The sequence below is a fragment of the Zalophus californianus genome, chromosome 3 (assembly GCF_009762305.2).
Source record: "Zalophus californianus isolate mZalCal1 chromosome 3, mZalCal1.pri.v2, whole genome shotgun sequence".
NCBI classification, from domain to species: Eukaryota; Metazoa; Chordata; class Mammalia; order Carnivora; family Otariidae; genus Zalophus; species Zalophus californianus.
In genome coordinates this window covers 149,475,157-150,051,872 of record NC_045597.1, presented here as the reverse complement: position 1 = coordinate 150,051,872, position 576,716 = coordinate 149,475,157, and the positions used below count along the sequence as shown (strand labels likewise).

Genomic DNA, 576,716 nt, shown 5'->3' with positions numbered 1-576,716 from the left:
CTAAATGAGATACAAAGCCGTGGATCTCTCTTCCTTTAATGGACTTATATGATAGAAATAATTGGAATATGGCATGGTTGATTTTTTTAAACTATATTTTGGACTTGACTACTGAATTTGCAGAGACAATTGAAAATACTGAATCAACTTTGTCAGATCTAATTATCATAATAATGATCTCTGCAAAACATTTTAAATACTCAGAGTATTACTTCTTTGATTACTTCATCGGTTTTGGAAACCTGAACTTGGAAGGAAGCCTGACCCAGAATGCTAGTTTTTTATAAACAAAGCTGTATGGAAAACAAAACAAACACTTCATGTTTGAATGCATTACCCCTTTATATAAGAAGAATTAGATGGTTATGCCTGTGATCTAAGTTTTCAATTCATTTCACTCTTCTGACTTTCACTTACTGACCCTCTTAACAGCTAAAGGATTTAATAATTATATAAAACTCATAACTTATTTCATACAAAGTCATGTTGTTTCAAGCTTTTTATCTCATTCACAAAACATATTTTTCCTGATAAGTACATGTTCATAAGTAAACTTTCCTACTTCATTACATCCTTAGTAAGTAATTCTCTTAGACTACAGAGACAACAAATCATCATGATTTACATTAGGTTTTCTTTGGGAGAAAGGTGTCTGGGATTTACCATCAAAGCACTTTTACTTTCAACTTTTATCAGTATCACTGCCTCTGTGTGACTTCTTTGATGTGGTCTCTGTTTCAACCTGCAACTCAGCAAAGTGGGTAAGGCTGACTATTTTAAAGATAGTATCCTTGTGGTGCCTGGGTGGCTCAGTCGTTAAGCATCTGCCTTCAGCTCAGGGCATGATCCTGGGGTCCTGGGATCGAGGCCCGCGTCTGGCTCCCTGTTCTGCTGGAAGCCTGCCTCTCCCTCTCCCACTCCCCCTGCTTGTGTTCCCTCTCTTGCTGTGTCTCTCTGTGTCAAATAAATAAATACTTAAAAAAAAAAAATAGTATCCTTGATGGTAAATGGATTGTTTAAAATAAGTATTACTTAAAGCAAACTACATTTCTCTAAACTTAATATTTACTTACATTTTTCTTTAAATATATATGCTAAGTACTAACTTGCAAAAAAGCATAATAATATGGCAATTATGTTGTTTATATATCTATTACATATGAGTATGTTGTATAGATGTATCTATTTCCCTTATATATAACACATCATACATATGTACATAATTCAATTTAAAATAGCTCAGTTGAAATATTTTCAAGTCTGAAAGTGTACTAGTTAGTTTTTTTTTTCTTTCAACATTTTCCCCTCACCATTTCAATTTTAGTCTGGATTTTATTATAGAAAAAATCTCTTTTCCTGACTTTTCTAGCCTGCCCCATGTGATTAATGGTGCTCCCTTTACTTATGATATCATTGCAGTCTGAAATTCAGAGACATGGCACACATTGTAGACTTCTGCTTTTCTAATTACCAAAAGCCAAAATACACTAGGTAGTATTTAAACACAACCAAGGAGAGAATTCCTATTAGGTCAGAGAGCAGGAAAGAGAAGCTTAATGCTGAATTTACCAGTTGGAGCTATAAAGCCTCAAGTACGTTTGTGATTTCTGCACGTCTTAGGCCCAACTAGGTCTGACAAAGCGCCATCGGAGCACACATTTCCTGTCTTAAGTCAGTGTTGGATCTAGCCCCAGAAGCTCAGAGTGTTGCACTGACTCTTTCCAGACTCTGGTCAGAACTAAGCCTCGTCTCACCGATGCATTCCTAGCCTGACTCCTTGACTTAGAAAAGCTGAAGGTGTCTGGTTTGTTCAAACCATCTGAAATTTACTACCAAGAGTGAGAACTAAGTTATCTGTCACCTTGGCCTGAATCACACATAGACATATGGTCTAAATGTTGGGAGCATTCGGTTTCAGGCAAACTTTGTTTTACGTAGTTCTGCAGAAACATTGGTTAAATATGAAATGTTTCTCTGGGAAAAATGGTTTTTCAAAATCTTGCTATAAACATTCAAGCCAAATTGGAACTTAGTCATTGGGAACCAGGGAAGGCATTTCAACATTTAGGAAAATCCTCCACAGAAAATTACAACTCCCCACAGAGTTTTGGAAAAACACATGTTAGCCCCTTACTTGCCATGGTAAGAAGATCTCAAAGTTAATTTAATATCTTTAAAGAAACTAGTTAGAAAGTGAATAAAGAGATGCTTAGTCAAGACAACCACAGTTAGTCATCAAAATATTTTCCTGCCTAAGACAGATCAATGTGGTTTAAAACTGTCCACTAACAGTTAGACTTCTGTATCCATATGGTTTTCATGAAACCCAACATGAGAAGATTTTTATAACTTACTTCATTCATAAAGATATATAATCTAGTATTAGAGATAGCCAACATAGCAATAGTGAGAATTCAGTACTCTCCTAGGAAGAATGCCTCAAAAAAAAAAAAAAAAAAAAGATACACACCCACTCGTTTCTTTGTTATAACAGCAACTTAAAGGCTTATCAATATAGTTTTCTACTGCAGAGCAAAAGGAGGCAAATAGTATTGTACTTCACCTCCATTTGCTCCCTGTGATCTCCTTCTGTGCTCAGTGAGGAGGAAGACTTTCGGAAAATTGCTTTTGATTTATAAGAAAGGAAAGAGAGGCCCCCTTTTTCCATAGTCAAAGACCCTCAACAGGAAAGCTATCGATCACTAAATAGCCTCTAATTCAGTAGGTCTTCACTGCAGCTTGTTAGGAAATGATGAAACAAAATTTCACCTTTATTTTGGGTTAGCACTGCTTTTCTCTTGTGGCAAATTCTCTACAAGCTCATGGTAAGGTCTGCAAAGGGATCCCTTAAGTATCTGTGGCAGAAACCCTGCCCATGACAAAAGGACTCCATTACCATCCCATTTAGCATATGTGTATTTCAGTAATTTGGAACGCAAAGAATAAGGGTATTGTTTCAATTAAAGTGGGTGGAGGCAAAGCTTTTGCTTACTTGTTTTTGTTTTGCTGTGTGTCATTTAATGAAATCACCAGTTTATAAAACAATAATAAATTTGAGCTGCTTTGCCCAGCTCAACAACACTCTGCTAACCCGCCAAAGTACAAGGCCACAGGATGGTCTTGATGTGCGCCCTTTTTCTGTAACCAGGTAAAGGTAAATAGCACAGGAGATGGGTAGTTAGAAAGGTGGTCTTCAGTGTCAATACTCTGTCACTTGTCTTTTCTTATACTATTTTCATTCTCAGTAATAGTCTCTTTTTCCACCCAAGTGCTGGTTCTTTCTTAGATTGGTCTGCAACCTCAATCTAATAGCAATGGATCTAAGACCAGTTATTTAGAATAATTACAGATTGGCTCATTGATTATATTTCAATATGAATGGGAAAACTAGAAAGAAGAAGAAAGAAAAGGTGCATTATGTTTGATTAAAATCACATTAATCATTGGTTTAACTGGTATTTTGTTTTCTTTTAATATACCATAAAAAAATTTGCCTTTGGATATTCTAGAATTTATCTTTGTCCTCTGTTATAGTTTTCTTCTTTGGTAGCAAAATTTATAACTCTTTCCATAAAGTAGAACATATCTTTTAAATTATTGAAGTTGAACTAAGAACAGATAGAAAACTGTCTGAACCAAACTTTAATGTCTTTGAGAGTTTTAAATACCTGGAAGAGATGATGTAAATACACGAAAATTAAGATGGAGAAAAATACATCTACCAGATTCTTTTGATAGCACTTTGCTTTCATTGCTAGATTCCCTTTTATAGATAATTGGAACCCAAAATTTTATCTGTGCTGGATTAATATATTTTGAGAACAGCTAAAGAAAAGGATCAAGAAATAGACTCCCTCAGATGATGAAAAATGGAACTAAAGGTGATTCAAGGGCAAGACCTAGTCTAGACATTCTTCCAGGCAGATCACCAATCAGAAAAAGGCAGAACCAAAGAAATCAAGTATGAGGCAATAAGAGAAAATGGAGAGATACAGAACAGGATTTGAGTGGCCTAAAAATTAACCACAAGTATTATTATTAATACAGTATCAATATCTCAGTAGCACAAATGAGTTGTTAGGATCACAATGTCAGGACATTAGTGAAACACAAATCATACATAAAAGTTCATTTAATTTGCACACAAACCCATTCTGAATATATTGGACTTTGGGTTCGAACCATCAGACCCTCTACCATTGCTGATCAAAGGACTAAATCTTGCGTGTTATCCATGGCCTCCTGGTGATATGTTCCAGTCTTTGCATCACCTATCTCTTAATTCAAACTCTGAGGGGTGAGCATATCTTATTAGCGGACCTAGGTCTTGTGTTGGCACCTTACCTCCGAAGGGGACTTGTAAAGCAAGCAGCATTCTCTGGTTTTTACAATAGAAGAACACTCTACTTGCCAACAAGACTTGTAAGATGGGGGAATACCCACATAAAGGGGGTTAGAAATATTAAGAATTTTTTAAAAAGAATAAAGAACGGCAAATGTCTAGTTAAGCTCACATAGTTAAAACAACCATCCTTGCCACCATGAGCCCATGGGTCTAGGGCTGAAGTGAGGGGAAAAGTGGATTACATCCACATAGCAAGTCTTCATTTCCATTGGTTATTAAAAACCTCATCCACAAATGAAATGTTTTCAAATTCTAAGCCTATTTTGAAAGATCCATACATTTTCATAAATTTCTTCTTATTCATTCTTTAATTTTGTTCCTGACCATTCACACATATCATTAACAATTGTCAAGGAATTAAGCAAATCTTACTTCAGCTCATCTCAGGCAAAATATAAAAGATACGACACTCAAAATTTTGCCACAGGGCATATTTTCTGATTCCATTATCCTTTACATCCTACCTCGGTAGAGTGTTCTACCATAAAATTGCACTTCCAACTGCTAAACACTTGTGGCATGGAACCCTAAAGTGGACTAAAGTATTTTCTCTTTAGGTCAGTTGGTTGTAAGAATTCTCTGGGAGGCCATTTGTGACATTGATTTAAATGGAGGGAGTGATGGAATCAAAATAAGAATAGGCCCACTAGGAATTGAGTCACCAGCTCATGCAAATTATGTGTGCTTCCAGAACTTTCTTGGACTAAGTTCCAATCTGTTAGGCTTCCATTAATAGGCATACCAGACGTTATGGGTAGATGACTCAGATAACACATACTTCATGAGCTCAAGGAGTTTGATCACCTAATAGCCTCATAGTAAGGCATTCAGGTTTTTTGTTTCTAACGTTTAGTTTTGGAAACTTTAAATACACATAAAAGTAAAAGACTTGTATAACAAATCCCCAAATACCTCCTATCTCAAGCTATTCAATAATTATCAACATGCAGGCATTCTTATTTATCTATGCCTACCATTTTCAACCCTTGCCTAGAATTCTTTTAAAAACAAATACCAGACATGTTATCATTTTAACCATAAGTAATATCTCTAAGAGATAAGAACTAACATTTAAAAAAATATAACGATGCCATTAGCACACCTAAAAATTACCATTAATTCTTTATATCATTTAAATATTGTTTCAGATTTCTCCCTCTGCTATATACATGTATTTTAAAAGTTAGTTTGTTGAAATAGAATCCCAATCAATTATACGTATTGCAATAGGATATATTTTTCTGATTTTTTTTCCCTTAATCTATAATAACCACTCCTTCTGTTCTGTTGTCACGTATTGTGGAAGAAAACGGATCTTTTGTCTTGTGGAATTTCTCATATTCTGAATTGCCCCCCTGCAGTGTTTTAAAACATGTTTTTCCATCCCCTGTATTTCCCATATAATGGAAGGTACCCAAATTCAGAGATAGTCTACAAAAACAATATACATCTCAACACGCTTTTCAAAATGCTAATATCACAAAAAACTGAGGAACTGTTACAGGTTGAAGAATGCTAAAGAACATGAAAACCAGAAGCTATGCATACTGAGAGATTTTATTGTGCTGTAAATGAAAATATTTGGGACAATTGACAAAATTTGATAAGGTCTATAAATAGTTCATACCATTATGTTATCATTATCTCCTGATTTTGATCATTATAAGTAAGAGAATGTCCTTGTTTTTAGAGAAAAACTGAAGTATTTAGGTGTAAAGTGTCATATGTGTAACTTATTTCTCAAATTGTTCAGAAAAACACATATATGTGTGAATACATCTGCATATATATTATACATATACTCACCCACATACAGAGAGAAACAAGGAAGAGGAGAAGGAGGAAAAGAAAGAGGAAGATGAAACAAATGTGGCAAAATGTTCGTATTTGTGGAAACTGGATGAAAAGTTTATGGAAATTCTTTGTACTGTTCTTGCACCTTTTCTGAAAGTCTTCTGCTATAACAAAATAAAAGTGAAAAAACATGACAGATTTGGGGACTTGATCAAATTCATGTTCAACAGTTGGGCAAGAGCATCTCATAGGTAATGCTTTGAGTTTCCTACCGCATCATGTCAGCAAGGACATTGCGTCCAGCTGGCTGTCTATTAAAGTGATGTTAGGACTGGTAAGTGGGTTTAGATGGTCAGCCTTATCCTGTTGTTCAAAAGATGCCATCAGCTTTTCACCTGTTTTTTTAGCAGCTGTTGATGATGATGGCCTAGATTCATTATTTCATTAAGGATTATAAAATATTTATATTCTAATTTCATCATTCCTTTGCATTACTAAGCTAGAATGCTCCTGCAAAGAGTTTTCACTTATCCACTATTTGGCTAGCTCACAATACATTTGGTAAAGAGAACATAAATGCTTTCTTTCTCTCTCTTTATAGTTTTCGGGAAAATGAGATGTTTGCCACAATAACTTGCAAAGGCCAAGAAGGCCTTTTTAGGTTATCATGTTAAACTCCTAGAATATAATATATTTAATGTATTATTTTAATGTATTATATTGCATTGCTACCATTATTTTCTTATATAAAATTTTTCATATCTAGCCAGTGGGAGCTCCTTCAAATTGATTCTTATGTACTTTATTATTATTATTATTATTGTCTGTGTGGTTTCTTATAATGGAAGGCCCCTTACTGGTCCTACTACCATAAGTGGCCACGACCAGAGAAAAGGGGAGGGGAACCAGATGATGAAAGGTGGGGTCATCTCTGCAACATTCTACTTATACACAGAACTAAGACAAGCACAGTGTCACTATTGTGGTTAGAAGCTGGTAGCATGGGAAAAGTGAGGAACAGGTGGGGAATTGGGGACTAGTGACTAAAAACACACAAACACACACATGCATATATATATATTACACCTTATATATATTATATCTATATACAAGCTGTTTGTATATACACAAATAATATATCAAAATATATAATATATAAAATTATAAATTGTATTTTATTATATATATATTAAAATGCACATATACAAAATCCTATAGTAGGTCAGAAATTTGGGTATGACTTACTTGACTCTTCCGTTCGGGGTATCACAGGGATGAACTCAAGGCCTTAGCAAAGCTGCGTTCTTATCTGGAGGCTTAAGGAGGGAAGAATCTGCTTTCAAACTCATTTAGGTTGCTGGCAGAATCCATTTTCTCATGACTGTGTAACTAAGGGCCCAGCTTCTTATTCCAGGCCTAGATGCCACCTGCATTCTCTGACACATGGCCCTCTCCATAGGTAGTTCACATCACAACAACTTGCTTCTTCAAGGCACAGGAGAATCTCTATCACTAATGTCTCCAGATAGGAGTTTTATAAATGCAGGGTAATCATGAGAGTGAGATCCTGTCATCATTGTCTGTTCTGTTGGCTAGAAGCAAGTTACGGGTTCTGAATGCACTCAAGGTGGGGTTATACATGGGCATGATTCACTGAGGGTTCTTTTAGGATTTTGCCCACAACCTGGGTATTTGTGGTATCACTGCTTCTGAGTTGATCATTCTTTTAGGCCTTTTTAGTGGACTGCATTAGGAAATACATTTCTTTGAAAAGGAAAAATATATTTTATTAATGGTGGGTCACTGTTTTAGTCTGTTAGGAATGCTATAACAAAATGACAACAAAATGGGTGGCCTATAAACAACAGAAATTTATTTCTCACAGTTTTGGAAACTGGAAGTCCAAGAATCAGGGTGCCAGCATGGTTGGATTCTGGTGAAAATCCTCTTCTGGTTACAAACTGCCAACTTCTCACAATGTCTTCATGCAGTAGAAGGGACAGAGGAACTCTCTCGAATCTCTTTAATAAGGACATTAACCCTCTTCTTTACTCACTCTGCCCTCATAACCTAATCACCTCCCAAATGCTTCACCTACTAATACCATCACATTGAGCATTAAGACTTCAACATATGAATTGGGGGGGCCGGTGGGGAGGAAACATTCAGACTGTAATAGTACTTAATTATTTTGATTTTGTATTACCATTTCTTCATTCTTACTATGAAAAATCTTTATTCCTAAAGACTTTATCGTAATCTACTTACTTGCTTTGTTATGAACATATATGTAGGTATGTATATACATACCTACATATGTACATATGTAGTTTAAAATAATAGTTGTATTGCAAACATATTTGCCAGATATAGTTCAGGTTTTCCCATCCTTAGAATAGACACATTTGCTTTGATTGATTTGTATCTTAGGTGTTTTTAATTTTATAACAGCCCTCTCTTAAATTTTTGTGCCCTCCTATGTGTCAAAAGTGGGATATCGATTTCTAAAAATGCCTCTGATTCCTAAATTGGATGATTGTATCCTTATGCAGTCATTTAATATGATCCTCTCTCCCCTGAAGTTCTTATAAACTGCTATCAGAGGCCTGATTATATTCAAGTACAAATTTTTAACAAGAATACTTCACATGGAATGCTGTTTATTTCATGTTGTTTTACATTGGGAAGCACTAACGATCTAGATATTCACTTTTAGTGATGCTAGGATTTATCAGTGGTTTCAAGTGTAGTCAGCCTAACTCTTTATAAAGTTTTCCATCAACTTGTCCCCTGATGGTTTTAGCAGCCACTGATTATTGGCGTATAGATCCCTTTCCTTTGGTGTTTTAAATTGATAACTTTTTAATTCTATAATTTTTTTCTGCTTTCATTAATTATGACTCTACTAGAATACTTTCCCCCATTAACTATTTGGTTCACCTAAAAAAACAGCCAAAAAAAGAAAGAATAGATATTTGAGTCTTTTCTTTTATAGATCATTATTCAAAACAATGAATTGGGGCCATAGTTGTAAGCAAACTCTAGAAATGTCCAAAATTTTAAACATTAATAGATTTTTATGTATTTGATATGCCTCAATTATTTCAATCACTATCCTTTCTAATACTAAATTGTTCCATATTTGGACAGTAAGGGTCCCTTCAAGTTGGCACCCATTTAATTCAGACATGACTCCACTAATATTTGACAGTTTTCTTGTATTCAATAAAGAGATATTCCAGGCTCAAATTGGCCTGACACTTTAGTCAATGGTTTCTGTCCCAGGTTTGTAGTCAACATTTTCCTCAAAGAATCCTGGTTTGTTTTAGTAGAAAATAGTATTTTTATTATTATTATTATTATGTTATGTTATTCACCATACATTACATCATTAGTTTTTGATGTAGTGTTCCATGATTCATTGTTTGAACACCCAGTGCTCCATGCGGAACGTGCCCTCTTTAATACCCATCACCAGGCTAACCCATCCCCCCAACCCCCTCCCCTCTAGAACCCTCAGTTTGTTTCTCAGAGTCCATAGTCCTCTCATGGTTCATCTCCCCCTCCGATTTCCCCCCCCTTCATTCTTCCCCTCCCACTATCTTCTTCTTCTTTTTTTTTAACATGTAATGTATTATTTGTTTCAGAGGTACAGATCTGTGATTCAAGTCTTAGACAATTCACAGCGCTCACCATAGCATAATTCCTGAGATTAAGAATTCTTCATATCAGTGAGGTCATATGATACATATCTTTCTCTGATTGACTTATTTCGCTCAGCATAACACCCTCCAATTCCATCCATGTCCGTTGCAAATGGCAAGATTTCATTCCTTTTGATGGCTGCATAATATTTCCATTGTGTGTGTGTGTGTGTGTGTGTGTGTGGTGTGTGTGTGTGTGTGTGTGTACCACATCTTCTTTATCCATTCATCTGTCGATGGACATCTTGGTTCTTTCCACAGTTTGGCTATTGTGGACATTGCTGCTATAAACATCAGGGGGCACGTACCCCTTCGGATCCCTACATTTGTATCTTTGGGGTAAATACCCAGTAGTGCAATTGCTGGATCGTATGGTAGCTCTATTGTTTTAGTAGAAAATAGTATTTAGGAGAGCACAATCTGGAAGTATCCCTTTGCATTTTTTAACATTAGCTTTTAGTATATATTTTAGCATTAAGTAGGTTGGGTATGGAAAAATAATATAAATAAGTAGAAATATATATTGTGTGTATGTCAACTGTACTATGAAATTTACTCCAAATCTTATGGAAATATAATTTAAATATACAATTTGGGAAAGGGCATTGTATTTATTTTAGCTGGTTGATAACACAGATCCCAAGGCTCCCATTTTTTCCAGGACATAGTTTGCTCCAGCTGTTGTTTATATTACACAGCTGTCCTCAGGATTTTCCATTTTCTATAGTACAACACAAAGCCAGATATTTCCAACAGTTCCAGCACTCATGGCTCCCCAATGAATATACAAATATCCTGCAAATGATGTGACCTAGCACACTGCAAACACATGGATGAAACAACTAACCAAGGAGCTGTTTATATCCTGACTCACTGTGTATTAATAATTCATTGTCAGTGCAAGATATGGATCAGCACATGCATAAAGAGATATTATAATTACAGAGAGATATATCACTTAAATAAAATGTGTGGGAGAAGAGCAAATATTTCTAAATATAACTAAAAGTGGTATGTGCTTCCAGATTGAAATAGTTGAAGAAAATTAGCAATGTTTTGGAAATTACATACCAATATCTTCTTTATTTATTCTTCATTATGAGTGAACATGGAGGTACTAGAGGATTACATCTTTAGGTGTTAACTTTTAAATTGAAAATACCCTAAGACCAATCACGGATTAAATTATTATTAGGTAATATGTTTGTTTTCATCAACAGCTTTTAGGAGTTAAGTGTACAGGTGTCTGTAGTGAGAAGCTGATGTGGAAGAGATATCTAGGAAGATTTCCTGGTTGGCAAGAAATGGGGAAATGGCATCAGGAGCAAAGGTAGATGTGTTGTTAGGAAAGATAACAGTTATATCTCATATTTATTGATTACTTACTATGTGTTATGCTTAGTGCTAAGTAATTCTTGTGTATAAACTCATTTATCACGTAAAATCCCCTGGCATAGGTGTGACTTTATTCCAGTTTTATAGATAAGAGAACTGAGTTGCAAAGACTTGAGCATTTTGCCCAGTTACCAAAGGATAGAGCCAGGATTCAAATCAGAGAAAGTGATTCCACAACCAGTATCATTAGTCACTTGCTACAACTATCTTCAAGGGCACGTTTGAAAGATTATTGAAATTGGACAGTGGTATTTCTTAGATGTACAAGGGACATAACCTGTTTTTATCAGTTTGTTGGATAAACTCTCCAAGGAAGGAATAGGATATTAACTGAAATAGTGTATGTCTTTTTAGTCAAGGAACTGAGGCAATGTATAGGAATCTCCTAGAGAAGCCCAGGAATGATTTAAAGAGTTTAAAAATAATCTTTCTCAGGATTCGATCTGGGTAGGGAATGTCTTAACTCATTTATTCAACATACTTTTATTTAGCATCGCTATGTGCTGGGCATGGGGCCTGGGGTGGTCTCATGATGTTAGGCGTGTCCTCTTAGACTCATAATCTGGTATAGTTTTCCAAAAAAAGAAAATCAACTGGAGAGATATATATTGGGTCTTTTGTTTATTCAAAAAATATTAATTGAGCACGCTACTTATATGCCCTGACATCCTTATAAATTTGCATAGATCAGGCTTGAGACCATTCTAGTCTCAATAAACACATGTTTAGCTATAGTGAAAGTAGTATTTTATTCTTATTTTTGACAACCTGTAGTTTTATTCCAATTTGTGATGAGTAGCCATTTTTTCACTTATCTAGGAGCAGATCATACAAAGTTTCCCACTAATTTTTCCCTCTTTTGATATAAATCTCTTTCAAAAGTCCTTATTTTTTTTCATGTTATTTCATGGGAATAGTGTTTTATCCAGAGTTGTACAGCGATCCAAACAGACGATATAACTGGCTAATGTTTCTGCCATTACTGACATCCAAAAATTCTAGAAATTTTTATATTTTATTTAATAACGGCTTTTTACAATATTATACAGCAGAGATATTTCAGATCTAACACAGTATATGCAATTTCTGAAAAATCTTGCATTGCACAATATTAAACATTTATATAAGTGGGTTTATGAGAAAAATAGAGTTGTGCGAAACACTTAAAACATATTGAAATTTGTATCCATATCATTAACAACATTAATTTGAGCTTTTCTATTTAAAATACTAACACAGTTTTAAAAAGATTTTAAATTACTAATAAGGAGAGAAAAATTACTGTAAATATAAAGTTCTACCTTTTTAAAAAGATGATGGTGGATGGATAAAAGATGTATAAGAAGGGCTTAGCCTGCTGAGGTGTGAAAAGAAGTGTAAAATACAGGGCGCCTGGGTGGCTCAGTTGGTTAAGCGACTGCCTTCGGCTCAGGTCATGATCCCGGAGTCCCAGATCGAGTTCCGCATCGGGCTCCCCGCTCAGCAGGAAGTCTGCTTCTCCCTCTGACCCTACCCCCTCTTGTGCTCTCTCTCTCTCTCAAATAAATAAAATTTTTTAAAAAGTGTAAATACAAATAATCAGAAAGAGCTGCACAAAAAGCAGTTCTCAACCTGATCACACAATGAAACTGAGCCAAGAGGAACACTGAAGAATGAATGGGCTTCCTGTACAGCACCGTATGCTCTGTGGTCTCGTGCATTTAATTATTCTAGTGCCCTTTGCATTCAGCTGTGATTCAGTGATGGCATATAAATTAATGTGGTAGGAAAAATTTCATAGGACCTACATGAACTTGTGTTATACTGACATCACCCTCCACTTACCGACAGCACATGTTCTCATTCATCTACCGAAGCACATGTTTTTTTAAAAAAGCACACACACCGGGTTTAATTGTCCATATGTATTAACCATATGGACAGATTAATGCTTAAGCTCACCCTTTCCTTTGGTAGAAATGCTGCAGATATTATATTCATTGTGTTGAAAATAAACATACATATAAGTTTTCCTCTATGAGGAAATTAATTCCCAATCAAGTATGTTCTTATAACGAGGTGTGAGCATGATGTTGTCCTTTGGGTAGTAGATTGTGGGACGATATTTTATGTGAAAGAGAGCTAGAATGTCTCTCTAGCCAGCCTAGTCATGAAAATCCTCCAGCATTCCCCTGCCATATAATGAATTGCCTACTTTGTACTGAATAAACGAATTAAAGAAGAGAACTCATTAATTAAAAACTCTGTTATTATCAGCTTCCCAGTTCATTATTCTGGTTAGTGTCTTTTTAAAATATCATGTTTAAGTGACATTTCAAGATTGTTTCTTATAAAACTGAGGGAATGAGATTCTTGGTGATTTTTAATCAACAAATAAAAATCTTATATAAATTTTTATTAAAACACCAATATAATTATGTGAATTTCTTAGTGGGAGAGTAATAAACTGCTATTATTAATTTGGTGAATTTAAAACCACAATAACTAAAAAGAAAAAAAGAAAAATAAAAAAATAAACCCACAATAACTACCTAGTGAAAAACACTTCTTCGAATGTTCAGGAACACGTGTACAGTAGTAAACAATGTGAATGGGCCAGACGAGAATTACATAGACGGCAGGAGAGAGATTAGAATGCCAAAATGTAATAACATTTCCTCCTAAATTGTGAGTGATATAGAGGAAATTGAAACAAGATGTAGGCTAGTGATGACTTTCTAAGATCCTGTTAACACTAAATTTCTGCCTATCTTTTGAAAGAAATTAACTGGGAATACCAGTGAACTCTCACCTAGCACAGAGTGTTAAAGCTAAAGAGAACATGGTAAGGAAGTGCAAAATTTTGTCTTAAAATATGGCAGGTAGATTTAAATAATGTGCTAGATTATTTGTTTTATGTTTTTTGTCATCTTATACAATTAAAACCTAAGAATTAGTAACACCCCAAAAATGAAGATGCATGACTATTAGCATTTATCAAATGGCATATTCAAGATAATTACCATTAAACATGTGTATGATAACTTTACTTCCCCACAGACACTAAAAAATTATTACATTAATGTAGAGGAACTCTGGGGAAGATGAAGCAAATGAACTTTCTCATCTCCATTTTTAGATATCCCCCTTTATTTATTAGATCCCCTCGTCACTTCTCCTTAATGTGGGCTAGAATGGAAGATTATGCAAAGTATAATATTCTTGAATTATATTAAATCATAAGTAATAAGTAAAGAAGGTGGAACACATTAGTTAGGTTCTTAGTCTTTTTATAAAGCCAAGATAATTATTCTTGTGGTCATTGAACTAGGCCCATCTCTCTATCATCTAGGTATCTATGCATGTATGTATCTATCTATTGCTATCCACGGGGCTTTAGTCATTATCTAAGAGCAAATAGAAATATAGGGGGGTACCTGGGTGGCTAGGTCGGTTAAGTGTCTACCTTTGGCTCCGATCATGATCTCAGGGTCCCTGGGATCAAGCCCTGTGTCAGGCTCGCTGCTCTGGGGGAGCCTGCTTCTTCTCCTCTGCCACTGCCCCTGCTTGTGCTCTCTCACTTGCTCTCTCCTTCTCTCTCTCAAATCAATAAATAAAATCTTTAAAAAATATAGAAAATATAGGGGCGCCAGGGTGGCTGAGTTGATTGAGCATCCAACTCTTGATTTGTCTCGGTCATGATCTCAGGGTTGTGAGATCTAGCCCATATCAGGCTCCACACTCAGCTAGATTCTCTCTTTCCTCTCCCTCCGCTCTTCTCCCTGCTCTCTCTTTCAAATAAATAAGTAAATAAAATCTTTTTAAAATAGTAATATATAACATGTATAAAATTAGTGATACATAAAATTTTACATATATTCTCATAACTACTCTGATAAAGTTCCAATCTAACTATCCTTTCAATGAAATACGTTTCAGGACAATTAAGTTGTGCCAAGCCCTGAATGAATGTAGGATACGTGTCCAAGGTGGCCCAAAACCTTCTGCTAGGATACAGAAAGAATATCAGTGTTGAGGCTGTCCACTTGCCAGAAGATAGGGATAGAACTTAAGCTTCCAAAATAGTGTGATAATCTATGAACAAATGTAGCAACCTTACCAGAGGTCCAGTGTACAGGCAATACACTGGTAACTTGTCTTCTTTTTACTCTCAAAAGCATTATTCCACTTGCTGCAAAAGAAAAGAAGAATTGCAGACTGACTCTTTGAACTCATTTGAACTCACTGGTCCAATGATGTAGTCAGAGAGACAGAAAGGACCATTTTATGCTTTTATCTCTGATCATGGCAGACTTTCTCTTGCCCTCAACTTGTTCTCACTTTCCACTTCTAAATACCTTCCAAGATATTTCTTCCAACAGTATTTCTAGCTAATAGAAATTCTGCAGTAATTGTTAAGATAATATATCTTACCCCTCATTCCACATGCATCACTATTTACTGAATTTCTGAACAGAAAGTAAATATGGCTGGACTGGGCACTCTAGCATGGTTTCTCATTGTCAGAATGAGAAGCTCACCCAAGATCTTCATGATGGTGGGTTTGCCAAGGCACCTATTTCTTAATCATAAATTAACCCAGAGAAACATTTTCTGTTAGCACAGTCTGAAGAAGTGCTATTTCCTCTTACAATTATGAGACCTTCTATTACTAGTGATAATAGACCTGTTGTAAGCTTGCTTGACAACTTTACTTTTCACCTAACTATCCAGCCAACAATTTATTTTATTTTATTTATTTATTTTTAACTTTTTTTTATATCCAGCCAACAATTTAATTCACATTCTACACAGCGTAGACAGAAGACACAATGAGTGACAGTATCATTTATATTTACTTGCACAGGGAGGGAAATGTTACCCATGGACAATTCTGTGAAAATATGCCATCTTTGACATTGTTCTGTACCAACCACCTCAGCCCTTTCAAAGCTAGAGTGCAGATATTTCTGAGTTCATTTATCAAATCTCTGAAGAGTTTATGCAATACAATTCTTTCTTTGCCTGCATAGAAACCTATCCCTACACTATTTTTCTCTCAAAAGAATTCCAAGATTATCACAGAGTACTTTTCTTTTATTGTTCATCCCTCTAAACTGTCACCAGAGCTTCACTCCTGATATTCATAAATTGTTGCTTCTCCTCAGTGAGAGTGAGGTTTCCAGAGTGAATAGCTACCTTGAAGGAATTTATTACATATTAAAAATTATTCAAGTAATTTTTAATTAGCACAAAGCAATTTGCTTTTCCTTTAACTGGTTTTCTTGAAAAGTTTGCATCTTGCTTTTGCAGCATAAGCTATATAGATTTTTTAAATGAACAAACTTTTCTCCCTTCTTTCTTTGTCCTTGTTGTGAAAAGCATTCTGTGCCTATCCAGCTGTGCTGGAGACGTGTCAGTATGTGAGTCTCAGACTGATGTTCTCTGTACACGGACAGGAACTAACGCAAAGAAAAAAAGAGATACTGTTCTTGGATTTGTTTATAGACAATCATTAGGGAAGGAAGGCAATGGTGTGATTTTCAATGAGGTGTGATTAACTATATAACTATTTTTTTTCTATTTGTCAATGTCATTGATATTTTTGGTTACTTGTAGAAGATCAAAGAGATGGAACTAGGACAAGAAAAGAAATAGTCTTCAGAGAGTATCTCTTGATTATATCTTAGCTAGGAAATCCCTTGACAATGTTAGCAAACATTTTGTTAAAATGTCATGAAAGCAAAACATTACTGATAAAGTGTTAAGTAAATAAGGGTTTTTCAAAACCATAAAATCTTGCAATAACCAACCTATTGGTACATAAGTGTGTATCTCTTCTATGTGTTGATTAGAATTGTAGTATTTGAGACTTAGGGAGAATCTTAGAAGTTACTCAGCAAAGTATTTGAGAAATAGTACTCCTAATTTTTACAGATAACACAATCGAATTCCTGTAATCTTAAAGGATATATTCAGATGCATACAGATAAATTTTGTCAGGATCAAGGTTAACCATTCAATTTCATGACCAAGTCTGCTGTGATTTCCAGTATACCCCCTCCATTACTTCCCCATCCTCTGCCCTAATATCAACAAAGAAAATAACTCTGTGGTGTAAATCCTGCATTGTCTGATAATTTAAAAAATTTGTCAGTTGACCCATGTCCTCAACTGGCACTTGACTTGAGATGGGTTAAACACCTGGGTTAAACCATACGATGGGACTCAGAAGGTTCTAATTAAAGAGCAATTGTACTTTTCACTGCCAATCAGAAAAGAAGCAGATTTGCAAACATATTCTCATGCTCATAGATGAGAAAGCTTTAATAAAGCCAGTTGGCTAAAACAGTACTTTTTTTTCTCTCTCTTCTCTCCCTAAGGAAGGAAAGGGTGAGAAAGAGTCCAAGGGCAAAAGTGAATCTGCGGATGAAGATACGCCACGTAGCTCCCTGGGGGGGACAAATCAGTTAATAAATTTCAGAAAGTAAAAAGGCATAAATCCTACATTCTAAAAGTTCAAAAAAATTGAGTTATCTTTGGCAATGATCTCCAAACTATAAGTCAGGCTTCTTCAGTTTCACTTTTATTACTTTGTTAACATCTTTCTTAAAAAAAAAAAAAAGAGAGAGAGCTTGTAATTCTGACTTTTTTAATGTGGCCTTGTGAAGAATGGGGACCAGGGTTCACTATGAGGACTATGTAGTTAGGAAATTAAATATTTACATGATGCATACTTCATGTGTCAATAAGTTTAAATTCAATACAGAGTTCTCCTTTGAGAACTGTGTGTTCCTGCAAGTGCAAGGACCAAAACCTGTTACAAGCCTAGTTTTCCTGACCCTATTATGAACAGTTTAAATGTCTGTCCTTTATCTTGTGGACCCAGACGGTTAAGTATTGTATAAATATTGTTGACCAAACCAAGTAAGTACTGCTATTTTTGTCTCTGACTCTTTGTAGGGCCCAAATGCTAACTCCATTTACTGAAGTCTCCTTGGTTAAGAGTTCTGGAAAGTTTCAAGAACATAAAATAAAAAACAGTGATAAACTGCCTTAGAAATGCAATTTTACAAAGTTGTCATGAAAATAATAAACCTACGAGTGCCAGGAAAATGTTGTAAAGTACAGTAAAAATCTCCATCTTAGGAAGAAAAGGACAATGAGCATTGCAGCCTTCCCTCTTACCCTCCTTTAGCCACGTGCTCCCTCCGCCAACGTAAGAGTATGCATTAGGAAACAGAGGAGGCATGGTTTTCATGGGAGAAAATGGAAAGAGACAAGAAGGAGTGTCCCACATACTGGGAGAATGTGTAGATACATGGGGATAGAAGAGAGGATTCTGGAGCCTAGAGCAGCTTCTAGTGATTCTATTCTTTGACCTGGATAGGAGGTATTGCCTTCAGTCTGGTGATAATCTTGGCTTGGAAATGCTGGGAGGTGAAGTTGGCTCAGAGACTGAAGCAGATAGATCATTGCCAAGGACTTATTTTCAACAGTTGGCTCAAAGACAAAAGATTAATAAGCCTGTAGATATATTCATATATTTGTTAGCTTAGTTTAAAAAAATACAGAACTCAAAGCTCTCGATCCAGTATGAAGCTTGAGCTTCCCTTGCATCATGTTTAGTACTTTCTCCAGCCAGGCCAGCCTGCCTCTTCCAAATGACATCACTTTTATTTCAGATGGTTTGCTTGCTACGTTCCCTTCCCAGAGAACACAGGATTATTATTTCTTAGAAATATTATTTGGAGGTATATCTCTCCTGGGTAGAAAGTGAGACAGAGGTTTTGCGAATAGAGAAATGCAACGTCAGGTGAAAGGATGAGGGAAAAAAAAATGTTGTTTAATAAATCTCTGTGCACCACCTGTATAATTCCTTACACCTTATGTAGTGACAAAATTCACTTCTGGAAAGCTCTTAAGTAGGCTTCTCAGTTATAGGAAGTGAAGAATCTATAGGGAGAGGTTAAGAAAATACACACATTCCCTATGTAGTGAAGTAACTGGTGTTAATCTTAGAGAGAAAATGGTTTGTTTTTGTTTGATTTGTTGCATGGGGATTTATCTTATAAGTTGTTGGTTAATGGGATGGGAAGGAGAGATGGTAAGCAGTGAGCCTCTTTCAAATTCTGCGGCCCTGGAGACAGATGTCTTTGCCTAAGGAGAGGGGAAATCACCAAAGAGAGTTTCTTTTATGAGAATGGCTGGAAAAATGTAAGAAATATGACATCTCTATTGTTTTAAATTATTTTATGTCCTGTGTTGTGATTCTCCTCCATCATCTCCAAAGTCTAACACACACACTGGCCGTGTGTTCATGGGGCCTTACACAGTGACTGACGTCCACACTTGGGACCAACAGGGCAAGGAAGCAGCCATCACGAGCAGGGCAAGGACAGTAGCCATCATGAGCAGGGCAAGAAAGTAGCCATCATGAGCAGGGCAAGAAAGTAGCCAGCATGAGCAGGGCAAGGACAACAGCCAGCATGAGCAGGGCAAGGACAGCAGCCACCATGAGCAGGGCAAGGACAGCAGCCATCATGAGCAGAGCAAGGACAGGCAGCCAGCATGAGCAGGGCAAGGACAGCAGCCAGCATGAGCAGGGCAAGGACAGCAGCCAGCATGAGCAGGGCAAGGAAGCGGCCAGCATGAGCAGGGCAAGGACAGCAGCCAGCCTGAGCAGGGCAAGGACAGCAGCCAGTATGAGCAGGGCAAAGATAGCAGCCAGCATGAGCAGGGCAAGGAAGCAGCCATCATAAGCAGGACAAGGACAGCAGCCAGCCTGAGCAGGGTAAGGACAGCAGCCAGCCTGAGCAGGGCAAGGACAGCAGCCAGCCTGAGCAGGGCAAGGACAGCAGCCATCATGAGCAGGGCAAGGAAGCAGCCATCATGAGCAGGGCAAGGACAGCAGCCAGCATGAGAGGGCAAGGACAGCAGCCAGCATGAGCAGGGCAAGGACAGCAGCCATCATGAGCAGGGCAAGGAAGCAGCCATCATGAGCAGGGCAAGGACAGCAGCCAGCATGAGCAGGGCAAGGACAGCAGCCAGCATGAGCAGGGCAAGGACGGCAGCCAGCATGAGCAGGGCAAGGACAGTAGCCAGCATGAGCAGGGCAAGGAAGCAGCCATTGTGAACAGTGAGCAATGAGGCAGTGGTGATTCAAGGAAGCTAGGAATTCAGAACAGGAGACAAGAGTGACCAAGCAAAAGATCTGTGTTCTGGTCATCTTCCGAATTATGGCAGAGGGTTCTGCACTTCATACAGTTACATTAGATGAAAGACAGAGGGATTTGGGAGATGTTTGGATTACCTAAGAAAAACAAACAAACAAACAAACAAAAAACAGGTTATCAAATTATTTCAGGATGGTGAGAAAATAAATTAAAATATCTAAGTATCTATGAAGTATGTCTATAAATAACATCCTTCCAGTGGTTTAAAAAGCAAATCATTGTAATCAGAGAGGATCTGGAGGATGGAAGAAAGAGGGTGACCAAAAAGAGAAGATGGGCTGTTGCCCATTTGAGGTAGACTTGGTACAGATGATGCTGCTGCTGAAGAGAAAATTGAGGGCTGGTTTATGTCAGCCTCTATTCCAGGCATGTGTTTAGTCATCTAAGGGTGAACAGTCTGGACTGTCTTCAAGGGTATAATAAAGGATTCAACATTTTTGAAATTCATTTCCATATCTTTTAACTGTCGTGGATAAACATACTTGGAGATGGGGAAGATTAGAAACATGAATCTTTGGCCTTTAAGAAAGAGCTACAATCAGCCACTAAACTCTATGAAGATTTATCCATTAAGAACAAAGGATGAAATACTATGCTATCTCTCTAGATCTAGTTTAAATGAGTAATTATTTGAAGACAATTTCATATAACTGATTTGAGTAGGCTATCCATTCATTGAGGGTGATCATATATCTATTTTCCTGGCAGCCTAGAATGCCTTATGTCTAATGGATACTTACATAAGTTTATTAAGTGAAATAATTCAAGGAAAAATCTTAATATTTGAGTTACGCAGAACTTTAAAGTATTATAAAATATTCAAAAAGATCTTTGGATTAGTATAATTTGATAATTAATGCAAATAATATAAATTCTTAGGTATATATTTACATTTAATATATTGAATAATCACAGGTTTCAATAACATACCCTTTTAAGAACTATCTTTAAAAGGATTAGAAAAGAGAATTTTTTGCTTCTATTATTCTGCACTAAAAACCGCCATATAAAAAAAAAGTTCCAAATTCTTTGGGGGGCAGAATTATGGGTCTTCTGGAGCATATACATTTCTATGTTTAGTAATCCCTAGTGTTAGTCTAAGGTGTCAAAGAATATTTTTACATCTGACTTTTATTCTCTGATGATTTTAATCCCAACAAAAGTGAAGCTCCCCAGAATTGGCCCTATTTTCATGTCTGCTTTTTTGGTCAGAACCTAAAGGAGAGCACATCACATTTCTAATCCAGAAATATGCATTTTGTTTTCCATAACAGTGACACCTGAAGGCTACACCAAGATATTTCGTGGTAAAATGAGGCTCTCTGTCCTCCTTTATTGTAGGTTAATTGATCAGATTGCAGGTTTGACTGAGACAGATATTACATTGTTAGGAAAAAGAATACTTTTTGCTTTCAGGTAGAGATTCTCCTAAAAAACCAGAGTTTCCCTATTTAGCTCCATTTGCATCTATAGATGATCTTGAAGGTTCTTAGGTAGAACTGTGGCCCATGAAAACAAAAACAATCATGTGAGATGTTGACTTTTGGACTGAGTTCAGAACATTATTATATGACACAAAGATCACAGTATCAGTAAGATCAAATTGAAATCCTTTATATCAGTTGTTGCATTTCATCCATAGCTGCTAAAGCATGATCATAATTCTTATATGTTTTTTAAATTTTTCTCTCTATAATATCATATATGTTATATAAGTATATTAAAATATATTTTTCCAAACATTATGTCAATGAATAAGAAAGATGATGCTTATCAGATTGATCTGTGGATGTGAAGTATCATTTTGAGAAGTATGAGATATAATGGATATGTCTGTATTGTAGTATTATATATTTATATAACTATAATTTGGTTGTATATTATGTGATTATATATTTATATAATATACACATCTATAAACACACACACCACCAAAAGAATTATTTTTTTGAGAGAGAGAGAGGGAGTGGCCCTTGCAAGTACAGAGATAGGGGGGCAGAGGGAGAGAGAGAATCTTGAGCAGGCTCTATGCCCAGCATGGAGCCCAACATGGGGCTCTATCTCATGACCCTGAGATCATGACTTGAGCAGAAATCAAGAGTTGGGCACTTAACCAACTGAGCCACCCAGGCACCCCACCACTAAATACTTAAATAACATTTCTGACACCAGTTTCTCATAATGAGAAAACGTTAAACAGAATTTTGGTAAGTAATCTGTTATAAATGCTTTAAGAAAATCATTTTGAGATTTGGTGAGTCACACTTTGTTAATGAAAACGTTCTTTGACAGAAAATGAAATATTATCCATGATAAGATTTTATAAAGTATTGAGAAGTAGAAGACACATTTTCCTTTTCTCATTCACCTCAGGATGGGGCAGAATTTAGTTTGAACTGAAGTCAATATAACTTGGAGTATAAAAAATGAAGAAGGTTTTTAAACACTGAGGAGTATACTAAGAACAAATTTATATTATAACCTTGTTCTGGTAGGGGTGTGCCTGACTGGCTCAGTCAGTAGGGCATGCAACTCTTGATCTTAATGTTGTGAGTTTGAGCCCCATACTGGGAATGGAGATTACTTAAAAATAAAATCTTAAGGAAAAAAAAAGAAACAGCCCTGCTCTGGTAAAATTTATTATGCAAATTTTATTATGAAGGTAAGCATTGGTGTAATTTAAAGGAGAGATGGAATGGCAAAGAGTGTCCAATGGGGAAGGGAAGAACAGAACTCCTAGAGGATGATTGTGTAATCAGATCTAGGACTGAGTGTGTATTGCTGAATTATATAGGCTTTCTCTGCAATTTGCAAGGTATATTATTCCTTGCCACTCTCGGAGTGGCAATGATGACACCTGGAATATTCATTTTCATTAAGTCTAATGGTCTAAGAATGAGGATTTTAATGGACTTTCCTTACAATTTCCAAAGTTTGACCCATTTTATGCTCCAGACTAAAACTAGAGGTAGGGAAGCAAATATATTATATACATATCCAGGAAATGATGAGGTGTAGTCTAACAATCGTCTTACTTTCCACAAAAAAGCATTTTGGATATTAACAATGCAATACATTTGGGGGTCACTCTGGACCAAGGCATAACTCTCCAACTTTTATATGTTATCTAAACTGAAAAGCTTTATTGCTAGTCAAAAATTTTTAGACAAGAGAGTATATGTAAAATGAGTGGAGTTGGGTATGGTACCAAAGGGATGAAAGAATCAAGGAAAAGCTCTTTGTTGCTGAATCTGTAAGTAAAATAACTTAAGGTTTTGCTGTTATTATTATTGTTGTTGTTTTTAAAGAGAGTGAAAAGAGATGAACCTCGACTCCTGTCCGCCTTCCCCACGATCTTTGGTTCTAGGAATCTATCTTACTTTCATGGTGCCCTTTTGATTTTCCTGTTCCCTTGATACTGGCCTAGGCCTTGGCCCTCATGTTTCTTGTATCACAAAGTCATTGGGCAACGTACCGAGGTCTCAGGGTCCTGCCTCTCAGCTGCCCTGGGAATGCAGGAAGCAGAGAAGAAGATGGAGTAAAGTAAGTAGGAAAGCAAAAGCTTAGAACTCCAATAAACTAAGTTTGAATTTCTTTTTCATTCATTTAATCATGTTACAACAAGGGCAAATCAATTCATATATCTGAACTCACTTTTATATTTTGGCTGGTAAATAAGAAAAGCTATGTAAAACACTTAGCAGGGTCTGGCACATAACAAGCACTCATCATTTGTTGTGGGAGGCAATATATGAATAAAGTCATTACCGCATTTTTGTCATTATTATTTAGATATTATTCTTTCCAATCCTTCATCCAATAAAGCAATCTCTTCTACAATTTAACTTCTAGATGATTATCCAATCTTTTTAACTTTTTATTTTTGAAAATTTACAGCACAGTTTACTCTGTCCAACTTATACTCTTTGTTCTGCCCATTCTTGCTCAATAGGAGATACACACACACACACACATTCACATATATACATATATATCCATATCCGTATATATTCATATGTATATATATTCATCATTTATCGTAAAACACATACACATAAACACATTATTTAGCACCATGAGTGTGCTTGGGAATGAGCTGGGTTCTAGGGTTATGAGATACAAGACAGACATGACATCTACAACAGCTTGCAAACAGTAGCCAGAAAAAGATCTGTAAGTATTATAAACACTAGGACAGAGTATAACAGAAGGCCAAATGCGGTATGATCCACATATATGAGGTATCTAAAATAGTCAAACTCACAGAAGCAGAAATACAATAGTGGTTGCCAGGGATTTGAGGAGTGTGGGAAGTGAGGAGTTGCTGTTCAGTGGGTATAAACTTTCAGTCATTCTAGATGAACAAATTCTAGAGATCTACTGTACAAGAGAGTGCTTATACTTCGCAATGTGGTATTGTGCACTTCAAAATTTGTTAAGAGGATAAATCTCATGTTAAGTGTTCTTACCACAGAAAATAAATATAAATAAAATCTCATCTTAAAAAAAAAGATAGGCGTGATCACTTAACCCAGAGTAGTTCTTAAAGTACATGATGATTAAATTGCATCTTAAAAAATAATAAGGATTACTCCAAGGATACTGAATCAAGAGTAAGGATTGGAACAGGATAAGGAGAAATCCTGGCAGAAGCTGCACTACGGGTAAAGATGTGAAGAACTGAGACAACCTGGTGTGACAGGACGGGTTTGTCATGACTGGTGTCCAGCATGAGGGGGGAGAGGGCATGGGTAGGGGATGGGTACAGATGAGGCCAGGAGATTAACAGGAGTCAGCCCTGGTAATGGGTATGTCATGCTGATGAATTTGAACACTTTTGCCTAAAGTGATAGAGAGCCACGGACTGATTTTAAGCTAGAAAGTTTCATGTTAAAATCTCAACATATCCTTTTGTGCTTGTGTCAATAAATTGGAAGGCAGGCACTAATAAAGGCAGGGAAACATTTAACCACTTAGAGGCTTGCTGCAGTGATTCTGGCAACATCCCAGTTCTTGAGATAATGGCCTCTGTTGTTTTCAATATGGCCACCAATACAACAGGAACTTCCATGATTTTTTAAGCAATTAAATCACACTGTTCACTTATAGGCAAGCAGTGGTTAACTAAAACCTTAGGTATTTTTCATATAATCAGGTAATTTGAAGACACTATTCTGTTCTAAAGCGGAGTCCAACATACAGCAATATTTTCTCTTAATTTTAGCCCATTATTCCCACCGTCAAAATCTATTTTTTCCTTAACCCCGCCCCCCAGACTTTAGGACGCTCAAATTTTTCAGAGTGAATTGTACTATGCCCTTTTAAATCATTATCATGCTACTGTTACTTTAGCACTTACTAATCTTTTAACCGAGAAGGAAATTGAGTGAAGTGGCTGTTACCATGCAAATAAATACAGCTGAACATGCCAGAAAAAGACAGGAATTCAGATCTTCTGACCCAGGCCCCGGATGCCATCGACTACATAACAGCTATCACTCAGTGCGCATTCCTGCCCAGGCAAATTATGTAACAAAAATAGCTAATTTTCACATTGTAAGCCAAAAGGAATTGGTTTTGAAAGTACATGAATATATACTATGCAGGTTTAAAATCTCATACATTTTCCCATGGAAAATTATTTTCATTTAAAATACAATGAACTAATCTGTCCAACTCAATGGGAAAATATTAGGTTCATTAGTAAGATCTGAATAGTGTCTCATTTGTCAGAAAAGAGAAATTTAACACCAAAAACTCATAAGAAAAGAGGCATGTTCTAGACCTGATATATGTAGAGAACAAACCAATTTGGATTTTAAAATCCGATTGCCATATGTTTTTAAATTATATACCCATGCTCATAAACATGTTTGAAAAAACATTTTGAAAACAGAAAATTGACATCTTTACAGATTTCTAGCATTTTACATTGTAGAGAGCTGTAAAACGAGGTGTGTCAACTTAATGTGTGACTAAACTGCTGCATGGCTCGTTTTCATCTGGACTGGTAAGGGCTAGTGGTTCTCATTAGAAGTATAATAGCAGCCGCAAAGGGAAGGTTAGAAAGTTGTTATTTTTCTCTTCGCTGCCCCATTCATACTACTCTCATAACCACATGTGCCCTCCTCCCAACAAAATGAACAGTATGATGTTGGGACTTTAAAGATCATCAGACCCGGTTGGCAGAACATCTCCTGGCACGGCCATTTGTCTTACCCACAGGGAGACCAATGGCATGCAGCAAGGTGGGGCATCGCCAATGTTTTTTGAAATAACTTGATTTTTGATATTTCAAAAATTGTGAAGTAGCTTTCATGGTGAAAATCAGAACATTTTGCAATTTCTTACGATTACTTTATAATTTAGGTTTGTTTTCTTTTTGATTTTAAACCGAAGCAGGAAACCATAATCTTTTCAGTGCTTAGGGCTGCAAAAAATCTTTTTAGCTCTGTTTCTTTTCCCTGTGATGCTATTTAAGTTATAAAAAGTGCCTACATTTGATTGCCATTTAAAATCACAAAGGGGCGTATCAATTCCAATCACCAAGGGGCGTATCAGTTCCAGAATCTGAAAATTCTGGTAAGAATGCTGCCCATAATCTGCACTGAACATTCTTTCTATTTGTGATTTTATGACCACCTAGGAGGAGAAATGTGTTTTATACTTACCACTACTTTTTCTTTTATCTAATCCCGATTGACCTAATTATGACTTAACAGAGGTGTCTTTTTTCTTTGACTTAACCCTCTATTTACCTTTGTAGGTGGATCGATTATAATGGGCAGATTAACTTCTCTTGGAAACAGTAGCATTTACTCTCTACAGACCTCTGTAAAGCCAAATTCTCCAGATGCATACTGCTGATTCCATGGAGGGTGCACACCATATAAATCTCCATTTCTTGCAATTGGTTTGTGTTCTGGTAGTGTTGATTATAGGACTAAAATCAGAATGTGGGATAAAAATATATTTTACTTGCAAATAGCGGCATCATATGGGCACAGCTGTCATCAGCCTAGAAAATTCATAAATAGATGTCAAAATGATGGTTATTATGTAAACATATTCCTATATCAATGTGATTTCTTAAAGGTTCAGAGAGATAACAAGAACAGAACTCAAGTCATAACAGCATTTAACGACAGGGCTGCAAAGCTGTTCCACAGAATTTAGTTCATCGGTATTCAGATGCAATTGTAGTGGAACAGCAATGTGCCTGTTGTTATTGTAATAACTCAATCCTCAACTTCCACCTAATGAGTTTTAATGCCCAAGAAATAACATCAGAAATTGTATTTCAACTTTAAAACATCATTAAATAGATCTTCTAAATCTGAAATGAATCCAATGAGATTTTTTAATGCATCTTTAAAATATCCTTCCATGTTGATGCTTCTGGTTTAAAAAAAAATGTCATAGTGTACTAGAAAATTTATTTGGAAATGATAACATATGGAGAAAGCATATAAATAAAGATTCTTGTGAAGATTAACTTTTTGGAACACCAATATTATCTCAGAACTTAGCTGTAAAACTATACTTTCAGTTTATAGAAGAAATATAAAACTATTCAATATTAAAGATTAGTAACAAAAACGTAAACTTCACAATCTCTAGCAGCTTAACTTCTGCTACTACTTATAACTTATATATATCAAACTAAATTCTCCATATTTCCATGCAACCAAACTGATTTCTAGGAGGCTGGGTTAAAGAAATCAGATGTATTCTGTGAGATGTAGTCTCTCACGGAATGAGTTGCCAATGGGTAGGAGCCAGAGATGGAAACCAGCAGTGGACATTTTTCCAACACTGATGAATTGAATTTAATTTTAAAGCCCATATATTAGGGATATGTTTTCTTTTAGGAACACTTAATTGTGAATCTCCCTACCATAGTTTGGAATTAAGTTTTTCCACTTTAGTGTCAAGTGTTTTCTATCCAGAAATAAGGGAATGAACATTTGTTCTCCGGTTTAAAAATCACCCACTATTTTTTTTAAAAGATTGTATTTATTTATTTGAGAGAGAGAGCACAAGCTGGGGGTGGAGGTCGGGGTTAGAGGGAGAAGGAGAAGCAGACTCCCCACTGAGCAGGGAGCCCAACAACATGGGGTTCATCCCAGGACCCCGGGATCATGACCCGAGTGGAAGGCAGATGCTTAACTCAGGTGCCCCCACCCACTACTTTTTTAAAACTTAGAAAAAATATTTCCATATTCTGTACCCTGTTAAAGATTTCCCCATGGTCTATCTACAACTTACGTTCACAGTCACGCTGACCCTAAAAAGTAGAGTCAAACGTAAATAGTCTCGGATATTTATGTACACCTCAAACTTTTCATTTCTTTGCCTAATGATGTTCACTCTGATTTTCCCCTCTATTTAAAGAGCGTTATATCCACCCAACAACAGCAGATACACTCTTTTCAAGTGTACTTAGGGCATTTTCCATGACATGCCATAGGATAGGCCAAAAACAGCCTCAATAAATACATTCAAAAGGATTGAAATCATACAAAGTATGTTCTCTAATCACATTGAAATAAAACTAGAAAGAAATAATAGAAATAAATTTTGGAAATTCACAAATATGTGAAAATTAAAAAAACACAATCCTAAAAAACAATAGAGCAAAGGAGAAATCAGAGAGGAAATTAGAAAATACTTTGAGATGAATGAAAATGAAGAGAAAACATACTAAATCTACAGAATGGAGCTACACATTACTTAGGGGGAATTCTATAACAGTAAGGCCTTATATTAAAAATATATTTAGTTTTCTATTGCTACTGTTAACAACTTAATGCAAATTGAGTGAATTAAATCAACACAAATACAGTTCTGTAGGTTGGAAGTCTCACCTAGCTGAAATCAAGGTGTCAGTGGACACCTTGACTTCTCTGTAGGAGAGAATTTCTTTCCTTTTTCAGCCACTGAAGGAACCACATTCCATGGCTCATGACCCTGTTTCTTCATCTTTCAAACCAGCAGCGGTGGATCTAGTCCTTTTCACATCCCATCACTCTGACCTCTTCTTCTGCCTCCATCTTCCATTTTTAAGGACTTTTGTGGTTATATTAGGCTCACTCCACAATCCAGGATAATTTCTCTACTTTAAGGTAGCTCATTAGCAACCTTAATTCCATCTGCAACTTTAATCCCCTTTGCTGTGTAACCTGACATATTTACAGTTTCAGGGTTTGCTGTGAACATCTTTGGGGGCAGAATAATGGCCTCCCAGGGGATGTGCTTTGAAAACATCATGATGATTGAAAGAAGCCAGTGACAAAGAACCACATATTGTATGTTTCCATTTCTATGAAATATCCAGAATAGGCAATTCTTTAGAAAGGGAAAGTATATTAGTAGTTGCTTACACTGGGGTCAAGGGTAGAGGCATGAGGCTAGGGGAGTGACTGCTAATGGGCAAGAAGTTTCTTTTTAGAGTGATGAAAATACTCTAAAATTGATTGTGATGATAGTTATACAACTCTGAATATATTAAAAACAACTGATGTGTATACTTTAAATAGATGAATTTTATAGTATTTATATATAATAATAAATTATATTCCAATAAAATTGTATTTCTATATCAATAACATAATAAAATCATATCTAAAAGTATATATATACATATCTTATCTTCTTTAGTTTAAGAAGGGATGATGAACAATTACAGTCCCAGCGTCACTTGATAACCCATAGATATAAAGTTTCCATGAGGGTGCAGTAGCAGGTCAGCACCTGCTTGTTTTTATTTTTTATATTTTTTTAAATTTTGTGATAAATATTTTTAATATTAGATCCTCACAAATTTAATTTTCTTAAAATTATTAAAGGCATTGCAGATACCTGCCTGTTTTTTTAAAAATAGAATACTTATATTGAGATAATTTTGGATACATATATGCTGTTGTAGGAAATAATACAGAGTGATCTGTGTATACAGTTTGCCTCAATAGTAACATAACACAAAACTGTAGCACAAATCATTATCAGGACATTGACATTAATAGAGTCAAGATATAATCAAGATTTGTTCATAGGATGCCCTTATTATCCTATTGGGTCTGAGTGATACCTCCTGTTTCATTCCTGATATGGTTAATTTGTGTGTTTTCTCATTTCTCAGTCTTGCTGAGAATTTACCAATTTTATTAATGTTTTGGAAGAATTTGTTTCACTGATTTTTCTCTATCATTTTGTTTTTAATTTCATTGATGTACACTCTTACTTTTTTTAAGTAATCTCTATGCCCAACATGGGGCTTGAACTCATGACCCTAGAGATCAAGAGTCATGTGCTCTACGAAGAGAGCCAGTCAGGTGTCCCAGTGTCTACTCTTATTTTTATTAATTTTTTCTTTCTATTTTCTTTGAGTTTATTTTGCTCTTCTTTTTCTAGGTTCTTGAGCATGGATGATTTTGACTTTACCTCTTTTCTACTATCTTTGTAGTGTTACAATTTTTTCTCTCAGCACTGCTTTAACTATGTCCCTAAATTTTTGATGTATCATAGTTTTTTATTTTCATTCAATTTGATGTATTTCCTGATATCCCTTGAGACTTCCTCTTTGAGCTATGAATTATTCAGTGGTGTATTTATTAGTTTCCAAGTGTTAGAAGATTTTCCTATTATCTTTTCATTAATGAATTCTAGCTTGATTAATTGTGGTTGAAGATACTCTACATAACTTCATTTTTAGAAAACTTGTTGAGGTTATTTTTATGGCCCATGATCCATCTTGGTATATGTTCCATGAGTACCTGAAAAGAATGAGTATTCTGCCATTGTTGAATGAAGTGTTCCATAAATCTTTATTAGATCCTGTTTGTTAATGGTGTCACTTTAAACTATATCCTTGCTGGTTTTCTGTCTAATTGCTCTATCAGCTGTTGTGAGAGGGATGTTGAAGTCTCCAACTATGATAGTTATGGATTTATCTATTTCTCCTTTTCTTCTTTCAGTATTTGCTTTACATATTTTTCTGTTCTATTTATGGTATGTAAACATTTAGGATCATTACATCTTTTTGGTGCATTGACCCTTTTATCATTAAGTAATGTCCTCCTATCTCTGATAATTTTCTTTGCTCTAAATTCTACTTTATGTAATATTAGGATAGTTACTCCTACTATCTTTTGATTAATGTTTGCCTGATAAACCCTTTTCCAGAGTTTTTCTTCAACCTGATTTTACTGTTTTATTTGAAATTAGTTTCTTGTAGGAAGCATATATTTGGATCATATTTTCTTTTCATCTTCCTTGCTAATCTTTTACTTTTTAAATTTTTTTTAATCTTCCCTTCCAATCTCTGTCTTTCATTTTTAAAATTTTTTTTGGTTTTTTTTGAGAGAGACGGGGGGGAGGGGCAGAGGAAGAGGGAGAGAGATAATCTCAAGCAGGCTTCATGCCCAGAGTGGAGCCCAACACAGAGCTTGATCTCATGACCCTGAGATCATAACCTGAGCTGAAATCAAGAGCCAGTCACTTAACTGCCTGAGCCACCGAGGCGCCCCAATCTCTGTCTTTTAGTTGGTTCGTTAAGACACTTTATATTTAATGTAACAATTAATATTTAAGAGTTTAAGTCTGCCATATTATTTTTAAAGATTTTATTTATTTATTTATTTATTTATTTATTTGAGAGAGAGAGAGTGGTGGCTGGGAGAGGCAGAAAGAGAGGGAGAGAGAGAATCTCAAGCATACTCCACTCTGAGCACAGAGTCTCACATGGAGCTCAATCCCACAACCCTGAGGTCATGACCTGAGGTGAAATCAAGAGTCAAATGCTTAACTAATTGAGTCACCCCCAGACACCCTGCCATATTATTTTTTGTTTTCTGCTTATTCTGATATTATTTCTTTTTTTTTTCCTGCCTTCCTATGTTCTACTGAAAATTTTTAGAAATCTATCTTGATTCATATATTTTTTGAGTATGTCTTTTGTATAGCTTTTTAGTGGTTACTTTGGGTATTACATTATGTATACATAAAATCAGTTATGTTATGACATTTTAGCAGTTAGACTACAGTGTAGCAGCCTTATGTCCCTTTACTCATCCCTATTTATATATCTTAAATATTTCTTCTACATACAGTTAGACCTACATTAGGTAGAGTTATAATTTTGGCTTCTGTTGTCAAATATAATTTAGAAAACTCAAGAGAAGCAGGAAAGTTTATTGTATTTAACCATATTTTACTTTTTAAAAAATCAAGTAGTTCTTTGCTAGAGAAAGCATTGTTTTGCTCCAGAATCCTAGGGGATTGTGCTGTAACACATCTTCTTCTGTCTTCTTTTATAAGTTTTTAATTTTGATTCCAGAATACTTAACATACAGTGTTATATTAGTTTCAGGTGAACAATATAGTGATTCAACAATTCCATATGTTACTCAGTGCTCACCACGAAAAGTGTACACTTAATCCCCTTCACCTATTTCATCCATCCCGTTACCCCATCCACCTCTCCTCTGGTAACCATTTGTTTGTTCTCTATGGTTAAGAGTCTGGATTTTGGTTTGTCTCTTTTTTTCCCTTTGTTTGCTTATTTTGTCTTAAATTCCACATATGAGTGAAATCATATGATATTTATCTTTCTCTGACTGACTTATTTCACTTAGCATTATACTCTAGATTCATCCATGTTGTTGCAAATGGAAGATTCATTCTTTTTTATGGCGGAATAATATTCTATTGTGTGTATACATACACCACATCTTCTTTAGCCATTCATTTATTGATGGACACTTGGGATGCTTCCATAATTTGACTATTGTAAATAATGCTGCAATAAACATAAGGGTGCATATATACTTCCAAATTAGCATTCTCATATTCTTTCGGGAAATACCTGGTAGTATGATTACTGGATCATGTGATAGTTTTTTTTTTTTATGTGACAGTTTTATTTTTTAATTCTTTGAACAACCTCTACGTAGGTCAATGGAACAGAACAGAAAGCCCAGAAGTGAACCCACGATTATATGGTCAATTAATCTTTGACAAAGGAGGCAAGAATATGCAATGGGAAAAAGACCAGTCTCTTCAACAAATGGTGCTGGGAAAACAGCACAGGTACATGCAAAACAGTGAAACTAGACCACTTTCTTACACCACACACAAAAATAAACTCAAAATGTATTGAGGACCTAAATGTGAGACTTGAAACCATAAAAATCCTAGAAGAGAGCACAGGCAGTAATTTCTCTGACACCAGCCGTAACAACATCTTTCTCGATATGTCTCCTGAGGCAAGGGAAACAAAAGCAAAAATAAACTATTGACACTACATCAAAATAAAAACTTCTGCACAGCAAAGGAAACAATTAACAAAACTGACAGACAACCTACAGAACGGGAGAAGTTATTTGCAAATGACATATCTGATAATGTGTTAGTTTCCAGAATATCTAAGGATTGTCAGGTTTTTTTTTAAGTTATATTGGATGCATTTGTATTTACGTATGGTTAGACTAAAGCCAATGTTTTTCTTTCTCCAAACAGCTTCCTCCTCTCTGGCCTTCACTTTCTGTTCTTCATTCCTGTAGAAAGGACAAAATATCTAAATGCATATTCAGGGATTGACAGAGACATGGGATTGCCCCAGCCAAGTTTGTCATTTGGTGCAACAGGCAAGCTAATAATATTTTGTCCCAGCAAACTGCTATTGTTTAAAGGTATAATTAACATTATGTATTAAGGGCAGGATTGGTGAACGTAAAGAGGGTTTTATTTAGTTCATTTTAATTTCTTGTCAAAATGCTGCCTTCTTTGGGAGAAAATAATTTCAATTTATATTTTAACAGTTACAAGGAAACACCTTAGCTAACCAGCAGCCACCATAATTTTGCCCCGTTCATGTTGTTAGCAATCCCTAATAGAGGGATTGTTTTAGCAATTCCTAATAGAGAGTTGCCCGGGTGCCCTGCTCACTGTCCCCTTAATCTGGCCGTGGACACATGGACAACAGCAAGAACATGATGCCCATCTCTTCCTCCTCCCCCATTACCTGATACTTCTTTCCTGTGCTCTCTCTTATGCCATCCTGCCACCTTACTTTCCACACCTAAAGCTCTCCTTGCTGCTTTATCCCTTTTTCTTTCCTTTTTCTCTCCTAGGATAAAGGCTAAAGAGAGCAATAAAGACAGTAAGATTAAAGTAATACCTCTTCTTTCTCCTGCTCCAGTGCGTCCTCCTTAGGGCTACAAAGCTATCTTCCCCACTTTTAATATAATCACTTAACTCCCCAACTTAAAATCATTCTGTAACTCTGCATTTCTTTAAAATACTGTCCAAAAATCTTTAGTGTGTGTACAAGGCTCTGCCTGTATTAGAATAATATGTTTTTACATCTATATTCCTGACTAAACTGAGTCTCACAGGACAGAAACTGAGTGGGGAGTGTGTGTGTATGGGTGTGTGTGTGTGTGTGTGTGTGTGCACATATTTATGTTTTTATTTTCTCCTGTATTCTAAGCATTTAATTTAGTGCCAAGTACAAAGAAAATTTGTAATAAATGATTGTTGAATAAAGCAACTTATGGAAGTTGTGTCTCAGTTTTTAGTAGTATGTTCTCTGGGCTGTAAAGATGGAAAGCTCTTAGTTCACAGGCATGAGGGTGAAGTTTAACAAAGATTAAGACAGGCTTCTCTTTGACCTCTGTCCCAAAGTAATAATTACAAAATTTAACAGGGATATTCCAAATAAAAAGATCTGTCTTTGTTGCATAATTATGAGAACTGATTCTGATGGCAAAATATTCTTAAAAACAGGAGACAAAGCCAGCAGTATTGCAGTCATGAAGACATAGATGCTCAAGTGGGTGGATTTTGATTCATTTTAAATTGACCAGTTACTGATTTGTGTCTAATTATGTCTTTTCACCTAGAAAAGGATTTATAAATAATAAAATCTATATTTTGTTGTTTTAAATAATTTTTTGTTAAATAACACCTAACATGATTTATGTTGAGGATATTTTTCACATAATATTGGTGAATATTTCCTAAGATTCTCCTATATGTTAAGCTTCATAAATTTTACACTAGCGAGCTTCCACAACCTTGGCATACAGTGTTTTTTTTTTGCGAACATGTAGAACTTATTTGGGAGGGAAAGTGAGAGGCAGCCACCACATCAAGTCTGAGTCTTCAATAATGCATAGGTTATACAGGCTGCCATGAAAATTTGTGTTCCCAGTGCTTACTCTCAATTGTTTAAAAAGATGTTAGATAGTCAAAGATAAATATTTTTTTAATATTTTATTTATTTGAGAGAGAGAATGAGATAGAGAGAGTACATGAGAGGGGGGAGGGTCAGAGGGAGAAGCAGACTCCCTGCTCAGCAGGGAGCCCGATGCGGGACTCGATCCCGGGACTCCAAGATCATGACCTGAGCCGAAGACAGTTGCTTAACCAACTGAGCCACCCAGGCACCCCAAAGATAAATATTGATCAGTATGTGTGGTTGTTCCATTCACAAGCAAGAATGGGAAAGTGGGATTTAATGTTAAATTAATTATGTCAATGGAAACATTTGCATGCTGACATAAAGCAACGCGTGAAATTCAAAGAACAATTATAAGTTATTTTCTTCAGACTTCAGCGCACACTAGCAAAAACCTAGTGAACACATCTGTAAACTATCTGCTCATGGTTCTTTCCTCTCTCTTCTTCAGTTCACAGTTCAAAGTCTTCCTCTGCCAAATCCTATGAAGTAATAGAGAACAGGTTTGTCTTAATTATGTAGTTTGATAATGGAACACTTGTTAGAATATTTAATTTTGTGATAATTATTGTTTCTATATTTCTCTTTTAAAACCACCTTGGGTATTATTCTGGGTATGTTTTATCAGTCTTCCAAAAGTTGATAGGAATACAAAGAAGAATACATGAAGAATAGAAAGGTTCTTTTAAAAATATGGTACTGATTTATTCAAATAGATGAAAAGAACTAAATCTTTTCAGCTTGGCCAATTGATGAGTAAGAGGGCTAAAAGAATTTGAAGGGTGTGAACAAAAAACATGGACAACAAATGTTTAGCATTATGCAAATGTTCACTGGGTAAAACAGCAACATGCAGGATAAATTCTGGTTCTAATAAAATGATATTTAGACAAAAACAATTGCCACTGATTGGAAAATTCATAGCTTTAATTATTTAAACTTAGCAAATAAGAAATGTCAAATGTTTTAGCAGCTCGTAGGATATATAAAAGGTCACATATGGAAACTTAATGAATTATGCAAATCAAACCAAAAATTTTTCAAAGATCACCTTTCACCGTATCATTAAATTCTGACTCAAAGATGCTGAAAATTTCATTATACCTGGTTTTATATTTCATTCTACTAGACTGTTCAGACTTACCTACCTGGGGACCCAGCCCCAAAGCAACAAGTTGAAAAGCACCTACACCATATGTGAAGGAATTTCACTGGCTAAACTTAAAGCCAGAGGGACAAGGGTCTGTCAGAACTCTCCCCAGGGATGGAGGCATTGGCAGGCACCATTTCAGCATTTTCCCTGTACCTTGTTAGCACTGCTAGCCCCAGCCCTGCCCTATCCTGCCACTGCGATCCCGCCCTCATGGCCAAAGACACAGGAAAAGATCATGCTCAACATCACTGATCATCAGGGAAATGCAAATTAAAACCACAATGAGATACCACCTCACCCCGGTCAGAATGGTTATCAAAAAGACAGGAAATAACAAGTGTTGTCAAGGTTGTGGAGAAAAGGGGAGTCTTGTGCACTGTTGCTGGGAATGTAGATTGGTGCTGGGAATGTAGATTGGTGCAGCCACTCTGGAAAACAGTATGGAAGTTCTTCAAAAAGCTAAAGATAGAACTGCCATATAATTCAGCAATTCCACCTTGGGCATTTGTCTGAAGAAAACAAAAACGCTAGTTTGAGAAGATGTATGGGCCCCTATGTTCCTTGCAGCATTATTCACAATAGCCAAATATAGAAACATCCAAAGTGTCCATCAATGAGTGAATGGATAAAGAAGATATATATACACACACACAATGGAATACTACTTGGACATAAAAAAGAATGAAATCTTGCTGTTTGTGACAACGTGGATTGCTGTGACAACGTGGACTGTTGTCACAACATGGATGGTATTACGCTAAGGGAAATAAGTCAGACAGAGAAAGACAAATCTTATACATTGAATCTAAAAAACAAAACAAACATACAAAAGACAAAATTCATAGATGCAGAGAATAGATTGGTAGTTGCCAGAGGGAGGGAGATTGGGAGTGGGTGAAATGGGAGAAGGAAGTCAGGAGATAACAAACTTCCATTCATAAATTAGGTAAGTCATGGGGATGTAATGTACAGTATGGTGACCATAGTCAACAATATTGCATTGCGTGTCATGTAAGTTTATATGTGATAGTGGGAAACCAGACTTACTGTGGTGATCATTTTGTAGTGTTTACAAATATCAAATCATTATGTTGTACACCTGAAAATAATATTATATGTCAATTATACCTCAGTAAAAACAATTCAAATATTTTTTAAGTCATATCAGTTTCAGAACATTTAATATTCAGTGCTGAGCATGGAAGCTTGAAAATCATGAAAGAGATAAGTAAGGCACATTGATGTTCAGTTCGATGATTTTAGTTTAATATGTAATGAGTCGGCTATGAGAAAGGCAAGATGCTGAGCAGAGAGGTGATTGCAAAGAAAACAAAATAACCCTTGTTAGACAGTAGTTTACCAAATAGAGGTAGACATAAAACATATTTGCAAAACTGTGATAGAATGATTAAAGCAAAATGTGTGATACAAATACCAGTTCTCAGTAAGAAAGGTAGTTAACTCATGGCTGAGGCTGAATATTTCAAGCACAAAAAATACAAATGGAAGGAGAGGCATTCTAGATGGAGAAAATGGAGTCAAATATTCACAGGTCACAAGTGGTTTTAGAGAAGTTCATGGTTCTGGCTGACACACAGCAGGAGCTGCAGCTAGATTGTGGCCAGATTGTGGGACACTTTAAAGGCTAGGATGAGAAGTGTGGATTTTATTCCATAGGAAAACCAACGGACTTTCTTAAAAGGAGAGTGACACATGAAATAAATGCTTTTGAACCATTAATTTTTCAGAAACACACAGGAACAGCTAAAGTGGGTAAAAATGTAGGCATGAAGGTCACTTCATCATCTTAAACCACTGCATAATCTTAAAATCATCAGAAACTGAAGTATGGGGCTGGCAGCAAGAATGGAAAAGAAGGAAGGAAAGAAGGAAGATTTGGGGGGATACTACAATACATTTCTAAAATTTCGCACTGGCAATACATTTTAATACCAGTTCACTTAAGTTGGGGATATATCAGTAAATTTCATTACTTAAATTAGTGATAATATATAGAAGTCAAATATATTCATGCATAATGTTACAAAAATGTCATAGATCTAATCATTTTCAACAGTTCAATAGATGTGAGCAATGTGTTTTATGTTTAATAATATATGTTTTAAATTGCCATTAAAATCAATATTTAATGCAATTAGAACGTGAGTGAAGGAGTTAAAGGTTTAGTATAAATAGGAGTAAATATTTTCATCATTATGAATTAATGAAGATAAAATCAACAAAGAATTATTGAGGGCTTACTTCACACTACTTTTTTCTTTTTACTTCCTACTACATTTTGAGGCTAAATAATACACCGATAAGGAAACAATCCAGCTTTTAAAAATGGTTCTAACTTTCATAAATGAGTAAAAATCGAATCATAATAATAAGTGCAACAATTTATGTTATGTCACTGAAAAAGAAGGCTAAACCCTCAGCTGTATAGAAACCCTGAAAAATAAGTGATGTTAGACAAGTTAATATTATTTTTTGTATGTAAACCTTTCTTGGTGGAGCTATTCTCTAAATAAATTTTCTTTTCTTAAGTCATTATGCCGTGGGGCGCCTGGGTGGCTCAGTCGTTAAGCATCTGCCTTCGGCTCAGGTCATGATCCCAGGGTCTTGGGATCGAGCCCCGCATCGGGCTCCCTGCTCTGCGGGAAGCCTGCTTCGCTTCTCCCTCTCCCACTCCTCCTGCTTGTGTTCCCTCTCTCACTGTGTCTCTCTCTGTCAAATAAATAAATAAAATCTTTAAAAAAAAAAAAAGTCATTATGCCGTGCTGTGTACATATAGCTTGAGATTCCATTGTATGTAGTGTGGGGCATTGGACTAAGGAACATGATTTTTGCTGTATGGTAGCACTGATGTTTTCTTTTATATTCTCTATTTTTTTCTTTCCCATTGTTTTCTCTTTCTCATTTCTGCTTGTGCTGTTCTAATTGCAACTATCATATGACATTACCAGCCAAGTAGAGATTTCTTCCCAATCCTTTGCATTATTGGGTAGAAGGGAGGCTTCTGTTGTTCTTTGTTTTGTTCATTGTTGCTGAGTACTAAGGAAATGCTTCTTTGGCCACCAGACCCATTCTTCTTGGCACGTTCCCTCCCATTACACTTGGGAGCCATATTATGCAAAATAAGTTAATCCATGATCCCACTGGGGATATTCTTGGGTCCTGGAAGATAAGATTCTTTGGAAATCCTAACAATACCACTAAACTTCCTTTTAACAAAAGTTAGACTTATATCACATGTATTCATTTATTCTTTAATAACTTCAAAGGAATACACTTTTATTTTTTCTTATTAGTAGTAGTATTACTATTCTTTTAAATTTTCACAACTAAATAGTTCTCACACATCATTCTTGGAAATTAAATAATGACAAAACTGGGCCTTAGAAGCTAGGTCACTCCACATTCAATCTAGTTCTTTTTACTTAACTGGGAGCCACTTTTCCTTTCTCTGCTTTTCGGTGAAGAAAAGAGTAGATCATCTGTAAATGCCCCTTCATTCTTTATTTCTAGGGATTATAATCAAGTTCTGGAACCCTACTGTCAAACTTTGAAAATGTGCTTAGATGAGTTAATGATGAGCATGAGACCATGAGTGTTGCTTTAAGTAAATTTGATCTTCTATGAAGATCAAAATGGTAACTTTTTTTTATGATTACTCCCTGAGAACTGGTGCATTTAGTCTGAACAACAAGTTTCAGAATGACATAACTGTTAAAAGAATATCAAGGATTAATATGATCCTTGTATAATTTTAAATGACTTTTTTTCCTCATACTAATATCGAATAAAACAAAAAGATAAACAAGTAACAGAAATAAAATCTTGGTTCTAAAGCATGAATTACTTGGAAGTTATTTGAATAATATTAAATTTTTATGAGTTCATTCAATTGAATAATTCTTCAAATATATTTTCTGAATAAAATTTATATCTCGAAAAATGAATTAGGTAATTTGTACTTTAAGTTTCTTTATAAAATATTTTTAAATTTTAATTCCTATAAGATTTTTGAGAGGATCAAAAGTTTCCCCCCTTTTTTTAAGTTTCTAATCCAAATATAAACAGACAATTATCATTGTATCCTACATGCTAAATGAATTTTAGTGCCATGTCCTCTCCTTTTCCCAGCAACCAGGGTGATCTCTTCATGGTCTCTCAGCAGTGTTAACACAGCCTAATGCACCATCTGAGTGGATATCACTCATGAGACAAGAAGAATAGACCCACTTGGCATCAGAAGTGGTCATGCCTGGGTGGCTCAGTTTGTTAAGTGTCTACCTTCCACCAGGTCATGATCCTGCTCAGCGGGGAGCCTGCTTCTCCCTCTCCCTCTGTGCCTCCCCTGCCCCCACGCATTCTCTCTCTCTCTCTCTCAAATGAATAAATAAAGTCTTTAAAAAAAATGGTCAGTATTGATGGTCAGTATAATCATAACCGAGTAAACTCTGTACAGAATTACATGGTAATAATAATCACAATCATTTGCATTAATCGACTTTAATCCTCACAGGAATTCTTCAAGGTGGGGACTCTTACCTTTTACAGATAAGGCAAGCCAGGTTAGTCACCTGTCCAAGGTCACAAAGTTCACACATGATACACCTGAGTTTTATCCCTTGTCTGCAAGATCCAGAGTATATGCTCTTACCCACCATGTCCTACACACTTCACGATCGCCTCCCATGGAAGGAATACTCACCCGAGCACAGTCAGAAAGTCTTTTTTTATACTATATATGTTATTAAAATGTATCTTTTAGAGACCATTAAATAATTCACATCAAAACTGTTTTTAGGAAATTTCACTCTACTGTAACTTTATTTCAAGTGTGAATTTTAGGAAAAAGGCAATTTTGTGCTTGTGTCTTTATCTCCAACGTGTTTTGGCACTTACAACACAGTGTGATCCTAAATTCCTTTAAGAATAAAATAGAATTGTTTTTTTCCAAACATACTCATCCATTTTCATTTTATTACTGTTCTGTACTTCAAATGCACTTCCAGTTACCATCAAATCCCATAATTTCCATCCATAACATCTGGATAAATGCATAGAGATTCTATGCCAAAGAGCTATAATGCATGAAAAAATACTCTTGGCATGCCCTAAACTTTTCCATTTCTTTAAAAATTAGGCTTTACTCCTCTTGTAAGCAAAGATGAAAGCATATAATTAGCTAATTTTTTTTCTAGTTAATGTTATATTTGCTATTTTGTTTTCTATGCCAATTTTCCCTTAACACGTCTGTTGCCTCTTTTTTGGATGAAGAAGCTTCTCATCCTAATGATATTTAAGAATTCATTATTTCCCTTTATTGTGTATAAAGAAGCATACGTCCAATTTTCCTCCCTGCTTTACTGACACTCTGTTTTTGAAGGGATCCCATAAGATCCCCTGGATAGGATTTATTTGACTTTGTTTTTGCAAAGTTATATGATTTTGTGATGTTTTATATTTTGTTTCTTAGTTGAAAACTCCCTGTCCACAATGATCAAGAAGGATATATAAATAGTCTCCCATAGATGTACTTGCCAGTATAACTTGCCTGAGAAACAAAACAACTAAATGTTTGACAAGTTAGAAATTTTTATAACTTGAGAACATTCTTTCCGAGAGTTACAATAACCTTGGGTGTCAGAATTATGCACTGACCTCCAAATGATGCAGAATTGTGGAGCTCCTTAGGAAAACTGGAAGGGACAAGATTATATTTGTCATTAAACTCCATGAACATTTTGCTGACATAGATTTTTTGGCTTTCAATCTTCTTTCCCCTAGCTCTTTATTAGCAGTATTCTGGGGAGAGTACTGAATAGAAGTTTCACCTTGCTTACCAAACTCTTTTTTAGTAAGAGACTTGTACCTGAATTTTAATGACAGATGCTGTTGGAAAGCAGTATTTATTTCTGCATTGTGAACTTTGAGGATTAAGGTTTTTAGTTGTGAAATGTTGGCTTTTGTGTCATCAAAAGGATATCTTACTTCATATTAGGCCTTTTTAGAGGGCAAGGGAATCATCCCTGTGATTTAATTTAAATAGACTTAATTAAATCTATCTGTGTTTAAAAGCAAAGTCAGACTAATAAATACAGAGAAGAACCGATGGTTGCCAGAGGTGGGGGTGGAGATGGGTAAAATGAGCGATGGAGGGGAGTGGGAAATATAGTCTTCCAGCTACAGAATCAATAAGTCACAGGTATAAAAGGCAGGGCACAGGGAAAATATTTAATAATATTGTAATAGCGTTGTACTGTGGCAGATGGCAGCTACACTTGTGAGCACAGCATAAAGTATAGAGAAGTTGAATCACTATGTTGTACACCTGAAACTAATGTAACACTGTGTCAACTCTACTCAACTAAAATGTTTTTGAGTAAATAAATAGGCAAATCTTTGTGTTTGAAGATGGGTAAATTCTATGCTTCAAGGAGACAGAGATTTTCTTATATCTCCATTCCCCACCCCAACATTTTCCTTACAATGCTTTCCATAAGCAGTACAAAGGTGATAACTTTAACAATTGTAAATAGTCTTATCCAATATTGATGATGATTGACAGGGGATGAGAATTATCATTTAATTCACTTGTTGATCGGGTTCATTCAGACATTAGTCTATGTTAAAGGATATAATAAATGTTTGATTTTCAACATTAAGCTTTGGATAACAACACACCACACAAAATATCTGGATTTCAGGTTTGAGGCAGAATTCAACCATGAGTTGATTATAATGCAATTTGCATTAGTTAGTCAATAAAGCAATTAAAAATATGAAAGAAAATTAATTTTATAGTACTTTTACTTATGCCATTTCCAGTGCTCCTCATTCCATTGTGTAGATTCGAGGTTTTATCCTCCATGTTTTGCCTGAAGGACTTCTAACATTTTTGTTTTTATAAAGGGTTGGTTCTATTTTTTAATCTGAAAAAGCCTATTTCTCCTTCATATTTGAAAGCTCTTTATGCCAGAGTATTCTAGGTTGACATTTTTTTTTCCTTTTGGCATTTTAAAGATGTCACTTGCTGATTTTCTGGTTTCAGTAATTCCTGATGTTAATTCTTGAGAAGTCTGCTGTAATTTATGAACATACACTTACATATGTGATATGTTCTTTTCCTCTGACTCCCTTTAAGATTTTCTTTTTATCTTTGGTTTTTGGCACTTTGATTATGCTTGTCCAAGTGTTTTATTTGTTTTGTTTAGTATTTATTCTGCTTGGTTTTCTATGAATTTTTTTGATCTGTGATTTCATGCCTTTTAATATTTTTGGAAAATTCTCAGTTGTTAACTTACAATAATACATGCTTTCCATGGTTTTGCTCTCTTCTTTTGTGATTTCTATTACACCAGTATTAATGGTGTAATAGAAATATCGCCCCGAGGTCTTTCAAGGTCTTTTTTTCTTTTTTAACTCATTGTAATGTATCCTGGTTAATTTCTATTGAACTACTTTCATGTTTACTCGGTCTTCTTTCTTTGACTCTTTTAAGTCTATTAATAAGCCCATCAAAGGCATTTTTTCTTACCTCAGTTACTATGTTTCTTATAGCTAGTTCCCTTTGATTCTCTTATAGAGTTCATCATTCTGACAACATTTAAAATCTGTTCTTATAATTTTTTCTCTCTGATATAATACATGTGTGTTTTCCACCTTTTTAACAAGAGTTTTTAAGTACATTAATCATAGTTAATTTAAATTTTCTGTTTGATAGTTCCAACATCTAGGTCCTATATGAACATAATTTTATTAATTGCTTTCAATGTATCTTAACGGTATACAGTTTTTCTTGCTTTATTGCTCTGTAATTTTTGTTGAATACTGTCCATTGTGTCTAAGACAGTACAAATTGAGATAAATATTGTTGATGTCTGAAAATGGACACATCTCTTTTTATGCTAGGTTCTTAGTGTAGCAGTTTGAGTTAATCTAGTGACAGGTTGATGTGATTTGGGGTTTTGTTGTCCTAATGATTCTGCCACTGTTCCACCTTTTGTTTTAGACTTGCTGTAGATTTACTCAACAGAGGTCTCTCTCCATGTTCTTGCCCCTCTCTCAACACTGATTCTGCTCAATTAACAAGGAGAAAGAGAAACAATTCTTTCATACATTATTGGTGGAAGAGTAAATTGATATAAAGTCTTTGGACATCATTTTGCTAATATCAATCAAAGAATAAAATATGTGTAACCACTTCCAACAATTTATTTTACTATTCAAGTGTCCAAAGTTGTATGAATATGAATATACACTGAAGCATGCTTACTAATAATAACCAAGATATGTGGAAATATATCAAGTATCCCTTAGGAAGAAACATTCAGTGTATTATGCATGTGCAAAATATAATAAGAATGCATTGTATAATGTACCAAATATGTCATTGTACATTCATATAGGAGAATACTATACTACCTTTAAAGCAAATATTGTTTTTATAGGAACTATCATGGAATTATCTCTAAGATATATTGTTAAGTGGAATATGTAATTGTAGAACATTGTAGAGAATATTCTGCAAGCTTTATAACAATATAAATGTGTGTCAGTGTGCTTTTACATGTTTAAGTTAATTTACGTTTGTATTTGCATGAAATATTTTTAAGGATACAGGAGAAAATTAAATGAAAATTAAATTTAATTTAATTTGAAATTTAATTTCAAAAATGAAATTTTTGTCTCCGGAAGGAAGATGGGGACTTAAGGAAATACTGAGAGAAAACTTATTTTACCTCAATTTTTCCTTATCAAATATATGTTATACATAAAATTATAACTAAAGGTATTTCAGTAACATAAGTAGAAGATAATAAACACCTTAGTTTTGGTAGTAAACTCAGGATGCAATTAAGAAGTAAAATCAATAGGTGTCATTTGAGATGAAGAGTTAGAAAAAAATATATAAGATGATACATGTTTTTGGCTTAGTATTTGCCTGGTTTAGTGATCAAATTCTATCAAATTCTCTCACATTTGCAAATATTTATTTCATTTTTATCCATTACAAATTTCTAAAGTTTCACTGACATAAATGACTTTATTTTAATTTTTTTATTTTTATTTGCACTTAGGGAAATTCATCTTATTTACAATAACCAAATGTAAATGAGAGCTATATGTGCCTACCTGACAGCGAACATCATCCATTGGTCCATAGGGAAGCAGCAGGAGCGGGAGCTCCTCTGCAGGTCCGTTAGTGGTAGACCTCAGGCACGTTAGTCAGGCTGGGCTGGGCTGTGCATGAGCGTGGTGCTCCCCAAAGCAAATTCCTGGCCATTTATCCATTTATATCTATTAGAATTTCTCTTGTTCATGAATTAATTACTTCTTAAAATATTCCTCCTTATAAAAGTATTAGAATATATTTATATTGCTAACATATTACAGTCAGCAAAATATTATTTCCTTTAAATGTAAAATTTTTGTTAAAATTAAATACATATTTTATACTTTAGCATCTGTTGTAAATTATGAGCGCTATCCATCCTGCCATATATCCTGCATGCAAAGTGACAGAATCAATGATAGATGTTTCTGTTCCTTACCACTTGGGCATGTCTGAATCCACTTCTTCCAACTTGGCAAAGATTTTTTTTTTTTTTAGTTCCAACATTAACTATTTTTAATTCATTAGTTTGGCACACCATGATAACAAGTAATATGGAACATATTCTATACCTTAAGGACTAGCCATAAAAATACAGACATAGAGTACATTTCTAAAACAGTCCCTACAATGGCTCTAAGCCAAATGTGACTCACCTGAGCAAGGATTACAGAAAGCTGGGCTTTCAACTTCTTTTCACCTTCCTTTCAGTGTCTTATTTTACCATCCAATAAGATATAAATAAAAGTGTACATATGTTTTTTTTTTATCCAGATAACATTTTCTGGAAAAAAAAGTGTTTACTAATACAATTTTTAATTTAGTTTCTAAAGTTTGAAAAAAAGTTTGTTCTTTAAGCAAATCCAGGAGTAAATCTTTCAAAGTTTTAAATTATAATGCCTGATTTTTGTTCTTTCTAAATTTTTAAGTTGTTATATAATGTATTCTTTTTGAAAGTAGTATCACAAAGTAACATGATGCAAACTTTTCATCTCATTCATGTTGACTGATGTTGCAAATCTGCAGCATTTTATTATATATTATATATTATATACTCTGGCAGTTCTTTAATAATTAAACATAGAAATACCATATGACTCAGCAATTCCACTCCTAGATATATACCCAAGAGAGATGAAAACACATATCCATACCAAAAAATCCTGTACACCAATGTTTATAGTAGCATCTTTTACAAAAGCTAAAAGGTGGAAACAACACAATCACTATCAATTGAAGAGGAAAAAAACAAAAGATAGTTTATCCACACAATGGGATATCATTTGGCCATAAAAAAGGAACAAAATACTAATGCATGATAAAACATGGAGCAACCTTGAAAACATGTTGTTAACTGACAGAAGTCAGTAACAAAAGACGAAATATCATATGATTCCATTCCTATGAAAGCCCAGAGTAGCAAAATCTATAGTGGTTCCCTAGGGCTGAGGGATGAGAGAGTAATAGGTAAGGGGGTTTCTTTTGAGTTCGTGAAAATGTTCTGAAATTGACTAATAGTGGTGGTAATGATTCTACATATCTAATATACTAAAAACCATTGACTTGTATACTTTAAATGAGTGAATTGCGTGGCATGGAAATTAGATCTCAGTAAAGCTATTTTTTAAATTAAAAAAAAAAGAAGAGAAAAAGGAATCTGACACTAGACAGGTCAAGACTGGTATAGCTATTCAAGGTTGTCATTAGGATCAGAATCTTCTGACCATCCACCCCTTACATGTAGTTTTGATCATTAAGATCTTGACATGACTCCTTCACCTCTATCTCATGACCACATTCCAGTACAAAAAAGAAGCAAATAATGTACAGCACCTATAACAGGAGAGCAAAACCCTATTAAGAAACTTTCATTGTTTTGCCTTTGGGGCAAGAAATAAGGCCATCTTTGGCAGCAAGAGAGGTGGAGAATTTAGTATCTTTAGCTGGACCCTTTCCCACATCAAATAAAATTTGCAGAAATGTATGTTAGGGAGGCAATTTGCAGACTATGTCACAAACTCATATGAATAAGAGATATTTGAATTTACAAGTCTTCCACTTTTTAGAGAGGATTTTTTTTAAAAAATCAAGATTAATAAAGATTAAGTTATCTTTTTTTTAATAAAAGAGACTCTATTTAACAATAGAATAATAAGCAATGAATACTTCCTTCTTAATCATGAATATCAGCCTACTATTATCCATTTTCACAGAGAATTTTTTTTTAATTAGCAAAACTCATATAGGAGCAAAAAGCTGACATTTGTTTCTATATAATTTTTTTTATAAATTCACAAAATTAATGGATTTATTAGCTTAGTAATCATTGACTACAGATATTCTATTGGGGGCACCTGGGTGGCTCAGTCGGCCTAACATCTCCCTTCAACTCAGGTCCTGATCTCGGGGTCCTGGGATCAAGCCCCGCATCGGGCTCCCTGCTCAGCAGGAAGACTGCTTCTCCCTCTCCCTTTGCCGCTCCCCCTGCTTGTGCTCTCTCTTTCTCTTTGTCAAATAAATAAATAAAATCTTTACTTAAGAAAAAAGATATTCTGGGCGCCTGGGTGGCTCAGTTGGTTAAGCGACTGCCTTCAGCTCAGGTCATGATCCTGGAGTCCTGGGATCGAGTCCCACATCGGGCTCCCTGCTCAGCGGGGAGTCCGCTTCTCCCTCTGACCCTCTTCCCTCTCGTGCTCTCTATCTCTCATTCTCTCTCTCTCAAATAAATAAAAAAAAATCTTAAAAAAAAAAAGATATTCTGTTGTTCCATGCCCTTTCAATCTGCTGGGCATAGACAGCTTTCTAATTCTATGATATTATACAGGAAATTTTAACTACTAAGATGGGATTTAGGGATGTTTCTCATAAAAGTTATATTTGGACTGATTCTGAAAGAAAAATTATTTCTAATCAGAGAAGTGGGGAGGGCAGTGACTACCAGAACAGTTGGTATAAACAGCCAGGGGGATTTTATAAAGTTGGTATTGCAGAGAATAGTGAAAAAAATCTATGAAGAGTGAGCAGGGTACACAGGGAGAGCATGAGATGAGATGCAGTTACTGAAGTATATCTGAGGTGCTAATTTGCATGATCTTACTCTGTAGACCATGTGAGCCATGGGGACAGTTTAAGAAGAGTTAGTAGAGGCTATGTGCATTTTATAAATTCTAAATAATTTTACAAATGCACCAATGAGTAGTGCATGGCTTGCAGTGTTATAATACTGGAAAAGTGACTCTTCCTTATAAAGTTTAAAGAAATCTAGTCTCTCTGTGGCCTAAAGATTATAATTACTTCACCTCCAAAAGATTTAATATATAATAGTGCATACCCAACATAAAGATACAGTGGTTATAAAATATGTTTTAAAATATTTTTTCAAAAAGGAGGCTTATGTAAATATTAAATTTTTCTCTGAAATGTACAAACTCTGGTGAACACAGATTCTAATAAAATGATTATTCTCTCTTAATCATGTTTGTTTTCAGTATTTACTCTTATTACTAAGATTTTATTTATTCTATTTCATAGAATATTGTAATCAATTGGCAATTTTACCTGTTATTTTTAGTCATGTTTTTATTAAGCATTGTAACTGAAATAACTCCTGTTTTACTGTAGGATACAATACATTTTTCATATATTTCAAAATATTTTGTTTTATAATTTTAATATTTTATATACCCAATAGGTTTGTTTGTCCATTGTTTTGTTTTATTTTGGAAAGTTTGAGGGAGCCCCCTTGAGATTTACTTGAGTTAGAAATTTGGAATATTTCTAGAACATTTCAGGTACAAAAGTAATATAAAAACCTTGCATAAAATATTTCTAACAGTAAAGCCTAGATTTTTTTCTGAACTCTAAGGAATTCTAGAAATGGCACAGTGTAGAATAAAACTTGACATTTATTTATTTTAAAAAGAGAAAAGAAATATCATAATTTTATATAGACTGTTATATGTTAGTGCTAGAATCAGGATTCCTGGTTTTAATCATGTATCTGCCGCCAACTTCTACTGTGGATCCTACTGTCCTAAATCCACCATTCCCTAGAGTGGGGAAGAGAAACTTTTCTCTTTTCCTGGACAGTGTATCATGTATGGGGGATACCTGGAGTTGCTGTAGCCATTTGGCCACCATGATGGAGAATATCATATGGCCGAAGTTGACAAAGGAAGACAGAGATGCGGGTGTCACTGAAAAATGGAGTTGGAACTTTGGTCAAATCATTCCTAAAGCCCTTCTACTTCTAAAACTTCAAGTTTCACATAAGCTCATACACCTTTTCATTGTTTAAAAAAGGTGTTTTTTTATTTTTTATTTAAATTCAATTTAGTTAACATATGCTGTATTATTAGTTTCAGGGGTAGAATCTAGTGATTCATCAGTTGCATATAACATCATGTGCTCATCACATCATGTGCCCTCCTTAATGCCCATCACCTAATTACCCATCCCCCCACCCACATCCCCTCCAGCAACCCTCAGTTTGTTTCCTAAAGCTAAGTATCACTTCTGGTTTGCCTCCCTCTCTGTTTTCAACTTACTTTACTTTTCCTTCCCTTCCTGTATGTTCACCTGTTCTGTTTCTTAAGTTCCACATATGAGTGAAATCATATGGCATTTGTCTTTCTCTGACTGACTCACTTCACTTAGCGTAATACCCTCCAGCTCCACCCATGTCATTGCAAATGCAATTTGCTATTTTCATTCTTTTTGATGGCTGAGTAATATTCCATGGTATATATGTATATGTGTATATATATACACATATACATATATACATATATATACATATACATATACATATACATATACACCACATCTTCTTTATCCATTCATCTGTTGATAGACATCTGGGCTCTTTCCATAGTTTGGCTGTTATGGACATTGCTGCTATAAACATTGGGGTGCAGATGCCCCTTTGGATCACTACGTTTGTATCTTTGGAATAAATCCCTAGTAGTGCAATTGCTGGGTCACAGTGTAGCTCTATTTTTAACGTTTTGAGGAACCTCCATACAGCTTTCCATAATGGCTGCACCAGTTTGCATTCCCTCCAACAGTGTAAGTGGGTTCCCCTTTCTCCACATTCTCACCAACATCTGTTGTTTCCTGAGTTGTTAATTTTAGCTATTCTGACTGGTGTGAGGTGGAAATCCAGTCAAGAAATGGGCAGAAGACATGAACAGACATTTCTCCAAAGAAGACATACAAATGGCCAACAGACACATGAAAAATTGCTCAACATCACTTGGCATCAGGGAAATTCTTAAAAGTTTTAATTGAGGTTTCTACTTATTTGCAAGTGAAAACCATATAATTGATACAGATTAGAATATTCTAAAATTAAAAATAAATTTTATTAATATATATATTTTTATTGTATCATAAGTGATAGAAGTGTAAAAGAGAGACAGGGGACTTGAGCTCTAATTAGTGCAGCATGCAGTGTCCTAAACATTGAGTAAACACTGGAGATAGAGGGTTGCATGAGAATCTGTGTCTAACTTCAAAGAATTACAGTGACTAGGGAGGAAATTGGCACAGAAATAAATGATTTTGCTAAAATATCATCTGTGTGTGTATGCACATGTGTGTGCACATGCAAAAGTATGATTAGGATATTCGTAGAAGAGAGATAATCAACACAAGCTCAGAGTGTGTCTGAAAGAACCAGTCACTACCAGAGTAGAGAAAGTGGGATGACTTAACACATGAACAAAAGCATAATGGCATGAAATAGCTCATTGTTATTGGGGAGCCATGTGGCTTAAACAAGAGAGTAAGGCAAGGATTAGAGAGAGATGGAGTTGCAGGGATAGGTCATTAATGGGAGGCGTACATTGCTCCAAACAGTTCCGTCTTTAAAACTGCAAACTGGAAAGTAACAGTGCATTAAGCAAAAATAATAAAATATTTAATTTACTGATGTCTACTGAACTCAACAGAACATATGGGATACGTTTAGAAACTGATAGCAAAAGAAAGAAGTGACATATGTATATGAAGAGAATATTATTTAAAATAAAAATTCCTCAAAGATAAAAATTGTTTATCCTGAATAATCCCTTAATGATAAACATTTAAAAGGACATAATGCCCCCAAAGTTAAGGCTAGATAGAACAAATCAGCCAAGTTTTATATATTGACACTTTGTCTAAACTTAGAGGAAAGTGTTGTTTGACAAAATAAAGAAAGATGCTATTTTATTCTGTAAAATGGCCAGCAAAATAGCAAATCATAAACAGTAAGAAAAATCTATCTTCAGAGGGTTTTGGGTTCCATGTGTAAGGAGCTTGGAAGTCACCACTCTTTCCCAGCAACAAATAGAAAGCTGAACAGACCAAAAAACCAACATCCTTCTTGGACTCATAATACAGCAGAGGACACAGGGCAAACCACTGCCCTCAACATTGGAGAGACCGGTGAAAACGGGAGACACGGCTTATCGGAGCACAGACCCATGACCACAAACTGCCCCAAGAACCAAGGGTAGGAAAACCTGAACTGGAATTGATGAATTGCTGGAGACTTAGTGTGGATGAGTCTGAGTGTTAAAAACTCCAGGGCAGCCAGTCACAGGGGACCACCACAAGTTTATGAGATTTACCTCCAGGAGCTTGACCAGGTTCTCACAATAGAATCTGAGAAAAGTCCTTCATATTCTAGAAAGAGGAGGAAAAAAAGAACAGGTTTGAAATACACCATCTTCTTAACAAGGCCCGCTATCAGCGGAAACTAATTAACCAGTCCCCTAACCTGTTGGATTACTACCAGAGCCTAACTGACCTTCAGGAAGGGATTACCCAACTCTAGCCCACTCTAACCAACCTGTCCCACCTAAGGAGGAGAAAAACAAACAAACAAACAAACAAAAACTGAGAAACTCTTGTGAAGTCCACAGGCCAGAGGCATAGGCTCACTAAAAGTCTCACGAAATGACCTAATCATAGGATTATGGAACATTTCCTCTCCCTCCACACCTCACCACCACACAATTAAGGCTGCTTCACAACAGTTCCCTTCACCCAGTACCTCATGTCCAGGTAGCAAGAAAAAAGGACAAGGCATACCAAAAGGCAAAAATAAAACAAAACACAATTTAAAGACACAGGAGAAAGCATCAGAAGCAGCCATGACAGGGATGTTGGAATTTTCAGTCCAGAAATTTAAAACAACTTTAATCTCCTAAGGGCTCTAATGGATAAAGTAGACAGCATTCAAACAGATGGGTAATGTAAGCAGAAAGACGGAAATTTAAGAACCAAAAATAAATACTGGAGATTAAAAACAAAAAAAACTCCACTGTAATAGAAACAAAAAATGCCTTGATGGGTTTATTAGCAGGTTTACATGGCTAAGAAAAGCATCTTTAAACTAGAGAAGATGAGTTTAATAGGATCAATAGAATCCCTGAAAATTAAAAAGCAAAGAGAGAAAAGACTGGGGGGGAAAAAAAGGAACAGAATATCCAAGGACTGTGGGACAATTGCAAAAGGTGTAACATATGCATATTGGGAATACCAAAGGAGAAGGAAGAGAGAAAGGGAGAGAAGAAATTTTTGAAACAATGACTGAGAATTTCCCCAAACTAGTATCAGAAACCAAACCACCGATCCAGGAAGTGCTGAGAACACCAAACAAGATAAATAACATCTCCCCCAAAAAACCCCACAACCAGGCATATCATTTTCAAATTACAGAAAATCAAAGATAAAGAAAAAATTCTGAAAGATGCCAGAGGAAAAACACCACACCTATAGAAGAGCAAAGATAACAATTATATTCAATTTCTCAGAGGTGATGCAAGCAAGAGGTGAATGAGGTCAAATAATTAAAATTTTGAGAAAAAAAACCCCACTATCTTAGAATTTTGTAGCCTAGAAAATTATCCTCTAAAGTGAAAGGGAAATAAAGAATTTCTCAGACAAACAAAAATTGGGGGAATTTACTGCCAGTAGAATGTCTTCTAGAAAATGTTAAAAGAATTATTTAGAGAGAAAGAAAATAATGTAGGTCAGAAACTTGGATCTATATAAACTAAGGAAGAGCATCCAAGAAGGAATAAGTGAAGGTAAAATAAAAAATTTTTCTTGCTTTCATCTAACAGATAACATATTGTTCAAAGTAATAATTCCAATATGTATTTGATTATTTATGGTTATGTATATATATTTATATATATGCTCATATATAAATGAAATTAATTATAGGATGAACCAACTGATGGAAGGCAGGAATTAAGACTATTTTTGTTATTATAAAGTATTCACATTATCCATGAAGTGATATAATGTCATTTGAAAGTGGACTTGGATCAGCTGTAGGTGAGTATTGCAAACCCTATGGCAACCACTGAAAAAATGTAAAAAAGGGACTAAAATCAATATACCAAGAAAGGAAAGAAAACAGAATCATATAAAATGTTCAGTTAAAACTGCAACAGGTAGAAAAAGATTGGAAGATGAAAATAAGAACAAAGAACAAGAGCAACAAATAGAAAACAGTAGCAAATACAGTAGCTATTCCTCCAAATATGTCAATAATCACTTTGAAGGTTGATAGTCTAAATGCAGCAGTCAAAAGAGATTATCAGAGTGGATCAAAAAACATGAGCCAGTTATGTATGGTCTATAAGAAATCCACTTTAAGTAAAGACACATATAGATTAAAACTAAATGGATGGAGGAAAATTTACCATGCTAACACTAATCAAAAGAGAAGTCAATCTTCATAGAAACAGAAGAGAATGGACATACACTAAGAGATGACATCAGACGCAGAAGGTGGGGTTAATGCATGGTGAAGTAAAGAGGGCAGTATAAAAAAGGGTTTAACCATAGTCTCCTAATCATTAGGTTAGGAGAATTACATGAGATATGTGCCTAGTACCTGGTAAGGTCATTAATTGTTAACTATTGCTTTTATTGTTTTGATTATTATTACATCTTGAGGCCTTTCCATGAGTCATACCACAGAGAACAAATAAGAGTTCTGCCAGGATCAAGACTGCTTTCTCTCAATAGTGTCCTGAGTCAATTTCAGTCTCCTTTACTTTGCCAGTATCTCTCTTGCTCTCCGATTCCTTAGCTTCATTCTAGAAATGTAGAGATTTCTCTGGATTAACTCTCCACACTCACGCCTGAATTCTGTTGGTATTTGTCCCCTGACTGTAGGCATACCCGATTCCACAGTCTTGACCTATAGGAACCTGTAGGCTATTACCAATTACATTCATTCTTCCTCTCAAATGTGTATTGACATTTAGGAATCACATATTCCATTTTCATTAGTTGGAAACAGCCTCTGAAATATGTCAGTGTTGAGGTCATTGACTCTCTTTCATTTTGCAGGTTAGTAACTTAACCAACTTCAATAAATTTTATATTCTTTTATAGACATGACCACATAACCACAGAGAGCTTTGTAAACACCAGCCCTATTAAAATCTAGCAGGTATATTTTAGCACACACTTAAACTTGAGTGAGGCACTGGAAATAATTAGTTTTCCTCTCCATGATGACACAATCCTCAGTTACTACATGTACTCTGACTAACACGTACCAGCTATGGGTAACAGTTCAAATTTTTGGTACACTTCTCTCAAAGGCATAATCAAAGCCAAAAATATTACTAATTCATACCACACCCTAAAACAACCAGTGGTAAATTCCTTTGGACTTTGGGGGACTAGATTTATATTTTATAATAACAATGACTGGCATCAACTAACCACATTTCATATCCATAGCATGAGGTCTGAGTAATTGATTATTTTAAAGCATGTGGCCATTATGTAAATTTCCCATTGTCCAGAAATAAATACCTAGAAGAGAAATTTGTGAGTTTATGCAGAACTGTGAAAATTAATCCCTGTTTCATCTTCTTAAAAGACTTAAATGCCTATAGTCTTATGGTCCAGTAAAGAATTCTCTGGTTTCTATTTTTATATTTTTGAAATTATATGTAAATCCTTTATCAGTTACCTGGAATAAGATTTGAGCTGAGTGATGACTCTATCAGCAAGGCAAATAAGACTCTCCAATGATCACTGTAGTTGTGCAATTAATAATGAACCCAATGAACTAAACTAAATAAATAATAAGTAAATACAATAATAAATAGTTACACATACACACAGCTATGTCAAAACAATCCTCATCAAATTGCAAATTTCTTATATAGTGCTCTAGACAAATAGCTAAGGAAAATGTTAGCTACTCATTCCTATGACACTAGATGATATATAGTTACTTATATTTGCAGAACTTGTTCTTAGCAATGGATTACAATTCCAGAGTCATTCCTTTATCTGGTAGGTCAGATCTTCTGTGATGGGGTATTTTTTTTAAATGTGCTGTAAATGGGTGAGAATTGAATTCACAAATGCTGTGTTAGAGTGCCAGTACTGTTGTATGAATTTGAGCATGTTATTTATCACCTCCTGCAACTTCAATTTTATTATTTGCTGAAGATGATATAAATAACACTGGTTCTGACTGTTGAGAATTTTAATAAAATAGCGAATGTTGAGTCACTTGTAATGTCTTAAGTGATATGATATTGTTTGTGGTTATATGGCATGTTTCTATAATACTCTTGCAGTGCAGGTTGTGGGTCATAAAGCTCTCCTCATCTTTGTATATCTGGAAATGTCTTTTAGGAATTTTTTGCTATTTTGCCATATGTTCTGATACACCCTTCAAGTTCTTGTGAAGATAAAGTGATGAAACTATGTATTTAGATACAGCTTAATATATGTTTCTGATAAATGAGGATCAATAAACTCTATAGCAATCCTTGGGGAAAAAAAGAAAATGTCTTTACCTTATCCTCCTTTTTTTTAGGTCATAGGTTAATTGAATATCAGATTCCAGGTTAATGGTTCTTGTGTTGATAACATGTTTTTTGTTGTTGATCTTTCTTCTCTCATTATCTCTGATGTTTTGCTTCATAAGGAATTTACTTATTGATATTTATTTCTTTATCATCTATACCTTGCTTTGCTCTTTTTTTTTTAAGATTTTTATTTATTTATTTGACAGAGAGATAGAGAGAGCCAGAGAGCACAGGCGGGGGGAGGGGCAGAGGGAGAGATGGGCTCCATGCGGGGCTCCATGCAGGGCTCTATCCCAGGACCCCGGGATCATGACCTGAGACAAAGGCAGATGCTTAACCGACTGAGCCACCCAGGCACCCCTTGCTTTGCTCTTTCAATGATCACTTTCAGCCTAAAGTTACTTCAGTTCTGCAAAAATATCTCAACCATTTTCTTTTCAAACATTTATTTTCTATCCTTTCCCCTACTATTTCCTTCTGGAACTCCTCTCAGATCTATGTTGATACATCTAAACTTACCCTCCATCTCTCAGTGTGTTATCATATATTTAACGTCTTTACGTCTTACCTTGCATGGTGGGGGAGTTCCGCAGGACTACTCTGCAGTTACTCATCAGTCCTTGTGGTTACTTTCAGTGGTTGTAGATTTCATTTTCAGGGCACCCAATTGCTCCTTGCATCAATTCTGCCTGCTTTTGTAATTTTCATTCTCTGTACACTGCTGTTATCCATCTTTTTTAAGAATCACAAATATATTTCTCATGAAATTGGTTTTAGATTCTTTTATTTTTACTTTAATTGGAGTGAAATTTTTAAAATGTTGATTTTATTTGTTTATTCACATATACTGGAAATTTTGATTCATATAATAATACTTAATAGGAGAGTTTATTCTACTCATTCTTTGTCATTATTTCCTTGCAGATTCTCAGGTCTCACAGATGAGAACCAGGTCTTCTATTTGTAGTTCAAATGCAACATTATGTTAAAAAGTGTCAAAATTATCATTATTATTATTACTATTATTAAAGATTTGTTTATTTATTTGAGAGAGAGAGAAGAGATAGCAAGAAGAGAGCATGAGCAGAGAGGAGAGGGAGAAGCAGGCTCCCACTGAGCAGGGAGGCCAACATGGGGCTGGATCCCAGGACCCTGGGATCACAACCTGAGCCAAAGGCAGACAGACACTTAACCACTGAGCCACCCAGGCACCCCTCAAAATTATTATTTTAATTATTGATATGAAAGAGTTGCTTTTAGGTAGCAGTCTTACTTTACTTAAGGAAAATACCTTTTGGGAGCTGGATAATATGACAGATTGGATTATTGTTCTCTGCTCATCACGGCTCCTTGTGGAATTATACAGAAGCACACTGTTGTGTGACAACAGTACCTCCCATTAGAGTAAGTGGAGAAAGTTAATAAATGTGGTGACTATCAGGTGAATGTATATTTTATTCATCATTATGTTTGACTGGGAAAAAAAAAGTATATTACAATTTACCCCACTTGCAACAGGCAAGATGTATACAAATTTTAGAAATACTACATTTTGAAATAAAAAGAGTTTTTTTTAAGATTTTATTTTTATTTATTTGGGAGAGAGAGAGTGAAAGAGAGAGCACAAGAGGGGGTAGGGTCAGAGGGAGAAGCAGACTCCCCGCTGAGCGGGGAGCCCGATGCGGGACTCAATCCCAGGACTCCGGGATCATGACCTGAGCTGAAGGCAGTCGCTTAACCAACTGAGCCACCCAGGTGCCCCAGAAGAGTTTTCTTTATTGCTACAGAGGTTAAAAAACTAAATATTTTAAATAATACAAGATAAAATTAACATACAGATTCTTGCCAGATTTGTTTCTTTCTAGAAGTTCTATGTAGAGCTACTTAGCGTTTACAGTCTCTAACACAAATTGCGAATTTGAGATATTTGAGAGAATTTTCATCCCTGCAAAGTTCCAACATTTTTAAAGTTAGAACTTTAAAAACAAAAACACTAAATCTTACATAGCATTCAATATATACAACAGATAAAGATTGCTGTAATTAAAATTCTCTTGACTATGAAGTACTGTATATTAAAAATATTTTTGATTCAATTTACTGATATTTTATTGAGGATATGTGCATCTTTGTTCATGAAAATACTACTCTCTAATTTTCCTTTATTAATGACATTTTTATCAGGTTTTTCATCAGGATTAGGCTCATAAATGAGTTGGAAGTATTCTAATTTTTCATTTTTTACATGGAATGTTTCCATTTTTTTCTTTTTTTCCTCCTTGTTCAGTCTAGGTAGGGGTTTAAAATTTTATTAAAGTTTTCAAACAATTGGACTTTCAGCTTTATTATTTCTTCCTGTTATGTGCCATACTTCTATTTCTTATCTTTATAATTTCCTTTCTTATCCTTACTTTAAATTTAATTTTCTGTTCTGTTCTAGCTTCTTAATGTGAAGAATTTGATCCTTAATATTAGACCTCTCGGGCACCTGGGTGGCTCAGTCGGTTAAGGCGACTGCTCTTCGGCTCAGGTCATAATCCTGGAGTCCCAGGATCAAGTCCCTCATCGGGCTCCCTGCTGAGCAGGGAGTCGCTTCTCCCTCTGGCCCTCTTCCCTCTCGTGCTCTTCTAGTCTCTCATTCTCTCTCTACTTCAAATAAATAAATAAAATCTTTAAAAAAATATTAGACCTCTCTTCTCTATGTATAATTTTAATACTGACCTTTTTATATTGTTGAATAAGTCCACTATTATAACAACATTTCCTAATAACCTGGAAAATATCTTTTTGAGAGAATGCCTTGTATTTTTTTAATTTAAAATTTGAAGAATTTTGCATAATACATAATCCAACTTTCCTTGATACATTGTAGAATAAACATTACTATCTCAATAAATGATAGAATTAATGTTACTTATATTTGGGTTATACTTTAAACATCAAAAACCACGTCCAAATTAATATTCATGCCTTCATTTACCATTATTCCTAAGTCTGCAGGACATATTCACAAAATCTTAACTTTTATATAAAAGGATGCTTTGGATATCCAGATATTACTGCTAAAGATTTCTTTGAATATAGTAAAAATAAACCCAGAAGTGTGATAAATAATCACAATAATTCTTAAAGGATATGTTACCTTTTTTGTTGTTCAATATGTTTCCTTTCCATCTCCTTCCTGGCCTCAATCTACTTCGCTTACTGCAGTCCTTTGTATCCATTGTTTCTGAATCAGAGAACATACTAATGAGACTAAGAAGGGAAGTATTTTCTCAGAATGTAATTTAGAAGTTTAGAAGCTTTGATATGTCCCTGAAATATTTCAAAGGACAAGAGTCAGATGAGTTTTCAGTGTTAGACAGTTCAACACATATCAAATTAACAAGTAATAAATAATTTTAAAAATAATAATTATAATTGTTTTCCTCCCAAGGCAGCAGCTTTATAGTGCTCTGCTCAATTGTAGAATAAATGATTTGGATAGAGAGAAAATTACTTGCTTCAGATGGCATGTTTTTTAGTTAATTCTTGAGCAAATTCACCATTGTCAAGCTTAGATTATACAAGTTTTAAAACCAGATTTTGAACAGTCATTATTATACAAGATGATATTTAACATTTTTCATCCATTAGGGTTTCTGATCCATTTATATTCTTCTTTGAATAATGGACTACATATTGTTAACATAATGACATTCTATTTTGTGTCACTGGCAAGAAACCTATCTGACTTCAAACTTACACAAATAGACAGAGCGCCTTTTTATTATTTACTGTAAGAGAATTTGGAAAATATTTTATAAAATTAAAAACCACATTTAAAAAAAACAATAACTGCATTGACTATATTCTTAGAAACAAAAGAATATTTTGTAATTAGGAATATTAAGAATGTAAGTTCAAAAGGTTACCATTTTTTTTATCGTGTGCTATCCAGCTGCTTATAATTTCCATAAATTTATGTCAATCATGAAAATGAAAAATGTGTCAAGAATGTATTATGTTTTCTGGAAGCCTCTTAAAAGATTTTTATTTCTATAACACTGTCTTATTTACTAGGAATTAGAGAAGTATCGAAAAGGACAAAAATTAAGATACAAAAGTAAACACTATATCTTACATTAATGATAAACATCTATGTCAACATTCCATATTCATAAAATTATAATAAATGTTTAATGAGTGCCTACCGTGAGCCAGATACTATGCTAAGGCCTTTGCAAGCCTAACCACTTTTAATGTAGGCCATATAGCAAAGCAGTGTGTACTCTTACTATGTGGGCGTTGAGTATTGAAGAAGTTAGGTAATTTGCACAGTTTACCCAAACAAATGGTGAATAAGGATTCATTGCACCCAGATAGATCTGCCTGCGGAACCAGACTATTCCTCCCAATGCTAACTACCTTGCATTTCATATGTAGAAAAATGAGAATTTGAAGTTAACTTTCCCAATTAGAAAAATTAGAATCAAAATCATTCACTTTAGTAGTTTTGATCATCTTTCCCTATGCTGTGTACTTTTAAACATTTGTCTCTAACATGATATATAATAAAATATCATATCTGTAAGCATTTTGAGAAGTTACTTTCCCCATTCTTTCATCTCCAGCGTCTACCACACACAGTACTGGCAAGAAAACCCTTTTTCTGAACCAAGCTATCAGATTATAAATTTCGGAAATATACTTAGATGTTCCCACGGTTGAAAAAGTGGCTTGACACCATAAGAGAATCACAACTCATTTAAAAACTAGGAAAATTTCAGTAAATTAAAGAAAATGTGAAATCACATATATGTTAAATCAAGGAATTCCAAACACATATAATTTATTTTACATATATACTATGTTTCAGAATCAGGGTGTAGCACACATACAGCCCATGATTTTATTTCGGGCCTAAATACATGCAAGTGATATCTTCTTTTACTGAGGGCCAAATTAATAAGTATTCACTGAATGATTAAAGTGGTTCAACGTGTCTTTCCTTAACATGAATGAAAAAACCTGTATTAAAATGTAATTTTCAGAGAGGTACCTGTACCCTTCCTGTGGACTCATGTAAAATGGAGTCATCTGAGTTGGGATAGATGCTAATTTTTGCAGTGAGTCAGAACAGAAACTGGCCAGATTTTTAGTAAGGAAACTTGACTAAAAAATATATGTTGAAAACATGAATTATCTAAAATGTAAATTGCTTGATTTGAGAGTCTAGATCTTGAATTTCTTGGCCATTATCTGCAGCTGGTATTGTTTTACACACACAGAATGGATTGAATTATTAACTCATTTATTCAATTATTTACCCTCACTTCTAGATTGAATTATTACTCAAAAAACATGTTCCCCTAGTCCATTTAGATGGCAATGAAAATGTTATTCTGGATAATATGGCGTATTGATAGTTATCCTTGTGATTTTCTTCTTACTAAAGCAAGATAAAAACATTTGAAATATATATGCTGATTGGCTTGGAAATCAACTCCAAAAACAAAGATCTAGTTTAAATCATTCCTAAAATAACTGTTGAAACAGTCACATTTATAACGTATTCTTTTTTTTCCTATCTAGACTGCTTCAATTTGTGTGTCTAAATTCCAATCTGTACCTTTATCAATCCCATGTTTGTATCAGCAAGTCTTTATTATACATTTAGGATGTGTTATATACTTTGCTATGGATTTCAGAGAAAGAAAAAATAAAACATGTTGGAGTTTATCCTCAAAAAACTGGCTGGAGAAACAGGCATATATACAACAAACAAGGATACTGGGACAAAAGTTGGAGACGCTGTAATAGGTAAAACAAAGTTCAGTGGAGGGAAGGAAGAAGAAAACGAATTCCAACTCTGGTGGGCTGAAAACATTTCATTGAGGAGTGGCCATCTTGTGTGCAATACATGAGATTGATACTTAAATATTTATTGTCTATAAAATCGTATGATTTCTTTTTGACAAATGTTTTCATTAAAATGTTTCAAGTAACTAGAAATGTTGTAAATCTCTAGAGGAACTTATGATGTAATAGAATTCTTTAGTGACTCCATGATGAGGTGAATAATTGTTCTCTGGTATTCTTTTCTAGAAATCCAGATTCCCAAATATTAGAAAATGAAGCTAAGATGGCCACATATACCTATATATTAATCAATTTGACATTGAATGGTATTACTGAAGGCTTTGATGAGAAACTTAAAGACTAACTTTTGAAATTAAAGAAAACTTGTAAAAATTATTATGACATTTAGTGTTTTGCATATTCATTATATTATCATAGTAACTATGAAAAATTAAAAGTTTACATAAAGGATGAATTACCATTATTTTTTTCTAAAGATTTATTTCTTTACTTTTTGAGAGAGAGAGAGGCGGGGAGGGGGCAGGGGGAGAGGAGAGAGCGTCCCAAACAGACTTGATTTTGAGCGTGGAGCCTGACGTGGGGCTCGATCTCAGGACCCTGAGATCATGACCTGAACTGAAATGAAGAGCCTGATGCTTAACCGACTGTGCCACCCAGGGGTCCGGAAATACTATTATTTTTATGTATCTTTTTTGTTATTTACATTTGTTGACAACTTTCCCTGTTTCGTTGCTAAATCTTCTTTACGCCTAAGTCACTGACACCTAAGAAAGACAAAAATTTCATTTAACTGTGCAAGTCCTCTGTGCCTTTGCCTCTTTCTGACCCTTCAAAATGTCCCAGGTCCCCTTACAGACCTCTATTTTGCTACTTTTCAGTTCTCTCCTGCTGCTTTTCAAAATGTACATACACCACTCCTGCCCTGCCACAGACACCTTATCACCGTGCTCACTTGAGGAAATGTTGAGTTTTGTTTCCTGTTTTCTATTTTGAGTCAAGAAAAGAAAAATCTCGGCCAGGAGGCTATAAGTTGCCTGTTTGAGAAGGGACAGCACAATCCCCTAGCTGAGGGAGGACAGGAGAAGCAGGGCAGTAGAGTGGTAGGAAGTGGCACCAAGGAAGGAACAAAGGACAGCAACAACAGCCTAGATAGTTCTCTGGCATCTATGAGAGGAAGAAAAGTGGAGGAATTGAAGATCTCTGCCTGGAGAGCCCTCCCACTGCCTTTCTGCTCTGTGAACCCGCCCCCCCCCGCCCCCATTGTGTCAGGAGTGACTAAGCACTATTTGTTCTACTTAATTTTACACAGATTTCTATAAAAGCTAATATCTTGTTATGTTACTAGCATGAAAAGCATGATTTTCTTCACAAAGAGAATTCATCCCTGTCCCTAAAAGAGAGAGCGCTTTCTTATAAATTGCTGGGATTATAGCCCAAGATGATCTGAAGTTGAAGAAATATTTCTCAAGACAGGGGCACCAGGGTGGCTCAGTCGTTAAACATCTGCCTTCGGCTCAGGTCGTGGTCCCGGGGTCTTGGGATCTAGCCCCGCGTTGGGCTCCCTGCTCTGCGGGAAGACTGCTTCTCTCTCTCCCACTCCCCCTGCTTGTGTTCCCTCTCTTGCTGTGTCTCTCTCTGTCAAATAAATAAATAAAATCATTTAAAAAAATATTTCTCAAGACAGACAGCAGCCAGGCTACTTTTTAACTTTCGTTGAACAGAGTATGCAAGGGGAGAGCCAGTGCAAAATTGCCTGAGACCATGAGAGATCTTAGGAGGAAGGGAGAGAATGGAGTGAGCAGACAAAAGTAGAGGGACAATGAGCCTAGAAAATATAACCGGGCTTTCAGATTTTAAAGAAGCAGTTCCAGATATAGAAGAAAATGCATTACATACCGAAGTACTTCCAAAGTTGCAGTTGTTCTGGTGATGATGGTGAAGGGCTGGTACATGACCCTGCGTTGGCTGCAGCCTCTAGGTAGTGGTGGGTGAAATCCCAGCCCTCCACACGGGCTCTACAACTGTACTGGTTTATTTACAAACTATCTCCCCCTGAACTTTTTTGTTAAGTACCTGTGCTTTTTCATCTTGATATCTCCAGGAACAGGGTACACATACTATTGGATAAAAAGGAATGGTCCAAATTGTGCATAGGCACAGAATGAGAGATTGAGTGAGTTGGGCTGAGCGCTGGTACTAACACAGCCATTAGACAAGCCAGTTAGGACTCTAGTGTATCTGTCCTATTGCCTCCAACCTGGTCCTGGGATAGCCTCTGGCACCTAAGTCTTCGTCTCTGTTGCTCAGGAATGAATGAAAGAGAGAGAGAGAGAAAGAAAGAAAGAAGAAAGAAAGAAAGAAAGAAAGAGAAGAAAGAAAGAAAGAAAGAAAGAGAAAGAAAGAAAGAAAGAAAGAAAGAAAGAAAGAAAGAAAGAAAGAAAGAAAGAAAGAAAGAAAGAAAGAAAGAAAGAAAGAAAGGAAGGAAGGGAAAGAAAGAAAGAAAGAAAGAAAAAGAAAGAAAGAAAGAAAGAAAGAAAGAAAGAAAGAAAGAAAGAAAGAAAGAAAGAAAGAAAGAAAGAAAGAAAAAGAAAGAAAGGAAGGAAGGAAGGAAGAAAGAAAGAAAGGAAGAAAGAAAGAAAGAGAGAGAAAAAGGAGGGAGGGAGAGAGGGAGGAAAGAAAGAAAGAAAGAAAGGAATAAAAAGAAAGAAGGAGAGTAAGAAGAGGTGGGGGAGGGAGGAAGAACAGAGCAGGTATATCTTTATTGCCTTGAGCTGTACAATAGCTCACTATTTTCTTCAGTCCTTCCACCAAATGTTTGTTCACTCAATACCAGATAGAAAACCCAGGCTTTTTCCCTCTATGATCTGTCCCCTGGCATGTACATTTAAGAAAATGAAAGGCATAAATTCCTATCATGCCTGTGCATAGGGAAAGTCCGTATTCTCTAGAAAGAAAAAAAAAAGGAAGTCTGTCCTCTGTGTGGGTGATGATTATGTTAGGACCTATGGTGTCAGTATTTCAAACTCTAGAGCTAATATGCAGAAGGCTTTTGGTGTTCTTGTCATTAAAAAGTTCAAAATAACAGTTACATATTACAGTAAGATTTTAAAAAAGTTCAGGTTCTAAATATAGTAAGCCTTGGAAATTTTTAGCCTAAAATCACACTGGCATATGAAAAAATGTACATTCCATATTTCAAAGCATCGCTGTGTTTGGATAAAACAGAGGGAAAATATTTAAATATACCAATACATAGATATTTAAAAATGAAACAATTCTAATTAATAGATAAGATTTATTATAATGTTTACTTCAGGCTCTGAGAAGCTAGGATTTCCTTTTTTTTTTTTTTTTAAGAATGGATCAACCATTATTGGCCTAAGGAAGGGAAATGGAAAGACTATAACTTAATTTTAATAGAAGAGAACAATAGTCAGTGCTCTATACATCTATACATTAGAAAATGAGAATGAATTTTAATGTGTATTGGTTCAGTCGGTTGAAATTATCTGTGATTTTTTATACTATTCAGCAGGTTATCATGCTTGCATGTTTGAAATACCAGAGGAATGCACTTAACCACAGAATGCAGATCAAAGAAAAATATTGTTTATATGGTGGGAGGTGAGATTATTATTTCTCTAAGTGGAAAGCATCAAGATATCTTTCAACTAGCCTACTGTTAGCAGATCTTTTAAATTTTAATGTTTCCGGCCAGTACATGCATGCTTTGTCTCAAATTATTCATGTTCAGCCATTGCAGTACTGATCATTACTCGAGATAACGTTTCCTTTAGACTTACTACCTACATATTCTATTAACGTTCATGTTTGGACGTTTAAGAAATTAAGATATTTATTAGGTTTTCAGTTTTTATCAAATAATTCAAGAAGGTTCTAGTAAGCAGTTAGAATATGATTTCTGCAAAAATGGAATTCTTAAATGACTGCTTTTTTATCCTAGTCTCACACCAGTCTACAATCGTCACTCTTACTTAGAGGCGAAATGATAGATTTTGTTAAAGAATATAGATTTACGTCTTCCAACAATTAAAAGATTTTATGTAACTTTCCTCCAATATGTCTGATAGCCTGCACATAGACGGAAAGTACATGAGGATGCGAAGTCGCTGAGTAAACATTATGTCTGTGTGTCTCATGAGTATCACCATGCTTTCCCCGGGAGAACAGTGGATGAGTTACTTCTCACAATATTCAGAGGGCTGCTGCAGCACCAGACTTAAGCCATCAGTTCAATCTGATTGCCACAGTTGTCCCTCGACAATGGTAAGTCTTCAGATAAGAAGAGTCTTTCTAGCTCCCATTGCCAGGAACTAACCCAGATAGATGGTGAAGAATCCATAAATCGCGGCTTTATCCCAAGTTAAACTTTGAAAAGATTAACTGCTCAAGATATGAAATCTTTAGCCTCTACTAAACCACTTTAGCTTACTCTGAAGTGCTTGAAACATTCCAGAACAAAGAACTGTTCACCTCAAAATTAGGGTATTAATTTGAGCAACATGTTTTACCTGATGAGCTATAGGCTGCTAAACATAAAGACAGGCACACTCTTGGGTATTTCTTATTTTGTTCCAGATGGAAGTTTATTTTGTATTTTGGATTCTTTATTAAAATTTTATGTTTTCCTTATCTTTTTAACCTCTGCATTAAAAACTCTGCCTGGAACATATAGTAGGAATTGAAATCATGATAAATAAATTACCTCGAACATGCTTTGCGTTGTTCTTGTTTGTGAAATCCTTGGAGAAAGATATGCTTCCTTGAAGCATTAGTGCCGGTACCTTAAAAGATTACAGTTGAAATAATATTTTGAAAGAAAACATCCAGCCATTTAGCATGGGCCAAAATACCCCTTGTCAGGTGGGACTTGCACTGAACTTCTTTGTCCACGTGACTGCACCAAACCCAGGCTCATGCGGTGGGCGACCAACAAAGATTCATTAGCCTTGCCTCAAAGGAAAAAAAAATACCTCTTACTTCTAGGACAAGTCGTAACATTTACTTCCCATGAAGAACTAATTACCTATATAAGTAAGGTAAACACTGAGGATATCATCTTGATAGAAATGTTGCAGTAAAACAGAATTTCTATCTGCTGACCACGATGTATTTTCTCAGCAGGAGTAGCTGTTCCACAAAGCGCGCCAAACAGGAGTGAGGAGTTAGGTGGTCGTGTTCCCTTAGCCTCTTGTAAGGAAACAAATCACCCAAAGAACGGCTAACCCTCCCCACCCTGTAAAGGGAGTGAAAATATAATTGTATTTAGTACCTTCACTGCAGAATTTATTGCAGATAAACTGCATATATAATGCAGAAAAAATTTTACTTATCTAGACTCCGGAGCCCAGCTTCCTTTATGATTTCATGTGAATGGAAAATACCACAGGGCAAATTGGAGATGAAGTAAGAAAATGGATTAGTCACAGCTTCTCTCTCTCTCTCCCCCCTTCCCTCCTTCTCTCTCTCTCCCCTCCCCTTCCTTGTTTTAACTGATTTTTTTTTTTGTCACAGATGTTACTAATGATGCAGAAATTGCTGGAATCAATGTGGAAAATATTTCACAAAAGAAACACTATCCTTTTAGTTTTATTGCCAGGTATAATTGATTCCATATAGTCTGGCCATCATTCTTGTTGATTCTATTTCTTCCAGCACAGAAATATATACTCTTGCATTGACATTTGATGTTTTCGTTCTTCTCATCAGTTAATATGACATCAACTCTTTGAAGGAGGGGGAGAGATAAAGAGTTGGGTTTACCTAACTCTTTGGAAACATAAAAATTAAAAAAAAGATAATTTAAATGCTTTATTTATATGCTTTATTTTTACATTTATTTATACTTTACGTCATTTTACAATGACCAAACGTGATTTGACCTTTAAACTATAGTTTAAAGTATATCTTGATAATTAACAGGCTATTAAATGTTCAGATGGTCTCTTAAAGATGTATATTTATAGGACATTTACCTCAAAGTCCCCTTAAAACTAATATTTCACCTGATAAGCTTTCCCTAAATATCTAACCTTTGGATTACAAAGTGTTTTACAACTGACTTGATACTTGAACAAATCTCTAGCAATTATGTCTACTCGCTGAATGTTCTCATGCAATAGGGTTTTTTCTTGTGAGTCATACACGTGGGAATCTAACTGAAAAGTAAATTAATCAAACTTTCTAAATGGTTAATTTTTATGGTGATGTGTGTTTTGATTAGGTTGAAACCAAGATAGAATTAGTAAAAGATAAGTTATCTGGTATACATCCCTGTTTATTTATTCACTGTGAGTAAGATGTGTAGGCCAAGGCCACTGTGCTTCCTACAGATACTTGAAGGGCCGACTTCAGTGATCAAACAGATCTTTTTCTTCTGTACAGTAATTCTATTCATAAATGTTATAGGTCACACTAGAAGAGATATTGAGAATTTGGAATGTGATGATTTTCAAAGCATGCCTCCCACTCCCAAAATTATCTTTGTTTTTCTTCACATGATTCCAAAATGTTTGTTAAAAAAAGAACTTCAAAACAATAGAAACATTTGCAAAAATGTCACATACCAACACTAATAGGATACTTCTTTTTTAGACTGGTATGTTAAGATCTGCTCATCTTTTGCTGTTCCTGAGAAATCAATGCAAAAGATAATTTAATACAAATTACATTTCTCTGGATATGAGTAGAATAATTTTATCTTATTTCATCCTAATTTCTCTCCAGCAGTGGAACACTTCAGGACTGTAGACCTGACTTTGTCTATAAGCTAAGCACAAAAAAAGTAGGTGATATAGCAAACCGATTTTAAAATAATATTGGCAATTTAGCAGAAACAAAAGATATAAAATGTATAGTTTTATGTTTTAGAAGCGCCTAGCAAATAGATGGTGTTCAGAGAAGCTCAAAGTTTCCTACTCCTGGTAATTGGAGATACATATCTAGCGTATATTGAAAGAGATTATTCTATTAACATCTTCACTTTGAATCCATTTAAATGATGACTTTAAATGCAAACTAAATAAATTCTAGTGACTAAAAGTTAGGAGAATGTGTTAGTGATCTCCTCAATGTGTTGTAATACATAATACACTTAAGTCTGATGTTCATCATAACAAAGTTCAAAGGAAAGGCAGTTAAGGTACCACATGTTCAGGTGTGATGACCATCAGCTTGTAAGACCCAAAGAAAGTTGTATAGGTACAGATAATTGTGTTTTAATTGTTTTATTTCCAAGGGGATTTACTTTCTCCCAGACAGAAGCTTGCTCTCAAAGGAGAAGAATGATACTAGTATTTTCTCATCTTGTTTTCATTGCAAAACAAAGAGGAAAGGGAAGCATCTGTCTGTCAGCACCGGTGACACAGGGACTTGCGCTTCCATTGGGTTCCAGAGTGCTTCCCCGGGAGCAAGTGTTAGTGACAAAGCTGGCGGTGTCCATGGCTCCAGTCCTGAAGACTGAAGGCCACTATCGATTAGCAGCCAGGAGTTTCCTCCAGGGCTGAGCTAGAGGCTGTCATTGCCAGAAGTTTACCTTTAAACCTTAAACTGGGGAAAATCAGATTACTTAAACTTATTTTTATATCAAAATTCATGGTGGAAAAAAACAGTGAGTTCAAGGAAATGTATTATTAAGTAAGGACCTTTCTTCCTACTCATGTAATTGAATTTTCACACTGAGTTAAATGGCAGAAATAAACTCTCAAATTAGTTTTGCTGGGTGGGAAAAAAACATGGAATTTCTTTCAATTTGGGTTACAACTACAACTAGATTTTTTCCTTAAGTCCCCTTTTATGGAGACATCCATATTCTCTGTTTATCCCCTGATTTCTCCCCCCGTGCCCCCAAGACAGATTGATAGCTCCTACGGCTTTCATTGGCTCTCGCTTCTTGTTGACTCCCACAACTTTCAGAAGCCCCAGCCTAGGCTGGTGCCCAGAAAAGCTCCGGAAAGCAGTAGAAATAAATCTCATGGCACATCTCAGAATATCTTAGGGACAACTCAGACTCCTTACATCCAGAACTGAACTCTAATCCATACTTCTTCTAAAAATGAAAGTAAAACGATTTCCTCTCTTCTGCATTTTCACAACCTACTCCCCTAAGCTAGAAATCAGAAAGACACTTCAGAATCCTTTTTTACAGCACATCCAATTAGTAACTAATACATGTCATTGCTGTCACCTACATTTATCTGTTGTGCATGGAATGATCACCACTACCAGTATTTCATTTCACACCTGAACCATTATTATAATCTGAACCTCTTTATCCTCCACTTAAACCCAGTCTATGTGCTACTGTCAGAGTAAAATTTCTTCCCTACGAAGAAAATGATGTTATCTCTTTCTTCTAAAAATATTGCTCTCTGCCTCCCACTTCACCGAAGTCAAAGCTTTTAGTGTAAACTGCAAGACCCCTCATGACCTGACTGCTTTTTCTCACTCCCGTGTCTCCCAGGTTCTCACGTCCCTCTGTCCTACACAAACACCATATATACCAACATTACAAATATAACCAATTACGTTCCTACAGGACCTTTGCTCTTTTATACCCCCAGGCCTCGCAAATGCCAGTTCTTCTACCTGGAATGTGTTTTCCAGTGTTGGTGGGCTGGTGAATGTCTATTTAGCTTTCACATTAAGTATCACTTTCATTAAATAATCACCCCTGCTCCCTGAAAGATAGTTAATTATCAACCCTTCCCTGTGCTGTCATGGTAGCTTCTATGTCCATATTTCTTACATTTTTGTTATGACTTTTTACATTGCAGATTTCTTCACTAGGCTCGGAGAAATGTGAATTCAGAAGTCCCATGTTCTTCATATATGCTTTCTCAGCACTGAGTCACTCAACATAGACATTTTTGCACAAACGATGACATGAGAATACGTCCATTATGTTTTAAAAGACTGGAGATAGAAGATAATATTCTCTGTGCAGATCAGTGAGTGTTAATGTTTTCTTTCAGACACATACTCATATAAATTTGACCATTTCTCTAGCATGTTAAGGACAGTAATATTGGTAGAGGAGGGGATGACAGTGAGATTTTAAAACACGAAGTTATAGTTTGATGATCATTTACTTAATTTAATATGCCCAAGCATTAGAGAACTTATCAAACCCCATCACACGCATGCTTTCATTTTAGCCTCAAGCTATCATCCGAGCATGGAGAGGTTGAAATGTTGTTTTATCAATGAGGACACTAATCATTAGACACATTAAATCATTTCACCAGTCAAAAACTTAGAAAACGTAGGAACTAAGACTTGCACCCTTATCCTCTGGCTCCAAGTCCAGAGTTATTTCCTCTCACACCATCAAATGCGCAAATAAGTTTCAGAAGTGCATTTGTGGGGTTGGATGTATGGAGTCTATAGTAATCTCTGATCTGATGCTGAAATGGGAAATGTAACAGATTTCTTGAGAGGTAACCCCTGAGATCAGAGGGAGAAGGATTGGGCAGGGGGGGTTTCAGACTATCCTACCTTTATGACAAATACTTAGCCAACTCAAAGGGGAGTTCTGGAGCAAAGGTGGCGAGTCAGATAAATCTCACTGCAGACATTGCCAGGCTCTTCTACCCTTACTGTGCTCAGTCATCGGCTAGGGCTGCTCTGAAAGTACTTGGCCTTGGCTCAAAGGTTGAGACAAATCCTCAAGATGCTAACAGCTGGATGGTTGTCGGCTAACTGTCCTCCTTGCAACCAGATGGAAAGGTTTTTCTTGAGAGTACTGCGACACAGAAGCGATGAAGCTATATAGGAGTTCAACAGTTCTTGGAAATGACGGAGCAACAGACCATCAGGGTTCAGATTAACACAGATTCTCTCAAGAAACATTGGCCATTTAGATCGCAGGAAAGAAGTTGATGTTGAAGCGTTTTGAAGTTTTACATGTCTTAAAGCCTTGTTTCTATGAGCGTGCTCCATCAAACTTCACATGAGTTGTATAACTTCATGACTCTGTCTTCCTTGTCTAAGAAATAGGTTGGCCCTGTTTGATGATTATGTTCGAACCATCTCCCGAATATGAAAAAACATTTCCTTATGAGTCACAGAATTCTATTTTAGTGCCTTGTAAGCAAGTCTGTACATGAAACATGACAATGGAAAACAGCTGGACTCAAAACTTTATAAATGAGAATTTTCTTTAGTAATTTAGCAGTTTATAGAATGTGCAAGATGGCTTAGAGTTATTTTTTTCAAATATGGCCAGACTCCTGAAAGGCAAATCTAATTTCCACATCAGAAGAACTTAAAACATAAAAATAATGTGTATTCCAAAGATTTCTAAATAAAAATCATTTGTAAAGTCATATAGTTAAGTATTGGATAAATCAAAGGCTTGTAATTAGAAGAAATTATGTTTAAAAATCATTGTTAAAGAATTAGACATATTTTCAGCTGTTTCTCACTTTCCAATCTAAGCATATTATAGGAATGATTATGAATATTTTGCCAAAGTGAAACAAGATCAGTAATGTTACTCCCATCTGTGGGTATGTCTGAATCCTGTACCTTATGTCAGTCTCTTTCTTGTTCTGCTTATTGATGTTTGTGTGTATATCTTCCAAAAGCTTCCTGAGAATGGTTATATAAATGTTCAGAGTACCCTTATGTCAGTAGTTATATGGACTTTACTTTCTAACATGACTGGTCATTCAGCTAATTTTAGGTTCTAGGTTGAAAAACTTTCTCTCCCCCAGGATTTAGAAGACAAAATACATTGTCTTTCAGCTTCTAATGTATTGTTGAGTATTCTGTTCTGTTATCATTCACCCCTGAGACTTTTTCTGTGAGACAAAGAGAATTTGGATGTCACCATAAAAACCTTCTGTCCTTCCAGAAGTATCTCAGTCCTTTTTGAACTTCTATAACAAAATACCACAGAATGGGTAGCTTATAAACAACAGAAATTTATTTCTTACAGTTCTGGAGGCTGAACATCTGATACTGGGGTGTCAGCATGGTCAAGTGAGGACCTTCTTCTGGGTTGCAGACTTCTCTGTTGTATCCTCATATGACAGAAGGCATGAGGGAACATTGTGGGTCCTTTTTCATAAGGCACGAATCCCAATTATGAGAGCTCCCCCCTCATGACCTAATTACTTCCCAAAGGCCCCACCTCCTAATACCGTTACTGTGGGCATTAGATTTTCAACATATGAATTTTAGTAGGACACCAACGTTCACATCATAGCAGCAAGTTTTCAGGATCTTCTCTTTTTCTCTGCTCCTCTGAAGTTGTAAAAATAATGTAGCTTACTCTGGGTCAATTTTTAATTCATTATGTATGGAATTACTCTGGCCTCCTCAAATTTATGTCTCTGTGACTGGAGATGTTGAATGTGTTAATGGTGTTCTTCCTTCTCTTTTACCTAAACTCCTGCTTTTCAGACGTTGTACCTATGGACCTGTACCAGTAAACATGTTCTTGTGTTTTTTCTCTTACATTTTATTATTTTATAATTTTCCTCTACTTTTGAGGAGGTGACCTCAATTTTATCTTCCAACTCTCTTACTGAGTTATTTTTTGTTTCTCTTAGTAACATCCAGGAACTTCTTTTTTGTTCTTCATATCACCATGTTTGAGAGCATTTTGTTCTTGCTTTGTAGATATGTCATTCTTATTTAAAAGTACAAAGATAAAATTTATATTTTTCAGACTTTTATCTAAAAGATAAAAAGATCATTTTTTAAAAAGTGATCTTCTTCCATAGACACTCAAATTCTATATATGGATTATTAAAAATAGCACCATCACTATTCTGCCTATTTACTCCTTCAGGTAAAGAGAGAGTGTGAAATGTCAGCATACATAGGAGGAATTGTCTTATGGTAGAGAAGCAACAACCAAGGTTTTTCATCATTACAAAGCCTTGTTTTGAGTCAATGAGGAGAAAATTGTACCTGCATCTTGTCTGTCCTTCTTAAGCTACCTTATTCATGTCTTTTTAAGGTTTTAATTTGTCATGAAGAAAAGCCCTGTCAGACATTAAAACCATTCCAAACAACTTCCCTTATATTTTAAATGGTATGTCCCCCATAATCTGCAATGAGCTAGTCTGTAAGCCCTTGTTTTGAAGACATAACCTCATTATGCTATTTCAGCGCAAAGTTCAAGGGAGACTTTTTCAGGGGGTGGTGGCTAGATGCCATTTGAAATAGAAGTACTGCTTTATGAATTCTGTAAAAATGTGCGAACAGATTTGTATTTGTAACAGATTATCAGAGTTATAAAACAATAAGGAAATTGTTTTTAATAAAGCTTATGGCCTAGACTGTGAGTAGAAAGAAATGTAGACTGCTTACCCTCAATCTGTTCAAAGCAAGCTGGAGTATACTTGCTAGGTTTTTATAGATATAATACAAATTATTTTCATAAAGATATGGCACTTTATGATATTGATTTAGCTATCATTCTTCTTATCTAAAAATTATATTATCATACATGAAGTAAAATATTCCCTATTTCTCTGTTTTTTTCTTTTTCCTTCTCTTAATGTTGCCTTGATATATTATATTAGATATGTTCTCAACATGAAAGTAAGTACAGTTTTCATTTCTCAATTAAAATTGATGGCCCCTGTTGTTTTGCACCTGACATAACAAACCGAGAGGAAATAGTTGAAATTTCTTCTTAACTTTTTTTGCATTCTAGCCACAGATTGCATATTGTTTCGATTCTCTCTCATGCTGATTCTTTCCTCACAGGTATAGCGTTAGAAAGTCTCTTTCAGTAGAATTTGTATTTTTTTCTTTTTATAAGTATATTCAGAGCATGTGGTAAAGAAGGTAGCAAGCCTGTAAGAAACCAGAGAGAGAATCTTGCCTGATAATCCTATCAACCTTCCACATTCATTCTGCTAATAAATTCGCTCAACACTTAAAAAGAAAAATAAATCTATTAGTCAGCCTAAATATTACAGGATGTATTTGTTACTTGATTAAATTCTAAAATTAAAGTGTAGCCAAGAATTAATTAGTCATGAAATCATTAAATTCCAGAAAAATACATTTTAGATTAGGAAGTGGCTACTGTGTATTTCATGAGTGACTTAGGTTCTTTTTAATTATTAATTTTTTATTATTAAATCCATACATGTTCAACATAAAATTTGATGCATGTATAAACTTGTAAAATACAATTACAGAGAGAACAAAGTAGGCATAATTCATTAGATTCCCATAAACATTTTGCAATAGTTACCTTAGGAATATTTACCTAATCTTAGGACTAATTGAAGCCTTGCTTTTGATAACTTTTATAATCTGCCTTAATTCCTTAGTGTTATCTATAAATGGACATTTACTCGTGTCAAGAAAAATCTTATAGTGGTTTCATAATTCTGTATGTGGATTATGATTTATTTCATCATTCCATTATTTTCAGACATTTAAGTTTGTCATAGTGTTTGTTGTTATGGACCAACCCTATTATGGGATATTTTCATAAAATAACAGTTTATAATAGCAATTCTGATCACGTTTATATGGACTCATTTAATCCTTATAACAACTCTGTGGGTATAATTATCCTCATTTTGCAAATAAGCTACTAAAGGTATAGAGAGGGTAAGGTCATACAGGTAGTAAGTGGCAGTACTGAGATTCAAACTGAGGCAAGTCTCTCTCTGGAGTCTGTCTCTTCACCACTATGTCATACTATGCCACCAACAGTTACAGTACTAGTGCCAGAATATCTTTTTCCTTAGCATAAATTCCTAGAAGTCAAATTTTTGGGACACATTGTAAGATATGTTTTAAAAGAATTGATTATACCAGAAAAATTTTTTCCTTAACATTGTTCCAACATTCAAACTTCTAAGAAAGCAGTGAAGTTTGTCTTTCTAACCTCAGTCTTAAGCCTTGCCAATTCTCACTTTAAAACAGCCCAAACTTGGGGTGCCTGGGTGGCTCAGGCAGTTAAGTGTCTGACTCTTTGTTTTTGCTCAGGTCATGATCTCAAGGGTCCTGGGATCAAGCTCTGCATTGGGCTCCCACTCAGCCTGGAGTCTGAGGATTCTCTTTCCCTCTCCTTCTGTCCCTCCCCCTACTTGTGCGCTCTTGCTTTTTTTCTCTCTCTCTCTCAAATAAAACAATAAATGTTTAAAAATAAATAGCCCAAATTTGAAAGTCAAAGGCGTTGTGTCAATATTTTTATCTTCAATTTCTTTAAGTACTATAGAGTTTATAAAATGTTTTATGATCATTCTCTTATTTACCTAAAAAGATTTATTGATTTATTTATTTAAGACAAAGAGTGTGAGCATTGGTGGGGGCAGGTGCAGAGGGAGAGAGAATCAAGCAGACTCCAGGCTGAGCACAGAGCCTGCCCCGGGGCTCAATCCCGCAGCCCTGAGATCAGGACCTGAGCAGAAACCAAGAGTCAACAGACTCCGCCACCCAGGGCGTCCCCCCCCACCCCGATATGATGAAACTTTTAAGTGTTAAGGAAACCCTTTTTTTTTGCCATATTTGTGATAATTTTTCCTAAATTTTTGTGGTGAGATTAAATCTGATGTTTATAATTTTAATTTTACTTTTTGACAAAAGATATTTTTTGCAAGTAACTTTTTAGCTAATTGAAAAGAAGGTATATACTATAGTGGTTGAATATGTAACAATAAAGCTACTTTCCAAATCACATATATGCTTTTCAAAGCCTAAAAAAATCATTTAAAAAAATGATTTCCAAGAATGCGAGAAGGGTAGGGTTTTTTTAAAATCACCTAAATTCTAATTATTAGAAATATCCATAATATTTGACCAGCATTATTTCAGATAACTCTCTAGCAAGAAAAAAAAAGAAATATAGATTTAATTTAGAGATGTGTTCTAGGTTTAGTAAAATTCAAGTGTTAATAATTTTATTATTTAGATGAATATAACCCCCAAATTGCCATAAAACTGATAGAATTGCTAAAATTCGGGCAATAGTTTCTTTACCAAAAGTGATATTATTTCTTAAAGTATCCCTCTAAAATTAAGATTTAAAAAAAAGATAATGAAAACTTGAAGTCACTGGAGTTTTACTTAACAAATGATTTTTCACATGTTTTTACAACTTGTTCTTTTGAAAATTTTGAAACTCACAGATAATATCCAAGAACAGTGAAATGAAGACTCCCATATACCCTTGATATTGATTGTTAGAGCTATTTACATTGTCTAGAGTTTTTTCAAATAATGCTTCAATTAGTGTAGTTACTATTTACTCCCTATTAGTAAAGATATAATGTGCATTAATATGTCTCTTATTTTTCTTACTTCCTTGATTTGTGTTATTAACGTAGTTATGTTCATACTTCCATGCTAAACTAATAACAGCTATAGCTGATTTCAATTGTATATTTGAAAGGATTCATTACTCCCTTCTCTTTCCACCACTTCAAGGTACTTTCTAGTCTCCTGCTCTTTATATTGGATGTCATGGAATTATTTTGTTTGTTTGTCTGGCGTTGAATATGCAGAAGTTCTTAGACACTCGTGATCATCTATCTGCTGCTGTTACACTGAATGAAAATTTACCTAAGAAAAAATCTAGCGTCATATTTCTTTTCTCTCAAAATTTTTGGACATCATTTATTGGTTAGACTGTACTGCATTCTGGTAGAAGAGGTTGCTCTTTTCTGTGTGGATGCCAATTATTAGTGACATTTGACCCTCAAGAGAATGTCTAATGTTTATAGTTCTCTGTCAGGTTTTCCTGGTAAATAGCATGCTTTACAGATTCTAGTCCCTTTGTTTCAAAGTTCTCTCCTCTCATACATTTGAATAGATTTTGTATTTGATGCATTCTTTTCTCTTGAAAATCACTAGTCATGTGTGGCCCAGATGTCCTTTGTTACCATAATCTTAATTTTTTATAATCTTTTTTAGTTAGTTGTCATTTTCTTTTGTTGTGAGTTTTGACTCAAATCTATCCACATATTTCTGACATTCTTTTCAATCATTTTGTTCTATTTTTTTCTTTCTATATTACCTTTAGTATTTTTAATTCACTTCCACTTCTTTCCCATGCTTTTTTCCCAAACTTTTCATTTGCACTGATCTATGATCTTCTGATGTCTTAAAAATTTCTATCTCTCATTCCTTTACTTCTTTAAAAAAGATAGTTACCTTTCATTATCTTGAGATTTTAAAAGAAATTTCTAATCTCTTCCTATATTTTGATGGAATGATTCTTCTTGAGGTCCATGATATTTATCTTTTTATTGTGTACTTATTCCTTTATGATGGTGGTTTTTATGTATAGGAAATGTATTGGTTTATTTCCAATTAAAACTCACCTTTGAATGGACATTGGCTGCCAGCATAATATAATGTAAGGAGATACAGTTGGATAAGGAACAGAGAGCACTTATTTTCCAGAACACACTCCCTGCTATTTTCTTTGTCTCTGACCACATTCTTTATGCTAGGGACACAACTCATCTCAAGTTTTGTCCAAGAGACTCATGGGCCTCACAGCAATTGCTATTCAGGCTCAGGTCCTGGTTCTTGTGGTCTGGCTCTTCTTCTTTTACTCTACTTCACCCTCTACAGTTTCCTGGAGCTAGGAAACCAAATCCTAAATAAAATAAATTACTTATCAGCTTGATTTTTCTTAACCTCCCTACCAAGTCATTTGAACTGGGCTTCTTTCTGGACATTCCACATAAAACCTGTGACCAACACAGAGCTGGATCTAATCCCTCTAATCAAACTCTGATTGTGTATGCCTTTCGGGAAGGTGATACTCTTGGAGAGTATGCTCTCTGCTAAAGTTTAAAGGCAACGGATGTCAACTTTCAGCATGTTCCTCGTCTCAGTCCTGGCTTTACAGTTTTGGCATGGATGCCCCATGGTTTGTGGTTTGAGGTTATGGTTGTCTTTTTATATCACTGATGAGGTGTTCCCCCACTCTTTTTCTATTATTATTGCTTTTTGTTGTTTTCAATAAGCTTAAAAGGAGGAGTGAAGCAGGTGAGGTTTTCTTTTTCCTCTCAATTTTAGTATTGTTCTCAAAATAAGCAATAATTTTTTCATCATGAACAGACCTTTAATCAGTATTCTGTTAGTGGTGTCTTATTGAATGAGGCTTGCTTTGATTTCCCTACTGACTTTTCTTTATTTCAAGTTTTTATTTAAATTCTAGTTAGTTAACAAAAAGGGTAACATTGGTTTCAGGAATAGAATTTAGTGATTCATCACTTACATATAACACCCAGTGCTCATCAGAACAAGTGCCCTTCTTAATCCCCATCACCTAGCTCAACCCCCACCCACCTCCCTCCTGCAGCCCTGTTTGTTCTTTCTAGTTGAGTCTCTCATGGTTTGCTTCCCTCTCTTTTTTTCCCCCTTCCCCTATGGTCATCTGTTTTGTTTCTTAAATTCCACATGTGAATGAGATCATATGGCATTTGTCTTTGACTGATATATCTACTGACATTTTAATGTTGAATCTCCTGTTTTTATAAGTCAGTCATCTTTTTCGTAATACTTTTCTGTTCTACTTTGTTCCTGATTTTATCAATTTCAGTTTTCCAGCATTTTGGATACCTCCTCTTTAATATGGAGAACGGAGCTGACATTGACTTTCTCTCTTCTTTCCCCTTCCATTTCTCAGTATAAATACTTGTTTAGTTAATTAAGTTATTTTAGTTAATTTAATTTGGCATTTTCGATCCAGATTATCACTGGCAATTTAAAAAATAATATAGAAGTTTTAAAGTTTTTTGAAGTGTCCATGTTTAAAATACCTGCAATTATTATTGTATTATAAATATGATATAAATATAAATTATTATAAGTGGTTATAAATAATTCTTTATCTTGCTTGACTAGATTTAGTATTATCCTTCAGTTTTTTTAATCTTATTATTTTTCCTTTCTTGTATTATTTATTAATTTTATCGTGATACTTACTTTTTGAATCATACATTCAAATGATTTTTTGTCTTTCTGTTGCTTTCACTTATGAAAGAAAATCTGTCAAGATATTCACATCTTCTGTGACAACTTTTCCTACACACTGTTAAATGGTGCTCCATTCTTTTTCTTAATTTGTGTGACATAGTCTAGGTCTAGTCTCTTTGCAAGTAACCAGTAAGTGTGTGTGTGTGTGTGTGTGTGTGTGTGTGTGTGTGTGTGTGTGTGTGTTGTTTTGTTTTGTTTTGTACTGAAAGAACATTCTCTTTGCCCTAGCATTTCAAAAATATTTATATGTGTTGTTCCTAGGCCAATTTACTTTGCCATCATATTTTTGTTGAGGTGACTTCTTTTATATTATAGTGGCATTTTCCCACTACTCTCTATTCCTCAATTTTCTGATACTTGGGGTTGAGAAAGTATGAAATATATCACTTACAATCACATTTTGCCATCAGATTTTGCCTTGATTCCATCTTGTTCATAGAGCTTTCCTCATGCAAACTATGCATTTCAAAAAGCATCATACTGTTGCCAGGTCGATCCTACTTCTTTTCAGACCATTTCAGGGCTTGGACTCTATTTCCAAAAGAATTCTCAGGGTTTATGAATTTGTAAGCAAATAAACTACATTTTTATTTTCACTAGGCTCCAACTAAAATGCAGCACTTGCTTCAATTATAAACATAGCTTTAGGCATAGCAGTAATAGAATAACTGTGACCTTGCCACCAATAGAAGTTAGACATATATCAGACATTGTACATATTTCCAAATAAAATTTATTCCGAACACTATTTAGAAATTAGAGTAGGCAATAAACTTTCTACTAATAATTTTATTTATAGCATTAATAAAAAGTACATTATTTTTGTATCACCCAATTTTTAAAATACTTTAATAAATACATTTCAATGTAATTGGTTTTCCTTGAAATCCTAGGTGTATTATATTTTATTCTATGAATTTAAAATCAATTATTCTGAGACATAGTCTATAGTTTTCCTTAGATTGCCAAAGGCATCAATAGTGGCTTTGGTGATCTCAGGTAAGTCAGGTAAAGATCTCCTGATATGGAAAAAGTGAACAAAAATAGAGATCCAAGTGATGGTTGTGAAGAGCTAGGTCTCCAGGGAGGCTGAGAATCATCTCAGCTTAGTACTTTTTATAACTTGGTATCTTTGCAAAATATAAAATTGAGTAGACTATGAATGGTTTTGTTAATTCCTATAGATTTAGTTATTCATCTTTCTGTAAGACTTCTTTGTTCTTGTGGGTTTTAGTATTTCCCATGCCTCTAATGCAATTGGGAAGAAAACGGTGGTTCTATAACTAAAGATGTTAATATGGTACTCATCACTTGAGTTAGAAATCATGTTTTCAAAGTAGAGAAATTTTTATAGCTTAATAATGGTATATTTTTGTGATGAAATCAATTATTTTCATGTTTGGAAAACACCTTTCCCACATAGAGAACAGATTCATATATGCGACTATTTTCTTCTAGCCCTTTTATATTTCAGTTTTATTTTGGGGGGTTAACTTATTGGTCAAGAAATTTATTGCTTATTTTGGAAAAAGAAGATGTGGTATACAGATATATACATATATACACATATAGATATATATATATGCATGCATACGTACATACATGGAATATTACTTAGTCATCAAAGAGAACGAAATCTTGCTATTTGCAACAACATGGATAGAGCTTGAGTGTATTATGCTAAGCAAAACAAGTCAGAGAAAGACAAATACCATATGATTTCACTCTTATGTGGAATTTAAGAAAGGAAACAGATGACCATGGGGTGGGGGTGAAGAAAAGACAAGGGAAGCAAACCACAAGAGACTTTTAACTACAGAGAACAAACTGAGGGTTGCTGGAGGGGAGGTGGATAGGGGATGGGCTAAATGGGTGATGGGCATTAAGGAGGGCACTTGTGATGAGCACTGGGTGTTATATATAAGTGATGAATCACTAAATTCTCCTTTTGAAACCAATATTATGCTATATGTTAACCAACTAGAACTTAAATTAAAATTTGAAAAAAACAGAATTTGGTACTCATTTTGGAATATAGTGTGAACTGATATCTAAAAGTACTTTTTTGTTAAATAGTCAAAATTTTGACACCTTACCTGAATATACCTTTTCTCTGTTAATTTACGATATTAGATCACTTGTGTTCACTGATATATTCCAAATGCATAGGACAGTGTAGAGCATAGTAAGCTCTCAAATATATTTGAATTCATTAATAATATCTTCTCTCAAAAAATAATTTTGTTTTGGAAGTAAAGGTACTCACTGGCAAGGATTTCCCTGGCTTTTTGTGAGAATACCTGCACAAAGAGGATAGAAAGTAAAATAAGAGGGGTGCCTGGGTGGCTCAGTCGGTTAAACGTCTGCCTTCAGCTCAGGTCATGATCTCAGGGTCCTGGGATCGAGCCCCGCATTGGGCTCACTGCTCAGTGGAAAGTCTGCTTCTTCCTCTCTCTCTGACCCTCCTCCCCACTTGTTCTCTCTCTCTCTTTCTCTCTCTGTCTCAAATAAAAATAAAAAAAAAAGAAAGAAAGAAAGATAAGAATCTCACATTTGCTGTGTGTCAGTTGGATTTTTCAAGAAGCAGATGTCAAAACAGGTTTAAAAGTGCAAGAGCTTTATTGGGGGCATTGCCTGTGAAAGGATCAGGGTAGACAGGAAGACCTTCAGGCCATGATATGGTCTGAAACCTGTGAAAGGAGAGGAGTAAGGTAGGAAGATTGGCTAGGAAGAGGCTCAGACTTCAGCGCAGCTTTGTGAAAGCACTGGCCATTCAAATGAGGAACTTTAGGGCAGAGACTATGCAGAAATGGCCAGACCCTTGTACTCCCATCATACTCTATCATTGTCTTTCTTCCATTGTCTGTGCGCTTTCTGGGAAAAGCGTGACTTCAGCTTGAAATCTCAAGATCATGAAAATATTGACTTCACAGCTGAAGACCCTCAACTAACTATACTCTTCATGACGGTTCCCATCTTGAAGGGAGATCTGAGCGGCACATCATTATGAATGTATGCCACAGCTACCATTGACAAGCCAAGAGAAAATGAAAGGCAAGGAGACGCTATGCAAGGAATCCTCCTTTCTCAGGAGGTCGATGGAACAATTATGAAACAAAGGGGCTCAATTATCATTAACACTGGAGACCATTTTGATACATACGAAATCCTATAATTACATTAAAAGATAAACTAGTGTTTATAAGTTTATATCCAGTTTACATAGCTGCAGATGTTTCGGGCCCCATTTAGTATTATGAAGAGGGATACCCTTTTTCCTAGCTAATAATAGACACAGACACACCACACCTGCAGGCACATACACAAAGTCTACAGGAAAGAGAGCACAGCTTCAGGAGTGTATTCATGGCATGTTTCTTTGTTTGGAGAAGATGAGGTTTCACACAAATTTGGTATATGGCTGGATTGCATTTTTAGTAGTCTTAGAAGTAATTTTACCTTCTAGTATTCTATTTTCTTCTCAAAATGCCTATTTTACATGTTTTCATCATTAAATAATAATTAAATATCATTTTTGATCAAACCACAGCTTTCTCATAGACGTGTTGTCAATGTCACTACATGGTTATTCTGTACTCTCATATACTATGAATATCTCTGATATTTATTTATATTTATTTTAAAAAGTACACCATCCTCTTAATACTTCATAAAAATGGAAGCAAAATTCTCGAAATGAAGACATCGCCATCAGAGAGAAGACCCAGAATATACTCTGTAGTGAATAGTTTCCCCCAGAGGCAGTAGCCAAGTCCCTAAAGCTCTGTTCTCCAAATAACAAAGAATGTATCCCCTTCTGTCTATGAATTCTTCCAGCTGTACTTGTACTATGCTACCATTTGTTGATTTCAAGCAAATAGATTTACAGTAAGTGATAAGGTCCAAGAATTAACTCTCATTCATTATGTTCTGCATCTTATCTTCCTTCTAATATGATGATTAATAGAAACAAAACATGGTAATTAGAAGCATGGTCTTTGAAGACGGATAGGAAAATGGGTATGTGTCACGACCCTTGCAAACTGTGTGACCTGGTCAAATTAAATGATATCTCTTTGTCTTGTTTTTCTCTTTTGTAAAATGGAGACATAACATCTAAATTGTAGGTTTTCTATGAGGAATAAATCACATCATAAATTTAAAATCCTTACAAGACTGTCTGAAAATACTACATACACAATAAATATTAGCTATTATTACTTTTTAAATTGAAGGTAATTAAGAAAATCCTGTGACTTTTTCAGTATTTGAGGTTTTACTTTGGTTTATAGTCTAAACCAAACATGGCTTTCCACTCTCCTTGTCAAAAACTGGTTAAAGCTTAAGTAAATTACCATCCTGCAGGAGGTGAAACTATGATCCTACTCAGACTAATAAAACATAAATGGAAATTCACTCAGTGTCGCTAAGTAAAAACGTTTTCTTTCATTTGAAAGAAAGGCATTATTCCTACCCTGTATTATCATGGTATATGAATGTAAGGTGTGGAACTCTGCCAGCCATATTACCACCAGCCTGAAGATAGGAACAACGCACACAGAAAAACAGACCCCAGAGAATCAGAGAGAAATTGAGTTGATTCCTCTGAATTAAACCAGCCCATAGCACACCATACCTCTAACTTCCAAGTATATGATCAGATTGATATTTGTTATTATTAATATTAATAAGCTTCTTTTAGCTTCAGTTCTCTGTTATTTGCCATAACATGAAAGGTACCACAGATTTTCTTCTGAAACATAAATGTACAGAATGTGTGAATGTGTGTGTACAATTCGTTATGATACTTTTAGTTGCAACAAACAGAAAATAGAAAACAGGTTTGAACAAAAAAAATTGTTATCTTACATCATATAACTGAACAAGTCTACAGCTGAGTCAGTAATCTGTTGTCACTCTATAGGGGCTCTATTCTCTTGGCTCTTTCTTCCTCCATGTGTCACCTTCATCTTCACTACAGCAGCTAGAGAGTTGTGGCAATTTCAGGCTTCTTATTCACACACAATAATGTATGAAAGAACATGAATAATCTTTCATTGATTCTGTCTTAATACCAAGCAAACATCTCTCAAAGAAGCCCATTTTAACCTCCTTTGCTGTTTTAATAGCCCAAATGGAAAATTAAGGGGAGTGCTATATGTTGATTAACCTAAACTTCAGGGGCCAAATGTTTGCACATAGCATGGAGGATGGAATCATCCTTTGTCCAAATCCAACCAACCATCATCCTTTGTCCAAATCCAACCAACCAATAAGAAGATGGGGTCACATTCCTTTCAAGCATAATGGATGCCCACCTAGTTGAGGGTTGGATACCCAAAAGGAAATAATGATTCAATTAGAAAGGGGCAAATAAATTGGTAATCAACAGTGTTGACTAGGGTGTTTGTTTATATTATTCTTTTATCTATGCTTTTCTCAAAAAATTCAAGGAATTTTGAATATATATCTAGCAGAGTCAAACCAACCAAGAGTCCTCTTGCCATGAAAAAGAGTAGATAATTCCTACTATTCAACTTCTGAGACATAAAACATAACCCTGCCTATCACTACATCTTTACAAATACCATAATACATTCCTTCAGATAGTAGTAATAAAAGTAAATTCTAATGCTGCTTCCTATGTGCTAATCATTCTTCTGAGCAACACATATTAATTCATTTAATCTTACAATCACCAATTACTTAGGTGTTATTTTTATTTCCATTAACACAGATGAGTTAACTAGGGCAAAGAGAAGTTAAGTGATTTGCCTAATCTCACACTTAGGAGTAATTAAAAGAAGATTTAGATCCAGGTGGTCTGGCTTCAGAGAGCAATGAATGATCTTTGCCATCATGTATTATGCATCTTTGTATCCCCAGGCCATAAAATTCAATCCAATCATCTTTTCCCCTTCTTTCCCTGGGCTCTTCCCATCAAAGTTTTTGACTATGATCCAATACATTCTTGAATACATGTGCTACACGTATTGGGGATTTGAACAGATGAAAGAGGTAAATAAAGGAGAGATTTAATTATATATCGAGTTATGATTTTAATAGAGTCTTGAGTTTGAATTGCAATGGATTATGATTCAGGGAAAAGCATACTTGGAGATTTCTACTGGGAAATCATGGCATATTATTAGCTACAGCAATACACTGTATTACACAATACCTGTGTCTAACAACTGGTTGAATATTTTTTCTACTCGTGGGTTAATAAAGCAAATAACAAAAAAATTGTAGATTTTTATGTTTTTTGTAACCAAGAAAGTCGTGAGTCATTTAAATAGAAAGTTAAAAGGTAAATGAAAATTAAATTATGCCTTTGTCTTAGCCGGTCTAAATTTATTATTAGTTTAGCAAATGGTATCCTCCCAAGTTAGGTAGATAGTAAGGGCTTAAGATTAATTTTAACTATCAAATGCCCTATAAATAACAATAGTCACATAAAAAATGTTAATGTAATGAACATTCAAGGCACTAACCACCTTAAAATCACAATGCTAATTAAGATTTGGTTACTTGCTAATTACAAACAATGGGGGCAAACATCTCAAATATAAAATATAACAAAATATAACAAATTCAAGGTTAAAAAAAAAAAAGCCCAGAAGGGAGAAATCCAATACCCAAGTTGTCAGCATACATGAATCTGTCAAAATCTTGGCATCAAATTTCTAAGCAGTTTGACCAGAATAATTATGATTAAAATGGCATGACAGAGTGGCTTCATCATCAAAGAGTTTGGCCACTGATCTTAAGGTGGTTTTAATTATGATTTGACTCTTCTGAACCAAGCACATTTAGAGAAATACTTACCACCAGATGTACAACTAGCTGCCTGATTTGTGCATTTTTTATTCATTCATTGAAATGCATTAAATGCCTACTATGCTCCAGGCACATGAGGATGCAGCACTGAAGAAAACAGAACACTGTCAAAACATCACAGAAGAGGAGAATGTTTTGAGGAAACATTGAAACGTAACCCGGCAGTGGAATGGAGCCAATGACTGCTGAAATACATCATTGGTAGAAAAAGTAATCTGGCATGTAACAATAAAAACTGGGATAATTTCCTTTGAAAGGGGATTTTGAGAAGCACATGAGTCTGAGTCAGGGCCACAGAAATAATCCATCTAAGGCAAAACCATAGCCACACATCAAAGATATTCTTACATGTCTGAACGTTAGTTTTTCGCTATCCCAGTTGCTATAAGAAATTGCATTCTTACTTGCCCTGTCTACCCTTTCAAACAACCCCTCGCTGAGAACTGTTTACTCACAAGGCCACTGATGTAAGTACAGGAATTTGATATTTAAATACCAAACATAAAGAGAGAGAGAGAAATACATAAATGATTCTTGGTCAACAAGAGTTAAGAAGCCATCATTTATTTACCACTATACCTCTAAATTACTGGGCTCAGTCCCTTGGTAGAATTATCTATCCCAACAATGACAGAGTGACTCAGATTTTTCATTTAGTCTCACAAATTAGCATTTTTTTTCTGGGAGAATGACTAAGTCTTTGTTTAGCCATTTAATTGTATAGTATAAGTGAAGGAGCCAGGGAGTTTTAATATTATCATCCAAATATTGGTAGGTTGAGCTTTCCAAGCTAAAACACAGAGAACTTCATTCATATCTCAGACTTATTTCTTCCTTAAAAAGTTTTAATTTTTCTATTCTTTTGTTAATTAGAGATTGGGGGAATCCACAAAATTTTAGAAAACCTTTTATCTGAAGATGCCAGGAATTTAAAAAAAATACATGAGAGTGTTCCTTCCCCTGAGTAAATTTCTCCTTATTGTAACAAGCGAGAACAAGTAGCCTGTATGCTTCTTCCTTGTACTTAAAGTGAATCTTGCCCGTCAATATGCCCCACACATTTGCACAGATTTCTCAAATTCAGGTTAGAGATCTCATCCAGAGACAGCCTGCGGAGAAAGCCTACATCATTCACCTATATGGTCAACATAGCCTTCATTAATAAATATAAGTGGATAACCCAATATCACCAAATATTTAAGATAAGAGCAAGCAAGAAAAAGAAACTGATCAAAAAATAAAGATAATTTAAGAAATTTTTAAAATTTTTAATATAAGTCTGTATCCAAAATAGAGTCAAGGGACTATAACAACCATAAAACAAGACTGGACAGCTATAAACTAGAGCAATCCAGGAAACAAAAGCAAGTACTTTGAAATTAATTACAATGCTTAAAACGAGATAAAATAATAAAATAATAGAATAAACACTATTGTAGACTAAATTAGTCATATGAAAGATAAATTCAAATAAATAATCCTAGAACATATAGCAAAAAGACTAAAGACCAATAAAAAATTCCAGAGAGAAAATAGAGTGAAAAAGCGTGAATTTTAAGGAAATTAGAGGATTGCTTTTATTATTGTCATGAGTATTTCTTCTCTCCCTGTCATGGCATTATACATTTTTGCCTTTTTAAACATAGGATCTGCAGGTGACTTGCTACAACGAATTATCAGCTTGGGGAAGTAATGAATAACACTCCTGAACAGAGCTTAAAATTCTTTTATTATTATTATTATTATTATCATTATCATTATTATTATTATGCTTCTGACACAAGACCTGCAATGATTTAGATGGAGATTGTTTCTTAGCCTAAGTCCTAGAATGAAAACCAGAGGGACCTACTACTTCACAAATATTTTGCCACTGTATAATATTCCAGAATCTAATAACAGATTTCTCATGATTCCTGCCATACGCAATGTGAGATAATGAACATTTTTGCAGCACTATGTTGTAAGGGATTTGGTGGACTTTTCTTGCTGCCGACATAACTCTGTATTTCCTGACTGATACACAGATTGGGTGTTGCCAAAACAGAAAACCTTCAATGTGTGTCACGCCTCATGAGCAGCCAATGAACAGTGAGAAAACTGTTAAGATTAGAAGAGCAGTGATGGTATGCAGTGGTAATACATTTTTAAAACTGTCATCAGCTGTCATTTTGAAAGCAGATAACGTACTGACTGAGCCCGTGCTTCTAGGCCAGAGGGAAACAGTATTGGTTGCCTGCTGTGGTACCTTTGGCTGCATTTAACAAGTTTCTACAAAACAGAGACATCTCAGAAGAGATTTGGCTTGATGGCAAGCAAAATTTAAGGGGGGGTGTACAGAAAGTCAAAAATCTTGTACCCTTGTAGGGTTGAGGTATTGAAAAGTAAATAACTCTAAAATATCAGAAGAAAATATCATATATATACACACACCTATATATTGATGTGTATGTGTGTGTCTCTCTTTATATGTATAGATACTTAACAATTCATATATATATATAAGCTCTTTCTTAGCAGAAGACATAAAATAAATGATTGTCATCTTTGACTACACGTATATTTCCTTTTGGTAATAATCTTTATAAACTAAGTTAAAAACTCTAAGACAGCCTGAGAGAAATATTTTCACCATGTAAAAGACAAAAAGTTAACATTAATTTTTGTATAAATAGCTCCTACAAATTGATACCCCAAAAAAGATAATTAAATAGAAAAATGGGCTCAGTAAAGAAGAGGAAATTCACAAATGATAATCACTTATCAATAAATGTATTAAAAGGTGCTCAATGCAAGCATTTAATAGCAAGATTAATATATTGAAATCCCCTGTAAAATAACTTTATAATGCCTGGTATTCTTGAACTGTAGGGAAAGGAATATCCTCATTCAATTTTGAGGGAAGTAAAAATTTGTGTCACCCTTTAAAAGAGTACTTTGGCAATTTCTATAATTTTAAATTGTGTATACTCTGAGGTTATTTCTAAGTATATAACCTTTAGAAATGTTTGTGAGTGTAAAGATATGACATGGAAATTAAGGACACTAATATTCATAATATGAAAAGATGGGCACAATCAATCAGGATGGAAAGGTTAAAATTAAAATACATTTGTATTGAATGGCACAATGAAGCAGTTAAAAAAATGGCATAACTCTAGTGGAGGTCACTTAAGGAAGCATACTAGTTATTTCACATAATAACAATCCTAAGGTATATCTAGACAAATAACACAAATTAAAATATAAAAAGAATAGAAAATTAGAGTGTTTAACCATAATACTTTGCAATCAATTCAAAATCTCTAGAATGAAACATCTGTGTTTTGCTTTAATGAAAATATAATTCTTCAGGATAGTTTCAGGGCTCACTTGATTCAATTTATTATGATATAATCACTCAATTTGAGAATCTTTTTCTGTGATATTTTAGAATTTATATAGCTTTTATTTAATTTTAATTTTGGTGATAATGGCAAAGTTAAATATACCACAAGAACCACAAGTGTATGGAAATGTATGATGTAAATTCCTACTACACATATCTTGTAATATTGTACCAGGACTCAAACTAGATTGCAGAAAAGAACATTTAAATTTTTCTTTTTCTGTTCATAATCAACTTCAATTGCAAAATTTTAAGTAGTTGCAGTAGTTCATTCATATGCTATCTGGAATACTGAAGTGACCATTCTATGGCATTTCTTTCAAAGATAGAAGTCATAGATGAGCTGATAGTGAGATTCATAGTAGAAATCAGTTTTCTTTTTACTTTTTCTTAATATTTTTTGTGAAAGAATTTTGGCAAAATCCAAAGACTGTACTTTTGGTTTGATGCCAGTAATATTTTTTTTTAGATTTTATTTATTTATTTGACAGAGAGAGAGCACAAGCAGGGAGAGTGGGATAAGGAGAAGCTGGCTTCCCGCTGAGCAGGGAGCCCGATGCGGGGCTCGATCCCAGGACCCTGGGATCATGACCTGAGCCGAACGCAGATGCTTAACCAACTGAGCCACCTAAGCACCCTGATACCAATAATATTCTAATAAATAATATTGTTTTTCTAGGAAATTCTATATACATTTATGCTTTCCTGAGCATTATGTACGTGGAATCTTGATTATTACATTATTTTGCTTATAAAACTATTTTTATTCAGGGACACTTGTGTGGCTCAGTTGGTTAAGCATCTGCCTCTGGCTCAGGTCATGATCCTGAGGTCCTGGGGTCCTGCGATCCAGCCCCATGTCAGGCTCCCTGTTCAATGGGGAGCCTGCTTCTCCCGCTGCCTCTGCCCCTCTCCACAACTTGTGCTCTCTCTCACTCTCTTTCAAATAAATGAATAAAATCTTTAAAAAAATATTTTTATTCAATTTACCCTAATTAGTACTCATAAAATAAACACAGATATTTAAAAATATTTTTAATATTATCAACAATTGATAACAGTGATTTTCTTTGCATTTTTCCTCCAATTAAGTTTTTAAGAGCTCAATGACATCAGTTCACATAGAGTACTCTATTACTTTGAAAATGCAGTTGTCTAAAATTATACTTATCTTTTCTATGGGGTTTACTTTTGGGCTTATATCTAAAATAACCAATTTACAGTGGGCAAATTCATCTTATTCAAAATTATTTTATTTATGGCATTGAACTAATTTTTTTATTTGGTATTATCTCCTGTTATATGTATATTATTTCCTATTGATGTTTATAATCTGCATGGGTTCTTTTGTATAACATTATTTGATTTTGCTGTGTATTCACTAATTTTCAAATGGAAACCCTTACTTACCAGATATTTATATTCTTCACAGCTAAAGAAACCTTGCTGCAGACATTCTTTCTGCTTCTCTTGAAACTAAAGTAGGAATTTTTTACGAGAGACTAAGTTAAAAAGTGACTTTAGAAGCATTCATAGCAACTCAGAGGGAAACCTTAAACTTAGCCATCTCCTTTTAATCATTTACTTATCTTTCAAATCGTGAGATCATCCTCACCATACAGGTCATGTCTGAGGATCAGTAGCAAATGCAATCAGTCATCTAGCTATTACCATCTACACAACTTAATGGTCAGCTATTTGGAAATAATATGACGACTGATGATTAATCTTTCTTCAAGGTATTCAGTAAGTGTCCTGAAACACTGGAGCCCTTTCCATTAGGAAGAAAATGGAGTGTTTCAGATGCAATTCTGCTTTCAAAATTTCTCAAGTATACTGCAGACCACCTAAAACAGCGCAAGTCCCATAAGAGCCCTTAATGTCAGATGTGTGCCTGGGGATTCTCACATTTTTTATGCTAAAACATTTGCATCTATTTTACATGTATTGTGATTGTGATTTTACCTGGGGAAGTTTTACTTTTACTATGCAGTTTTAATTCATACTCTTCAAGAATTAAGCATAAATGTGCAGGTTTAAAAAGTCACAAGTGATCAAGTTAATCCCTTGGATTTATGACATGAAAAGAATGTGAATGAATGATGTGGTACCCATTGAAACTTCTCCAAGATTTTCAGCCACTTCTTCCAAAAAGGGCATTGCTAGCACTGAGACACTAAACAAATCAAACACTTGAAATAGTCTTCAGTATTTTTTTTTCCCTAGAAATACATCTACCCACATATTTAACTTATTTCTAAACTGACCTTAGAAATTAAAAAAAAACACATAGAATAGAGCTAACTTAAGATTATCTGTCAAAACTGGGCGCCTGGGAGGCTCAGTCAGTTAAGCGTCTGCCTTCAGCTCAGGTCATGATCCCGGGGTCCTGGGATTGAGCCCCACATTGGGCTCCTTGCTCAGTGGGAAGCCTGCTTCTCCCTCTCCCACTCCCCCTACTTGTGTTCCCTCTCTCGCTGTGTCTCTCTCTGTCAAATAAATAAAATCTTTAAAAAAAAAGACATCTGTCAAATCTGTTCTGCAATAAGATGTGTAAGGATTATATAAAAAAGTCATTGTTATGCTATATTAAGGAAAATGTACCTGTTCTTAATGAATTATACATAAAACTATGTATAATTCTTAACATAGGTTTGACAGCAAATGCTGTTAATTAACAAATAATTCCCATTAGTACACCTATGGGTACAATGGACAATGTTTAAAACGGACACTTGTGATATGATATGTTAATTGCATTAATATTAATAATAAAATTATATTAATTTGATGGTGGGAATCATGCTGAGAAGTTTTATGAATGTAATGTGGTTAAAAACAAAATGCATACAGGATTTGGTGTCCGATGGAACCTGAAGTTAGGTTGAACTAAAATGAAATGCTAGTGGGACGCCTGCGTGGCTCAGTCGCTAAACATCTGCCTTTGGCTCAGGTCATGATCCCAGGGTCCTGGGATCGAGTCCCTCATTGGGCTCCCTGCTCAGCAGGGAGCCTGCTTCTCCCTCTGCCTGCCACTCCCTCCACTTGTGCTCGCTCTCTATTTCTCTCTCTCTCTGACAAATAAATAATTAAAGTCTTAAAAAAAATAAATGACATGCTAGAGATTTTAGACTTGATTTTAATTGCAGAGAAGCCATTAAAATATCCTAGCTTTTAAAATTATCAGAGATTTGGGAAATTTTCCTGTAATGGTTAGATTTCAAATTGGAAAATAGTTGGCTTGACAATTATAATAGTGAAAGGACTAATAGATGAGTTGGATGGATGAATGGATGGATGGATGCTTGATGTTGGAGAGGTAATTTTATGCTCAGAGAGAGGACTATTTAAAGAGCAGTGAAATACTATATATATAATACATATTATATACATCACATATATTATATGTTACACATACATACATACATCCTTAAAGTAGTTGTTGGTGAATGTGAGATGTCTAAAGAGTAGAAAAACCCTATAATTTTATTGATATGTAAACAATAGTTTTTGAAATCCCATCTTGCAGTTTATTTTTTCATTATTCAGTGAACATTAATTGAATACCTACTATGTACCAGGCACTTTGCTAGACATGGTGTATAAAGTAGACATGCTTTTGCCCTCAGGAGGTTATACTGAGAAAGACAAATAATAAACAGATGTACAAGCAAATAAATGGAATATTGCAAGTTTTGGTGTTATGATGAAAAATAATATGTTTATGGAGTGAATAACAAGATAGGTGAAAATTGTTTCCTTAGATGAATTGTTAAGGAAGACTACTTTGGGACACTGACATTTGAACTGTGATGTAAAAAATGATAAGCCAGATATAACAGTATGAATGTATTTAAAATACAGCTAATTCCATATGTCAAGTTCATAAAGAAGTTATGAGTGCAGCATATTTTAGGAATTCAAAAAAAGTTAGTATAGCTAAGACTGTTGAGAAAAATTATTGGCATAACATGAAGTAGGAACAATAATATGGAAGACATATTATGCTTTCTAGGCCATGGAACCTAGATTTAATTACATTCTAAATTCAGTGAGTGAATATAACTTTTCTGTACTTCAGTTTATTCATTTGTAAAGTGGTGATAATAGCTGTACATCATAAGGTTTTCGTGAAGATTAAATTAGTTGGAATAAGGAAACTTAAAATAGTACCCTGCACAAAGGAATTGCTCTAAAATTATTAGTAATTATCTCTATGGTTGCTATTATTATTTACAATAATAAAATATTGAAAGCCCTAAAAGTATGTGCCAGTATTCATCATCATTCAGGAGACAAATCAGATAGAATGGGAGCCAGATAGTAAATGTTTAGGCTTTGTAAAACATATGTTTTCCATCACAATTAGCCAACTCTACCATTATAGTATGAAAGTAATAGGAGGCAATATAGAAACAAATGAGTGTGATTATGTTTCAATAAAACTTTATTTATAAAAGCCAATGATGGGGTGCCTGGGTGGCTCAGTCATTAAGCATCTGCCTTTGGCTCAGGTCGTGATCCCAGGGTCCTGGGATCGAGCCTCACATCCGGCTCCCTGCTCCACAGGGTAGCCTGCTTCTCTCTCTCCTACTCCCCCTGCTTGTGTTCCTTCTCTCGCTATGTCTCTCTCTGTCAAATAAATAAATAAAATCTTTAAAAAAAAAAAAGCAAATGATGGGTCAGATTTGGCCTGTGTGCTGTAGATGTCACTCCCTGAATTAGAGGATTATCCAAGTTGAATATCTGTAGGCAGCACAAGTCTTCAAAAGGGCTAAAGATCTGAAAGTCAATCAACTTGATATCAGAAGGTAGGGTTGGTGAAAAAAAAAATGGAAACCAATGGTTAAATTTATGATTTTCAAAGATGTATTTTGGTTGGTAGCAAGGAAAACTGAGGAATTATTGTTCCCCAAGGCAACCTTGGTAGTATCTAAGCATTTTTGACCAGCCAGTCATTAGTTAACCTGGCAACTCACCATAGACATGAGAAATCTTAGCCAAGGTCAGCAAGGCCTGACCTAGGCCAACACAACTGGTCAGCACCACTAACACTGGTGACCTACAGAACCTGAGTTACATAACTGTGGTTTTAAGTCACATATTTTGAGATAGTTTTCTACATAGCACAAATTAACTGACAATAGATTGTGTACTAATTATCATTGCATTAAACAGATGATTTATCGTTCTTATATGATGGCAAAACTTATATAAAATAACAATATTTACTGAGTCCCCGCTATACATAGAAACCATGCTTGAGTTCTGAGATGCACCAGTAATCAAGAGAATTATGCCCCCTGCCCTCAAAGGTTTACGTTTGTCATGTTCAAATAACAGGTTGCTGGAATAGTCCAATCTATAGTCAAAGGTTAACCTTCTCCAGTGACAAAAATCAACACTCTTATATATAAACTTCAAAAAAGTTACTTACTGTGGCTCTCACCAAGATGAGCTAGAATGTTTATGATGTTTTAGATATTTTTAGGAAATAGAAATCATTGGGTTCCCCCTTTACTGCTTGCTTCCTAAATGAAGACTAATGCTGTGACCCACTCTTCTCTTCAGTTTTGCTTTTCGTGAGGCAGCTCATTTCTACATGTGGCATTCACTGAATCTCTTTTTCTTTTTTCCTGTGAGTCTGTTGCAAGTGGGAGCTGTAGGTATGTGGGACTTGAGCATTTTCAAGAGCACCTTGGCAGACCTCCAGTCCTTTGAAACTTCGTTCTGTTCACTATGCTGTAATAGTTTCCATTTTGAGTCTTAGCTTCAACATTTTGCATCTTACAACTGTTTGCTGTTGGGTTACTTAAGCCTACTTGAAATTTCATTAACTTAGAAATAATAACACAGATGTGTTCATAATAAAGGCCCAAAATGCTTCTTACTTATGTATTCTTTTAGGTTAAAAATGGAGAGAACCATATCTTTTCAGCTACCTAATAATTAATAAGTATTTTATTAAAATGTATGTGATAAAATATGTTGAAAATACTCTCTTTTTTCTCATTTCCCAATTACAGAGATTCTCCACCACATTTTTAACCAGAATTGAAATTTGCTGCATACTTCCTAAACTCCAAAGTCCCTGCTGTTTCTGAACTGAAAAAAATAAGAAAGAGAAAAACAGAGCACCTTGTCCATGATCATGAGAATGTTCAAAGTGACTTAAATTGTTTCCATGAAAATTGTTAAATTTAATATTAAACAAAAAGATACAATTATTCCTAAGTACTTTTAATGCTTACTATCTCACGGCATCTATCGTTAGCAAAATAAGAGCTTAAGAGTTTTTTTTAATTTAAGAGTAAAAATCAACATAACTTATCAACTTATAACTAGTAAGTTATAACTATGCTTCAAATGACATTAAAATGCTACGGGCAAAATTTATCTCTGTATGTAAACTACGTAAATAGTAGAAAATAAATTGTAGAACATCAATTACCACTTTTATTTGTATTCATTCAGAATACTATTAACAGAAGTCATCCAATGTACGAGATTAACTTTATTTCCTAAATTATTCCCCATATGGAGTAGTGCATGAATATAACATCTGTATAATTCTAATATTTTCTCGAATCATCCAAACCCTTTGTCAGGCAGCCAAGACTAGTGCTCAGACCATTAGCACAGGTGCATACTGGAAAGAAACAGACAGGAATCAAATCACTTTAACTGCCTTGTCTATATAGGTCAATCATCTTGAAAAAAATATTCAAGAAAATCATCTCAGCATAAGAACTGATGAAGTATTCATGAGTTCAAGCATTTCAATTTTATATATTTTCCCTCTTTTTTTGTACCTTAAAAATTTTTAATATCCACATGTTTTACTTCAGTTTATCATAGACAACATGGTCTAGGCTCATAAGAGATGAATTCAGTCTGTTAAAGTCTCTGTGATAAAACAGTCAAAATTATTAAATCTCATGCCTAAAATCTAAATGTTTATGTCATGTATATTGTTTCATATTCTCAACTTTTTGATTTAAAGTGTTTTGGTTTAGGGGAGTCTGGGTGGCTCATTGGGTTGAGATTCGACTCTTGGTTTCAGCTCAGGTCATGATCTCAGGGTCGTGAGATTGAACCCCATGCTCAGAGTTTGGCTCCACATTCAGCGGGGAGTCTGCTTGAAGTTGTCTCTCTTTCCCTCTCCCTCGGCCTCCCTCCCACACACACCCACACTCTCTCTCTCAAATAAATAAATAAATCTTTTAAAAAATAAAATGTTTTGGTTTAAAAAAAGTTTTGGTTTTACATTTACATCTTGTTTTTAAAATAGAAATTCTAAGCCAGAGGTCCAGGACTCCTGATACCATACAATATCCTTGATGTAGTTTTCCAAACCATAGGCCAGAGAGAGGGAGTCCAAGCGAAGGGGAGTCCTTTCTAGGAAGAGTACACTGAGAAAAATACTGGGATTTGGGGGTAGTATAGTAGAGAGGAAGGATGCATAGAGAAGGAGTTGCAAAATCTGCATAAAAATTCCCTTCTGGTTTTTGGCTAACTCCTGAGCTGCAAATTCATAGGGTGTGACTCTGAAAAACCAGACTGGAACAGCTCCTGGGAAGCTGAGACCTGAACAGAAATTTCAGAGGTTGCGTGATACAGGAAAGACCTTGGAAATTAGGCATGGCCAGAATGAAGAGACTTTGCTGAACACTCTAGGCATTCAATTGAGGAAACAAGGGCACATTCTTACTCTTAGAACCATGCCCTAGCAGTAAGGGTCATGCCCAACAGGACAGGTAAGGGCAAAGCTGGAACAGACCAACCCAACAAAGTCTAAAAACAAGCTTGCACAGAGTCAAGGTATTTTCCAGAAGGTCAACTAACTACTTGCTAGAAAAAAACTCAACACCTTTGCCATGTATAATTGACTAAAAATGTATGTTTCACTAGTTGTGAATAAATTGTTTCAGACTTGCAATATGGGATTGGAATTTTTTTTACTGTTTTAGTTAACAAGTTTGGGTTAAAAGCCTTTTTTTCCCTCTTTTTGAAAATAACTCTTCAGTGGTTCCAGCTAACCCTGACTTCACCCTTCCCTCTTCCCCCCATAAACTGTTGATTGTGCACAATGTTGTCTTCTTTGTTTTTATGTATTCATTTATTTTTCGTGGATTCTAGGATGCCTATGTTTACATTTTAACATTTATATAATTGGGATGTGTCTTAAAATCAATGGAGAGTCATTATTTACTTGGTAGCTTTTTCTCATTCTGACTAGTACCTAAAATGCCATCAGTGTGGTCTTAGAGTCAATGAACTGTAGTAAATATGTAGAAATGCAATTAGTTACCTGATATTAAATGTATAACACAAAGACAAAGATAAATTGTTTTAGAGGACCCTAAGATTTACCAACCAAAGAAAATATACCTGAAGAGTACTATATAAGCATCTCAAACATCTAGATTTGACTGAGCGATGGCCGTCATTTACCAGCCAGCACATTCTGAATGGTTTCTTTAACATTTCTCAGTGTTGGTCTCCTCATCAGTAAAACTGTACCGATAATAGTAGTGGACACCTCATAGAGTTGTGAGAACTAAATCAAAAAGAATATGTAAAATGCTTGCAACAGTGCCTGGAATAAACTGAGTGCTTAATAAACAGGAGCCATTTTCACCAGTATAGTGATGATGATGTCATTACCAGTTTCTCATATATGTAATCAAAAATGTACATTTTAATCTTTTGTTCCTATAAAAGCAAAAGATGAAGGAAGAAAGGAAGACAAAAAAAAAAAGTCAGGCAGGAAGAAAGGCAAGAAAGAAGAGAAAGAAAGAAGGAAGCAGAATTGGAAGAAGATAGCATAGATGCAGTTACTGGCAGATAGAAATGCATCCCCTGCTCGTTTGTGAGGCAAGCTTGACACTAATTGCTGAGATCCTAGAGTTTCTGATCTGTAAATAAGTGCAAAATCATTATCGCCTTTCTTCCTACTCGACAGTAAGCTCCATGAGGGCAGAGATGTCTTATTTATTTATTTATTTATTTTTACTCAACAACAAGCTCATGTAGAAACCAGAACTATATGATGAATAAATGTCATGCATTGCTGAACTCCAATTTACCTGAAGAAGAAAAAAACCTCCTCATAAAACCACTGTGTTACATAACTTAGAAATGAAGAAATATCTCCAATATGATAATATTCAACTTATTCAATTTTTGGTTTCTGAATAGTTTTCTGAAAAAATATTGAAAAAAGTGAATATAATATCTAATGACAAGGAAAGTTATCACAAGGACTAGCAACCTAAAGATGATGAACTAATTTCAGACTCCAGATGATATCCCTAATGACTCTTTTGGGTGCTCCTTTGTCTTCTGAGAAACACTAAAACTGAGAATAAGGGGATGACAGAACTTGCAGACACAGTAACTGAGAGAGAGAAAGAGACAATGAATAACTGCCAGGGAAATAGAGAAAGGAAAACTACACCAGAAGAAAAAAGAAACAAAAAAAACCCATCAATCTTTCGTGGTCAGCAAGGCAAGCCCGGGGGAGGCACACCCAGCTTGTCCTGGGTTCACATCTGTGTCCTCTTCTAATAATATGACCTGAGGCAGGATCTCCTCTTAGACATATCCTAAGTTTAAGAGATGTGATCCTTGTAAAGTGCTTAGCAGAACCCCTGGCATAAAGAAGGCCTCCTTCAGTGATAGCTTTAATTATTATTTACTGCATTGCTAAATAGGTTAAAAACGCAGTTTAGAAAACCATACCTCATTATCTTCTGTGTTTGCTGTTTTATAAAACAAAGCACAACGATTTTAGAAAGATTTCCAGAATCCAAGATATTTAAAAGTGATGAAAACCTTTTGTGCTTGAAGGAATACACTTTTTGGTGACTTGGAAAATCCTTTCATTTAGAATAACACTTCTTCCAAAGACACTAAAAAAACAAGGACAGACTCAATTCCAATAATGATAAGTTGCAGTGAAAGAATATCTCCAGTCTTTGTAGTTTGTGTTGTACTTGAAACTGTTTCAATTTTACCAATGTGTATCAACAATATGCAAAAATACGGGGAGTCATGCCACTTCTTCAGAGACTCAATTTTCTTTATCAGAATGCTTCATTCTGTGAAGTGGGGACCTGTGATGTGGCAAATTGGCTCAAAACAGAGTGAAACCTGACCAAGAATTTGGACATTTCTTTCTTCAGGCTTCACAAGAAAGCCTCCGTCTTTTACTTTCTCTCCCTTAAGCCACCCAGTTATTTTGCAGCCGCTGCCCTTGGCTACTAACAACAAGAATATGTCATAAGTCCCAAAGAAGTGGCTGCATTTAGTTACTGTGCTCTAGACATGCACACATCTCAAGTCAACACCTAATTAAATACTAAAATCATAAAAAGAATTGTTCAGGCTCTGTGTGTTTTGGAAAAACAAAACAAGAGTAAAATGACCACCATACATTCTATAGGTATAAAATGAAGAATTCTGAGGAAGGGTTGATTGAAAGGGAACATGTGTGAGCATACGTATAATGAGTTTCTCAGACTCCTTCAATCTGTAAGCTGCTGAAGGATAATAGCTAAACAGCAGTGCAACTTGTTAAATATTTTTCTCTAATATATTGTGAAAGCTTTAGTGTGTTTTGTTTAAGATCCTCGTGTCCCAAAGAGTTTAGATTTTGTATTATCCTTTATTTTGAAAGTGACTTAATGTAAATACTGTTACGCACTCTGGGAAAAAGAAACGAAAAAAGATACCTGACTTTTTTGCCTCAGGTTAGGTCATTGATAAGTTGTTCCATGACAAAGGGGCATATCATTTCTCAGCTATATTCTTCAAAAATAAAGTAAAACTCAGTAAGCATCAACATACATAAACATATTATATATTCAAAATATATTTTAATCTCTGTGATATAACCAGTGACCTATATTTGTATCTATTACCATTTTTACACACTCCCCATTTTAATAAAGCCTCATTTGTTGTTTGCTATTTACTCTGAATTGCTTATCTTTGTGTAATCTATTACTAATCCCTTTGTCCATTTTCATGTTCTTTTTTGAAGTATTTATTTATAAAACCGAGGACAAGTCAAAATTGTTTCTATTGGGTTTCCTACAATTCCACATGTGGTAATCGGGCAAACGAACAAAAAGTTTAGAAAGGAGTGTGATTATAACTATCTCATGTTGAGTAACTAGGTTTCAGAGCATTGTTTAATGGTATCTTTTTCCCAGGGTATAAAGGCAAAATTATCTTTATGGGCTCCAGATGTGTTGTCAAATAAAAACATCTCTAAAGGCTATTTGATGCTTGTTTCCTCATTTATTAGGCAGAGCAAAATTTGACCTCACATTATAGTAGATGTCTTCTTTCTGAAACTGTTAAAACCATCCATGCAGCTGCTCATTCTATGGATGTTGTTTACTAAAAAGATTCCATGGACTGGAAATACGCTGACAGTAAAGACCCAAAGACTCTCCATGGGCATGGATAAAGACCTTTCAAGATAAGCTCCTTAGGACCTACTAGTGTCATGGTGTGAAGTTTAAGCTATGTAGTTAAGTGGGGGGGAGGTGTACCCACTCTTTAATTGCTCTTTTTCAATGTAGACAGAACCTGAATTTGAAGCATCAATTTGCTTAACACTGTTCATAATCCAATTATATGAACTAATACTTTTGTGTTGGTCCTTTCTGATAGGTAAAAGCGTGTGTGTATACCCACTGAAGTAAGATAAATTTTAGATCTCTCAAGAAAAGACTGTAAACTATTTGCTCAGTTTTCCAAATATTAGAACTCATTACCACAATATAAAAGATAAGGGCAAGAATGCCCTTTAAAAAAATTATATCTGACCAGTTCATTATCAGGCTGAAAGGAGAAAAAAGTTACTTAGTATCAAAGTTTGGAAATTCAGATTTATCTCACACATTTTGTGGGTTTTTTGTCATGTTGAGATCATTGTGGTTTTATTTTATTTTTTTTGTCCAGTTTTACTGAGATATAATTACACACACATCCACTGTGTAAGTTTCTATATACTTAGCATAAAGATTTGGCGTACATACATTGTGAAACGATTACTATCCCTAGTACTTATTTCTCTTATAACTGAAAGTTTGTACCTTTTGGCCACCCTCCTCCAATTCCCCTTTCCCTATCCCCCATCTCTGGTAACCACAAATCTTATCTACTCTTCTGTGACTTTGGTTGTCTGGGTTTTTTGTTTGTTTGTTTGTGTTAGATTCTACATATAAGGGAGATCACACAGTATTTGTCTTTCTCTATCTGACTTATTTTACTTCACATAATGCCCTCAAGGCCCATTCATGTTGTCAGAAATGGCAGGAATTTCTCATTTTGTCTGGTTGAATAATATTCCACTGTGTATACATAACACATCTTCTTTATCTATTCATCCATCACTGGACACTTGGGTTGTTTCCATGTCTTGGCTATTGTAAATAATGCTGCTGTGGACACAGGGGTTTGGCTCTCCTTTTGAGTTTGTGTTTTCTTTTCTTTTGGATATATTCTAAGTGTTGCTTCTGAAAATTGTACAGCAAATTTTATTTATACATCCAAGGTCTTCTGTACATTAGTAAAATATTATGCTGTCACCCTGTGTCTAAGTCAGTAAACCTAGAATCTGATTTGGAAACAACAGTAAAGAACCTATGTCAACTTTAAATGAAGGTTCCTTTCCCTGAGAACATTAAAACACTTGAAACTCCAAGCAAAGGATTTTAGGAAAAGAAGCAGAGGGATTCTGGAATGTAAACAGTTTCGGTATTTCAAATATGCATGAGTTTGAATTCTTCAAAGAGCAAATCTTGTACTATCTTCCTCATGCATATACCTAGTAAATTTTAATCACATTCATAGCTCTGGATTTTTAGAGTTTATACATGGCATACTATCAGTTTTTACACTTTAAAAGATGCTAAGTTCCAGTTTTCCACCGTAGACTGGTATTTGGGTGTAGGGATGTGGTGAGATGGGGGACACAGAAAGGGAAATACTATCTTAAGAAATTTGACAGATTCAAGAAGAGTTTGCTGAAGATGCAGCCCCAGGGTGTGGTAATCTCGATATAAGAAAACGGGGGCAGAGACAGGGTTAGACTTTCATATGGATTGAAACTATTTTTTTCAAGTTTTTATTTAAATTCTAGTTAGTTAACATATATGGTAAAATTAGTGAAACTCCTTCAAACCCAATCATCTACTTCAGAAACGCTGGCTGAATCATATGGGACAATCTGACCAGTGGACAGTGTAGTAAAGTATACAAGGACCTGGGGGATACCAGCATTTCCTATTCTCTGGCATCCTACTATCACCCCCATAATCCTTTAGCTAGGAACTCATCTCAGCTTCTTAATCTTATACTTTGCACTCCATTCAGGGATTAAAACTTGTCAAGGATTTAGAACACAGGAGTTAATATTTTGGATCACAATGTCAAAACTAATGTCTTAAAATAATGTCTTCAACTTCAACTAGTTAGTCATCTATGAGTGGAAAACTCTAGTGTCATGTGGGAAAAGTGAGCAAAATGAAAAAGCAACTCCTAAAAGTTCTTTATGCTTTTGTGTTTTATATTATTAATCATTCTCTTTTGTTTAAACAAATTATCTATAAAGATATTTAAATTTAGAGGAAATATAAACATTTGGATTACAATATTTTGGCCTTACATGTTCGTTTGTTTTTTTAATTTTACTCTCATTTTGAAAAAAAACAAGAACAAAAAACAAAAACAAAAAACAAATCCTCTTAAGAAGTATTTGTCTACAGTTTTCTTTTCTGGTGATATCTTTGATTTTGAATTCAGGGTATTGCAACTTCCCTAAAATGTTTTGGGAAGAAGTCCATCCCCCTCATTTTCTGGGAAAGACTGTGTAGAACTGGGATTATTTCTCCTTCAGTCTTTGTTAGAATTAGCCTGTGAAACCATCTGGGCTTAAAGTTTTCTTTCTTCTGGAAGATTTGCTTAGTAGAAATTCCATTTATTAAAAACATGATTGTTCAGATCATCTCTTTGTTAGCTTGTGTCTTCAAAGGATTGATCTATTGCATCTAAGTTATCAAATTTATGTATATACAGTTGTTTGTTGTATAATTATCTTTTTCAATGTCTGTGGGGTCAGTAATGATATTCTCTCCTTCGTATCTTATTAGATAATTTGTGTTGTCTCTTTTATTCTTGGTCAAAAAGTTTATCGATATTAGGGATTGTGCAAATGCTTCCTGCTCTCCTTTGCTCCTCCTTATATTCTTAGCAGAAACTCACTTTTAGCTGACTACACAAAGCCCATTCCTTTTACTTAAAACTGGGAATATTCTATGTGCCCTGATTTTAAGCAATCTGTAAAATGATAAAAATCTATAAAGAACTCTGGAAAAAGACTTCTGAATGAATGAAGCAAAACAAAACTAAATAACTTGCATAAAGAAAAAGAAAATATTTTGTATCAAGTGACTCTATCTCTCCTTGTTCTCTAAGCATAAAGAAAAATTGAATTTTTCTGGAATTATTTTCTTTAATAAAATAAAGTTGACAGTTGTTTTCTCACAGAATCCTGTGATCTCCAAGTATGTACACATAAATCTTATGAAGTGGTACTTATGAAACATAATTATGTCTTCCCAGGTATTGAAAAAAATCTATAATATTCAAAAATATATATTTGCTTACTCTTATTTTCAGTAGTATCACTTGCACTTACCTACTGAACTTTTAAAAAAAATATTGATTCTGAAATCTCTTCAACTTTGATTCCTTAATTATTCAAGTTTTAAGCCCTTGCCTACATTTTTAGAAGATAATCATCTTAGAACAAAGTCAGTCTGGTTAAAACATATCATATTTATTCAAACAAATTAAATTAACCTTGTTTTGGGAATGCTAAATTTCTCTTGAAATATTTGGACAAGTTTAGCAAGTCATAAGACCAGAAGATAGAAATGCCCAATTGATAAAGAAACTATGTATCTGTAGTTCAACATAAATAATGGTCCAAGTTTGAAAAACAAACATTCAACCACTGAGTTTGGTAAACAGTTAAATTTCACATTGATAATTCATTCCCCATTCACATCAAATAACAAATGCAGTTTTTTAGAAGTCTTTCCTATATAACCTCTATGTGTTTTTGATGTCCAAAAACATTTTAATAAAGGATATATTTTTGTTCCTATGGTACTGTTCCTCCACATGAAAATATAACTTGGCATCCATAGTGCCTGCTTTTAAAACATGCCCAAATCATTACAATTTCCATAAATCAGATTAAAAAATAACCGATTCCCAAATACCTTTAGTTACAAATATATATATAAATTTTATAAAAATTATATATATATAATTTTTGATCTTTGCAGGTCAACATGCATGTGAATTTTAAGAACAACTTTAAAAATATTTAATAATCTTAAACAGGGAAAATGTAACATGAAATTACTTTTTTTTATTTAAACAAAGCAAATGCAAAGCTAGGCTACTTGTTTCATTGTCTTTGAAATACAGTGCAAATTGTTCTCCTTCACTAACATGTCAAAAAGCCAAATGGAATTATTTTCTAAAAGCAATATGTATTTAAGTCTGGCATGAAACTATTCAGCTGTTATTTGCTCCTGACAATAAAAAAAAAATTGAGTCTTATCAAAACCACAAAATGGGTCTAGTCAGGTATAAAAAAAAAAAAAGGAGGGGAGCATAATTTCTTCTATATATGGGAAAATTGATTACTTAGCTGAGGATACTGTGTAGTGTGATAGATAAGTAAACATCCAGACTGGAATCACATAGACCTAAGTTTACCTCCCAGCTTGTCACAAAGTAGCTTTGTCATTCAAACCTATTTACAACCCTGTTTTCCCTTTCTTCAAAATGGCAATTGCATATATAAAAAAGTTTAAAAGCTAAAAAAATAATAGCCGAATTTAAAGCAGCATTGAAAAACTCTCCTAACATTTGCTTTTCCTGTCTTATTTATTTACTCTTTCCCACCTTATTGAGATACACTTGACATAATGTTGTGCAAGATTAAGGTATACAATGTGTTGATTTAATACACTCACATACTGTGAAACAATCACCACGGTAGCATTAGTTAACAGCTCTATCATTTCTTAATTACCATTTCTTATTTGTGGTAAAAACATTTAAGATCTACTCTCTTAGCAACTTTCAAGTATACAACCCAATATTGTCAACTATAATCACCATGCTGCACATTAGATCCCCAGAACTTATTTTCTCATAACTGGAAGTTTGTACACTTTGACCAACATCTTCCCATTTCCTCTAGCCCCCAGTCGTTGGAAATGGTGATTTGATTACCTTTTTCGAGGAGTTCAGCTTTTTCAGACTGTACGTGTAGGTGATAAACAGCATCTGTGCTTTTCTGTCTGACTCATCTCACTTAGCATAATGCCCTCATCTGTGTGGTAGCAAATGACAGGATTTCCTTCTTTCTCATGGACAAGTAATATTCCCTTGGCTATATACAATGAAATCACTTCTTTATCCATGCATCCATAGATGGACATTTCAGTTTTTTCCATAGTTTGGTTATTGTAAATAATGCTGCAGTGAACATGAGAGTGCAGATGTCTCTTCAGGATTCTGATTCCATTTCCTGAGGAGAAGTACCCAGCATAGATTGCTAGATCGTATGGTAGCTCTACTGTTAACTTTTTTGAGGAAACCCCATACTATTTTCCACAGTACTTCTACTAATTTACATTTCTACCCAGCAGTACACAAAGGTTGCCTTTTCTCCACATCCCCACAAACACTTGTTATCTCTTAGGGTGTTTTGTTTTGTTTTGTCTTTTTGTTGTTTTGGTGAAAACCATTCTAAAAGATGTGAAGTGATATTTCATTGTAGTTTTTTTTTTTTTCATTGTAGTTTTGATTTGCATTTCTCAGATGGTTAGTGATTTTGGACACATTTTCATGCACCTGTTGGCCATTTGTATGTCTTTGGGAAAATGTCTATTCAATTCATCTGCCCATTTTAATACTGAATTGAATGAGTTCTTTATATATTTTGGATTCCACCTTTTATCAGGAATATGACTTGCAAATAATTTCTCCCATCCCATACATTGTCTTTTCATTTTGTTGACGGTTTCTTTTACTGTTCAGAAGCTTCAAGTTTGATGTAGTTTCACTTGTTTATTTTTGCTTTTGTCACTTTTGCCTTTGGTGTGAAATCCAAAAAATCATCACCGAGATGTATGTCAGGGAGATTGTTGCCTATGTCTTCTTTCAGGTCTTACATTCAAGTCTTTAATCCATTTCTGAGTTAATTTTTGTATATGGTGTACAATAGTGGTCCAGTTTCATTCTTTTACATGTGGCTTTCCAGTTTTCTTTCACAACACCATTTATTGAAGAGACTGCCCTTTCTCCATTGTATATTCTTGGCTCCTTCATCATAAATTAACTGACCATACATTCATGGGTTTATTTGGGGCTCTCTATATTGTTTTATTGATTTAGATGTTTGTTTTTATGCCAATACCATACTGTTTTAATTACTATTGCTTTGTAATATAGTTTGAAATCAGGACGCATGATGCCTCTAGCTTTGTTTTTCTTTTTCAAGATCTCTTTGACTTTCAGTGTCTCTTGTGGTTTAATACAAATTTCATGTTTGTTTTTTCTATTTGTGTGAAAAATCCCATTGGAATTTTTTTTTTAAGATTTTTTTACTTATTTATTTGACAGAGAGAGACACAGCGAGAGAAGGAACACAAGGAGGGGGAGTGAGAGAGGGAGAAGCAGGTTTCCCGCTGAGCAGTGAGCCCGATGTGGGGCTCAATCCTAGGACCCTGGGATCATGACCTGAGCCCAAGGCAGACACTTGATGACTGAGCCACCCAGGCGCCCCTCCCATTGGAATTTCGATAGAGATTCCATTTAATCTACTGATGGCTTTGGGTAGTAAGGACATTTTAACCATATTAATTCTTCCAATTCATTACCTCAGGATATCATTCCATTTATATGTGTCATCTTTAATGCCTTTCATCAAAGTCTTATAGTGTTCTATATACAGATCTTTCACCTCCTTGTTAACATTTATTCCTAAGTATTTTATTATTCCTTCTGCTATTGTGAATGGGATTATTTTATTTTCTTTTCAGATATTTTGTTGTTAGTTTGTAGAAACACAACGAATTTGTGTATGTTGATTTTATGTCCTGCAGCCTTACTGAATTTGTTTCTGAGTTCTAACAGTCTTTTGGTAGAGTCTTTAGGATTTTCTATATAGAAAATCATATTATCTGCAAACAAAGACAATTTTACTTCTTCTATTTCAATTTGGATGTCTTTTATTTCTTTTTCTTGCTCAAAGGTTCTGACTAGGACTTCCAGTACTATGTCGAATAAGAGTGGTGAGAATGGACACCCTTGTCTTATACCTAATCTTAGAGGGAAAACTAAAACTTTCCCCCATTGATTTTAATGTTAGCTGTGGGCTTGTCATATATGGCCTTTATTATGTTGAGGTATGTTCCTTCTATACCCAATTTGTTGAAATTGTTTATGATGAAATGATGTTGTGCTTCATCAAATGTATTTTTCTGCATTTCTTAGGATGATCATATGGTTTTTATTTTTATTCTACTAGTGTGGTGTATCACATTTATTGATCTGCATGTATTGAACCATACTTGCATCCCCAGAATAAATCCCCCTTGATCATGGTGTATGATCCTCCTAATGTGCTGTTGGATTCAGTTGCTAACATTTTGTTGAGAATTTTTTCATCTGTATTCATTAGGGATATTGGCCTATAGTTTTTTCTTTCCTATTAAGTCCTCTTCTTCAAATCCCTTAACTGGCTCTGGTATCGGAATAATACTGGCGTCATAAAAAGAGTTTGGGAGTGTTCTCTTCTCTTCAAAATTTTTGAAGGGTTTGAGAAGGATTGGCCTTAATTCCTAAATGTTTAATAGAATTCACCAGGGAAACCATCTGGTCCTGGGCTTTTCTTTGTTAGGAGATTTTGATGACTGATTTAAATGCCTTACTTGTTATTGGTCTGTTAAGATTTTTCTCTGTCTTTGTGAGCCAGTCTTGATAGGTTGTATGTTTCTAGGAATTTATCCATTTCTTCTAGATTATCCAGTTTGTTGGCATATTATTCGTAGTAGTCATTTATAATCCTTAGTACTTCTGTGCTAACAGTTATAATGTCTCCTCTTCCATTTTGGTTTTATTTATCTGAGTTTCCTTTTTTTTGTCTTAGTCTAACTAAAGATTTGTCAGTTTTGTTTATCTTTTCTAAAAAAAAAAACAAAAACAACTTTGACCTATTGGTCCTTTAGGAGTTAATTTCCACTTATTTGTCAATTTTCCAGCTTCCTTTCTAGTATTAATTTCTAGTTTCATGCCATAGTGGGTCATAAAAGATACCTGGTATGGTTTTAACCTTCTTAAATTTGCTAAGACTTGTTTCGTGACCTGTCATATAGTCTTTCCTGGAGAATGATCCATGTGTACTTGAGAAGGATGGGTACTCTGTTGCTGCTGAATAGAATGCTCTGTATGTGTCTGATAGGTGCATTTGGTCTAAAGTATAGTTTTGGTTCAATATTTCCCTATTGATTTTTCATCTCTTATCTAGTTCTTGTTCTCCATCTGCCCCTTGGACCTAATGCCTTGGGCTTCCTTCCCAGACTCTTGCATGGACTGAGCCTTACATGGCTCCATCTTGAAACCAGCTCTCCTCCTACAGTCTTTAGGCCAAGTTAGAACAACAAGACCTCCATATTTTTAGAGGAGAGAGAGAAGGTTAAACAATATCATTTCCAAATGTTACTAATCCAGGAAGGGAAAAAGAAAGAGAGAGTTCCAGAGGAGCCAAAGAATACTCAAATATATGGTAAAATTGCTGAATTGCATTATCCCTGAAATATCTTCACTTATCCCATCACTCTTTTCACTGTTCAGACTAGACTTGATTTTAGTCTCTCTTGTACCAGAAAAAAAGATGCAGGAACGCCTGCGTGACTCAATCAATTAAGCATCTGCCTTCAGCTCAGGTCATGATCCCAGGGTTCGGGGATCGAGTCCCACATCGGGCTCCCTGCTCTGCTGGGAGCCTGCTTCTCTCTCTGCCTGCCGCTCCCCCTGCTTGTGTGTTCACATTCTCTCTCTCTCTCTCTCTCTCCGTCAAATAAATAAATATAATCTTTAAAAAAAAAAAAGAGGCAAAGAGAAAGAAAATATGATATTTTAACTAAACTAGGGATACTGATAGCTGAGTGAAATTTTATTTTTCCTTATCTCTGATATTTTGAATTGTTAGTCTTAATTCTTCACTTCCCTGTAGTAGTATTGTACATCCATCTCCTTGCCATGGTCTCATGGTGGATAGCATGGACTTCCCAGTCTCTGGAATTTGGGCTTGGCCTGTGACTTACTTCAGCCAATGAGATATTATTGACAGATGTGTTTTCTCTCCTTCACTTCTGCTTTTTCATGCCTTGGGTAGCCACAGATCCAAGGTGGAGGAGACCTAGACCCAGTCTGCAACTTGGAGTCAAGCCCAACTGAACCCCCATTGATAAGCTAAGTCTCCACCAATCCAGAATCATTTAAACATATTGTTGTGGGGGGGCCTGGCTGGCTAGCTGGCAGAACATGTGACTCTTGATCTCAAGGTTGTAAGTTCAAGCCCCTCATTGGATACAGAGATTACTTAAAAAAATAGAATCTTAAAAATAAATATATCATTGTATGCTGCTAAGTTACAGTTGGTTTGTTACATGCATGGTTTTGTCAGTAGCTAAATGATCTATAGCCCTTGGAAAGATAAGAGGCTCCAAACTGGACAAGGGGATAGGAAAATGTTGGAGAAAACTTGTTGGGAAAAAAATAAGGGTTGGGTATAAATGGAAGTCCCTCACCATTTATTGTCCTGCCCTAGGCTGATCCCGTGAAAAAGGGTGGTAAATGAGGGAATCCTCTTTAAATTTAGAGGTTGAAGATGAAAGATGACCTGTGTAAGTCATTTTCAGACGGGGTCTAAGAAGATGTCAAGTCTCATTCAATAATCTCCTGCAACAACACTGTATGGTTGCTAGAGGGGAGATGGCAGCATTCTATTCCCAGGCATTAGAAGGACCAAGCCCACACCCTCTCCTCACAGCAGTAGTATGGAAAAGCATTTAAATGTCTCCTGTTCTCCCTTTTCCTTGCAGAAGGAAGTGGTCGTCCCTGGGAAAATGAGGTTTTAGAGTCTGGATAAGGAGATGCAGACTAGATATCTAACCAGGGAATTGACAAGTATTCCTGTGGATGCCAATAAGGAATAAAAATGTACCAGAGGAGATGCCTTATGTAGCAAAGGATGCCGAGATGAAACTCAAGCCACCATAGCATTCGCCTTTCCTTCTATAGCTTAGTATTATCCTCCGGAAAAGGATCTGAACTGGAAATGTCTTGGATCACAACACATTGAATTAATTATGGGATAGAAGATGTTACCAGGCCTTAAAAGGAATCTTAGCAAATATTCCTCACACTATAATTCCTGTCTGTTAGCCTGCTTCCAGGTCTTCAGTGATCAGGAGAGGCTTCTTCAGTCATTTCAGGGGAAAACAAAGAGTTCTTTCCCATTCTTTTTAGGCTCTATAAGAAAATGCTAGCACAGCATATTATATTTGGAAAAGAGCCAAAAATCTAATATTAACATCACAAGGAAGCCAGAAACAAGACTGTGTTATACTAAATATGATAGTTTCCCCTCCTGAAGAGGCCTTAAGAGATTCACAAACTATATTACACTTAAAAATGCCTAGGCACAGGATCACCCACGTAGCAAAGCTGGAAAAGATTAAACTATTTGAAACACACACACAGAATTCATTTTAAAACTTTTTTTTTTTTACAGATTTTATTTATTTATTTGACAGAGAGAGACACAGCGAGAGAGGGAACACAAGCAGGGGGAGAGAGAGAGGGAGAAGCAGGCTTCCCGTGGAGCAGAGAGCCCGATGTGGGGCTCGATCCCAGGACCCTGGGATCATGGCCTGAGCCGAAGGCAGACGCTTAACGACTGAGCCACCCAGGCACCCCTTAAAACTATTTTTAAATAATATACTGTGGGTAGACAGGGAAATTTTCAGATTGAGAAATATATCCAGGCTACTGATATATATTCTCCTTTACACAATGAGGAAACCAAGGTACAAATAGATCAGGAGACCTGTCAAGATGATGCAGCGAACAAGGAGAAGAGGAAAAATTCCGACTCTGAATCATTACCCTCTACTGTCTATTACAGTAGTAATAGTTTTTGTATATGTTTCACATTTTAAATAAATAGTATTTTTCAATTTAAGTCATTTACAACCATGTCATATGAGCAAGAAAACATAGCATCATTAAATAACAATGTGAGCAACATTTTAAACTACACGTGCTTTCATACTTGTAATAAATATGATCGAGTACATTATTTTTTTTTGTTAACCTACTTATTTTTTCTTTTCTGTCATACCAGAGTTATTTCAGACAATGGTTTTTTCTTCATCTAGATTAATCTTCATACTAGTCCAGTACTCCTCTGTATTATTCCCCCCATTCTATCCTTCCCTCCTTCACTCATTTTTAAACATTTTTGACTTCCTAAAATTAGGAAGGCTTAATGCCTCAGATTATCTTTCTACTGAAGTAGTTGAAATTACTGAGATGACTAAATTCATGGACCGTCCAATGAATATTTTTGAGAATTGAAGCAATCGTATTAATAATCACTACGTGACAACAGAGATAAAATACACTCTTTGGTGAAAATCTGAGTTTATGTCTACTTGAGAAATCACTGACATGTGAAATGAGCCTTGAAATGAGTACATTTGTTAGACAAAGATGGTGGAGCAGTGTTTCAAACACAGGTGGTAGGGTCATTAAAAGCAGAAAAGTCTAATGACTGTTTAGGAAAAGTACAAGAAACTTAGGATGACTAAGATAGAGGCTCTGTGGTCCACTGCAAGAAAAGATAAAGGCTGCAGAGCAGTTATTTGTAATCAAATGTAGAGGACTGTGAACGTCAGACTAAGGAATTTGACCGTAATTGAGCAGAGAGTGAGAGTCATTGAGTGTTCCAGGGAAAGATGACAAAACAAAATATGGTGAACCAAAGGTTAAATAAAATTAGTCTGGTCATGACCGTCGCTGATGGGTCATGGGATGCAATTGGAAGCTGGATGAGATGGCTCAGGTGGGAGGTGACAGGCTTGACCAAAGAGGTCTAAGACTTGACCATTACAGACTAGAATAATTTAACTTAATTATGTAGTTCAGAGCAATATTAGAAATGTCTTCAATTTGTTTTCAGATTTTTCACAATTTACCTTATTCGCTAATCCTTCATAATCAAATATATCTATTACCGCTTCTATCAAGTACCTGGACTCAATACTCTTTTATGACACCCTCACATTACCAAATATTCCCTTTGCATAATCTTTAAAATGTCACATCTTTCATAGATCAATTCCTAGTTCATAAAATTTCAGAAGGCCCCCTTTCTCTTATGTTGTTCAAACCACACTATCCCCATAATAATTATATTTATTACTGAGGCAATATCCATTGGGCTTGAGTTTTCATAATGCTAACAGAGTTATTTATTCCTTTATCATCCCTTCAGTGCACAAGTTGTCATTTTGAGAAACTCTGCCTAAGAAAGCAATATATCTGCTGGAGCACCTGACAGGAAGAGATATTGCTGAAGGAGATATACTTTTCAATTAACAAATGGGAAAATAATATGCTGAGATTTATTCAATTCATTACTCAAAACTTTTATGTCTTACTGATTATGTGCATGTGTTTAGTGCCTCTTAACACGGAATTATTTGGGTTTTATATAATTATCCTCTATGAGGTTGAGTCCATGCCTATTTTACAATAGCTACTTGCTATAGTTGATCAGAATATCCTCATAAATATGGTGTCAATGATAATTGTGATTTTCCACTGACTTGAACTTATTCTAACCTATTTACTTTAAAATTTTATTTTATAATTAATTATGCTAAATTTTGTGTAAGCATTTCTCCTTAAAATATGTTTATTTACCTATAAACCCAGATTGATTGATGCATTGACTACTCCTTTTATGTATTCCCAGAAGCCCACTTGATAATTTTCTTGGTTGTTTTGCTTTATTTTCTTGCACACTAAAAGTTTTCTCTTGCAAATGGATTTCTAATGTAACATAAATCATTTCTCTACACCACCATTTCTCCAGACTACGAGATCTTTCAAGCAAATTTATTTTTCTAATTTGTTAGTTAGGTTTACTTGCCACGTAAATTTGCTGGCAACAAATTCCTTCCATTGCTTTTCTCAAACAAGTCACATAGTGATAACATTTTTATAAATCCTAGTTTTAAAAACAATCTCATAGCATTGTAAACTCTTCAAATTTCCTATCAGTCACTCTTGCCAAAACTCAATTATAGTTAATAAATACACTCTTAGCTTCTTGACATATGTGTGGTTTTCCAAACTAATTCTCATTTGTCTCAATTTATAATAGTTTCCACAAATATTTTAACAGAACTTTATTCATATGAATAGAGCAGATGACGGCTATTACTGTAAAACTGAATTTTCCTTGATGGGATGAATAGTTAATCCCTCTACTGCATATTTTTTATTTTTATAGTAAATTATTTTAAGTATGTATGTAACATAATTTTGCATAATATACTAGTATCAAAATCTAGTGTATTTGCCTCCTGCCATAGAATATTAATTTATTTTTGATCACATTAAATCTTGGCTTATTCTTCCACTCCTTATGATGTAGAGATATCTAGTATCAGTCTATTATTTGAAAAGGATGGAAACGACTCTGATAACAAGACCCCGCATACAGGAAATTGGGTAGAAGAATGTCCTATTCCTCTGATCAAATAGATCATCACTGAGATACTGATAGTCCAAATCTAGAGGTCTTTTCAAGAACCCACAACTTCTCCCTCTCGATGCCATATGGACCTTTTGGATCCTTTTCAGAAGATTCAATTAAAGATGCGAAGTATTGATGTTCCTTTTTTTTTTGGCTAAGAAGTATTTTATTTATTTTTTTATTTAAATTCAATTAATTAACATAGATTGTATTATTGGTTTCAGAGGTAGAGGTCAGTGATTCGTTGATCTTATATAATACCCAGTGCTCATTACATCACATGCCCTCCTTAATGCTGTATTGATGTTTCTATACCAACAAACCACATAGTTATCTTTCCATGAAGATATGAAGATTATGATAGCCCTGAAAACTCCAAAATTCTCATCCCTTCTCAGTAACTGCCAACTCCTTCTCTATTACCAGTACCATGGTATCTTGATGCCAAACTCCTGTCTCCACCCTCAAAGTCTATGATCAGCACCTATACCAGCTATGTTGTCTCAGAAAGCAATCTTTTAAAGTAAATCATAGATGACTAAAGAGCAAAGAAGAAATGAATGTTGATTATCAGTTACAGTGTGCTCCAAGATAATGCTAACAATCTGCTCTGCTTCCCCTTGCTTAGCAACGTTTTTTGCTTTTTTTTTTTAAGATTTTATTTATTTTTTGACAAAGAGACAGTGAGAGAGGGAACACAAGCAGGGGAGTGGGGAGAGGGAGAGGCAGGCTTCCCGCTGAGCAGGGAGCCCGATGCGGGGTTCGATCCCAGGACCCTGGATCATGACCTGAGCTGGAAGGCAGATGCTTAACGGACTGAGCCACCCAGGTGCCCCGTTAGCAACATTTCTTAAACCTGATCTCCAAAATTCTCTTCAGCCTTTGCTGAAACTGCCCACTTTAGCCATTTGAACCAAGAGACATCCTGATGTTCAAAACTAGAACTGAACTGTTTTCACTGTAACCTTTATCAAGGTTGTCAATTATTTTTTATTTTCTAAAATTTAGTGTAATGAAAAATTTTTTGTTATTACAGTAATTGGACTATTTGAGAAGTCCAGTACTAACAACTTTATTGAAACTTAAAATCTCTAGTAATGGACTTCCTGGAAACAATATTTTTTTGCCAAGACAGTTTCAAAATTATCTCAATGAACACAGCTACAAAACTGCAAACTACAGCTTATGCTGACAATTCCCTAAGATTAAACATCAGGAAATATATATATATGTATATATATATATTAAATACATGTATTATATATTAAATATATATTGTAATATATAATATATATTTATTTGTGTGCACTATATACATTTAATATATACAGTTTTAATACATGATTTTTAAATGAAGTAGTCAATTTTTATAATCATGAATCCTTTCCATTTAACATATCATCTCACAAAAGCAAAAATATACCATAACATCTTGGATTTCTAATCAAATGAAGGCAGCACTAATATGTGCTTGGTGTATTACAATATTTATTGTTTCTATAAAATCAATTCATTAAGTTTATTCTTCAAAATTATCTCATTATTCAAATGAGGAAATAAAGGTCCAGAATCAAGGTTAAGTACCTTCTGAGACTCCCCAGCAAATAATTGTGAATAAAAGTAGGACCTTGTTTTTCTGAGTCCAGTTCTCTTTCTATTCTTTGTACCAAGAATCACATGAAAAACTGGAGAAGAGATACGGGATAAGACCATAGATTTCATAGCATTGGACCATGTTATCTTATAAGTCCCCCTTCAAGCATCACTAAACGTGTAGTTCTTGCATATACTATTCTATACTCTAAAATGATGATTAGAATGGTAAGCTAAATTTGCTCTCTGATATGGCCAAAAAAAGGCAAACGGCAAAATATTTCCACATGGTAAAGGCTAAAGGAATGGCTAATCCAGGAAAGACCTTAAAATATATGTCAGCAATAAGTGGTAGTACTAATGTTTGTGATAAAACACTCCCCTTGCCTAGAGTACAGCTGTACCAGAAAATATTTTTAAAGAGTAGTACGTGGACTTTTTAGGGTCTGTAATATCCTGGAACTCTAATTTTCACTCTAAATGCAGAAAATTGACAGGTAGATTTGTCTAATTAACTATGACAATAGATATAATTTCACATTGTCCTGTTATCTCCAAAATAACTTTAATTCATTACAAAGTTATATATAATGTTTGTACTGGAAAATTTTTTCTTTACTCTTGGATATGGGTTTACATAAAACAGTGCTTGGTTCTGTCTAAACAGTAGTCTAGGCAAGTGGAAATCTCCTAGTACCAGCCTGGTAACAAGTGGGTCCGCTCCTAATTAGGAGCCCCCACACACATGCAAAAAACTCTGATGTGCATGTGAATCAACCTGCGGATCTTGTTAAAATGTAGACTGTAAAGAAGTCAGTCTAAGGTGGGGCCCGAGACAGTATTTTTACTAAGTTTGTATGATGCTTGCTGCCAGTTTTCAGACCACCCTTGAGTAGTAACACTATAGCAAGATCCTAAAAGTAAGAATTTGAAAGGTCATTTTCAATAAGCTTCTCACAGCACTGTGAATAGAAAATACTTGGAAAGTTCATTGATACTGGGAATTGCAAAGTGTTTGCCAAGGCAGCTGCCTTGAATGTATTCTCAGTACAGTGCATTCCACACAGTTGAGGCTAAAGAAATGAATAACCTAGGGATGATCCTAAAATATGGTAGTGATAAATGTTAGAATTAATGCTAGTGATAAAGCACATCTTTGTCTAGAGGATAGCTCCATCCAAACATACTTAAAAAAAAAAAGTAGAGTCTATCTCATTGTATGTTTGTCAAACCCAAACCAATGCTAAAACGTTCTGCTAAGTTTAATTTTAGGGGAAAAGTCTTTGCACACCTAAGATATGTTTTAAATTTTTTAGATAATAAAAACTATATACTTTAATATAGCCTTTCTTCTTATAGTCACTCAGAAACTTGAGACATTTTTATTTATTTTTTAAATTCTTGTTTCAGGGGTACAGATCTGTGATTCATGTCTTACACAATTTACAGAGCTCACCATAGCACATACCCTCCCCCATGTCCATCACCCAGCCACTCCCCCACCACTCCAGCAACCCTGTTTGTTTCCTGAGATTAAGAGTCTCTTATGGTTTGTTGAAACTTGATATTTTTAAATGTTATCATAGCATTAATTCTGAAAGAAGTGACAAATATAATTTAATCTTATTTCTTCCTTTAATGTCTATTGTTTTATATCCCTATACTCCTTATTTTGCATTATATTTGTCTCCAAATAGTTCGAGGTAATCAGGAAAAGAAGAGAGGAAAGAGAAACTAACAAAACAAAGAGAGAGAGGGGTATAGGAGGAAGAAAAGAGAAAGGAGAAAGAAGGGAGGGGGAAAGGGATGGAGCAGGGAGAAGGAGGGCGAGGAGAAGGAAGCAGGGAAGGGAAGAAGGAAGAAGGAAGAGAGAGGAGGAGTGAGGAATGGAAGGAGTTAATTTTTGACCTTAGAAGATGAGGGACAGGTCTTGTCTTTTCTTTTTCTCTCTTTTCTTTTCTTTCTTCTTTTCCTTTCCTTTCTCCTCTCTTTTCTCTCTTTCCCTCTCTTTCTTTCTTTGTTTTTGTCTTGTTTTGTTTTGTTTTTGCTTATGGGTATCTAATTGCTCTAGTGCCATTTCATGAAAAGATTATCTTTTCTCCACTGAGTGCTTTTGCAATGTGTGCCCCAAATCAGTTGTGCATATTAGTGTGGGTCTCTTTCTTGGCTCTCTGTTGTGTTGCACTGATCTCTCCCTCTGCCAATACCACATGGTTTTGAACTGTAGTCAAGACCATATTCTAAGTCTTAAAAGTAGCATTCCTCCTACTTTATTCTTTCTTTTCAACGTTGTTGTAGCAATTTAAATTCCTTTGCATTTTCTAACACATTTTAGAATAATCTTGCATATAGCTATAAAATGTCTTTCTGGAATTTTGCTTCATATGCGTGAAAGTTGTATACCATTTTTGGGAGGATTGATATTTTTACTACGCTGAGTCTTCCAATCAATAAATAAAGTATGTTTCTCCATTCATTTAGATTTCTTTGTTTTCTTTCATCAGAGTCTTCTAGTTTTCAGTATATATGACATATATGTTTTGTTAGATTTGCACCTCAGTATTTCATTTTTTGGGCAATTGCAAATAGTATTGCGATTTTAATTTGGATGTCCACTTGTTAATTAAAAGAACATAGAAATACCATTGATTTTTGCAAGTTTACCTTACATCTTTATTTTTAAAGATTGTATTTATTTATTTGACAGAGAGAGACACAGTGAGAGAGGGAACACAAGCAGGGGGAGTGGGAGAGGGAGAAGCAGGCCTCCCGACGAGCAGGGAGCCCGGATGCGGGGCTCGATCCCAAGACCCTGGAATCATGACCTGAGCCGAAGGCAGATGCTTAACGACTGAGCCACCCAGGCACCCCAAGTTTACCTTATATCTTGTGACTATGCTAAACTTACACATTGTAGGTATATTTTTATTGCATTCCTTCATATTTTCTACTAAGACCACCAGGTCATATGCAAATATGGTCAGCTTTATTTATTCTTTTCTGATGTATATGGTTTTTTAATTTAATTCTCTTATCTTTATCATTTTCTTCTTTCTGCCTGCATTGGGTTCATTTTGCTATTTCTGGGTTCTTGAGGTGGGGACTGAGATTACTGATTTGAGACTTTTCTTCTTTTTTAACATATATAGTTAGTGCTCTGCTGTGTCTCACAAATTTTGATGTACGGTATTTTCAACAGATTTTATTATTTATGTTATTAGATGTTATTAGATTTTTCTCTAGCAAAAAGATTATTTAGAAATGTGGTTATTTGGTTTCCAAGTGTTTGGAATTTTTTCTCTTATCCATCTATTATTGTTTTTCTGGTTTGATTTCATTGTAGTTGGTGAACAATTTGCACAATATTAATTCTTTTAAATTGTTGAGGATGGCCATGGATATGGTGTATGTTGGAATATCTTCTGTGGCACTAGAAAAGAATGTGTTTTCTGCTTTTGCTAGAGAGAGAGTTCTATAAAAGTTATATTGCTGTGCTGAAACTTTCTAATTTTTGTTTGTTTCAAGTATGTTTGTTATAGTTCACTGAAGCATTCTTATGATAGCTTTTTTAGAATGTTTGTCAGATAATTTTACTATCTCTGTTGTCTCAGTTGTCTTTTTCTTTAGGTTAAGATCTTCCTGGTTCTTAGTATGACAAGTGATTGTTTTTGAAAGCTGGAAAGTTTGGGTATTATGTTCTGAGACTCTAGACCTTTTGTTCTAGCTAGCTTCTTCTGACATTGTTCCAGCAGGAGAAAGGATGGTGCTGTCTTGTTACTGCATGTGAGAGTAGAAGTCTAGCTTCTCCACTCTAGTTCTGTTGACACTTGATAGAGATATTCTCATTACTGTTTAGCAAGGGTGGGAACTCTGGGTTCCAATGAGGCCTCCACTGATACCGCCTAGGCTGTAAGACAGAGGGATGCATTTGGCTTTCTGTGATACCAGCCTCTTCAGCTCTGAGTCTGTGATACATTAGTCGAAAAGAAAACCAAAGGAATTCACCACTGTGTCCTTCCTTGGGTCTGGACAACCTTCTTCTTTCAACCTTTCTGAGTCATATATTTGTTTTACATATAATATCCAGGGTGTTTACTTGTATTTAGTGAGACAAATTTGGTAAAACATATGTATTCTAACTTCCTGGAAACAGAAACTTTTCTCTCAATGTCGTTTTAATTTGCCTTTCCCTTATAATATTTAAGGGCCTTTCTTATATCTTTTTTGTGAACTTTTTGCCTACTTTGATAACTAGGATTTTGTCTTGTTATCTTCTTGGTTCATGTCTCTTGCCCACTTTTATAACTGGGCTTTTGTATTTTCCTCAGCTTGAAAGGATTCATTACATATAAAGGATCTTGACCCTTTATGTCTGATATATATTAAAATATTTTCTTCCAGTTTTTTATATGTTTATTGAATTTGGTAGTTATGTGAGGCAAGCTTGTTTTTAAAAATTCTTATGTAGTCAAATGTGTTAATCTTTCATTTCATCTGGATTGTGAATTGTATATGTTTTCTATTGCTGCTGTAACAAATTACCGTAATACAGATTTACTACCTTACAGTTCTGTACGTCAGGGATCAGACATAGATACTCTTATCTATGAGTAAAATCAAGGGGTCTCTTCCTCCAACTGCAAAGCCAGAATGTCAGGTAAAATTCCTGTCACACCTTCTTCTTCCATTGTTATCTCTGTCTGATCTAATTGGGAAGGGTTCTCTCCTTTTAAGAATTTATGTGATTATATTGAGTTTACCCAGATAATCCAGGAAAATCTCTCCACCTCAAAGTCCTCTCCCTAATCACATCTGTAAATTCCCTTTTGCCATGTGAGGTAACATATTCAAAAATTTCAGGAATTAAGGGTGCACATTCTTGGAGGCCATTCTTTGCCTAACATGTGACTCATAGCTAAAAAGCCTTTTTCTACATCCAGGTTATAGAGGAATTCACCCTTTTTTCCCCTCTAATTTTTATATTAATTTCCTATTGTCACTATAAAAAATTTAGTGACTTAAAACAATACACATTTATTCTCCTACAGTTTTTGAGGTTCAACATTCAGAATGAGTGTTATTGAGTTAACCAAGATAATTATTAAGTTTATTCCTGATGATTTTACTTTTTTGCATTTGCATTTGCCACTTGCATCGTTATCTCCTGGAATGAAAAAAGCTTACATTACAGGAAATAAGTTCCAATGACTTGAATGTTTCAGAGAAGACAATAATAAACCAAGATGCTTGATTTAAAACTGAACTTTGTTTTTTTGAAAGTATTAGAAAGAATTTTTGTATCAATTTGAAAATTATCCCAAACTTGTTTTAAACAAAATTAAATTAGCAAATTTAAACAATTGTGAAATAAACACAAAAAGGTATTACATGTCTAGAAATTTCAACTTAATGTAAAACACCTTTTTGCTATGTACATATAAGATACAGATGTACATTAAATTACTTACATTAAAAATTCATTGCTACTTATTAGTTACATTGCCTATTTAATCTCTAAATAAATTATCTAAATGTGTGTAATTTCATTAAAAATAATCCTCCAAAATAATAGGCATTACATTATCCCATTTTCTAAAAGCATATTATACTTGGTTACTGAAAACCTTCTGTAAGAAATTTTGGTTAGGACTGTAATATTTATACACACTCTCAGATGTCTAAATTAAGTCAGGTATTATGAATTCAAACAACAGATATATTCAAGGGGCAAATTAGTTAATTAATTAAATTCTTCCTCTGGGCATGTATCAATCAATCAATAATGTTTCAGTGTTGTCAAGGTAGAAGTATAGAAAATAATTTACTTAAAATTTGTCAACTTGATTTATAACTTTAAATATTTAAACTTATGGTATGTGGGCCTCCATTTATACCCCTGTTCTGGCCTTGTAAATGACAAATGATAAGATATAATGAAAGCAACCTTAGACCAAATTCTTCCATACATACATTTCTTTGCAAGCAAGCAAAAACAGTCATATAATCTGCTCTATAAACTCAGTGAGTTCTGAGATTTAGACATTCCAGAAAGTGCCTTGAATGAAAAGTTCTCTGAGGAATTTTCAGCACTTTTTCAGGGACAGGATTTTGCTAATCTTCTAATCAGAGTTAGAGCAGAATCATCTGTATGTAGCTTTGCGTAAGACCAAGCAAAATTCTTAGCCTCGGGTATCACCCACCAGATTCTTCTTTTTATTCATACAAGGGCTGAGCTGCCTGTCTGTTATTTCTAGCCCAACCAAATGGATTTCTACCATCCCTTATTAAAAAAAGAATCAACTCTCGAAGGCAGATTAAAATAGAATTATTTAAAGCTCCTTTCTGTTAACTCCCGCTGGTGTGTGGATTCATAATTAGAGTTTTAAAAGTGCCACCTGTTCACCCCTGAAGTATATACTTTTTACCAAGGTATTTGCCATCATTATAAATTAAAACTTTTACCCAGCATTCTATATACTGAAACATCATAATGGAAATTAAAAATAATGGAAGACACTGTTATGAAGGACTCACGCTGGCCTCCCTCAAAGTCCTACAGCAGAACTGAGGCCTGGGAGCCTAGAGCTTCCTGCCTGTCTTCTCCTTCTGCGGTCCCTTGCCCAGTCTGCCAGGTCTAGAACAGAGCCTAGGGAGTTTGAGTCGGAATCTTGGCCAAGTGCCATCGGTGAAACTATCAGAACTGGCTGCCTTTATGTCAACATCAGACTGCTAAAGTATGAGACCGTTAAGATCCATCTGTGCTTGCTCTTAACAGAATTCTAAAGACGTTCTCAGATTCAGGAATGGAATGTCTGCTGACTTGTAACCCTTCTTCACTCTCCTCACTTCCAGGCCGAGAAAAAGTTTTCACAGTCCGAACGTCAGATTTTCTTTCTTTTCTTTTTCTTTTTCTTTTTTTTTTTCTTTTCTTCTCTCTCTTCTTCTTTTGAGTCAGATTCAGGAGAAACAGAGCTTTATGAGAACATGTCTCTTTCGGAGCCTCCAGGAGTTTGGCTGACGGCCATAATGTCCACGGAAAGTCAGAAAGAATAGCAGTGCATTTGGTTCTCTGCAAAACCCCCTTTCCTTCAGATCCCTGCCCTTCCTCCATGGGCTTTCCTGGCCAGGAGTTACACAAAGGACTGTGAAAAGAATATCAACCCACTGAGCTCAACCCTTACCCCTCTACACCACTTTTCACTTAGAGCAAATCCCTCTAATCAGAGCAAGGCCTTCTAGGCCAGAGCCTGTGCCAGATGTCAAAAGGGTTGTACCTCATGAGACACAGTGAACAAAGAAACAGTAAACTTTATCCTTCTGGCCTGGCTTGGCTTCCCCAGTGCAGCATTCTCAAGGAAAATATCTAAAACATTCAAAAGAAAAAGAGCACCCTGTATTTTCTTTAACAATTTTCATCCACACCCTGCTTTCCTATACCCAGATGTCACAAGGTGTGGAGAGCGGTGTAAACGGGCATCATTCAAGGACCCCCACCTCCCAGGCGTCCCTTCCCGATCCTGTGCCCGGTGCTTTAACCAGCAGTTGCTTCCAGAGAATGAATTCTTGGTTCCTCAGACTGGACCTCCTCAGAGGCCCTCTCTTCCATTACTCTGCCTTTGGCTGAGGGCACCTCACACTTGATGGAAACGTTGGCCAGCAATGACTTTAACCACTCACAGTGTTCTCCCTTGCAGACTTGTTCACATCCCTGAGGCCAGGGATGGAATAACTGATCTGTAAACAGAAGGGGAATGACTGCAAGATCATGGGGTCCAATTACAAGGATTCCACTGTGGAAACGGGGAATGGAAGACATTTAAATCCTGAATTTCATAAAGTCAGATGACAGGTAATGTCCCAAGTTTGGGGCTTTGGGGTGTCTTCACCATTGCCTGTGTCCTCTGTGTCTTGTTCCTATTGTTCTACGATGCCAACCACAAAAGAAACATTGCATGCCTCTGCAGTATCCATCCTCTTTTGTCATGTTTCCCCAGGCTCCTGGCTTATCCTGCGATAGTAGGTTAGAGCTGGGGGATTTCCCAGATCAAGAACATTTTCAGGCTTCCTAGCACTGGAATTTCAAGTGTCCAAAGTGGATTCCCCTAAGATAAATTACCCCACCCTCCCTTATCTTTTTTGTTATGGTCCTTAAGAGGCAATACAGATTACACAGCTTAAATGAGGCAAAACAAAAATGGTCACCCATTTTACATTTATAACATGGTAATTTATTAGATATATAGATACATGTGCACATGTATCCATGTATCAGTGTATCTATCCATCTACCTATTAAATCAGAATTTGGATTACAATTAGTTTGCATCGACTGAGAAGTTTGTATGACTAAGATTCTTTGTGTCCTCGGGGAACTGGAGGGTGTTTTTTGTAAATGACTGTCTCCGTAGCTGGAACTTTAAGTTTTATTACAAAAGAACACGACAAGATTATATATATGTCCTATTTGAAGTGGGTGTAGGCATTGGAGGGACAAAGAAGATGGGGAAAGGTATGTCAACAGGAATCTGGAAAGGAGGAGAGAGAAGCCTGTGCACTCAACACCAGTCATGGTATCTAAGAAGGTATAGGAACTGCAGCTAAAACACAATGTCAAACCTGGGACCAAGTAAAGGATTCCTTCAAGGGACATTATTGTAATATTTGGTCTTCATTGAGCTTGAGTCTCCTTTTACTGACTGTCTAGCCTCCACTCGAGCAAGGAACACACAGCTACACGACTCTGGAGGGTATCAGAGGTGATAATCTCACCTTCACTAAGGAATCCCTAACTCTCAATCAAGGGCTTAGCAGAAGTAACACCTGTCTGTGCCAAAAAACTTTGTTTAGACTCAATACAGATAATCCCACAAAGCCCTATGACATCCTTATGCATCAGCTGTATAACTAGTATGATGGTGCATTGAGGTTAGGTTTGGAGGACTGAACTAAATAAGCTGAAGACCAATCAAATGGAGGTGATTTGTGGTATTTCCGCCACACGGGTATAACTTAGAGATGTGTCTCACTCTCCATGAACCTTAGCTCCATAATCTGCCAGTGAAACCAGATCTCTGTCCTGATCACATAAATCCCAAAGGATACTCACTTTTTTTTTTTTAACCAAATCCTTAATAGGTCTTAAGAGCTATGTCACTAAGGGACTTCATGAAAATTATGGACTCAGAGTCACCTCAAAAATGAACCATTACAAATAATCCAGTTTATTCTCCTAAAGGTCCAGCCTTCTCTTGTGTAGGAGTGTAGGAGGAGACATGAGTGAGAGGTTGGCTTGGCACTATGGTCTAGAAGGCATTGGGAGCCAGACAGAGATTTCGGCTGAGGATATGGAAGGTTTGAGCAAGGGGATAAATTCTGTGAAGGAGAGGAGAGCAAAGCTTCCAGACTCAGAGACAAATTCAAATGCAGCCTCAAAGTAAAATTTAGAATATAGAAGAGTAACACTTCAAAATTATTTGTTTTATTGAGTGAAATCTGAGAGACCTTATATTTTATTTCAAAATAATAACAGTCCACAGGGAGAGTTTTGGAACAAAGAATATAATGATTAAAAAAAGAAATTAGGGTACATGACCTCTAAGTATTATTGAAATTGGGGCTATCCTGGAAAATTAATGTATGGTTATAGACAAAGTATTTCTTGTTTCTCTGAAGAAAAGGAACACCCGGATAAATACATTCATGACAATATGAATCCACTTTAATGCAAAATCCATTCTAATTTTATCTAAGAGACCATAAACCCTTGTTAACAAAAAGAAATATAATTTATAAAATTGCAAAATTTTGTGCAAAGTAGCTAACTTTCCTTCCTATAAATTCATTTACTTCCTTAAAGTTTTTAACTGTTCAGCAATTACAGGATTTTTTTTTTCTTAAGTAGGCTCCCCACCCAGCGTGGAGCCCAACACAGGGCTCAAACTCACAACCCTGAGATCCCAAGACCTGAGCTGCTATCAAGAGTCTGACACTTAACCAACTGAGCCACCCAGGTACCTGGCAGGAATTTTTTTTTTTTTAATCAAAGAGAAAAATATTTACATTTCAAATACAAAGGACCATTTTACATGATTCTTGGTCTCTAAATCTCAACCACTCAGCATTGGTTTTCCAAAAATCGTGAGACTTTTCACTGGACAAATTCAGTTAGCTTTGTTAAGAAGCTCCGTATCAAAGTAAACCCGACAGAAAATGTAAGTACGAATAACTGCTTAGTAAGCAGCTAACTTTTTTACATGGATAGTTCGATTATTCTCTACACTTATTTTATAAAAGGAATCTTAATTTATCATTTGTGCGGGGTGCCTGGGTGGCTCAGTCGTTAAGCATCTGCCTTCGGCTCAGGTCACGATCCCAGGGTCCTGGGATGAGCCCCGCATCGGGCTCCCTGCTCGGCGGGAAGCCTGCTTCTCCCTCTCCCACTCCCCCTGCTTGTGTTCCTTCTCTCACTGTGTCTCTCTCTGTCAAATAAATAAAATCTTTAAAAAAAAATTTATCATTTGTGTTCTTAAACTCACTCTGCTAACCTGAAAAAAAAAAAAGATTTATTCTTTTCCTTCCAGGGAGGAAAATTCAAATAATGATATATGAAGAGACAGAAATCCAAGTTATAGGTCTGTCACTTTAAGATCTTAAAATTTAAGTAGTTTTTTTAAATATATATTTTTGTTATTTAGAAGTATGTTTGGTTCTATGCATCAGAAAGTTGAATCTACTGCTTAATTATTTTTCCTTCTATAACAGGAAATTCAGAGGTAAATTGCTCAGGATTGGGATGAGGGGGACACCATGTACTAAAAGAGGGTCTGATATGTTTTCTCTGTTTTCCTTAGTATGTCGTTTTAATTTGTGTGGTACAAACCAGCCGTTGAACATCTAGACATCACACCTGTATCCCAAGATGGAGAAGAGGGAAAGGCAAGAAGATTCTAACTGACTCTTTCCCTTTATATCAAGGAATAATATAGATTTGACCATCAGTGTCATAGAATAGTTGCAAAGGAGTATGAGGAAATTAAAATAGTTGGCCATGTTTGAACAAAAGTCTTTTCAGTAAGGAAGAAGAGAAAATGAATAGGTCATAAGGAATATTTTCCATAACACTTCTTATTTTAATTGCTTAGAACTTTTGTTCAACTTTAGCTTTTACTGAAAGCTTAAGGGGCTGTTACCTGTACTGTTAACAAAAATCCCTTCCTGTATCTGTTTTTTCATCACTGAGATACAAGAATAAAAGATAGGGCCTGTTCCAAATAGTACATAGCCCTGTAGGTGTTTGTGTGAATATTAGGCTGGGTGAAGACAAGACAGGAAAAATGCAAACATATTTCTATATAAATGATACATGAGAACTAGTTACTAAGTATTACTAGCATCACAGAGGGAGTGACTGGGGTGGAGATAAGGAGGGAGCACACAAGGAGGGAAGACTTTCTGAAAGAGCTGAGAGGTAATATTTGTCATGTCTCTTGGGATTTGAGTTGATCTCCATAATGTCACCAAGAACTGACTAGGGATAAAAAGAAGTGGTATTTGAGTTAACTCCTTCTTAACAGAAAATCTCAGAAAATTGAATGTCCACTACACGCAGTTGATTAAATCAGCTTTTTGGAATTAGTTTCAACCTACTTAATTTTTTTTTAAGATTTATTTTATTTAATTTATTTATTTATTTATTTGGGGGGAAGGGGCAGAGGGAGAGGGAGTCAGAGAATCTCAAGCAGACTCTATGCTGAGCGAGAAGCCCAATGCGGGGCTCAACCTCACCACTCTGAGATCATGACCTGAGCCAACACCAAAAGTCAGATGCTTAACCGACTGAGCCACCCAGGCGCCCCATTAACCTATTTAACTTTAATATCAGATAAGGACAATATAAAATAAGTCATTTGATTAAATTTGAAACTGTGGGTATTTTTTTTGTTGTTGTTTAATTTTTGATCAATTAGATTTAAAAAATCAGGCTATTAAGCCATTTGAACAAGTGTTAGTGATGTTGAGATACAGGAAGAACAAACAAAAATCATAAAAACTACAGGCCCACAGGGCATTACTTCTAGGGAAAAAAAATTAAACTAGAGGTTGTAAGGGGAAAATCTATTTCTTAATGAAAGGCTTTTCCGTTTATATGTTAGGCAGCCTATATTCCTTTCATGTCAGGCATCTGGAAAAGCAGAGACTGAGGCACGAAAATCACCAGATTCACTCCAATAAAACTTAACAGTTTTATAAGAAATAGACAGTTTGCAGATATTTTACAATAGCACTTTCTGAGGCTTATAAACCATAGACAGAGGCTTAGATCAAAGCCACAAGACATTTTGAGGTTTAGCTTGTGCTTGAGTTTATCCAGAAACTACGGAAACATGATATCATTTCACATCAGGGAATAAGCCGAGGTGGAAAGAGCACAATTTCAGTGACAGGTTCAGTCTGTGGTCACGTCACGCAAGAAACGAGGAGAAAAAATAAATTGTCCTGATTAAAAAAACCAAAAAAAAAGGAAAACTGGATTTCTCCTTGTAAAAAATTACCATCAAATTGTGATCCACACATTATCATCAAATTGATCTGTGTGATCAAAGAGAAATTATCAGAATAAGAAAACCCAGCTGTTGAATATATTATATGCAACAAGTTATTTAGAGACGTGACTTTTTTTCCTCTTTCCTTCTCAAATCTCATCTTTTGATATGAGAGTGTCAAGTTTCACGTCAGGCCAGCAAGTATTGGTAATGATTAAATGTGTGAAGTTGGCTGGAAGGAAAGCAATGTACTCTCTAGTTTCTCCAGATAACCATAGAAAACCTAAAGGACTGTTTTGATAATAAGCACATTCTATCTCTCCCAACCAAAAAGGCAAAATCATTTCTCTTCTTCCAATGAATGACAATTATATTATTTTGTACACTTTTTAATTTTTCATACAGATTTTCATTTTACTCTAAGCAAAATTTAGTGTTCATAAAGATCAGGTCCATGTTTATTACTGAAACATTCTATTTAAATCTTCTTTAGGTGGCACCTGGGTGGCTCAGTCGTTAAGCATCTGCCTTTGGGTCAGGTCATGACCCCAGGGTCCTGGGATCAAGCCCCGCATCGGGCTCCCTGCTCAGAGGAGAGTCTGCTTCTCCTTCTGCCTGCTGCTCCCACTGCTTGTGTATTCTCTCTCTCTATCAGGTAAATAAATAAAATCTTTAAAAACAATCTTTTTGATTTTCTTTGTAACTAAAGCCAATTCCTTGTATTTTGTAGTTCTTTACGCTTTCAGTGCATTAGCATCCATTATTCTACTTACTACTCATCATCATCTTCTCTCTCAACTAAATAAGCAGAGATTTACCATCCTTCTTTTAGGAAAAAGAAAGGCATGAAGAGGTTAAGTAACTTCCCCAAAATGTCACATCAAATTAATATTGGAGTTAGGACCAGAAGGCTATCTCCTTAACCAGACCCAGAAAACAACTGAGGAAAATTTGTAAACTAGTCATATACATTCTTTACCAAGTAAACATAGCTGATCTGGGGTTGCCTGATCTATTAAACTACCCAGAACTTCCTGGAACATTTTTTTATTGAATTGTACAAAATGCATCAATAGCTTCTACCCAAATCAAAATTGAAAATGTTTAGAAGTTTCACTGAGAAATTCTCTGTTCCTCTATAGTTGTTGGACACAATATACAAATCAATAGTCAAGCCAAAGAATTTCTGCTCATCTTGTTCTATGTGTTTACAATAACATCAATATCTCAGTTAAATATTTTTAGATATGCTGCACTTGACTACTTTAAAACTATAAATCTTCAGTGCAGTGACTAATACTAATACAACATTTGCAAAATCATATTAGATGAGTTTGTCAACAAACTCCCTTCTCTCTTCTTCATATGTCATATCTTTTTTCCAAATCTTTTCCCCCCTCTATCTCATTTAATATTGTTTCTTTCACTGGGAGAGTGATCAAGTAAATTCACTCAAATTAGGTGCTGAGAATTGCATTTTTATTTGTAGAACAGAATTGTTTTACTTAAAAAAATGAATTCTAGAGAAAGAAATGAATTGCCAATGGTAGAAGGGTTACAGTGGGTTACAACTAAAGACTCTCAAGTTCTGTTTATTTGAAATTCACAAAAATCTGATTTAAAAAATACTCCAAGATGGAAGCCTGATTAAAAGGTAAAATCTAGAAGTAATTCTGAAGCACTATAAGGGACAATTGGGAAGTACCTGCTAAAATACTATGAATAAGAATGGAACCTTCAGCATAACTAGCACTCACTCTCTCCAGCACGTTTTAAGTTATTCTAATTTGTTCCCATTCTGTGAATGTCTGGCTGTTTTACTATTTATTCCACTTGAGGACTGAAGTTTGTCTTATGTCTCTTAGATAACAGGAGCAGATCTAAAAATGTGGCACAACACTTCCAATGTATTTTCAGGACAATTTTTAGTGCAACAATACTTATTTGGGGGGCGCCTGGGTGGCTTAGCCAGTTAAGTATCTGCCTTCGGCTTAGGTCATGATCCCAGGGTCCTGGGATCGAGCCCCCTGCTCAGCGGGGAGCCTGCTTCTCCCCCTCTCTCTGCCCCTCCCCCACACTTGTGCATGCGCTCTCTCACTCTCTCTCAAGTAAATAAAATCTTTAAAAAAAAATCTTAAAAAAAACACAATACTTATTTGTTTTTTTGAGGTAATAAAAATAAAAACAAAAGTAATTAAACCAATTTTTATCATGACGAAGACCCTAGGAGGTAATACGTTTTATTATGACTATATTACATATAAAACTGATGCTCAGAGAGTTTAAATAAATCACCTATATCCTACAATTCACCAGTGGCAAAGACAGGGTTTAAACTCAGGATTTAGATTCCTAGAGCCCACTGCTCATGATACTATCCTATTACTTATATGCTATTGTAATATAATGTTATACCATCATCCATGATAGATCAAGTTAATAATTATGAGTTAGAAAAGCACAGATCGAGGGCGCCTGGGTGGCTCAGTTGATTAAGCAACTGCCTGTGGCTCAGGTCATGATCCTGGAGTCCTGGGATCGAGTCCCACATCGGGCTCCCTGCTCAGCAAGGAGCTTGCTTCTCCCTCTGACCCTCCCCCCTCTCATGTGCTCTCTCTCTCTCTCTCATTCTCTCTCTCAAATAAATAAATAAAATCTTAAAAAAAAAGAAAAGCACAGATCGAGTATTTTTTTTTAAACTCCTAGCTTTTTTTTCTGGTGATAAATTTACTAAATTGAAAACTGGGAGATATTAGTTCTCTATTTTAATTCAGCTCTGAGACATTGTGCCCTTAAATTCCTCATGCCTCACTTTCATTGTCTGTATAATGGAGTTTTTAGGATAAATAATTTATAAAGCCCCTCCAGCCCCTCAAAGCCAATTCTTCCTTGGAACCCCATTTTAGAGAGTTTATCCATCCATTTCAGTGGTCACCTTGTCCTTAAAGTGGCCGAGTTGAACTGGGATCAACAGGGTAAGTCGGGGAAAGGAGGACACAGAATATTCCTCTCTCCAAACTTTGGTCACATTTTGAAATAGGCTTAGAAGGCAGACTGGGTTTACTTGGATACTTGAATGTATTCGCCATATAATGAATTAGAGCCTATTATGTACCTTAAAATATAAAATGCAGATTAAATGCCATATAGAAGCTGTAAATCTTGGGTCTTGATGAATGTGTAGGATTTAGATAAGCAGAGTGAATGAGGAGAGAACTCCACATAAAGGAAAACCTCACGGGAACAAATACAGATGCAGAAATGAGAACCATATGTTTACGGAAAAATGAGGGAGGCTGAAAGATACTGATACAATGTTTTCATTTTGGCTTATCTTGAGAAATACCACTGGATAGATAAGTCAAGGTTGAGTTGTAGAATTTCTTAAATGTTGGTTATTAGTTATCAGGGGTTGCATAAGAAAGTACCACAAACCTAGGGACTCAAAACCATGTACTTATTACCTCAGAGTTTCTGTAGGTCAGAAGTCCAGGCATGGCTTAGTGTCTTACAAGGCTGGAGTCAAACTGTTAGCTGAAACTCGACTTTATCTGAGACGCAGGGTCCTCTCCAATCTTATTCAGGTGGGAGAATGCATTATTTTGTGGTTGTATGATTGATGTCCCCAGTTTCTTGCTAGCTGTCAGTCAGTCGGGATTCTCTCCTACCAACTAGAAGCCTTCCCCCGAACGGCATGGGAGTTTGCTGCGTCTTAGTGGTCAGTAGCAGAGTATCTCTCCGATGCTTCGCCTTATTTTATTGGGCTCACCTGACCATGTCAGACCCACCTGAGATAATCTTTTCCTCCTGATTAACTCAAAGTCAATTGATTAGTAATGTAATCATTATATTCACTGGCCCTGCCCACATCAGTGAGAGGGGATTATACATACAGGGCATGTGCACTAGAGGATGGAAATATTGGGGCCCTCTTAAAAATCTGCCCACCAGAGCTGGAGATTGGAAACATTATATTATAATAGAATATTGTTAAAAGTTTATTGCTGTGTGAGATAATTTTGTTAGACAAATCAGGCATAGAGAGGCATATCATCATAAAGTGTTTGAGATTAATGCTGGATGGTATGCCCCTGCCTCTCAGATACCTCCATGGGGTTTGGGCATTCATTCTCACAAATGTTGGTAGTGTTGTCCCCCCCTGAGGGGTCACAGCCTAGGAATCACTTTCTGCATGAGCGCTACCTCACCTAAGATTATACTTTATCCTCAGGGAAGGCTATATCCAATGGTGAATCTAAATAGGAAGTACAGATTCTCTCAAATTCACTTGGACATTTCTGAAAAGTTATTCCAGCTACAGAGTTCCCTATGGGTTATCTGAGGTCTTTGTTGCAACTGCATTGCACTGCAATTTCTACCTCTGCCTAATCTTACTTCCCTCATCCGTTTGTAGATATTGTTATTGCAAATTTCCAACACAGAGTCTATTTCCTTGTGAAAGTGACCTATGATAGTTAATACGGAGTATGGTCCTAGAAGGCAAACTCTAATGTGATAATTTGGAGCAAGATCACTTCTGGCAAACTGACAGTCAGGACCAATAGCTGCTGATGGGTAGAATACTGACATAGCCTTGAACACAGCAGCAGTGCAATTGATGAAAATGATCAAACGGAAAGGATACTTGTAGAAAGGAATACACTGTTAGATGCAACAATGCAGATATTCAAGGGTTTAGAGAATGTAATATTCATAAGGACTATGGAATTGGATGGCTGTTGGTTGGGAATTGGATAGATTAGAAAAAACAAAACAAAACAAAACAAAAGAAAACCATGGTGGACTAAAGGTCATTAGTCAACAATTAAAGACAAACTCTGAAAGCCAGAATGTGTTGGCACAGCGTGAAGAGACTCATCTCATTCTGGAGGGAAGAAAAAAAACATTGAGCATACGATTCAGGATGCAAAGGGGAGGCTGGCTCCAGGAAAGTTTAGATTCTCAAATCTGGAAGCCCATTATCCAAAGTCAGGGTTCTGATTGGGAAGGAAGGGGAATCTGAAACATGGAATGGGACACATGGATAAATGCATTCCCCAACTTGAGTTACAGGTCACCTTGAACACTCCAAGCCTATAGAAAAGTCCCCATCTTCTCTGTTAACGGTTTGTACTCTTCACTTGCTTTTAGAAGCCACAGGAGTCTTAAACCAGCAAGACAATGTATATCCCTTCTTGGGATCTACACCCATCTATCTCCTGGGCCACCAGACCCAAAACTAGAGTAAAGTCACAACATAATTAGGCAAAAGAAATTCTGAGCCTGCTAAGGAAAGAAAGGAACTATAACCCCAAGATACTTTCAGAAACTGTATATCAGCATAAAGTAGACCATTTGGAATCAAAGGAAAGAAATTACAAATTTAGATAAATGATAATTTATTGATATGGGAGCATTCTCCTTGCTATAGACTTTATAGCCTGGAAAGACAGTGCTAACATGCTAATGAGGTGGTTTCTGAAATGAAAATGACAAAACATCTTCTGCAGAAGATGGTGAAATAAGTTTTTAAAAAAGACTCAAAGAAGTACTGTTAGAGTAAATAATCTATGTAAAGTTAGAAAACCCACCAGCTACATCCCTCCAAATCACCCAGAGTATGCTCCATTTACCAGAGTGATAGGGACTATACTTGTGACAGGAGCACCAGCACTGTTGACAAGATCAGCAGTGGCTGAACTCTTTAGGTTGATGATAGATGGTGTTCACATAGAACTCGCTTACAGAGAGCAATGGGGATGGAACGATTCCAGAGAGTTCAAGTGGAGGCATTTGACCATCAGGAGAAAAGTATTGCAATTGTTGTAATAAGCAACAAGTTTGATCTGACAAGCAGAGGCCCTTGGCCTGTAAGAAGCAATGGAGATGGTAACAGAATACGGCATCCTTATGGGCATTGTAGATGTTCAGATAAGAGTAATTCAATCTATAGTTATATAGTCTGTAGTCAGCTAAGAAAAATGTTGCTCGGCCTATATTTCTAGATATGTAATGCTGCTCAAACTATATAATGATAAAAAATCAAGAATGGATCATCAGAAGACCAAGGCCAGATTTCCCAATAAAATTCCATAATCCTTTGTCAAATATGGGAATTGAGCAAGTTTTCAGAGCCAGATTCCCACTGTGGAAGGAGAGATCAAATCTGCAGGAATAAGGATTCTCCCTGAAACAGTACATCAAATGTGTATGGTAATGATACTCCTAGACTTTCCTCTAGAGGATCTATGGACAATTATTTGAGCAATTGTACACTGAGGAAGGGAAATATTTTGAAGACAACTGGACACAAGACATCATCACAGGTCCTCCATGAGGGTAAGAGTGTTTGGAGCTTGCTGATTAATGAATTCCTGGCCAAAGTGCAACTTGCAATGGGTCTCTTGGGTTTTTGGTCAGTTCTCTGGTACATAAATTTAGGAGTCGAATGAAGTACTTATTATTAGACAAAACAGCCCAATTATTCCTTGGGCCTGTTGGGTCAGAGATATTGCAGTGGAGTAAATGAAGTGGAATCCATTTAAACTATACCCTCCTTTTCTCCAGGCAAAATAGTAAATCAAAAACAATAAATATTAAATTCCAAGAGAATGGAGGGTGGGAGTGGAAGCAATTAGTTCTATCCTTAATGACTAACCAGATGCAGGATTGATGGTCCTACAATAAACTGAATCAAAGAATAGTCTTTATCGGATCTGCCATACTAGAACAGATTAACTGAGACCCAAGTAAATGGTATATGTTTCGATCTGGAGAATAGATGCTTTTCCATTCTACTGCCCAGCAAGACAGTCATGATAGGAAAATCCTCAAAACAGGCAGATCATTGATAATGCACTTAGTCACCCACTTTATGAAGGGGAATGTCCTATGGTAATTAATATAAGCAAATTCATAGGCAGTGGTGAGTGACTTGGTTGGTTGGTCAGAGACACAGGGAAAGATCGGAAAATCAGGAACAAGGTTATCTGGGTTTATGGCATGTGCATAGAGCTATGGGCCTGAGCAAGTGCAGATTTTTGTATTGCATGTTAACAACCATCATTTGCTTCCTAAATACCAGCTGCAGTGGTGGGAACTCTAGGTTTTTGTTTTTTTCACTAATCTTTCTCCTGTACATTTTTTTTTTTTTTTAATGAAACAAAGACCAACCAAAATCATGGAGGAACTATTCCCAAATGGGATAAACTGACATACCCACATCCCTCCATTAAGATGTTCCCAAGGCACTATTGTTCCCAACTGCCAGAACAATTGCTTTCTCATGGCTCATAGCTGAGTCCTTCCCCAGGAATTCCTTCTGGCCAAAGGGAGATGCCTCACCCAAAGTAACTGCTACTCTCTGAAGTCACTGCATGTAATTACTAATCCGTGAGAGGGTACAGCACCCTTTCCTTAATTCAGAGTTTCTCTGAAGGGTCATTTAGCCCCAGAGCTCCCTGCTGGATGACTGAAGCCATGTTGCCTCACAGTTCAACATGGCCTTCTGCCCGGTCAGGCTTCTCTCACTCCTGCATAGGTGTCATTACCAAGAGCAATCCCCAGTGAGCCATCTGCCTGCAAATACCCATCTCAGAGTGTTTTTCTTAGGAAACACATCTTATGACATTATTACATCTTAATTACTTTTAGCACATACTTAAAACATGAAGCAATATTTCCCTTGTCAATCTGACTCTCACCGCCCAATGTCTTACTTTCCAAAATGTAGGTCTTTCCCTAGGTGCTGATTCTTGGAATTGACATAAGCCTTGGACCATACTTTCTTCCTAGGACTCTGGAGAAGTGGAATGTTTCCCTGGTAGTCTCAATCACATGTAAAAAAGCTACTACACTGCTTAACTTTTCTCCTGGTTTGAATGCTCATGAGATCCCTGTTAAGCTACAGCTCAAACTTCCCAAATTCAGCAGCCTCTCCTGTATTCATCCTCTTATATTTCTCTGATCTGAAGCCCCGTTCAGAATTGTTTACCCCAGATCTTTCACTCTGGGTAATCCATCCATTAGTAAGTCTCAAATTTCCTCTTTTACCCAAATTCCACATTTTTGCTAAAAGTGTCTGAACTTGGGGCGCCTGGGTGGCTCGGTCAGTTAAGCGGCTGCCTTCTGCTCGGGTCATGATCTCGGGGTCCTGGGATCGAGCTCCACATTGGGCTCCCTTGCTCAGCGAGAGCCTGCTTCTCCCTCTCCCTCTCCCTCTGCCTGCCGCTCTGCCTACTTGTGCTCTCTCTCTGTCTCTCTGTCAAATAAATAAATACAATAAAAGAAAAAATAAAAGTGTCTGAACTTTATTCTGACTTCCTGCAAGGAGAGCAATTCAGTGGTTTCAACCCTGGGAATATCTCAAACACACATTTTTAGATAATTATGCTGGACAAATAAAATTTAAATTGTGCCTTTATTAGCAAGGTCCCACATTAACTGACTTTAAAATATTTTAAAACGGTCTTATTTCCTTGATTAAAATTGATCAAATATTTCTGAGTCAACTCTCAGACCATAATATCCTTTGAGAAAAAATATAATTTTGTTAGTATGAGCAGTAAAACCAAGAAAAATGATAAGCAGGCAGATGAGAGAGTTCATAAGCAAAACAGATGTTTATTAATACATGCTATTTATAATCGAAGGTCATTAAAAAGCAAACTTTGTAGTAGCTGTTAGCAAGCACTTAAGAGCTAGATGGAAAGGCAGAAGATATCACATAAAATAATATTAAATGTAAGGATTTAACAACATCCAAGTAGAAGTGAAACTATCAAAATGTGAGATTAGTGAAAGAGCAAGAATTTGTACTTGTGAAAAAGGCTATTAGAAGAGTTAAGAATCATGGAAACCACATATTCAATTTTTCAAGAGGAAAAAAGATAAGGGCAGTGCATTTAAGCAATAGATAATTACTTTCTACTCCATGTCTACCATGTTGAATGAAGCATAGTTGGACAGACACTTTGTCAGCAGCCATTTACAGTTCAGCATATCTGAGTTGCCCAAGTACTCATATTTCCAAAGAATTTTAGCCAATTTTGGTTTTGGTTTGAATCTTTCTTTGGAATAGATTTCAAACCATAGAAAAATCACATAGTTTTTTGGCTTCCCAGTAAAGCAACCTGGATTAGACTTTGTGGGACTCTTGGTTCTGTAAGCCACACTCAGCACAAAGGCTTCTGGCAGGCACAGACCCAAAGCAGAAGCCATGCCAATGGCCACTATTACAGGGGTAAGCCCTCCCATAGACCAACATTCCTGTTTTCAATTATGCAGGTCTTGTTATGATTTATTTAGTTCTGGACATCCAATCCTGGAAAGATTGACTCTCATTTTCACTAAAGATATCATATGGAGCAAATAGGCACCTCAAAATTGCAGAACATTTTATGAGGCAGTCACAAGGAAATTATTCTGAAACAATATATCAAAACAATTTTTGTTATCAAGTCATTTGATGATATATAAAACGGTTAAAGAAATACAAGGTTAAGCCCTTTTATATTAATTTCCTTAGTGCTTTATGATTATTATTTTTTTTTAACCTAAGACTTATTGGAAGCATAAGACTCTCATTGCCCTAATAGTATTTCTACATTCATGTGGCATTTATAATAACAGCTATCATTTGTTATCTAATTTAGATGCTTCGCATATTCATTTCATTTTATTCTTAACTCTACAATTCATATTTTATAGGTAAGCAGACTGAGGTTTACAGATATTAAGTACTTGTTTTCCGAGGTCACAAAATTAATAAACATTAGAAGCATTTAATAAGTATCATGGATTATATTGATGCTTGTCAACTTTTGTTTCCCTCCTAGTCATTTCCCTTGCTCTATCCCTTTCCTGAGGAGCTCGGGAGGAGGCGTGTACTTGGTTTGGCCAGTGAAGTAATGTGTATTCACTTCTGAGCATAAGTGATGTGTGCCGCTGCCCAGCAGAAATGTTGAGTCAGCAAATGACTTGTCCTGCCTCTTTTCTCTCTACCACAAGATCAGTAATGCTGCAGTTAGGGACAGCTTCTTTAGCCTGGAAGAGATCCGCCTTGGAACAGAGCTGTCGCATTTTGTAATGACATGTAGTGTGAGTGAGAAATAAACTGTGTTCACCGCTGATACGTGGGGGTCACTTGTTGACACAGCAGATCTTGGCCTGGATTGCTTTACTCAATACCAACTACAAATAAAAGTCACTGTGACCTGACTCAACACCCTTTCTATGACTATTACATTAATTCCTTTTGAGTTGTTCAAGCATGAACATCTCTTATCTCCAACTTGATTAAAATCTTTCTAAAGGCTAATATAATGCATTATGTTTACACTCATATTTTTCTTCACCAAAAAAATTGTTCTACTCAAGATATGTACATGGTATTTGCTGTGAATGAATGAGATTATGTTCATTTATTTTCATTGTTTTGTGAGGCTTTTTTTTTTTTTTGCATTTTAATCCAAGACCATACAACGGTGTATAGGTCTTTCCTTCTGCACGAACTTAAGTATATTAAATACCTTACTATTTTTTCATCCCCTCACGGGCTCACGGGTCTTTATATACCTTCAACACACACTAGTCCTTAAAATGAAATAAACAGGGTCTTTGAAATAGCATTGGAAAATGTCATTTGTGACATTTCTACAACTTAAGAAAAATCTAGTGTTTCTGTTGAGTTCCTATTAAATTAATGCCCACTCATGCTGGTTTGACTATCATCACTTCTATATTTCTGTTGCACACTAGCCTTTTTTACACTTAACAGGCCTTTCTTCTTGTGGCTAGGTCTAGAAAAAACTGGCACTTCTACAGTTAATTTCTTCTTATATCTATATTTTGCTTTATTAACATTTTGAGTGTTATACTTAGCCAGGAAACGTATAGGTTACCACGTATCTCAAGGAGCTCTTAATATTTTTTTTAAATAAACTTTTAAATTCAGGACAGGTTTAGATTTACAGAAAAATCACAAAGAAAGAACAGGGAATCCCCATGTACTGCACACCAATGTCCCCATGATTAACATGTTTTGGATTTGTTACAATTAAGGAATTAATACTGATGAATTATTATTAACTGAAGACCACAAATTATTCAGATTTCTTTAGTTTTTACCTAGTGTCTTTTTTTTCTGTTTCAGGATCCCATTGAAGGATATTTCGGTTGCTTCTAGTTTTTAGCAACAGTGAATAAAGTTGCAATAAACATACACATGCAGGTTTTTATGTAGACATAAGTTTTCAAATAAGTTGGATAAATATCTATGGGAGTAGTTGCTGAATTCAATGGTAAGACTATATTTAGTTTTACAAGAAACTGGAAAATGTCTTCCAAAGTTGCTGCACCATTTTATATTCTCACCAGCAATGGATGAGAGTTTCTGCTGTGTTACATCCTTGCCTGTAATTGGTATTTTCAGTATTTTGGATTTTAGCCAACTGTTATTTAATAAGGAAATTTTAGTTCGGAAGAGGCAGATATCATCATGAATAGCCAAATCTCTAGCTTTTTATGCTATTTTTTGTCTGAGAATCATTAATCTAAGTAAGATGCTTCATAGTCCACTTCAGAATACTTTAACATCTGTTATTTTGGGAAACTCAACACACCATTAATGTTATCTTTATGCTTGAATGTAATTTTTTTCTATAAAAAAAGTTAGAACCCAAGTTGCAACTAGCAGCTAGAGGAATATTCTTTAAGACATGGTATCAATAAGTAAAAAAATTAAAAATACAACACTACATAATCCAAAAGTATACCATGTGATTTGATATTTGAACTGTTTATTTCAATAGAATATATACAACTTGTGGCTTTTACAGTGTTCATGTAGAAACCCACTTATTTTGTGACACTTTCACATCTATCAGAATAGAGTTATGACCAATAATAATCACAAGTTTCTATCAGATTACCCACACCATTTCATGTACACTGTGAAAACCCTAAGCAAAAACAGTTGGTAGTGACTGATCCTTTTATCGCAGAACTGGTACATGATTTCTGCTCTACGGAATTAACTCAATGGAAGATACTGGATAAAGTTTTCTCTCAATAGTACCATGTAGAGAGCAAAATTATAGAAGAACAAAGACAGCATCATTTATATGGGGAAGCTAATTTAAAAAATATTATGTAGAACAAATTGGCATTATGCAGCATTAAGAGATATACATAAAATTAAGAAATAGAAACTCATTTGTGAATTTATTTTATAAAATCTTGACATAACAACGAGGATGTTTTATGAATGTATACAGCTTCATTGTATTCTTCTGTATTTTTTTTTTTTTTTTTTGTAATTTGAAGTTCTTACAAAAGCTTAACCACAGTGGGCCCGTCTGCCTCTCATCCTGAGTCTGTCTGGAATATTGGAATATTAATGGAAATCACATTGTTTTATATTTATAATTGCCCTGGTTCTAATTCATATTAATTCACAACTAGTATGAAGTGTCAAGTTATAAAGCCAAAAAATAACTTATAAAAACATCTGAATAATTATGTACTTTAAATGAGAAAAGAATGTTAACATGGTGCCCTGTATTCGACTGGAAAAAGACGTATCTTGTGAATAAAACTCATTTAGGCAGAATAGAGCTATTTAGATGCAAACCCCAGCTTGACTGAAGGTATAACTGACAGGGTTTGCAACTGTTCTTTGTTTAAGACCCTATATCTAAGAAAAATAAAAGTCTTTATGAAATTGCTGTTCAACACTGTCTGCTTTAGAACCACATTTCTGCAGTTTGTTAATAACTTCTCCATATTATGCTGATCTGCAATTTTTGAAACCATATTTTAACCCAAGTAGTTGGCATAATTTCTAAAGCAACTGCTTTATTCTGGGAAATCTGGCTGCCATGATTAGTGGTTTGACTACAGTATTTCCATACAAGTAAGTTCCCACTGATGTACTTGTGGTTTCACATATACCAAAAAATATTCTATGATGAGCGCTGGATGGAAAAGACTGTGCATCTCACAATAATCTTTCTGGCCACATACCACAATTTGTATCAGTAATCTTGAAATTTTGGCAGTCATAAGTATACATGATTCTTGCCAATATATATTCATTATTTATACCATTTTCTTTTGATGTTTTAGCCTTTAGGAAATGAAAGAAAAAGAAATATGCCTCTAAAACATCTCCAAAATTTTCACTGAATACCCCAAACTACTTTAATAATTGCCTTAAACCAAATTCAGGATCACATTTCTAAAACTTCAGTTCTGTTTGTCTATGTGGATATATATCTCTTGCTGGAAAGGAAGCAGAGAGGGAAGATAAAACCTGGGTGCAGAAATTTCAATTGTTCCTTCAGAATATGTGCAGTTATGGGCCATGAAAGGATCAGTGAAGGACAATAACTTGTTTTTTTTTCCTTCCAATCTATATCCACCCAGGAGAATAGACTCGAGCTGGCACAAAAGGACCTCATCAGAGAGGCCTTTTAACATAAAGCATCTGTCGTAAGTATTAAAAATGTGACTTCAGTTTTCCTCTTAAATACCATCACAGCTGACCTTTGAAACAGAAGTTTCTCTCTGCTTGAAATTGCTCATTCTCCTGAAGAACAATAATCAATTAATGCATTTATCTTAATCTTGCTTGGCCTTTCTCGAAAGCAAGCACATTCCAAAATAGTTCTCTGTGTCCTTTAAATCCTAGTTACATTGTCTCATTTTACACCCGAAAAATGAACTAGCCAGAGCAAATTTCCTCATAGTTGTTGAAGAGAAAGATAAGTGGTGTTATAGGCAAGTTAATATTAAATATTATGTGAGTAAAAAACACTTGAACATGTAAAACTCACAATGTTAAAACATGGTCTTCCTTTTACTTTCCCATGTATTTCGTCTTGTCAGTTGTTAGGCAATTTTCATGCATTGCTTTTAGGGACATTTTTGTCTAATTTTGCTTTGACCTTCTAATTTTTAGTTGGGGAACAGTGAGGGAAACAATCTGGTTTTGATGGAATCCCAAAATTTTGTAAGCGTGTGTGTGTTCTAAATAAGCTCATCTAGGTCATATGACTCATGTGCTTTCCATGGTCTCATTGACTGTTTTATGTCTACAAGCTTTCTAATTAATTTTATTTGATCAGATAGACATTCTTGATTGCTTCTTTCTGAAAAAAATTGACTGTTGGCTAAGAAGGAGGTACCACTTTAGAGTTATCAGTAAAATATCTTCCAAAAGTTTGTATGGATTTCATCCATTTGCATAGCAGGAATAAATACTCAAGCCCCTTGTGGTTTTCAAGGACAGCTGTTTTCTCTAGTTTCAGCTCTATGATTAAGGCTTAAGGAAGGATACAGAGTGATGAGAAATACAATTGCTACCTTTGGAAGATTTAACAGGCATGCTGGGGATTTTTATGTTTTGCATATTCTTTTCTTTATAGGTACAGAAAAAAAATACACAAACAACTTCACCAAAAAGCTACATAAAAGAGTATAGTTCATATGTCAAAGGCAAGTTTTATTTGAATATATTTCAAGAAAGTATTCTACACTCACATTCTCACATATAAAGCTTCATTATAAAACCTAAGCACATACAAGCAGGTTCCTATAAAATCCAGAAGGATAACAAATTCTCTGTGAATTTAAACGTTTCTCTTCATGTAAACATATTTAAAAATACTTGTTTTTTTTTTTGTGGTGAGCGCTGTGAATTGTTTAAGACTGATGAATCACAGATCTGTACCTCTGAAACAAATAATATATTATATGTTTAAGAAAAAAGATAGTAGGAAGGGAAAAATGAAGGGGGGGGAAATCAGAGTGGGAGACGAATCATGACAGACTATGGACTCTGAGAAACAAACTGAGGGTTCTAGAGGGGAGCGGGGTTGGGGGATGGGTTAACCTGGTGATGGGTATTAAGGAGGGCACGTACTGCATGGAGTACTGGGTGTTATACGCAAACAATGAATCATGGAACACTACATCAAAAACTAATGATGTAATGTAGGGTGATTAACATAACAATAAAATAAAATAAAATAAAATAAAAGTAATCCTAATATATATATATATATATATATATATATATATTTCCCTACCCCCCCCCCAAAAAAACCCCTTGTGTTTTGGTATTTCAATATACTAGTAGCATATATTTTTCAACATTTCTTTGCTGGCATTTTCAAAGTTTATTGTTTACTTGGAAAGAGGAGAGTCCCTGAATTCCTTTGAGACATGCATCATTTATCTTGAAGTTATCCTGAAAATTTGGCAAGCCATTGATGCTTTTGAAGAGAACCATAGGCCCCATTTCTCCAGTGTAACTATGCGCTGAGATTTGTCTTTCAATGTGTCCCGAGGAGTAGGAAAGGTTGAGAAGGAATCTTAGAATCATGCTTGCATCCAACTTTATTAAAAGGACAGAATTCTGTATACAAATTTTAAGATTATAAACAGATACAAAGGCTGGGACAGTTTTGTGGTCTTTGCTGTCCCCTTTTATGAGACTGTTGCCAGCCAGATGCACTATTTACCTAGGAGACATTGATTCAATATTTACTTAAACTAGTATGTAAATAAAAGATGAAATATGTGGTTTCTGTGACATTTTTTGGTTAGTTTGGAGGACTTTGTTTCTTTTTTATGCCAAGAATAGCTAATGTTCATGAACTTCATGAACCCCATTACAGGACTCTCCCAAAGTCAAAGCTCAGATCAGGGCCATAACTGTAACTGTAACATCAAAGTATGTTAGTTACATACTGTATGTACATATGTTACATTAAAATCCTAGTTCAGTGATTATAGATCAGACTGAGATGTTCTAGGGCAAATAGTTTAAGTAATCTTATTAAAAACTACGTAATCGTTCAAATAAGCTATGGTTTAGAAATTTTCAAACTCAAGTCATTCTAAGTAATATTTATTTTTCTAGGGCGCCTGGGTGGCTCACTCGTTAAGCGTCTGCCTTCGGGTCAGGTCATGATCCCAGGGTCCCGGGATCGAGCCCCTCATCGGGCTTCCTGCTCAGCGGGAAGCCTGCTTCTCCCTCTCCCACTCCCCCTGCTTGTGTTCCCTCTCTCGCTCGCTCTCTCTGTTGAAAAATAAATAAAATCTTAAAAAAAAAAAAGGTTTTCTAATTGCCATAGATGGCAGGAAGTAATGAAACAATTGGCCAGCTTATTTTCAGGTATTTTCCTTTAATTCCTTTTATGTCGAAAAGATGAAAACTGCAGGCATTACCAGAGAACTAAAGGAAATTAAAGAGGAATCACTGTAGAAACAGCTTGTTGCATAATTGCATCATACTTATTACTCTCTAGCCTACAAATGGTCCAAATCGTCTGAAAAATGAACAGGTCAAATATCTGTGCACAGCCACTTGGCCAAGTGTGGGTTAGCTGATATCTCTGAATATTTATGACAGTCCCTTCATTACCTGTCTCCTCCCACTCCCTGTACTGTCTAGCATAACCTAAGCTGCTTTTTTTTTTCAATTAAAGCAGTTACCAAGAATAAAATAAATGAAGAACTGAATTGCTAAATGAAGCATGAGTGTGTGTCTTTGCATTCGTCTGTGAGAGAAATCAGTATATGCTGAATCTTTGCCAAAATTTCTCAGCACACACTTCCTAGGTATACTTAGCTACCTAATACCGATTATTTAATGATTTTGATAGTAAACTGATTTTAAGAATTATACAAAAAGGCAAAATGACACAAAGCTTTGAAAAATAATAATTTTAAATTTGCCCCAGAGTTATATTAGGTTTTTTTTCAGCTATTAGTAGACTTAGTCATAAAATTCTTTTATTTTTTCCTTTCAAAATGTAGCCAAGAAACAAACATCTTTCTTTGCTTTCTTTGCAGGAAAGAACCAGTCTCTGGATTATTTCCAGGCCATCCAGACAGCTATTTCAACTGGAACAAGTGACCTTTGGAACAGACTAGAACATAGCAGCCTGGCCAGACAGAGAGGAGGGAGTAGTCAACTGGGAAGGGCCCCAACATGTTCTTGTGAAATGTCATTTGAAGTAAGAGGACAATAAAAATTAAGGACAAATAAGTGAGCTTAAAAATATTTAAAACCAATGAAAACGGTGTGACCACAATATGGCATTCAAGGAAAGATACAGTAGGAGTTAATACACATGCTCCAAAAATACAGTTCTCCAGTCCCTTCAGTGCAAGGAATGTCTCTTAATTATAGAATATTCATCTTTATAAATCTTCACAGCCTCTTTGAAAACTCAGTAATCATTTGTTTTCCCTCCCTCAGCTGGGCCAAATTTCTTTAGTCTATGATTCTATAGTGTTTGTAGATGCTCTTAGAGAATTGTCAAGATCTTTATTTAGCAAATTATTGCTACAGTGAGATAAAAATTAAAATCATAGGAAAAGATTTCATCAGATAGAACAAAGTGATTATCTTCTAACATTCACTTGGAAGGCATATTGTTCTTTTCTCTCCCGTAGGGCATAAGACATTTTAGCTCACATCATTAGCAAGAAGCATGCTAAAGAAGCATTCAACCTTTACTGAATGCTTATGGACAAAATGTTGTGCTTGGCACCACAGGATATAAAAATGTCAAAGCAAACTTTTCTTCAAGATTTTTGGAGAATAAACAGAAAAGTTAAAAAAAAAACTTTATTAAAATATTTTTAAAAGATTTTCCAAAACAGTATTTTATATATTTTTGTAAAATATATTAATGATAATTCAAGAAAGTACAAATTATCAAGAAAATGTTATGGGATATCAGAATGTCCTCTAATAAAGAACTTGATTAGGTCCGTTATGTACTGGAGAATCCTTTTAAGAAGGTAACTCCTACAGCTTCTAGCCAGGTTTTCTTTAATGAAAACAGCAATATTTAAAAGCCTTCATGCATATTCCAAAGTGCCTATAGATTTGTATGTAAACTGGAAAAGTCTGACCCGATGAATTTTAAGTATGCATCTGAATGAATGCCAAAAATGCAGGAAAGAGAAATAAAGTAAATTTTTCCAAATTTTTAGTCACACAGCTATGGTGGTACTATTAAGTGACACAAAACTCTATGTTAATGATATAGAAATTTCACTATTTCAATTTATCATGTAATGTCAGAAAAATTTGAAATGAGACTTTAAGCTCAATTCCTTAAGTATGCCATATTTTGCGTATTATTTAAGTATGATTTAGTTAGTACTCTGTCTTAGAATCCATGAACCGAAGTGGAAGGAAATGAATCCAAAGAAATGTAATGTCTTCTGCTATTTAAATAATATCCATATTTCATAAAAATTTACTTGAAAGCAAGGACATAGAAGACCATAAATTATTTTAGGTGGTCTCCTTATAAGAGTAAGGAAATCCATTTTGGATGAATCCAGAGAAAATAAGTTTTATATGAGGAATTTCTAGAAGTGGGTTACATTTGGTCCTTAACAACATAAGATCAAGACATGGAGCAAGTATGTAAGAATTAAGGTTTTGTCCCATTTATGAGATGGACATTGAAGGAGGAAGTTCTTGAGAAATTTATCTGAGCTTATCTAGGAAGAAGAGGACACAAGTTAGGCCCTTCCTGCATGAGATAGGGGGATCTGAGGGCAATTCTAGCCACGCCCATCTCAGCAGAGGGTTAACCAGCTAGAAAGAGTGTAATTTAGGTGGAGTCCGAGATTTAGTTGTCAAAATTGAGTCCAAGATTCTCCAACTAATTTAAGAGGTTGAAATCCAAAATCATGAATAAATACTGAATTTGGAACTATATATGGAAACACTGGAACAGAAAAATATTAGCAGCTAGTTTTTTTCATGGTTATGTTAAGTAATATCAAAAAGAGTAAAAAAAACATTCAGAAATGCAACAATGTAAAATCTATCAGAAATTCTATCTGAAAAATAAATTCCCATAATGTAACCAAAATTTTTTGAAAAAAAAATTCAAATCCCAAATGAAAGAAATAAGAAGAGAAAATTATTGCCATTGGACTGTCTTGATAGTCTCACAGTGGATATCTAACACTGTAGACACTAGCCAGTGCTAGGTGCCCACATTTAAACATAGTTAAATATAAACGTCTTATGGGAAGTTTTTGGTTCACACGGTACTTTAGAACATATTGGTTTTCACCTATTAATTCATATATTGCCTTACTTTTCCTTTATGACAATAAACTAACCGAAGGCAGGAACTGGTCCCCTTCAATTTAAACAATGTTAAGTAAGCAAACTTACTAGACGTTCTCTTATCCACATACTATATATTATCACGTAAAGTGAGTAATAAATAAGCTTTATTGAATGGGTTGATGAATTGTTCACTGGTGTGCAAAGAACGTACATGTGAGTCCTGTGAATCTTTAAAATACTTAATATTCTGTTTTCAAAAAGTTCAAAATGTTAAGATATTCCAATAAGCCACAACTCAAATCTTATTATCAAGTCTACCTTTTAAAGACTATCTACCAAGAAACCCTTTATATTACTACTACACTAAAAAGGCTCTCAATTTTGAAGAGTTATTATTAATACAGTTACTGCACCAGGCGCTTCTTGAAAGGAACCAAATTATGACCTCTCTCACCAGCAGGATCGAGTCCACTGTTTTCACAACTGAATGAAATTTGCTTATAAAGCTAAAATGTGTGTGGGCTGTAAGAAATGAAGTTAAAGTTCATTAATTCTTTTCCTTTCTTTTCTCCTCCCTTCCTCCCCTCCTTTCCTTCTTTCCTTCCTTCCTTCCTTCCTTCCTTCCTTCCACTCTTAGGCCTCATTTTTTGACCTGGAAACCTTGTCATGTGATTAGCTTCAGAATGTTTCTAACTTAACCAGAGATTATTTAATGAGTAAATATACAATTATTTATTTAAAATCATTTATTCTCAGCAAAATCAAACATATCACTGAGTTTACATAGAAATACCATTTTTCAACTGGATCTTCATAAAAATGCACTGGTGAAATAAAGGTTCATAATTAATGACCAATTATGTACTATTTAGTCATGCCAGTAGCAGAACTGATTACCATTAAAAATTGGTAAAGTAACATATCTTAAGTGTGCAAATACCATCTTAGTACTCTACTGTGTTACCATTGGTAATAAATGGCCACTGAATAGATACCTATTACATAAAGCTTTTAAAGTACAATAAAAATACAAATTCTATCTGTTAAAAAAAAGCCATTCATATGGCTTCTAAACATCATTATACAAATTCCAAAATACTATATGACAAACAAAATTATAAAGATTCTTCTTTATGAAACATATACTAACCTCTAATTAAGGTACAACTTAGCAGATAACAGAAAACACCTAAGAAGGCTTATATATACCATAGAACATTATGAATATACATACAAAGATAATATTGCATAAGCATATTTGATTTCTTTTCCTAGTGAATATGTACCTTTAGCACTTGACAAAAATTCCCATGAGTAAAAGAAAAATCTATTTTGAGATCTACCCCTAATCTAAACTCACATTTTCATTAATTTAATCTATTTTTCTTATGATGCAATGAACCAAATTATAAATTTTAACCATAAATTCTCTTGCACTGAGTACAAATTAAAGTCTGTTTACATAATGGGCAAGGTAGAAAAATAAACATTTTTAAAGGTCAGAGTTCATAGCACATTATGAATTAAGTACAAGAAAATTTTATAGTTCGTGTTAGCCCAAACTGAGAAGCCACTTGATTTTTGTAAAGAATGAGATTCTGACTTCAACAAAAACAAATACAAATTAAAATTGCTAAATAATACTGATGATTCATAAAGAATAATTGTTACAGATTTTAAAGTATCAAAACTAAGGGGGCATCACAAAATAAAATTTGGTGAGAAAATATTTACCAAAGGAGAAAATATGAGAATAATATCATTCAGTGAGAAAAAATATATTTGGTAAAGTAAATGTGGGTAATAGACATTGCAACTATAGACAGCATATATTCCAAATTTTTTTTAGAAAATACTAGACCAGATGATGTTTAGATGTTTAGCAATATAACTTATCTCATTAGAAATTAAATTTTAAGTGTTTTGTAATGAGCAGATTTTTTTTTCCATTATCCTTATTTATGAAATAAAGAAAAGATTTAGAGTATAAATGATAATAATAGCTAACATTATTACTTTGCTTTTACTAATAAATACTCTAATTATTTGGTTTAATTATTATTGGAAATTATATTTTTGCTATTTTACCTGCTAAAAATGACCTAGTGGCATTATAGTCAAAGTCTACATTTTGCCAATGATATGAACAACATTTAACACATAAAATAACATATGTCTAATGGATGGTAGGTAACATGCTTATTGGTTTGAATATAGAACATATTTAGTTTGGCATTGGCATATCTCCTCAAGACTTTGAAAGGTATCATCAAGGTATGGCTTTTGGGAATCAATAATAAACTAGCAGCCTGGAAAATGAACACAAATTTCAAGATACTAATTATTCAGAACTCAGACACAAGACAGATATTTGGATAATTTGTTTTTTGATCATAAATTCATCTACAAGAGAAACAGAAAGGAACATAAAAGTATGATTTACTATACAGTGAGTTGTTTTTAAAATAAACATTATAGATCAATAGTGAAGGACATTTTACTAAAATAATTTGCAAAAAGTTAAGATCTTCAAAAATATATTGGCACACATATACTACCTGTCATAACGTAATAAGGAGTGATGTATATGCATATACAACAAATTTAACACAAATCTGGATCTCTTGTTCTTGACATCAGCACCTGCTGTCTAATGGGTCGAGACAAAATACTGTGCCTTCAAGAGTTAGTCCCATTTTGAACCCCTCCTGTAAAACAGAGTAAAATCATTAAAATAAGAAATGCTCATGGCAATAATAATAATGATAATAACGATGATAATCACAAAATAAAACGACTCTGAATGGAAGTTGAAATCTTCATGCTTCGATCAGCTAAGGAACAATATGGCAAATGCTGGTCTGTCAAATTTTTATATTGGTGTGTATCTCAGGTAATTGTTTACACCCATTAGCAGTTGAAATGTTGTAAACATATGTGACGAAAGACAAAAGAAGACAGAAATACATGGAATTAAGTGGCTTTAAGACTTAAATGTTTCTTTTTCAGTAAAGTCTATTCTGCCATTCTATGGTAGCTTCCATCTCCTCTGTTGGCTTTCAGGATCAGTATTCATTTAAATGTAAGTAAGATAGCTAGACCTCAAATTTGACGAAAAGTTTGAGATAGCCTGATAGTTCTCATCCCTGTCCAGGGCCTGGGTAAAATACTTAATAGTAAGCGCAATGCCATATCCTACGTGGAACACAGAACTGCAGACCACTTTGTCACGGAGAAGGCTTCCTCTAGTCCTGCTATTGCTTGTAGCTCTAAGTTTTGCTTTGAGTCCCACTCCCCTTAGCAGGGTTTAGATGTTTCTGGAAGTTAAGTTAAGCCGCCCCTGATTTACTGAGAGCAAGTACACAATTTTTTTTTTCCTCCTAAGATTTTTTTTTCCAAGTTTTTGTTTAATTCCAGCAAGCTAACGTACAGTGTAGTATTTGTTTCACATGGAGGATTTAGTGATTCATCACTGGCTTACAACACCCAGTGCTCATCACAAGCGCCCTAAGATTTTGAGTTAAAAGTTAGTGGCAAAAAAGTTTGTCCTCTGCTCCGAGCTCTCTTCTTTTTCGCATAAGGTAATGGGCTATCTCCAGATTTACGACCTCCCTCGCCCCCCACTCTTGCCCGTAATCTATGTACACTGGTGTGCCAAGAAGAGATCGAAAGCATGGACTCACATTAATCAGAGGAACTGGGGGCCACTGAAATTTTGTTCAAGGAGCTAAGGTGTAGTAAGGGGTGACCATGTGACACATTATTGGTGAGGGAAATGTAAACAGACTATTCCTGCAGAAAATAAAATGTCTCTCAGTGAGAAGGCTTTTGTCCTCTGTTCTCCTTTGCATTTTATTTCATTAAACTGTACCTACTGGTGTGTTAGCCAATTGTGTATTTCTTTGCCTTCCCCCAAATTGCTTTCGTTTACAACAGGTATCTAAATGTCCTTATTACAAATCCAGTGTGAACATGATCATAGAGAGGGAGAAAATCATGAAACTGCAAGCCACACCTCATTTGCTCTCAACGTTCAGAGTGCTCTTCACTGTATCTACAGCACAAAGACCACGGGGCAATGCCACCGCTGCAAAGGTTTCCCCAAACTTCTTCCCAGCACTTAGAATACAAATTATAGTCAGTTGAGTAAAAGTCAGAGTACTTACCATTATTTTTTTAAAGCCTGTTTTTATCACAAGAAGAAATACTTTGTCATATCTACGCATATTATTTTAAACAGTTGCCAAATACTTAGAGGAGTCAATACTTAAAGCTAAAGAGGGTGTAAATTAACTGTTTCGTATAAATATTTTATTTGGATATGTGAGGATCTGTGTACTATGTCATCTTCTGATACATCAGATAAATAGATGATAGATGGATAGATAGAGTATATATAATAACTGGGAAAGGTTTGATACTATACAGTATTTTAGAATTTTTCTCAGTTCATTATGAAATGAAACCACTATCATTTCAACTACCCTGAAAATACTATTTATCAGTGTGTTTGTGTTTGAATGGCAGAAGAGCAATCATAGTAAAATAGGGATCGGTCACGATTTCAACAATAAAAAAATGTATATCATTTACAAGAGTATCTCCATAGTGATTTTATAAGGATTCCTTTGTAGTCTCCTTCAATTACTTTAATCATCCCTATTAACAGACCCATAATATTCTCTCTCTCTCCTTGCTTTTCTTTACTCCTAACATAAAATTTCTCACACAGTTTCTGACCCTTCCTCCTAGGTCTCATTTAGTAAATCATGATTTAATGATCAGTGAATCTTTCTCAGATTTCCATATCCTCTTGAATTTTAAAACTTGGGATGAAAATCAGGCTTTATTAAACTTACCTAGTGATGGAAGTGATCATAAGCTAGTATCATGCAAATGATAACTTTATTATTAACATATTACTAGTAATACACTTTTCGTACAAAATATGTTGCCCCATTGCATTTTCTTATTTTGAAATAGGGAGAAAATTATGTCAAGGAAAAGCCAGTCTTCTGCAAGAATTGTCCACACACTGAGGTATGTCCTTTGAGGCTCCTTTTTTTCTATCTCTAGGTTTTTTAAAACAATTTTAATAATAACATAAAAACCATATGGCATATGTAACTTTCTTATGTATTTCATATATATAATTTTCTATATTCTTTTTAAAACTTAGTGGAACAAACATTCCCTATTGAGTCCCCATGAAACTAATTTAATGATTATATAATATCCTATTAATTTTTTTAAAAATTCAAGTATAGTTGATACACAATTATTATGTTAGTTTTGAGTATATAACATAGTGATTCAATATTTATATACATTATGAAATGTCCCCACAATACGTGTAGTTACCATCTGTCACCATAAAAAGTCATTATTAATATTATTGACTATATTCCCTATACTTTTCATCCCTGTGACTTATTTACTTTATAACTGGAAGTTTGTACCTCTTAATCCTGTCTCTTCTCTTCCTTCTGGCAACCACCAATCTATTATTTTTAATGTGATTTAACTGTTTCCAGTATTTATAATTATGAAAAAAGTTAACTAGAAGCTTTTGCCCACAGAAATTTTCCACATTTTTAGTCATTTTTTTTCCTCAGAACAGATTGCATTAAAGTTTCTGATCTCAAATGAAAATATAAGGTTTACTAACAAATTACTCTCCGAAGGGATGCTATGAACTGACCGTGGCCCAGCAATGAGTTAGAGGGCTTGTCTCATCATACTTTCACCTGTACTGATTATTAGCAAGGAAATAAAATGTTTGATTTGCTTCATTAAAACAGCATTTCTAATTCTTTATTTAATTTGTAGATTTTCTTTGGTCAGATTGCTACATGCATAAAAACCATGGTCTTTTGTGAACTGCTAGGTTTTTATTTATCTGATTAAGTTATCTAATTATTTGTCTACTTACCTTAATTATGTATATGTGATATATTTATATATTTTTAAAGAGAAAAGAAAAAATTTACAGAAAACTATAGAAACTATAAAACTACATATTTTTCTTTTCCTTATAAAAATTTCTTTCCAATTCAAAAGTCTGATAAATATTCAGTTGTATTTTCAAACATTTTTTAAACTGACTAATCTTTCTGAAATTTACTTGGATATTTGTTGTAAGTTACAGCTGTGCACTGATCTTCTACCAAATTATTAACCAGCTGACTTAACACCCCTGCATGCAAAATTCTTCCATCTTTCTTGCCAAGCTCCTTTTGAAAGGTATTAAATTATTATAACTTAGAAGGTACACTTCTAGGCTGTCGATACTATTTTACTGATTTGCCTGTCAGTGACATGTCCCAGGAAGTTCAAATTATGTCAAATTAAATAACCACGTTATTGAGTTCAAATAAATATTTAATTCTCTAACAATTTATAGTACAATACGACTTCACATTTCTGCTTACATTCTGACACGCACAAGATACTTTTGTGATTTCCTCTGTAAGCGGAAGAGAAAACCCAAATATCTCCCTAGGCTTATTAACTCAATATTATTTATACAACCCCCTGTACTGTACTGTTTTTACATTATATACAAAGATAAAAATAGTAGTCAAAAGTGTGCATTAGTTTAATTAGGCTAACAAAATTAATAACAAAAGTTGTCACAGGCTTTAAATGAAGAAAATATTATTTTACTTTAAAGTGACCTTGCAAGTAAATCTTGAACTAAAAAAACAAAACAAAACAAAACAAAACAATCAGACAAGCAATGAGGTGGATAATGCAATAGAGACTACACCATTGAAAAAAATAACTTTAAAATACAGATTATAAAACCTCTTTAAACACAACAATCAGAAACATCCATATGAAACTGCTGTTTGAATATTTATTAAGTAAAGCATGCAAATATTAAGGTTTTAGCTTTAAGAAGTTGTAAGTTGCTTAAAATTATTATGAAAATAATATACCAACCATCTCTGGCGCTACCCACCATGAAAGCAGAAAAGAATAAAAAAGACATTAAGAAAATATTAGAAATGGCAAAAACAAAAACAGAAGCAAAAATACCACAGCTTAACCTTATTTAACTAACACATCACTAAATCATTCCAATACAGTGTCTCTCAAAGTTAGTTCCTACAAAAATCTGCAAATGTAGGTTTATTTAAAAAAATAAAAAAATCTATAGAAATTTTTTCAGTCTTGTGAAAATTAAAAAAACATTAATAGAAAAGTACTCTTTGTGATTTGCATAATGCTTGAGAACAAACACCACCACATCAGCGCCCATGTTTGTGTTTGTTCTTATAAAAGCATTAATCCCAAGGAGCACAAACCTAATTGGTAAAACTAATAAAAAAGGAAGGGATTGATTTCATATGAAATAGATATTCTTGCTAAGTAATCACGCACTATTTGAGTGAAAGTATTTCATAGTATTTGAAATACAGAAAAGAGGGAGAGAAATTGTACCACCAAACAGGATACATGCTGAAGTCAATAGAAGTTTGACATCGGTGGTTTTGGTTTCAGCCAAATAACATCACCCAACGTGTTGAAGTTCTTAATTTGAATTTTATTAGGTATTGTAATTTTGCTTTCATTTAACTTATAATTTTTGAATTAACAGTTGTATAGGAGCTGTAAGGCTAAGTTATTTATAACTTTTTTGGTAAATACTTAAGAAGTGTTACAATTTAAGTCAATATAAAGGATTTAAAATATTTTTTTCACGTAAAAGAAAATTATCAATCACCCAACTTGAGAAATGCTGTTTGAACATATTCTTTGAAAATCTCAAGGCGTATGTCAAATAATCCAACTGTTAAGATGCAGGCATTATTCTATCTAGAACAATAAGGAAATTCACAGAATACCTAGAAAAGAAGACAACTGCTTCACAGCTGTAGTCCAAAAGGAGTGGAAGGATATTAATATTATCTTTCTAGGAAGGGGTGTTCCACCAGTATTAGAAGATCAGAATCCACTATTAATTGTTTTGTCCAGGAAATGAAGCACAGAGAATGAATCACATAATAAACAGGAATGACTCCTTCTCTTCGCTGCCTCTTCTCAATCAGTTTCCTATAATTGGTCTTTGCCTACATTCTACCATACAAATAGTCTTTTAGATAAAAAATAAGATATATTAACTTCACCAAAATGTAAAGGGCAAATATAAAGAGCAGATTTTTTTTTTCTGGTGCTTTTAAGACCATTTATTAATCATTGCCCACCATAAAAAGAAACCAGTATCTTCAAACTTCCAGTACAATTGAGAATTGAAAAAGGGAGAGAGAAGTGAAAACCCAACTGGACTACATTACTAAAGAAGGTGTCACTGGGTCCCTGCTTTTCCAAAGAGTCCAGAAGTTAGGAACCACAGCTACAATGCCTCTTTTAAAAGAGACTGATTTTACTCTCACAAAGATTTTCCTTCATCTACCCATTCACAATTTGAACTTCATAACTGGTAAAACTGAGACAAAATCTTGTAAACCTAGTGAAATTACCTTGTAATTTTTGGATTTCAAAGTAATGAACCACTAGAATCCATGTAATTTTGTATAAAAAAAGAAACCAACTTATTGCCATTGTAAATCACACTACTAAAAACAAAAGAGAACAAAGTAAGACCCATCCTTAGCACGCATAGGAGTATTTTTAGGACTAAATGTATATGAATATTTTAAAGCAATTGTTTCAAATAGGTTTTTATAGTGATAATAATTCAAGGAAAGGGTAGTTTTGGTGTGTCCAAATTTCTTTGTGTCCATTTTCTGTGTCCCATATTAAAAAGAAATAAACCATTTATAGGCCAATCTGTTAAAATAGTCACCTGCATTTCATCTAATTTTGATTGAATATCTGGAGGAAAATCCCCTGCGCCACAGTTAAATGGGTCAAAAGGTTCTGCTCCAAACAGGTCCCGTTCTAAAAGGAGGAAAATAATTTAGTAAATGAAATGACAAGAAGTGAGTTGGGGTGAGTTAGGTTTCCAAGGCAAGATTATATAAAGAACTACTCATATGGCCAAATGAGCTCCTATCCACACACACTTTATGCTGGGCTTTCCTGAGCTTAGACCAACAAAGAAGCAAAGATCCATTTTATGACAATATTAAAAACTCTCTGGTTTCAAGGAATTATTATCCAGAGAGATTTCTGTGTCTTTAATTAAGACTTCTCACTATCAAATTCACCAAATATTTGAAATTACCGTATTACAATACCTGCATTTTTACTGAAGCAGTTTAAATTTACCACAGTGAATGTATTACTTATTGAGACTTCTCTATTCCCTTTACTGATGCCTTTGTAACACAATAGATCATGAAGCAATATGAGGGACTGAGGTAGATTGGTAAATAGTTTTACTCATAGCTCATTATACCTTAATCTCACATTTATTTAGAGAAAACTTAAGGCACATTGTCTCATGTACTATGAAATTATACCACCTTCCTAAATAAACACAATGGGACAGGTTCTTTAAAAATGTCTCCTAACCCAGAAACAAATTTCTTTTTAAAAACAGCAATAATGGAATATCAAAAAGGTCTCTGTAACATACATTCTAAAGTACATACTTTTTTAACCACTAAATAAGTATCAAAGTTAAAATTGGTAAAACTATGGCCTGTTATTTAAAAATTTAAAAATTATGAAATTTCTTTCTTCTGAATCAATTCCAATGCAGCCTTAATGGACACAATTTTTTAAAATTATATAGGTGCATGGGAATTTATAATATATTAAGAAAAACTATATCCTCAAAATTCCATGCTATGTAAGAAGTAGTATTTATGTTCCTTGAGTTCTACCATATCATGTAAATTAATCTGTAACCCTCATTATAAAAGACTCTTGCTTTTCTAACTGTTTTTTTTTTTCAAATTCATGTATTAAATAAGTAAAAAATTTTTATAAGTTCCTGGTGCTGATAAGTATTGTATAACTAAGAGGGACATATACTTTATCATCCAAATAAAAGACACTTTTAAGAGTAAAAGGAACGCTACCAACAGTTAAAGCAGGATAAAAGTTATAAACCAGAACTGTCCTAAATAAATGGGAATTTATTGTCACCTTATATATGAATATCATATATATGATATAATGCATATAGGTATTACATATGGGTATGGGTGTTATTATTACTGTTATTATCCTCAGTCTGATGTAGCTCAGGCAATAAATCAGAACTTGGAGAACAAAGGAACTTTTCTTTGGAGGAGTGCCCTGGTTACCACCATACCACAAGCCTGTCCAACAATGCTTTACACATGATAGATGTTCGTGAAATGAAATGAATTAATGAGGGTGCCTCGGTGGCTCAGTCGTCAAGCGTCTGCCTTTTTTGGCTCAGGTCATGATCCCAGGGTCCTGGGATCGAGACCCGCACTGGGCTCCCTGCTTGGCAGGAAGCCTGCTTCTCCCTCTCCCACTCCCCCTGGTTGTGTTCCTGCTCTCGCTCTCTCTCTTTCTGTCAAATAAATAAATAAAATCTTAAAAAAAAAAAGAAATCAATTAATGAAAAGGAAGAAGAGCTGATCAAGAAGAATAGAGATTTTCATTACAAGCATATCTCATTTTATTGTGCTTTGCTTTACAGTGCTTCACAGAGACTGTGGTTTTTTACAAATTAAAAAGATTTGTGGAAATTCTGCATCAAGTAAGTCTGTCTGTACCATTCTTCCAATAGCATTTGCTATAAAGATAGACAGATATGGTATGGGGTATCTAGAATTCTATCTATCTATCTATCTATCTATCTATCTATCTATCTATCTATCTACCTACCTATCATCATCTATCTTTCATTGTATTTACTAAACTTTGGCACTCAGGATCATTAGATATTAAAAAATGTAGCAAGGTGTTACTTCAGTTTCTCATTAAAAAATTCCTTAAAACTATCTGAGCATCTTTGCCTAGATTTTCTAAAAGCACATCAAATTTATCAATGTCTACAACGGAATACATTTTTCACCTTTCTACCTCTAGTTTTCCCTGTTAACAACATTCAGTCTAAAATCCTGAGTCATAATTGATTATGAACTCTCAATCACCATCCTGATAGATTATTCCTTCTAAATATTTTCAAATCTATCCAGTCTTCTCAATTTCTATTTTGGCTTTGATTAAAATCCTCTTCGGTAGATATATCACTAATTTATATTTCAAATTCCAGCTTGTAACCCAAGTCTAGCATATATGCTATACAAATGCCCATTGGACTAAATAAATGAATGAGTAAACCAGTGGTTAAGTCCAAGGAATTAAAAAACAGTAAAGGAAGAGATGTGGGATACTCATAAAGACAAAAAAATGCCCCATTATGTATCAGGATATTGGCAACTTTGCTAAAAACACACTATGGCATATATATTATAGATTATTTCCTGAAAAAATACTTTGCATTGGTACAAAATATATTCAGAGGAATTTCAATATATATTTCAATTTATGTAAAAGTACTGATATATTTTTGTAAAGTGATTTTTGAAGTTTATAATGTTATTACTTTGCATTTACAAATTAATTCTCTAAAATTTATTGAATATCTAACATGTGTAATATATTTTGGTAAGTTCCATAGAGGGAAACAAATAAATTAAAGGCCCTGACATACTTTAAGCCCAAGCTAAAACTTAAGAGTTATATTGAAAATGTCTTAATGTGAACCAGAGAGGATGCAATAAAGCATAGTATGTAAAACTCTCTTTTCTTCAGTTTCCTCTGGACATAATGACTGAGCATGGCCATTGGGAACTACTCTTTAAGTTTCTGTGACAGGGCACAGATCAAAATACAATCACGACATTGAAAATGAGCATCGTTGAATGCTTTCTAATTCATCAGTAAGAGACTCTTATGTTCCTTCCAAATGTATAGAAGGTAAATCAGAAAAGCGATGCATGTATAGTATTTTAGATAACAAGAGAGAACACTTATACAGGATTAATAAATAAACGAATCATGGAATTCATGTATTTATGTATTTCTTTAAGAATATTCCTATACTCTATGATAACAAAAAATTTATACTGAGCTCTACTAAACATGTCAAAAATATTAAAATAATTACCACCAAGTTGTTTTTAACCATTAAAACATTAAAAGTATAACCCCCAATACAATAAAATATAATTAAATGCTTTGTATTGATATAAATAACCCTATACCAAAAATATCAGTTTTCATAAAATAGCTTCAGATGCAATAGTGATGTCTTTAGTAGTATACTCTGAATTATAAAGTTAAATATGATTAGCTGATTTGGCACAAGTAGACATAATTCTTTGGTAATTAACACTCTTAGTGAACTAAAGATATGAAATTTTCCATAAAGTGTCAATTAAACATTTCAAATCTACACAAATGTAGCAAAGAATATTGGTTTAGAAAGCTTACTAATCTCAGTAGATCTACTAGGTATTGGAGGTGGCTGTGTGCCATTGCGAGTAGGCATCGAAGCTGGGTGTGATATCGGAGAAAATGGTATCATATCAAAGATGTCAGTGGAGGGTGACTTAGGTGTCACACTGCCCGCCTGCAATGAAAATAGTGTGAATTAAGGCAGTATTTCAGGTAGACACATTATAATGCTAAATATTTTATATGCATAGAGAACATAGATAAACAACAACAAATTCAGTTGAATCATATGAACTTGCCATTTTCTAGATCAAATGTTGGCAATTCCATATGATTTAACCAGGTACCCAATATTCATTGGAAAGAAAGCAACAGAAAATTTCTGCAACAATGACCTTAAAGATGATGGCAAAAATGGTGACAATACTATTATAGATAGATATAAAAGATATTAGATATTTTTGTATATCTAGAAACAATTGCCATTTGTATCAGAGAATTGAAAATATTAGAAACTATATAAAAACATGATTTCTGTAATATATTCTCCATAAGTTGGAAACAGAAATAACTGAACATAAGTAATGCACCTTCTTAAATATGACCATTCAAATGCAATTGATAGCCACTTAAAAAAATTTCGAAGAGTATAAGTTAATCCGTATTTATAACTACAATGACAGCCAACTATTATATTCACCGCAGTGCCTTTTATTCCTGGGTAAGAGTTCATTAAGTTTTCTATGATAAGAGCTACCTTGCAAAATAATTAATAATCACTAAATATACTACCCAAATCATTAAGTTATCTGGGTCAGTCTGGGTCAAGATGTAACATAAGAATGAAACAATCGGGGGCGCCTGGGTGGCTCAGTGGTTCATTAAGCGTCTGCCTTCTGCTCAGGTCATGATCCCAGGGTCCTGGGATCGAGCCCCGCATCAGGCTCCCTGCTCGGCGGGAAACCTCTCCCACTCCCCCTGCTTGTGTTCCTGCTCTCGCTGTCTCTCTGTCAAATAAATAAATAAAAATCTTTATTAAAAAAAATGAAACAATCATCACTTTGTCATTCAGGGGGAAAAAAACACACATACATGCACATACAATCTAGAAAAGAAAGAAAATTCCCATTTTGGTGAGGAATAGTAAGAAAAAACTTGCTTTTCCTCAAAGAACATGAACAGAGGTTATTTCGTGTGTTTCACAGTAAAATTAGACTTTTCAGAATACATTTATTTTTGTGATTCACAGATAATGAAAGTAATGGAAGAAAAATAAGGTTGATTGTGTGCAAAGAGTGACAGAGTTACTATTCAGCTAATATGACTGCTGGTACATTTTTCATGCAGGAAAACTGGTGTCATCTCCTTTTCTTTAACAACATGCTCACTTTATCAGTCAAATATTGTCCAAAGACTTTGAGGCAACTTTATCCCCCAGCTATTTCCTCCAATTCAGGAATATTGTTTTCCTGATCAATCCATCCCTCTATCTGCCCTGTCTTCCCTCTCTCCCCTCTTTCTCAGGATATAAAGACACCCATATCCTGACTGTTCTTGAAAACAAAACCAACCAACCAAAAATGTCTGACTCCTCTAAACCTCTCATCTCTACTTTTTCCCTTATGGCTAACTTTCTTGGAAGAGGTACTAACTCATATCAATCGAGACTTTGCTCTTTTTGTACCAAATGTCACTAAAGCTGCTTTTACTAATATCACTGACAATCTAATTTCCCAGTTGCCATATCTGAGGGTCCTTTGAAGTCACCTGTCCTAACTCGCCTTTCTGTGGCTTGTACACCAGCACCACTCTCTACTTGAAACTCTGATATCAGGTAACCAAAGGAAGCAAAAATAGCACACAAAGTCGCCAGGTCCCATCACATTGATTCAAGACATACCTGATGTTTTTCATTATGATATAAATGGCACATTTTAGTAGAGTTTAAAAAAAAATACGTGGGATAATGAAAAAGAATTTTCTGCTTAGCAAATTACATGAGGTCTTGGGATGCTGCTCTCACTGATTGGCTTGGGAAGGCCACATTTAGAAGGTGGTGGTATTAACAGTCCCAATGACAGTCTGGAATCAGGCGAGTTGACAGGAGTGACAGTAATGGAAGAAATATTTAGACAGGAAGAGGAATCATCACTACTACGCCAGAAAGATGAGCATCTCTGAAACCCATGTTGCTCATGATCAGACATTTTGTGCAGCAGCTGTAAAGGAATGACAGAGAAATACACTGAGGAGAAGAAAGAAGACATGGAGGAAAAAGGAAAAAAGTATATATGACAATTTATCTGTAAAGTGATATTTTGTGAAAAGAATAAGTAATTTCAAAATAACTTTACTAAAAATTTAAAAAAATCATTTGAGTGTATTTTCCTATTGCAATAGTCCTTAGATTCCAGAATGTTTAATTTGATCATTTTTCACTGAAATATTACATTTTTAGATATTTAAATAAAATGTTGCATCATTAGGACTTGCGAGGAAGACAATAAAGAGTAAAGCTTAATGATTTATTTCAATGAGAGCTTCTGGGTAATGACATGGGAAAAGGAATCATAAGTAGTAAGAAAAAAAACAGTCACTGAAATAGGAGTAAAGTCTAGTAAAAAGTAATGACTTTGTAGAATTTTCAAAAAAGGTTACAACAATCATTTTAGTTTTAATCCTCAAAACATTTTTTGAGATATTTGTATTAGTAATGTTATGTCCTTATTATAATAAAGATATGGGAATCAAGGCCCAGAGATTCTTTGTGATTTATTCCTCTATGAGGTAAGAAGCAGAGCCTAATATTAAAATAATCTGACTCCAATCATCATGACCTTTCTGTAGGTTCTGAGTTCCAAATGGTAAGACTTCTCAGGGATGGGCAAAGGGGGTTGTCAAGCATCTCAAATAAATGAGATAATAAATGATTAGATAATCAGTAAACGATACACTATACTGGGTCTGCATATCAGATTTTGGATGACTTGTATAAGTTATCTACATTACAGTATGGAAAGCTACTGTCAAGAGCTGAGCTGATAGGAACTGAGCTGTCAGAGTAGTCAATTAAAACAAGCCAAAATGAAAGTAGTAATTCAGCCTTTATTCACTTACTGCTATGGTATAAGCAAGAGGCCAGAAAGAAGGTGCTGTCTTCATCAATGTCCCTTTTTTTCCCAGAAAATGGCACTGGGCTAAGGTTAGAAGTATCAGTGCAGAAGCAAGGCATTGTCTCTCTGCTGAGGGAGCCCTGAACTAAAGGTCCTGATGGGTTTTGTGTTGTGTTGTGTTTGTTTTGTTTTGAAGGGAGGGAACAAGCCAGAGAGGGGGAAAGGAGAAAGGGCTAGGAGCAGAAAAGTACTGAATAGTGAATCAGAGTGGAGAAAGGAGTCTTCAAGGCCCTCCTAAGATGGCCTTGACAGAGACATTTTAAAAAAAGGCCACGGTTAAGGGCCTCCAAAAAGAAGGTCTCTGAATACAGGCACCAGGGCTAGGAATGCAGACATGCTATGCAGAAGAGCACAGCTGGCCTAGGGGTTGAGGGGCTGAGTCCTTGACTGCAACTCCTCCATACTGTGCACTGTCCCTGGTGCGGGGAGGGCAGTTTCTCCTGGGGGGTTGCCAGGTGAAGCTTTTGTAATTGCCCATGATAGAGCCTGACAGGATTGGCCCTGGAGCAGGACTTCTCAACTACTGGTCACACTTCAGGGATTTTTTAGCACTAACAGGATTTTGAGGCAGCCAACACAAATATGGCTTTTGATAACCTCACAGTGAAAGGTTATAACCAAAATGATAGTTAGGAGAACCCACAAATTTGAAGGAAGTTTTTAAGCTGAGTCACCTCTTCGCACATTTCTCAAAGCTGAGGGGAAAATAAGGCAGGGTGAAGTGAAAGATTTAAGCTGAGGGAAGGGTTCAGTGTGGAAGCAAAATCTCTGATGGTCTGAGTTATATAATTTACCACTCTATTAATATGTATATACAGTTATATAATTACTGTTTCCCCTATTGCTCTCCATAGTGATCTGTCTGCAGATATGTATACATGTATGCCTGTATAAATATGATTTTAAATTCTATTTTATAGTCTACGCAGTTTACTGTATAATTTTGTGATTGGTGGCCACCTTTTACTTAATTTTAAGTGAGAACTGTAAGCTCCTTGTGCACAAAATTTTTCTAAACTTTAAAAGAAGTATTTTCTAAAAGCTATATAACACATCAAAATACTAGACATATAATAAAATGTCAATGTATATTTATTGCAACTTTTAAACTTAAACTATAAATTGATAAGGATGTTTATAGCGAGTGAAACATGATTTTATGTGGAAGTTGTCCTTGGTATCATCTGGTTTATAACATAAATGAAAGTACTCTATATTAGCCCAAAAATCTTAACCAGATGCCTCAAAACAAACTGAGGGCCAAAATAACCTAACTTACAAGTGCTCTAGTATTTTATGATAGTGCTAATACTATGCCTTCTACTTACTCTGAGAATGTATACTTATACAGATGAAGAATGTATGTAATATGAAAATAATCAAGTTTTTAAATACTCCATTTAAGAGGTATTTTCACTTCCAAAATGGCAAAGCTTGGATATCTATAAATAGTTGCAGTATCTAAAGTTAAAGCCTCTAACACTAACCACCACAGGTTTCCTTTGGGTCATCAGTAATGTAGATTTGGCCAACTGGCATCTGTTGCTCGGGTCACACAGATCTTTGGATATATTGAAAACAGTTGCTTGCAGGTAATGTTAAGAGACTGCACATTAAAATCTGGAGCTTTTCTTGAGAAATTACAAAATCTAGAAAGTGGGCCCACAGACTTGCATGAAAATAACTGGTAGTAACTGTTGTGCCTCTTAAGTTGGGTATATGCTCTCCAATTCATCACTGTGACATAAATATCACAGCCTGTGCTCTGTTGATGTCTGAGTTTGTGATTCCTAACTTAGAAATGATTCAAGTCAAGGAATTAATTATTACATCTGTTAAATATTTTGAGTGGTGTTTCTAAATTTAGGGGGTCAGGAGCTAGTCATTTTTTAAGCTGCCATTTTTAACTGGTTGAGGATATTTATTTTTTAAGAAATTAAATACATAGAGCTTGGTATTTTTGTGTCTTCTGTCAGTATTTTGACAGATGGCTAGAAACCAAAATTTCTGGACTCTCCTACATTCATGGCACCACGGTTTAGTCCTTTATGCTCATAATTCCAAGTGCTCTGGTCTTTATGAAGGTGTACAAGATATGATCCCATTCTAAGGGAACAAGGAGCTCTATGTTCAACCATTACATGTTAATTACGCAGACATTGTTAGGTTCTTAAGGCCTATTAATTATGAGTGCCCAGGGGCACCTGGGTGTCTTATTTGTTAAGTGTCCAACTCTTAATTTCAGCTCAGGTCATGATCTGAGGGTTGTGAGATCGAGTCCTGCGCCAGGCTCCAGCCGGGCCTGGAGCCTGCTTGGGATTCTCTCTCTCCCTCTGCCCCTCCTCTCTATCTCTCTCTTAAAAACAAATAAACAAACAAACTCCAAAAAAAAAAAAAAAAAACAAATGCCCATATTTGAGATTCATTGTTATAGTTTTGTAGCTTGCTCTTTCAGGAAGTAGTGGCTTGAGACATTCAGGCCATGGTGAATATTTCAACCTTAGTCTTTTCTAAATATGACAGCAATGATGAAGTGTTATAAAAGGGTTTGAATTCTCAGTAAATGTCCAATACACTTAAACAACAATTAAAAAAACTGCATTAAACAGTTCTTTGGTAATATCTACAGAAATATTAGAATGATACCAATTTTATTTTATGCTGTTAATTGTTTTGGTAATATAAATATCCAAATACCCTTTTAAAATGTAAAACACATAACCTTAAGATTAAAATATGATTTATCATAATTGTTAAAATTACTTAGAATTAAATTTACAAAGTAAATTACTTAAATTATTTAAATTTATATTTGAAATATGATGTCTAACTTTTTCTAGTTGAAAAACTGGTAGATTATAAATAAAACTAGATGAGGAAATACAATGGTGATGCAAAACATTCTGGCAAATCTTTCTTTGCTGCCATGCTGATTCACATTGTCAAAGTTCACAATTACGTTACATTTTCGACATCACTTTTTAAGTAAGTTTTAAAAGTAGTAACTTCCAGTTTAGAATTTATAGTATCATGAATGCATTTTTTCAGATTTCTAGATTCACAGTTTGGTTATATTGGTCTCTTACTTGTAAGACCTATTATCTTATTTGTTCTTCCAAGAATGCCATAAGTTAAATGGATAGGACTGTCTGCATATCCAAAGAGGAAAACTGCAACACTAAATTAAATGATTTGATCAGGTACTCATGGTCAGAATTGGAACAGAATATATTTTTTTCCCATTAGATAGAGTTTACTCCTTCAGGATCGTCTTTTTTGCAAGTAACAATTATGAAAATGAAGCCGTGAACCGATAATCATTTTTTGTGGGCAGCAAATGTTCTTGAATCAATGTCATGTTTAAAATTTATGCCTTTGTTTAAAGATTCACATTTGGCTTGTTGTGTAACTGAGAGTTTTCACAATCCGCTCTTGCCCATCTTGATTTCAGTAATAGTCGAGAAAACACTAGAGGAAGATAAATAGGCACTTTTGTTTACCCACAATGAAATACACATTTTAGGTTATAATTGTCCTATCAAGTCTAATCAGTGGCCACACAGTTGATTATGTAAAGGTAGAATTTTATCCAGTAACAAACACTTGGTTTAATTGAAAGGGAGACATTTATTTTACTCAGCAATAGAAAGTCCAGTACTTCTAAGGACTACAATTTTATTCATTTAACTTCCTGGCAATAGTCTGATTTGGTTAAAAGTATCTATAGCCAGAAAAGTAAAATGTAAGCATCCAGACACAAGAATCAAGAGGAACAATCTAACTTAACTTGCTATGCCCCCATCTTATAATGGAACAATCTTCTGGGGGCATTCATGAGGCTAGGAGGGCAGAATAAACCCTTTTCTTTTTCTGATATAAATACAGGCAGCATTGCCATGTGAATGTAATAAATGGAAATCAGATTGTTCCTAGATAATTAGTACCAAATGGTGGAAACCCAACCTCTAATCTATTGCCAAACCACTAGAACACAGCAAAAAGCAAACAGCACAGTCAAGTAACGGAAATTTCTCAGTGTATCTAAATGACTGTATAAAATAAGGACCCAATTTCTTTTTTTTTTTAAGATTTTATTTATTTATTTGAGAAAGAGAGAGGATGAGAGATAGAAAGCACGAGAGGGAAGAGGGTCAGAGGGAGAAGCAGACTCCCTGCTGAGCAGGGAGCCCGATGTGGGACTCGATCCCAGGACTCCAGGATCACGACCTGAGCCGAAGGCAGTTGCTTAACCAACTGAGCCACCCAGGTGCCCCAAGGACCCGATTTCTAAAACCAGTGAAAAGATTTCCACAATTTCAGTGTGATACAGAGGTATATTAATATGGGTGCTATCAAAGGCTATTTCATTTGCCTTAGAAAAGGAATCTATGATTGAACAACAGAGTGGTATTTAGGAGACATGTAAGCATTCCGTTTGTTAAGAATAAGTTAAAAAAGAGTATGTCAATTATCCATAGGAAGATTAAAAATAGGTGTGGTCCTTCACTCATCACACATATGAGGAATTGGTTTTAAGTAAAAACAGGTTTGGATATATACTGAACATATACATTGGTTTGTAGTTAGAAATGTCTTTTGATTTTAATACTGAGCAAAAAAAAGTCTCTATTTTGTTTTCCTTAGCTAGAACTAAACTACTCTAGAACCTCACAGTGGGCAAATTTATACTGGGTGTATTAACTAAAACAATAAACAACAGTCCAAATGGTGACAGAAAAAGAGCAACCTTTTTTCATTCAAGTACTATAATCATGAGCCCAGACTTCCTCCTTCAATTCCAGATTTGCATATTCAACCACCCAATAAGCATCTCTAGGTGGCTGTCCAGGAGGCAGAACTAACATGAGCAAAAGTGAAATATTAAATCTTTGTCATGCACCTTCACCAAGTCATGTCTATTTTGAAAATGGCATCACGAACCCAATGCTCAGGAAAAAACCCTAAGGGACAATTCTGACCCCTCTTTTATTCTACAGCCCCAACCAATCCATCAGTAAATCCTGCAAGCTCTACTTCCAAAATGTATCGTTAGGGACGCCTGGGCGGCTCAGTCAGTTAAGCATCTGACTTTGGCTTGGGCCATGAAATCAGTGTCTTGGGATGGAGCCCCACAACTAGATCTGTGCTCAGCTGGGAGTCTGCTTCTTCCTCTCCCTCTGCCCCTCGCCCATTTGTGCTCACTCTCTCTCTCTCCCAATGTTTAAAAAAAAAAAATGTATCAAGTTATATGTACTGTCTGAAATGACAGAACTCCAGACCAATTTACCCTTCTATCTTTCCTAAGCTACTGAAATAGTCTCCTAGACAGTTTTGGGGACCTCATTTTGGCCTCTTTATAGACCGTGGGGCATACATCAGTCAGATGATCCCCAAATCCCCTGTTTAAAACCTACGAGTAACTTCTCAGTGCAATTAAAAAAGAAAAAAAAAAAAAAAAAAAACAACCAAAGAAACCTCTACAGGGCCCTATAAAATCTAGCCCCTCTCTCTCCAGTGTCATCTCCAACTTTTTTTGGCTCTTGGTCACTATGCTCTAGGCACAAAGGTCTTGTCACTCTTTCCAGCCCTTTGCATTGACCAACTGCAGGTCTCAATTCAAATGCTACCTTCGCAGAAAGGGCTTCCCTGATCACTGTCTCTAAGAGTCCCCACCAATTCTCTCCTATTCCGCTGTATGTTATTTTGTTCATAGCATATATCAGATCTGAATTTTTAAATTTATTTATTCATTTACCTATGGGATGATTACCCATCTAGCTCTCCGTTCCCCATAACAGCTGAAATTCATAGACTGCTAAAACCCAACAGCCTAGAATATCATATGACCATATTTGATATTCAATAAATATTTCACAAGCTGCCATAACAGATCACAACTGTATCTAATGTGTGGAGTTGGAAAATGTGAGAAAATAAAAATCAAAGTGATATGCATTGTAATACATAAGACATGTCACTAAGATACTATTTCAAAAAAGGAATGATGACTTGGTAGGACTGGGAAAAATAAAAACAAAACTACAATTTACACAGTGAAACCTTGAAAGGATGTTTTAGAATTGCTGAAGAATTTCATTAAAAGTTTGAACCAAAATTACTTAGTTTGCATTCTCAAAACAAATCAGAATGACCAATTCACAATGATGTATATAACACATATGTGGATGGCCGGCCACCATCTAAGAAATAGCAATCTTTCCATAGGGTGCCTTTGGGGAGTGCAGAGAAATGTTATCTATGTTCTCACCCACATGGTGACTCCTTAAAGTATCAAAGGTTCTCAGTCTGGAATATTCTACTCAACAGGGCCTCACATTTTTCACTTATGACTTAATATAGAATAAAAGATCACCATCTCAAAAGTTGAAATTTCTTATGAGGAGATCTGATTCCTCTGAACCATTGTTCTGTGTTACAGAAATTCAACTATAACTTTGGACCTCTTGCTAGGAAAAATAGCTTGCAATCTTGTAATTATCTAATCAAAAATGTTTCTTATTTTTCTGATGCTTCCCATATTTGACTTTATTTGCTATTTCATCACACAACTGATAAGAATAGCATCCAAACCAGCAATGTGAATTATTTTCATTTTCTACATTACTTTTAATTTCACAATCCCTCCATAAATCCATTCCTACTTTTGTTCTCTTCTCTCCCTCTTTCCAAAGAGACTACTTTAAAGCTAGGATCGGAGATAAATCTTTTCTTTTACTTTGACTAACACTTGCTTGATGTGGATTATATTGTGTTCCACTGGCAAATCCTGATATTTCAGGAAACTGTTGTTTTATATGCCTATTTTTATGAACCAAATTATAGTGTTAAATCATTTATAGAGAACCATTTCTGAATTAGACTCTTTTATATGGCAGAAGAGTTACTTCTGTGTGTCTTCAGAAAATCTGGCTCCCAAAAGGATCAAGACCCATCTTGGGCTGGTCATTGGAGAAGAGTCATCTGTCTTGGGGCTTCCTCTCACCATAACACACTGAAAGCTCGGGGAGAACCTGATGCCAAATTAATTTTTCATACCAAACCCACCTATATTGCAATTCTGATGTGCATAATGGGATTCATAATTCACTTCAGCACTTCTTCAATTCATGCATTAATTGTTGCCTCTAATCCCTTAAACAAACCGCTGAGAACTTTAGCAATTTTGGAGCATTCTATCCTTCAGTCCTCTGAGAGCAAAGGAAACGAACAAAGAAAGAAAAGCTATAGAGTCTCATTTCCAGAATTACAAGCCCAACAGGCATTTACTGTGCATTAACTTTGCTATACATGATGGCACTCTGTGAGGCGCTTTGTGTTCTCGTTCTCTCCTATTAAACTGGTGGTCAAATTTCATAAGAAAGTTCTAACTTAACAGAAATTTGCTTTACTATAGACCCACTGCAAGCTATTAAACAAGTTACCTATACTTTAAATTTATATTTTAATTATTTACAATTTTCATTGTTTTCCAAATTCAATTTTAATAGTTTGAATCATTAAAAAATCTTCAACAGAGTGGATATTTATAAGCATGGCAATATTTCATACTAAAGGGCGCCTGGGTGGCTCAGTTGGTTAAGCGACTGCCTTCAGCTCAGGTCATGATCCCGGAGTCCTGGGATTGAGTCCCACATCGGGCTCCCAACTCAGCGGGGAGCCTGCTTCTCCCTCTGACCCTCTCCCCTCTCATGCTGTTTCTCTCTCTCTCTCTCTCAAATAAATAAAATCTTTAAAAAAATATTTCATACTAAATAACTGTAGATAATTTGATTCAGTTCATTTTTAATATCAGAAAATTGGGAGATAATTTTAAGAAATGTGAAATAAATATAGCACTTAGTGTTATATTAATTTATTCCACAGCTACATAACTAAAATCAAAAATGAAAGGCAAAAGTATTTGTTCATAATCTCTTCAAAAACTTTAAAACATCAGATATCTTTTAGCAACTTAAAAATGTTGAGTTTCCTTCCTTTAAAAATAAAATAATTTCTATTTTTTATCTTAAAGATGTACATCCTCCAGTATATGGGCAATTTCAAAAATCATATAAGCTTTTAGAAACTGAAAAATTATAAGACAAGTAATTTTTGAAGTTAAAATAAATAATACTAAGATATTACTATGACAAAATATAATTGCAAAGTTACAATCTGAGTTATTCACATAATGATCAATGAAGCAATAAATTTTCTACACATATGTATTAGGTTCAAAAAAGTGGTTTAAAGAAAATGATTTCTCTTTTTTTAATTAAGCCTTTAGTTATAGTCTCTGAAGCATTCTATTGAGACACATTCAGTACTGAGATGAATACAATGCTTATAATAATTATTAAATGACAACTTCTGGAGAGCTAATCCTTTTTAATAACTGCCTATTTGAATAATTTTATTGTTTTTTATATAACAGACTCTACCAGTGAGATCTGCTGAATAATGAACATACAGACTGCTTGTGCTTCATTTACATGCCAACTGTCATGCTCATGGGAACTAAGGCAAGTGTCATCTCTTCATTCCTCCTGATCCTTGCCATTTCTGAAGCTGACTTGGTGACCATTCCAGATCACCAATGCACATGCATAACTCCCAACCTGACCCACCTTCTTCTTAGTTGCCCTAGTGCCAGTCCAGGGCAATGCCCGCTTTCAGGAGATAAAAGAGGGGAGGGCTGTTTCATCATTCATCAACATGCCCCAGAACTTCTTGCTCCTCCCAAATCTACCTTGCCCCTCAAATCTTAGTTCATCTAGAGACAGAGCTTTGGGTTTACATCCAAAATGGTAATGGGTCTTTACTAAAGTAAAGCTGTTATTTACATACAAGGAATTACAGAAACAACACTTTATTAAGACTGCTTGAGGGGTGCGTGGGTGGCTCAGTTGGTTAAGTGACTGCCTTCAGCTCAGGTCATGATCCTGGAGTCCCAGGATCGAGTCCTGCTTCAGGCTCCCTGCTTAGCAGGGAGTCTGCTTCTCCCTCTGACCCTCTCCCCTCTCATGCTCTCTCTCTCTATCTCATTCTCTCTCTCAAATAAATAAATAAAATCTAAAAAAAAAAGACTGCTTGAAAATGTAACTTCCCTTCATTTATGTTTATACTCCTAGTTTGTTTCACAGGATGGCTTATAGTAAGACTTTCAAAAAGACCCAGAAGGGTGTTACTTCATTTTGGGACCAAAGTTTAAAGACAAGTTTGAGGGATGCCTGGGTGGCTCAGTTGGTTAAGGGTCTGCCTTCGGCTCAGGTCATAATCCCAGGGTCCTGGGATCGAGTCCCGCATTGGGCTCCTTGCTCGGCGGGAGCCTGCTTCTCCTTCTGCCTGTCGCTCCCCCTGCTTGTGCTCTCTCTCTCTGACAAATAAATAAATAAAACCTTAAAAAAAAAAAAAAAAGAAGGCGTTTGAGCCGATGCCTTGTTCTTTGGGACCAGGGAGGAAAGAAAATAAATACCATAATCTTGATGAGAAGCAAACAGTGATGGTAGTGAAGAGAAAATAACAAAAAACAAAACAGGAAGGATATTTTAATAAAGCCAGCATCACTATCCATAACAGAGGTACATGGGAACATACGAACCTCACTCACAACCTCTCTTATCTTGGCCATATCAGCCCCACTATCATACACTATTTGCCAAGCAATGGAAATGCCAACCTGCTTCAGTGAGAAAGATGGAAAACTGTGAGTTTAAAAGAAAGTTTTTTGACCCATTTCCAGGGCACACCAAATTTGAAACCCTAAATGCAATTTCTTATAGGAGCATTATTTATGGTTATAAGGTGCTGAAATATTCTAGAACTAGATAGCCATATATATATGTATATATATATATATATATATATATGACCTAAGCCAATCCACCCTTGGAGTACTGACCTTCATTATAGATACTGGACTGTTAACAAGACTGACTTTGGTTTCTTACATTGCATAGCCAGCAATCTATCTATCTATCTATCTATCTATCTATCTATCTATCTATCCATCTCACTCTCTCTCTCTCTCTCTCATATATATATATATATATAATTTTCATTGAGTTAGCCTAGAGATTGAACCAATATGGACTTGCAAATAAAAATTAGAAACAAAAATTCTTTTTAAAAGTTTGCAAATGCCATAATCATGTTTCAGTTTTATTAAATATTTTTAAAATGCAAAATAAAATATATACTTTACTGGAGAATATCAGTAGCACAGATGATTTAAGAAGAAAAAAAGTTTTCTAAATATATTTTGCCAGAAAAAATATTGTCTTAAATTCCATCTTCCTCCTCCAAAAGATTCCCTTAGCCAAAATCATGAAAGAATGGCATCATATATCGTATTGGGAAAAGGATTTTAAATCTATGATAAACCAAAAGTAAATAATTTAAATATAAATATCTGAGAGTTGTCTGCAGAAACTACCACTCATTTTGGTGTCTGAAATTCAATTGTGTCACTCCCAGTGGAAACCCTTGCTATGTAATGTAAGAAACCAAAGTCAGTCTTGTTAACAGTCCATTTTCTATAATGAAGGTCAGTAGTCCAGGGGTGGATTGGCTTAGGTCATTAAATCTAACCTCAGTAAATAGTAATCAATAAGAGTGAAAGAAAGAATATGTCACAAAGAGAAAAAGAACATACTGAGGGATGGTTTATTCTACAAAACACGAGGGAAAAGAGCAACATGGAAAAACAACTCGTCTATGCTACCAACATAATTTTAATTTTTTAATTAGCATCTTTCTTCTCTACCCGTGTTTTAAATCCTGATCCCAGAGTATTATAAACATCACAGAGCTGATGATCCAGAAATGCTCTATCACCAGGAAGTCTTGTTTTTAAGGAAAACATGCACATAGTCTATATACTTACTGGAGATGTTGATACTTGGGTTATTCTTAACTGGCTTTCCAAATCTTGTACTTTGTTTTTAAGTTCCATATTTTCGGTTTCTAAGTCTTGAATCTAAAAAGCAATGATTATTGAATAACCTTCAGAAATTTATTCTTGGAAAATATTGGCCATCATATTGGCTACATTAATGAATAGGATTTTATATTATTTAAAATTTTAATGTACTCTTGTGCACAGGGGAGAAAATCATTTGATAAAGGTTGGGGACTATCAGGAAATTCTAGATCATTGGAAAGACCTTTTATTGGATTTAAAATATGTTTTTACACGTGTGCAAATTCCATGTTTCTAATACCTCATCTCTGTGTTTTCTGGTTGCACTGTACAGTCTGTTACCCATAATCTTGGAGTATAACCGCAAGACAGTGAAACTTGCTTATGATGACTTTGAAGACAGTGGAGAAAGGGTGTAATTTAATTACAAAGGAATCTGATCTGCATGGGAAACCACTTACCCAGCATCTGCTGCTTCTGCTGCTCTGATCCCCATGAGAAGCATCAGGAAGTGAAGCAAAGTCACATGAGAACACTAAGTTCTTGTGGGAATTCAATATAAAATGGTTAAAAACTGTGCAGGGGATCAGGAATGAAAAATTATAGGAACACAGTGAAAGCAGTTCCAATCAGTGTGGGGGAAATTTAATGGCAGGCCTTCTAAATTTGTTTGAGGATATGCAAGTTTCCCTGTACTTACATCACATAAACATGAAACAGAAAGTTTAGTTTACTCACTCTTTTCTGTAATCCTGCAATCTGTTTCCTTGTTTCAACATCTTTTCCTCCAGATTCTAGAAATTTCCTGTATGCCAGGTCAAATGCTTGGCCAATTGTTAAAGTTATTTCTTCAGCCTTTGTAAAAACCAAAGATTTGATATGTCAGACTGTTCTTTGAATCAAGAAAAACATTCACATGAGGTACTTCAAAGGGGCGATGGCTGCAGGTAGAGATGTGGTCAATGAATCAAGTCGTCTATGCTAACATAATTCAATGCCTATCCATGCACAAAATTAAAAAAAAAAAGCTTTGGTAATTAAATGAGTAGCTGTTGAAGTTGGAAGCAGGAGTTCTATCCACCTTCTCATCTATTTCATCATAGCATTTTTTCCTAGTTTGTTTTCCTTCTTTCCTCAAATATTTGGTGCCTATTAAATGAAAGCATGTTGCCAACTGCAGTTCTCTTGTTGCTTTACTACTTATTTCCTCTTCCTAATGAGGAGGGCTGGTTAAACCTGGCAGGTAACTCGAATGAGGCTGACCGGGTGGTGTCGTGGAAAACTTGAGGTATGCCCTCTCAAAGTGTAATAATCAGTTCCAGTTAATTGTTGGCTTGTGGAAATGAACAATTCCAACCCAGAGTTGTCAGATTTTAAAAATGGGAGATGAGGTCAGAAATCTGAATTTTTATATGAAAACTCCCAATTGTAAATGATAGTAAACCATATTACTGTAAAACACAGTGCCTATTGAACAAAATATATCTGTTATCTGAATTTGGCCTCAAAAATAATTTAGAGTTTCTCGTTAGTCAACCAGAAACTGCCACAAATGTCCAAAGTCTACCAGTTCATTCCTTCCTCATTCATATCTTGACTGGGATCAGTGTCTTGCACAATGTAAACACTAAATAAAAATGTATTTATTTTATTAACATTTTATTAAAAAGATTAGTGAAGGCATTAATTGATTTAATACATCAGAAATGTCATATTTATTATAAGATTTCCAGATGACATAAAAACTGGTGGTAATATTAAATCTTGAAAATGCCATGCTTTAATTTACTGCAAATCCTAAAGCTTTGTGATATGCTATGAACAATCTAAATTGCAAATATGCTTTATTAATAACAGATTTTTTTAATGTTTCAAGCTTTTATTTAAATTCTAGTTAATTAACATAGAGTGTAATATTGGTTTCAGGAATGGAATTTAGTGATTCACCACTTACATACAACACCCAGTGCTCATCACAACAAGTGCCCTCCTTAATCCCCATCACCCATCTAGCTCAACCCCTGCCCACCTCCCCTCCAGCAACCAATCTAGTTAAGAGTCTCTTTTATGAATAACATGGATTTAATTAAGACATTGTCATTTTTGTAGTTCACTATTTGTTTAAAGAATGCCTTTAGTATAAAAAAATAGTTTAATCCAGTTAACTAAAAAATACAAAATATATTCCTAAAGTTATATATAAGTACTATCTGTCTCACAAAAAAGGGGAAAAAAGAAGCTACATTAAGGAATACTACAGAAATGAAAACGCCAGATACCAAACTATGTGTGCTCAATGATTCCAACTGATGAAAAAGTACACATATAAAAAAATTAGTTGCATTGGTTGTTGTGATCACATATAATATTAAAACATAGTAAATGTGGTTATAATAGATTGTGGGACTATCATTTTTTAAATCTCTAACTTCAAAACTTAAGGTAATGTGGTAGTATTTGTTTTACAATAATAAAGACATATTTGTAAATTCTGGTTGTTTTTTCTACCTTCTTTATTATGGGTTCAGTGTGTCCTCCTCCTAAGACAGTATGTTACCCTCAAATACTCAAGGTGTACATTACAGAGAATTGTTTCAAGGGCAGCAAGTTTGATTTATCATTAATAACATTTGACTTGATTATAATTGTTTACAGTAACTTTTAAAAATCATATTCTCTTTTTATGATAAGACATATCTTTTGTGATTAAGACATCTTTTTATTAAAACAGCATTTAACTCCCCAGAAAATATTTTGCATACATTACCTCACTTGATTCTCATAATTAATCTATGAGGTAGGGATTATTATTATCCCCACAATACAAATGCAGCTTCAACTCTGTGAGATCTCAATTTGTGAGTGGAGAAACTGGATTTAAATCCAAAATTTTGACTCTACAAGCCCTCACACATTTTTATAAACAATAAAACATACAGATTATATTTGCACAATCAGATGTGCTTTGATAAATGTATATACCTATATAAGCACCATATCATTAAAGATATAGGATATTTCTATCTTCCTAGAAAGTTCTCCCATGCCTACTTGCAGTCAAATCACTTATCTTATGGGTAACCATTGCTAGAATTCCATCATCATAAATCAGTTTTGTCTGTCCTTGTATCCATAAAAATGAACCATATAGTATATATATATTCTTTTCTGTCTGGCTTCTTTTGGAGTTTCTTAGATGTTGTATGTATCATTTGTTTTATTGCTGATTAGTGTCCCATCTAATGAATATACCAGATTGATTTATCTATTTGCCTATTAAGGAACACTTGCATTGTTTTCAATTTTTGCTTATAAATAAAACTGTTACATTCTTCTAAAATCCTTTTGTGGACATCTGTTTTCAAAAATCTGGATATCTTCAATGGAAATGCTAAATCATAGAATAGCTCTATTTTAACATTACAAGAAACTACCAAACTGATTTGCAAAGTAATTGTCCCCTTTTACATTCCCACCAGCAGTAAGAGAGTTCTCGTTGCTCCTCATTCTCACCAATATCATATATTGACAGTCTTTTTAACTGGTCACCCTAACTGAATGAGTGATGCTATCTCAATGTGTTTTTAATTTGAATTTCCCTGTTGAATAATTACATTAGCCCAGTTCCATGAATGACTAAGATGAATTCCCCCATCCAATCATTTAATGAAATATAAAGAGCAAGAATATTTGTTAAATCCAAAAAAATTTATTTCAAAAAATTATTACAAGGCAAACATGAAATACAACAAGAATATATAATAAATAGCTTACAAATAAAGCTTGTGAAAAGACTGGGTGTAATGATTCCTTCTAGTAATAATAATTTATGATTCTTTTGACACATGAACTCTTTTTTACAATTAGTTAACAAGTAAGAGAGAGGTTTTAAACTTTGCCTTATCTACATCTCACTTCACATAAATAAAGGAAAATATGCTGGTGGGGTGAAGCTTTCATCATTTATTGGGGCTACTATTTAAATTTTATCAAGTGTAGAGGCTCCTGGGTGGTGAAGTCAGTTAAGCAGCAGACCCTTGATTTTGGCTTGGGTCATGATCTCAGGATCGTGAGATCAACCCCTGCATCAGGCTCCATGCTCTGCACAGAGTCCGCTTGAGAATCTCTCTCCCTCTGCCCTTCCCCACTTGTACTCACACTCTCTCTCTCTCTCAAATAAACAAATCTTAAAAATATATATATCAAGTGTAACATCCAGTGAATAAAGTATATTATATTAACATTTGGAAAAAAAATTGAAAAAAATGATGGCTAAGGAGTTGATACTGATTGTATATTAACCTTATATTAAATAAACAAGATCAGTCACATCATAATGATTATCTATATTGTAATTTTATTTTTTAAACTTAATGAGATCACTACAGTAGTTGTATAAATATTAAATCTTAATAACACATGATACTAATAAAGTGAGTTCTAATTTTGTAGCATACTAGGGTAGGGTTTCATCTGAATTTCAACCAAGCTCTTAGAAATTCACAGAAGTACTGAATATAAAAAATACAAGGAATAAAGAGAATGAAGTAAGAGCAGAGGGACTCTGGAAAGGTCACAGTCATGGGAGTAATATAACATGGAAGATGGAAGAATGTGGAATGGGAATCTAGGGTCTCACACTGGACTTCTGATTCTATTGTTACCTAGCTTTCTGACTCTGAGAAAGGCACTAAATCTCTCTGGCCCAGATTTACTTAAAATAAGATGAAAATGAAAACAAAATATAGCCATAGGTTTTTTTCCAGGTATTTTTTAGCTGATATGCAGTTATAAGAAATAATACAGAGAGATCATGGGTACCCTTCATCCACTTTCCCCCAATGGTAATATATTACAAAAACTATTGTACAAACCCCACCAACTAATACTGATATTAATATAGTCAAGATACAGAATAATTCCATTACCACAAAACTGCCTCATCTTGCTGTTTTATAGCCACATCCTCTTTGTTTCCCCTTACCATGTCCTTAACTCCTGAAAAACACTAATCTGTTCTCCATTTCTTTAATTTTGTCATTTCAAGATTATAAAAACAGAGTCATACAGTATGTAAGCTTTTGGGATTGACTTTTTTCATTCCATAATTATCTGGAGAGTTACCAAGGTTGTTTCATGTATTAATAGCTCATTCTTTTTTCTTTCTGAGTAGTATTCCATGGTTTGGATATACCAGAATCTGTTTAACCATTCACCCATTATCTGAGATATTTGTAGTTTGGGGTTATTATGAATAAGCTGCTATAAACATTCATATGTAGGTTTTTGTATGAACACAAGTTTTTATTTCTCTGGGATAAATGCCCAAATGAGTCATATGCTAATTGCAGGTTTAGTGTTTTTATGAAACTGCCAAACTGTTTACCCCAGTGTTTGTACCGTTTTATATCCCAATAACTATGTACAAGTGAACCACTTTTCCATATCCTTGCCAGCATCTGGTATTGCCACTTTTTAAAATTTTTTATTTATTTATTTTAAAGATTTTATTTATTTAATTGGGACAGAGAGAGCACAAAGGCAGGGGAAGGGCAGAGGGAGAAGCAGACTCCCTGCTGAGCAGGGAGCCCAATGCAGGGCTTGATCTCAGGACTCTGGGATCATGACCTGAGCTGAAGGCAGACGCTTACCTGACTGAGCCACCCAGGCGCTTCTATTGCCACCTTTTTTTATTGTAGTTTTTCTGATAATTGTACAGTGATACCTCATTTTAATTTGCATTTCCCTAATGGATACCAGTGTTAAAATCTTTTCGTGTGCTATTTGCCATCTGACTATGCTCTTCCATGAAACGATCCGTCATATCTTTTGTCTACTTTCCAATTTGATATTTTATGCTGTTGAGTTTTGAAAGTTCTTTGATATGTTTACAAATATTTTCTCTCAGTTCTGGGTAGTCTTCTTATCTCCTTCATAAGGACTTTCACAGAAAAAAATGTTTATTTTTTATAAAGCTCAACTTGCCACGTTTTCCATTTATGGATCCTGTTTTGTGTGTCAAGTCTAAGAACTCTGCCTATCCCTACACCCTGAATATTCTGTCTCTTTCTCTAAATGTTTTATAGTTGTGCATTTTACATTTAAGTCCATGATGCGTTTTCAATTAATTTTTGTATAATGTGTGAGATTTAAGTCAGTGTGCATTTTATTTGTCCACAGAGATCTAATTTCACAAGCACCATTTATTGAAAAGGGCATCTTTTGCATTTTGCATGTGTTGCATTGCATTTGTACCTTTGTCAAAAATCAGTGGGGTATGTTTGTGAGTTGATTTCTGTATTCTCCATTCTGTTCCATTAATCTATTTATCCCTTCACCAAAACTATAGTCTCAATTACCATAAGTATGTAATAAGCCTTGCAATAGGGTAAACCTTTTTCTTCTACTTATTGTTTTTTTTCCCAAAATTGTTTTAACAATTCTTGTTCCTTTGTCTTTTTATATAAATTTTAGAATCCTCTTGTCCCTATCTACAAAAAAAATCTTGCTATGATTTTGACAGGAATTGTATTAAACCTGTACATTAATTTGGAGAGAATTGACATATATACTAGATTGAGTCTTCCAATCCATGAACATGGCATATCTCTCCATCTACCTGCATCTATTTTTATTTCTTTCATCAGCAATTTGTAATTTTCAGCATACAAGTCCTATACAAGTTTTACATCTTAGGTTACATTTACACCTATGTATTTTGTTTTGAGTAATTGTAAATTTTTGTATCCATGTGTTCATTGCTAGCATACAGCAATACAATTGATTTCTGTAGGTTTATCACCTATTCTGTCACCTTGCTGAACTCATTTATTAGATCCAAGTATTTTTTTGTAGAATCCTTTGAATTTTCTGCATAGACAATCATGATATCTGCAAATAAGTAATATTTCTTCCTTTACAATCTGCATGCTTTTGATTTTCTTATATTACCTTATTGCCTTTAGAACTTCCAGGACTGTGTTTAATAAGAGTGGTTAGAGTAGAAATCCTTGCCTAGTTCTCAGTCTTAGAAGGAAAGCATTCAGCTTTTTCCCCATTAAGTAAAATTTTACCTGTAGTTTAAATGTTCTTTATAAAATTGAAAAAGTTTCTTTATATTCCCATTTTTCTGAGAGTTTCTAGCCCTGAATGGGTGTTGATTTTTTTCAAATATTTTTTAAGCACTGACTGATATGATCATATGTTTTTTCTTCTGTAGCCACTTAATATGGTTGATTGCATGGTTGGATTTTTGAATGTTGAACAAGGTATGTATCCCTGGGGCAAATTCCACTTGGTCTTGGTGTATAATTCCTTTATATATTGCAGAATTGTATTTGCTAATAATTTGTTAGAAATTTTTACATCTATATTCCTGGGGGATATAGCTTGGTCTGTATTTTTGTTTGTTTTTCACTGTCTGTCTGGTTTGATATTAGGGAAACACTAGATTCATAAAATGAATTGAGGGGTGCTCTTACCTCTTCTGTTTTTTGGAATAGGTTGTGTAGAATAATGTTAATTTTTACTTAAGCATTTTATAGATTCTTCCAGTGAAACCATCTAGACATCAAGAGTACTCTTTTAATAAGTTTTAAATTATAAATTCAATTTCCTTTTTAGTTACAGGGCTATTCAAATTATATATTTAATATTGGGTGGTTCATGGTAGTATTTCTCTCTTTTAAGAAATAGATTCAATTCACCTATATTGTCAATTTTTTTTAAAGGTATACAGTTATCTATAGTAGCCTCTTATTCTTTTGCTATCTGGAGGGTCTGCAGTGAAATCTCCTGTTTCATTCCTGACATTGGCAACTAGTGTCTTTTTTTTACTTTGTCAATTTCACTAAAATTTTGATACTCTTATGATCTTTCAAAAAACCAGCTCTTTGTTTCATTAGTTTTCTCTATTGTTTTTGTTTTCAATGTTGTTAATTTCTCCTTTATCATTCTTATTTTCTTTGAGTTTATTTTGATGTTTTGTTTTCTAGGTACTTGAGGTAGGAGCTTAGATCATTGATTTGAGACTTTCCTTTTCTTTAATGTGTTAATTTACTTGTCTTAAATTTTTCTCTCACCACTGTTTTAGCTGCATCACTCAAATGTTGATAACGTTCTATTTTACTTACATACAGTTCACTATATTTTAATAGTTGTCTTTGAGAAATCCTCTGACACATGGAATACTTGTTAAGTTTCAGTTCCAATTTTTGAAGAATTTGTTATTAATTTTTAAATTGATTTTTTTCTTGTTTCAATTCTAAAAATGTTTGAGATTTATTTTATAGCCCAGGATATGGTTTATTTTGTACATGTTCCTTTGGCACTGGAAGACCATATATATGCATTCTGCTGTTGTTGAGTGGATATCCCCATAGCTATTAATCAGATCCCATTGGCTGACGATGTAATTGAGTAATAGAGTAATTCCATATTCTTGATCATTTCCTGTCTAGTTGCTCAATCAATTGTGGTAAGAGTGGTGGTGGTGAAGTGTTCAACTGTAATTGTGTATTGTCTATCTTGTGTTTCCTTTCAGTTCTATCAGTTTTTACTTCACTTACTTTATAGCTTTACTGTTTGGATATACATGTTTAGATGGCTTTCCTGGTGGTATGACTCTTTTTTTTCTTTATATAATGCCCTTCTCTGTCCCTCATAATTTTCTTTATTTTGAAGTCCACTTTATCTGATATTACTATACTTTTCCTTTATTTAAGTAATGTTTGCATGAAATATATTTTTCTATTCTTTTCTTTTCAATCTTCCTGTATCATCCATAACACTATATTTGCAGAAAGTTTCTTATAGAAAATATATGTCTGGATTAGGTTTTTTAATCCACTCTGACCACCTCTTTTATTTAGACCATTTACATTTAATGTGATTTTTGATAGTTTGCCGTTTAAATTTTTCTTTTCTGTCACCTGTTTTCTTTCTCTATTTTCTTTTCACTATTATTGATGTGAATTTTTGAAATATTTTTATAAGAAAATTTTTATTTACCTGTAGCACTTTAAATGTGTCTCACTGTATAGCTTTTTAAATGATTGCTCTAGGATGCATATTATATTTATATAACTTATCACAGTCTAATAGTGTTGTCATTTTTCTAGTTCAAGTGAGAGAAAAGTTTTACATCCCTTCAACTGTCCTTTTAATAATTGCCTCACATATTTCCTATATATACATTTAGAATCACATCAGAAACTATTCTTTGCCTTTTTTTTTTTTTTTTAACCCATAGCCCCCTGCCCTCTGGTAACTATCAATTAGTTCTCAAGTTAAGAGTCTATTTTTGGTTTGCCTCTCTCTCTCTCTTTTTCCCCTTTGTTCATTTATTTTGTTTCTTAAATTCCACATATGAGTGAATTCATATGGTATTTGTGTCTCTTTTTCTCTGACTTATTTCACTTACATAATATTCTGTAGCTCCATCCATGTCATTGCAAATGGCAAGATTTCATTCTTTTTTATGGCTGAGTAATACACACACACACACACACACACACACACACACACACACTTCTTCTTTATCCATTCATCAGTCAATGGACACTTGGGCTGTTTCCATAATTTAGCTATTGTAAATAATGCTGCTACGAACATCAGGGTGCATGTACCCCTTTGAATTAGTATTTTTGTATTCTTTGGGTAAATAATTGTGCAATTGTCAGATCATAGGATAGTTCTATTTTTAATTTTTTGAGGAACCTCCATACTGTTTTCCACAGTGGCTGCATCAGGTTGCATTCCCACCAAGTGGGAAGTGAAGGAAGGTTCCCCTTTCTCCACAACCTTGTCAACACCTGTCGTTTATTTTAGCCATTCTGACAAGTGTGAGGTGATATCTCATTATAGTTTTGATTTGTATCTCCCTCATTCATCCAGTGAAAAGATGCTGAACATTTCTTCATGTGTCTATTGGCCATCTGGATGTCTTCTTTGGAAAAATGTCTATTCATGTTTTCTGCCCATTTTAATTGGATTATTCATTTTTTGGATGTTGAGTTTTATAAGTTCTTTATATATTTTGGATCAGATATGTCATTTGCAAACATCTTCTCCCCTTCCGTAGGTTGCCTTTTAGTTTTGTTGTTTCCTTTGCTGTGAAGAGCTTTTTTTGTTTTGATGAAGTTCCAATAGTTTATTTTTGCTTTTGTTTCCCTTGTCTCAGGAGACATATCTAGAAAGAAGTTGGTATAGCTAAAGTCAAAGAGGTTACCACCTGTGTTCTCTAGAATTTTGATGGTTTCCTGTCTCACATTTAGGTCTTTCATCCGTTTTGAATTTATACTGTGGTGTAAGAAAATGATTCAATTTCATTCTTTTGCATGCTGCTGTCCAGTTCTCCTATTCCATTTGAAGAGTTTGTCTTTTTCCCATTGGATATTCTTTCCTGCTTTGTCAAAGATTAATTGACCATATAATTGTCAGTTTGTTTCTAGGTTTTCTATTCTGTTCCACTAACCTATGTGTCTATTTTTGTGCCAGTTCCATACTGTTATGATCACTACAGCTTTGTAATATAACTTGAAGTCCAGAATTGTGATGCCTCCAGTTTTGCTATTCTTTTTCAAGGTTGCTTTGGCTATTCGGGGTCTTTTGTGGTTCTATACACATTTTAAGACTGTTGGAAAATTCTAGTTCTGTGAAAAACGCTGTTGGTATTTTCTATTTTAAATAATAATTTAGAAAAGTAAAGATTTACCCATATGTTTGCTTATCCTGTTCTTTTTTCCTTCCTCATGTTCCAAGGTTCCTTCTTTTATTGTTTCTTTTCTGTTTAGAGAACTTCCTTTAGCCATTCGTTTAGGGTAGGTCTGGTAGAATCAATTATCTCAGTTTTCCCACATCTGATAATTTTTCAATTTCTCCTTAATTACTGAAGCATATGTTTTTTTCTGGGTATAGGATTCTGGACAGTTCTCCCCCCTCCCGGCGACAAACACTCAAAATATATTGTGCTACTTGCTCTCGCCTTCATGGTTTCTAATGAGAAATACACTGTCTTTCAAATTGATTTTCTGCTCTAGAACTTGTTTATGTCCTGTGTCTTCAAGATTTTTCTCTGTCTTTCGTTTTCAGAACTTTAACTATGATGTATCTTGGTGTGGAACTGTTTGGGTTTATCCTGTTTGGAGTTCACTCGATTTCTTGAATCTATAGGTTTATGCCTTTTGTCAAAATTGGGCAACTATTATTTCTTCAAGTGTTTCTTCAAGGCTGTCTTCTTTTTCTTCTTTTTTCTATCTTTCTAGGACTCTGATGATACATAAATGTTACCTATTTTGTTACAGACTCAGAGACCCCTGAAGTCGTGTTCTCTTTTTATATTATTGTGTGTGTGTGTCTGCAGTGTGTGTGTGTTGTGTGTGTATACATGTGTGTGCATGCATATGCCTATTATCTCTGTGTTGTTTAAATTGGGAATTTTGTAATCTCTCCTATTTCCAGGTCACTAATTCTTTCCTCTGTCCCCTCCATTCTGCCACTGAGCCCAGATACTGAGTTTTCAGTTGGTAACTGTAATTTTTCAGTTCTAATATTCCTACTGGATTTTTCTTATATCTTCTATTTCTTTGTTTAGATTTTCTATTTCTTTGATAAAATTTTGTACTTTTTAATTTGTCTCAAGAGTGCTTGTAATTGTTTACCATTCTTTTTATGATGGCTGTTTAAAAATCTTTGGTAATTCTAGTATCTCTCTCATCTCAAGTGTTGGAATCTACTGGTCATCTTTTTTCTTTTAGTTTAACCTCTTCCTGTTTCTTTATATGATGAGTGATTTTCAACCAAATCTTGGATATTTTATATATTAAAGACTTTAGAAATTATTTACACTGTGTGTTTTAGTGGCTTACTATGATACCATTCCAGTAGGGGAATGGGAATGGAGAGCACTACCTCATTACTGCCTGGTGGGGTAGAGGTTCAGCTTCCACATTTGGCCTCTCTTCATTACTGCTTGGCAGGGCTGGGTACTCTAGCTCCTCACTGTCACCATGGAGGGAGGGAGACTCATTAATACAACATGAAACTGTTTATAAAGTAGTGAATTTCCAGTCTTGAGACATACTATGATTGGTTTTATCTATCTTTCAAACTCTCAACAATTTCACAGAAGCACTAAAAAAGGTACAGTGAGTAGATAAGACAAAGGCCCCCAATAAGAGTGGATGGGCTCTGGAATAGGTCACAGTTACAAAAGTAATATAGCATGATGGAACCAAGGCTCCAATGGTAATCTAAGGTCTTAAATTTTAATCCTGATTCTGTTACTACCTAGCTTTGTAAATTGGTAAACTCACTCAACTTTTCTGACCTTGGTTTTATAAAGAGGAAAGAGTTTTGCCAATTGGGCCATTATTTTCCTGTTTTAATCCTCCATGATAAGCTATTTAAAATGAGAATTAAAGATTAGGATGGCATGTCAAAAGTTCTACATACATATCAAATCAATTTTATAAATATAGTCCTTATTATAATTAGAACAAATAAAACTTTGAGGTGAAATGATATAAGGAAATTTTGAGGAAACATAGCCTCTTTGAGCTTATGAAAGTCATGCATGCTTATAGCTGAAGAAGTAACTTAGACCTCTTTTCAAAGGCCAGACTTCCATATACCTGCAGCAGAATCATTTCGGGTGAACTTGTAAGGATTTCCTGAGATCAAGCCCCAATCAGTATGAGCTTATTTTTTCAAGTAAAAACCAAAGAGCCCTCTTTATGAATATTATATACACTAATAGTTGTGAGCCACTGCTTTAGGTTTCAAGAAATTATTTTCAACACTCAAGAAAAAAAGGCTAATATGCTATATCCAAAGAGAATAATGGGTCAAGGAATTTAAATTCTTGAAATCAATTATAAACAATTATGATTAGGGTAAAATAGAGTTTATACTTTTGAAATAATATAACTATGCAGGGACTCTGACAAACTTATGTTTTAAATAATCCAATAAATTTGGATGGAGATCAAATAAAAACATGTGACACAAATCTATAACAAGGCTAATATTTATAATGAATTCTATTTATGAGTATTTCAAAGGACCCCAAGGCCATTTATTTCTATGTGTAAAGCAAGAAAGAAGGACAACTGAGTTTACTGCCTGGTATAAGTGGTAAAAGGTTATTATATCTTACACATAAAAGATATTCAACAAATATCAAATTTCATATTCTCAATCACATAGAGAAAAACATCTGCAAATGATCATGGTTAAGAAACACTTGAAATATTAAATATAATGCATTCACTAATAGGATAAATTTCAAAAACAACTAGAACTTTATATAAAATGTCTTATGGGGCACCTGGGTGGCTCAGTCAGTTAAGCATCTGCCTTCGACTCAGGTCATGATCCCAGGGTCTCAGGATTGAGCCCTGCATCCGGGCTTCCTGCTCAGTGGGGAATCTACTTCTCCCTCTCCTTCTGCCCCTCCCCTGCTCCTGCTCTCTCGCTTGCTCACTCTCTCTCAAATAAATAAAATCTTTAAAAAATAATAAATGCCTTATTGTACATACAATATTGTCATATATGTGAGCGTATTTTTCTGATGAGATGTTCCATAATGTTCATTAAATCCTCAAAAAAGTACTATGATGTCAAGAGCTTAGCACATTAGTTTGTATTTTTAGAGCATTATAGCTTAAAAGATACATATAATAACTTGTTCTTTGTAAATTTTTCTATATGGTCCCTTTTTCCATAAGGAAAAATTCATTGAGCATCTATTGTTCACCTAATGTAGGAGTTACATAGACAAATCAAAAGGTAATTTGCTTTCAAGAGCTCAAATACTGGGGCGCCTGGGTGGCTCAGTCAGTTAAGTGTCCAACTCTTGGTTTTGGCTCAGGTCATGATCTCAGGGTTGTGAGATCAACCCCATGTCAGACTTTGACTCAGTGCGGAGTCTGCTTCTCTCTCTGCCCCTCCCCCTGCTCATGCACTCTCTCTCTCAAAAATAAATAAATAAATCTTTATTTCAAAAAAAAAAAAAGAAGCTCACATACTGGAATCAGAGGAACAAATTATGTAAGAGTGATAATAATATTAATCCTTTGCTATTTTTAACAGCAGGAAAAATAAGCAAATAAATGAATTAAGTTCTTTTTCCCGCCTAAGCCAATAGTGTTGTTGAGGTTAGATGCTCTTCCTTCATTAAAGCCATTAATGGCTGCAACGTGTGCTTGGAATTCATATCTTATGTTTTATAATAGGACGTCAGACTAGGTTATGATTAACATTAGCTTATGCTTATAATCAAGATGTAGGGTTTTCTGAAGATTCCAGATGATTAAAAGAACTATTAGAGGACTTAACTTTAGAATTCCCTAACTGATCTTACTTGCTGAGAACTTTATATTTGCAAGCTAACACACATGCATGCAGGCAACACTCATGCACATACCATTCTATTACCTTTCATTATATTAAGTTTTCTGAATAATGAAAATCAAGAACCAGCTTTTCAAAGTATTGGAGATATTTTAAAGGAGCCATACAGATTTTATTTCCTGGAGTTTAAAATATTTATTTTTATCATATCCATCGCATTCTAGAAAAAAAGAAACACTCTGCTCACCATTACTCTTTGTATTATGTGATTACTAAGTCATATTTGAGATTAAAATTACAAATATATGATTATAAAAGAAAGAAATGCATAACATAAGCAGGCATGACGTTCTAAGGAAAGAAATTTGCATGCAAGTTTGTGCCCATGAACATGAGAATTCAGTTAGGAATGAAATCCTGAAGCACATTCTCATGACAGGATGAATCTATTAGTGTAGTTAAGGATTTGCAGACCTTATTCCTTTCCAAATACTTTACTAATGCCGGAAACAAGACAATTCCTGGCTTGTAAAACAGAACAAACCACCCTAAAACATCTGGCATACTTACACACTTTTCGCTGTCAAATACATAGCACAAATGTTTATTTGACTCAGAATCTTTGCATATGAAAGTGAATATCCTCTTGTCAGTTTTGTCATCTGCACAAAATGATATTCTATGAAGCTGGCAATTGTGTTGGACTTCCTGTGAACACAAATGGAAATAAACAGTTGAAGAGATTTTTGTCCATTTTCTGAAATACCAGCTTGTGTTAATAACATACAACTTATGACTTTAAAAGTGAAACAATCATCTGTCAAGCTTCGGTTTATAATTACATACACCCAAACTTAAACAAATACATAATGGAGATAGATCTCCCGACTCAGATTAAACTATGGTAGTCATCTCAATAGGACTTAGAGAAACACAAGCAAAATACGAGAGGATCAGAGGTGCGTGGACTTTCTGAGTTGCAAGGGATCTTAAGAGACAACTACTTTAAACGCTGAAACTTTACTTAGAAGAACATCGAGGCCCAGAGAATTAAGGGTTACAGAATTAGCAGAACACTTTTATTACCAGAACATTTTCATTTTATCTTACTTCTCCTCACTAGCATTACAGTTTGAAACCTAAATTCATCTGCACATGATTTCCTAGGAAACATACTACCATTTCAACCTTAGTTTTCATATTAAATTGTATTTTACATGTCTTCATGAGGAAGGTCTATATGTCAAGCATCTAAATTACTTAATCAACCCTACTAATTAGAAAGATAAATGCTGTAACTATATATATATATATATATACATACACACAGTTATAATTTTGTATTTTTCATATATGTACATATATATTGTGTATACATATGATACACACACACTCTATATATATTCTATAACTACAGCATCTGTTACTACACCTTTCTAAGTTCAGGGTTCGATGTGTCACTTTGATGAGATTTGATCTATCACTCAGATTTCACATTACTGCTCATCAGACTGAAAATTAATATATTAAGATATACAGATAAATGTTAAGAGAATTTGTTTATAGCACTGTATTCTTTCCCTGCATACAAACCAAATGTAAGTCACCAGAAGCAAACATGGAAATTAGAATGAGGAGGTATACTATATGACTGTAACATTTTTGTCATTACTAGATAGCTTGATCCATCCATTTCAACAGCAGGAAGGAACAATGCCAAAAAGAGGGGCTCAACTTACTGAGGCATCTGATGAGGACACCTTCCTTTTCTTGTGGTTAGTGCTAAGATGGACAATGGCCACATTTGTCTGAGACTATCCTTCTCCTATACTTTGATTGACCAGTCTTTTTCTTGCTGACATATTTTTTGTGTGTGTAAAAGTTAATACAGTCAATCAAACAATACCATTCAGCCACATTGTAGCTCCCAAATACTGACAGCAGGTATACACCAGTTTATTAACTGCATAATCATGTTAATTATATATAGAGGAAATGTCATTACTACATAATATAGAAAAATGATTCATTTTTTTCCATTTGTAGGAGAAACTACAAGTAACATGAAAACATACCACTTACATAGGCTGGTGGTAAAATGTACACAGGCCCTCGCTCACTCATCAACCAGTATGATTACAGAAAGTCTTTGGTAATGACAGTTGGGAATCATCTTAATTTTTGTTTAGATTAGCAGAGGCATCTTCCTACAAAAGAAGACTAGGAAGCTAAAACTAGTAACTTCATTATTTTTTGTGAATGTTTTGTTGTTGTGATAAATCTTTGTGAATTTTAAATGTAGCCCTAATTTTTGACGAGACAGGATAGACTTGGGAACACAAGCACAGTGAAAAACAATTATACTTTAACACTGGCCATATTTTATTGGAGTTGGAACAAAGAATAAGTAAATCCCCAATTCACCTATACCACCTCTTTCCACCACTGCATAATCTTCATATGAAGGACAAGTGACAAAGGAGGAAGGGGAAAAGACACAGAAAGAAAGATACTGGAGCCAATTGAGATTGCTTTTCACTTCTGTTTTCATCCAACCAAATGGCATAGAAAAACAGTCTATTTTCTATGAGTCCATGTTAGATTAATAATGCATTTTTAAATCCTGCCTCGTACACGTACATTTTACTATAAATAAATTTATTTTAGGAGCATAGTATTTTTTTTCATTACGACTAAATAAAATAAACAAACCAAAATAAAATGAATGACAGATTTTGTTCTGATTCACTTAGATCTCCCCAAATAGTGGTTCCTAAACACGTATCTGTGAACAGGCTGTATCAGAGTCACATGGGGTGGTGTTTTTGGTTTTGTTCTTTATGATACAGATGCTAAGGCTTGTTCAGCAGATTCTGAATCTGAAAGTCCTGAGGGGACTCCAGCAATCAGCATTTCCAGGAATCTCCTCGGGGTCCTGATGCTCAGCAGAGCTGGTAAAACCTTTTTTAGGTTATTTTTGTTAGTGGATCCAAAAAATGGTACATTCTATATATGCATGAAGAGTTCAGATACTCTATGTTCATATGTAATATATGGGTAAAGAGTCAGTTGCTCTCTATTCAAATGTAATATAATTGAATTAATAAGACATTTTAAAGATTTTAAAACTCCAAGACTGCTTTTCGATTTGGTAGGGATGAAAAGAATTTTTTTTTCCTATTGAAAGCTTGGAAAACTTATGTTTTTAGGGAAAAATTCAATTGGGTCTCTTGAAAATTAGCTATTAAGTCTAGGAAATTGAGATCTTCAGACAGGGAGGAAAAGCTTTTGTGTTACTGATTTGGGTAAGACAAAGATGTAATGCTCAAAACTCAACTGGTTAATCATATTGAGTTGAATCCCACCTCACTGAGGTTTTGTACATGGGATTTAGGATCGGGCAGGAAGTTACATCTGGTAGTCAAAATTTAGAGAACAGAGTGATATGGTTGACAGCTGTCAACGGGCAGCCTACGATTATGGAAGACTTATTATGGGGGACTTCAGAATCACCAACTGATAACACTGAGCTGTATTTGCATTCCCATGATGGAGCTCTCTCTTTTTTACACACACACACACACACACACACACACACATACACACCACATATTAGTGTTGGTGAATTCTAAACACTACAGAAGTTCTCTCTATATTCTGCGTTTAGTCGTATTTCAGCGTGGGTTGCCAACGGCTGCCTTCTCACTGTGTCCTCACGTGGCCTCTCCTCTGTGCTTGCACATCCCTGATGTCTGTCTGTCTTTCTTTCTTTCCTTTCTTTCTTTCTCTCTCTCTCTCTTTCTCTTTCTTTCTTCTTTCTTTCTCCTTTCCCTTCCTCCCTTCCCTCCTTCCTCCTTTCCTCCCTTCCTCCCTTCCTCCCTTCCTCCCTTCCTCCCTTTCTCCCTTTCTCCCTTTCTCTCTTTCTCTCTTTCTTTCTTTCTTTCTTTCTTTCTGGTAGAGGAAGGCCTCATTAAGATCACATGTAACCATAATTACCTCCAAGTACGGTCCCATTGGGGCTTAGGGAATTTGGGGTAAAAACAGTGAAGTCCATAACAAATCCATATTAATGAATGTGAAGCCAGAATGGGTTATATTTAAAATTTTTTCATTGGATTTGTAGGGGAAAGGGCTCTTAAATACAAGAACTTTAAGTTCACAACGCATTATGGGCTGAATTATGCTGCCCCAGAATGCATAATGCTGAAGCCTTACCACCCCTCCCATACCTCAGAATGGGACTGTATTTGAAGAGAAGGTTTGAAAGCGCTGATTACATTAAAGTGAGCCCATTAGGATGGTCCCTTATCCAATCTGACTGGTGTCCTAATAGGGAAAGGAGATTGGACACACACAGAGACACCAGGGGTGTGTGTGCACAGATGACCATGTGAAGAGGCAGCAAAAGGGCTGCCATCGGCAAGTCAAGGAGAGAGGCCTCAGAGGACACCAATACCGCTGTCAGTGTAGTCTCAGATTTCCAGCCTCCAGGACTGTGAGAAAATAAATTTCTGTTCTTTGAGCCACCATGTCTGTGGTGTTTTATCATGGCAGCCTAGGTGAACTAGTATGCACTGATTATGTCTCCAGGCAATAAGAGGCAGTCCCGAACATTTTAATAAACAACACACAGCTTTTTGTCTCCTCTCATACTTAGGGAACCACACTTCACAAATCTCTTTCACAGCACACAAAGAAAAATTCCTGAAAACGAGACCAAACACTATTAAATACACTTCTATCCCAAACACAGACCACTTTGGAAGCACTCCCAAAAGTTGTTTTTCCTCCTAAAAATTCTACAGAATTTTAAATTGTCATTAACTGAGAACTAACCAGTTCCAGTTGGTAACCAAACTTATTTATTGAAATAGGAACATAACCTCAATGAATGAAAGATTAGAGTGTTTCTGACATTCAAAAAGAAGACTTACCTTTGTTTTCGGTTCTAGAATTTTTACTCCATATATTGATATTTGCAGCTCAACTTTAGGAATTTTCTGGCCTTCAGATTTCTTGATATGTCTTGCAAACTACAAATGAAAAGTTATTCAGAAAACTATAATTCTGTTTCCATGGAAAATAAATACACACATATATATATAATTAGATGTGTGTGTGTGTATACATATGTATAATATATATTTGGAGTTTGTATTCAGTGCTGGACTTCCATTAAATAAATTATTATCCATTGCAAAGTATTTTATAAACCCTGAATAGCTTCAAAATATTTAGTAATCATAGCAATCTACCATTACTATCATTAAATTCAGATATTCAATAACCTTTTAAAAAATTTTAATACTTCTTTCATTATATTTAAACAATTATAGTCATACTAACTATTAAGAAAATGAAAACTTTGTGGGTGGATCTTTTGTTTTTAATACCTTTAGGGAACTTACAGTTCCCCAGTGCTAGATATACCATCTTTGTCATTTCTAGATACTTACCTCATTTGGTAATGCCATCCTACCCAATCAAATCAATGAATGAAAAGAGACCGATTACCGTATTTAAACGGAAGTTAAGAACTGGAGTAATTATCCCAGCTAAAAGACTAAGAACTAGACTCAGTCTAGAATTACGAGTATCTTAAAAATCTAAACATTTTTACAGTTTTCACAGTAATGTAACTTCTTATTGAATTGGTAAGTGTATGTAAATGCCTGTTAGGTTTTTTTTATACAAGAAAAAAGAAAATCCCAACATTCGTGCAGTTTGTAAATGGGAGTTTCTGTCTCTCTCCCCTCATTGCCAGATTTAGTGGTGGAAAAAATTACAGGAGCCCAGTTAAATTTGAATATTAAATGAAGACTTAAAACTTTTATTTTAGAATACACATCTACACTCTGTATATATGTGTACACACATATAATGCATACATGCTAGTTAGTGTAAGTATGTCCCATGCAATATTTGGGACACATACTTACACTAAAACAGTATTCACTGTTTATCTGAAGTTCAAAGTTGACCAAGTGTCCTGATTTGGCAATGCTACTGTCAATGTTGCTCTGTCCCTACTTTACTTCTTTCTACCATACTCCTACCTTTCTTTTTAAGAAATGGGGGGGGGGGGGGAGGGGGAAGGACAATGGAAAAAATAAGGTATTTTACTCCTCTTCTAGAGCCTCAAAATATTATTTCCCTACTATTATAACATTTTTTCAGCATATGGATCATCCTCACTTGACTCAAAATAGATTATATGTAAGGCAGGGTGGGGTTTCAGTCCTCTTTTGTATGTCATATTTATTTGCATTGTGCATTTCTAATTTAGGACAGATGTGAGTACACATGGTACAGTTCAGTCCTAAAGCACAGAGTGGTTGAAAGCCCTTTTGTCTTTTCATGGCTTTGCACTGCCCTCAGAATAATATAATTAATGCATACACAAATGCCTAAAAGTGTCTGCCTTGCTATCCTGGGGTGGGGGATACCATTTGTTTATTTCATTTTGGGAGGTATAATTTTTTAGCTTGCTATCTGTCCTGTTCTATGAATGCAGGCAGCTCTCATTTTGCATCCAGAAGTCTTATATTCTGCTCAAGAATTGGACGAATTTGTACCAGATAATTTTTTGTATGTCTTCAAGAAAAATGTTTTGTTTCAGATCTTTAAAAATTATTCCAACTCTCTCCCAAAGAAAGTAGATTCAGTTTGTTTATTTTCCCTTCAGAATCTCCTTCCTGTATTGCCATAATTAAAACAATTTGGGGATTTTCACATACGAAGGCTTATAAAATAAATCAGCGGCTTCTATCTGTCTCTGTGAATGCATCTAAGCACATCCACTCCATCACGGGCTGCAGCAGCAGGCAAGCTGGCCTCCTGGATGCTGCTCTCTTCCAGAAACAAGACACTGAGCAGTGGCTCTTGTTTTTCCACATCTGGCCACCACCATTCCTGCGACCTCTTCTAGTTTCCCAAGTCTGTCACAGAACAACCACTAATACTAAACCTCATTGAGTAACTTCTTTCCTGCCACAGAAAAGAAAAGAAGAAATCATGTAAGAAATAACAAAAAGGAAAAAGTGGGGGCTACAGATAGAGAAAAAAAAGAAAGAAAAAAAAAAAAAAACAAATAGGAGAGGAAGGAGGGAGGAAAATGAAAACAAAAGAATGAGATAAAGAAAAAGGAACAAAATATCCGAATTAGGGGCTTAAGATTTTTTTCTCTGCTTCTTATCAAGATGAAGTAATTGTGCTCAAAAAAGATTTATAGGTCATCCAATCCAATACCCTGGTCATAAAATGGGCTTGTAGCAGTCAGGCTGAGAATCTAGTTTTGCAGCTACCCACTAAATAACTCTTTTCTTTTGCACAACACAGTTTCTACATTAAAAAAATAATAATAATAAACTTCCCAGTTTTACTTTCATGTATATCAATGGCTATTGGCTTTGATTGTTGCACACTGGTTGTAAACAATGATGCTTAAGGTTATATTTGCTCAATCTGTATTTAAAACAGAATATTCTCACTCCTGTCCACTTTTTTTTCTGAAATCAAATATTGCATTATAGTTTGCATGTCCCGTCTAACTCAGTCTGTTTTGCCAACTCAAAGTCTGACAGACCTCTTAACTGTGTTCCAAAATACTTCTAATTCACATGTTGAAGACTGCTTTTCATTCTTACTTACACTATATTCTTTTGTCTCCCTATTTACTACTTGAATGTTAATGCTTGAAGAGCCTTTTTTTGCGATTTCTTTCCATTTTTGCTTCAGTGGATTCATTTCTTGGGTCATCTAGGTAGTGATCTACCATCATAATTTGTATATGATAATCCAATAAAAATTATTCAAAGGGGATAAAGCCTAAGCATCCTGGAGGATATGTGGATACAGCAAACAAACAGAAACAAGCCTTGATCACCATAAAAAGATGGGGAAAAATGAAGTATTACTAGAAATTCATAGTTAAGTATATGTCACTAGTGAGTAGAACAGCTAAAGAAAATTTCTTACAGAGAGCACTACTGGGTTTCAATAGCACAATCACACAATTTCTATTTATTTCTCAGAGGACTTTAAAAAGATGAAATCTAAGTACACTGCTGGGGGAATATACATTATTAGGAAAGAAAACCAATGAATTTATTACTATGAGTCAAATATTAGAGCTACTCTTCCTTTATGGCTCTTATAAATTGTTAACTTAAATTAAGCATATTCCTAGGAATCAGCTATGTATGTATGTATGTATGCATATAATTAAATTAAGCTCTAAACACTTTATTAATTAAATAACTGGTTATGAACACTAAAATAGTGTTATGCTACACAGAGAGAGTGAGGTCGAATGGAAAAAGACCAAGATTAACACTCAGCGGCAATTCCCAAGGCCTCCTTCGCTGAGGGAGCTTCACGCAATTTTAATTTAGCTGTATTGGGGTGAGGGATCTCTCCTCTAAAATTGGGATCCAGGAATGCTGCCCCCCTGCTTATCTCCCAGGGAAACTAAGAAGTTTTGGATCTATATATCAATATTCATCCACATGTAAACATTACAAGCAAACTATTTATAAAATAGATTGTATCCTCTGACGTTTGTACTAGTTGTATAAATAAAAATAAATAAAACACTATTAAAAATGAAATCATTACAATAACAATACCACTAAATATACAGAAGTTGAAAGGGTTTTTAAATTATCACATTTTGGAAAATCTGGTATTTTCTTAAATCTTGGGCTAAAACATGATTAAGAAATAGAAATGGTTGAACATGATTGAGAAACAGAAAATATGGTGTTATGGCAAATACGAAATCTGAAAGTAAAAATTTTAACACTTATAAAAATTATTTTAAGAAAAATTTATAAACTATAATTCTCTACAAAATGATAGAAAAGTTGTATGTAACAAAATCAAAACTTTAAAATTTTTCTCACAAAATAATCAGGCATCATTAAACACAGAGCATGAAAAAATACAAAATTGAAAATATTCTAAGTACCCATCATCTTATATTAATCCTAAATTTTAAATTGTCAGAAAACAGTACATAAAATATTGCAAAGCTTTGAAAAATGAGTAAATATAAATAAAATATTAACTTATGTGGCAAGTAAAATCAATACTGAACTATAATGGCTAAAAAGGCAGTCAGAATACATATGCTTACGAAAAATAAGCAGGAAATTAAAATGGAGGATGTGTACACAAAATAGAGTTAATGAGCTTTTTTTTTTTTTTTTTTTTTTGGTAGAACCATAGCACCACCTTCTGGCCATTTCTACATGACAACAGAATTAAAGAGGAGCCAGGGTCTACATTTCTAAAATAAATGCAAATATTTTGAAGGCTTGAATTTAGCCTCTGACCTCTGACACCAAGAAAAAAAAAAAAAATATATATATATATATAATTAGATAAAAAACACTTATTTATTTTAATTTGTTTATAAATCATTACCCTTAAAAACACTTTCCTATCTACAAATTTTTTGCCATTAGCAGCATAAAGATTGCTTATTAGATAAACATTTATTCTGGAAAACACTTGAAAAACAATTATCAAGCGAACATGCATTTGTAAACTATACTGCATACTTACTATAAATCACATTCCTTTATTAACACAGTACATTTCCAAATATAAAATGACATAGGAACTGCAAACAGAGTCTCTCCAAAATGTACGAAAACTAGCCATCATTTAAAAGCATTTCATTTCAAATACCTCTACATTTTACCTGGTCATAATGTAATTTAATCCTTTTGGTTTGGGATCTGAGTTGACCCAATAAAGAACCTCCTAGACATAAAGACACATTAAGTATAAATACCATTATTCTTCTATAAGAAATCCTGACTGTACAGAGAAAGACATGTCTCATATGACCTCACTGATATGAGGAATTCTTAATCTCAGGAAACAAACTGAGGGTTGCTGGAGTGGTTGGGGGTGGGAGGGATGGGGTGGCTGGGTGATGGACATTGGGGAGGGTATGTGCTATGGTGAGCGCTGTGAATTGCACAAGACAGTTGAATCACAGACCTGTACCTCTGAAACAAATAATGCAATATATGTCAAAAAAAGAAGAAGAAGAAGAAGATAGGAGGGGAAGAATGAAGGGGAGGATTCAGAGGGGGAGACGAACCGTGAGAGACTATGGACTCTGAGAAACAAACTGAGGGTTCTAGAGGGGAGGAGGGTGGGGGGATGGGTTAGCCTGGTGATGGGTATTAGAGAGGGCACGTTCTGCGTGGAGCACTGGGTGTTATGCACAAACAATGAATCATGGAACACTACATCAAAAACTAATGTAATGTATGGTGATTAACAGTAAAAAAAATTTAAAGGGAAAAAAATTCTGATTGTAGTGAAGCTGGACTCATGCTGAGTTTACAATATTTTGAACATTTAAAGACAATCTTAAATGTGGTTCATAAACTGTGAGGCCTTTTTAATTTTCTGCTAGTGCTTAAAAATACTGACCAAACAAGGGCAAGTGTGAATTATTACCTAATGAGCAGTGGAAAGAAATGATTGCCTACTCCACTTTTTTCCCAAATGGGAGAGATATCATCTTGAAAACTTTTAGCATATTTACTTGAAAGCATTGGTAAATTATTTACATGTAACATGGGTAGATAAACATATTATCCCTTTTACTTTCTTTCCCCAGAATACACGCCATCCCACTTCAACTGTTCTTCAATTTAAACACTCAGCAGATTCCACCTGATACGACATTCTCAAAGCAGAAAGGTATTTTTTCATGTCTAGGACTTTGCCAGGCACAATCAAAGGCCTAACCCTCTTCTAAAATAACTGGATGATCTCTAAACTAAATTTAGAGAAGGGTCGTTTCTGATAAAAACTGAGAATAACTACAGAGAATAACAATGAATTGTGTAAAAAAAAAGTAGTGGTTTGTTAGATTTTCTTAATGAGATAAAGATGAGAATTCTGTTGAAGGAATTTTTCACATCTTAGTATCTCAGTGAGAACAATGTCTTTTGGGATGGGGTGGACTTAGAAAAACATGCTAAGATATGTGGCATCTTACAGAGAATTTTCTCAGGAAATGTGATTATGAGTATGGAGTTGCTGATTTAATGTCTCTTCTGCTCTCTTGGTCTCACCAGTTCCCCATGTCTGCTCAGGGACAAAGCTGCATACTCTGGGATTGGGGCATTAGGACATCTTTAACATACGGTGTCACTGCAAAATTCTGCTTGGAATCAATTCTAATTCTACACTTTCCACCGGTGGATGTGATCTCCTATTAGAGCAGTTGGTATGCCATTACTAGTTTCTGAGTCAGGGCATGAGTTCACATTGTCCAAGCAAAGTAAAGGCAAGCTACTGAATGTCAATACATAGGGAACACTGCCATTTTTTGTTGTTTGAGCATGAGAAATCATGGACAAATAGGAAATTCAGAAAAATAATTGTGGATTCATATTTATTTTTAAATATGTTTCCCTGATCTGGTGGTATTTATTCATCTTTAACAAGACAAAGCTATTACCTGCCACAAACCTATTTATGCATTGAATATGCATCCATCTACTGATGACTTAAGACAGGATCAATACACTACTAGACATTGCTTTGGAGGGCTTTCCCTACCTTGAGTTTCCTGACAGCATCTCTCACAACTTCTGTTCCTTTAGGCTGCTCCACTTCCGTACTGCCAAGAAACTGAAAATGGCAATTTGTCAGAAATAGGCTTTACCACATGGTACATCATCAAATCATTTTGAACTGTAACATGGCATAACATATACACATGGGAGGTGCCTGGGTGGCTCAGTTGGTTAAGCATCCGCCTTCGGCTTAGGTCACGATCCCAGGGTCCTGGGATGCAGTCCTGAATCAGGCTCCCTGCTCGTGATCAGTGGGGAGCCTCTTCTCCCTCTCCCACTGCCCCTAACCCTCCCCCACCTTGTGATCACTCCCTCTCTCTCTCTCAAATAAATAAAATCTTTAAAACAACAACAACAACAGAATACACATGGTATGGTAGTAATGCAAACCCAAATCCTAATTAAGCAGAAGATTTATTAATTTATATTATTTTATATTATGTGAAAATGTAAATATATTACTTAAACACATACAATGCCTATTATTCAAAGATTTTTTTAAAAAACTTTTTTCCTAAATAGTCATTTATTTTTTTTCATTTTTAAAGATTTTATTTACTTATCTGAGAGAGAGAGAGAGAATGAGCATGTGCATGAGTGGGTGGGAGGGCAGAGGGAGAGGGAGAAGCAGGCTCTCCACTGAGCAGGGAGCCTGAAAGGGGCTCTATCCCAGGATCCCGGGATCATGACCTGAGCCAAAGGCAGACAGTTAACTGACTGAGCCACTCAGGCGCCCCCTAAATATTTTATTTGAAGATTTTTACAGGAAAGAAAACTAAAGCTACTTTCATTATGTTAGAAGGAAAGGAATAAAGTTGACTTAAAAATTTAAGATCTAAAACATATTAATAATACATAAATTATTAATTTATCTGTAAATTCAAAGCATATAAATGTTTTTTATTTGTTACTTGATTTAAATGTCATGGTATATTTTAAGATACTAATATGATTTAATACAGTTCCTAATTTCAAATAAGCATTTTCTTTGTTTTCCAATTATGACACTCTTATAGTACATAAGCTTTTAAAATATAAACTTTTAAAAAACTAATCACTCCAGCTAAGAGCTATAAGCTAAACTACATTTAAAAATAAAACATGGATCTACGATTTTACTAAATTTTAAAATATCCCTGAAGGTTTTTAGCTAATACCTGAACTATCTACCCCACCCCCAAAAGAGAAAAAGTTTCATAATAATTACCATGTTGTGACAGACCCTCTATCCTGGAGAGATGTAAGACCTCCTAAACAGAAGTCCAATCTCATGAAACATGTAAGACTAATTAGAATTGAAGTATGGATATTTTATTCTATAAGATATTTCTATATAATAGCAAATAATCATTAAATGCAGTAAGTGTATATAATTTCCCAGACTTTGTCCACATAGTACCAATTATAACACCAGTGTGAGTTAAAAACTCATCACTCCTTATGTAAATAGACGTGTGTGTGTGTGTGTGTGTGTGTGTGTATACACTTTATATGAAGTAAATAAGTAGAATTTTTTTATGTTAACTCATAGAATGGAAAGGAGCAAAACAGTAATGTCAGAGTATCTTCTTATATCACATTTTATTCCTTCCTTCATTCTTGGAAAAATAACAACAATAACGACTAAGGAAATCAGAGTTTTGTTTTTTCAGAATGCGCTCTCTGTATTACCAGCATGAGAATTACCCCAGGAACAGGTTAAAATATAAAACGCAGATGCCCTGGTCTAAAAAATCAGCACCTTTAAGGTAGGGTTAAGGGAATTATATTTCTAAAAGCATCACAGATGATTCCTTGTACGGCAGTCTAAGAAACAGAGTAAGAAAACAGTAACAAGTCAGAGGATAGCGGGGGCAGGTACAAAAAGTGACCTGAAAACACAGCTAACTGCTGGTCCGCTTTCTCGTGAGCTCCCAGAGGAGAGAGAGTGAGGCTCAGAAGCATTAGGGTAAAAAAAGTTTCAGTTCTCAGATTCTATAAGATACAACAGTTCTTTTTTCTTACGTGCTCAAACTATCCCAAACAACCCTACAACGGCCTACAGACGGTATCATCGGGCACTTTGGTTTGCCCAGGCGTGACCTCAAGTTGGTAACCAGACCTTCAAAAAAGAGCAAAATAAATGGGAAATTCTCAGCTTAAAAGGAATTGAAAACGTGCTTCTAAGATGTGGGACACAGTCAAATCTATTCTTGACACCAATGGACCTGTCACATTGCTTCTGTTTCAGATCAGTGTATTCAACCTTGGCTGCATGAAAAAAATCACATAGGGGCTTTCCACAGACCAGTGCCTACCGAGTATGATTTAATTGGTCTGGGGCAGAGCCAGGGCATCTGTACATTTTAAAGCTCCCCAGGAGATTTTAATGGGTCAGTAGGTTTGAAAAGCACTGTTTTAGATCCTCCGGAAGGGATAAAGGGTTCAAGGTGACAGGAAGAGAGTTAACACAATAGTAGCTATTTAGTTCTGAGTTAATCCACCGGGTAAACTCCTGTTCTCCTTCTCCCTGAATTTATCATATCACTGAGAGATTCTGCATTAGTGAGTGGTCTAGAGTTCGCAGAAACAGGGAAACAAAGGTAGACTCTTTATTGGTAAGTGATTCTCGAACTAGAAGGAAGTGTGTGATGTGTCAATAACAGACTATAAGAGTTACTGGAAATATTTATGGAAGAATATTCATTTTTCAGCAGAAATGCCATGAGTCATAAGTATTATATGTAAATAGGCCCACATGGGAAAATTATGGAAGAACTCCAAGTACATTCTAAATGAATTAACCTCTTGCAGTGCTCCAGGAACCTTTTAATATATTCTTTTTAAACAGTGGCTTTAATTAAATCATCTGAAGAATGAAACACAGAGAGAAGCCTTGAATGATGGTAGGAATTAAACTGTGCAGACATCTAATATGGAGCTTGCCACTTAACCCAATTATTCTATGTAGTGTTAGATAACCTAAAGGGAAGTCATTTTAAAAATGAAAAGTAATCATTTGTTATAATATTTCCTGTACTTTTTAAATTATAAAAGTCATCATGCTACTTACTCAGCTTAAAGAAAGCATATTTATATGCATTCCATATGTCTATATAAGATACTTATAAAACCCTTAAAATATGATGCAGCATGCTGGAATAAATTCTAGGCTTGGAATCTTAAGATGTTAGAAAAGTCACTTAATCTCTTATTTGACTTTTGAAAAATCAGGATAGTGATATTGCTCTTCTCTCCTTATAAAATTTTTTTTGAGGGATTCCATTTCTTTATTTAATGACTATATGGGGAAGACACCAGAATTTAGTGGATACTGTTGGTACCTGCTCAGCTGTCCTTTGATAGATCCACATTATCAGCACTAGGAACCATCCTCTGGCTTCTGCACACTTTGCTGGTAAGAGCTCACACTCCAGATCTTCAGAAGATTCCCTTTGAGCAATGAAGCCACTTGGCCAACACTGAGCTAGAAATGCCTGGGAGTTTTTTGCTCCCCCCACCCCACATTACCACATTTTTTAGTCAATGACTAGTATGAAGTACAGAGGCCCAGTTCCTCTGCTTGGACATAGGGTAAACTCTGTGATGTAACAATATCATGCTGAGCTTCCCTCAGAATCAGACTGAGGTTGGGGCTTCACTTGATGCTGTACTCATCCTTGATTTCTTCCCCTTGTCTGCCCTCCTTTTCCATACTCTTACTTTGCTCCTGGGAGCTCTCGCTTAATAAATTACTTGCACCCAAATCTTTGTCTTAGGATCTCATTCTGGGAGAAACTGACCTGTTAAGACACTATTAAACACTTAATGGCTTACATTTAGGAACATACAGTCCAGCATACAAACTCAGAAACAGGGGCGCCTGGGTGGCTCAGTTGGTTAAGCGACTGCCTTCGGCTCAGGTTATGATCCCGGGGTCCTGGAATTGAGCCCCGCATCGGGCTCCCTGCTCGGTGGGAGGCCTGCTTCTCCCCCTGCTTGTGTTCCCTCTCTCGCTGTCTCTGTCTCTCTCTGTCAATTAAATAAATAAATAAAATCTTAAACAAAAAAACCCCCAAAATCAGAAATAATAAATGCTCTTGTTATAAGTGCTATGAAAAGGCTTGTATGCAAATTAGAGGGAGGATTTCATCTTTTTCTACTCTGCCTGGTGCCTGAAGCATAAAAGAAAAAATGAAACTCAAAATCAAGCCAAGGCCAAGAGATTATTCCATCCCATACCAACTGAGTTGTTAACTAGCTGGAGGAGTTGAGTTCCAGAATCACGGGGCCCCAAGCAACTGCCATGGTTCAGAGGGAGGTGAAAGAGAATAATGCTGCCAATAGGAAGAAGTAGTTAAGTGTTCTAGGAAATGCCAAAGGGAATCAGAAAATTTTGATCATTAATATTACTAATTAGGGTTGTCAGATTAGCAAATACAACTATAGATCCTGCTGTTGGTGGGAATAATGGTACAGTAGCTCTGGATAATAGTTTGGTAGTTTCTTTTAGAATTAAATATGCACTTATCATAGGATACAACATCTGCACTTTGGGGTACTTATCCCAAAGAAATGAAAATTTATGTTCATGTAAATATTCTGTGCACTGATGTTCAAAGTAATGTTTGTAATAGCCAAACACTGGAAACAACCCAAATGTCCTTCAGTGAATTAATAGTTAAATTGTGATACATTTATACCACAGAATACTACTTAGCAATAAAAACCAGTGAATTATTGATACACACAACAACTTGCATAGATCTCAAAGGAATTATGCTGAATGAAAAAAAATCAATCTCAAAAAGTTTTTTTCTGTTAGGTATTTACCTAAGTGAAAAATACAGGATTTTTTATTTTTTAGCGTTCTCTCAAAAAAAAAAAAAAGGGACATTGGTATGTTTAACATTTTAAACTGAGTAAAAATAATTGCTTTTATGTTTTAGCAACTTTATGTTTTAGCTCCTCCATGTGGCAGGAAAAAACAATGATGAGAAGAGAGTATAATGTATCAGACTGTTTTTGCTTTATACATGTCGATTCAGAGTATCATTTTTCAGTGTGGCAAAGAGCAAGAGAAAGGTTATGTGTTCTGTTGCAAGTGGTAATGATTGGTGGCATTTTTTCTCACTTTAAGTATTTAAAATTTCATCAATTATTTTTCTTCATAGTCACAAATAGGTAACATTCAGTTTAGTACATATTTTTTTAAGAAAGATCAGGAATTAGACCTTACATAAGTACAAATACCTGTCCTTCACAATTGTGTGCCTATGCTTTGAAATGCTACAACAAAATGTTTCCATTTTATTATAAATAAACATTGATATTTTAATAGTAATGCACATTCACTTTTGGGAATTTAGGAACTACAGAAAAATGTATCAATGAAAATAAGCATCAGCTTTTATCTCATAACCAAAAGGTAGCTATTATTTGAAAATATTATCTTTTAAATTCATGTTACAATATAAAAAAATTAAAAAAAATTCATGTTACAATAATAATCAGCCAATGACAATATTGGACAAACTTGTGAAAACAAACAAAACCTCTTAAATTTCGAAAAATGACTTATCTATTTATTTACTGGGCATTATTGTGTGTGCATGTGTATTTAAATTTTTACTACCAGCCAAATTATTAAGAGTTGAGATTAAAACATTAAATATGACTCCTAAGCAATATGGGCAGGTAAGAAAGACATAAAAGACAAAAAGGGCATTTAGAATATATTAGACTGTAGGAAGTCAGATGACCTAAAAATATTTTCTGTATTCTTAGTCTATATATTGAAAGGTATGCCAACATGGCATGTATCTTCCACAAACTATAAAATATCTTTGAAAAATCTTCTATAAATACTTTGACAAATACAGAGAAAATTTTGATAGTATAAAGCTAATTATATACTCATATACTAAGCTAATATATATACATATAGCCTATGCGTCTCTCTGCTCAATGTATTTGAATACTCAGCAGATGCACTCTCAACAGGTATTTTAGAAGCTATAGTCTGTTAAAATTAAAACCAAAAATGTCATCAAATATATAGATTTCTCAAATTAAAATGCTATTAAGATATTTCACTTCCACAACCAATTTTTAATTAATTAAAATGATACAGACTTCTCTTTTAAATTAATCTCAAGTAATGCCTGTATTGTTTCTTCCAGTTCATTCATTGTATTCCATCATACCTACAATAAGCATTTTGCAAAAATGTGTGAAAGTTTGAGGATTCCATCTTCATTTTCAGAGACTGATATTTTTTCACATGAAAAGCTGCATAGTTTTATGATTTGCTTCTTTGCCAGTAGAGAGCAGTGTTGCACATCACATGGATTCATTTATACTACCAGCTTTACTTCCTCAAATGTTTTTAAGATCACTCTATGAATAAAGTAGGGTTTTTTAAAACGCCAGATAAGTAACAATTAAAATAATTAACTAAAGAGTTGTAAGTTTAATTGCTATGAAATTTGACACTATTTAACATATGAAAGAGATAGTTTATGACAGAAATATATGAAATATATGCTTTACTTATATCAAATTCAAAATATGCCGATTTTATGTAGATAAGATGTTCTTTATATAATTACTTTAAAATATTAAGGGAAAATAATTTCTACTTTTCACAACATAAAAGATTTATCTAATGTTAAGGTTAATAAATAATTGGCAGATAATGACCAATGGACATTCTAAAGGTAGAATAAAATAAATGGGCATGTCTCTATCTTTTATAACCAAGGTTGCAGAGCCTCAAAATAGGATAGGGCTAATTTTCTTGGCATTAACTTCACTGCATACGTGTCAAAAAAAAAAATGTACTTAAACCTTCTAGCTAATCAACTGCACCCAGGAGATAAGCCATATAGGAGTAAGCCAATTTAATTTTATAGTCTTTATTTGCCTGACTTGCCATGTCAGTATGCCAAGCAATGCGGGAAAAAAAACATTTTTAAAAGGCACATCATAACATTCAACTGCTAACAAAGGGTCAGAATCAATGAGATTTAAACCTATTACTTAATCACCAAAACCATAATCCTGAAAAAAAAAAAAAGATCCACCAAAAAGAAAGGTTATACTTTAAACTAAATACTCTGAAGGTTATCCTTTAAAGGAGGGCCAGGAAATTTTGATGGAGAATAAAAAAAAAATATTGAGCTCAGTATTTAAAAACTCTACATTTTATATTTGATTTGATATTGGGTTTCTCATTTTATGATGGCAACTTTCTATTAAATTATTTCTGTTCCTCTTTTACATGGATACTGAGTGTATCATTTTCATAGGCTCTTGCTTTTAAAATGAGAGTTCTGAGTTTAAGCCAAAACAAACCTACTGGCTACCACAAGAAAGTATGGTGTTCCAGGGTCTCCCAGACTGAGTTCTGCATCCCATGCGTACAATAAGCTGCATCAAGTTTTTGTCCTGTCCCAGAGGCACTTCCTCAGTCAGACTTCCTTCACATGTGAGAAGTGAGACAGGCAAAGTGAAGTCAGGGCATTCACTTGTATTGTTATAAATAGTATTACAAAAATAAACCAATCTACACAGAGAACCAAAACCATGGGCTTTGGAGCCAGATGGACTTCACAATCCACCTTCTTATTAGAGAACCACTCTAAATGAGGCTGTGGACTGTGTGGTTATGGGCTGTGGAGATACTGTCATTCAACTCCCATTATTTTAGGGATGCGAAACTGAGGACCAGGAAGTTGAAGTCTCTTCTCAAGGTTGGGAAGCTTGTTAGTAGCAGAGCTAGGGCTAGGATTCCAGCCTTCCTATTTTTCAGACACATGCTCTTTACTTACCTTAAATAAAACAGAAACACAATGAAAGATAATATGTACACTGGGCATATATACTCATTTATGCTACATCCATTTGGCTGATTAAAATTTATGTTGTATGTTCTTTCTTTCTACTGTGAAATATGCTTAAAATCTAAAGGTGTTAAAAGAATATTTAGTTGGCTTTACAGAGAGGTAACCTGAATTTCCAAATACCATTTATTTACTGAGACTCTCAGAGACTCAATTTCATCATTCATAAAATGGGGATAAATTCACAGTGTTTGTGTAAGAATTGAATGAGAAAATGCAACCAGTGACTGAAACAGAGTGAATATTCACTGAATTTAGGCTTAGAAATTAAAATAAGATAACAAAATGGCCACAACAAGCAAATAGTCAACCCACCCGGAGTGGCTGTGAAGTAAGGAAGAAAAAAACCTATTTTAAGCCACCAGTATTTGGATTTTGGCTCTTGAAGCTGCTACAATTCTTACCAGCACATGAACAGGTATATCGGTTTGTCTCTAAATTTTATTGGTTATTTTCAAACATTTATTCTTCCTAATTCTCACTGTAATTTAATTGTAATTCTCATTGCAATCTAATCAATTATATAAAACTTGAGACAAGTGAGATTTTTAGAACATCTGTACATGATATGCCTGTTTGTGGACGCTTTATCTGTTTTCAGGAAGGCTGAGTATTTTTCTTCCTATTTGCTTTATACTTTGGGGTTTAGTTTTTTAAAATTCTATTTACCACAAGTTATTGCCACTATAGGAAATACCCTGTATCCAGTCAGCTTACCAAATTATCCTCTCAAGCACAGTAGTTTTATTTTTTAAAATTTGAGTCTACTGGAATATAATTATCAATAAAGAGAAAAACATTTCCTTTTCTTTCCCGATATTGTTACCAATTATGTCTTTTTCTTTGCTTATAAAACAATAAGGAATAACAGTGGTAGTTAAGTCTTCACATTTTTTTAAGATTTTTTAATTTATTTTTTGACAGAGAGACAGCGAGAGACGGAACACAAGCAGGGGGAGTGGGAGAGGGAGAAGCAGGCCTCCCGCGGAGCAGCGAGCCCCCCAGGACCCTGGGATCATGACCTGAACTGAAGGCAGACGCTTAACAATGGAGCCACCCAAGTGCCCCTAAGTATTCACTTCTTATTCTTCATTTTCATGGAACTTACTAAAGCTTTTGGCAATATATTATACTGCCCATTATTTTACTTCAGGTTTAAACTTTGACAAAGTAATTGCCTCAAATCTGCTTGTGTTCCTGAACTCTTTCCACAAAGAATATATTTCTCTGGAGAAGCCCCTACTATGTCAAGAATCCTCACCTCTTTCCTGAGCTAAATTTATCTCTTTCTCTCCCTTTTGGAACAATCATTCTTTATTTATTTTTTTTTTGGAACAATCATTCTTTAAAACCTCTAGTACCCCTCCTACTTCAGGGAATAGTTTTCCCAGGACTTCCTCTCTGAGAAACTGTATTATTATTATTATTATTATTATTATTATTATTATTATTATTTCTATATCCTAATCCATTTCAAAAATATTTGTTGTACATCATCTAATTTCAGGTACTGTCCTAGACCAGGAGTATAGCAGCAAACAAAACAGACCAAATTCCCTGACCTACTAATGCCGCTGTAGGCTCTCCCCTTATCCGCAATGACCAGAGCGGGTGCCGGTGTTTTCCCAAAGGTTCTTTCGTTCCACTCTTCCTAGCTAGATCCTCATTATTTGAGTACAATCAAAATAGACTACCACAAGAAATCTGTAAATACGCTAACTGTCACAGTAATTCTGGGTCTAAGTGACCAGTTTGTTTTAAAGTCTTAAGCCATTTTGGAGAAGACCTCATCCCAAGCAGAGCAGAACATCTCCTTCACACTTGAGTATCACAGAAAATGACTGATCACATTAAGAGACTGTACAACTCAAACTGCTGTCCTCATTTCTTTAAAAGGGGAAGAACATCTACTTTTCAGATCTTGATAGGTTGTGCATAGCTCTTCGGCATGAAAAATGAGTGTGGGCTAACACTCCTGAAATGCAGATGTATTTATTTCTTTCAACAGACTTTCTGTCAATGATTAATATGGCCTGATTAATTTTGTGAGGCATTGCTGCATGCAGAACTTTCATTAGTGTGCTATAAGGGTGCAAGCAAAGAAGACTGGATCCTTGCTCCCCGGGGTTTTCTCTCCTAGAGTTAAAGAGTCAAACGCATGCAAGGAAAGACAAAACAAAAAAACCAAAACCAACAACAAACAGAAGTGAGAGATCTGGAACAGACTGAAACAAGCTTAATGCCAGTGACTATGAATGGACTGTTCTCATTTCCCTTGGGTCCCCCCAGAAGCACTAATTAGAGGGCACCTTCTTTTATTCAACAGCTGTTTACTGAAGACCTACTATGTGCCGGGCACTGTTCCAGGTTCTTGGATACAGTAAGAAGCAGAAAAGGCAAAGATCTCTGCGGAAGTGGCTTTGTGGAACCACACTAAAAGGGTTTGAGAGTCGGGAACACAAGGTGTGAATTCTGACTCTACCACCTGACAGGTCTATGAATTAACATCTCTGAGCAGCAGCTTCTTTTTCTAAAATGTAGACAAACATCCCCAGACTTCTAAGTGGGTTGTGAGCAAAAATTACATGGGTCAAGTGCCGGAAACACAGAGGACATTCATTTAGAAATACTTGCTTCCATTCAATAAATGCTCCTAAGTGATGCACGGGTGTTGAATTATTAGGTTCCAGACCCTAGAATAATGTGAGGAAAACAGGATTTGTGACTTGGATTCTTTTTAACGGGGTCAGGATTCTTTTTTCTAATTTTATAGATTCAACATCATTCTATTAACAGGACTTAAAGAGATCTGCTGGGAAACTGAGCACTCTGGCTAATCAAGTGAAGGATGGGGAAATGCAGAGGCATTCCAACAAGGGCAGGGTCCTGGCAAGTCCTACAGTGGAGTAGGGGAGGAAGTGCATCATTCCCGTTTGCGTGACCAGCGGAGTCCAACTACAGTAAGGAGTCTGCCTTACAATCAGATGCGGATAGGAGGACATATGCTGTTTCGTGGCATTTGTCTATAGTCTCATTCTCTCCTTACTGATTGTAAAAATAAACAGCCATTCTGCTTCCACTACCACAACTCATCCTGGCGCTCTTGTTACCATTAGGCCAATCCTGTGTACTTCTAACTTCAATATGATAATTTTGTTTATTTTTTTAAGTCCATGTTTTATTCTCTTTAAAAACAACTTTATTTAGATTTTTCTTGATATTTGAAATCAATTATCACTAATTAGCACCACTTAGTCTTTAGTGTAATGCTTAAATGGCTTTGTTTGAACTCTGCTATATGTTGATTTTATTTGATTTTCCTTGGCCTTTAAAAAAAAAAATCAATCGTATATTTCTGGGCAGCTTTTGAGAGCATTTTTCAGCTGCCCTTTGAAAGTTCTAATCCTGGTATTAACACAGACCTTTATGTCTTTATTGGACTACTTCTAAAAATTTAATAACCTGATTAGTGACTACAATTCCAAATTTTATATATATATATATATATATGTATATATATACATATATATATATATATAAAGAAACCTTCCCATTACTTACACAGAATTATACTGCAGTATTACTTTAATCAAAAAGAATTATACATTTCTATTCCCATGATATATTTGATTAATACATCAAATACTTAAATTTACTATTTTGGGACTACAGAACTGGTATTTCAGATGAACCTCTACTCCACATGCATTTAATTATTAATATGACTAAAGTTTAAAGTAACCTACTTATTTTTAACAGACTTTTAAGCATTTTGTGACATGCCACTTCAATTCCTTGCCCATCACGCTTAATATAAAATACATATACTGACTCAGTCTTATGATTGATGTGTTTCTATTTAAAAGCGATATATGCTATTAAAAGGCACAAATAAATGAAGTATGGGCAAGGACATGATATCATTAGAATCATGACACTTATTTGCCTCTCATTTCAGGGCTAATCAAGTATAAATTTCAATATTACATATGTCCAAAGAAATTATGGATGCTGCTACAAGTAGGAATTAGGACACAAAAGGCATACTCTCTTTGTTCCAAAATTTACATTCTGTTACCCAATATTCAAGTTGAAACAGCTGTACAAACCCAGGGAGCCTCACTCTATAAAGCCCCAGTAAACTCCATAATGGAATTTTACTAAAGATTCTGAGAATTACTGCCATTTTAATACGGTTAATTCTTTAGTTGAAGGTAGATAGCCTTTCATGCAGCAGAGAGCTTGGGGAAGGGCCTTTTCTCAGTCCCTGATGACATGTCAGGGAGCGAGAGGGGCTTCAGTCACTAGAATTCCATCTGTCAAGCTTTGCCTTTAGAAATCCTGCCAGGAGTCTGCAGGAAGGAATGCAAAGTGGATGGATGGTACAAACAAAGGTCAGGAGAAGGGCAAGTAACCCTTAGTCTCTCAACAGTTTTTGTTTTTTAGATTTTATTTATTTATTTGACAGAGAGAGAGAGAGACAGCGAGAGAGAGAACACAAGCAGGGGGAGTGGGAGAGGGAGAAGCAGGCTTCCCACGGAGCAGGAAGCCTTTTGGGGGGCTCGATCCCAGGACGCTGGGATCATGACCTGAGCCGAAGGCAGATGCTTAACGACTGAGCCACCCAGGCACCCCAATCTCTCAACAGTCTTATTAGCCTCTCTGCATAGGTATGTTTGGCTTGCTGCTCTAAGTACACTTCCTGGAAGAAAGAAATTCAGGTTGTGGATGGTTCTTCTCCACTTGGACTGAATGTTCAGCTTGTTACCAGGAGAGCAAACTTAGCAACTTACCACAGACATGATTTATAAAATACAGATCCTCATGTAAACACTGAAGTCAAAAGGCTTTATTTTCATTACGTCATACTGTCCTCAAAGATTGGCTATTTACTGAATGACAAAGTCAAACTTTATTCTGTATAGTGATAAAGTGCTTAAGAAGAATCTATGCACTCACGGAAACACTACATCAAAAACTAATGATGTAATGTATGGTGATGAACATAACATAATAAAAAAAAGATTGTATCTGGGCTCTACTGTTACTAAGTTGTTTTGGTCAATGTACTTTACATCCCCAAATTGGTTACTCTTTATAAAAAAAAAAGTGGCAGTGATATTTCTATATAAAGTCATTCTGAGGATTGCTTATGATAATGAGTTAATATTCAATAGATTGGTCTCAATCAACTAGAAGAACTAAAACTATTTTATAATAAAAGCCAAAGAATCTCCTTGAAATTAAATTGTTCCATATGATGCAAGCATTTTATAGAAAATAAGAATAATCAATTAGTTTCTGGCTTTTTCTTCTACTTTGAAATTAGATAAATACAAGTGAAAAGGAAGTGGTATTTGTCATGCTAGTTCCACCAATGATTTTAATGTTCCATTATAATTCTAGGAATTTAATAAGTGGGAACCTGAAATTAAAAAGGGACTATGAAATGTATATGCATATTAGCAATTATACCCATAACACTATACTTAAAATAAAGACAAAAGGAAGAGTGTGGGTAAATAGGGTACTATTTACCAAATGTTAGAGATTAAAATTTGTAAGAAACATTGCATTAAAACTTCATTAGGTGCTAAGTATATTGCATACAATCTTTTCCCAGAACCTTCTTTTCTAAATTTAATAAAGTAAAAAATTGTATAAGTTACTATAATTATATTTGCTGTTAAATTAAGTACACTATATATACTATGTAGGTGTGTGGTGATCTCATTAATGAGGCCATGCAGCTGGTCAACCATATAGTACAACAAAAGTTAGTCTGAGGTCACCTCAGAAGCATACTGGTTCAGTGACTATAAGTTGGTTAAAGTCTGAAACCTACCCTGTTAAATGATCCAATTTATGAAGGTCAAGACACAGCATTCAGGACATATTTCATGTAAATGATCTCAATGTCTATAATTTATATATTGTAAGTTCGATATATACATAGATGTATGGGGCCAAATGGCCCCCAAATATTTAACCTACTGGTTATGATTTTCTGTGTGAATAGAATTGTACGCTGCTAATTCCACTGCTGGTCTAGAATAGCACATCTGCATGCAATGGGTGAATCAGGTATAGGCCATATCCAAAGATTTGGCATGCTATGTCTATTTGAGAATATTTATTGACAGGGAGATCACTACCTCACAAGAGCATCTGCTCCTATGTGACCACTCTGTAAATTATAATATTCTTCCTCTTATGGAGTTATTTTGGGAACAATGACAATAAAGCAGGAGCTAGAATACTGAAGGAACGGAGGAGTGACCTGAGGATTGTAGATGACTTCAATTAGGAGAAGATAATTGGCACAGTTTGATAACATGAGACTCAACGTTAAGAGACTATAGGGAGAAAAAAAAGAAGGCCAATCAATTCACCTGCCAGGCCAGGTGTTCTGGGGAGAGTTGTGTAGTTGTGTGGAGAAAACATCCACCATGTGCAGAAAGTGTTCAAGGATGGGAAGGGCAACTGGATTCAGTGTCTTCAGAAGAGAGCTGGTTTTCCTTGGAGAAAGAAACAGCAAGGTTCAGAAGAGAGGTGGAAGACCAAGAGGATTTTGGTGATGATTGATCTTGGGTTCCTAGGGACCCTCGCACAGTTCCTTCTTCAAAAAAAAAAAAAAAAACCAAAAACCAAACCAAAACAAAACAAAAAAACCACACCATTTTTTAATTTCACTGATTTAAGAAATCATTCCAGTATGTCCTCAAATGTATTTAAAGTGGCTTATGAAGAGTCATAAAATAGAGGAAGATAAAATAAAATAGAAAAATGAAGCCAAAGAAAATAAAACAAGAATACGGAGTAGAAATAGGTTTTCAGTCAAAAGCCATTTAATCCTATAAATTTGCTAGAGGCAGATCATAAACTAGGCTACAAGTTCTTCAGCAGCAGCACAAAGAAACACAACTTGTTAACTATCTGATTCACAGCTGACAAGATAAAAGTGTTTCATATATACGATGGGACTTTGATATGCATCTGGATTAATATGATTTCACTGGCTGAAATGCTGGACAGTTCATTAAATTTGAAATAACCCACTAGATATTTGTTTTATGTTTACAGAAACGATAAATATGAAAACCAGCTTCACAGTTATTGACTGTATTTCAACCCACCATATACTTTGCTATTTTTAACTACTTTGGAGAAATACCTATCACTCTCAATCAAAATGGGATAAAATACTATGTTCGCCTTTACATTCTGTCTCAATAACTTTCTTCATAATTGTTATGTCAACATTTAATTTACTGAACCATGAAATAGTTCTTGGGTGTGAAATGCACTTTAAGGCACCATAGGGTATATATAACATTCAGGCAACTCAAACTCGGCTCTAAAAATGATTCTCCTTAGTATAGTTCCCACCTCCAGTAGATCCACCAAGCTTTTAAAAGTCCCAATTAGTTTCTTCAGTCAAGTTTTTCAAATTGAGAATATACGAATCATGACATCTTATCAGTTTTATTCTTCAGACAGTGCATTCCCTTGAGAGCTGTCCTTATCTCCATATTGTTAATGCTGGAAGTGAAAAGTTGTAACATTCTCTTCACTACCCCATAGTGACAGCTGAATTATTTCTGCTACTTAGTTCTCTTAAGAATCATTGTTAGCATTAGTTTTGAGATATTCCATAGTACAAAATCAAGGCTGGTAATTACCAGGACAAAAAATGTGTTGAGGAAATTATGATAAACATTTTTAAAAGACTTGTTAAGACTTTATTTTAGTAAGTATATCTTAACATAAAATTAAATCCAGAGAATTAGGAATACAGGTAAATATGGATTTCTGAGAATTAATGTAAAATGTATATATGTATTACTTAGACTTTATACAATATTGTTAAAATAAACATGATAATAGCATTACTAATTCAGGGATTCATTACTAATTCAGGGATTCATAAGGCATTAAGCTGGGTAACTGGGCTCTCAGTCGCTCGTAGAAAGGATTCAGTGAATAGTATTATATTCAAAGCCCATGGCAGTTATGTTCATGTCTAGTTATATTTACATGAAAAGGAGACTTTCTAGGAAAATTCCAATAGAGCACCCCTTAAAAGCTTCTTCAAGTTATGCCCTACTAGCATTCTGAAATACTCAGAGATTAAATGAAATTCTTGCCGATGGCTAGAAAGCACAGAGAAAGGAACAATTTCTAATATGTTTTCGCCTTCTACTACGTGTCACGCACTGTGGAAATTATTTTCAAATATATCTCATTTAAGAGTTATGGAAATATCAGGAAATGTTTTATCAGTTTGTAGATTAAAGGCAGATTATTTTTAACTTTAGTAAGATAATTAATCTCCATTTCTATATAAATTAAAATTATAGACATTACCTTACAGACATAATTAATGATTTCCTCTAGCATATTCATTTAGCACCAGTAACAAATACGCAATAGTATCTTTATGAAAACTGAGTCTACGTTCAAGAATGCATTCCGACAAATGTTCTAAAATGTACAGATAATCTTTCCTTAAGAATTGCCTTGCCAGCCATGGAGCAGTCACAACAAATCAAATATCTAATCAAACACCTCCTTTCATGGCCATCAGATGTAGCTCTCTCCTCTCTCTCTCCCTCTTTTCACTAGAACTGGCCCAGTATAGCAATCCATTCCACCCCTCTCCCCCCAGGATCCTTTCCAACCAAAGCCTCCCACAATTGTTTCTTACCACCAGGGCCTTCTTAGGTACTAGAATTCTAATAAAGCATGAGTAGGCTGTCTATGAAATCAGGGCAAATGAGTAACAAATGTACTTTCTGAACAAAGTGAAGTTTGTAAGTTGAGGGATAGAAAAGAGAAAATATGGCTCTGGGAAACCTGGTCCACAAGAGGTGGGGGATACAGAGGAGTGTTCAAGGTTGCAAATGGCAGCCAGGAGTAGAAAGAGCCTACTGGCAGATATGTTCTGGAAGAAAGCAGTGACAATGGGACACTTGTCTTTTTCTGTTCTGGCAATCCCAGAGATAAATTGCTAGAAGCTACTTAACAGAAGAGCAGGAGACTACTAAGTGAAAAGACACAGGACCATCTTTTTCTAACAGAACAAAATAAGACACAGAAAGGTCTTTAACAGGAGAAATTCTCTACTTACATAAAGACAAAGAGCTTAAAGTTCTAATACCTGGGGGCATGCTGTAGTGATTAGAAGCTCATGCTCAAAAATCCACGCTGTCTGAACTTGGGAACTCTACTGATTATTAACTGTGTAACCCTGGGCAAGGTATTAAATTTCTCTAAACCTTAATCTCCTTATTTGTAAAATGGGGGCCATCATAATAACGAAAGTAGGTAAGTATACCAAAGGTTGTTCTAACTACATTACTTAGCTCAGAGGACTACCATGAGAATAAAGGCAGAATATGTGCCCAACAAGCAGTGAACAATGCTAGTACGGTTATTATTACTGGTAGGTACGAGTTGAGCAGTCAGGATATACCAATGACCAGTCACTAACACTTACCCAATCTGATAGAAAATAGCAGTTAAAGGATGTGAATTTAAGAAAAAAACAGATTTCCCCCTTGAGGGAGGGTGGAAAAGAAAATGGACAAAAACAAGGAATTTCCAAAGCAAACTACTGTATAATTTTGACTCCATCAAATCTTGCTAATCACAGATAGACATTCAGAAAATCTTGATGCTAATAGGTTACTAGGCAAACATCTAAGAACAGTTTAAGAGAAGTACTTCCACTGCACTTGAAAAGTTACTCCTTATGGTAGCACAGTCAATTTTATTTTAAGATCTTTCTTCCCCAAAGATTTATTTATCCAGGTATCACCAGTATAATAGATTACTCAGATACTGCAGTTTTCATTTTAGTCTCCTAAATCATCAACTTTGAATGATTTTGATGCTTACTAACACTGTAACAGCTGGTGTGCAAGAGCAGAGAACTGAAACTAAAGCCACTCAATTTTGCTACTTATTATTAGCTTCCTGTAAAGAGGGGTAGGGAACATGGTGGACGCTATTAAAATAGACTTTATCTGTGTATTTCATTTGTTTTGCTCTTTGTCCCTTCCAATACAAAGAAAATACTCTTTCCCATGCTTCTCAAGTACAAATGCAGATTTCTGGACTCATTCTAGATTAACTAAAAAAAAAAAAAATTAACTTATCAGGGTAGGTGGACAGGGAATCTGCATTTTTAACAAACACAGCAGTTCAAGAAAGACTGACCCATTCTAATTAAGCCCAAATAAGATTAATCCTGCATATTCAGTGATGATGTTTCTTTGTGCCACAAAGAGTGGTAGCTCTTAATCTGACCAAGGATATGCATGCCCAACTTACTAGAATGTCTACTTGAATTAGGACAGTGCAGAAAGTAAGTGTACAGGTTAAAAAAAAAAAAAGAATGGGGCAATAAGGTACCGAGGAGCAGTATTTCCATAGATTAAGAGCCCATCACTCTCAAAAGCAGCTTTGTCTTTTTTATATACTTCTATGCAGAAGGCTGCTTTAATGTAAAGTTCAAAATAAAAGTTGTTTATGTAACAAAAAAAATACATGAGTAATTGGGCAATATATTCCCCTACTCTTACTTTTCTGAAAAGAGAGATAAGGCAGCTTAGAAAAGAAATGTAATTCAAATAGTAATTCAAATAGGTCAGAACCTAAAAGAACATTATCTGCACAGAAGCCCAGGTTTCACTTCTAATTGACATGGTGTGACCTTAAACAAGTAATTTAAGCACTCTGAGGTTGTGCTTATTCCTGTTTGTAAAATATAATATTAGCTCTGACTACCTCACTGGAATGTAAAGGCGCAAACCTAAGGTAGTAATATTTGGCAGAGCCACGGCTCTGCAAAGGCACAGAAACCACTATTCTAAATGACGTGTAACTTTGCAGCTCATGGGAAATAGCTTTTTGTTTGGGTTACTTTTAAGACATTTTATCATGAAGCAGGATGAGATACACATACAATATAATACTGATGATCTGGGGTACCTGGGTGGCACACTCAGTTAAGCCTCTGACTCCTGGTTTCAGCTCAGGTCATGACCTCGGGATCATGAGCTCGAGCCCCACGTTGGGTTCTATGCTCAGTGCGGAGTCTGCTTGAGATTCCCTCTCCCTCTGCCTCTGCCCCTCCTTCCTGCTCTCTCTCTCTCTCAGATATAAATAAATAAACCTTTAAAAAATATTAATGATCCTTGCTATTTAGTACTTGAAAGGAACTGGCTGTCACTCAAAAGAAAAATAAATGTAGTTTTATGTTTTTTTCAGGTTTCAAGAAATTGCTTATTTTAAAGGCACTATGCTAACATGAAAATAGCCAGATTGAGAAGCTGGTACCATTTGTCGTTTGATCTGTTAGATGTAATAAATTCAGAGTTCTTACATGTGCATGCATTTATGTGTGCTTTATACATGAGTATAAATTATATATATTTGTGTCCACATATGTACACATATAAACTTAACTTCAATTAATCGTTATTTTAGAAGTCAATTAAAATCCTTGGATAAAAGAGAAAATGGAAAAGAAAGAAGGGAATATCTCCTTGAACCCATATGGTAGAAAGAAGCCATAATGAAACTGGTAAGGCAAACTTCTCCACAGGAAGCCAGCTTTCACCTGGTCTTCCGCAAGTACGTACCTTTGTTAACTGAGAAACACTTCGCTTTGAAGGTGTTGTAACATGAAAACAGTAGTTGGTTCTAACATAAGTTCACAGCATGAGACAGATTTCAAAACAATTTTTGTTTGTTGTCCTATTTATAATAGGTTTCTGAGAGGAATTATTAGAACTCTTAAAATGCAAGATCACAGCCTCAGTCTTTTAGTTGTTTAGTGCTTACTGAGTGGTCTCAAAATACTGTGCTCTGTATTCTGGGCTTTTAATTATTTCTTGGATATCTCCAAATGAGGTGTTCCTAACTGGGAACCTCATTATCCCGTATCTCAAATTCAAGCCTATCACGACATGCCTGTCACTTAGGAATGCAAATGAGGGATTATCCTGCTACTGCCATGATTCTTTATCCAGTTTACTTATATACACTTTACACTCCAGCCATATTGAACCCTTAGACTTTGTAAAATGTGCCATTTTCTGGGATGTCTCTGGGACGATGTGCATGCGTGACTGTCATAGCCACCTCACCGTAATCACTAAAATCATTTCCACTGATTCTTGATCTCCATCAGGAAATCTTCCTTCACCCTTCCCATGGATGATCCTCAGTGTAATTCAAGGTGCCACAAGATGTTAAGCTAGTGAGCCAGCTCTATGCGTATCTCTGGGATATGTAGAAAAATGATATTTATTTTTGGCCAACATAAGAACAAGGTCTTTCAAAGCCAAAATTCCTTCCACCTATGTTCGTGGTTCATAATCTGGAGATGAGTCCTGTGTGGCTAACCAAGGCTCCTAGAGAGCTATGCTGGAAGCTTCTTGGGCTCCTGATGCTTTCTCCTGCTATAACATTTTCACCGCCTTTATTAAAGCCTTACATGAGTAAGGACATGCATGAGACCCAAAGGGTCCTGAGTGTCCTTCCAATCATCCAACGCTGTGTAATCCTTGGAGATTCTTCTATAAGACCTGGAGTCTGGCACCTCATACATGCTAAAAAGAAGGAGACTGAACCAGTCCCTAAAAAACTGTAAAGTAAGCATTCATTTCTTTTGTTGATCAGTTTTCTGAAATTACAAATTTGCTTCTTGGAACTAGATTAAAAGACTGTTAATTTATGCCCTAAAATCAAACTCACTATGCACAGAGTTCTACACATCATCTCACCATGAGGTGATTCATGATGAAACTAACAACAAAATCATTTAAATTTGTAATAGTCCATTAACTATTTTTTAACTATGAAGATTTCCATTTTATGCTGGTGGACACTGAATGAGCTACTATACTCACTGGTTAATTAATGCCCTGTTGTTTGGATCATTCACTATAATGTCACGTGCATTTCCATTCTTTGCAAGTTTTACTACATTGGAAAACATATAGAAGGATATTACTTATGAAATTTACTAAATAAATGTAAAAAGTAACATTAATTCATTATAAAAGTCTGAGCTAAAGTTGTGCAGGTATCATTTACACAATGCTCATAGATCTGTGCTCTGTACATCTCTACTATAAAATTTTTCTCTGTCTTATATACTTTTCCAAAAAGAATAGATAATTCATTGATTATAATACCCAATTTCCTACTTTAGCCTGCTACTGCCATGCTCACATGCAAACATAAAATCATCTGTAAAATTCTAGTTTCTTAAATTATTTAGCTGTTGTTTCCTTACTCTTTCTACACACATTTTAAAAATTAAATTTACTGACATGTTTCTCCTGACAATGCTTGAGCATATTCAATCTCACTCATTTTCCCTCAGCAGTTCCTGTAGTGTACTATTGAGTCTGAATTTTTGCAAATGAAAATAGCTCTCTGCTTACAAGACTTGCTTTGTTTTTATTCCATCACCTCGGCAAATGTTTGTGTGAGCAAGTCTGGAGCAATACCATTCTAATGAGCAATAAAAACAGACATGTAACCACGTAAGTGGTGTGGTGTGGTAATCCTCAGAAATAAATGCAAAACCTGATGGAGCTAGAGATCTACCTTTAATTATTTAGGATTATAACTGGGGATCAAGTGAAGGCAGATCAAACCCTTCAGTGCTTGCTTGCTGCCCAGGATACCATTTCTTATCTGAACCTGCACAGAGTCTGGGATAGAGTGATTTATGCTCTCTGACTCTAAATCTCCTAGGAAGTAATTAACCATTGCTGCCTTGTCTATCACCATTCCTGAGTTATTTATCACAGGTAAAATCTCCTGAGAGACGGAGTACAGGTAGAGGGGAAGATTGTGCAACTTGGTTCTACGATTTCTTAACACTGAATCTTGGAACAGTGGTGTCATCCAAATATGCAAAGAATCAGGGACTAATCTACTAATGAACGTGCTGCCTTCTAAAGACTCCAATCTGTCAGCTGATTGTTTGAAAGTGTGGAAACTCTTTCTTCCCATAATAACAAGGTTATATCAAATCTTAATAAAGTCTAGGTATAACTGAAAGAGAGACACGGGAACACTACCATTTAGGGAGCACCAACCATGTGGCAGGCAATGTACAGATGTTACCTTGTTTAACTGGCATAAAAGCTTTATAAGGAGAGTATTGTTTGCATTTTACAGATATGAAAGTAGTTAAATACCAGGCTTTCCATTTAGCTGTGGAGTCTGCTCTCCACTAAGTTCTGAGACTCCAAAGTCCAGTGCTCTTTTGATGATAGCACTCAGCCCTCCCAGATTGAAAAACTGTTGGTTCCATTGTATGAATAATAGCCCTTAGTCACCCCATATCTATTTCTTTGAGTAAGTAAGTTTGTTGTTGTATTGTGAAGAACAGAGGCCTCATTTTCTGTTCACTTCTCCTCCTAGGCGACCTTCAACAGAGCTGAGGAATTCATTTTCTGGTTGTGAGGCATTAGAGATGTTCGCTGAGACTTAAGTTCGGCCCATACACTATGTTATTAAAATGTAATGATAAAGAGTGAAGTCTTGGGCATCTATACAAAAAAAGGAAGACAACTTCAAGGGGGAAAGTGAGGTGGATTCAGATATTTACTCAACAAGAAAATGAGGGGAGACTGCACTGGGGACTAGTGTTCTGAGCGAAAGGAAGATTTAAGATGATAGGCAGACATTCTCAAATATGAAATATCTCATGAAATACTGAAGTTACTGAGTCTTTTTTGAAAAACTTTTAGAAGAGGAAAACCAGAATCACATCAAGAGCTCAGAAATAGAAAAGAAATGGTAAAAGGAGTGCTGGTGATCTGAATCCATTTCAATATATAATTAGAACTAAACTACTAGGGGAATTACAGTTTCAGAACAAAATGTAAATGTTGCAAATCCTGGCAAGTAGAATCAAAATGAGCAACAAAATCCGGGGAGTGGAGCATGCTAGGAGGAGGAATGTAAGTAGGCTATCTGCCTCATCATTCATATATACACTGTCAAAAACTGAAATGTGATGTTCAGGAAAAATATAAGGATGCCAGATATTTAATGACTTTCATAAATGTCTTCCTTTAACGTTAGAGCAATCTTTTAGTAATTAATATCCCTTGTGGCAAAGATACACATTCCTGATATTTAGTAACTCCTTTAATTCACTTCATCTCTTCGTTTGTTAAATGCAAGTAAAGTTCAATGCTTTTTACTGTAAAACAGCATGCATATTATAATTTCTTTCTTATAAAGCTGATTCACCCAAACTATCTATTCATTCCCAGCCTCATTCTCCTTAACTATTCAACTATTTGCAGTTTAATGTTACAATTTCGCTGTTTAATGGGAGATATTAATAGCCTTAATCTCATTGGGCATTTGAGAAGATTAAATGAGATGACAGATGGGAAATGCACAGAAAGTTACTGGTACAGAGTTTATATACTGTTGAATGTTATTTTCTTTAAATCTATCTATCTATTCTTGCATTTGTATTTGTTCAGAGAGAGTCCAGGTTACCTGGACTTCTGGTCCAGGTAAGTTAACACTGGGTTATTTCTGCCTGAGAAGATTTTGAGCATTGTGTTGATTTCTATAGTTCTGTTTTCTATACTTCTGTATATATTTCTGTATTTCTGTGCTTTTCTACACTGCTTAACTTTTAATAATTAGCATTTATCATGTTTACAAAATAATAAAGTTGTTATTCTTAGCAAATAATACAGTGCAGACCTAAAATGTGAATAACTGCTTCTTCCATGTTTTATTTGTGCCCTCTATACTTTGAGATACATTTTTGCTCAGACTATGGTTGCATAAATTACGTCCGATCTTGAGCTCCCCATGGCCTTTATTTTTACTGCTTTGCTATCACAACTATGCAAGTTACAGAAAAAGGAGATGCTCCAAAAGTATCTGCTACAAAGACTGAGACTGGACTCTACTTGTACTTTTTTGAACATGATTTTTAAAGGTTCAGAAAAAAGAACTGCTTATTCCAGCAGGAAGAAAAAAGAGAAGATAATAAACACTTTCTTGGAAACTGAAGAAACAGGCACACAACAGGAGACCATTCTTAAATGTAAAAATATGCATAATTGCTATGGAGATGAAGTTTCTCATAGTTCATAAGATTAGAAAAAAGACAAAAATGACTTTAGTTGATTTAAATATATGTATGTACATATTTCCTAAGTGATGAAAGATTACTTCTTCCAAACATCTCCTAAAATGTAAGAACACAGTCAGCTGGAATCTTAGTTTTGTTAGAAGAAGCTCTGTCTCTGAAGTGAGTGCACTGCTCCTCTTATTTCACAATACCCGAATCAAATCACAAAGAATTCTGGAGACAACTTTCTTCCACCTAACGTCTTTCCAATTGATATTTGAAATGCAACCATATATCCACTAATAATGCTGGTTCAATGTTTAAATCTAAATAATTTGAAAACCCTGGTATTTCCTGCTGTATTTTATCTCCCATAGTAATTCCTTCTTCATTCCCATTTCTCATTTCTCATAGGTCCTTTGTTCAAAAAGGTTCACTTCTTTCCGAATTTTCTTCTATTTAGCTCATGCTTATTTTAGTTACTCACCAAAACTGCTTATTGAAATCAATTTGATAAAAAATTTGATAATTTTATTTTTTTTTTACATTTTCAAACATTTTTCCCCCAAAACTATAATATTCCCTGGCTGTGCTTTTGGCCCAGATCTCTAAATTTCATATTCCAGGCTTCAAAATGTTACTACTTGACCCCTTTGAGACCAAATCAGACTTCTCCTTTTTCACATTCTTCGGCTAATCTTGTTATTTCACATAGCGCCAAACAAATCCATGTAGAAATATGAAATAAATGACAAATGTATCTAACATTCAGAGAATTCCCCATTTAAAACTAGGTGCTCTCCAGTTGAAGTATTTAAAGATAAATAACACCATAGGCATTTTTCATCAGGGGATTATATTAATATTAATACCATTAGGCAAAGCAGAATAAGACAAAATACTTTACAAAAGCTTAGACTTTGTGGCCTTTCTGGTAGGGAGGTAAATACATAGACTTTACTTAGTTTCCTTTAGCTCACATCTCTGCTAAACTCCTGGCTAGTTGTAAATGATATCCAAGGGATCAATTAACAGACAGAGCTACCTAGACAAACCAATTTCACAATTAACATATATAAAGGGAAGACAGGTATACATACTATATTTTGTCTTTGGATTCATTCATCTGCTTGCTAAGGAGGTTTTCTCTTTAAAACTGGGAATAGTAAATTGCAATGGAAAAAAAAGTCATGAATTTTGCTATTATCTTGTTGTGTAAGCTTGCGCCTCAATTTATTTTATCAAGAAAGAGATGGAATTGGAAGATTCTTGAAGTCCTTTTCAACACAAAGTCTATGAATCCGTAACACAGTTTAAGAAAAAAGACAATGTAGTCCATAGTGAAATGTTATAAGGAATAATTAATATGGAGTTTTTAGTTTCTATTCAATAATTTCTAACAGTTACATGATACTTTTTAAGAGAATTCTCACATGTAAAGTAAGTTTACAATGATGATCACCTTCAAAATTACGTTAATTAGACTTACTGTGGTGACCATTTTACAATATACACAAGTATCTAATCATTTTGTTGTATACCTGAAAATAATATAATGTTGCATATGTCAATATACCTTCATAAAAAAAAAGTAGTAATGAGTAAATAAAATTTTTTAAAAATAACTATTTCAGTTACCTGAGAAAACTTAGGGAAAAAAAAACACAAGCATCTTCTAAAACAACCATATGCTTTTCAGAAATTAGTTTTATAAGTTCATCTCCAGAATTGAGAAATTAGGTGATGTTAGGTGCTTACTGCCATTTCTCTTTTTCTATTTATTCTTGTATTTCATAAGCACATACCAACTATAAAGTCATAATTCAACAAATTTCCCATTATTACTATATTCTTTGTTTCCAAATTATTTAGCATGAAAGATTTATAGCTTCACATTCTAAAGAAAGCAATGGATAATTATGCTAAGCGAAGTAAGTCCATCAGAGAAAGACATGTATCATATGATCTCACTGATATGAGGAATTCTTAATCTCAGGAAACAAACTGAGGGTTGCTGGATTGGTGGGGGGTGGGAGGGATGGGGTGGCTGGGTGATAGACATTGGGGAGGGTATGTGCTATGGTGAGCGCTGTGAATTGTGTAAGACTGTTGAATCACAGACCTATACCTCTGAAACAAATAATACGTTATATGTTCCAAAAAAACAAAAAAAAGGAGATAGTAGGAAGGGAAAAATGAAGGGAAGGAAATCGGAGGGGGAGACAAACCATGAAAGACTATGGACTCAGAACCATGAGAGACTGGACTCTGAGAAACAAACTGAGGGTTCTAGAGGGGAGGGAGGTGGGGGGATGGGTTAGCCCGGTGACGGGTATTAAAGAGGGCACATTCTGCATGGAGCCCTGGGTGTTATATGCAAACAATGAATCATGGAACACTACATCATAAATAAATAAATAAATAAATAAATAAATACATACATACATACATACATAAATACATAAATACATACATACCACCCCCACCCCCCCGCCGCAAAAAGAAAGCAATGGAAAAATAACATACTATAGCTATTTTCCTCTTAAAGCATGTGTCATGTTGCGGTGGTACACAAAGGAGCATTTCCAAAGAGTACAGATGCAGAATTATTACCTATATATGATATAGCATATATCACTTTTTTAATTGGAAGAATGATAGTTAATGTTCAATTTTTATGCTTACACTACAACTTTAAAACATTTGGAATGAATATATTCTCCACATATTAGCATTATTAAAAACCAGTTCTAATGTCTAAGAAATCTTTTTTAAAAGACTCTACAAAAATTTTTTTTTTTGAAATGGTCCCTATGCTTTGAGATTAACTAAAATTCGTTTTTGAACAAATGAATCACATGGAATGCAGTTAAGCTCTACGGTTTTTGCTTTCGTTTTTGTTTTGTTTACATTCCCCTGGTATCTACAACCAGCAAAACTGGCAAATACTTATGTTTGCTGCTACTCTAAAGCTGCTCTAAAGAATCTTAGGAATTTGGAATCCTAAACCATTTTGGACGTGTCAGCAATACATCTCATCAATTATAAGGACGTATCTTTTGCCCAAGTTTCAGTGATTTCCACTGGGTTCCATTTGAATGTTTTCTTTGTTAATTTCCTTTTGTTTGGACAATGTAGTAGATATGTATTTCTGGGACCCAAATTTTCTTCTGTTAAGTCACAAACCAATATTAACATTTCACTGAAGGGTAATTTATCATATATTCACCAAAAATAATTTGAGAAATCGTTAGTAAAATGATTTAGTTACATTAAAACCTTCCTTTACCATGACTCATTACGCCACATAATGCTGCCATTTTCTCTCTTCATTAACTTTTTACTTGTAAAACTCAGTAACAGTTTTATGATGTTTTGCATGGACTTTCTCATCTTTCTATATTTGACTCTAAGACCAAGATGATCTTTGGATTAACATCCTGCTCTGGAATGCAGCTATTGAAAACTCAAGGTAACAGGAAAGTACGATTACAATGGTATTTATCTTTAACAATCAAAACCTTCTCTTGTATATAAACCTACAAAGTTGGCACTGTTGGGTCTCCTGTCATGCTTGCAGGAAAACCCATTGCTTCCCCCATTGAAATTCTCAAGCTGGTTCTCATGGTTTCTGATGTAAATGGAAAGGATACAACACCTGACATGTACTCTAAGAACTTTGTTCTGTTTTTCAGAGAATAATGCAAATGCCACATTATTCTCAAGAGATAATAATAACTAGTGAGACTCCAGAGTTGACAGAACACTGGCTATCATATTAATGATAAGCTTTTGATATACAAGACATTGAGTGAAGAGGTTTTTAATATATTAACTCATTTAAGCCTCCTAGCAGTACAATGAAGTAGGTACAATTACTAATCTCATTTTACAAATGAGAAAACTCAAGAATAGAAAAGTCACATAATTCAGGTATTAACTGAGAGAGCTGAACTTTGAACCCAGACAGTTTGACTGGGAAGGGGCTGCTCCAATCCCCGAAATAGGATGCAGCAACTATGAAGCTATTCTGATAAAATTCTGGTAACATCAGTGGAGTTGGGATACAGCCTTGTTATTGTGGGGTACACCTGGGTTCTGATTTCTCCGTATCAATGACTATTGAGCAGGTTTGCCAGAAGTTCCAAATCTAAGTGGCTAAGATGTGGATTTCAAATACATAGGGTAGAATCCTCAAGTGCGGGGCGCCTGGGTGGCTCAGTTGTTAAGCGTCTGCCTTCGGCTCAGGTCATGATCCCAGGGTCCTGGTATTGAGCCCCACATCGGGCTCCCTGCTCGGCGGGAAGCCTGCTTCTCCCTCTCCCGCTCCCCCACTGCTTGTGTTCCCTCTCTCGCTGTGTCTCTCTGTGAAATAAATAAATAAATCTTAAAAAAAAAAAAACAATCCTCAAGTGCTAACCACTTACTGTCATATTTCAGATTATATCTGTTTTTCATGGGGGTTTTGTTGTTCTTTGTTGTTTTTTGTTTTTGGAAGCCAAATAAGAGCTTATAGGCTATAAATGTTGAGGACAATTATGTTGTGAGGTTGAGAAAGCCTGGCAGGAAACCACAGGACTCACTCACTCAGGAAGATACCGAGGGTCACAACTCAGTCAAGCCTTCTCTCTCATCAAACATACCTCCTGGCAAACTGCTTGTTTCACACATGAAACTCTGGTACCTCTAGAAATCCTTGAAATATAACATCACTTGCTTTTTAAACTTCTCCTTGACATTCATATTTTATCTTTTTGCTCATAATCTATTTAATTTTCTCCCCAAATTCTTTGTTTCTGGTGCCTTTTCCTTCTCCCCAGGAGAAGTCGTAAGTTTTTAAGGTCAAGGTCCATGTTCCCATTTGTTTTCGATTCCCCCACTTTTAAAACTTGCAACATGGTAAACTGATAATCAAGGAATGCTGACTCTCTTTACTGCAGAATAGTGCAAAGTTGTACATATGGTAATCTCTTTAGAATCGCATTCTTCTTCTGTATCTTAGAAAAGCTCGGTATTTCATAAGTACACCAACCTCTTTTGGGATAATGATACATTTTAGAATAAAACATTTATCAATAAGCGCTTTTGTATGAAACATCATAATTTTTCATTTGAAAAATGACCATTAACACCAACAGAATAAGTTCATTAAAGTAAAAGTTTTCTAGTATTTCACCTTTATAGAAAAGACGGTTCAGCAGGCTCATCAAAGGTTGGAAGGAATGGAAAATTCCATGTTCCTCCTTAAGGGTGATCAAAAACAAATTTTTTAAAATTTCTGCTTAATGTTCTAATTATAGCAGAAATGGAAAGCTAATACACAATCCATCCATAGGCCCTATCAGCATTATCTTCAAAATCTGCCGAGAGGCCCGTGGCCTTTCTCCTTCGGCGCCTCCTCAGCCTCAAGCCACCATCACTTTCCCCGGGTTCCTGCACTGCACTCCTGAGGGAAGTCCTCCCTTGTCTCCTTACAGCTAATTTAACCCTGTAAGAAACGTGTCTCACATCTTGTCATTCTTTCTCTCAAAACTCTCTGAATTGAAGGGTTTGCAAATTTTATAGTGGTCTATGACGCCCTATAAGAACTACAAGACACCAGCTGTCCCATCTGCTCTACTGGACCCATGTCTCTGGAACTTCCCTGCATTCCACTGTGTTCCACAGCATTCCAGCCGCCTGGCCCTGACCACTAGTTTTTGACTAGACAAGTACATGCTTGCCACATCTGGACTACTCTCCTCTCATGTAGTCACATGTCTCCCTCCCTCATTCTCTTTAGGCTTCTGCCCTCCTCAGAGATCTTCCCTGACCACTGTGTATAACAGAGCAGCACCCTCCTTCCCATTTCTCCCAATCCCCGATATCCTGCCTTCTCTGCATTGCAATTAGTACAGCCTGGAATACTATATTAATAAATATTGTGTTAACATTATATATACTAATATACATATATACCATATAATACATAACTAATATTAATACGATATAGCGGTTAACATATAAATAATACAAATCAATATAATAACCAATGTATTCACAAGTAAAAATAAAATTTTCTTAGCAGGTGTTTCTGAAAAAGTTATATTATTGTTTATTATATGGAAAGCCCAGGAGGGCAGGATTTTATCTATTTGGTTTACTAATCAATTCCCATTTTTCTAGATCAGGACCTTGCATATATTAGGAACTCCATTCAAATGGATAAGCACATGTGTGAATGAACAAGTGCACAAGTGAACCTATATTTTTACATTATACTTTATTTCTCTATCATTCCTATCATGCTTACGTGCATATTTCAGAAATGATTTTAAGATGCTATATTCAATGAGGGCATGTGGTTAAACTTACATGTGGATCATCTCTTCTATTAAAAACTTAATGGCTCTTTTAAGCAGCTCCCCCTATTATTATTTTATGATTTAAATTGGTTAAATCTGGTGAAGTCTTTCATACACTTTAAAGGCAGGTTACCATTTAAAGGCAGTGGCTTTCATATTCAATGACTATGAACCACAATTTTATGAACAAATTGATGTTTACCATATGCATTCTAAAAATGTCGTTTCTTTTTCTTTTCTGTTCTATTTCATCTTTAAATACATGCCTCCTGTGACCCACTGCATTAATTTCATGACTCCATTTTTTTCATGGAGCATAGCCTGCAATTTGAAAACATCACTACAGAGTACACAGGATAACATGCAGAATTCCCAATGAACTGGTATTAAAGCTGTCACTGCTCATTAAACAAACAAACAAAAACCCCAAAACTAATGAACCTTATACAGAATAATACTTCTGAAAGCAACTAATATTTTATATCCACATATGGTCTGAAATAAGCATATTCTAAATATTAAATGTGAATTTCTGAAATAGAATTTTATATAAAAATGAAAGAATGTGGAACTAAAATATGTTCTTAAAAAAATTAAAGAAATTATAACATGAGGGGTGCCTGGGTGGCTCAGATGGTTAAGCGTCTGCCTTCGGCTCAGGTCATGATCCCAGGGTCCTGGGATCGAGCCCCACATCAGGCTCCTGGTTCAGCGGGGAGCCTGCTTCTCCCTTTCCCTCTGCCTCTCCCCCTCTTCATGCTCTCTCTCTCTCTCTCTCCATATCTCTGTGTCTCAAATGAATAAATAAAATCTTTTTTTAAAAAAAAAAGAAATTGTAACATGAAAGCAGATAACTATTACTTTAAAACTGAAAACATCTAGATGTAAACGTTATTACATGTTTCACCAGGAAGAATTACAGTTCTTGAACAGCTCTGGTTAATTTATCAGGTTATTTTGTAACCAGCGGATCCCAAAAGTGAATGAAGTGGTGGAAATCTTTTAATGGTATGATCATTCCCTCTTTTAGCCAGGATGAAAATAGGTATTTTTCTTTTCCCCCACATACAAATTATTCCTCTGTTGCATCAATTTTCCTTGCAATATTTAGCACATCTTTATTTTCCACTATATGTTTATCTATTACCCTGTATACACATAAGACCACACACCTGGACCATTAAAGTTAACTTCCTAAGAAGCTAAACGTCATCCTATCTCTCTTGATCCAAATCAACTTTCAGATCACTAAAGATTTATCTTCCTAAAATCCTACTTACTTAGTTCACTACTCAGACTCCTTCTCCTGCCACGCAAAGCCTTCCCAACTCAACTTTTTAGCCTTGCCCGGCATTCGTACTTGTGATGGTCAATGCTATGTGTCAACTTGGTCAGCTTATACTATCCAGTTACTCAGTCAAATAGTAATCTAAGTGTTGCCATGAAGTTATTTTATAGATATGATTAACATCTATAATCAGCTGACTTCATGTAAAGAAAGAACAAGCTGGATAACAGGAGTGGGTTTGATAGAATCAATTTAAAGGCCTTGAGAATAGAACTGCTATGTCCCTAAAGAAGAAATTTTACGTGTGGTCATCTCCTGCCCAAGAACTTTCAGCATGCCCTTCCTGATGGCCTGCCATATGCTTTTCAGACTTGCCTAGCCAGTGCCAAAATTGTGTAACCCATTCCTTGAGATAAGTGTATGTGTGTATACACATCCTAGTAGTTCTGTTTCTCAGGTGCAACCTTGACTGATAAAATACTTTACCATCGTTAAGTACTTTATGCCCCAGCCCAACTCTTGTCATATTCAGTTTGTACCTTAGACCTTAAGGACTCTACTCATCGTCCTTCAGATATCTCTGCGTGAAATGGTCACTCCTCCCTTGTTTTGATCCTTGGAAATCCTACCTCCCTCCCACTTTCATAAAACAAGAGTCACACCATTCTCTGAATCTCTATAGCTTTCTGTTAAATGACATTTGAATGACACAGAACAGGATCTAACTTTTATGTTGCTTATTTTTGTATGATGTTTCCTTATGACGATAAGATCCATGAGAATATAAGACGTGTCATATAGCTCTGAAACTTCACCAATATTCAGTGAAGTTTCAGTAACAGCACCTTATACATATCAGCAATGTAGTGGATGACTGATTAATCAAGTGTTATTATATACATAAAAACAGCAAATCTCTGAAGTCATATCGACTTCAGTTTTTTACTCTGGCTCTGTCTTACAAGCTTTGTGACAATAGGCAGGTTACTTAATCTTTCAGCCTTAGTTATCTCTTACGTAAAGTATAAAGTTTTCTCTTATGTAAAGATTAATAATCACCATACTGAGTCATGGAAAATAATAAATGAGATCATGTATCTGGCATGTATTAGGGCCTACTGAAATGTAACTATTTTGTAATTACTTTGGAAATATTATGCATTAATTCATCAAATGTACAGAGCCTGTATTTTTTAAGTACTTATTTGATTTTAAGTGGAGGATCTTTTTCATACATTTATTAACCTTTTGTATTTATTTTTCCTTCTTTTTTGTTTCTTTTTCTTTTTCTTATTGCTATTTTATTGTGGATTTTTAAAAGTAGATTTTACATCCAACATGGGGCTTGAACTCAAGACCCCGAGGATCAAGAGTCATATGCTCTATGGTCTGAGCAGGTCAGGCACCCCAAGAGTCTATATTTTTTGTTGTTGTTGTGCTAAGGTACATCCTATGGACATTGATTTGGTTTTCAAGTGGCACGTACTCTAAAGAGATATAGAAAATTTTCAAAACTAACTACTAATGATGAGTTTGAAATGTTCCACAAAAAAGGGGAATTCAGAAAAAAATAATGTTCTTCAAATAGTTGCAACACTACTTGGTACACCTGACATATATTATAGCTCAGGAGGCCATATTAGAATGGACAAAATCAACCTGCTCTTCCATAATTTACTGACCCCAGTCTGCGAAGATGTTTTTGTGCCCTCTACTTCATGTAGAATGTCTTATAGCTGTTATGCACCTGTAAAATAGCACAGGCAACTTGTCCGTGTAGACAAGCAGATCTCCATTGTTCACATCAATCCACAGAGCTTAAGTTAAGGACAGTTCTAATCAGGGGTGCCTGGGTGGCTCAGTTGTTAGGCGTCTGCCTTCGGCTCAGGTCACAATGGGATTGGGCCCTGCGTCGGGCTCCCTGCTCAGCGGGAGCACTCTCTCTCTCTCCCTCTCCCACTCCCCCTGCTTGTGTTCCCTCTCTCACTGTGTCTCTCTCTGTCAAATAAATAAAATCTTTAACAAAAAAAAAGGATACTTTAATCAGAATCTTTCAATCCTTTATAAACTAGTTTTTCAAAATGAGACATTTCAATCATATATAAAAATAAATATGTGGTGGTTTCACTTAAAAGATATGATTCTAGTATGATCGATAGTATTATCAAAAACTGAGCATGCCCTTTAAAATAATAGTGGTTTTCAAGATTAATTTTTTCTAAATCGTTTTCATATAGTTTCTCAATAGCTAATATGAAGAATATCTGTGGAAGAGATAGATAATATTAACTCAATTTTTCTCATTCAGCTAACTAACCTTTTCATGCTAAATCATGGCAATCAAACCTCATGTTAACACTAGAGGGAAAGTCCTAAGCATTGCAGTGATCTCAACCATATTAGCTTTACACTGAAAATATTTTAGAGTATTTCTTTGCTACAAAGTCAGCAAGAAAAAATGGAGTTGCCATACTCTACAAATCTCACTGCTGAGCAACAGCTCTGGACGAATCTCTAGATGGTCTTAATAAATGCTTCTTCCTACTGATTCAGACTCAGACCAGCACTTAAGACGTTCTCTATTAAACAGCATTGATTTTCTGTTCAATATGTGTTTTTTTAAATTTTTCCTGAAATCATTCCTTACAACTCATCTCATTATATCCCGGTATAGAGTTTGCTAATTCATAAATCCTTAAGTTCTCTTTATGAAAATAATTTTATCATTTTCTGTTTTCCCCATGCTGTGTCCAAAGGTCAGTTACTTAAATCTGACCCACTTGCATGTTCCCTAACACAACTTTCTCTTCTGTGTCTTCCAAGTTTAGATTCAGATTTCTCTGAAATCTATTTCAGGTTTTGTGTTCCCTAATTATACAGTAACACCTTTCTTTAAGGACCTTTGCTTTGAAGATATGGAGTACAGATTGCTTCTATTTATTAAAATGAAGAAAACTGAAGACGAAATTCAAAAATGTACTTTTTCTATGTTTTCTTAAGTTTAAGTTTTGTCTCTTTTTTTGAATGAAAATTGCATTCATTAAATTGTAGCTCATTTCTCTCATGATCAGGTTAGTTTTTACATTCGTCTATGCAATGCAACATTAAAATGCTTTTAAAGGAAGCCAATTTGTTGGTTGTTTTATTTCCTACAGGCCATGATATTGCAAATAATTTTAAAGATAGCTAAATTATTTGAAGAAAATACATGCATGACAGACAGAAATTATAAAGAATACTCTTTATAATTAGATAAAATTGGAGTGACGGGAAAAAAGAATTACTTATTTGGAGAAAAAAAATCACTTCCCATACTATATATTACAAAATTACTTACGCAAACTTTTTTTTTGGAATCATCTACTAGGAAATGCCAATGCATAAGCAGTCCTTCTTAGATCAACCATGAATTTAATAATAATACTGTAACAAAATAAATTAAATAAATATCATATAAACCACTTTACCTTTGCATTATAGGGAATGTAATGTTTTGATAAAGCTTCAGGCGTATGCATCCATGTTTTGTCTGCAATGAAGAATACACAAGGTTAAATTCAATTACACGTTCTGAGGGGGTCATTCATTCATTAGCATAAGGAGTCTGATATGGGTGGGAGCATTTCTAAATGGATTCTTTTGCTAAATTGAGAAACAATAACTAGTCACACAGGAGAACGGTGTAGCTGGAAGGTGCTTATAAGATTCTTTCTTTGATATAAAAGTCCCTAGCTTTTCCTTTAAAAAGTATTCAAATAATAAAGTGATACTAAGTTTCTAAAGAATATAAAAAAATAACTCAGTGGAAGACAATTATATCAATTATGTGATTATGTGACATCTTTCTTCTTTCCATTTATACTTTCATGATTTACAGGGTTTTTTTTTCCAATTCCCTAATCAATAAATCTTAAATCTTTAAAATATTTCTTAGATTAGTGTAAGAGAATATTAAAAATAAATGTGACTAAAAGAAGATACTGAAAATAATTTGAATTGTATATTATTGCTAGAAATAGAAAAAATATTTTTCATTCAAGTTTGAATTTTATTTATATATTCTACACATCTTCCAAAGCATTTTGTGGACTGTGTAAGTGGGGAAAAAACAAAAAACATTAAACAAATCAAATGTGACCATTTTTTGGAAACTAAAATTTTAATCTTCAAAAACTATTGTCTCCTTTAGCAGAGTTTTGTATTTTATTCCTCATGGAATTTAAAAATTTAGAATAAGTACTATGAACACAATAGAATCAAAGACATATTTTACCATGGAAAGTAGTAAATAAGTACATACTCAAAGGAAAAAGATTACTAACAAAGTGTTTTCAACATTCAATTCGGAACATTTGAAAATGGCGTTAACAGAAATTAGTTTGATAGCAATAATATGTTCTCAAACTGGGGGAATGTGAAGAAAAAGAAAAAGGCCTATATTTCTGGAATGTCAGTTATTTTATACCATTTGGAAAATAACGCACTATAGTTATATTAAACATGTTTATGGGGTACAATGCAATATTCATAAGAATTTCTAAGACAAAACATGAGGGACTGGTAAAAATCCCAACAAGCTCATGGTGAATTTTAGAGCTCTTTCTGACTACTAAAGTGGATATGTGATGGTTGTACTTGGGTGATGGATTCTGAGAAGCAATACATTCTAAGCTTCAAAAAGCAATATTGACATACTGCCAATAATATGTGAAATTTTTATTTCCTGTAAGGATTTTTATTTTAATTACAGTTTTCTCTTTGTGACTGCTACTGAATAGTGATATGATTAATTCAAGAATAATTTGTACTTAGATTTAGGATACAGTCTTGCCCTTGTATATTAAAAGAAATAAATCACAATACACCAGAACAATAAAAACATCAAAACAACAAAAACAAAGATCTACCTTTAGGAAACCTTAAAAAAAAAAAAATCCAATTTCTTTTTTTAACCCCTTAACTCAATTTTTCTCATGTCTCCTTTTCCAAGATATACAACACTGCTCAGAAGGATATAAAGTCTAACTCTGAATATAATGGTTCATTCCAACCCTGAGGAAGAGGGATAACTGCTTTCTCCTATAAGCCACTATTATGGGAAAACTGATGATACTACCTCTGTTATAGTTTTGTATTGCAGTGACCTAGAAAGAGGAGAGTTATGTCCAGCTGGTACTGAAGACAGATTAAAATAATCACAATAGTAAATGACCAGTAGATAAACTGCAATTGCTACAATGACAAAAAATCTACATTCACATTACCAAGGGATGATGGTTTAGTGGGTGTTCATTACATACCTCCAGTACAGGCAGCATACTTATAAAACCTGAAAGATCCCTAAAATGCATCCTTACCGTCAGCCTAATTTACACTCTGGCAAAAGAAAAAAACTGACCGAATAAAACTATCTATATTAACTCCTATAGATGTGCCTGCCCTTGAAGAGTGAGCATAGACAATGGTCTCTGGTCACTACCTATGCCCACAAAAGCAATCAGATATACGGAAATGGTACAGAAACAGCAGCATAGACATTCAGGAATATGTCCCCTTCCTTGAAATTACACTGTAATCACTGACTCAAGAGTAAACAGTCATGTAAAGGGAAATGCCAACATTTCAAAATATTTGGCAAGTGTCAAACCACTATGGCTGCTGGGTCAATAAATCTTAGTGTTCAAAATGCATTTAGATTAAGAGCTCATCAAGAACAATGTAGTAGGGGCGCCTGGGTGGCTCAGTTGTTAAGCATCTGCCTTCGGCTCAGGTCATGATCCCAAAGTCCTGGGATCGAGCCCCGCATCGGGCTCCCTGCCCCATGGGAAGCCTGCTTCTCCCTCTCCCACTGCCCCTGCTTGTGTTCTCTCTCTAGCTGTTTCTCTCTCTCTTTCTCTGTCAAATAAATAAATAAAATCTTAAAAAAAAAAGAACGATGCAGTAACTTCATTATTTCTGTATCACCAGAGTTTAGCATATTGAAAGCATCTTCTTTGAATATATCAAATTTAAAACTAAACGTTGCTGGGTGAACAGATGCATATGAATGGATTATAAAAAGGGAAATAATATTTAAATATTGAATTTTAAGTCCTATGCACTGCGATTATATCTACTCATCAGTATGTCAACTGGTAGGTTAAAATAAAGTGCAATTAGTTGGATTATTTAATCACATTTACTTACATTGAAAACTTTATGTTTTACTAAATTACTCAGTTTTGACATAATGAATAGAATATAGGATTTTAAAAATTCAAAGAGAAGGCTAACGTAAGAAAAGGAGCTATACAGTGGGTATTATATAAGACTGATGAATCACTGAGCTCTACCTCTGAAACTAATAATATACTATGTTAATTAATTGAATTTATATTAAAAAATTAAAATGTAAAAGTAAAAAGTAATCCAAAAAAAGAAAAGGAGCTATAGAACAAATACATTCATTAAAATTTATTTGATGATTATGAAGTCAAGACTAATTTTTACAGATCTCTTCAAAATAGTCCAAATAATGCAATTCTAATACATTCAGTCTTTTTTAGAAGCTATAGCATTAGAGCATTTGCAAAGAAAATCAGTGAAGTCAATAGCTAATTCAAGCGAAGAATACCAGACAAAATACTAACTGGAAGAGTTGATAAAAAGAAAAGTATATATATATATATATGTTTGAGTTTAAGATAACAATCTCTTTGCCTTAAGCTTCTGAGGTTCAGGACGATTTAGTAAGATTGCATGTGATAACCAAGTAAATTGGACACTTATGAAAGAAAAGCTTTTACTGATTAAAGACCATCTTGCTTTGTTTAGAGTAGAATATACAATGTATGCTGATACTAGTTATCGGAAACATGACTAAATTATATATTCTCTAGTGGTACAATTACAGCTCCCAATTGTCAAAATATATGACTTCTCGCATAAAATTCCATTTTTCTAGCTCAAATTAAAATTCAACCAAATAGTGGTATTGGTTGAACTAGCAGCAGAGGCTCTAAGTGTTCTTCCTTTAACATACTAAATGAGAGTCAGAATTAATTGGTAGGGAGAACTTCCAGTATCAAGTTCTAACTTGAAATTAGAGTAAAATATTGATCAATAATCTAATATTCTAATATTGAGGATAATTAATCATTAGACTTGAGGAAAAAAAGGAAATCACAGGAATTTTTTTTTTAAGATTTTATTTATTTATTTGACAGAGAGAGACACAGCGAGAGAGGGAACACAAGCAGGGGGAGTGGGAGAGGGAGAAGCAGGCTTTCCCGCTGAGCAGGGAGCCCGATGCGGGGCTCGATCCCAGGACCCTGGGACCATGACCTGAGCCGAAGGCAGACACTTAACCGACTGAGCCACCCAGGCGCCCCACAAGAAATTTTTTAAAGAGAATGAGGCAAAGCAGGAAAAGAACAAATGCTTCTGTTTCCTGATTCTCTAAATCACTCCAATTTTCCCCATGGCTGTATTCCCACTGTCATCAAACGAAACAAATATACAATTGCTGGTTACTTGGGATTTCTCCATGAAAAATTCCAACATCGTCTTCAGCTAAAGAGAAATTAGAAATTGGGAGTTTCAACTTTAAAACCATGGGAAAAGAGAGTTGTAAGCAAATAAAAAAAGAGTCTAGAAGTGTTTTTTAAAAATAAGATAACCGGGCACCTGGGGGGCACAGTCAGTTAAGCAACCGACTCTTGATTTCGGCTAAGGTCATGATCTCAGGGTCACCAGACTGAGCCCCCTGTTGGGCTCAGTGCTTAGCGCGGAGTCTGCTTGTCCCTCTTCCTCTGCTCCTCCACTCTCCCTCTCAAATAAATAAATACAATCTTTAAAAAAATAAAAATAAAATATGATTAAAGTGATGAGTTGTGATGAAAGATTTTTATTACTTCATTAAAATACTTCTATGTCTCATAGAATTATTTCTAGATTCTTTTTCCACTAGTAAAAGAAATTTAAAAGAAACATTATGTTACTTTCAGTATGTGTTTTAAATCAGAACCAAGCTACAGACGACAATAAATGTGATTTTTGCCTTCCCCTTATTCAGAAAAATAAGTAAGATAATAAATTCCTAGTTTCCCGGGGTTGAAAAGTGCCTGAAAGTTCACATTACCTAACTCCCTCCTGAATACATTAATCCTCTGTACCACAGCCAAACGTTTGAGGGCTTCTCACTTTCATAACAATAAACGTTTGTGCTTCCAATAATTCCATTATATGTTTGCACAACTTTGTGGGAATTTCTTCCTGCATTACATCAACGACCTTGTAATTTATACCTATTTGACCTTTATTAAACTTAGTCCCATGACCACATGACAGTCCCTCAAACACTGAAAGGCCACACCAAGGGTTCTCAAGTTCTCTGCCACCATTCCTGTTCCAGGTTGAAAGTCCTGAAGTCTCCCCAGCCTCTCTCATCTGGGCATGTTACAATGTGTCAATCAATCCTTTAAAGCGAGAACACACCATGCTGGACTTCATGGAATAGAACAGAACAATCTATTTTGTGGTTCTGGACTGTTCATTATTCATATATTAGAAAATTAACTAGAACCTTCGATAACTACACTGTTGACTTAATTCTTCAGCTATGTTTTACCCACACAGCACTTAAGGTGTACCTTCCAAATAATAACAGTATATAAATAGGAATGAAAGTGTTAGATTTTCTGGACCCATGTTCATCAATTTACAGTATCTTACTGAGTTTATAGTGTGGAATATGACCTAACTGGTCATTTCTCCCGCAAATATCTGTTAATTCTACCACATCAGTTTATCTCTTCTCATTATCAATCACTTACGAAGTTGAGTAGCATTTGTTTAATTATTCTCTCCCACTTCACTGACAGCATATTAAACAGGACAGAGCCCTGTGTCCATCACTAAACTTCTTACAGAAAGACAAGGATACATTATTTTAACTTCACTGAACTACATAAAACTATCAAAATTTTTCAATCTTTCCTATATCATGAAATATTTGTCAAATGCCATGCTTTACTGCCCCTTAAAAGAAAACATTTAACTAGCTGTTTCTTTCATTCCTATGCTGATAATTATTACATATTACATTTATATTTACTTTACCTCAAAATTAATCACAGTTATTTTGGCCTCATTGCTATGAATTTACCTATCATAAATCCTCACATATTATTCAATAAAAAGTGAAGCATGTGCACACATATACAAACATGAATTTAAATCACGGTAAACTTACATAAGCCCAGGAGTTTAGTACTATATGGCTACACAATCCAGTAGGACTAGTTTCAGACCACTTTATTTTTTGGCAGTTTCACAGCACAGAATAAAATTGCCAGGAAACATACTCTCATAAATGTATTCTGAACTAAATGTATTAAACAATTCCACTCTCATTAGGGTGATAACCAAAAAAGGTTAATTAGCAATGTGTGCATATTTGTGTTGCTCTATTCTAATTTCATTCCTGAACCATGTGGTTTGTTAACAGGAAAAACTGAGTGCTTAACATCTCTGCCTGATTTTCACAGTGACACTGAATTGACCCCCAGGTCCTATAAACTTACCTTTCTTCCTGCTAAAAGCACGGTTCATGATGATCAGCCAAACAGACGTTCAGTTCAATCACACTTTATATCCTAGAAAAATAACAAAATATTAAAGCCTAAATACATATTGACCAATCTTTTATGCAAATGCATTTTAATCACAAAGTCTTTTAAAACTGGTTTTAAATATTTATAAAGAATATTATGAAATGCCCCAAAAGACACTGGGTAAGAATAAACTGGAGTACTCAATATTACAAATGGCACAACAGGTAAGAACAGTATCTCAAATAAATTTCCTGCAAGGTTCATTAATCTTCTTGCCTTTTTCCTATTATACATCTATCATTAATTGTATTGATCTGCAAACTTAAGGAGAAAGAAGATTAATACTTTTCTCTTAGCTTATAGGTAAGAGATGTGGTACAGTTTGGGGTTATGATTAACAGTAATGAATAAACAGAAGTTTTGATTATGACAGTGGCAATCATGTCCCTCTCCAACCAGGCTCTGCCAGGCGGCCCTACGCCCCAGGATGCTCTTGGCAACTGCAGCCTGATCTCTTCAAACTGAGACGATGGCACCCTATCATATTTTGAAACCAAGAAGGCAGACCTGATGATCTCTGCATTTGCCTTTAGGATCATTTATCCTTAATCTTGAAGAATAATGCATGCTCACAGCAAAATAACTATGTTCCAGTCCTATAGGGTCTAAGAAGTCCAAAAGCCTTCCTTCATTTCATTCCATCTCTATCCCCCTCAGTTGAAACTGGCAAAGGGTTGTTTGGCCACACTCTTAGGTATTCTCTGCTGTATGAATAGGCTGAGAATTTTCCACATCTTTAAGTACGATCTCTTTTTTAGTTTTTTACGATTTTATTTATTTATTTATTTTTGTGGCGGGGGGCAGGAGAGGGAGAAGCAGGCCCTCCAGTGAGCAGGGAGCCTGATGCGGGGCTTGATCCCAGGACCCTGGGATCATGACGTGAGTCGAAGGCCCATACTTAACCAACTGAGCCACCCAGATGCTCGTATCTCTTTTTTTTTAAACAATTCCTTTTTCAATTCTTTTTTTTCTCCTCACATTTTACTATAATCAGTTAGAAGGAACCAAGACACTCTTTCAATACTTTGCTTAGAAATTTTCTCAGCTAAACATCCAATTTCATCAACTGCAATTTCTACCCTCCATAAAATACTAGAACACAAATACAATTCAGCCAAGTTCTTTGCCCACTTTCTAACGAGAACCACCTTTCCTCCAATGTTCAATAACATGTTCTATCTATGTTTCTATCTGGGAATTCATCGGAATGGTCTTCACCATCCATATGTCTACCAACATTCTGTTCATGATTATTTATATAGTATTCCCTAAGAAGATGGAGGCTTTCTAGTTCTCCTCTTTCTGAATCCTCACCAGAACTGCCTTGGGCAGGACCTTCACAGCAATCTCAGCTTCTTCTAGCATGTACCTCAAAACCCTTCAGCTTCTACCCATCACCCAGTTCCAAAGCTGCTTCCACATTTTTGGGTATTTGTTACAGCAGCACCGCACTTCTGTCTTAGTCGGCTTGGACTGCCATAACAAAATACCGTAACTGCATGACTTAAACTACAGAAATTTTTAACTTGCAATGTTGGAGGCTGCAGGCTTGAGATCAGGGTGCCAGCAAGGTGAGGTTCTAGTGAGGGCCCTCTTCGTGGTTTGTAGAACACACCTTCTGGCTGTGTCATCACATTGCAGAAAGGGACGATGCTCTTACTTTTCCTCTTTTCATAAAGACCCTAATCCCGGGCGCCTGGGTGGCTCAGTTGGTTAAGCGACTGCCTTCAGCTCAGGTCATGATCCTGGAAGTCCCAGGATCGAGTCCCGCGTTGGGCTCTCTGCTCATCAGGGAGTCGGCTTCTCCCTCAGACCCTCCCCCCTCTCATGTTCTCTCTCATTCTCTCTCTCAAATGAATTAAAGAAAAAAAATCTTAAAAAAAAAAAGACACTAATCCCATCACGGGGGCCTCCCCTGATGACCTCATCTAAACCTAATTACCTTCTAAAGACCCCCAACTCCAAATACCACTTTGGGGGTTCGGTTTCAACATGTGAATTTTGGGGGTATACCAACATTTAGTCCATAGCATTCATCATAAATCTATATAACAATAAAACACAGTAGAGAAATTAGTCTTTATAATAAGGTCATTTTTACAGTGAAATTACTGGTATTGCTGTTCTGGCATTTCTGCTCCCAATGAAGAATTAAAACAGTTAAGAATTAAAACGCATGCTCTCTGTCTCTCTCTCTCTCAAATAAATAAATAAAATCTTTTAAAAAAAAAGAATTATAAAATACTATTACTAGGTACTGTTTTATAGATTTAGATAATGACACAATAATATCATTCTTTTTATTTGATTTCATACTTTAGTCACCTTCTCATGATATACCATTAATACAAGATAGGTAGAGAATGTATTTTAAAAATTAAAACACCAAAAAGATTATGTCATTTATACTAATGATATAATATTTTTTTTCTATAATATAAAAGATATTATTATAGAAGTAATGATTGAGATTACTGTATTTACTACAAACAATGTATTCATTCATTCGGAAATCATTTTTTAATCACTCGTGCCAGCCACCCTGCAAGGAATGCAAGAGAATACATTTTGGACAAAATATATTGTCTCTTCTCAAAAGTTACTTTTCATCTAGAACCTAACAGACATGGTTATTGATTGATCATATCCTGGAGGAATAAGTGAGGATTAAAAAAAACTAGCAGAAAAGAAACATAATGTATCCAAATGTAAGGTCCAATTTCTCTGGAAAAATAAACAAAATTACCATGCAGCCTATTAATCAGCAGATGAACTTCAGTATGTCTCAGGTAGACATTTTCAACAATAGTAGATTGTGAAATATAAAGACAGAGTTTGATACCACATAATTTTAAATTTCACGAAATTGTGTGTATTTTAAGTTAAGAATATAATACAAACTCTTTGGGGGCATATAGACAGAAAAAAAAAAAAAAAAAAACACCTTAACATAATTTTATAAAGTTCAGGAGGCCAAACAGAGAGAATATGAAATGACACTACAATTCTATGACTCTAAAACACCAGGAGGATTTCACCTGCTCACAAAACATATAGATATAAATGTCAGTGGATATCGGATAAGCTGTTCTTATCATATAAATAAAAACTATAATTTCACTTTCCAAACACTAGTTTTTAGCGTGTTTATTTTATCCTATAACACTCTTCTTTGCAAAACAGATCTTAATTTCTCCTAGAAAATAAGCAGAGAGTGGCTTTGCTCACATGCCCATGTGTAGAATATAGTGTATAAAGCTAAGTTGGCATTCAATATACTGTTTACAGGTTTAATGTATTAATAACATATGTTTTAATGTACTTTATAGCTGAGGTAGTAAGATATATAGTTATCAACTTACTGTATGTTAAGTTTAAGAAATGTCAGTTCTATACAAACTTACTTTATTTCAATTTACAGTATTATATAAATGTTTCTTTTTGGATAAATGTTGGATAAACATTGTTTCAATGGCACTTATACATGGATGCATTATTTCCTTATCAGTAAAAAATTATTCCTCAATTCTAGCTAAAAATAATATATAGAGAGAATAACTGACATAAATATCTTTTACTAACTTTTCCATAAAATAGCATCCCAGACTAAAAATCATACGAGGTCTAAAGTATTACTATTTAGATTTTCTATTTTTTTAAATTAAACATAAAAGAGTTGTTCATTTAAAAAAACAAAACAAAAACAAAGGCTGGTACCAAATGGCCATCAGTTATGTGTGAGAATCCTCATTTAACTTCACTTTCTGGGACTGAATACTGAAGGGTGTGTCCCTGTGTGTGTCTGTTTGTGCTATACTTATTATAATCCTTTTTTGATATATACATAAAATTCTTTGGGATTAACAGTGCTATATGGTATGATAGGAGCACTTACACAAATTTCCTGAATGGTATATTCACTGACTAAGCGAAACCTTCCTCAGAAATGTATGCTGCCATATTAAATAAAGCTATATAGACCTATTTAGACGCCTCCACTTCTAATCAAGATGGAGTAACTGGTTATAGTTATCCTACCATCTGAAAGACCTAAAGAAATGAGACAAAATGTACGGGAGGGTGCAGGGAGGTGGAGCCAGACCCCAGCAACCTTCCGCAGTTGAGGAGATAGCCTTGAGAATGTGATGAAATGAAGGTGACTAGTGGTTACAGACCAGAGCACTGGAGAGGGGAGATCTCCACAGAAAGAACTAAAGATACCTGCAAAAAGCCTTAAAGTTAACTCAGTAATGACTACTTCCTGAGACTGAGTAAAGGGTCACCCACAAAGTTCAGAGAGGGCAGTGCCCATAGCTCACACTAGAACCAAGAGCAAGGGGAGAAAGCTCACAATTCACAGCACATCAGTTAGATTACTAAGAAGTGCCTAACCATGTAAATGGGGAAAAATTAACGCTAGAATAAATGCTGCTTTGGCCCCACTTAAGTAATTTTAAAGACAAGACCCAAAAGAATTAACCCATTTCCAAGTAACTTCACTATATCCTAAAGCTATGTTCAAAAATATTTTAAGGAATACAAAAATACTCAACATCCAACAGTGGTGAAATACAGTGTTTGGCATCCAATTAAAAAAAAAATTAGGCATGCAAAGAAGTAAAAAAATACAAACTATAATGGGGAAAAATCAATCAAAACTAATCCAGAAATGTAGATGTCATTAGATGAACTGTTTTAATCTCAAATTTTATTTCAAAATCAGTAACCACATTGATAAAACACTGTGAGGTCACTTGGTATTAATTTACTCTATATCTTTAAACTTTTGTAGGCCTATTAAAAAAAAAAGAAAGTTGGAGCCAACAATCATTTCTTTAAATAAATCCAGCATATCCAGGTTTGAAAACTGATTTACCAAAGTAAATCCACTGATATTTATAAACTAGCTCAGAAGAAGTTTAGAGTGGCTTTTTAATGAATGGTAGTTTCCTGCTTTGCAACCTGCTGCTCAAGCACTTATTTAATAAATAAATAAATAACGAAATAAATAAATAATATTCTTATGACTAAAGAAAATATATATGGTATAATATTAAAACCTATAAAACAGTTAGTTTTGAATTTCATTTTACCCTGATGAGTATATTTAAAATCAAATTTTCCTGGAATTCTTTCAAGGTTAAAATTTTAAAGAACCTGAAAACTGGTTAGAACACAGTTCACATTAACATAACTCATAAATCACTAAAATCCTGTTGTTCACCATGAGATCAGAAATGATCTAAAATAAAGAAGTCTAATCATTAGGTTTAGTTCTAGGAAGGGAACCTAGGTAAAGTTAAAAAACAAACAAAAACCCATAGTTGCCTCTCCTGTAAATGTATTTTTTACTCTCAAACATTTTGTGCACTTTTTTTGAATACGTAAATCAGGAAGGTAATCATGAGAGAATGTCAAGCAATTTTAGATCTTGCCTTAACTTCTCCATTTTGCTAAGTACTCTATTGTGGCTAACTACTGGAACTTCATTGCTTGCAAGAGCTCGTGTAGCTTGCAAAATCCTACTCAGAGAATTCAGCTCATTTTTTACTCTTCTTGATCTAATTAGTATCTATTGTAAAGGTTCTCTGCTTAAATCTCCAAATTTTAAGACATCTTACAATATTCTTTTTTATTGTATTTTATGACTGTAATTTTCAAAGTCTTTGCCTTTGTAGATCAATAAATATTACCTAAGTATAGCCAAGAAAACTAACCAATAGCCAAAAGGAGAAATTTCACATTACTAGGGAAAGAAGCCACATGATGTGTTAAAGAAGATATATGTTTATAATTTGCTAAGAAACAGCAACACTAGTGTTTTCTGAAATTCCCTGACTTGGGATATAAATACTTATCATTATTTTTTCCTTATTTTACAATATTGACCCATATCTCGTAACACTCATTAAAAATTCTTTGCTCTTTCAATAGATATATTTTGAAACCACACTTTATGTGACAAGCATTATAGAAGTGGAGAAGGGAAAATAAGTATGGCATGGTCCTTGCTTTCAAAGAACTTATCTTTGAGAGATGGGCGAGAATGGCTATGGGGCTCTGCAGATAGGAACAAGCCCTATTAAAGAGATGGATGCCACTGAGAATTAGAGGATGAAGCACAAATGACTGTCTCGACTGTCTCATTCAGGGTGAAAGTTTCAGAGTGGAGGTGAATAGTCATCTCCCAAATGAGCAAAATCAAAGGTGAGACATGGAAGAAGGTTTTGGGCAGAAGGGCACATGTGCAGTACATGTTGATTGTGGGCATAGGGCTCCTTGCCACACTGCTAATAGCCTCAGAGAGCATCCACTGGCCCTCACTGAGGCTCTCATCTAGGCTCTCCTGCAACATCCTTGATTGGGAGCAGGGGAATGCTTAAGGCACCTGGTAATGTGGCCAGCTCTTTAGAATGGCTTATATGCAAGAAAATCTTAATACACAAGATCCAGAACACAGGTCTGGGGAATAAAATAAAATTTGAATTTCCTTTAATGCCGAAAGTGAAGTCAAAATAAAGGCTACAATGAATCAAAAAGAAAAACGGACATACAAAGCCCATCCTTCCTGACAATGAAAGCTACCAAATTTTAACCACTTTATTCTGATAATAATACTTTCTGCTTTAAGAGAATCTGGATGAGGTATATTCAAAAGTCATTTCCACAGCTATAAACCCTTTAAGTATTGTGCAATAAGTATCTGGGCAATAATTATGGCAATGTTGCGATATCACAAAATTCCATACAGGGACTGGGTACTGCAGAGAAACCCTTTTGTATTTGGAGGCGACACCACCACTCAGCACCTCTGGAATTAGGGTATCCCTGGGTGCTCTTAGGACCAAAAGAACGAAAGCTCCAAGGAAGGAGATGTATTGGAATTCCCAAATTGCCTAAGCACCCTCTTTCGCATGGGCATGAAGAGTATCCCAACATAAGTGCCTGTACAATTCTGAGCTGTACTCTGGCAGGCTTCTAGCAGTCTGGTTCAATAATTAGATACTGAGAATTTTCATTAAAACTTCCTTCAATTATCAATTAACTATTTCTCTCACTGGGTTTTCTTCATTATCTTCTGTCCTTAATGGGAGCTCAGCTACCTCACTCTAAAATGAGATAATCACACAGTAAATAAATTAGACTAGGAGAAATATTTAAGACAAATAAAACTGCATATTGAAACAAACATTATTTACAATCCATATGACTCTCCTATATGTAGACAAAATGTGTCCTGGGTTTAGTTCCCCTTTGAATACTAGATTTTAAAGTAAATTGTGGAAGTCCTACTCAATTTTTTCTCCATTTTTTTTTTATCATAACAATATACTCTCTTTCCTTTTTATTTTGATTGTACACATAAGAACTCTGTCCTTTTAGACCTGCCGTTCTGGTCATTTCACCAAATACTTTGATATCCATATCCTAACTGTGAGAGGGAACTTGTGGGATCCAATTACTGAGGTAACATTATCTTTGGCAAAACTATCCAAATTCCGTTGAAAGACTAGAATAAAACAGCTTGACTGCTCAATTAATGCTATCAGAGTCTAAGATTGAAGACTTTATGGAGTTTAAGACTTGAATTTGTAAAATAAATACTGTTTTAAGATTCAGTTGATCTCTACAGAGCAACAGTTCAAAATTTTTTATTTCAGTTTCCAGATTTTCTGCCTTTTATTACAATATTTCACTTTGTTGAAAGGAAACAGGCCCCAAAAGGAGTCACTTTTGCTAAGCCCCACCAAGACTTAATACCTAAACTAATTGCAATTTCAGCCTGTCCCAGGAGTGGAATTTTAAACCAATCAGTCTGGAATTTCCTGATCAGCATTAGTGAGGTAATCTGCATGATAAGACCCCTGCCCTTCCCCCCCTCAGGGAAGGTGACTTTGCCAGAAACAATTTTTTCTTTTGCTAATAACCTCCTTGTCCTGCCCCACTGCTGTCTATAAAATCCTCCTATTCTGTACAGCTCCTCAGCGCTCCCTTCTGTTTGCTAGATGAGATGCTGCCTAATTCATGAATTGTTGAATAAAGCCAATTCGATCTTTACATTTACCCCAGTAGAATTTTTTTTTAAAAACCCGAAAGGATTTTTTTAATTTAAGTCTTTTGCTTTAATGTCAGCTGTTTTTAGATCGGTATTTTTACAGTAAGCACAATTTTTATCTTTACATTAAATTCTAACAAACAGTAATTATAAATGTGCATAGACTTAACCATTTGCATCATTTTACAGAGTTTTGTTTTAAGGGAGTTTTAGGAAGTCAGAGAGAGAATATTTCTTTTACCTGTTTTTTAAAGCAGCCCTCAAAAGAAATCTCCTATCTTTGCACTTGGTATCTAGAGCATCTCACGATGTTAGTGGTTTCACTGGGGGAGAACTGAGGGACAGGAAATCTAATCCTTGAAAACAGAGCTTCCAGATATTTACACTGGAAAATCAGCTTTCCTTACTGTTAGCGCCAGTGCTGCATAGTACCACTACCCACACACAGTACTGCTTGGCCACAGCTAAAAATAACATTCTGCCTCCGTCACTCGAATCAAACATACCCTATTTTTAACTTTAGTGGGACTACGATATTCTTAAATTCTCTGTCCTTCCTGTGGGTTTCTACCAGTCTTTTCACATATAGCTGCCAAAACACTTATCCTCAGAAGCCTCTTTATCTTTATCACCATCCTGACAATGTTGAACTTTACCCTAGCCCTGTGATCCTAGAAAATAACAAAGGTAAAGGAAATTGCCCCACCCCTCTGTGTTTTGGAAATGGCTCACTGCAAAGAACCACCCTTCCCCATATGATTTAGATAAGATTCAGGGCACTCCCCATGTTTACTCAAGAAAGGGCCAAAGACCCTCCAAATTCCCATTCTTGGCTTCATAAATGATTAGCTGAACTATTTGTGCCACTGACCAATCTGGACAAAATACCTGCTACTTGACTAGACCAGATCTTTAGCTAAACTTAGCTCTCTTTCCTCCAGGATCCTTAATTTTGACCTACCCTGAGTTTAACAGACTCAACCCTTCTTTCATAATCTTTCCTAAAAATTGGCTGACCCCAGGGAAAACCATTCTCTGGTCTTCTGCCCCTAATCACACCACTCTCACTCATCCTGCCTTCCCACAACCCATTCTCTTTAGCCTTGTTTACTCTTCCTTATAAAAGAAAAGTCCTTTTCTGCCTAGACTTTGAGATGCCTGCACATGTATGGTTGGCAAATTCTCCCTATTACAATCTCCCTCCCTCCTCTTATTACAGTAATCTTTCAAATAAGGTGTCCTTACATAAATCCAGATTTGCTTTTTATCTGATGCTCCATTTGATCAGATTAGAAAGATTTCTGGCAACTAACCCCAACCTAGTTCACTGAACTAATTGAACTAATTTGAAAATTTTTCCTTTCAATATATCTACTCAAATGGAGCTAGACCTTTCATTCTCTTGCACTAATGAATGCTTTCATTTCAGCATAAAATGAATTACAAGAATGTCCTAGAAAAGTGAATCTGGGTTTTAAAAATTGTTATCCTTGCATACCTAGCATCTAGTTCCTATCCATAGTAAATAACTGCTGAATTACAAAGCAAATTAACAAATTAAGTTTTCTAAAACAATATGCATCTTATTGTAATAGAAACATATATCTTAGCTCCCAAAATCTGTTCAATAGTATAACAATTAAGATATCTTAATTTGAAGATATCTTCAGAATTAGGAAACTTTCTAAAGTTGTTCAGTAATTAACAAAACTACTCTTGTTACACATATTGCACACAATTATGATAAAGGCCATGATCATTTTCTGACAGAAATATTTCTTTTGTTGGACAGAAAAGATCTATTGAAACAATATATGTGTTGAAACTATAAGTTAATGAACAATTTGATAAAGCCATGCATATTTTCAGACAAAAGTACCACTAAAGTCAAGTAAACACAGTAACTGTTCCAATGCCAAAAATGAAGAAAACATTTATTCCAATAAAGAATAGGCAATATTCTTTAGGTTAAGCTTTTCAAAGTAGCAAAATTTGAAGAACAGAAGGGAATGAAGATAGTATTTAGCTAAGGACAAAGGAATATATGTAAATGAGAAAAAAATAAGAAATCATTAACAGGTGAACCAAAAGGAAAATATTAGTATTGTCCTCAAGCCTTCTTACTCAACTATAGATCCCAACAGTTAAAACCAGAAATCGACAAGACCACTTAACTCATACTCTAAAACCCACTGTGCTTATTTCTGCTTGCACTTTCATGAGGCATTGACAAAGGTGTTTTACCAAGAACGGAACATTCTAACCGAGAAACCAGAAAAGGCCCCATAGCAATGGAATGCCTAGACCATGACACCCCACGCATCCCCTTACCTGCCTATGATCATGGGCGGAACACATACCAACCCCACCCATGATCACTTGCTCCTTGCATGCTCTCTTGTATGTACGCCTCTTGTATGAGCCTCTCTGTAAAACACTAGGTGTCCATCTTCCAGGCGGAGAGGTCGGTTGTTAAGTCTTGAGCCAGCCACCTCCCCTGGCTACTGCCTTCTGAAATAAATTTCTCCCTTTCTCTTTTTCAAACCCTCATTTCTTGAGTTATTGGCTTCTCTTATGATGAGTTTATCCAAGTTTGTTCAGCAACAGTGTTGGCAAACCCAGCCAGGAGCTATGTTTTTGATTTGTCCAGACCCCTTGGGATTTCCTGGGATGGAGCAGTTAGCCTCCACAGTGCGCTGGGGCTTACCCATTCATGTTTTGAAGTTAGCGGCTATGATAGATCAATAGGTAATGGCACAACAATATAATGGCTAAAACTGTAAAAAGCCACAATAAATGGGACTAAGTTACAGAATGGTGTAACTCATAGATGAATTACTGAGTTTGAAGATCAAATGGGGAGACTCTCCTAGGTGGCTATAGAAAAAAGATATATCAAAGAAATACCAAGAGGATAAAGGATAGAAATAAAAGTGCCAAAATCTATGGGAATACCATAAAGAGAGAAAAAATTAAAAGACAGAGCAGGGCAGAGTTTAAAAAAATATATGAAGAGAATTTTCACAGAATTAAAATAAATTATGAAAAATGTCAAACTGAAAGTTTCAGATCCAAGCATGTTAAAATTAAAAGCACTAAATGCAAAATGAAAATATACAACACTTCGAGGCAGAAAAAGATGGCCTAAATAGCAACAAGAACCAAAATAACAATAAAATTCACAATAGTAACACAGTATGTAAAAAAACAAGCAAGCAATATTCTCAAGATATTCTCAAAAAAAAGAACTTTGAACCATGAATGCTGTATGAAGTAACTATAGTACAATGTGAGGGAGTAATAAAGACACACAAAGCTTGGGCCACTTGGCTGGTAAAGCATGCGACTCTTTATCTTGGGTCTGTAAGTTCAAGCCTCATGTTGACATACAATGCCTCAGAATTTTTACCACTGAAAAAGTAAAGTACTTTTACTTTTTTATACTGAAAAGGAAAAAAAAAATACTGAAGATAATCTAGGTAGCATTAAAATAAGAGAAACAAATCCAGCTTCTTTTGTAAAAGATAGAAGCCACTAGAGCAGTACCATAAACTTTACTAAGGTATTTTATCATAAAAACAATAATAGCTAATACAGGATTAAAAACGGAAAAAAAAAAAAGATGCATAGAAAGATACATGGATATATCAGTATAAAGAAAGACACACACACACACACACACACACACACACACACACACACACAGCCATAACAATCCAGAACTGAAAATCTAAATAAACATTTGCCACATAATGGATCACAGAGAAAAAAAACAGAGACATGAAATGTAGTTTAGTACTGACTTATTGTGAGAAGTTACAGATGTTGAAATTTAAGAAATTAATGTGGGAACGTAAGAATGGAAATATGTCTTAAGGGCAACTACCATTAACTACAATATATACACTTTATATCAGTCAAAAAAAAACTTATCTGACAGTAGGAAATGAAAAAAATTAAAAACAAAGCACACTAGATAGAAAATATGCAGTAAGATGGAAAAATACAAATCTACCCCATTTTACATTTGGCTTTGGTATCCAAATTAATTAATCCCTTTATGAGTAAGAAACAAAGGCTATAAAATATAAGAAAATATAAGAAATAATATAAGAATATTATTTCAACTTAGACCAAAGGAAGAATTTTTTGAAAAATATACAAAAATAAAAATCAATTTTATTACATTAAAATTAACAATTTCATTTCAGAAAAGGTCACTATGGAAAAGATAATAGACAAATGACAAATCTGAGAAAAAATAGTTTCTCTCTCTGAATCTGATAAAGAAGTAGTATCCAGGGGCGCCTGGGTGGCTCAGTTGGTTAAGCGACTGCCTTCGGCTCAGGTCATGATCCTGGAGTCCCAGGATCGAGTCCGGCATCGGGCTCCCTGCTCAGCGGGGAGTCTGCTTCTCCCTCTGACCCTCTTCTCTCTCGTGCTCTCTCTCTCTCATTCTCTCTCTCAAATAAATAAATAAATAAAATCTTTAAAAAAACAAAAACAAAGTACCACAGGCTGGGTGGCTTAAACAAAAGTTTATTTAAAAAAAAAAAAAAAAGAAGTAGTATCCAAAATATACAAAGATTTTCCTAAAAAGCAGTAAGAAATGTAAGCAGTAAGAAAAGTCGGTAACCCTGAAGGAAAAGGGACAAACAATAACTGCCAATTTATAAAACAGACAGTCCAAAAGGCTAATATGGATATAAACAAATGCTCAAACTTATTAGGAATCACCAAAATACAAATTTAAACCATATTACTTTATACTAATTTGACTGAAAAAGTCAGAAAATTGTATAATGCCAAGTATTGGTGATGATGTGAGGTTATAACAATGGTTCTCACATTTACATACTCATTGGAATCACCTGGGAGAAATTAAAAACTATCAAATGTCAAAGATTCCCTCAGTCCTTTAAATCAGAATAAAGGGTCCTGGCTTTAATATTTTTTAAGAACTCTTCAGGTAATTCTAATGTGCAAACAGAGTTGAGGAAAACATGGTTACTCTTCATATACTACTGGTAACAATATATAAATAGCGTGACTCATTTGAAAAAAATGCTTATTAACAAATCGAATGTTCATATACCCCATAACTCAGAAACTCCATTCCTGAGTATTCATCCCAAAGGAATTCTCAGAGATCTACAAGGTACTTCTGGGAGAAATCCTGTTATTGTTTGTGGTGGCAAGAAGTTGCAGGTAATCTTGTCTATCACCAGCAGAAGAGATAGGCAAAATGTGGTAGATGTACATCATGGGGCACTATGAGGAATGATCAGTTGAACATGGTGATTAAATATGTACAAAACAACGTGGGTGGATCTCGGAGACCATGCTGACTGCAACAAATAAGGTGAGCCAGATAACCCCTAAATCAAACAATGCTCATATACAAAACAATACCAATTTTAAAAGAACAAATACTGGGGAGGAGAGCAGGGGGATGGGTGAAATAGGTGAAGGGGATTAAGAGTGCACTCATCATGATGAGCACTGAGTAATCCCTAGAACTGATGAATCACTAGACTGTACACCTGAAACTAATATAACACTGGAGGTTAACTCTACTGGAATTAAAATTTTAACAATACAAACAAAAAATAACTTCATTAAACAATTGACTGTGGTGAAGAGCAGCAAAGGGATAAGGAATGGCATCAGAGGGAATAAAATAGAGGAATGACAGTGGCTTTGAACAGCCCTAAAGAGTACGATGATTTCAATACTTTGTACCCACAATCAATATATAAATCTTGGTAAATCTCTTGCCATTCTTCTCTATTTAGCACATGGAATCTTGTGGTGCATTTATGGGGCGATGTCAGAGTCCTGCCCTTGAGTCCAAGAGAAAGCAGAAGCTCATTTGAGATTGGAAAAACCACACTTTCCACACAAGTGAGACATCTAGATGGGCCCTCCTGGCTACTGTGTTCCTTTTATTTCTTGTTCTTTGATACCTCACAGCAGCTGTTCAAATATTTTCTACTCTTGTCAAGTCATATCCTAAGGAGAAAATCTTGCCTCCTACGTTATTGAAATGACTGATGTCAGCTCTTTCGCATATCTTCATTTTTTTCCTATCTCCACTAGTCAGTTGGGCAAACGGTGATTGCCCACTTTTTCCACTGTGTCATGTCCTTAGACTCTTTGCAGTACTAAATTTATATTTCAAAGGGAGAGCTGTGCAGTCTAATTGATGGATGGATTTTGAGAGTAAAAATGAGAACTCAAGGACGATGGCTACTTTTTTTTTTTAACTGAGTAAATCACAGTGACATTTATTGAGAAGGGGACACTTGGGGAATGCCAAAAGACTTCTTTTTTAGTTATGCTAGTTCTGAGATACCTATTAGACAACTAAGAAGAGATATTGAGTGAATGGTTGGATATAGGAACCTGGGACTGGCAGGTAGGGTACGAACAGAGATATAATTTGTGAAGTAGCCAGTTTATAGATGATGAGGTCAGCTAGGAAGTGGGTATAAACAGAGAAATGATTACTGAGTCCAAAGGCACGTCCAATTTTATAAACTCTACAGAATAAGATCAACTATGAGATAGTTAAGGAACAGCCACTGAAGTCAAATGAAAATGAAGAAAAGTGTGCAGTTTGGGCATCCAAATGAAGAATGTTTTCATTAAGGGAAGATTAAACGATACTGAAATGGCTACAAAGGGAAAGCCCGAGAAATGCCTATTAGTTTCACAACATGGAGATTATCGGTGACTTTTGCAATGTAGTTTCAGGGATAAAGGGGCTAAGACAGCTTGACTGATGTTGGTTCATGAGAAAATAAGTAAGGTGGTAGAGACAGGAAGTAGAGATACTCAGGAATTTTTCTATAAATGGAAGCAAGCAATAGGGCAGGACTGAAAGGTGACACAGACTCAAGGAAGAGCCGTTTTGTGGGTACTATTGCGCGTGCATTTATACAAATGGGAAGATTAAAAGGAAAAAAAAACTGGTGATACAGAAAAGAGAGAGGATAAATGCAGGAACAAATTCCCTGAACAAGCATTAAGACGTATGATCAAATCCACAAGGGAAGTGATTATCCTTAGATTAAAAAGAGGCAGTTTGCTCCTTATAACAGAAGGGAAGGCTGAGTCATTGGAACACTTAAAAATACTTAGTAGTTCAGTAGACTGAGTGATGAGGGAATACGGAATTTCTCCTCCATGTATTTTATCTCTTAAATAAAAAGTAGGTCATTAGCTCTGAGTGAGGAAGATGAAGGGATGTAAAGATTAGAGAAGAGAAAAGGAGAAGAGAGGAGGAGGGAAAAGGGGAGCGGAGACAGAAAACTGAAAATAGTCATCTTGAATACAAGAGCAAATGGAAGAGGCAAGGCAGTTGATTTTCTGGATAATTTTAATGACCTGAAGAGGACTGCAATCTAAATGTAAAGTAAGGGTAGTCAACACGGTCATATGAGTTTGTGGGTATATGTGTGTGTGTTTAAACGTTTCAGCCATGTTACCTACTTAAGTGTAGAAGAATACATAGTCATCAGCAGGAGTTAGGATTTTTCCAGGCAAGCAAAACAGAAAAAAAGAGGCAACAGTGTCTTGGTAAATTACTAAAACAAGACTTGTCTTTGAAATTGGTCCGGTCTTAGAAACTACATCAAACTATTTTTTCCTCTTCTTATCATATCCCTTTCTTGTAATTAACGTGAATATTCCATTATAACTTACTATTTTAGAAATATTTTTAAATTCCCACAGTGTAAAAACTTGTCCACAATTTAGTAACCAAAGGGGAAAATATTCACATACATAAACTCTCACACCTTATGTTTGTTGTACTAACACATTCACACCCAAGAAGTCTTTCTGAGGGATTTCCTTACATGGTAGCACAGGTAAGATGCAAAAAGGAAAAATAAATTTCAGTGTCTCAGTGTTCAACGTGGATCTTGACACAATGGTAGATCAGGGACTAACATTACTGATATCTTTATCACTGGTGCCCTGACTTTTACACTTTGGACTCTCCCACCCTTTTCATAGGTATGTCCTCTTGCCCAATTTCAGTTAGACCTTTTTGACTCTGATCTTCCAGAAAGAGCAAGCAGGTCTGGGCTGGGAAGCTGGAGTCCAGTGGCATGTGCAGCTGCTGAGGGCAAGAGCACTCAGGCATTTGTACCTATAACTAGCAAACCCCGTATTTCTTTTTTTTTAATTTTATTTTATTATGTTATGTTAATCACCATACATCATTAGTTCTTGATGTAGTGTTCCATGATGCATTGTTTGCGTATAACACCCAGTGCTCCATGCTGAACGTGCCCTCTTTAATACCCATCACCAGGCTAACCCATCCTCCCACCCCCCTCCCCTCTAGAACCCTCAGTTTGTTTCTCAGAGTCCATAGTCTCTCATGGTTCGTCTCCCCCTACGTTTTCCCCCCCTTCATTCTTCCCCTCCTGCAAGACTGTTTAATCAAACCCCATATTTCTAATCTAGAAGATCCTTTCCTACTGGAAATTTTGCAACACTGACCTATCTCTTTTCACATTTCTGGCTTCCATCCCACTAATGGAATAATTTCCTTTTCCCCCTTGGATTAGACATCAAATGGAGTGAGTGGTATCAGACTAACTAAGGGTGATCTTTTCTTTTGAGCAAATTATCCAGAGAAAAAGACCACAATCCACACCACATAAAGCTCTTATTCTGTCTTCAAATATGCCAATAATTGCTATTAATTAGCCTCTGCTTGTTGTAAAGCAAAAGGGACAATAAGAGCTCCCAGTACACTCGGATTTGTGATGAACATTTGTATCTTTGCTCAGCTCTGGATTCGTTTTCAAAGTCTTAAAAGACAGGTATTTTGAGTCATATTCCACCAACCTACATAGATGTTGATTCCTCTAACAGCACAGATACATTTCCTAGAAGGTCCAAAGGTAGCAAAAAACTAGAATAACATTTTAGGGTGAAATAATTTTTAGAGCAATAATAATTTTAATATGTATAAGAATTTACAGTTGCCATATTCTTGAATTCCCCTATTTTATTAGTGTCATATATATGTATAGTCACACACAGAATTTTAAAAAGTCAATATTTTGTGAATTGTCTAATTTTAACCCACATTTATTTTGACAAATAAATGGAAGACAGAAGTAGTAATTACATCTTGAAAATAAAAGTAAGCACATCTTTGGATAAATGTGACCATTCAATTTTACTATTTTACAGGTAATCCTCCACAAAGGTATATTTGCTATTTCCATTGTGTTACTTACCTTAATTCTGTAATCTTTAATATTCTTAAAGATTTATTTACTATTTTTGAAATAAACTATACTGTTACATTAGTAAAATATTAACATTCTATCTATAGAAACAAAAGTAATAGAAAAAAATAACGATGTGAATTACTTTGAACTAGAGATTCTCAGGTGCGGAGCAACTCTTGTGTACAAAGCAGGGCACATGTCACAATGTCAGCTGTGAGGGTGGGGCAGGGAACCTAGTATTTGTTGTCTTGAAAAACATGTAAACAGTACAGAATGTTCACAACAGAAAATTCAAGAAAGAAGCTCTAGAAAATCTTGGTTGGTGAGAACTGCAGAAGAGAAAGTGAGAAAAATACTTTTAAGTAATGTGGGTTTGAAAAGTTCATAAACAGGTTTGGAGGAAAACACAGTCTCCTTATAATTTTTGGCATTTTTAATATTTAACAAGGAGACTTGCACCTTGTAATGTGTGTCCATCTCATTTTGTATTTTCATATCTTAAAACTGCCATCAGGCACAATTCTCGTAGGCTGGCTTTGCTCTCTAGTCAGTGAGTGACCTGCAGGTGAAAAAGCCTCCTTGTTCTGTAATTTCTCTGCCAAAACACACACTTGCTGTTAGATCTGTTGCTTGCTTTCCTCTCATTATTTTTAACGTATAAAAAGAGGAGTCACAAATGCATGAACCTAACAAGACTGGTTGGTCCCTCTCCTTTTATTTAGAAACTTAATTGTACATATTAGAAGATATTAAGACTGTAGGGTATACACTTACTTTTAATGACCCAAAATTATAAAAGTACTCAAATAATGACAAAACTCATCCTAATTCCACACATCTGTTTTTAAAATTTTACCTCATGTATTAGAGAAATATTGTTATTTTATTTTTTTCTAAATGAGAGAAATATTGTATTTTAAAGATAATATTTACTATCATAAATTGAGGTATATCTATCTTTGCTTTTATATTAAAACTTGATTGTATGACAAATGCATTTCTGTATGTGTAGAAACCAAGTGCTTCAATGTATTTGCATTGCATTGATGCAATTTAAAATTTATTCCTCTCTCTCCTAGCACACCCTACCAGGGATATCAAAGCCAAGACTAAACTGAGAAGAGATAAGATGGAAATTTCGCAGTGACCTTCTTTACGAAGTGCAGAGCAAAGAACACTCTATAAACATTGTTTTCAGATATGGTATTAATATTGAAAATAGTAATGACAAGAAGCCCAAGTTAAAATAAGCATTTTTTCTAAATTATGGTAATATTGGCAAAGTGTAAATACATTTTAAGTGCTGGAAGCTATCCACTTAACTTATTTAACAGAATCACAAGCAAATAATCATTATTTAGTGATAAATATGCAGCATACCCACCATTACAAAGAAATCCTGTCTTGGTAGAGGTGAAATCAAAACTTTCTTTTAAAGAGAAGCAAATTTGGAGTTTCCTCATGTTTCCCAATGCTTTCTCTCCCCCCCCCATTAACATTCTGTTCTCATAATGCAAACCTTATGTGACAATATGCAGCCTGGCTCATTCCTTTAACATTACACAAATGTGCTCGCTCAGCACTCCAAAAAAAATAACCCAATTGTTGTGCATGTCTTTGATCATTTCTATACCAGTGTTGGCCAGGTAAAGTAAAACAACACTGTGTCTTTCCTATGAAATATATCATGTTTTTTTAGATCATAAATTGTAAGAAAAATTCAATAGAGAACTAGCTCTTTAGAAAATTCAAATTGAGACCATTAATCACAATACAGTGTTAACAGTTTAGATACCAGTACTGCTTTAAGCTAAAACTAGTTACTAAAATTTTCAGTTAGATGAGTACATATACTCACTAACTGAATAATTTCCTACCAGGTAAAGGTAAAAGCTCTTACTTGCTTAGGAAGATGCGGGAACTGGGAGGGGGAAAAGCTGCTGAAGCTTAATGATTTTCAGCTGTGAGACAGATGGTGCCTCAGACTGAATTGAAAACCTTTTGAATAGTTAAAGTTAGGGCTCCTGAAACATAAAGGAACGCTACCTTTGCTTCTGCTGGGTTCCCTCCTTTGGGCTACGGAAGGGCAATTCCTTACTGAAAATTGAGTAAGTCCAAATATCCCTATTAACAGAAAACATCTCTGGCTTACAAAAGAAATTTTATGTCCTAATGTCTTCTATTTCTTCTATATTAAGTAAAACATTCTAAATTAAAGAGAATTAAAGAAAATTGCATAATTCACCTTGGTCTACAGGATGTACTAATTCTAGCACTTGAGGAAAATCTGTCATTGCATATACACACACATATAATATGGATATATTTATACAGTGATTATAAAAACACTATTGTTTAATACTAAAGCAGTCACTACTCATGCAGCCAACTAGGTTCCTCCAGCTAGTGATTCCAGGTTATTATTATTCCTCTAACTCAAACTATTGACTAGAAATGGTTCAAAAATACAACTCTGTGTGTGTGTTTATAAATATCATACACAATTTCATGTTTCAATATTATTCATCATGAACCAATAAATTATTAAATATTTTAACTCGTAAGATAAAAAATAGTAATTAGACAAGAAATAAATGTGAATCTGAGAGAAAGTAGGGACTTTTCTCTACTGAAACAATTATTTTTGTCCTACTCTATAAATTCTAAATCACCTAGTATAATATAGTGCAGAAATATAGTGCAGGATCACTAAAATGTCATTCGAAATGGTGTTGATGATTATAATGTAATACATATTTTTGGCATTTTCTTGTATCATTACATTCTTGTTTATATATTTATTTATATTTTATAATATTTTGGATGATCATCAATTTATATGTATTAATATATAAGCCATACACATTGCAACACTGGTTACATTTATAGAAATTGAATTAGCTGAAATCTAAAGGTATATTATTAGAAAATAGAAAGAAATGAAAGAATGAATAAAATCTGAATGAGTAAAAAAAAAATGGATAAATTCTATAGAGGCCATTTAAACTACTCCTATCCTCTACTTTCTTTAAAGTTCAAGCAAAACCAATTTCTCACTGAATTTGCCAATAATGTGGCAATAATTCATTTTTGGTCATAGTCTCCTACAACCCTTCCAATGCATTATTTCCAGGCATGATTCCAAGACTCTGAATCCTAGAGAAGCGATAGGAATTGCTTTGCACTATTCTGCATTAGCAGAAATGTATTCTCATTTGGAAAATCTACAGCAGAAATATCGATTTCAATTTTCCAGCTTTATCATTGTACTGCATGCCCTATGCTGCATTCATCAACCCACGGAAGCGATGCGAACTCACAAAGCTCATGCCTTCTGTATTCTGATACTATTATATGTTGAGTTCCATAATACTGTTAATTAGAAGTATATTTACCATCCAGTTAGTATTCATTTTATACAGTTCCTTCAGTAAGAAAAATGCATAGACATATTGGGGACACAAGCCAAAGCTAAGAATCATAGAGAGATACTCAATTGGGAGAGGAGAGGAATACAAAGAAGTTACGGATGAAGGAAGAAGGAAAGACAGTGAAACAAATTTCCTACCTCTGAGATTAGCTTTACTACATAACAAGACAAATAGAGCTACTGTAGGACTACATATTTTTGCCAAATACTCAGGCTCTCTGCAAGTCCAGGGAAAATGGGGTGGGAGGAGACAAACACTCAATTTAAAGATAATGTGTGATTCCACAAACATCTATTGTGTGCCCATTTTGTGTCAGGCTCTGTATATCTACCTAAGTGCTTTCACACATGTTCTCACTTAATACAGCTATTCTCTGAAGCAGGCAATATAACCTTCAATTTATAAATGAGCATACAGTGGTCGAGGTTATAGTGTAGGTTATAAGTATTCCCAAGATCACACAGAGGGTAAGAGATACAATAAATATTTATCCCTAGGTCTTCAAATGACAAGTTCAAGAGACTTTTACACTATACTACAAATATCATACAGATATATCTCATGATACGTTTCTAAAGGAAGATGAATTTGTCAAGTAAAGCATTTGGGTTTTGTGTATATGTGTTGTGATGTGGGAAATGGTTTTTTGGATAGTATAGTGGAACTAAAATTGAGGTTGCAAAAAATGAAAAGAATAAGGGTCCTGATTGATTGTAATAGTTAAAGAGTTATTTAAATATTGGGGTGCCTATAGGGCAATCTGTTGAGCCTCCAACTCTTGGTTTCAGCTCAGGTTGTGATCGTGAGATCGAGCCCTGTGTTGGGCATCGTGTTCAGCACAGTCTGCTTAAGACTCCTTCTCCCTCTCCCTCTGCCCTAACCCCCTAAAATAAATAATCAAATCTTTTTAAAAAAAAGTTATTTAAATATTTCTTAAAACTAGGTAATGCTATTTTTACCCATGCTGTACTTTATCTATATAAACTTTTTATCACAGATCTTCTGGGATACTTACAATCTTTTCTATGACCACTGTAAGAGGCCAATACCCACTATCTCAGAATCCAAAACATATCATTCTGACTTTACCTGTTATTACTGGACCTGATACAAACTACATGCTCTGATATTTCAAATTATGTGTTCAGTCTAGGTCACTTTTTGTTCTGACCAGCATGAACTCTATATTCCTATAGTGATATTGATTACTAATACTTTGTTTTACTCTGAAAAAGAATTTAAAGTTCTTTATCCCAAAAGACTTCTTATGATTAATAGTAAGAGAGCAAGAAACATTTAGAGGGTAATAGAGTCTATAGGTATGGAATAAATAAAGCGAGCAGGTTAACAGTAACTAGAATTCCTTGCCTCAATCTGATTTTCAGGGAGCTCTGAAGAGTTGATATACCATTTATGTGGCATCTAGTGTGTGCTTAGCAATAAATCAATGCTTTAAACAGAGCATCTCATTTACTTCTTCAAATAACATTCTCAGAGTGGTAGAAATTCAATATGGCCACATCTGGGCTAATGGAGCAAAATGATAGACCCAAATCTATGTATCAATCAAGTGGCAGAATCAGAATTTTACTGTGAGTTGATGTGACTCTAACGGACATTTAAACTTCCTACTATATTGGGCTGGTGCATCTTGGATTCATTATTATAGAGCAAATTCCTTCTAAAATACCACTGGGTACAGTGAAAGTTCCATAACAACTCTTACTCTCCCATCTGTTAAACATCTAGCAAGAAATAACAACACATCATTAAATAAAATCATGTTTCATGCATACAAGTTGAAAAAAAGACTTTCTTTGTATATAAATTGAAATTTAATGTGTTAAAGTCTTGTCTGGCTATCATGCAGTAGGATGAGAGGATCCTAGAGGACATAACACATACAAAACTGAAGCAATTTAGACCAGACAAGCTGATTGTGGCTGAGGACAGACAAGTAACCTACACCTGGTCAGAAGAGCAGAATCCAAACCCAAAAACCCACTAAGCAAGACTGAACTCAAAATCTAGGAAATTAGAAGTGCAATGTCCTGAGCACATGGTTGCTGCCATCTTAGGGTAGCCAAACTTGGACTCAGCTTGTCTTACTAGGATGCTTTGAGGATGCTATAGACTAAAAGTAGCTTGCCTAATAAGGACTTATCATCTCACAGTAAGAAATATGAGGGTAAGTAATTTCTAGGTTGGTGAATACAACGCATAGCTGTTATCAGGGACTGCAGTGCTTTCATTTCTTCTGCTCTCCCATCATTAGCAGCATGTTGGCTTTGTCTTTAAGATGTTCCTCAGTCACAAAATGGCTGTCCACAGTTACCTAAACACATACAGAATGTAGCTAAAAGATTATTTCATTTTGGAAAAAAACCCACAAAACTTTCAGAAGCTCTCAAGGAGAAATGGGTCTTATGGATAGACCATGAATGAAACTGAGCCTAGGGGGGCGCCTGGGTGGCTCAGCCAGTTAAGCATCTGCCTTCAGCTCAGGTCATGATCCAGGGGGTCCTGGGATTGAGCCCCAAGTCGGGCTCCCTGCTCCGCGGGAAGCCTGCTTCTCCCTCTCCCACTAACCCTGCTTGTGTTCCCTCTCTCGCTGTGTCTCTCTCTGTCAAATAAATAAATAAATAAATCTTAAAAAAAAAAAAAAGAGAAAGAAAGGAAAGAAAAGAAACTGAGCCTACGAAAGTGAGTATGAGACATTTTAGCTTCGTTAATGGGTTCATTGATAAGGAGAGGTAGGAGAATGGCTGCAGGATATGCAGATTTACTACATGAAAACTTGTCATCATAAACAAGTTTAAAGATATTAAATGACCATTCCTTGCAATAGAGGCCGAAGTTAAATCTTAAAATTACCTGACAAGTTCAGCTTTGTTTTACTGCCTTTCTCCACCCACCTATAAATTTCATCAAGAAGTTAAAAGACTCATTTCAACTTCTAGGATTAGTAATGATGTAGAATGAGAAATAAAAATAGTGAAAGAATAGAGCATAAATAAAATGAAAATATCCTTGGTAATGACAAACCATACCAACCTGTCTTAAAAACTGAGAGACTTCCATTACAAATGGTAGTGTGCTAATACAGACCTGGAAAGAAGCCTATCGTAGGAAGTTAAAAGAATTATGCAGAGGCCTAAAAGATGCCTTTTTGAATTGCTAATCCTGTCTTTCAAAAACAGAATATTATTTTTTTTTTATCAAAGTTAATGATTGCTACAGCATTTGGTACACAATCATATTTTTAGTAGCGTGGAGAAACATAGCCCTTGCTTTAGCCACTCATAAATTTAGTCTCTCGAGTCCCCTCACATTTATCATCTCTGATTCACTCTCTCAATTATTCACAATGAAACTCATGCTTTATACCTCTGTCTACCTTGTCTGCTTTTAATGTCTTTTTAAAACAATTCTGAATTCAAGGTTTTTTGTTGTTGTTGTTATTGTTGTTTTTCGTTTTTAATTTTTATCCATTGAGGGACCTGGATAGATGTCACAACAGAGAAGTCTGAGGAAGGAACAGAAAATTGAAGGTAGAATAGAATGAACTTCAAGGTTTGTGCACCAGCCGAAGCAAGAAACAAGATAGGGGCTGGGATCCACAAACCAGGAAATTAAGAGACTCAAAGTTATAACTCTGCATGGAGTGGAAAGCCTACCCTCTTTGACAATTAAAAAGTTATATTTTATTACAAATTTGACAAAACAATGAGATTGTTATCATTTGAAAAAATAGCAGGTGACAATCAGTCGGAGTCTGCTTTGAAATTCTTTTATATTCTTACAATTCTATAATTCAAAATCCACTATTCATTAGACAAGATTCTTAAAAGAAATATTTTGTAAGATAACGTCAGTTTTAGGTAAAAAGGTACAGAATATTTTTGTAAAATCTGTCTACATCCTAGCAGGCAACATGGGGAACATCTGCCAACCTTACAACTGCACAACCTTACAATTTCAATAAAAATGTATTGACTGCTTATGAGGAAACAAGCACTGAGTTTGGCATTTGCCAGCACACTAGCTCAGTTATGTACTGATTGTGCTAACAACAGAAACGAATATGGCATATACACAAATTACTGTGATGCAATGTGATTATGGATAATCGCCACATGCCTACGAGATAGGAGTGATCCAGAAGTTCAAGAAAGGCAGAAATCACTCTTGGTTAGCTTTATGGAGCAGCCAGCTCTCCCAATTAAATTTAGGGTGGAAAAAGTACTTTGGCAGATACTGGTATTGGGTATCGGTCAAGGAAAATGTGTTTTACCAATATTAATCTAGAGGCAGAGAGTAGGATCATTTGAATAAACGGAGTTTACAAGGCAGGGAGATAAACTAAGAGTGTACTGCAATAGTTAAAGGTAGTAAAGCCTAAGTAGAACTAGAAAATGGGGGAAGAGATCCGAAACTGCCTGTGGACACAAAGAGAGAAAAATGAAACACCACGGTTGATTTTTAAAAATCTTTCTATAAGTATCTTTCAGAAAAGAAGAAAACATTCAATTGACTTTTCCTTTCTGAGAAAAAGTAAATATGATTAGAATGATTACTAATATACTTTGAATTTCATTCTCAGCTACAATTAGAATTAGAAATTCTGTTGTTCTTAATTTACACTATTTTATAAAATCATTTTTTAACAAAAGAGACTTTCAAAGAACAGTATCCAGGTTAGTAATCTAAATTCTTAATAATATAACCGGATAAAATACCATTCTCAGTGAGAAATACTCCATTTTAATTCTGTATTTGCTTTACTCCTTAGGTTCTAGAGTTGTAACCACCACAAACCTTTTTTTCTTATGGTAAAATGGTAGCCATGTGTTTAACATTGATTCAAACACCACTTAACTTCCACAAGGTGGCTGACATGCGTGGTTTTAGATCAGACGTTGAGCGTTCAGAGGCCTTCAAGAACCAGGAGGGAAAATAAGCAGGTAAACCACCGTGTCAGCTACAACAGGGGGCGGTGGGGCTTGGGAGAGCCTGGGAGCACACATCCAGTGTGAAGACGTTTTGCCAACCCCTCTCCTAGCAGGGAAGTCAGACAGGATGGACTTCCTTGCTTTAACTAATTCTTTATTTCACCTCTCTAGATACTTGCTAATTTTTATCTCCCTAGTGTGTCTTCTTTCCAAGACCATTTACACAAATCCAGTATATGTCACAGCATGAATAGTTTTAACAGTTAAGGTTATGAATAGTTGATTTGTTGTTCTCTTTACAGGGCACCCAGACTTGACTGTTTACTCATCTTGTAGATTTTGTTTCCTCAATAACTCTTCCCCTGATATGAAATTGAAAACAGGCTGCTTTTCAGAGTGACATGGGGAAAAAAAAAAAATCAGAATCTAATCTTTCAAATAAAAAGAACTTAAAAATAATGAATTGTTAGTTCCATTATTTAATTAGCAAAGCACATAAAAGCTACTTTGATTTACCGCATCATATCATAAGACTAGTTACCAGCGACTAGGTTTTACTATGAGCCAACCACTGTTCCCATATACTTTATACATACTATCTTCAGTAACTCTCCGAACAATGCTGTCATGCAGGTACTATTAACCCATGAGGAAACAGTGAGAAACTTGTCCACAGTCATTCAAATAGTTAAGTGGGAAATTCAGACTCAGGCTGTCTCGTCTTATTTTCCCAAAATAAGACCACTTATGTAGATACTAAACCAAAACAAAAAGCATTTCAGATACTTTATATACTTTCACTGAAAATAAAACTTTCTTAAAAGTGTTTTATGTATTATTTTTGCAAATATAGTATCTACATATCTTTTTATTTAGAAAGAAAATTGGTCATACACCACTGCCAACTTTATTAATTCCTTCATTCTTCATTTTATAAAATGTCCAGAATGTAAATAATGTAAATAATAATTAATGTTAATGACTCTCTATATGATCTAAGGATTCAAGTGCCTTACTTCCATGTACCAAATGTGACTAAAACTTATAAGCAAAGACCAAATAACAATGAAAAGTAGCCACATTACTTTATGGACAGAAAATCTCACTTGTGTATGAAGTCTCCATATTTTATTCACAAACATCAAAGAAAATAAATTTTGACATTTACTTATAAGTTTTAAATGCTACCAAGCACTGTTTTAATTCCAAATGTGTCCATTATTTCACTTTGCACACAAAGAATTTAACCTCTGTAATTATTAAAAGAATAATTTTACTGGCATTCTAAAATTAAAAGAACATTTTTACTGGTTGACATTTGACATTTTCACCTAGTTTTCTAAAAGGCTATTTTTCATGTTTTTGGAAACCAGCGATCTTAAACTGTCTAATTCAAAATGTTTGCTTGTTCAGTAAACAGAAGCCATATTAGATCCATTGCATTATTTTAAACTCACAAAGCTCTATAGGTCAGGGTTCTTTAAAATCCAAATAAAGAAAAATCAATTCTAGCTTAAACAAGAAAGGGAGGAACTTTATTGACTTATTTAAGAAAACCACAGTAGATGGAAACACCGTGGTGGACAGCCTGGGCTGTCCATATAGGTACCATATAGTGTCATACCTCTCTCTTTTCCATCGTTTGGCTTAATTAATAGAGATAATAGGGCCTTTCAGGTTTCCCCTTTTAGATACCTTTCTAGCAGATTCACTATGGGTGGATCATTGAGGCTGAATGCAAATACCCATTGCAGAGGTTCCCAGATAATGGGGTCCACGTCTGAGAAAGAGCACAGAGGATTCTGAGCCCTATGGACTACTGGCAGGAGCACTCACTGGATTTGGAGGAAAGCAAAGCTTGGTTTCATTCCCAGCAACAAAATTTAGAGTGATTTAAGCTAAATATCAACCCTCCTCGGCCTCAGCTTCCCAAACTTTAAAGGTCATAAAAAACCCACTTACTTTACAATGAGGGTTAAATGAAAGAGCATATAAAAGGCCTGTAGAGGATATGATCCATAGCTACCATTTATTCTATGTGCTAGGAAACTTTAAGAGAAATCTTGTGGTTTCTCCTAAATACACGGATTCTGGGAAGATCAAACATCTGGGCAAGTGTTTGTAAACATTAAAGTGCTATGTAGATGTCAGTTATACTGTATTCATCTCCAAACTTTGATTTGTGGAATGCCCATACAGTGTTCCACTTGTCTCAATAGGGCTTTCAACGCTATTTGAACACATTTGCTCTCTATGTAAGCAAACTATTCTTCTTAGATCTTCTTACATCTCCTTTCCTAATCCCCTCCTCCAGTTCCTAACACCATGCGGAGCACAGAGTAAAGTCCCAACACACATCTGGAACTGATTAATAGGAATTATTCTATCACCTTGCCATTATTAGAAATGAAAATTCCCAATGATGGTATAAATGGAATCTCATCTTTTTTTGTACCAAAAATAATCCTTACAGTAAAGTATTGAGTAACAAAGTACAAGATTATTTAGGGTTCCACTTTCAAGTTGATAGCCAATAATTAAGTCTGAATGTTTTGAATACCTTCTAATTCTTGCAAAAATAATGCTAAAAGGTTTGTGAACACTACCATTAAATCAAAATTGTAGGCATAACATACAACGTAAGTAATAAATTGCAGACAAGTTATTACAAAGCAGAAATACTACATCAAAAGAAATTCTTGTTTGTGTGATTCTGCATAACATACATTAATGCCCCACTTATCCTTGAGGACTGAGGTATTGCACATCAGTAATTTTTCAGATAGCTTATGTTTATTTTTGGACAACCTAGCTTTTATCTTAATTTCAGTTTTATCATAACTTCAGTTAAGTTTGGTAACTGAGTGAGACTTAAAAGAAGCTTCAGCGGTTATCCATTCTGCCCTCAGCTCAATACAAAATGATTTCTATAGATATATTTCTATGTAACAGGCACTGTGAATTAAGTTTCTTTATCTGTTCTGGCTTTTAGGAATCATAGAACTGATGCATGTCATATACCAGTTCATCTTGTTTTTACTTATTTTTTTTAACTTGTTAACCCCTTCTATGTCATTTCTTCACTTTTGAATTGTCTTAGATGCCATGGTTGTACCCTTCATTTTTGGGAAAATAAAGGAAATGTATACATGATAGGATATAAATGATTTCCCCTTCTTATCAGCTAAAACTGCTTGATGCAATGCAGTCTTATTTCACTATGGTTTTCCTGCATCACCTTACTCATAAATATTGCTCAATATAGCCTGTTTTTAGTATTTTGTTCTACTTTTTCTTTATTGATATTTCCACAACAAAGGGCATATCTGTTGCAGAGTTTTGAAAAATACAGAGATAGGAAAGAAAAACATAAAGACCCATCTCCCCATTTACCTATTATTCCCTTTGTCTCTTCCTCCAGTTATCCCTTTCCTCCGGAACCATTCCCAAAAGATCACACTGACCACTGATAACAAATTGGTGTAGAATGTTACAGAATACACACATGCACAGAGCATCTGTGTATGCACACGTGGGTATGTGTGTATTTACTTTTTTCACTTGCCACATCTTTAAACGTCAATTATTGTCCTAACATCAATAAGGTGGCAGAATCGTCCCCCTCAGCAACAATAATTTGGCAGTCATCCACAGGCACAAGTGCTTTTGTGGGAACTTCGGGATCTAGTCGCAGGCCAGGAGCAGTCCTCTTCTCCTAGGCAACTGCTAGGATTTACACCTGTCTGAGCTCCTGGAGGTCGGCCCACCAACCTCAGTTCTACTACAGACCCTGTAAAGGCCCTGTAACTTGGGTCTTGCCCTTTTCAGCCATTGTCCAGGAATGGTCCTGCCACCCAGAAACTGGGCAGGAGACACACCCACTGTGCCCTGAGACAAGTCAGCCAACCTCAGTCTTATCGCAGAACCTGAAATGGCCCTGTAATTCAGTCCCTCTCAGTTGTGAGCCAAAGGCAGTCCTTGCCACCCAGGGACCTGCCAGACACATCCATGTATGCCCCCAGAGGTAGGCCCACTACCCTCAGTCTCTCCATGGATCTTGAAGCAGTGCTTTAACCTGGCTCTAGCTCCACTTCAGCCACCTTATTTCAGCCACCTTAATGGTTCTACCTTCTTGGGGAACTAGAGGGAGACAAGCCCAACTATGCTCCCAGGGGAAGGCCCAAGGATATTGGTCCACGTCAAATCTTGAAGCAGCCCTGTCACCTAACTCCAGCCCTGTTCTGCCCCAATCTGTGGGAACTCTTGGCTACCCAGGAACCTGACAGGAAGACCGTCCATCTGTGCTCCTAAGGCAGCCCCATGACTTGGTTCCAGCCCCTATCAACAAATCACAAAGACAGAAAGGAAAAAAAGGAACAAATGAACTATAGATGAGCCAGAAAACTATTCACAAAATGGCAATAGCAAGTTCTTACCTATAAATAATACATTAAATGTAAAGGATTAAATTCTCCAAATGTTACAGAATGACTAAATGGATTAAAAAGCAAAACCCACCAATACGCTGCCTACAAGAGAGTCTCTTAGCTTTAAGGATACATATAAGATGAAAAGTGAAAAGATAGAAAAAAAATATTCCATGGAAATGGAAACCAAAAGAGTGTTGGTGGCTATCTGTATACCAGATAAACAGACTTTCTGTCAAAATCTGTCAAAAGAGACAAAGAGGGTCACCACATAATCATAAAGACGTCACCTCATTAAGAAAACATAAGAATAGTAATATACTTATGTACCCAACATTGGAGTACTTAAATTATAAGATAAATATTAACAGCCCTAAAGGCATAAATAGACAGTAGTACAATCATGGTACGAGACTTCAATAACCCATTTTCACAATGGATAGATCATCCAGACAGAAAATCAATAAGCACCAGAGGTCTGAATAACACTGTAGACCAACTGTATCTAACAGACATATACAAAACATTTCACACAACAGCAGCAGGATACATGCTCTTCTAAAGCACATACAGAACATTCCCCAGGATAGATCATATGTTGAGCCACAAAACAAGTCTTAAGAAATTTAAGACTGAAATCATATCAAGTATCTTTTCTGACCACAATGGTATGAAACTAGAGTCAATAACAGACAAAATAAAAGGCATTAAAGAAGACACAAATAAATGAAAAGATATCCCATGTTCATGGATTGGAAGAATTAATATTGTTAAAAATGCCCATACTGCCCAAAGCAATCTACAGATTCAATACAATGTTTATGAAAATTCCAGTGGCACTTTTAACAGAAATAGAAAAAAAGATCCTAAAAGCTGTATGAAACTAAAAAAGTTCACAAATAGCCAAAGCAACCTTAAGAAAGAACAAAGAACAAAGAACAACAAAGAACAGGAGGCATCACAATTCCTGAGTTCAAACTATATTACAAGGCTATATTAATCAAAACGGTGTGGTACTGACATGAAAACAGACACATAGACAAAGGAGCAGAACAGAACACCCAGAAATAAACCCACCTATATATTATCATATACCTTTGTACAAGGGTGCCAAAAACAAAAATTTGGAAAAAATAGTTTCTTCAACAAATGATGCAGGGAAAACTGGATATCCACATGAAAAAGAATTGAAATTAGACACTTATCTTACACCACTCACAAAAATTAACTCAAAGACCTGAAACCATAAAACCCTAGGACATAGGGAAAAGGTGCTTGACATTGGGTCAAGGATATATGCATATGACAGCAAAAGCAAAGGCAACAAAAATTGAACAACTGGGACTACATCAAACTAAAAAACTTTTTTTTTTTTTAAAGATTTATTTCTTAGAGGTGGGGAGGGGCAAAGGGAGAGGCAGAGAAAATCAAGCAGACTCCACGCTGAGGGCGGAGTCCACACAGGGCTCAATCTCACAACCCTGAGCTGAAACCAAGAATCAGATGCTTAACGTACTGCACCACCTAGGCACCCCAAAAAGCTTCTTTACAGCAAGAAAATAATGAAAAAAATGTAAAGGCAACTATGGGTTGGCAGAAAATATTTGCAAACAATATATCTGATAAGAGATTAAGATCCAAAATATATAAAGAACTCACACAACTCAACAGCAATCAATCAACCAATAAAAAAAAATGGGCAAAGGACCCATATAGGCATTTTTTTTTCAAAGAAGATATACAAATGGCCAACAGGTATATGAGAAGGTGCTCAACATCACTAATCATCAAGGAAATGCGTATCAAAACCACAATGAAATATCCCTTCATGCCTGTTAGGATGGCTATTATAAAAAAGACAAGAGGTAAGTATTGAGGGAGGGTGTGAAAAAAAAAGAGAATCTAATGCATGTTGATGGGAATGTAAATTAGAACAGCCATTATGAAATAAAGTATGGAGGTTTCTCAAAAAAGTAAAAATAGAACTACCATATTATCCAGCAATCCCACTTCTGAGTTTACATCCAAAAAAAATTAAATCATGATCTTGAGGAGTTATCTGTACTCTCAAGTTCACTGTTGCATTATTCATGATGGCCAAGTTGTAGAAACCACTAAGCATCCAGATGAATGGATAACAAATGAACAGATAAAGAAAATGTGGTGTGTATATACAATGGAATATTAATCAGCCATAAAAAAGGAGGAAATCATGCCATGTGTAACATGTATGAATATGGAGGACATTATGCTAAGTAAAATAAGCCAGACACAGAAAGACAAAATACTACATGATCTCGCTTATATTTGGAATATAAAAAAGTCAAACTCATAGAAATAGAAAGTAGAATACTGGTTGCCAGGGCTGAGGGGTTAAGGGAAATGAGGAGATGCCGGTCACAGGATACCAACTTTCAGTTATAAAATGAATATGTCCTGAGAGTCTAATGCACAGTATGGTAAATAGTTAATAATATTGTATTGTAAGTTTTAAATGTGCTAAGAGAATAAATCTTAATTGCTCTTGCCACAAAAAAAAAAGGGTTACTATGTGAGGTGATGAATGTGTTAATTAATTTCACAATCATTTCAATGAATATGTGTATTAAATCATCAAGTTGTAGACACTAAATATTTGCATTTTTTATTTGTCAATAATACCTCAGTAAAGATGGTAATCAATTACCATTCCACAGTATAGATTCACTAAAATTATTTAACCAAACTCCAATTAATAGATATTTTCTGGTTTGGGTATATATAAAGAATGCTGTAAAGACATGCTCATATGTATGTCTTTGTCGGCTTAAGCATTTCTCTAGAATAAATTCTTTTTCCCCCTTCTAATTTTAATTTAATGATTCTAATTTGCTTCTAGACAGAAACTTAAGAGAATCAAGCTAACCAGAACATCATGTGAAATTATAAACGTGCTTTAAGTAAAGGGCTAAGGATTTGTCCACTAGTAAAATCCGTGAGTTTTAGATTCTCATCTGTGAAATCTATCCCTTCCCAACCACAGAGGGTTTAACTTTTTCTGAATTTACTTATCCTCTGGAATGTTGAGATTATCAGCTCCCTCTGACTTCTAAACATTTATCAAACACCAATAGTTGGTGAGAAATCTACTCCCCTGGGGATGTGAAAAGGATTGGCATACGGTTTTTAAAGTACAGTATAATTTTTTAAATGATAATTTAATTATATTCCTAATTTGAGGAGATAATTTAGAGTCCCCCCAAAAAAGGCATCTCACCCGAACTTTTAAATACCGTTTGATTTCTGAACATTTGTGGAATAAATCTACTATATAAATGGAAGCATTCTGTATGAGTCTTTATATATATTTAACAAGACTTACTGTAATGGCATAAAAACAAATAACGTAATTTTAAGCACTCTGCAAACTTAGATATGTCTTCACTAAACAGCATATAGCTGAACTTATATTTATTCTAGCTGAATAACGTCCCTAACCAATTTTATCTATTTGTATTTATTGTGACTATTGATGTATTTGTTCATGCAAATTTATTGTTTATCTAATCCTTACTAGTTTTTTGTTTCCTCTCCCTGTCCTTTCCTACTTCTTATTGGAATGTCATGACAGTTGACATCTTCACTCTCTCTTAATAGTATTATATATATATATACACACCTTTGCCATGACCTCATCATGGCTGGCTTTGGGCTTGGGCATGCGACTCACATTAGTCAATGAAATGTTTAAAGATGAAATGTAACCAGGGGCTTGAAATGTACTTGCACAGTTGCTTTTGAAGTCTGGTTTGTCCTGGATAAGATTTTATATTAATTTTAGACTGGATTTTTTGCACACAATGGTAGTACATATTAGAACTCCCCTCACTGCATTTTTAAACCTGGAATTTCAACTACTTGATGATGATTTTTCTCCTATCAAAGACCCTGTACAGACAGAAGTGTCCAAACTGCTTGCCTGGGTACTGACAGGTTTTTGGTGTGTGTGTGTGTGTGTGTGTTTTTTAATTTCCCTGTCATATTGGGATCAACACTCAAGTTTTATGTATGCAGCTGGATGTCAGCTACCTTGTTTTAAACAAGCCCAAGGCCGTATCTTCTATCCCAGCTTGACATTTCTGTTTCTTTCTTTAGAATGTGGCCGTGCCCTTAAACACTTTTTGGGTATCTACAAGACATTTCTATCAGTATGAAAAAGTGGGAGGGTCAGTCCACATTAGACTGGCTTGATATTTACCCAGTCACTCAAATAGTTTGTGCCCGATTAGCTTAAAACTTAAAATCATTGGAACTTAAAATCATTGGAAGAAACTGAGCAGAAAGGTAGGAAGAATAATAATATCACAATTCATTCTCACTTTTGGAATGCCCCTCATACCAAAAACCCACTCAAGCATGGCTCAGTTGTGTCATCTGTTCATTAAACAATTACTTATTAAGGTCCTATGATACTCTGAACTCTGGGGAATCCAAGAGGGCAGAACTTGGCTTTCAGGAGAGGGCAGTCTACCAGGAAAGATTTAATATGTGCATACTTATAAATAACAGAGAGTGAAAGTATCAAAAGAGACAGGCAGATAAAGTTATATGAGAGAAGAAAAGATCATTCCAGCTAAGAGGGCATGATATTTTGATACAATAAGAAACATACATTTGGTCTTGGTCCTGGTTCCTGGCACAGAACTCCTAAAAATTTTTGGAATTTCCTGATAGGGAGGAGAGAAGTGTCTTTTGTTATTTAAATGAGTCCCTTGCAACTGTACCAGAGTTTATGCTAATGAGTTGACTCCTGGGGCTGGTTGCCACAGGATTAGGTTAAGGGTAGGAACTTTCTCTGACCTTACCCTGGGACCCCTGGGGAAGAAAGAGGAGCTGGAGATTGAACTCATCACCAATGGTTAATGATTTAATTGATCTTGCCTCATAAAACATAAACAAGGGGGTTTTGAGAGCTTCTGCATTGGCACACAAGATGCTAGACCTCATTGTATTTATCTCCTTCTCTGGCTATTAATTTGTATCCTTTAAAATATCCATTGTGATAAATTGGTGATGGTAAGTAAACTGTTTCCCTGGGTTCTATGAGCCATTTTAGCAAGTTTTTGAAACTGATGAGGGGGTCGTGGGAACCCCTGATTTATAGTGGGTTGGTCAGAAGTAACAGGTGACAACCTGGGACTTGGGATTGGTGTCTGAAGTAGAGGCAGTCTTGTGAGACAAGCTCTTACTCTGGGAGGTCTGTGCTAACTCTGGGTAGACACCATCCTACTTTAGTGACATTAGAGGGCATCCAGTTGATATCCACCAAGAATTGGAGAGTTGCTTAGTGTGGAAAACCTCACACATCAGTTGCCAGATGGGTTGTCAGTAGAAGGAAATAGCTTCTTTTTTTTCCTTTTAGGAGAACACTGAAAGTCGACCTTGAAGAAATGACCCCTCCCTCTTCTCCCTTTCCCTCCCTGGTTTTCCTTCCTCTTTCTTCCCTTTCACAGGTATTTATTTACTAAGCACTTTCTTGGTTTCATCGCATTGATTTGAGTGCTGGGAAGGCATAACTGAAGAAGACAAATGCCCTACCCTCATGATATTCTGGGGAGGAGGGGGGAGGGGAGGAGGGAAGGAAATATAACAATTTCAGGCAATGAGAAGTACTATAAAAAAATAAGGCAGGGTAAAGAAGCAGAAAGTGATATGATGCGGCACAATTTTAGAATGGGGGTTTGGATAGGGAAGGTAGAATGACTTTTAAGTAGAGACCTGAGTCAGTTGAAACGTAAGTCAAGGAGATCTCTGACAAGAGCAAGAGGGGAAAAAAGACTGGTATTTAAAAAAAAAAAAAAACAAGGAATCTGGTGTGCAGGGGCTGCAAGTAAGGAGGTAAGTGGAAGAGCAGAGGTCAGAAGGGCCCAGATGCTGTAGGGCTTCATAAATATGGTAACAAGGTACAGATTCTGTTTGAAGTATAACAGGAAGACATGGGAAATACTTAGCTGAAAGGTGATATAATCTTTTTATTAAAAAGGATCACCCTGGCAATAAATGAAAAATAGATCATTGTAGGGAGGGAATGTGACTGTAAGAGGGAAAGCAGGAAGGCTGAATAGGGGGCCTGTGGAAACAGTAAACAAAGGCAGTCTGTTCTAAGGTGTTGGCCCCACAAAAGTGAAGACTGGCCAAATTGTGTCCGTATTTAGAGAACTTCCATAATGCATTTAAATGATAAACCACTGGCAGCCAGAGATAGTCCTGGTATTAGCATCAGTGATGGAGATAAGAAAATCAAAAGCCCACTTAACACACCAAAATAGTCTGTATTTTGTATTTACTGTTGCATTTATCTCAGTAACCGCCACAGTAACCTAGTAACCGAGAGGGCACTTTCTATTCCACCTCATTAGAGTGAGCAAGAGGTTTATGTGAAGGTCCAAAAGGGTCAGAGCAATTCGGGCCCTAAGAATTTCCAAAAACTACACACTGAAGTCTCCCATTAAAGATAAATTCTGGGAACAGAAACAAATTGAGGTAAATGGGAATAATAGTGAACAAAGAAAAAGTTCAGAAAAATTTAGGGGAGCAGACAGGGTCAGGATAAACCTGAAAGTATAAAGCTAGTCTTCGTCTCTTCAGGAAAACCACAGAACAAAGAGTTTTAGAGCTATGAAGCTAGAAAAGATATTTAAGTCACTACTTCTGTTCAAAATTTCAGCAAACCTAACCTCATGACAAAAATTAAAAATGGGAAAGGAATTGTGTTTGAGTCTCATCTGTAAAGTGGTCATAAGAAAATTAAAAAAAAAAAAAAAAGAGGAAAGAATTAGCACCCTTTAAAGCAAGGAAAGTATGCCAAAAAAGCTTGCCAACAAATTAGATTAAAACTCTAGCCTAATTTTTCAAAATGAGCCAAAAGAAATCAAGAAAATAATTGAAGATATGAAAAGACATCATTAAGAATTAGAAAAACTTAAAGAGATTAGGTGATAGAACTCAGGAAATTTAGAAATAAATAAGTAATTTCAGAAAGGAAAAATCAACTGGAAAAAAAATGCAAACACAATGGGTAATGCTACATAGAAGTGAAAAATAAAAATAGGAAGCATTTTTAAGGTACAACAAATAAAAGGACGCTCTCTTGGAAAGAGAACCCCACAAAAAAGAAATTAAAAAGAAAAGAGAAGGTATACCTGTGATTAAGGGTGGTTGGAAGGCAGGCAGGCAGACCAAGGGGTCCCAACCCTAAGAGGAAACCACCCTTAAAAGGTTTTTACACTGCCCAGGAAGGAGCCCTCCACTCTTTCCCATGTGATAGATAGGAGACAAAACCTGATTGGATGACAGACCCAGGGAGGGTTAATCAGATTAAAAGAGCCCACTAGCAAGCCCAGAAAAACCTCTAGGCTTAGAAACTCCAGTGGCAGTGCTCTCGGGTCCCCTCCCTCCTCGGGAACCTTGTACTACCACTTTGTGGTATTCAGTAAACCCTGCTTTGCTGCCCAGCACTCTGTCTGGTCTCCCTCTTCACTTTCCGAAGTGGCGTGGCCAAGCACCTCGGGCACCAATGGAGAAAAAATCCTCTAACACCTGGGTGGCTCAGTCAGTTAAGTGTTGGACTCTTTGATTTCGGCTCACGTCCGTCATGAGATCAAACTCCACATCAGGCTCCACACTGCTGAGGGGGGAGCCTGCTTATGATTCTCTCTCTCTTTCTCCCTCTGCCCCCCCATAAATAAATAAATAAAGTGATACAAGGGATTTGAGGTGAAGTCTTGAATATAGAACACAAAAAAATAATCCAACATATTATAGGAGTCCTCCGAGAAGAAAGCCAGAACAATGGGACACAATGAATAAAAAAACTTAACTAAAATGGAAAAAAAGATTTAAAAATATGTATACACGAATAATATATTGTATACTTGGGCAAAGTTTCCAAATTGATCAATAAGAACACATATTCTAGTCAAATTTTAGTAAAATTTAAAGTGAAAAAAAAAAAACACTTTGGGAATCTAGGTTAAACTCCAAGGCACTTGTGAAAGACAAAAAAGTCAGACTGAAATCAAAGTTTAGACAACAACACTTTTTTTGAGAGAGAGAGAAGGAGGGGAGGGGCAGAGGGAGAAAGAGAATTTAAGCACACTCCACATCCAGTGCCAAGCTCCACACTGTGCTTGATCTCACAACCGTAAGATCATGACCAGAGCCAAAATCAACAGTTGGACACTTAAACAACTGAGCCATTCAGGTATCCCTTGAAGCAACACAATTCTATGGCAGAAGATAATCAAAGAAAGTAAAATGGGAACTAGTGATTTTAATTTTAATTTAAAATTTAATTTAATTTTAAATTAAGCAAATAATTGGTGTCTGCATGTGAGAACTACGGAAACTTTCTAGTCAGCTCTTTCTAAGTGTCACTTTCAGGCAGACAAACTAACTGGAGAAACAATGACAGAAGGCTAGTAGGAACATTAACTATATCTTCACTATATACTCAACAAAAAGACAACCTAAATAAAAAATGGTCAATGGGGTGCCTGGGTGGTTCAGTCAGTTAAGCGATCCACTCCTGATTTTGGCTCAGGTCATGATCTCAGGGTTGTGAGATTAAGGCCCTCATAGGGCTCCAAGCTGGGCATGGAGCCTGCTTGAGATTCTCTCTCTCCCACTCCTCTCTTTCTTTCTCTCTCTCTCTCTCTCTCTCTCCCTCCCTCTCTTAAAAAAAATATGGTCAAATGACTTGAATAGACATTTCTCCAAAGATAAACAAATAGTCAACAAGCAAACAAAAAGATGTTCAGCATCATTAATCATCAGGGAAATGCAAATCAAAACTTCTCACACTCACTAGAATCACTAAAATAATACGTAAAAACAGATAGCAAGGGTTGGTGAGGGCAGAGAAACTGGAACCCTTGTAAATTGCTGATGAGAATATAAAATGGTACAACCACCGGGGAAAATATTTCCTCAAAAGTTAAACACACGATATGACGCTGCAATTGAACCAAAAGAATTGAAAGCAGGTATTCAAATACTTGGACACAAATGCTTTCAGCAGCATTATTTACAATAGCCAAAAGGTAGAAACAACCCAATGTCTATCAGTGGATGAATAATTAAACAAAATATGGTATAAATACACAATGGAATATTATTTAGCCATTAAAAGGAATGAAGTATTGATATATGCTAGCTACAACATGGCTGAACTTTGAAAACATTGTCCTAAGTGAAATAAATCAGACACAAAAGGCTAGCTATTATGTGATTTCATTTATATAAAATATCTCGAAAGAGTAAATCCAAAACAAATCGGTGGTTGCCAGGTACTGGGGGAGGTGGGAATGAGGACTGAATGCTTAATAGGTATGGGGTTTCTTCTTAGGGTGATGAAAATATTTTGGAATGAGATAGAAATGATGGTTGAAAAATACTACGAATGCACTAAATATCACTGTATTGCAAACTTTAAAATGGTGAATTTTATATTGTAAATTTCACCTCGATAAAAAATAAACTTAACCAAGTTAAAAAAATGATCACCAGTATTGGGACATACAAACATCATGTAGCTCCTGATTCACTGAGAACACAGCATGAGTTCTGTGGTATTCAAGCAAAAAAAAAAAAAAAAAAGAAAAAAAGAAAAAGAAAAAGCATAACCTGAATCTAATCATGAGGAAACATCAGATAAACCCATACTGAGAGCCGGTCTCCACAGTAGCCATATTCTTTAAAAATGTCAAGGTCATGAGAGAAAAGGGAAAACTGGGAAACTTTCCAAACTGAGGGATTAAAGAGACAACCAAATGTAATATGCAATCCTTGACTGTATCCTGTCCTGGGAAGCATACTGTTGAGACAATCAGCAAAACATTACAGAGTCCATGGGCTAGATGATGGGAATTCAATGTTAATTTTGTGATTTTGGTGGCCATACTGTGGTCATAAAGAAGAATGTCCTTGTTTTTAGGAGAAAGTCACTGACGTAATAAGGAAGGGGTAATGGGGCCGGGCCATCACATCTGCTACTTAATCTCTAATGGTTCAGAAAAAAATTTGTATGTACACATGTATTTATATGTATGTGTGTTATTATGTGTTATACAGTGCGTGTATAAATGCATGTACATGTGTGTATATGTACATATGCATATGTGTACAATACACACATAAATACACACACACTGTATGTGTAGAGAGAGAGGAGGGAGGGAGAAGAAATGATTTGCCTAATGTAGCAAAATTTCAACAAATGAAAAGCCATGTGAAAATTATACGGAGTTCTTCATACTACTCTTGAAATACTTCTGAACAACAGAAACTTCTTAACTTCCTATTTTTTTTTTGAAAAAAGGAAGGTTATACCATAATTCCTGGACTCCACTACTTACCTATAATGAAAAGAGGATACAGGCAGGAGAGTACAAGGATTGAGGCCAGTCTTCTTAGGTATATAATGATTTATAGATTGACTCTTGAAAACAGGGAAATTTTTACTAAATCATAAAGAAAAATTAAACTTAAAAACAGCAATTTCTGAAAATAAAAAAAAAAAAATCCTAAATATGAAACCAGTTGGTACTATAACCACAAGACACGAGCTATTCCATGTGATTCTAAAAGAGAATAATTTGACCTTCAGAGATAGGTCATAAGGACAAAAGGAAGTACAAATAAATTTTAAACTCATTTCAGTAATCATACAGGTGGGGTAGTATCCCCCCAGCAATCATATAAGTGAGGATAGAATTGCTATTCTGAGTCTCTTTGTGTGTAAAGTGGCATAACAATGAATAACGTGGTATTCTAATTCTGTTATCTTTGGTGTTGAGAACTGGGATTTTTAATGTAGGTGAAAGGAGATACATACGTAAAACAGAAATCATTAGGTAAAAACTCTGCAGTCTGATTTTGAACTGGAACAATGAGTATAAACTGGTGACATAGCTTTATCTTAAAACAAACAAACAAACAAAAAACCCAACATTGTCTACTGAAACAACTAGCTCCAATAACAATGAGCATCGTAGCCCCCAAGTTTTGGTCTGAAAATACTATTTCCCACTAAAGGAAATAAAGTTCATTTTGGGAAAATGGCTGATTGAAGATCTGGGACAGGAATTATATGGAGGCTAAGTAGAAGGTTGAGGGGCCCTAATGATTAAAATAAGAAAAATTCACCACTGATTACAACAGTAACGGCCGTGGATTGAAACGTATCTAATTCTATGAGCTAATAATAATAACAACAACTCATCACTCCACATTGAAAAAGGCTAGAAAGCAAATTCATTGTTTTGAGAACCAGCAAATAAAGGGCAAAAATCAACCATTTATCTTGACTTTCTTATACATGGTTTCACTGTTGACCCAATAGTAGATGAGGGGCAGTTTTTCCCTTAGAAGTATTATGCTAATAATGTAAAAGTAATGATAGAATAGAAACATTCATCATCAATCCATAACAAGTTAACAGAGGCATTGAGCATCAATGGCTACTTACATCAAACAAGAGAAACAAGCAAGAATAATGTTAACTCCTGATGTAAGAACACTACACCACTATAAAACAGACTTGACGAAATGAAATCATACCTGATTCTGATTAAACCTCTATATTCAATTAATATTTCACAGGAAATTCAGAAAACTGAGGAACATGTCAAGCTACTCCCCAAAGATGCTATCCATTAAAATCCAGACTGTGGAAAACTCTACAGCACAAAGGATCAGCCTTCTACAACACTGATTACACAAGAAAAAAGAGAGAATAATACTGGTTAAAACAGATTGAAAAGACATATGAAAAACTGCAAATTATGGCCCCATTGGGGAATATGGGTTCTATTTAATACAAGCGAATTGAAAACATTATGATGTTTATGAGATAATTAGAAGTTTGAACTTGGCTACCTATTGGTGTTATTAAAGAATTATTATTAATTACTTGAATGTGATAATGGCATTGTAACTGTTTTTAACAGTTTTCTCTTTTAGAGATTCACACAGAAATATTTATGGATTAAATGATATGATGCTGGAATATGCATCAAAATAACATTAGGAGTGAACTAAGGAAGGAGCATATGGATGAACAGAATGGCCATGCATCAAAACTGTTGAGGTGGATGATGGATACCTGAGGACTCATGACACTTCTCTGTGAACCTCTGCACATGTTGGAAATTTTTTATAATAAGAATTAAAAGCAATTTACAACTATTATAAAATTTACATACATTATGTAAAAATATTAAAAAACTAGAAGAGCTGCAGTTTTTGGATAGGTATAGTCCATGTGTTACTACTCAGTAGTTTCCTTTGTCATCAATTCAAATAACATTCTTAGCTACTTAATTTTACATGTGACATTCTAATTTAACTGTAAGATCTTTATCGCAGGCCCAGAGAATGATTCCTCCAATAGTTGCACATTTAAGAGACAATTATTTTTAATGCCGATAGTAAATGAAATTGCACTGTATTCTGAAGTGAGGCAAAGGTACACTTGATCTTAAAGAAGGTTTATTTTAGGAGCGAAACTCGAGTAAACACACACACACATACACATATATACATATACACAATCACAAACATTTTTAAAAATAGAAACAATGGAAGTCTGAAAATAGGATAAAAAGAAAAAGAAGTGCTATTTTCAACTCAACTCCATCCATTTTGAAATGCTAATTATGAACAGCCATATTTCTGTTAACTTACCAGAAAATGATTTTGATGTATTTATTTTTATAATAAAACCTTTAACTTTCAACTTATCAAAATTTTAAGAAGCTGGAAAATGCTAATTAGCACAGAAATTTTGTTTTTACATCACATTTTTAAAATATAAAGTAATGCTTTCTTGGAATCTCTAAAAGACTATGTTTCAAAGGAGACAGCATTCTTAAAATGCAATCAGGTCATAATCATGGAATCTTTGGAAGAATCTACTGTTTTATTTAAAAGTGATGAAGAAGGCATATATGTGTAACAGCACTGTGTGGCAGAAAAAAATACTACCTTAGGAAGAGATAAAAACAGGTTCTAATTCTCAGTGTCATTATCTATGAGGCCTAGAGAAAATCATATATTGTCTGGAATATAATTTCTTTCATTAGTACCATAAATTGGGAATGAACTGTTTCTACAAACACTTTCAATTATTTCAAATGAGTAAAAGATATTTCCTCACCTTTAAAATGGGATGAATAATATCAATACTTTACTGAGCTCTTTGAGTATAGTGCTATAGAAAAGCTGGGGACAATTATTAGCAAACACGGTTTCTCAAAAATTCACCCTCTGCTGGTAGAACCTGACTCTTCTTTTATCCTCAGGAGCAGTGAATGAACTGGAAATAGCCAAGGAAAAGAAGCTATCCTTGGTTGACTTTTGAAAAGCAGACTATTTAGTTCTAAAGATTAACCTCAATATCTACCTGATTTGTGAACAACTCATCTTCTAGGTAATATTTCTCACAAAGGAAGTCACAGATATATTTGAGAAGCCCAGAAATCTGGAAACTGAAGCAGCAGAGAAATAAATTGTGCCATATAGGGTCAGTGCTTCTAATTAGCACAGGCACAGAATCTCCACCACTCTTATATATGGCCACAAAGTAAGAAAGAAGAGTTTTATTATGTCCTGTAACCTGTGTGTCCCAGAAAACACTTAAGAAAAAGGTACTTTCAGTAATAGTAGAGAACACTCTTTTTAATGTGCTACATTCTTTTTAAATCAAAATTCCTACTTGAAGTTCAATATTGATAAATGTTTTATTAAAATTATCTATTCAATTTGAATGTTATTTATTTACTTATTTACATTTCTTTTTCATTTCCCTTTTGACACTTACCCATTTCTCCCACACCCCAGCACCTGCCTTAGACAACTACCAGTCTGATCTCTTTATGAGCTTGGCTTTTTAAAAAATGTATTCAACATTCCACATATATGAGAGAGATCATATGGCATTTTTGACTTATTTCACTTAGAATAATGCTCTCCACTCATATTGTCACAAATGGCAAAATTTCATTCCCTTTTATGGTTGAATAATATTCCATTGTATATATACCATATCTTCTTTATCCATTCATCCATCAATGGACACTTAGGTTGTTTCTATATCTTGGCGACTGTAAATACTGCTGCAATGAACATGGGGGTGCACATATCTTTTCAAGTTAGTGTTTTTATTTTCTCTGGATAAATACCCAGAAGTGGAATTGCTGGATCACAGGGTAGTTCTATTTTTAATTTTTTGACGAACCACCATACCATCTTCCACAGTGGTTGTACCCATTTACATTCCCATGAATAGAGCACAAGAGTTCCCTTTCCTCCACATCCTCACCAACATGTGTTATTTCTTATCTTTTTGATAGTAGCTATTATGAGGTGATATTCCACTGTGGTTTTGATGGAGACCATCTTCTCATGTGTCTGTTTGCCATTGTATGTCTTCTTTGAAAAATGTCTATTCAGATCTTCTGCCCAATTTTTAATCAGATTGTTTTTTTGTTATTGAGTTGTATAAGCTCTTTATATATTTTGGATATTAACAGATATATGATTATAATATATCAGATATATGATCTGAAATTTTTTCTCCCATTCAGTAGGTTGGCTTTTCATTTTGTTGGTTTCCTTTGTTGTGCAGAAGCTTTTTAATTTTCTATAGTCCCACTTGCTTATTTTTGCTTATGCTGCCTTTGGATTTGGTGTCAGATTCAAAAATCATCACCAAGATCTATGTCAAGGAGCTTTCTGCCTATGTTTTCTTCTAAGAATTTTATGGTTTCAGGTCTAATGTTCAAGTCTTTAATCCATTTTGAGTAAATTTTTGTGTATGGTTCAGTTTCATCCTTTTGCATGTGACTGTCCGGTTTTTCTATCACCATTAGTTGGAAAGACTGTCCTTTCCCCATTGCATATCCTTGGCTCCTTTGTCATAAAGTAATTGACTGTATTTGTGTGGTTTATTTCTGGGCTCTCTATTCTGTTTCATTGATTTATATGTCTCTTTTAGGCCAATACCATATTATTTTAATTACTATAGCTTGGTAATATAGCTTGAAATCAGGAAGCATGATGCTTCCAGCTTCGTTTTCATTCTCAAGACTGTTTTGGCTATTCAGGGTCTTTTAGAATTTTAGACTTGTTTGTTTTACTTCTGTGAAGAACACCTTTGGAATTTTGATAGGGATTGCATTGAATCTATATTGCTTTGGGTAGTATGGGCATTTTGACAATATTAATTCTTCCAATCCATGAGCATGGAATACCTTCCCATTTATTTCTTTATTTATTATATTTAATATATTATTATATTTATTATATTAAATACCTTCCCATTTATTTGTGTTTAATTTCTTTCATTAATGTCTTATAGTTTTCAGTATATAAGACTTTCACCTCCTTCATTAAATTTATTCCTAAGTATTTTATTCTTTTTGATGCAACTGCAAATGCAATTGTTTCCTTAATTTCTCCTTCTGATAGCTCATTATTGCTATATAGAAATGCAACAGATTTTTGTGTATGATTTTGTATCCTGCAACTTTACTAAGTTTATTATTTCTAACAGTTTTTTGATGAAGGCTTTAGGACTCTCTATCTATAATATCATGTCATCTGCAAATAGTGACAGTTTTACTTCTTCCTTTCCAATATGGATGTTTTCTTTTTTTTCCCCAATTACTCTGGCTAGAATTTCCAATACTATATTGAATAAAAGTGGTAAGAGGGGCATCTTTGTCTTGTTCCTGATCTTAGAGGAAAGCTTTCAGCTTTTCACCATTAAGTATGTTAGCTGTAGTCTTGTCATATATGGCCTTTATTATACTGAGGTATGTTCCCTCTACATTTGCTTTGTTGAGAGTTTTTATCGTAAGTGGATGTTGAATTTTGTCAAATGCTTTTTCTGTATCTATTGAGACAATCGTATGATTTGTATCCTTCATTTTTTTAACCTGATTTATCACACTGATTAATTTATGAATGTTGAACCATCTTTGCATTCCTGGAATAAGTACCACTTGATCATGATGCGTGATCCTTTTAATGTATTATTGAATTTGGTTTGTTAATATTCTCTTGAAGATTTTGCATCTATGTTCATCAGGGATATTGGCCTATAAATTTCTTTTCTTCTGATATCCCTTTCTGATTTGGGAATCAGGGTAATGCTGGTCTCATCAAATTAGTTTGGAAGAGTTCCCTCCTTTTCTGTTTTTTGGTAGAGTTTAAGAAGAATTGGTATTAATTCTTTGAATGTTTGGTAGAATTCACCAGTGAAGCCATCTGGTCCTGGACTTTTGTTTGAGAGGCTTTTGATTACTGATTCAATGTCCTTACTAGAAATCAGTCTGTTCGGGACGCCTGGGTGGCTCAGTCGGTTAAGCGTCTGCCTTCGGCTCAGGTCATGATCCCAGGGTCCTGGGATGGAGCCCCACATCTGGCTCCCTGCTCAGTGGGGAGCCTGCCTCTCTTTCTGTGCACTGCTCCCTCTGCTTGTGCTCTCTCTCTGACAAATAAATAAAATCTTAAAAAAAAAAAAAAGAAATCAGTCTGCTCAGATTTCCTATTTCTTCACGATTCCATCTTGGCTGGTCATAAGTTTCTAGGAATGTAACCAACCATTTCTTCTAGGCTGTCCAATTTGTTGCATGTAATTGTTCATAGTAGCCTCTTATACTCCTTTGTGTTTCGGTAGTATCTATTGTAACATTTATTTTATTTGAGTCCTCTGTTTTCTTCTCGGTAAATCCAGCTAAATGTTTGTCAATTTTGTTTATCTTTTTAAGGAACCAATTTAGTTTCTGTGATTTTTTTTTAATAGATGTGCACATATTTCAATTAAATTAACAAATATATCAGTTTCATAACATAAAATGAAAAGCAATTTAAAAATAAATTTATATTACTAAATTTTATGCTTCCCAATTAACAAATAAAACATCAAATTGACTAAGACAATTTTAATATAGGAGGAGATTAAAGGGAAGGCCTATCATTTAGTTCCAAGAATGAAATGAGTTTATGAATGTAAATTATGTGTGTGTGGTATGTGCATGTATTATATATACGCATATGTGTACATATATACAGACATACTAATTTGTACAACTGAATTTGTCCTTAGAAATTAACCAATCACTATACCTAAGTTTATTAAGTTTTAAAAGGCCACTGAGAAGAACTAATTCCTAGTTATAATTATCACTAATTAGCACTTAAATAAAACCTCACAAATTCTGTACTGAAGTATAAAAGGAATTTGGAGAATTTTGAGAGGAAGAAATACAATATTTAAAGGATACAGCACACAATAAATAAAAGAGTAAACTTAAAAAGAAATGAAAAGGTCAAGAAAATAACAGTGTATCCAGAGGTTATTCACCGTTCATCTACATTGTGAACCAATTATTTAAAATTTTGAATTTCTTCACAAAGAAATATAAAAAATATAAAGAAGGAAGTTTAACATTTTTCTTTTGAATAAAAATAAAGAACAGCTACTTAGCTATACATAAGGTATTTTTCCATTTGAAAGCAAAAAGGACCTAGGATTTTATTTCTAAAAGTAAAGATTTGATTTTCCATTCTCTTACTTTGAGTTCTTCATATTTCCATTCTTTAGTGCTTGTCCCTCTGCCTTGAAAGCTTTCTCCCATATTAAGCATGCATTTGAGTGCTCCACTCTCACAAAAATGGTCACTGCTTGATGTATAAGTCTCTATATTCTCTATAACATTATTTGAAATTATTCATTTATATCTGCTTTCACCTACTAAACCAAAAGATTCTCAAATGCAAAAAAACTGTGCCTAATATGTGATTTTAACCCCAAATGTGATACATATTGGGTCAAAAAACACTTAAGTGACTGCTGAATGATGGAATGGGTAGATGGAAGTATCAACAATAAGGGTTAGCAATGATAACCCTTCATCTTTTTTTTTTTAAGATTTATTTATTTGAGAGAGAGAGTGAGAGTGCAAGAGAGCACAAGCAGGGTGAGCAACAGAGGGAGAGGGAGAAGCAGGCTCCCCGCTGAGCAGGGAGCCCAATGCGGGGCTCGATCCCAGGACCCTGAGCAGAAGGCAGATGATTAACCAACTGAGCCACCTTGGTGCCCCAATCCTTCATCTTTTTAATCTGAAATTTTAGTAAAAAAATGTTTTAAAGCAAAGAAATCTATTTTGGTATATTGACATTTTATCATTGTATTAATTCCTACAATCCTCCACCACACACACACACACACACACACACACACACACACACACACACAGAGTTATGCATGCATACCCCCCCACACACACACACATTCCAAGTTAAAATATAAACTCCTTAAGTTTGGACTCTACATATTTAAAATTTCATAATTTTTATAGGAGTAGGAGTCATTAAATTTATTACTGACTAATTCAAAATCTACAGATTGGGGAAATATAAGCTCTTCGTTCAAGGAACAAATCTACTATTTGTCAATAAGGAGGTGAAACTAGATAATCAGTAGGGATTTTTTGAATTATTATTTTAAGCAACTGGTTCCATAAAGCCAAACTTCCATTAAACCAAACTTTCATTAAAGACTGGATTCACTTAAAAAAAAAAAAAAAAAGATTGGATTCACTTATATTTTACAACAGAATAGGGTTTTTAAATGAAACAAAAATAATTTTTCTAAAAACAATAGCAAAATTGAATAAACATGAACCAACTCACTAGACATTGTAATAGTGATGTATTTTTTTTTTGCTATTTTTAACTACTGTATAGTTACCAATGGAAAAAAAACCTTAAAATGTATCATCTTTCCTGCTAACAAAGATCACCTGAGCTAGTCCAATAATCTAGAGTGTGCAGAAAACTGGCATAGAGAGGAAGAGACAAAGAAACCACTGGGTAATTCTAGCAAATACCGTTAGTTTGAACAAAAATAGAACAAAAGAACAGTTCTTCATATTCCACTGATCCATGCTTTAAAATATAGTGTTCCCTGTGAAACATTCACAGTCAATTAAAAAGCAACTCTTTATGCCATAAGAGATATGGGAAAAAGAATTTCCTGTCGTAATGAGTGAGATGAGGCAGCAAAAACAAACAAATTGACACTGCTTTGACAGAACAATAAAAACAGAACAACCTTGCAATGGGGATAAAAAAAAAAAAGCAAACCACTAAACAGACTCTTAACTATGGAGAGCAAACTGATGGTTACCAGGGAGGGGGTGCGTGGGGGGATGGGTTAAATGGGTGATGGGGATGAAGGAGGGCACTTGGGATGAGCACGGGGTGTTGTATGGAAGTGCTGAATCACCATATTGTACACCTGAAACTAATATTACATTGCATGTTAACTAAAAAAAAAAAAAAACCCACAAAACAACTTTGCATTTGTATAACACTACATGTAGTCTGATTGCATGGATTCTCACTGTCCTGGCTTTACAATGGAGTTTACCTGTTAAGGATCTTGAAGTTTCCTGATGTAGACAAAGACTATTTTCCAAACACCCAAAACTCTCTCAAAAACAGAAATTATAATATTTTTTCAAAAACCCAATCTTCACCATTGTGACCTGGCATTTACTTAAGAATGAATAAAGCCTACCGGACTTTTAAAAACAAATGTTCAAATATATTTACCCAACTATATCTGATTAAATGTAGTAAGTGTTTTGTGTGCTTTTTATTCACTTTTCAATTGAATACTGTATATCCAAGTGCTTGCTATCCTGTGGTTTGTCTTCATAAAGGGCAAATCCTGTCTCTGAATTATCACTGCCATCTCTCTTCTCAGAATGTGGGACACAAAGCCCACAAATTGATGTAGGTGAATTAAAGCTGCGACTGATGCCAATTTTCTGATTGTCAGTCTGTCTCTTCCATCACAAGACTAAAAAGTGCAAGATTGTTAAGAACTGAGAGGCTATACCAATTGAGTCCTGAGAGTGTCTGGCCTTGTGATTTGTTGTAATCAATCTGAGATAAGACTAGGTTACTGTCCTTGTACTTTACTTACTCCAGTCACCTTAGTTAACCTCTGGTTGGCATTTCATTTTTTTAAAAATCAGCCTACTCGATCTATGATTTAAATACTGCAGACTTCACTCATATTAAAATATACAATTCAGTGTTTTTTTAGAATATTTACAAGGTTGCACAACCATTATTATAATCTAATGGTAGAGTGTTTTCATCACCCAAAACAAAAAATGCTAGAAAGATATATGCAATACAAATTTTATTTTTATTTATTTATTTACGTATTTGAGAGAGAGAAAGAGAAAGAGAGAGCAGGGGGAAGGGCAGAGGGAGAGGGAGAGAATCCCAAGCAGACCCCATGCTGAGCATGAAGCCAAACGGAGGGCTCGCTCTCACAATGCCAAGATCACAACCTCAGCCGAAATCAAGAGTCAGTTGCCTAACCGACTGATCCACCCAGGCACCCCTGCAATACAAATTTTAAAGTATATTTCCCACATTATTCTAAATGATTATACTTTCCTTCCTTTTTCATTATTAAGTATTATTAGTTATTAGCTAGTCACAAAATAGATGAAAGATTCCTTAAAAAAGGGGGCTCTGTAAATCAACAATGTTGCTGTAACAGTGCTGGGGCATCTTGGTTTAGTTTTATCACTCTGCAAACCATGGAAATGACTTTTACCTGAGAGGGGTTGGACTCCTGGGAAAGAGCTAGACTGGTGATCAGAAAGCTGGCATCAGCTGAGGTTTAATTCACCCATGTGCACCTACATCTTTTCTAAGGGCATATTCCATGTTCTTCCATTCTTGCCTTCTCCAAATGCACACACCTTTTCCTCTGCTTTGTTCTACACCGACAAAGGATTTGGAGAGATGTCAACACTTCATCCAAACTTACTTTTCTTTGAAATTTGCTAGGACAGCAGAGTAAGTGTCACATTCTCAAATTATCATGGGACTCTTCAAAAAAGCCAACTCCCAGGAATTATCATTAAACTTTTCAGCATCTGGGCTACACTTCACAAGATATATATAGCCCTATTGTCTTCTGAGATAAAGTTGCTTTTTACTTAGATGAAATAGATTTTCTGAAACATCATTTTAGCTAGCCCTGAGATATAGAAACTCCATGCTGGAGTCTTAAAAAAAAATCCCCTAAATGTGCCCTTTACTCTTGATTTCCTTAGATTTACTGTTATTCTATCAGAGGCTCCAGAGGACTACATGGAGAAAATTCTCAGCATCATATTAATCTATAGTAAGGAATTTTCATTATTTGTAAAGTAATTCTGGGACTGCAAAATGAAACAAGGGAACTTTGTCTAAGTTCTTAAGTACTGTTAAAAGTTATCTTTAAACACTGCAATCCAACATCCTAAGACTTATGCACATGGTAACATATTTACTCTTGATACAATATTATTCCATAAAACCAAAAATTATAGTTTGTTACAAAGGAGTTGAAGGAGGCCTTGAGATGCCACCCATTCACTGTTAGAATCCTGTTCATAATTATAAAACAGTCATGCAAATTAATTCCACTTAAGAAATTATAAATTACGCTAATTATATAAAGTTTGTTTTTTGAAAAGATCAGAACTATTTCTGTCATTGTGTGATTAAAAAATTTACATAGATTCAATAACACAGAAATTGAAATCACCTTCCTGTCACAAATATTATTTTAGAATAGAACAAAATTAGAAGTCCCTGACATATTATTTTTTTTTTAAAGATTTTATTTATTTATTTGAGAGAGAGAAAGAGAGAGCGAGCATGAGAGGGGGAAGGGTCAGAGGGAGAAGCAGACTCCCCGCCGAGCAGGGAGGCCGATGTGGGACTCGATCCCGGGACTCCAGGATCATGACCTGAGCCGAAGGCAGTCGCTTAACCAACTGAGCCACCCAGGCGCCGCCCCAGTCCCTGACATATTATAAAAACTCCTCTTAATGATTAATAGTGTTGAGTTCTCAGAGGAATTGCCAAGCTACTGACATATTTAGCCTTTCAAGCTTCAGCATTCTTTTGAACACTCTGGGAGGGCAAGCATCTTATCTTTCAAATCCTTCACGTAGTTCTTGCTAAACTGAGCTCTAAAAAACACACAAATTATTATTTTTCCAATGAAGACTGCTGAAGTGTCATAATTTAGAATAAAGTGCCTACTGGCTACAGTCATATTAATAAGTCATAAAAATGATTTGTCTAATGGTGACATAGCTGCAGTTAATTAAAAATACATATTCATGCAGTTTCTTTGCAAAGAAAATGACAAAGATTTCAGTAGACATAACAAAAACTGGTCACCAACTAGAAGCATATAAAAAACAACAGCTCAGTTTTCTTAGAAAACAATACTAACATACTGTTTATTTAATGAACTTAATGCATTAAAATAAATTTCACGTTTTATAAGCAAATTGAAAAAGGAACATCTCTCAACAAATATAATAAACCATTTATATAATACCATTTACCCTCCCAGAGTTATTTTAACTTAGTCATAATTAGTGCATATGGTGAAGGTAAAGACTTTTAATTATGTGTTTCTTTTATTTAGAGACAATGTCAGAGAATTTGAAGGTCCAAAACATACATAAAAGGGATAAACTTGCTTCTCTCAAAAAATAACCTATCATTAAAAGCAGTAACAAGGTTTCTTTCTTTCCTCCTTTCCTTCTTTTTTAAGTAGGCTTCATGCCCTGCATGGAGCCCAACACAGGGCCTGAAGTCACCACCCTGAGATCAAGACCTGAGCTGATATCAAGCATCAGGTGCTTAACAGACTGAGTCACCCAGGTGCCCCAAGGTATCTTTCATTCAGTCCCTTATTTAAACAATATTTACTAGGGCGCCTGAGAGGCTCAGTCAGTTAAGTGTCCAACTCTTGATTTCGGCTCAGATCATGATCTTATGATCTCAGGGTTGTGAAATGACGTCCAGAGTAGGGCTCTGCTATCAGCAGAGTCTGCTTCTCTCCCTCTCCCTCTCTCTCTCTTTCTCTCTAAAATAAATAAATCTTAAAAAAATGTAGTTATTGAAAATTTATACTGCAGATGATATTATACAATATGAGTGAACAAGACAGAATTAACTTGTGCCCTGATGTTGCTTACAGACTATCAGGAAAGACAGATATTGGGGAAAATATAACTGTCCATATAATGAGAATTTTTTTTTTAAGATTTTATTTATTTGAGAGAGAGAGAGCATGAGCAGGGAGAGGAGAGGGAGCAGCAGATGCCTCACTAAGCAGGGAGCCCAATGTGGGGCTAGATTGCAGGACCCTAGGATCATGATCTGAGCTCAGGGCAGATGCTTAACCAACTGAACCATGCAGGTTCCCCTATAATGAGAAATTTTTTAGAAAGAGTGCTATGGTGGCAAGTTATAAGAGAACTTTAGTATAAAAAATAAAGGGGATGTTTTCTAAGGAAATAATGTTTAAGCTACAACTTGAAAGATCTTAAGTAGTTTACTGAGAAGAAGCAACATGGTGTACAAAGATTTGAAGGTATGAATACATGGCATTTGAAGAACTGAAAACAGATCAATAAGGAAGAAAAGCAGAGAAAAAAAGGAGGGACAACAGATGCAACTGAAGAAGAGATGAGACCATGAAGAAACCTACTGGGCAAGGTAAGCCTTACAATGGAAGGCAACTACAATTGGCTGGGACACAGTAAATCTGCATGTAAATTGACATATTAATATATGCATAGTTTTGAAGTGGATACTAGAGAAAGAGCTAAAAAGCTGTTACTACAGCTCAGGCACAAGACGATGATAGGGAAACAAAGCTTGTCTCTGAGAATGAAAGGAAGTGAATGAATTAAAAGGTTTAATGCACAGGATTTGGTGTCCAAAAGTAAGGGGGTAGGAAGGCAGGCAAAATAATAGCAGAATTATGGTTCTAGCATCAGTGTGATGCCGAGGTGGATCTGGAAGAATGGATAGAGTTCTAGGAAATAGTTATAGGTCTTCCAGCAAAAAAAATTCCTTACCTGACTTCATATAGTTTTAGATTAATGGTTAAATGAAAGTTTCTATTAAGGAGCTCAAGGCTTTCCTAAGAACTGAGAGATGATTGGAAACCTATCCAAAGATTTCAAATGAAGGGTGAAAGAAGTAATGCTTTTGCATTTAAATGTAGACTTGGGTTAATCATCAGTAAAAACAGGGAACTGTTATAACATAATTATTAGAGATGAAAAGGAATAATATAATATTTAATTAGGTTTTGCCAAATCATCATTTTCTTATAAAACTTAACATAAATCCTGTTCCAACAATACAGAATTAGTGCAGAGGAAAGATAAATGATAATCAAGGTGAACTCTAAAAAAGTACTAAAAAGCAGATATATCTGCTCAAATTAAGCAGATATCCTTAATATATGTGTGCTGGCAACATGAAACGACCAACCCACAATGAGCAGGAATGGACATGTGTGAAACTTTGAGGCACACAAGATGCCCAAGCATCTGAAGTAATGGATAGAGCTGGACACAACCCAGAGAGAGAGAATGGGCTAGCTGTCTTTGTCTGTGGGTGGAAGTGAGAGGGTACTGACCATTAAATCCACATCACAGTTAGAGGTGGATGCTTCCAAACACTGTGCAAGGACTCCTCTGTGGGGTCTTTCTTGTCCTGAACATATTCTTCTGTACTCGAATGGGAATTTCAAGCTATAAAGTGGTGGCACTGACTGAAAACCAACAATTTCTACAGGTTGTCAGATTTTCCTGAGAATAGTAATTGCACAGTTAACTTAATGATTTCATTTCATTTTCCACTATGATTTTATTTTTTTGGAGATTTTATTTATTTATTTATTTATTTGACAGAGAGAGAGAGAGAGAGAGAGAGAGAGCGCACAAGCAGGGAGAGCAGGAGAAGGAGAAGCAGACTCCCCACTTCCCCACTGAGCAGGGAGCCTGATGTGGAACTCGATCCCAGGACCCTGGGATCATGACTGGAGCTGAAGGCAGATGCTCAACGACTGAGCCACCCAGGCGCCCTGTGATTTTATTTGAAAATATGCAAAAACCTGAGGTGCCAGTTAATTGTCCAACTCTTGGTTTCGGCTCAGGTTGTGATCTCATGGGTCGTGAGATCAAGCCCCATGTTGGGCTCTGCACTCAGCGTGGAGTCTGCTTGAGATTCTCTCTCTCCCTCTGCCTCGGCCCCTCTGCCCACGTGTGCTCTCTCCCTCTCTTTTGAAATAAATAAATGGAATCTTTTAAAAAATATACGCAAAAAACTGATATCAAAGTTCTATGTTTAAAGAAATTTCTTAATTCTAGGTCATGGAAACTGAGGAAGAGGCGGTAAATAAAATGCCCCTCACACTGGAAAGTAAGCCCCAGAAGGGCCACGGGTTTTCTCTATTTTGCTCCCTACTGAGCTCACAGTCCCTAGAACATTGCCAGGCACGTGGTGGTTGCTCAGTGTTTGCAGAATGAATGAGTGAACGAACAAATGGACATAACCTCAGAGCAGGACAGGACGAGGTAGCACAGGTGCGCACTGAAACCAGCAAGTGCAGCAACTCGCAGCACCCGCCTAGGGAGGCTGGAGTAATGCCCGCAGGTACCAGCATCTACAATCTCCTTAAGGGCTTGAAGCAGGAGAATCAAGGCAAAGCGTAAGAAGCCAGATCATCAACTGCACTCTTACGAATTGCATATTACTTCTGAAAATATCGGCAATTCGCATTATTAATAATGTTTATTAGAAAGTGTGAAAAAATGAATACATGGCAAAAAATACCAATATTCAGTCAGAAGGACCCGAGTTAAACAGTGCCTTCAGTGCTATGTTTGCTGAATGCCTGGGGGCAAGCCACTTAATTGTTCTGGACCTGTTTCCTCATCTGCACATGGAAGAATGATAAGTTTCTTATATAATGAGTTATTTTTAAGAAGAAAATGAGTTACTGGATACAACATAGGAAAGCACCAATTACCCCAGCACCGGTGACAAAGCAGGCACTAAATAACTGGAGTTTTAAAACACATGTTAAGTAATATATATTTTCGTCTTTATTCCTGCATCATACTAATCCATCATACCTACCTACTTGTCACTGAAGCAGCTTGATTCTGTACTACCAAAAACATGGATGAACTAACAATTCTGCAAATTGGAAAGAATAAAGGACTCCAAAAGATCCTGAGTTTCCTCAGTATCACAGAGGGGAAAAAACTGCCCAGCACCTCCTCAACACAGACTTAAAAGGGTTTGTTCGCAATGAAATACTTAGACAATGACTAGAAATCTGTTAGGCTTGGGAAGAATATGTGAAATAGCCAAAGAACACTATATCTAGGTTTGGCAATTCAAAGAAACGAGCCAGTATTAAAAAACTAAGAATCTATAATACAACCTTGGAATAATAACAATGCTACTAAAAGGAAACTTCCAAAGCTCAGGAGATAGAAAAAGTCATTATGCCCTCCTACACGGAGAGACACATGCATCCAGCTCTCTTTTTCCATAATAAATATCCAGTCATTATAAAAGCCTGACAAACTAGAGTGCCATTGGCTACTTTTTAAACTGGATTCAATTTATTTCTGAAATGAGGAGTAGGGTATAAAGAAAAAGGTACATTCTTTACTCCTTAGCATTCAAACACTTTTTTTAACCCATTTTTGCGATATACTTGACAAGTAACATATGTTTAAGGTGTACACAAACACCTTATTTTTTATCAGAGCTTATTTTCTTCAAAATTGTTTATACTACCTCTCAGAAGTGAGAATAAACAGTGATACACTCAAATTCTATACAGGTAAAAAACTTTTCTCCCTGCTATTAACATTTATCAGAAAATAACTTACTAAAACTTTGGTTATTACACCATTTGACATTTAAACCTTTCCTACAATTTAGTGTTGAAATATTTGGCCACGTTATAATATAAAAATTAAACACTAATTTTGGAAAGAATTACACAAAATAAAATAAAAAAGAGCATTCTCAAAAAGTAACTCGTTTTGTTTTAAAACTATATAATGACCTTTGTTCTCTATCTTCCTCCTGATTCCAAACACTATTTCTCACGTTTTAAATATACAGTGGAATTTTAGGTTGAAATAGTTCTCATTTATGTTTTGGCCCATTTGAAATGTTAAAGGAATATGATCAAGTTTTTTCATTCACTTGATTTCTGCTTGACTTTCCTCTATTCAAGCAGTATCTCTCCCTCCCTCTGCTGTTTTATATTAATTGCACTCTGCTTACTGTACTGTTATATATCAGTGCTATAGTCCGTCTTTAGAGTGGGGGAATGGTGCCACACACTGAAGAAAGGGCAGCTCTGATAGCTGAGTTCCCTCATTCTCCTCATCTGCTAATCACCTGACCATGTCACGGGTTTTCTCCAATCCACACTCACATCCTCACTGTCTGGGCCACAGGAGATACAAGGGGGTTTGCATGTGTGAACACCTGATTGGCCCTCTGCTACAGCCCAACTAGGCAACTAGCTACTTATCCCTGGACTCATGGCTTCTGCAAGAATCTGGAACCTGCCATTTCTGAGTACGGAGCATTTCTGGTATCACACCCACCTCTGGTTAGCAGTCCTCCACTGTGCATATCTCGAGTTGCGGTTTTCAAATCTGATAAATCAAACCTGACACTGTATCCTTTTCTAAATCTCTCATACTTTTTGGTTTACTGAGCGTTCTCTATTTTCCAGCAAGTTCTGAACGGAATTTTATATTCATTTTCTGTTTTACCCAGGAATTTGAGGTTGTAAGTGGGATATTACTATGTGTGCTTAGTTTACCGTAAGGAATATAAAATCTGTAATTTTCTCGACAAAATATAATTTATTGTCAAGTATAGGTACAAATTATAAAAGTGGGTATCAAAAGCTCTTTTAATAATCTCATTACCCTGAAAATTTACTATTGCCATTTGCATTAGTGTTAACTTAGGGCACAGAACTGTCTCAAAATGCTACTTTCATACTTTCTAATTAAACAAAATAAGAGGTCTATTTGGGAATCTCTTTGAAATGATACATACTAGAAAACATGTAAACAAAACTAAAAAACTGAATATTGGGTAGAAGAATAGACTTAAGGGATTTGAAATGAATGAAATATGAGGAGGGTGGAAGATATAAAAATGTGGCAGATGAAATATGTAAGGTGTCTAGCATAGAGCTGATGTCAGATTGTCTCACAAGATCATAGGGAATACTGACTAGGTGGTTTGATATTTTTGGATTAAAATACTTTTTCTTATGTTAACACATGTCTTTTTCTTGCAGTACAGTGGATAAAATAAGGACTCTACTTGGGTTCTAATCCTATCTCTGCCATTTGACCTTGGGCGAGTTTATCTCTTTGTGCCTAAGCTTTCCCATCTGTACGCTGAGTTCTTTACCTAAAAATTTCCATATGAGGATTAAATGTGTTCAGTTGTACAGACAGTTTACAATAGTGCCTGACAGACTATATAATATCTAAGTGCTGCCCTTCATTATTATTATTAATGCTGCTAAGTATCCTGTGGCAGATTTTTGATAACTCAGGAGTTTAGAAAACTCCACTTAAGAATGGGGGAAAAAGGCCTATAAATTCCAAGCAGACATACTGTCTAGTAGAATTCCAGGCCTATAGTATTAACTGAGTCAAGTTTTTATAGGACGAATCATCTAAAATATTCTTGGGATAATCTAAAAGATATAAACTTGCTTTGAAAGAGTCAAAATCCCACTGAAATGAATGAAATGAAGTTCATATTCCTTTTCTAATTATTGTTATCTATATTTTCTTATAAAATATTAACCAAGAAACTTATCTCTAGTATATCTATTATGAAGTATATTCAAAATTATTTTTTTTAATTTTTTGTTGTTTTTTAAATTAATTTTTTTATTATTAACATATAATGTTTTGTTTCAGGGGTACAGGTCTGTGATTCATCAGTCTTACACAATTCACAGTGCTCACCATAGCACATACCCTCCCCAATGTCCATCACCCAGCCACCTCATCCCCCCAACCCCTCGCCCCTCCAGCAACCCTCAGTTTGTTTCCTGAGATAAGAGTCTCTTTATGGTTTGTCCCCCTCTCTGGTTTCATCTTGTTTCATTTCTTCCTCTCTTCCCCTACGATCCTCTGCCTTGTTTCTCAAATTCCACATATCAGTGAGATCATACGATGATTGTCTTTCTCTGATTGATTTATTTCACTTCAAAACTATTTTTAAGGAAAGAGGGTCTGCTTAATTTATACTCATTAACAAGTCAAAGTATAACTGAATTTTGAACTGCCCTTAAACAGCAAAATTTTTATATTCCATCCCAGGTTAGAATTAGCAAATAATTGTATTAATGAGTCAAGGCAAACAATGCTATTTAAGCAATTACCAAAATTTGAAAGAAAAGAATACTTAACACATAAATGTCAAATAATTTTTCTTTCTGCAGGTACTAGCCAGCATTCGGCCTTTTATTAAAATTATTATGTGACATTAATTATCCTGTGTTATCTCTTGGTAACTCCACAAAAAGTAAATAGCCTAAAGATGGCTTGAGAGTTTTAATTGCATCTTCATATCATCCAGGATGTGTTAATGGAATAGTTGTTTAATATTCTGAAACTGGGTGGGGAAAAAAAAAAAAGAACATGCAAATATGTTCCGTTCTCACAGCACGACCTTCAGATATAATAAAGTGGATTTAATATTAAAGCTCTAACTTTGCATTCCAGAAATCAAAAACCACTTCAGTCTTACAGAAATTAGTAAAAGCTGCACAGAAATGTTGTCTAATCACCTTACATAAGGTACCCTGGGATTACCAATGACAACTTACATAAAAGGATCTATTTCTATGTTTTATTAAATTGCTCTTCACTCATATAGTTTTCAAAATCAAGTGAAAAATGCTCTCAATGTGCATTTTTTTCTACTTTTCGTTCAAAAGTAGTAATTTTTCCCCTGATTTATCAAATGGCTATCTAACCAGGTGGAGGATATACAATCCATATCCCCATATATATTTCAAGGTATTTTATGGAATACCTGGCTCAGGTGGTATAATTCTTTACTCATTCACAACTCTTCTTCCTTCTAAGTCAAAAGATACGCAATCCTTGAAATCAATTACTTATTTTTAGAAATACTATCCTATAAAAATTCTATTTCGGGTACATTTTATGTGCTAAAATTTACCTAAAAAACACATTTCTTTCCTGATATATATAAGCAGTATATGCTCATTAGGCCACTATACTTTAAAAATAAGTTTAAAATAAAAAAAAATTTAAAGTCACTCAGAAAGAGCCACTGCGAACACTAAAATCCACTTACTTTAAGTATTTCATATTAAAGGTAGCCAGATATATAGTGTTGAGATCTTACTACAGATACAGCTGTGTGTCCCAGTTTCGTCCTTCTCATTTTGATCCTTTCATTTTATAATGGTTTACTGCTATGTTATTAAGTATTCTTTTTTTAACAGAAATATAACTCAATGCTGTATTACTTTCAGGCATATAACATAATGATTTGACATTTATATACATTATGAAAAGCTCACCATGATAATAAGCATAGTTACCATCTGTCACCATACAAAGTTATTACAGTACTATTGCCTATATTCCCTCTTCTGTCTTTATATCCATGTGATTTATTTTTTTATAACTGGAAGTTTGTACTTCTTAATCCTCCTCACTTATTTTGCCCATGACCCATATCCCCCTCCCCTCTAGCAACCACCAGTTTGTTCAGTGTTTATGCATCTGTTTCTGTTTTGTTTGTTCATTTGTTTTGCTTTTTAGATTCCACATACAAGTGAAATCATAAGGTCTTTTGTCTTTCTCTGTTTTATTTCACTTAACATAACATCCTCCAGGTCCATCCATGTTGTCACAAATGGCAAATAAATATTATTTTTAAATGTCATTTTTTCACTCTGCATAGTATTCTTTTGTTGGATATAGTAATAACATAAAAATTTTTTTCAAATATACTCAACAATTTCAGGTACCATTTATGTGCTCATACTTCCTTATGCAACAGCACCTGTCCCATATAGAAAACTGCTTCTTGAACATACTCATTTAGAAGCACCAGAGCAATGAAAACTGAAAATATACAAACTGAATCCATGATTTTGTTCCCAGGTCTCTGTCCCTGTGTCCACCTGTCTCTGTCTCCCTGTCTCTCTCTCTCACATTTCCAATCTCAGCACCTACAACCATCATCCATAGTCTCAGAAGCTAGCACCCTGGGCCATCATAGTTGATTCCTCTTATCAGCCTTTATAATTCACACATAAATCGATTCCCCTTTTCAACATACCAGAATTAATTTATTTCCCTTCATTCCCACCAGCATCTCCTTCACCAAGCCTCTGCTATTTCAAACCCAGATTACTGCACAGTTGCCTAGCGAGCTTTTCTTTCTCCAGCATTGCTCAAACATTGCTCATCTCTACACCGCACCCAAAATGGTGTCCATAAAACAGAAATCTGATGGGGCCGTTCACCTGCTTCATTCCCTCTGGTGGTACCCCACTAACATTCAGGATAATGTCAGAGTCCCTACATGCTCCCTTCGCATGTGCCTCATTAACCTCCTCACCATCATCTCTCCTCTGCACGCCTCATCCAGCCCTGGGTAATTTTTGCTCCAGCTCGACTGAACTGCTTTCAGTTCTTCTATTGAACTATGCTTCTTCATAAATGCTTGCAGCGTCCACCAAACATCCGCTTCCTTCAGACTGAACATTCACCCTTAGTTTAGACATTGTTATTTCCTTTAAGTAGCCCTCTCTAGCATACCCCAAGTATAGGCTCAGGGACTCTGCCAGGAATAGTATCCTGTACCCTTGTAGAGTGGGTCAAACAGCACGTTGACAAAACTCATGTTCACTAAGAACTTCAGCATTGACCTTATTTGGAAATCGGATCTTTACAGAAGTAATCAGAGATAAAATCATTCTGGCTTTAGGCTGGACCCTAAATCCAATGACTAGCACATTGATAGGAAGAGGAGAGTAGAGGACACACCCAAAGACACACAGAGAGGAAGGCCTTTGAAGAAAATGGAGCTAGAATTTATTTACGCTGCCACCGAGTCCAGGAACACCAGGAGCTATCAGAAGCTAGAAGAAACAAAGAAGGATCCTCCTCTAGATTCTTTGGAGGGAATGTGACCCTCCTGACACCTTGATCTCAGACTTCTAGTCTCTAGAATTTTTGTTGTTTTAAGCGGCCCAGTTTGTGGTTCTTTGTTACAGTAGCCCTAGGAAACCCATCCACCTCTTACCTTAAAATTATTGCAATATATGAATTGTTGTCTTTCAATTCTCTCCAGACCCTAAACTCCATGCAAAGCAAGGACTAATTCTTCCACAGTTTCATGTTCACTGCTAAGTACAGCAACTGACATATGACAGGCAATTATTAAACATATGCATAGAAGAAAGAATAAATTTTTCATAATAGTAGATATCTACTGAAACCTGAGTAACACTATTATTTAATCCAAGTTTAATTTTCCTCGCAAAATCTTTATTATTTGAGATATTATTGCCATTGGAGTTTGCTGGCTTTCAAATGGCAGCTCTGAAGAAGGGTTTTAGCAAACATCTATTGCTTTCACCGCCCCATATCTCTTCCCCCATCCTGGTTTCAAAACTTTCAAGTTCCTTTTGGGAACCCATCCTCTCCATGAGTACAGAGTCTCCAGAGAATTGTTAATCAAGTGCCCCGCTTGCTGGCAGAGGGCAAATAATTCAAACTCAGCCATGCAGACTCCCTTTGTGAATGTGCGAGGGACAGCACTGCAACCCAGGATTGGTCCAGAATTAGTTGCAGGGCAGTCCCCTTCGGTCTCCCCCCACTTCCTGCTTTCTAGGCCACGGAGCAGTTGTGACTCCTCTCTGTCCTGAAAACAGTTTTGGCTGATTACCTTCTGATTCTCCAAACTAACTCCTATCCTTCCAGCAGACTGCCTTTTTTTGCTTAAAGTAGCAGAACTGGTCTCTGTTACTTGCAATCTAAGAACAGTAATTGCCAGAGACTCTTCAAGTGTAGATGTGATTACACGGAGTACAGGTTGCTTGTATAGATTGGTGTTCTTTCACAAACGGTCGGTGACCTGATCAAAAAGGCTCCAGTTTAGATTGTTGAGCCACCTAACTGATGAACCATGCAATTCACAATTCAGGATTTGCCAATTTCCTTCTCTGATAGAGCCATTTCCATTTCTTCATACACTGCATGTATTAATGTAAATCCTATTCTTCTCCCTTACTTAATTTCTATCTTTAGGGATAAAAATTATCCTTTTAAAATTTTTTCTTATTTTTCACTAACTAGATTTTCTCAATGTAAATCATGCTCTAAAAAGCAAATTAAAGCATTTCACAATGGATCATGGAACACTACATCAAAAACTAATGATGTAATGTATGGTAATTAACATAACAATAAAAATTTTTTAAAATTTCATAAAAAAATGTTACCTCTAAACAAGTAAAGGCTTTGGTATAATATATGATACCCTTAAAATAGGAATTATTAGTTTACATTAAAAGGCCCATAGTTCACCACTTTGCAACAAGGAGACCAAGATATTTTTTCTTTAAATTTTTTTATTGTTATGTTAATCACCATACATTACATCATTAGTTTTTGATGTAGTGTTCCGTGATTCATTGTTTGCGTTTAACACCCAGTGCTCCATGCAGAATATGCCCTCTTTAATACCCATCACCAGGCTAACCCAGCCCCCCACCCCCCTGCCCTCTAGAACCCTCAGTTTGTTTTTCAGAGTCTATCGTCTCTCATGGTTCGAGACCAAGATATTTGACAAAAACCACTTTGCTAGGTTGCACTATTTCATTCAAATAGCAGTTAATTTATAAAGAAGTCATTCATTACAATTACATATTACATAAATGTACAGGACATTTATTCCTCTAAATCTCTTCATTAAATGAAAAGTAAAGTTATTATATGGATAAAGATTAATCTGAACATCATTAATTATTGAAGAAGTATCATTTACATATACAGATATACTGAACATAAATTTTAAATGTACAGCCAAAGGTCAGTGGCGGCAAAACGGTTTTCTTCTATTTCTTCAATGGCTTAAAGGTTATTTTCTTTTGTATTTAAATTCTGATAAAGCATAATTCATCTCCTGAATAGAATTTGAATTAGCTCTCCACTGAAGGATCTCCCTCGAGACTCTCTTCAGACAAGAGTGCTTTAGTCTTATTACAACAGAAAGGGGCAGGAGAAATTATAATTCTAGTTCTTTTCTGCTATTTTCTTAACACTGCATTACATTTCTGTCATCTTTTTTTTTTTTTTTTGAAGGCCACTGACTTTATTGATTTAAAAAACTTTACAAGGACAGTGACTATTCTGCCAAAAAAAGGAGCCAAATAGCATAAAACAGACCAGTGGGGGCAGGGGGTGAAAGAAGGGCCAGGAATCCACTCGGAAAAGCTGAAATTGTTGACACGAAACTGGCAGGGGAACAAGGGAGATGCATGCAAGAGCGGGAATTTCAAAAAAGTTGAAATGGTGAGGGGAGAGAACTCCCAGAAGACCTTGAAGTACATCAAAAGTGAGTACAACAACAGCAATCTCTTCCTTTGTAGAGGACAGGGGAGGAGTCCCCATGTGGCTGCAAACTCCGGAGACTCAATGCTGGGGCTAGGGACTGGGGGCTCCCCAAGAGAGCCTCACAAGAAGGCGTCGCACCACTCTCGAAGACACCCGAAGCAGTCCCGGGACTGCTTGGCATTGGCACCACATGTGTCCTTCAGCCATTCCCGGAAGAGATCTTCATCTTTCTTTAGCACCAGAAACTGGCCAAGGACCACATAGGCCTTGTCAAAGCCCCTTTCCTCCAGCTTCTTGCCCAAGACTTCACCAATCCCGGCCAGGCTCCCCACTGGCTTTTCCCCCATGGGCTCTGCCACGAAGTCTCGGTGCTTTTGGGAGGTTGTCATCTTGATCAGCTTAATCGGCAGCTCCGGCTCCTGTAACGGCTCCTCCCGCCACCCGGCTGCTCCCACCGATACCGCCAACCCACTAGCCATTTCTGTCATCTTTATTCTACTCCTCACTATCTTGAATGACTACATTCTATTCCTCACTCTTTCTGCCTAATAGACTGTAATGTCCATGAGGATGTATCTTTTAATACTCCTAAAAGCTTAAAACCACATTCTATTCACAGTTGAATCTAAACTTCATTTATGATCTCAAAAACGAAACTTTCTCTTTCCATCATACATTCTTGACTTTCTACTTCTGCACATTTACCCTTAACAGGCATTTGCCCTCACCTACTCCTAAATTTCCCAGTCTTGCCTCAGGATGAGTCCATCATTTCCTTTTCTCTTTCATTGTTTCCATCTTAGGCTAATCGGTAAAGTTAGCCATTTTATTGATGTTAGTCCTCTTCTGTCTTCAACTCTTTCTTCTTTAACATTAGTTTACACAGATGAAAACCTATTCTGTCCTGGTCATGATATTAGACATTCTGCTCGTTGTAAAAACAAACAAAATCTGTTTGATTACTGGAGAAAGAGAACCCCAGACAAAGGCAAGCACAAATGAAAGAACACAATATATTTGGACAATTTTATATAATTTTATTGCTCTACATTAAAAAGATGAAGCTTGAATTTTATAAAGTCAAGTTCCAGATGGCAAGGGTCTTCTATTTCCTGAGAATGTTACATAAAGGGAGTGGCATAATCCTATTTGGGTTTTCAAAAGCCCCTTTGCTGGGAAAGGTTTGAAGGGGAAAAACTCACAGTCTAACAGCTTAGCAGCCATTTGGCTAGTTTGAAGAAATAATAGAAACCAGTAATCAGTAAAAGAGAGATTGCAAAGAGAGATAAGTGAGAAAATTTTAAGGAGTAGAGTGAAAAAGACTGGTTAACCAACTACAGGTTATAGGTATTAATAAAAAAAGAATTCAAGTTGACTCTAAGTTTCCCAATCTGACCATCCAAATGGATAGTAATTCTAACCAGAGAGGTAGGATACTTTAAAGAATGTGAGACAATTATAATCTCTGACCTATTGAGTTGGGTCCATCGACATAGATACACCAAATGGAGGTATCTAGAAATCTGATAGAATAGGCCGTAGACCTCTAAGGACGGCTTCTAATAATCTCTGCCTCTTGATACTGATGCCCTTTTGTGATCCCCTGCCCTTGAATGTGGGCTGGACCTATGACTCACTTCTACAATACTGAAGATGGCAGAAGTGGTGGTATATTCGTTTCCTGTGGCTGTCATAACAAATAACCACGAACTGGATGACTTAAAACAACAGAAATGTATTCTGTCATAGTTTTGGAGGTCAGAACTGAAATCAAGGTGTCAGGAAGGCTACACTGCCTCTAAAGGCTCATAGGGAGATTTTGTTCCTTGCCTCTTCCAGGTTCTGGTGGCTCCAGTGGTCCTTGACGTGTGGTGGCATCACACGAGTCCTTGCCTCTGCCTTCACAAGGTCTTCTCCTCTCATAAGGACACAAGTCATTAGATTACTAGGGCTCCTCTAGTTAATCCAGGATGTTTGCACTCAAGATCCTTAGTTGAATTACATCTTCAAAGACTCTTTACAAATGTCACATTCACAAATACCACAGGTTAGGACTGGAACATATTTTTGGGGGCCATCACTCAACTCACTGCACATGGAATGACACTTCCTACATTTGGTTGTAAAGGAATGTTGTTTCCATAGGCGTGCTCACTTTTGCTCCCTCTTGGACTGCTTGTGCCAGGTAAAACTAGCTTCCATACGGTGAGGCAGCCCTACAGAGAGGGCCCCCCCCCTCCATGGCTGAGCCTGGAAGTGGACTCTTCAGTCCCAGGTGAAATGACTGTAGTTCCAGCTGACAGCATGACCGCAGCATCATGAGAGACCAGAGCCAGAGGCACCGCTAAACTGTGTCCAGACACCATAAGATAATACACAAGCACTGTTTTAAGCTGCTAAGTTCTGAAGTGATTTACCATACAGCAACAGAAAACTAATATGGAGCTCACAAAAATGTCAAGGCTCGGTCAAAAAGAATTAAGACAAGCCATGGAAATGATTCAGTTTAGCATTTAAGAAATATTTATAGAGTATCCTCTATAAAACTAACATTGTGGTGGGTTTTATTTAGATCTAAGTTTATAACTGTAATGATAAATGAGGAGCCAATCCTCAAGAATCTTAGAGTCTCTGGGAATAACAGACAAGACCACATGCACGGTATGACAGAGGAATGTAAACTGGGTTAAGGTACATAGCACATAGAAGGATCTGGTCCAGGTTCCAAAAGTGAGAGAAGACTTCCTGGAGAAAGTGAATTCTTAGCTTCCACAAACGGCCCTACCTATAACTAGGTATTATCAAAGTTACCTTCCTTTCAACAATGAAAATTTTAAATACCTCTAAGTAATAATATTAGGACACTTTTCCTGTCCATTACACTAAGACTCCTATAATAAATTTATCTAAGCTTTTAGGGCAAGAACATATATCTACTTCTGCCGTGCTGAAAAGGCTAAAGCTAAATTATATATACAGTGATTATTAATCTTTAATCATAGTTCATGTTTTGTTTGGTATAACTTGTTTTTACCCTTACTGTATTTTTACTTTCATTTTAAGGGAACTCAAATCAATTTTAATAATAAATAAATGAATCCTCAATTATATAAGGAATTGCAATGAAAGCTACAAACAAAACACAGCGAGAGAGGGCAGAAAAATCCTCAGTGTTCAAAACCAAACCTATAATTTTACCAAGAAAAAAAATCCCTTTTGCTCTATTTTCCCCATTTTTCTTAATTCCAACAACATGCCCCTCTTGCCTAATGTAAAAGACCCCCCCTTAACCTCCCAGCACTTATACCACTGCCTTGTTTTTTTTTTTTTTTTCAGTCAGATGTTTGCTTCCTCTTTTTTTTTAATTTTATTTTATTATGTTATGTTAATCACCATACATTACATCATTAGTTTTTGATGTAGTGTTCCATGATTCATTGTTTGTGTATAACACCCAGTGCTCCATGCAGTACGTGCCCTCTTTAATACCCATCAACAAGCTAACCCATCCTCCCACCGCCCTCCCCTCTAGAACCCTCAGTTTGTTTCTCAGAGTCCATAGTCTCTCATGGTTTGTCTCCCCCTCCAATTTCCCCCCCTTCATTTTTCCCTTCCTACTATCTTCTTTTTTTTTTTTTAACATATAATGTATTATTTGTTTCAGAGGTACAGGTCTGTGATTCAAGTCTTACACAATTTACAGCGCTCACCATAGAACATACCCTCCCCAATGTCTATTACCCAGCCACCCCATCCCTCCCACCCCCACCACTCAGCAACCTTCAGTTTGTTTCCTGAGATTAAGAATTCCTCATATCAGTGAGATCATATGATACATGTCTTTCTCTAATTGACTTATTTCGCTTAGCATAATACCCTCTAGTTCCATCCACATCATTGCAAATGGCAAGATTTCAATTTTTTGATGGCTGCATAATATTCCATTGTGTATATATACCACATCTTTATACATTCATCTGTCGATGGACATCTTGGCTCTTTCCAAATTTGGCTATTGTGGACATTGCTGCTATAAACACTGGGGTGCACGTACCCCTTCGGATCACTACATTTGTATCTTTTGGGTAAATACCCAGTAGTGCAATTGCTGGGTCGTAAGGTAGCTATATTTTCAACTTTTTGAGGAACCTCCATACTGTTTTCCAGAGTGGTTGCACCAGCTTGCATTCCCACCAACAGTATAGGAGGGTTCCCCTTTCTCCACATCCTTGCCAACATCTGTAGTTTCCTGACTTCTTAATTTTAGCCATCTGACTGGTGTGAGGTGGGGTACCTCACTGAGGTTTTGATTTGGATTTCCCTGATGCCAAGTGATGGTGAGCACCTTTTCAGGTGTCTATTGGCCATTTGGATGTCTTCTTTGGAAAAATGTCTGTTCATGTCTTCTGCCCATTTCTTGATTGGATTATATGTTCTTTGGGGGCTGAGTTTGAAAAGTTCTTTATATTTTGGATACTAGCCCTTTATCTGATATGTCATTTGCATATCTTTTCCCAGTCTGTCGGTTGTCTTTTGGTTTTGTTGACTGTTTCCTTTGCTGTGCAAAAGCTTTTTATCCTGATGAAGTCCCAATATCCCAATAGTTCATTTTTGCCCTTGCTTCCCTTGCCTTTGGCGATGTTTCTAGGAAGAAGTTGCTGCAGCTGAGGTCGAAGAGGTTGCTGCCTGTGTTCTCCTCCAGGATTTTGATGGACTCCTGTCGCACATTTAGGTCTTTCAACCATTTTGAGTCTATTTTTGTGTGTGGTGTAAGGAAATGGTCCAGTTTCATTCTTCTGCATGTGGCTGTCCAATTTTCCCAACACCATTTGTTGAAAGACTGTCTTTTTTCCACTGGACATTCTTTCCCGCTTTGTCAAAGATTAGATGAATACAGAGTTGAGGGTCCATTTCTGGGCTCTCTATTCTGTTCCACTGATCTATGTGTCTGTTTTTGTGCCAGTACCATACCATCTTGATGATGACAGCTTTGTAATAGAGCTTAAAGTTGGGAATTGTGATGCCACCAGCTTTGCTTTTCTTTTTTCAACATTCCTCTGGCTATTCGGGGTCTTTTCTGGTTCCACACAAATTTTAGGATTATTTGTTCCATTTCTCTGAAAAAAGTGGATGGTATTTTGAAAGGGACTGCATTGAATGTGTAGATTGCTCTAGGTAGCACTGACATCTTCACAATTTTTGTTCTTCCAATCCATGAGCATGGAACGTTTTTCAATTTCTTTGTGTCTTCCTCAATTTCTTTCATGAGTATTTTATAGTTTTCTGAGCACAGATGCTTTGCCTCTTTGGTTAGATTTATTTCTAGGTATCTTATGGTTTTGGGGCAATCGTAAATGGGATCAATTCTTTAATTTCTCTTTCTTCTGTCTTGGTGGTGCTGTATAGGAATGCCACTGATTTCTGTGCATTGATTTTATATCCTGCCACTTTACTGAATTCCTGCATGAGTTCTAGCAGTTTTGGGTGGAGTCTTTTGGGTTTTCCACATAAAGTATCACATTATCTGCAAAGAGTGAGAGTTTCACTGCCTTGGTTTTTATTTACACTATTCTCACCCTAGATAAAATTTCCATTGCTTCTTGTTTGAATTCTTCCAACGTTTAGAAACACTGCTTCCTCGGTAACCTTGATCAGACTTCATGTCTTTGAGGAAACCCCACCAGTTGATAATCTAGTACCTGCATCTTTACATAATTAGTTACCAACTAGTCTATCTAAAAACGTGAATAATTGTGAGCGCCTGAGTGGCTCAGTTGGTTAAGCATCTGCCTTCGGCTCAGGTCATTATCTCAGGGTCCAGGGATCGAGCTACACCTCCCCGGGCTCCCTGCTCAGTGGGGAGTCTACTAATCCCTCTGCCCCTCCCCCCTCAAATAAATAATTGAAATATTTTTTTAAAAATGTGATTCAATTATTACACAATTTATTTGTTGGTCATGCATGTCTCATCCCCCACACTAAAAGTTCCTCAGGAATAAAGATTATGTCTTCATCTTTTTTTCTACAGTTCCTCAAATTCTTCAAGTACTTGGCAAACAGCAAGTGTTTAACAAATGCTGATGAAAATAAAAGGAAAAGTCTACAAATCATTCTCCCTTCCTTTGGGTTTGCTCTCCCTTCCTTAGTCTAACACACATACCACTTCTATATTAAGCTTCTTAGAGGACTGCATGAACCATCTGATTCCCCTGCAATTGTTCCTTCAATGTATAATGATGAAATATAAATGCCTAAGTAGAGAAGTCCAAATACAGAACATATTTCCCATCACTCTGCTCTATCTACCTTATCTTTCCTATTTCCTGAATACCCCCCTTTCTTTCTCAGCTGTGTATCTTTGCTCCAACTTCACCCTCCATTTAAATGCTCACCCATCAAAGTTCTACCTACTCTAAAAAGCACAACTCAACTGGGCTCTCATTTGTGAAGTGTTCTTGGCACCTAGCACATTCTACTTTTACCTAAGGAACTGAAATATGTTTCTTATCTTGCCACATTTTTTTAAAAGATTTTATTTGTTTATTTGAGAGAGAGAGAATGAGAGAGAGAGAGAGAGCACAAGAGGGAAGAGGGTCAGAGGGAGAAGCAGACTCCCCGCTGAGCAGGGAGCCTGATGCGGGACTCGATCCCGGGACTCCAGGATCATGACCTGAGCCGAAGGCAGTCGCTTAACCAACTGAGCCACCCAGGCGCCCATCTTGCCACATTTTATTGAAAATTGAAAGAGATAAGAAAATACTTCTATACCTTCCTGTCCTTAATGTCTACTATCACAACCACCATCAATAATAATCAAATAATCATAGCACTTAGGCTTAGTACAGTAATAAATTTTCACTAAATACTAATTGAATAAAATATATTTGTTATTACTTATAAATAATGTATTTTTAGACAGTGCAGAAAGTTATACATATGTAATATTTGCTTTTCTTATACACTTCGTTATGTAAGGGATATATTGGCTGAATATATGTGAATAGAGAGTGCTACTGCTTACAAGTAAAATTTAGATTATTGACTTAATTTTGAATTTCTTCTGCAACACAAACTAGGTTTTGTTTGGGAATTTCTTTGAATGAAAATATTTTAAGTCATGGAACAACAAACATTTTCAAAAATGGTAACGAAAACTGTAAAAACTGTAACTCATTACTACTTTCTGGAGGCAAATTCAGAAATAATAAAAAGCCTTTGAAATATTATAGCCATTGAGTCAGTGATGCTAATTTTAGTAACTCTCCCAATGCAAAATGAGTGACATACATACCAATCTATCTATAAAGATACTGTCTGAATAATAAACACAATCTAAAAAATATTTTTAAATTATTTATGTTTATATTAACAAAAAATGTGAAACATTAATTCATATTCTCAGAACAAAATAGATTTGTGACAAAAATAATAAAGAAATTCAGCAAAGAATACATATCCCAACTTTGTTTAAAGGGGGAAAACCAACAAAACATTAAGTGATATAGAACAAAATGATAACAGAAGTTTTTTGTTTTTATTTATTTTTATTGTTTTTAAGTAGGCTCCATGCCCACTGTGAAGCCCAGCTCGGGGCTTGAACTCACGACCCTGAGAGCCAGACCTCAGCCGAGATCAAGAGTCGGACACTTAACCGACCGAGCCACACAAGCATCCCAAGAAGTTATTTTTACAAAAACAGGCTCATTTGTGATTTTAATTGTATTTTGCTTTAATGTATTTTACCATATTCTGCAATAAAACTATCTTTATTTGGTAGAAAATAAAAACATTGTTTATAGTTTCAAATCTTTTTTCAAAATGGTGGTAAGTATATAAACAATCACATATTCTTACCTGGGAGTATTTGAATATAGTTGAAAGAATATGCAGACGCTTGACTTTGAACAGTTTCAATCATACAGTTGCCGTTTGAGTTCCTCAATCACTTTCTCTCCTCTATCGGAAGGAATCACACATAACTAAAAATAAAATTAAAATTGGACTGAGTAGAATTAACCAATAATTACATTTATGTGTATTTTAATTCAGAGCTTACGGTACATATTCTAAAATTCTAAGTATGTTTCTTGTGAAAGTTCAAGAAAGTTACCTAATAAAAAAACAGTGGTAAAGCGTGTAATTTTTTTGAAAAGATAAAGTAACAGATTGCTAAATAAGGTCAAATACCAAAATTGCTAGATAATAAGTTAAGTGTTTTAACTCAGGTATGTTACTATGAAAGCACAGTGATGGCTGGTTGACAATACATCCCCCTTCCCCCTGCAGGCTTCGCAGCTAGCCCCTGCTATCTCCTCCAGTCAGCAGCTAATTAAACCAAACAAGTGCATACTCTGTCCCTGATTAAGAAGATGAAACAGAATTTTAGAAAGCACTGATCTATTTTAACTTTCATTCCACTTCCACTGCTAAGGAGAAGCATTTAGGTAACTTATCCTTCTATTCATTCTCATGCTATATGAGGCTGATTAAGATTTTTACATTTTTTATTCCAGCAGACGAAAGGAAAAAGCCTTTCCAGATGCAACACAAATTATGCCTTCCCTTAATTTGGTCACTTCAAATGTACCTCTGACATAAATTTCAAATACTAGCAAAAATATTCACAGTATAGTATCTCTTCTTGTCAAAATAGCTGTTTTTTCTGTTTTGTTTTGGCAAAAATACAAAAATGTATCTCACTCTTTTGTTCTGCTTCCTTCCATAACTTTAATACAGACTGTTGGTAAAGCCAGATCTATATTTTTGACTTTCTTAAATTTTAGACTAAAAGCAGATCTCAAATATTTTATTTCTGCCTCTTTGTGTCTAAGCCATGTGAATATTCTGAACGCTACCTTTCTCCCCCTTAGCTACAATTTTCTTTAGAAGTCTGTTTGTCTATTTTTTCATGCTATTCCGGTTCATTTTCTAACAAAACTTTAGAAAGAAAAGAAAAGATCTTCGTTTAAGTGGCCCCAGAGGCAAAGTCTGATGTAATAATTCAAGTAAATGAGTTTGTTTGGGAGACGCTAAAGGAAAGGGGTTACAGACAGATCACCAACAACATCTACCACAACAGACAATGACTGTAAAATTGAAATGAAAATATGAGCATGGTTTATTGTAAGGCCACATACGGGTATTTTATAATTTTAGTGAAAAAAAGTTTATCTACCCAGTGATGCCTATTATTTATTAAATCACATGGTACTCTCTTAGCGTTTACTAAATCTTAGGGTATTTATATGATACAATTCATTTTCTCGTTCCTCAAAATGTAAAGGCTCCATTACCACATACCTCCAGCTTTAGAATTCAAACATGACACAGCTAAAAGGTAACCGTGAAACTGTGTCATGATTTCCAAAGTGACTAACTAGATCATTTTTCTGTTTTGTTTTAGGGAGAAGGGAGAAAAGGAGAGACAAAATTAGTTCTTTTTTAACAATGATAATTTCTCTATTTTGTGCAAATATTGGTCTTATGAAAATAAGTAAGAAAGAAATCCCCCAAGATAACATAAGTAACAAGACTATTCCAAAAAAATCCCATTCCAAGATATTATAGGAAAGTAAATATTTTCCTTAAAGTGGTTAATTCAATTTAACATCCCCACAGTTTGTATTTCTATCTCAGATTGACTAAAATCCAGTCTTACTGAGAAAATGTTTTCAGCCTAGAATATATTATGCAATGTGACAGAATAAAGAAGAGCACGAAAATACCCACATTAAAAAACAAGAATGAACTTGTGCCTACTTCTATCTTTCTTCTTGCAAGAAAATGACATATACTCTGAAGTGGATTGTTCCATGTCTGATATGATTAAATTTGTGCACATAAAGAGCATTTTCAAATATTCTTGCAAAAAATGAGATGTGCTTATGGGTTGTTCTTTTGATTATATTTTTATTTTAAAATATAAAATCTTGTTTCCAACTTGAGTGATTCTTAAAATTTTAGTATGAACATAATACACTCAATTTCATCTTATTTTGCCACCATTTATTATACGCTGATATGAAATTTGAAGATGTATGTGAAATTAAGTGATGCCAATCATTTCTTTACCAGAACCTTCATTTTTCCCAACAGTGCTAGTTTAAGAAACTAACATGGTTAACACTGCAATATGACTAGATGCTTCAATCTGTTAATGCAACATGGTATCTTTAAGTATTTCACACACAGTAAAACCAACTAAAACAAACAAGCCAGGCTAAGACATATTTCTTGTCATGAAATGAAATGGAAACCAGCATTATCATGATCTTAAAACTTTCTCAAAATCATTTTGCTACTTATTTTTCTTTTTATAGCTACCCCCAAGAACTTAGCAATATCTCAAACTAATTTACAAAATGTTGCAAAAGAAAGTTTTCCTAGATACTCATCTTTTATTCTCTCTGGGCATCTAAATTCAAAATATACAAAAGCAGATCTTTGGCCTGTGATTTTCTTTTTCCTTTTTTTTTTTTTTACTTTGTCCTGTTATTTTAATTAAGTAAATACTGTAATTTTCATTCTAATTATTCAAGCAGAAACCTGGAGTTATTATAATCCCTCATTTTCTTTACCCATAGTCATAAAGTTAAATCAGAATAAATTCGATTCTACTTAATACAAAAGACCCCATTTTGTTTCTTCTCCCAGTTTACATCTTCACCAACCCATTAGCAGTCAGCCATGAGCTGACTAACAAGTAAGCTGGTCATATCACCCTCTGGACAAAGTCCAAATGACTTAGCATGCGTTAGCATCTTAGTCCAGATGCCTTAGAATCTTTTCTTAATGATGTCTTCTCAAATGTTTTCACTCTAATGCCCCAGGGAAAAGGGTATAAACTGTCATAGTGGCTTGGGGCAATCATTTCTTGTTCATTTTAGTCTTCTCACTGAGGCAGTGGCATATATATATTCATAACTATACCCCTATGCTCTAAGGAATGTAAAGTTGGAAAATTAATTTAGTTCATTAGACAAATATTCATTGAGCATGTACTGAATACCCAATTGTATCAGTCATTCGGGAGAAGAAAATAAGTCCACGTCCACCTTTGGATTTGTCAATTGATAAGGATGATGTTAATGGCAAGTTCAAATGCTGAAGAAACATAGAGAATGTTTAGGAAAGTCCTGCTAGAAAAGATGGAATCTGTGAACCTTCAGTTTAGAAGTCACCCAATGAAGAAACTGGGAAAGGCCATAGTTGGCAGAGGGAACATCATAAGCAAAGGCAAAGGAATAAGAAACAACACGCCACCTTCAAGGATAGGCAAGTGGTTAGGTATATAGGATTTGAAAAGAGAATGTTTACAAAATTGTTTTAGAAGAGATTTTAGCAGTAAGGTAAGGCCATATCGGGAAGGTTCTTGAATGCCATGCCGTGAAATTTGGATTTTACCCTAAAGATGGTAGGAATATGATAAAACAGGGAAATGGCGCAAGAAGATATGTATTTTAGGAAGATCATGTGGCAAATGTGGCTCTTAGGAGATCATGAAAAAGAGAAGATGAGATAAGCAAACTGTTCCTTAGAAATCTATGTATATTTGTTAAATGGTAATGCAAAATAGAAATAGACTCTAGGCATTCATATTTGTAAGATGTAAACCTGGAATGGTGCTTGGGATTTAATTTATGTAGGAACGGAGCAAGACCAAGACAACTCTGGCCTTGGGCTTTCCTATTCTCAGAGATGTCAGTCCGGACCAAGAACTCCTACCATCTGTTGTCATTCAATGTGCAAGTTAAGTTCCCTTTCCTCAGCTCTCATTATGGAAAGAAAAAAGTGACAGAGGATGACACATGACAAACTATTTCAGAATTAATAACAATTTTAAATTCGCCAATTTAAAAACAAATTCAACCTATTTCTTTCCTCTGCATTTGACATGAAACTTTAGAGGTGCTTTCAAGCTGTCACCAGCAGGAAATTTTCCTAATTAGAAGAAGTAGGAGAACAATTATCAAGTCATTCACTCTTTCTGGTGAAATTGGTGGGAAACCATATTTTTCAGCCTAAGTAGGTTAAGGTAGAGCCTTTGTTCTTTTTTAACATTAACTCTTCACAAACTCTGGTCTCTCAAATATTAAGAACCTTTTATGTAAAAAACACAGCCCAGGCAATGAGATGGATCCGAATGCTGACAACAGGCGCCACAAGTTAAAAATTCATGACTTGAGTTAATGAATGATGTAGGGCAGAGTGAAATTCATAGTACGGTAGAGAAACTTTTTTAATGCAATAGGAATGCAATAAGAATAAACTAAATCTGATTAGGGAAAGGGATGGATATCTTAGCAATGTTTGGAGGAATGGGGAAAAAAGAAGAGCAAGAGAGCAACAGGAAAGCTATTCTCCCTCAGTCAGTCATCAAAAGTGCTGGGATTTACTCTGTTTGAGCCAGGAAGGTGACATGCACATCCCCAACCAATCACTGGGAGTGCAGAGTCATTGAGTCACTTTGGCCAACCAGGGTGCATTCTTGGAGATACAGATATGGTCAGTTCTCCTAAATCACACGGCTACTACACAAGATAAAGGTGATTCCACCAAGGAAATCTAACTTATTATAAATACAGTGGTAGGGAAATTAACAAATGAACACTAACTATACATCATATGAATTTAGAAAGAAAGACATAAGATATTCCATACACAGCAGTATTCATTGTGCCTGGCACATAAAAACAGGACTTAGTAATTCACAATCATTTTATTATTTCTGCTATCATTCCATACTTTCATATTACAAAGAAAACTGCAATACATATCACATAAATATTTGTGTTCATCTCAAATTATTGCCTTATTAATGCTTCCGAGAAGTGAAATTACTAGTTCAAAAGTATTTGCTCTTTCAGGTGTTTTCATACACATCATTAAGTTGTTTTCTAGAAAGATAAACCAACAAAGGCTTCCACCAACAGCAGATGATGATGCTAATTGCAGCCATCCTTGCCAGCAATGATTTTTTTCTTAATCTTTGACAATTTAATTGTTCAAAAATTTCTCTTTTTCTAAAATGTGTATTTCTTTAACTGTAAGTAAGGTACAACTTTAATTTATTAAATACTTCTTTTATAATTTTTATTTTCCTTTTGGTGTGTTGTCTTTATATTTTTATGAGGTTTTTTGAGATTTTGATACAAATATATACCTCAGGACCTTTGGATTTTTTATTCCCTCTGTCTTCATTGCTCTTCTCCCAAGTAACTACTTCATCACTCAATTCCGTCATTAGATAAGGAAAGGTTGGTTTTCAGTTTCCCTTAATGTCAGTTATATATTTTACCTACAAAATAATGTCAGTTGTTAGTCCTCACTTTAAGATCTTAGCTATGAGCTCATACAAAGGCATTAAAGCAGCTAACTCATTATCAAAGATGTCAAAGAATTTTATTTAATGGTTATATCTGTCCAATATATTGTATAAATTTAATTAGTTTTAATTTTTTAATTAATCATATTATTTAGTTCTAATACTAGGATTATTTCTAAAACACTGCAAACATGGATTTCAACACCACGTTCTTTAAAAACAGAATTTTTTCCAAATATTCTCCATATTTTAAACTCCTTCTGTCCTTCCTTCTTCCCTCTTTTCTCCTTCTTACTTCCTCTGCACTCTTCTTTACTTCCTTTATCTCAGAAAACAAAATCATGAGTTACTATTCTTTACTGTAGCATTTTAATATATCAAAACATACTCAGGAGACTAAAAAAAATTTATAAAACACCTATGTTAAAAGCCAACCTTAATATTTGAAGATCTTTATTACTAAAAAAGTTGCAAAACTAAATAAATATATTTCAATGTTTGTGGAAATGAAGCACCTCTTCAATAAATGCTCTTATAAAGCATTTTTGTAAATAGCCACACAATAGAGACTGCTGCAATGAAGGAAATCAAGAAACTGTGGTTGATTCCTTAATAAAAAATTGGGGCAGAAAATACTCATTAACTTGGGTTACATAAAAAGTCATTAGTTTAATTTTTCCAGTCCTGTGGAGTTTAATTTTATTCATGTTAATATCTATGAAGTATGTAATGTATTTAAAGGCAAATTTCAGTGAGCTGTAATTCAGTGTTCCTATTTCCCACAGTTGAGGTGGAGGCTGGGAAGGAGATTTTTATTCATCTTTGTCTCTACTCTAAATTAATCGCAATAAACCATGATTGGATATAATTAACCTAAATTATACAAACACTGCTCAATAAAATCTAGAAAACCTTCTGTATCAATATAATTCAGCACATAAAAAGTACATAAATGCATCTACTATTAACTAATTATTATCTTACGGATGAGGAAATATTCTTTTGAGGTGGTATCATCACAAGTATTTTATATGTTGACTGGTTATATTTCAAGGCCTTTCTTCAGCAATCAAACATTTTCAGTGTCAAGATTTTGCAACCATCCTTTATGTTGATCTGCTATGAAATATTAGTGTACCATTTTAACCTGCTGTTCTTTGGCTCAATGGTATTTTCACCTTACAGCATACATTTCACTCTTCATTTAATTTAGTATATACATACATTGCACTTTCCTGCCATCAAGTTCCTGTGGAAAAAAAAAAACAAAAAGCAAACAAAAAAAACACATTCTCATAACTGCACCCTGGGTTTTCTTTGCAGACCTACACTCCTTCCCTTCTTCCTGGTAGTTATGTTTGACTGAGGGTGGCTCTAGTGCTAGTTCCAAGACTAGCCAATGAGAGTACCAGGACCCTAGTCATAATTACTCAGGAATGGAAATGTGCACTACGTTAAAATAAGGAAAATCAAATCAGCACCTTTTTCTACAACTATTTAGAAAGAAGCAATCCCTTTTCATATGAGCTGATTAAATTGAGGATTGAAAGACCGATGGCTGTTTTGTCCTCTGGTTTCCTACCTTCAAACAAAACAAACTCAGCGAAAAACAGAGCCATGAGAGATTAACAACTGAGTACCTGGATTCAGCCTTGCCTGAAGCATCACTCTAGAACTTTAAATTATAATAACCAATATATATTTTGTTTTGTTTAACTGAATTTTAATTGGTTTTCTGTCAAACCATCAAGCAAATGATCATCAAACAAATGATCACTCTGGAATATATGCTATTTACTAATGTATAATATATATTTTATTGAAATTTTTTAAAGGCTTTATTTATTTATTTGTCAGAGAGAGACAGCATGAGCAGGGAGGAGGGGCAGAGGCAGAGGAAGAAGCAGCCTCCCCACTGAGCAGGGAGCCTGATGTGGGACTCGATTCCAGAACCCCAGGATCATGACCTGAGCCAAAGTCAGATGCTTAACCTACTGAGCTACCCAGGTGTCCCTATTTTATTGAATTTTCATTTGACTTTCTCCAAATTGAGCTAACAGTATAAAATGGGCCAAATAATTGAAAGATACATGGAAAAAAAATTTCTACAAAATTGTTATTCAGCTACTTTTTTGGTGTTTTGAAGGTATCTGCTGCTGTTAGAAGCTGAAAAGGACATGAAAGGTCAGATGAGTCTTTAGAAGATTTTTAATAATTAAGAGGGCAGAGGGGCACCTGGATGGCTCAGTCTTTAAATTACCAACTCCTGATTTCAGCTCAGATTGGAATTTCAGGGTCCTGAGATCAAACCCCGCCCCAGGGCTCTGTGCTCAGCAGGGGAATCTGCTTAAGATTCTCTTTCCCTCTTCCTCTGCCTCTTTGCCCCTGCCCTCTCAAATAAATAAATAAATATTTTTTAAATTTTTTATTTGTTTTAAGATTTTATTTATTTATTTGAGAGAAAGAGATAGTGAGAGAGAGCACGAGTGGAGGGGAGGGGCAGAGGGAGAGGGAGAAATAGGCTCTCCGTTGAGCTTGGAGCCAATGCAGGGCTAGATCTGAGGACCCTGGGATCATGACCTGAGCCAAAGGCAGATGCCTATCCAACTGAGCCACCCAGACACCCCATAAATATTTTTTAAAAAATAATTAAGAGGGCAGAACTTACACAGTTTAAAATGTTTGCTTTTCTTTCTTTTGTTTTGTTTTTATTTTTGAAAACGTTTGTGTTTTCTTAAGAAATGATATAATATAGGGGTGCCTGGGTGGCTCAGCCAGTTAAGCATCTGCCTTTGGCTCCGGTCATGATCCCAGGGTCCTGGGATGGAGCCCCGCATCAGGCTCCCTGCTCAGTGCGGAGCCTGCTTCTGCTTCTCCCTCTCCCTCTACCCCTCCCCCTGCTTGTGCTCACTTGCTCTCTCTCTCAATCTCTCTCTCTCAAATAAATAAAAAAAATCTTAAAAAAATGATACAATACAGGCTTTCATGAACTTTAGACTGGAGCGTTATATCTTAACTTCAATTGAAGACAGCGTAAATGTGATTGATTTTAAAAACTGGTAAAGAAACAGATTCAGGATGGATATGAACAACTTTATAAATGTGATATGCAGTAGGTGATGTGGAGCATTTATTAATTAAAAATTACACAAGATGAATAATATCTCTTCATTCCTGATGAATTAATGTTATGTTTTACATAAAAGCAAATAAAGACCTGATTGGCAGCTTAATAGAATTATTCTTACCTGATTCTACTCTAATAAGTTATTTTCATATTTCTTTGGAACTTTTCACAAAGACAACACCTAAGTAAACACTGTGCCTTACTAACTGGTCATAGAAGTTTCTAGGGCAATTATTTATGTTGACACCTGAACCTTTAATAGCTTCTCCCTATCTGATAAGGATTTGATATCTACGTATCTGAATGGCCTATCAAAAATAAAGACTTGGAACTATCAATGTTTACAAAGCTGGAAAAATAAACCCAACTTTATGTTATAAGAGACTTAATAAGGATATATCAAATACCTGGGTTTACAATTTCACAATCTATTTTGAAGACTCACTGCACAAAATATCATAAGGCACCAAGAAGTTCTCCCCAAATAAATGTCAGCTATAAAGAAAGTTTAGCTTAGCAAATCTCATTTTTCTTTTCCTTAAATAGGTTCAAATGTAATATGCTATCTAAATAAGCATTGTTCTCCAAAGGTACCTGATCCTTCCCTAGAATTTTCTTCTCCATTTTCCCACTCTCTTTTAGACTTCAGCTCTATCTCAAACAAAATTCAATAAACTACAATCACTGAAGAAAGAGGTCATAGACTATATGTTTGAATCATTCCTTCCCCCAACTCCACAGGACAGAGTCTATGCTATCAAATGAATACATAAAATACTTATAATAAACAAGCATTATATTTACCCAAGCTAAGAACTTCTCTTCAGCCTCCTCTGTTACACATTTTCCTCGTCAATAGGGAATTATTTCTATCCAGACAAAACATCAAAGAGACCTCTAGTTTTTCAGTTATTCTTCAGTTACTTTGTGATAAATATAGTTTCCTATCTTTCCTGTGAGCAAAGAAGATTGCAATCATCTCATTTGAACCTAATCTCCCCAAGTTCCAGAATCCAATGATATGGTTTAGCATAGATAGAGCAGGTCTTTTCTTTGTTCACAGATTTATCAAGAGTAAAACGTGTGGAAATGTCATCATAATTAGGTCAAGTCTAATTTCATTTGACAAATATTTTACATGTAAGGTAGGTCAAAGTAACCAACAGAGCACTTGCCACATGATGCTAATAATACCTATGCTTCCTCTCTCTTGGGGGTATTTTCAAAGGAGCTATCTATCTATAAAAGCACTTTCAGAAGTGTAAAGTACTATACAAATATGAGATCATGTTACCGAAAAGGATGCATTCCAGGAGAAGTTATAACTTGTGCTAAAAAAGTAAAATTTACAACCAAATTCCCCTTTTCCAACAAGTGATGTCAGAGTTCCACACTTCCAAGTAAAGTCTCTGCAAAGACATTGCGTAAGAATTCAACGCTGAGCCATAGAGAAAAGAAGATCATGTAATATACCAAGTATATCTGATTTCCGAGCTCTAAGTAGTTAGAAGAAGTAAATGACCAAAAAGCAGTCTTTCAAATGCTCTAAATCTATTAAGTGGAAATGTACTAACGTTAGCCATAGCAGGTCCCTCCTCTGGAAAACTCCCGACTCGGTAACGCTAGCCAAACCAGTTATTAGCTCTTTGCTATGCATGAAAACGCTTAAAATCGAATCAGTACAGTACATTCCTCCAGACTATGAAGACTTCATTTCATTCAGTTACTTAAGATCATATTACCAAGAGCACATCTTCTCTGTTTTGCTATAACCATTTACAGCAAAAAAAGCAAAATGAAAGGAACAAAAGCATTCCAATCTCATAGACTAAAGCAAAAGGAAACCATGATCTAGCTACCTGTGGGATGGACTCACCTCTCTAAAACATAACTGAAAGCTAGTGCACTAGTTTATAATAATCATGATATTATGAATATGTTCCTTCCTCATCTCTACCCAGTTTTACTCATCCAATGAACATTAATGAACACCAGCTCAGTGTTGTTTACTGGGGATACAGATGAAGTCATGAAGCTTCTCATCTAGCAGAGGAGTCAGCATGCATACGAACTCTAACTTGCTGTTATAAACGCCAAAATAGATGTCATCCTATTAAGCACTTGCATCTAACTTAATTCTTAACATGTCTCAATGGTGATGAATGTGTAAGTTTAACTTTTCAAAATGTTTTCATGGTTATAATGACATCTTGTTTTTCAAAAAACAACCCCGTCTTCTATGTAGGGTCCTTCTTTTACCAAAAAAGAAAATCAATACTGAGAGATGAGTTACAAGCATCAGAGCCAAGATCACACCTCAGGAATTCTGACTCTTTTTATTTTCTTTTCACAACTAGAGGATAACCCTCTAGTTTGCATGCTAAAATCCTGTGTACTATTTATCACCTTATTTCACTTTTTTTTTTTCAAACTATGACTACTGATAATACTGTTAAAGAAAAATCCTCACCTATTATGGCTAAAGCAAGCTCATGTGAGAAAACTATTCTACACTACAAATTTCTTATTGCCAAATGAAATAATGAAGTTTATTTTTTTCTATTAGTACCTGCCAAGAAAACCTACTACAGAAGAAAACAGACACAGTGTGAAGTCTGAAAAATAGATCAGATGCTTGTACACCAATGAAAATTGCTGCCTAATCAAGGAAACCATTCTATTCAACCTACTTACATCTTGCCAGTTGAATTATAAGTACAGCAATCACAGGCTCACTGTATATCTGAGTTAGATAAAAATTGCATCACTTTCTTTGTGCCTGGTACATAGTAAATGCTCAAGAGATATCTGGGAAGGAGTTGGTGGGGGATAGGCAAAGGAGAGCTAGAAGAGAGAAAACTCTTAATAGGTCATCAAGCTCCACCTTGCCAAAAATCAAACAAAAACAACAATAATAAAACACACATACACACTCAGTTAAATACAAGCAGCACATACATTTAAAAGCAATATGTCTCACATTTCAAAATCTCTAACTCTGCTTTTTTGCCAGTGTTACCTGTAGTGTCTTTGAGTGCCTACTTGGGGACTTTGCAGAGAAGTAACATATTCAAGACAGCAACAATACTCTGAGAAGCGATCTTTATCACTTTTTAAAACTGAAAGAGCCTTACATATTATAGATGTCACCATTACTAAGTAAGTTTAACTCCTTGTATAAGTTATTTATATATTTTGGGGGCACTGGGTGGCTCAGTCGGTTAAGCGCCTGCCTTTGGCTCAGGTCATGATGCCGGGTTCCTGGGATCAAGCCCCACATCGGGCTCCCTGCTCAGCAGGGAATCTGCTTCTCTCTCCCCTTCTCCCTCTGCATATGTGCTCTCTCTCTCTCTCTCTCTCTAGTTCTCATTCTCTCTCAAATAAATAAATAAAATCTTTTTTTAAAAAAGTTATTTATATATTTTCAAGTCCCACCTATAGATTAAAATAACCCATAAAGTAATAAATGAAAATTAAGTTGAAAGGAAAATCTGCGAAGTAAATGAGGGGGGTGACAAATAAATTATGCAATGAGATCCAAGGAAACTAAGTGAGGAACAATTATTTCTCATTTGTTCAAGGCAAAAATATATGGAAGGCCAACTATGAGCAGCAGGGGGTCCTCCAACTGCTACACTCCTTGCGCCAAAGTAATTTCTCACTATACTCAAACTAGCATCTATTGCTCCCCAAATGCCTGCTGTGCCTATAAATCCATCAATAAAGGTCTTGCCCTCATCCTCCTGCCGGAGGAATAACCTACCTCAAGGCACTCAGCATAACCCTTTCCCTCTGAGGAGACTGGCCTGAGTCCCTGAGCTAAGACTACATCATCTAAGGCTTAAGTGGGGACCTAGTGCAAAAGCTCCACCTAAACAAAACAACAGTGGATTACCCCCACCAAGAACATGCTCTACATTCTGAATTCTGACATGGAAGACAATCAGATTATTCATAACTGGAGCAGAGAACAAGCCACCTAGGGAGAAGATGCTTTACAGATGTTATCAGGCAGTGGAAGTCATAAAGAATAATGATTATGGGTGATAAGACACTGAGTCAGAAGAAGGTAAAGAAATATTACATAGAATAGAGAGAATATTGGTAGCAGCAGATAAAGCAAAGACAGGGGGAGCTACATCATCCCAATGGCAGAGAATCAACTCTGTCAAGTAGGCGGCAAGGAAGGAATTGGCTCAGAGTTGCCCTGGTTACTCCCATTTCTGAATTACAGTCCATTTTCCCTGGGTTGCCTTAAAGGCTAGACGTGTGGCTGAGATTTCTGTCTTCTTCAGTACTTAACCTTACTGAGGTAACTCAAATGAGTCTTCTTCCCTGCATCCAAAGAACCTAACAACATCTCTTCCACCAGGTCTCAACAGCCACCTATGTTACCAGTTTTAAAACTGCAAATGAATGAAACATCACATACAACACTGTAAAAATAATATTTTTTTACCCTAACAAATTAATACACTCTGAAAAAAATCATACTAACCCAATGAAAAGAAAAGGAAATAAAGGCCACACAAATCTGTTAGGCATCTCAAGTCACTGAAAAAAGTGTCCCCTCCAAAAAATGCTCATTTGTAGACCTCTGTTCCCCTACAGCTAATTCCAAAAAAAAAACAAACAAACAAACCTATGCTATGATTGTTCTCTTTCTTCCTAAGAACAATAAAGCACACATAATTTATCTACAGCTTCTGTATTTTCTTTATTGCGCTTAAAACATTTTGCATGTGTGTTGTTTTTTTTTTTTTTTAACTTGAGGCTAAGTTAAATGTATTCGTGGACTCTATCAATAGAGCAGAAAAAAATATACTTTTCAATGTTATGGATCCCGTAGCACCAAGAAAGCCCAGCCATTTTTCCTAGATTATACTCAGTTATATATGAGATTTCATTTTCCTGTCTGATAAAATACTAGGTACAGAGTTTTTACCATACTTACAAAATCATACCCTATACCTGGGAGGAAGAGTGAGAAAAGGGGAAAGAGAAGGTTGAAAGAGAAAAGAGGAAAGGAGAGGCTACAGAAAGGACGGCAGGGCACAGCTACACTGAGAAGGAGAAAGGAGGAGGGGGAGGACTGCGAGTTGCAGGGGCACCCCAGGAACATCACCAAATCCATCCTCCCGGGCTTCACACTGGAGCCCCACCCACCCTACAGCCGAAGCACCTAGGCTTTTCCACTTTTCCCATTCAGTGATCTAGGTCACTCTTCTTACTGACCTCCTCCCTCCTCAAGCCACTATTCTGGGAGAAGGATGTAGATGCCAATGTTTCTAATTGTGCATCCCTCTTGTCGGCTTCGGTACGTACCCCTTACTATCTTGGTGCTTATTTCTGAGTTTCCAGGATAATAATGTACTTTTGTTATACTTTCCCTCCAGAACTGAAACTTGACAAATAAATCCCACTCACTGGCATGGGTAGGCCGAGACTGCAAAAGAACACCTGTGAAAGCCCCAGGTGTCTACCTATTAAATGCCATCTGCTTCTCCGTGGTTAGGCCATACCCACAAGCTAAAGCTCCCTGTTGCTTCACCCTGAAGCCTGGAGCTAATATATTTCCTCAGAAGCGCTTGGAGGTGGTCTAAAATAACCTTGGACACTATGCTTCTGTCTACCCAGTGGAGCTCAACTGTCTGACCTACAGCTGAGGCAACTTCCCCACACCTGCCCTCTCCTCTATCCATCCTAGCGCATTCACACAGACACGGACAAATGCTAACAGAAAAACTGGAAATACTGTTCCAGTAACCACAATCCATTCATGTAACCAATATATATTGAGTGTTAGGGATGTGTCCAGACAGTAGTGACACAACAGTAGACAAGTAGATTCTTCACCTTCAAGGAATTTGTGTTCTATTTATCTGCACAAATAAACTAAAATTTGTAATTACATATAAAGGTAAAATCATTGTCCATTTGTTACTACAACAAATAAAAACATGTGCTTTCTTTTTATACTTCCTAGAGGTAGAACATTCAAATTAGTTGGGCTTCATTAGAACACAAACGCCGATGCTGAGCACATAGTAGAATGAACCCAGTACTCTGACCATGCTACTTGGAACGTAAAATCTTTAGAATCCACTGGGAATTCTCTCCATAGCTATTTCTGTCCTAGTAAGTAGCCCAGGTAATCCTGGGGATCAGGAAGTGGTCAGTGGGCCCTTCTTAGTGGGTGCTAAGAAACCCAGTGTTCTCAGTGTAATGATTCCCTCCATGTAACAGAAATTTGAACCCCCACATGGAAAATCAACAAGGCTTTCCCTGGGATTTGCAAGCACTAAATCGCAAAAGGGCTTCCTATTACTTGAGCACTGTGAGCAGGATGATTGGATAGGAAACAAGGATTTATGTATTTAACTATAGTAAATGATTCTTCTGAGCAACCTAGAGGGAGGTCAGCTAGTTCTAAATGAGACAGATGATAAAGTAGTAATAGCATACATTAAGCCCACTGCATGCAAATTGAAGATTTTAGTATACCTTTTGAAAAACTGCAATATTAGATTTGGTATGTTTAATGGGACACAATCTATAAAATTCAATAGAACACAGGCATATGAAGTATGACGAGCAAGTCACTGCCACTGGTCAGCGCGCAAAGTGTCACGAATCAGGCACGTCTAAATAAGCTCTCATCTTCATAACCGCCAAAGCTGTTCTGCTACCAAATTTCTCACCTAGGAAAATGCTAACAGCTTTTCAACTCACATCACACTTCTTCCTTTTACTCAACTTTTTACACCCTGTCACCACATCTTGAGCATTTCCCTTTTAAAAGAGCTCTAGGGACACCTGGGTGGCTCAGTCCTTAAGCGTCTGCCTTCGGCTCAGGTCATGGTCCCAGGGTCCTGGGATCGAGCCCCACATCGGGCTCCCTGCTCCGCGGGAAGCCTGCTTCTCCCTCTCCCACTGCCCCTGCTTGTGTTCCCTCTCTCGCTGTGTCTCTCTGTCAAATAAATAAAATCTTTAAAAAAAAATAAAATAAAATAAAAAATAAAAGAGCTCTAGAATCTATTCTGTCTTCTCCATCCCACTGCCAGACACTAACAACCCTTGACCTTGACAACCAGACTAACTCTCCTTACTTACACTGTTTCTCCTACTCCTTGTTCTACCCTCTGGCAGCCGTAGTTCAGAAATGCTAATCTTGATCTGGCCACTCACCTGTTAACCATCTGTCAACGCTTCCTTGAAATTTTCAGGGTAAGTTTTATACTTAATTCAGTCCCTGCAAACACCCTAAACTCAACTCTAGGTCAACCATTTCTTGATGTGCATCCATTGCTTTTGATAGTTCCTGTCCACTGGACTCAATTCCCCAAGTGACCACAAAGTTACTGCACAGCACCTACAAATCCACATTTCACTGCATATCTTTTAGACTAGAAGTGTCACACACAGAGACATACTATCATTGTTCAAAGGTACAACAATGAATACGTGAAAGTACCAAAGGCAATTAAATGTTATAATTCTGAAATTCTTACAACAAAACTGACAAAAACAATGTTTTCTAGAAGAAAAAAGCAGGCAATGATATTAATAGAAAAGATTGAGAAATAGGAAGGAGATACTTTTTCAAAATGTAATGCTTCCACAGCTCCTGGGAAATTAAGAGTGGGAAGGGCTTTCCAATAACTTAAGACAGCTATATCGTCACCTGTCTTTACAAGCCATGTTTTTTTAATTATTATTATTAGTCAGAACCCTCCTCCTACCAAGCATTGGTTTCCTTTTCTGAATTATATTCCCTTTAACTGGTTAGAAGTAACTGCTGATAGTTCTCCACATGCCTCAAGTTTTATATATTTGGCGGGAAAAGCCACTATGCAAAGAATGATCATACTCTCTTGGCCGGTAGTACCTATAGGCCTTCTAAATCAGAAAACAGAGGAATAAACAGAACGAAAAGATCCATGCTCCTTAATGTTCAGGGGCTCATGAAAGAAATACAACCATTTAATATCTTGACACATGGCTAGGAGGACTGAAGCTACTCTTTTTCTGAAGAGCCTGAAGTCATCTATGAATTAAATTTAAGACTTAGAAGAACAAGCAACAAATGATTAACAGGTTTATTTGTAAGTTCTGCAGGCACTAATAAGGGAATAAACTTCACATCTGTTCAGTGTCAAAAAGAATCATAAGTCTTCCACTGTTTTGTTTTGTTTATAAACATGTACGGGTGAGTAAAGCAGTATCAATAATAACATTTGCAAAAATAAAAGTCAGCTAGATATGTGGGAACCCTGTTTCTCAAAATGAATTCTGAGAAACACTAGTTCTATGAAATATGAAGTTTTACACACATACACACACACACACACACACACGTAAGGGTTCTATAGTCAAATAAGTTTGGAAAACATTTGGATAAACAGATTTAAACAATGCTTTCACTCTGGTATTTCTCATGTTTTTAATATATTATTATGTATTTTGAAGCTCCAAAAGTATATCATGATTCTTTATTTCACCAAGAAAACACTTTCTCATGAGGTATCTCCAGAGTTTTATTAATAATACTCTTAGAAAAATGAGGCGCTAGAGATGATTTCATAATTAACACTTTTATTTTCAGAAAATGAGTCAATTATTACAACTAAATTGTTAACAGAAAAGCAGAAGGATCTGACATACAACTAGACATGAGCTTATAAAATTAGGTTCATAAAGTAGCTATGAAATAATTTTTATTTTTTAAAATTGAGCTGACTGTATATATCAGTATTCATATTGAACATTTTGTCAGTAAGAAGTAAATTTAGAATTAAATTTAAAAGTAGAATTAAATTTGGAAAGGTAGGCAATCATGAGGGGAACTAGGCTCTATTCAAAGTCTCTTTGAATTAAGAAAAAATTTTATTGAACATAAATGACATGCACATTTTCCTAAAAGAAATGTGCCTCCTCCCCATTAGAACAGGATAATTATCACCATACACATACATCAAAGGCACGATAAGCACCAAGTTGCATTCTAAACCAAGTCATTAAAAGCTGCATGGATTAGCGTCAATTTGCCCCAACAAGTTTTTCTTCTCAATTAATCTGCAAAAGAGAATTATATCAATTTGCTTTAGGTGTGAACGTCTGACAAATTATAACAAATATCAAATGTGTAATGTCCAAGAATATCCTCCATATTTTTTCCATAATGATATTAATGATAAAGTCATAATGTCGTCTCAAAATGCAAATAAGATCAAATCATTTGATGGCTTCTGCTCACACAGACTTACAAGCCCTACATGAGCTAGCTCATGCTTTCTCTCCCCCTCTCTCTCTCTCCCTCTCTCTCTGTCTCTATCATCTATCTTCTTCTCCCTCCTTCCTTCCTCCTACATTCTATCCACATAAGTCTTCTTGCTCTGCTTCAAACAAGTCATAATCATTCCTATTTTAGGGTCTTTACTTGAGCCCCTTTCCTACACCTGCACATAAGCTTTTGCACCTTTCCATCATTTAACCCTCTGCTCAAATGTCACCACATCTAAGAGGGATTCATTCCTTGACTACTGTTTAATAATTCCACACTGCCATGCCCTCTTCCCTTACCCTGTTTTATTTTCCTTTCTAGCATTTACCAGTAGTTTAAATTTTCATCATTTTTTATTGCTTGTTTCCTTCACTAAAATAAGAAATGTGGTCTTATCTTTCTTCCTTACTATTAAAAAACATGGTTTCAAATCTAGTTGTATATTAGAAACACCCTACGAGCTTTTAAAATGCACAAATGCCTGGGTGCTATGCATTTCTAATTTCAATGACCTAAGATCAGGCATAGGCATTAATGTCTCTTGAAAATAACTAGATAGAAAGATGCCTGGTATATAATAGGTGAATAGATGAGTGAATGATTTACACAGATGAAGACACCTATTTCCTATCAAATACATTTACAGAGCACAACAAACTTGGAGTGCTGCATATAGTATTTAGCCATTAATATCTAATGGTCACAATATCTATAAATGCCATCTGCTTGATATGACTTTAAACTTTAAAGTCATTTACTTTAAACACTTTCAATTGCTAATTTTGGGGGGAAAATAATAAGTTTTCAGGCTTATGCCACCACAGAAGAGGAGCTACATGCTATGATTGTGTTGAATGGTAACAGTCTTCAGTTGCATGGTAATTAAACTACTGGTGATATATTAAATCCAAAACTGTTACTTGCGCTACTTACCTTTCAATTTTTATAATCAGATAATAAAATGAAATATCAACTTCCACAATAAAATGCCTAGAAGGTAGTTTGTGGTTTATTGCCCTGCACTAAAGTAAGTATGCCATGCTTTCCTATCCTTCCAAAAAGAGCAGCCAAATGGTTTCTCTTTAATCTCTTCCTCCGGCATCTCTTCAGGTAAGAGCACTGTCAAGGGTGCCGGGATCACTCACTATGCACACCCTGACCTAACCAAAAAACAAAAGGCTCACCACTGACGTAGTCAACATTAATAATCAAATCAATCTTCCTCTTTAAGAAATCAGAATAAAGGCTTCACAGGTGGAAGCAGCTCCTACTGCCAAAGGGCTTTCCACTACTTGAGACATGCAAGATTTGGTGCCAGAAGAAAGTGATAAAAACCGTGGAATGCTTCTAGTAGTTTTCAGCTAGTGGTAGAAATTGCCATTGCTTGAAAATCAGTGTTAAAGGAAGGCATGAAATTGTCTATGATGCTCAATCAAGATTCTTTAAAAGCTATGCTAAGTAGACATAGGCTTTTTAGGCTGTGGTTGAAGATCTTTCTGCTTGAAAATTATTCACAGTTCAGAGTATTCTGGCCAGGATACATTCTTTTTAGTCTGTTTATAAGATCACAACCAGAGACCCTGAGTATGAACCGGGTAAAATCATCAAAGTGCACCAGTGAGGCACTAACTACAGGATGTCAGTCAAAGAGAATTGGAGATCAAGAGGCAGCAGAGCATATTGCCAATGGGGAAACAACATTCCCCAACATCGAGGAGCTCACATTCTCATTTTTTACAAAATGTCAACAAGTCTTGATAATTATGACATTTTTAAAGCAACTATGGTCATAAAATATGGAACAATCACAAAATAAACAGTGAAAGCCTCTATGGTTAGCTAGCCTCCAACTTTTTTCCTATTTACTTACTGATTTTTTTCCTCTCTGTGATAATGACTCTGATCTATCCCCTTATACAATTCCTAAAGTTCACTGCTGTGTAAGCAACATCTCAAATTGAGTTCACTTTTCTAAGTCCCGTAGTACTGTTAAGGTCATGTGGAAAACCAAAATGGCTTCCTTTTAAAATTAGAGTAAAAAGAACAGTTGACTCTTTTAGGTCTGTCACCTTTCTTCTTCAGGAAAGTTAAAGTTAATGGTAAATGAACATCATTTTTAAATTCTTCCTGCTCTTATATCTGATAGTTGCTAAGTGCCACTTTTACTCAAAAAAAAATTACAATAACACAGCTTCTTCCATGAGATGAATTTGATCACAACCCAATTAAAGGCTTTGATTTTGCAGGCTGTAGAAGCATGAAGCAAACATGACATAAGGAAATGCATTTACTAACCTCCTAGAGGAAAAAGGCATTCCAAAAGTCTGGCTTAATTATATAGATACTTTGAGTTAGTAGATAATAGCTTATTTCAGTGTTCTTACTCTCATTTTAGGGACTATAAAACACAATCATAGCACAATTCATGTCTCTTTCATAGCATGTATCACTCTAGAGCCTAATGAGTTATCATGACTATGTCTGGTTTGGTCCGCTGCATCTCCAATATGGAGATACATATGGTACAGTGCCTGACATAAAATTGTAACTCAATACTATCTGTTAAGGAAATAAATTAATGTTAAAACTAGATAAGGAAGGAGAGCAGGATAGTAGCATATCAGCTTACTGATACTTTGAAATACGTATCTGATAATGTTATGTATTTCTTTGTCATCCAAATCCACTTTAAAATACTACATTTATCTATAAAGAAAACTGTAATTGATAAACTTTCCAATACTTCTATATAATTGTCTTATAATTATCTTGGCATTTAAAAAAAAAAATCAAAAGGAATTTTTGGTTTTCTTCCCAAAATAAAAAGAATCTAGAAGCCAAAAGAATACAGTTAACGCCGTTACCCACTATATAATTAAAATGTTAGACTAATTACTTATTTTTTTAATGTGTCAATTACTTAATTTTTTCTGACTAGAAATGGATGGCCAATATTTGTGCTTTTAATTTGTGCTTTTAACTACTCAATACCACAAAGGATGGTCTCAAACATAATTGGTATTTGAAGTAAGCTTATTCTTCTTTAATTTTCTTCATATATAAAACACTGTGCAAGAATTAGGCAGTCTTAAATTTCATAATGTACAAATTCTATTCTGACATCATTAAATACGTCTTCTTAAAATTAGTCTTTTATTTTTACCACAATTTTTAAGGAAATAATATTGGAAAAACACCCACAGAACACATATACATGTTATTTTTAGTTATTTGCAATTTTATAGCTTTTCTCCCCTATTTTTTTTAGTATTCTATGATTACTGTTGCAGATAAACATGTTATTACTATCCTTTTTTCAATCATCTCCAAAAATACTAATATTCAATAACCCTAAATTTAGCTTTCAGTGGAAAATTATTTATTAGGCAATCAGGCAAATTTGGGGATAGTTTAGTTTTCAACGTCATGTTTTTTGGTATCCAAGTGGTTCACAGGCCACATAGATGTATTCCAAGAAGTCCCCAGGTTTCCTAAAATTATATATTTATATTAAATGTGTATACATATCTTTAATGATATCCTCAAAAGGGTCTGTGACCCCAATTTGTTAAGGATTGCCACTTAGCATTTATTGCTTCAGTGCACAAGCTCATGTGAATTTGTGGCCTAAATACACACACACACACACACACACACACACACACACACACAATCTTTTTTATTTTCCTTACTCACTATAAAGTTATTGCTTAAATGCACTAAAGTGTATCCAGACGAACTTCTTCCCAAGTGCTTGTTCTATCCAAAGTTTATCTAACATGTCTTGGTTTCTGTCCCCAAAGCTGCAGGCTGAGTTTCTCACGGAATCATCTGTGAACTATAAGCCCAATAGTTTGAGTCTTTTAGGCATTAAAAATTAAAAGCACACACACACAAAACTAGCAACGTGGGTCAAAAGACCTTAAAAATATTTCACTTAGTTTCTGATTTAACATAGATAAATAAATATATGCAAATGAACTGCCAAGTACAGTGATAAAAATGGGATACTAGAGTTAAAAAAAAAAAAGGGAGCCCTACAGACAAAAATTCCTTGGGGAATACCCTCATTTGCTATCTTGGCCTGAAACAGTAAGGGGCCATGTTAATGTTCTACTAATACATCGCCCGGGGGTTGCCTGGGTGGCTCAGTCGGTTAACCTTTGGCTCAGGTCCTGATCCCAAGGTCTTCAGGTCGAGCCCCATGTGGCGCTCCCTGCTCAGCAGGGAGCCTACTTCTCCCTCTCCCCTCTCCCCCTGCTTGTGCTCTTTCTCTCGCTCTCAAATGAATAAATAAAACCTTTAAAAAAAAAATACATCGCCCAAAGTCCAAGACTTCTTACTTTGTGCGACAGCAAAAATCTTGTAAGTTAACTAACAATCCTGAGAGTACCAAGCCAAAAACAAAGCACAGGGCATCTTTTGCAGAATCAAGTTTGACTGGGTATTTTGACAAAGAAGGAAGAAAGGAAGGGAGGGAAGGAGGAAGGGAGGAAGAGGAAAGGAAAGGGAAAAAAAAGGGGAACACAACTGTTTATCTGTGTAAATAACAACATAAAATAAAACATTTTTATTTTATTATTTTTTTAGAGAGAGAGTATGCATGCCCAAGCGAGGGGTCAGGGAGGGGCAGAGGGAGAGGGACAGAGAGAATCTGAAGCAGGCTACACAGCCAGTGCGAGTCTGATGTGGGCTTCCATCACAGGACCTGAGCCGAAACCAAGAGTCAGACACTTAAGACTGAGCCACCCAGGCGCCCCGGAGTAAGAGTTCTTAAGACTAAAATAAATGTGTTTTTTCCTTTTTTAAAGTTTTTTGTTGTAGTAAAATATACGTAACATAAAATTTACCCTCTTAAAAAAATTTACTATCTTAAACCATTTTTAAGTACTTAGTTCAGTAGTAAGTGCACTCACACACACTGTTTTGCAACCAATTTCCTGAACCCTTTTCATCTCACAAAATTGAAACTCTATACTCTAGTAGCAACTCCCCATTGCCAACCCCCTCCCCAACTTTGCAGGCCTTCACAAAAGCATTGTAGTTTTAATAGATGGCAAAGTATGAACTCACTGAGGAAATGGATTTTCTAAAATATATTTTGTATTTCTTCAAAGTACTCTCATTACACAGAGGTCTTTCTTAAAATGTGTGTTGGTCATTGATAATATCTCTTCAGAATTAGCACAAAAACATTACCTGGTTTTCTGGACATCAATGACACGTGTACATTGGGAACTATTTCCAGTAATGAGAATGATTTCATAAAACCTGCCCATATTTTTCGAAACCTCGTCCTTATTAATAACATGAGAGAACAAAAGAGTGCTAGACACTGCTTTGTGTGCTTTACAAATGTATTATATATTTTATTTCTGACAACAAGTATATGAATAAGTACTGATATTACTGCCATTTCACAGTTGGGAAATTAAAGTCAACTATCAGCCTACTTTTGATGGGTTCATTGTATCAGCATAGAAGTTTAAACAATCACCTTAAGTATGGGAAAATATTTAAAGATAAGAGGCTGATAAACACGCTGGTTTCTACTTTTATATTGCCAAGAAGGATTCTTCCTAGGGTCCAATGTGATAATGATTTCAGCATGTGCACTTATGATCTCTGCATTGTAGAATGAGATGCTCATAGACTATGAAGAACTAAGCGGGAGCCAATCTCAGTTCCACTGCTTCCTAAATGAGCAACTTTGGACAAACCACATAAACATATCCTGCCTGTAAAGTGAGGATATCCTCACGTGCTCTGCTTCACAGGGTCTGTGTGTGTGCATGTGTGCATGTGTCTGTGAGGGAGGGAGAGAAAGAAAAAACATGACAGAATATGTGGACAGAGCCTTTGTTAACCACAGTATATTCTGGAAATGTATCATAAATATTACCTGTAATGGGCACCTAAAAACACACAAGAAGACAGTATCAGGCAGTGTTTAAAAGTGTAGCACTAGGGAGGCACCTGGGTGACTCAGTCAGTTGAGACTCTGACTCTTGATTTTATCTCAGGTCATGATCTCAGCGTCGTGAGATCAAGCCCCATGTCAGGCTCCGCACTCAGCAGGAAGTCTACTTGAGATTCTCTTTCTCCCTCTCCCGCTGCCCCTCCCCCCAAGTCTCTCGCTCTCTAAAATAAATAAATCTTAAAAAAAAAATTATAGCACTAGGTAGCTACAGTGTTGGCTTAAATGCCCGTTGGGGGCCTTGCAAGTAAACTAATCTCTGTATCTCATTTTCTTCATTTGTGAAGTTAAAACACGAACATCATGGCAGTTAGCATAAGTAAAGCACCTTAGAAGAGTACCTGGCATATGGTGAGTGCTTGGTGAATTAAACGTTAGCTTTCATTTTTTTATTTAGTATTTGGTATCACTGACCACGGTTTTTCTCATCCCTACCAAATCTTTTCCTAAAACAATTCATGTAAGAGACCTAATAAAGCATTTCCACCTAGTAAACAAGGAATGTTTGAGGCTGCACTCCTACTCATTTATCACCTCATGGATTTTGCCAGGTTAATAGCTTATTATAAGTCTTTGCACACAAAAGTAACTTGTCTCATGTTTCTATTAAAACCTGAGCAATCAATCGAAATGGGAATAAAAGGTCTTATTTAACTGGTTTTATTTAAAGTAGAAATATATGCCGTAAGTGCTACATCAGTGCTCTATTTTGTGGATTACCAAATTTCTTCACCTCGATTTTAAATTGTTTTCTTGGAAATTCAATCTATAATTACTGTAGAATTTTGGCACTCATATACTTATCATTTTCCTATTTCAGCTCCTCAACAGTGAAGCTGAAGATGGAAGATATGCATTCAAATTGATATTTTACTGAAACATGAATTTGAATGTATTACATGTAGTATGACCATGTAATTTACCATTCAAATTGGGACAGTTCTGAGAGTGAAAAGAGAGCTAACTAGATAGAGTACCAAGAGAACTGGTAGCAAAGATTATCTATGGCCAATGGGGATGCAGTGTTATCCCAACTGAAAGGGCGGGGGTAGTAAAGAAAAATTTAGTTGGTAGAAAAAGCAAGCTGCCTTCTTTTCCCAAAGCCTTAATTTCTCCGCATGCAGCTTGAAATGTAGTCCACATGAAGTAAGTGTTTGCTGAATAAATTAAAAAAATGAATACATGAAGTATGTACGGAAATTCTCATGTTAGACACTGAGGGAGTATGATGTGCCTGTATCGGTTACACTTTGCCCCTGTAGTGACATTACCCTTGGGAGTGGAAATCGGTGTGACAGTCACATGATGCTAACAAAAACAGTGTTTGCTTATTATGAATTAGAACACATTCATGTAAATTGTTAATATAAATGTCTGTTCTTTTTTTTCCCCTAGAATCATGAGCACCTACGGAATTAGCTCATACTCCTCTATCGTAAGGTACACGTCACTAAAAAATGCAAAACCTTCTATTTAGGAACACGGGTTGGACTATGCTAATGGAGCTTTGGGGATCGTAATAAAGCCTACAACCCTCCATTGTTACTCCTAAAATGCAGCACAGTATAAAGAACACAAGGTTTGGGGGTCAAAAGGTTTGTGTTTTAAATTCTAGCTCTGCCCTCCGTGGCTTTGGGACCTTGAGCAGTTCACAGGCCCTCTTCTCAATATTTTTAGCTGGAAATATCAGTAATTTTTACCATTCCCTCCCCTTTATCCTGCCATCATCAATCTTTTACTAAGTCTTATTTTCGATCCCTTGGAAGTTCTCTCCTTGTCACCTTTCTTTCCTATTTTTATTAAAATCACTTTTTCATTTTATATCTATCCTACTGTGAAATACATCTTATTAGTCTTTGTTTTTAGTATTCCTCAAACTATAGTCCATCATCCTCATTATTTGTTTCTTTAGAGTTAAATATAACTTCTCCAAAAATTGTCTCTACACTCCGACTTTACCCACACCAGTCTCTATGTAAAATAACTTCCCCTTGATTCACTGTCCTTGTTAAATCCCATCCATTCTTTCAAAGAATGAGGTTGTGTTCTATCATTTGCAGAGTCTTCTCACTTACCTCAGTGTGCAGTATCAGTTTCATTTTACTACTATCCATGGAATTTATAGTGAGTATTATATTTTCTTTGGAGGTATTTCAAGCATACTGAAACTTGGCTTCTCTATGAAATTAAGTTTATACACAGAGCTCATTTTTTTATGACCTCCACAATGCCTAGTACATTCCTGGGAATGATGTTACATTCAATAAATGTTTGCTGACAACCATATCAATAAAATGAGGACAGTTTGTTTTCCAGGTTCACCCACTGTTGTACTGAAAATACAGACTGAAGCAGATGTCCAAATGTATATATTGTGATTTTTAAAAGCTTGTTCCAATGTAATATTATTAAATGTATTATACGTTAAAGATAACACTTTCAAAAAGAAAGGAAAAGTAAAAGGCACCCAGATTGAAAAGTGTTATGGACTGAATATTTGTATCCCCCACAAATTCATACGTTTAAGCCCTAACCCCCACTGTGTTGGAATTAGGAGGTGGGGCCATGGGAAGTAACTGGGTTTAGATAAGGTCATAAGGGTAAGCCCCATGATGACCCTAATGTCTTTGTAAGAGAAAGGGACCAGATCTTGCTCCACCATGTGAAGACACAGCAAAAAGGTAGCCACACGTAAGACAGGAAGAGGGCTTGCTCCAGAGACCAAATTTGTTAACACCTTGATCTTGGATTTTCTAGCTTCCAGAACAGTGAAAAATAAATGTCTCTTGTTTAAGCCACCCAATCTGTGGCACCTTGATATAGTGGCTTGAGCAGACTAATACAGAAAAGAAGTATAACTATCTCTGTACACAGGTGACAAGATCTTGTATATAGAAAATCCAATGGAAACAACCAAAAACCTTAGAGAACTAATAAGCAGTTTCATTAAGGTAAATATGCAAAAATCAATTAGTCAGAAGATCTGACTAATGGAAAGATATGCCATGCTTCTGTATTGGAATCTCCCAAAATGATCTACAATATTATATGAAATTCCAGCTAATTTTTTTGTAGAAATTGAGAAGCTGATACCAAAATTCATACAGAAATATAAGAATCCCAGAATAGCCAAAACAATTTTGCAAAAGAAGAAAAAAGTTAAGAAGACTCACATTTTCCAATTTCAAAATTTACTACAAAGCTACAATAATTAAGACAGTGTGGTGCTGACATGAGGCTACACATACAGATCAATGGAGTAAAACAGAAAGTACAGAAATAAATCCTATATTTACAGTCAATTTATTTTCTGCAAGGATGCCAAGACAAATAAAGGGGAAAAGAATAGTCTTTTCAAAAAACAGGGCTGGTAAAACTGGCTATTTCTATGCAAAGAATACATTATAGACTTTAATGTAACACTTCAAACTATAAAACCATTAGAAGAAAACACAGAAGTAAATTTTTGTGACCTTAATTTAGACAACAGTTTTTTAGATACGACACCAAAAGTAATAAAATAAACACACACACACACACACACATTTGTTTTCATCAAAATTAAAAACTCTTAGGCTTCAAAGGACAACATCCAGAAAGTGAAAAAACAACCTACAAAATGGCAGAAAATATTTGCAAAAAATACATCTGATAAGAGAACAACTCGATTAAAAACTGGGCAAAGAATCTGAATAGATATTTCTCCAAAGAAGATATACAAATAATCAATAAACACTTAAAAATATGCTCAATATCATTAGCCATCAGAGAAATCCAAATCAAAGCCACAAAGAGATACCTCTACACACCCACAGGTTAAAATAAACAAGAGAGACATTAAGAAGTGTTGGCAAACATGAAGAGAAACTGGAACCCCATAAATGGCTGCAAACTGGTGCAGAACCTTTGGGGAAAGTCTGTCAGGTCTTCAAAATACTAAACATACAGTTACCACATGACCCAGTTATTCCACTCTGAGGTATGTGTCCCCCGAAATTTAAAACATAGGTCCACAAAAAAGTATGTACACAAATGTTCACAGCGGCATTATTTAAAATAGACCAAAAAAAAAAAAAAAAAAAGGGAACAACCTAAATGCTCATCAACAGACAAATGCACAAATGGATTGTGTCACATTAGAATGATGCATATGTAGAGCCTTCATCTTCTTCAAATGTGGAAGTTTCAAAAAACCACAAAATTTGGAATGCATTCTGCATTAATTTACTTTTTAAGATGAAATGTGAATAAGTTTTCTTTTTTAGCAGATTTTAAAACTTGTCTTTTTGGTTTATCAGAAAGTTTTGTTAAATTTCATCACTACTGAGAAAAATATATTAATTTTCAGTATTTGCAAAATTGGTTCATACTTAGGCAAATGCAGCTTTAGACTATTTACTATTACATTACCACTGAGGAAGCTGGGTGATGGGTACATGGTATTTCTCTCTATTTTTGTAACTCTTATGACTCAAAATAAAATTTTGAAAAAAAATCATAACTCCTCTTTATCACTATTAAGTATTCTGATGTTCTGCTTGCTTGCTGCAGATATGGCTGGAAAACAACTGTAAGACTAGGCTTTTATCTAAAACTTCCTCCTTATACCCACCTTAATGGGACAAGAACTGATGCTTACAAAAATGTTTAATCTACATTAACCATTGAATAATACCAGCAACATACTACATTGAAATCATGGAGCAAGATTCATGGCACACTCCAGCAATCACTGAATGGATTCTGTTTCCCTGGGCTGTTAGTTGATAAAGGCAGCATTTGGGTTAGTGCTTGCTACAAGTCAAGAGTTACACATTTAGGGCACCGGGCTGGCTCAGTCGGTGGAGTGTGCAACTTTTGATCTCAGGGCTGTAAGTTTGAGCCCTATGTTGGGTGTAGAGATTACTTAAATATAGAATCTTAAAAAAAAAAAAGAATTATATGTTGAATCAGATAACTTTGTGTCATTGTGGGTATAATACATTAAGTATTAAAAGCAGATTACTGCCTGATATCGTGGTTAGCACTTTTCTTAGACATATCTTAAAATAATGGAGAAACAGTTATATGACATTGATATATCCCATATCAATGGTTTCACTAAAATAAGTATCCTGAAGAACAAGTTTGTCAATTATTCTATAAATTCATCATGAATTAGTCAAACGTTTCATGATAAATCACTTCTATATTAAATTTTACTTCCTTTGATACTTACTGTATCTAGAATATTTCCAAAGGAAAAACATATACTAGCTCCAGTTGATAATAAGTTCCAAAATTCACTTCAGTAGATAATGTCTAATAAACAGTAGATAATATGTTTTCATTCTCTAATCATAAACCCTGTGAGAAGAACCAATCACTGATCAGACACTGAAATTACACATGTGCCAATTTTAAAAATGAACATATTACATTAGCCCACTAACTTTTTTGAGGGTATTCAGACAACCATATAATGTAATGCATTGTTTCTGACTGTGAAACTAATTAAAAAAGAAAAAAAGGCTATTAGACTAAAATAGCTCTAATGTTATGACAGCCTACCTAAGCAGACCAAAATCCAGGCCTGTAAATGCCTCAACATAAGGAAATCTAAAGGCTAAGGACAACCAATCAGAAACAGCCAAGAGGGTTTTAAGCTATAGCCAATCAGTATCAGTCATTTCCTTACTTTGTTTCTGCCTTTTTTCTATAAAAGCACCTCCCCAGCTCCTGATGGAATGCTCCTAATCACTTTTTTTTAAAAAGATTTATTTATTTACTTGAGGGGGGCAGGGGCAGAGGGACGGAATCTTCAAGCAGACTCCCTGTGTAGCCTGGAGCCATCTTAGGACTGGATCCCACCACCTGTGAGATCATGACCTGAGCCAAAACCAAGAGTCAAATGCTCAACCACCTCAGCCACCCACGTGCCCCCTAATCACTTCTGGCTTGCTGCTGCTTGATTAGAATCAATTTTTGCTCAAATAAAGTCTTAAATTTTTAAATATGCCTCGGTTTACCTTTTAACATGATAATTTGTTGTGTTAGTGGCTGTAAGAGCCACAGAAGGAAAAAAAAGAAAACTCTCATGTAAAGAGCCTAACAAAGCTGTAGAGCATTACACAGGGGCTCAGACCATCCTTGTGTGAGTCCACCTGGGTTTGAGCTGTGACTCTTTGTCACTTACCAGTCCTGTACACTTGGCTAAGTTACTTAACCTCTTTTCTATTTTATCAACCACAAACTCTGGGTAAAAGTAACCTTTACAGTATAGGACAGTAGTGGAGATAAAATTTAAAAAAACCTAAATGTAAATTTTTTAATGCTGCGTCTGGTTCATAATAAGTCCTCAATATGTTAGCTATTATTAGCAACTTTTCTGAGCCTCAGTTTCCTTATTTATATCCCCATATCCCAATAACAATGCCTCCTCTGCCTATGGATCAGCTATATTGTGACTCAAGAGCAGTAACGCCTATGGATTTTATAAACTGTAAAGAACATGCTCTCCACAAATGTAAAAAAGTCTTCAATATTATGATTTTTTTCAAACACTCACTATGGAATACGAAGCTTATTGTTTTAAAAAAAAAAAAAACTCTATAAACCTGTTCTTGTTTGGGTTTTTTTTAGACTCTAATAATTGCCCTCATTAGAATTTTGTATATGCTTTAGTCTAACAGCCACTAAATGACTACTTTGATAAGCATTTGGAGGCATTAACTGGCTCATCAGGAAGTCCATTTAACCTGGAGATTTCTGCAATGCCTTTGAAAGTTCTTTTTGGGCTCAAGCCAACCATCCCATTTTAACACAACCAATCATTACATGGATTTAACTCTACCCCAGATTGAGCCATATCATCTTAAACAATAGAAGCCTGATAAAACACCACTAGCACTAGGGCCTATAAAACAGGGGTTATTTCTGTTTTCGGTGCCAAGTTTAAAAAGAAGTTCCGCTCTATGTGATTCACACAGATCGGTGTATTAAATCATGGCTCTCAAAAAAATAGGCCCCATTAAAACTCTGCTAAAGAACATGCTCAATGTAGGAATGAACCTTACTCATGTGCTATATGTGCTATATGGTTTTAGACCATAAATTTCAAAGAGGAAGAGTAAGACCTCATGGCTTTCTTCATATAACATCAGACAAGTGACAGAGTCAATACATTCAAGTAATTATCAGGGGTATTGCTACAAATAAGAGTTTGAAAGAATAAGGAGGGACACTGTTTCAGGAAGAGGGGCTAGGACAAAGATACATCAATTTTCTGTCTTCTTCTGTAACTTCTACCCTCCTTTACCGGCTTCTTTCTCTTTCATTGTAAATAAAATCTTATCGCCACCCAAGCCCTTTCCATTCACAGTTAGCCTTCTCGAAGGAGTGGTCTACCCACAATATTTGTATTTCCTCACTTCCCACATACTGCTGAAACCACAGCATTCGTTTACCTTCATCGTTCTACCCTGCTTTTTTTCCTGAGATAGTTCACCCTCTCACTGTCTCCTGTGAGAGCAAATAAATCAGCTGCAGGGTGGTGAAGTTTCTTGGAGGGATTTGAGAACATCAGTGAAATAAAAAGGATCTTGAAAACCATTTCACAGCATTCCGTTGTGACAGCAGGGGCAATGGGCAAATAGTGTAAATTGCTCAGGAGAATGGTGTGATGCTAACAATTTAGGAAAATCGTCTTGCATAACTGAATGGGAAGGAGGAGGTACATCGGCTTCTTAGCCAGCACTACAAACACGTCACGAAAACAATAAAGACGACAATTTTTCAAAATCCTACTTAGTAAGCCAAGAGTGTATTTTGGGCAGAGCCTCAAGTACATAATCTGAGGTTTTTGAAGAAAGCAGGTATTTATAAGCTTCACTCAGAGTTTTGGCATAAAGTTTATTATTCATGAAAATAAGATCCTCATTGTTTTTATAATGACAAGGTTATAGTTTTTTAAAAAGTATCTAACCTAATTTTGCAAGCTGTGTCTATTCAAAGAAACTGACCTTAAACTAAATGTGTGCATATATACAAGTATAAATGATATCATACAATAAGCACTACTTTAAACCATCCAAGAATGTCACATCTACATTTCAGCCCTGACTCACCATGCTCAAGCGAGATGCGGATGGCCACCCAGGAATAGACCACCCAAGAACAGCTACACAATGAAATGACCCAGTCACAGAAATGATCTCTCAACCTGAAATCAAGGCTGGAAGTTTCTCTCCCCTTATCTCTCGGCCTGTGATATACAAATGCCAGGACTCAACAATTTCTCGACCCCACAAAACAAACAGGCGCTCACTTTATCATGAATCCTTCGACTATTTTGTCCTTCAAAAGTGGCTCAAATCTAATTTTCTCTGTAAATCCTTTCCCCTTGAATCTTACGTGAGCCTTTGCAGCACTTTTAAAGCTCCATTCAACAAACAGGGGTTTTCAAAACAGAATTCTACTTAACCAGTTCACCACTCACCAGGCTGACTGACAGTCCCATTAAAGTGTAAACCATACCGACTGGTGCCCATAGCTAACTGAGAGCTTACAGCTACTAGAACCTGCCTCACATATATTTTTAAGCAGTTCTGTTCCCACCAATTCTCTTGTGTGCTCACTGGAATGAAAACTGTTGGCTACCTAACAAGCACCCATTCCTCTTTCTTCCTTCCTAATAAAACCACAGTTTAGTCAAGTAGTCACTCCCCACTGTCACATTATAGGTTGACAATAAGGCTATGAAAGACTGACATGAAATTATTACAGTTTGGAAAAAATTTGCACTTAAGTGGCATCAAGGTGTCCCTACATTCTCCCTCGCATTTGATAAAGTAATATCGGGACGACCTGTAATGGGTATTATTTACAAAAGAAAGTCTTTGTATAACTCCAGTGAGCAGACTCACACTCAAAGGAAAGGCCTTACACGAAAAGTTTGACAAATCAATACATTTCTATAAGCTCTAAGTTAAAACAGTTTCAGTGCATATGCATCTTTTTTGTAATTATGCTCCGTTAGCCATCTTTTCCTGATCCCTTACCAACAATGTTTCCAGTTATTGTTCAGTTAGCATCTCCTCCTTAATATGACACTAAACTGCTTCCAAACAAATCTATTATTTCTAAGTTCCTGTCAAAAATACATATTAATTGCTTTAAGAGTGTACAGAGCACCTCTCATCCTTGATTCCCTCCTTTTTTATCTCTGAAAGTTTGCTTAAACTTTGATGTCCACATATCTTCATGAAGTACCCCCCCCCCCCCCGGGCTCATAACACTCTGCATGGGGTGGTCATCTCCATTTCTCTAGAATTTTTCTTTTTTTCTGTTCTACTCTGCAGAGGTGCAGAATATATAAAACGCCGAGCAGGGAATCCAGATTCCATAATGCCCATTTTAGCGTATCTTTGGCGTCTCTCTCTTAGAGGCCCCCAATTTTGGTCAATCATCAAGTATCACTATATCTTCTTTGCTGTGTCAATCTTTTGAATTCGTTATCTCCTCACTGAATCTAGTGTTAACATTCTGGTCATGATGGTAAGTGCTTCGAGATGAGAATCAGGAGATCTCACTGAAATATTAGCTATCTTTTTACCATTTAGATTCTCTTTTAAGTAAGTTCAAATACCGAAGTTTCAAGTAATGAGTAACTAAATGTGCATATGCAATAGTATATCCTGAGAATAACTGAAACAGGATGATCAGCATGTATTTTTACTCAGTGAGCCAGCAAAAAGAAAATGAAATTCAAGTCTAAAATCATCGTGAAATACCTTTTCTTTTAGTTAATATATATATAAAATAACATTCGCATATAAAATATACTTAAAACGAAGTAACCTGTGAACTAAAATGGACTGAAACCAAAGTTTGCACTGTTCTTCTACTGTCTTCCCTGTTTCTTCACTCTAAGTGTTCAAAATATACAGCGGGTCAAATAGTGGCCCCCAAAAAGATATGTCCAAATCCTAACCTCTAGCACCTGTGAAGGTGATTATTAACAGGGTCTTTGTAGCTATAATTAGTTAAGCTAAAAATCTCAGATGATATCATCCTGGATTTTGGGTGGGCCCTAAAGCCAATGACCAGCATCCTTATAAAAGAAAGGAGAGGAGATCTGATACACAGATGGACACAGGGAGAAAGCCTTGTGAAGGTGAGCCAGCTGCCCCCAGAAGCAAGGAAAGAAACATGAAATCACTTCCCCTCAGAGCTTCCTGAAGGAATCCACCTGGCAAACGCACTGATTTTGGACGTCTGGATGCAAGAAGTATGAGAAAATAAATTTCTGTTGTTTTAAGCCACCGAGTATACGGTATTTGTTATGGCAGTCCTGGGAAGCACAATATATGATTATTTATATGCATTTATACATTTTCATTTAAATCCTTTCCACTTCCAAAAGTGGACTTTTTTGGACTATTATAATAAAAACCTCACGTAAATCTGCTCATATAGCTGAATAAAACTGCATACAGAAAAAAGTAGGAAAACAACAAAAAAAAAGTTTTAAAAAAAGCCTGACTTGAAATAATTGCTGAGGTCATAGAGTTAGGCAATTTCTATTCTTAGTTCTATCATTTTTTTTTTAGTCATGTGAACTTGGCCAGGATATTTAACCTCCGAGCCAAATGACCTACCTCATCTGTATAACAAAAGATAATGGTACTCTTTTATTATGTAGTTGTGAGCAAGAAATATGATAATTTATGATAAAAATTTTGCACATTTCTAGGCATACAGTAAACTCTGATTTTGTTGCACCATTTCCCATGGCACTACCTTCTAAAGGCAACCCATCTTCTCTTTTGGCCTCCATGACCCTACATGATCCTGATACAAAAAGCAATTATGCAGATCTGTCCAGTTCTTTCTAGGTTAAGCAATACTGAGTGACACTTGCAAAAAATCCTTCTCTAATTAATACTCAACATGTGAACAGTATTTCTGACTACAGTCCACGCTGAAACACTCGAGCATTCATTTCCAGATCAAATCCTAATTCTACAAATGAGGCATTTATTCTTTTATTTATGTATTCCTTTTACAAATAAGGGCACTTAAGTTCAGAGAAGCCTAGTGAATTGCCTATGTCATAGCGTTATATTAATCCAATATACAATGGTGTCTTTTTAGCTTTTCGTTATTAAAAAAAAAAATCAAACATGTATAAAGTAAACAGAATAATACAATAAACCGTCATGTACCCATTACCTGGCTAAAATGTTTCTCTGGAAGATTTACTTTCAATTTCTCATAATGTCCCTACGGAGACAACAAATGACATCTCCAGCCATAATATATAACTTAAAATGTGTATCATGTCTCAAGAAAGAAGAGGGAAAAGTGACAATCAGGAAAGATATTCCATAAAGAGAATCTTTCACCCAAAGCATTCTGTTTCTAAACTATAAAGACAAAAGATATATCCCTAGGTGATAACACTCAAGTTGCCAGAAATGTGTCACCAAAAATGTACTGACAAAGCACGAACTAAGTAGGAAATCTCTGAAAATTCACTGGCAAAAGTGAAGCCTAAATATGCGTAAGACTAATGGTTACATCTGACAGAAAGACACTTTTGAGTCAAAAATCTACCTTTCAATTGATATTCAAAGCAAACTACTCTTAAAAGTGTCTACTGGTATCACAGGAGATAAGATCTTTAAATGAGAAAAATGGGGTGCTTCATTCTCTCCTCTGCATAACAATGAGCAATTTCCATTAAAGTAAACAAGTGAAATATTTCCAAGAATCAACCACCATTTTTACCTACACACGTTGGAAGAGGGACTTTCTTTGCTAGGAGTCATCATGAAGAGAACTGCATCCAAATGACATGTCAATAAAAAAAGAAAACAAATTGTTAAAGGTATAAGAATAGCTTCTAACAAAACTGGCAGGAGTTAGTAAAGATTCAGAACTTCAATACAGAGTGGAAAGATGGCCAGAGAGGCAGAAAATGGAAAGCCATTTTAGAGAAGTAGCTAATTTTTAACAACTCTTCCAAGACCAGCTTGGCGCGCGTAGAGAACAGATGGGGGTGGCGAAAATTGTAAGCATATTTTCACCTTACTTTTGTACAGCAATTAAGAACCATTTAAAATTTAGAAGCCCTTTCTCAAATGCAGCACAGTGGACCTCATAAATGGCTAGTTACCTGTTTTATTGAAAGAATAACTACTGAACAGACACTACAAATGCATATATGTTTAGGATTGTGGTTAATAATTAAATACTTGCTTAGCTTTACTGATAAGGGGGCTCTTGGTGAGAGAGAAGTTGTCCAGGGCAATATAATTCTTATCAATGAGGTATCTGGGAGCCCGGAGACATCTTAAGTCTAGTCAAGAAGGTAGTATCTCTGGGGTGTCTGGGTGGCTTAGTTGGTTAAGAGTCTGCCTTCAGCTCAGGTCATGATCCCAGGGTCCTGGGATGGAGTCCCATGTCAGGCTCCTTGCTCAGCGGGAAGTCTACTTCTCCATCTCCCTGCTTGTGCGCTCACACCCTCTCTCTCTCTGACAAATAAATAAAATCTTTAAAAAAAAAAAGGTAGTATCTTTGTACTAGATCCTGCTCTTGAAGTTAAGGAGGGACCGATAAGAGGTTTCCAGAAGAATATAATGGAATGATTAGTCCAACTTCCCATGAGCACACAGAATAAAATAGCAAACTTCTCTAACAGAAACAAGTTTACAGATACTAATTTTACAAATAAAAATATGGAAAACAGAGTTTTGAAATAAGCAATGTTTATATCTCCAGGTCATTTTTGGCCACTAATTAGCCCAGGAACTTAGAGTTGGAATCAATCTCATTGATCTAATGCTTCTCAGACGTAGGTAGTAAATCTCCCTGACCCTTACTTGCAAGTTCAGGGCACTGACACAGAGTTCTTAATGGCAAACATTGAAATGTGCTCTGGTTAATTTAAATAAAAAGAAACGTCTAGAAGGATATGAGAGATCCACAGAAACTCCATGATGGCCAGAAAATGAAGCTAAGCAGTCAGAAACAGCACGAAAATAACAGCGCAGGGCTGGTTCGGTGTGCTCAACACGGCCACCAACGCCAGGCACTCTCGCCCGAAGTCCCTTAGGCTAACAGGGATCTGGGCACCAGCTGCGATACTAGAAACTGGGCTGTAGCTGCGCCTGTAGATGAAATGTATCCGCCCCCCTCACTGCTAGAAGAGATTCCATGCTGCAGGTTTCTTGTCACTAGGTTCCAATTCAAAGCCTTACCTGGGTGGATCTGACAGAGCCTGGCTCCTATGCATGGGTCCTATGCAAGTTTCTGGCCTTTATTCTGGGACATTACTAACAAGGAAGGATTTTCCCAACGACATGAAAAGTGAAGACGTTGGAAGGAAACATCAAAGAGGTCAAAGGGATCAAAGATCTGAGAACATCATCATGGATTCCTCTGATGTATCTGTACGCTGGCGTTTGAGAAACAGTGTCTACCATTTATTCCAACTTCATGACCTGGACGTACCAGCCTCTACTCTCACCCCCTTCAACTCTTCCCACCAGCCACGCTGGTCTCAGTGGTCCCTCCAATAGGCAGAGCTTCTGCAGCTTCAGGATTTCTGCCCGGGAGCCTCGCTCTGCCTAGGACCTCCACCTCCAAATCTATTCATGGCTGATTCCTGCTTTACTTTTCAGTTCTCAACTTAAATGTTGCCTTCTGAGGAAAGACTTCTCAGACCACCCTCTCCATGGATGGCCTCACACCTTACTCCAGCCACATTCTTCCTCATCACCCCATTCTATTTGCTTCACTATTGGATTTTGTTTTACTTGTTTATTTTCAGCCTCAATCACCATAATGTAAGCTCTCTGGGGCTGTGGGTTTTTTTTAAGATTTTATTTATTTATTTATTTGAGAGAGAAAGAGAGAGAACAAGCAAGCAGGGGAAGGGGAGGGGGACAAGCAGACTGTGCTGAGTGCAGAGCCTGACACGGGGCTCGATCTCAGGACTCTGAGATCATGACCTGAGCTGAAATCAAGAGTTGGATGCTTAACTGACTGAGCCACCCAGGCGCCCCAGGATTATGGCTCTTGTCTGTTCTTCTTGCTGCTGTGTCTTCAGTACTTACATTAGCCTTCCAAATATTTGTTGCATAATTAATGAATCGCTGATATAGTTTAATAGGTCTATTTTATAAATGTAGAGACTGGAAGAAAAGAAGTTCAGTGATTTATGTATGACTTTGATTCCCAGCCTTACAATTTCCACCAAGAGAAAGGTGGGAGCTGCTTCTTAAAGAAAGAGAGGCAGCAGGGAAGGGCAGAAAGTACACCGATTAGGAAAAGAGCATGAGCTCTATAATCATATATTTCTGAGTCCAAATCTGTTCTCCAAATCTAACATAGGCCTCATAAGCTTTTCAGAGAATGAAATGTGACCACATATGTATATTACACATATATGTTATTTCTGTAACACCCAACATACAGAGGCATTTCACAACTGGAAGCTATAAAAATTATTGTTCATTATGAGCAATGATCCATGTCTGAGTTCACATTATCTTAATTATATGCTAAGAGAGACATACCTTTAACATAATCTAAATCAGAGTCCTCACGTATAAAATGAGAATGTTAATTCTTTCAAGCAACTAAAATGCATTGGCAATCTGCTGTTTGCCAAGCACAAGTTATGCACAGGTGGAAGTCTCTAAATTTCTTCCTAGCTATTAACACTAAGAGCATTTCAATCTCTGATTGCCATCTCCAAATATTATCTTGCCACTGTAAACTAAGAGCAAAAATAGGCTATTGTTTCCATGTATTTCATTTACTTCAAAGCATTTATTGAATAAACATTATTGAAAAATAACCCTTGCCTTCAAAGTACTGTTTCATGGGAGAGACAAACAAAAAGAAAATTAGCAAGAACATGAACACAGGATGCTTTATGAATCCAGAAGAATGGTAACTAACTTAGACTATAAATTAGAAAAGGCTTTTTAGAAGAAGTGATTCTGAGCAGAATCCTAGCTTAAGGATGAGGAGAAATTCACCAGGAGTAGAAGAAAGGGTCAGACATGCCCAGCAGAGAAAACAGCACCCTCAAAATCCCCATGGAGAAATGAAGCATGGCACCTCCAAGAAACTGAAAAGTTAAGGTAGAGTAGGGTGTCAACAGTCCCAAGAACAGAGAATTTTTTAAAAAAGGGTCTATCCCCCATCCCCTTCAAGAATGCTAACACTACAAATGACTATTTCCCTTAATTACTTTGCTTTTCTCAAAAAAGAGAAAGAAACTATTCATAATTGTGGTATTTCCTTAGTCTGGCACTAATTCTTGGTTTTGGATTAGGATTTGTAATATTTAAAAAAATATATGCATGTGTACTAAAAAGTGTATTTTCATCAAAGCTCAGTTTCATGTCATTTTTTTTTAATTCCCTTTATTAGCAACTTTTCATAAAAGTATTGTCCTTTATGGCCTGGAATGCCTTCAAGTCACCTTCCTTGGGCAATTTTCACTTAATTCCTGAGAGGAGCATTTTCCATTTCCTCCCATAAAGTGACAGCACCTTCTTCATTACTTCCATTATAGCTCTTAGCAAATTGCCTTTTAATAAGTTTCCCTCTTGCAAGACTGAGCTTCTGGAGGGAAGGTTTTGATCTCTGTATCCCAAACATGATCTTTTTTTATTCTAATAAATATTTTTAATTTTAGAAGAGCTTTAGCTCTATAGAAGAGTTGCAAAGGCAGTAACAAATAGTTCCCTAGGGATCTTTTTAAAATTCAGATTCTGACAGGTCTGGGAAAATCCTGATATTCTGGATTTCTAACAAGCTTGTACCTCATGAAAATGCAACTGGTACAGGGACCATGATTTGATAAGGTATGAGTGTCGGACAAATCAGGACAAAGATTCTCAATCCTGGTTTCCAATGGGAATCACTTGGGAAAGGTTTTTGTTTTAAAATCCCAATGCCAGAGCCAACCCCCAGCTATTCTAATCTAATGTATTTGCATAAACTCCAGGAATCTGTATTTCAAAAAAAGCTTTTCAAGTGATTCCAAGGTGCAGCCAGAGTGGAAAAACCACTTGTCCTGGCAGGCTGTCTGTCACACACTCCTATGCTAGCAGGCTCTCCATTTCCTTCTCTGTAAAACAGAAATAATTATGAGTATTTGATCTGGGGCAACATGAAACAGTGAGAGTCAGCATCAAACTCAGCGCTTACTAAATTTTAGGCGCTTAAAAACGTTAGTTACAATTCCGACTGGCAAAAGGACATGTAAATGCACATTTCTCATCAGTAAACCTCGGAGAACATTCTTCCTAAACTGTCTTCCGAGGGTTAGACTGCTCTTAGATCCCTAGCTGTCAGAAGAACATTTAAAAGGGCAAGAGTTCACGGCGTTAGGGTGGAGTCACTATAGAAATCTGCTAGTCTTGGGAGAATGTGGTCTAAGTGTGCTTTGATTAATTCAGCAGACTCCACAGCTGAGCCTGGAGAACAGGGAGTCCTTGCCTGTGTGGGACAGAAACATCTTTGTATGGGGAGAGTCCGTAGGGTGACTAGTTGGGTCTAAGCTGCTTATTCCAAGACAATGAGTGGTCATTCCAAACTGCAGCTGGTCTTAAGGAGAGATCTCAGAGAATCATCTGGTTTCAAACTGCTGTTCATAGGCTAGAGGGCCAAATGCCTAACAGAACTCAGAGTGATAGTATGGTCATATAATTCCAAGCAAGAGGACGCTAGTAGTTGTAAACTGCATGTCATGTACACTGGCTTCTAACACACAACCTCTTCTCCACTCCTAAGGAGTATAAAAGTAACTCTGCTTTTAACAGATGCCGAAGGTTAAAAGACTTACGTTCCTCAACCAATTGTTTTTATTGGACTAAACTAAGGTTAGTAGGTTCCTGGGATGATCAGAAAAGAATCTGTACATAGAGTTTACAGATTAAGAGATGGCATACATGATTACTATTCCCCTTGCATTAGGAAAAAAAATTAGAGAGAGAATTAATCCTGGCTTAACCTAAACCAGTTGCTAATTATTTAGTAACAGATAAGCATCGTTGCCCCAAATATTGTCACCTGCTTGAAGAGCTGGACTACTACTATCAAGATTTAAATTACATGATACTTTCCATGGCTGTTATCTCTATTATCTTATCTCAAAACGTTTGAATACTACACTTTAAGAAATAACGAGCAGGCATTTATACAGACACATATAAAATATGGAAGGATACTCATCAACTTGTAGTAAAGGAAAGTAAGTAGATTTTTAGATTTTACTTACATTTCCATACCTTAATTTTTTTTATAAAAGCATATGTTACTTTTAGAAATATACAATAAATTTGCTTTAAAGATATAGGGCATCTGTCAGCAATCTGTTTCTTAGTCTAGGTACAAAAAAATTACTTTTTCAAATCAACAGAGTAGATACACTGCGTTAGCAGCTACCACTAACACAAGGAAAAATCATTTAAGCTCATTTGGAGTCTATTCCTTTATGTAAAATTATCTAAATCAAATTTTGAATTGCAGAATGTACCACAGAGATCATATGCATATCCTGCTCTTGTTTGGTAAATATGCATGGATTCTAGCCATTCAAATACAAGGGCTGACTAGACATTGCCATTTAAATTTAAATTATCTGCCATGACTGAATAGCCAACATTTCCTGAAAACTTATCCTTGCTCTGACATCCCTCCCCTTCCCAAATGGTTCATTCTTGGCATGACTTTCTGACTTTTCTAAAGGCATTATCTCCCTCACAGTTATCCCTAGATTTACATAGACAAAGGGGGAAGTAGCATCCAAATAAAAACTTATGAAACCACATATACTAAAGACTTTCCAGGGCACAGCAATCTTCTGAGACCTAGAAAAGTTGAAATTAAATATAGAGATAGGCACATGGAAAACAAGTGTCCAGATGGCAAATTCGGATATTTTATTGTCTTCTATATATGCCATGTACTTTTTGCTCCTCTTTACTGTAAGAGAGCAGTAATACTCTTAAATTGAAAACAACCTTCACAACCTTCTCTCCTTGGCTGTCCTGCCCGCCACTCCTTTGCAGTGTATTCAATAAACTTCTATCTCCTTTGAAAAAAAAAAGGAGGAAATTAAGAAAACAACCTTTAGGATTGATATCCTCCTATCTTCTGCCCTGCAAAAATGGTGCTAGAATCCAATCCACCCAGCAACCTTCTATGAAATACTAGGAGTCATGCCAGACTCCTCCCTCTTGGTTACCTCCCCGCCCCGCCCAACACTCAGTCAGGATGTCCTGGTAATTCCAACCTCTCCACAATTTTTGCCTCTAACACTGTTTCTTAGTACCAGAATAGCTTTCAACTGGTCTCACCACCTCCAGCCACCCCCTCCAATCTATCTGCCACACTGCTACCACCAGTATAAAGCTAATCAAGTTACTTGCCTAAATCCCCAAATTCTTTAAAATGGCATCTACAATGCTGCAAGACTGGACTCCTGCTTACCTGTCCAAATTACCTCTTACAGTCCTGTCAGGGGCAGCCAGTCCTCTAGCCATATCAAAGTACTTAGAGTTTCCCATTTATAAGACACTAGCTCATATTTCTATGGCTTTGCATATGCTTCTCAAGGAAAAATCTCCACCACCCCCTCCCAACTCCCATCTGCTTAGATAAGACTGTTCCTCATTTTTCAAGACTCACTTCATTCAACAACTCTTAAGTGAAGCCAGCTCTCGCCACTTCTCAAAGAGAGGCAGTACTTTTATATGCAACCTTTATTTCCTCTGCTATAGTAGGAATTTGGTGAAGTTTTGCTTTATAGCCTTGGCGAGTGGCACAGAACCTAGAACATAAATGTCTCTTGAAAGAACAAATGAATGACTGATGAAATCTGGACTGAATAATGATATGACTACCAATGCTGACCACCATCTTCCCTTTAGAGATCAGAAGAGTCAGTATGTTTTACAACGGACCTTTACTCCAATGTGCCCTGAAACAATGAGGAGCAGTAAGAATGTTGCCAGGCTAGGAAGGTCTCTCTCATCCTTGCAAGTCTCCATGCTCTATAAAAATCACCTTTATGATAACAAGTGGGGGTGATAATTACTCATTAAAATTTACTATTTTGGGGCAGCACCTGGGTGGCACTCGTGCACTTGCTCACTCTCAAATAAATAAATAAATCTTCATTTATTTGAGAGAGAGTGAGCACAAGCAGGAAGAGAGGCAGAGGGAGAGGGAGAGAGAAATCTCAAGCAGACTCTGTGCTGAGTGCAGAGCCCCAACTCTGGGCTCAATCTCACGACCATGAGATCACAAACTGAGCCAAAACCAAGAGTTGGATGCTTAACTGACTGTGCCACCCAGGTGCCCCTAAAATTTACTATTTCTAATGATAAAAGTACTATACAGTTATTGTGAAAATATTAGGATGTAAAGAGAAGTAAAAGTATAAATTGGCCACAATCCCAACGAGCACAAATAATCAACCATTGATACCATTTTCGGGATATCCTCCTAAATTGATTTTTAAGATTTATTCATTCACTTTAGCAGGGGGGAATAGGCGGAGAGAGAGGGAGAGAGAGAATACTGAAGCAGACACCCACTGAGTGTGGAGACCAACATGGGTTCAATCCCAGGACCCTTAGATCATGACCTGAGCCGAAATCAAGAGTCAACAGCTTAACCGACTGAGCCACTCAGGTGCCCCTAAATTGATTTGTTTTTACCCCAAGATTATATTGTATGCAAAAGTAGAATCATACTATACAAACTATTTTAAAACTGAATTTACTATTTCATAATATTCTTTGTTGAATTATAATAATAATCTAGAATTACAATCACACAAAATGATTATTAAAAAATGTAGATTGCTGGGCTTCATCTCTTGATCCGATGAAACAATCTTTGTATAGAGAATCCTGGAATATTCATCTTAACCCTGTAAGTGATTCTTATGTATAGTAAACTTTGAGAGCCACTAACCACAGTGTTTTCAAATCACTATGGTAAAATGACAGAAAAAATGAAGGTTTCAAAGGTATTTATCTTGGCAGCACATAAGATAGTATACGAGCTGCTACAAAATGGAATGGGTTACCATCCCAGTTGATGAGCCCATGGTACTCTGCAAATAGATTTTGAATAACTAGTCTCACGGATGTGGTGGTCATTCTGTATCAGGAAAGAGGTTGAAAGAGATAATTTCTAAGGTCTGTCTCAACTGTAAGATCCTAAGACTGTAATTAAAGAATGTTAAGGTTAAATTATACTTCAGAGGCAAAAAAAAAGAAAGGAAAAAAAGTTACCTGGGAAGACAGTTATGGAACTGGCTGGGTATGTTTTCTGGGCAGTGGTTTAGAGGTAAGGCAGCTCTCAAAGTTGACAAAAAGTTTCCACATTGTTATTTGAAATTGTTTTTTTCTAGAAAAGATGAACAACTAACTGTTTTTTAAAGACTTTTAAACTGGTGCTCCTGGGGCGCCTGGGTGGCTTAGTCGGTTAAGCGTCTGCCTTCAGCTCGGGTCATGATCCCAGGGTCCTGGGCTCTCAGTGGGGAGTCTGCTTCTCCCTCTGCCTCTCCCCCTGCTTGTGCTCTCTCTCTCTCTCTCTCTCTCTCTCTCTGTCAAATAAATAAATAAATAAAATCTTTTTTAAAATTAAATAAATAAATAAACAAACAAACAAACTGGTGCTCCTGTGTCTCAAAAATGTCTTCCTTTGTAACACTAACACAGAGCAAGTAAAAGCTAAAGGCCCTGATTGAAAAAGTGAAGGAATGGGGCACCTGGCTGGCTCAGTTGGTAAAGCATGTGACTCGATCTTGGGGTCATGAGTTCAAGATCCATATTGGAGATTACATTAAAATAGTAATAACAATGAAATCTTAAAAGAAAGAAAAAGAAATAGTGAAGATCCCAGGCATCTTTGGTATATCTGGCCCATTGTTACCAGTCTGGAGGGGGTCTCTAGAACTATGGTAATACCAGTAATCTAATTTGATCTTCTCATTTTCAAGCAAAAAACCTACAGAAGTTAAGTCTACAGAAGTTAAACCTAGAGAGTGGTTAAGTGTTGTAAATTGACATGGCTAGCTGGTGACAAAATAACTACCCTGGAAAACCACTCTGATGGCCCCTACTCTAGTGTTTTGGATACCAAAGATTTCTTTACTACTATGAATGCCGTGTATTCAAAATCCTAAAACGTTAGAGATAAATCACAGAGGGCCAAGCATTTGAAATTTTTACATATAGAGATGCCATATTGTAAACAAATGGCTTAAAATCATTGCATTTTAAAAGTAGACTGACACTTCAAGGATAGCTGCAATAACGTTCCTTATGTTCTCTTTTCAGAGATATAATTTAATTCCCCGCTTGGCAGGAACATCAGTGATTACTGTCACTTTCTGACATTTAAAAAAAAAAGGCTTCCAAAAAGACAAATAATATTTTCAAACATAGTCTTTGTGTTATACACACTTTATAGTCTACCTATGAGTTTATATATACACATCAGTGTGTTAGTGGTTATGCACGTTTATAGGTGCTTATGTTGTATATACATTAATTATAGAATATATACATCTTTTATTTTTTAAAAAGTATCATTTCTAATCTTAATATTGCTTTTACAGATGAACATAAGTGAGGAGGGGAAAGAAAAGAGAGGGAAACAAACCATAAGAGATTCTTAAAAACAGAACAAACAGAGGGGTGATGGAGGGAAGTGGTTGGGGGATGGGATAGATGGAGGATGGGTAGTTAAGGAGGGCACCTGATATGATGAGCAGTGGGTGTTGTATGTAAGTGATTAGTAACTGAACTCTACTCCTGAAACCAATATTGCAGTATATGTTAACTCAATAGAATTTAAATAAAAATTAGGAAAAAAAATATAATTTTTTTAAAGATTTTATTTATTTATTTGACAGAGAGAGAAATAGCGAGAGCAGGAACACAAGCAGGGGGAGTGGGAGAGGGAGAAGCAGGCTTTCCCGCCAAGCAGGGAGCCCGATGCGGGGCTCGATCCCAGGACCCTGGGACCATGACCTGAGCCGAAGGCAGACACTTATCGACTGAGCCACCCGGGCGCCCCTATAATGTTGTTTTTAAAGGTTAACCAGGCTGACCCAAGCACTATATATTTACAATGAAAATTGTATTTGTAAATACCCAACTAAGGAATTTGAGAATCAACAGCCCAGGTAATTTCAGTTAAGTCTCAACTTTAAATACTATCTATATGTCAATGGCTCCTAAATTTGTATCTCTAGTTTAGAGATTTTCCATGAACTGCCCACTCAATACTTCGATGCATCTCAAACTTAACAGATCAAATTCCTAATCTTCCTCTCTAAACTCATCCTCATATCAGAAATGACAGGTCCATAAAAATAATTAAATAAAAAAAGGTTGGGGGGCACCTAGCTGGCTCAGTCAGTACAGCGTTCAACTCTTGATCTTGGGGTTGTGAGTTCAAGCCCCACGCTGGATGTAGAGATTACTTTAAAAATAAATAAAAATTTAGAAAAAAAAACATTAAAAAAAATGATGGTCCATCCATCCAGTTGCTGAACTTTGGCATGATTAGGAACTGCTCTTTTAACATCCTACATCCATCACCAAATCCTATCTGTGTATTCCAAAACACATCCAGAATGCCAGCATTTTTTCACTACCTTTGCCACTACCATCACCACTGCCTTTCTCAGTAGTCTCCTATCTGTCCTTCCTGCTTCCACATGTGCCCCCAGTCTATTCTCCAAATAGTAGCCAGAGTGACACATTATAAGTCTTTCATCACCTCCAATGACTTCCAATCTCACAATGAAAATAGGCCCCATAAAGCACTCTGTGGTCTTCCCACCTCATTCTACTATCCCTCTGACTTAGTTTCCTACTATTCTCCCACTTGCTTACTTCATTCCAACCACCCAGTCCACTCTGCTGTCTATTCAACGTTCTGAGAAAAGAGTTTTTCTACACAGAAGGTTCTTTCCCTCCACATCTCCATGGCATTTTCCTCACGTCCTTCATCTGTCACTGAAAATGTCAAAGCATCACAGAGGTACTTCTTGCCTAGCATCTGTATCAGCCAGGATCCTAGAAGGGAACGCGTACCACACTAAAAGAGGTAAAAGAATAAACAGGCTGAACTCACGCTCTCCCTCCCTCAGCATTCTTTCCAGAGGGCCCATTAATATAGTCTATATTGATTTGTCTCCCAGGGCAGAGAGCAAGATGGAGATGGGTAGAAAATAGACCTGAAGGAGACACCAAACTACCACTTCATTCCGTTTCTCTCCTGCACTCGAATATTTGTTGAATGGATTAATATGATGCAATGGTGACTGACCATTGAATGCGGCTGGAAACATGCTATACAAACTATATTTCCTTAAAAAAACAAAACAAAACAAAAACTCCTCTGATTATAAGTCAGAAGGAGTCAGGAGACACTAAGGTCATCCCAAAGCAGAGACTAAGGAGGCTTTCATGAACTTGATATGGTGAGTGAATTGTGAGGCATCTTGCAGGCTTCAGATTCTGCCTTAGAGAACTGGAGGTTATTTAGCACACTCACCAAGATAGGGAAATATAAGGGAAAAAAGGTAAGATCATAAGTGGGCACTGCACTGAGGGTCCCCTCTCCTGACATCCTAATGCCTTGCAGCTTATTTATGATAAGCTGAATCATGATGTTTGATGTATATCACAGATGTTTCTATTAAAGAAACAATGGAGCAAGAAGTCATACACATGCTATGTTCTGAGAGGTAAGAGAGTATTAAATGTTTAAATATCCATCCTACATACTGGTATCCACCATGAATAAATCAAGCAAGGCTTCTCAGGAGACATTTCATCCCCCTGGCAGGGGTTCATTAAAGAAAAGCTCTTTGAGGAACAAACATTAACCTCTGACTCCCTGGTTTTCTAAATTATTTGTGACATCTGGGCACTTGTGTGCAACAATAAGAAAAGCATTACTTCTTTTGTTGGGGTTTCCCAAACTCCCCAAAGATGGTGCAATTAGCAGATAAGATAAAGCAATGGGACACAGCAACATCTGTTTTACATCTAAAAACTGAAGAATTCATGTTGGTGGAGAATTTATTAACAAGTAATATATTTGCTGATTCTAGTAGCACCTCCCAGGCCACCCCCAAAGAAAAGGAAAAAAAAAAATCAGGGTAACATATCATTAGGAGAAACAGAGTGAAAAATATGAGAAGATACCCTTAAAAAGGATCTTTCATACCTGCTCCCAGTTTCCTTAAGAGAAGAATCTCATTCACTGATGACTCCTATCTGTTTTTATTTTCCTGAAAGGAAAGATGGTGCTAAACAAGGTTGACGGAAGATGGAAATAGATTGGGTTGCTATGGTTTCTGAAACGTACTCTAATCCTAACCCTAGAAACATAATCTTATATACTCAAGTTATCACTCTTACAATCTATTTTCACCCTATGATATCCCTTTTTCCCCTGAAAGGAAATCGGTTATGTTACTATAATTGATCTCTACTTTAAGAAGTTATAAAAATAATCTCTGAAAAGGATCTTTGGGTTTCTGGGGAAAACCTGTTTGTTATTGGGCCCCCATTCCATATGCTTCCCATTCAGGGGCAGATTCAAGTATTATAAACTTTGAAGCTTATACAATGGGGGCAGGGGAACCCTTTCCAAAAATAAATTTCAAGGGCACCTGGGTGGCTCTTGGTTAAGCATGTGACTCTTGATTTCGGCTCAGGTCATGATCTCAAGGTCAAGGAGCCCCGCATGGAGCTCTGTGCTAAGCATCAAGCTGGCTTGAGATTCTCTCTCTTTCTCTCAATAAATAAGTAAACAGATAGACAGATAAATTTCAAAATACTGCAAATAAATAATTTGACGGTTATCACAAAAATGACAAAATCCAGAAAAATTGCCTATGTTTTCAAATAATTAGTAGATATGCTTTGGCATACGTTTGTATACTTTTTATACCTAGTTTTGTTTTGACTCATACATTTTGTTTGCCTCTTCATATTTCACAGATCTTATATTTTCCAAGGAGAGACTAGAAAGATAATTCAATCTTTCCTCTATTAGGGTCAACCAAAGTTTTGTCGTTGTTTCTGCCCTACCCACGTTTTCTGTGCCAGGTGCTCTAGGACACATGCATGTCACAAAATGACCTCTAGCCATGTACTTTCATTCATCACACTGGGTACATAGACTCAGTTAGCAGTGGGAAGATTCCTGGAAGACACTGTTTTGCCAGGACAGTAGAAATAACTTAATTATATACTGAGGAACTTCAAACCACATATGACCATATGAAACTGCCAATGTTCAATCATCTTCCACCTCCAAAAATGACAATTTCATATGGCTCACACGAATATATCCTACTACACCCACAATAAATGCACCTCCAGCTCGGCATCCTGTTAGCCAGATTCCAAAATTGACAGTGGCCACTCTAACACACTTTGCACAAGGGAAAATATGACAGAGGGTCAGGGGAGTGCAAAAAGACCCCAATCTTAGCTGATTAGTTTAAATCAACTACAAATTTCACATGCGATCATGTGAATCAGGCCCAGGATTTTGGACAGAGCCTGGGAAATATAAGGGGGCCCTGAAACCTAAGGTCCATTAACTTCACAGAAAATCACCTCTGCAATTCCAATTCTATCACTGAAAGTTCTGTCATCTGAGCAAGTCCCAGGGAAATCTACAAGGCACGTCTGAAAAGCAAACACGTTTCTCTTTTCTCTCAAAGAAATAGTTCCCACATGTCACATACAGAGGATTCCCAATTTATAGGCACAAGCAGAGCAGGCCTTGTACTTCCCTTACTGGATTCAAATAATCCTGTCCAAAATGATAAAAATTTCTGTGAAACAAAGAGTCCTTTGTTGGCACAGGGCTCTCATCTCCCTATCATTATTCCCTGGGGCATTCATCAAATGCATGTTCTGTACACCAGGCATCTTGCCCTCATGTGAGCACTTGTAAAACATAGCACTCTGATAAAAACGGTCTCAATGCAAAATGTAAACTTGTGGTTTATCTGGAATCTGACACCAGGCTATTTGCTCACTGGCCTGATGGTGAAATAGCTCTCTGGCCATATGCTTTTTAAATCTGATACAAATGCCACACAGACAACAAGAGTCCAGTCAAGCCCTCAACCCACTTTAACAAGAATCTCTGTGCATGCGTGCCTGCATGTGTGTGTGCATGTGTGTGTGTGTAGTTTTACAGGTGAAGTCTCTCCACCACGGACCGATGCCTTGTACAGGCAGGGAGTCTGCTGAGACGGCAGCGCAGTCCGGGGAACCGTGGTGAATCTGCACACCAGCCACCATCTGCGGCAGAGCTTCGAGGAACAGTGTCGTCAGCATGAAGCACTGTGTCAACCCTCATAATTAAAGGGCTGCTTGGGAAGTTAAAGCCAATGATGGAACCATTCCAGGTCATTAACACCTGGCTTCTCTGCAATAACTGAGAATACAGGTATATAAAACTATGTCAAGTGTCACTCCATTTATATCTCAGAAGATAGCAAATATAGTCAGTAGAGTCTGTAGGTCCAGATCAGGCAGACCCTCGGCTATGCCACTAGCTGAGACACTGGCACTGATGAGAGTAATGGAACAGTCATTTACTGGGGGGCTACTCTGTGCCAGAGTCGGTGTGAGCTGCTGCAGACATGGTGTCTTAATTCTCCCATTTCCCCAAGAAGGGAGGTAGGTATTATTGTCGAAAAGGCGAACGATTGCTCTAAGCTTCATTTTTCTATTCCATAAAACAATGATAATTTCACTTACTTTGTAAGATTTTAGTAAAAATTCAAGATAATATAGGTAAAGTATTGAGCATTCAATAGATGTACAAATAACAACACATCTGTTATTAAAATATTAAACTCTTAAAGTTTTTACAGATTATAAATATATATATACTAAAATATTAGCTCTAGACTCAACACGTATAATATAAAGTACAGAAAATTTCAAACATCCCATCAGGGGATCTAGGACACCACCTTGCTGATTCCACAGATTTAAGGCATAAGCTAACAAAAAACAGAGCAGCTGTGTGGGGCACATCATCATTTAAATTAGTCAGCATGTATTAAAAGCCTACTCTAGTACAGTAAGAAACTGCAGAGAAAGTATTCCTTCTGGAACTGTATTTTAAGGATACAGAAGATACAGGCATTACATTCTTCTGTCATTTGGAGCAATGCAAACAAGAATAATAATGTAATGAGTGGCAAAACAAAGCATTAGTCTAAACACTCAAAAATCAAGGATCTCTGAAGAGTAAGAGCTGAGAAATATTTGTACTCAGCATGTAATTTTCAGACTAAAGTCTACCTTTAAAATGAAAGTAATGACTACATGCTTAGTGACAAGGTCAGCTAGTTGTTCTATTCCAAACAGTGGCCGCTATCCCTATGGAGAGTTATTATCATTCTCTTCAGGAACCACCCCTCCCCCTTTATCCCCTGCTCTGTGACTCTTAGCCAAAATACCTCAAAGGTGGGTAGGAGAGAAAGCACATGCTGGCTCCACTGTTCTACAAATTTCCGTAGGGGCCCATAGAAAATTTTAGCAAGAATAAAAATTACTAATAATGGAAAAGCAAATTTATCAGAATGCTCTGTTTGATTATCACCACCTAAATCAGACTAAAATGTCTTACTTACTAAATCACGAACATGGGTATTCAAAAATGAAGGAGATAAAAAAGCTTACCGAGAAAACAACAAAAAAACCCTCACCCTCAAATGGTTGAGAAAAATTATATATATATGTGTGTGTGTGTATATACTACACAAATATATTACATACATACCACATGCACACGAAAACATTGAGAACGAATGATAACATAAATGAGATATTAACAATAGGTTAATATAGGTAAAAGAAATCCCTTCCACTATTCTTGTAAATTTATTCTAGGTTTGAAATTATTTCCAAATAAGGAATTATAAAAAGAAAGCTAGCAAAAAACTATTTCAACATAAAATAAAATAAAAGTGAAATTTCAAATTACTTATTTCTTCCTCTTTAAACTCAAGAAAGACTACTCTAATATCATTACCATTATCTAAAGGAGCACTCAAAAACTTAGGAGAGTTACAGTCAATGATGAATATACTCGTTCAGTATAGAAAACCATGGGATTTTTTTCTGACATAATTCTCCTAAGTATAAATATGAATCTCTGACAGAAACAACAAAGAAAATCAAACTTAAAATAATTATATTCGACCAGACTTGAGAAGGTGCAAGGCATGAAGTAACAACAGCCATACTTAAATATTTCATTTGTTTTCCTTGTAATATCTCATCATACTTAAAACGACCAGTCTGAACTATAATCAGGAATTATACCACATTCTCCAAGGAGTCCACCAATTATAGCCATGGCCTCATATATTTCTGGCAAATGTGGGTGCCCCCAAATCTCCCAAGGTAGGGAATATCAACACAATTTGGTATAATCTAGTTTAGGATATGCATACAGATGTCACTACACTAAATTTTAGAAAATAAATATTAATAATAAAAGTTTCAGTATGCAATGGCTTTAATTAGCACCACACACTTGCCATTGATTTCAGATTCGAAATGAGACAAAGCTTCTAAAAGAAGTCAATTTTTGAATTGGTTAAGTAATTAGGCTGAGGTACAAACTTAAAGGATCCTAAGTTGCTATATTCAGTGTCTTAAAAGTTCTAATAAAAATAAACAGGCATCTAAGGAGGGTGAAAAAGTCCTCATATATCATTTAAAAGGAGGTTCCTCTGAATATTCTTCTTCTTGAAGAGACAGCATTGAAAAGTTTGTTGGTACTTTGTATGCTCACTAAGCAATTATTGTTACAGGTTTAATTTTAGAATGTTCCCTGGAAAATGATTCAGGGGCATCAGAACCTCTTCAACAAATTTAAGTAATAGCACTAACATTCAGTCATTTATTCATTTAGTCTTGTGTAAATACAAAGAAGTGCTCAGAGTAATCATAGACACCTTTGTGCATCAGCAGCATGAGGGTTTAGACTTTTTTTTAAAAAAGATTTATTTATTTGAGAGAGAGAGAGACAGAGATAGCGAGAGAGCACGTGAGCGGGGAGGAAAGAAGCAGGGAGCCCGACTCGGGGTTCGATCCCAGGACCCTGGGACCATGACCTGAGAAGGCAGATGCTTTAGCCAACTGAGCCACACAGGTGCCCCAAGGGTTCAGACTTGTGAGAGATTAGGATGTCTTATAATTAAATCCCTTTTCCCATTTTTGTCATTAGCCCTTTAGACTAAGTTTAAGACAAGAATACCTGGTACTAAATTTTACTGTGTCATATATGTTGCAATAACAAGGTTCCATTGAAGATATAAGAAAATATAAAAGCAAATTATTATATATTATTATATTCAGAGCCTAACCTTATAACTCAATTATTAGATTATTATCAAATTAGTAAATCACTTGATATCTATTGGCAAACATGCTAGGTTTTTTCCTGGATGGTAACTTGCTGCACAGAAGGTAAACCATAGACAGGTGAGAGATTGGAATGTCCTATCATCTCCGGATGCTATGCCATAGCCATTTCCCCCTTATAACAACGGGAAACTGGCATTAGGAATCTTAAGTGACCACAGAGGACTCTAAAAGCTAGTGGGGTGAACTACATTTAATGGGTACATACAGATTTGAAAACAATAGGAAAGCAATGGCAATAGAAGAAAACTTCTCTTTCCCTACCATTGTGTGAGTGTGCGTGCACCACGCGCGCGCACACACACACACACACACACACACACACACAAGCAATCTTCAAATACCACCTCCATGGTGCATTTTCATTTGATTCCCACACACAAACTCCTTAACTGTACACTTTCCTGGAGAAGGAAATTATTTTTCTGTGGGTGGCAAAAACATTGAGATTCTTCAGGATATTGCTTGAATCAATATTAAAATAACATTCCCTCATAAATGATTATTCATCCTTCAAACACTTATTGCCAATTGCAGTTTTGTGTGCAATGAATGGAGTCCCTAGAATGTAGAAGAATAATACCCCAACACGGTCCCTGTTCATGGCAGTTACACAGGGAACAGATCAGTGTCTGACTCTAAAATTCATGCCTTTCCAAAAAATAAATAAAAAATAAAATAAAATTCTTGCCTTTCCTCTACACTGAGATTGCATCTAGCTATTAATACGAAGAAGAAGGAAAGAAGTAGTACGATGGCAATTCACAGAGAAGACCACTATCACATCTTGTTTGTGTAGGGTTAAAAGGAAATCCAAAAAGTCTAAGGTGAAAGGTAAAATGTGAGCTGAACCCGGAAAGGAATACAGATATTAACAGACAAGTGAATTTATTCTGGTTTCCAAAAACAGTGAGTGAACAAGAAGAGAGGACAAGAAAAGCAAAGATAAGATCTCCTAAGCATTCAATGACTGTCCAGTCCGTGTAGAACACAAGAGGAACAGGGAAAGTCTGTGGACTGAAGCAGATGGTGGTGGGAACGGAAAGGAGAGATAAAGCGGTCTTTGCAAAGACAGAGATTCCGAAGGCTTTGGACCAGGAAGAAACAAGATCGGAGCTGCAATGAACTAGAGAGAGAAAACACCAAAGGCTAAGAGAAAAGTTAAGGAGTGTCAAGCAGCGCAGCAAGAGGTAGTGAAGGCCCAGAAAATAGGGTCAGAGAGGGAGTGGGAATGGAAATTGGCAGGCTCTGATGTACCTCTCAGCCATCAAGTCTACATTTTAAATAAATGTGACCTTTACTACAAAGAGCTAAGTGAGGATGGCATAAGAAACCTTAGTCAATATACATTTCCAAAATAAACCTCCATGAAACAGCTGAAATAACAAAGGTGGAGGAAGATCCGCAGTGTTGCAAGGAACTAAAATAGCGAAAGAATAGCCTGGTAAAAGAAGAGCTACAAATTTGGAGTATAATAATCCACCATTAATATTATACCCAGCCACATATTATTAACTGTCTTTTATGTTATTCCTGTGGAAATGTAGAATTAAACAAGCTAGAATCAAGTTCAACTCTCTCCTTTACTCTAAGGTATTACTAAAGTTTATGTCATGAAAATAGAACACAGTGAAGCCATACTGTTACTTCCTTTATAATTCCACCTAACAGCCAACATCAACTGCCTCCCCTACTCCCCAGAGAACACTTCTAAGACATAAATGTATTAAACTCAATTATATTCTATCATGGCTAGTATTTTATGGAGATCACTATGTAAAAAAAAATTAAAATAATGAAGCAGAAGAATTTTTGGTCATGTTCTAGAAAATTCCTACTTACAATCTGAAGACTCTGCAAATCAAAGGGTAAGTTTTATAAATCACAAATTATTTCCCGCAAATCAGTGTTTCCCAAAATGTAGTAGGTGATATAATAGATGACTTTAAGTGATTCCTGAGTAACCTTTTCTGTAACCCTTTTTTGTCTTACTATTTATTTTAATATACATCAAAAAACTACAGACCACAACAGGATACTTCCCTTTTAAATACATTTAAGTTTTAAAAAAGGTTTATTTGAATAAAAATATTAAAAGCTGCAACAAATGATACTCAAATATTTCCAGTGCTACAATAAAGACAAACATAAAAAACTGTTTTTAGCAGTACACTGCATAGATTTTAATATCCAATAAACATAGTGATATATTTTTATCAGAATATTACTTTTTAATAATTTTTACTTGATCTCAAGTTTATGGAGAATCAAGTCTATTACTTTAGCCAGAATTAGTATTAAATATAATATTGATATCTAGAATGTGATATATATTAGCTTGAAAATAAAGAAAATACTTCGTCTTTCTACTGGATCTGCCATTTTCAAATCTTTAAAACTGGATTAGGAAAAATAGAAATTATAAAAGCAGAATCAGAAATTACAGATTTCTGTAATAGATGTATTGAAAACAGCAAAATAAATTGATACATTAAAATTAATACAATGCTTGGATTTCACAAATTTTAACTTCAACAAAAGTTAAGTATTGTTTCTGTAAAGGAAGTGAGTTAAACACATGTTGGGAAAAGCTGGAAATAAATAATTCTTTTAAAATAGCCTATAGTACAAATTTGTTTTAAAATCAACAGGAAATTAATTAAACAAGAATATATACCAAGGGCGGAAATAAGACCATTAGGTCTAAAGACAGAGGAAACACTGTTTGAAGTAGGCTAAATTTCATTGTGAAGGTCAGTTTTTTTGTTCTTGGCCCATTTTTGGGAGAGGTACCAAAATGTTAAGTTTCAAAGATAAATGTGCCTGAAAACAATCCTAGATATTACATAGGATAGGATTTTTATTATTAAAATGCTTTCACTGAGCTATGCAAATTTTAGATAAAATGTTAAAATCTTAGTTTATGTTATTTCCATTTAAATTGAATATTATGTTCACATATTTGAAGATAAATGTTGAGGGGTTTTATATGAGAAAAATCCATACGTATCTAGATCTAATGATGCAGCATCTATTCTGGAAGGTGATTTTGTTTAGTTTAACACCTCCAAAAACATGTTTATATGTGACATTGCAGTAACCCAAATGCATTTCTTTTTAAAGTACAAGGAAGTAAAGTGGTAAATAAACTTTTGTCAAGACATAAGAAAGGTCTGAATAAACTTTTGTTAAGACATAAGAAAGGTCTGATTTCAGGTTTCTGATTTCATAGATAAGTGAGGGCATTTCTTTCAAGATGGAGAGGACTTTGCATCAGCAAATATTTTCACATTTTTTCTATCTAATATGCAGCGCACATATCTACCATTAAATGAGTTAAAGCCAATTATATATATATGGAGTGAAGATTTAATAGTGTTGTATTTATCACAACTTTAATGACTTCAAATCATGTTACGGACTGGTTTAGGGTTAGATAGAGACCAGGGATGCTGCTAATCATCCTACAATGCACAGAATAGCCTCTTCCCCACTGGACAACAAAGAATGATCTGGCCCTTCCATGTCAAAACTGCCAAGGTTGAGAAATTCTGTCCTAAACACATCACCACGAACCAGGCTTTTCTAAAATGTTAGGGTCAAAAATAGGAGAAGACAGGAAAAGCACAGAAGGTCATATAAGAGAGAAGATAAAATATAAAAGAAAGATCAGAATCAATTAAAGAAAATATAAAGTATTTTTAACATTTACTGTATGGCTAATATGAGAAAGGCAAATATGGGGCCAAACTAGTATAATCACAAACATACAAAAAGAATGTGAACAAACTTGACAAGCATTTTTTTTTTAAGATTTTTTATTTATTTATTTGAGAGAGAGAGAAAGAAAGCAAGCGAGCACAAGGTGGAGAGGGGCAGAAGGAGAAGCAGACTCCCCACTGAGTGCGGAGCCTGCCCAGGGTTTGATCCCAGGACCTTGAGATCATGACCTGAGCTTAACCGACTGAGCCACCCAGGAGCCCTTGACAAGCATTTATAAAAGAAAAAAGGATGCCTATTTTTTAAGCTACATTTCTGGCTTATTGATGAATGAACTGACTTTCATACAATTATTTTACTCTCTAGTGAACATGTTTCCCATTCGTCACAGATGCCATGCCAAGAAAATGCTAGAGTAACTGGGGGAGACTCATATTGGACAGCAGTGCTACTTGGATAGATTGTCCAAATAATAGTGACCCTGAACTCACAAATCAAATCTCTTTAATTCCAAAGATGTTAATCTCTTCCAACACAAGTTAAAAGAATATATATTATGATCCAATTTTTTTATTTTTTTAACAAGGTGTTTGTAAATAGAATTTGTGTTGTAATGATGCATACTAAACTATTAACAGTATTTACCTTGGAGGGCATGGATGTAAGGGGGGCAGGAAGGTAAAGAGTCATATTTTCCTCTCTAGATTTTGGGAGTATTTGAATCTTTTATAATGGGAATGCATTCATGTATAATTACTTTTTTTTAAAGAATGAATTTCCCCAAAAGGAAAATGCAAAAATTCTTCTATAGTCTGCAAATATTTAATACAAAACCTTACTTTACATGAGATACAAATTGTTTAAAAGTTGCAGCAACAGCTTTAATCATACTCTTATAAAGGAATTTGCTAAAGAAGTCCTAGAGTTTATTTCATAGGTTTAAAAACTTTTTAGAAACAAGTATCACTCATAAATTAAATGATGTATTGACTTAAATTTCCATATATGGCGTATACTGAAAGAAAAGAACAACTGAATGTCATCAGCACACCATCTTTACTACTGGGAATTTAAATGGACACTTTTATGTTGATACCTATCTGGAAATTAACCAACAGATGCCACTAGCACATTTTTAGAAACTTAGAGATTCTCCTAACAGTTATTAAAATTAAAAACAAAAAACGAAAAACAAAAACATCTACTGGGGCACCCAGGTGGCTCAGTCAGTTAAGCATCCAACTCTTAATTTCGGCTCAGGTAATGATCTCAGGGAGTAGGCTTGGGATTCTCTCTCTCCTCCCGTTGCCCCCCCCCCAAAATAAGTAAATAAATCTTTAAAAAAAAAAAGTTTACCACCTCTGAAATGGATTCCAAACATGTTTTACAACTTTTCTGAGGGTTACTCTGCTTCATTTTAATAGCATATATAGCAACAGTTAAATAAATACTTTGAATTTTCTCTATCCTGCTTTATTTAATTATGAGCAGGAATAACTGCACTTTCTATTTTATGATTGATTTTTCTCATTTACTAACATATCATTTTAGGGACAAAATATAAATTAGGAGGAAATCCTAATTATTTCACCCCCTAAAATCTGGCAGATACCATAAACTTTTCTCACTCATCAATTAGGGTAATTTACAATAGACAGACAAGTCACATTTTGGCTGATGCTGAAGATTAGCTTGCCAAGGTGTAAAAATGAACAATGAGAAAGTGGAAATGAAAACACTGTGATCATAAAATCAATCTCCTTATGGAACTGTAATTTCCTTTACAGGAAAATATTTCTTGTTCCATCTAGTATCATTTTCTAAGTGATATCACACCATAATACAAAAATAATACTTCTGCTAATAGTTTATAGCATATTTAAAAATAGATTATAAATATGTCTTTATAAAAACATACTGTATGCTTTAGTCATATACTTATATGATTAGGTATATTATTACAAGTTATAAATAAAATCCATGTCCTCAACTTTCCAAGTACAGTTATCTATTAATATGGCATCAACTAATAAATCAAAAACATATTCCTTATTTCTTATACTGTATCAGTAAGGGGCACTTTTCAATACATAAACATTTTGATAGGTTGCACCCAAATATGCGGAAATAAACTTGAAATAATGTAAAAGATATAAAAATAAATCGATGTAATTATTTCAACAAACACATGCAAACCAAGTTACTATTAAATTATGCTAAATATATCTCTCTTCAGTTGTTGCTGCTTCTTAGAATTTGTTTCTTAAACCGCCACCTGAAATACCAATTGACTAGATATTGTCAATTACATTTTGCTTCCAGAATAGTTTTTAAAAGTACAAATTCTATTTCATTCAATCTCAGAATATTTCAAGTCAACCTAAGAAGAAACGTTTTCTTAAGGACTGAAGTCCTCATGTGGGTATAATCATGTTTAGAATCTTAAATAATCAGAAAAAGTAGGCCATGAAAAATCTTGTCCCTTCACATGCAGTGTGAGGAGGTAGGAGATGGCCAAGGCAAAATTTTACAGAGCTACATAGCTCATGGTACAGATTGGATTGTTTCTGCTAATGTCTCTGAGATAAAAACTTACTACTGGCCCTCAAGTAATGGACAGGCTAAGGGTCAATGTACAGGTGTGTCCCTGTCCCAATTCATTAACCAACATTTGCATCTTTCTAACAGCTCTTTCCAAAGCATTACTTTAGTATATGTATGTTGGATGAGGCACACTTTCTCTTAAGGAAACTAGATCTTGAATTCCTTGTTTCTCCATTTACTCATCAAATATTTGAATGCCGACTGCGCCAGACACTCGGATAGGTTCTGGGTCCCTGGGAATAAGCAAGTGCACAGCAATTCCTGTTCTTGTAGGGCTTCCATAAAAGTAGTTTAATACTTAAATACACTATTTCTCATCCCTCCCCTTCCATTCACAGAAAGAGACTAAGTAACTTGATGAAGGTCATCCAGTTAGTACCAAGAATCTAGTAGAAAATTCAAGAGTCTAAAAGTAAAAACACACTAAAAATGACTCTACAGAAAGCACTAAAAGACTCTATTTTAGTACTATATCCAAGAACAGTGTCTTACTATGTTAATTTATAAAGATCCTTTTATATGAATTTTGTCTTCTTTATTTTTTTATGAAAAAATTTTTAGAAGAAAAATAAGAAGCCTCCGGGTTCTGATGAAATAAAGACTTATGACGTAAGGACAGTAACAAATATAGGTATGCTGTTTTTGAATTACATTGATGAAACTAAAAAGACCAAAATAGAAGTAGGGTTTGAAGTCTCCTTCAATGCTCTTTTTCTCAATTCTTTATTTTTCTGGCAGAATTAGTTTATAAAAATCAAGTTTGATTTAAGAGAATAAAAATGTTTAATAATATAACTATATTCAATATATAGATGCAGGTTTATAATGTTTGTCATGAAATGCTTTTCTAATAACTGCCTAGAAACTAGTTTTCATTAATATAGAATTCATTAATTAATTCAATAATTAATTTCATTAATATAAAATTCATTTTGTCAAAATTGGTTCCATCTACTGATATTTACTTCTAGGTACTCCTACTTCAGAGATTGGTCAGATTCAAGATGGTGCAAGACCCAGAAAAGCCCAAATTGAAGTCACAAACAAGTAACTCCACAATACAACTGTGGTTAAATTTAAGAATGGCTTTGTGGAAACAAAATGCAGAGATATTCCTTGGAGAATTCAGGATAACCTAGGGAGGTCTGTAATATCTTGTCTTTTGACCAAGAATTGAGGTTCACTTTGCCAAACCTATGAAATCCTTATTCTGTTTCTGGGATGGAGCCATATGAACATGGAAGCCCTGGTCCGCCAAACTGGCCGATTCTAGGAATGACTGTCTTAGATTAGGTGCATTTTGGTCTTTTTGGTCTTTCACAACACATAATAGTTTCTTTCTGTTTGAAAACCTTGAAGGACTCCACACAGTTCACAGTGACAGTACTTTGACAGAGGCACACATATATGTAGGGAAACATAATACTGAGACAGGGAGTAAACAAAGTCACAGGATTAATACCCCATAATCCTGGAGGATTGGTATTGCCTCATTGTAATTAAAATACATTAGTTTTACTTTGGTATTGCCTCATTGTAATTAAAATACATTAGTTTTACTTTAAAACAAAGTTTATGGAGTAGAAGGTCAGATTCAAATGAATTTGAGACTTCCAAGAAATTCTATTTGCAACACGCACATTAAGCTTTAGTCAACGCTTCTCTGATATTGGAATGCTTTGGAGGAATCTAGCACAGCAGCTGGCACATAAGAAGAGTTTGAAAAGTGCTTTGAATGAATGAAGGTCTGCATGATTAAATGGAGAAATCCCTAGCTTTAGGCCACTTAGCACAAAATTATTGGCTCTCCCTTATTTTACAAATATTATTCCAGGAGACTAATCACCCCTTGAAATTTCAATTATTATCATGGTTGTACCTGAGAAATCTTCTTATGCAATGTCTCAAGCTACAAACAAGCTACAGCATATTCTTATATAGTAGCCCTGACTCATAGCTATTCGGCCTTTCTCCAAATAGGTTCAGTAACAAAACATCACTATTGAAAAATCAAGTTAGATCCATTTTCAGAAGCTTCTTTCTTACACTGGGTTGGAATCTGAAGCTAACATAACTTAATTTCTTCCTAACATAGAGACCATACATGACATTACATCTCACAAAATACAAGACTGAAAAAGAAAAAAATGCCACTGGATTCAAACTGTAGAAAGGAGCAATTTCAGAAATAACAATGTACTGATAGAATCAACTATTTATTGATTCTCAGAATCCTGGTGATCTGTTAAGGAGACTAAGGAAACCCAGTGCTGCCTGCTCTCCAAACCCAACACGCAGGGTGAATTCAAAATCTTGGGGCCACAGGAGGAGGTATACAAGAGAGAGCTACATGAAATTCTGCTGGTGTCACTAAAGATTTTGGCTTTTATACTTCTCAGTGATGCATACAAGCTTCATATTATTATCTTCATTTTACATTTGAGAAAATAATCCCCCCAGGATCCCTAAACCAGGAAATGATGGATCCACAGGTAAGACTACACATGATAGGAAAATGTATGGTAAGGGGCCAGGTTTCCCTGTATCTTGGGAAGTCTTCAATAATTCATGTGGGGTCTTCCTCCATAACATCCCACCAACTTCACACTTTGTGCTTCATCTTTTCTTGCAAAAGTTCAATACTTTATCTTTTTTTAATTTTTTTTAAGATTTTATTTATTTATTTGACAGAGAGAGAGATAGTGAGAGCAGGAACACAAGCAGGGGGAGTGGGAGAGGGAGAAGCAGGCCTCCCACCAAGCAGGGAGCCCGATGCGGGGCTCGATCCCAGGACCCTGGGATCATGACCTGAGCCGAAGGCAGACGCTTAACGACTGAGCCACCCAGGCGCCCCAAAAGTTCAATACTTTAGATGTACTGAGGAGGGTGGAGTACATAAATAAAAGCAAAACAAAGCCCCGGTACATTTTTGTTTTGTGGGTTTGTTCTTTTTTTTTTCCTTATTTAGTTCTTTGTTTTCAAAATTTTAACCAGGAGACATTTCTTTAAACAGCATTAGGGGGAAATATGTTCAAAAGCTGATTTTTGTAAGGTTTTAATTTTAATACCTTAAAGAGGAGAATTCATATCTAAAAGACTTTTTCAGTGATAACTGTTTTCACGTGCGAAGTTACAAAACAAAACATAGCGTGCTCTTAGCCCTTCATGAAAATGATGCATTTTAAACACCAGACCTGAAAACAAGATTCCATCCTTGAGATCCAAGTGACTTTAATGCCTGTGTAGACATCAAGAAGAGCCTAAGAGACACAGCCTCTTCTCAGACCCAAAATAAGTTGAGTTCAGGCACATGTGGGTGCTAATGTGTATCCAGAAAATAATGCAGAAAATAATGACCTAAGTGATCCAACTGGTAGGCCTCTAATCACCGTTGACACAGTTTTTGGTCAAAATGAACCAACTCTTGAGAGTGCTAAGAAAGATAAAGCAAAGGGGCCCAGATGGGTGCCAATCAGTCTATAATGCACTCATCCTTTCTCAGTCATCTGTCTCCTGGAGAAAAAGTGTGACTCTGCCAGAAGCCACTACCAAATGATTTATGTCTCTGATTACCTATTTTCTGTTCAGATGTCAACAATCCACAGCATTCCACACTTATCTTTAATACTAACATGATTTGAAATGATGAAATTTTATCTCAGGATTCTCCTCCTCAATTTCTTCCTGCCTCCATCCTAGTACATCACCTAAATCAGTTATGGTATATCTGCATATTATATGAAAAAAGTCAAATTACAAACCAGTGTGTTGTAAGTGATCCCAACTGTTTAAATTAAGAAAAATGTCATTAAAATGGCTAGATCAGGGAACCTGGGTGGCTCAGTTGGTTAAGCGTCTGCCTTCAGCTCAGGACATGATCTCAAGGTCCTGGGTTCGAGCCGCACGTCAGGCTCCCTGCTCAGGGGAGTCTGCTTCTCCCTCCCCCTGCTCATGTATACATTCTCTCTCTCTCTCTCCCTCCCTCCCTCTCAAATAAATAAATGTTTAATAAAATAAAATGGCCAGATCATTTTTGTTCCTTTCTACTCTTCAGCATTCTTAAACTTGTTTTGATAGCATGTACTAATTGTGCAAGTGTTGATCTATATATGCCAAAAATGGTAACAAGAGTTTTCTCCTACGTAATTTGAGGATTAAGGATTTCTTATGTGGTTCACATTAATATTTTATATTACAAATTTTCTGCCATATTTCATTTGTGTATAACAAAAAGAACAAAAATTATTCTACAAAAGAAGATGATCTCAGTTCAAATTACAGAATGTTTTGAACTAGTGTGCTTTCTCTCTTTCTTTCTATGGAAAATACACAATTTTTTGATAGAGAGGTAGTCAAAAACAGACACTCTTTCTGCACCTCTCTAGTTTTTTTTATATTTTCTAAGTCTCAACATACTACATTTGAAATTATTCCATTTGTACTTATAGTTTAGGATACATTCATTTACGTAAAACAGCGTATCTGTTAATCAGAATGAAAACAGCCTATATTTTACCATTAAATTAAATACAGCAGCACAAAACTACACTTTATCTGCATAATAATGGTAGCTGCCATTTATTGACACCTACAAAATGGCAGCCAGTGTACTACATGAAACAGTTATGTGTTTAATCCTCTCAGTAAACTGTGTGAAATTACTATATGTACCATCTTACAGATTAAGAAAGAAGCCTTATGCAATTAATTTGTCTGCTGAAGAGCATCCAGACTGTAAATATCAAATCCTATCTCCAAAGAAGTCAAAGCTCAGGCTTTTTCTATAATATAGAAATTTCTATAATGCATTATACTGATTGTGCAAAACTATAATGAATAGCGGTGCATATGTGTTTTTAAAGTATCAAATACTCTAAAATGTGAAGTGCTAATTTAGTAGTATGTAGTATATAAAAGAAGGCTTATAGCACATGATTGGAACAAAAATATCTGCTATCAATAAACCCACCTTCGCAATAAAGTCTCATCACTCTCTCAAAGTAAACTCGATGTATTTTTGGGTGCTATTAACTGAACTGTATCCCCATCCCCAAAATTCCTATGTTGAAGACCTAACTCCCAATGTGATGTTATCTGAAGATGGGACCTTTGGGGCATAATTAAGTTTAATGAGGTCATGAGGGTGAGGTCCTCATGATAGGATTTGTGCCCTCCTAAGAATAGACACTAGAGCACAAGCACTCTCCCTAGCAGGCTCCTCCACTCCCTCCCGCCCCTCCTTTCTTCCTTCCCTCTCTCATCCAATACACTGGCCTCTCAGTTTCTTAAGTCTTCATTCCCAATCATCTTCTCTCCTCACTTCAGGCATTCCACTGGCCTTAGCACTTAGAACTATTAAAACTGACATCAAATATTCTGACCACAGTGTCTTAAAATGCATAGATCTTTCTCCATTTCTTGGCCCCTTCCCCTTCCCCTATCAATCTGTCCCTTCCCACCCTCATATCCCTTCTTTTCTAATAGTGCAGTGCTTGGTTCATTTTTTTAACTACCTTCCAGCACATGACTAAAAACTCTGTTACTACATTAACCTTCCACTGTACTTAGGAAAAAATCAGTTGTCTTCCTTATACTTACCTATATTTAAGAAGAGTACTAAAGGGGAAAAAAATCATAAAGCTGTAATAAATACAACAATAAATCTCAAGCGGTCCTCAATATTTTTTGGAATTCTAATATGCTATCCTAGTTTGCATGTTTTCTTATTCTCCACAATGACAGATGTGACAAGGAAGTCTACATTCTCACATATCTACAGTTGGAAAGAGCTGAGGAGGGACTACTCACTTCAGAGGTTATGAACTAAATCTTTAGTTCACCACAGTACCAACCACCCAGCATGATTTCATCATACATATACTTGTTGGTGTCTGCAGACACTATTTGCCAAAACTGCTTTAAGTATAATAAAATATCTCTTGGAAGAATTAATATGTCATTAAAATATCCATACTTCTCAAAGCAACCTATAGGTTCAGTGAAAATCCTATCAAAACACCAATGAAGGGTGCCTGGGCGGCTTAGTTGATTGGCATCTGCCTTTGGCTCCGGTCATGGTCTGGGGTCCTGGGATCAAGCCCCATGTCAGGCTCCCTGCTCAGTGAGGAATCTGCTTCTCCCTCTCCCCCTCCCTACTCTCTCTCTTTTTCTTAAAACAAAAACAAAAACAAACACCGATGAATGACATTTTCCACAGAAGAACAGGCAATCCTACAATTTGTATGGAGCCATAAAAAATCCCAAACAGCCAAAGAAATCTTAGGAAAGAATAGAGCTGGGGGCACCATAGTCCCCGATTTCAAACTCTGTTACAAATCTGTAGTAATTAAAACAGTATGGTATTGGTATAAAAACAGACATGTAGATCAATGGAACAGAAGAGAGAGCCAGGAAATAAACCAACACATATAGGGTCAATTAATTTACAACAAAGGTGTTGATAATATACAATGGGGAGAGCTTTAGCACAGCAAAAGAAAACATCAACAAAATGAAAAGGTAACCTACTAAATAGAAGAAAATACTTGCAAAGCATATATCTGATAAGGGGCTAGTGGTGAAAATATATTTTAAAAAACTCATTAAGACTCTATAGCAAAAAGCAAAAAACAATCCAGTTAAGAAAAATGTGCAGAAAATCTAAATAGATATATTTTCTTAAAGAAGACATACAGATGGCCAACAGGTACATGAAAAGATGCTCTATAGGACTAATCATCAAGTAAACACAAATCAAGACCACAGTGAGATAATGCCTCACACCTGTCAGAATGGCTATTATCAAAAAGATAAGAAATAACAAGTGTTGGTGGGGTTATGGAGAAAAGGAAACCCTTATGCACTATTAGTGGAAATGTAAATTGGTGTAACCACTGTGGAAAGCAGTATGGAGGTTCCTCAAAAAATTAAAAATAAAAATACCACATGATCCAGGAATTCCACTTCTTTTCCAAAGAAAACAAAAACACTAACTTGAAAAGGTAACAGGCACCCCCATGTTCACTGCAGCATTATTTACAATAGCTGAGCTATGGAAAAAACCTAAGTGTCCAATGACAGATAAATGTGGTATATATATTCAATGGAATATTATTTAGCCATAAAAAAGAATGTAATCTTGCCACTGTGACAACAAAAATGGACTTCGATGGCACTTTGTTAAGTGAAATAAGTCAGAGAGGGACAAATACCATATGATCTCTCTTACATGTAGAATATAAAAATAAACAAATAAATAACCAAGAGCTCATAGATACAGAGACTAGACTGGTGATTGTGCCAGAGGGGGTGGGGTGGGAGAGCAGCCGCAGTGGAGAAACTAGCAAACTGTTCTTGCTTTTTAAAATTTAAATAAATTGAATTTTTTTAAAAAAAAAGTTTAATGAAGTCCCTCCTATCTTCAAGAAACACCTTCTGTAGTGGAACCCAAATCCCTTTTCAGTTTCTATACTATCTCTCCTATCCTACATGAGAGAACAAAATAACAAAATATATGACCCCCAAATATGCCACTTTGGCATTTGGATTATTTTGAGCTGAAAGCAATGAAGACCCAGCAGACTCAAGACAAACTTTTACTTCTCCCTTCACCACCTAAAAGAGTTTATAAGGGGGCCTGGCACCAAAACAGGCCTATTACCAGAGATAACTTTTTATCGCAAAGACCTTTCTGTATGGCAGAGTGAGTAACTGCCAAACATCTCTTCCTCTTATTGTCCTGTGAATTATCCCCCTCCCCTGTGAAGCCCCAGGTTCCCATCCCATGCTTTAGCCCAGTATGGCATATAAACCTCAACCGACTGACATGTCCTTAATATTTTTTATGGGAATCCTGTACTTACATAATTAAATTTGTTTTTCTTCTGTTAAGCTGTCTTATTTCAATTTAATTAATAGACTACCCAAAACAACCAAAAAGGGTAGAGTAAAATAATTTTCCTCTCCTACACCACACACAGATTTATGTCATGAAAGAATTGTCTTCAGGTGCTGTTTTAAATACTCTACTTCACAACTAACTCTCCACAGACATAATTCCATCCAAATGATTCCCACCATAATCACCAATGACCTTTATGTCAAGTACATTAGACACTTAAAGTGTCTGTTGACACTTTAATCTGTGTATTTTTTTTATTGATTTTCTATACTATTTAAAACTGTTAATCATCCCCTCCTCAAATCTTTTTTGTTTTTAATCTTGGCTTTTATAACATCACAGTCTCCTGGGTTTTCTTCCTTCTCCCTGATAATTCCTTCTTAGCGTTGTTTGTAGGCTTTGCTTTTTCTACCCTGGTTAAAATACTAGTGTTCCTCAGAGCCACGTCATATACTTCCTTCCCACTATATAAACTTTTGTTTTGATGATCCTTTCTAAGCTAAAAACTCGTATTTGTAATCTGAATTCTGAAAATTTGTGTGTGCATATCTATCTATCTATCTATAGATAGATAGATAGATAGATAATCAAGGAGCAAGAATCCCTACCCCCTTCAAAGGTCCTTTTAGCTGGACTAAAAATCAAATTGACATAAGGCAGATTAACAGGAGAAAATCAATTTTAATAGCATATGTGGGGGAATCCACACAGACATGTAAATTCCAAAGAGAGTCAGGTAGAATGAGATATCTAGGTCATCCTAAACTAAGGAGAAGTTGGTAGGGAGCCAGGACTTCAAAGGAAGGACAATAAGAAGAGCCGATATTTGAAAATTAGATGTTTGTCCTTCTATATACATGGGTCATTCAGACAAAATTTATCTCTGCTAACAACCCATATTCTAGGAAAGAGCCTCAATTTAGATTCTTCTATGTAGTTAAGAGAGGGGCAAAATTTCTCTTGAGCCCACAGAGCTCAGCTGCCTTCAGCTCAGAATAATCTTCATGCCAAAGTGGCCATCTTGGGGTGGCCCCAACAATACATACATGTAACACATATACACATATATCACCAGCCCACAGCAAACTTCTTGGCTACAGGTGTGTGTGTGTGTGTGTGTGTGTGTGTGTGTGTGTGTGTGTGTGTGTGTGTGTGTGTGTGTGTGTGGTGTGTGTGTGACTGTATGACTACTGGACATCTGTAACAAGATGATTCAGACACATCAAAATGTGTCCAAAATAGAAAATCAATATTTTCCTTCAATAATTTTATTTCTACCTATATTTATTCTGTTGAAGAAGTTAAACACCCAGGTTGCCAAAACTAGAAATCTCAGAATTGAAGGGGAGCAGAATTTGCCACCCCAAAATATGCCTTTGGCATAAGGATTACCTTGAGCTGGCTATTTTTAACAAACAGCAGATGTGGGAAAGCTCTGAAAACCAAGTAGAAGTTACTCTTTTGTAAGGGATAGTGACATTTATAAGGACATTTTCCATTAGTAAAAAGGTGTCTCTCTCTCACAGCAGGAAGAGGAGGATGATCAAATCTCTAGAAACTCAATGGAGAAGTCATTGACTTAAATCTGTGTAATAGCCATACCGTTGTTTACTCTGCTTTTCCTGGAAGCCTCCTGTAACTGGATCCTGACCCTCCCAACATCTTCTTGTCTTTACATGGAGATGGTATTTAAGGTGACGCCGTGGGCCATTTTGGGGAGTTGCTCAGTTTTTCTAGATATCTCCCATGTATACAGGAGGTATACATGTTATTAAACTTTTGCTTTTCTCTTGTTAATCTGTTTTTTTCTCATTAATCTGCCTCACCCAAGAACCTAAAAAGGTAGAAATAAAATTATTTTACTCCCCTACAGAGTCAACATTTACACCATCCACTTGCCTACCTCCCACAATCATTAACAAATCATCAAAATGTACAGATTTTTTTCTCTTAAATAACTCTCTTATAAACTCATTTCTCATCACCATCTACCATCTTCTCTTGCCTAGGCTTACTGGCAGAGCATCTATTCAAATATAAAATGAAGATGACATCTTGTCACCATACTGTTATAATCTTTCAGGACTTTTAATTGTTCTTTGAATGAAGCACAAAGTTTGGATTAGAAAGCCCTACAAAATCTAATCTCTGCCTCCCTGGCTTTATCTCTTAGCAATTCTAGTCCTTCTTTCCCTTCCACTCTATTCTCTAGTTCTATTTCAAGGCTTCTAGTTTTGTGGCTAAACTATATACTCACTCCTTGTCTAAGATTTCCTACACTCTCTCCACTTTCACTGCTTCCTACAGAGAGGTCTTCCCCCTAACATGTATATGTCAAAGTTCCTGTGTGTAACTCCAAGCATTCAAGAGAACCTTCTAATACCCAAGCTATAAAATACCACAACAGGTCAAAAGTCTAACAGTTTATGTCAAAAAAAAAAAAGACAAATAAATAAATAAATAAAATATTAAAATAGGAAAACTCTGAATATGATATTTTGATTAAGCAATTGGCGGGGGGAGGCGCTTAGGTGGCTCAGTTGGTTAAGCGTCCGACTCTTGGTTTCGACTCAGGTCATGATCTTAGGGTCCCGGGATGGAGCCCCAAATCAGGCTCCTCGTTCAGTGGGGAGTCTGCTTAAGATTCTCTCTCTCTCCCTCTGCCCCTCACCCTGCTCATGGGCACGCTCTCTCTAAAAAAAAAATAAATCTTTAAAAAAAATTTTTTTTGTACTATTTAAAATTAAAACTTAGACTACCTTAAGGGCTGAAATGTTCTTTGAGGTTATCTAGTCCCTCCTCTCAGTGAAAGAAAATGTTGTCAAATACCTAAGTGAAAAGTATTTGTCGTGCTATTAGAAACTATTAATATTCATGATTTTACATCTTAGGCTTTATTTACTCAAACCTTATCATTTTGACAAAACCGGGGGAAAATGGGATTAAGAAAATGTCGGATTTTCTCACTCAATAGGTTAACCAGACAAATCAAATCAAGCAAAAGCCAAAGCAATATGCAGACACAATTTAGTCAATGGGTTAATTTTTATGCTTTATCTAACCAAGTAGGATAAAATGAACAAATAGCCTGTCACACTGCAGTTCCAAGTTACCCTGTGTGAGAGTGGGAGAGGAGCCGCTCATCAAGCCAGAAGAAATGGGGGGAATCAAGCCTCAGCCAGGTGTCTAGGCAGTCAGGGTACTTAAAGGCATCATACTCACACTAGTGAAGATAACTACCAAGGCTGGCCTAATCCTCCAGGATGCCTTGCTCATCAACTGCACACTCCCTCAGCTAGTATGGTAATTCAGATACATTACTTCCCATTCAACTATGTTCCCTGGTCCACTGTGTGCCAGCTATGGAACCTCAGACAAGTTTCATAATCACTTATAAATTATAAAAAACATAGCATAATGCTTAGGACATAGTTAGCACTCTATAAATGCTATTGGTAGAGGAGGAGAAATATCGTTTTCCTTTACTTTCTAAGCTCTTGACTGGAACTCTCTGTGACAAACGAGAGATTTATAAGAGAAAAACATATAAAATCTATTTAATATAGTTTTGCATGACATGGGACCTTCTTAAGAAGATGAAGACCTGAAGAAATGGTTAAACCTGACTGTTTTTATGCTAGGTTTGAAGAAGAGTTACAGTCTTGGAAAGATATGATAGAAGAAAGATTATGAGCTAAGTATATATACAGTAAACTGCAGGAAACTTAGCAAGATCATTCAGATTCCTCCCAGTGTCCCTTTGCTTTCAGAGATAAGGATATTCTTTCCTCCTAGAATAGAGAGAAACTTGCTTCAGAGGAAGGTCAGAAAATCCTTCACATGCCACTTCTCAAATTCCTTCAGCTTGAACTATTCAATGTCAAGGTGCCATATTTTGAAGTAGCATACCCTGAGCTCTATCATATTCTTATCATTTCTCTTTATTAAAAAAAAAATCACTTTTGGTGTGGACTCATAGGTATAATTAATAGGTTAAGAAAAGAATGCAGGTTCCACAAAGATCCTACTAGACAGAGACAATTTAAGGGGTGGAAAACTATTTTCACTTATCTGATTATTTTACAAATGGAAGTTGGAATCTGAATTATCTGGATACTTACCCTCTTCTTCATTTTACATCTGCTGTAAACCAAGTTATATTTTCTACCAGAATTCCCCAAGTAAATACGCAGAGTCCCTTTATATTCACTGCCATACCAAGAATCATTTATTCACATTCAAAGAGACACAAGAATGTGGTTCCCTTTTCAGCCAGGAAAAGGCCAGAGGGCACTCCTATTCCCTAAGGGCAAAGGGATGCCCCCCAGGACAAGCCCTGAACAACAGCTTCTATAAGAACAAGAATCCTCTGAGAATTGCAGCACTTTGCAGGATCTGGTCTCTCTGGCCTAGCTTTGAATGAAGGTCATGATCTCATACAGGAAGCATCTCAAGCATGTTTACTGCATTTTTATGCAAAAAACTAATATACATGTCTAAATCACAGTAATGTAGGTCTTGTTACTTTAGACATCTCCATCAGTAACTATTCTTTTGAGGTCTCTTTTATTTTCCTTTAGTATTCAAGTTACTGGCTGGCTGTTTCTCTCCAACCCAATGCTTTCTCCATGACTTCAACAGTCACATTGTGAGGGTTCTAATACAATAGCCTGTTCTTGAACCAATGACCCAACTGCCACTCTGCTTTACTGCAGGCTTTCAACAAATGAAACATTTCCACCTGCAGTTTCACCAACTGCTCTTCTTCACCTGCACTGTCTGCACAACATTTAGCTTTCTGTTTCTCACACCCCCTCACCCAAACTAAACTGTCCATTGTGACACTCGTTTTTTCTCTGACACTGTTAACATTATTCCTGGTTTTGCTTGCCTCCAGCTCCTGCTTAAACCACTGGTTGGTTAACAATCATTTTTTTTTAATCTATCGAGTATTTATTTTACATTCTTTTCTTTAGAATTACATAAATACAAAATCTGAGAATAAACTGCAGCACTTCAATTGCAAAATCATTGTTGTGGTAAAATATGAAATTACAAAATGAGTCAACAAGTCACTCCCTCTGCAGGGAAGGAATCCCTCTACAACACTCCATGGTCAATGGACATTTTCTTTTGCACAAACATTTAGTGACAGGAAGCTTTCCGACCAACACCCAGATGCTGGAGTGAAACCTGGGTGGCTCAGTTGGTTAGGCGTCTGCCTTCGGCTCAGGTCATGGTCCTGGGGTCCTGGGATCGAGCTCTGCATCCGGCTCCCTGCTCAGCGGGAGGCCTGCTTCTCCCTCTCCCTCTGCCTCCCGCTTGTGCACTCTCCTCTTTCTCTCAGATGAATGGATAAAATCTGGAGTAGAGGTCACTTTGGCTCCTCGCTGGGCAGGCGCCTCCTGTGGCGTTAGGAACAGGGCCCAGGAAAGCGTGTCTCCATGGTCATGACTGGCAGAAAAGAGATCTCAGCCCCACACTCAGGAAGCCCTGGGTTTGGAGTCTCCCAGCGTCGAGACTCCTATCTTCCAGAAAACCCGATTAACAATCATTTTTGCTATGGGGAGCATTAGTACTCTAAAATTTATTACACTATGGTTTTGTCAATTCTCAGCTTTGGGTATTTCCTACCATCTTTTAAAGCAAAAGGGCAAAGACTCAGATATATCTCCATACCTTGATACAGCACATTACAAAAACCAATATGCATAATGTTAAATCATCAAAAAAACTAACTCAAGAACATGGTGGCAGAAAATAATTAAATTGCTAATGGTGTCAGTGAACTAGAGTTTTATAATACTAGTTCCTACTTAAAAGTGTATTACATGTCTGCATTTTTTTATACCTCTGAGAATGGATCTGCACTTCACAATTTTCTGTAATTTTACTCCTATCAACTTTATTTTTTTTTATATTTAGTTTGTTAGTTTTAACATGACTCCAAGCTTTAAATTATTCAGATGAGGTGCTGAGATTCCTTCAATAATTCTTAATGTACATTTAATGTTTCCAATGTACTAAAGCCACCAAACAATCAAATAATTTAAGTGGTGTAATGTTATGAAATGACTGGACTGCAAGTTTCTATTTCAAATTTATTTTGTTGAATAATGTATTTCTGAGATATATATAGAATTTTCTCATCTCGGAATAAATTTACTTAAGATGATTAATCTATTAACTATATTAAAGGCAACATTTGGTGATTTCAGTAATAAAACATTTTTATAGGGTAATAGCAATAATCATATCCAATGTTTACAAAATACAAGTGGTCTACACATTCTTTAACAACCTATTACTTCTGAAATGTTTATTTCAAATTAAGATACCACTTAATAACTGTTCTAATTAAGATACTTTCTCTTTCGAGTAACTGAAAATTCTAGTTCAAATTCATTGAAAAATTAAGAACTTCATTATTTCACACAATAGTAAATCCAGAAATAGGGTAGGTTGATTTATGGACCCAACAATGCCATCAAACACCCACATTCTTTACATTTTTTTCCTGCTATCATTGATGCATTTGTTTTGCCCTCAAGCTAGACTGCCTTAGTGGACAAAGGACGACCCCCCCTGTGGTAATTTCAAACATCTATTCCAGAAAGAACCAATATCAAGAGCTGGCACATGCCTTCTCATCCAATTTCCCCCTGCTAAGTGTAAAGGCACTTCTCTCCAGTCCTGTTATTTCATATGACTGGGATAAGGAAAAAAGGTCCCCTCAATAACAAATCACAAACAAAGGGAACAGAAGCCACCATGAGTAACTTAGGCTAATTGAAAATTCACATTTTTAGGAATGAACTGCCTTCCCTGGAGTCATGTGGGATAGAATGGACATCTGAATTAACACCAGAGTTCTATGAACAAAACGGAATAAGTAAATTATTTGAGTGACCAATCAATAGTGTCTGCCACAAGAAGGAAGGGGATAGGATTCTCAGAAGTGAAAATATGCTCATGAATCAATGTGAAGGAAATGGAAAGAATTAACGTCGAGTAAAGGATCACACATGGCTTAAACTAATCAGTGTCATTCCAACAGAAGCTGAAGATCCCAACACGGGAGTGACGTAAAGACGTGACAATGATAACTTCGTGCTTACCATTAGAGAAGACACAAAGTGGAGCCAAAAACAAGGAATAGACTGAAAGAAAGTCAACTCTCACTGTGATCTTGAAGTTACTGTCAGTTTTCAAATACAAAACAATTCCATTGCACCCACCCCTTGAATTTTAAGGTGATCTACACCTACTAAAATTGGACTGACTTATGAATGTGAAGCTCTATATAGTAATTATCTCAAATTAATAAGTTTAAAGAGACTGCTTTTGTCATTTATTTAAAAAAAATTGAGTCATCAGTTTCAAATAAGTATCAATACAAGAGACTAATTTTATAAATGGAGATATCTCAGAGAAATGTTAAGCCAAGCAAGAAGAAGAAAGGAAATATAGTATAATAAATTATATCATATATGCTTCAATTATAGTTCCCCTTCATAACACAGGAGCTTGCTATACTTTTATGTATTCTACATACTTATTTTCCAAAAATTACTGGCATACATTTAAATTTTTCACCAAAAGTGGTCAAGAATAATACACATCATATAACCAAATATATAATGTTAAGTAACTCAGTGATAAGTAGAAAAAAAATCACTTCCATATATACATAAATAATTTTTTCCTTAGTATTCACAGGAAACTGCTAATACTGGCATAGTTGTTACCAACTAGAAGATACAAAGAACTGTTTAACCTATCTATTCTCTCTCTTTTTTTAAAGATTTTATTTATTTATTTGACAGAGAAATAGAAAGAGCCAGAGAGCACAAGCAGGGGGAATGGCAGAGGGGAAGGAAGAAGCAGACTCTGCTGGGCCGGGAGCCTGACATGGGGCTAGATCTCAGGACCCCAGGATCATGACCTGAGCCTAAGGCAGCCACTTAACTGACTGAGCCACCCATGTGCTCCATATATCCATTCTCTCTTATAAAACATACCTATTCTCTCCTGGAACTTAAAGTGTAGTGGAGGAGACAAAACATTTATATATGAAAAATAAACCAGCACCACAAGGCAAAATTCCCAGCTAAATCATAACCGTTCCAAATATAGTTAAGGCTATAAAGTGAAAAAGATAAATCTGTTTTTTAAATTTACATGTTCTGAAATGAAATATAAATCCTTCTTTGTTGAACTGTCACTAAGCAAGATAACCAAAAAATGCACACATGCTCCGTGAATAAAGCAAATAATCTAGAAAATAAGCACTATTTATTAGAAATTTACTTTCAAAAATATTTAAAATATCTCTATAAAACTAACACATAAAACTGAGTTAAATAACTTTAATTTCTCTTAACCTCATTAAATGACAGCAAAACCAACTGGCATCTCTGAAAAAATCAGTATAGATGTCCAGGGGTGCTAAATCTGTTTTGTGCCATAAATCCATTTGGCAGTCTAGTGAAGTTTATGAACCCCTTCTCAAAAAGTGCTTTTAAATGCATAAAGTAAAATACAAATTATGTAAAAGAAACAGACTTAAAATACAGTTATTAAAATATATTAAAACAATTTAAGATATGGCTACATGCCTACAGATCTACCCACATATGAAAAAATAATCCCTAGAAGCAGATGTAATTATTATTCCAATTTCAAACTAGTCATAAACATAAAAATATTTCAAAATATGTGCACCCAAAGCAATTAGACATGATAAATAGCTGCAACTTCTGGAAAACTACAGGTACTATAAGATGTGTGTGTGTGCACATGTGTGTGTGTGTGTGTGTGTGTTAGGTGTTCATGAGTAATGATGTTGTTGTTTCCTATCCAAGTTCATGGACACCCTAGAGTGTGAAATGGAGAGCATACTCAGCAACTTATGACTCCAATTACACGTTAGTTAGATCTAGAGAGATGAGTAAAGAAATAAAAATAAGATAGCACTTTTAAGATAATTCATCCAGTTAAAGTTCTCAAACTTCCATATGTAATTACTAATGATTAAGGTCATCAACATGAAGACAGAAAGGAAAAAACATCTCTACAGTTCCAAAATCCACAAGTTGCTCTATTAAACCATTTACAGGGTCCTATATCTCCTGCCTTTGCCACTTGGTCTGTCTTGAATTGCCTGCCCCTCCCCTTCTTTGCCTGGCAACTCATCTTCATCCTTTGCCCAACAATCATCTCCACACTTTGTTTCCAGATACTGCTGCACCTAATGCTGATGAACTCCACCTCCTACTCCTTCAATATCCTCCCCCACTGTAGCACAGAATTTAGAGAAATAAAAAGTTCTATATAAGTCTATTTAAGTTAGTTTGAGATACATCACTGTCACTACTAAAAATTAGGAGAGAACTACAAAAAATTTTTAAAAGTGGTGTTCAATAAATATTTATTAAATTCAACTGGATCGGGGTGCCTGGGTGACTCAGTCAGTTAAGGTCTGCCTTTGGCTCAGGTCATGATCTCAGAGTCCTGGGATCAAGTCCCACATTGGGCTCTCTGCTCAGCGGGGAGCCTTCTCCCTCTCCCTCTGCTCCTTCCCACTCTCATTTTTTCTCTGTCTCAAATAAATAAATAAAATCTTAAAAAGAAATTCAAATGGATCATATCAGAATCCCTTTATTTGTCAACTCATAAAGAGTTACATTCTCCAGAATGAGAAGAGGGGGCTAAAAAGGTTTCAAATTTTTATGACAACTTAAAAGAAAATCAGTGTCTCATTGAATAAGGAAGTCCCAAAGAAACATTTATTATATCAAGTCACAAAACTGTTCTTTAAAGCCTTCTCTGCACCCCTCTAGAAATTTCCTTTTTCCAAGCTGGTCATAAATTTCCTAGTCCACTTAATCTAAGCAATGAAGCTTACGACAATTCAGATATTGTAAACTTAGTGGTGGTTCTTCCTTCAAAAAGGATTAAAGACCATATTGGCAATATGATAGTTCTTACCAGGTTGCCACTAAGAATTTTAAAAGCCTTTCTCCTATACATGAGGCACAATGATGCATTAAAACAGAAATAACAATTCACAAAATTTCAAAACAATATCACTCTTATAAAGAAATGCTACTTTGTAGATCTGAAATAGACTTTTACCGTTTCAGATGTCATTAGATAATTTCAAATACAACTCATTTACTCAAATGACTCCTTAACAATTCTTCAAACTGTGTTTTGCAAGACTTCACTTCAAAAGCAGTGTCCTCTGAGTAATTATAACCAATTACTAAATGCAGCATAGAGTTAAATCACTTAGAAATTCAGTATACAACTGTTCTTTACAATAAGCCAAATTTTGTATTTTTGCTACCAGCAATGATCATCAGTATTTATGTTGGAGGACATGTTTACGATTATAATAGTGCACATCCTCAAGGAGGTATTAGGAGAGTTCCACCATCAACCAAATTTGCTAGGGAGTATTTACTAGGGAGTTGCAAAAAGACAAACAAAAATTAGATAGATTACAGAAAGTAACATTCACGCTGACCTTTAAAAATATGTTACAAAGTACTCTTCCTAAATAAAACTCTTTTCATTACTTACCACACTATGTTTTAACTCAGGCAAGTGGAAATCTGGGTAAATTAACCTATTTCTGTTAAAATTTTACTTTAAAATATAGGCCTCTCTTAATGGCTGTAAACAGCTATAAGAGAAATCGAGAGGCTAAAATCAAGTTCATTCTCTTATATTAAATTTTAATTACTTCAAATTTGGAGATCTGCTACCACAGCAGAGATGGTTCTGTTTGCTTTTTAGCTAAAGTGCTGTGTAAGATCAATATTACCTCATTTAGAAACTAAGTGAGAAAGAGAGCTGTTATCATTTCATGAAGTATTATATAACCATGTGACAATGTTATACAGCCAAATCCTTAATGATTCAGTTAGGTTATTTATGCTCTATCGTTTCTTCTACCAAACTTCTCAACAAGCTGGTTTCAGCCATTTAAATAACTATCATCATTTCTACAGAGAGTGGACTAAAGACTGCACCCAATCATTCAACCTGCTCTTTGTTGGTAACACTGGTACAGTTTATGAAGTTCCCTGAAATTCTTAGAGGACTTGTGGTTGAAGTTTCAGGAAACAAGTCAACTGTAACATCTGATAATCCTAAAAGAAATATCAATTAGTTGAAGTTACTTTTCCCTATAAAAATATACCTAGAACAAATAGAGAAACATCAAAGAGCATATGTATGTCATAATTATATGTCCATATAAATACTTTATAGAGATATAAATACTGTATAGAGATAAATCTATATATACACAGAGAGAGAGTCATTAGTCACCTAAGTCTTGGAAATTTCCAGGATATATTCTGAACTTCCTCTTCAGAAGGTATATGATGAAAACAATATGTAGATATATTTATATAATGTTAATAGCAAAAAACAAACATGAAATAAAAGCAGCTATTAGTATCTAAAGTATGCTCTCTGAGGTGTACCCTAGAAAATATATAGTGTTATTCAAAACTAAAAAAATCATATTAAATCTTTGAACCACAATTGTTGTATAAATTCATTCATTCATACTCTGTGACCTGCCTTTCCAACACTATCCTTAAGTACACAATATCGAAAGATGAAATGGATTCCAAATTTACCGTAACTATACCATTTCAATGAAAGCAGAAAATTGGCATTTATACCTGTGTCAATTAACTGTCTTCTGGTGAAAATATTCATGAACTGTAAGTATCACTAGAGTGGCCGAAAACATTTTCTTGGTATAAAACAAATACAAAACTAGCAAATAACAGAGCCTAAAAACAGTTTTAAGCACCTTCTAAGCCTAAAACAATGACTGGAACAATGACTGTTAGCCATTATCTTTAAAATAAAGGCCTGATTTCAATTTCCTATCTCCACTGCTTGAAAGCAAAGAGATTCCTCTGCTCAAAATTTACACCATTTTCCCTCTTCTAATCTGAACATATTTAAGCTGCCATAGGAACAAGCTGAAGTTTCCTGATCTCTAAATGTGTTAAGGCAAGCACCATTAGAGCCAGCAGCCTCTGATACGTTTAGGGACAAGGGCTCACGTAACCATATGGCTGACTCCTGTAGTAACTACTTTTGATTTTATTATTACGTTCAAATAAAATAACTTTTTTTTGTCTTTTAGAGGTTTTAGAAAACAAACTGCGATTTTATAGGATGAATCACGAACAAAATGCTCTAAGTGAAATTTAAATAAAAATTATCTAATGTTCATCAATGAAGATTAAAGATTTTCCAGATTTTTAAATTCAAAAGCAAAACTGGATATTTTACATTAAAACTACTACCCTAATATATCCTTGAGCCTTCACTTGTCCTTTGATTACTCAAAAAGTGTGCCTATTTTGTTACTATAACTATAAATTCAACTATTATCACCCTTATACTCCTACTTTTTATATATTCGCTTTAAATAAGATAGTCTAACGGGGCGCCTGGGTGACTCAGCCTCAGACTCCTGGTTTTGGCTCAGGTCATGATTTCATTCAGGGTTGTGAGATGGAGCTCCATGTTCAGTGTGGAGTCTGCTTAAGATTCTCTCTCTCTCCCTCTCCCTCTGCCCCTCCCCCTGATGTATGCACACCTGCACATGCTCTCTCTCTCAAATAAAATAAATAAATAAAATCTTTAGGGGCGCCTGGGTGGCTCAGTCGTTAAGCATCTGGCTTCGGCTCAGGTCATGATCCCAGGGTTCTGGGATCGAGCCCCGCACTGGGCTCCCTGCTCTGCGGGAAGCCTGCTTCTCCCTCTCCCACTCCCCCTGCTTGTGTTCCCTCTCTCGCTGTGTCTCTCTCTGCCAAATAAATAAATAAAATCTTTTAAAAAAAAAAAAGATCTTTAAAAAATTTTTTTAAATAAAAATAAGTTACAATGAAGTATTTCATCAAAGATTTAATTACTTAAACAATTTATCCATACTTATTCTTTCTCTAATACGTTGACCTGTTCACCTGAAAAATAAACATCCATGCATACAATACAGTACATTAATCTATAACAGGTAGTTTATTTTGCCAATTGGCATGTCAAACTAAAAGTGAAATATTCACAATTATCATGTGTGAAACAAGTTCATACGTTATAGATAGCAAATGGACAATAAATTATATGTTGGTAAAATGTTGGTAAAAGTAAAATAACAAAATTAAGAAGTTCAGAGCTAGGATTTGAATCCAAGCCTGCTATTGCCTTGCACATAAAAAATATGCAACAAATATTGGTTGAATCAATTAAGGAAAGGCTCCTAAATCTACTCTCTAAACTCTTAAAAGGAAACTGTTGTGGCCTTTGGGAAAAGATGTACACCATAAATGTAATTTTAGTCCCTCAAATGTTATTTCCAAGAAGGGAGCCAAATTTTGCAAACATATCTGGTAACTTCTCATAAAAGCAAAATTGAGCTGGACTTAAAAACTAACTGGTCCTGATTATAAATATAAACCAAAAGAAAAATAATTTGCTGATTGTATTTTTCTGAGAATGACTCAGCTTTAACCATAACAAAATCTCACCCAATATTCTCTAATATTAAAATTTGATTAAACTAAAGCTATGATTTAGTAATTGTTTTATATTAAATAGATACGTCACTATAATATGTGTATACTAAATATAAATATTCTTCTTTTACCCCTATAATCTCAATTGAATCAACTGAGTAAGAAACTCTATGACTTCATATTTCTAAAAACCTATTAACATAATTTCATCTCTTTAATGCTCACAGTAAACTTGTAATTATGTAAAGTTTCTTTACTTTGCAAGTGGAAAAACTGAAATCACAGGGAAAACACTTTGCCAAGAGTGATTCATAAAGTCAGTCTCAGAGGGCAGACTGATAGTCACAATCTCAAACCCACCAATTCAGTGGAAATACAATCCATATTAGCGTTTTGTACCATTCAACCCCCAAACTCACAACAGCAAACCAACCTCCCTGTAAAGGAAGTAAGGAAAGAAAGAAGGGAATGAAGGAAGGAAGGATGGGGACACAAATTTAACACATAAAAGAAGGATCTGAATTGCCTGGCTAATCTGGAACTTGGGAGCAGCAGGGCCTTAAGAATTGGGCGAATACTGTGTGAAATTGTGAGATCACCCCAACTTCTACGCCTTCAAGAGAAAGGGCAAGATCCATTTATGGTGGTCACTTTTGACAAACACAAGGAAGACATGCTAAACACGTTTTCCACTTTAACTCCATGACCCAAATCTGTGCCATTTGAGAACACCTAATTGAATTATTCAATTTAGGTGGAAAACCATCTGCTCAAAGCCCAAGCCTTGGATTCTTACTGGCTATGAAAACAAGGAAGGACAAGGTCAAGGGATTGAAGCTGCAGCAAGCCTAGTCCAAGCTGAGAAGACAAATGGCAACAAAATGTGAACATGAACAAGTATGATCAGCACAAGCAGCATCAGGCCCCCAGGAATTCCACTGCAACACTGATTGAGGGTCAGACATCCCTTCTAGAGCACTTCTTTCACTCTCCCCTTTGTCACATCCGACTGCACTCTCTGCTTAGTTTATTTTTTTTTGCCAAGAGGACTGATCTTAGTCACCTAAAAATTCTCATTGCAAAAGAAACCCCTTGTTTAAACCCAAGTACCCAACAGCTCCTTTCCAATTATCCCCTGCAAGTTCCCCAGTCTCTTTCATGCCTGGCTACTGAGCCCAGTCTGGTTTGGCTGCCGGCCAGGTTCCTCTCTTCTTTCCTTGTCAGTCGTAAAAACTTGGAAAACACTCCTGGACAGCTCAAGGAGACCTTTTAATTATGCAATGGGCCAGTACCTTCGCCTGTCTGCTGTTTCCAGCAAGGCTTGGAGTCGCCAGCGACTGCACTCTCCCAATTGGTGGGTTTTCTAGCAAGGCTACTTGTTTATGTGGGGGAAGGAGGGAAAGACTGGCAGAGAAAGGGGGCGATTTGCAAATCTGAAAATATTCCAATTCCTCTCAGACTTCCCTACCCCCTAACATTCACTCTCAATACCGCCCTCCTTTAGCACTTTATCATCCATTTGGTATCACAGACACAAAATCATCAGTATTGTGGTCTACCACTCCTAGAAATTAACAAGAGAAACCGTAACCAGAACACTCCCCAGAAACTTTTATTCTTGTGTTGATGCAACATTTCTTTTCTAAAAAGCAGGTCCGAAAGTGAACTCAATTAAATACTTCCTAATGGATTGCATTATACCTCATCAAACTTGCAGACTGAAATCGTACATGTAAAATGCCTGATTGCACGTAAAGGTAAAGCGAGCTCAAACGAGAAAAACTGTTGGGACCCACGAAGGGGTCTGACATCCTGCACCTACGAGGGGCTTGCCCAACATGCTAAGCGGACTCTCCAAGTCCAACATCAGCTACGCCTTCCTTACTCTATCCCGGCACGCTAGTTCCAACTGCAGCGTCCGGCTTCCTGTTCAAGTCCCATTCAACATCGTAAACACATTCCAAGAAAACCAGCCTGCCCAGAGTTCCCTCCCGCACACAGGGAAGTCGGCGCAGCGCCCCAGGAGCCACAGGGAAGATCCGAGCGCCGGGTTCTGCTCGGTGTAGTGAGCCAGCCCACGAGGAGGTGGACCCGGGCGAGCGAGCCTGGCGGCGCGATCGAGACCCCAGGGTCTCCTCACCACGCCGCGCCGCGCTCTCCTCCTAACGTAGCGCCGGCCACAAGGAACTACTTGACCCGCCCAGCCAAAGGTTAACGGTGCGGACGCCGCCCCTGAGTTGGGGCCCTCCCAGCGCTGGCTTTAAAGAATCCTGAGCCGGCCTAAGAGCTTCGCGCCTCCCCGCCCCCATGCCCACACTCTCTCCTGGAGCCAACAAAAGGGAGGTTAACGCTGTAAGAAGTTTCGGGGCCGGGTCGCCTCGTTAGTGACCCGGCGATGAGTCGCCGGCTCCGTCCCGTCGGGTCCGCGCACCCTCAGCGGTGCAGATCCACCGGCTCCCCCCTCTGCCCCCCCGCCCCCCCCGCCAGCTCCCGCCCACCGGCCCTGGCCACCCGGCCCAAAGTTACCACAAAGGGCTAGGAAGAGGATCCCGGAGCCACTAGCCCGATGCGTCCCCGACCTCGTTAGGCTCCCCCGTCATCCCTGAAGCACTGCCATGGCAGTCGTCAACAGGTCTTCGCCTCCCTTCAGGCTGGAAGACTCCCGGCGCCTTTCACTGCCCTAATTTTTGCAACCTGCCTGCCGGCGGCAGCGGCGACGCGCAGCCCCGCGCCCTCCTTCCCAGGCACCCGCGGCGGGCACTGACCACCGCCCGCCTCCTCTCGGGATGTCAGTTTAAGAGAGACTGCGCGCTACCTGACCGGGAGGCTGGGCTTGCAGCCCGGGAAGACCCCCAGATAAATCGCGGTCTCTGCATACCTTACGGACCGATGCAGTCGGGTCAGGCTTCGGGCAGGGGCGTGGAGAGCTGCCGCGTCCTCGGAGCCGGGCGGTCTCCGGTCCTACGCGGCCGGGGCGCCGTTTCCGCGGCCGAGAGGGAAAGTTTTTCGACGTCAACACGGTGCTGGACTCGGGACCCTTCGGCCCGGGTCCCCTCCCTCTTCGCGCTCTCTGCCCCCTCCCTCCTCTTCCTAACCGGCTGAAGCTAAAACTGGCGGCGGCTGGGGCTCGAGGCTTGGGACTCCGGGTCGCTCCCGGCTGGGAACGCCGGGCTCCCCCTCTCGGCCAGAAGGGAACTCTCAGACTCCGACTGGTGCACTTCTGGCGGTCTCCTTGGACACTTGCAAACGGGACGCCTGTGTGCGAGCTCTCGGACTTGCTTCAGGCTCTGACGGTCGTTTCCTATGGGCCCACTGGGTTGTCTGGTGTTTGCAGGCGGGACCTAAGGGAGAGAGTGAAATGGGAGAGAAACCCGACTGTAGACAGAGAGGCCTTACCTTAGCCGGTGCTTAGCCGGGGCAGAAGCAAAAACACAGTGCCCCCACCCCCATCCCCGTCCCCCGCCAAGTTTCCTTTTGAACCTCCTCCCTAAAGCCCTAGATGGGGACTATTTGCCTTCCCTAATCTCTGTGTTTCCTAACAATTTTAAAACACCTCTGAGGCTTAATAAGAAAAAAGTGCCAGAAGAAGCACACACACAAGAATACGAGTAGAACGTGCTTTCTTTACAACCTTTATCAGCAAAGCATTGCCACAGTTGGTGCTGCTGTCCCGACGGTATCTGCACAGACATTTTTCATTTTTCCTAATTTTTTAACTCCGCCCAAATCTCCTCACTTTACTATGCCTTAGAAAAGAAAAAGAAAGAAGACTGCTTCAACCACCAGATCATGCTCACTCGCTTCATTCATGTGTGCACATCAGAATTCAGAACTTCTGTGTAGGGTTTAAGGGAAAACACAACAAACCATTCTTAAACTGGTAAACCTTTGTGTGGGAGGAAGGAGGAGGAGGAGTATCCTCATATAAATCATTCTTAAGGGATGTGAGGACCTTAACATTTTTCGAGATGCTGCTCAATTTAGTTTGCTAGATTTTCATTTGAATGTGAAAATAGATGGATAAAGAAAAATAAAGCATTTGGTAAGGCTTAGCAAACATACATGTGTTACAGTGGAATCCAGGGCTTAGATGCAGACAATCCAGATACCTTTCCAGACTCCATACTTACTCATTCTGTGCCCTAGGACACTCAACACAATTACAACTGCCAAAAGGAATTATATAATCAAACTCACAGAGTCACGGTCACATTTGCAGGGGTTAAAATAGAGTAGTGTCAGGCACAGAGAAGGCACTCAATAAATATTTGGTTCTTTCATCCCACTATATTTAACTATAATTAAGAAAAGATGGTACTGAAAATATCCCCCAAAGACCTTGTTAACTGAACCAATTTTCTTCTCCCTGATGCTTTTTCCATTAAAAAAGATATAGCTTGCAGTTTTTGAAATGGAAACTAAATTTAGGGATCACCTAGCTCTAGTCAGACTCTCTCATTTTAAATACAAGGTAACTAAAGTCCTAGAATCTTAACTGACTTACCCCAAATCTCATGATTAGGAAGTGCTAAATAAAGCTAGGACCAGAAATCAGGCCTCTTCATACTTGGTCAGGGTCCTCTTTTAACTGTTTTCTCTTTTATCACAACAGTCAAACACACAGTAAATAATTTCATTAAAAACAGTCTAAGGACAATGCTAATTGCTTTTTCTGTATACAACCTCAAACAATTAATTTAAATTGTTTCTAAATAATTGTAAGTAAACCATTAATTTATAACCACTATAACCACTATAAACAATAGAGATTATGAAAATAAATCAAGTGCTAGCCCAGTACTTAAGAATAAGGAGGTTGACTACCTATCCAAATTCGTGCTTATATTATGCCATTATAAATATACAGATCTTTTCTCTTAACACAGTATCTTAAAACTCTGATAGAGAACTCTAGATTCCCAAGAATCCAACAACAAACCACTAGAATCTGCTGACCCTGTTTTGAGGAGCACTAGATCATCCTTCAATATATTACAGCTTCACTTGAACAAGTGCAGGGCATAAGAACAAATCAGGCTGCAGAGATCAAACATTATAAGCACTATCCTATGAATTAATGGACAACCTCATAACATGTACTTCTTACTCATTTGCTTCTGATGGCTTTGAAGAGAAGTTCTTCCAAACCCTTTCTCCCCTTAGGTCAATGTTGGAGGTCACGTGGACTTTTACACAACTCCCAGGTTCTCAGAGATAAGACTTTATATTTTCCTTCTGAGTAGGGATTCTCTACTGCTCCAGCTTCCCCCTAAATTAGCCACTAAAATAATTTCTTGAAGACATTTGATAGCCTTCTCTATGCTCCCTTTCCACGAGACTTGGAAGTTGCCAAAAAAAGAGAAAAAAACTATAACTGTAAAGTGCATCCATCATGGATGAGTGAATGGGAATGCATGAATCCCCATAACTGTCTTTTTCCAATCATTGCATGCTGTTGCTTTGTAATTTTTGTAACCTGACTTTTGATATGAACTGTTTTATGAAATGGCTTAGAGGTATAAAAATCTCAAGGATGTCAAGAACGAAATTTTCAAAAACACTACAACCAAATAGAACAAGATTTTAAATCCGATCTATTAAAGAAAAGCAATGCCACGGAGGGCTTCAGAGGCCCTGGCAGGGCACTACCATTACAATGTGCCTAATTCTACCCATTGCAAATACTCAGATTTCTATTTGAAAATTCTTCACATTCATCACTGTGCATAGAAAGCACGGTTAAAAGAATTTTTAAACTAATTTTCTGGCTCAAGTCAGTTTGAAGTTTCTATTACTTGAACTGAAAGAACCTTGACAAGGACAAAAAAACAAAAACAAACAAACAAACAAACAACCTACGTGTTTTTTATGTTAAGAATAACAATTTTATTGTTGATTATTACAAAAATACACAAAAACGGAGTGCCTGGGTGGCACAGTCAGTTAAGCATCCAAATCTTGGTTTTTGCTCAGGTCGTGATCTCAGGGTCCTGAGATCAAGCCCCGCGTCAGCTCCACACTCAGCATGGAGTCGGCTTCAGATTCTCTCTGCCTCTCCCTCTGCCCCCCCATTCATGTTCTTCTCTCTAAGATAAATAAATAAATCTTTTTTAAATATACACAAAAAACACGATGGTGTTTAGCTGTATGTTACTGCAAACCCATCATTTAGAGTATTTGACAAATTTTTTTTAAAGATAATAAAAACCAAGACGTAATTCAAAATCTCAGTTATGTGACTTGAAAAGGGAGCATGTATGTTTTTGCGAGGTGAAACCGCAGCCAAATTCTATTCATTGAGTTCCTAGGGGATCTGGGTTACAAAATTAATGTGTTACATTTACTTTCTCATTGCCATCCTTTTATCTCTTATTTTGTTTTTGTCCTCCAGATTAAGAATATGAAACTCAGTGCAAAAAAAAAAAATGAATAGGGCCAATGCAAAAAAAGAAATAAATATCACCTGTATTTTCACTACCAAGAGTACCCATTGCTAACATTTGCTCTGTGCCCTCCAAGGATCACTGAGGTCCCTGAGAGACTTACTCTCCAATAAATAACATCCCTTCTCAATGCCTGGGCTGGGAATAAATTGAGAAATAAAACAAAAGTTTAAAACAGAAGCTAAAATATTGCCTATATTATTGACAGACACTTGGTTTGAATTGGTGGATCTAAAACTGAACAATCAAAATAGTAGTTTCAGTCACAGGGTTCCTGGTCTCCCTACCTAGGAGATGTCTTTTGAAAAAGGAGTTAAATTCTGTTTCCTGAGATCTCTGAGAGAGAGAAAGAGACAGACAGATTGAGAGAGAGAGAGAGAGAGAGAGAGATGGAGGCAAAGACAGATACAGAGAGAGACAGAGAAAGAGATTAAGGGTGTAGCTGAACCCTGCACACCCAGTAATTCTTCCCAAGTTTATTCCTAAATGTATTTATCAAATATGTTGCAATACCACTCCAAGAGCAAATGAGTAAAGACCCAGAAAATATATTTTAGCAAGGAAATCAAGAGCCAAGAAAAGGCATTACCCAGTACCTATAGCCACTTCTTTTCCTTTTCTCACAGGAAAGTAAATTGTACATACTCACTACTTAGTAATAATATAACAGTATATCATAGGCTTGTCCCCTCCCTGTGCTTATTAATATTTTTTCCATTATAAGCAAACTATGGCCATCTGGACAAATATTTATGTTAGACTCAGGTTACGAATCTTTGGGTAAAACATGGAAGTGTAATACTATATTCTTTTTTTTTTTTATTCTACCATATTTCACCCAATTTTGATGTGCCCCATTATGGATCATCCTCACTTGGTTAAGGTGATGGTCTCTGTCAGGCATCTCCTCTATAACATTCTTCTCTTTCCCTTTAAAATTGGTAGGTATTTTCTGAAGAAGTACTTTGAAACTATGTAAATATTTCATTCCTCAACAAACTTTCAATTCATTCATTTATTTATAGTAATAACAGATTATAATCTGTTATTTTCGTGATTTATTTTGAGATTCACATTGTGTCAGATTTGGCCAAAGTGAGTCCTTTCAAGCTAACTTCTGTGTCCCATGGCCATGTCTCCATCGTCCAGGAGCACTTCCTCACTTCGGGGCACAAAAAGGTATTCAAGTCTCATTTTACATTTTCCCAGCCCCAGCTCTGGAATCAGCCATTTCTCGAAAGAAGACAGTCCCTTTCACTGAAGGATGATATTTACAATCTGAGCTCCAGGTGCTGTGTCATTGCAATTAAGCTTTTTGCTTTACTTAGTCCCTTTCAGTAGCCAAAACCAGGGAATACATGTATACATTTATATATTTTATTCCCTCTCCCTCTGAATCTTTCATTTTGAAAATCTTGAGCTCATACACTTACCTCTAATTCCAAATTTCATATTTGTAACTCCCTTCCCCTCTGGTGAAAATCTAATTCTACTCCCATTATCCTTAATAATATTTTATTTAGTCAGTGTCCTGGTCTATAACCAATTTCCCGTGGCTGTCACAGTCCCTCCCCTGTGTGGCCAGGCCACTTCTCCGCAGGAATATCTTCACCATCCTGCTCAGGACCAACAACTCAAGACAGACCCCTACATCCTCACCCACCTAGGACTCCAGCACACGGCCAGGCTGACTTCTGTGTGATTTCTTCTGCCTCTTACTTGGGCTCTAACTTGTTACATGACGCTGCTCCTTCACAAGGTCACCTTTTTCACCACACTTGGGCTTCCTGACCCCTCTCTGGGCCACTGCAATCCCCCCATCCCAGTCCCAGTGCAGAGGTTTACCTCGCTTGGCCACTCTTAATAGATGAAATTCATATTGCCAAACTAATTCTGGAAAGTTAATAAAAACATACACTCTTAGGAGCAGTATATAAGTGAGTGCCATTTCTTCAACGTGCAACACTTGTATTTTCTTGATTACCTGTGTTACCTAGTTAGTAAGGAAACAGGCGCAGGTGGCTGCGTGAAGCATGCTTCTCGGTGTTCTGGACGCATCATCGTCCTGCAAGTTCCCACAGTCCCCTCTTGATTTTATTTCATGATGTGCTTTTATCTCCATTTTCTCCCATTCGCTAACCCAACACTAGCATTCATTCTAATGTGCTTTAATATGTATCTTTTAAAAATTTTATATGTATTCTTGCAAAATACTTATTTTTTATGCTTTTTAATGTATGTAAAGGCTATTGTGTAAACTACTCCATCTTGGTTGTTACTTTTTTCTCCAAACTCCTTTAAGTTTTCAAATAATCTAAGTGAGAATTTAGCTCAATTATTGTTTGAATTCTTATTCTTTTATTGTTTAACTTACACTGTTAATAAAGCTGAATATGTTTTCATACAGTTAGTAAGTATCTGTATTTTTTGTGTGTGTGAACTGGCTATTTGTATATTTTACTCATTTTTTTCTCTTTTCCCAATGGATTTGTATATTTTTCTTTTTCTTAATGATTTTTAAGGGTTCTTTAATATATGTATTAATCTCTAGCAAAAAGTAAGGTGTTTCCTTAAACTTAATTTAAATAATTAAATCATTTTGTTGATTCCTTTGGACTATATACAATTTCTTTAAAGGTAGTCTTCTATGTCTTCTCGGGGTTTTTGGTATGCTTATAAAGACCTTCCACCCAAACTAATCACCTATATTTTCTTCTAGTGTTTTGTAGTTTAATTTTTTTACTTTGTTTTTTTTCCCCCAATTTAGTTTGGTGTGAAATCTAAGATAAGGCTTTTGTTCTCCCCTGCCCCCACCCCAGGATAATTACCTAGGTGTCTAACACTGTTTAATGAATGAGTCATTCTTTCTCCAGTGGTTTTAGAAGTAATCCTTATCACATATTAATTGAAATATGAAATGGTGCCTGTTCATGACAAACTTCCAGGTGTAATCAAACAGTATGCACAATGCAGTAAGAGCCCCCAAAAAGCACAGTGCAGAGTGAAAGCTAGCCAAGCTCTATGGCAGCCAAGCCAGTGCAGGCCATGAGCCTAGAGAAAGGGGCATCTCTTCTAACTAGGGAGATAGCCTCAGGTTCTAGCCAAGCACCTGCAGAGATTCCTTGAAAGGCGGCAGGGGGCTTCTCTAATTGGCACAAAGTCATCATATAGGCTAGCGGCAGCCCCTTCCCTTTAATTTTTGGTATATTCCTGCAATAAATCAGCATTAATAACCTCAGCCTATAATTGTTCAAAATATCTGTTAGGCAAGGTCTTCATTATTTTCCCTTCAAAAATTTTATCAGTATTTTCTCAAGTTTATTTTTCCACATGAACTTTGGAAACATTCTGTTAAATTTCCTCATCACATCTTTTTCTTCCCTACTTTTGACCTCGACACTTTTAGAATTGCTTTAAATATATATATGTCCATATACTTGAATCACTTCTTTATTCATACTTTTTCTTCTGATCCTGAAACAGAAGATGCACTTCCAACTTGAAAAGACTTCTGCACCCACTCATGTTATATCTTTACCTTCCAACCCATTACACTGCCCCTTGTTAGGTTCCCTGGTTACTGCTAAGAGTAAAAGAATCATTATTCCACAAGAACCACAGAATACAAATAACACTTAGAATGAAACAGCCCTACTTTACAGTAGAAATGAGGGAAAACACAGACTTCAATCCAGGTCAGGTTTCCACTTCCAGTTCCATTTCATAAGCACTCTAGACAGTAATGAGTGTTAGGTGAAAGCCAGTCATGACCAAGAGTTCAAACCTTGGATGTGCTTCATGGAAAAGGCTAGCCTAATGACCAGGAGTGGTCTCCTGAGATGTGCTCTCCTGCCCCAGTGTTTGCAAGCCTGGAAAGTTTGCTCAAAGCAGTTTTATTTGCATGAAAAACTGCTGAGTTCAGAAAATACTTTGCCTGCTTAAAGACTCACATACTTCAAATACAAAAACAGAACAAACAGAATTTTATTGCAAATAGAAGACTGTTATGATTTTTCTCAATAAGATTGGAAACAAATGACACATTCTAGGTTGTCTAAAAAATATTTTCTGGCAAAAGAAAACTTTATTTGAAAATTATGATTTGCTATCTTTCACTAGAATATTTTCTTAAGTTCCCTTCAAAATCCTATATCAGAATTTGCCCAGACCTGATGACAGAGCCTTACAGAAAAGCAAAGCAAGGCAAGGCACCTATATGCTTGGGTCTGACAATGTGATTTGGGAAAATGTCATCATGCTTTAAAATGCAAAGGGGACATTGGCTCCTATCATAATATAACAACAAAAGACTTTCTCTCACTGAGTCTCTTCTTCATTACACGGGTAAAATAATTCTAATAGTAAGTCTTCTGCAAAAGGCAATCTATGGCAGGAATTGCTAGAACAGAGACTTGTCATGTTGGTTCTGCGTCAACAGTCCCTAACCCGACAACCTGAGAATACGCACAGATAAAGTGCTATCAGTTCAATGGAAATTGGCTGGTTTTCAAAGGGTATGACTGCATAAGCCCATTGTTCAATTTCAAAAATGAAACCCTCTAGAAGCAATTTCAAAATTACACAAATCTTTCACATACACTGATAGTGCAGGTAAGGCTCATCCATTTGCCACATAACAATAAATTGCTGAAGACTTTTAAACGAACACCACTATCTATACAATGCCTGTTTGAAAATCTATACAGTGTACAAGTAAAGAATGTAATAAAGTATCTAATAAAATTAAATCGTTTTCATTAAAAATTGTTCTGTGCCACGAGTGTAGGGGGAGAATCAATGAAGGGTAAGTGAATGACTGCATAGATAGTTCTTAAAGTTTAGAGAAAGCTGTCATGGTTTAAATTTTTATTTACTGAATTCAGTTTCAGATATTTTTTTTTAAATGTGAGTTTTGGGCTGCTGATTTTTGAAGGAAGAAGTACAGTATACAGTTTGAAAACATGGACTTGGAGTCATAAAATCATAAAAGTCAAATTTGTGCTCTTCCACTTACCGATTGTGGAATCCTGGGCAAGTAACTTCCCCTCCTTTAATAAAAGTTTCCTTATTTCTGAAACAGAGTTGTCGAAATTACTAGAGTTAGTAAATTAGTTATTTAGCATAGTGTGGCAAATAACTTTAAAACAAATAATGGTTGTCCAGGTAAACAGGTAAAACTACTCAAACTTTTGATATATTAATGAGGGCTTGTCTTGAAACTGAATCAATGTGGGACAAAATAAAAGGAAAACAATAGTATTCAGTGAGGGTCCTGAACTTATCTTGTAAATCTTTGTAATGAGAGCTATCGAGGTCTTAAAATAAGATGATTTTGTTTTAGAAAATGTATTCTGCTGACCATCTAGAGAAGATATTGAAGCTGTGTGAAACTGGAAGTAGGGAGATGAATTAAGGGAGTTGGGTTCCCTTTATATCGAGCTTAATATTATTGGGTATCTGAGCAGCTAAATACAAGAGGGTATAGAAATGACAAATTTTAGAGTGATGTAATTCTTTATTGCATTGGGAAAAGGTACCTGTCATAGGTCTTACAGCTTTGATTTATCTCAGTAAATCTTTGATAGTATACAGGAAATTAAAATGATGTTGGTACCTCCAGGGATGGATGGATGGATGGATGGATTTATTTATTTATTTATTTATTTATTTATTTATTTATTTATTTATTTTAGAAAGGCAGACTGCCACATGCAGCACCTCATTTGGATGTGTCTGGAGTCTTGGAAGCTTGACTACCCTACGATCTCCTACAAATGGACCTTGAGAGCTTGTTTAGAAGTTCTAGCAAGGAAGGACAGCTACTCCTATACCCTTGACAGAAGACTGGTTCTTCTCTATCCCAGAAGGTCATCCTCTTGGACACAGCACATGGCTTCAGGAGGGAGTGGTGAGGGAGGAAGGGGACACCTGCCTAACCAGCCAGATCAGCCGAATCAACCTTAGTGATCAATGAGGTCTCAGATGTCACAGCCAGATCACCCTCACGTCCTAGGGACCTATTTAACTCTATTCCTAAAGTTACCTTTTAATTATTTTAGTTATCATTTTAATTATTTTAAGTTCATATTTGAGCTCAGCTATTGAGAAAATCTGAAGGCATGGGAATAAAGCCAAGTGAAGGAATTTCAGAAAATGTTAAGAGTAAGAAGTTCATGAGGGAAGGTAAACAGTAAAGGAACATTCTAGTTATTACTGAACAACATGGACTCTAGATAATACAATAGAAGTTGATGAGATAGTAAAGAGAAATGCATAGTTAATGGCAATTCAGATTACATGCTGTATGACAAGCTAGCAATGTGTTGACTTTTGGGCTTACATAAAGATTACATGAGTACCAAAAACATTAGCCTATATAAATATTTTAGAAAGTTCTTTGAGAAACTGTATGTATTAGTCAGAGTCCTGGAAGGAAACAAATCGCTCATTCAAACCAGATAATTTGAGAAAAGTTTAATAAAGAGACTATAAAGGTGTGAGCAAGGTTTAAGAAATAGTAACCCTTGGGGCACCTGGCTGGCTTAGTAAATGGAGCATGCAGCTCTTGATCTTGGAGTTGTGAGTTCGAGCCCCACGTTGAGTATAGAAATTACTTAAAAATAAGATCTTCAGGAAGGAAGGAAGAAAGAAAGGTAGAGAGTTGCCCTCATATACTTTGGGAAGCCATTACTACCCCCGGACCTGAAGAGGTAAGAGGAAGGGAAGGGAAAGTTACTAGAACCTAGAGAGGATAACTATATGGAGAAGATGCCTAATAGAAGTTGTGACCTTCAGTAAAGGGGCACAGCCAAATGGAAACTGGGCAGGAAGAGAACAGGGGGAATAAATGTGCCAGTATCACTTTCCTCCCACATTCCCATCTGCTGGCGCTTCCCATTGCCCAACTGAAGGCAACGGAGCAACTGGATGCAGCCCCAAAAGGAGCAGAACAGGATAAAAAGAAGATGGAGAGTAAATCTGGAAGGTTAAGATGAAGACATTCAAGACATTTATTTACTTTTTATTTTTGTAAAAGATTTTATTTATTTATTTGTCAGAGAGAGAGAGAGCACAAGCAGGGGGAGCAGCAAGCAGAGGGAGAAGGAGAAGCAGACTTCCCGCTGAGCAGGGAGCCTGATGCGGGGCTTGACCCCAGGACCCTGGGATCATAACCTAAGCCGGAGGCAGATGCTTAACCAACAAAGCCACCCAGGTGCCCCTATTCAAGACTTTTAAACTAATATTTTATAAGATGCAAGAAAGAGTTATCTTTATTTACATTGGACTTTATTTGAATGTAACTCTCTTTAATGATAGAGAAATTTTAATCTATATGAGTATTTTTGGTTTGGGATTTATTAAATTCAGGGCAGCACAGAACTTAGCATGTGGAATATTCTTTATCATTTCCAGATACATTTTACAGTCACTGGAAACAGAAGGAACATGAGAAAATATAGAAAATCACACATGTACTTGAGGAAGTGTTTGTATATATCAAATTTATATGATGGAAGAATGAAATAAAATACAAAATGTGTATAGTTTATAAGCTTAAAAACTTCTGTTGCCTAGTGGGCATCGTGAAATCCAATTTGATATTAAAATAAATATGAAAATCCACAAAAGATATTTAGAAAAATCATTTACATAATGCCCAAACATCAGAAACTACTTAAATGCCTTTAGGCAAAGCATAATGTGTTTTTATGACACTAACACTTAAAATTTCTTCTTTAAGCAAAGGATATCATCTAGTTTTTTGTATGTGTCTGTTAGCACAATACTTAAATTTTCACATGAATAATTGAAACAACATTGTCTCATCATCTACTTCAAATAATGTTTAAAAGTGCAGGCGGGTTACAATTTTAGTTAAGAGTATTGTAATTTATTATTTCAACTAGTAAGAAAAAATTCTTTTTTCACAGATCTTTAAAATGAGACAATATTTAAATACACACTTAAAAATAAAGTCTTAAAGTAAATTATTTTTGCAAATTTGGTGGGGTTTTTTTTTCAGAATACTTTATTTTGTATCATTTAAAATATTAGTTTCTATTAGCCAGGTGCTGGTCAAAAGTTTCTTACAAGTTTTGGGGCACCTGAGTGGCTCAGTCAGTTAAGCATCCAACTCTTGACTTTGGCTCAGGTCATGATCTCAGAGCCATGAGATTGAGCCCTGCATCAGGCTCTGTGTTCAGCAGCGAGTCTGCCTGAGATTCTCTTTTTCCCTCTCCCTCTGCCCCTCCCCACCCTCTCTCTCTCTCTCTCTCAAATAAATAAATAAATCTTAAAAAAAAAAAAGAAAATAGCATAGAAACTTAGAAGGAAACCATAAAGAGTATTTTTTGGGGGGGAGGAGGTGGTGGGAAGGAGAAAGAAGAAGATGCAGATATTTATATGAAGATTTAAGAGTATGATTAAAGAATATATTCAGAAGATGTCTTGTTTTAGGATGTTAGGTGGTTAAAGGAATAGAGGGATTTTCACAACCAAAGATATTAACTAATGAATTATTTAACAAAGATTTTTAAAGATTTTATAACTGTAACCAATGTATGTCCCCTACCCTTAGTTGATATATTAAATACTGAATAATGGATGAAATGTCACTTAAGGGTTAATTTAAAGTTGGACAATTTTATAATGTATATTTTTAATAAAGAATGAGCTCACAGTAAGAACAACAACAACAACAACAACAAAAAACAAGGGTGCCTGAGTGGCTCAGTCGGTTGAACATCCAACAGTTGGTTTCAGTGCAGGTCATGATCTCATGCTTGTGGGATTGAGCCCCGCATTGGGCTCTGCACTCAGTGTGGAGTCTGCTTCAGATTCTCTCTCTCTCTCTCAAATACATAAGTAAGTAAGTAAGTAAATAAATAAATAAATAAAATATTTTTAAAAAGCAAGCATGCAAAAAATATATATTTCAATGGAAAAGGAATTAAAGTTTTTAGAACAGATTAAAATGATGCTATAGAGCAAAAATTATTAATGCTATATTTTTTAGCAATTAAAAAACAAATTAAGTCCTTTTTGAATTGCCCTAAAATCCTATGCTTTGACCTACCTGGGCTGCATTTTTGTGTTTGATCTGAAATGAGGATCTAATTTTATTTTTATTCATGTGACTAGCCAATTGTCCCAGCACCATTAAGTCACCTCTTCGCTGGTTTATAATTCCATATCATTCATATACTGTAGTGTCATATTAATGGATCTATTTCCACGTACTTTGTTCTGTTCTACTGTTTATCCATTCAAGCATCAGCACCCCACTATTCTTTTTTTTTTTAAGTAGGCTCCATGCCCAACATGGGGCTTGAACACACAACCCTGAGATCAAGAGTCACATGCTCTACTGCCTGAGCCAGCGAGGCGCCCCAGTCCTACACTGTTTTAACTACTATAGATCCATAATAAGTCTTTATATCTTTAAGGAAACTCCCCTCTTCTCAGTCTTTCACTTCTCTCTTCCTTTTTTTATTCTCTTTTTTCTCTTTCTATACCGCTTTTATTTTTTCGTTCCCTCTTACTTACTCTATTTTAAAAGAACTTGTCCTGTCTGGATTAGAATAAATTTGTCAATAACATGAAAAACAGTTTTATCATTCCGTTGTCCTTTATATCTCTTTTCTCTTTTTCTGGAACTCTTTTTTTAATTATGCTTGTATATTAGACTTTTTCTACTTAAACACTTCTGTATTCAGCATTCTCTAACTTTTAATTAATTATCTCTTGTCTTTTCACTTCAGAATTTTACTTTTTAAAAAATCTGTTCTTTTCTGTTCATAGTTCTTGTTCTTTCATTATGTTTTATATTTCTTCTTTTATTATTTTCATTTTCACTTAATGGGAATTCAATGTCCCTTTCATAGAGATCCTAATTGTATTTTGCCAGCTTCCTCTGAACTAAGATACTTCTTATTCTTTATCAGTAATAAACCCAAAACTCATACTGGTTGGGGTTGATATCCAGGTTCCATATTTTTCTGATCCTTCTGGGATACCTGTCACTTTCCATACTGTATTTGATGTCTCTCTTTATTGCCAATACCTGGACTAATAGATTAGTAAGTAAAAGTATTTAAATATTTGTTAATTCTCTAGTAATCCTTTGAATATAATTATTTGGATTTCTGACCATTCCCACAGTGACCAGCAAAACATCCCATTTAACGTCTCTAATCTCAGCCTTGGTTAAGCTCTTCTCCTGACACTGTAGGGATTACAGGATACACTGGAACTAAGGGCAAGGTCTCTAGTGTTATGATACACCACAGTGTTTTCAAAATAATCAACAAGTTTGATTCATTGCACTATCAGCTGAAATAGATAATTTCAATTATACAACATAATGTTTGGAATCAGTACATAAATATATTAACTTTAGAAAAATACCACTTAAAACACAATTTTAATTGATAAAAGTTAAAAACTGTTTTCATAAATAATTTGACAAAGATTTTACCACTTCAATTGCCCTCTATACTTTAAATAGCCAACATCTTGGTACGTAGGCTAATTCTGCATGTATGATAAAATAGGTAAGTAAACATCAACATTAGAGACTGCTAATGGTAATTCAGACAATTCAATAATAATGTAAGATGATTTACTTTTTTCCAAATGAAAATAAACATTGCAATTTTGGTTTTGATAAGAAAACACATATTTGCAATTATCAAAATATTCAAACTCATGTTTTCATTCCTCCTGCTATATGTTTCCCTATGGCTTCAATTTAACACATTTTTTAAAAAACTCGACTATAAATTTTCCTGTTAGATTAATTAATCCCAAATTAAGAAATGTGAGACTAAACACATGAAAAAGATGTAACATCCTTGAGAAAAATGATATTATTACTTAGAGGATATCTGAAAATTTGAAAATATTTTGGACATTAGTTTTTTTTTTGTAGATATATTAGTGTAAAGCACATAGAGATTATTAGTAAATGTTAATTCAAATACTACTCTAACAACACTTGTTCATTTTCTTCTTGGTCTTAATGTTTCTTGGGACAAATAGTTGTTCTTTATCAATATTATTATATAATGTTTCCTAAATTGTGGTATAAATAAAAATCTTTCCCCAGTCTTGTATATTTAAAATCATTTTCTTGAACAGTATATGATAGAAACTCTGAGCCTATTATAAGCCTGAATCAAACCATGAGGACTAATGCTATTTAGAACTATTCAGAAATTTCCTCTTAAGGGGCACCTGGGTGGCTCAGTCAGTTGGGCATCTGTCTTCAGCTCCGGTCATGATTCCAGGGTCCTGGGATTGAGTCCCGCATCGAGCTCCCTGCTCAGCAGGGAGCCTGCTTCTCCCTCTGTAGCTGCTCCCTTTGCTTGTGATCTCTTTCTCTGTCAAATGAATAAATCTTTTTTAAAACACGTCCTCTTAGAAAATGGAAAATTGTCTATTAAAGGTGTCAGAAATAATGTAAAAACAACTTCACAAACAATATGTAGAATCTCCATATGTAAATGAAAAGATGCTAACATCAAAGTCAGGAAAATCTTGGGACACCTGGGTGGCTCAGTTGGTTAAGCAACCGACTCTTGATTTCAGCTCAAGTCATAATCAAGGTGGTGAGATCAAGTGCTGCGGTGGGCTCCTCACTGGGTGTGAAACCTGCTTAAGATTCTCTCTCTCCCTCTCCCTCTGCCACTCCTCCTCCCCACTCCACCCGACCCCCGGCTCGGGCTTGTACTCTCTCTCTACAAAAGAAAAAAAAAGTCAGCAAACTGAATAGGAAACTCCAGTTCTAAGAAATCTCCAGCAGTGGAGAAACTGAGAACACACACACACACACACACACACACACACACACACACACACACACACTTAGCAGATGTTTTATGGTAGCTTAAATTGTGTTCCAGAAAAAAAGAATCTCATTTTAAATATAATAAAATGGCAAGTCAACAAATTAGACTGTGTCTTTGAAGTCCTTGGTTTGTTTGAAAAGACATTAAAATAACAAATTTATAGAAAATGTTATTTGAGGGGCACCTGGGTGGCTCAGTTGGTTAAGTGTTTGCCTTTGGCTTGGGTCAAATCCCAGGGTCCTGCGACTGAGCCCCACACTGGGCTCTCTACTCAATGGGGAGCCTGCTTCTCCCCCTTCCTCTGCCTGCTGCTTCACCTGCTTGTGCTCTCTCTCTCTCTGTCAAATAAATAAATAAAATCTTAAAAAAAAAAAAAGAAAATGCTATTTTAAAAAGAAAATTCTTGCAAAATTGATTCTTTTGAACAAAGTTGGAAATAGAAAAGGTCATCTTGTATTTTTAGCTAAAATACATGTTGTAGCATAGAGGTTTAAAGCATAGTTAATAAAGTCATCTCTTCTTGGTGCTGATCAAATTCTACCTCTACTATTTACTAGCACTGGGACTTTAGGAGAGGAGTGAGAAGGCAATGTTTGAAGCAATAATAATGGCTGATACTTTTCTAAAACTGATTTGAGAAGTTTGTTGAACTAATTCAGAATAAATGCAAGGAAAGCACATTTAGACAATTATATTAACATTAATGAAAACCAAATACCAAGACAAATCTTGAAACTAGTTCGAAAAGGAAGGCACATAACTTTTAAAAGAGCAAAAGAAAGACTTACAGATGACTTTGTAATGGAAATTATGAAAATCAGCATGAAATGGAATGACATTTTAATAGTGCCAAGGGGAAAAAAAAGCCCAACCTAGGATCCTATACCGGTAAGTCTTCCAAAATTTAAGGAAAAATAATTTTTTTCTAGAAAAAAGAGAATCCAAAAGAAATTTTCATCAGCAGACCCACAATACATACATACTTACTGAAATAAATTGTTTTTCTTCCTTTCTTAAGTAAAAATAAACCCAGTTTACTTATATGACTTAGTCTAATAAACTTCGAATCTGTGAGTTTAGTCTAAATAATCTTCTCATCTGTGACGGTGCCCTGAGAATTTCTTCATCTATCATAGGATAACATTTATTTCATTCTCTGTGATCTCGTTTTTTTATACACTAATGAGTACTTCTTTGTTTGCAGGGTATTAATTTGTTATAGTCTGACTCTTCCTCTAGGATAAACTTGTGGTAAGCAATAGTGTAAAACAGTTAATTTGAAATCTGTGGTAAGGAATATTGTCATATTCATCTTTGTATCTCTAGCAGTTGACACATTGTCTAATGCATAGTATTATTCTCTATTTGATAAATATATGAATGATTAAATTAAATTGATGACTTTGTAGTAGAGGCTGGAGGTGGAAAAGAATAGAAAACATAGCCTATCTTCTGAGTGTTTATGACCTAATTAAGATGGTTTAGCATATTTTTTAGGCTCTAAATGTCAGTAATAAAATGTGTAAAATAGAAAATAAGTCCTTTGGGATTCAGGGAAAAATACTGTATGAAAGGAACAAACAAGTTAGTTGGTCTTAATAAACTCTTACCAATTTTATGCATTCTAACTCTGCTTTCTTCTGAGTGATCTAGAAAATTAAGAAGTTTTTGGACATTTTCCCTGTCCTTGAGGCATTTACAGTTTCCTGTACACATCAAGCAGTTAGCCTTTGAGTAGATATTTGTTTTTTGCCTACCTAACATGCTGTCCTTCTGGGAATGACCCCCCAAATTTTTTTAAGAAATAAATTAATCCCATAGAGCACTGGCTTTGACACATTGTGAAAGTGAGCACTTCATTAATACTCCAGCTTTTTCAGAAGTTAGATTTTATATTTATAGGCTCAAAGAGTATAAACACAGCAAAGGGTAATGTAAGAAATCAGACTAGTGGCTATTCTGAGAGCATGGCTTCACCAGTCTCCCTTGTTTCCTCACCAGTGACTGTGTTCTTGCCGAGGCAATTGTATCTTCATTGTCTCTAAGTCCTCCGTGGTCACAGGAAGTCATAGAGGGCAGCTGACCAATCCTCTTAAATGTCTTAGCACATTGCCCTGAATCTCCAGCAATTTTTTAAAAAGACTTTATTTATTTGAGTGAGAGAGAGAGAGGGAGAGAGAGCACAAGCAGGGGGAGTGGCAGGCAGGAGAAGCAGGCTCCCTGCTGATCAGGGAGCCTGACTCTGGGCTCAATCCCAGGACCCTGGAATCATGACCTGAGCCAAAGCCAGACACTTAACCAACTAAGCCACCCAGGCACCCCGAATCTCCAGCAATTTTATGATTGTTAAATACTGCCTTTAATAAATGTCACCTAGATCTGGTATCCAGATTCTTTTTCTGATGCTAGCTCTGGATATTTCTGAGACTTAAAAAAAAAATAAATTTCCTTTTCATATTGAGCTTATGTGTTTAGAGTTTCTGTTGCTTGAAACCAGAAGAATCCTGATGCAAAAAGAGTAATGATGGTATAGGAGTTCAAGGACCTTTCTTCTTGAACTTCTCCCACCTTATCATCCTTCCCTCTGTTTTTGTGTAGCAATAGAAAATTGCCCAGACATGTTGTTTGGGTGCTTCACATATTTATACCCTTTCTAGTAAAATATTATGTCAAGATCAGCACAAAGATCATGGTTATGTTTTCTCTGGAGGTTTCAGTGACGACATATATTTCCATCTCCTTACCTCCTGCATGCAAACTTCATTTCTTTCTGTACCAACACTTTGCCTTTTACATGCCATCTCTATACATATAATACTACATTGCAATTATTTCTTCATATCTGGCCATTCCCATGATTGAGGACTTCTTGAGGTTGTAATTCTGTCTGATTCGCTTTTGTATCTACCAGTACCTACTATGGTGAAAGTAAAGTGAAAGTAAAATACATATTGAATGCATAAAAATATCAGAGAGGAAGAAAAAATAAATTGAACACAGCAATGCATTGGGCATAACTACTCCAAAAGTATTTTCGCAAGTAATATTGCGACTATTTTGAGGGACTATTTTTTTTTTGTTTGTTTTGGGTTTTCCCTCATCAGATTGTATATAATGAAATCTGAAAATTTAGAGGCACTCTAAGGCATTCCCACATCAAAAATTTTCTTTATTGCAATAGGGTATTAAAACAAAATGCATGCTTTGTCAGATATCTATTCTAAGCTATCGCATTATTTCTCTTTTGAAATTTACACAAGAGTATCAAAAAATGAAGTGAATATATAGTGGGGAAAAATACACAATAACAGTGTCATAAACAAATAATCAAATAGACTATATTCAAAGCTGAAAATGTGAACTTTGTTTAAAATCCAACTGAGTGAAGTAGTCTGTATGCCTGGCCATAATAGCCAATATGCCACAGGATATAACAACAACAAAACCCATTAATACTCAAAACAAACAAACAAAAACAATGGATAAAAAAATTCAACTTTTTTGGATAAATATATGTAATTATCTTTGGTTTACTCTAACAGCTCTAAATCAACCTGAGTATCTGGCTTTGAGGTCTTATGCTACCTACTAAATGAATGGACTAGGGTTATTCTAATGAACAAGAATGCTGTTGTACCTAGGTCATGATATCAGAAGGTTGGAATCCTTATGAGTAATCTGGAACTCTCTCTTAAGCCAACAAGTGTGGGAATGTAACCTGTACTTGTAGTGAAACAACTTTTTGGTCATCTACTGAAATATACTATATTAAATGAGAATTTCTTAATGGAAAATGAAAAATTCTAGCTATTTTACTCCAAATAGGAAAGGGTAGGCTGAATTTGAAATCCTCATAAAATATACATATTTTTGCTAAACTCCAATGGGGTAGTAGTATTAGACTGTTTGGGCTGCCATAATAAAATACCATAGACTGGGTGGCTTAAACAGCAGAAATTTATTTCTTCTAATTCTTTTTTTTTAAGAGAATTTTTTTTTAAAGATTTTATTTATTCATGAGAGACAGAGAGAGAGAGAGAGAGAGAGGCAGAGGGAGAAGCAGGCTCCCAGCTGAGCAGGGAGCCTGATGTAGGACTCGATCCCAGGACCCTGGGATCATGACCTGAGCCGAAGGCAGACGCTTAACCATCTGAGCCACCCAGGCGCCCTATTTCCTCTAATTCTGATGGTTGGGAAGTCCAAGATCAAGATGCCATCCCACTCAGTACCCAATAAGAGCTCTTTTCTTGGTTTGCAGACCAGCTTCTTGCTATTTACTCATAGCCCTGTCCTGGTGCTTGCATGCAAATAAAGAGGGAGAGGGGGAGAGAAAGAGAGAGCAAGAGAGGTCTTTTTTTCTTCCTCTTCTTATAAGTCTACTAATACCATCATGAGACTACCATCCTCATGGCCTAATCTAACCCTAATAATCTTGCAAAGGCCAATTCTCCAAATACTATCCCATTGTGTGTGTGGGGGGGGGTAGGACTTCAACATAAGAATTTTGAAGGGATACAACCATTTAGTCTATAACAGATAGCTATTGATAATTTTATTTCATTAATTTTGCAACCAAATAAGAATTATCTTACTTCATTTTTTTATAGCATTTCAGAAGACTTACACTGTAAGGTCCCTGAAAGTGGCAACTTTATTTTGGTCACTGCTATACCCTCAGCACCTACCATGATTTACAGACAAGGAAGATGTTCATCAAATATTTTGCTGAATGCATTAGATGAGTGAAGAAAAAAATTAATGAACTTCACAATGATGTATGAGTGCAGATAAATATGATGTATAAATGCAGATAATGAACTGGGAAAGTTCCTTCCTGCCTTGAATTGAGTAAGAACTCCCAAAGAAAGAGTTCTGTCTCACATTGTCCATATATTTTATACTTGTTTGTAGAGGCTATAATAATAGCAATGCACGTGGGTTTTTTTGTTTTTGTTTTTGACAATACTGATGTATCAGAATCAAGTCAGGAAAACAGAAACCACTCTTGGATTTCAGAGACAACTTAATGGTGAAAGTAGAGATGCAAAGCCAAATAAAAGATGATGAGACAATCCAGGAATTTGGAACACAAGAAATTGCCATCGTCAGTAGGCTGGAAGGACAAAACAAGAAAGCAGGATCCCAGAAGCCCCGAGCCACCTACTAGGGATTGCAGTGGGCCTAGTAGAAGCTGAAGTAGAGCAAGACCTCAATCCATGCCATATGGGATTGTTTGGCAGGTAATGGCCACAGCAAAAACTCAGCTACAGCTGGTGATGCCAGGAAAGGTAAACACTTATGGAAAGGGATTGTGGGGTAAAATACCCTGACTTCTCAGTTCATCTTGTCTTCCATGCTCTTGCTGATACTAACCCACTAGCTACAGTCAGTGGGCAAAGCGTTCTAGGAAATGTAGTTTCCTCTGACACAAAACAGAAAGAGGAAAGAAGAAGAGGAACCGAGAACAGGCAAACAGCATGCATTGTGATTTTAAATAGAACAGTGTTCGTATTTAATTCTTTATATTGATATATTCCATTTAAAGACAGAATCAGATAATATATTTTGTCTGATTTCATTTAAAAATATTTTCATAAAATGTAAAAACTAATTCTTTGGAGCATTGATATGCTTTTTATTAAAGATGAAATTACAAATCCAGTGTTTGAAAGACAAAAACGGTGTCAGGTATGACATTTTTTTCAATTATCCATTTTTGCTTGCTGCTTAGAATAACTTAAAGCAACATAAACAGTGTTTCATAGCACCAAAGCCATATGATTTAACATTTAAATATAGTGAAAATATTTTAATTAACCTGAAGTAGCTATCTTCCAGATTTTAAACATGTTCATTTTTTGTCACATTTGTTTCAGATTTGTCAGAAAAGAAAGAAAGAAGGAAGGAAGGAAGGAAGGAAGGAAGGAAGGAAGGAAGGAAGGAAGGAAGGAAGGAGAGAGAGAGAAAGAAGAAAGAAAGAAGAAAGAAAGAAAGAAAGACAGAAAGAAAGAAAGAAAGAAAGAAAGAAAGAAAGAAAGAAAGAAAGAAAGAAAGAAAAAGAAAGAAAGAAAGAAAGAAAGAGAAAGAGAAAGAAAGAAAGGAGGGAGGGAAGAAAGAAAGGGCTCATTTCCTCCACCAATCCCTGTGTCTCCCTTTCTGAAGGCACATATTCCATTTACATATATTTATACAATTATTTATTCTGATCTTAAATTCACATAAATTATACCAGGTGTGAATAATCCTTTAGAACTTTTTTTTTCCTTTAACATGTTTAGATATATATATGCATCATGATATGTTTAAAACTTGTTCATTTTTTTCATTTAAATTATGCATAATAAAGCAATTGTATATTGCTTTATAGAAGTTTATATATCTAAATTCAAATCTTAGGTTGGTCATTTTGCAAATATCTTCCTCCAGTATGTGTTATGGTTTTGGCTAAAGAGTTTTAGTGGAACAAAAACACCCTTCTTCTTACATATTATTTTATCTGTATTTAGGAAGAAAGAAAAAATCTAGAACAATAGATAATGCTTCTAAAACATTTTTTTATAAGCTAAATCGGTGATTCTGCATGTATACATCTTCCCATTCACAGACATGGCACAATGAAAAACCTTGGAAAAATGCCTTAATTTGCATATATTACACATTTTCTTTTTTAGTGCTTGATTAATGACTGTAAAAAATCCTGAACTCATTTTATGTAGAGAACAGGGTAAAGAGAAAAGACAAAAGAAATTCTGAAAAAAAGTACCTTAAAATGGAGATTCCAAGAGTAAATTGGTTCTTTCAAAAAAGCTGTTGTTTCTTTTCTGTGGTATTTATAGCTGGAGTTAAGTATGTGCATTTTATTATTCATCTGCTCATTCATTCAATCTTTTTACTTGCAGATTTATTTAGTAAAATTTATCAATGAGAGTTGACATTTGAGGTGAAACATATTTGATTTGAGTGGAGAGGATAAGTTTTGTAACTGGGGGAAAAAAACAATTTGTAGCTGTCTGTATCTTTTTTGGGGGGGAGGGGAGTCTGTTGGATTTTTTTTCCCTTAGATTGTACAGTCCGTTCTATTCTCTTTCTTATGGAATTGATGATTATTATATTAAGTATTGGCAAATGTCATATCAAAACTCATTTATATTCTGGCAAACTGTGACACTAGTCATACTTCTTATAACAAGTATAGATTTCAAGAAATCACCTAGTGAAGACTCTTGTGCCTGGATTATTTTTACATCCATATAACTCTCTTTTACATCATTCTGTATTAGTTTTCTGCAAATAGTTTATCACTCAGTGATGATTTCTCATTCACTCGTTCATTCACTTCTATGTATTTACGTGTTTATTATTTTGTCCCTTAATTAAAATCTGAGATACATGAGAAAGAAACTTGTGTGTTTTGTTCAATGTTGTGTTCCCAAGGCTCAGAACAGTGTGTGATTTGTAAATTATATCCTGTTTATATTTATTGAATGAATATTTGCTGAATAATTAGAGCAACCAATGCCAGATGGTTAAGTGACTTCCCCAAATAATATTGTCTATTAAAGGTAGGGAGAGCGCCATGACTCTTGTCTCAAACAAGCTAGCTACTACTGCTTCATACTGTTGGACATATGCTTTTACTTAATCTAATACCAAATACATAATATTTTAGAAACTGAGAGTTGATGCATTATTATAATAATAAATATACCTATCTACCTGAATTGATGATAATACAAACAGAAATGTTAATCATCTTTGTGGTTTTAATTCATTCAAATATAAAATCTATCTTTAAAAAAATAGAGTTGTGTATTTATGCTCAAATTTTTGAGTAATTGGCTTTAACATGAAACCATTTAAATTCACTAACTTTTTTTTTGAGAGAGAGAGTGTGAGTGAGCATGGTGGAGGGGCAAAAGGAGAGGGAGAGAAAGAATCTTAAGCAGGCTCCATGCCCAGTGCAGAACCTGACCTCATGACCCTGAGATCATGACCTTAGCCAAAATCAAGAGTCAGACACTTAACTGAGCCACCCAGGCACCCCTAAAATTTGATAATTAAGTTGTTTTTTTTTTTTTGCAGTTTGACAAAAAAGAAATGTTTCTCTTTCTTAATAGTAATGTTTATCACTTTAGAGCAATGCATTACTAAGTCATGATAGGTCCCCTCTAGAAAATATTAGACTGCATATCTGTGAAATTTAGACAAACTTTTTAAGAAAACCATTTATTATATATTTCCACTTATAAAATTATAACAAATGTCTATCCCTCAGCAAAATACACCATCATTTCTCTACATATCTATGAGTTAATATATTGTTTTGGATATATTATTTTATATATCAGAGTTCAACCAGAAAATCAGAATCAGTAGGATGTATATGGATTCATTACAAGAAATTGCATATGCAGTTGTAGGGGCTGATGAAGCAAGTATAAAGTCTGTAGGGCAGGGCTTCAGGAAAGAAGGTCATGAGCAGGCTGGGACCCCACAGGCACAGGCTGAAGCTCTTGTTCACGGGCAGGAATCTCTTCTCTCCCTGGAGAAAATCTCAGCCTGCCTTTCATGGCCTTCTAACTGATTAAGTCAGGCCTACCTAGGATAACCTCCCCTACCTGAAGCTGATTGATTAGAAACTCTAATTGTGTCTAAAAAATCCCTTCACAACAACATCCAGATTATAGTTGGATGGAATAATGGGGGACTATCGCCCAACCAAGCTGACAAATCATAAAGCTACTATACTACATATTATTATATCTTACATATTATGCCATATATTTAATATATTAGAGATCGCTGTATCCTCTCACAAAACACTCCATTTGTTATTTTGCTATTACTACTAGTACTACTATTCCTACTATGATTTCCACCAATAATTTGAATGGTTTCTAAGTGAGACACTTAATAATCCTACCATATGTCTTTGTACATCTTTCTCCTTTCGTATACATGCATTTATACACATATGTAAAGTTTTGGTTTGCTGTTTGCTTTTAAAATTTCATTCCTTCTAATGTAATTTCATTTATTATTTATTTATCCCTGCTACCTCATTATTTTGGATTTTCATTTTCTTAGTGGCTAAAATTCCTTAAGTGGTTCTCATAGATAAGAAACAATCTACATAATATGAAAAAAAAAAAACCCAGATACGAACTCATTTCTTCTGTGACAATCTATTTGCCTACCTTTCCCTATACTCTCCAGTCTAATAATATAGTGTTTGAAATCTCTCTTCCACCCTATCCCCCTATTCTGTTTGGACATTCAGAACCATTTTGCCCTTTCCTTCTCTGCTTCTAATTTTACTCCTAGATTTTATTACAGCAGTCAAATATTTTAGTTTTCACAAGTTGTATAGTTTCTCTTGGAACTTATCCTTTCTGTTTTAAGGTGAATTTGTTTGTTTGTTTTTTTAAACAGAGTGAAAGAGAGAACATGTGTGTGTGAACAGGGGGGGAAGGGGCAGAGGAAGAGAAAGAATCTTTTTTTTTTTTAAGATTTATTTTATTTAGGGGCACCTGGGTGGCTTAGTCAGTTAAGCATGTATCTTCAGCTCAGGTCATGATCCCGGAGTCCTGGGATCAAGCCCTTCCTTGGGGCTAATGAGTGGAACATCCAAGATTCAAATGCAAGTCTGTCTGGTTCCAAGATTATATGCTGTTTGTTTGGTAATTTTTATTCTCCCATGAACATCCCTTCTAAATGGAAATCACTGTTTGGAAAATATTGAACCTGGAAAAGACAGTTCAAGAAAGATAGTTTCTCCTGTGAGCAGCTGAGTTCCTGTCCTATTGAAGATTAATCCCACAACTGGGGTAAGGAACAGGGACTTTCCTTTTATTTATAATATTTTAAAGTCTTTAATTCCTGCCCCTCCTTCTCAGCTGAGAAACATTCATTATCTTGCCCTTTAAAAATGTGTGTGCAGAAGAATTATTGGAAGAAATCTTCTGAGCCCTTTGCCCTTTGAGAATCTCTCTCCATCATTCTCTTTACGTAGTCACTAGAATCAGTATAGAACAGAATCCCGATGCTGTGGCAAAATTTATCATTAATAGTACTAATCTGTCTCATGAAAGACTTTGCCAGCAGCCTGAAAGTACAGTAAAGTACTTTCATAAAGTAATTTTCATAAGTAACAAATATTAACACATAGCAATTAAAAATGTATTATGTTACTTGTGAAAAGACTGTCCTTAATTTAAAAAAATCTTGTCTTCAGTTCTTCCAGAAGAGAACTTTTTCACCATAAATCATATTTTTATATTACATATTATTAATATAACATATTGTATATTAATAACATATATTATATATTTATATTATCTTTTATATTGCAGGAACTACATGTGATTTTGTTTGGGTACTTTAAAAAAAAAGCTTTTTCAGGCATAACTGACATAAAATAAACTGCATAAAGTATACAAATTTATAAGTTTATGACATGTCTACAATTGTAAAATCATCATCATCAAGATAATAAACATATCCATCATCCACAGAAGTCTGTATATGTCTTTTTAATATTTCCTTCTATTTCTCACTGTATTCCCCCATTTCAAGGAACCACTGAGTTGTTTTCTGTTACTATAGATTAGTTTAATTTTCTAGAATGTAAAATAAATGAAATCATATGTTACCTTTTTCTTCTGTCTTCTTTCACTCAGCCTACTTATTTTGAAATCTGTTTGTGTTGTTATGAATACCAATGGACCATTCCTTTTAATAGCCAACTAGTATCCCATTGTTTAGATATACCACAATTTGATTATTCATTTAACTATTGGTGGAATATTTATTTTTCAGCTTTTGTCTACTAAATAAAGCTGTTATGAACATCTATGCACTAATTTTTGTATGGATACATGCTTTCTTTTCTCATGGGTAAATACCTAGGGATGGGATGCCTGGGTCATATGGTCTGTGAATATTTATTTACCTTTTTAAGAACCTGCCAAATGTTTTCTAAAGTGGTTGCTGTATTTTACATTCTTAGCAGCAGCATATGAGGGTTCCAGTTTTCCACTTTCTTGTCAACACTTGGTATGCTCAGTCTCTAATTTTAGCTTCTAACTGGTTTGTAGTTACATATCACTGAGGTTTTAATTTGCACTTTCCTAATGACTAATGATATTGAGCTTTTCCATGGTCTTAATTTCCATCCATATATCTCCTTTGGCAGTGTTCAAATATTTTGCTTGTTATCTTTATGAGGTGGTTTGTTTTCTCATTATTACATTTTGAATGTCCTTTATACGTTCTGATTTTTGTCTTTTTGATATTCCTAGCTCTACTTAACATGTTCACTCTTTCCCTTAGCTTCTCATACATATAGAATATAGTTACAATAATTATTTTCAGGTACTTGACTGTTAATTCCATCATCCATCATCTCTGGATCAGTTTTCATTGATTGATTTGTTCTTTTCATTATGGGTTAGATTTTCATGTCTCTCTGCATGCCAGTTTGGATGCCCAACATGCATTTTACCTTCTTGGGTGGTAGATATTTATTTGCTCCTCATAAGTGTTCTTGAATCTTGTTCTGGGAAACGATTACATTATTTAGAAACCATTTGATCACTTGAGTTTTGTTTTTAAGTATTGCTAGCCTTTACAAAGCAACATTTAGTCTGGTTAGTTTTGCTCTGCCAATGAGATAGAACCCTTTTGAGTGCTGTAGCCATTTTACCATGGATTATGAGGTTTTTTTATTGTGGCATGGGAAAAGGAACTATTACTGGCTTTGTGTGAACTGCCAGGGATTATTCCTTCTAATTTTTTTTAGATTGTTGTTTCATTGGCCTTAGATAGTTTCCTCACATGCATGTGCTGATGAGTACTCATCTGAAACTGAAGTGGGTAATTCTGCAAGGCTCTGAAGCCCTATCTCTGGGAAGATTGCTCCTTCCATTCCCAGCCCTAAGATCTCCAGCCACCTTTACCTTCCTGGACTTCCAACTCAGTTCTGCTCACACTAGGGAGATCATTAAGTCCTTCCAGAGTTTCCACTCCTGGCATCAAGATCTGCAAGTCTTTCCAGGTAGGAAAGTAGGGCAATTATAAACCTCATCTTATTTGTGTCCTGTCTGTCAGAGATCACTGTCCTTAGTTGCTGGATTTCCAATGTTTTAAAAAACTCGTTTTTTTAAAATGATTTTTAAAGTTTTCTTTTCAGTAAAGAGGATACATTTTGTTCCTGTCATTTCATTTTAGCTAAAAGCTGAAGTGTGGTTACTGCATCTGATTTTTATCGAATGCTTCCAATTTCAAAGGTAACTTTCAAACAATACTACTAAATTGTTCAAGAAAACAACTGAAACTCTTAAAAAGTTCAAAATTCATGCTTCTGTTAAGAACATCTCCTTCCTTTTTAGGAGATCATTATGGCTGACTTTGGTGATATAAAAGCCTAAGAGTTCTTGTTTACCCTTTAGAGTTGGTCAGGATTCATTTACAAATGACATTGGATTTTGGAGTTTTTGCTTTTACTTTGATGCTTCTGTTAGAGATGTAAAGAAAAAAAAAAATAGCAGAAAACCTCTGTGCTGTAATGCTTCTTCTCACAATTTAAAATATCTAATCAATCTCAGGTCACATTTACAATCAATGAAACTTGTTGGAAAGCACTATTCTTTTCTTTTCTTTTCTTTCTTTTTTTTTTAGGATTTTACTTTTAGGTAATCTCCACACACCCTACGTGGGGCTCGAACTCACAACTGGGAGAACAAGAGTGGCATGCTCCACCTACTGAGAAGACAGGCGCCCCTGGAAACCCTATTTTTGTTGTTGTTGTTGTTAGTGTTTCTGTTCAGATTCCTCTGATATTTCATTTACTTTCTAACTTCTGATGATTAATAAGTAGCTTGCTAAATGGTAGGCACGGTTTTAAATGTCTCACATATACTGAAATATCTAGTCTTTAAAACAATCCTCAGGGGTAAATTTTTACTTTCCCCCTTTATATTAAATGAGAAACTAAAGCAAAACAGAATCTTCCTCAGTTAGGAAGTAGCAGAGCTAGTATTCAAACATGCTATCCTACTACTGTCTCTCATTAAGGTGTCAGAATTCTGTATTACTTTGCTTTTGATAACTTGGATTTGGAATTAAATTTTTATTAGATCCATTAACCAGTATTTGTTTTATGTTAATGTTGGGTGAAGGTATAAAAATTCTTATACAATTTCAGAATTTTGAGGCAATAACTAAATTTATCCAATGTATAAAGACATGAAAATTTCATCCTATTACTCCAAGCCAACTAGCCAGTTAGGACCACACTGACTTATTATTACATAAATTATTCTAGACATTTTAAGTGAAAATGTTTTGTGGCCTAATAAAGAACAAACTACCATTTGGATAAAGGGGTGTTCATTTTCTTTCTTTCTGTTTGCCTGATTTTTCTCAAGTGGTTATTTGAGAAAATATCTTTTTCCACTCCATTTCATTTTCTAGCTTTCACTCCATTTAGATGAAATGGTAGATTACATAACATAAATAAGGAGATTTATATTATTTTTCATTGTTTTATCACCTATAAAGAAATTTTGCTAGTGCAGGGAAAAGTATCGTGAATAGCCAATTAACTAAGGTAATGAGTAAGTCACAGACAAAACATCATTACAATAGAACTATACCAGTTCCAATCTTTCCACACAAAAGTGTGATGCAAGGATTGGCTCCACAGGTATCAGGTCGGAGCTTGTTAGAAATGCAGAATCTCAGGCCTAGCCCCAGACCTGCTGACTCAGAATGGGCATCTTCGCAGAATCCCCAGGTGATTTGTGCACACAAAGTCTGGGAAGCGTTGTTCATCCTGGTTTTGCAGCTGTGTCCCCCTTCTGTTCATTTATCTCCCCAGTAAAGAGCTATAATCTGCTAATTATCCTTGATTAGCAAACCTTATAAAGGGTGGGAAAAGGAGAGTTGAAGCTTAAACTCCAAATTACTGACTTCAAACTGAGAAATATCACCTGCACGATTCCTTAACACCTTCCCACTCTCTACCCAGCTCTTTCGGAATACCTGAAACCACTGTAGTACTGCTCGTCTCTGTGAATTCCTGCTCCTCAGTCTCCCTTTTCCTTAACACACATGCTGTGCAACTCTACAGGACTGTGTCGATCTGGAAAGGATGCGCGGTTTATACTGCAGTAACGAACTACTTCCAAGTCTCAGTGGCTTACTAACAAAGGTTTATTCCTCATCACATTACATGTTCATTCCAGGTCAGCTATCACTCTCCTTAAGTAGTTTTGCTTTAGGATCCATGATATTGCCCCTCTGGTAGAAACATCAACAGCCAAAGTGGCAGAAAGAAAAGGAACATGATAAACTACACACTGGTTTTTAAAGTTTCCATCCCTATGTGATATATATCGCTTAACCTCATATTCCACTGCTCAATCAAGTCATAGGTCCACATATGACATTAATTGGTTAGGGAAATTATGATTTCTCTTCCCTAACTGGAAATGACAATGAGTATTTATGCATAATTATACATTCTGTCATAGAACATTATGGCAAAGTTTTATCCATCTCATTAAACTATTTCGTGTAATATTTTATTTTTCATACTTGTTTATTTACATTTGTTCCTTCACGAAACTAAGATTCCTCTAGTCAAACTAATTTTATCAGACTATTTTCTCAACACCAAATTAGTGCCCCATGCAGAGTAGGCATTTGACAACTGTTTACTGAATGAATTAAAGACAAACATTATTAAATCACAGTTATATCTAGAGCTTGCATAACACTGATATTCTTATAATAAAACAATATGATTCTTAGGTATAAACGCTTCTAACATGAATAGCTATGTACTCAGATTACATCCTGATATCATCTGCCAAACACATCTTACCATGTCAGGTATGTGGCAGAGCCAGATCAGAATCATTAAAGAAGCTTTCAAAGAGTTTGTTTGGAGAATAATACAGTTTTCACTTCTGCCCAAATGTCTGTGTAGATTCTTAAGATCTAAAAGAAATGGATGGAGGGAGTTTGTCTGCCTTAACACTTTCATCAGTAAAATAAAGGGTGTCATAGTCACAATGAAATTTGAAGTATTTGTGGGTAGACACTATACTCTATAGGGCATATCATTTATATTCATCCTCAAAAGATGAGGATCCCTTTTGCCTTCTCAAAAATAAATGGCCATACTTTATTTTCTTGTAGGATTAATCACTGTAGATTTAATTATATAGACTTACAAGTAAGCCTGTATCACTTAAGAGAGATACACATCTGAAATGGTATTTGCTCTAGCAATATTAGGTTAAATTATATTTCACGATAACATGATCATAATAGTAAACAATATTATTTTACATCTTGACATCCTATCTAAATAGAATGACAGGGATGAAAAGAATAGTTTTCTATGAAATTGTATAAGTGCATATTAAATCATTACTATTTTGCATTTTAAACAGTACTGTAAAAAGAGATGAAGAAATTTTTAAAAATTATTACAACAGCCAAATATTGGATACTTATTTCCTATATAAAAATAAATATTATTTAGGTAGAAATGATATATGTTGAGGTGAAGAAATCTGAATTAATTATGTGAAATGAAATACATTAGTAAAAAAATGTCTTTAGATTTAGACATAACCAAAGTAAAAGCCTTGAAGAGAGTAAGGGGGCAAATCTCCCACCTGCTCACTGATGCCTGAAATTGAGCTGCAGAAGCAGAATTCATTCCACTTAAAGTTTTAAATTCCTGTTAAAATGTGTTTTTTTAACCACAATAAAAATCACCTCTTTTAAATTGCAGATGACTTGAAAGGTTGAGACAGAATATCATCATATCCACACTCAGATTTTCTTAAAGAGGGAATTTAAATATGGATGAATCATATTGGTGAGAACCTGATTATCCAGAAACTGAGCAATCAATGCTGCTACTTAAAAGTTGTCAACAGCTTCTCCGTCAGTTTTGGGGTAGACAGTGGGTCATCTTGGAGCAGATCGCGTTTGCTTCGAATCATTTAAGTGACTCATCTTAATGATATGAATTTGGGGTTAATGAAAACTTTGTTGTTGCTACTGTTGCCATTGTTTCCTTACAAAGACTCTTTCCTTCATATTCTTGGTAGGAAGAGTTCAAAGTCTCCAGAGAAGGATAAGGAAAAATTTGCATAACACCTGCACAAGCTTTCAGGACAAAGGGTATAGGAATCATACTCTTTTACAGAAAAGATTTATTATAACCACTCTTATGGTAGAAGCTGTTCCTTACCTAGGTCTTTTGAAGGCAAAGGATACTAGACGTTCCCTAAGGAAACTCACCAGGATGGCTGGAGTAGGGATCAGGGCCTAGAATGATGGACTGTGGGGAGAGCTGGTTCAACGCTGCATGTGACCAAGGCTGGTTCCACTTCTGAACTAGCAATCAGTGAGAGTGGAGCTCACAATGTGGTAAGTCACAACCTTAGGAGTACCACATGTAAAGGATCCTTAGCCCTGCATAAGATAATAGGGTTGGGGGTAGATGGGCTTACCTTCCTGGAAATACCATTTCAACATGTTTTACAAATCAAGAAGACAACAAAAATGTAAGTTGCACAGACTGTGACAAAATGAGTTTCTTTTATTATTTTTATGAAAAATTCACACATACAGAAAATTTTGCAAAATAATACAAGAAACATTTGAGTACCCACTTCATAATTTTAATGTTATGCCAGACTTGCTTTGGATTTTTTCTTTTTAACCTTAAGATAAATTTGAAATCTCCAATGTAGTCCTCCCTGACTCCATTTCCTTCCTGAACTGTTACCTAGAATTTGATGTTTATTATTCTTGTGTATATATTACCTTTTTTACACATACATACCCATAAAAATATAATGTGTTTTATATATTATATAATGGCATATAAGTGATATTGAACTGACATATTCATTTGTAACTTTTTAGTTCATGATTATGATTTAACTTACATCGTGTTAATAGATGAAGCTAATGCAAAATTTTCTATTTTATGACTATACTTATTTATTCTCCTGTTGATGGACATTAAGTTGTTTCTAAATATTTCCCTTTAGGCTTTCAAGAGAGTATAACATATAGGTCAGGATGATGGACTCTGGGGCTAGACTAGCTCTTTGAAAATCCTTGTTCCACCACTTATCAGCTATATGAACTTGGTGAATTCCTTACTCTTTTTATGCCTCAAGTTCATCAACTGTAAAAGGGAATACAATTAGCATCTACCTCAGAAGGTTTTTGTGAAACCTAAAAAGAGTTAAAATAGATAAAATTTTTAGTAGAGTAAGCTGCTGCATAATAATGTTACCTATTGTTATTATAAAATGATTTTAAAAATCTTTCTTATACAGGTGTCTTATACATAAGTGTGTAAGTTTCTCTAGGATATACCACTAGGAGTGAAAATGCTCGGTCTTGGATCACATAAATGTCCCATTTTACAATATACTGCTAACTTTACAAGATCCCTCCTGCAAAATTGCTTTCCAGAAAAATTTTACAAATTTATACTTTCCTCAGCAATGTGTGAGAATTCCTTTATCTCCATTTCCTCTCCAATACTAGGCATTTAGAAAATGTTTCCCAATTGTTGACTGTGAAATGGCATTTTATTGTGGTCTTATTTTTCAATTCCTTAATTACTAGAGAGATGAACAGCTTTTCATGTTTATTGACTATCTGGGTTTCTCCTTTTGTGGCTTGCTTGCTCCTAGACATTATTGTTGTTGCTTTAGTTTTAATTAGAGTACTTTTCTTTATCTTATTGATTTGTAGGTGACCTTAATATTTCTGAATATTAATAATGGCTAGACTTTTCACATTTTATGAAATTATTTATAGTACTAACATTTTCAATTTCAGTGTAGTTCAAGTTATCAATTTTCCTGGAGATTATACACTTCATGTCTTTTTAATAAATTCATTTTTACCTGGGTCATAAATACAGGGTATGACCCTTACTTCTAGACATGATACAAGTTGTTCTTTATTTTTAGGTATTCATTCACCTGAAATGTGAGTGTTTAGTATATGAGATGATACAGAAATATCACATTATTTTGTTCCATATAGATTACCAATTTTTCTAGCACTGTTTATAAAATTATCCATCTTTTTACTTTTACTGAAATTCTGTTTATCACATATCTGTATTCTGTTTCATTATTTGTCTCACTCTGCAATAATAACCATACAATCTCAAATACTAAGGTTTAAAATTAGCCTGGTGATGGGTATTAAAGAGGGCACATATTGAATAGAGCACTGGGTGTTATACGCAAACAATGAATCATGGAACACTACATCAAAAACTAATGATGTAATGTATGGTGATTAACATAACAAAATAAAATAAAATTTAAAAAAATTTTATTTTCTGGTTGGGTTAATTCTTCCACTTTTTGTTCTTCTTAAATTTTTTCTTTGCTTTTCATGGCTTTTTTGCTCTTTCAACATATGTTTTAAATCACTCATTATTGAAAGCCCTGTTGAGATTTTGGTTAGAAATACACTAAATTTATGGATTCATTTGAGTTGAATGGATATCTATATGACATTGAATAGGCTTGTTAAAAAACAAAATTGAACCAAGTACATTTGAAAATCCAGTTGGCTTTATTAAATGATTCATAAATCCCAAAGCTCCTCTGAGTTTCTTTTCTAAACAAAAGAAAGGCTTTGAAAGGGAGAGAGAAGGCATTAAAAAAAAAAAAGACAACAGGGATTTATTAGTAAGAAATGAATTGTTTAGGCAAGGTTGCCTTCCCAAGTGGAGCAAAAAGGATCTATCAGAAAATTTCCTACTATTGACCAGAAATCCCATGTTGATTGGTTAAAGATTACATTCCTACAGGCTTGAAACTGCAGTTAGGTTAGGTATTTGGTCTTGGTTTACTGACTTGGGGCCTTAATCTAAGGGATACTATTTTTATATAAAAAATAAAAAGATCAGTGGTTGCCAAGGGTTAAAGTGGGGGAAGGATGAATAAGTGGAGCATGAGCATTTTTAGGGCAATGAAAATACTCTGTATGATGCCATAATGATGGATACATGTCATTATACATTTGTCCAAACCTCTAGAATGTATAAAACCAGGAGTATATTGTAAATTAAACTACGGACTTTGGGTGCTTGTGATGTGTCAACGTAGGTGCCTCAATTTTAACAAATGTGGAGGCAGGAGGTATATAAGAAATCTCTGTAAGTTCCTTTCAATTTTGCTGTGAACCTTAAACTTCTCTAAAAAAATAAAGTCTTAATAAGAGAAAAAAATCTGTGTAAGAGAATTAATTTACTTTCTCTGTACCTAATCCTAATACTTGTTTCCCCTTGTCCCTCATGTAATTTCAAAAAGTAGTTGCTATAGTGGACACCCCTTTCTTGTTCTCGAATTAAAGAGAATTAAAAAATAAATCTCCATTAAATTTCTCATTTGCTCTAGCTTTTTGTAAAATCCCTTTATAGTGTTAAAGAAGTCCTATTCCCTTTTTGCTAGGAAATTTTTTTCTTGTTTCTTTTAGAAAATAACATGTTTATTAAAATTTTAATCTAATTCATTTATTCTGACTCATGATTTTTCTCCTTTAATTGCTAAGAAAAAAAGTATATTAATGTATTTTCTGAAATTCGTATCTTTTTGCGTCTTGGAGATTAAACAAAACTTGATCATTTAATTTTTTTCCATTACTTGATTTTGATTGCTAATATTTTATTTTTAAAAATGTAAGCTATGTTTGTAGATAAATTGGCCTTTTATGTTTTCTTAGTCAAATTCTGGCATTAAGGTCATGGTCATCTCATAAAATGAGTTGGGGGCCATTCCTTATCTTTTTTGTACTCTTTAACATTTAGTTGCAGATTGGGATATGATTTGCCTGAAACACTCACAAGACCTGATGTTTTTGTTTAGTTGGGTACTAGGTGGAGTTTTAGTATTTCTTGAATTTCATTAATGGATAAATTTCTCTTTAGCTTTCATATTTCTTATTTAGTTTGTACCTTCTTTCCATTACGTTGGCAATAAGTCAAACAAGGGCAACTAAAATGAAGGCTTCTCCTCCCCTGATTTAATTTTCTAATCCTTTACCTCCAGAATGTTGGAAGAAAGAATATTCCCTTTAAATTGAAACTGAGTAAACTCTTAAAGTTCTTGAATAATTCTGGGCAGAGAGGCAAAATGAAAAAGAGTTTTGGAACTTCTTGTTAATTTTGGCATTTAGGAGACTGAAATTTTTAGTAAGGAAAATGATTTTACTTGTACCTGAGGTGAGTGAATGGGACAATGTGTTACATCTATACCTATCCTTATTTCTACCTCATTATTCATTATCCTTTTCTCTCTATCTTTAGGGCTCTTTTTCTCATAGGGTACATTCCTTTTTTTTTTTTTTTTGACCGAGAGAGACACAGCGAGAGAGGGAACACAAGCAGGGGGAGTGGGAGAGGGAGAAGCAGGTTTCCCAAGGAGCAGGGAGCCCAATGCGGGGCTCGATCCCAGGACCCCGGGATCATGACCTGAGCCGAAGGCAGATGCTTAACGACTGAGCCACCCAGGCGCCCCTCATAGGGTACATTCCTTACAGTACCCTACATATAACAAACAGTATGTGTAATAATTGTTACTTTATCTTTTATGCCTCGTGTGGTAATCAGAATAATGGCCACCTAAAGATGCCCAGTACCTGTGAATATGTTAGTTTACATGGCAATGAGAAATTAAGGTTGAGGGATGCCTGGGTGGCTCAGTTGGTTAAGCATCTGCCTTCAGCAGGCTTCATCTGCCTTCAGGTCATGATCCCAGGGTCCTGGGATTGAGTCCCGCATTGGGCTCCTTGATCAGCAGGGAGCCTGCTTCTCCCTCTGCCTGCAGCTCCCCCTGCTTGTGCTCTCTCTCTCTCTGACAAATAAATAAATAAAATCTTAAAAAAAAAGAAATTAAGTTGAAGATGGGATTGCATTTGCTAATCAATTGACTTTGACATTGGGCGATTATCCTGGATTATCTTAATGGGCCCAATATAATCACAAGATCTTTTTATAAATGGAAGACAGGTACAGAAGAGAAACAGATAGAGGGCAGCATGAGAGAGTACTGGCCCAGCGTTGCTGGCTCTGAAAACAGACAAGTGGAGTCATGAGTTAAAGATGTTGGTGACCTCTAGAAGTTAATAAATGTAAAGAAACAGATTCTAATGTAGGCCTTCAGTAGGAATGCAGCCCTGCTGATATCTCACAACCCTAGTGAGATCCATTTCAGAGTTCTGACCTCCAGAACAGTAAAATAATAAATCTGTGTTGTTTTAAACTGCTACATCTGTAGAAACTGCTACTGTAGCCATAGGAAACTAATACACATGGGAATTCAAAGAAGTAGAGAAGACTACCGACATTTTTAACCAGAAAGATTTGTGAGTCATTTCAAGTCCCTAAGCTGTTCTTTCTTCATATTTAAATTAATAACCTCTATGTCTCCTATACATTTGGGGGATATGAATATTCTATCAAAGGGAACATTGGCATTGACAGAACCAGATAAATGATAGAAAATTGATGATTCTTAATTGACTGCTGATGAAAATTAAGAAAACTTCTTGAAGGATGGACCTCAATATGTGAAGAAATTGCAAGGTAATTAGTTAAGAAGCAAACTGTGTGTGAGCAACATAAAGACAAATGGTCACCCTAGGGGAAGAATTTTTTATTAGCATGAAAACTTTTTTGTTTTTTTTTTTAAAGATTTTTTATTTATTTGAGAGACAGAATGAGATAGAGAGAGAGCATGAGAGGGGAGAGGGTCAGAGGGAGAAGCAGACTCCCCGCTGAGCGGGGAGCCCAATGCGGGACTCAATCCCGGGACTCCGGGATCATGACCTGAGCCGAAGGCAGTCGCTTAACCAGCTGAGCCACCCAGGCACCCAACTTTTTTGTTTTTATATCTAGTAAAAAGAAGAGAATAGATTTATTATTATTAATACCAAGGTCTTTCTCAGTCTAAATAAAACCCTGTCAAAATGTCTGAGATTAGTTGTGTTACTTCCTTTAACAGAAGTTCCTGGATATTGTAGGAAGATGGCGAAAGGTGACTGAATGACTTTCAAATGCTATAAAACAGGCTTTCTGTTTACTGGAAAATTTGCCACTGGGAAAGATACTGAAAAAAAAATAGGTTATGGTAAAATAGTTGGTGACAATATGATGATAAGTTGCCTATCTTTGCCTAACGTGTTTGAAAGAGAGTCGAAAAAAGATTTAGACGAGATATTTAGATTCCAGAGCAAAGAGGTTTTCCCCTACCAGTAGGTGGATTTCTACATACATAATTCTAGTGAAGAAGTGGCTTTCAAACCTTTGACAGTTTACACTGCAACCTGATATCGGTGTGTACACACACACATTCTTTACCTTTCTCAGGTGTGATGCACTCTAAGATTTTCTATTATTTTCTATTCTATTCTGTTTCAGTCTATTTCACTGAGATGCTGTTTCTGACACATTATATATATTTCCTACCACACTGAGGCTGCATCCAGCAGTGTGAGAGTCACTGCACTGCAGAGCATTCTTTTAGGGATAATGACGACTAAGAAAAGTGTTTCAATGCCCAGAATATGGTGTGCTGTATCTGGAGAAATGCCCAAAGGACATGAGAAGGTCAGGAGGGACTGAGAATCTAATTTCTAGAGAAGCATCATTCATTATGCTGGGATTCACATGGCAGTGTGAAGTGTCAAGAATGTAAAGAAATCAGAACTAGAATTGGAGGGATATTAGAAAAGTGAAGTGCCCTACAGAAGAGATGGTGTGAGACATAAAGGCAGAGAAGCAGTATGAGTGACACCATTATATTGTGCTGTCCAGGAGAACTGACCCTGGAGTTAGACATTGTAATTTTTTTATTAATTTTTATTTTTTGGTTTAAATTTAATTAATTAACATATAATGTATTATTAGTATCAGAGGTATGGGTCTGTGATTCATCAGTCTTATATAATACCCAGTGCACCTGCCCTTAATGTCCATCACCGAGTTACCCCATCTCCCCACCCCTCTCCACTCCAGCAATCCTCAGTTTGTTTCCTATGATTAGGAGTCTCTTATGGTTTGTCTCCCTCTCTGATTTCATCCTGTTTCATTCTTTCCTCTCTTCCCCTATGACCCTCTGTTTTGTTTCTTAAATTCCACATATCAGTGAGATCATAGGATAATCGTCTTTCTCTGATTGACTTATTTCGCTTAGCATAATACCCTCTAGCTCCATCCATGTCATTGCAAATGGCAAGATTTCATTTTTTTGATGGCTGAGTGGTATTCCATGTATATATGTACTACATCTTCTTTATCCATTCGTCTGCCGATGGACATCTGGGTTCTTTCTATAGTTTGGCTATTGTGGACATTGCTGCTATAAACATTGGGGTGCAGGTGCCCCTTCAGATCACTACATTTGTATCTTTGGGGTAAATACCCAGTAGTGCAATTGCTGGGTCATAGGATAGCACTATTTTCAACTTTTTGAGGAACCTCCATACTGTTTTCCAGAGTGGCTGCACCAGCTTGCAGTCCCACCGACAGTGTAGGAGGGTTCCCCTTTCTCTGCATCTTTGCCAAAATCTGTTGTTTCCTGACTTGTTAATTTTACCATTCTGACTGGTGTGAGGTGGTATCTCATTGTGGTTTTGAATTGTATTTCCCTGATGCCCAGTGATGTTGAGCATTTTTTCATGTGTCTGTTGGCCATTTGGATGTCTTTGGAGAAATGTCTATTCACAGACATTGTATTTCAATGTCAGCTTTGCTGCTTATAGTTTTATAATATTGCATGAGCATCTAAATTTTTCATGCTTCTTCTTATAAATCTATGAAATGATAGGTATGATTTATTGAGCCCTTAGGTGCCAGGTACTAAGAAAAGTGCTTTCAGATACTACCTCAACTGCTATTTACACCATGGTAGTGAAGTAGGCACAGTTTTTATTCCTATAATACCTATATGCTAGAGCTGTTTTAAAGAGAATAAAATCTCATGAAATAATTCCTGGCACATAATAAACACTCATTAAATCAAAATGGTGAGATAGAAGGTTTTCTGAAACCCTGTAACAAGCAGCAGGCAAAGGAAAGCCATCCAATCAGTCATCACTCTCCTTACATATGGCATGGCAATTTTGGTAGTGTGCTTATCTATAAAGGGGGATAAAATAAAGTTGAAGTAAAGTGTAAGTGAGTTAATGGATATAAAATGCCTCTTGTTGGGAAATAATTCTCCATAAGTCTCCTGCATGTCTTGTATTAACTTTTGTTCTGGACTATCTTTTCAAGGATGTTTGTAGAGGAAACAGCCTTGAGAGAGAGAGATATCTCTTTTGGGGCACGGTCCAGGATTATTATCTCTTAAAGATAATATCTCTCTCTAGGACAAAGGTTAGGCAGGTTTGCTACAACACTCTTTAAAAGATAGGGACTTCTTAAACTTGGGATTCCTCAGCCATGACTTAAACCCACTGTGTGGGCAGCAGCCTCATGAATCCATAGACATATAGCTCCCCTGGGTCCTGGGAGGTAAGGAAAACAGATGCAAACCTAAAGCTTATGTTGCTTTCTGTGCCACGAGTAATAAAATCCTTTGTCTGTGACCCTGAAGTCTATTCCTTTTTGCCATCATCTTTTTCTAAAAAAAGATTATTTATCAATTTATTTTTAGAGAGAGAGGGAGTGTGTGAGCAGGGGCAGGGGCAGAGGCAGAGGGAGAGAGAGAATCTCAAGCAGACTCCCCACTGAGTGAGAAGCCTCATTTGGGGCTTGATCCCCTGACCTGAGATCATGACCCAAGTGGAATCAAGAGTCTGACGCTCACCCGACTGAGCCACCCAGGCACCCCTCTGCTATTATCTTTGAAACTGTCGTAAGCTAACTAGTTAGTTTGCAAGTAGGAAAACAGTCTCAGACCATTTGTAGTTCTTGATACTTAGACAGTGCCTGGCCACACACCGAGTACTCAATAAATCCTCCCCTGTTCCCACTATGGTATTTATCAGTGTGGCAATGTGGCAGATAATCAATTTAATTAAACAACCATTTAATGCATATCTACTACATGGTAGTCATAATGCAAGATGCTAAGGTTAAATGCTGAATAAGACAGGTTCTCTAATTTCACAGTCTGGAAAGGAAGACATCTGTACATAATTAATTATAAAATGCCTACATACTATGATGGGAATATGAGTAGGGACCTAGAACTGCATAGAGGAGGAAGCTTCTATTTTGGTCTAAAATGTGAAATGGAGAGGAGATAGCAGGGAAGTTGCTCATGGTAGTACTTCAACTAAATTCACATGAAGAATGACAGAAAAACTGAGGAGGGTCTTTTATCTTGGAAAAAAATCAAAATTATGTATCTCCAATGCAACACTGATTCAACTCAACATGAAAAAAAAAAATCCCTAGTAAATCGGACTACTCAAATGTAATGTGACCCCTGACACTGGAATCTGACCATATAAGAAATGTATTAGAACCATCTCCAAAGTCTAGTCACACCTTAGATTCCTAGATTTCAGTTTAACTGGATTATACAAAAAAATTTCATTTTCTGCTCTTAGAAAATTATATACAATACAAGGAACCACCACCCAATCCCCAGGCCTAAAGAAACAGAATCACAGGAAAACCATGCTTGGAGTGGTAAGTTATTTCTGCAACAAAGAAAAATAACATTCTCTTGAAAAAGTACTTAATAGTTTTTAAGAATAGTTTTATAGATTCAGAAAGGCATAATAAAAACAAATAAAATGTGAATGCTGATAAATTATTTTTATGTATTAGAATAAATTTTATGCATTAGAATATTTTTTCCTTTAGAAGCTTATATTTATCACATAAAATGTGAATCATTTTCTCTGTCTCTGTATTACACACACACACACACATTTACACACAATTATATTAAATAAAGAATACAAAGACTTGAGACTTAGAATAACAAGGTTTATATGAGTGACCATTTGACTTGAAAATTCAACACTAGATGCTTCAAATGCAGGTGAGGAAAAAAAAAATCTAAAATGACAAGAAGCCAAATTAATTTGTAACAACTAAGCAGTAAATGTGAAGTTTACCAAGTGGAGATGACAGATTTCTGAGAACATGGAAAACAAAGTCTTCTAGAGGATTCCTTTCATTCCAAGGCTTATTTGAAAAACTCCTGGGTTATGTAAACTCATTACAATATGATAGATGGCACTGGTTTTCCTTTGGAGTCAGGAATATTAATGGTCATTCTGTCTATTTTCATCTTCATGGTACATTTCTTTTGAATACCATTTAGCATAATTTCTAGATCCATGTGTTTTCAACTCCAACCACTCCAGCACAGGAAATAGTCTTCAAACATAGCCGAATAAAAACTGTGCACCCAAAGAGTGTTTTTCTGGCATTGACTGTGAATTTGTTTTTGCAATCTAGAATAATTTTTTTAAAGATTTTATTTATTTATTTGAGAGAGAGAATGAGAGAGAGAGAGCACATGAGAGGGGGGAAGGTCAGAGGGAGAAGCAGACTCCCTGCTGAGCAGGGAGCCCAATGCGGGACTCGATCCTGGGACTCCAGGATCATGACCTGAGCCAAAGGCAGTTGCTTAACCAACTGAGCCACCCAGGCGCCCTAGAATAATTTTTATTAAATAGCATTAGTCACGGCAAAACTTTGTCCTTTAAAGATAAATTCAATTTTTTAAACAATCTATATTATTAAGATCCATGTTTGTTGAATAAGGCTCATGATTAAATTGCAAAATTAAAAAGATTTGATTATAATGAAGAAAAAACACTTTTTTTTTTTGGTCATTGATGTGGTTAATCTTAAGTCTTACCATTTAGGATAAGAATCAGCATTAAGGTAATTACTTTCCACATCCAAATACTGATTAAGTTCTATTACGCATGTGAATAAAGAAGAGTAATATTCTGAGAAATGGTGACAAATTTTCTTCAGAAAAAATGTTTTAAAAAAAAATCACATTTTGAGACACCTCCATAATTTGGTATGGTATCATTCATTCATCTATCTCCTGTAGAAGATTTTTTGACTGCGCTGCCTGATTATCACATTTGTATGTAGTGGGAATGCCAAATACAACTTTCAGGGGTCAGTGAATACCGACCATTTGTCACCTGGGATTAGCTGGCTCTGAACCCTTTCCATGCTGGTCTCTCCAGGGAGCCTGATCCTCTGCCCTCAGTCATTGTTGTGGCCCTGTGAGGGCCATGCACTGCTTCATTCCCCATGTCCTCTCCCCAGAATAATGAGTTGAAAATTCTTATAGTAATAAAGATTAATTGGAATGAATTCCTCAAATATTTGCACATGTGTTCTCTTATGAGTGAGGGGCCTTTCTCATCCAAAAACTGCTGTGATTTTCTAAGGAGGCATGGCTCTGTTCTGTGGTCATTATTAACAAAACTTATTAACAGTGTTAGTAAGAATGATTCTGCCTATATACGATTTATGTATATAAATGAGTTGACAAAATGGTTATGGAGGCTAGGAGAGCAGAGGTAAATTCTACAATTCTAACTTTGGCCTTGTCTTAGGTGTGACATTTCTGACAACTTCCTGGGATCAGGTTGAATGGTGCCAGAAACTAGAGGTGAAGTAGCTCCATGTATTTCATTTTGCTGAGCCAGGGCATGGATATGTATCAATATGGAAAATTACCATATAGACAAGGGAAATTTTCTTTTGATTGACTGAGATTTTATGCATTTCCATAAAACAAATAAACATATGTATTAAGCTGGAGAATAAAAATAATTTACTCAATTTCTTTTTTATTGCATCATAAATCTATTCAATGAAAACTTACAATTTACTGTTTTTTAATATACTACACTGTATGGCTTTTATAAAGGACTACTGATGAGCAAATCAAAATGACTGACTGGAGAATTGGAAAAGATTTCTTGCTACGGCATAATTTAAATTCAGGATCCTAAGCAGAATTTGCATTAAATCTGTCATTTCCAATATTTGCTTTGCCTTTATAATTACTGTTGATAAGTGTAAAAACGACCCTTCTATATACAATCTTGGTGGTTAACAAATTAACTCTAAGTACAATATAATGGGAATGTTATGATGGTTAAGAGCTCATTTTTGGAATCAGGTTCACATATGATCTTTATATTCACTGTGTGAATAAAGCAATTAACTGACCTTCAGTTTCTCATCCACATCCACAATATTAACACCTACTCATAGCTTGTTTTGAGGATTAGATGAGATGTTAGTACAATGCTTGGAATAGCATCTGACACCTGGTTTTCCATAAATAAATATGATTATTATCTCTCCATGTTATTCTCTAGCCATCTAGTTACTGCGGATTTGTTATTTTTATACCATTATATGTTTTCTTTACATTATTTCTTTTCTTTCCTATATAATCTACTAAATAGGTCCTTATCTTATTTTTCTGAAATTTAGAAAAAAATGTTTAGTTCTATATATGTAATTTAGTTATATATTAAACTATATTAAATATAGTTTAGTTACATATATTATATATAAATATATATTATCTTCTTTGTTCATGTATCAATACGATATCATCAATACCAATTAAGTTTGGCTGACTTAGAAATTTATTAAAATAATATTGGGTTGGGGGCGCCTGGGTGGCTCAGTTGGTAAGCGTCTGCCTTCAGCTCAGGTCATGATCCCAGGGTCCTGGGATCGAGCCCCGCGTCAGGCACCCTGCTCAGCGGGGAGCCTGCTTCTCCCTCTCCCACTCCCCCTGCTTGTGTTCCTTCTCTCGTTGTGTCTCTCTCTGTCAAATAAATAAATAAAATCTTAAAAAAAAATAATACTGTGTTGCTAACAGAATGAAGAATGAGTGCAGAGCTTCCTGGAAAAAAAGGAAGAGTGATATGAGAATCATACAATCAGGGTCACAGTTAAAGTCATGACAACACAAGGCAGGGAGGACTCTGATGACACCAGCATTGAACACTTGTTTTCATAGCTTTTATCTTTGGTACTGTTGATATAGGACAGTGACATCATATGTGCCATTGTTGCCACGTACCCATGGGAATTATATTTTGGTGGCACTCCTCTCTAAAGAAATCTCTTCAAGTTATGTTTGGATCTCTAGCTTTTGTTTTCCATGCATCGGAATGTCTGGGCTGTCAGAGAGGTCAGAAAAACAGGTTTCTAGTGTTTCAGGTTCAATAGTGGGGTGTAGGCTCTACCTTCCATCAAGACGTAGAGATGGAGAACTTTCTAAATATAGCAAAAGGAGTTCACAGGCTGGGCAGCCAAAAATACTAGAAACAGTATGTTTTAAAATGAATCTTAAAAATTGTTGAACAAAAATGACAACTACTATGGATGGAGGAGTATTTCACCTTGAATAATGCATCCCTACAACCGATTTCTTTAGGATAAATTATTCACAATCAGAATCCATTTACCAAACTAGTTACAAGGAAATACAGTCAATCATTGAACAATGGTTTAGGGGCACTGACCCCCTTCACAGTAAAAAATCCCTGTATAACTTGACTCCCCCAAAACTTAAATACTAATAGCCTAACTAGTTACATAAACAGTCGATTAACACATACTTTGTATGTCATATGTATCATATATTGTATTATTACAATTACATAAACTAGAGAGAAGAAAATATTAAGAAAATCATAAGGAAGAGAAAATACATTTACAGTATTGTACTGTATTTATCTAAAAAAAGCCAGGTATAAGTGGATCCTCACAGTTCAAACCTGTGTTATTCAAGGGTCAATTGTATTATGAATTAGGTATGGTAACATCATGAATACAGTAGCTATTAAATTGAAATCTTATTGAATGATTAAAACCATCGCTTCTGTGAAGAAGTTTTGATAAAAGAGGTTGCGCTGGGTGAAATATTCATATAGGTAAAAATAACAGCAAGTTTTCTATCCAATTATTTTACATATTGCTTAGAGTTGGATGATGTCTATAAACAGAAGAACAATACCATCACTTAGCTTTTGTATAGTCCTTTATGTTTGTGAATTCTGCATTCATTCTTTCTTTTGATCCATCGAGCTGCATTTATATTTTTTATTTTTTTTAAAGATTTTATTTTTAAGTAATCTCTACACCCAAAGTGGGACTTGAATTTACAACCCCTTAGATCAAGAGTCACATGCTCTACCCACTGAGCCAACCAGGAGCCCCTTGAGTTGCATTTTATGGAGTAGGGAACAGTTGTAAACATTTCCATTTCATAGACAGAGAGAGGAAGCCCACAAATTGTTCTTTTTGCCTTATTAAAGTAAATTAGGTTTCCTTTTGCTACATTTACCTTTGGATGAGCTCAGACAGGAGTTTAATTAATCTGAAAATTTTTCTTAATATCATTCAATCCAGGGTGCTTAGAGAGAGCTGTAGGCCACGAAGCTTATGTAAGTTAATTTGTATTTGCTGACATCTCAGTTAAGAAGATGTATGGATGGAAAGAAAAATGAAGCTATTTTCTAAAATGAGTTTGGGTTTCATAAATTTAAGCTGACCCTGACATTTAGCATGATCTTGGATCGTTAGCTGTATGTAAGGATATTTTTTTAATTGGTAGGGTTGGATTGGCTGGAGGGTACAGTCTTCCCAGGTCTACTAGGCTCCTGAGTAAATCTCAGGGAGAGTAACACAAATTTGATTACTTTTCACTTGGTTACATTTCCTGCAGTTACTTGGACCCTTGAGCATGGCTTGTTTTTTTGCTAATAGACATTTTAGAAAGCTTTGCTTCTCTGTGAAGCAAACCATTCAGTATTTGGAAATCCCAAACAAATCTGAATAGTTTGAAATAGAAAAGCCAGTGCATAGAAGTAGTCAATTCTTCAAGTGAAGACGTTGTTCTGAAGGTCAAGTGACTGAATTGTCTTTTGTTTCCTTTTCTCTACACCTCTCAAGATTAAACCTGGATTAGAGAATAAGGAAGAGCCTTTATTCTTCAAACTCAATTAACATTTACATTGGTTTAGAATTCTTTGTTGGCACTACCCCACTTCAACTGTCAATCTATGAAATAGCACAGTAATGTGGGTAATCCTATCTGTGAGTGAGAGTGTGTGTGTGTGTGTGTGTGTGTATGTGTGTGTAGTTTCTCAACAAGCCCTCTTGTCTATTCTCTGCCCATCACTTATATAATCTCCAAAGGATGAGTTGTCATAGATTTGTTCTATCTAGTTGTTTTGTGCTGCTTTCTCTGAAGAATTGGGCTCTCTTTTCAGTTACAGAATAAACTATGATGTTTAGATATTGATCAAACGGAACAGTTATAACTTTTATTGTGAGATCTGCGAAGGTTCTCTTCTTAGAAGGTAATAGACATTGGGGAGAGTATGTGCTATGGTGAGCGCTGTGAATTGTGCAACACTGTTGAATCACACACCTGTACCTCTGAAACAAATAATACATTATATGTTAAAGAAAAAGAAGAAGAAGAAGAAGATAGCAGGAAGGGAAGAATGAAGGGGGAGAAATCGGAGGGGGAGATGAACCATGAGAGATGATGGACACTGAGAAACAAACTGAGGGTTCTAGAGGGGAGGGGGGTGGGGGGATGGGTTAGCCCAGTGATGGGTATTAAAGAGGGCACGTTCCGCATGGAGCACTGGGTGTTATATGCAAATAATGAATCGTGGAACACTACATCAAAAACTAATGATGTAATGTATGGTGATTAACATAACATAATTAAAAAAAGAAAATAAATACATTTAATTACCTTGCCTATACCTTCAGAGTCATCTTTCTTTGTTTAAAAGGAAATTTTCCTATGACATTTTAGATTTTAATGTGATTTTTAATAACTTTTGAAATTGTTGCTTATTTAAGTTTAATTAATTAAGTTAGATATATTCAAATACACACACATAAAAACTTAATTGTTGGGGACCATGGTGATGAAGTTTCTGTTTGAAGCATTCTTATCAAATATTTAAGCAGATATTCTTTTTATACAAAAATGTGAAAAGGATTATTGTCAAATAAGAACAGGTCTAAACTATTCATCACAAAGCAGTTAGATAAGGAGAAGCTGGAGCTCAACAAGAATTTAATGGGATTTTTTTGGTATTGATTAGATGACACAAATATACTAAAAACTGTTGGATAGAGAATGATGAATATTAAAGTCACCTAATAGCCATTTTAATTTCTGAGTTTGGCAATGAACCTGGGTATCCAGTTGTATAAAGTGGATGAGATAAAAAACAAGAACAACAACAACAAACAACTATTAGTCCTGTTTGCAAAGGCTAAACTGGAGAAATCTTTGAGGAAAAAAAAACACACTGGGCTTGCCTTGCCTAGTTAAGTAATTGCAGGAAAACTATGAGCTCCCTGAAAGAGCAATTGCTGGTCTCAGATTTCTCTTTACTGCATTCTTTGCCCTCTAGTCTTTTTTATTCCTACTTATTCATTACTCATTCACTGCCCTTTCTTTTTCATTTAGTGATTCATCACTTACATACAACACCCAGTGCTCATCACAAGTGCCCTCCTTAATACCCATCACCCATCTAGCTCATCCCCGACCGACCTCCCTCCATCAATCCTCAGTTTGTTCTCTATAGTTCAGAGTCTCTTATGGTTTGCTTCCCCTTCTTTCTCTCTCTTTTTTTTCCCTTCCCTTATGATCCTCTGTTTTATTTCTTAAATTCCACATATGAGTGAAATCATATGGTATTTATCTTTCTCTGACTTATTTCACTTAGCATAATACTCTCTAACTCCATCCACATCATTGCAAGTGGCAAGATTTCATTCTTTTTGATGGCTGAGTAATATTCCATTATATATATATATATATATATATATATATATATATATATATATGCATGCCACATCTTTTTTTTATTATTAACATATAATGTATTATTTGTCTCAGGGTACAGGTCTGTGATTCATCAGTCTTACACAAATTCACAGCGCTCACCATAGCACATACCCTCCCCAATGTCCATCACCCAGCCACCCCATCCCTCCCACCCCCCACCACTCCAGCAACCCTCAGTTTGTTTCCTGAGATTAATTCCATAGTCTCTTATGGTTTATCTCCCTCTCTGGTTTCATCTTGTTTCATTTTTCCCTCCCTTTCCCCATGATCCTCTGTCTTGTTTCTCAAATTCCTCATATCAGTGAGATCATATGATACTTGTCTTTCTCTGGTTGACTTATTTCGCTTAGCACAATACCCTCTAGTTCTGTCCATGTCCTTGCAAATTATATGCCACACCTTTTATCCATTCATCAGTCTCTGGACATTAGGGCTCTTTCCATAGTTTAGCTATTGTTGATAATACTGCTATAAACATTGGGGTGCAGGTTCCCCTTTCAAATCAGTATTTTTGTATTCTTTGGGTAAATACCTAGTAGTGCAATTGCTGGGTCAGAGGGTAGTTCTATTTTTAACATTGAGGAAACTCCATACTGTTTTCCAGAGTGGCTGCACCAGCTTGTATTCCCACCAACAGTGTAGGAGGGTTCCCCTTTCTCTGCATCCCTGCCAACACCTGTTGTTTCCTGTGTTGTTAATTTTAGTCATTTGGACAGGTATGATGTGTATCTCGTTGTAGCTTTGATTTATATTTCCCTGAGGAAGAGTGATGTTGAGCGTCTTTTCATGTCATTCACCGTCTTTTTGATGACAAAGTTCTCATTAGTTATTTTACTAGAAGAGAAATTTAAAAATAGTTCAAATAAACCCTGATGGCTCAGTTTACTAAATAAAGTAGGGAATGAGTGCAGTGCAGAATATCAGTTTAAAAATAACTCTTAAGCCCCAGTTAAGCATATCTACTTAAAAAAAATTCCTTTTTTCAACTTTTCCATCTATTGTTCATTGTTTTCAAAATCATAAGTCAGAAGTTTTCACTGAGTACCTGTAGTTCCTTGTACAAGGAACTATACCTGATCCCAAGTGCTCACTTAGACAGAACAAAACAGACAGGTTCCTGCCACTCTAGTTAAGAAAATGAATAAGCAATTACCTCAAGTAAATAAAAAAAATAGATGATCATAACTGTATTATTTAAAACTAGATTTTCAGTTGATCACAGTAGCATATAGGAGGGTAATTCTGCCAAGCCTGGGAGTTCAGGAAGTGTTTCCCTTAGGAAGTAATGCTAAGCCGTGAAAGAAAGCAGCACTTTCCTAGGCAAAGAAGAATGCTGTAGGCAGAAGAAAGTGCAGGCAAAGGCTTTGAGAGGACAAACATTCCAATACGTGTGAGAGAATGAAGGAAGCCCAGGAGAGCCGGCAAGGAGAGAACAGGGACAGAGTGTCCTGTTAAAAGACTGAGAAGCACAAAGCACTGTATTATGCAGGACCTTGTAGATCCTGCTCAGGATGCTGGAACAGTTCAGATGAGAGACGATAAACCACAGCGAAAGTAGAGAGATATAACGACTGCTGACATATTTGTAAGGCACAGTCAACAGGAAGGGACCAGGTGCAGATGAAAGTTAAGAACGTGAAGAACTGGGAGGGGTCCAACATGACTCCAAGGTTAGTGGATGATGGTGTGAGTATGAGAGACTGGAAACAGGAGAAAAGTTAAGTTTGCAGATGAAGATCAAAAGTTAAATTTTGTGGATTTATTAATTTGCGATGTCTATGAGAGCTGCCAATTAAGTTATTTTACTTTTTCTCTTACTACCCATTCTTAACTTTTCCCCTTTTCTCCACATTGTTTTTTGTTTTATATATTTACTGTTTAAATCTCAGTGTGTGTGTTTTTTTTCAAGTAACGTTTTCGTATACTTGTGAACCTTTGTACTTCTCTCCTGCTCTTTCTTTATGTCAGCTTTCTGCAGTTTAACTGATCATTTCCTTATAAAAAAAGCCCACCTTCCCTCATTCAGTTTGGTTTATAGGGCTTTTGTTTGTTTGTTTTTTGGTCTTAGGTATTATATCTTCCAAAACATCTCACTTTTTAATTTATTTTTAATGTATTAAATCAGAAATGGCAAATAGGCTGTATCAGGAGGGGGAATCTCTGATTAATTATGCCTGCTATGAACCAAAAGTTGAGAAATGTGGAACACAGGCCTTGCATCTCATTATCTTCTTTCCTGACTTTGTTTCATATAAGCAAACAAATGAACACGTAAAATAACAACTAAACTGAGAGCTCGATCCTCTAGAATGTAATCCTGGCTTCATTTCTATTCAGAGACACTGGGCTGACTTAAGCAGACAGAAGTTCTGTACAGTTTTTAAGGTCTAAGAAGCAGAAATCAGGAGTTTTCGAGTGGATAATTCTACTGCTCACTTTATTCTTAAATCACAGTGGTTGTCTCTGATAAGAGGTTGATGGGCAGTATCAAGGCTTGCTAGCTCTTAAAAAAAAAAACAATTTGGATATCTAAGTTTAATACATTTTATTAACTTTCCCATGAGACTGCTCTCTGACTATTCTTCCAGGAAAGCAATGTCCTTGTAGAAAGTCTGGACAGATTACTAAAGATATGTGGCATTTTATTATCTCTTCAACAATAAATGAATGGTGGAAATGCATGGGGCAGAGAAATGTAGGTGCTACAGATTTGGTCTTTAAACTTCAAATCAAAATGTCAAGTACTCAAAATGTAAATACCTCCAAATGTAAATGAGTCTTTAAGGCTCAATATGGTCAAGTATCTAGCCATGTAAAAAAAAAAAAAAAAAAGAAAAAAGACTGGTCCTAAATGCAGTCTAGTGGGGGCTAGAGAACAATGTGGTCCAATGGAGACGTTCCTCTGGTCAGGATAGATAAATTAACTCCAGTTGGATTGTGATGTAGATAGAGTTAATCTTACAAATCATGAGAAAGTACTGGCTCTATCTTTGGACAGTCTTGATATTTACCTGGAAAGTTCTGCATTTGAAGTAGATTCACAGTGATTTTCTTAATTTTCATAATTAAATATCAACTATGATAACAATATGCCTGGTATTTAGAATATACAGACTTTTTTTTCAATCAATAATAGTGACTAGATCAACTTTAGACATTATTCTCATATTAGTTAATAATCAGCTACTCTTAGTAATCTGGCTGAGTAATTAAGCATCATTCAAGAAACGATCTAAGACGGTGGTTTTCAAAGTGCACCCTATGGGGCACCAGGGTTTCTCCAGAGAGTTTTCAAGCTAACCTTAAGAGCCTTCCTAGGTGAATGAGGAACCACTACTAATCCCTACCCTCTTCCAAAAAAGAAGTCTCCTTTGATATCTTTCAAGTAGTTAGTCCCTGTACAAACATTCATATCCCCCCCGCAAAATGAGGTTTGTAAATCACTGTTCTAAGGATCATAGGTATCATCTTTTTCCACAGATTCTTTAAACTCTATTCCGGAATCACACTGGATGAATACCTAACATAGGAACATTCCTTTAGCATAGATAGATGATAGATAGATAGATAGATGATAGATATGCCTCCCCAAATGCTCATTTCAGGCTTTAGGCTCGGGTCTTAACTATTGCTGATCAAAGTAATTCCATCTGCCCTGCTACAGTTATTGACTTAGGAACAGGTATATGATTCTTTTCAGTGGAATGAATGAAAAGAGGGCTTAATAAAAGTTTCTGGAAAGGCAGTTCATAGCTCTCCTGGAGGGTGATGAGAATCCAATTCTGGATGTTAATGAGAAAGCATCTCATCATGATTCCAAGTGGCAGATGTCCTTGGGATATAAGGACTAGATTTAGAATGAGCTAGCATGAAGGATGATTGAATAAAAAGGTGTAAAGAATTCATGAACTTGATTACAGTGTTTACCTTTGCATTGAACACTCCTAAAATTTGATCTCCCTCTGACTTCCATTTATGTAAACCATCATAGCTTCCATTGTTTAATACTTTCTTTTTTTCTGCCACTTGCTGCTGAAATCATCCTGACATATATATTCCAGAGAAAGGAGGTAGCTTGTACAAAAACACAGTGGTGAGAATAAACTCGGCATGTTCAGAGAACAGCGAGGATGTTACCAGGAAGTTATAAAAGAATAAAGATGAACTCAAGTGGTTCTCGGTACTGATGAGAAAGAAGATAGGGCTGCAAGTGTAGATGGTTTAAGGGAATGAAAGCTCAGTTCAATGGAATTGAGGTCTTAAAAGGTCACCATTGTGGAATAATGCTGGAATGTAGGGTTACAGAAATTTCGTTTCTCAGGTGAGAAGTTTCCAATGACCTTACGAGCCTAATAAGGATGTAGGTTAATGGTAGCACTGGGGAATGAAGTAGTGGTTCATATCGCCAAACAGCTTACGGAACGTGGAATGTTAAGAATAGCTTCTCCAGAAAGGATTCCAGTGTAAGGATCGTTCTGGGGAAGATGTATGTTTTAATTGAGGCCAAAGAGAGGATTTTGTGAAAAGTTTGAGTTCAGAAGAGAGCTTAGTAAACATGGAATGTGGTTTCCAGAGAGAATAGAAAATATTTTTAGAAAAGATAGGACTTGGATAAGTCAGAGAAAAGAAGGGGGAAAACCCTCAAATATATGTCGTGAAGGAAATATTATCAGTGGGCCACACAAACAGGATTAAAGAGATGTGACGCGGGCGCCTGGGTGGCTCAGTTGGTTAAGCGACTGCCTTCGGCTCAGGTCATGATCCTGGAGTCCCAGGATCGAGTCCCACCTCGGGCTCCCTGCTCAGCGGGGAGTCTGCTTCTCCCTCTGACCCTCTTCCCTCTCGTGCTCTCTATCTCTCATTCTCTCTCTCTCAAATAAATAAATAAAATCTTTAAAAAAAAAAAGATGTGATGCATGGAAAAAAACAGCTGACTTTGAAATATTACTGACACTGCCATTTCAGCGCAAGCAGGGCTTTTGTTGGTCTTGGGCATGAGGAGACTTGCAAACAGGTTTTCAAAGAGAAACTGATGAACGGATTGTTATGAAAAATCCAGGGAAATCCTTTGTCAATTGTGCAGTAAACTGAATTAGTTTCTAGAACCCCTTCTTAGTGCAGAAACAGCAGGAGTCTCAATAGATGGGCAAACTCAGGATAATTAAGTTCCTAAGGGAACGATAATCTTGTTGTACAGAATAGACTTCTTAGTTCTCAATGAGAAGCATCAGCCACCCCACAGGATTTGAGCCTTTGGACTCTCTGTGTGGAACATACAGTACTTTTTTTAGGGGCAGATTATGTTCCTTTAAAACAGGTAAGATAACCAAGGAGGTACAATAAGCCTTCCAAACAACTATCAATTCTTGAACAAAAGCTTATTTTCCTTTCTTGGTTATTTTACCTATATGTCCAGTGGAGAGAATCTCTTAGCATACAAAAATGTTTTCCTTTAAAGAAGTTTGTAAGTAGTCTTTCCTCTGTAAAAAGGTGTGTTTTAAAACTGCTTAAAGAACTCTCTTTCTTTACTACATCCGTGAAACTGAAAGGCTATAGGAACAAAAAAAGACTCATAATTTAAAATTAGTTTACAAAGTGAAAAAAATATATTTTATTATGAACTCATAACTAAGAAAGACTATAAACTATTATAATCAAACGATGCACATAAGGAGAATTGAGTAATTAAGGATTTTGAATATAGATACAAGAGTTGGGGATTTTAAATACCCAACATATATTTTACAGAGTAGTTTCGTAAATAAAAGAAATACGTGGGTGCCTGGGTGGCTCAGTTGGTTAAGCCACTGCCTTTGGCTCAGGTCATGATCCTGGAGTCCTGGGATCGAGTCCCGCATCGGGCTCCCTGCTCAGCAGGGAGTCTGCTTCTCCCTCTGACCCTCTTCCCTCTCGTGCTCTCTATCTCTCATTCTCTCTCTCTCAAATAAATAAATAAAATCTTTAAAAAAAAAAGAAAAGAAATACGTGACATAATGAAGAAAAGAGCTTTATGTAATGAAGGTATTTCTGGAAAATTTTCTGTTTCCCTCTATATATTCCAGTAGTTTTTAATTATGACTATGGTGTTCTCATTGCCTCATTTTTTTCTCTATTAATCTATCAAGCATATATTAATTTCTCAAAGCTTAAATGTTTTCTAACTTAAGTGCATCAATGTTAACTTTTTTAACTATAAATGTGTTTTATGTGCAAAAGTTCTACCTTAGCTATGCTGTACCTATTTCTTTAGCTTTTTGGGGAAATAATAGTGACTTGTTATTCATATATATGTTATATCAAATAAAACAAACAAACAAAAACCTCCTAACACCCAAGTTGTATGGGTACTCATTAAATGATTTTGAGTTTGCCATTGATTTCTTATTGGTCAGTGCTGTTTACAATTCTACATACAACAGCTCAAATAAAGTCAGCGTATATGCCTTTAGAAGCACCAAAAGGAATGATCCAGAATATTCATTGTTGATACTCTCCATTGTATCCTACTGCTGTTTTTGGTTAAACTCGACAACAGTCTAGGATACTATTTTTGCTAGTAGAGGCAAATGCCTCTGATTCCAGATGATTCTCTGATCAAATTAGTTTGAGCAAAGTTAATTTAGCTGGGTTTATAGGATTTGGCTTCTCAGATAAGTACTTATTTCAGTGCCTATACACACTTCTTTTGCTGTGGTTAACAAGCACCTGATAGAATAATGGATTTCCAAAGGTCACTCTATAGATATTTGTTCATGTTTCTAAACAACAGATCTTTGGGGCCTGAAGCTTCTATTCGTAGGGAATTTGATAAAAATTCATTATTATGACATCAATAAATTAAGATGTTTACCTCAAAAATTTTATGGAAAATTCTTTTAGGTGAATATTATTTGAAGCAAGAGTATTAAATGTTTTTGCTTGAAATATTAATAATAATGTAGGGAATTGGGGCCATTTGGAGTTATTTGTGAAGTAAAATCTCAGTAAGAGTGTTTAGGGAAATCAAATAGTTCAAATAAGTTTTGGAGTATGTTTTGGCTCATGGTATATTTTTTCTATGAATAAGGAAGAGTAAAACCTTTTGGGCAGAGTTGCACAGTAGACAGTGACAAGGGGAAGACCATTAATGATGAGCAGTTGATTGTTATAAATGTAGCAAGTCTATAAAAAAATTACAGGAAGAGATAATGATGTATCTATGTTGTTGTTTTTTTTTTTTTTGTCTTTTCTGTATAAGCCTCTCTCTTTCTGTCTTAGGCTTTAATTTTTTTCCCCTCACTTTTTGGTATGGACCACTTGCCAGTCTTCCCTTTACTCTATATTTTTGTCTTTTTCCAACTCTACCTCCTTATTATTTTATTCATTAATTCCAAATTTATTGGCTTCCTCCTTTTTGCAGACATTCCTCCAAGCCCTGAAACTCTAGAGATACAAGGCTTTATGGAGTTCTTGTCCTACGTTCACTGTAATGTTCAACTCAGTCAACTAGGCAAACATTTACTAGTATCTCCTATGTGTAAGTCACTATCCCAAGAGAAACAAATATGCAGCACCATCTTTGACCTTAAGAAACTCATATTCAGGTTGCAGAGACCAACATTTCAAAACATATAAAGTATGGTGTAATAACTGGTAAGATGGATGTTTATTTAACTCATGGGCATTCTGAGAGAAGACCTAACTTTATACCATTGAGAGCAAGGTAGAAATAAACTACATTTGACACCTATGTTTCATTTCCTATAATGTATACATATCCAACAAAGACCTAATGCTTTGTCTTTTTGCTGATGTAATTTCTCCATAGTGGTTCAGTTAATCTCAAGTTTTCTCTATCTCTTTATAGTTGGAAGGCCTAACAGTCCTAAATGAAAAACAGTGGAAACCCTTTTTGTTGAGGGGCGAAGGAAAATGGAGAAATGGGTATCTGGGGGAGAAGCATTGAGTATTAATTCATTCAATAAATATGTATTGAGCACACACTATATCAGGCACTGTTCTAGGTTCTGGGCATATAGCAATATATACAATGAGCAAAAATCTCCCCTCAAAGAAGTTATATTTCTAGTGGATAGGACATTTAACAAATAAATATGTAAAACAGCATATCAAATAAGATAAGGGCTATGGAGAAAGACAAAGCACAGAAGAGAGAGGAGTATTAGAGTTAGGGTGGGCCTGCTTTCTATAGGGTGATTTAGAAAGTCCTCATAGATAGGGTGACATTTGTGTAAAAACTTGAAGGTAGTAAGGAAGTGAGCCATGCAAGTATCTGGAGAAATAATATTACCCACCTAGAGGAGATTAAGTGCAAAAACCGTGAGGTATGATCATGCCTTGTGTGTTCAAGGCACTGCAAGGTTTATTGCAGGGGCAAAAAAGAGGATTTTTTTAAATGAAGTTACAGAGAAACAGGGAATCAGATGTCGTAAGGGTAATGACTGCATGGGCTGATCAAAACAGGGGAAAGAGGATAACTATGACCAGTATGAGGTCATTTATTATCTCTTGGTCAACATAATGAGGATCCAGAACCCAGTTTAAGTTGTAGGTCAGGGATTTGCCCTTCACAAAGACAGTAATTTAGTCTAGAGCAAAATTAACCCAATTTTCACATTTTTAGAGAATAAGATGGAATGGAAAGAGCTTAGTGTCAGGAATTCTGTTCTATTTCTATTTCTATTCTGCCTCCAACTAGCTGGGTTATCTGGAGCTGATAAATTAAACTCTCTGGGTTTCCCTTTTGTTTTTTCTTTAAAATGATATCTATGCTTTAAAAATTCAATTCAAGGATAAACAGCAAGAGAACCCAACTTGATGCTGCAAAGAGAGCTTTATTGTTTTTGGAGGGCCCAGAATATCAGGTTTGTGTTTACATTTATTCTTTTTTTTTAATTGATGGTAATTCTCATAAAGTAACAGTTTTGTCTATTTATTTCCTGTTTCTGGAAGAGGGGCCTTCCCTCTGGCTAGTCTTCCAGCTTATGCTCTGAACACCACAGTGTTGAAAACAGAGAATGGCAAGTCCAAGGCCCTTCTCTGGGATCTCTGCACATTAACGCTCATCCACTGTCCACTAACATCTGTAGCATGAATTGGTGCCATAGTGAGCAGCTTGCTGGGGAGGAGTTGTGGTCTCTGCCTCGTTGTTTTCCAGAATGAGTCCAAGCAGAACCTGTCACTATCTCTGCTGGGCCAAAGGCGTCCATGGTTACCACAACATGTGGAAATGCATTGCACTTTCTGTGAAGTCATGATTTTATAAAATGAATTTATTATATAGCACTCCTCAGTACAAAAATGGAGGTCTCTGAGTTCTTAACAAAGTAAAATCTCTTAACTGTTTTATTTTTTAGTTTTTGTGCATAGAGATTATCAATTTTCATTATAATATTTTTTATTTATTTCATTTTTTTTAAGTAGGTCCCAATGCAGGGCTTGAACTCATGATCCTGAGATCAAGACCTGAGCTGAGATTAAGAGTCAGATGCTTAACCAACTGAGCCACGCAGGCACCCCCGTTATAATATTTTTTAGAAGATTTTTAAAAAGCAAAGCAACAGATCGCAAGACTTATGGAAAAATAAATGCTTACTAAAAAACCTAGTGAGAAACCTTATGAATAGAAAATTAATTGCTCTAGGAACAGAAGAATCAGCAAATAAAGTGGGTTTTTATAAGAAGAGAAAAATTACCAGCTTTGGAAAAAAAAATAACCCAACACAGAAATGGAGATGGCAAGTTAGGAAAATAGCCAAACAAATGGAACTATATTTCTATAGTTTAAAGAGTCTTGACTGAATATATTAACGGAAAATATAAATGAAATGAAATAATTTAAGTTCTTAATGCCAACAGAAAACAATCAAGGAAAATAACCTGAAGAGTTCACTAAAGAGTTAAAGACACAGCACATAATTTCTGAGGGCAAAATCTTACTCTTTTAATAGAAAAATTCATAAATAGTTATTTGATTTCTACCATCTTATTTTGCTTCTCTTTTCTCTCTCTTTCTTTTTTTAAGATTTTATTATTATTTTTTTTATTTGAGAGAGAGATCGCACAAGCAGGGGGAGCGGCAGAGGGAGAAGCAGCCTCCCTACTGAGCAGGGGCTTGATCCCAGGACCCCGGGATCATGACCTGAGCTGAAGGCAGATGCTTAACCAACTGAGCCACCCAGGGGCCCCTTATTTTTCTTATTTTCAATTATAATTCATACCTAATTCATCACTGAAAAATCCAAGCCCCCAGATAAAATATTATAGTATGTAGATGACTCATAAGATGGAAGGTACCACTCTAACGTTAGCTAATTATCTTTCCTGACCTATGAAGATGGCATTATTTTTAAGGCCTTACTGATACCTTTGTGGTCATGAGTTTGAGTGCCAGAGTCTCAACCAGTGAGTCCCATCCCTAAGCTACACTAACATTCTCTTAAAGGGTCACAATGTAAGACAGGAAACAGAATATCAATGACGTATTGTAATTACCCTTTTGATTCTGCAAAGAATCCCAGAGTGCCTGTTTTGCTGACCCTGAGCCTGAAGGACAGCACAGAAGGAACACAGTGACCGAAACTTCAGCACCTCATTGAAAGTCAGCAATTGGCAGTTTGTTTTTTCCACAGGATCAAATTGGAATGATCCTCTCCTTCCCCTTAAAATGCCCACATCCCTGGTCAGAAGCCTTCTTCACACCACACTTTTTCTTGGAACTGAAAAAACAATCTGTACATTAGCTTTTGCTGATGAGAAATGAGGGGTTGGAAAAGAAAGGGAGGAAAGTGGAAGAAAATGTGAGTTATGAATGAACAGTGTGGTGACCGATTAAAGGCAGAGACTGCAGGGAGGAGAGCAATCAACAATAATATCAGATCTAGGGGACTCTGAGAGAAGGGTGACAGTGAAGTGGGAAGTGAGGAGAAAGCTGGCTTTTGGGAAATATGAAAGTACTGAGAGAGCAATGCTCTGATTCAAGGATGAACACAGCAGGGCTGAGTTAAACTGTGTGGTATTTCTTTTTCAGCATAAACAGTTATTCAAATGAACTTCCAGTAGATTCCTCTTACATCTTTAGTTAATTATTAGAATGCTTTATGTAGTGAGACTTAATCACATCAGTTCTCATAGTTATCATTAAGGTGATTGCTGCCAAACCGGGTGAAGCATGATGACTCTCCTGGTCTGATTTGGGTAAATAGGACCTAAGACTTAAAGGTGAAGGCTCAATAAGAAGGCAAGGTACTAAGAAGAAAGAAGCAGAGCAGAGCAAATTAGAAATCTTATCCTCAGCCTGAATGCAACATTTGCTGCTTGGTTTTTTACTTTGTACTGTCCTTTGAAGGGCTGTCAAATATTTTCTCCTTCTCCATGTGTTAGAATTTATTCTCTATTTTTGTTTCCCTTGGTGATCTGTTAAGAGATTATATCATCTGACATTGAGCCAATTAGAATGATTTCTGAAATTGGGCCTACTGCTTGTGAACAATCTGGAAGCTATACCACTGGAGATATTATAAGAGGTACCGGCTCCTCAGGCTTTGAAGCCAAAGCAGCTTCCACATCTACCTCACGGAAAGCCCATTCCCTTCCACCTGTGCTATCACTTGGGGACAGAAAGAGATTGCTTGTGGATGGACTGCTGCAGAGACTATGTGAAGTCAACTCCCATGGAAAGGGCTGGTGTTGCCTTTCTGGAAGGCGTGGTTTCTGACCTAAACTGTTCTGACTGTACTGCTGTAACTGTGACCAGAGGGGTCTGAATGTGACCTGAAACGAAGAAGGCCCCCTGGTGAGCGTAGCAAAGCCAGGGTAGGAAAATCTTTTTTCCATGTTCTCTTCCTGCTCCTTCAACAAAACATTTTTCTTTTCAGTTTTAAAGCTGCTATTATTCTTTGATGGTATCATCTTAAAGGACTATCTCAATACGACAAATTAGTCTTAGGAAATGTATTCTCTCACTATTTTTGTTACCACGTTGGATGTAAAAATTTGCCTTCACATTTAAAAGTCGTCCAAATCATAAAGAGGCAATTGATTTAGCAATTAAATTATTTTCCCTTTAGTGCACAAGGCTCAACTTAACACCCTCTTCATTTACTGGCAAACCAACATTAAAAGCCATGCAAAGTCATTTTCTTCTTTTATTATTTGTTCCTTAATATCCATCCTTACTCCAATTCCCACCCCGTCATTATACACTCTGCAATGTCTTCAAAATATACAGATGTGTGTATGTGTGTGTATAAACATGTGTGGAGAGAAAGAGGTGTTTATGGGCATGTTTTATTAATTTATATACATTTATAGACTTCATTACCAATTATAGCAGTGGAAGTACAAATTTTCTAAAAATTAATCAAACAAGAATGACCAAGACCATTGTGAAAGATAATTTGAATTTGAAAATATAAAAATAATACTTGAGGTATTAAAAACAATACTGTGTTCATGGAGGGGATATTTAATAACATAAAGATGTCAATTCTTTCAAATTAATTCCATAAGATGATACAATTCCAATAACAACTGCATTCAAAGTTCCAGCTTATGGAATGGCAGAGTTAAGTTCCTTATAAGAAATTATGAGGAGCACCTGGGTGGTGCGGTCGGTTAAGTGTCTGACTCTTGATTTCGGGTCAGGTCGTGATCTCAGGGTCATGGGATCTTAAGGTCAGCCTCTGGGCTCAGCATGGAGTCTGCTTAAAACCCTTTCTCCCTCTCCCTCTGTCCCTCTCCCCTCAAATAAATAAATAAATCTTAAAAAGAGAAATTATGAGTTATAACCACCTTTGTTACCATTATCTTGCCATATATAATTTCAATAATATTAATGTACACATTATGGGTTGAATTGTGACCCCCCCCACAAAAAAAAAGACATGTTGAAATCCTAACCCCTTGCAGAGCAAAATGTCCCCTTATTTGGGAATATGTTTTTTCCAGCTTCATTAATATATAATTGACCTATAACACTGTGTAAGTTTAAGGTGTACAATGTGATGATTTGATACACGTATATATTGTAAAACGTTTACCACAACAAGGTTAGTTAACACGTCATTCGCCTTATATAATTACAATTTTATTGCTGTTGCTGTTTTGATGAGAATATTAAAGAAACTTTCAAGCATACAATACAAACTATAGTCACCATGCTGCACATTATTAGATCCTCAGAACTTATTCATCTTATACCTGGAAGTTTGTACCCTTTGACTCCATACCCCCCATTTCCCCCACCTTTCAGTCCCTTGTAACCATCTTTCCACTCTGAGTTTGATATATATGATAATATGATCTATGATATGATAATATGTACATAATGTTGGCGATCTTTCATCAGGAATTAGCCAAAGAGATTCTCAAATATAATATCTTTCAATGAAAAAGAATAATTTTGTCATTTTTCTAAGATTCACAGAGTGCTTCTGAAATTATCATATCATTCTCAAAATACCTAAAATATGTCTTAAAAGATCCTTTCTGTGAAGCTGCTGTTCAAAATATGTACAAAATAATGGAGGTTACAGCGATATTAACCACTTATATAACACTTGATAAGCAATAAGTTTGAAGCATTGCATTCCAAAGTACCTTATGGTTTCCTAACCTTTGAAGTTAGAAACATACATTTCAATTAAATATACAAGACAGAAATGATATCAATTCACCACCTCATAGTTTACAGTTTTAAAGCACTTTTCCATACACTCTATAATCTGAGGCTCACAACACCGTGTAGATGTAAAACATACATAAATGAAACACTGAGGTGCTAAAGCCCCGACCCCAGTATCAGAGATTCTTAGCAGGGAAGCCAAGCACAAGAATTCTCATCTCAATGTTTGCAAATATGCTGATGTTTAAAAGTGTCTAATTTTAAGAATCGCTATGTATTAACACATCAGTAATGAAAATGTTAAACAGTTCTTTCAGTTAGGAATAGCTTTATACAAAATGAAAGGCCATACTCCTTAGTGATACTTAGTGCTGCAATGACAAACAAATGAAGGACACACAGCTTTACTAAAGCGATTTCCACTGATGCAGCCCAAGTTAAAGGTTACTCAGCACGTATGTGTGTGTGTGTGTATAAAATAAATGAAATATATATAATACTAATATGTAATAATTATTATTTTTCCTTTCATCAATGATTACTTTTAAAATGTGCAACAGAGTAACTGTTGAAAGCCAAAGAAGAATATGCTCATCCAAAAGTAAATTGTCCTTCCACAAAATCACCCGTTAGGTTATATTTTTTTTTCTTTCATGATTGGTAGTATGGTTTTGACAATTTTGGTACACAGAATAGCCTTCATCTGCTACCTGAGAGTAATATGCTATCAGTTCCATGTAACTAATTTGATTGGATCCATGATGTATTTATCCATGAAGCAAAGCTTTTTCCCATTGCTAAATTAAAATAGTTGATGTAACCCACTAAATTTAATGATTTTCATTATGTATGCTAACTTGTACATTATGTTCATATCTAACAATATAGGAAAATGATAAAGAGGGTAATTAAGTATAGATCATACAGATATAATTAAAATATGAAATAAAGCACTACAGCGTAAATGTAAATTGTCTTTGCTTTGTTTAATTTGCTAGTGATACCTTGGGAGAGGTGTCTCTTGCATCCTTGAGGGTGAGGTTCTTTAATGTTTTCTGCTTCTAGTGCACCATAGGGGACCCGGTATTCCCTTTAGTCTACCTCAAACCAAGAACTCCCAGTGATCAGGAAATGGGTACTGTTTTTTTCTTCTGTTAACTACTATTATGTCTGCCTGTGGGAAAACAAAATGAAATGAAGCCAGCCAACCAACAAAAACAATCATACTATATGGAGCTAAAAAGTCCTTTTTATTTTTTTTTAAAGATTTTATTTCTTTATTTGACAGAGAGAGACACAGTGAGAGGGAACACAAGCAGGCGGAGTGGGAGAGGGGGAAGCAGGCTCCCTGCTGAGCAGGGAGCCGGATGCAGGGCTTGATCCCAAGATTCTGGGATCATGACCTGAGCCGAAGGCAGATGCCTAACAACTGAGCTACCCAGGCGCCCCTTAAGAAGTCCTTTTATTGAGGGGCGCCTGGGTGGTTCAGTTGGTTAAGCGTCTGCCTTCGGCTCAGGTCATGATCCTGGAGTTTCAGGATCGAGTCCCGCATCGGGCTCCCTGCTCGGCAGCGAGTCTGCTTCTCCCTCTGACCCTCTTCCCTCTTGTGCTCTCTATCTCTCATTCTCTCTCTCTCAAATAAATAAATAAAATCTTAAAAAAAAAATAAGCCCTTTTATTGAAAGGTGCTATACATACCCCAAAGCAGCTCAGAATAGAACTTGGATCTGGCACTTTATTTAAACTATTGTGGAAGGGCCTGTGTTGGGGTAAGTGGCACTGGGAAAATCAATCTCCCTGAACATCTAGCTACTCAAGAACAAAGAAACTACTTGGGGGAGAAAAAAAGCAGCTTAAAATAAGAGTGAAGAAGTACAAGTCTGCTTTAAAGACCCTGCCTCAGTATCAGAAGACTGACTTGAGGTAACGTTGTAGGCTCTCATGAGATTATTCCATTTATTCCATGCCCCACATCCATGGACTTACATCTACACTCCAAGGAGAGAAAGCTGCAATGAAAGAAAAAGAAAAACTCTAGTGGCAGTTGCTTTATATTTTACAAGAGACACTGAAAACACCTCTGGTGTCTTTTAAAGCAGAGGAGCAATGTTTGGACCGCAGGTGCAGTGCAGAATGTCCATTCAGACTAACTGACACTTAGGATAGGAATTAGGCATTGGGTCTCAGTGCCTTCGACATGAGCGGTGATGCCTTTGTGCAAGTCTTGATGGCTCTGGCAGTACATACTACGTGGAAATACAGCAAGGGTGTGAAAACCTACAGACGCAGCAGGAGACAACCAAGATCAGTATTCAGTAAGCATGTAAAAGACACTATCCTAAAGAAAATGAAAACTATCAGGGAGGAATTTAGGGGAGTTGGTGTTCTTGCAGAGAGGGGAGAATCAAAGCAAAGAAGAAACAATTTTTTTTAAATGTTAATATGATTCTATTATTACCCCTGTGTTAGTGGCATCTAAACACAATGAAGCTGCTGACTTGATACAATTACATATGGAAAAATTGGAAATTAGAAAAAAAAACAGAGGAAAGGAAAAAGCCATCTGTTTCCCTACAGATAGAATCTTTGGACAGTTTTATGGAGAAAAAGATTTGGGTCAAGGGAGACATCAGAACCACGTAGTTGCTACTAAACCATACATTTAAAGGTGACCCACTGGATCATGCGTTTCTGACTGAAAAGTTTTATGTACACTACACCTTTTCTAGCATGAACTGTAAAACTAAACAGGAATACAAGAAACTTAAAAAGAGAGAGAAAATTTATCAAATGATTGTAAAAGAATAAAGATGGTTAAGTAATGCAAATTCCTAATGGGAATAACATTATGGTAGAAGAGCAGTTTGAAAAACAATCACATCCAAATGTTTGAATATAGACAAGAGACTAACAAGTCATTCTTTGTTTCCAATATGAAACAAATAAGTAGATACTTGCCAAGATATGGTATGTCTGAGGTTCAGATCCATGTCCGCCTGCCTGTAAATAAACCTACTGCTTTGGCCATACCAACGGGCTGCCTCAGTTGTGGAAGGGCCACTTTCATTCCCTCACAGCTATTCAGATCTCCATTTCCCAACACAGGTGATCAGTCGCACTTTAAACAATGTTTGTTTTATTATTCCTGAGAAATTGAGAATAAATAAATCGAAAATTTTAAAAAAGATTTTATTTATTTACTTATTTATTTGAGAGAGACAGAGAGCGCATGGGTGTGCACAAGCGTGGGGGGGTTGTTGGGTGGTGGGGAGGAGCAGAGGGGGAGGGAGAGAATCTCAAGCAGACTCTGCGTTGAGCGTGCAGCCCGACCTGGGACTCAGTCTCATGACTCTGAGGTCACGACCTGAGCTAAAATCAAGAGTCAGATGCTTAACCGACAAAGCCAGCCAGGCTTAAATTTAAAATTCAATTTAAAATTGAATTTTAAAGAATGATCAAATTCAGTTGCAAATGCAGCAGGTGATTTTGCTTTTCATAACTTAACATTATTTATAATGTAAACATTAACACCTTATAAATGTTCTTTATAATTTTTTAATTTGTATACCGGGCTCTGGAGTGCATTGCAACCTACACAATTATGTCTACTCAAGAGGCTAAATAAGAAAGATTATCAACAAGAATTTGGAAGGCAAAAATGCACATTTTTTTGTTCCTTTACTCAGAAAATACACCCTGGCTCCCAAATGCTGTATTATAAGAACTGTGTTTAAACCAACTGCGTAGGGACAAATATGAAGCGTGGATGATGCACATTAAGTAATACGAAAGAGAGGGAGAAAGAAAAACATAACAGTCCCCTTTCAAATACTTATTATTGGTGTCTGGGGATACACCTAGGGAAAACTCAAAGAGAACTTATTGGCAAATTTAGAAATATTACACCTATTATAAAGCCAGGTCTACACAGATACAATTATTTCTACCCTTAGGGCTAAATGAATCCTTGCCTAATAGTTTCATAAGAAAACATTTTATTCAACTTCAAGCCTTTCATAAACAGATATTTTCAAGTGGAGATAATAATGAGAGGGGTTTTTTTGTATTTTTTTTGTACTTTAAAAATGCAATGCACATTTCTGAAGTAAATTCTCAGTGCTCTACCAATAGAGTATTATATTAAAAAATCTATTTTAAATGAAAGTATAGAAGAAATATAACAGCTTTAAGGAGTATATAAAATGTGCATGCTCCTTCTTGAATCTGAATTTTATAAAGGGAAATTGTTGTTATTGCTCAGTCATCTAAATAATTATATTGTTAACAGGGTAAGTCATGATAAAATTATAGCATTTGGGGTAATAATTGCATATCAGTAAATGTAATATTCACCCTGTGTGTTAAGATATATAGTACAGTAGCAATTTTTACTAGGTATAGCTGAAATTATCATCCATGTGTACATTATTATCAGCCATAGTATTTTCTTTACAGCTGACAGAACCTATGTGGAAATCGGTCTTTGTCTTATTCTCAAAATTTTAGTAAGTAGAGGAATTAGACCAAGAAAGCTAAATCAGTGATTCAAAATATACTCATGGCCTCCTCATGAAATAGCCAAAAGAATTCTAAATACCTTGGAGTTAAATGCAGTATCACTGGAGTAAGCTTATGGTTCTTGGGGTGGTTAATCAGGTGGTGACCAAGATGGTCTTAATGTTTCGCTCAGTTTGATTAAACTTTAGATGGGCTCCTTTCTGACTCTAGGCATTGACCTCCCTTTTCCTAGAGCATTTTATTTAGAAACCTATAATTGTATATTATTTCTTTCTCCCTAAAGTTTCACAATCCAGCAATGTTTTTCTCAAGGACCTGGTTGCTATCTCTTTGAAATGTAAACATCAAGGGAGATAGCATCCCTGTTTGCTAGTTTCTTTGGAAGGGTAGAGGCCTCACTGAGGTGGGTATCTTGCTGTAAGTTAGAAAACTACCTCCTGTCATGAACATATGAGAGGTGTATGCTTTCCCTCTGGGTAAGGCCAATCAACATATACAAAAGACCAAGATACGCTACCCCAGCTATTCAAAAACTCTCCTGGTCTCTTGTTTAAATGGAGTTGAGTTCATACTGCATTCTCTTCTCTCTTCTACTGCAACAGCCTTGAGTATATTCTTCCTTACTTGTTTAATTTGCTGGTACAATTTTTGCTTAGACACAGAACAAAATCTTTACTGCTCCCTCTGATTATACATACATGCATTACATCTAACATACTTTTCATCTTTTAGATGAGTTTAAATGCTTAGACAAAATGATTCTCATCTCTTTTTTCCTGCCATAATCTTCAGGAACCATTATGCTTATAGATCAACTAATGAGCATGGATGGAAAAAAATCACAAAACAATGTGATTAAGTCCCCTTTGAAAGCATGCTTTCTATTTTCTGTTGAGTTCTCACTAGGTGTGCAACTTTATTCTATAGCTCTGTTCAAAAACTGTTACATTATCTATAGTGTAGCACAATGACCTGATATTTTTAACTCTCTTTAGTATTATGAAATGAGATTCATAAATAATATGACCTACTTACACATAGATTTTTTTTTAAAAATCAAGACTGTAACATAAATGAAACATAGCTGTGACATAAAAGAGAAATAAAAGGAAAGTTATAATACAATTAAATGCATTTTGTTTTATAAAATCATGACAACTTATTCTAAAAGGCATAATGAAATAGCCAGATGTTCCCCAATGTTTAATATTTCTATGACTGCAACAGTCACAAATGCAGGGTGATATATACGTGTTGGATTGGTGACTCAACCATTGGTGACATTATTTTTTGTCATTACAAGAAATTCTTGACAGAGATTTGACCAAAGCAACTATTGCCCCTGACTCACATGTTACTTGCACTGAGGGAAAATTAAGTGTTCCTAAGAAGTTGCAGGTATATGTTATGTTTTTATGTAAAGCAGAGATGAAGTCTGGGCTCAAATATGTATAAATAAGATATCCATTACTGGAATATCTGCAGGTAATTTGAAACTGTGCAAAATTCAATCCAATTCATTTTTCTAGGAAACTATTCTGTGTCTTGCCGTATTATCTAGCAACTCTGGCCCCCATTCAAGTACCCATCAGTTATGTGGTCGTAACAACCAAATAATCCCAAATAGCTCTCACATAGAGACAGGATGACAATGTTTGCTAATATTAATATTTTAGACAGTGTTATTTGAATTTTAATTACCAGAATCAGTTGTTTTCAATTAAAGTGTGGGTAATTAGCATTTGAAAGATTTTAATCAAAGGCCCACACTTCAGCCACAGGTCTAGCAAGCCATCCAATTAGTGTTATCTAAGTCTGCACTAGAAATTTGTTAGTTAACATAAGGAATGGTAAAAATAAATTTTCATTGGTAAAATGGAGTGTTGTATGAAGTATGTGATCAGTCAAAAATAACGCACAAGCACCCATTGGCAGGGTATCAAAATCTGGGGAGCTCAGCAAGCTGAGAGCTTTGGAATAGCACCCTCGTTCTAAAGCTCCGTGAAGACTTGTCTCCTTTAAATTGGCTAGTCCTTTTTCTCTGGATCTAACTAGAAAGAATCACATGACATGATCATATTTTGCCAGCAAACATTTGTTGAATTTGTCTTAATTGGACTTTTCATCAAGATGCTAGCCGGTGTGCTTAAAAAGGATAGAAAGCTGAGACTTCATCTATATTTCATTAATGTGACTTTTAACTATTTTTGCACCTTCTTGTAACTGTGGAAAATTTCAGTCTGAGACTGTCATGGTAACGTAACACCTTATAGTGAGGGTCCAGAAGAGGAGACTCCCACCTGCTTCATATTGTTGACAGCTACCACATTGACTTGGATCATTTTAACAGTGATTTTCATTCTTGGAAGCTCCAAAAAAATACTGACACCTGGGACACACCCAAGAAATTCCAATTAATTGGTCTGGTGTGTGGTTTGTGCACTGGAATTTTTGAAAAATTTCCAGGTGATTTTATGGAGCAGTCTAAGTTGCGAACCACTGCCCTATCCACTTCTCTAACGGCAGCTGTTCCAAAACACTTCCTCTTTGTGCAAGTCTTGGTCTTGCTCCATTTATTTTTTTGTTTTTAATATTTAAGTAATGTTTCACCTATTTATTGGAGAACAGAGAATATCCAGTAAGAATATTCTAGTGTCCCTTTTTGCTTTCTTAAGTTCCTCTGTCTTCTTCCATCTATATACCTGTCTGTGTAAACTGGAATGTCTCTTCCTTCATAGGGTGAACACATTTATTCCTGTTCCCTTGGACCCACACCCTCCTACATTTTCTTCTTTTCTTTCTTTCTTTCTCTCTCTTTCTTTCTTTCTTTCCTTCTCTTTTCTTTCTTTCTTTCTTTCTCTTTCTTTCCTTCTTTCTTTTCTTCCTTTCTTCTTTCTTCTTTTTTTTTTTTTTTTTAAAGAGAGAGACAGTGGTGGGGGGCAGCCAGAGGAAGAGGGAGAGAGAGAATCTTAAGCAGGCTCTACAACCAGCGCAGGGCCTGATGTGCGGCTTGATCTCACCACCCTGAGGTCATGACCTGAGCCAAAATCAAGAGTCGAAGGCTTAACCAACTGAGCCACATAGACACCTCTTCTCCTACATTTTCTAGCACAGTGTTCCCTGAACTTTGGTTCCCAGACCAACAGAATTAGGACCACTTGGAAACATTTTAGAAATTTAGAATCCCATGCATAAACAGAAGTGGATTAGAAACTCACCTCCTATCAGATTTTTACTCAAAGAGTAACAGTTAAATTTCTCTTAGTTATATTAGTGTAAAGCCAAAATATGCCTATTGCTTAGAGAAAAGTTAGCTTAAGTTTTTTGCCCCATCTTAAATTCCTTGGCTTGCAATTGATCACCAAGCTATTCAGTGGATAAATTCTTTTAAAAATTATCAAGGTAATATGTGTAAATGATTAACATGGATTAAATGGTTATAATAGAAAGCAGTGACTTTCTCTTTCTTCTTTCTCCACCTCAGCACTGTGTTGCAGAGGGTAACATTTTTAAACAATTTTTATTTTAGTTCTTTCCTTAGTTGCCTATATATCTCAGTACAATTCTTATGACTCTTTTCCATAATTCATTAACAATTTACAACCCAGTAATTTCCTAGTAAGGTATATAAAGATTGAGCTATTTACATCTTTGCCTCCTCTTTCCCCTTCCAAATATGATAGCTGTTATTAGCCTTCTTAACAGTTGGTTACACTTGGAATTTAAATATGCTTACTCTACTATTTCTTTTTCTATCAACTTTTGCCTGTATATCTTGTTTTTGTAGTTCTTGTTTTTGAGGTTTGGGAGACCTTCTGGTCCTTTCACTTCCCTTTCCATTCATTCTTTTTCTCGCCAATAAGGAAAATATACTAAATTGTAACATTTATATAAGAGAATTAACTTTCCAATACATTGTAAACAGGTTGATTCCAAACGTTGAGGAATCCATTAACCACATTAATAACATAATAAATATATATGGATCTTCACAAAACCTAGTCATGTGCTGATTACATTTCCTTCTCTATATTTTCAACATCCCAATGATTCAGATGGTATATAAAATGGCATATTCCTAGTGTCAAGGGCAAAGGTAGTTTTCTTTCTTAAATACCATCCATTGCCAAAATCATGACACATTTTAGTTGTAATAGATTTTAGTTTTCATCTTATAATTAAGTAGATTCAATGCTCACAGTCAGTCTTTTTACCACAAATTCTACAAATTCTCCAGTTCAAATAATTTATTTTGATTTGTTAATTGCTTGGACTTTTAGTTCTTTTATTTAAGAAATGCTCATGGCTGTTATAGTTCCTAAATTTATTCATGCTTGATGTTTTCTTTTTTTTTTAAGATTTTATTTATTTATTTATTTATTTGAGAGAGTGAGAGAGAAAGTACAGAGGGAGAGTGTGAGGGAGAAGCAGGCTCCCCGCTGAGCAGAGAGTCCGATGCAGGACTCGATCCCAGGACCCTGGGATCATGACCTGAGCCGAAGGCAGACGTTTAGCCAACCGAGCCACCCAGGTGCCCCTGATGATGTTTTCCTGACATTAGCTTATCCATTTATCTATCTTTCTATCATCTACCTCTTTATTATCTACTTTTCCCTGTTCCTTTTTTTTTTTTATTAGATTTATTTATTTATTTGAGGGGAAGAAGAGGCAGAAGGAGAGGGAGAGAGAGTCTCAAGCAGACTCCATGCTCAGCATGAAGCCCGACCCTGGGCTAGATCTCATGACCCTGAGATCACAACCTGAGCCAAAACCAAGAGTCAGATGCTTAACTGGCTGTGCCACCCACATGCCCCTACTTTTCCCTCTTTCTTAAATTGTTTTCTTTTGTCTTTTGCTAAGCTATATGCAGCTTGCTTTCTCTCTTTGGCCCTTCCCCTCCCCCATTAGTATATTTGAATACTTTTAAGGCCATACCCTCACTTATATTCTCCTTAATTCTCCAGTCTCATTTAGGACTTTGTCTTCCCTTCAGAGATTTAGATGGCAGGCTAGGTATTTTTTTTTTATTATTTTATTTATTTATTCATGACAGACAGAGAAAGAGAGAGAGAGAGAAGCAGAGGGAGAAGCAGGCTCCCAAGGAGCAGGGAGCCCGATGCGGGACTCGATCCCAGGACCCTGGGATCATGACCTGAGCCGAAGTCAGACACTTAACCATCTGAGCCACCCAGGCGCCCGGCAGGCTAGGTATTAATGTCTATACAGTTCCTGTAGTTGAGGGCATAGGTAAAGCCTTTCCAGGCCTACTTGCAGGTTTTTTTCTGGGAAACCCAGGATATGTTCTCAGACAGGGAGAAGACAGCCATGTGTAGATGTAAGCAGAGAGTCAAATTATGCTTCCACAAGCCAAGGAATGTCTGCAGCCACCTGAAGCTGGAAGAGGCAAGGAAAGATCCTTCCCTGGAAGTGTTGGAGGAGCGGGGCCTTACCAATGACACCATGATTTTAGATTTCTAAACTTCAGAATGGTTAGATTATAAAGATCTATTGTTTTAAGCCACTCAGTTTGCAGTACTTCTTTACTGCACCCCTAGGAAACTAATATAATGTTGAATTATTTTAAAGCAGCAATTTGGTCACAGGATGAAGCATGTTTTTAGTACTTTGTTTTCTTCAGTTACTAACATTTTTGTCTTCTCCATTGACTTTTACATAGAATTAACTACATGCTCCTTATTTTTTTCCTTCATATGTAACTGCATGTTGACAGTGATTCTCTCAAAAAAAAGAAAATGGTATTAAGAATTCTGAATAATTTATATCTCAAGTAAGTTTAAGTGGACTCAAATTATTCCTTCAATAATGTCACTTTCAGTAACATTCAGATGCTTTATGAGTAAGGAAGAAAGGGTTTTGTTATATTTAGGGATCTTCTACTTGAAACTTATAACTTGTGTCCCACACAGCAGAAAAAAATATATTGAAATCTACCATTACACATGTTATAACAACTCGAAAAATATAGTTGAAAGAGGACAAAGGTATTAAACCTTTGCCTCAGTTAAGTAAATCAAAGAAACACTGTCTTTGTTGTAGTGAGGTTTGAAGTCTGTTTCACTACTGATTGCAGTTATCAGGAAATTAACTTTTTAAATTTCTTATTATCTATTATTATTATTTTTTGAAGCCTTTATTTATTTGCAAGAGAGAGAGAGTGCACGGGCATGAGCCGGGGGGTGGGGCATGGGCAGAAGAAGAGGGAGAAGCAGAATGCCCACTGAGCAGGGAGCCCAGCAGGGGGCTTGATCCCAGGACCCTGGGATCATGACCTGAGCCAAAGGCAGGCACTTAACCTACTGAGCCACCCAGGTGCCCCAGGAAATTAACTTTTAATTAACCTCTCTATTCTACTTTTTTCTAGTCCCAAAGAAAGCAGTACATATTGAAGTCCTAAACTTTAAGAGTTAGTTTTCAGAATTTCACTGAACAAATGGTGGTAAGTTAAGAGTTCCTAGCCACCTTAGGCATAAAAAAGGAAATATTCTGATAGTAATTAAACACAAATAGAAATGATTATAGCATTCTCCAGAAGCTTATAATGAAAATTAAAAATTAATAAGGAAAGAGAAAACATTTTTGGTTTATTTACAACACTTCTTGGAGGAACCAAAGTCATTCTAAGAATAATTATAATTTTCTCTTTGAAAAACGAGCATAATATAGAAAGCTGAGCACCATACCCCAAAGTTTTAATAACTTCTACTAGAAGGTAAGAATTAGTAAAACTTTCAGCTTCTCATTATGTTTTTATTCAAAAATAAATATATTAATTTAAATAAATCAAAGTAATTTTTTTTCATTTTATTTTAGTATGTTAGGTTAGTCACCATACATTACATCATGTTTTTGATGTAGTGTTCCATGATTCATTGTTTGTGTGTAACACCCAGTGCTCCATTCAATACATGCCCTCTTTAATACCCATCACCGGGCAAACACATCCCCCCACCCCCTCCCCTCTAGAACCCTCAGTTGGTTTCTCAGAGTCCATAGTCTCTCCTGGTTTGTCTCCCCCTCCGATATCCCTGCCTTCATTTTTCCCTTCCTACTATCTTCTTTTTTTTTTTTTAAACATATAATGTATTATTTGTTTCAGAGATACAGGTCTGTGACTCAGCAGTCTTATACAATTCACAGCGCTCACCATAGCACATACTCTCCCCAATGTCTATCACCCAGCCACCCCATCCCTCCCACCCCCCCACCACTCCAGCAACCCTCATTTTGTTTCCTGAGATTAAGAATTCCTCATATCAGTGAGGTCAGATGATACTTGTTTTTCTCTGATTGACTTAGTTCACTTAGCATAATACCCTCTAGTTCCATCCATGTCGTTGCAAATGGCAAGATTTCTTTCTTTTTGATGGCCGCATAATATTCCATTGTATATATATACCACATATTCTTTATCCATCCATCTGTCGATGGACATCTCGGCTCTTTCCATAGTTTGGCTATTGTGGCCATTGCTACTATAAACACTGGGGTGTACGTACCCCTTCGGATCATTAAATTTGTATCTTTGGGGTAAATACTCAGCAGTGCAATTGCTGGGTTGTAGGGTAGCTCTATTTTCAACTTTTTGAGGAACCCCATACTGTTTTCCAGAGTGGCTGCACCAGCTTGCATTCCCACCAACAGTGTAGGAGGGTTCCCTTTCTCCACATCCTCGCCAACATCTGTCGTTTCCTGACTTGTTAATTTTAGCCATTCTGACTGGTATGAGGTGGTATCTCATTGAGGTTTTGATTTGGAATTCCCTGATGCCGAACAATGCTGAGCACTTTTTCATGTGTCTGTTGACCATTTGGATGTCTTCTTTGGAAAAATATCTGTTCATGGCTTCTGCCCGTTTCTTGATTGGATTATTTGTTCTTTGGGTGTAAAGTTTGATAAGTTCTTTATAGATTTTAGATACTAGCCTTTTATCTGATATGTCATTTGCAAATATCTTCTCCCATTCTGTCGGTTGTCTTTTGATTTTGTTGACTGTTTCCTTTGCTGGGCAAAAGCTTTTTATGTTATGAAGTTCCACTAGTTCATTTTTGCCCTTGCTTCCCTTGCCTTTGGCGATGTTTCTAGGAAGAAGTTGCTGTGGCTGAGGTTGAAGAGGTTGTTGCCTGTGTTCTCCTCTAGGATTTTGATAGATTCCTGTCTCACATTTAGGTCTTCCATCCATTTGGAGTCTATTTTTGTGTGTGGTGTAAGGAAATGGTCCAGTTTCATTCTTCTGCATGTGGCTGTCCAATTTTCCCAACACCATTTGTTGAAGAGACTGTCTTTTTTCCATTGGACACTCTTCCTTGCTTTGTCAAATGTTAGTTGACCACAGAGTTGAGGGTCCATTTCTGGGCTCTCTATTCTGTTCAACTGATCTATGTGTCTGTTTTTGTGCCAGTACCATACTGTCTTGATGATTACAGCTTTGTAATAGAGCTTGACGTCCAGAATTGTAATGCCACCAGCTTTGCTTTTCTTAATAGCAGTGGTGATAGTGGACACCCCTGCTGTGTTCCTGACCTTAGGGGAAAAGCTCTGTTTTTCTCCATGGAGAATAATATTCACTGTGGGTTTTTCATAGATGGCTTTTATGATAATGAGGTATGTACCCTCTATCCCTACACTATGAAGAGTTTTAATCAAGGATGCTGTACTTTGTCAAATGCTTTTTCTGCCTCTAATGAGAGGATCATATGGTTCTTATTCTTTCTTTTATTAATGTATTGTATCACATTGATTGATTTGTGGATCAGAAATAAATCCCACTTGATCGTGATGAATAATCCTTTTATTGTACTGTTGGATCCTACTGGCTGGTATTTTGGTGAGAATTTTTGCAACCATGTTCATCAAGGATATTGGTCTGTAATTCTCCTTTTTGATGGGGTCTTTGTCTGGTTTGGGGATCAGGGTAATGGTGGCCTCCTAAAACGAGTTTGGAGGTTTTCCTTCCATTTCTATTTTTTGGAACAGTTTCAGAAGAATAGGTATTAATTCTACTTTAAATGTTTGGTAGAATTCTCCTAGGAAGCCATCTGGCCCTGGGCTCTTGTTTTTTGGGAGATTTTTGATGACTGCTTCAATTTCCTTAGGGGTTATGGGTCTGTTCAGGTTTTCTATTTCTTCCTGGTTCAGTTTTGGTAGTTGATACGTCTCTAGGAATGCATCCATTTCTTCCAGATTAGCTCATTTGCTGGCATAAAGTTGCTCATAATATGTTCTTATAATTGTTTGTATTTCTTTGGTGTTGGTTGTGATCTCTCCTCTTTCATTCATGCTTTTATTTATTTGGGTCCTTTCTCTTTTCTTTTTGATAAGTCTGGCCAGGGGTTTATCAATCTTGTTAATTCTTTCAAAGAACCAGCTCCTAGTTTCGTTGATCTGTTCTACTGTTCTTTTGGTTTCTATTTCATTGATTTCTGCTCTGATCTTTATTATTTCTCTTCTCCTGCTGGGTTTAGGCTTTATTTGCTGTTCTTTCTCCAGCTCCTTTAGGTGTAGGGTTAGGTTGTATATTTGAGACCTTGTTTCTTGAAAAAGGCTTGTATTGCTGTATACTTTCCTCTTAGGACCGCCTTTGCTGCATCCCCAAGATTTTGAACAGTTGTGTTTTCATTTTCATTGGTTTCCATGAATTTTTTTAAATCTTCTTTGATTTTCTGGTTGACCCATTCATTCTTTAGTAGGATGCTCTCTAGCCTCCATGTATTTGAATCCTTTCCGACTTTCCTCTTGTGATTGAGTTCTAGCTTCTAAGCACTGTGCTCTGAAAATATGCAGGGAATGATCCCAATCGTTTGGTACCGGTTGAGACCTGATTTGTGACCTAGGATGTGATCTATTCTGGAGAATGTTCCATGGGCACTAGAGAAGAATGTGTGTTCTGTTGCTTTGGGATGGAATGTTCTGAATATATCTGTGAAGTCCATCTGGTCCAGTATGTCATTTAAAGTCTTTATTTCCTTGTTGATCTTTTGCTTAGATGATCTCTCCATTTCAGTGAGGGTGGTGTTAAAGTTCCCTACTATTATTGTATTACTGTTGATGTGTTTCTTTGCTTTTGTTATTAATTGGCTTATATAAGTGGCTGCTCCCATGTTAGGGGCGTAGATATTTATAATTGTTAGATCTTCTTGTTGGATAAATCCTTTAAGTAGGATATAGTGTCCTTCCTCATCTCTTATTATAGTCTTTGGTTTAAAATCTGATTTGTCTGATGTAAGAATTGCCACCCCAGCTTTCTTTTGGTGTCCGTTAGCATGGTAAATGGTTTTCCACCCCCTCACTTTCAATCTGGGGGTGTCTTGGGGTCTAAAATTAATCTCTTACAGCCAGCATATCGATGGGTCTTGTTTTTTTATCCAATCTGATAGCCTGTGTGTTTTGATTGGGGCATTTAGCCCATTTACATTCAGGGTAACTATTGAAAGCTATGAATTTAGTGCCATTGTATTGCCTGTAAGGGGACTGTTACTGTATATTGTCTGTGTTCCTTTCTGGTCTCTGTTACTTTAAGCCTCTCTTTGTTTAGAGGACCCTTTTCAATATTTCTTGTAGGGCTGGTTTTGTGTTTGCAAATTCCTTTAGTTTTTGTTTGTCCTGGAAGCTTTTTATCTCTCCTTCTATTTTCAGTGACAGCCTAGCTGGATATAGTATTCTTGGCTGCATATTTTTCTTATTTAGTGCTCTGAATATATCATGCCAGTCCTTTCTGGCTTGCCAGGTCTCTGTGGATAGGTCTGTTTTCAATCTAATGTTTCTACCATTGTAGGTTATAGATCTCTTCTCCCAAGCTGCTTTCAGGATTTTTTCTTTGTCTCTGAGACTCGTAAGTTTTACTAGTAGATGTCGGGGTGTTGACCTATTTTTATTGATTTTGAGTGGGGTTCTCTGTGCCTCCTGGATTTTGATGCCTGTTTCCTTCCCCAAATTAGGGAAGTTCTCTGCTATAATTTGCTCCAATATACTTTCTGCCCCCCTCTCTCTTATTTCTTCTTCTGGGATCCCAATTATTCTAATGTTGTTTCATGTTATGGTATCACTTATCTCTTGAATTCTGCCCTCGTGATCCAGTAGTTGTTTATCTCTCTTTTTCTCAGCTTCTTTATTTTCCATCATTTGGTCTTCTATATCCTAGCAGTTAGAGCCTCTATTTTTTATTGCACCTCATTAATAGTCTATTTGATTTTGACTTGGTTAGATTTTAGTTCTTTTATTTCTCCAGAAAGCATTTCTCTAATAGCTTCCATGCTTTTTTCAAGCCCAGCTAATATCTTTAAAATCATCATTCTGAACTCTAGTTCTGACATCTTACTAATGTCCATATTGATTAGGTCCCTGGCAGTCAGTACTGCCTCTTGTTCTTTTTGTTTTGGTGATTTTTTTCCATCTTGTCACTTTGTCCAGAGGAGAATAGATGAATGAGAGAACAAAATACTAATAGGGTAACAACGTCCCCAGAAAATATACACTAAACAAATCAGAAAAGACCTGAAACCTGGGGAAAAGAAAGGGAAAGAAAGAAAAAAGAAAAAGAAAAAGATAAAAACAAACAAACAAAAACAAAACAAAAACCGGAATATGACCAAGTATGATCAGGCTGGTGCATAGTGCCACACACCAGACTTTGGGTGTATTTTGTTCTGTTAGAAGAAAGTGTCTCCCAAAATTTTAAAGAAAGAAAAACTTATATATGTACAAAAATAAGGGTTAATATGATGAACGGATGGAATATGACTGTAAAGATGAAAATTATAAAAGATTTTATAAAAGGAATTGATAACATAAGAAGTTGGTTGAAAAAAGAAAGAAGAGGATTAAAAAAAAAAGGAGAGAATGTGATCAGGCAGGAGACTAGAACAAAGCCATACACTAGAGATTTAGGGTATATTTTGATCTGTTAGAAGAAACTCTATCCCAAAATTTTAAAGAGAGAACAACTTACATATATATATATATATATATACCAAAAATAAGGGTAACTTCTATGAAGGGATAGAATATGACTCTAAAAATGAAAAATAAAAGATTTTTTTTAAAAAGGGATTGATAAAAGTTGGTTGAAAAAGGGAAAAAGAAAAATTCAGAAAAAAAAAAATACAGGGGCACCTGGGTGGCTCAGTCGTTAAGCAGCTGCCTTCAGCTCAGGTCATTATCCCAGGATCCTGGGATCAAGCCCTGCTTCGGGCTCCCTGCTCTGTGGGGAGCCTGCTTCTCCTTCTCCCACTCCTCTTGCTTGTGTTCTTGCTCTCTCTGTCAAATAAATTAAAAAATCTTTAAAAAAAAGTTAAAAAAATTCACTTTGAAAGACTAAAGAATCATGGGGAAAAAGCCATGATTTCTATGTGCAGTATTCTGCTAGCGCTGGAGTTCTCCCATTCTCATTGATCAGTAAACTTGGTCTTGGCTGGCTGTTCTTGCTTATCTTCTCGGGGAGGGACCCGTTGCCGTGGTTCCCAAATGTCTTTGCTCGAGGTGGAATTGCCCCGCCCTTGCCGGCTCAGGCTAAGTAATCTGCTCAGGTTTGCTCTTGGGAGGTTTTGTTCCCTGCTAGCTTTCTGTACAGCTTTGGAGGACGAGAGTGAAAATGGCAGCATCCTAATATCTGCCCAGGAGGAGCTGAGAACTCAGGGCCCCACTCCTCAGTGAGCCCCAGAGAAAAGCAGTCAGTCCCTCCCGTCTCCCCGGCCCCACTCCGTGCTCACCTGGCCTGTGACCGAATGTTTCTCTCTCTGGCATACGACCCCGTGTGGAGTCTCCAAACCCAGCAGATCCCTGCGGTGAGCTCCTGTGCCGCTCCTCCCAGGGGAGGAAGGGGAGTCTTCCCGGATCTGCCGCTTGTTGGGTCCCTGCTGGAGGAGCAGTGGCCTGACCGTGCCACGGATCATGGTTTATGGCAACCCTGAGCTGAGAGCCCACTCCTCGGCTCCATCTCTGCAGTCGGCTTTCCTGCTCTGATACCTGGGAGATCTGCCACACGCAGGCACCCCCGGTCTTTCTGTGACCCTGAGGGTCCTGAGACCACCCTGTCCGGCGAGGGTTCCACCCCCCGCTTAGCCACTGGAGCGAAGTCCCTCAGTGGAACCGACTTCTACAAGTTCTGATTTTGTGCTCTGCAGCTCTATCACTTGCCAGAAGCGGCCGACGGAGACCCCCCTCCCCCGCCGTCTATCCTCCTGAATATCGCTTTGGATTCACTTCTCCGCACAACCTACCTTCCAGAAAGTGGTCACTTTTCTGTTCAGAGAGTTGTTGCTATTTTCTTCGATCTCCTGTTGAGTTCGTAGGTATTCAGAATGGTTTGATCCCCATTCAGCTGAATTCCTGGTACCAGACAAAATCCAGGTCTCCTACTCCTCCGCCATCTTGCTCCTCCATAAAGAGGCATTTTTGCCAACACACATAATACTTCAAATTTAATGCATAGGGCATTTTGACTATTCTGCGTACAAGGAACAAAAACTTGACCTTTAACATTGGGGTCACTCCCACAGTCCTTGTTCTGTTGTATGACTCCCTCCCTCAGTATCAGCAATAGAGTACAAAAAAAAAAAACACAAAAACACAAAAAACTGAACTAATCAAATGTTTTCCCTAAAAATTAGTAATTTTAAACTAAATCATACAGATATTGAGTTCATGGGAACTGAGTTACAATAATGGCAGTATGTTAGCAGACTTTTCATAAAATCTTGATTTTTCCCTATCTTGTTGCCCAACTATTCATTGGATTGGAATCAATGATGGACCCAAGTAATCCACATTAGATTCATATTCTTATATAAGTCATTTATAACTAAAAGAATCTTACCTTTCACAAAGGAATATGTATTTCATCACACACTGAACAATCAAAGCTGAACAACATGGACTGAGAAAAACTAGAAACTTGGATAAATTGGGGAACTATGGTAACGTTTAAAATTTTTACTCTAGCACATTATTGAAGAGGCTTCACTAAACTTTGTAGTCCTTCTTTGGGTTGATCTCTGACAGCATTTCTCAATCTCCACTATATATTTTTTTCCTCCTAGTAGCATCTGCTGAAACAGAATTTCAGCTTGCTTGGGACCTTGACTTATTATAACTACTCATAGTTCTATCAAATTTATGGCTTTTTCTTAGCTTCCATTCTCATTGCTATCTATGTTTTTATTTTTATAATTTTAGTTAAATTTCTAATAAGGAAAATTGCCTTTTCTTGCCTACAATGCCATAGACTGTTGGACAATCATTGGACTGGCTACCATTAAGTTAGCTGATAACCCTTTGTTCATCTAACTGTGAAATCTCAGAATTTGTATTTTTCACCCATTTTACCATTTCAGGCCCATCTAGTACAATAACAAAGAATTACTAAGTTCAGAAGGCTTTGAATTAGAAAAAGTTGGACTTAAAAGAAATTACTCCAAAGCTAAAAAATAATTTAAATTATTTTAAAATACATGAGTAAGACAGGTGCCTGGATGGCTCAGTTGGTTAAGTGTCTGCCTTCAGCTTAGGTCATCGTCCTGGGGTCCTGGGGTCAAGCCCCTCATTGGGTTCCCTGCTCAGTGGAGAGTCTACTTCTCCCTCTCCCTCTCCCCTTTCCCTTGCTTGTGCTCTCTCTTGCTTGCTCTCTCTCAAGTAAATAAATAAAGTCTTTAAATAAAATAAAATACATGAGCAAGATAATTCTATCTTTGATGTTAGTACTATAATAATTTCTGGAATTGTCAGATGCCAAGATTTTAATTTAACCATTTAATATTACATAACATCATGGGGACCTAAGATTGCATAATTTTACAGGCAAGTGATCCTTAGTGTTGGTTTACAGTGGTTCTTTATCCTGCATTTCTGAACCTGTTGTCATCAAAAATATTGAGGTTGCCCGATGGCTTTTGCTCCTTTAGATAATAATATCTACATTATAGACATAAACTGGGAAGGAAAGTACAGGAGGCCTTACTTTGTGGGCCTTTCTCTTTTTATTTGGTTAGAAAAGCTTTTCCCAGGATTTGTATCTGCATACCACTGACCAAAACTGTGTTACATGGTCACCCAAAGCTGTAATGGAAACTGAGAGTCAAATCATATAGCTTCCTTGCCAGTAGGGTAAAAGAAGATAAGAGAAAAGAAGTACAAATGGCCTGGGGGAACCTAAACACAGTATGTGCCTCAGCAATATTAAGTTCCTCAGAAAATGGAGGATTCTAGTCAAGCGAATTAGTCAGTAGACAAATGGAGTAGAAAATGAGGAACATGGTCTAGTTATGGCTGTATTATGTAAAGATATCCAGATTCAGAAGAAATTATTTGGACAGTTTATAGCTGCATTAAAGATATTGTAAGCTGAAAATGTACATATCAAAGTAGTTGAAAACCCACAATAAATGTCTTTTGTAATACATGCAAATAAAGAAAGCTTCTCGGCAGTCATATATTTTTTGTTAGATGTTTGTTTTACCTAACTTGAGAAACACATTTAAAATGAAGAAATACCAAAAAAATAAATAAATACAATGAAGAAATATCAAAGGGTATCACAGAACAATGAAATAATAAACTGTGATCCAAATATGAATTAATTCAATTGAATGTGCATGGTTTGTACAAATCATTTAATCCATTATTGCAGAATGTAGAACTCTTCATCTACACACCTCTTGCAATGAATATTCCATTGGCCAAAATATGGGACTACTCTTTTTAAATTGTTTTACCGTGCAGATGAGTAACTCAGATGTCAGCAGCCATGTTATGTTCCCTTCCTTAGATCCTGCTGTATAAATATTAGTAAGCAGTGTACAATTTAATGATAATTTGATAACTGTGTATTGATAATTGATAAAATATATCAAAAGTCCATAGCCAGCTCCTTGAAATCCTTTGTAGAAATTCTTTTTCTCCAAATTTCCCTCTGTAGCCATGCTACCACCAAGAAGTCTAGCTCTAGCTTAGTTCACTTTTACTCATGCAGGATGTAACCTTCCTATTTCCTGTTTTCTTCATCCTCAACTTTTTTTTGAGAGTCCTGTATTACAAAAAGTTCTCTCCCATTTATTATAAAGAGTTGTTCTCTAGCTCCTACCTGTTACTTACATGTCCACACCCATCACATTGATGTGGAAAGTCTCTCCCATTAATAGCATCCATTCTTCTTAGAGAACAAGAAGTTATAAATAGAATTTTCATTTGCTATGCTAGAAAATTTATTTTATAATTTCTCTTAACAATTTTTCCTTTCTCAAACTCTGTTTTCTCTTGTTCTGTCTCGGGTATGCCTCTATTTTGTCCTTCTTCATGAAGACAAGGTAGGTGAACACGTATATTGAAAGTAGTAATTAAATTTTCAGTAAGATAATGAAGAGATACAAGCCAATATTATCACATAAATGCAAAAAGAAAATGCATTTATCTTTGCAGAGAATATATTTGGGAGTAGACTCAATGGTATCAGGTAATGTGTGTCCTAGAAATATTTTGTACTAAATGAAAATTCAACTTATCAAAATTTATAGGATACAGCAAAATCAGGGAAACATATCGTTGAATGCATATATTAGAAAAGAAGAAACATCAGAAAATCATTAATCTGAGTTTCCACCTTAGGAAGCTTGAAACAGAAGAATGAAGTCCAAAGTAAGCAGAAGAAAATAAATAATAAAAACTAGAGCAGAGGGGTGGCAATCCTTACATCAGACAATTAGATTTTAAACCAAAGACTATAATAAGAGATGAGGAAGGACACTATATCCTATTTAAAGGGTCTATCCAAAAGAAGATCTAACAATTTTAAATATCTATGCCCCTAACATGGGAGCAGCCACTTATATAAGCCAATTAATAACAAAAGCAAAGAAACACATCGACAGTAATACAATAATAATAGGGAACTTTAACACCCCCTCTCACTGAAATGGAGAGATCATCTAAGCAAAAGATCAACAAGGAAATAAAGACTTTAAATGACATACTGGACCAGATGGACTTCACAGATATATTCAGAACATTCCATCCCAAAGCAACAGAACACACATTCTTCTCTAGTGCCCATGGAACATTCTCCAGAATAGATCACATCCTAGGTCACAAATCAGGTCTCAACCGGTACCAAACGATTGGGATCATTCCCTGCATATTTTCAGAGCACAGTGCTTAGAAGCTAGAACTCAATCACAAGAGGAAAGTCGGAAAGGATTCAAATACATGGAGGCTAGAGAGCATCCTACTAAAGAATGAATGGGTCAACCAGAAAATCAAAGAAGATTTAAAAAAATTCATGGAAACCAATGAAAATGAAAACACAACTGTTCAAAATCTTGGGGATGCAGCAAAGGCGGTCCTAAGAGGAAAGTATACAGCAATACAAGCCTTTTTCAAGAAACAAGGTCTCAAATATACAACCTAACCCTACACCTAAAGGAGCTGGAGAAAGAACAGCAAATAAAGCCTAAACCCAGCAGGAGAAGAGAAATAATAAAGATCAGAGCAGAAATCAATGAAATAGAAACCAAAAGAACAGTAGAACAGATCAACGAAACTAGGAGCTGGTTCTTTGAAAGAATTAACAAGATTGATAAACCCCTGGCCAGACTTATCAAAAAGAAAAGAGAAAGGACCCAAATAAATAAAAGCATGAATGAAAGAGGAGAGATCACAACCAACACCAAAGAAATACAAACAATTATAAGAACATATTATGAGCAACTTTATGCCAGCAAATGAGCTAATCTGGAAGAAATGGATGCATTCCTAGAGACGTATCAACTACCAAAACTGAACCAGGAAGAAATAGAAAACCTGAACAGACCCATAACCCCTAAGGAAATTGAAGCAGTCATCAAAAATCTCCCAAAAAACAAGAGCCCTGGGCCAGATGGCTTCCTAGGAGAATTCTACCAAACATTTAAAGTAGAATTAATACCTATTCTTCTGAAACTGTTCCAAAAAATAGAAATGGAAGGAAAACCTCCAAACTCGTTTTAGGAGGCCACCATTACCTTGATCCCCAAACCAGACAAAGACAAAAGGAGAATTACAGACCAATATCCCTGAAGAACATGGTTGCAAAAATTCTCACCAAAATACTAGCCAATAGGATCCAACAGTACAATAAAAGGATTATTCACCACAACCAAGTGGGATTTATCCCTGGGCTGCAAGGTTGGTTAACATCTGCAAATCAATCAATGTGATACAAAACATTAATAAAAGAAAGAATAAGAACCATATGATCCTCTCAATCGATGCAGAAAAAGCATATGACAAAGTACAGCATCCTCTCTTGGTCAAAACTCTTCAGAGTATACGGATAGAGGGTACATACCTCAATATCATAAAAGCCATCTATGTAAAACCACAGCAAATATCATTCTCAATGGGGGAAAAGTGAGAGCTTTCCCCCTAAGGTCAGGAACACGGCAGGGATGTCCACTATCACCACTGCTATTCAACATAGTATTAGAAGTCCTAGCCACAGATATCAGACAACAAAAAGAAATAAAAGGCATCCAAATTGGCAAGGAAATCACACTCTCACTCTTTGCAGATGATATGATATATTACGTGGAAAACCCAAAAGACTCCACCCCAAAACTGTTAGAACTCATACAGGAATTCAGTAAAGTGGCAGGATATAAAATCAATGCACAGAAATCAGTGGCATTCTTATAGACCAACAACAAGACAGAAGAAAGAGAAATTAAGGAGTTGATTCCATTTACAATTGCACCGAAAACCATAAGATACCTAGAAATAAATCTAACCAAAGAGGCAAGGAATCTGTACTCAGAAAACTATAAAATACTCATGAAAGAAATTGAGGAAAACACAAAGAAATGGAAAAATGTTCCATGCTCATGGATTGGAAGAACAAATATTGTGAAGATGTCAATGCTACCTAGAACAATCTACACATTAAATGCAATCCCTATCAAAATACCATCCACTTTTTTCAAAGAAATGGAACAAATAATCCTAAAATTTGTATGGACCCAGAAAAGACCCCGAATAGCCAGAGGAATATTGAAAAAGAAAAGCATAGCTGGCAGCATCACAATTCCGGACTTCAAGCTGTACTACAAAGCTGTCATCATCAAGATGGTATGGTCCTGGCACAAAAACAGACACATAGATCAATGGAACGGAATAGAGAGCCTAAAAATGGAATGGACCCTCAACTCTGGTCAACTGATCTTCGACAAAGCAGGAAAGAATGTCCAATGGAAAAAAGACAGTCTCTTCAACAAATGGTGTTGGGAACATTGGACAGCCACATGCAGAAGAATGAAACTGGACCATTTCCTTACACCACACACAAAAATAGACTCAAAATGGTTGAAAGACCTAAATGTGAGACAGGAGTCCATCAAAATCCTAAAGGAGAACACAGGCAGCAACCTCTTTGACCTCAGCCGCAGCAACTTCTTCCTAGAAACATCACCAAAGGCAAGGGAAGCAAGGGCAAAAATGAACTATTGGAACTTCATAACATAAAAAGCTTTTGCCCAGCAAAAGAAACAGTAAACAAAACCAAAAGACAACTGACAGAATGGGAAAAGATATTTGCAAATGACATATCAGATAAAAGGCTGGTATCCAAAATCTATAAAGAACTTATCAAACTCAAAACCCAAAGAACAAATGATCCAATCAAGAAATGGGCAGAAGACATGAACAGATATATTTCCAAAGAAGACATCCAAATGGCCAACAGACACATGAAAAAGTGCTCAGCATCACTTGGCATCAGGGAACTCCAAATCAAAACCTCAATGAGATATCACCTCACACCGGTCAGAATAGCTAAAATTAAGAAGTCAGGAAACGACAGATGTTGGCGGGGATGTGGAGAAAGGGGAACCCTTCTACACTGTTGGTGGGAATGCAAGCTGGTGCAGCCACTCTGGAAAACAGTATGAGGTTCCTCAAAATTTTGAAAATAGAGCTACCATACGATCCAGCAATTGCACTACTGGGTATTTACCCAAAGATATAAATGTAGGGATCCAAAGGGGTACATGCACCCTGATATTTATAGCAGCAATGTCCACAATAGGCAAACTGTGGAAAGAGCCAAGATGTCCATCGATAGATGAATGGATAAAGAAGTGTATATATATATATATATATATATATATATATATATATATATATATATATATAATGGAATATTATGCAGCCATCAAAAGGAATGAAATCTTGCCATTTGCAATGATGTGGATGGAACTGGAGGGTATTATGCTGAGCGAAATAAGTCAAAGAGAGAAAGACATGTATCATATGACCTCACTGATATGAGGAATTCTTAATCTCAGGAAACAAACTGAGGGTTGCTGGAGTGGTGGGGGGTGGGAGGGATGGGGTGGCTGGGTGATAGACCTTTGCGAGATTATGTGCTATGGTGAGCGCTGTGAATTGTGTAAGACTGTTGAATCACAGACCTGTACCTCTGCAACAAATAATACCATATATGTTAAAAAAAAAAAAAAAAAGGAAGAAGATAGCAGGATGGGAAGAATGAAAGGGGGAAATTGGAGGGGGACATGAACCAGGAGAGACAATGGACTCTGAAAAACAAACTGAGGGTTCTAGAGGGGGGGCTGGGGGGATGGGTTAACCTGGTGATAGGTATTAAGGGGGGCACATTCTGCATGGAGCACTGGGTGTTATATGCAAACAATGAATCATGGAACACTACATCAAAAACTAATGATGTAATGTATGGTGATTAACATAACAATAATAAAAAAAGAAGAAACTGGATCCAGAAAAAAAAAAAAAACTCTTTATATTTGTTAAGGAACTATGCAACCTAGAGCTTCTCTAGCCTATATCCTCAATGCCCAAATTCATTGTCCATACATTTTCAACCAGATAACCCAAGAGCTCCAGAACATATTACGAGTGTCTAAATATTTGGTTCCCAGTGAGGTAGCTTAATATGAGGCTAATATATCTGGATAATTTTACCATGAACTAGATTTGCTTAAGTGTTACTTTCATTTGTTAGAATGTACAATAATTAGGCAGATACCACAGCCTTTTTCTTAGAATGACAAAATGAGAGAATTATCTACAAGTTTCCGTATAGCTCTAATCATCCTTTATTTCACAACACTTAATCCCCTGTGAGCAAATTCTTACAAAATCCCCATTCTAATTAGTAAGTGTTATTGAAAATCCTACCAAGCTTGCTCTTGAATATTTTTTGGAATGATCTGCTCCAGGTCTGTATGTACTATGAGGCCTAGATATTTTCTGAGATATAAACACAAATGCTTCCTTAGCTAAAAGGGAAAACATTTTATGTGATCTAAAACATGAAATGCACCAGGATGATTAAAGGAGTTTCCTTTCTGTATCTGAATAATATAAGATCAGGCTAAATATTTTTGCTTCATAATAATGTTAGTGATATTTCATACTTCATTATCTCATTAAAATGTCTTTTCAATGTTTCAAACTATTAATCTTTTTTTTGAGAGTAATTTAAGCAGAAAGTGAAGTTTTATAAACCTTAGGAAAAATAATATAAGGGTCAAACATATGTATAGAAGAAAAGTTCATTTTGCTTTTAGTATATGTTAGATTTTAAAATGTCAAATGTTGGTTTGGCTACTTATAAAGGGTGAACCAGAAAAAATGTCATCCAGAGTTAGGAAATCTAGAAACGGTTATGTAAATACAACACTATTTAAAAAAACAAAAACAAAAAACATGATATAAGCCAGGGTTGCTTTAAACTGAGCCAATTTTTTTTGACATGTTTTAAATGAAAGAGGACTTGGCTGCCTTACGGGTTATTGCTAAGATAATGAAGTGGACAGTTTCACATGACGAGTTTGGATTTTGGTGTGATAATGTTTAGAAGAGAGATATATTCACTAAGTTTTCATTAATATAAACAGAGAACAAAGTGCAGCAAATGTTCAATTAAGAGGAATTTGATTTTTGAAAGGCTGACAAATAGCAAAATAATGTTATTAGAATGATTAGAGGAAGCTCTATTTTCAACTTTTTGAAGAACCTCCACACTGTTTTCCAGAGTGGCTGCACCAGCTTGCATTCCCACCAACAATATAGGAGGGCTCCCCTTTCTCCGCATCCCCGCCAACATCTGTCGTTTCCTGACTTGTTAATTTTAGCCATTCTGACTGGTGTGAGGTGGTATCTCTCATTGAGGTTTTGATTTGGATTTCCCTGATGCTGAGCTATGCTGAGCACTTTTTCATGTGTCTGTTGGCCATTTGGATGTCTTCTTTGGAAAAATGTCTGTTCATGTCTTCTTCCCATTTCTTGATTGGATCATTTGTTCTTTGGGTGTTGAGTTTAAGAAGTTCTTTATAGATTTTGATTACTAGCCTTTTATCTGATATGTCATTTGCAAATATCTTTTCCCATTCTGTCGGTTGTCTTTTGGTTTTGTTGACTGTTTCTTTTGCTGTGCTAAAGCTTTTTATCTTGATGAGGTCCCAATAGTTCATTTTTGCTCTTGCTGGAGCAGTGGGGGTTGGGAGGGATGGGGAGGCTGGGTGATAGACTTTGGGGAGGGTATGTGCTATGGTGAGCGCTGTGAATTGCGCAAGACTGTTGAATCACAGATCTGTACCTCTGAAACAAATAATACATTATATGTTAAAAAAAAAAGAAGAAGATGGAAGAAGGGGAAGAATGAAGGGGGGAGAATCAGAGGGGGAGATGAACCATGAGATACGATGGACTCTGAAAAACAAACTGAGGGTTCTAGAGGGGAGGGGGGTGGGGGGATGGGTTAGCCTGGTGATGGGTATTAAAGAGGGCACGTTCTGCATGGAGCACTGGGTGTTATATGCAAATAATGAATTATGGAACACTACATCAAAAACTAATGATGCAATGTATGGTGATTAACATAACATAATAATAATAAAAAAGAATGATTAGGGGAAGCTGATAAAGTAATTTAAAAGTAATTCCTTTACATTGTGGTTTACTTTAAAATAATATATGGGGCAAATAAACTGATAGAAACACAATCAACAGTTCTCATTGATATGAAATTTGTACATTAATTCACTGTATTTGTACATTAATTCACTACTGTAGTTTAGAAGTTTGTAAGATGGTATATTGCTGCTATATCTATAACAAAATTAAGAGATAGTTTCAAATTAACCTAATCTTAGTATTTCTTTAAAACTGACTAAAGCAGTTAGAATTTAATGTCATTTGTTTAAACAGACATTCTTTATTCTTCATAGAGTGACTGGTCATTCAAGTGGTATGATATTTGGGAAGTTGAAAGTTTGTTGGGTCTCAAGAGCCTTTTAAGGCTGTCACAATTCCTGAGGTGCTTGCAGTTATAATTTGGTTGTGTCTAAGTATTGGAGACAGAGGAAATGAGTGTGGGGAAAAACGAACATTTGTTGAACAAGGTACTATGCATATCAGAGCTCATAGTTGTTGACTATGTTAGCCATAAAACATTTACACAGTAAAATTTGTTCAGCAATATACTAACACACATGGTTTTCAGATAGTTTAGTAGTCTTCCAGTCCAGTACTAAGATACGGTACTACCACAATACGATACAAGGTGGTGAAGTTATCTCCAAAGGAGCAGTGATTGAGAGGAGAGGAAGGGAATCCCAAAGATATTGCAGAAATTCCTTCCAAACCCCTGAGAACAAAGTACTTACTGAATGAGTGAGGCCAGTATTTGTTAGCATTTCTCGGCATGAATTCTAATAAACTGTTTATTCTTCCAGAGTAGTCTTTAATGGTTGAATAATTTAGAAAAACAATGAAGTAAACAAAGGTAAATAAGTTTCAGTCCTATAGGAGTTCACAGATAATTTAATAAGCTAATAGATAATAATCTCAAAAAGGGATTTACATTTTATTCCAAACTAAAGTAGTCAATGAAAACCTTTGTCCTATAATATCTCTCTTAGCCAATATTTTATGTACCATGCTTTGGGACGTGCTCTCCTACAATTATTAATAATAAGTGTACTGAATGATACCCAGATTCCTTTTATTTGGCAAAAAAAAGAGTTCCTGGTATAAAGGCAAAGGCAAAGCTAAAATGGCATGAAATTGTATTTTTGGAGGTATTTCTACAAGGGAATATGGAATCCTTTATATTACTTTATTTTTCTCATTTAGACATTTACAGACAAGACTTTGTAGAGCTTTAATTTCATATTAGATGCAAACTCTCAATTATAATTAATTTGTGGTAATAAGATTACTGATTTCTATTTGAACTGATTAAATGAAATCTCTTGATTAAGATTATAAACCATAGATTCAAGTATTAGATATAAATCTGTTTATTCTGATTTGCTTCTAAGAAATTAGTTGCTACTGAGAGAAGAAGAAGTGTTTTTCTTTAACAACATACTTGTGACAGTTAAGCAAAACTTGCTAACTGAAATTTGTCACCAGTGCTATTAATGTTATTTTTTTGGTATCGACTTGAAGTGACTATAAAATAAAACAATTGAGAGAATTTTACACTGTTGTTATCTTTGCATAATTCATTTTAAGTTAACTATCTTTTTAAATAAGAAATCAAATTATATAGTTATATATATGTGTGTGTGTGTATTGTTAGAAATTTGGTATCCTTACTTATCTATCCATAACATCACACTTTAAAGGTAATAAAAATTTTTTTTAAAGGCATACAGATTGGAAAGGAAGAAATTCACTCTCTATTTGTAGATGACATGATTGTCTATGTCAAAAATCCCAAGAAATCTACAAAAACAAAAACAACAGACAAACAGTAAACAACCTCCTAGAACTAATAAGTGAATTTGGGCTAGGTTGCAGGATATAAGACCAACACACAAAAATCAATCCATTTCTATATGCCAATATTGCACATGTGTGGAACATTTACAATTGTGCCAATAAAAATGAAATATTTAGGTATTTATATATAGGTATATATAAACATAATAAAGTATGAATAGTATCCTTATGTTGACAATTACAAAATACTTACAAAAGTAGTTTTCTAAAAAGCCCTAAATAAATGGAGAGACATATCATATTCATGGTTTGGAATTCTCAACATAGTAAAGATGTCACTTCTCCCAAAATTGATTTATAAGTTCAATACTATTCTTACCAAAATTCTGGCAAGGTTTTTTTAGATATAGATAAAATTATCCGAAATGTATATGGCAATGTGAAATGCATATGGAAAGGCAAACAAACTAGAATAGTTAAAAACAATTTTGAAAAAAGATAATAAAGTGGGAGAAATCACTCTGATATCATGGAATACTAGGCAGCAAAAAAGAAAACTACTGATCCTTATGACCCGTCGGATGGATTTCAAGGGAATTATGCTGAGTGAAAAAAGTCAATCTCAAAAGATAACATTATCTATGATTCCATTGATATGGTATTCTTGAAATGTCAATTATAGAAATGGGGAACAGATTAGTGGTCCACAAGGGTCAGAATCAGGGGACGAAGAAAGTGGCTGTGACATTAAAAGCATAGTTGAAGAAATTCTTATGATGGAACCATTCTGTATCTTGACCGTGATGGTGGTCACACAAACCTACACATGTGACAAAATCAGAGAGAACTAAATATATACATATACACACAAATGATAGCACATAAAACTACTGAAATCTGAGTAAGTTCAGTGGATTGTTTCAATGTTAATTTCCTGGTTGCAAGATGTTACCATGGGGGGGGGGGACTGAGTAAACAGCATTGGGTATCCTATGAGTTATTTCTTACAATTAAATGTCAGTCTACAAGTATCTTAAAAGAAAAGGTTTAAAAAAGTAATAAAAGGTATGGTTAACAGAATGCATTTGTAAAAGATGAGGTCAAAAAATAAACCCATATTTTTTATCTTTATGATTTTAGTTAAAGGGTCCTTCAAGAGAAGATTATATTAAGAAAATATTTTGTATAAGACAAATTCTGTTATGGCAGGGAGAAGCTTCATCTGTTTCTAGAATGAACTATGATACATCCTTACCCATTATTAGGATTAGATTAGCTGGCGATGACTTCTTTTTTTTTTAGTCTACTCTAATCTCTCTGATAAATCTGGCCAAACCTAAGTATTTTATTCATCCATTTACCCTCTACTTCTTAAAGCAGGTGATCTCCACAGGTATCTTATGGTATTTGACTGCTATCATACTAGATTTCATTTTTCAACTTGTTAAAGTTCTGGGAGTGCCTCACTTTCTTCCATGTGCTTTGACGGCAATGGTTTTCATGACAGTTATATCGATGGTCTCATTTCATTTATATTCTATTCATGTGATGTACCTTTCTTCCACTGTAGACCAAGCCTGAGTTAGAATAAATTTTGTGTGCTTCCTTTCATTCTTTAGCACAATTTAAACTGGTCTAAAAGAACACCCATATTAGTATTATTTTTTAAGATTTTATTTATTTATTTGAGAGAGGGGGAGACATGGGGGGGAGAGAGAGAGAGAGAGAGCACGAACAGAGAGTGGGGTTAGGGGCGGAGGGAGAGGGAGAAGCAGACCTCCTGCTGAGCAGGGAGCCTGACACAGGGCTCAAGCCCAGGACCCCGAGATCATGACCTGAGCTGAAGGCAGCTGCTTAACCGACTGAGCCACCCAGGTGCCCCAAGAATGCCCACATTATTTTATTTGAAATTTTTACATCTTCAAATACCCCTTAAAATAGAAATATACTTAATTTAAATTGACAAAATTAAAATACATATTTTCCTTTCCAATTACAAAATTATATTAAGAAAATATATATAAGTAAAAAATCACTCTTAATCCCCCTAAAAGTTATCTTTACAAATTTTATAATATATATATATATACACATATGTGTATATATATTTTTTTCTCTTTCTCTAGAGAGAATAAAAATTAGATTATGCATATTTTAGCCTACCCTTAAAATTTTAATATTATTATTTAATATTTTCTCATATCAATAAATAGACCACTATAAAATGATTTTCAAAGGTGTAATTAATATGTAAATAGCAATATGTATGTAACCAAAATAATTAGAATTTACACGGTATCCAAATTTTCACCACTTTAAGGAGTGCTCTAAGGAACACCATTGCTCATACATTTTATTTATGGTGCAGATTGAAGAAAATAATTATTTGGAATATTGTTTTGAATCTTGGTATGTTTTCTTATGCTTTACAAATACTTTAATATTAAGAAAACATTTCAAAATTGTTTTTCATACTAAACAATTGATAACTCTGATTAGAAATACACTAAAGTCACTTTTCTGCTAACTATATTGTCTAGGCCATGGCTAACTCACGAGATTGTGAATAAATGAATGAAGAAAAGCACTCCTCTCTATCTCATTGAGTTCCATACTCTCAGATGGCTAGGCTTTCTCTTTATTCTTTAATTTCCCAACAAGTTTATTGCAGCATTCTGGTTCATTACTTAAATTAGCTTTGTCACTATGTATTGAATTTCTTTTCTTTTACGGATTGTCTACTCTACATGTATATGGCTTCCAAAGGCTATTATATTATTTTAGCTACTAGTTTGGAACCCAAAGCTGATCCTTAAAAATACCTCTGAAAGACAATAAATACAAAACTCTGACTATGAATATGTTTGACCACCAAATGTCTTTTTGATTTCCCATGTTTTTCCAACCTTCAGAACATTTTCACATATACAGACTATATAGAAAATAAAATTTCACATTGCAAGCAAATGATTTTAGTATTTAGAAAGATAAATGACTGCAGAACATGTTAATGACATACTTTCATTGGTAAAATATGGCAAGATAATAGCTGCAAATATAAATGTGGATAGATTTTCTTTCAAGGTCTCAGAAAGGGAAATAATTTTACCCACATTAGTTCCCTTCTTTCTGTTTTTACTATCATCATTTTGATTCAGGGCTTGTTTCTACACAGGATAGAGTAATGGTCTCCTGTTTTCCTTCCACTTCCATTTATTCCATACTGCACAGGACTGCAAGTATAGCCTTTCTACAATAGAACTCTCATAATCTCACCCACTTGTTAGAAACAAACAAAACAGAAATAACTGCCAATAACTCCTCACTGCCTACTGTTCCAACTTGTCTGGCTGTATTTTAAGGCATTCAGTGATCTTACTTCCACCTGCTTCTCCAGATTCATCTCTTGTTCTTTTTCATGGATGCTGTGCTATAGTCAATCTGGACACTTGGATGTTTCCTGAACACAGTATGTGTGTTCTTGCTTCTGTACCTCTCCTTACTCTTTTTACTTTTTCTTGATATCTTGACTTCCACCATTCTTTAAAATGCCACCTCATTCATAAAGCTTTCCATGTGCCAAAATATCAGTTAGGATCACTTATTGCTTTCTTGAATCTCCATTTTAGTTTAGCCTATTCTGCTTTTAACAAACTGAAATAACAAGAAATATATATATATATGATGTATGTGTATAATATATTATAATATATTAATATATATTTAATATATATTTAAATATATATTTAATATATTATACATGTAATATTTAATATATTATATATATATTTCTGTCTCTGGTTCCTGACACAAAGCTCCCAAGATCTTTGTAATTTCCTGAGTGGTAGGAGTATTTAACACTGAGCTCCTAAATCCCTTGGAATTTCCTGGATGATAGAGATGTGTTTTGTTTAATGGAGTTACTCCTGGTGGGCTTCCTGGTGGCGGAGGGTGGGGGGGTGGGGGGAAAGCGTGCTGGTCACCAGAAAGACCAAGCTATGATTAGAAGCTTGGAAAGTGAAATGATTGCTTTCCTCAGAATTCTCCCCTTATTTTTACATTTTAAAACATTTAGACTTTCTGTAGTATTTAAAAAGAGGCTGGAGACATGGCACTTAAAATAGTTTGGTGATGATGATACCTTTAAGATTAAAAAAACAAAACAAAACAAAAAAACAAGTAGTAGCCTGTGCCATGGAAATATCCTAATGAAGTCAATGAAATCTGTGAGAGCTAGAAATAACACACACTTAGCCACTCAACAGAGCCCATCATTTAAAAAAGGGCTTACAGAATTCATGGTGAAGGACACACTTTGAGTAAATGGAAGTTTTATAATTTTCTGAACTACCATCTTCCTAATCATTGCAATGGCCTACTTGAATATGAGAGAAGTGATTTTTTGCTAATCACAAACATTCACTGGGAAAACACCTGCTCTCTTTCAATTGTCTGCAATTTTAATGGTATCATAATGCAGGACTATCATGACAAACAGTGATGTCTTTCCTCTTACAGTCACACAGATGTTGGAATAAATGATCAACATTGAACTCCTATTGTCTAATGTCCAGAGTAATAGAAGCAAGGATAGTCAATATTTCCTAACATTGAATTATAAAGTAAGCTGTTTAAAATTTTAAGATTTTTCTGTTCAACACACGAGGCAAAAATTCAATTTATGACTTTCACAGGTGCCTGGGTGGCTCAGTCAGTTGAGCGTCTGCCTTTGGCCCAGGTCATGATCCCGGGGTGCTGGGATCGAGTCCCACATTGGGCTCCCCGCTCAGTGAGGAGTCTGCTTCTCTCTCTCCCTTTCCCTCTGTGATCTCTCTCACTCTTACTCTCTCTCAAATAAGTAAGTAAAATCTTTTTAAAAAATTATGACTTTCATGTTTTGAGTCAGAACTCTAGAGGAGTCCAATGTAAGAAATTGATCTGGATTTTCTCTTTCTTTACATTTTCCCATATCTTATTCATTTATGTATAATTATCTTCCTCCTTTAATGTGTTTATAACAAATTACCTTGAATACTATTTCGATCTTCAATACTTTCTATTGAAGAAAACTTCTAGTTCAGAAACAGAGGGTATGTGTGTTCATTATTTAAATAGGATTATATTATCTAAATAGGCACTCAGTCAATGCTCTTTATTATTGATAATGATTTCTCAGAGATCCTATCAGCATCCTGAGCTACATAAGAATGGATTGTATCTTTCTGTTGGATATTAAATTCATTCATTCATTTTTTCATTATTATACATTTATTTACTATTGTATGGCAGGCATTATGCCAGATTCTAGGGAAACAAGAGAATAATAATGAACCCTTATTTCTCACTGTGTAAGTGAGAGTGAAGCCAAAGGAGAGAGTTTGTTTTGAGAGTGTTTAGGAGAAACAAATAGAGCCAGCTTTTTTTCTGTTTTGTTTTTTAATGCTGTTTCCTTCTCATGTTTTAAAATTTCATGTTTATTTCACAACTTTCATATTTGAAAAAGAAATCTGCATCAGCTTTATGATAGCATTTATGAAGAGTTGAAAGGACACAAGGAAGTTGGTGCTTCACATGTGAGGATATGCAGAGGGGAATAAATACATTTTATGAATTGTACCTCAGCTTTGTAAGTCTAGAATGTTGAAAAGGCTGAGAGAGGGAGTTATTAACATTTGAGAAGCTCAAAATATTTAAGACAAAGTGCCTAGTAGCTCACCATGGGCCACCAGGTTACTAGATGCTCCCTCACCTCCAAATCACTGTTCTCCCAATAACAGAGCATCCTAGAGACCAAACTGGCCATGACATGAATTCACACAATGAATATGGAAAGGGAGCAGACAGGTGATTAGTCAGTCATAAGGTAAACTTATCCAGGCAAAAAAGAAATCTCATATATTGCTTCTGCCTCGGAATAGAAACATTTCCTTTAATTCCAGAATGCTTATGATCTTCAGATTTAGCGTTTATGTACATAGGTTAAAAACGGACAGATTCTCCAATCTCTGACTCCATATCCTAATTAATATTGGATCCTTATCCTCCATGGGATTGTGCTCTCAAAAAAGTTGCCAGGTATACATAATAAAGAAATCTATATGGCAAAGAGGGAAGCCAAATAAATGAGTTTTGTAGAAACAAATAAATACTGCCATTCTGATAAATCTCCTTACATTGACATAATTTTTTTCTTCTTCAGGCAGGTTGAGTACAACTGATTATGTCTATGATAAACTCCATCCATTTCTAGAATTGATTAAGCTACAGAATCATTTATTATTATGGTTAGGCAAAAAAGGGGTGATAACAGAGACTGCCATAGTCTCTCTAATGACAGTTTTTTCTTCACCTGCTCTCTCTCTGCACTTTAAGGTAGATCATTGCCACAGTGGCTCATTACATTTGGTAGCTATTATTCTTGATTTCACTCTTCAATTTGTCAAAGTTCTAGATATGTCTTATTTTCTGTGCACAGGTTTTATGATAGTCATATGTGTCATACTGACATTGTTCTCATTTTATTTGTATTTATGCATGTGGTCTGCATCTCTGCCATAGTGAAGCCTGCTTGAGTTTAGAATACATTTTGTATTTTCCTGCTATTTTTTGGCATGATTTAAAATTGATTATGTTGATTTAAAAGTAGGCATCGGAATAAGTGTTATTTGAGTGACCTGGAACGTAAGTAACTTCCAAATTTCTTTAAGTGGACATTAGGCCAATTCCTGCTTCTGCCTCTATGCAAAGTCTCAACTTGAAAAAAATCCCCCAAATTCTCTAGGTTTTGGTGGTTTTGCCTATAAAACAGAAGGGCCTAGACTGTCTCTAAGCTAACTTTCAGTAGCAAAAATATATTCTAAATTCTATTACAAATCACATCATGATGCTGTGGGGCAATAATAAAGTACTGGGGAGAAGTATCAGTAGATTACCTGCAGAAATAACAGCTAGAGAACTCTGAACTTCATTAGAGGCATAGACGAAGGGGAAGACACAAAGATCCGTCTGAATATGGATATACAGAAGGCATAAAAACAACAACAACAACAACAACAACAATAACAAACAACTTCTTGTTTCTGTTTTGACTCTTTGGGATAGTTTCTTGGGTAAAGATTTAAGCCCCAGTAATGGTAGAAATATACCAAAGGTTGAATCTTAGTCCCTATATGTCAAGGATTCTCTCAGTGTTCACCTTTCTGCTGCATGCTCACTGATCATTCCAGAAAAACCACATTCTGTTTTAAGCCCTAGTGTTAGAAAGAATTCAGTAAGTTCTTGACCTTGCAAAGCTCATCTAAGTATATTTATTGAAAACTTAAAATGGGGTAATTATTGTTATCTCGAGGCCAAATTAGAAAATAAATCTAAATATTTTATCTAAATTATGAAAAGGAATGAGTATACTGCTAAGTATTGATAGTAGGTATTAAATGTATAGCTATTTGTTTTAAAAATTGAACCACAACAAATAGCTCACTAGAGACTCCTACTGTCAGAAGCGAAATCTTCAGGGCGCCTGGGTGGCTCAGATGGTTAAGCATCTGCCTTCGGCTCAGGTCATGATCCCAGGGTCCTGGGATGGAGTCCCGCATCGGGCTCCCTGCTCCTTGGGAGCCCGCTTCTCCCTCTGCTTCTCTCTCTCTGTCTCTCATGAATAAATAAATAAAATCTTTAAAAAAAAAAAGAAGCAAAATCTTCAAATGTAAGGTCAAAGTCCTTTTTTAAATGAAAATACACCCAGTCATAATCATAGATTAAGTGTGAAGTCAGAGAAGAGAAAAAAAAAATATTTACTTAGCTAACAAATTATCTCTTAGGCTTAATTATAGTAATTTGTATACAGAACATTTGTAGATTTGACTTAGAAGAGACTGCTACATAAATTCAAAAACTGTACAATTCCACTAAAACTTTTTTTGGTCTACTTTCTCCCTAATTGGGAGTGAATTAGTGAAATATATAACATTCCTAGTATTAATTCTGCCCTCTAGATAGTGCCAGTCGCTAAGATTGAATGAGGTCATCAGTGTTTGATGTTCATCTTGTGGAGAAAGGAACAGAGGACATGATGCATGAATAGGCACTGGTTTCTTTAAAGAAAGTGTAGTGTTTACTTCTCTATTAGTGTCATTATGAGATGTGAATTACAACTAAGGGGAACAGAAGAAAGAAATAATATATTAGTGCTTGGCTTTATGTTTTCAAGAAAATGGTTACCAAAATGTGCTTCTAGAATAAAAAATCCTTCAATTGGTCACTTTATATTTAGAAAAATCTTTACCAGCTTTTTTTTGCCACTAATGCTTTGACTCAAGCTCGATTAAAACTTATTTGTTTCATTTTTAGGGGGAATGAAGAACAAAATAAATATAGCCAACCACATGAAGCAGGAGCTTCCTACAAAACAGCCCTTTCATGACTCTACCTCTCTTGCCAGACCTTGCTTCATTTCTATTCTTTTTACAGAAATAATCATTGAAAAGGAAGTTACTCATGACAGTCTTAAATTTATTTCCTATATTTCTCTATTAAGTTTCACCCCTCCTAAGGTCTGAGCATGATCTTGTCAAGGTTACCAATGACCTCCATGTTGTTAAATCTAGCTGACAATTCTCAGTCCCATTTAATTTAAACTTTCAGGGTTTCATGTTTGCTTCCTTTTTCTCTAGCTCACTGATCAAATTTGCTGGTTCTTCTTCTTTCCTTAATCTCTAAATTTTGGATTGCTTCAGAGCTTAGCCCTTAGAACTCTCCTCTAATTTTTATTCACTACTTTTGTGAATACCTATAAATCCATGGCTTTAAATACCCAGTGTATACTGATGACTCCCAAACTTACAGCTCTAGCCAAAACCTTTCCCCTGAACTCCAGAATTATATATATATCAAATTGTCAACTGGACAACTCTACTTAGATGTTGTCTAAGTACAGGAGGACAGGCATAAAATCAGAGCTACCTCCAACTCGATATGTCAAAAACCAAGCTTCTAGAATAACACACTCCCCAAACCTGCTTATATCCCAGGCTTCCTCACAGTAGTAAATGACAACTCTATCTTCAGTTTGCTCAGGATAAAGACCCTGTAGTCATTTTATTCCTTTCTTTGATATGCCACATCTGATGTATTATCATATCTTGTTACCTCTGCCTTCAAAATCTATCCAGAGTTTACTACCTCTTACCATTTCCATTGTTATTACTTTGTCCAAGTAATGATCACATCTCGCCTTGATGATGGCAATGTCTTATTAACTAACCTGTCACTCTGATTTTATGCCTGTCCTCCTAAAGTATATTTTCAACTCAGAAATCAGAGTGAGACTTTAATAATGTCAATTCATGTTACTCTTTTCTTCAAAACCCTCCAAAGTCAACCAATCTGTCAGATAAGAGACACAGTTCTTACAAGGCCCAATAATGCCTTCCTACCTCTTTGATTTGATCTGTTACAAATTTGCCCCTTTCTTACTTCACTGCATGCATATGGGTCTTCCTGCGGCTTCTTGAATAAGCCAGGTAAGCTTCCGCCTTTGCATTCCTTATTTCATTTTGTATTTGCTAATACATCTGCCTGAAATGCTCTCCTTCCAGATAGGCAATAATTCATTTCAAAACAATTTCTTCATTTTCCAATATGAAGGACTCACTCACTTAGTGAGTCCTTCCCTGGTCATTGTTTCTAAAGTTGCAATCTCTTCCACAGCCACCACAGTCTTTAGGTTATTTTTCTGCTTTGTCTCTTTAATAGCTTTCGAATATCTGGAAATATATATAAACAGATCTTGTTTATTATCTGTTTCCACTTCTAGGATATAACTGCAATGAGAGCTTTTATTTATTTGTATTTTTTCCATAACTTTATCTCCAGGGCCTAGAAAAGAGCCCAGTATCTTGTATTCTCAATAGATGTTTAAGGAATGAATGAATGAATGTAAAGTAGATGCTGCTACTTTTTACATTATAAATGAAGCATACTAATACACTCGTTTACTTATAGTTTTTTGGTCAGTCTGCTCTAGGATGTAAGAGTCATGAGTGTAGAAAATGTGTCTTCTAGGCTAGGACAGTGCCTCTTATAAAGTGGCCTTCACTTCAAAGAACCAGGGACAGAGACTCCTTTAAATTTCAACGTATCATTAGAAAATGTAAATATGCACAACCAATGGGATATAGTTTTCAGAGAATTTGTAGACACTCTGAAATCCCTCCTTAATGTTCATACTGGCATATAGAGTAAAAACATACAATTCCTACTCAGTGAATAGCTTTTGCTGCATCCTAAGGGTCTGGTATCACCTTTGAGAACCTGAAAATAAAATCTTCATAATGACTTATAACTGAATACAGGGTAAAAATATTAGCGCATTTGTGAGACATGGAAATCCTTCTTTTCAAAAACATAGAGATAAGACAATCATTTTTGCCTTATGTGAATGCTAAAACCATTGTATTAGTCTTTCTTTTTATTATGGTGGCTGAATAAAACTTTCTTCTAATATATTAAGATTTATCTCTGTCCTTCCTTTCACCTAATATAATTGAGTTTATAGATATATAATTTATAATTGAATTTATAGATATATCCGTTTGAAAATATTATTGTTTATGAGATACAAATTGATTGAGAAATATTTTGTAATTTTTAGCAGTGATTAAAATTTTTGCCATTATCATTCAGACTAGAAAAATGGCAATTACAAACTTAGCAAATTAAAATAGCTCAATAAAAAAATGCATCTGAAATATGTAAACTGGATTACATTTATAACAGCCAGAAATTCACAGGATAAAAGTAACTTAAATGTAAAAGAAGTGGTAAAAATTAGATTTTAGATAGTTTCATATAATTTTTACTGAAACATGAGATTTGGTCAATTAAGATAGTAAAATTTCCCTCCCTGAACTATATTTGCTATCTGCTTAGTTTAAACTTATGAAAAGTATGCATGAGAAAAATACTGTTTCTAGATCCCACTGCAGACATCTTAGTAAAAGGGGATTCTTGTTTAACTATGACCACTGGAGTTATTAATTCTGCTATCACTATCCTCACTAGCACTCATTATTGACAGTAACTTCTTCCTGGCATGGCACTGTGTTAGGCACTTTACATAACTGAGGCTCAGTTACTTTTAGAAACTTGTCCAAATTTATATAGCTGGGATTGGCTCAGTGAGATGTGGGAGCTGCTGTCCCTACCTCTCTGTTTTATTGCCCAAACCTCCAGATTATCTCCAGAGATACTTCTATTTTTTTCTTCTTAGGGGATCTTGTTGTAGAGGATTTTGTCTTCTAAATGGCTTTCCTTAAATAATGCTTTCCCACGGAGGCGCCTGCGTGGCTGTCATGAAGCGTCTGCCTTTGGCTCAGGTCATGATCCCAGGGTCCTGGGATTGAGCCCCACATCGGGCTCCCTGCTCAGCGGGGAGCCTGCTTCTCCCTCTCCCACTCCCCCTGCTTGTGTTCCCTCTCTCGCTGTGTCTCCCTTTGTCAAATAAATAAATAAATAAAATCTTAAAAAAAATAATGCTTTCCCACATGTGGCATTAATCAAACATACACAAGAGCCAATCAGAGACCCTGATGAGCATGAGCTAGAGTACTGATACGATGTCATATGGTACAATCCAAAAGATTCAGTATTTTGATCATTTTATGCAGTAGTTTTCAGTATGAGAGTATGATTCTCCTTGGGTTTTCAAAATAATAGAGCTTGAGAGTCCCTACCACTTTCACGGCCCTCTAAATATCTATTAATCTCTCTGGATGGCAACAAACTACGACAAATGCTAACGTGAATAAGTGTTGCTTTTTGTGCTCTGAATTTGGAGCCTATGGGACAAGATTTCCCACTGAGTTGCTCCCATGCTTAGCCCTCAAATCCTTTGTTCATTCAGTAAATATTTCTGTGCTTGCCATGTGCCAGGCCCTGGGCTAATACTGGGAATGTAATAAGCACATCAGACCCCTGCTATCAGGATACTAAGTCTCAAATCAAGTAATAACAGAAAATGTACAATTACATACTCTCACACATTATAAAGGAAAGGTCTCAAGACGATAAACAATTGATATCTGCCCTAATCTGTCAGGAAAGTGAACTCTTCCCTAAACAAAGGATGTATTTAGGATAAGCTCACTGAGACTGTGAGGTAGGTAGTCCAGGGTAGAAAATGGCAGGCTCATGTTTTGAGGCTGATGGGGACACTGACATCTGAAGAAGCAAAAGAAGAGCTAAAATCTAGAAGACAAAGGGAAAAGTGGCACACAATAAAATGAGAGAAAAAGGAAACTTTACAGGTCAGTGTAAGATTATTGGAATTTAGACCCAAAGCAATGCAAAGACACAAAATGGTTTTAAGTAGATAAGCAACCTGATCATATTTGCATTTTTTTTAAACCATCATTTACTTATCCTTGAAAATGTGTTTTTCCACCAAGTATCTGAAAAGAAAATTTGACCAGAATGATTTGATTCGAACAACCCCGTCATATTAAAGGCGGGTATTGGTTAAAGCAGATCATTCCTGTCATTACTGGTTCAAAATGAATCTTAATTTTTAACATTCTAGAACAATGTGAATAAATATGCCCTTGTAAATTTGCATAACTATAAGTACATTCCAAGTGTCATGAAAGAATTTCTAATGTAAGTACAATGCCATCTATGTTTGTACTGTATTTCTGAGTGGGATGCTTTTGCACATTTCTCATAATGAATTTCAGAGCCTTGGTTTGGGATCTTGTCCTCACATATTTTTCTAGTCATGTTATGCCAACATTGAAAGTTTTAACTCATCAGGAAAACATGTTGTACTGTTGGAGGGGCACAGAGGCATGGATGGGCGTGAATACACCATGACCCAATGACTAACTTTTTCTTCTTTAAAGAATTCCTTGTTGAACAATGAAAAATGTATCAGTGGAGTGAGACGAAAAAAGAGCAGCTCTCCCTTTTATTCTTTCTCTTCATACTCCATTTTCTCTGCATTCAGAAGGAAAAGGGAAAACAGAGTTCCATTGAAAAAACATAATCTCATTCTGAAACACTTTGTGTGGGCTAAATTCATGAAAACTATTACCAATAGCTGGGAATGCTTAATAGTGGGCTATTGCCAGTCTGTTGGATTAATTCATTATGAGGTTTAAGGTTATAGTAACTTTCCATAGAAAAAGGAGGCTTAAAGAAATCATTGGTTGGTGCATAATCTAAAAGAGGAAAGGCTGTAGGGCCAATGCTCACCATGTGTGACTACCTACTGACAAACTGTGTACCTAACAGAAAACTGAGTGTCAACGGTCTCCAGGTGAAAAGAGTCACAGGTACGTCCAGACCCTGTAAGTTCTTGGCCCTTAAATGCACCTAAGAATCACCTGTGAGAAGGTTTAAAACCATCTAATAGAGAGCCTCTTGTTGGCCAATAAATCAGCTTCCGTGGGTTGGTCCTTGAGCATAAGTATCTTTTTAAAATCTCCAGAGGCCTCAGAAATACAGTCAGATTTAAGAATCACTGGTCCCTACAAAGGATCCTTTATTTTAGTTGAATTTTTCTTTACCTTCATCACCTCTTTTCCAATCGTTTCCTTTTCTCTAGTCACATTATTTTCTTCAACGCCAAACTTTACAGAAATTTTTAAACAAGAAAACAGAGGAGCGAACAATTCAGTTTACTGAGTTGTATTGTTTGCAATTCTTGATTTCACCCTTCGTATTCAGATCCACTGTCACTAACCTTGCCCAGGCCTTAGTCACTTCACCCTGGATTACTGTAACCATCATTTTGTCTCCTTCTTTCTGTTATGAATCAATATTTCATATTCCTATTTGACTATATTCAAGTACACCTTTAACTCTACTGTTGCACTAATCAAGAACCAGCATTGATTCTAAACTGTCTACTGCAACAGCTTCCATGCTTTCAAAACCTGGTCTTACACACTTTAACCCTCCGCTATTGCTCTAGTATCAGATTCCTAGCTCCAGCATCCTGCTTATTCTCATCGTGGAGGATTTTCTTTTGTGTTTTCATCCCTTGTTACCGGGACAGGTCTATCATCCCCGTTTGCTTTTTTTTTCCTTAAGCCTGATGGCAAATCCCGTGTTGTCCATTAAGCTGCTTAACTGCAGCCCACACAGATTGTCCCCTTTTCTGAACTATTTCTATATACTACATTAAGAGGATTAGAGTTCCATTATTTTCTAAAAGTTTTTCTAAGTATTATATCCTTCAACAATTATTTAATATTTTTGACAGCAAAAACCAAGTTGTGTATTTTTTGTTATGTCCTCTATAGCATCTCTGGACTCCAAAACTCACAGTGAATGCTCTGTAAATGCTTAATGGTAATAAATATAATCCTTGCCCTGTTGTCGCTCATCTCCCTTATTCATGTAACTTTTCAGGGGTGGAGGCATGACATTGTAATTAAGGATCCTTCTGTGTTTGTATCATTCTCTGCTTCTGTGACTGCTTTTACCACACTACATTTTAATGGCCTATTTGCCCACCTGCTGTAATCACTATATCGTATCCTTCTTGTGGGCAGGAGCCAAGTCTTGTTTGTTCTCTAGCACTTTGAAGAGTTGCTCTTCTCCTTAGTGCCCTTGGCTGGTTCATGCACTCCTTGTATCTCCTTTATCATCTTGTACATCTTCTATCACAACACTTTATCATAAATACCAGCTTAGTATCTGTATAAACCAATAGAGTGTAACCCAATGGTTCTCAACCAAGAGTAATTTTGACTCCTGGAGGACATTTGGCAATGTCTGGAGACATTCTTGGTTGCCATAAGTGAGGAGCTATTGGCATGTAGTAGGTAGAGACCAGGGATGCTGCTAAACATCCTTTAATGCATAGGACAGAGCCTTCCCCACCAACAAAGAATTTTCTGGCCCCAAATGTCAGTAGTGACAAGGCTCGGAAGCCCTGATGTAACCTTGGTGTTACAAGCACTATGTTCATGGATGTATTGCTCAGCACTATTACTGCCAATAACAGTTATGCAAGAACATTTGTATAATTGAATGATGAAGGCTAAGCAAGTCAATTAGTCCTGAAAAATAACACACCATGCCTATTTCATCCCTCCATCCCTCCCTCCATCTATCCGTTCATTGATTCAGAGGTATTTATGATCATCCCCTACGTGTCAGGCATGGCACCATGTAATAGGTACACACTGGAGACAAGGGGCACTCAAGGTTCTTGTATATAGTAATAAATGCAGATAAACACAAAGGCAATTTTGCAATATTGTATGTACCCTGATAATAGAGGTACTGTGTTTTATGAAAGCCAGAGCCAAAGAAGGTCATCTAATCCAAATTTAAGGGTCAAGAAAAGCTATTTTCTAGCCAAGATTTGCAGAATGAGTAAGAGTTAACAGGAAGGAAAGGTAGAGAAAAAAACCCACAAAAATGGCCAGAGGCTAAACACAACATTCCATACTTCCAGAATTATGAGCAATTAGGAATGGCTGAAGCACAGAGTGCAACAAGGTCCCCAAAAGTGATGAGTCTAGAATAATAAATATGAGTCACGTTAAGAAGTTTGAAGGCTTTGACATTTTTGAAGAGTACTGATAGGTATTTTATAAAATGCTCCTAAACTGGTATTTATCTGATGTTTTTCTTGTAGTTAGATTGAGGTTGTAAGGTGGAAGGAAAGAAGGAAGGAAGGGAGGGAGGGAGAAAGGGAGGAGGGAGGGAGGAAATCTCCCATTTGAAAGGTAATAAACCGGGCTCACACCATCTACCAACCATTAATTTTTCAAATCTAGTATACATGTATAAGAGTATCAGAATTGTTAATCCATATCCCCAAGAGGATCAACCTTATCAACTAGACTGTAATTCTTATGTACTATTTCTTTTGCCTTTAGTATTGTAGATTCCACTCACTACCAAAATTACTTACTACTTTTTATCCTTACCCCATTCAGTGAGGTTGTTTCATGTAGTTTCAATATGGCTAGATTGTTTGGTTATATTCTGTATTCCATTCTAGGATCCCCTAATCTCTCAATGATTTTTTTAAACTTGCATAAAGATTCACTCTGTGCAGGGGCACCTGGGTGGCTCAGTCGTTAGGCGTCTGCCTTTGGCCCAGGGTCCTGGGATCGAGTCCCACATCAGGCTCCCTGCTCAGCAGGAAACCTGCTTCTCCCTCTCCCACTCCCCCTGCTTGTGTTCCCTCTCTCGCTGTGTCTCTGTCAAATAAATAAATAAAATCTTAAAAAAATTCACTCTGTGCTATAAAGTTATATGGATTTTGAAAAATGGATATCACGTGTACACTGTGATGGTGTCACACACGATAGTTTTACTGCCCTAAAAATCTTCTGTGCTTCATCTATTCATTTGCCGCCTTCTTGCCATCTGATCTCCTGGCAACCACTGACCTCTTTACTGTCTGTACGTTTTGTCTTTTCCAGAACATCACATACCTGGCCATCAAGCTCATCTATAATCTGGCTTCTTTACTTAGCAATATTCATTTAAGATTTATCCATAGCTTTCTGTGACTTGATAGCTCATTTCTTTTTATTGCTGAACAACGTCCCATTGTATGAATGTACCACAATTTATCCACTCACCTATTGAAGGACATCTTGCTTGCTTCCTGTTTTTGGCAATTAGGAATAAAGTTGCTATAAACATTCATGTGGAGATTGCTGTGGAGACATAAAGTTTAATAGCAGTTTGGTAAATACCTAGAAGCACAATTGCTGAATAGTAAGATAAAATTATGTCTGGTTTGGCAAGAAACACCCAAACTGTCTCTGAAAGAGGCTGTACTATTTTGCATTCCAACCAGCAACAAATGAGTTTCTGTTGCTTTGCATCCTAACACATGTATATGTGTTTTGCAGATATCTACCCCCAATCTATGTTTTTTTCCTTAACAATGGCTTTTACATACAGAACTTCTTAATTTGAATAAATGTCCAATTTATCAATTTTTTTTCCTTTTTTGGATCATGTTTTTGAAGTTTTGATATTAATTTATATTTTTTATATCACTTTACTAAAAACATGTTCTAAATTTTGTTACTTATTGAGATTTTCCTTGTGGCCTAAGAATCTATTCTAGAAGCATTCGATAAAAAGTTAGCACATTCTCCTGCTTTTCCTCCTACCTGTCTGACATTTCTTAATCCTCTTCTATGATGCTGGGGCTCAATCCTAGGCATACTTATCTTTGCATTTTACTTTTCACCTTTATCCATCCTGATAAGCCCTCAAAGCCTTTCATATGTTTGCTTTCAAATTCATTTCTCTAGTGAAGATATTTCATCATTTTCAGTCTTGTATATCCAGCTGTTTACTTACATTATCACACACATAACCTACAAACATCTCTAATTTCCCACATTCAATACTGAATTTTTGATATCCATTTACTGCCACCAGCCCTACTCCACTTCGTTGCTCAGGCCAGAAATCTTGGTATTGTCCTCCACTTTCTTCCCCCTTCTGAACTCTGTCTGACTTGAAATCCCTCAGTAAATCCTTCTACTTTAATCCATTCTCTTCTGTTATTCTTTACTTCTACTACCCAATCCAAGTTGCCCCGCTCTCTCTTGGAATAGCAATATGTTTCCTGGTTTCCCTGCTTCCATTTTCACTCTCCTCTACCATTTTCCATAGATAACCTCAACTTTATAACCCCCTTCTTATTTTAGTCAGCATATAATTCATATCCTTTACATGTTCTATCAGGCTTTACTGGTTAACTACTTAATCTGAAGCCACTTTTCCTCTTTATTCATTACATTCTAGTCCCCTCTAAATTCCCAGTTGGCCTCCAGCTCTTTCTTTGAAGTGTTTATACGTATCGTTTGGTTTATCTTGAATGTTCTTTTGGACACTGTTTACTTGGCCAGATTCTAATTAATCTTTAGGACACAGTTTATTGCAATATTTTGGAGGAAAACTTCTCTGACATAACAATATAAAACATCTCTCTTTTAGGTCCATTCACACTACTCTGGCATTTTCCTAGATATTTGCTTCTACACTTCCAAAGGTGGATTTTCACATTCAATTACACACAAAAAAATTCAGGTGAAGAGGTGCACATTTTCTTTTAGAGATTTCCATCTTACACTTTGAAGATGGTACCCTCACCTTATTATCAGCTTACCTGTTTTAACTAAGAGTGAGGGCTTCTTAGTATTACAGAATGAAATTCTTTCCCCTTTTTGCTATAACTTGGTTAAAATTTTGATCACTGAAAATAATAGATGCTTTTGGGAGTATTATTCAAGGTGACATTTGTGTACTAAAATATTAAGATAAAATTTTCAATCAGGGGACACTGAACTTTTTGTCAGGGATTTTATATATTAAGTTTAATGCTTAAAAACAAAATATTGTTCTGACTTGACAGAGTTATATTACCAAAAGCAAAAGGAAGTAATTACTTTTGTAGCTTTCAGATTGATCTACAGTTAACAGATTTTAATAAGAAGAACACCTTTATGTGTCCAGTGGTCAGCCTACTGAGGCTTATTCTTCTGATTTCAACTTTGTCATCATTGTTTTCTCCCTGACTTCTATGCAAGAAGAAAGACTATGCCCAATGTAGCAGCCAGAAAATGGGGTATATCTTGAAGCTTGAGTGACCACAGCTCATCATATCCATAAAATTCAAGTCTCCTGATTTAGTGATAAATTTTATCCTACTTCTACCTCACACTCATGTTTTGGGTCCAGTTTCCTAGAGCATCTGTTTGCCTTTTGAATTTGATTGGGTGATCTGTTGCTACACACAATGAAGATCAATTCCCCTCACATTTTTTCCTGACTTTTTCCTACCCGTAGAACATCTGACTAACTGGATGAAAAGGTCTCATTTTGCTGATAGCTCAGGTGAGGACCTAAAGCGATTTCCCGTGTATCTCCCTTTTGACTGTAATATCCTGCTGCTTCTTCATTTAGTTCCCGTATACCTCCTACCTCTGTCATCCTCAGCACTGTCCTGGAGGTCATTTCTTCTAGAACAATTTCTGAAATGGTCATTTCACAAAAGATTCTTATAACACTCTTTGTCTCATCCACGGAGCGTCTGCCCTAGCAATCTACCTTTGTTTCTACTGCCACAGGTGTTCTAGTACAGGTTATTTTGAACATATCACACCCACTCCTAGCTCCAGGAAGTTTATTTCTGCCTCTCTATTTCACTATAGATGCTTGATCTAGGTCCTTATTCTATACATCAAACCCTCCTACTAAATAAGCATTCTTTTTCTTTTCTTTCTTTTTAAAAGTCCAAACAATTTTCTGAACTTCTTCCCAGGAAACCTAATGTCATTTTTTCATCCCCATCTTTGATTTTTTTTTCCTTCTCTCAAAGTAATGTCACATGCCTAGAATTATTTTCCTTTAAACACTACTAGTTTCTGACTTTCTCTCCTTTCCCTTTCCCCTTAAAGAGTGTCCAACATGATTTCACTTACTTCAGAAAATCTTTCTGGATTGATCATAAAGGAGTTAATAATTTTGCTTAGTTTATTATGGGCAAGAAATTTTTGTGCTATTTCTCCCATCTTTTCCCATTTATTTATATTTACCCTCTATTCTTAAAATGTGTTATACTTTATTTTGATATAATGTACTTTTATTGTTCTCTTTCATATAACAGCCACATATTTTTACTGTCCTTATCCTGTAAATATGTATCAGTAAGACTTTGTTTTTTTTTAAGATTTATTTATTTATTTATTTATTTATTTATTTGAGAGAGAGAATGAGAGAGAGAGAGAGAGAGCACACGAGAAGGGGGGAAGGTCAGAGGGAGAAGCAGACTCCCTGCCGAGCAGGAAGCCCGATGTGGGACTCGATCCCAGGACTCCAGGATCATGACCTGAGCCGAAGGCAGTTGCTTAACCAACTGAGCCACCCAGGCGCCCAAAGATTTTATTTATTTTATTTGCAAGAGAGAATAAGAAAGAGAGAGCACATGAGAGGGGGGAGCGTCAGAGGGAGAAGCAGACCCCCCGCCGAGCAGGGAGCCCGATGCGGGACTCGATCCCGGGACTCAGGGATCATGACCTGAGCCGAAGGCAGTCGCCCAACCGACTGAGCCACCCAGGCGCCCAAGACTGTTTGGTTTTAAGCAACTTTAAATTAAGCCCCAAATGAAATTTTTGATAGATAAGGAGTAATTTTTAGAAACAACAACACATCTAGAAAATCAGAATTGGGATACTGGCAGATACCAAGGGAGAGGACAGCAGAGGACACAGCTACCATCATAACCCAGTACATGTTTGGTCGGAATAATCGGACGGCCAGAGGAGGATCTGGCAAGGGGACTCTCCCTGACTCCACTGAATTGTTTCTAGACTTTGCCCAAATCTTCACCTTACCACTAAGACTCCTAGTATAAGCACCAATTACCTGAGCATACGTTGTATATAATTGAGTATAACTTCAGTTGCACAGGATTAAATAGAGATACTATGTGACTCCTTGGCTTTCTGTTCTGGAATTCAAAACATATTCCTCCCAATTTGGAAGAATATTCAAATATTGGTGGTTAAAAATCCAGACATATATCCATTACAGTAGCTTTCTATATTTTTGTCACTATTTTAGATTGTAGCCCAAGGAATAGGAAACACATTGGCATTATTTTTATATGCTGCCATCCTAGTTTCTAGGCATGATTTTATGTTTTTGAACAATGCTAAGAACGTGACTCTTGCTTCAGTATGGATACCTTCTTTCACAAGGCAAGAGAAAAATTTCCTCTGTGATTTAGCATTTAACGGTGTTACATGTGCTAAAATAATGAAGTAAGCCTGCTTTTTTAAACATATCATGTGTGTATGCTGATTTGAAGCATTTGGCTTCAAATATTTGCCTTACCTTTGGTGTCTGATTGATTAGAAGCTCAAAATGGAATGTGTGAGTTTATGTCCTGTATATTGACTTAATTACCCAGTTTTAATGTGCAATCTGTTAGATTTTATTGGCAGGGTATATCACAACTTTTAATGAGTCACATCTTGTACCAAGTCACACTTTAAAAAGAAAGAAACCACATAATTAAATCAGGTTTTGTCCATTTAAACACATTGGACTGATTAGACACTTTGGTTTAATTTTCTGGGAAAAGATAGGAAGTTTTAAATTGTATTAGTTATTTACATTGTGCTTTTTATTCATTTAAAGTATAAATCCATTTGGGCTATGAAAAAGGAACTTAACATGTCTTTGTTTTTCAGCAAAATAAATAAAAGCTTGCATCAGATGGAAATTGAGTGCATATATATGTGTATGTGCACTTTTAAAGTATTGGGATTATTGCATCCTGAACTACTTAATTCAAAATGTTGTATGTATATTTACATGGTCATTACATTCTCAAAGGAACCCTGGCCAGAAAGAGATCCAGGATTACACTTTAGTGACTTATTTTATATTTGTTTCTTACTACTTAATAAAGCAAATTTTAACAAAGTATCAAGTCAATCAGTTATTGGAAAATATTTTGTATTTGTAGATAAACATATAAAGTACTATATGATATCACTGTATTCATTAATCTTCTTTAAATTTATTTGGTGAAAGATGAAGTAAAAATGGAATCACCATCTTAACACATGTATAAACTAGATATATACATCCAGTAGAAATATCTTGATAAGTTATAAACTGAATAAATTCTCAAATTACATGTAATGGGTTAAAATGCTAATAATGAAGTGTCAACTTAAGAGGTGTGGATTTTGGAGACTTCACAATGTAAATAGAAAATAAAAAATGGAGGAGATATTCTTTAGTATTCAAACATTATTGGCCTAATGAAGCAAAGTGGTCATTAACATTATTGACAAACAATTGAAATTTTGGTATACACCTTTGTTACACCTATACCAACCAACACTCACATTGGAACTGCACTTAGAAAACTTAATTGTTAAATATTTTAGCAGCACACCACTGCCTGTATATTTAAGAGCTGAGTTCAACAGGAGGGACACTGTGATGGAGAGCAAAACTGCCAGTTCCACATTTATGTGATCCAGTCTGTTTTGCTGTTATGAGATGATCTTCCAGCTACAGACTACTGGCTGACATGTTTCCCCCTGATCACATGAGGAGATATTAACCAAAATTCTTCATCTTTCCTAGAAAAAAATAACACAGAATGTGTGCCTTATTGATACAAGTACCTTTTTATTCCAAAATCACTGCTCTAAAATTAAACTCATTGTTTCCTTTTTAAGCCTTTGTGTATATCAAATGTAACTGTTCTTTATACCTAATTTATATATCTATATGAATATATATTGATATAAAGATGACTCACATATTTTAAAAGCTGTATCTTCCCCCGTTCTGTTGGCCATTATTGACTGATAAGTTTTTATGTATATGATTATTAACTGTCTTCTTTACTGAATTATTGTGACTGTGTTTGCTCTTGAGATACAAATTCCAATGAAATATTATCATGTTTTTTTCCCCTCCAGATCATCTTTAGGTTCTCCAGCTAGCTATGGATTATGAGAGTTGGGAAAATATTAAAAATAAAAAAATCCCCAAACTACACACACACACACACACACACACACACACACAGAATGGTATTTGTAACTATAACTGTTACTGAAAAATTCACACTTGTCTACAGGAATGATTTGTGCCTCACTCAGTATAGTAAAATATTTACTTTTAACAAGTGAAACACAACCTGTAATATGTAGAAATCTAGGGTGAATATATTTCAATGGAGAATCGTTTAAAGTAGGGCCAGTCAGAGACAGCAGTGCAGACTGGAGAGTGTGGGGGTGGGCAGTGAGCGTCTAGCTGTGTGCTGGTAGAGTTCAGATGGTCTTAGTGCAGTGGTGGCAGCAGTGGGCATCCATCTGGAAAATGGTCAAATCCTGCGTAATCTGTGACTTGGCTCCTGCTGTGGCCTTGTATTCCAGGCTTACTGTCAATTGTCTCAGTTTCCCTATGCCAGTCTCACTTTCCTATTTAGGTTAACTGGAGTCAGAGTGTGTTGTCTGTTTATTTTAGATTAACTGATAATGACATTTTCACTTTTAAATAATTGATATCCTGTACCAGATGGGAGGTTTCTCTCCTATGGGCCACTATCATTCAGTCTTTCAAGATTTTATCCATTCTTATTTTTGTCATATAAGAAATCATTTTTAAAAATCAACCAATGGAGTCTTTCACTGGATGTGAAGATGAGTTTGGATTCTATACCTGTGAGAGATAAAAGAGTTTAGGGGGTCTGTGGACAATGAAATGCCTTCACAATATTTGGTTCTCTAAATAAGAGGTTATTTTTTTTCAAGAAGTACTAAAAATATATTAAGTATTCTAAAAGAAGGAGTGGTCAGAATCTACATGTTGACCACTACTAGGATTGGTTATGCAATAAAGAATATTTTTAACCATTAGGACAGCTTGCAATTTTTATTTTTAATATATCGTGACCATTTTATTTCCTCCTTTTAAAAGATGGATGGTTATACCTGAAACTAATATTATAATGTATTTGTTAACTAGCTTGCATTTAAATAAAAACTTAAAAAAATAAAAGATGGATGGCATTGGAAACTAAGCATGTGTTATAAACAAATATTTCCTGAGACAAGAGACTGAATACCATTACATATAAAGTTTAATGAGCATTTATACAACTTCAACAACTACATTAGAGTTAGTATTCTTCTTTAACTATGTTCAAGTAATTGATCTTTTTAACTAGTACGTTGGACATTTTATTCCAATGAGTCATCTAGTTTAAACAACTGCAAGTCTTCTATAAAATAGTTATTCATAATGGGAGCCTGATGAGCTGGAATATCAGAATTTGCCAGGATTAGTTGTACACGTTAACTCTATCTTCATCTAATCAATAAGGGAGAGCATTTGAGCTCTTAACAGAGAGAGGCTAATGACCAGATGATGTGTTGAATTTCTATTTTCAGATCAGCAATTTTCAAGTTGGGGAAAAAAAGGATTGCAAAAGATCTAATCATATTCTTCAATATTAAACCTATCTCCTGCAAATAGTGAAAGTACTGTACTTGCCAAAAATTCATAATTCAAAGTGGGGATTTCCACTTGAATAGAATTAAATTAAACAAATATTTGATATGTGTTCTCCCCAGGTAGGAGGAGCAAAGAACATGGATGAGAGACAAAGCCTGAACTGGTAATATAATAGAGGGAGGTCAATCCCAGAGGAAAAGAAGTAATAGCTGTGCTTTAGTTGTCCCAGGAATGGTAGTGAGTGGCGTCTGCAGGTAAGTCTGGACTGGAGGTTTTCTTTCACCTAAGCCTTGATGGGATTAGAAAATAACTGACCCTTTAACACTTTATAGTGCTTATTATGGGTTGGTATGATTCTACGCTCTATGTGTCTGGTCATTTAATGCTTTACTAATCCTATGAGGTTGGTCCTATTAGAAAACTTGTTTAGAGGTTCTAGCAGAGGAGTGCAGCTTCTCATGTACACTTGACCCAAGAACCATCCTCTCCTATCAGGGAAGGTCGTCCTCTCCCACCGAGTGCACATGTTCTAGAGGGATGCACATGGAGCCGTGAGGGAAGAAGGGGACATCCACCCAGCCATCCACAGCAGGTGACTCAACCCTGGCAATCAATGGGGGGGGCAGATATTGCAGCCAGATCACCCTCACATTCCATGTTGATCTTATTAGAATTACCAGTATACAAATGAAGAAATTAAGGTAACAAAAGATTAAGAAACTTGCCCAAGGACAGACAGCTTGTAACAGCTAGCCATGTCGACTGAATCCAGCACTAGTGCTTTTCATTCCACATTTTATTCTCAGATCACTTGCTCTGCCCACAGCTCTGCTAAGGCGGGCTTTAGAGGTCATATTTCTTAATCACAAGATGCTGCCTCCCTTCCATGATTTCAGGGAGCAAATATTTTGTGCAAATATTAAAATATTTTGTGTGAATGATCAAGCTGAGCCAGTGAGTTTGAGTTAAGAAAAACAGTCCAGTGAGTGATAGAGATTAAGCTCAACTGTCATGATCTGGAGAAGAATCTGAAGGGGCCATGATGGCTATGGCCAGAAAATAAAAATGGGCTCAGGAATCCGATGGACAGAGAAAGAGTTCAGAGAGGACAGTAGACCCATGGGAGAGCTAGTGACATCATGAAAGAGAGAGAGAATGGTTTATCCCATTCCAGGTAACATGTATTCTTATTATACAAGAGAGAAGTTGAGTGGTGTCTGTTTCTTTTTGGATTTTGTCATTGATTATATCATTTGGGACTCATTGAGAATTTCAAACAAAAGGGTGAAATGATCAGGCAGATGAAATAGTATAAGTAAGACAGTAGAAGATGTAATATATTGAAAAGGGAGAAATAAAGAACAAGATATTCATTATAGAAGCCTGTGGCTATAGTTGAGGTAAAAGTATAGTGTCATTAAGAATGGATCAGAAAATTATAAAGAAAAACCTGAATTCTTTCATATGCTAACTTATTTATTCACTCATTTACACATTTGTTTCTGTTCTTCTTTGTCAACATACATTTACTATTATAATCATTTCTGGGAACACCAAGATGAACAACTCAGTCCTTTCCCTCAAGAAGCTCATCATCTAGTGAAGATGTGTAGAACAGATTATTCATAGGAGCAACATACCCAAACTAAGATGATAGTCATTATTTTAAATAACAGATGTAGACTCTAGTTTTTGGAAGTGGTTGGCAGTGGAAAAGCACATATTTTGGAGGTAATATAGAGCATGATGATGAAAATGTAGTGAGAAAGAATAGCATGGAGCACATTAGGAGAAGGAAGGGAAAAATGAAGGGTGGGGGAATCAGAGGGGGAGACGAACTATGAGAGACTACGGACTCTGAGAAACAAACTGAGGGTTCTAGAGGGGAGGAGGGTGGGGGGATGGGTTAGCCTGCTGATGGGTATTAAGGAGGGTATGTACTGCATGGAGCACTGGGTGTTATACACAGTGAATCACGGAATGCTACATCAAAAACTAATGATGTACTGTATGGTGACTAACATAACATAAAAAAAAAAGAAAATGTAGTGAGAATACATTTTACTGTAGCTGTGATGTTAGCTTAGGTTTCCCAAGTAAAGTAAGCTCCACAAACCAAAAGCACAGTCAAACATGTAATGTGAAAAACAAGTCAAAATAAAACGAGGTGTCACTGGTAGTAGATTTCAGTAAGATGAAGGCCAGGCAAAATTCTAGAGCTGGCTAAAGACCAGCTGCACCACTGATACTGTGCTTGAGTATAGCTGACCAAAGAATATGGTGGTTGTCCCAGGCTGTTAAAGGTGGTAAAAAGTTATGCATGATAGATTTCACAAGATGCAGATATTCAGAAGAATTGAAATAAAAATATTTTAATTTCAGGGTCATGATTATCTAAAATAAAAATTTTGAAGAAAATGAAAATGTCATAAATTTAGGGCATGATGATGTTGTTTATTTAAAAGGTTGCATGAACTTTCTACCTGTATCTTAAGATAATCATGTCTGATACCTATAGTTTTATGGGTACTAATATTAGATTTTAATGTTTATTTATGGCTTCTAAAAAGCATATGGGGAGTATCTTTTTAAAGGTCATCCTTTGAATTTTTAAAGCTCTATAACTTTCAATATTGCTTTAGGGCTTTCTCCACATTTGTCATCTTACCTGCACATCCATTCAGAATTCCCCTGCACATCCACTTGTCATTTATATATATATATGTACATGATACCAATTTGATTAATGATCTTCTCATTCTTATTCTGCAGCTTAATGAACAAAATAAGATGATGACAAGGCTCTTGAGGTAAGAATGAGACCTGCTAATTACATTTTTTTAAGGCCAATGGAACATTTTCAGTCACAGAACTTCCTGGTATTCTAAATGTCTACTATTTTTAATGCTTAATTTTTCAAAGTGTTTCAACTGTGATGATGGTGAAATAATGATAATTGCTGCCATTGTTTTTGTTGACCCAGACTCTGACATTAAATCTATGTATGCCCAGCCTCTTAGAGGGAATGTGAGCGGAGCATTTATTATCAAGTAAGCAAGGTCATTATTTGAAAAACCAAATAATGTGTAATTAGATTGTCTACTTTTCTCATTGCTAGATTTAATTTTGTCAAGAAATCATATTCATGTTTGGTGGTTTTTGACCATAGTCTTGATTATAATATAGTCTTGAAGAATTTTGTATCTGAACAGAGTTTTCAATAGCTTATTAGCTCTCATCCACAGAAAACTTATGAGGTCAGTAGAATTATCTGTCATTTTATGGTGAGCTTATTAGAAAATATTCTCCAAAGAAGCATTACCCTCAAAGTAGCACAGTTATTTTAATATTCATTTTGATAGTAATAGCAGAATCTGTGTTTAATATTATATCCTCAGGCATCCTGTACTTAATACATCTTATTCCCTGACATTTTTTTCATTTAATTGCCATAATAATGCAAATGGAAAACAATAAAGACTAAGATAAATATGTGACCTTCAACATTATGTATGAGTCCATAAAGAATATTAGGAAAGAGAGCCTATGAAAATATGGTCAATCTGAATCATTTTAGCTAGAAATTATTCATATGCAGTTATTTAACTCATTTTATATTGCCTCAAAATATATGGAAAGGTAATTATTTTTAAAATCTGTATTACATAAATTAGTATGAAATAATTGGTAATGTTATGAAAGACGTACTGAAAAATCTTTGTACTGTATGATAAATTTTCAAATTTATCCTGCTCTTTGCTTTTCTTATACAGTCATTAACATGAGCAGGGGCTAGTTGGTTTGGCCTCCCAATTATTTTTTCCAAGTATCATCTACTCTGAAAATGTATGTATGACATATATGTGATACTTTTTTTCAGTATAATGAAGGATACCTATATTTATACATGCTTATATTCATCCTAGATTTCAAAGGTGTATCCATTTTTACTTTACACAAAGTCTAATACTATAATATATCTGTATGTGTAGGATCACTTATGTAATATACAATCTGACCAATGCCTTTACTACTGCTAAACAAATTCAAGTGAATAAATCTTTTCCTTTTAATATAACTTTTCCCTATCAAAAAACATTTGGAAAACCCATCTATTTTCTTGTCTGAAATTTAAGCTCCAATGCTCTCAGTAGAGAACTACATATACCCTTTTTCTACAAGTAATACAATTATTTTTCTAGTTTTTAACATTTACAATTTTTCATTACTGAAACCCTCCCCTGCTTTTTTTCTTAATTTTTTATTGTTATGTTAATCACCGTACATTACATCATTAGTTTTTGATGTAGTGTTCCATGATTCATTGTTTGTGCATAACACCCAGTGCTCTGCGCAGAATGTGCCCTCTTTAATACCCATCACCAGGCTAACCCATCCCCCCACCCCCCTCCCTCCTGAATCCTCAGTTTATTTTTCAGAATCCATCATCTCTCATGGTTTGTCTCCCCCTCCGATTTACTCCCCTTCATTCCTCCCCTCCTGCTATCTTCTTTTTTTTTCTTAACATATATTGCATTATTTGTTTCAGAGGTACAGATCTGTGATTCAACAGCCTTGCACAATTCACAGTGCTCATCATAGCACATACCCTCCCCAATGCCTATCACCCAGCCACCCCATCCCTCCCACCCCCCACCACTCCAGCAACCCTCAGTTTGTTTCCTGAGATTAAGAATTCCTCATATCAGTGAGGTCATATGATACATGTCTTTCTCTGATTGACTTATTCACTCAGCATAACACCCTCTAGTTCCATCCACGTCATTGCAAATGGCAAGATCTCATTCCTTTTGATGGCTGCATAATATTCCATTGTGTATATATACCACATCTTCTTTATCCATTCATCTGTCGATGGACATCTTGGCTCTTTCCACAGTTTGCCTATTGTGGACATTGCTGTTATAAACATTGGGGTGCACGTATCCCTTCGGATCCCTACATTTGTATCTTTGTGGTAAATAACCAGTAGTGCAATTGCTGGATCGTATGGTAGCTCTATTTTCAACTGTTTGAGGAACCTCCATCCTGTTTTCCAGAATGGTTGCACCAGCTTGCATTCCCACCAACAGTATAGGAGGGTTCCCCTTTATCTGCATCCCCGCCAACATCTGTCGTTTCCTGACTTGTTAATGTTAGCCATTCTGACTGGTGTGAGGTGGTATCTCATTGAGGTTTTGATTTGGATTTCCCTGATGCCGAGGGATGGTGAGCACTTTTTCATGTGTCTGTTGGCCACTTGGATGTCTTCTTTGGAAAAATGTCTGTTCATGTCTTCTGCCCATTTCTTGATTGGATTATTTGTTCTTTGGGTGTTGAGTTTAATAAGTTCTTTATAGATTTTGGATACTAGCCCTTTATCTGATATGTAATTTGCAAATATTTTCTCCCATTCTGTCGGTTGTCTTTTGGTTTTGTGGACTTTCTTTTGCTGTGCAAAAGCTTTTTATCTTGATGAAATCCCAATAGTTCATTTTTGCCTTTGCTTCCCTTGCCTTTGGCGATGTTTCTAGGAAGAAGTTGCTGCGGCTGAGGTCGAAGAGGTTGCTGCCTGTGTTCTCCTTTAGGATTTTGATGGACTCTTGTCTCACATTTAGGTCTTTCAACCATTTCCTCCCCCATTTTTTAAATACTGAACTCTTGCTGAGAACAGCTCAGGCCTGAGTCCTTGGAAGACTCCTACCAAGAGGTGCCATTGGAAAAACACCCATTTCTTGGACAACCTCTGGTCTGGAACTGACTGGGCCAGAAAGTATTACAGGGGGAAAGAGAGAATGGCTATCTATGTACTGAAAGTCTCATTAAAATTAAAAATGAAAAAAAAAAACCCAAGTAATTCATGATCTTCATTGTAATTTAGAGTCATATCTTACTATCTGTTATCATTTGTCTTCTACTTCAATATTTTTGCAATGTCTGAAGGAAAACAGTTTTGAACCAAATTATCTGGATGTTATTTTCCATTATTGCTATGGGTGGGTAGACAGATAATTATCAGAGGTCACTGTATTTGATTTATAAAGTGCAGGGAGAATGCTTAGACTGTTTTTCTCATATTGTTGTTTTGAGAATTCAATGGTTAATGCATGTTAAAGTGTTCTGAAAAAGGGGTGAAACATGTAAAGTATTATTTTAATAACTTCTGAATTCAGCAGCAGTACCTACCTATAACTAAATCATCTGAGATAATTACTGCCAAGTATATAATGTAATAGTGGGAAATGGACATAGTTAATAGCATAGAAATTACACAAAAATACAAAAAGGTGATAAAACAGCCCATTATTAACAAGTAGTAGACTTGTTGCCTCAAACAAGTAATGAAAATAAGTCTATATTTAAAGGAAGTTGAATAAATTTAAATTGGTCAGTGTACGACAGGAGGAGTTTAGAAAAACGTATATCTGATTTTGGAAATAAGAAAAAATAAACGTAAATATGTGACCTTACCTAAAATTAAGTCTTGTTACATAATCAAAGTAGTAATTATAATTTTAACTAGAACAGCATAGACTCTTTTTTTCCTTTTTCATCTAACCATTGCTACATCTTCTAATATACTGGGATTGTTGAGCAACTATATATCTATGGTAAGTTAATACAAGGCAAGTATTCTATTTTCCAAACTGTGTGAATTTTTAAAAAAAATTTGATATAGAAAAAAAGAGGAATTATTTTTGACTTTATGTAAATGCATACTCATAGCCATCATAAAATTTCATTAATATACTTCCGGTAATATAGAGACTGCTCCCTCACAAAAAGTAACAACCTTGATAACATCCATTCAGTTAACTAATCAATAGTTGTTGGTCATTTATTTTGAGTCATCCTCATCGTTAACTGTGCTTAACCCCATGGTTTCATGAATGACTGTGTAAAATAAAGTATAAGTCATAGTTCTTTTCCTCAATATGTAATTTGGATTTTAAGCATATCTAGATTTAGAAGAACCAATTCAAGACTTATGCTAACAATGGCATAGGATGTTCTTGGTTTGATGCTTATTCTCTGTTGCACACCCAAAAGCAAAGACAGATAAATAAAACCTGAACACAATCTAAAAGACATCCCAGCCTCAAAAATAAGCTAGGTATCTCTGTGAGCCACTAATAGAACCAGAAACGCAAAGGAGTAAGTGAGGCTGAAGGGTCTGGGTCTGGAAGCCAGCAGAAGTATATCCATGGTTTAGCCCCTTTGGGGTAATGGGTATTAAAATATTTAACAAAACAAGAGAATTGGTAGTGATCAAAACCAGGCACACTGCTTTATAGCTTAGGTATAAGGTAGACAGCAGTATTCTACTTATAAAATAGGGCTGCAAAAACATGCTAGTCATTTATTTTTGTTTAAGATTTTATTTTTAAGTAATTTCTATACCCAACATGGGGCTCGAACCCACAATCCCTCACATGCTCTACTGACTGAGCCATCCAGGAGCCCCAACATGCTAGTCATTTTATTTTCTGCCCGGAGTTCTGTTGGCTAGTGTGATAGACTGGGAAGGGAGAATTCAGCCCTGAGTCCATAACTTGAGCCAAGCGCCACCCTGAAGAATGAATCCACAATACCTCTAATATCCCCATGGGGCAGATGGGTCAGGAACCCATAAAGCATAATCATTAGACCTGGTTGTGAACTACAGTGCCCCAGGGATAATTAGAGACAACTAGGAAAAAATACTCACTATGCAAAAAGAAATGTAGAGTGAGGGTGGGAAAGAAAACAAAATACAATTTATTTCCACTGAAAAATCGAATTACTTCTTTTTATATGTTCATCAAAATATACATGAAACTACAGACAAAAATATCAAGATTGAAGAGCCACATGATGAGTAATTAAAGCATGCTGAACTTGCAGTGTTCGGGAGGAGAATAAAAATAATGATTACTTTAGGCCTTGACAGAAAAATTTACAGTTAAAAATGTATGTCAAAAACATAAAAGCAACTATAGAAAGAATGGCTTCCAAATATCACAGGAGAAAAGGAAAATATAGAAAACTATTATCAATTCAATAGTAGACAAGAAAGTAGAAAAAATAGGTAAAAAGAAGAGGGTGATCAACAAATTATAAAATAAGGTTAAGATAATTAAGCCTACATATATCAGTAATCACTTGAGTATAACTGTGTTTCACATACGTATAAAGTTAGAAGTAAGTGGATTTGAAAAAACTAAATCCTGTAATATGCTTCTTACAAAGCACCCATGTAAAACAAAATCATACAAAAATATATAATTAAAGGAATAGAAAATAGATACCAGTTATCTAATAACCAAAGAGAATTGGTGGTTAAGTATGGAGTTTGGAAATAGATACACATATTTATGGTAATTTGATATAATAATAATATAACGAAGATGATAATGATTGATGATGATGGTAGTGGTAAATGTCATTGTGTGCATATCACGTGCCAGGCTTGATAAATGCTTTATATACTTTAGCTGATTTAGTTCTTATGACAACCATAAGGACTTTAGAAGCTTCTATAAATTATTATGGTGCTTTAGCTGGTTATCAATGGACACTTTTGTTTTTAGATCTTTTGTATTTAAAATGCAAAAAGAAAACTTGACAGCCTGTAGAAAACTGGTCTGTGAATATGAACAGAAAATATATGCATGAGAGGAAAATCAAGAAGCTGATAAACCTATGAAAAGGAATCCATTTCTCCAGTAATCAAAACAACACCTTACTGCTTCATGCTCATCAGTTTGGCAAGAAATACAAAGTCTGAAAATATAACAGTTGGCAAGGATGGAAAGAAACATAAATTTTTATACAATGTTAATAGAAGAATAAATTGGTACCACTGCTCTGGAAAGGTTACAGACTAAACTTACCTTATACCCTACCAAGCAATTCCATTTCCAAGAATACACTCTAGAGAAATGCTTCCCACACACTAATAGGGAAACACATAAAATTTCTCACAAATCACTGCTTTCACTTGGAAATTATTAGAATTAATTTGATGTAGATAAATCTCAAATGCATAATATTAATATGGGAAAAGATTTATATAAAGATACATAAAGTTGAATGCCATTCACGGAAGTATAAAAAATTTGTAAATTAATGCCAAATATTGTTTTAGAATCCCTATGTATTAAAAGTATGGGGCGCCTGGGTGGCTCAGATGGGTAAGCATCTGCCTTCGGCTCAGGTCATGATCCCAGGGTCTTGGGATCGAGCCCCACATTGGGCTCCTGGCTCAGCGGGGAGTCTGCTTCTCCCTCTCCCTCTGTCTCTCTCCCTGCCCATGCTCTCTCTCTCTCTCTCTGTCTCTCCGTTTCTCAAATGAATAAATAAAATCTTTTAAAAAAAAGTATAAAATCATGAATTGCAATAATGAAACAGAAATTCAAATTAGTGAATTCTTCTGGGGAAAGAAGGAGGAGAGAGAATCTAAGAGAGTTGTGCAGAGAGCTTCAATTTATCTGTAATGCTTCACTTTAAAAAAAATGAAGCAAAGATGTGAAAGCATTAAATTATGCTAAAGCTGAGCAATGGTTACATAGATATTTGTTCCTTCGTTCTGCGTATCATATTTCCCATTTGGAGTATTTTACAAAACCTTATGTAGTATTGTGGTATAAAAGTAATACTTTATGATATATAATGAATCTAACAATATGATTTATTAAATATAATAAAGAGGCTCAAAATATAATTTATAATACTTTCATAATTTCTACTTTATACATATGCGCAAATGCGTTTCCTTTCTTCCAAATGTCTCAGTATTCTTTGTGATTAGCATATTTCCTAGCATATGGTTAGAATTCAATATATGTTTGCAGAGTAAAACAATGACTAAATATTTAAAATTTCTCCATATACAGAGTGTATAACTGATCACCAGAAAGACTGCAGTGGGTAAAAAGAAACACCAATGCAGAAACTTGGGATTTAATGATAAAACATTATGCATGAAAAGATTTTACTTTTTGGGGGCTTTTCTTAGATATAATGTATTCCAAATGTCCTTGGAACTGTTTACATATTTTAAAAGCGCGACAAATTATTTTAGATTGAATTGAAGATGATTACTATAAATATAATTAATTTTATAAAAGATATGTTGGAGAGCAATCTTAGCACATATGTTTTTCAAAAGTTAGCTCAATAATCTGTGGCTCTTTTACTACAAGCTATAAGCAAACGAGAAACTGTTTAATTCCACCTAATAAGTGAGCTCATTAGGAATTAACACAGCTGCTGTTTATAAATATAAATCCAATAGAGAAGTTTTGAAAGCATAATTCAACCAAAACGATAACTTAAATCATATTAACTATGCAATATAAATAATCTTAAAATTCCAAATTTTACCAAAATTAGGGCATTTTCATATTATGACAGTACCTGGGGAAACAGCTAAATAAGATAAGTTCTAATTATTGCTGTGATTTATATATAATAAGTCTTTTTCTCCTTCCTTCCCATTTTAGCCTGGAAAGGAATCTATTTTACTTTGGCCATAATTTAATGTTATCATTATGGTCCTTTGACTTAAAGTTGACCTGAAGCTGAAGCCGGAATTTTACTGTGAGCAAAAGGGTCAGGTATCATAAAGGGGAATGTAGTTGTTTTTAGTACACAGTCAGCTTATGTGCCAAAGAGTCAGAGACGCTGCTCTTGTTTAGGTATGGATGGATTGTAGGAGAATGGAGATGGTGGCTGACATTACCCACAGGGATCCAAAAATGGTAGAATAGGAAGGGACTGGGAAAAGACTTTAACTGTAATTTTCGTCATTTGTAAGAAAACACAATTAGACCATGACTAATTTCAAAATGGATTTAAAGTGACTCACAGTACTAAATTATATAACTCACAGTACTAAATTATATAAATGACAGGAGCTGACAAAATGGCAACCTGGCAAGTCTATTGTTTTTTATTTCCTCAGACTAAACCTGGACTGCCCCACAACTGAGGAAAAAGCATCTGCATCTGAGGAATAAGAGACTGCAGGAAACCCCTTGGGGTACCGAAGGTATCTGGTCTGGGAGTTCAAGTCAGGGGAGTCCTGGGTGTCACAATTCACAAATAGGGTAGGGAAAGATTTTTAAGCATGTTCTTTTCTCTCCACAACATAGTCCTGGGCAGGTTATAGTCTTTCAAAAAAGACATGAGACAAAATAAATAAATACATACCAATGTACTTACAAATACATTAAAAAAATAAAAATTAAAAAGTGATAATCCAGTACCACAAGAACTGGAGAGTTACTAATGTTTAAAAGAAGCAAAATAAATTTCTTCAAAAAGTAGATTATACTGATAATACAGATTAGGTAAAAGTAATTACCAAGAATGAAAACTACATCGTAAAAGACCATCTTACTTCCAAAGAGTATAGATTTATAGCAGAACTTGTGGGAAGGGCCATTTTTATCTTTAAAATTAAGAGCGCATTTTCACTGCCAAGTTCCTTGGGCAGATTTTCAATATACTGCAACATAAAAAGTGGAAGAGCTGGTTTTGACATAATTTTTTTTAAGATATGCCATCACTATTTTATCACCTTGTTGTTCATAAACACCCACAAATATTTGAAATCCTCTCCCCCGGCTTCCCCATTTTTTGGTAAGGAGTGTATCCTAGTGAACATTTTAGGATGAATTACAGGAAGATATCCCAAAATGATAGCATTAGTTCATCTTTCAGAAGGAGTATTTTAATATTTAAACTTTGATAAGTTCTTTCAAAACTTATGATTTAATTTTCATTTCATTCATACTAAGTTGTTCTTTCTGCTAATAATTAGCCAACTGTTTAATTTGTTTTTTATACTGAGTCTTGGTTTTTTATAACAAATCAAACCACCAACATACAAATGGACACTAGCTTTGTCTACTTGATATAGGGTATTAATCTAAAATAGTTTGTAAAGGGCGCCTGGGTGGCTCAGTTGGTTAAGCGACTGCCTTCAGCTCAGGTCATGATCCTGGAGTCCTGGGATCAAGTCCCACATCGGGCTTCCTGCTCAGCAGGGAGTCTGCTTCTCCCTCTGACCCTCTTCCCTCTCGTGCTTTCTATCTCTCATTCTCTCTCTCTCTCACATAAATAAATAAAATCTTTAAAAATAAAATAAAATAGTTTGTAAATTATTCAGATATTGTAAAAGCAAGGGTGGGGCTAATTCATGCACTATGGCATATAATATGGGGATTTTACCTGCCAGAACCTTCTGAGTTTGGGTCTTAAAGTCATATGATACAGGCTTTGTTGATGCATTAATAGCACAGGATCTATTTTAAGACTGTACATGCTAGAACACAGAATCTATTTGTAGAATCAAGGCAAGATCAATGAGCATAGTGAAGAGCTTATTCTATTTTGAGCTGCTTTCTTGATGAGAGAGAGAGGTTAGAGGTTAGTAGGGGCATAACCATGTCTAAAATCTGCATGCTTCTTTTGAAAAATATTAAATCGAATGACTCATTTTTTTGAGAAAGGAGCCTAATATGATATTAAGGTGATATTCAACATGTAAAAATATTTATAACCTAGGGGGATAAGGTCTTATTTTCATGAAAATAAATTAGAGTACACTTTGAGATTATCTTAAACGTTTCCAAAATAAATAGTTTAGGACAACTGAATTTGCTTTTCAGGAAAAGATTTAAAAAAACCAATTATAATGGCAAGAATTGCCTGATTTGGCTTCTTCGGTCTAAGGAGATTATGCATTTTGTAGTAGATGCAATACAGGAATCTCAGAACTATAACACTTTCAGTGAGCTATTCCAAAAACTATCAATTTGAGTGAAATATTTCATCTAATCCCAAAATACAGCAGTTTTCATTGTAAGCTAGAGGCTTTCCAAACAGAATGCTGGTCCTGGAAATTGAATCCAAAGACTCTTTGAAATCTGTTATGATAGAATTTGTTTTAATTATTTTGAATTGCTTACAAATATTCTAACAATTATTTTTAAATCACCATATTCAGTTTCATAATATTTTCTTTTCTTCCTGATATTTAAACTTTATTTCACAAAGGTTTAAGCAAGATGAAATTTAGGGAAACCTGGATACATTTGGGAATTAATTGTGTCATGTGGAAGTATCTAATTCAACACTATCAAATTTACTATAGGTAAATTTGAGTTCTTCAGTTAATTTACTAAAAAGAATGCTGTCTCCTCCAAAGTAAAAGAGGAATCAGTGCCCAGGTAACAGAAATATACTGTATACTGTCTAAATCTCTGTCTGAGCTGACTGCTTCTAGATGATTTACACCATGTGACATAAACTTGCCTTCTTCAAAAGACAGGATGTGTGAGAAGAATTTGTTAGTTTTATCAAGGGACTTCGCATATTTCAACTATGGCCGGTAGAAGATGATGGTGTCTCCATGACAACCTCTGTTTTAGGCAAAGATGATATTAAGAATATTTTACATAAGATCCAGTCGACTATGAAAGCCTACACTGAGCTATGAGTTTGTAAACCAGTCATTTGTGTGAGCTAGGTAAACAGTGCCCTGTAGTGAGACACTGGCTTGCTTTCTTGAAACAACTACTGAAAGTTTTAAAACTAATATATTTTTGACAGACTATTCTAGGGATATCCTATCAGTTCTCTTCATGAGTTTTCCTTTCAAGGCAGTTAGTAGGAGTTAACCCTGACCTGCATAGATTCCAAGATATAAAGGAGATGATGTGGGACATTTAAGGTAATCTAGACTCCACAAGTAAGACTGCCAGAAACTACAGTATGTTTGCAGTTTTGAAGAAGAGACATCTATGTTCTCCAGGTGCAGTGCTTCAGCTCTAGGTGTAGGAAACTTTAATAACGTACATAACCACCACAGAGAGCTCAGTTGCTTGCTCCATTTCTGTTGTGAGTCAAGGATACAACTTAGCAATGTTTCTACAGTTTCTGACTTGGAGTGGGAGGGACAAATAATTTTAAAAGTATACTGTCCTCCCTGGAACCCTCTATGGACTGTATCTTTTGAAATAGCTACTTCGAAATTTGTTTGGCTACTTTTCCATGTCCTATGGCTCCTGCACTAAATAATCCTTCTTCAAGAGGGGATGAACCCAGACACGCCTGTCCTCCACTTTACCCCAAGCATTAGAACATGTGGGAATTAAGGTGAGACCTGAGATCAGCAGATTACAGAACAAATCACTACCCTTGCTTCTAATCTACAGGCACAAAGACCTTTCCCTCTGTATTTGTATTTCACCTCATCAGAATTTCTAGAGCCCAAGAGCTGGCTGGTTTGGCCTGAGGGTGAAGAAGATGAGTAAGGGTTATAACTAAATCTCTTTTCAAATGAGATATTGGAGGATCTTTGTCCTTCCTTTCCTCATCTTCTTTTACCCCAGATAATAATATAACCCTTGTCTGCCCTGATAAAGATGCAGTGCATTTTACTCTTAATCTAAAATGATTCTTTACTCTTAATCTAAAATGATTCTTAATGTAATGACTGACTAATGTCATAGGGAAGGCACTTTCAGAATTTATGGCTGTATTCTTTGATTCATCTACTTCTAGCTGTGACATTGACTGATGTTTATAAAATTCCTAAGCCTCTACTGGCAACTATGATTATTATCCTAGAGCATATAATCAAAGAAGTGTGGGTGAAATTATGTAGGAAGGAAAAAAATTCTTGACTTTAAAAAAATGTGTTAATAACAGCAATTATAAATTCAAAGGAAACATTTGAGCAAATAAAATTCCTTATCTGATGTTTTTAAACCAAAAGTTTTTCTCAGTTATTTTTTTATTTTTGCTTGGTAGTTTGCCAAGTCGGCTCCATGGATGTATTTTACTTAGTACAATAATAGATCATTTTTTGATCGACTCTGATTATCATTCCACGTGGCAATAGCCATGAAACTATAGTCTAGTATTAAGGCTCTAGTCATGTTATATTTTTAGAAGTTCTGAGATATAGCAATGAGGCATTAACTAAACATCAATCATTAAAAAGTTGATAGTCATGTTAATGGTAATCTTAATAGAGTTTGTCCTTTTAAAGACACACTCATGATCATATACTTTCCAGATGTTAAAAGCACAGCTCTCAGATAAATATATTGACAAGGGAATTCCAACGGCCATAAAAATGTAAGGCCCTGATTATCACCCAAACAAACTAAATTCTGCACTCACTTAGGTCATTTGTTTTCCTGTTCAGTCATTCCAGAATTCAAAGCCAAGTAGCTGAATAACATTGCAACACAGCCATACAATTATAGTCAGTGAGAACATTCCTGAAACAATTCAGTAAAAATCTACTTGTAGAAATTGTAACAAAGCATAATTATACTGAATTTTAAAAAAGGTAGACTGTTATAACTTAAAGTTTTCTGTTCACTTTCAAATTGCTATAACAAATGCACTGTAGTTCCAATCCTCTGGGGAGGGGGCTGGTACTCATGGTTTATAGCTGGGATCTGTTTGTTAGTTAAGACCAGACTTGAGATATACTTTTGGTGCAAACTCTCTGCATTCCAAGTCCTCAATTAAAAATCCTAGGGTAACTATAGAAAGTCCTGTGACAAACTGGGCAAAGCTATGAACTATCCTCCTACCGATGTTCCAGATTACCCCATGATGCTCAGACTATTCTGCACTTCCCCTACCTGGTGATCCCAGCCTTCCAGGGTTTCCAGTTTTCTTCAGTATATTCAGGATGGAAGAAAGAGTTAATTTGTCCACCATTCACAGAAAATGTTTTGGTTTCAGTCTGATTGAAGCAGCTTAGGTGAGATGCCTCAACTGAACCAATCACTAGAAACAGGAAAAAAAAAACAAAAAACCTGATAGCCTTAACTCAGGACACTTTGCTCAGGACTATTGCTTTTTGATCCTTCTGGGCATTAAACATATTTCATATGTTTCATATTTCATATTTCTTTCAAGTAATAAGCATTTTCCCTATCTCCATCTCCACTTTCTTTATTCCAAGGACTCTGATTAGCTCTGGAAAGGGAGAGAAGAGCTATCTTAAATTATCACACTCTGGGATTTTTCCAAATAGTTTAAACCCACAAGGTAAATTTCAAACCCTATAAACCAAGAGCCCTGAAAACTGGAGTTAACCCAGAGTCCTGTAGTTTGGAATGTGGAGGTCCCTCAGGTAACTGGGGGTGTTACTTTTAACAAAATTCCTTGTGAAAGAATCAGAGTAAGAAAGCAGGAGGATGGGAGTGCCAGACTACCAGGGTTTTCAAGTATATTAGGTTACAAAACAATCCATGTTGTGGATTGTGTGTGCTGACCCGGAAAGAGGAAAAAAACCCACAAATGTGGACACAAAAGGTAGGTTATAAACCAGAAACAAGCAAAACTACAGATGATATAGACACTTTTTTGGGGAGAAGGGGGGCCAAGAGAGGCAAGTGCTGTTGGACTAAGGGAATTAATGGAGAATAGACATGGTGAGGAGGCAGACAGTACAGTACAGGATGAATTTTACAGGCACTTTTTTTTCTTCAAATTTTTATTTAAATTCTTGTTAGTTAACATACAGTGTAATGTTGGTTTCAGGATACAGGTACTTATTTAAGCCTGAATTCCACATCCCTTTTTTGGGAACCCTCTATACTTCCTGTAGGATGCCAATGGTGGATGTTCCCAGATTTTATGGCATTTGTTAGACTGTCAGGGTTTGAATCTTGGTGTGGTCACTCACTAGTTATGTAACCCCTTGTCAAGAATCTTAAATAGTTCCATATAGAAACTTAAGATATTTAGTTTCCTTATCTATGAAATGGACCAAATAGTAATGTGTTTTATAGCATATTTATAATTATAAGTGTTAAATGAACTATTAATATAGGTAAAACAGTGCCTGGCTAATCATAAGTCCCCAATAAGTTGTTGCTATTATGTTTATTACTGATGTTACAGACTTACCTGTTAGGCGAAATGATAAGTACTCATTGATATATCATGAATCAATATCACAAAATATTTTCTAATCACATATTATTTCTCAAAAATCTTGCTTTGCTTATTCTATAATAATGAGATTGATGTCCATTAAGAACATTAGGTGATTCATTGAGAAATGCTTATTCAGTATCTGTTAAGCAATGCATTGTACAAAATATGACGGGAAGACTTAAAAAATGAAAAAAGAAATAATACTCAAGGAATTTATTCTATCTTGTCATTTAAGAACCAATCATTATTTTACACAAAAACTATTAGTGAGAATTACTGTATGCAATAAATATAGAAAAGCTTTATTTCAGATATACGGTATTAGAAAAGCAAATTTCAGGGCTAGCCGGATCTATTCTTGAAAATGTACAGATTTTCTCAATTTATTTTGTCCCACAATGTTTCACAGAGTTCAAGATTTATAGTTCATCCATTTTTAGGGCTCACTAATAATTATGTGGATTCACTGAGGAGATAATAGAATAGACCCATAAGATAAGTAGAGTCTTAAAGATAAGTCCTATTAAAAAAGGTAAGGAATTCAGATTATTTAGTTGGAAGAACTGAGACTACAGTATGAATTAAGAAGTAAACAAAGATTCCTTCTACAAAGATTCCTGATAGCCAGTCATATTACTTCACTTCAAGAAGTCAAGTCTTGTTTAAGAATCTGTATACAATAAAAGTCAGTAATCGTCATAATATACTACTCAATGTCGGTAGTATGGGGAATTTGATCATATGTCTGAGAGCAGTTTCTTTTAAACGCAAGAATAGATTACTGAAAATGACTGGAACTACTTTTGGTTCAGAACTAATGAATTCATCAGATAATTAGGATGTTTTCAGTAACCAATAACTAAAAGCCTGATTTGAACTTGCCTAAATAATTTACTGGTTCATGTAAGTGAAGTAGGTCATGCAAGACTTGGTATCACTAAGGGCAGTTTCTATCTCTGTAATTTCCCCTACCTGGTGATCCCAGCCTTCCAGGGTTTCCAGTTTTCTTCAGTATTTTCAGGATGGAAGAAAGAGTTAATTTGTCCACCATTCACAGAAAATCTTTTGGTCTCAGTCTGATTGAAGCAGCTTAGGTCAAATGCCTCAAATGAACCAATCACTAGAAACAGGAAAAAAACAAACACTTGATTGCCTTAACTCAGGACACTTGCTCTAAAAATGGAGCTGAGCAATTTAGTTTCCCTAGAAGCACACCTTCATCAAATAAAAATCTGGAGCTATTGGGGAAGTGTTGAATAGATGCCAAGAAAGTACTAAAAAATGCTCCATCCAGGAGCATTTGATGCAGAAATAAACTTTACTTTACCTTTGGTAATTTTAGCAAAATTCTATCTAAATTAAATTAAAAAAAGAAAAACTAATCTCCCCTCTTGCCACAAAAGTATATTAATATGCTCCATGATTGTACTCCAAATCTGTGACAAGCTAGAGGATGGAGTGGAAAGAACCCTAGAGATGTTATTAGGAGAACTGGGGTCCAGCTTTGCCTCCATCACTTGCTAATAGTTAAAACTCTGCAAGTCACCTAATTTTTCTAATCATTGGTTTCTCATTCTAAAATGGACATCAGATTTTACCTTGTTCTCCCTGGCAGAGTTGTATTTCTAAAAACAGATAACACATAAAAATATTTTGTAAAGTAGGTAAAGTTATATAAAGAAATATTGTTCTAAACATTAGATTTTTTTTGCCATGTCTGGTCTAAGACTTGGCCTGAAATGGCTATTTTTAAGAGCTTCCTGAATTAATATTTAGAGATTGCCAAGGTTTTATTATCTATAAGTTCTTGGAGATATTTGCTTCCATAAATGAACTCCACATGTAGGTTACTAAATTTAGTATGTTGCTGTTAGTCTTATTTCATATATTTGTAATTATTAAAGTACTCTTGAAAAGTATGCTCTATATTCCTCTTTATAGGAGATCTTAGTACCTATTCTTGCACCTTGATTGCTTTGTTCTGTTAGGTTAGCACAATGGGAAAGGATGGAACTGGGATGTGTGTTCAATAAAGGTTTTTCCATAACTCAGAGCTCAAGAACAGAATCAGTGTCATTGTCTAACTGAAGGTCAATCTGAAATAATTCAAGGGAAGGTAATAAGCCATCTTAGATTGCTATTCAAATACAAATTATCTAGTTTGATAAAGCTGTATCATATTAAATCATAAGATAATTGTTATTTCAAATATTAATTTTAGAAAAAAATACTGCTTTTTGATCCTTCTGGGCACTAAACATATTTCATTGTATTAATTTAAAGGATTATTTTTAGAATTGCTACTGTCAGCTGTTAAAATGGTTTAAGCCTAAATGTCCATTTGGGTATGGCCACATACTCCCCATTGCCTCAACACCTATCCCAATGAATTCAGAAGCAGTTAAAGTATAAATCTTTAATATTATGCAGTTATTTTAAAATGTTAGAAATTTTTGTTTCCATCTGACAACCACTACTCTACATTAGCTTACTTCAAAGACACTAATGCTAGAATTTATTCATTTCACTGTGTACTTAAACTCTATTATGTAAAATATCTAAATATCTAAATGAATGTAGATAGTAAGTTTTATAAGAAATCATTCATGCTTTTATGGTTAATGGTTTTAGAATCGGGCACAGATATGAGACAATTATTTTCAAGATATGTGGTATGAGTGGTAGATAAGTACTGAGGAAGTGTTTGACAAACACTGAGGGAGAAGACATTATTTCCATCCTTAGACAGGAAGGGCACCTGGGTGGCCCAGTTGGTTAAGCATGTGCATTTGGCTCAAGGCATGATCCTGGGGTCCTGGGACCAAGCACCATGTTGGGTTCCCTGCTCTGCAGGGAGCCTGCATCTCCCTCTTCCTCTGCCCCTTCCCCCCACCCTCTTACCCCCGCTCATGTTCTTTCAAATAAATAAAATCTTAAAAAAACAAAAAAAACAAAAAACAGAAGCTAGAGCTCATGCAGAAGGTAGACATTTATCTGGGAGATTTACATGCAGAAATCTAAGTGGAGGGCGCCTGGGTGGCTCAGTCGTTAAGAGTCTGCCTTCGGCTCAGGTCACAGTCCCAGGGTCCTGGGATCGAGCCCCGCATCGGGGCTCCCTGCTCCACAGGAAGCCTGCTTCTCCCTCTCCCACTCCCCCTGCTTATGTTCCCTCTCTCGCTGTGTCTCTCTTTGTCAAATAAATAAAATCTTTAAAAAAAAAAGAAATCTAAGTGGAAAGTGCTTTCTCAGCCAAGGGAATGTTATGAGCAAACCTGCAGAGGTAGGAAAATATGAGTGTTGGTGTGGACTCACCAACTGGTCTTCAGCTGGCTTAATTTGGCCTGCAGAGATGTTTTGTTTGTCCTGTATCATAATTAAAATTCTTTAGAATTGTAGCCAACATTAAAATCAGGGAAATTATGCGCTTCCAGTTTCCTGTGAAAAAGTGAAGATTTACATACATTCCACATTCCAACATTTCAACAATCCCACACAGCAGTTATTTGGAGTTGAGAAGCTGCTGCTTTGCTCAAAGGGAAGGAATCATCTTGTTTTCTCAAACAACTGTCTTCTTCATTCATTCAGGTTACTTACTCATTTCTGTAATTGAATTAGCTTCCCCTAGCCAATATCACAAGGTTAATGCTATGTGGAGTTGTTTGATGTTTCTGTTTCATAATGTGTTAAAACTTGTAAGATTTTTTGAAAATAACATATGTCCTGTGAAGAAAAATATCTTGAAATCTTTTTGGTAGGGAGATTAAAAATGAGATTTTCTTTAGATATAATAAAATTTGTATTTTAATTTATGTTGTGCTATCTCTACTAATATCAATATCACTATTAACTTCAGGAAATGTTTTCAGGATGTCAACAATTCCAAATCTGAAGATTTAATCTTCAGGTTTGAGATAATATTTAACCAACTTCCTGGGCGCATATTACTGATTGATTGACTGAATATGTGTTTAATGTGAAAATAATGGGTAAACTATGCTTTTACAATCCAACATTTGGATCATATAAAATGATAACTGGGAGTTTAATATATTCCCAATTTTTTTTGGTTCCCCACTCTAAAAAAAAAATACAGTGCTATTTCTCTCTTATTTTTTAGCATCAGGAGATCAGGAAGAAATTTTGACACAATCCTTTCCAGGATAACTGTGAGAAACTGGTCTATATTTGGTCAGTGTTGTCTCATGAATAGACTCGGATGGAATTTTATGCCTGTCCTTTTAAATCTGCACAAAAAAGAATAGTGGAGAGTTCAGCCTGGGCTAAATCTAATGGATTGGTAACCAAATGTCAATTCTACAGAAATGATTAATAAGGGCTGAACAGGTACAAATAATGTAATTGTATATAGTCAAATCTTGGAGCCAATAAGTAATTCTACTGCTGCCTTAGAGGTTTTTAAAAAAACAGAGTTTAAGGAAAAATGTTCTATTCCTCAGTATTTTTTTTCCTTTAAAAAAATATTTGTAGAAGATCAGATATCTCTATAATTAAAAATTCTCATAGTTCATTTAAGGCAGTGTTTTATACACCAGCCTTACAAAACCAAATCTGCTTAGTTGGAAAGCTAAACTTTTTATCTTATATATGAGTTTGAGTCTTCTCAAGTTCAAATGTATATTTAGATCACATGTTAAACTGATATGTATTCCAAGGAACAACTACTTAGAGTAAATTATTAGTAATATTAGTAATGGATTAAAATTATTACATATTATGTAGTAATATGTGATTAGTAAAAATATGTAATTATTAATATGCTTAGCTCTACATAATTCATAATGTATTTTCTTTTATTTTTTTTAAGATTTTATTTATTTTTTTTATTCATTTAACAGAGACAGAGAGACAGCGAGAGAGGGAACACAAGCAGGGGGAGTGGGAGAGGGAGAAGCAGGCTTCCCGCCGAGCAGGGAGCCTGATGCAGGGCTCGATCCCAGGACACTGGAATCATGACCTGAGCCAAAGGCAGACGTTTAACGACTGAGCCACCCAGGCGCCCCGCATAATGTGTTTTCAACCTATAATATTAACAGTCCTTTTGGACACCACAATGGGAAGACTGGCTATTTAGGCTTAAGAAACAGAACTTTTCTTTTTTTTGGTGTGGAAACTCAATGACAAACAGATGTCACAGCCTACTCTCAAATTGTTCCATAATTATCATAAATTATGTTTTTAATTGGTCCATGAAATCATTGTTGGGATGTTCAGTGTAATCAGTGAAGAAATTTAACTGCCTAAGTTCTTTTTTTTTAATGTCAAAAAAGCAGTTATTTAATATTTCCTATGTGTCAGGTACTCTTTTAAGCATTTGACGGAAGTATTTAAATCATCACAACAACTTTATGAAGAAGCCCTAGTAATAACCCCATTACATAGACGGGGAAACTAAATCATGGAGAAGTTAACTTATTTGCCTACGGGCACACAGCAACTAGTGGAACAGGATTCAGTTCTAGGCATGCACAGAACCCCAGGCTTTTTACCTCTAAACTCTAGTGGTGCAGACTAGAATGATCTCCTTAATCTTATGCTAGTGCAGATGAGACTGACATACTTCATCTTTCCCAGAAATACTCAAAATCCTGTTATGCCGACTGACTTTGCCAAGCTCTTCCTAATGCTTTCCATTTTTAATAGAGGTATGAAAACACTTGTACCTTCCTTCTGATGTGCTCATTGCTCAGGGTCAACGGAGAAGCGTGAGATTATTCCGGGAAAATGTCACAGTTGAAAATACTAGTGAAACCTTCTTTAGCTCTCAGTTGTGCTTTGTGCCAGAATTGGGGCACAGCAAGGGCAAGTCACCTGCCTGGGGCCAGACAAGCAGTGGTGGATTTTAGATTCACATCCCTGTAGGGATTGGTACACTTTTGTGAATTTAGCTTAGATTCTGGAAGGTAGCTGGGGTCTGGGTTATCTTTGATAGGAAGCTCTCCCTCCACTAAACAGCATGCTCAGAAGTCCAAGAACCCCCTAGCCCATGCCCATGTCACCGTTTCTGACATCTGAGGTGTGCAAACTATGGTCAGTAGCCAGCCTGATACATCTTGAATACACTGTCCGACAGAGGCAATTCCTCGGAATAGCCAGTGAGAAGACCATTTGAGACACCAGCATTTTCAGCTGGTAAAGCAGTCACTCTGAGCCAGCCACACAACTCTGCATTTTCCTAAACAGGTCTTAACGCTTCTTCCTTACAACACGGTTCCCAAAATAACACAGGCGAATTCTGTGAAATTAAATGTAGGACCAGGGAGAAGATAAAGGGATGATAACAAGAGAAGGAAAACCTGAACTGAAGCCTGAATCTGGATCATCCCTGAAATTCTAATCTTCTCTCGACTAAAATATTTTTGGACTGTACTCCGTCTGTTTAATAGAACTAACTTTAGTTTCCTCTTTGTCAAAGAGGAATAGATATTTAGAGCCAACCAGAATAAAGTGAGCTTCATGTTTGCATATACTTGAATAGTAGTGACTCAGAATTGCTGTATCTTATGTTTGCAAGTGTGTGTAAAATGTATTTTATGTATGTACCTGCCTACCTACCTACTTACCTACCTATCTCTATCTATTTATCTGACCACCTATGAATCTATCTACATCTATTATCTTGGATACCTGTGTCAAGTACATGGGAAAGCCTGAATTGTCTACTGACAGGGAGTCATCACCCATGCTACCAAACATTCTAATAAACGAAAGTAAGGTGGATAAACTTTATAATACCAGCGCTTCATAAATGATGATACGGAAATCTACATTTCTGTATTAACTGAATCAGTACAGAATTTTATACTCTAAATAGTCACGGTTTAGTTGCATACATTCAAGTTCAATTTCTTGAATTTGTTTATGGTGGGATATAATTATTTGAGAAATGATAGTAACTTTCATAGCTTCAATTGCCTGGATACCCTTTGATTCCTAGTGGAACGAGTCTGACATAATCTTTTAAAATTCTGTTCACTAAATCAAAAGTATTTCTATGACAGTGTGCAATATAATATGTTTCTCTTATTTCTAAGACACAAATGCTTCCCCACTCTGTACTTACTTTTTCTTAAGCCTTTACTGTCACTAGGGAGGCTTTTGTCATTCTATGTAATAAGGTAGAATGATATAAAATTAACATTATGTATTTATTTTGATCTACAAAATGCTATATGGTTTTATATGATTCAATAAAATACCTATTAAAAGTTTATCCCCACTTTAAAATCCACAATAATGTCATAACTTAGATGAAATTTCTCCTGATTACCCTCATATAAACATAATATAGTTTAACAGTGGGAAGTACCAAACCTCCAAGGAACTTAAAGTCTAAGAGTGCAGGGCGAGACTGAGCTTAGGTGATGCTAGTGGTTGTCACAACATGTGGTTTATTATACTTTGGTTCAGATGTTCTAAATATGGAGAGATGCGACTTCAGATTAGACCTAATTTATCAGATAAAGGGATTAGATTGATGTAATAAATATGTAATAAATCAAGACCTAAAAATGCAAACCACCTCAGAATAGTCTAATCACTTTGCCATAAGAATTACAATACTGGTTCTCAAAAATGAAAGTAGGAAATATATTAATTTCCTTTAGGATTTTGTATTTATAGATAAATACCACAAACAAGCATATAATATATGGAATTCCAAAAGAGTGGTTTAAATTTATTTTAACCCTAGAAGATTTAGAGGGAAGGCTTGATTTTCATTAAGTTCAGTGTAATCAATAGGATTTCCTCTAAAGAAGATACGGGTGTTTGGAATAAAATCCCAAAAGATTGTTTGCATGAAATTGTCATAAACAAAGGGCATATGATGATACATTTTTTGCTATATTTTAAATAGTCAACATCCTTTCTCATACATACATACTCACACTTACCAGAAGTCATTGATTACCAGTTAATGTTAACAGGGAATAAAGAAGGGACAAATAAAGTCAATAAATAACTGTTCCATTTATCAATTGCTGGGTAACAAACCTGCCTGAAATGTAGTGGATAAAAACAAAAAAATATTTATTTTATTCATGAATCTTCAATTTGAGCAGGGTTCTGTAGGAAAATCCCATTGCTACTCCAATAAGTGTCACTTGAGGCAGCTTGAAGGCTGAGGACCAGGGTCACTGGGTATATTATTTACTCATGCAACTGGGAATTGATGCTGCTGTTCACGAGTACTTTAACTGGACCCTTGGCTAAAACATTTACACATTGCCTTTCCATGTGGCTTTCCATGCTTACAAAATGGTGACTGGGGTCCAAGGAAGAACATCATGAGAAGGGTAAAAAGGCACAAACCTTTCTTAGCTAACATTAAAAGACACAGAAGTGCAAATCTCCCACATTCTTTCGGTTGGAAGCAATGAACTAAGGTCAACTGATAATCTAGGAGTGGACACTTAAGATTCCACTCTGATGTGAGAAGTATCAGAATTTAGGGACTTTAGCTTTTTTTTTTTTTTTCTTTTTTAGCAGCAGTCCTGAGGTAGGGCAAAAAATAAAATGTGTATGTTAAAGTATAAGTTGATAGGTCTTAACATATGTGTACATCTATGAAACTACCACTACAGTGAACATGGAAACATAGCTATAAGCCCTGAAGGTTTTGTTGTGCTCTTTGTAATTCCTCCCACCTAACCATCCTCACCCTTTATATGTAGATATTATCTGCTTTCTGTCATATGGCTTAGTCTGCATTCTCTAGAACTTCATAAAAATGAAATTATGCAATAGGTGTTTTGTTTTGTCTGACTTGTTTCACTCAGCATAACTATTTTGAGATTGCTCCATGCCATTACATGTATCAGGAGTTGGTTATTTTTATTGCTGAGTAGTATTCCATTGGTTGGATAAATCACACCTTGTATATCCATTCAGCAACTGATGAACATTTGTTTTGATTCTGTGTTTTTGGATATTATGAACAGTTCTACTATGAACATTTCTGTACAAGTCTTTGTATGGACATATGTTATAATTTCTCATGGAGAAATACCTAGGAGTGGAATGACTAGATCATATGGTAAATCTATATTTAACTTTTTAAAAAGCTGCTGAACTGTTTTCCAAAGCATTTGCACCACTTCCATTTTTAGCTCTTATAGGTAAAGAGCTTGCAAGTTGTCCCTCCCTTCCTTATAAGAAAATGCTGGGGAAAAAAAATCAACCATATTTGGACCCATCCATCAGAGAACAGAAGTTGCAGAGAAAGCCATCACTCTGAAATTTAGAGACAGAGATGAATTCAGAGAAATATACTATCCAAGGTTTGTTTACATGGGGCAGAAGATCCTCAATACCATACCTTGGTAGAACCACTTACTTAACTAGTAATTTTGACAAATTGCTAGCAACTGAGTACAGACAACTGTGAGAAAGAGAAAATCTTGAGGGCTGTAGTCATAGGAATCCCCGGCACTTTCATGAACTTTCTGTCCAGAAGTCCACAGTGTTCTCAGGGTGAGGAACTGGGCAAATATCCTGGCCCTGGAAAGGGGAGGGAAAGAACAGCCATTGTGAAAACCTCCTAGATCCTTCTATTTAACAAAGACCTACATTCTAGAGGGAAGGATGTTACCAGAAGGCTTACCACAAAATTCTACTAAAGCTCATTCCAGCTGGCTGAACAAAATTTCACCCACTTTAACCTCCTTTAGCCTTCTGTCCCACCTGGGGTGGGATAATGAATAGGGAAGAGGGTTTCGGGGAAATAGATTAAGAATACTGCACCAGGAACAGAAGTATAGGAAAGAGAAGGGGATAAAATCTATATCCCTAGAGTAGGCACAAAAACTCTCAGAAAGACTTTACTCTGAGATATAGGCTTATTAAAACATTGAAATTTACAAAGAAAATTATAGAACACCCTCTCCTCTCATTACCACTTTAAAATGCCTTCAGTATAACAGTGGAGAGAGCTGAAAGATACAGACTTTCTCTGAGGAACAGCACAAAGGTAAACCCCAAAGTCAAAGCCAAGACAAAAATGAGCACAGAATTTGAAGAATTTGAAAACTTCAGTTATCTATAGCTGCAACAAATATTAAGCACAACACATCTCCTAGCTAGATTAACATTACCTATCACCCAATACAACATGTCCAGCTTTCAACACCAGCAACAAAAATACCAGGCAAGTCAAAAAAGTGTACTAAAGTGAAGTCTGAAGAGTCACAACAATCATCAGAACCAGATTCAGATATAGCACATACATTAGAATTATCAGACAAGGAATTTAAAATAACTATGTTTAATATAATTAGGACTCTAATGGAAAAAGTCAAAAACATTTAAGATCAGATGATAATGACAGCACAGAGATGGAAACCATAAAAAAAAAATTAAAGGGAAATGACAAAAATAAAAAACATAGTAAAAGAAATGAATACCTTGAACATATTTATCAGTAGACTTGCTACGGCCGAGAAAAGAATTAATGAACTTCAAGATACCTCAATAGAAACTTCCAAAACTGAAACAGAGAAGAAAAAAATTAAACAAACAAAAAACCTAGAGCATCTAAGAACTGTGGGGTAATTTCAAAAGTTATAACATATGCATATATTATATGGAGAAGAAGAGATATTTAAAGTAATAATGGCTGAGAAAATTTTATTTTATTATTATTATTTTTTTGTGGCTGAGAAAATTTTAAAATTAATGGTAGACACCAAACTACAGATCTAGGAAGTTCAAAGAAAATCAGGTAGGTTAAATACCAAAAAAACCCCCTCACAGTTAGGGATATTATATCAAACTGCAAAAACTGAAGGTAAAGCAAAAGTCTTAAAGAAAAGCATTTCACCCATAGGAGAACAAAAATAATAATTACACCAGACTTCTCATCCAAATTGAAGCACACAAGAAGAGAGTGGAGTAAAATCTTTATAAAATGTTAGAAGAAAAAAACCCTGCCAACATTAATTCTATGTCCAATGAAACTATCCTTCAAAAATGAAGGAGAAAGGGCACCTGGGTGGCTCAGTCAGTTAAGCAACTGCCTTCAGCTCAGGTCATGATCCAAGGGTCCCAGAATTGAGCCCTGTGTCCAGCTACCTGCTCAGCTCCCTCTGCCCCTCCTGCTGCTCACGCTTTCTTTCTCTCTCAAATAAATAAAATCTTTACCAAAAAAAAAAAAAAAAAGTGAAGAGAAATATTTTCCCAGACACACAAAGACTGGGGAAATGTATCACCAGCAGATCTTTGCTGAAAGAAATGTTAAAAGAAGTTCTTTGGCCAGAAAAAAAAATAACAGGTCACACATCTGGATCTACATAAAGAAAGGGAGAGCATCAGAAAATGGATAAATAAAGATAAAATAAAATTGTTAATTTTTTTCTCAATCTTTATTGATCTAAAAGCCAGCTGTCTGATGAACCTCAGGGGAATGGAAAAAAAAGAGAGAGAGAGGGAGGCAAACCATAAGAGACTCTTAACTACAGAGAACAAACTGAGGGTGACTGGAGGGGACGGGAGTGGGGGATGGGCTAGATGGGTGATGGGTATTAAGAAGGGCACTTGTGATGAGCCCTGGGTATTATATGTAAGTGATGAATCACTAAACTATACCCCTGAAACCAATATTACACTATATGTTAACTAACTAGAATTTTAATAAAAGATTTATTTTATTTATTTGAGAGAGAGAGCATGAGCAGGAGGGGCAGAGAAAGAGGGAGAGAGAATCTCAAGCAGACTCCCCGCTGGGCATGGAGCCCAATACAGGGCTTGATCTCATGGCCCTGAAATAATAAACTGAGCCAAAACCAACAGTTGGACGTGTAACTGACTGAGCCACCCAGGCGCCCCTAACTAACTAGAATTTAAATAAACACTTAAAAAAAAAAAGACAGCTGTTTGTTAGAAGCAGTTAACAGTCGCAATTTATTGGATAATTATAGTACATGGGGGGCACCTGGGTGGCTCAGTCGTTAAGCGTCTGCCTTCGGCTCAGGTCATGATTCCAGGTCCTGGGATCCAGCCCTGCCTCGGGCTCCCTGCTCGGTGGAAAGCCTGCTTCTCCCTCTCTCACTCCCTCTGCTTGTATTCCCTCTCTTGCTGTGTCTCTCTCTGTCAAATAAATAAAATCTTAAAAAAAAAAATTATAGTACATGGATAAGTGAAATGCAAGACAGAAATGTCAGAGGGATGAGAGGGAGGACTAAAAATACTGGTATAAAGTTCCTCGACTACACAATAAGTGGTATAGCATTATTTGAAGGTGGACTCAAACCATTTAAAAATACATAAACCGTAGGGGAACTACAAAAAGTATTGGGGGCCTGGGTGGCTCAGTCGTTGGGCGTCTGCCTTCAGCTCAGGTCATGATTCCAGGGTCCTGGGATTGAGCCCCACAGCGGGCTCCCTGCTCGGGGGGAAGCCTGCTTCTCCGTCTCCCACTCCTGCTTGTGTTCCTGCTCTCGCTATCTCTGTTTCTGTCAAATGAATAAATAAAACCTTTAAAAAAAAGTATTTATTAAAAGGATTATGCTGGGAATGGCCAGCAATCCCTGTACTGACTGACGATGAAAGATTACTCCAAACTTTGCTGTGAAAGAGAGGAGAAGGCAAGGGGGTCAGTGCTCAGAGACGAAGACCGTTTGCCCTTTGCTCCCACCTTTATTGGTCCTTCAGGATAATCACACATCTTTATCACTGTTTCTCAAGCATGTGATATGTGACAAGGGGGTCTTACTGGAACTAGGAGGATCTGTTTACTGGAAAGATATGATATGCTTATCTGTGTGTTCTACCAGTCCTGCTAAACATAGCCTAGGGGGACAATGCATACAACTCTTAGATCACAAGGCGTTTGTTTGGGCTAAGAAAGCTTCGGGAAAGGCAATTCCCTGCGGCATTCCTACAGCAGAGGGGTCGTGGTCACGCAGGCCTCGGCATTCCAAAGGCCTATGCCCTTCTCAGAAACCTTCCCTGACCCCAGCGGCCTCTGTTACATTTTAGCAAGTCAGGTATTATGGCTGACTTCATGCTCTACATTAACCCCAACAGATTATGCATGGTACACCAAGAAAGAGGATGAAATTGAATCATATAAAATGCCCAGTTACAATAGAAAGTACTAAAAAGAGGGAAAACGACATAAAGTAGTTGTACTATTTTACATCCGCATCAACGTGGTTTGAGAATTCTAGTTATATACATCCTGACAACATTAGGAATGATCAGTCTTTTAAAGTTTACTTACAGGTGAGTAGTGGCTCTTTGTGCTTTTTGTTTTGCATGTACCTAATGTATAGTGAATGATATTTAGCATCTTTTCATGTGCTTATTTGCCATCCATATATCTTCTTTGGTAAAATATATATTTAGATGTTATACACATTTAAAAAATTAAGTAATTCCCTACCACTCCCCCCGCCCTTACTGTTGTGTCGTGGAAGTTCTTTATATATTGTGGATGTAAGTCCTTTATCAGAACCAGATTTTCAAATACTTTCTCTGAATTTGTCACTTGTATTTCCAATTTATTAGGAATGCCTTTCGAAGAACAGAAGTTTATAATTTTGAATTCAATTCCATCAATGCTTTTCTTTATGCATAAATTTTTTGTGTTGTATCTCAGTAATCTTTGCCAAATCAGTGTCACAAACATTTTGTCCTATGAGCACGTTCACCCATCCATTTGTCTATCCTGAAACCAAACCGTAGTGCCTTATTACAGTAACTACAGAATATGTCTTGAAGTCAGGCCATGTAAGTCTTTTTTATTTTTTTCTTTTTCAAAGTACTTTTAATTCTTGTAGGGATTTTTTTGTTTTTGTCTTTTTTTTGTTTTGATTTTTTTTGCCATTTGAATTTTATAATCGGTTTTTCAATTTCCATTTTTTAAAGTCTGCTGGGATTTTGATGATGTTGCACTGAAATCCTAGATCAGTTTGGGGAAGATTAACTTTCTAACTATTGATTCTACTTATTCCTGAACACTGTAGACCTTTATATGTCATCTTTTATTATTTTTTTATTTTTATTTTTTAAAGATTTTATTTATTTATTTGAGAGAGAGAGAGAATGAGAGATAGAAAGCACGAGAGGGAAGAGGGTCAGAGGGAGAAGCAGACTCCCTGCTGAGCAGGAAGCCCGATGTGGGACTCGATCCCGGGACTCCAGGATCATGACCTGAGCAGAAGGCAGTCGCTTAACCAACTGAGCCACCCAGGCGCCCCTGTCATCTTTTATTTTTATCAGCAATGTTATGGAGTGTTAAATGTATAAATCTCACACATTTTTATGCTACATTTATTCCTAATTATTTCATATTTTTGATGCTATATAAATAGGTTTTTTATTGCTATATCTCATTTTAGTTGCTGTTGTGTAGCTATATGCCTTATTTTTTTTTTTTTTAATTTTATTTATTCGACACGAGAGAGAGAGAGAGAGAGAGAGCACAAGCAGGCGGCAAGCGGCAGGCAGAGGGAGAGGGAGAAGCAGGCTTCCTGCCGAGCAGGGAGCCCGATGCAGGACTCGATCCCAGGACCCTGGGATCATGACCTGAGCCGAAGGCAGACGCTTAACTGACTGAGCCACCCAAGCGCCCCTATATATCTGATTTTTATATATTGATCTTGTATCCTACAAACTGGCTACCACATGTTATTTAGTTCTAGTGGCTTTTTCTTTTTGTAGATTCCATAGAATTTTCTACATAGATGACCATGTCATTTGGGAATAAAGACATTGTTTTTTCTTTCTTTCCCACTAGGATGATTTTATTCCTTTTCCTTGCCCTAACTACACTGATTAGAACCTTCAATACATTGTTGAATAAAAGACATGAGAGGTGACATCTTTACTTTGTTCTTGATATTAGAGGAAGACATTCATCTTTTTTTTTTAATTGAGTATAGTTAACATACAGTGTTATATTAGTTTCAGATGCACAATATGGTGAATCAGCAATTCCATACAGCACCCAGTGCTCATCACAGGTATCCTCCTTAATCCCCATTGACTATTTTACCCATCCCCCCACAGAAGGCATTTATCTTTTACCATTAGGTATAATGTTAACTATTTAATAGTTATTTAATAGATTTAATAGTTTCACAGATTTTTAAAAAATCAGATAAAAATGTTTTCTTCAATTACCAGTTAAGATTGTTTTTCATCAGGATTGTTGGATTTTGTTAAATGTTTTTTCAGCATTTATTGAGATGTCCATTTGGCTTGTCTGTTTTAGTTTATTAATGTGATGAACTACACTGATAGATTTTCTAATATTAAACTGAACTTGTATTACTCGGTTAAACCTCACTTGGTCATGATGTATTATCCCTTTTAGATATTGTTGGATTTGATTTGCTAAATTGTTGTTAAAAGATCTTCCCATCTATGTTTATGACGGATATTTTATTTTCTCTCTTGGTCTTAGAGTAAAATCAATGCTAGCCTCATATTATAAGTTGGAAAGTAGTTCCTATTTTTCTATTTTCTGGTTTTGGTATTATTTCTCTATTAAATAACTCATTCAATTTCCCCATAAAGCCATCTGGGCCCAACATTGCCTTTGTGTAAATGTTTCTAGTTACAAATTCAATTTTTAAAAGAAATATAAAACTGGGGCACCTGGGTGGCTCTGATGGTTAAGCATCTGCCTTTGGCTCAGGTCATGATCCCAGCATCCCGGGATCGAGCCCCACAGTGGGCTCCCTGCTCAGCGGGAAGCCTGCTTCTCCCTCTCCCTCTGCCTGCTGCTTCCCCCTGCTTGTACACACTCTCTGTCAAAAATAAATAAAATCTTTTTAAAAAAAAAAGAAATATAAAACTATTCAGATTATCTAAGTCTTTTTTTGAATCAGCTTTGGTAGTTTGTGTCTTTCAAGATATTTGTCTGTTTCACCTAAGTTTCAAGTTTATTGACATAGCATTGTATATAATATTCATTATCATTTTAATATCTTACACATCTGTAGTGGCATCACCTCTTTCACACCTTACATTGGTAATTTATTCCTTCTGTCTTTTTTTCCTGATGTTTGGTTAGAGGTTTATCATTTTATCTTTTCAAAGAACCAGACCACAATTTCATTGATGTTCTCTACTGATTTGTTTTCTACTTCATTGATTTTATTCTTATCTACTTACTTGGGCTTTATTTACTCAATTTTTCTTGTTTCTTTACATGAAAGGTCATTGATTTAAGTTTTGGGCTTATTTTCCAGGGGGAACTAGCTTAACTTTTAGCAGTTTATACCAGATACTCAGTATTTATATAGAATATTTATTACTCATATATATATTAGTCAGGGTTCTCCAGAGAAACAGAATCAATAGGAGATTGGGAGAGAGAAAAAGAGAGGGAGAGAGATGTCAGGGGAATTGGCTCATATGATTATGGAGGTAGAGAGTTCCCCTGATCTGCCATCTACAAGCTGGAGAACCAGGAAAGCTCCTAATGTAATTTAGTCAACGTCCAAAGGCCTGAGAAGTGGGAGCACTGATGTCAAGAGCAGGAGAACATGGATGTCCCAACTCAAGTAAAGGGCAAATTCACTTTTCCTCTTTTTTTTTTGTTTTATTCAGACCTTTAAAGTGTTGGACGATGCCCATCTGCTTTGGTGAGGAAGATCTTTACTGGTTCTCCTGATTCAAATGCTAATCTCTTCCAGAAATAACCTCACAGACACACCCAGAAATAATGCTTTACCAGCTATCTGGACATCCCTGAGTTTAGTAAAGTTGACTTGTAAAGTTAACGATTTCCTCACACTATTTAGCACTTTTTTGGGGGCGGGTATGTTGTCATATTCTGTCTGATACTGCCATTTAATTTTGTATTGTTTCCCTTCTCACATGTGAGGTAAAGCACACACAGCCCTGGGTGAAAGAAACTAACTTAGAATTTTGCATCATCCACTTATTAATTGACCTAGGGCTCAGTTTCCTATCACTAAAATATGAATATAATCATATGCCTGTAGGAAGGTCAAAAGCACTAAATGAGATGTATCTGAGACTGCATCCCCAAAGCTTCAGTGCATTCGCAGTTATTTTAACTTTACTCTATTTTTAAAAATCTGATCACTTCTTCCAGTAGTGGAAATCTATTAAAATCACAATTTAAAATACAGTAATTATCCCTCTCTCTTCACAGCTCTTGTATTTAATTGTTTTATTGGGTACCTCCTCTTTTAACTTTATAATTATTTTAAAATATTAAACAAAATTTATCCCAGGACTAATCACCACACCTACTTCTTGTTCTATGACCAAGACCATCAAGTACTTGTGTTTAATTGATATTATCCCATTACTGAACAGGAGCTATCAATGCTCTAATTTTAATACTTGTATGATACATAGAACTTCTGGAGGAACAAAAGGACACTAACACGTAATGCACAAAGAATCCAAACACAGATGACCAACCCAAAATTTTCCTTCCCTCAGTTATTTTGGCATCATGTAAATATAGCTTCTTTTAGAAAGAATTTAATGCTATTCCAATGTAATTTCTAACCTGCTGATATAACAGGGACTTATGATACTTATATTCTGCATAGTCATGTCTATAAAAAGTATCAAAATGTTGATTAAATTTAAATTTTATTTCAGCTGGCTTTACTGCAATAAAAAGGCACTGTATTTCTTCTTATTTTTTGCCTAACCCATTTGCTGAAAATATAATAAATTCCCTAGGAAAGTATTATAACCTAGGCCATGCTATTGAAATAGTAAGTAAATAAAAAGAAGAACTTGGAGAGTCACAACTGATTTGGAGATAAACTATTGCAGATAAGATGACAAAATATTTGTCCTGAAGTTATTTTGCTAAAGCATGAACAAACTAGAATGATGAGGTAATATTTAGTTCTTGAAATTCTGTATGCTTGCATGAAAAATATAATTTTTCTTTATATTTATTCTACAGAAAAAAGTCATATCTATGGACTCTTTCTCTTAATATATGGTTGAACACTTATGACTGACTGAAAGCTCAGAAAGTTTTAAATATAATGCTCAATCTCATTCCTCACTATCAAACTAGGAAATGCTGGCAGAGGTTTGTTTTCATAGGCATATTTTCACTATTAGTGCCTTTAAAAAAAAAGAAGGTAAGGATAATCTGTTTCCTCATATAATTGATAATTTGGAAAATGGTAGTAAAAAGTTTTTTGTTTTATAAATAGCCCGTATGCTGCCCATATTATGGTAATTAACGTAGTGAGTTAGAAAAAATTAAAAATATTTTAAATATTGAAATCGTCTTTTCTTTTGAGGCAGCAGTAGTTTAAATTATACTGACAATTTCATGACTATTTTATTTTTGGCCCCGTTTGAAAATAAAAATATTTTTGAGCAGGAAAAAGAAAATGACCAGACAAGAACATGATTAGATTTGGGTAGGAAAGAATGGCTGAGAAAGCTAAGAGAAAATAGAAAAATCATTGTGTTCCAAGATTTAAAAAATACTCAAAGGATGTAAGACAAAATAAATACAATACTGTCCATAACTCTTAACTGACGACCAGTGTGACAGCTGGCCAGCATATTTTCCAGAAAATATTTAAAAAATGGTAATAAAATTAAAAAAATAAAACTCTGAAAGCCCAGGAACATGTCCTCAATGAAAGTGACATCTCAATAGCCACATGTTGAAACATCTAGCTTTTCTTCACAATTTAAAACCCAAGACTTCATAGGCTGACATTTAAAAGTAGAATCTTCTGGTACAGGGATGGATGAATGCTATAACTCTCTTCTTGAGTTTCCCTTCTCCTTTGGGTTTCTTTTTATTTATGTCACTATCAAGTTTATCTCAGTGTAGTTGTCCTCTTAAGCAATTAGGCTTTTCCCTTTCCATGCTTACCCAAGGAGAGCTAAAAACTTGCCTGGAAAGTAAAAAAAAAAAAAAAAAAAAGTGAAACTAAAACAAAATTGAGTAAAATGGTTAAAAAAGCTCAGAGAGTAAAGTTCATTTAGATAGAGACTGAAAACTGGCTGGCATGTGGTCCCCACTCATGTTGTGGTGAGACTATAGGGTCTTTTAGGACATATCACTGGTTGTCAACATTTAAAAGTTTCACAGAAAAAATTAAACTAAGTTTAATTTTTTTTAAACTAAAATTAAACTTTTTTTGAGAAAGTCAAAAGAACCGGCAGCACTGGGCCAGTGTTTCTACACATCAGCAACTGGCTGGAGAAGGAGCTTCCACTTATTTCCATAACCTATACTCCAATTTTTCACACTTACAATCAAGCCCATTTTATCTAGTTAAATTAGTGGACTGGAGTAGGTTTTATTTTAGCTGAGTCAGAAATTCCCATAAGAATGTAGTCAAGGCTTCTTAATCTCAGGAAACAAACTGAGGGTTGCTGGAGTGGTGGGGGGTGGGAGGGATGGGGTGGCTGGGTGATGGACATTGGGGAGGGTATGTGCTATGGTGAGCGCTGTGAATTGTGTAAGACTGATGAATCACAGACCTGTACCTCTGAAACAAATAATACATTATATGTTAAAAAAAAAAAGATAGTAGGAAGGGAAAAATGAAGGGGGGAAATTGGAAGGGGAGACGAACCATGAGAGACGATGAACTCTGAGAAACAGACTGAGGGTTCTAGAGGGGAGGGGGGTGGGGGATGGGTTAGCCTGGTGATGGGTGTTAAAGAGGGCACGTACTGCATGGAGCACTGGGTGTTATACACAGATAATGAATCACGGAACACTACATCAAAAACTAATGAGGTAATGTATGGTGATTAACATAATATAATAAAATTAAATAAAAAAAAGAATGTAGTCAAGGCATCAGTTGGGACTGCAGTCATCTATACCTTTCTGAGTTCACTCACATCATTATGAACAGGCTTCAAATCCTCCTGGTTCTTGGCTGAAGACAATAGTTCCTTGCTACTTGGGCCTCTTTACAGGACCATTCACAACATGGCAGCCTGTTTCTCCCTGAGTGAGGGTCTAGAGAGAACAAGAGATCGAGAGTGTGAGAAAGGTTGGTCACGGTAGATGGGAGTTCCCTTCTCCCTCTGCCTCTCCCCCGACTCTTGCATGCTCTCTCTCTCTCAGATAAATAAATAAATAAAAAGTGCCATCCCTTTTGCCATGTTCTATTCACTAGAAGTGAGTCACTAAATTCAGCCCTCACTCCACAGGAGAGGATTATATAAAGCTATGAGTAGCAGGGGGCAGCAAATCACTGAGGTGTCATTTTAAAGGTTCCCTACCACGAAAGTTGTCCTCATTCTATTGTAAGCCCTGAAAACTGTTTGTGGAGGCAAGCACTTCCTTAAGAAGTATATGCAAAGAGCAGAAAAGGAAGGGAGAATAGATAAGCCTTGCCCTAAAGGGAAATGAAATCTAGTACAAATTCACAGTGTCCTATAAGATCCAAGTAAAAGGTAAAAAGAACCATGGTCTGTTGCTTAAACCTAGAAGTTTCTCATTCATTCATGTAGGAAAGCATGGCTAGATATACAAGCAAAACAAAACAAAACTTATCAGAACAGAAACTTATCAAGGGCAGAGGTTAAAATAGAAAATCTTAAATAAGTGAATTCAGAGGATGTGGGAGTGCCCCCTGTTGCCAGCACACCTCTAGGGAAATAGCCATAAGCAGAAAAAATTACCATGTGAAGGCAAGGATGGAACCAACAGAGGGCTGACCTAAACAACAGCAAGCTTAGAGTTAGCAAGAGTTGAGATTTAAGTGAAGATGAAGTGGGCTTTACTTAAATTAAAAGTGTTACGCCTGCACTAAAGTTAATTCTTTAGTCAACTTACATGATTGTACCGTTTTGGTTTGTTCTCAAATAATTAACATTTGTTGCATCATTGTTATTTTCTAAGCAATGCTTTCTCAGCTTTACAGAAATTCATTCAGCCATCGAAAGTCCCCTATTATCTAGGCATTCCTCACATAGCCTAAAAGCCGTGGAGCTTGATTTGAACCAAAGCAGTTGGTCTCCAGAGGCTGTGCACTCTTAATCACCGCTGCACCGTGAGGGCTCAAGTTAAAGAATCCCTCCAGCTGTTATGAACCAGATGTAACTGAACTCAATCAACCATCTATCAAAAACTTGGTCCTTAGCCAGATGTCCTTTGTTTCAGTGCTCTCGCCATCAGCCACCGAAATCACCTGTTATACAATTTGGGACTGAAAAAGCAATGTCTTTTGTGTAGGTATCACTAGTTCACCAGTGTTGCTTGAGCTATTTGTGCTATGGGGCAGGAGAAGGGATGGGATTCAACTCAGTCTAAATGATAAAATTAAAGCATCAGTGAGACCCGAAACATATTCATTCATATAACTTCAGCCAAGGGAATTACGGTACTATGACCACGCTGGTATCTTAAATTCACCTTGAGTGCCCATATTATCTGAAGCAATATCTATAGAGAACATGAAAACAAATTGGTGTTCTTTTAAGTATACAATATATCTAAATGTACAGGCAATGATTTTTAAATTTCTATGATAAGAATATTTGACTAGAGTTTTATGGATAGGTTCTTAATTTAGTAGAATATAAGCCATATTCTATGTTATTTCAGTTGTTTAAAATTCTGAGCACCTACAAATCTCTGCCATTTGGTATCCTACCTCTCTTAAGCTGCATATTTCACAAAGAGTAGCCCAAGTAGTAAGGCTCTGGAAAATCATGCTGATGCTTTGCCTGTGTTAGGTAACCATGATTTCTCGTAAAGACATATGGGCATGTGTAATAAATTGCAGTAGAAGGGTAGGCAGCTCTGATGCATTTCCCAGACTTCCCCTTCTGGTTTAGAGAAAAAGAGTGTTGTTAGCAGCTGGGGAGGAGGTCCCTGTCCCCCTTTGCCTGAACTGTTAGTGTCTAAGTTGGGAAATATAAATAAGTAGATGTATGTGCAAATCTTCTATAGATCAAAGGAAGTGAATGGCGAGAAGAAGTTTTCTAAATTGTTCCTTTATGTTCCCATGAATGGACACTAAAAGCAGCCAAGTATACCTAGCGTTTTGTTTCAGACACTACTGTTATCTCCTTGATTTGTTTAGGAAGCTACAATTGATTTATTCCAAGAAAGGAAACAAACATTTCCTTTATGTAAATGCTTTCATTGTTTTTATTCTCTTACTCACTTAAGCTCTGATGTGTTACACCTAATATGTATTTTTTTTACTCTTTTATTTCTTTTATTTTTTTTAAGATTTTTTAATTTATTCATCTGAGAGAGAGAGAGCGAGAGCACGAGCAGGGGCCCCTGTCAGAGGGAGAGAGAGAAGCAAACTCCCCGCTGAGCAGGGAGCCTGACTATGGGCTCAATCCCAGGACCCCATGATCATGACCTGAGCCACAGGTGGAGGCTTAACCAATTGAGCCACCCAGGCGGCCCTTTACTCTTTTATTTCACGATAAGTCCAACTCTAACTTCTAAGGAAATTATTTGAGTTTTATTACCTGTTCTGATTAAGTCTGGACTTGGAATACTTTTCCAGGGAATGCACTTAAATTCATGAATGTTTGCAATGTTTGGTTAAATAAAATGGGAATCTCTAAGATTTTTGGATTTGATTTGGTTTTAAAAGTGCTTTTATAAAAATTATTGCTCCTATTAATTTATCTACCTGTTTGTATAAGAACAGCAATATTACCCGGCAGTACAGATTTTCATATATATTTTATTCTTTCACAAAATTACTTGGGTCATTCTTCAATTTCAGTTTTGTAAAAGTATCAGTCTCTGTAAGAATTTAACAAATTGCTATCTGTGAAGGTAAAGCTAAAAACTAAAGTCGCTTTATACAAAATATCTATTTTAATTTTGGTGACATTCATTAACACTAGTCTCTCTCATTATGTGATTTGCTTATTTATTTTTACTATTTTATCTTCAGTCACAAACTAAAAGAAATATACACTCTTCACTGGCCTCCACATCCCTGTTTGGCTTTCTCTACCCTCCTCCACCTTTTTATCTCTACATATCAGAATACCCTAGAGCTTAGGTTCACACCTTTTTCTTTTCTTCTTCTACTTTCATGCCCTACATGAAACTTTGAGTTCTATGGCTTCTATTTGCATCTATGGGCTGATAACCATCAAGTTTTATTTCTATCCCTAATATTTTTTTTTTAACTGTAGACACACATCCATACAAATATTTAAGCTCTCCACAGGATGTCTAGCAAACATCTCAGGTTTAGCACATTCAGAAGTGGATTATTGATTCCTACCCCCCATTCTCCACTTACTAAACTTGTTCCTATCACAATTTGCTCATATTTCCATGAATAGCCCTACTATCTGCCTTTGGGCTGAAGTCAAAATCCTTGAAAAGAATCCTTACATCATCTTTCTCTCCTTATCCGTAGCCTACACAACAACAAATTTTGAGGGCTTCACCTTTAAAAACGGATCCCGGAACCCATCACTTCTCACCATTCCCACTCCCCTCCATTTCATTTGAGAGAGAGAGGGGGGTGGGGCGTATGGGAGGAGCAGAGGGAAAAAATCCCAAGCTGACTCCCCACTGAGCACTGTGCTCCCCCTGGGGCTCTTTGAGGGGCTTGATCTCAGGACCCAGGAGATCGTGACCTGAGCAGAAACCAAGAGTCTGACACTAAAGCTTAACCAACTGAGCCACCCAGGTGCCCCTGGAAATCCTTTTAAATCACAAATCAAAACAAGTCATTCTGCTGTAAACCTTCAGGTGGTTTTGCTTCACGCTTCACCCAAAGTCACTCCCATGGCATACAGGATCTGGTCCCTGCCTATTTCTCTGAATTCATGTTTGACTGCTTGGCCTTTGTTCCCTGTTCTTCCCCCACTCTAGAGTCCTTGTTATTATTTGAGTTCACCAAGTCTGTTTCTGCCTCTTTGCGTACTCTTCTTTATGCCTGAAAATCTCTTAAGCTTCTATCTGGATAACTCATTGCCTCAGACCATTTAGATCTCTGCTCAAATATCCTTCTTGTTCAACCTAAAATAGCATCCATCTTCTCTCTTTATCCCCTGACCCTGCTTTATTTTTTCTTTGTAGTAGTTATAACTACCTGACTTCATATTATATATTTATTCATTTTTTTTCTTATTTATCTGTTGTACTACTTGTTTGTTTGATCTTTTTTAGTAGATGATCTGGTTCTAACCTGCATTTCTAGTGTAATTATTTACAACTTCTCACCACATGGACCTCTACCTAAGTAGACTATTGCAAGATTACAGAACATAGTCTATGCTTTCCTAGATCCATACATTTTCTTTTCTTCCTCTTTGACTTCATTCAAGTTTCTTGTCATATGCTATCACAAATTATTCACTTTTATGTTCAAGAGATAATTATGATAAAGACCTGTCTTAACACATCACTCAAACTCATCCGGACTCACTTGTACTTCCTTTATGCCACTTGATCTATTATTATTTCTTAATGCTATCAGCCTGTCTTCTTGCTTGCTGAAGTCAAGGACTTGACACCTCATTTTTTCTATCCCTTCAAATATCAGCGAATCATTATATGTTTGCTGAATAAAATCATGATTTCTTGTCATATGACGTGATCTTCAAAAATATTTTGCCACAATCTTAATGATTTTACTGACCTTTATAGTTTGCAAACTTGCACTGCTTTTCACATAGTTAAGCACATGTTCATTATCAAATAATAAATCTAAAATATTGCAAGTAGAATATTTTTACTTTAGTTGTTATATTTTAGGGAACCAAACTACTTTAAAGCAATCTAACTTATCAGTGTAATTGATTTTCTTGAATAAAAATCATTTCTTGAATAACATTAAATTTTTACCCCTTTGGTGATTGCTCTGAAGATAATTTAAGATTTTTTTTTATTCCCTTACCTCACTGTCTTCATAGATGCTTCAACTATGTTTTAGAGAAAATGAAATATTCACTTTCATAGTGGTTTATGAGTCTATCATATCTGAGCAGCCTCAGTCACTTCCTTTACTTCCTTGTTTGTTTGTTCATATTTGAGAGAGAGAGAAAGAGGGAGAGAGAGAGAGAGAGAGAGAGACAGAGGTTGGGGGGGGAAGAGCAGAGGGAGATGGGCAAGCAGGCTCCATCTCACGCCCCTGAGATCATGACCTGACCTGAAATCAAGGGTTGGACGCTTCACTGACTGAGCCACCCAGGTCCTTTACTTATAGGAAATCAACTATCAGTATCTCTTGGTTTTATTTGGGGAGAACTAAAATAATCCATCATCAGTAAGCCAAACTGACCAATAGAAATGCATGTCGAGCTCATCTAATCAAATCAAGTTGTGCTCAATTTTAGGAGCAAGATAATAAGGAGAAAAGAAATGTTTTCAGTATTCTTAAAGGAAAATGTCTAATCAGGAGGAAAATAACCATTATATACATTTGTATGTATATATTTTTTTCTTCAATTTGAAGAGATTAATCTCACTATATTCTACTCAGAAGATTATTTCATTTTGCCAGCCATATTCCTGAAAATGATCCTTTACTTCTCTTCCAGCAGAACATTGGGCACCACTGGGGTTCAACAACCAGATCTCTGGTTTCCATGGTACTTACATGAAATACAATTGTTTTGTTGATGTAGTGTGGCATTCCACATATAAAATATTCTGAAGGAATTTTAAACATGTGATATAACAATATTTTCCTTCATTTTGATACTCTTTTCAACCTATTATCTCTAGAGGTAACTCATCTACTGAAATTTCCCAATGCAGGTTTAATTTCTATACGGAGGTCAGTGGTCTCAGATTTTGAAAAAAAGAGCTTAATGTCTTTTTTTCTGGAGAAATTGGATTTTGTTTAAATCAATCAAATAAAAAAGGCAAAAAATGGAATTCTGCTTACTGAAATAGGTTATTTTAGGAGGTACTGAAGAATTTGGAGGAACCCTAATTCCTAAAGTCTTTCTTAACATTTCCAAATTCACTCCCTACCATCCTCAGCGGGACACCTGTGATATTTCCTATTGTTAGCCTAGTCTTTTATTTTTTCTATTTAGTCATTTATTTAAAAATTTCAGTACAGTTGACACACAATGTTACATTAGTTTCAGATGTACAACTTAGTGATTTGACAAGTTTATACATTATGCTGTGTTCACCACAAGTATAGCTACCATCTGTCCAATTACATCGCTATTATGATATCATTGACGATATTCCTTGTGGTGTGCCTTTTATTCTCAGACTTACTTCATAACTGGAGGCCTGTATTTCCCTCTCCCTTTCATCCATTTTGCCCAACCCTGGCTCGAGCCAAGCTACTCATGCTGTTTGACAAAGTCCAAGTATGGGGGATAATCCTGAAAATCAGGAGACTCCACAGCTGGCTCCTGCTACTTCCTTTCATTTTATTTGTGGCAATCTTTATAATCATGGGATTTTTTTCTAGGGTTTCATGATAAAATGATTTATAAATTTAGTTATGCCTATGCAAGCAATCATAATGAAACTGATTCCAAAAAGGCTGACGATGGGCCAAAAAGTAAAATTACCCAATGTCCTCCAATCTGTAATTCATCTAACATGAGCAACGCGGAGTTCTTTGATAAGCTTCGTTTAAGGGAGCTGTTGGATCCAGGCCCAGTAAAAATTCCTATTGATGAGATTCCACAGGCACCTCAGAAGCACCAGGGTTCTAAGAGAAGGGCATCTCATTGTCGTTCCCACAGTACAGGGACCTCCCTATGTTGCATACAAAATAGGAGGCCACCTCAGGTATGCCCCTCGAGGCAAGCCCTGGAGTAGGATTAACTTCCTTACCCCTACTTCTCCCGTTCCTTATACTGGAGTTGATGGTGAGGACATGAATAAATGGTACAAGATTAAGGGAAAAAGGGTGCAGGCATCATCTGACAGCCTCTGGGAAAGGATGAAGAGGAGTAATCCTCCGTGGTATCTATGGAGCAAGGACAAGAGACGAAAACATATAGAAATGGAATAAGTACTTTGATAAGATAGGGTGCACACATTGTAAGCTGCCTTTGGAGAAAGAATAAACTTTAGATAACCTTTATAGGTCACGCTTTGTCTCGCAGGGTCACGCTCTGTTTTTAAATCTGAAATTATTGCAATAAAATGTAAAAAATAAAATCACATGTTATGAAAGAATGGAAAAACAAGGAAACATTCTAATGAATAAATAAAGTCCCTCCGAGGCTATCGGGGGAGATGCTTACAACCTGATCCTGTGTCTGTGTCTCCTCACTCGCCGACGCTGTCCTTTCCTTCGAGGAACCCTTTCCTGCTGGAGCTGGACTCTGGCACAACCCATCACCCTGCTCCCCTTTAGCAACCATCAGTTCTCTGTATTTATAGCTCTGATTCTTTTTCTTTGTTTACTCATTTTTTAGATCCCATTTATGAGTGGAATCATATGGTATTTGTCTTTCTCAGTCTAACTTCTTTCATCTACCATAATACTCTGGTGGTCCATCCATGTTGTCTTAAATGGCAGGATCTCATCCTTTTTTATGGCTGTGTAATATTCCATTATGTGTGTGTGTGTGTGTGTGTGTGTGTGTGTGTGTGTGTGTGTATACACACACATTTTCTTTATCTGTTTGTCTACTGATGGACACTTAGGTTGTTTCCATGTCCTGGCTATTATAAATAATACTGCAATAAACATAGAGGTGCATATATCTTTTCAAATTAGTGTTTTCATCTTCCCTGGGTAAATACCCAGTACTGGAATTTTTGGATCATATGGTATTTCTATTTTTAACTTTTTGAGGAACATCCATACTGTTTTCCACAATGGTTGTACCAATTTACATTCCCACCAACAGTGAATGAGAATTCCTTTTTCTCCTCGCCACTACTTGTTTCTTGTCTTCTTGATTTTAGCCATTCTAATAGGCATGAGGTAACATCTAATTGTGGTTTCAATTTCCATTTCCCTGATGATTAGTGATGTTGAGCATCATTTGATGTATCTGTTGGAAATCCGTATGTCTCCTTTGGAAAGATGTCTATTCAGGTCCTCTGCCTATTTTCTTTCTTTCTTTCTTTTTTTTTTTAAAGATTTTATTTATTTGACAGAGAGAGACACAGCGAGAGAGGGAACACAAGCAGGGGGAGTGGGAGAGGGAGAAGCAGGCTTCCCGCTGAGCAGGGAGCCCGATGTGGGGCTCGATCCCAGGACCCTGGGATCATGACCTAAGCCGAAAGCAGACGCTTGAGGACTGAGGCACTGAGGTGCCACCACTCTGCCTATTTTCTAATTGGATTGTTTTTTTGGTGTTGAGTTATACAAGTTCTTTATATATTTTGGATATTAACCCCTTATCAGATATCTCATTTGCAAATATGTTCTCCCATTCAGTAGGTTGTCCTTTTCTCAATGGTTTTCCTCTTTGGCAAAAGCTTTTTACTTTGATGTAGTCTCAATAGTCTATTTTTGCTTTTGTTTCTCTTGCCTTAGGAAACATACCTAGAAAAATGTTGTTCTGGCTGATATCAAAGAAACTACTGCCTGTGTTCTCTTTTTAGGATTCTTACGGTTTCAGGTCTCATGTTTGGGTCTTTAATCCATTTTGGGTTTATTCCTGTGTATGGTGTTAGAAAGTAGTCTAGTTTCATTCTTTTATATGTATCTGTCCAGTTTTCCCAGCACCATTTATTGAAAAGACTGTCTTTTCCCATTTCGATATTTTTGCCTCTTTTGTCTAGGTTAATTGACCATAAATATGCAGATTTATTTCTGGGGTTTCTCTCCTGTTCTATTGATCTATGTGTCTCTTTTTGTGTCAGTGCCATACTGTTCTGATTACCACAGCTTTGTAGTTTATCTTGATATCTGGGATTGTGATACCTCCAGCTTTGTTTTTCTTTCTCTGGATTGCTTTGGCTATTTGGCATTATTCTATGGTTCCATACAAGTTTTAGTATTATTTATTCTAGTTTTGCAAAAAATGCTAATGGTGTTTTGATAAGGATTGCATTGAATCTTTAGATTGCTTTTGGTAATATAGATATTTTGACAATATTAATTCTTCTAATTCATAAGCATGGAGTATCTTTCCATTCGTTTGTGTCATCTTCAATTTCTTTCATCAGTGTTTCATAGTTTCTGGAGTACAGGTCTTTCACCTCTTTGGTTAAGTTTATTCCTTGGTATTTTATTCTTTTTGGTACAATTGTAATGGTATTTTGTTTTTTTTATTTTCTCTTTCTGTGGCTTCATTGTTAGTGTATAGAAATGCTACCAATTTCTGGGTATTCATTTTGTATCCTGACACTTTACTTAATTTGTTTATTACTGCTAGTAGTTTTTTGGTGGAATCTTTAGCATTTTATATGTATAGTATCATGTCATCTGCTAAAGTGACATTTTAACTTCTTCTTTACCAATATGGATACCTCTTACTTCTTTTTCTTGTCTGATTGCTGTGGCCAGGACTTCCAATACTATGTAGAATAAAAGAGGCAAGAGTGGACATCCTTGTGTTGTTTCTGACCTCAGAGGGAAAGCTCAGTTTTTAACCATTGAGGATGATGTTTGCTGTGGGTTTTACATAGATGGTCTTCATTAGCTAGTCTTAAATGCAGAGTTGGAATACCTTAAATAAAACTGAAAGGAGAAGCCAATGTACTCTGAAGTTCCAAGTGTTGCCTACCAAGTTGGCTAAGATCTTTCCCAAGGACCACCATTATAGCTTATTTAGCTACTTATCAGCCAATAAGCATGGATTTCTCATCCCAAGATGGATACTTTTCAATCTTTCTGAAGTATACCCTTTAGAAGTAAATTTAACATTCATCTGTTGGTAGTAAATTCTTTCAATTTTTTTTGAAAATGAATTTATTTTACTCATGTTCTTGAAAGATATTTTTAGTTAGTATTCAATTTTAGGTTGTCAATTATTTCTTCTAAGTCCTTCAAAATACTTTCTTCTGGCTCTCATTTTTTGTTATTGAGAATTCCATATGTTGTCATTCTTTTGTAGGAAAGAATGTAGACATTTTCCTCTATCTTATTTTTTACTATCATCTCATTTTCTCTTACATTCTACAATTTCACTACAGCATGTCCATGCATGGATTTCTTATTATCTATCCTGTTTTGTTCATATAATGCCTCCATATATGTGGACTTATATTCTTTACCATGTTTGAACAATTCTCAGCTATTATATATTCAAAGATTAGATCTATATGATTTGCTCTAGTTTTTATGTCTGGGCCTTCAAGTGGGCATACATTGGATAATTTTATTCTTTCTTTCTTACCTTCTGAATTCTTTTTTATATTTTTATAAATCTTTACCTTTCTGTGCTGCCTCTTGGGTAGTGTTTTATTTATTTATTTTTTATTTTTTTAAAGATTTTATTTATTCATTTGAGAGAGAGAGAATGAGAGATAGAGAGCACGAGAGGGAAGAGCGTCAGAGGGAGAAGCAGACTCCCCGCTGAGCAGGGAGCTCAACGTGGGACTCGATCCCCGGACTCCAGGATCATGACCTGAGCTGAAGGCAGTCGCTTAACCAACTGAGCCACCCAGGCGCCCTCTTGGGTGGTGTTTTAGATGTAGTTTCTAGTTTACCACTTTAGATATACATTCCAGCTCACTTTAGGCCAGTCTAATTTGTTTGTTCTCATTGAGTTTATTTCAGCAAGAATTATGTATAAATTTATTTTTATTTCCAAAACTTCTATTTGGTCTGTTTTCAAATTTATCTGTTCATTTGGATTATCTTTTTTTTCTTTTTCATTTTTGTCATTGCATTTCTTGTTTCTATTTCACAAATGTATGACTGTATCTTTTATTTATTTAAATATTTTATGTATATAAAATTACTGGCAATCTTTCTCTCCTTCAAAAAGATTATTTCCTTATAAGTTTGACTATTTTTGATAAAAGCTCATATTTGATTAATCTTACTGTGTGTAAATCTGAGGACTGAATTGAAGATGCTTTCATCAAGAGATTTGGTTCCCCCCCCTTTTTTTTTTGTCAGGGAATATTAACAATTTGAGATACCAATCTTATTCCCCTTTTCAGATTCCCTGGCTCAATACAGTAGACTCTCTGGTTTACCTCTCTCCTCTTCCTTTAGGCAATCATATTTGGAATGTTCCTTAGGAAAAACCCACCTTTGTCCCATTCTTGTTAATTCAAGCTTAGATCAGGGTTGTTTCCCTCCCATCCCAGGAGTTCCCTTTACTTCCATCCCCCCAGCTAAGTTTTCCAACAAAATTCATATTTTATCCAAGGGCTATCCACTTTTCTACATTGATAAAACCCTAGGTATACATGTTGCACTGGAAACAAAAATCAATTTTCTTTAATTATCTGAGTAATTCTTTTATTTAGTAACATTTTGTGTTACATTTCATAGAATTCCAACACAAAGCTAATTAAAGTTTTAAGAAGAAGAATTTAATGGCTCGCATAACCATTTCCAAATTTCCTAAAACACTCCAGAATGGTTGACAATGGCTTCCAGAAATAGTTGTAAAATCTTTCTGACTTCTGTTGCTAGTTTTGCTCTATAATTTATTGCTTTTCTGAATTGCAAATTTTTTTCTGAAACGCTGATCTTGTCTCTAATGTTGCCAAAGAATGTGTCTCACTCAGCCAACATTTACAACTATTTCATTTTGCTCTGCAAAGGGTAACTTGTTCTTTTAGATTTTCTATAACCCTCTTTCATCCACTTAATAATGTGGAACAATTTCTCCTGGGCTGAGTCAAAGCACTTTTGACTGGTCATTCAGACACTTCTTTCATTCTTAGTATCTCTCCATGAAGTAGTTGTCTTTTGACAATCTCCTATGAATTTAATGAAAGGTCTTAATCTTAGTATCCTACTACTCAAGGTCTTCACTATTTAACAGCTGATTTCTAAAGAAACTGTCATGCAAACAAAACTTCTGCCAGTTTGCCTTGATATCATATTTTAACAAAAATATGTATGTATTTATTTATAATTTGATGAGTGCCATGAATGTAAAGATTGCTATGTGAGTATAAACTGAATCTAATTTTTGAGATGAGGAATGACCAGGGAAAGATTCTGTGGAGAAGTGAAGATAATTAAGAATAATCTAGGGTGGAAAAAAAGGAAGTGAGAAAAGAACACTTTTAGGGCAGAGGGAATAATATGTGCCATGACCCTGAGGAGGAACAGTGGAATGGCAGTTACAGAAATAAAAGCACAGAGTGACTAATTTGTATTCAGTGATGGAATTATCTAATGACCTTAGGAGAAGCAGGAAGAATTTTAACATCAGATAGGATATGTTAATAAAGTTAGACTTTAAATCTAAGAACAACGTGAGACATTTAAGATATTCATTTAGTATGTAAAAAAAGAGAATCACATTTGAAATAAAAAAAAAAGAAATTCTAACCCTAGTGGAAAAAAGAGATTTGGTTGAGAGTAGGAGCTAGAGTGGATCTGAGATGTGTGGCAATGATTTAAGTGAGAAATAATGGTGGGTTGGACTGTGGGAGTTACAATGGAAAAGGAGAGAAGGAGGTAGATTTAATAGATATTGAAGCATGTAACCTATAGGCTTTAGCCACCGTTATCGAGTAATGAAGAGTAAGAGTCCACAAAATCAGCATTAGTTTTCAATGAAAATATTATCTTTTCATCCTTTGCCAGGAATGGCCAGCAATCCCTGTACCGAAGGATGAAAGATTACTCCAAACTTTGCTGTGAAAGACAGGAGAAGGCAAGGAGGTCAACACTCAAGAGATGAAGACCCTTTGCTCTTCTTTGTTCCTGCTTTTATTGGGCCTTCAGGATAATCATAAATTTTTATCACTGTTTCTCAAACATAGCCTAGGGGACAATGCATACATCTCTTAGATCGCAGGGCGGCTTGTTTAGGCTAAGAAAACTTCAGGGAAGGCAACTCCCTACAGCATTCCTAAGGCAGAGTGGTTGTGGTCACGCAGGCCGCAGTATTCCAAAGGCCTTTTGCCCTTAGAAAACTTCCCTGCCCCCAGCAGCCTCTGTGTTACATTTTAGCAAGCCAGGTATTATGGCTGATTTCATGCTCTACATTTACCCCAACAATCTTTGATGAATGGATGATGGAAAATATACTATTTTCAATCAACACTTCTCTTTTCCCATTTTCAATAGACTCCTTTTTTTTATGCTCACACTTTCCACCAAATTATCTTTTGCCACTTGCACACTTTTCCCCTCAAAAATGAATGAAGTTTTTCTCTCTCTCTCTCTTTGTATTAGGCATAACACAACACTTGATTCTTTTCAGTAACCTCCAAGGGCCACTCCATTTTATGTATTTGTTTTTGTCTTTGGAAAATTAAAAAGAAAAGAGATTTCAGTATCAGAATCTTTCATATCTTCACCGCACATAGAGGAGGGAGACTAAAAGAGTTTCTTTGTCTTTTCCCAATTCTGCTTTCTTAAAAAGATGGACTTACTTTGACCCCAAATATATTTGGAATAATTACTGTAGAATTACAAATTCTAAATAAGAAAGCTCTCTTTTATTTATTAATGGTATAGGCTTAAACTGACAGGAAAATTTCCTTCTTGTTTGCCTGACCTATGATACTATTCTCTGAGGACATATTCTGAGTGCCTGAGAACGGCTTTTTAAGATCTAAACTGGTTTGGGGCACCTCGGTGGTTCAGTTGGTTGAGCACTGCCTTCGGCTCAGGTCATGATCCTGGAGTCTCCGGATCGAGTCCCGCCTCAGGCTCCCTGCTCAGCAGTGAGTCTGCTTCTCCCTCGGACCCTCCCCCCTCTCATGCTCTCTCTCAAATAAATAAATAAAATCTTTTAAAGAAAAGATCTAAACTGTTTTTTTTTAAGATTTATTTATTTATTTGAGAGATTGATAATGAGAGACAGAGAGCACGAGAGGGAAGAGGGTCCGAGGGAGAAGCAGCCCGATGCGGGACTCGATCCCAGGACTCCAGGATCGTGACCTGAGCTGAAGGCAGTCGCTTAACCAACTGAGCCACCCAGGCGCCCTAAACTGGTTTTTAAAGTTGATTTCATTATTGCTTTTGAGGTGGCAAGTCATCTTATACAGCTTAGGTTCTATCTTGCAATCTTTCTAAAGTACATTAATAAGAATCTGTGCTACTAGTTTAGAATTTATTAAAATTTAAATCTTGCATTGGAATTGCATTAGGGTTCTTTCTCCAAAAGAGGAAAAAAAATCCTGTATATTTATTATGAGGAATTGGCTCCCATAATAATTATGGAGGCGGAGAAGACCCACAGTATGCTGTCTGCAAGCTGGAGACCTAGGAAAGCTGGTGGTATAATTCCAGTCTGAGTCCAAAGGCTTGAAAGCCAGAAGAAGACTGATACCCCAGCTCACATGGACAAGTAGTAAGGGAACAAATACCCCCTTCCTTTCTTTTTGTTTTATTCAGGCCCTTAATAGACTGGATATTGCCCACTCACATTGGGAAGGATAATTTACTTGCTGAGACCACTGATTCAAATACTAATATCATCTGGAAACACCTTCACAGACATAACCAGAAATAATATTTAATTTAGACATCCTGGTGGCCCAACTAAGTTGACACATTAAAATTTACGATCACAAGAATCATTTACTATACAAAACAGTATATTATAAAACAAAAATCAAAATATCTTATTGCATTTTATGTTGTCAAAGACAAAATTAAAGAGACATTTTTCAGTTATTGTAATAGGGAAAGTATTCCAGATCTGAAGAGTAGAGTGTTGTGATGGGGGATTTAGAGTTGCGATTGTTTTATAATCAGGGGACGTCACTATCAGTTAGCTGAATGGGAAATGCTTATCTCTGTGTCTAGTTCTTTTCAGAGAGACAAACAGTTCTCATCACAGCTAGTCATTCTTTTTTTTTTTTCTTTATTATCCTATAATGTATTGTTTCAGGGGTCTCACACAATACACAGCACTCACCATAACACATACCCTCCCCAGTATCCATCACCCAGCCACCCCATCCCTCCCCCACCCTCCACTCTGGCCACCCTCAGTTTGTTTCCTGAGATTAAGAGTCTATGGTTTGTCTCCCTCTCTGGTTTCATCTTGTTTCATTTTTCTCCTCTCTTCCACTAAGATCCTCTGCCTTATTTCTCAAATTCCACATATCAGTGAGATCATATGACAACTCGTTCTCTGATTTATTTTGCTTAGCATAATACCCTCTAGTTCCATCCACTGGCAAGATTTCATCTTTTTTGATGGCTGCATAATATTCCATTGTGTGTGTGTGTGTGTGTGTGTGTGTGTGTGTGTGTGTGTGTGTGTGTGTGTATATCACATCTTCTTTATCCATTCATCTGTCAATGGACATCTGGGCTCCTTCCATAGTTTGGCTATTCTGGACATTGCTGCTATAAACATCAGGGTACACGTGCCCCTTCGGATCACTACATTTGTACCTTTGGGGTAAATACCCAGGACTGCAATTGCTGGATCATAGGGTAGCTCTATTTTCAACTTTTTGAGGAACCTCCATACTGTTTTCCAGAGTGGCTGTAGCAGCTTGCATTCCCAACAATAGTGTAGGAGGGTTCCCCTTTCTCCACATCCTCGCCAATATCTGTTGTTTCCTGACTTGTTCAGTTTAGCCATTCTGACTGGTGTGAGGTGGTATCTCATTGTGGTTTTGATTTGTATTTCGCTGATGCCAAGTGATGTTAAACACCTTTTCATGTGCCTGTTGGCCATGTGGATGTCTTCTTTGCAGAAATGTTTGTTCATGTCTTCTGCCCATTTCTTGATTGCGTTATTTGTTCCTTGGGTATTGAGTTTGATAACTTCTTTATAGATTTTGGCTGCTAGGGGCGCCTGGGTGGCTCAGTTGGTTAAGCGACTGCCTTCGGCTCAGGTCATGATCCTGGAGTCCCGGGATCGAGTCCCGCATCGGACTCCCTGCTCAGCAGGGAGTCTGCTTCTCCCTCTGACCCTCCCCCCTCTCATGTGCTCTCTCTCTTTCTCATTCTCGCTCTCTCAAATAAATAAATAAAATCTTTAAAAAAAAAGATTTTGGCTACTAGCCCTTTATCTGATATGTCATTTGCAAATATCTTCGTCCATTCTGTCGGTTGTCTTTTGGTTTTGTTGACTGTTTCCTTTGCTGTGCAACAGCTAGTCATTCTTTAGACAAAGAATAAGAATCCAGAGGATCCATGTTTAGTATATATTATTCATATTTCAGGAACTTGTCTCCAGGTCTTATGGGAGTCAATAAAATAGTAGACAGTGAGTCTTACCTAAGTCTTATGGAGAAATGTGGTTCTTTATGGTAAATTGTTTCCTGAAACACAAATGCTGGGAAGGGAAGATTTCCAAAAACAAACATGTAGGGGGGTTTCTTATACATAACTGATTTCTGGGAAAATAGGGCTCAGGTAAAGTTTACCATTATTAATTTTTTACATGTGAATTCTAAATCCTTAAAATAAATTTATTTTCATCACTACTTCCCAGGTGCTGCTTATTTTACAAAACTGAGTCACAACTTGAATTTTGGAAATTTTTGAGTAAAGAGATGTTAATAAAGAAGTTAATTTGATGGGAACACGTTTAGTTTTATCTAGACCTTGCAGGAACATGAAGCCATCTGCTTTATGTTTATGTTTACTTTAGTAAATCTGTCATTTTATGTCTTTCATTTATATAGCTAAAATTCAGAGTTTTATTAATCATGATGAGAATATACTGCCACCAAATAGAATCAGTTCCTTGGTTGAAATGGAACAGTAGCTTGCTTAGGGAATGATTTTTAAGTGCTTGTTTAAATTTCACCATTTTCTATGATATTGATTACATATAAATCAAATGTTTCAGAGTATCATTGTTTTAACACTTTTCTTAGAAGCTTGACAAGAAATCTCCTATATTAGTTCGGCAAAATTATACCCATGCTTATATTCTATCAAAAAATGAACGTCCCATCCTGCATTGATGCCCATCCTTCTGTTTCAGGGGAAATTTCAAATAAAAACTCCACTTGAGTTTTTGGTTTTGTTTTGTTTTGTTTTGTTTTCAGTAACTGCTTGTCCAACCCTGGGCTCGTTGCCAAGCAAGAATATGATTGTTTTACAGTCAGTGGGAAGTAATTCAGTGGCACTTTTCCATTTATAATGCCTCTCAATGAGAAAGGAGGTTTTTAGGCAACAGATGACGTAGGGTAGAAGCAGGAAAAAGACTTTTAGAGTTAAGAATTCACACCAAATACCATTCCAAATTCTATATTGAGTCAATGTTTTAACTTTTATGTTGAAATAATTTTAGATTCAAATAAAGTTGCAAGAATAGTACAGAGTTCCTGTGTACCTTTCAGCGAGGTTCCCCTAATGATAACATCTTAGAAAAACCACAGTGCTGTTATCAAAATCGGGAAATTGAAATTGGTACAGAATTATAAACTAAACTACAGACTTTATTAAGATTTCACCAGCTTTTACATGTACTTCTTTTTTCTTTTTACATTTTGCTGTTGTTGTATAATTCTATAAAAATTTTATCACATGTATAGATTTGTATAAATTCCACTAAAATCAGGATAGAAATCTGTTCTGGCCCTCTGAAGAATATTTTTCAATCTAAAATTTTATTTGTTTTTTTTCTTTATATCTTTTATTTCTTTGCCAAAATTTCTGTTTTTATTTGATTCCAGAGCATTCCTAACTTCTTGTCATAGTTATGTATTTTATGGTATACCTATTTAAAATCATTGTCAGATAATTACCACATTTGATATATCTTGTATTTGCTGTCTGTTGATTTTCTTTTCTCAATTCAAATTGATGTTTCTGATTGTCAATATGGTAAATAATTTTGGAATATATTCTGGAAATTTTAAGTCATATTATAAGACTATTTCTATTTATATTTTCTATTTCAGTATGTAATCTACATGCTAAAGTTCAGGATGCACGTCCTGGCCCACTTTTGTGGGCTGTAGTTTAAATACTAATTGAGATTTCAAAACCTTGCAGTGCTATTCTGGTCTACTCAGTTTATGTGCTTTTCATTGAGTGACAAATTTGAAATCTTGGTAATATTCTGCACCATAGATTGGTTTTCAAATATTTTGCTTTGTGATTCTAATTGGTTTCATGCATAGGTCACCCTGAAAACTGCCCAGAATTTTATACACAGATTCCCTTTCTGCAGCTCCCTTCCTCTCCCTATGCACGACTTCCACTTTCTAGTTGGGCGGAAGTCGGGTGCTTCATCTTTGTGGTCATTCATTGATAGCAAGCTTGGGATAGTCAACAGGACTCCCATTTCACAATCTCCATAATACATGGCAGAAAGACGAAAGGGTGCTATTTCTTTGCCGATGTTCACTTAAGATTGGGATTATTCACATAGTTTAATTCTAGTTTCTGTAGCCACAATGCTCAGTGTTGGCAGTGACGGGCGTGGGGGGAATGCACCTTTGCTCATGTTAGTGCAGTCTGAGGATGGTTGTTAGGGCTCTGACACATAGTCTCCACAATGCATGGCAGGAAGAGGTAGGGATGCTGCCTACTTAGTGTAGGGCAGGGATGGAAGACAGCATTCTTTTTTTTTTTAATTTTTATTATTTTTTTATTTATTATGTTACGTTAATCACCATAAATTACATCATTAGTTTTTGATGTAGTGTTCCATGATTCATTGTTTGCATATAGCACCCAGTGCTCCATTCAGTACATGCCCTCTTTAATACCCATCACCAGGCTAACCCATCCCCCCACCCTCCCCTCTAGAACCCTCAGTTTGTTTCTCAGAGTCTGTAGTCTCTCATGGTTCGTCTCCCCCTCCGATTTCCCCTCTTCATTCTAGCCACAGTCTTTATGGCACCCCGTGGAGAAACAGTGAGGCACAGCACAGCTTTTATCTCATTATTCCAGACCTGGAGGGGAATCAAAAGAGTTATGTCTTACAGGGTCACTCTTTTCCCAGTCTTTGTATAAAGATGCTATGCTTTCTTGGGGCTTTAAAAAAAATCTTTTTGCATTGGCATCTCTAGTTTATGGGTTTCTCTATTAACCAGCCTAGAATATACAGGAGGCAAAACAAACAAAAAACAGAGAGTTCACTTCAGGACATTCCTCAAGTCATAAAATTCCTAGTTTGCCTTCTTTTATTTGCTTTTCAATTTCTCTGATATTTATTTATTTTGTCCAGGATTTTTAGTTATAATTAGTAGGAAGAATAAAGGAGAATGTACTAACTCTTTCTCTAGGATGGAAAGACCAATGGTTAGTCAATTTTAAGGCCAGATATTCAGTCTAGCCTCATTTTCTGTTTTTCAGCATCTGCTAAATATATTCTGAGTGCTATTAACTTTCCTCAAGAGTTATAAAGGAGGTAGAAGGCTTAGTCCCAGATCTCAAGTCTATTACAATCAAACTCAGTCAAAATATATGAAAACTTTCTGTTTGCCAGAGACATTTCTGAGCTAGAGATGAGTATCATAATCTAGTTGGGGAACAGACATTCAAACACATGATCCCATTACAAATGGGTAAATAATATATCATGAAATGTTTTAAAAGCTTACTGAAACAATGAATATTTCTCTTTTTATGTATGTACATTAAGGCTACCTTGTGATAATTGAGTTGGTTTTTGGAAGTTAGGCAGGAAATTGATATACTATTTGGAAACTGACACAAAGAAGAAAAATATAAATTTTCATACAAGAAATCTCCAAATTCACATGACTGGTGAGATATAATCGTTAGATGGGGGAAAGGGAAAAGGATAAGGAATAGGAGAAAGGAGGGAAAATGTATTGTGATTTGGTTGTGTGGAACAGTATTTTAGCTGTCAAGATCAGTCACGGAGGAAGGTGAACTATACGAATTCAAGCCATGAGAGAAAAGTGGGGGAAAATCACATGATTTTCTTACTGTGGGGTAGTCATGTGCTCCTATTTTGAGAATGGTTATAAGCAAGGAGCTCATTATTAGTCATTTCAATTTTATAAGTGTCTTAGTTCAGACCGTTGTAACAAAGTACCATAGACTGAGTAGCTTACAGACAACAGAAATTTAATTCTCACAGTTTCTGGGTCCTGAAAGTCCATTGAGAAGGGGGTGCCAACATGGTTAGTTCTGGTGAGCTCCCTCTGCTGAGTTGCAGACTGTAGACTTCTCACTGTATATTCACATGGGTAGAAAAAGCATTAAAATGCTCTCTGGGGTCTCTTTTGTAAGGGCACTATTCCCACTCATAAGGGTTCCACCTTCATGACCTAGTCTCCCAAAGTGCCACTTCCTATCATCACACAGTAAGTCAGGATTTCAATACATGAATTTTTTTGGGGGGGGTAGACACAATATTTAGTCTGTTGCAATATGAAAGGGAAATACAGAGCTGCTAAAATTAAATATCAGTATAGTACCCATATAATATAATGCAACACTCACTAGTATAAATGAATAAGGAAAAAGAAAAGAAAGTTAAAGAAAGCCATAGCACTTAATGTTAAAATCACTCTAACAGAATGACTCTGAGGTGACATGAGAATTTTTTAAAAGACCAAAGAGAGGGAAATATGATAATAATAATCTTGATGAAATGTTTTGTTTTTTAAAATTAAAAATGAGATAATATTTATTTAATTTCTAAGTGACTTAGCAACTATTTCCCTTTAAAAAGGAATTATAATTTATTTTTGAAAATGTCATGCCAATTTTAGACTCTAATCATATTTGATATTAGATCAATTGTCACAGAAGACCCAAATCAACTTTTAAGAATTGCTTTCATACTACATTGACTTATATAATAAAATTAATTTTCAAATAGTTGAGTTATCTGATTTTAAATAAACCAAGGTATTAAGATTAAAGATGTGGAAAATTAAATTCCTCCATAGTGTGATGAAATGACTTACAATCTCTTCAGTATGTAATAGCAATCAAATGAGTCCATTGAAATCATGTATTATCTTAGTATTTCACTAACTGATGGCATATTATGAACACTGCTACTCCAAAGGAGGGAAGACTGACTATAGTCAGACATAATTGTTTTACTTCCACTTGCCACCTAAAATGTTAGGAGAAAGACAATGGGTCTTGGAAGAGAGAGGGTTTCTCTTGGAGTTGATGCTTGAGGGAGATCTATATGGCTCCAGGGGGGAGTAAACCCTTGTTGTTATAATGGGAGTACATATAGCTGTAAGCAACAGCAACCAGACTCCAGACTTGTAGGGGCTTAAATGCTTAGGAGATTATTCATTTTACATAACAAAATCTCTACAGATAAATCAGCTAGGGGTGGCACACTGCTCAAGAGAGCTCAAGGGGATCATCTAGGGGTGGGCTCAATCTCCTATCTTCCTGCTCTACTATATTTAGCATGTTCCTGCCATCTTCTTGGTCTGAAAATGACTACTGTGTCCTTAATGACTGTATCCATTATAAGAGAGAAGAGACTATGAGTTCTATGAATTGCTTGTTTTTGAATAGAACCAAAGCGCAGAATACCACTGGAGATAGAGAAGATATCGTCACGTGGTTGATGCAGTGTAAACTGATCATAAGAACAGCTGAATTAAATAAATGTAGTGCCCTTGAATATTCATGCAGTTTGCATTACAAGAAAATACTAAACTGATGCATCTTCTGGAACATGCTTTATCTCCATGGGCCTATCTTCTGGTCCAACAACTATTTAAACTAATCTCTTTACCTTTAGTCTCTTATTTCTGTTGATTTATTACTCAGACATATCCTCTCTTCTTGTGGTTTTAGTATCTGATTGTAGTTCATTCTGAAATTTGCTTTCTGTCAAGCTACGAGAGTTTGATTTCTTGTATCTCTCAGCTTTTGTACTATTTTGTCTCTTTGTCTCTGTGTATTTGTTTCCTTAAACCTTTCTGGGTGGTTTTCTTAATTAAGTTGCAATTATGGCCGCTAGTAGCTCCAAGGTTCACATCTTTTCAGCTTCACTAGTGGAAACGACACAACTCTTATTTTTTTATTTGAAATATCCTAGAGAAAGACTGTTGACATTGTCTCGTTCACATGCTCACCTCAGAAAACATAAGTAGTGAGATTAATTCCACTGTGAAATGTGTGTGAGCGAATGTTCAACCATTTCCCTAAAAAAAGAATAGGGGATTTCTTTTTCTTTTTTTTAAAGATTTATTTATTTACTTTTTGGGGGAGGGGCAGAAGGAAAGGGAGAGAATCTTAAGAAGCCTCCATGCTCAGCATGGAGCCCAATGCAGGGCTTGATCTCACAACCCTGAGATCATGACCTGAACCGAAATCAAGTGTCAGATGCTTAATGGAGTGAGCCACCCAGGTGCCCCAGAGTAGGGGATTTCTTAGCAGAATAGGGAACAAGTACTGATAGGATGAAAAAAAAAGATACAATTATTCTACTATATAAGGTTCTATTTATTTACTTTTCTAAGCATAAAAATGTTATGTGATAAATTTTTTTTAAAGATTTATTTATTTATTTAGAGAGAGTGTGTGTGCATGCACGGGTTGGGGGAAAGGCAGAGGGAGGGGGGAGAGAAACTCAAGTAGACTCTGCTCTAAGCACAGAGCCTGACACAGGGTTCGATCTCATGACCCCAAGATCATGGCCCAAGGAGAAACCAAAAGTCGGACACTTAAGCAACTGAGCCACCCAGGCACCCCTACACAATAACTTTTTGTGGTATGGCTTTACATCCTTTTAAGCAGCTCATAAATTATTTCAAATTTCAAAAGATAATCCTCTCTTCCCCCTTTTTTATAGTTTTTATTTAAATTCCAGTTAGTTAACACAGTGTAATATTAATTTCAGGTGTAGAATTTAGTGATTCAACACTTACATAGAATACCCGGTGCTCATTACCACAAGGGCACTCCTTCACTCCCATCATCCACTCAACCCATCTCCCCACCTACCTCCCCTCTGGTAACCATCGGTTTGTTCTCCTTAGGTAAAAGCCTGTTTCTTGGTTTGCCTTTCTCTCTTTTTTTTTTTTCTCCCATGATTATTTGTTTGTTTTGTATTTTAAATTCCACATATGAGTAAAGTCATACAGTATTTGTCTTTCTCTGACTGACTTAGAGAAATCCTCACTTCTTTTAAATCAGATTGCAGGTTGTTAACTACAAAGAATACAGCTGTGTTAAAAGATGATAAGAGGAACACATTTAATCTTACCTAGGGTGAACAGAAGTATCAAGCAGTGTGAGTATGTATTTTCCCAGGTTCTGTTCTTCTAAAGTGGACCCCAACAGTTCTAAAGAGAAAAAGAGAAAAAAATATTTAACATATTTTACACTTACTAAAATTATAAGGTAAAATACTACCTTTTGTCTGATAAATACTGGAGTTGACTCTACCCAGAGTTATAGTTCCATTTTGACATTCACATTTAGGACTGTGACTATGATTTAGCAAAACATATTCCCATTTAGATTCAGTTCAATTTCATTATCTCTGAGAATAGAGTGTTACTGCACTTTGACTGAGCAAGTGATATTTGGTGGTTTTCATTCTAGGTGGGCAGTAAAAATAAATGCAGTGATTTGCTGTTGAAAGTGTAAATGAAAGGTATTACCAGATGCAGAAGAGCAGTAACACCTTTCATCTGAAACCAATAGGACCTTAACATTTGCATAAAACAATTGTTAACAAAGCACTTCCCCATCTATTATAACACTTAATTCTTTGTGTGTCAGTAAGGTATAAAATATTTTTTTTCATTTTAAAAAGAAGAAAATTGTCACCAGAGATATTCACAGGACTTGTTCAAGATCCCCAGACCTTAAGTATAGACCAGAACCTCAAATCCAGGTCTTTTGATCCCAGTTCAGTTCTATTTTTATATCACAGCCACTCCTTTGAATACAAGAGGAAATATTCTCTATCAGTTCTATGACAATGACATGAAGGGACTTGAAGTAAAGATGCAATATGTTTATCTTTATGACAAAATCAGAAGATAATTATTCATTTATTCATTCTACTGTGAATTTACTACAGGTTTTATCTCTAGTACCAGAACAATGTGTGATACACATAGCAGGTAAGATAAGAGATACACATGATTAATGAATGAACAAATATATGAATGAGTGCTAAGTCAAGCAAGCATCATGTTCCACTCATGATATGGTGACATGTTAAAGACCCTGCTTTCGAAAAACTCACAAATTAATAGGAGATACATATGTATCAGTACGAAAATGCCATATGAAGTGAAAGATGAGAGGTAAAAAATAAACAAGATGTTTTGAGAGCATATAAGTAGTGGACAAGTTGAGCAAATCTTCACTGAGCAGGTAGTATTTGAGGCTGACCCTGAAGGACTAATCAGATCTTCCCTCATGGAGAGGGGGAGCATCATGCTCCAACATGAAGGTGAGAGAATGCGAGTAGTCCCCTGTGAGGAGATAGTTCAAGTAGCTAATGGGTGAGGAGAGCTTGGTTTGGTAAGTGGTGACTGTGGAATGTTCTTGGCACCATGTAAAAGACATTGTTTTGCATTCCATGGTGATAAATAAATTTGTATTTTAGAACCTTAACCCCGGTGGGAGCAGGGACGATAGACTGAAGTAAGGAGACCTGCTAGTTAGACATTTTGTTTGGTGTCTTCCTGAACCAGAGCAAAGAGGGTGAAGGGGACGAGACAGATTCTAGAGATGTGTAGACCAAGCTTTGTGAGGCTTGAGGCTTGAATTGAGAGCTCTCTCTAAGAAAAATGACAAATATAAAATTTTATATGAAAGCCAACATTTATTTATAAGGAGAAAAGAAACACGATAGATGACTAACTTTGAAAGGCTGACAAATATTACAAATTTTATAAAATTCTGAAAAATAACCAAATATTTCTATGAATTACTTTCCTGAGACAGCTCTAATGTAGATATATAATACATATATTATATATCTGTGATATAATAGATATATAAATTTTTGGATGCATATTCTTTAATATCTTCATATGACAGTAATTTTGTAATAGTATTTTCTGTGGAAAGATTTAGAGGAAATTAAGAATTTTTTTGTTACAGATGATTGATTTTTTAAATTGATAGTCTCGATGCAAAACAATTGTGGCTTTACACAC

The 576,716-nt window shown here is 35.7% G+C and overlaps 2 protein-coding genes and 1 long non-coding RNA gene across 8 annotated transcripts; all 3 read right to left on the bottom strand.

Moving 5' to 3' along the window:
• Positions 1-149,876: 149,876 nt before the first annotated feature.
• Positions 149,877-399,884, bottom strand: GULP1 (GULP PTB domain containing engulfment adaptor 1). Of its 6 annotated transcripts, XM_035726826.1 has the most exons (14): positions 399,479-399,884; positions 315,454-315,578; positions 242,768-242,839; positions 236,672-236,733; positions 201,538-201,609; positions 194,880-194,978; positions 190,516-190,653; positions 176,332-176,448; positions 176,055-176,078; positions 175,558-175,650; positions 163,497-163,718; positions 161,536-161,674; positions 157,958-158,052; positions 149,877-151,853 (listed from the first exon to the last, which is right to left on the bottom strand). In XM_035726826.1, the coding sequence occupies exons 3-14, from the start codon at positions 242,793-242,795 to the stop codon at positions 151,782-151,784; spliced, it is 1,161 nt and encodes a 386-aa protein (XP_035582719.1). In that variant the 5' UTR covers positions 242,796-242,839; positions 315,454-315,578; positions 399,479-399,884; the 3' UTR covers positions 149,877-151,781. The 6 variants fall into 6 exon arrangements, with proteins under 6 accessions (XP_035582719.1, XP_027446534.1, XP_027446539.1 ...); XM_027590733.2 differs by lacking the exon at positions 163,497-163,718 and having other exon boundaries at positions 176,055-176,135; positions 399,479-399,876; XM_027590738.2 differs by lacking the exon at positions 163,497-163,718 and having other exon boundaries at positions 399,479-399,875.
• Positions 307,388-308,069, bottom strand: LOC113920534 (barrier-to-autointegration factor). Its single transcript, XM_027590741.2, has one exon. It carries the CDS (start codon positions 307,986-307,988, stop codon positions 307,719-307,721), a length of 270 nt encoding a protein of 89 aa, XP_027446542.1. The 5' UTR covers positions 307,989-308,069; the 3' UTR covers positions 307,388-307,718.
• A 170,515-nt stretch (positions 399,885-570,399) lies between the features above and the next one.
• Positions 570,400-574,868, bottom strand: LOC113919364. Its single transcript, XR_003518972.1, has 3 exons — positions 574,802-574,868; positions 571,689-571,783; positions 570,400-570,533 (listed from the first exon to the last, which is right to left on the bottom strand). It is a non-coding gene; the product is annotated as an uncharacterized LOC113919364 (long non-coding RNA).
• Between the last annotated feature and the right edge of the window lie 1,848 nt (positions 574,869-576,716).

Coding starts and splice junctions, on each gene's coding strand:
- GULP1 (XM_035726826.1), bottom strand. CDS start 242,795: ATGAACCGTGCTTTTAGCAGGAAGAAAG. Junction 194,979..201,537: donor ATGCTGTCAGGAAACTCAAG/GTAGGGAAAGCC, acceptor TTTCATTTGTAG/TTTGCAAGACATATCAAGAA. Junction 175,651..176,054: donor GCAGAAGCAGCAGATGCTGG/GTAAGTGGTTTC, acceptor ATTGCTTTTTAG/ATTCAAGACTTAGAAACCGA.
- LOC113920534 (XM_027590741.2), bottom strand. CDS start 307,988: ATGACAACCTCCCAAAAGCACCGAGACTTCGTGGCAGAGCCCATGGGG.